The 576,716-nt window shown below is 42.7% G+C and overlaps 3 protein-coding genes across 11 annotated transcripts; 1 reads left to right on the plus strand and 2 right to left on the minus strand.

Annotated features, from left to right (window-relative positions):
* Window positions 1–27,060: 27,060 nt before the first annotated feature.
* On the plus strand, window positions 27,061–164,575 carry Vgll4 (vestigial like family member 4). Of its 3 annotated transcripts, none has more exons than XM_046425739.2 (6): window positions 27,061–27,449; window positions 42,870–42,945; window positions 129,793–129,982; window positions 157,632–157,851; window positions 161,268–161,391; window positions 161,786–164,575. In XM_046425739.2, the coding sequence occupies exons 2-6, from the start codon at window positions 42,882–42,884 to the stop codon at window positions 162,052–162,054; spliced, it is 867 nt and encodes a 288-aa protein (XP_046281695.1). In that variant the 5' UTR covers window positions 27,061–27,449; window positions 42,870–42,881; the 3' UTR covers window positions 162,055–164,575. The 3 variants fall into 3 exon arrangements, with proteins under 3 accessions (XP_046281695.1, XP_046281696.1, XP_046281694.1); XM_046425740.2 differs by lacking the exon at window positions 27,061–27,449 and adding an exon at window positions 28,365–28,465; XM_046425738.2 differs by lacking the exons at window positions 27,061–27,449; window positions 42,870–42,945 and adding an exon at window positions 97,852–98,475.
* Window positions 164,576–165,225: 650 nt separating this feature from the next.
* Window positions 165,226–404,311, minus strand: Atg7 (autophagy related 7). Of its 3 annotated transcripts, none has more exons than XM_046425736.2 (19): window positions 404,244–404,311; window positions 383,278–383,447; window positions 382,640–382,694; window positions 375,450–375,567; window positions 372,548–372,625; window positions 367,456–367,572; window positions 366,097–366,246; window positions 352,112–352,200; window positions 349,898–350,019; window positions 344,993–345,083; window positions 344,164–344,308; window positions 338,027–338,185; window positions 330,382–330,576; window positions 328,732–328,935; window positions 326,566–326,681; window positions 320,982–321,057; window positions 306,183–306,263; window positions 267,840–267,962; window positions 165,226–165,474 (listed from the first exon to the last, which is right to left on the minus strand). In XM_046425736.2, exons 1-19 carry the CDS (start codon window positions 404,270–404,272, stop codon window positions 165,442–165,444), a joined length of 2,151 nt encoding a protein of 716 aa, XP_046281692.1. In that variant the 5' UTR covers window positions 404,273–404,311; the 3' UTR covers window positions 165,226–165,441. The 3 variants fall into 3 exon arrangements, with proteins under 3 accessions (XP_046281692.1, XP_058428928.1, XP_046281693.1); XM_058572945.1 differs by lacking the exon at window positions 404,244–404,311 and adding an exon at window positions 403,579–403,851; XM_046425737.2 differs by lacking the exons at window positions 165,226–165,474; window positions 267,840–267,962; window positions 306,183–306,263; window positions 320,982–321,057 and having other exon boundaries at window positions 326,625–326,764.
* A 2,173-nt stretch (window positions 404,312–406,484) lies between these two features.
* On the minus strand, window positions 406,485–506,615 carry Hrh1 (histamine receptor H1). Of its 5 annotated transcripts, none has more exons than XM_058572947.1 (2): window positions 506,565–506,615; window positions 406,485–410,368 (listed from the first exon to the last, which is right to left on the minus strand). In XM_058572947.1, exon 2 carries the CDS (start codon window positions 410,331–410,333, stop codon window positions 408,867–408,869), a length of 1,467 nt encoding a protein of 488 aa, XP_058428930.1. In that variant the 5' UTR covers window positions 410,334–410,368; window positions 506,565–506,615; the 3' UTR covers window positions 406,485–408,866. The 5 variants fall into 5 exon arrangements, 4 of the variants coding, with proteins under 4 accessions (XP_058428930.1, XP_058428929.1, XP_058428931.1 ...); XM_058572946.1 differs by lacking the exon at window positions 506,565–506,615 and adding an exon at window positions 506,425–506,559; XM_058572948.1 differs by lacking the exon at window positions 506,565–506,615 and adding an exon at window positions 488,696–489,508.
* Window positions 506,616–576,716: the final 70,101 nt, after the last annotated feature.

Consider the following 576,716-nt stretch of genomic DNA (forward strand, 5'->3'; position numbering starts at 1 on the left):
TGTACACATAGATTCAGCTCAGGGACCTGGTCAACTTCTTCTTCACCTCTTCATACCTTAGTTGTCTATAAAAGGGGATAATAATAGTAACACAGTCACCTGATGTTTGTCAGAGTTAATTAAATTAATACATGTACTGAGCTACACGTTTCTAGCTGATAAGTAATCACTAAGTGTTCACTGTTTTTATTACTATGGTTATTATATAGTACTTTTCATGAGGAAAAAAAATGGGATTTGGAATCTGGAAGACTGGGTTCTGTTCTGGCTGTATCAGTGGCTGGCTGTGTGATTTCAGGAAACTTATTTAGCTTCTCAGTCTTGATCTCCTCCTACATAGCATAGCAGTTAATACTGCTGACCTCAAAGAGGCATTATGAGTATTGACCAAGATACTACTTAGAAAACACCTACTGAAGGCCAGGCAGAGTGAATGCTTGGTAAATTGGTAGCTCCCACCTACTCCTCAGCATGGAAAACACATTACTTCCAATGCATAATAAAAGAGAAATTACACTCTGGTTACCTGGCAAAGGGAGGTCAAGGAAGAGGGAAAGGGTGTGCTATCAGATTCTGTTGATAGCATCCAACACACAGTTATCCAACGAGTCTAGCATTGAGTGTCAAGGGCAGAGAAGGGGAGTTAACATTTATTGAGTACCTACTATGTTCCATGCACTTTATCTAAGCCATCTGAGCCTGAAAAAGAGCTGCAAAGAGTTCCATTTTCTCCCCTTTATATTAACACTGGACCATGCTAATGTCATTTATAGGAATTAAAAGACAGGAGCCAGGAGGAAGGAGGGAGGAGAGATATTTTATGGGGTGAAATCATTGCATGGCATGGCTGAGAACCAGGAGCAGGCAGACCCTGTAGGAGTAGAAGAATTGGCACTGGGAACGGTGAGACTGAAGAGGTGTGTGTGAACAGAACAGATTGTGGAGGGTCCTTTACAGCTCTGTGTCCTCCTCATAGTGACAGGAGAGGAACATTACCAGGCAGCCTTAGCGTAAGCCATTGAATAACACGTTGACCACAAGGGAATGATGTGACCTGGTCTCTTCTTCTGGTGCAAGCTGAACATCTGGCCTGATGGCATACAGGCTTCTTGGAGTATTCAGAGATGGTTCTGTTTGTGCCCGCTCCTTGCCCAGCTCCTGATGCATGTACTTGGACCCCTGCCCCCTCCTTTTCAGTTCAGCCTTTTGCCTTGACCTTCTCTTCTTTACCTCTCCCCAGGCAGCCCCCTTCCGCCTTCCCAGTCCTTCCACATTCCTTCCCCAGCAGCCAAACGTCCTCCTTCCTGTCTCCATTGCTTGTGAGAGGATCCAGCATGAATCCTCCTGGACCACTGGGAGGGACATTTACAAAACCTGGATAGTGGCCCTCTTTGAATTCCTTCCATGTGTTGGTATGCCAGACCTCATCTCTGTGGTACCCTGAATCCCATTCTGAAGGCATCTCTTGTTATTTCAGCTTAGGTGTCTTGCCAAGGCTGAGGAAAATGTGACTGGGGGAAGAAGGGAGGGGGAAAAATGGATGCCACCACCCCATGAGCAGGAGTTTTGACTTTTTCAGGTGCATCCCTCGCAGGTTTGCATCTTAGCAAGTTCACCCTGGTGGCAGTGTGAAGAGCAAACGTGAAGGAAACAGGACTCAGGCAGGGAGCGTGATCAGGGGTCTGCTGTTTAGCTCCCCCGGGGGAGAGCTGCCCATCCTCTAGTTTATATGGTCACCTAGATTTCCATCTTGGTTTTCTTAGTGACCATCAGTCTATGTGACTTTGGGGAAGTGACTTAACTTCTCAGACCCTCAATTGGATATAAAGGATAGTGATTAATACTATTGACTTCCAAGAGTCACTCTGAATATGAACTGAGGCAGGTGGTATAGTCTGAACATTATTTGTCCCCTTAGAAAACTTAAGATTGAAATTTTACCACCGTAGTAAGGTATTAAGGGGGGGACTTAGTCTGACTTTGGTGTTTGGGGGTGGGGCCTTTGGCTGCTGAGAGCCACAGAGGAGTGGGAGTCGAGTCGGAATGATGCATGGCATTTTTGCCAGAAAGGAGTGGTTGAGAGGTGACACCAGTGAGCCATTGAGATGATGATGGTTATGTTAAGCTGTGTATTCAATTGTATATTAGACCCCTGGGGGGGGCACTACTTTGGAGCTCTTGCGGGGATTCCTGGAGAGTTAGTGTTGGTTGGGGAAGTGCCGGAGGAGGGATTTCCGGTTGGTGGTGTTTCCTGGAAGGCCTCGTGGGTAGTGTTCCCGGGAGTTCAGGCAATAAAGGAGTTCCTGTTTTGAACCTACGAGTGCCTCGTGGTGGCTCGGTTATTTTGTGCCCAGCCAGACTGCGGCATTTGGCAAGTGTTTAGGATTAGATAAAGTCATCAGGGAGCCCTCTAACCCCCACCATGAGGAAATACTGGTGGCAATAAGAGGAGAGAGTTGCTGGGATGTGGCTCAGGGGTTGAGTGGGTGCTTAGCATGCACAAGACCCTGGGTTCCGTCCCTAGCACTGCACACAAACACAGTTAAAGGCAGAGAGAACATGACAATACACACATGCTCCTGGTCTCTCCCCATTTGATGCCCTATATCATCTTGGGACTCTCCAAACAAGAAAACCATCATTAGATGTGACCCCTTGACCTTGGCCCAGAACCAGGATCCAAATAAATATCTTTCTTCAAAACTTATCCAGACTCTACTATTATGTTATTTGCAACAGAGAATGGATTAAGATATGAGGACAAATAAGGACAAATAAAGAAAAGAGGCAGATTTGAGGAATGCTTAGGACTGAAAGAATTGATTGGCTGAAGCTGATAGGATAGAGGGAAGAACTCGCAGTGACACACTGGTCTCCAGGTGGTTCTCTGGGCGAGTGGAGTGGCTCAACAATGTGGGAGAGCTTCGCCCAAGTTTGAGGAGTTCATGACATAGCAGCTGGAGGGTCTAGCAGATGTTTGATACTTGAGTCCAAAGCCCAGGAGAGAAGTCTGGGTTGCCAACTGAGAGTAACCAAGATCCCTCCAGGTAAAATGAGAAGAGAAGGGTGGACAGCCTCAGATAGAGGGCAGGTGAAAAGCACCAGCTCATACACACACAAAAAAAATACCATAGGTATTCAGGGTATTCTGGAAGATGAGGAGACCGTGGGGACCGTGAGGCATCCCATTGCATTGAGCATAAACTTGAAGTCCTTCTTGGGCCTATAGGGCCCAGCAAACTCTGGCCTTTCCATATTATCTCATCCCTTGCCCTTCCTATCCTGACTCAGATCTGATCCACAACCTTCGTCTTTCTTTGGGTGCAGTGAATATTTACCTTTTTGCTATGGCTTGGATATGTTTGTTCCTCGAATTTCAAATGTGGAAAACATAACCCCCAACTCATATGTCAATGTTATCTGGAGGCGAGGTCATGAAGGTGAAAGTCTTAATGGGAGAGAGACCCCATTAGCACGCTTTTGCTGCCTCTCCATATTGTGATGCAGCATGAGGCCCTGGCCAGACGCTAGCACCATGCTCTTGCACCCTGGCCTCTGGAACCCTGAGCTAAACAAACTTCTGTTCTTTATAAATTACCAAAGTTTAGTATTTGGTTATAGCAACAGAAAACAGATTAAAACACCTGTTTTATTTTTATTTATTTTTTAGATGTTGGTGGATCTTTATTTTATTCATTTCTTTATATGCAGTGCTGAGAATCGAACCCAAAATGTGCTACTACTGAGCCACAACTCCAGTCCCAAGACACCTGTTTTAGATCTGCTCCTCCAAGGGCAGGTGAAATAGGGCAAGTGAAATAGGGCAGCCCTTCTTGGCCACTCTATCTATGGCAGCTCTCTATGCCTCCTGAATACCACTTCATCCTGATGCATTTCCTTTGGCTCTCATAGCACTGCCTGAACCCTTTTAAATATTTATTTGCTTATTTGTCTCTCTCCACATCCCCCACTGAAACACAAGCTCCACAGGGACAATGAATGACCTTGTCTGCCTTGTTCATCTCTGTATGCTCAGCACCTACCAGAGTGTCTGGCACCCACCTGCAGATTGAATGAAGGGACCAGAGCAGGGTGCTGCTCCCAAAGCCTAGAGTAGTGGTTCTCTCTCAGAGCTTCTGCATCCAAGTCACTCATGAAGCTCTGTGAGCTTACAGATGCCTACGCCCTACCCCAGTCTCAAATCCATCAAATTAGAATCCCCTGAGAATTGGCAAGTGTAAAATGAATGATCCACTTTGGTATCCTCAGATGACAGGCAACGTCAAGGACAATTAGAGAATTTCAAGATGTGTCAGCAGTGGCAAAGGGAGAAGGGAGTTTCAGCAATGAAGGACTGACAAAGCACACACTTGAACACCTTGGGGTGAAGCTAGTGTATTGGTCTGTTTTCCATTTCTAAAATGAAACACCGGAGGCTGAGTACTTATAAAGAAAAGAGGTTTATTTAGATCATGGTTTCAGAGGCTGAAAGTCCATAGAGCATGACACTCACTCTGGTAAGGGCTCCTTTCACTATATCCCATCATGGTGGGAACCAGTGGGCAGGGGAGAAATCACATAGCAGGAGACAGCCAGAGTATAGGGAAGGACCCATGTTTTGACTTCCTATATGTCCCAGTGCTGAAAAGTCCCCCCACCTCTTACCATTGCCACACGAACCTCTGGGGGACATACTCAAACTGTATCGAAGCCATAGCAGCTGGTCAGTTTAAAGTCTGGGGGATTCTGTTCTGGAAGAAATAACATGGGGTGCCTTCCTGAGTCGACCTCATCGTCTCCTACCCCCAGTGCCCTGGATGTGGTTTGGGGGATTTATTACACCCCATTCTCAGTCATGAGGTTTGATACGACTTGTCCACCCAGGGCAGGCTCTGACTCGTCCCAGGGATGTGTTTACCCCCTACAGCATTTGACTTGTGAACAGTTCAAAGCCAAGGGTGTCCAGGATGCATTCTCAGGATTTTAAGTAAAAATATTGTGTTATCAGCTTTTTGTCACTGAGACCAAATACCTGACAAGAGCAAGTTGGAGGAGGAACTGTTTATTCTGGCTTACAGTTTCAGAGGATCCAGCTCATGGTCAGCTGACTCCGAGGCAGAAATATCGTGACAGAAGGACTTGACCGAGGAAAGCTGCTGAGCTTGGGTGACCAGGAAGCTAGGGGTGGGGTGGGGTGGGGTGGGGGGGCCAGGGCCAGATACAGTCCTCAAGGGTGACTTCCAGCCATGCCCCACCTGCCTAGTTACCACGCAGTGGTCCATTCCAATTATTTATCCATCAAATGGATTAATCCACTGGTGAGGTTACAGCCCTCATGATCCAACCATCTCACCTCTTGAACTTTTGGGGGACAACACAGATCCAAACCCCAACAGATGTCTTCTATAAATTCCCGGAAGAGATTCTTCCTCGGAAGGTGGTGGTATAACAATATGCAACCTGGACTCGTGGCAGTCATTTTGCTGCCACAAAAATCAGAGAGCAGTTTTGTGCATTTTGATCTTTCTCAGGTAAATGAGGCCCCACAGAAGGGAGAATCGAGGGAAAAGGTAACTGGGGCCTTGGTGAGAGGAGGGATCCGTAGGAACAAGCCCCATTTGGAGCCAGTTCCCTATGAATGCCTCAGTTCCATATATCAGTACATTCTTCTTATGGATTACCATGGTTTAGATGTGTCCCCTCCACCCAAGAGTTCATCTGTTGGGGGCTTGGTTGCCAGTGAGGCCATGTTAAGAGATGATTGGACCTCTAAGAGGTGAGGCCTAGTGGGGGTTAATTTGGTCACTGGGGTCACTTCCCTCAAAAGGGAGTAATAGAGTTCATGAGGGTTTGTCCCTTTGGTTCCCTGTCTTGTGATGTGATGACTCCTTATTTTATGGGTTCCCACCATGATCCATCCACCACAAAGTCTTCACCAGAGTCAAACTGAGCTTGTGCCACATTGTTTGGAGTTTCAGCCTCCCAAGCTGTGAGTTAAATAAAATCCTTTCTTTGCAGAGTATCATTTCTCAGGTATTTCATTATAGTAACAGAAAATGGCCTCAAACATGGTTGAAAGAATCGTAACACATATAACTAAATTGCATCTGGTGAGATAAGGGTGAACTGGGATTTAGCTTATTGGGGTCCAGACTCTTAAACGGATTTCATTGAGCAAAGCTGTGAACCCAAGCCACAAGAATTCAGTTACTAGAATGAAGTGAGCAGTCACAGATCTGTTAGCAGCAGTCAGTGTGTGTAAAAATTACAACCTGACAGTTACTTTAGATGGTTAGCCCTGCCCCTAAAGTAGGTTTGATTCTAGAAAGTGAATCTTTTAAAACTGCCCAGCACAAAGAAAGCTTTGTAGAAAGAGACAGTCTGTGAAGTCTTTGGCCCACATACATACACGTGCATGTGCATATTGAGATGTTTTGTAGCTAAGTGGCCATGGTAGTCTTAATAACCAAAGATGACTTTTTTGGGGGGGAGGTACCAGGAATTGAACTCAGGGGCACTCAACCACTGAGCCACATCCCCAGCCCTATTTTGTATTTTATTTAGAAACAGAGTCTCACTGAATTGCTTAACGCCTCACCATTGCTGAGGCTGGCTTTGAACTTGCGATCCCCCTGTCTCAGCCTCCCCAGCAGCTGGGATGACAGGCGTGTGCCACTGCTCCCGGCCCAAAGCTGACTTTTGATTTCTTTGGAAGTCTACATGAGAATGAGCAGATCCACCACATCTCAAGCTACTGTGGCCATGAATGGACCCTTCCATTTTTTTTTCACATCCAACATCCTCCATCTCTTTTGGGTTGTACCTTGTGTTTGGGTATTTATGCTTTGATTCATGCTAACTTTGCATATTATGGAATTAATCTGTAACAAACACCACTGTAAATAAAAACAAGTATGTGGCTGAAAGAGAAAAGAAAAATTCAGGAAGGAAATCCCAGCAGGTCCTCACCAATTCCAGTAACAATGGACTTCTCACTACTCTTATTTTCATGTAAGTTGAAGATGCACAAAATTCAGGGACTATTCTAGGGACTCCAATCATTAAAAAACAGAAGAGACAGGCTCTGGTGGCCAGTACCCAAGGGTTGTAAATATAGCATTCCACTTTCCAGCTCTGTAGCCAAAAGAATATAGACTTTGGAAACAGATTTAGGTTCAAGTCCAAGTTCTACCACTTACTGGCCATGTGACAAGTGATTTAATAAATCTGAGCCTCTCAGCTCAACTATAAACATGAGCACAACAAAATCGACTAACTTGAGAATTAAATGGACCACGTAAATGAGAGGGGCAAGCAGAACTCCCCAGCAGCTCCAGGCTCTCCCATCCTAGAGTGGTGGCCACAGGTTCAGATGTTATGTCCTCCACCACTCCATCCAGATGAACCCTCTGGTTCTCACAAATATCAGTTTCTGTTCCTTTTCTTTCTCTTTGGTTTACGGCTGCATATAAACATAGAAAAAGCACCCAAAATTTTAATTATTTTCAAGCTGAATAGTGGGATTGTAGTGTTTAAATACTGAGTAGATTCTTCTCATTGGTGTCCCACTAGCTGCTATTCAACTATTTGGAAGTATAACTTAAATATATATTAAGTGTACAGTTCAAGGAATTTTTTTTTTGTGTGTGTGGGGGGTACCAGGGATTGAACTCAGGGGCACTCAACCACCGAGCCACATTCCCAGCCCTATTTTGTATTTTATTTAGAGATAGCGTCTCACTGAGTTGCTTAGCGCCTTTCCATTTCTGAGGCTGGATTTGAACTTGAGATCCTCCTGTCTCAGCCTCCCGAGCTGCTGGGATTACAGGTGTGCACCACCATGCCCAGCTTAGTTCAAGGATTTTTGATAAATAAATATACTTATGTGACCACAGGTCAAGATAAACTATTTCCACCTTTCCAGAATGTCCCTAAATGTCTTATTGCATTTAGTTCCTCATAAGTCCTATCCCAGAACACCACTGATGTAATTTCTATTGTGACAAATGACTCTTTTCTAGAATTTCTTTTTTTAAAAACACTTTTTTGTTAATAGATCTTTATTTTATTTATTAATATGCAGTGCTGAGAATCAAACCCAGTGCCTCACACATGCCAGGTAAGTAACCACTGAACCACAGCCCCAGCCCCTCTATTCTAGAATTTCTAGGTATAGATGAAGTCATGTTGCATGTGGTCTTTTTTTTTTTTTTTTCAGTTTTTTTTTGGTGGACACATCTTTATTTTATTTGTATGTGGTGCTGAGGATCGAACCCAGCGCCCCGCGCATGCCAGGCGAGCGCACTACGGCTTGAGCCACATCCCCAGCCCAGCATGTGGTCTTTTGTAACCTTTTTTGTTTGTTTGTTTTCTCAGTATAATTTTATTATTATTTTTTTGATACTGGTGATTGAGCCCAGGGTGCTTTACCACTGAGCTACATCCCTAGCACCCCTGCCCTTTTTATTTTTTTTATTTTGAAGCAGGAACTCACTAAATTGCTTAGGGCCTTTCTAAGTTGCTGGGGCTGGCCTTGGACTTGTGATCCTCCTGCCTCAGCCTCCTGAGTCACAGGATTATAGATGTGTGCCACAGTGCCCAGCAGCCTCCTGTGATATTTTTGAGATTCATCCATTGTTGTATCTGTCAGTAGTTCATTCCTCTTATTAATTAGTAGTATTATTCATGCCAGGCATAGTGACACATGCTTACAATACTAGCTACTCAGGAGGCTGAGATGGGAGGATGGCAAGTTCATGGTCAGCCTCAGCCACTTAGTGAAACCCTGTCTCAAAATAAAAAGTGAAAAAGGACTTGGGTGCAGGGCTGGGATTATGGCTCAGCGACAGCACACTTGCCTGGCATGTGTGAGGCACTGGATTCAATTCTCAGCACCACATATAAATACATAAATAAAATAAAGGCCTATCAACAACAACAACAAAAAAGTATATAAAAAAAGAACTTGGGTGTAGCTCAGTTGTAAAGATAAAAATGAAGATAATCTTGGGTATAAAAATGAAGGAAAAAGAAAAGTTAGTAGTATTCCATTGTAGGAATCTTCCACAATTTTTAAAATCTGTTTATCTGTTTATCTGTTGATGAGATTTGACCTGTTTTCAGCTTTTGACTGTCATAGATAAAGATGCTCTGACATTTTTGTAACCTTTCATTTCTCTTAGGTAAATATCTTACTGTAGAATTACCAAATCATGGGGAAAGTGCATGTTTAAAATTTTGAAAATTTATCCAAAGCTTGAGTATGTGAGAATTCCAGTTACTTCACATTTTTGCCAACACTTGATATTGTCAGGCTCATTTAGTTTTAGCCACTCTAGTGAATTTGAAGTGGAAACTCGTTGTTTAAGTTTTAAATACTTGAAATTTACCACCTTGACCATTTTCTGTGTCTAGTTCAGTGGTATTAAGTATCTTCACTGGTTGGGAATCATTACCACTATCCATCCAGAGAACTCTCTTCATCTTGCAATTTTGAAATTGTGTGTTCATTGCCAAAGACAAATAATAACAAATGTAAAGATTTCTCCCTCCCTGCCCCCTTCTCTTGGTGCTGGGGGTCAAATCCAGGGCCTTACTATGCTGTATCACTGAGCTACACCCACATCCCCTTTACCTGATTTTGCTTATCATTCTAGAATCAGGCAACACCCCATTTCGTAAAACAGAATGAGTTTTTCAACTAGCAGCAGCATTGGTTTTTATAGACAAAAAGGCTGAAGAAAGAAAATAAAAAAATTTTAAAAATGCAGAACAAAAAATCAGACTGGGTCATTTCAAAGTTACTTTCTTTGTTAAGATGGAAAGTAACTTGAGCATTTGACCTGTTTTCAGCTTTTGACTGTCATAGATTACTTCTTTTATATATATGGTGCTAAATTTTAAACTGTGCCTTTCTTAGTAGTGTTATTCCATTTTATAATTGAAGAAACTTTGTTTTCGTATATATGAGTGAGTGTGTGTGTGTGTGTGTGTGTGTGTGTTTTGCTGGAAACTGAACCCAGGGCTAAGCATGTGCTCTTATCCTGAGCTATATCTCCAACCCAAGAAATTAACTGTTCTGGGTGGTCATGTGACCATGATGGGACTAGCCACAGCTTTGTTCATCTCACTGAAGATAAAGATAAATGATCAATTCATTGGAATCTTGATTGAACATATATACCAAGGCCAATGGAAGGGTGACAGATGCTGAGGAAACCAGGTTTACAGTTTGTGACAGGTGTCATAAGAAGACAGGAACCTGATGCCAGCAAGGTGTATTTGGGAACTGAAAGCAGTTTAGTAGCCAGAGCCCTGATAGAAGGACTGGCTGGAGATGAGCCTAGAGAGGGGGGTTGGGTTTTAGCTGTGAACAACAGAACCCTCTTGAGCTTTATTCACCCAGAAAATAAATCTGTAAAAGAATATTAGGTAGTTTACATCTCCCAGAGGGCCAGAGAATGGGATATGGAGGCCGCAACCAGAAACAAAGCCCCCCAAACCATCTCCAGGACTCTCAGCAGAGACTCCATTGCCACTGCCCTGTTGGCCAAGACACAAAAGCTCACGCACGGGCTTTGGTGACCACTACTGCTGCTTCCGAGGAGCTCTGCTTTCACCCAGCTTCAGGTGGACTCCCTGGAGTGCGCGCTCCCTGGCATAGCCTGCTTCTGAACAGAGTCTTGCATGGCTGTGTCTGATTGGTAGAGATGAAGCTCCCCAAGGGCAAGGGAGGTTGGGAGAGTGAATTGCTTGGGTGTATATCTTCAGTAGGCAGGACCTGTTGGAGAGGTAGCACCTCAACCCTAAGAAGAGTTTTGCTATAGTTTGGATTTTGAATGTCCCCCAGAGGCCCAGGTGTGGAAGACTTGGTTACTAGCCTATAGCACTACTGGGAGATGGTAGAGTCTTTAGGAGGAGGGGCCTAATGGGAGAAAGTTAGTTCATGAAGTTTTGCCCTTAAATAGGATTTTTGGACTCCAGCCCTCTTCCTGTCTTTCTTTTACTTCCTGGCCAGCATGAGGTGATAGACCCCCTCCACCATGTGCTCCTACCGTGATATACTATGCAGCCACAAGTTCAAACCAACAGGACCAAGGAAGCATGAACTTAAGCCTTGAAATCATGAGCAAAAATAAATCTTTCCTTTCTATAAGTTATTTCAGGTATTGTTTTAAACATTTTTTTTTGTAGTTGAAGATGGTCAGCACACCTTTATTTTATTTGTTATGTGGTGTTAAGGATCGAGCTCAGTGCCTCACATGTGCTAGGCGAGTGCTCTCCCACAGAGCCACAACCCCAGCCCCCTATTTCAGGTATTTTTGAAAGGTGGAAAGTTAACTAACAAAAGGTTTAAAAAGTGATATATCCTTTTTCTTTTTTTAATGTTTTTAGTTGAAGTTTGATACAGTACCTTTATTTATTTATTCTTATGTGGTGCTGAGTATTGAATCCAGGGTCTTGCACGTGCTAGATGAGCGCTGTACCACTGAGACACAACCCCAGCTTGATATGTTCTTTTTTAAAAAAATTTTTTTAGTTGTAGATGGATGTGATGCCTTTATTTTATTTATTTATTTATTTTTGGTATGCTAAGGATCAAACTCAGTGTCTCACACATGCTAGGCAAGCGCTCTACCACTGAGCTACAACTCCAGACCCCGGTGATATGTTCTTGTATAAAAATTTGTACACAAATGTTCATTGTTCACAGATGTTTAACTTTGTTTGCAAAAGCCCCAAACTATAAATATTCCAGATGTCTATCAACTGGTGAATAGTGAAGCCACCTGTGGTCCACCCATATGTGTTGCTCAGCAATAAAAGGAACGAATACACAACAATACACAATAACTTGGATGAATCTTCAAGATATTATGCTGAGAGAAGGAAACCTATCCCCCCAAATTATTCCCATACCATATGACTCTATTTCTGTAACATTTTGAGATAGCAAAGTTTTACAAATGGAGAACAGATTGGTATTTACCAGAAGTCAGTGATAGGGAGAAGGGTCACAATGGGAAGGAAGAGAATGTGGTTACAGAAAAGCAAGGGATCCTTGTACTGATGGAAATGTTCTATGTTCTGAGTGTGGAGGTGGGTATGTGGACCTACACACATGATAAAAAGGTATAGCACTAAACACACACATGTGTGCACTGCTTTGGTCTAAATATGTGTGTTGTCATTGGAACTTAACCCCCAAGGTGATAGTACAAAGAGATGGGTCTTTTTGGGTGATTCAGAAACCTCAAGAATGGGATTAGCTGCCCTTCATAGATGAGCCTGAGAGAGGGAGTTCAATCTTCTTGCTCTTCCGCCTTCTGCCAATCAAAGACATAGCAACAAGGCATCATCTCGGGAGCAGAGAGCAGTTCTCACCAAGCCAGCACCTTGGTCTTGAACTTCCCAGTCTCTAGAACTGTAAGAGGTAAATTTCTGTTCTTTAAAATTATTTAGTCTGAAATATTTTGTTATAGCAGCATAAACATACTTGTACCCCCATGCAAGCATAAACATATATGCACCAATGCATCCAACTAAAACTAGTAGATTACATTAATCTCCATGTCCTGATGGTGATATTGTATTGTAGTATTAGATGATGTTACCACTGGGGAAAACATACATGGGGCCTCTCTATATTACTTATTACAACTACCTGTGAATCTACAATTATGCCTATAGAAAAACAGAAAAAAAAAAAAGCAAAAGCAATGGGAAGCCAGAAAACAGGGGGTTGGGATTTATTTTAAGAGCTGTGAGCAACTATTGAGGGATTTTCAGCAGGTGTGACACACATCTTCGTTTAGCTTCTATTTTTTTATCCAATGCTAAGATAATTTTATCCTGGCCTAACTTACAACTGTGACATTTAAATTTAAAATAAAGTGTAAAAGATCTTTTTTTTTTTTTTTTAGCCTCTCGTGATTTTCCAGATTTTCTAGGAAAGCAATTTTAGGCTCAGCATATGCGCTCTGATTCCTCCTGAAGCAGAAAGAATAAGGAAGGATCCTTTATTTTATTTCTTCCACAAATGTAAGCATATGCTTTGGGTCAGACTCTGTGCCAGGCACTGTAGATTCAGTGATGAATAAGAGACAGTCTTACCTTTGAGAGGCTGCGTTGTTAATCCCTTGGGGGAAAAAATAATATCTCTAATACAAAAGGGATGTATTTGAGCCTCATATAATCCAGAGTCTAGGGATGAAGGTGTAGAGTTGATACAGTGGCCTCAAGATGTTATGAATGTCCCAGGCTCCTGCTATCATTTTGCTCCACCATCTTTAGCACATCTTCCACCTCAAGATCACTGTGGGCATCTCAATTCATCATAAGGAGTGTATTAGTCCATTTTCAGTTACTATAATGAAACACTCAAGGCTGAATACTTTATTAAAGAAAAGAAGTTTATTTAGCTCATAGTTCTGGAGGTCAAGGGCATATCCTGATAAGGACCTCAGGGCAGATGGTATTTCAATGGTGGGAGCACCACCATTGATTTAGTATATCTGGGATGGGGCTGGAGAATTTGTATTTATGTTTTCAACAAATAACCTGCAGTTCAGGGGAGCTCATTTGAGAATCATAGCTATAAGTAATAGGGGGTGAGCAGAATAATTCACATAAGGGAATAAAGTTATCATTTTTTTCAGTGGATCACCCATGGAATTAACCTAAGGATGGAGTTATTTCCTACAGAGGGTAAATCCCTCAGATATAGTAGCTCCCGTTTAGCATAGCCTTACAAGGAAGGCATCTGCCCTTAAGGCCAAAACTATACTGTTCAGCACATATGGTGTCTTTGTCTGTTTTCTGTTGCTATAACTGAATACCTGAGACTGGATTATCTATAAAGAATAGAGGTTTATTTAACTCATGGTTCTGGAGGCTGGAGAGTCCAAGAGGATGGTGCCAGCATCTGCCTGGGATCTGATGTGGTCTTCTTGCTGCATCATAACCTGACAAAAGGCATCATACAGTGAGACAGAAGATGTGGGCTAGTTCTTTCCTCTTCTTATAAAGCCACTAATACCATCCTGGGGGCCCTATCCTCAGGACCTCACCTCCTCCTAAATACCTCCCAAAGCCTCCCTTTAACATACGATTTTGGAGATTATGTTTTCAGCATACAAACTTTTGGGGCACACATTCAAACCATCACATATGGTGTTCAGAGGGTTCAGAGGACTTGGTCCCTGTTCCATCTCTGTGACCATCTGGTTGTATGGACTTGGACAGAGGTGTTAAAAAAATCTGAATGTCAACTAGGACATCAGTAACAATAATTAGTACCATTTATTGAACAATTACATAGAACCTTGTTTAATACAACTTTCCTAAAAGATAAATCCTGTTTTCATTTACAGGTAATAAAATGAACTTTCAGAGAGAAAATAACTGGCTCAAGATTGTTAAGACTAGTAAGGGGTAGAGTTGAAATCCCAAACCATGGATTTTACTTTAAACTCCAAAGCTTATGCACCTAACTACATGATTTCTGAAAGTGGAGCTTACAAATATAGTCATTGGAATTTCTGAGTTGCCTATGAGATCTTTTTTAACATTTATTTATTTTTTTTAGAAGTAGTTGGACACAATACCTTTATTTTATTTATTTATTTTTATGTGGTGCTGAGGATCGGACCCAGGGCCTTGCACGTGCTAGACGAGCGCTCTACCACTGAGCCACAACCCCAGCCCCTGTCTATGAGATTTTTTTTTTAATTTAGTATTTTTTAATATTTATCATTAAAGCATTGATATAAGCAAATTTTGGGTCATGTGGACAACTTTTCTAGCTGATTTCAGGCCTGGCATTTGCATTGGCCTCGGAATCAAGTAAAACAATTTTAATTGTCCCAACTGAATGACAGAAGAACATTGTAGTCTTCATTTATGAATGATGTGCCCAGCAAAGAGCAAATGCCCTAAAGACAAAGCGTACACAGGAAGTATATGAACAAAACAGAGAGGAGAGGTGCAGCGCTCAGTTACCAAGTGGCCCACTGCAATTAAAAAAAAAAAAAATACAGCCACAGGAGCCCAGGTCAGTGAGTTTCACATCCACATAATGAATAGCTATTTAGTTTCACAGACCAGCATCATCTGTCATATCGAGTTAATGTTCATTTCAACAGTGCAGATTTGGTAGTGTTACTTGTATTTAGCTTGCAAATGTGTTTGTGTTTTATAGCGGCTTAAAGCTGCAAGCCTCTGAGGAGTTTATTGTTGGTTTTATGATGTACATATGTGAACAAAACTAATATAAGTCAACTCTTGGAGTCCAAGGGAAATTTTGGTTTTTAATGGGGGCCTGCAAATTGCTTAAAAATTAAGCCAGGGTTTGGGTTATAGACAACAGAAACTGTATCTGGTTAATATAAGTGGAAATGGAGTTTATTGGGAATGGACTGGGTAGCTGAAGAACAGATGAGAAGACTAGAAAACCAGACTCAGCAAGTGGTTGGGAGGTTAGATAGCGTAGTCTATGCCCAGAGCCCCCTGGTATAGATAAACTCCTGACTCCCAGCGCTGAGTCACCATCTCTGCCAGTGTGACAGTTCTAGGACTGTCATGACTACCAAGCCTTAGGCCATTCCCTCAAGAGTTAAGACCCTGGGCAAGAACACCAAGCTGGCTGAGCCTATCTCTTAGCCCCAGGGTAGGACTCTCTGGCTCCTTTTGCCTTCTGTAGACATAATTCATGGAGAATATCCCCAGCTAGAAAGGGAGGCTAGATACTGGGGAACTAAAACCCAGCCCTGTCCTGTGGACACACCCTTCTATAAACCAGAAAATGGGACCAATTTCAGAAATGTCAGCATTAAAGAAGATAACCTCATGGACAGCCACTATGAAGTCCTGTCTACAGGTTTGCTGGTCACTGGAGCAGCTCCATTGAGTCCCCACTGTGATCAATGAATGAAAGGCCCAGATCCCACGCGGGTGTTTTTGTTTCATGTCCCCCAGTACAGTGGGTATATCAGGAGGGAACCACCCTGGCCATTGAACAGGCCTGAGAAACAAGGTGCCATTTTGGAAGCAGAGAGAAACCCTCACCTAACACCAGTGTCCGTGCCTTGGTCTTGGGCTTCCCAGCCTCTAGAACTGTAAGAAATACATTTCTGTTCTTTATAAATTACCTAAATATTTTTATATTACCTAAAATATTTTTACCTAAACTATGTCTTCCTTGAAAAAAACAAATTCTTTCTATTTAAACCCACTTTTTTTCCTGTTATTTACAAGAATCAAGCTAATGAAAGGCCTCTGGCTTGGGTTTTGGAGTGGAAATTTGGAAAACAGTGTTTCTCAGAGCAGTGTTTTTGTTGCCATCCTCCTGGGCTAATCGGTTTTGCTCTGAGCATGAGAGATGTGAAGCGTTTGTCCAGGTCTTTGATGGCACTTGCTAAAAATGCCGTCCTGCAGTGCTTCACATGTGGCTGCAATTAACTGTGTAGAAAACCTGCTGCACCAGGAGAGAACCGTGTATTCTGTGTTCCACATTACAAAACGGTTCCCCTTTCTTATTTTGGTCGCAAATGCTCCACTTTGAAGGTGTTTCATTTTGGGAACTGCACAGGAAGTTCCTGATGGAGCATTGCTTTCTTTGCAATAATTTCTGCAGCGGGAAATAGGTTTGTTTTTCTCCCTCCTTCTCGAGTTACACAAAGATGTTGGTGGAAAAACCACTCTGCTGTGTGACCTGCCCTTCCCCGCACCTCTCTGACCTCATCTCTACCATTCTTCCCCCACTCCCATCTTAGTCCAGCTCCTCCAGCCTCCTGATTGGTTTGGGGTCATGCCTCTGGGCCTTTGCACTCACTCTGCCATCACCTGCCACAGCACAGTCTTCTCCCCCATGGTACACATGTGATTTGCTCCCTCAGTTTCATTAAGGTTTCTGCTCAAATGTTGCCTTGCTATAAAAGTCTCCTTACTTCTAGTTAATTCCGTCCTCCACCACACTGGTACTTAACTCATTCATCTTGCGCTCCTGTTTTCCAGGGCACTTGAAACAATATCTAACTGTTTATTTGTTTATTATCTGGCTTCTACAAGAATGTGATACGCAGGAGGCACAGACTGGCTATTTCTCTGCTCATCATCACTACCCAGAACGTAGTAGGCATTCAGTAAACTGTGTGTTGAGAATGGGGTTGTAGTTCAGAAGTGGAGCGCTTGGGGGCTGGGGATGTGGCTCAAGCCGTAGTGCGCTCGCCTGCCATGCGTGGGGCCCGGGTTCGATCCTCAGCACCACATACAAAGATGTTGTGTCTGCCAAAAACTAAAAAATAAATATTAAAAAAAATTCTCTCTCACTAAAAAAAAAAAAAAAAGAAAGAAAGAACCCCCCCCCAAAAAAAAAAAAAAAAAGAAGAAGTGGAGCACTTGTCCAGCCTGCACAAGGCCCCGGATTCAGTCTCCAGCGCTGCAGGAAAAAAAAAAAAAGTCAGAAAACTCAAAAACACTGTGTTAATGAGAGAATTCATATGATAGTAAGAACTATCATTTAATAAATGACAAATGTATCTATAATAGAAGAGTGATGTTATACTGATGTAGTAAAGTCACAGAGGTCTGGTGGCAATGAAGAGGCCACTGTAGGAGGAGGTGTCAGGATCGGAAACCACGGGGTCGAGGGGAAAATGGAATATTTAAATCTTCAGTCTTGACTCCTCTGGATCCCTGGTTCATGTCTACAACTGCCTTTCCCACATCTGCTTTTGGATGTGTCATGAGCAGCTCACACAATGTGTGTGCAAAGTGGAACTCTTAGTTTTCCCCTACCTGCAGTAAAAATCTGCTTCTTTCTCAACTTTCCATTTTGGTTAATGACTACTTTCCACCTTTGCTCAAGCCAAAAGCCAACGGTCATCATAGGAGCCTCACCTCACGTTCCTTCAATCATAATATGCAACCGACCAGAGAGCTTGATGATGCTCCCTGACCCAGCTGACCAGCTGACCATCAATGATCTGTGTTCTGTTTCCATAGCACAGAGCTGTTGACAGGCAGTAGCTGCCCACAAAGAAACCACATCTCCTAGTCCCCCTTTATTCATCTGAGGCCGCAGGACTAGTTCTCACCATGGAACAGAAATAGCATGTGTGCTACAACCTGGCCCCTGTGGTTAAGAAGCATGCATATCTTCTTCACACTCTTTCTCTGGCTGGATAAAGAAGACTCTGGGGCCCCAGAAGCTGGAAGAGTCCCAAGACGCAGAATCCTGGATGCCTGAGTTACTCCTTGGAGGAGAGCCACTGTCTCCTCCAGAGCCACCTGATTAGGCTTGATGTAAAAACGCAAGATTTTAGAATTCATTTGCTGTGGTTGCTGGAAATACCTTACTAGATCATCTACCTCCAAAATATCTCTCTAATCTGACCATTTTGCTTTAGTGATCTTCCTCTCATTTTGAACCTCTGTCTTCTCTCTCCTGAAAGATTGTAGAAGTGCAACATCTCCTTGCTTTTACCGGTCATCAGAGATATATTTTTTCCTTTCTTTCTTTTTTATAGTACTAGGAATTAAACCCATGAGTACTGTACCACTGAGTCACCCCCACCCCAGCCCTTTTTAGTTTTTGGGATAGGGTCTTGCTAAGTTGCTGAGGCTGGCCTTGAATTTGTGATTTTCCTGCTTCAGTGTTCTGAGTCACTGGGATTATAGGCATGCACCACTGCATCTGATCAGAGAGGTTTTTTTTTTTTTGTGTGTGTGTGTGTGGTATCAGGGATCGAACCCAAGGGCATTAAAACATTGAGCCACATCCCCAGCCCTTTTTATATTCTATTTTGAGACAGGATCTCAACAAGTTGGTTAGGGTCTTGCTAAATTCCTGGGGCTGTTTTTTTTTTTTTTTTTAATATTTATTTCTTTGGTTTTTAGGTAGACCCAGTATCTTTATTTCACATTTATGTGGTGCTGAGAACCGAACCCAGTGCCTCATGCACGCTAGGTGAGCATGCTACCAATTGAGCCACATCCCAGCCCCCTGGGGCTGGTTTTGAACTCGAAATTCTCCTGCCTCAGCCTCCCGAGCTGCTGGGATTATAGTAGTGCGCCAGTTCACCAGGATCTTACCACTATTTTAAAGAGGTGGGTTTTTTTTGTTGGTTTGTTTGTTTGTTTTTTTGCAGTGCTAGGAGTCAAAACCCGAACCTTGTGCATACTAGGAAAGCATTCTTACCACTGAGCGACAATCTTATCTTACTCTTAAAGGTTATTATTAACCAGGCATGGTGATGCATGCCTATAGTTTCAGCTACTGAGGCAGGAAAATCATTTGAGCCTAGGAATTTGAGATGGGTCTGGGCAACATCGGGGGGCACTGGGTTTGATCCTTAGCACCACATATAGATAGATAAATAAAATGGAGGTATTGTGTTCAATTACAACAACAACAAAAATTTTTTAAAAGATTATTATTATTGTTGTTGCTATTTTGCAGTGCTGGGGGTGAAACCCACGACCTCACACATGCTAGACTAGTGCTCTCCCCTGAAGTTAACCCATATAACTTAAATTATGTTTCCCAGATAATGGTCTCTCTCTCTACCTTCTCCCCTACATCTCCCATTAGGCTATGAACTGTGACTGTAGGAGTTTGTCCTTCCCCTCTTTCTTCCTCTCTCTTCCTTTCTCCTTCCCTCTCTTCCTTCTTTGATTCTCATAGCCTGTAAGCAGCACTGTGCTTATAAGAACAGAATGTAAAAGAGGAAATTGAAACGCAGAGAGATCTGGCAATTCTAGTTTGAAGTGTTTCTCTCTGTGGTAGTGTTGTACTTTTCATACTCAGGAAAACAAACCAAACATGCTCATTTTGGGTAAGTTCCCCAATCGAAACCATTCTGTCTGAGAAGCAGCTAGCTAACAACAGTGGTCAAACTTGAACTGGCCTTGAATCCAGTATCTGCAACATTCTTTTCTGGAGAAAATGGCTCTTGTTATCTCTTGCGGCGGCCCAGTGAAGTTTCTCTCTAGCAAAGACAGCAAGAATATATTGCCAAACCAAATTGTTCTTATAGTTTCTGAAGGAAAATCTCTCATGTGAGGACAAATCCAATCTCTGGATCAGTGTTAGATACCCATCAGAAGTCTCAGGTCTGAGCAGTCATCTGGCCATAAATCTGGTTCTGATAAGGGGGCTCATTCAGAACTATGTGCCAAGAGCTGTCCCAGACAGGTCTCAAAATGGTATGTCTCCAAACCTGGGAACAGTGTCCTCAGGCATAGCTCTTCAGCTAATTCTGAAAGGAGCTCTGGGCTCAGGTTTCCACCACTCAATATGGTCCTATCCCTGGACTCCATCCAGTTGAGTAAAGGATAAAATCAGAATTGGGTCATGGTGCAGGTGAGGTTCCTTCTAGACTCGAGGAAAGGCATTCATTTTTACTGAGTGCTTACTGTGTGTGCCTGGCACTGGTACAGGCTTTTATAAACATCTGTCTAGAAATTCTGCAAATGTTTAACCTTGGATAGTTCTGTTATATACCCCTTTCCAATCCTCTGACTGTATCCATGAAATCTGAGCAGGAGAGGATGTAGCAGCAGTCAGACCTTGGGGTTGAATTCTGACCACACAGCCTAGAATGATAGCTTAGCAACGGCAATGTTTGCTCTCAGCCATATGCCCAGCGCTAGAACAGCACCTCGCACATAGGAGAACCTCAATACCTTGTTGCGTTGGGCTGCTTAACTTAGAGCCTTAAAATTATGTCTTCTACAACAAAAGTAGGAAAAATATAACCTAAATCATAAGATTCTTTAAAATTATTTTTTAAATTTTTGAGATAATTGTAGATTCACACACAATCCTAAGAAGTAATACAGACAGATCCTGTTTCCTTTTTCTCCTGTGGTAACATCTTGAAAAACTATAGGACATGATCATATCCAGGACATGGATCAGTCCATTGGTCTTGTAGAATTTTTTTGCTGTTGTTTAAGATGGGATCTTGCCATGTTGCCCGGACTGGCCTTGAACTTCTAGATTCAAGGAATTCTCTTGCCTCAGTCTCCTAAATAGCATGACAGGTATGTGCCACCATGTCTGGTTCCTCATAGGGTTTTTAAAATCAAATGCAATTATGAAGGCGTAATGTTTAGCACAGTGCACGCATATGAGAACCATTTAAAAATTGTAGAGGATATCCTGATAGGAGGCTATCTGGTGTAGCTCAGTGCTTCTCAAAGTTTAGTGTGAATATGAGTCAGGAAGCTTATCAAAATGCAGATTCCAAGTCAGTAGGTATTGTAGGAACCTGAGAGTCAGCATTTATGCTAGGAAGTGCCTGTTGCAGTTTGTAGACACTGCTGAGGAGCAAGAATAAAATGTGGACTCCAGAATCAGACGGCCAAGTTGAACTCTAGTTCTGTGCTTATTATCTTTAAGATATTGGGCAAGTTATTTAATGTCTCCATGTTTCAGTTTCTCCATTTGTATAATGGGGATATAGATAATCTCTATTTTGTAGGCTGTCATGAGGCTTTATTGTCATTCAGCTCTTAGAGTGGTACCTGGAACATAGTTAAGTGCTAATTAAATATTGAGCGTTATTATAATTTTAGACCTTTTTATTAATTGCTCTTTCATTGATATAAGGTAATTTTGAGTTTTTCCATTGGTTACTTCAGTCCCTTGAAAAAGAGAAATAATGGTCAATATATTCACATATTTTAAAATTGCTAAAAGCATAGTTTTTTCCTTGTTCATTGTTCCCTAAACAATATAGTATGACAACTCTTTTTTTATGTATTTTTTATTTATATATGACAGCAGAATGCATTACAATTCTTATTACATATATAGAGCACAATTTTTCATATCTCTGGTTGTATACATAGTATATTCACACCAATATGTGTCTTCATAAGTATGACAACTCTACATAGCATTTATATTGCTTTATGTATTGTAAGTAACCTAGAGGTGATTTAAAGTAGATAGGAGGATGTTCATGGGTTATATGCAGATTTGACATCATTTTACATGAGAGACTTAAGCATCTGAGGATTTGGGTATCCTAGGGGTGGGGTGAGGAGATCCTGGGAACAATGGAAGGGTGACTGTATCTGATAACAGACTTGTGTCCAGAATATATAAAGAGTTCTTACCATTCAATAATAAAAAGTTCAATTTAAAAATGGAGAGAGAGAAAAAAGAGAGAGGAAGGAAGAGAGATTATTGTTAGAATGGACTTTTAGAGCCCTTCTAGGCCCCAAATGGCAAATATCTGCTTCACATGTTCCTTTTCGCTACCCATAGCAGACATTATCAGTCAATCCTGACACACTACTGAGCCTCAACTGTGTCCCATAGACCTCAAGAGAGGATTCCCAGGCAAAACTGTTTTTCAAATTGAAATTTGCTAATCCTGCCCTGGTCCAAGCTTCTCTCAGATGGGAGCCAGATCCAGAGGTGTGAAATGAGTTCCCTGGGCCTACATTGTCACCTAGAGACCAAATATACACCAGAAACCACTGCTTTTGACTCCTTAATGCTTTCTGTGGGACACGTTGGAAGGAAGAGAAGAAAAGAGCAGGACAGATTCATATGAGCACATTGTGAGCAAAGGGATGTGCATAGGAAAAAAAAATCATACTTCTTAGGACATGGAGGAGAACAATGGAAGGGTACATGTACTATGAGCATCTGATATTGGTGACTATCTGTGGTTCCTTTATTCCCCCCCCCCCGCCCCCTGGCAGTATGACATGGCAGAACTTATTGAAAAATAAACCGCAGTTGACCTTGAACAATGTAGGGGCTAGGGACGTTCCCCCCCCCATCCTAGCAGTTGAAAATTGGCTATGTATAACTTTTGACTCCTGAAATAGCAACAGCAGGTGGCTACAAAATTATTACAGTGGTACAGTGTGTGCTATAGTTAATTTTATGCAGTTATTTAATAACTGTATCTTTAATAAGTTTGTTGACATTGCTCTTGACAGAATGGTGCCATGCACCACCTGTGTGTGTGTGCGTGTGTGCGTTTTGATAAATTTTAACTTTCTAAAATAGATTTGTGTATAATTTTATAGTAGTAAGTGACAAAATAGACATATATTTTATGTATTCACGGCACACTTTTTCCTTTTCTTGTTTTCCCCCTTCCTCCCTCCCCCTTCTCTCCCCCCTCCCTTCCTCCCTTTCTTTCTTTTTCTCATATTCTAGGCTCTGTGGTTCATCTGAGAGTTTTTTTTTTTTTTTTTTCAAATGGCTACAAATCTTGGGGTGGGGGGAGATCTGCCTATAAATGAACCCATGCAGTTTAAATCTGTGTTGTTGAAGGATCAACTGTACTTACTAGACCATTTTGAGGTTTAAATTAGATAATACTGTATAGCACTTAGAACGGTACCTGGAACATAGCAAATGCTCACTAAACATTAGGAATTATTATTAGTATTATTTTACACGACTTCCTATTTAGTACACTGTCATTGAAATAAGATCATTTCAAATTTTTCCACTGGTTTTCCATTTGGTGTGGAAAATGAAACTTCTTCACATTGCATTCACTAATGGAAGAGATGAAGGATTGCAGAAAGGCAAACACCTTATTCTTACCTAACTGCACTCCTGAGAACCTTTCTACGTGTGGCAGTCTTGGGGCTATGCCACTCCTACAGCTGGCAGTGGACTATGCTTCTCATTTCCGAACTATGCTTGACTCCACCGACGCTTTGGGATGCACGACTTCCAGGCAGATCAGATGACAGCCAATTCTAGATTAGTAGAAAGAGAGGAGTCAGATTCTCCCTCTGAGTAGTGTGAACCATGTAGGTATAAAAGGAGTCAGTTCCGAAAGTCATTTACAAGACCATGAAGGTACCGCAGTAGTTGTGGGAAGGTGGTGGTAGAAACCAAAAAAAAAAAAAAAAAAAAAAATGGTAGTGGGGACCACAATCTGGAAGCCAAAGCTGTCAGGGAACTCCTTGGCAGAAAGAGAGAGCTGGATGGGGGAGGAGACACAAAGAAAAAGAGAAAGACTGATCAACAACTTCATGGCCCGTGGGTGACAGCCACAATATCAGTCCACAAAGCATCCTTTGGCCCTCTGTGTTTCTTTTTCCTTTTTTTTTTTAAATTAAAAATGGTTTAATATGAAACATTTCAAACATATGTAAGAGTAGAGAATAGTAGAACCACTCCCCTTAGCCTCCCCACATCCTTCTCTTCATATCCACAATATGGTTTTAACAATGACCAACTCTGGGCCAATCTTGTTTCTTCTTTAACTCCAGGCAACCACTTACTTGATTATTTTGACTTTTTAAAAAATAAACTTTTGGTGCATTTGTAAAAGCCTTAGTTTGGAACACAGTCTCTTCAGTAGTCTATGTACAGCCTACTTTTGTTTATTTAGTGAGCTACTTAGGTAGTGTTTGCTTTGTTTTTGATTTGCCAAATCTTTTTCTTTAGTTCCTTAAACATTTTAAAAAATTATGGTGAAAGACTTAACATACAATTTACCTTTTTAATCTATTTATCTATTTATTCATTTATTTGAAACTGGGTAGCTCAAGTGATTTTCCTGATTCAGTCTCCTCAGTAGCTGGGAGTACAGAGTGTCACTGTGTTCAGCTTCTGACTATACATGTGTGTATATACATATACTATATATGTGTGTGTATATATATATATGTATATATATATATATAGTTTTTATACATATATACATACATATATATAGTTTTATCACAAATTTATGTTCTACTAAAATTATTTTTCATTTTATTTTTTTAATGTTTTTTTTTTTTGTACTGGGGATTTAACCCAAGGATACTTTACCACTGAGTTACATCTGCAGCTCTTAAATTTTTTATTTTTTTTTTGAGACAGGTCTTCTTGCTAAGTTGCTGTGGCTATCCTTGAAGTTGGTGATCTTTCTGCCTTAGCCTTCCAAGTCTCTGGGATTACAGGTATGTATCACTGTGTCTGGCTCATTTTATTTTATTTTTTAAATATTTATTTTTTAGTTGGACACCATATCTTTATTTACTTATTTTTATGTGGTGCTGAGGATTGAACCCAGGGCCTCTCATGTGCTAGGTGAGTGCTCTACCACTGAGCCACAACTCCAGCCCTCATTTTATTTTTAATCTTACAAATAGAATCTCTATGAGTCATTTGTTAGGCTAAAGTACACTGTGTGCTATGTTCTAATTCCAGTTTTCCTATACCTTAAAACCTTTTCCCCTTCCTTCCATCCCCCGCCCCCCTCTCTTATTTTTATTTTTATTTTTGCAATACAAGGGGTTGAACCCAGGGGCACTCTACCCAAGCTACATCCCTAGCCTTTTTAAATTTTGTTTTGAGGAAGGGTCTTGCTAACTTGCAATCCTCCTGCCTCAGTTGGTGGGATTGCAGGTTTGGGCCACTGTGCCTACCCCTCCTATACCTTTATAGCTAACTTTTTTTGGTGGTAATGTGTGTGTCGCTACTTTATACAACTAAAACAACTTGACTAAAACAACCATGCTTGGATGCTGCCAGAGCTCAGTCACACTCCTGCTGATGTAAGGCAAGGAGTGAGATTAATCCATGCAACGGCTGAAGACTGGTCATGTCCATGAGGAAAGTTCCTCTGTCCCCATGAGTTATTTTCAGAGTAAGGTTCACTCTAAGCAGTGATGGAAATTACAGAGGCAGCTTTAGGACCTCCACACTGACCCTGAATGAAAATCATTTAGTAGCAAGCAAATGGCAATGCTGTCATAAAGATCAAATGAGATAATGATATGTGGGAACACTTTGTGAACCCTGGGCCATTTTTATAAATGTGCAGTTGTATTATTTTGTCATCATTATTCATTTGTGATATCTAGGCAGATTGTTTCTCTATTTCTCCCCTGTAAGTGGGTGTCTATCTATAAAGTGCTCAGCAAGACTAGTCTGGAGGAGAGAAAAGGGGAGAGGTAACTATTCACTTGTCCTTTGCCCCTCCAATACCTCCTCAAAGGAAGAATCATCATCTGTTTTAATAGATGAGAAAACCGCGGCTTGATAACTTGTCCAAAGTTTCCAAATGAATACAGGTGGGCTGGGATTCAAATCCAGGTCTGACTCTGGAACCCTTTCCCTTTTTTGCCACACTTTCTGGAATCTGTCCCAGCATCCTCATTCTTTCCTTATTTCCCGTCTGAATCTGGCAGGATGAATATCTCCAATTTGTGATCTTTCTCCGAATTTCTTTTCCTATTCGGATACTATTGATGAACTTAAAGATAAGTCTAAGCAAAAATATTGGGAGGACATGGCACCTTCAATTTGTGAATTTTGAGAGGAACCAGGAAATCCAGGGATGGCTGTGCATGTCACTTAGGCTGTCTCATCTCCAGGGGTCAAATCGGCTAGGTGGATGGGTTGGAGGAAAGTGCCTTTTAACCAGGGCCACAAGATCAGGGCAGATTTTAGTTAAATCATCTCCTCTCACTGTAGTACGGAGCTATTCGTACCTGTCCTACATACACAGCAAGTTTGGGATCCAATGAGGTAATGTGCTCTGGGTTGACATGATCAGATGAGGTAGCAGATGGGAAAACAGTTTGAAAACTGCAAAGCATTTTTTCTTTCCAGCCCTAAGGTATTTGTTTTAATTGTTCTCATTCCCTCTCACCAAAGCCCTCTCCTGGGAAAGCCCTTATGATAAGGGTTCCTCCTAAACACGGAGGTTTGAGAACGGCCCGGGAGGTTAGCAACGTGAAGCCGCGTAAAGCAAATTAGAGGAAGTCCAGTCACTATTTATTTTATGAAGTTAGCGGCTGAATATGTTAAGCAAATGTTTTCTTAATTGTGGCAGTATGAGAAAAACAATGGGGGGCAAGGGCGGCCTGGGATGGGGGGGATGTCAGGCCTCCCCTCCCCTCCCCGTCACCAGCAAATCTCCAGAGAATGACAGGAAAAAATTAAAGACAGGCCTTTTCTTTTCGTGGTCACATGTCGACGCTGCCGCTGTAATAAGAACCTGCGCCAATTAGAAACGTTCACCTCCTCCTCCCCGCCCCTCCCCGGGCCCATTTCAGAGCAGGCCGGGTCGTGGACTCCAGGAGTTTGCCAAACACAGCAAACACTGGTGTGCGAGCTGGCGAGGGGACTCTTTCTACTCCGACCTCCCTCCTTCGCCACTGGGCTCCCTCCCTTCCACAGTTTTGATTTACTAGGACTTCCTCCTCTAGGAGAGGGGGCGGGGGACGAGAGACGCCTCTGAGCGCCTGGGTTGAGTGTGTGTGTGTGTGTGTGTGTGTGTGTGTGTGTGTGTGTGTGAGTGTGTGAGCGCGCGCGGGTGTGTGCGCGCTGTGGAGTGGCGGAGTGTAAAATGCTGTAATGGGAGGAAACCGAGCCGCGTCCGAGCGCCCTGAACCGCAGCGGCTCTTCTGATTCCAGGTGGCACCTGAGCGCAGACTTCCAAAGCAAGTGCGACCTGTACCTTCAGGTACGTGGAGCCGTCTGCCTGTCCCGGCAGTGTGGCTTGGGTGTGGGTGAGTAACGAGAGGCAGAGCCCAGGAGTAGCCCAGGGTGGCGCCCCGTGGAGCGTGGAGCTCGGGAGGCGGGAGGCAGCTGTGCGCGCCGGTGTGCTCGGGTGTGGACGCCGACCCAGGCGCTGCAGGGTTGCTACGCCCTTGGGTTGCAGAGAGTGAGGCTGGGAGCGACACCGGGTCGCAGCAAAAGGCAGCGTGGGTGCCGCAGGTCTGATTCGATTGCGCTCAACTGGGCTGGCTGAGTGGCGGGTAAGGGGCAGCAAGACTAGGGGCCACGGAGTACGACTGGACTGCGGTGCTGTGTCCGCCGGGTGCGGGAACCTATGGGAAGCGTGTGCGAACGTGCCTGGCCCTGAGCGGCAGGAACCTGGGCACGCACCAAATGTTCGTTTGTGTTTGTGCACTGAAGGTGTGTGTTCCCACGGGGAGCACACTGTGTGGGCTGTGCCCACGTGCCCTTATTTGCAAGCGCCTACTCGGAGGGGCCCATGCTGGGAGCACCAGGCCCCCAGCTAATATTCTCCACCTGAGCGCGCCTGCAGTAGCTGGGTAGGTGCGAGCTGACGCCCCGCGCGCGGCGTGCGGGGGAGGGGAACGAGCTTCACGGGCAGCTCGGGGCCCTGGCCCCGCCTCCCCACGGACTCACCTGGGCTCGGCCCCCACCTGCTCGTGGTGGAGGCGTGGCCTGGGCGTGGCCTGGGCGGCCCAGCGGAACTCGGGAGAAGGCGGGCGGCGCCTCATTCCAGGGATTCCTCACGCTCGGGTCCGCCGCGGAGCCGGCCCGGCGCGCGCGGCCCGCGTCTGCGTGTGCTTAAACGACAGCCGGTGCGGGAGCGCGGGCGCGAGCGCGCCTGTGCGTCCGCGCGCCCCCGGAGTGCTCCCCGCGCGCCTGGCGGCCCCGCCTCTGTCCCTAGCCGCCCCCTGCGGGGCCCGGCCGGCCCGAGGCGGGCGAGCCTGGAGCCGCCCGGTGGTGAGTGAGCTAGAACCGGGCGGGCCCCGAGCCGGGTGAGGGCTGGCCTGCAGGGGACCTTAGGAGTGGGTTGACCTGGAGCGGGACGGGGATGCCTTCCTTGAGGGGAGGGGGCGGCTTGTCCTCACAGGACAGCGTGCGAGGCTAACGTTGGGGATGGGAGCGACTGTGCTTCGGGAGCGGGAGATTCAGCTCGTGGAGGGAGTCGTAGGCACCGGGCCGACGTTTGAGGCCCCGCACCCTGCATCCGCTGGGTCCCGGCCCGCCTCGAGCCAGGGCTGCGACGCGGGTCTGAGGGAAGGGGCAGAAGACGGGTAGCAGGGACCAGGCTCTTTCCTCTTACTACACTTCCCGCCTCTTTCCCCAAACAAAACTGCACACTGTTCCTGCACTGTGTGCAGGCCTCGCCGAAAAGCAAAGGTCTTTTTCTTTTTTTGTTTTCGGTAGTCTCCTTTGATTAATCACACTGAGACATTTACTTGTCTCAGGTTAGGATGACAGTACTTGCTGGGGCTGTTAAGTTAGTCTTTATGCGCTTTACTGGCATGTAGTCATCTGTTTAAGCTAGATGATTAAAAAAATCGGTTTCACTTTGATCATCGGTGCTGTATGTTGCTAGTTGTATTTCCTTCTCTGTGGTTAATGGGAACCAGCAGCCTGGTGCGGGGGTGTGGGGGGAAGTGGAGGCGGCTCTTGCAGTTTTATCTGCGCTGCTTGCCCCTCTACTAACCCACTTTGTAGGGTTTTAGAATCTTTTTCCTAAACCCAAGGCTACCTTGACCAAGAAGGAGACTCATTTGGAACAAAGACAAAATACGATAAACGTCAATTTGCGTGTTAAGATTTGAAGGTCAGTTTTGCGTACCAAACTTTGACTCTTTGCCCTAGTGTTTTAAAGCCCACGGCCTTGAGGCTCATTGTTTCCCACTGCAGCTAAGGAGGAGACTGGCATGACTGCCAGAAGGGTAGAGTAGGAAGTTTGGAAGAGATCTCTTTTTGGGGGGCAGCATTAAGTGGGAACCAATGGAGTGATTTTTTTTTTTTTTTTAAATGATCCTGGAGATGGAACCCAAGGCTTCATGCATGCTAGGCAACACGCTACCACAGGGCCACATCCCCAGCCCCCATGGTGTGGTCATGGGAGAAGTTATTTATTATTTCTAAATCTCCATGTTCTGAATTTAAATAATGGATTTACAAACACTTTCCTTAGAAGTTTCTTATACCCAAGACAGTTTTCTAAGGTCTTTCTTTCTTTCTTAATTTTTTTTTTTTTTGGTCTTGTGTAGTTCCTCTTGCATCTGGCTGAAAAGTCCCCCACCCCATGGAAATGATGTAAACCCTTTAATTTGTTGTTTCACTTTGGCAAAATTTTAATCCCAGGCCGATTTCCCCTGCCATGCCACTGTTTTTTCACACTTCTGGGCAGCCTGCCTTTGCTTTTCCACTTGGAAGGGAATGCAAACTAATTTTTTTGTTGTTGTTGATCAAAACACAATACAATTAAGAAGACAATTCTGCTATAAATAACCATGGTCTGCATTCAAAAACTGTGAATGTTGTAGTAACAACAGCTCTAGCTTCTTACTCCAGAGACTTGAGTTCAAGTCCCCTAGCTATATCAGGAAGGTTTTTGGACCAGAAAAAGTTACTCATACTTAACCTTTGCATTTTGTTTACCTCTGTAAGAGGGTGATACTGTCTGTTCCAGAACATCACACAGTTTCAGGAATTACAGGGAATAATGTGCTTTAAAGTATTTTGTGTTAGGTTATTTATAAAAGCCTTTGAAGATTGGAAAGAACTTCATAAACACAGTTGTTGCCACTTCCCTTGACTGACGTAGAGCTATGACGTTAAGATTTTAACAGTCTGTGCAGCTGTAATTAGGAAGCTAAAATCTTCACTTTTAAATGTTCTGTAATGTCAACTTCCTTTTAACTCCTTATTGGAGTTCATATTATTATATGTTGTTACCTCCTACCTCTGGTGATGGCTAGACAGATCCAGAGGAAGATGTTACTTTTGTGTCTCTTCTGTGTGTCTCTTCTGGATAGCCTTGCTATGCAACTTTTAGTTCACTTAATATTTAGAGTAAAAATAATAAGTAAAAGTCATCTTGCAACTTTGAATGTGACAATATAATATGAACAGTTGCAAGTTGAATGAAGCACAGAAAAACTTAGTAAATTATGACATGGCATGGTGTATTAACATCCAGTCATCTGTTTAATGTCTGAGTGAGAAAAGCTGTTGTAGGTATGAGAACCTGGTGGAGGAGGAAATTGTGTGTGTGTAGAACTTTTGTTAAGATATATTCTAAAGTTAATGAAGTCTCTGTGGGTTTAATAGAAGAGTAAAGCAAATTAAAGCAAATATTGCTAATCAGCCTCTTACCAATAGGACCCATCTACATTAAAAAAGAGTTGGGTCCAGTGGTGCATGCCTGAAATTCCAGCTATTCAGGAGGCTGAGGCAGGAGAGTTAAAAATTTGAGGCCCGCCTGAGCAATTCAGCCAAGACCCTGTCTCAAAATATAATAGGGATGGGAATGTAATTCAGTCTTTGCCTAGCATTTGTGAAGCCTGGGTTCAATCCCTAGTACTGCAAAACAAACAAAAATCTAGGAAACTAAGTTGCCAAATCTTGATGGTACAAACTGCCAAGGTAGAAGAGGAAAGAGAACAGGAGATGTTGAAACCAGGAAAAAAAAAATATCATAGTATCTGGGAAACAGTATAGAATGTACTTTCTGTGTCTCATGCCCCAGGCCTGATAATCAGATACAGCTGATTCATATTTATGAATTTGCCTACTCGCAAAAATGTGTTTGAAACCCCGAAAGCAGTACTTGCAGTGCTTTGTTGGACATTGGGGAGCAAGTATATGGTGAGGAAAAAATTTGAGTTCACTGATGCACGTGTTCCCAGCTGAGGTGGAAAAAAAGCAATATTTTGCCGCCTTCTTCAGCTCTCAAATTACATACATATAAACAAGTGTGCTTTGGGGGACTCCTTAGCACCATCTTATTTTTTGGCATTTTTGTGCTTTATGGTTGGGGATTTTGTTAAAAATTGCCTCCAAATGTGGTGCTGAAGTGCTGTCTAGAGCCAAGAGGGGTTTAATAGTCCTGATAGAGAAAATTCCTGTGGGGTTCAGGCATTAGATAGTTACAAGGCTGTTGTCTGTGGGCTTAGCATTATTGAATCAACAATAGATATTCAGTAAAGAATCTCTGAACAGAAATACAAAGAAAAAAGGTGATAAACTGGGTATGGTGGTGTAGACTGTAATCCTAGCTACTTGGGAGGCTTGAGACAGGAAAATTGCAAGCTTGAGGCCAGCCTGGGCAATTTGTTGGGGCCCTAGACAGGGGCCCAAAATAGAAAAGGGCTGGGGCTGTAGTTCAGTAGTAGAGTATCCCTGGGTTCAATCCCCAGTACAACAAAAAGTCTGAGTAGAGACTCAAAGGAACCTAATTCATGGAAATGATGTAAACGCTTTAATTTGTTGTTTCACTTTGGCAAAATTTTAATCCCAGGCCAATTTCCCCTGCCATGCCACTGTTTTTTCCACACTTCTGGGCAGACTTTATGGAATATAATTACAGTGAATAATGAGAATTAACTGTCTTTGTTGATAGGTTAATTAAAGTTTGTTGAGGGGTGTCCTGGGGATTGACTCGGGGGGGGGGGGGCAGTTTACCACCAAGTTACATCTCCAGTCGTTTTTTATTTTTTGAGACAGGATCTCGCTAAATTGCTGAGGGCCTCACTGAATTGCCTAGGCTGACTTGGAATTTGAGGTCCTCCTGCCTCAGCCTCTGGATTGGTTGGGATTACAGGTGTGAGCCACTGCGTTCAGCTGTCACTCTTATTCTTGAGCATAATAGGTCCCTTAGAATATGTGGCCCCTCAGCACTTGTGAATAGGAAATTTAAAGTATCTAAGTAGAATAAATGTAAGAATGAAGCATATCCAGAGTAAGCTACAAATGCCAAAGAATTGTTTATTTCATATGCAATACTCTATAAGACTGAGGTCTTAAAAATGAAAAGGTAGATTTCTAGTAACCTAAATATTGAGAGCAAAGCATAGTTCATTTTTAATCTGGGCTGACAATAATGTGCAACAATGATGGGGAGTGGTAGTCTGCTCCAGAAGTCTAGACTTGGAGTTGTATTGTTAGCATTAGACATAGCCGTGTCATTGTGGGCCTGCAGTTCAGGGATTTTCCAGGGACACCTCAGGGAGATTGATGAACTAAAGCCAGTAGTAAAAAGTTATGCCAGCATCAGGCAGCCTTGCTTCAGGGTTATGAAATGTGCTGTAAGTTTGGTTTTGCAACTTTAAGCCGCATAGATGGCCCTTGCCTGGCACATGGTCAGCTCTCATAGTCAGTGTACTTGTAGCAAATTAGTAGCAAACTGCATGGAAGTAACTGAGGATCTCGGCCATTGCATGGTGGCACTGCCTGCCAGCTCCTGGTGCTAGTGTCATTGATGACTAAATATCACATCCCTACCTTTCCACAGGGCTGAGGACGCCCAAGGACTGGGTGAAATCGAGCCTGGGGCCACTACATAGCCTCAGAAAACCTCAAGCGATTGAGTTAAGTGTTCATTTGGCCTTCCCATCTAGAATGGTGTCCCTTTATTCAGCCCAAGCCCACTGAGGTCTGGCTCTCTGTTGAGGTGATGAGTGGCCAGAGCTAAGTTGACACCCTGGGGCCTAAGGTTACCTGTTCCTAATATCTAAGGGGCCCTCTGTTGGAGTGTCAGAGATTGATGTCCCCCTAACCTGTCCATCTGCAGAGGCTTTATGGGGAGGGGATATACCTGTACCGAGTTACTAGCTTCTTTCATTTTCTAGGACAACGTGAGGTTCATTGCCAACAGACCTGGCTCTTGTTTGGGGGCTTATGCAGGAGGTTGGCAAGCACCCGAAAGAAGCTTGATTTTAAGCATACACACATATATATTTTTTAATTCTCTGGAAATAACAGAACACGTAGGTATATTATTCATATTTTAAACATTTAGCCTGGTGAATTTTGGGAATGGTTATGAGTAGACGTAAGGAGTTGGGTGTAAGCAGAAGTTGGCTAAGTCCTTGGGGCATTGTCCCTGGTGCTTCAAATTATGGCCACATGGGTCGATTATTCATGCTCAGAACATGCTCTGGTGAGGAAAGCTGAAACAGTCACAGATCTGTCTGTGGACGCTCTTTTCGGTGGTGTGCCCATAGAGTAGTGTGAATAAGGGCTGGCTTCTCTTTAGAAGGTGTCATATGATTTAGAGTTGTGGAATTCCAAGTACCCAGGTGCAGCTTTGAACTGTCATCCAACAACAGGTTTTCTTGAGTGTGACTAAGCAGACATCACCCTTCTTCCTTACACAGAGCCTGTCCTCGGAGCCTGAATTCTTTGAGCTTTGACTTGATTCTGCCTTTGCTGCAGCCCCAGGGATCCTGAGGGCTCTGACATTTGTGGTCAGTGGTGTGGTCATTCATCCTCATCTCTCCATCAGCTACTTTTCTTTCCTGCTTTGGTTACTATTGCTGTGGCCCCATGCCTGCCTGTAATTAAATGAAAAAAAAATATGGCAGGGTTATCATGTTCCAGAGAAGAGAGAGCTTGTTTCCCCTGTGCCCGCTGTAGAAGCCTTCACGTTATTGCTTGATATACATCTCAAGGTACAGGGAATAGCACAGGTCTGGAAGTCTTGGTAACTGAGGGAAGGCTTTCTTAGATAACTTCAAAAAATTGCACTTGTTTCCAAAAACTGTACATGATTCAAACTAATCATGCTGATTTTTACTTAAAAACAGTAATAAAAGTAGAGCTGGGTGCATTGGCGCACACCTGTAATCCCAGCGATTTGGGAAGCTGAAGCAGGATTGCAAGTTCTAAGCCAGCCTCAGCAACTTAGTGAGACCCTGCCTCAAAATAAAAAAACCAAAAAGGACTGAGAATGTGGCTCAGTGGTTTAAGTGCCCTGGGTTCAATCCCCAGTACCAACAAGGGGGGGGGGAGTAAAGGTGGGGGAGAGAAGGGTAAGGAAATGTTAACCAGTGGGTACTCAGTTACCATTAGCTGGGAGCAGGAAATTCTGATTTTCACAGTAGGGTGAACTTAGGTAACAATAATGTACTATATATTTCAAAAAATTAGATGAAAGGATTTTGGATGTTTTCATGATAAAGAAATGAAAAAATGAGAGAGATAAATTTACCCTCATTTAAACATTGCACAGTTTTATATCAGAACATCAAATGGTGCACCATAGATTTGTTCAGTTTTTATGGTTTTATGTACCGATGAAAATGTATTTAAAATAAAAATCTGAAAACAAGGTGTAGGAAGAATAGCATTGTATTGTGGGTCAGAGGCTTAAATTCTAGTCTTAGCTTCTTGAGGAAGTCACTTATGTTCTTGGCACCTTGGTTTTTCATCTGGAGCACAATAAGAACAGTGTTCTTTGTCCATTTGGTCTAACTCACAGCTTGTGAGAATCCAGTGAGGTCAGTTATGTGTGTTTTGAAAAAGTATGCGCTACACATGTGTGTGGTGTTGGTAGAGGTAGGGTGACAGATCTGTGTCTTACCTTGATTTATAACACAGCTCAAATTGTGTCATTTAATCCGCAGGACAGGTTTGTGATGGTAGGAGGGTTAGGCAGTGTTGTTATTATTTACTTTAAGGAACCTAAGACCAAGAGAGGTTCAGTTTCCATACAGCTAATGTCAGACATCAACCCCAAAACCTGGAATGAAATAGGCATTCGGTGGTTAATTGTTGATTGAGTAGGTGAAAGTATTATAGTGGGGCTCACAGAGGATTTCTGATGCGGCATCCTGGCTATATTTATTTAACAGATGGTAAAGCGTGAGAAGAGAAATAACAGATGAGACATTTTTAGCAAGAAGAGCAGAGAGGACTGAGAATGTGGCTCAATGGTTTAAGTGCCCTGGGTTCAATCCCCAGTACCAACAAAGGTGGGGGAGAGTACATAAAACCATGAGAGTTGCATGTGAATAGGAAGAATGTCACGGGAAGTTGGTGGAATATCATTTGGACACACTTTGGGGAAGAAATGGGAGGATGTTAAAGCTACAAGAGCCATGCTCGCCTGTGACCACCAAAATCTGGTGACAGTTTGGTCTTTGTTTTCATTTTAGTTACCTTCTCGCTGAGGCTGTTGGCCAACCAAGTCCACCACGGTGTGGTCCACATTGGGTGTTAGTTGCTCAGGGGCAAGGATTTTGCCTTTGTTTATCTGTAATATCTAAACAGAGTGTTTAATAGAAATAGAAGCTATTTAGTGGAGGCCTCAATTCTTGTCAGCCAAAAGGGCCATTCACCCTGTTTCATGGTATGATGGTTTATACCATTGAAGGTATTAGCCCAAGGGCAAGTTGGGTCGCCCAAGGAGTGTCCTGATGGGGAGGGGAATGGAGTCTGGACTGGTGATGTAGCAGGGCCACCAGGAATTAGGGCTGTTTAATAGCATGCTTCTGGAAGTTGGAGAGACCATCAGGTGACTCAGAAGAGCGATTGATACCATTGTGTTTCTTACATTTGGCCAAGTGACAGTGGGACAGGAACATCTGGTAGTTTGAGTGGAATTCCTCCCATCCCCTCCTCCACTGGTGTCCAACTCTAGCCAGAGAAGTTGCTTTATATTCTCACACTCCTTGCTGAATTAGCACAGCAAGTGGCCGCTGTTACTGGGGACCCACGGCCCGAGGCATGCCTACTGCTGTAACTTCCATCTTAGAAATCTTTGTGGAAAACTTCCATCATGTATATTGAAATTCTGTTCCGTTGCTTGAAAAAATATAATCTAATGCACTCCATAATTTTTGTTTTAAGACAGGCACTCTTATCCCCTCATTGACCAAAATGGCCACAGTTCTTTATAGAACACCAAAGTAATGGTGTACAAATTTATAGCTGACCTTAGTATTAGTGCTGACTACATCTAAATTTTAGTAGCTTTAGAATTGCTACCTCTTCTTCCCTAAGTCTCAACCTTAAGCTTTTGGAGGAGCGTATTATCTGGGGGATCAGACAGTCTTAGTGGGCTGGTAAGTCAAAATGTATGACCATTGCCTAAGTACACACGGTAGACAGTGCATGTTGTATTCATGGTGAGTTATGATCGTGTTTGAATAAAGGTGAACCCAGAAATGGGTTTGCAATACAGAGGAGCACTGCCACTGGGCACTTCCTGTCTTTTTCTAGAATCATGTTTGTTTCTCTTTCATACTGTTATATTCTTGGTGTTCACAAGTCAAGGTATCCTATTTTTGGTTATCGCTAAATTATAACAAAAAACAGCACAGAGGGCTGGTGGGGTTGTAGCTCGGTGGTAGAGTGTTTGCCTTGCATGTGTGAGGCACTGGGTTCGATCCTCAGCACCACATGAAAATAAACAAATAAAGGCATGCTGTCCATCTACAACTACCAAAAAAAAAAAAAAAGCACATAAAGAAAATGATGTTATTGGGATATCCTTAGGTCTACCTTGCAGACACTGCATAATCTTTTGCAAAAGGTCAAGGATAATTTGTGGTTCGTGAAGGATGTAATAAACCAGACATGTCACATTGCTCCTGTGCTTGAACCAGTCAGACCGTTGAAGGGCTTTTCACCACTTTAGTAAAACTTCAGTATTATTGTACCCTTCTTACACTCTTTCTTCTATCTTCTTGGCTGATACCTGTTATAGTTTAGATATTAGATGTCCCCCAAAAGTTCATGTGTGAGACAAGGCAAGAACATTGAGAAGTGAAATGATTGGGTTCTGAGTGCCTTAACACAGTGAGTAGATTAATCCCCTGATGGGGATTAACTGAGTGGTAACCAAAGACAGGTAGGGTGTGCTTTTGGATTATATATATATATATATATTTAAAATATTTTTTTAGTTGTTGATAGACATTTATTTATTTATATGCGGAGCTTAGAATTGAACACACTGCCTCACACATGCCAGGCAAGTATGCTACTGTTGAGCCCCAGCCCCAGCCCGGGTTGTATATGTTGTATCTGGTGAGTAGAGTCTGTCTCGCTGTTTCCTGGTCATCCTGTGAGCCGCTTTCTTCCACCACTCTTCACCATCACGTTCTGCCTCGCCTTGAGCCCCAGGGAATGGAGCTGGCTGGGTGTGGACTGCGACCTCTAAAACTGTGAGCCCTTAAATAAACTTTTTCTCCCCTAAAGTTGTTCTTATTAGGTCTTTCGGTCACAGCGGTGAAAAAGCTGACTAAAACAATACCTCTTATCGTTTTGGGTCTTCCCCTGCATTCATCTCTTCAGGGAAATCTTTCCAGACTTCTGTATCTGCAGCAGTGGTCAATGCCTCGTGTTTTTTTCCAGTACATTTATCGTCCTTTGCAATCTATTTAACATACTAGGTGTATATTTTTGTTTCAACAAAAGTTATTTTAATACCTAGAAAGTCTCCTCACTTCTTAGAGCACTCTGAGAGAGTAGGTAGGGATTTCCCCATTTTACACATGACAAAACGGACACACAGAGGTAAAGTCACTTCCCAAAGTCATACAGTTAGGAAGTAGCTAAGCCCAATGTCAAACAGGTGTCCATAGATAACACTCTTAAATAAATAGCCGTGATGCTGATTGGCTTCTCAATGTAGTGTGACCCTCCATCAAATGCTGCAGGCGTAGTGCCCCACCACGCCCACATTGTCAATATATTTTATTGAGCTGTGAATATTGTACATCATGTAAAACTCAGAAGACCTTTTTTGTAAAATTGCTGTTATCTTCCACCTGTATTTGCTTAGTACTTTTGTGGCTAGATAATGCCTGGTCCCTGACCTTTACCTCCCACCTGTGTTATTGGACCAGCTACTGCCCTTATCTCATACCTACTTCCTACAGAAGCCTCTAGTAACTCCTCAGTTTACCCCTTCAGGTCAGACCTTCCTAGGCAGAACTTCTAAACCAAAGAAGTAGCATTAATTTCCTGTCACGGGTAGGCTCAGGACCTGAGGGTAAGTGTACCACCTGCCTGGCCAGCCTCCAGCTCTTGCCCACGTTCACCCACTGTCACACTCACCCAGACTCAGCTTCTCACGCTTCCTCACTTAAGTGCTCAGTTCTAACCAGACGGGGCTCAGGCTGCCTGTCCCAGGTGCTCATTCCTATCTCTCTGCCTTTCCTCAGACCGTTGACCCAGTGTGACTGTCCTGTGGATAAGACAGGGTCCTTGCAACCCAGAAATACATGGAGGACAGACAGTGTCATTCTGGAGGAGGGAAGCTGGGGACGGAAACCTGTGAAATGGCTTTTTGGAACATACTCCCCCTTACCCCCCCCCAGCCCTAGACAAATGAAAACTAGATGTTCATAAGGGCAGCACTTTGGCTAACATTGATCTCTCCTTTATCACAAAATACACACTTTAGTTTTAAATTATACTTTGTCTTTTATTGTATCTTTCATTTTGTCTTATTTTTTGTGGTCTTGGGGATTGAACGCTTGTCTTGATGCTAGGCAAGTACTTTACCACTGAGCCACACCCCCTGTCCCTATTATTGTCTTTTAAAATATGCCTATCGGGCTGGAGATGTGGCTCAAGCGGTAGCACGCTCGCCTGGCATGCGTGCGGCCCGGGTTCGATCCTCAGCACCACATAGAAACAAAGATGTTGTGTCTGCCGAAAACTAAAAAATAAATATTAAAATTCTCTCTCTCTCTCTCTCTCTCTCTTTAGTTTCATGAAGAAGATCATCATATCTTGAAATCAGGGATCATATCTTCTATTTCTCTCTTTAAAAAGAAATTTTTTTTTATATTGGTACTGAGGACTTAACCCAAGGGTGCTCTACCATTAAGCCACATCCCTAGCACTTTTTTTTTTTTCTTTTTTAACTTTGAGATAAGGCCTTACTAAGTTGCCAAGGCTGGCTTCAAACTTATGGTCCTCCTGCCCCAGCCTCCCAAGTCTCTGGGATTATAGTTGTGGGCCACCATGCCTGGCATACCTTTTTTTTTAAAACCTTTCCCACACAATTTTCTGAATCCAGAATTAATTGGAAAATTAAAAACTGGTATGCTTCATAGATAAGTAGATGGCAGGTATCTTGAGGATGAACCTTAAATAACTAACCTCTTACCTACCTACTTTGAATGTAAGTTGCTTGAGGGTTTAGATTTCAGAGTATCTGAGTAAACTTAAATATCTGATCTCTTATGCCAGAATTCTAGGTCTACTTCTTTGTATCATTTGATGCATTTATGGTTGGATATTTTGCTTTGGTGTATAATTTTGCCTCATTTAAGGCATATGTTAGTATATATGTCCATTTGGGTTTAGAATTTTGAAAGCATTATTCTTTGACTTGAGGGAGAATTATTTAAGAAACTGTGAGCCAGGCGTGGTGGTACATGCCTGTAATCCCAGAGGCTTGGGAGGCTGAGGCAGGAGGATTGTGAGTTCAAAGCCAGCCTTAGCAAAAGCGAGGTGCTAAGCAACTGAGTGAGATCCTGTCTCTAAATAAAGTATAAAATAGGGCTGGGGATGTGGCTCAGTGGTTGAGTGTCCATGAGTTCAGTCCCTGGTCCCCCCGCTCCCCATACGAAATTGTGGACTTCAATATTGTGGAATAGAATGCTTATCAGTAATTCTTTGCTCAGAATCACAAGACCCCTCCCCCCACAACACCCTGGCACTGGGGACTGAATCCAGGGTTGCTTTACCACTGCGCTACACCCCCAGCCCCTTTTATTTTGAGATAGGGCCAGGCAACTTAATGATACTCCTGCCTCAGCCTCCTGAGTTGCTGGGATTACAGGTCCATTCCGTCTTCTCTGACATCCCTCTCCCGTGGGAAACCTGCCAAGAGCCATCAGTTATTTCTCCTCTGCAGTTTTCTTTCATTCATTCTCCCCGTTAAGTACTCATTGCCTCCTGCATGCCTGCTTTTATAGCTTGCTTTTTGTATCCAACCACCTGCTTTTAGCTTCTTGGGCTCTGCTCAGTTCTGTGTAGTGCTTTCAGAACAATTTGCATAGACTGTGTCATTAAGTTATTTGTCTGCTCAGAGATTTCATTAGATCCTTCACACCTATAAAATCAAAGCCAAATTCCATCAATACCTGCTGTCCTTCCCCAATGTGGTCCCAGTCTAAATTCCCACCCTTGTCTCTTATTTCCCATCCTCACTGTGCTGTGCACATGGTCTGAAGATCATTTTGTACAATATTTTTTGTGCACCTTCATTTGGCTGTGACCCATCACATGATTATCAGGTGTGGAGATTTGCACAGGTGGCATTATGTTGGTGCTCAAAAGATATCAGTTGGGAGCATTTTGGATTTTAGATTGGGGATGTCACCCTGTACTTCTGTATTCATTCTTCAGAGGCTGAGCTGTGGTTCCCTTTCTTCTGCGAAGCCTTTCAGAATTCATCTGTATTTCTCTAGGACTTTGTTTGCAGTCCTGTTTTGGCCCTTGGCACATTTTGCCGCAGCCTAATATTGCCTTAAGTGTTCCCCAAGAGATACTTTAGGTTCAAAGACGGGCCAGTGAAACAGTGATTTTGTGTACATAAAGCTACCAGCTTCACTGCCTTTGTCTCCCGCACAGGGCACATGCAGGAAAATATGCTGTTTAACTTGATTTGCTGCAGGGTTCCCCAAATTTACCATAGGAAAACATTTTTATTCTTAGCAAATATAAGCATGCAGTACAAAATGCTTTGAAAAAACACAGCCATGAATCACGTTTCTTACATACTACCTGCTCTGCAGATGGAACATTCTTTGAAGGCAACTGGGCTTTGTTTGTTTGTCCTTCCTTTAGGTAGTCCATGTTTATTGAATGAGGTCACACGGCAAGATGAAGGATTGGTGTTTCTTTGAAGGCCTCAAGTATGAAGATTATATAGAAAAGCATGGTGTCACATGCTGTAACCTGTCCTGACATAGTAGATAGTCAGGATATGTTGAAAATACTGAGTAAATGCTTTGCAGTTTCAAAGGGTACAGTAAAGAATGGCTTTTCCTCAGTTGTTGAATTAATAGGATGTGTATGTTTCCTTAATAACCGTGTGTTTAAATAATCTGGAAAAGGGAAGCTAGGCAAAAGCAATCTAGTTTTCTAGGGGTTTCCTCCACCTTGAACTCTTATGCAGTTTTTGCTTTCTAGATAACGGCATCTCCAACCCTTCTAATGTTTTATTTTGAGGCAAGGTCTGTATGCTAAGTGGCTAAGGCTGGCTTTGAACTTGAAATCCTCCTGCCTCAGCTTCTGGAGCCACTGGGATTACAGATATGTGCCACCATGCCTAGCAGGAAGCAGAGTTAAATATAAAAATCCAGTCTTATTAAAAAAAACGTAGTGCTGTGGGCTGGGGGTGTAACTCAGTGGTAGACTGCTTGCCTAGCATGCAAGACAAGGATTCCACTGAGGGCCTGGGCTCAACCCACAGCACTGCAGAGAAACATAAAATCCGTGGTGCTACATAAATTGATAGGCATTGATGATAGTACAATATGTACTATAAATTGTAACATTTAAAATTAAACATTCCTGGGCTGGAGACATAGCTCTGAAGTAGAGTGCTTGCCTAGATTGTACAAGGCCCTGGGTTCCGTCTCCAACATCATGAGGAAAAATAAAAATCCTAATAGATTTAAGTCCATTTAATTAGCCAGTGGGATTCTCACACCACTTTTCAGGAACATGCTGCAGATGTGAAGCGACACCTGCGTGGTCATGCAGGCGCCCTGGTTACTGCCCCAAGAGGGTCTACAGTAGCCCCTCAGCTAGGGAGGTGAGAGAACAAGATGGTTCAATCTTAGTCGTTTCTGGGAAACTAATAAACCAACAACTACCGCTGCTAACCATCACCACCACCACAAAAATCACAGGCCGGCAGTAATGCTGTGTTCACAGAGAGCCTTTGTTCTGAAAGCTATTTATTGTTGGTTATGTCTGTACAGACACGTTACACACGTGCATAAACATTTATAAGACAAATAACATGGGCATGAATGTTCACAATATTCCTCTTTTTAGTACTCACATGAGCTGCTTCCTGGAGTTGGCAAACTTGAGCTTGGTAGATAGCATGGAATTTAACCCTTTTCTCTGTTCCTGAACCGGACCTTTGTGTTTCTTCAGATGAAAGGATTTCATCCTTGGAACAGTGATTTGTATTTACTGGAGGAACTGTTCTTTATTGATTGCTAGAGTTTTATTTATTTTTTCCTATTCTGTTGATGGGGATGGAACCCAGGGCCTCATTCATGCTAAGTACATTCTCTGAGCTACACTCCCAGTCCTGCTAACTACTAGAATTCTAAAAGTCTTTTGGGTTCTGTTTAAATTCATTATTTCCCCCCACCTCACCTCTCTATTTTCCTTTTAGGCTCAACCAGGAATGGAGACACCGTTGGATGTGTTGTCCAGGGCAGCATCTCTGGTCCATGCTGATGATGAAAAACGTAAGTCAGGAATCTTTTTTTCCCCCTTAAAAATCTATTTCAAGTATTTTTTACCCATGCTTCTTGTCTCTTGCGTCATATTGAAATGATGTGCTTCTCCATGTGGCTTTGTGACTATATGCTGTTGATTTTGGTTGTTTTCCTCAGTATACCAGCTTGGCATCCTTATTTTTATTTGCAAGTATCAGAACTTTTTTTTTTTTTCTCTTGTGGGGACTAGAACTCAGGGCTCACATGTGCTAAGCAAGTGCTCTACCACTGAGCTACAGGTCAAGTATTCTTTTTTTTTTTTTGGTACCAAGATTGAACCTAAGGGAACTCAACCACTGAGCCTTGTCCCTAGGCCTTTTAATATTTATTTAGAGACAGAAGTCTTTCTAAGTTGCTCACTTAGTTGCTGAAGCTGGCTTTGAACTTGCCATCCTCCTGCCTCAGCCTCCCAAACCGCTGATATTATAGATGTGCTCCACTGTGTCTGGCTAAGAAACTTTTCTTCTTCTTCTTCTTCTTTTTTTTTTTGCCATACTGGGGATTGGACCCAGGTCCTGTGTATGGTGGGCAAGCACTCTGCACTGAGCCCAAGCCGCATCTCCAGACTTAAGCACTAAAATATTAAGAACAAAACCCCAAAAACTCAAGGTTGAACTGCTACATATTATACAGTCTCAAAGATGAGCTACTTTCTAGTTGGGTTGTTAACAGACTAGCAGGCTGTGAAGAACATGTGCTTGAAATGTTAGACTTCCCTGTTACTGGCTGTTAGACTTGCTTTCTACGCCCCAGTTTCCTCAGTATTAATGTGAAATAATAATACATGCTTACAAAGGGTTGTGAGATCAAATGAGCTGTTGTGTGTACGGTACCAGCCTTAGCTTTTAGGTTTCTCTCCCCACTCCTTGTTGATCTTCTGATGGAATTTTTTTTTTAAGTCTTCAATATTATTGATGTGTCTCCCTCCCAATCCCCCATTATCACTGGTCACACAAGATTGTCATTGGAGTAATAACTGGCTGAAGTAGTCATTAAGGATTTTTTTCTAGCCTCTTATATAATTCACATCTAGTTAGCCTTTGATTGTTGGGAGGCTGTAACTGCCTCTTGGTGAGGTATAATTATCCCTTACTCAAGAAATTGAAGCCCATGGATGTAAGTGTCATTCCCAGGGACACTGAGCTAGGGAGAGGTGGCTGAAGGCTATTATCTATCTCAGCAACAAAAAACCCTCTTTATGCCTCTGAGGTCACAATACATGTGACTGACTTGGATAGTTCTTTACAGACTTTGTTGAACATTAACATGCTTAATTTAGAAGTTTGGAGAGTATTTTGTCCAAATGTAGTTAGGGTCTGTGAAGCAAGATACTGTTTATGTAAGTGAAAGATAGAAATAATGACCTCAGGGTGTCTGTTGGTATAAAACCTTGAGTGTGGGGAGTAAAAACTTTCTTCTCTCCCCCCTTTCTTTTCCTTTTCAGTTTCCTCTCCTGAAGTTCAGCTTCAGGATCACTTTGTTTCAATCCTATGAATGATCTTTTTTATTTTTATTTTTTTTTTTGTATTGGGAATTGATCCCAAAGATCCTTTACCACTGAGCTTTACCACATTCCCAACTCTTTGTTTTTTTATTTTGAAATGGGACCTTGCTAAGTTAATGAGGGCCTCGGTGAATTGATGAGGTTAGCCTCAAACTTGCCATCTTCCTACCTCAGCCTCCTGAGTTGCTGGGATTATAGGCATTGTTCCATTGCACATAGCCTGTAAATGATGATTGAAATATAAATATAAATGTAAATATATATATAAATATATAAATATATATAAAATATATATATATGATATAGATGAAGAAGGTACCGTCCTTCCACTCCTGGAGCTTATAAACATATTGTTCATAAGCTGTATCTTTAGAGTATATAGAGAAGGAGAAGGTCTGTGTGGGAGAGCCATTTTCAGAGAAAATGACAAAGACTGACAAGGGAGAGAAGACTGAGTTTTACCCAGCCTAGTGGTGTTTTCGCAGAATACGGATAAATACACATGCAAAGCCAGAATAATCAGAGGGTTGACTTTCCTCTGGAACCTTCTTCCTATACCTCTGGTGACTTCAGTTGGTTCAGGAATGGAGTGGCAAGTTCCTGGAATCCCTCTGTCCATGGTTTCAGCTCTTCAGGATCATTTTTTTTTTTAATCTGTATTTTTTAGTTGTAGGTGGACACAATACCTTTATTTTATTTATTTATTTTTATGTGGTGCTGAGGATCAAACCCAAGGCTTCACACATGCTAGGTGAGTGCTCTACCGCTGAGCCACGACCCCAGCCCTTGGGATCATTTTTGACACTGGAAAAAGAGGGAAAAAAAGGTCACTGATATCTGTAATTATTATTCTTTTTTTTTTTTTTAAATAGAGAGAATTTTTTTTAAATATTTATTTCTTAGTTTTCTGCGGACACAACATCTTTGTATGTGGTGCTGAGGATCGAACCTGGGCTGCACGCATGCCAGGCGAGCGTGCTACCGCTTGAGCCACATCCCCAGCCCCATGTAATTATTATTCTTAACATGTTGGCAACATTGTTTTTTTTTTTCTTGTGATGGGGATGGAACCCAGGGTCTTGGGGATGCTAAGCAGGTGCTCAACCACTGAGCCATATTGCTGTCCCTGGGCCCCATCTTTAAGGGGATTTTTTTCTACTGTCAAGTTCTGTACACCACTGTCAAATTCAGAATTCTTTTTTTTTTTTAATTTATTTTTTAGGGGTGTAGATGGACACAACACAGTGCATTTACTTTTATGTGGTGTTGAGGATCGAACCGGGTTCCGCCGTGCTAGGCGAGCACTCTACCACTGAGCCACAATCCCAGCCCCCAAATTCAGAATTCTAATACAATCATCATACCGGGCACAGTGGCACACGTCTGTAATCCCTTGGGAGGCTGAGACAGGAGGATTGCGAGTTCAGCAACCAGGGATACTCTGTCTGTAAATAAAATACAAAATAGGACTGAGGATGTGGCTCAGTGGCCGAGTGCCCCTGAGTTCAATCCCCCATACCAGGAAAAAAACCAAAAACCCCCCCCTAAAAACCCAATAATAATATACCATAGTATAAGCTTGTGCCAATTCACATAATTTATAAATCTGAACATGAGGTTCAGTGTCTTCCAGTAGATTTCTTTGACTTCTCTGGACAAGTTGAACCTGACTCAGATTTCTCTGTCCTAGATTCGTTCTATTTTGGCTTTTGTTATAAATTGCTCTTAAACTTTAGGGGCCGTTAACATTCTCCCCAACACTTCCAAAGAGCCTTGTGTCTAGTAATCTGATTTGGGTGTCTTATTACGAACACAAAAATGTTTTATTCCTTGAGATCAGCTTCTCAATGCATCTAAATGACCCCAAATGATTCTCTTTACTTTTCTTTGGCTCCTGGAGACCGAAAAACTTGGGCATTTTTGAGGATGTCATTGTTCTAGCCTTTTGAAGTGAACAGTACCCATTATGACTTGAGTCTCTAATACCCGATGGCCTTAAGGCTTCAAAATGTCTACTAGCTGAGAATAAAAGAAAGAATCCCCAACAGTGCACTGCAGAGCTAAGGTAAATCATGAAAGGGTAGTTTTGAAGTAACTCAATCGTTGCTTATCTGAGTGGCCTAGAAGGAATAAATTTCCTTAAAATAATCATCTCACTGCTCATGAGACATTGATTTCATCAGCGTGCACAGTGATCCTGGAAGGTACCGAATGAAAATCCATCTCCAGGTTGTTCTCATTCCCTGTGCAGGAGGAATCTGTCAGTGATCCTTCATGCTGGTGCTAGCAAGTCCCTGACTTTTTCCAGCTTTATTTATTTAAATAGTAAAAATTGATCAAAACAGAGACCAGGGCATTTCACACCAATATGCAGAATAATACCTTAGTGGGGTCATTAACACCAGAATCTCATCTTCTTGTGATGTTTATACAGCACTTTTATTTTTCGGTAGGTAATTTGTTCATATAGCTTCTGGATGATAAGATCTTGTAGCTGCTGACTTCTTCCCTTAGATCAAAATCTTTTTTCCCCCACTTGTGAGGGAGTCTTGTTCTGTTGCCCAACCTGACCTCAAACTCCTGGGCTCAAGCAATCTTCCTGCCTCAGCCTCCTGAATAGCTAGGTTTGTAGGCACTGAACACAGCTCGCAGATAAAATCATTGTGAGAAAATGCAGCTTTGTTCTTGAGGGCTTGAGTGGAGGGGTTAGTGCTTTTTCATCCAGCCTCATGAAGATGCAGATGATCAGAAAAAGCCTGCTCAGGCTGGCTGGAGCCACAAGAATGGCTTGAGAGGACACAATGAGACAGCTGCAGGTGCGTTTTGCATGTGCATATGCGCACAGAACCTCCCTAACTCTTGTTTGGTGAGATTCCTGGAGAGTAGATGATGCATAAATGACCATCATCCTTCCAGGTAAAGAATTCCTAGGAACTCAAGGTTGTATCTCAGTGAGTTGCTGAGGCTGGCCTCGAGCTTTCGATCTTCCTGCTTCAACTTGGTAATTTTTGCATCATGACATTGATCTTGTGATCCACTAATGAGTTGAGACCTACAGTCTGAAAAAACATGACTCTGTTTATCTGTCTTTCATGAGATAAATTTACTCCTTGCTGCACTATTTTCCGTACTGGGAAGATCTGACCATGAAAACAGAGCAAGCCAGAGTGTTCAGATAGGCAGGGGATAGGTCTCCTCAGTCGGGGTCTGGGAGGTCAGTGCCCTGGAGCCCGGGAGCAGTGGCAGCCCAACACACTGCAGGGTGCAGGAGGGAGCTGTGACCCTTTTTTTTGGGCATTGACTCAAAGCTAGGAACAGTATAGACTTAGAGCAGAGAGGAAGGGCTGCTAATGGAGGGGTGAAGGTGACTGACAGGATGCCATGTTCCCAGTGCTCTAGGAAGAGATGTCCCACCCAGGCACGGAGTCTCGGTTCTGGGCAGAATGGTTTGCTGATAGCAAGGGGAAGAGCCCTGATGGGCTCCTGTTGTGCTTCAGGCTGAAAGTCCTCTACCCCGCCCCCCTTGCGCCTGGGACAGATGCATCAGGAGCGCCCAGGAGAACACAGCTGTTCTTTTGGTCTGTTTCTTTCAGGGACTCCTGGTTTTGTAAAGTTACACATCAGAAAGGTTAGATCTAAAATCAGTGCGGTGTAGCGAAGCCTTTGGGTTCTTTTTCTTCCAGCTCCTCTGTGGGTTTTTATTTCTTCTGTCATCTTGGGATGTGGGGCTGGGGTGGAACCCAGGACCTCTCACATGCCAGGCAAATGCTCGACCCCAGAGCTGCGTCCCCTGCCCTGTAGTGTTCATAAAGGACTTCACTCTGATAGTTTGGAGACCAAATTGATACCTCCCCTCTGTGGGTGATTTTTATCCTCGTATTCTAAAACTCCAGAGGGGCTTACTATACAGGTTCGTCCTTGAGAGGGTTGCTGTGGGGTTGCTTCTCAGAAGAGATGGATATATAGTAGTTATAGACAGAGAGCATGCCTTTATTTTACTTGTTTATTTTTATGGGTGCTGAGATCGAACCCAGTGCCTCAGGCCTTGCTAGACGAATGCTCTGCTGCTGAGCTACAGCCCCAGCCTGAGGTGGAGTATTCTAGGGCTCTGACAAAGCCTCCCATGCAATTCTGATGTCAGACCCCTTCTCCAGATGAGTCCTTGTTCTAATAATACCCTTAGGGGAGTTCTAGATCTCCCTCAAGAGGGAGGGGCAGCCCCTTTATGTTGGGAGGTGCCTTGATTCTTTGGCTACCCCAGCCTTTAATGGGATTCACCAATTGTTTACCCCCCCCCCCAACTTCCTTTATCATACTCTTCTTTCTACTATATACACACTGTACTATAATATATATGCATATGATTTTTCTGAAATGTGAGAGAGTAAGTGGGAGATATCTTGCCTCTTTATTCCTAAATATTTCACCATATATTTCCCAAGCACGAGAACATTCTCTTATATAACTGCAGTGTGGCTATCTTTATTATGATGTTACTTAAATCTATATGAGCAAAGAAGAGGGCGTAATCTTCATGCTCTTAGTGCTTTTATAGCTTTACAGGTTGAGAATCCTTCATCTGAAATGCTTAGGAGCAAATGGATTTCAGATTTGGGAATATTTGCTTATATCTAATGAGCTATCCTGGGAATGGGACCCAAGCTGAAACATGAAATTCATCTATGTTTCACTATCCTTTGCACGCAGAAGTAATTTCATGGTAATATTTTTAGTGTGCCTGTGGTTTTGTTGTTTTGAGATGGGTTCTCACCATAATGCCTAGGCTGGTTTTGAACTCCTGGGCTCAAGTGAGCCTCTCCAGTACCTAGGACCACAAGCCCAGGCATGTGCCATTGTGCTAGGCACGTCCAGGACGTGATTGCCATCTGTCACAAAAGGTCAGGTGTGGGATTTTCAAGTTGTGTTGCTCAAAAATTTTGAGATTTTTTTTTCAGATTGGGGAAGCTGTGTAAGCATTATAAATTAAATATAGCCAATGAAAATTGGCCATGATACCGCAGTTGATAGTCTCCCACAGCCAGCTCTCTGTTGTGCTAGCAGGCATCCCTGGCTGAATGTGCGCCTGTGATGCCCTGGGTCTTTTGTTGCAACCCCCCACCACTTTTATCTTTTAAACTCTTGTAAAATATTTCACTGAATAGATCATAATTGCATAATTTGACTTTCTTAGTGCAGATGCCTCAATTTCATATTAGGTTGTTTCTGTCCTCCAATTAGATGAAGAAAAAAAAAAAGTCACTGAAATCATATGGCACAAGTTGGTTTTCTAGGCATGTGATTCAGAATATGCCTTTTAAGCAGATTTTAAAAGATTTTTTCACTGAAATAACACAAGTAAAAATTTCTCATGGACTCCTGAGCCTCTGTGTGAACTGCAGTTTAAGGGCTGCTGTGTTGTCTCATTCCATTCTCATAGTGACCCTATCTATATGCAGGTACCACAGGGCCAGGGCTGTAGCCCAGCGGTAGAGTGCTTGCCTAGCACATACGAGGCCCTGGGTTCCATCCCCATCATAGCCAAACAAACAAACAAAACCCAGGCATGATAATCAGTCTTGTTTTATAGATAAAAAAAAATTGAGGCTTACAGATCCAGATAATTTGCCCAGACACACGCAGTTGGTAGAGGCAAGACCCAGTTTTGAACTGAAGCAGCCTGGCTCTGAAACGGGAGCCCTGCATCTGCTACTTGTCTTTACAGTTAAGAGTACAAGGAAGACTTAACTACTGATTGAAAAATACAAGCCTGATACACAAAACTCCTATGTCTATTCCCACCACTAATAAGACAGCAAAGACATTTTTATTTGGAAGAGTGTTCCTTGCCGGTGAAATAGCATTTCCAAAATAGTAATGGATTGGCCAGACCCTCAGGACGGGCCACAGCTCATCCTTAGGAACCATCCTCGACTTCCCCGGGTTTAACTGCCTTCTTACGGGGTCCAGATGGCTCTGGAGTGCCTTGCCCCAGAACGTCACTCTGTGTTGCGTTTTTCTTTTCTAGTAAGTCCCTCAGTTAAGGAAAGGAACTTGGTTCAGATGGTACGGGCTGCTCCACTAAGTAGTGAGAAGCCACACAGCCACAGTATTTAGAGGCAAGGTAATCCTGCCTCAGAGGCATCCTAGGAGGACTCAGGAGCATGGCTACAGTTGCCAGGTACCTGACATTCTGAGAGTCTATTAGATCCTGTGCCTGTCGAGGATGAGAGTCCTGTTCCATTCTCTTTTGTATTCCAAGCATGCCCCATTAGTGCGTATGGGTGGCATTCAATAAACATTTTTTATTCTTTTAAAATATTTTTACATGGATACAATCTCTTTATTTATTTATTTACTTATCTTTATGTTATGCTGAGGACCAAACCCAGTACTTCACACATGCGAGGCAACTGCTCTACTGCTGAGCTACAACCCCAGCCCAAACATTTTTTATTTTTACTGGTATTGGGTATTGAACCTAGGGGTGCTTAACCACTAAGCCACATCCCTAGCCCTTCTTATTTTTAAATTTGAGACAGGGGTCTCATTCAGTTGCTTTGGACCTCAGTAAGTTGCTGAGGCTGGCCTTGAACTTGCTATCCTCCTGTTTCAGCCTCCCAAGTCACTGATGATAAACATTTATCGGGCATAAAAAAGCCACTGGAGTGAAAGGTTCTTCTTTCTTTAAGAATTTAATTTATCTAACACTAGCAAAAAATGAGTCCTTATAGTGATCACTCTTGTTACTTATAATGTGCAAATTTCCATTGGATACCATTTTGTAGTTTATAAAACATTTCCCTTTGATTCTTATAGCAAGAGACTTGGCAAGTAGGCTGGGTGGGAAGTCTCAGAGAAAATGAAGCTTGGAGAAGTTAGATGCCTAATTAAAGATTAGAATTAAAACAAGAATAAAACCGGAATGTGGTTTTTTCCCCTTGGTGTACTGATGTACAGTCACATGCCGTGGTCACCAGAACAGTTCACATGAGAGAAGTTGCAAAAGGTCCAAGCTAGGAAATCACAGTGTCTTGAGGAGCTGTCTTCACTGGTGTGTCTGCAGCCTTTTTATCTTTTTCATGGCGCCCGGGATCAGACCCTGGGCCTTGTGCATGCAACCCCTGAGCCCTCCTAAGCCTCCTTTTGCATTTTCAAAAGAGCACTGAATTTACTGTCTTTTCTAAATATTGCAGCCACCAGTAATACATTTTGTGCTTTCAGTTGCTTTTCTTTTGTGCATAATGCCATCAAAAAATACCATCTCCCACTACTCTCTTTTTCCTTAAAACCAAACCAAACCAAACCAAACCAAACCAAACCAAAAAAACCCTTCATTAAACATAAAACCTAAAGCCAGGTAGTATTACGTGCTTAAGTCTGTCTCTAGGTGTGGGCAGTTGCTATAACCAAAGTTTGCATCCCAGGATAGATATCTCGCATTTCATCAGAAAGGCTTCCCCAGAGACAGCTGTTGCAAGCCTCTGCTGTTTTTATAGGTTTTTTTTTTTAAATCAGATCAAATTCACATAATAAGTGTTAGAAATGGATCTCTACTGTGGCAAATAAAATGGCTTGTTAATTAGCATAATGGGTGTTGAAATAGATTCTTCTGTTGAATAGCTCAGTAGATACTGGAGGATAGTTATCATATTTTCTTTAGACACATATTTCTGAGTCTTTCAGAAATCCACATTTTCCTTTAATATACATAAAAATGTTGTGAGCTATTTTAATGCCATTTGCAATTCAAATTGAAATTTGAGAGTCAAGAATCCTGGAATGGAAGTGCCTCCCCCCACCAGCCAATTTGGTACTTGCCTCCTTGCCCGTCTTCCCTTCTCTCTGCAGCTTGAGAGTCTCTCTCCCCTACCCAGGTTTTGTTGGAATAGCCCCACTGCAGTCAACCCTGGTTTTTGGATATGTTTCTAAGCTCATCATTGCTGGCTTCTCCATCAGCCCTGGCTGGTCAGTGTTCCCCCACAATGTGGTACCTAAACGACGATTTTTAGATATGATATGATTGGGATAGTGTGTCCAAGACAACTTGGACCAAGCCCAGGAGTTCTTGTAAAGGGACAGAAGGGATAGGACAGGCTGGTGAGAAATATAGGAATCCTGTTGGGAACTCAAGATCAGACTTTGGGGGGAATATTTACACCAAGACACATACTAAAGGCCAGAGCCTTTTAAAAATATTTTTCTCTCTGGAGAGAGACAGTTGTTAAAATTTGCCAACGTACCCTTTACTCCAGTGGACTGCTCTTTCTATGGGAATGTGGGGCTGGGTTTGTCAACTTTCGTGGTTGTTCGAGACAAACTGGAAACTCCAGTTTTTGCATAAATTTCTAGAGTTTTAAAATTCCTCGAGAGTCCAGCAGTAGTTCTCTAGTCAGGATTGGACCAGTAAGCACCTATCCAGGTCTTGCCCCAGTACTTTCAATAGTAAAACCTAAAATAACAGTGGATTTTATTTTTTTAAATTTTCTTCATTGCTGGGGATCAACCTAGGGCCTTGAGCATGCTTGGTAAGTGCTCTGCTGAGCTACACCCTCAGCTCCACATTTTTTTTTTTGAACAACCTCCGGTAGCCTCTCTCTCTCTCCCACTGTGGCATGAATTACTGTAGCAACTCTTTCAAGCTGAAGAACAGTGACATTAAAACCTTGAATTCCCAGGTCTGCCATTATCTCCATGAGGAAATTAATTTGGATATGTGTGTACCTTTCCCATTTAGCTTTTCCTCCATGTCTTTGCTTTCTTCAAATTTATGTCATAACCCTTGTGAAATACTTGACTTGGCATTTGTGGTGGATAAAATTCGTCGAAGCAATACCTGTTTCCACTCCTACAGAAATCAAATCAAGTCTGAAAAATCAAGCCCTTACATCCTCACTGGCTTTAGATGTATTGTGACTGCCTTTTTTTTTATTTATTAGATCAAACTCTTTGATTTCTTGTAAGTGAAATGAATAAATCTTTTTCCCATTTGAAATCTGGTGAAGTTACCATTGCACCTCCCCGATTGCCTTTCTCATTAAACATAGTGTCTTCTCTCATCTTGAAAAACATTGCCTAAATGTCACTTCTTACCTGGAACTTACCCTGTTTAATTAGACATAGTCACTTATTTTTACCTGGACAGTGTAAAATTTTGTTTTGTTTACCAGAAACTAGGAACTCAGAAGAATGATTTTTTTTTTTTTTTCCCCCAGTTCTCTAGCAGAGTGCTAGTTTAGAGTCCCATGATCAAAACAGGTTGGATAAAAAAGAAAATTTCATTTAACAATTCCATAGGACAAACCTAGATTTTGAGACAGGTAGTAGTACCTACTCATGTAGCTTCCCTGTTGCCAAAAATCCTTTAAAAGAACAAAAGATAGGGGCTGGGGACGTAGATCAGTTGGTAGAGTGCTTGCCTAGCATGGACAAGGCCATGGATTCAGTCCCCCCAGCACCACCAATAAATAAATAAGTAAATAAATAAATAAGGAACCCCTCCCCCCAAAAAAAATAGACAAAAGAAAAGTCTGAAAAGTGCTGGAAAATTAGAAGGAACGCCTACCTTCAGTAAACTAAACCATAAAGAATTCCTAGAAGACTAAAAACAGATGGGATTAGATCAATAAAAGGAAAACAAAACAAAATTAATAAAAAAGAGGACAACTCAAAACACAGGTGCAGAAGCCAAGGGAGTTAAAATCAGAGCTTACAGTGACTAATAGCTTCGCACAGGAAGGAGCCCTAGAGTAATATTTAAGACAGTGAAGTTTTGTATTTATTGCAGTGACCCCTGGCTAACTGAGAACTGTGCTTTAAAGAAATTGAGTGGCCCTGTCTGGCAAGGTATGTGGAGTTGCCTTAGGGACCTGAGAGAGGAGCAGAGGATGACTTCAGATTGCTGTGGGCATCCCTCGAAAAAAGACACGTGGGCAAGGAAAGGTCAGCTCTCCAATAGACGGTATCTGCAAAAGTCCTTCACCGCTGGGAGAAAGAATCCAACCTGCTTCCTTGTTTGTTCCCTTTTATTTTTTCAGTGTCAGGAATGGAATCCAGGGTCTTGCATGTGCCAGGCAAGTGGTCTACCACTGAGCCACCCCCCCCCAACTCTTTGCTCACCTTTCATATCCTAAAGCAAAGTCCATCACTGGACCCCTTCTGCACCCTAGGAGAGCCCCAGTTCTGGAGAGGAACCATGCATTCCTTACCCTCATCAATTGGCCCAGTTTTTGTTCCACAGTATGAATGCATATCAAAGGATCACCAGGCAGTTGAGAAAAATAAACACCAACAAAGAAAAAGGCCAGAGTAAGCAAACTTTGGAGAATGTATGAGAAGCTGAAAATGCGGTGGTATCTTCAAAGAGATTTGAGGTAGTCAGAATAAAGTAGCCTGCTGTGAATGAAGATCATTCAGAACAGCAAAGTTCTCAGGGACCTTAAAAATGTCCACATTGAACTGAAAGAAAAAATCTTTTTGAGAATCAAATGGATGTGGTTATAGATAAAATCGGTAATCTGCAAGATGGGCAACAGAATTCCACAGAATGTAGAGCCAAACTAGGGATGACATGGGACAAGGAAAGGAGTAGGTGGAGATCCACCCAGGATCTGACACATTTGCCAGACGGATGTTCTAGCAGATGGGGCCAAAGAAGTATTGAGATGATATGTTTATTAGAAAAGTAGGAAATAAATAAGCCAAATGAACAGCAATAATAGCAACAGAAAAAAACAAATTCAAAATGAATTTGAATATACAGTACTGGGGATTGAACCCAGGAGTGTGTGACTACTGAGCTACACCCCTTGCTTTGTTTACTTTTTATTTTGAGTCAGGGTTTTCCTTAAGTTGCCCAGGTTGGCCTTGAACTTGTGATCCTTCTGCCTCAGCCTCTTGAGTAGCTGGGATTACAGATCCACTTTTTTCTTTTTAGTTTAAATTTTATTTTTTCATTTTTCTGCAAGTTTGCATCCTTTGACCAATAACCTCCTAATCCTCTCTGAAAGGAGAAGTTGATCCCTGTTTTTATATTTATAAAATAAAATGAAAATAAGCCAGTAAACCTGAAAATAGAATCCAAAACTTTTTTTAAAAAAATTAGAGCAACAAATTGAACTTTTGGTGAATTTGATTAGGGGAAAAAAAGAAATATGTAATTATATAGAATGTTAGAAATGAGAAAAGGGACATTATGAGTATAGATGACAGTAACATTACAAATATGCACACATAATAAAAATGTAGGTCTGGGGTTGTGGCTCAGTGGTAGAGTGCTTGCCTAGCACGTGTGAGGCTCTGGGATTGATCCTCAGGACCACATAAAAATAAGTAAATAAAGGTATTGTGTCCAACTACAACTAAAAAATAAATATTAAAAAAATATAGATGAAATAGGCGGGTTTGTTGGAATCATGAAGAGGTAGAAAACAAATTGTTTAATAATCATTATAAAAATTGTAAAGTTGGCTAGAGATGTGAGGTGTAGATGGTTTCCTTGGTGAATTTTACCAAATTGTCAAGAAACATATTTCCCTATATTATAAAATGAGTCTAGATTGTAGAGCACGTTTTGTTCCTTCTAAAGGTGATAATAGCATCATGGTACTAAAACTGGGTGAGAAAAGGAAAGGAGCATGTATATATTATAAATCAATGTTGCTTGTAAATAGATATGAAAATACTAAATTAAATATTGAAGAATTCAGCCTAACAGTGTGTTAACAGGAATTAATGCACACCCAAGTAAATAATTTGCATTGCAGGAATATAAGGATGTTCAATAACCTTGACTCTTATAATAAATTATTTATATTATTTTATACTAAGAAAAATCCAGTTAGTGTTCATGACACAGGTCTGGAGAGTATGAAATTCAGCATCTATTCATGATAAAAACTGATAGATTTAAATCAAATGGAACTTTAAAAAAATTTTTTTTTGTAGTTTTTTTTGTAGTAGAATGCCTTTATTTTATTTGTGTATTTTTATGTGGTGCTGAGGATAGAACATAGTGCCTCATTCATGCTAGGTGTAAAAAAAAAACACACAAAAAACAAAAAAACCCAATGAAAAACTGTGAGCCTAAGTACTTAAGTTGAGCTTAGGCAAGCACTCTGTGGCTGAACTACAGCCCCAGCCCTCAAATGGAACTTTTATTAATTTTTTTAAATTTATTTTTTAGTTGTAGTAGGACACAATACCTTTATTTTATTATTTTAATGTGGTGCTGAGGATCAAACCCAGGGCCTTTACCACTGAGCCACAACCTCAGCCCCCCCTGGGAACTTTTAATAATTTTAACTGATACATAAAAACATAAACTATACATGTGTGTGTGGAACCATTTACATGCATACATTGAGTCATATTTAAATCAGGTTGAGCATATCTGTCTTCTCAAACATTTACCATCATGTTGACAACTTTCAAAATCCTTTTTCCAGCTTTTTGAAATGTGCAGTACGTTATTTTAATCTAATTGTCATCCAGAATTTCTTGCTCTTGTCTTACTGTAATTTGGTACCCCTGAATCGACTCCCCTCACTTCTTGCCTTCTCTAGCCTCTAGAAACTACCATTCTACTCTCAATTTCATGAAATCGAAAATAAACTCTTTTAAATGGGTAAAAGTTTATCTGCTAGAAAACTGCGATGAATATGTTTAATGGTGAAACAAGGAAGCAAGACAACTCTAGTAGCATTGAGCCTAAGGTTTTAACTAGTGAACTTTTTAAAATAGAGGTAGGGCTGGGGTGTAGCTAAGTGCTAGAGCTCTTGCCTAGCATGCATGAGACCCTGGGTTCCATCCTTAACACTGCAAAACAAAAAAGAAAGCAAAACAAAACAACAACAACAAAAAACCCCAACTACAACCCAAAACACAACAGCAGCAACTGGGCCAGTTGGATCAGACCCTCCAAAACTGTGAGCCTAAGTAAGTTGATTATCTCAGTTATTGTGATGATGGAAAGCTAATACAGCAATTGAAACAAATATGAACACACACTTCTAAGAATGAAATATAGCATAAAGGCAAAATTTTAAATCCATGAAGAAAGAATGAAGTTTTTTTTCTAATTGTGGTGGAATACATGCAAAACTTATCATCTTGTTTTTTTTTTTTTTTTTTTTGGTGCCTGGCGATTGAACCCAGGGATGCTCTACCACTGAGCTACATCCCCTGCCCTTTTATTTTTTGAGAAAAGGTCTCACTGAGTTGCTGAAGCTGGCCCTGCACTTTGATCCTCTTGCCTCAGCCTCCTGAGTAGCTGAGTTAAAGTTGAGCGCCACTGCGCCTGGCTTAACCATTTTTAAGTGTACATTTCAGTTGTATTGAATATATTCATAAGTCTTGCAGCCATCATACTACCCATTTCCACAATTCTCATTTTATAAAGCTGACATTCTACCTGTTAACTAGTAACTTTCTAGTGTGGGGATGTACTCAATGGTAGAGTACATTCCTAATATGAAGGAGGCCCTGGGTTCCATCCCCAGTACTGCCAACTCACCTCCCCCAAACTCCCTAGCCCTGGCATCCTTCATTCATTCTTTTTATGGATTTGCTTACTCAAGGTGCATCATATAAACGAAATAACACAGTATTTGTCTTTTTGTAACTGGTTTATTTTACTTAACATAATGTCCTCAAAGTTCATCTATGTAGTCTATATCGGAATTCCTTCCTTTTTAGGGCTGAGTATTATTCCATTGCATGGAGAGACCACATTTTACTTTTCATTCATCCACCAATAGTCATGTGAATTCCTTCTATGTCCAATCCTAATGGATATGAAATCATATCTCATTTAAATTTCAATTTGCCTTTCCCTAATGATGAGTGATATTGAACATCTTTTCATGTATTTATTAGCCATCTGTATATCTTTGGAGAAATGTCTATTCACATTTGTGTGTATATGTTAGGGGATTTCTGGGCATGGACCCCTGGCCTCATGCATGGGAGGAAAGTGCTCTATCACTGAGCCACACCCCTAGCCCCTCAAGTTTTTTTTGCCTATTTTTTAAGGTCTTTCTCTTGTTGAGTTGTAAGAGCTCTTTATATAATCTGGATACTTTCGCCACTTAATGTGATTTGCAAATATTTTCTCCTACAGGTTATGTTTTTGCCAATTTTTTGGAAGAAAGTTTGGTTACCTCACGTTGTACAACAAAATAACTTTTCATGGACTTAAGAACATACATGTATTTTTAAAAAGCTTATATTCTTAAATTTTTAAAATGTAGAACAACAAACCATTGACAGAAAGTCTTGAATAGGATAAAACCTAGAAGTTAGTAACAGCTTTAGACCATGTAAAAATTAAATTTTTTTTTATTACAGGTTTCCACAAAGGGGAGAGTGACAAATCATTTTCTCAAGGTTCAAATTGTTAGTAAAAACTGATTTAAAAACACACACATAGGGCTGTGGTTGTGGCTCAGAGTGGTAGAGTGCTTGCCTAGCATGCACGAGGCACTGGGTTCAATCCTCAGCACCATATGAATGTAAAATAAAGATATTGTGTCCACCTAAAATTTAAGAATAAATATTTAAAAAAAAAAAAAACCAAAACCAAACCAAAACAAAAACCTCCCAAAAAACAAAAACAAAAAAAACCACACATGCACACTGATTTTATAGCAATTAAGATAGAATTGTGAGGGTTGGGGATGTGGCTCAAGTGGTAGCACGCTCGCCTGGCCTGCATGAGGCACTGGGTTCGATTTTCAGCACTACATAAAAATAAAGATATTGTGTCCACCTAAAACTAAAAAAAAATATATATATATATTAAAAAAAGATAGAATTGTGTATTTATCAGATCTGAAGCTATGAAAACATTAGTTGAGCACATAATTAGGGAACTTTATACTTACTGCTCTGACAAAGCTAATTATCATTTAAAAGAGACAAGTTTACTTAGCTGTAGATATTACAGGAATATTTATAGAAGCCAAATGAAGATCAGGGAAGGATAAGAAGTTGAACAACAAAAAATCTTACTAAAGAAATAAAATCTATACTGGTTCTAATATCATGTAATGAGGGTGTCTATAAGATTTCGTTCATTCAGAAATTCTTAGTGATGGCCAGATTCGTACAGGCAACCATTACAATGCATAATAAATAACATAAGCCTTGCTTCAAATCTATCGAGAGATTTTAATGAGCAGTTGTACTAGTTTTCAGTTGCTGCTGTAACAGTATCCACAAACTTAGGAGCTCAGATGAACCTATTTTTATTGCTCCATTGATCTAAATTTGTCTTCTCTACATGTTGGTGGGCTACACATTTTTTGCTTTGCTGGGTCAGTTTAGGTCCGCTTTTCCTCAGTATTTTCCTTCTGTCTCAGTTTTCAGAAGAAACTTGGAGTTAAACTACCAGAAGCTACTTTATCTTTGCCTCTGTGTGAGTGGAATGTCTTTTCTTCATCTATATTTTATTATTACTATTTTTCCCCTAATGCTGTCTTGACACCAAAGAGGTGGCCCTTGAGATAATTCAGTTTGAGGCCAGGCCCATATCCTTCCCCGCCCCCGTGTAAATGCAAACTTCAGGAGCAAAAGGAAAGCCTTGGGGAGGTTTGCATCCCAGCTATGTTCATTCAGCGACATTTTAACCAAATGCAGTCAATTCTTAAGAATTTCTTGAAAATCCAGCTGCTGTGATGATAGAAGACTATTTCTCAGGTGCATGGAATCAAAATGCAGAGTAATTGATAACTGTCCTTGCAATAAGCATATTCTGAGAACATGTCGTATTTTGTTTTCTGAATTTGCTTATTTTTCATGGTATTAGGCTTGAGTTTCAGTTGAGATTTATGAAGTCTCATTTTTGGATACTCACCTTTCATAGATGTGAGCCACAGATAAATTTATAAAGAAATGAATGTCCAGCAGATCTTAATAGCAGGGGGCAGAGCATGGTTCATGTTTATCAGTAAGAAGATAATCAGTTGAGATTGGGTGCTTGTGTTTGTTTTTTTTTTCGTGTGTTTTCCACCAGTAAGTTAATTGTTTGCCTCTCTTGGCAGGGAGGGAAGGATTATTTTAAAAAGCTTAGCTTTACATTTAATTTTAGCATTATTGATTGACCCTAACTGTGGCTGAACTTCAGGATTTGCAGAACCACAGTGTTCTGGTTGAGAATTCTCAACCCCTGAAACTTGGCCCGTGGAGGCTGGAGTGGGTTATTCATAAGAATGAAATTAGGTTTTTGTGGGGTTTTCCCCCCTTTTTATTGGGTTGGTTTGTAATATTTATGTGCTGTGGCATTTTCTGTTGAGCTGCTGAATATTTTGCAACTTAATTTTGTGAAGTACTGAGGCTGGTTTGGCATTGGGCGTGTGGTGTCCTATTAAACTTCATTATTGCTGTTTTTTTCCCTAATGCAGACTTGTCACCAACGAGGTGGCCCTTGAGATAACTCAGTACTTGGTACACAAACACTCTTCTCTAAGTCTTTGTAAAGGATGACATGTGTGCCTCACTGTCCAGGTCTCTTTGCTGCTGGCCCTAGTTATTGACCTTCTCCTAAGGTCAAGTCCTGGGTGCAGCCTCCATTCAGTGACTGATGGATGGCAGGGTATAACGGTCCAGCCTGCCCTCTTGACCTGACTCTTTGGGGTCAGCCTCTTCTGCAGCCCTCTGTGGGATAGGATGAGCCCCTGCCTCTTAGCCAGGAGTCCCCCTCTGCTTCTGTTCCTTCCCTCTACCTCAGGGGCTGATCCTGAGAGCCTCTTCCCCACCACTCCTCTCTTTCTCAGCTTGCCTTCTGGGGAGCCCTGTGTGCAGTGGGGTCTTTCCCTTGAGGACTTATGCACACAGGCGCTCATTCAGGATTATAGGATGGGCAGGACCCGGGTGATCCTCATGGTCAGTCTTCCCTCTCATGAGGGGGTGCCCATACCACGATTCCTGATGTCTGGCTTCTGTCCTCTTCTTGAATGTGAGAGGTGGAGGGTGTGTTACATCAGTCTCCCCTTTTCCACAGGCATTCCGTTCCAAGACCCCCAGGGATGCCCGAAACTGCAGAGAGTTCCGATCCCTGCATACACGGAACTTTCTCCCGTGTGTGTGTGTGTGTGTGTGTGTGTGTGTGTGTGTGTGTGTGTGTACATATCTATAACTTTAAATTAGGTACAGGAAGAGGTTAATAAAACAACATACCATAATAAAAGTTACTTAAAAACCTATTTGTTTCTGAAAATTTCCACTTACTATTTTCAAGCCACAGTTGACCACAGGGAACGGAAACTTCCCAACAGTGGACTGTGGATGAGTACAGTGTCCGAGGTCCAAGTGTCCTGAGAGAAAGAATGCTTCAGTTGTTGAGGGGAAACCTGCATTTCCATAACCACTCCCTGCTACTCAGAATGGCTCTTTACTTTCCACCTGGGAGTAGTTGAAGAAAGTTATAAATTCCCTCTAACTTTTCTCTACTCCTATCAAAATGCTTTTTTCACCCTATTGACTTTTGACATGCTTTCTAAATCCCTTATGTTCTTGTCTTTTTTCCTGACTCCTGGGGTCTGGCTGTGTTGCCCAGGCTGGCCTCTAGTTCCTGGGTTCAGGTGATCTTGCCTGAGCCTCTTGAGTGCAGGTATGTGCCACTGCACCCCGGCTGTATTTATGTGTTTTAAAACTGCTCCCTGATTTTTATCTTTTTCATATATAATTAAATTTTCAGTTAAGCTATTAGGTCCCATCGTCCCATTTTGGAACACCTAAAAATTAACTTGAGTTGAACAACAAATGTAGCACTTATATTAACTTTAAATAAGTATTAATATTTTTAGAGTTACATTCTTTAAAAAAGGTGAATGATTATTGATAGTATTCATTAAAATTGTTGATACCATTAACATCAGTGATAATAAATCATAGTAAGCTTTAGATTACGATTTTCTATCTATTTTAATGCACCTGTGTCAATTTTGTTGAAAAATTGGCAGAATTGAAAACGGGGGACTTCATGGGCTAAGTAATCTTTTGATAAATAGGATTCATAGCTTATCATTTTTTGTTAATTGTTTCACGTCGTTACTATGTTACTTCCAAGCATGTCTAGCCTTCTTAAGTGTACGGTCATATATTCCTAATTTTTATCATAGTGCCCAGCACAGTTTAGAGTTTGTAGTGGGTGTTTGATTTTGGCTGGTTGATTGGAAAAAAGGAGAATTTTAGAATAGCTAATTCTGGGGGGAAAGGTAATGAACTTTTATCCGTGTCAGATTAACTCATCCATTTCTAAAAAACATGAATTTTGAATTTATTCAGAGAACAATGATTGGTACCTTGGGGATGTCAACCTCCCAGGGGGGAGAGCTGCACAGCAGGGGAGGGTGGAGCGGGGATGGAGCTGTGGGGAGGAGAGGGAAGTGGTGGAAGGTGGGCGAGAGCTGCCGCCATTTACTTAGTACCTATCACATAGTAGGGGCACAAGCATCATCTCATTGAATCCCTGCAGGGACTCCATCTGCCCAACCCTTCATTCAGCAGGTGTTGTTGGGGGTGCAGGAATATGTCATGCTAAGTAAGGAAGCACAGCATCACCTCCATCCTGTGGAGCTTGTGACTTGGCTGTGTCTGACTGCAAGTTGATGGCAGAGAAGGGACGATGGGAAACCAGACTTGTCTGCCATCCAGATGCATATCCTTCCCCCTGCGCTGCTGCCTGAGAACACCAGGTGCACTCATTAGAGTTCATCATGCCCGTCTGTGTAGAAGGTTACTGGGCCACTTGGCATGAGTGCTGTGTGTGAGCAGAAGGTGGCTGGATGGTAGCCATGAGACAGCCAGGGGTCTTCCCCACCATCCTCCCTGCTGTCCTTCTGGGACTAATCTTAGTATCCTACTGGACCCTGGTTCAGACGGCATGCATGTGTTGTCTCCCCCTGCATTGTAACCATTGTGACTTCCTCAGTCCCCACCAAGACCAGGGATGATGAGGGTATTTTCCCCCCACCCTTTTGAGCATCCAGAGAATCTCTCTGTAGTGCTTTGAGCAAAATAATTTTTTTTTAAAATTTTAAATTGAGCAGCATTATTTCTCTCAAGAGGTATAAATTTGATGGCGTTTTGGGATATTCGATTATTGTACATAACAATGGGTCCATATTTTTAAAATGAGATGGTTTTTCTTGGGAAAGGCCTTGCTGTGATTTAAAAAAAAAAAAAAAAAAAAGAATAGACTTAAGCCTTTTAAAAAATGTTATGAAAACTTTCTAACAATAGGGGAGAGTTATAGTGGGGTGTCTTATGCCCCCCAACTGGGTTGGGATGGAGGGTTGAAGGGTCACAGCTACTAAAAGCCAGTTTAACAAGAAAAGAATATCATGCCTGCAAAGGGTGTTCCTGCCAAGAGATAATTAGTCCAGAATTAATACTGTGTATCCCTGGAGTGAAAAATACCATAATATTAAGAATTTAGCTGTGAGTCAGAGGCATTTTATTTGGTGTGAATCAAAGTAGGGATCCCAAATCTTGAGAATTAAAATCCAGTAATTAGGGCTTCCTTATTCTTGAAGCTAGTCCAAGGGATCATTAATTTAGATTGCGAAACAATACGCATACAACTTAAATTGAAATTTTTTGTTGTTTTGTTCTAGCAGTTCTGGAGATGAACCCAGAGCTGCTCTACCATAGGGCTACACCCTTAGCTCCCTGGCTCCCCGCTTTATTTTCTTAAATCTTGACACGCGGTCTCACTGAATTACTGAGGCTGGTCTCCAATGTGGCAATCCTCCTGTGTCAGTCTCCTGAGTCTCTTGGATTACTGATGTGCACCATGGTACCTGATATTTCATTAATGGAAATTTTAAACATGATTACTTGTGTTGTGGGGTTTCTTTTTCTTTCTTTTTTTTTTTTTTTTGGTGCTGGGGATTGGACCCAGTATGCTAGGCAGTGCTCTACCACTGAGCACCCAGTCCTTTTTTAAAAAATTTAAAAATTTTGAGATAGTGTCTTGGTAAGTTGCCCAGGTTAGCCTTGAAGTTGTGATTCTCTTGCCACAGCCTCCCCAGTAGCTGGGATTACACTAAGCCTGGCTATTTTTCCTAATTTTTGTTCACAGTGTGCTACATTAAAGAGTTTGTCATCTTTTCTTTTTTTAATCTAGTAAATAATACCCATCCTAGCCAATTAATACACTCTTTAGTGGGCACAGTGACATGTAGTCCTAGCTCCTGGGAGGCAGGAGGAGCGCTTGAGCCCAGGAATATAAGGCCAATCTGAGCAACATAGGAGACCTGTCTCTAAACACACACACACACACACCCCAGAAAACACTATTTGTGCTTAATTAATTAACTCAGTAGTTGTACTTTGGGAAATGTATCCCAAGAAAGTAAACAGATTTGCTCAGCGATGCTTATTGTGGGTTTATAAAATATTAAAAATAATCTAATACCTAACATTAAAACTCATTATACCAATTCTGCCCAAAAGGTATAGGTATTGCATAGTAAAAGTATTAATTTTAGTCTCAGTGGTAGAATTGTGAGTGATTTTTATTTTTTTTCTGTGTTTTCAAAAAGTTAATGGATTTCATATAAAATTACCAAATGTTTTTACCTATTCCACAGCGTTCTGATAGCTGTGTAGTATTTCATCTGTACACTTTGCTTATTATTCATTCCACCCTGGTTTGCTTATAAATAACTTTTTGTAGATGTTCGCCATTTTGTAGCATTTTTCTTTAGTTATTTCCTATTCTAGGGAGAAAAATTCTGGGTAAAAGAATATTGTTTTTTTAAATGTTTTTCAAAAATTCAGCTTTCTAAGGCTGAGGCGGGGACTCAGTGACAGAGAGCTGGCTTCTCACATGTGAGGCATTAGGTTTGATCCTCAGCACCACATAAAAATAAACAAACAAAATTAAAGGTATTGTGTCCATGTATAACTAAAATAATAGTAATAATATTAATAATAATAATAATAAAGCTTCCTAAAATGTTTATATCAACGCATTGTGCCACATAATACTTATATTAATTTCACCTGTATTGGACATTGGCCTCTTTTTCTAATGATTTGTGATCCAGTAGGTAAAAATATTGTATTTCAGTGCTGGGCTCTTTTGTATTTCTTTAATTATTAACTCAGATGAATAGCCTATAAGTGTTTTAAAATTATTATTATTATTATTTTTAAATTTTTTATTTATTTATGTGGTGCTGAGGATCGAACCCAGGGCCTCGTGTTTGCGCTCTACCATTGAGCTACAACCCTAGCCCCTAAAATTATCTTTTGATTATGCAAATCCATGTATTTTTTTTTTTTTTTTGACCACTCATTAATTCTTGGTGCTCTCTGGGATTTGAAGGTCAGATAGGGGGTGTAACTAAGGAAAAGTGAAAGTAAAGTATAAAGTGTGATAAAGTGGTTTCTCTCAAAGGCAAATATATTTGAATGTAAAGAAAGCATGTATTATTGTGTGAGACTAAAATGTCATGAAAAAACCAAAATCAAGTTAGAGCATCTCATAGAGGTGAACCTAACATTAATCTAGTTAACAATTAGCTTTATGGAGTAAGATTTTTCAACTCTTAGGTATAGCTTATGTAATGTATTTGCTCTAATTGAAAATTATTAACCAAATGATGTAGATTGCTTAATCTCTAAAGAAAGAAATCTAAAAATAAGTTTGGTGATCATGAGTCAGCATGCAGATGTTAGGCAAATTAGGTTTCCACCTGTGGGGCCTGACATTGTTATTGTGAGCTTTTGTACATTGTTATGGAGCAGGGAACTTACATGTTGTCTTTGTGTGCTTTGCAGCTGCCCCCCGCCCCCCACAGGATTTTACATTTGTATAAGCATTTTATTATTTTAAAAAACGGGGCTGGGTTGTGGCTCAGTGGTAGAGTGCTTGCCTAGCATGTGTAAGGAACTGGGTTCAGTTCTTAGCACTGCATGTAAATAAATGAATAAAATAGGGGCTGGAGATGTGGCTCAAGCGGTAGTGCGCTGGCCTGGCATGCGTGCGGCCTGGTTCGATCCTCAGCACCACATACAAATAAAGATGTTGTGTCCACCGCAAACTAAAAAATAAATATTAAAAAAAATTCTCTCTCTAAAAAAAAATACTTTAAAAAAATATTTGGATCCATTTAAAAAAATGAATAAAATAAAGGTCCATCAATATATATTAAAAAAAAAATATCTGTACAGAGTTGGGGATGTAACTCAGTGGTGTAGCTTGTGGTTAGCATCCGTGAGGCTATGGGTTTGGTTTCCACACGCCTACCTCCCAAGAAAAGTACCCGAGCCAAATACATGAGCTGGTTCATGGGTGGATGAGCCCATGGATGTGAGTAAGCAACCAAATTACCCAGGGAAGTTGTAAGTACAGCACAGCACACATCATAGCTGTAGCCTGGCGGACCTATCCTATCACGTTGCATTTTGATTAAAACTGAAAAGATGGTTTGAAGAAAGTTGGGAAAATGTGTTGGACTTGACCACTTAGCAGTGGGTTGAACATATCACTTGATGTCATTGAGGCAGGATGCTCTATTTAAGATTATACTTTGTAAAGTCCTACGCAGGTCATTTCAATCATCTTACTGTTTAGTTTGCCCCTGTGTGAGGGATGGAACCCAGGGCCTCACGCATGCTGGGCAGTTGCTCTACTACCAAGTTCAAAAGTCCAGCTGTTGGCTTTCTGGGATCCTAGTGGGGAATGTGTGATCAGCTTGCTGCCTTAACTTGATGCTTAAAATAGAATAAAATTGTGATGTTTAATACCTTGCCTACCCTATTTCACAATAGTTTGCTATTCTTGTAGTCTGCATTTAAGAAAAAAGAATTTTTCTTGTAACTCTGTATTTTTAAGTGGCTTAAAAATACAGCCTATCCCACAATCCATCCATTTAAAGTGTGCAATTCTTCAGTAGTCAGTGTATTCTTAGAGTCGTGCCTTTACAAGGTTGTGTGACCTTCCTTCCTTTTGATAGCTCTTCTGACTTTCAGATATTATGGATGTGTTTATGACCTGTCTCTGTCCCTGGTTGGAACATAAGCTTTGTGAGGGTTGGGAATTTGCCATGTCCACTCTTGTGGGCACAGAAACTGGAAAAACCACGTGTGGTCTCCCTTAGGCTTCCCTTGAGTTGTTTGTTTCACAAGTGGAATTTCCCTTGGATTGTGTCCTGGACCTCCTGCCTTTCCATACCTTTCCTGTACTCTGACCATTTTGCAACAGCTTATATGCTGCTTATGAAGTAGAAAACCATGGAATTTTGGATTGAATGTATAATGTTTCTGAGACCCACCTTTTAGCCTTTGCTCAGGGGGCAGTAACCGTGTCATTTATTTAACCTCTTTGTATTCTGTCTTTCTTGGTGGAACTAAATTCTGCTGTAACTGTTTCAGATGAGGTTCAAATGGGATGACCTTGTGAAACTGTTTTGGAAAGTAGACTGTGCAATATTACACAGTATTTGAAAATGAAGAATGAATTTGTTAACTTAAACCCTAAACTTTTTTAAAAAGTCAGTGCTATTAATGGTAACATAACGTATGATTGCTTTGAAGGAAGTTAAAATCAGTAATATAAACACGGAGTTTATGAGTAGCACCGGGGTCTTTTATGTGGTATATTATCTTTAGATACTAGGGCTGGTGGTAGAGTGAATTTTAGAAAGGTGATACTACTGGATTATAGACAACATTATGTTCTGAGTGTTAGCAACCACAGAACCCCACTCTGTTGGCCCCAGGGTGTAGCTCAGTTGTAGAGTGCTTGCCTGGCATGTGTGAGGCCCTAGGTTGGATCCCTAACACCACAAAACAAACTGTTCCAGTGGCCACACTTGTGTGGCTAATTAGTGACAAGTGGCTCAGGAAATGATACCATGTTGTTTTTGATACCTGGCTACAAGATGACTTGTTTCCACCCTTGGTTTACTTCGAGTGAACTTGAAAATGCATGTGGTTTTTAAAAATGGGATAGAGGTTAACTGGGATTCCAAGTTGCCCTCTCTCCAAACCTCCCATTTACTTACACTTATTGATAAATGCTCAAGTGAATGAGGAGCCAGGAATCCACAGGAGTTGGCTTTTTCTCTCGGCTCTCTGATGGTGGAGGGCTCAGTTGTTAATGCCTAAACGTAACTGTGCTTCTCTGTCATAAGCTTTCCCCATCTTCCTCACCTGTTTTTCCTTTTCCTCTTGGTTGAACTCCAAGACATGGCATGTCATTAGGTCCTTGCAGTGCTCCACTCTCGGTTATTTCCTGACATTTTCCATCCTGTCCTGTGACAGTCAGAGCCACCCAGGTGTTGTGTGTGTGTGTGTGTGTGTGTATACATGTCTGCGCACTCAGTATGTGTGTTGCAGTTTTCTTTTTTGTCCCTCTCTCTTGAGTCATTCATTCAACAAATGTGCTGTGAACCTATCCTGCGCTTGACCTTCTTCTGACCCCCGGGGCACTGCCATGAATACTCTAAAATGTGCCCCTGTGGAGTTTCAATCTGGGATCCTTATTTGAATTGCTTCCAATGTAAAATAAAAGTATACCATTAAATAAATTAAATTCAGTACTGGGAGTAGCTGGCCTGAGACTCCAGTGTGGTATCTGCCCTTTCTTTTTCTTTCTTTCTTTCTTTTTTAATATATATATATTTTTAGTTGTGTATGGATGTGTGTACTCAAGTGCCTTTATTTGTGTTTATGTGGTTCTAGGGTCGAACCCAGAGCCTCACACTTGCCAGGCAAGTGCTCTGCCACTGAGCCCCCATCCCAGCACCATGCCCTTTCTTTTTCACTTAACATATTAAGAGTTGAGCACTATATATTACCTAGAATTTTTTTTTAAAAAAATCCATTGTAGTTTAGGCAAATGTTAATAGGGAGCTTTTATTTCTTGGAATCAGCTGCCTCTGCCTTCTGCAGACATTAGAAATTGTACAAGTGATGAAGCCAGGAGACTCCCTGTCGGAGCAGCATCGTAGCTTGGAGTGATTTTCTTCACCCCTGGAAAGTAAGTTACTGGCTAGTGTATTTTTGGCGGGGTCTTTGCATCCTCATGCATAAGACGAAGGGGCTAGAGAAAGCTGTCTCAAAGTCCCTTGCTAGGTCCTAGCACTGTCTCAGCAGAGGCAAAATATTACAGCTAGTATGTCATTCATTATCTTGGAGAAGTTAGGTGGGTAGTGTCTGCTGTGAGTTTGACTTGGAAACGGGAAGACATTTGGGGAATGGTGAATTTGCCAGGCATGTTGCTCCAGGGCTATTGAATGAGAATGGAGATATTTTTAAACATAAGACAATAATAGGATAGTAAAATTTACAGCAAGAAGGGAAAAAAATACTAAATAAAAGCATATGCTTTCTTTTCTTCCTGAGCTATTTTAACTCTGAGAACACAGTCTTGGAAAATCAAGTTTATTTCTTGGGTATCTCTGAAAGATTTTTGCAACCATTTGAGGTTGGGATTATGTGTTTGAATTCTAGTTTTGTAGCTAAATAGCTCCTTTGCTTTGCAAAGAGAACTCATAATTGTTCTCTTTATAGGGTGATGATTTGAATGAAGTAACCACAACATTTCAGAAAGTCCAGAATTTCTTGTTGGTTTCTGGTTTAGTTAGCTTTTTCACTGCTGTGACCAAAAGACCTGGCAAGAACAATTAGAAGAGGAAACATTTATTTGGGGCTCACAGTTTCAGAGGTCTCAGTTCACAGCTGGCTGGCTCCATAGCTATGGGGCTGAGGTGAGGAAGGGCATGGTGGAGAAAAACAGCTCAGGACATGGCCCTCAGGACGCAGAGGGAGCTCTGCTCACCAGGGACAAAATGTCAACCCCAAGGGCACGCCCCCAGTGACCCACCTCCTCCAGCCACTCCCCAACTGTCTACCCAGTTAATTCATATCAGTGGATTATTAGTGTACTGATGAGGTTACACCTCTCATAATCCAGGCACCTCACCTCTAAACATTATTGCACTATCTCACGAATTTTGGGGGGATACCTCACACCTACATCCCAACAGTTTCCTCATTCCAAAGCTCTTCCATTTAAGGAATCTTAAAGAATTGACCAAAATAAATAAATAAATAAAATGTCTTCCTTCGTGTACCTGGAGAACAAGCCAGCAGCGATCAGAGATGTGACTGTTTTGTGATACAGTTTAATGATGGGGGTGGAGTGGGGTGGGGGAAGCTGGAAGTGAAAACTGAAACGAGGATGAAGTTCATAAAAATAGCATTCATCAGACTGGCGAGCATCAGGAATTCTAGCTAGAATTTTAGGCAAATATCTTATTATTTAAAAGAAAATGCTAGGAATTTTGAAAACTTATTTTTAAGAGGCTTGTGGCTGGGATCCTGGGCTTTGAGCCAGGGTCTGTCTTCATGGAATTTTCCCATTTAAAAATAAAAAAAGAAAAAAGAAAAATTTTAGATTATAGATCCTCGGAATGAGACATTTCAGGAAGCTTATTTCTGCCTAGGCTCTATTTTCTCTCTCTCTGCTGCTCAGATGTGGTCCGTGGCACCACCTGGGAGCTTTCTGGTAGTGCAGAGTCCTGAGAATACATGCTTGGCAGAATTCCTGCAGGAGTCCTGTGCACCTGCACAATGTGGGAAGCACTGGTCTGCCCCATGGTAAAAATGTTCTTTTGATTTTCACGTTTTCTTAATTGACCTGGCAGAAGAGTATTACAATGGTCTTTTTTTTTTTCTCCTTGCAAGGAAAACCTTGGTTTGTCTAAATGCCTCATTGCTTCATCAACACACTCTCTATGCCCGAGGCCAGACTGTAATCTTCTTAAGGACAGGGTGGCTCCTGCTTATTGTCTTGAATCCATCACTCTTTACCCAACATCCTTCTTGCGTTAGAGGCAAAGATTGCTCCTCTGTCCATCACTAGGGGAAGTCAACAAAGAGGTTTTATTTGTATGTATTTATTTTTGTCTAAAAAAGGAAAGTGAGCTTCACCAATATTTAATAGATCATATTACTCATATGTAATCAAAACTAAAAATATATTTGGGATGCAAACGTTCCCATCTTTAATGATGGGCCACTTGACTGAATCAGGTTGAAGTCCTAATGACCCACATGCATGCATCTTGAAGTGGTCCGAGTTACTCCAGGGAAGTTATTAGCTTCTCTGCTTCCAGAGGTAAAGATAGTTTAAAGTGATAACATCTCCCCCCACCCATAGGAATGGAACCTAGAGGTGCTTTATCATTGAGCCACATCCCAGCCTTTTTTTTTTTTTTTTTTATGAGATAGGGTCTCACTAAGTTGCTTAGAGAACCTTGTTAAGTTGCTGAGGTTGGCCTTGGATTTGCAGTCCTCCTGCCTCACCCTCCCAGGGTGCTGGGGTTATAGGTGTGTGCCAGTGATAGCATTTTAAACTGGAGGGAACCTAAGCTTTCCTTAGTTTATATAAGTAGAAGCCAAGATGGAGCTGTAGCCAGGCACGGTGGCACTTGACTGTAGCTCCAGCTCCTCTAGAGTCTGAGGCGGGATTGTTGGAGGCCCCCTGGGCAACACAGTGAGACCCTATGCTCAAAAAAATGAACAGACTGAGGTCCAGGGAGTGGACATACTTTCCTGAGGTTATACTACCTGGGACTAGGACAAAGGTCTTCCAGCTTATACTTTATTTTTCTTTCCATTATTTCTTTGGCTTTTGAGTATCATCCAAGGAATGCTGGAGATGTCTCAGGTGCCAGAGTCTGGGGAGGGAGTGGAGAGAAAAAGGGGGGACCTGAAGGGGTCCTGGGAGTCTGTCCCCAGACTGAATGTTCTTGCTTTCTTCATCTGCCTTAGCAGCAGAGACTCCTCCCCTCCTACATGATGCGTTTCTGAAGCATGTGGTTATCTTTACAGAAGAGTCACCTGTGGTGTAGCTCAGTGGTAGCATGCCTCTGACATGTGTGTGAGGCTTTGGGGTTCCATCCTCAGCACTGAAGAACAAACCTAAGCAAAACCAACAAGACCCCCAGAAGAATTACCTGCTGGAAGAGGGGTTCTACTTAGTTTTACAGAAGCACGCCAGAATTCATACATGCAAAAGAATGTTATTCTAAGACCATTATCCTAGAATTAAAATACTACTGTGGCTCTGTCACCGCAAGATATTTTTGGAGTTGGCTTCCTGGAGAGTGTATAAAATGTACGAGAATAATCTGTTTTATGAATATTTCAGCCCTGTTTCGAAAAGCAGTTATTATCCATCTTCATCTCCTTCACACCACTTATATTCAAATGATTAGATGTTTTGTAGGATCCTAATGGAACCTTCAGAGAATAATTTCTGTCATTTAAAAGAACACTCCTGAAAAGAAAAAGAATGTCAGAGATTTTAGAGCAAAACCTGAGCTTTTCCAAAGAAGCAGTGGAGCATGGTGTTCTATGAGTTGCAATTTAAAAGATTTCTAATTATCTACTTATTTATTCCAAGCCACATGGTAGGTGCCAAGGACGAGTGATATATGGTCCTGCCCTTGAGGTACCTATTTCCCCCTCCCCATGGTACTAGAGATTAAATCCAGGGGTGATTTACCACGGAGCCACATCCTAGTCCTATTATTATTATTATTATTATTATTATTATTTTACGACAGCTTCTTGTTGAGTTGCTAAGGCTGGCCTTGAATTTGAGAACCTCCTGTCTCAGCCTCCTGAGTAGCTTGGTTTACAGGCATGCACTGTCACACTTGGCAAAAAATAGGCATTTAAGTATGAGTCACGTTTAGAAATGCAGTCCTTACTAGGTCAGGGAGTGACAACCCAGAAGAAGGATTATCTCATCCTGCTTGGTATTGAGTTGGAAACCAGAGGTTGGGATGGCCGCAGTTATCTTTATTGAAGACATTTGCGTTGAAAGGACTTTTTTTTTTTTTTTAACACATGTAAGGAAGGCAGCAGCATGAACCTCATCATGAAGTCAGTGAAACTCAAAGACAGTGGTCACATGCCGCCTAACAACGTTTCAGACCTCATGGACCACTTACACAGCCAGGGTATGGAAAGATGATTAATGGAGTTAAGTTTCTGCCACCTAGTGATGTCATTGTCATTATGACATCTTGGCATAGCCCCTTATTCCGGTGTTTGTGGTGCTGCCCGTGATGTACAATTATAGCACATCCACTTACTTCCAGTGCCAAATGCTTGATAGTGGTAGCAAGTGACTGTTATTGGTTTATGTATTTACTCAATTTTAACGGCTGTTTTACAAGTGTATTCCTTTTACTTGTGAAAAAAGTTTTAGCTGAGTGTGGCAGTGTACACCCGAGATCCCAGCTCCTGTGGAGGCTGGGGCAGGAGGATTGCTTAGAGCCAGGAGTCAGGTTTAGAGAAGGGTCTACAAGGAAGAGAGACAGGAAGCTAAATGACGGGGAAGTGGAAGGTGAGGTCTAGGGTCAGTGTCCCCAGGGGAAGGAAGAGCAGGTCACCAGCTGTATAGGTCACTGCTCCTTTCTCTACACCTCCAGAGAAGCCTGCCACACGATTGTATCGATTTACTGGGAAGTTTGTTGGAATTCAACTGTGAAGAGCCTTTACTGTTTGCTAAGGTGCTGTGGACTTTATCCTGTGGCTATTGAAAAAGGTCATGTCAAGATGAATTTTCATCTTTCCGACCACGAGATAGACCTGTCCTTTCAAAAACATGTGTCCCCCCTCCGGGACAAAATCTAGGGTCTTACACATGGTAGTCCAGTGCTGTGCCACTGAGCTGCACCCTTAGCCTCGTACAGCAGATGTATTGTGTGGCCCTTCTCCGTGCCACAGCTGTATGTTGATATTGCACAGAACTTATATTAAGGTGAATCAGAGAGGTTTTATTGGATTTTTCAGCCTAATAGAGATGATAAAACCAACAGATAGATGGTATGTGGTATTTTGTTGTAGCATATACTGCATAAGGATGTATAAATACATGTCACTTTTTAACCTTCATATTGAATCGAAGGGAGTTTTACTGTAAAGGTAAAACAGACAACATGTTATGAAGATTCAGAAAACTCACTCATCTTATATGGCTTCATGTTACTTATGGAAAGAAGCCCAAACTATGGAACCTGTCACCCATGGTCATTATTCTCCTGGCTTTAGCCAAAGAGAACAGTGAAGACAAGAAGTCCAGTGTAAGACTAGGTCAATTTGCAGTGCTCAGGATATTAAGTAGAGGTATCAAGGATGTAACTGGAATTAGAAACTGTGGTCCAGAGAGAGTCACTCTAGCTACTTTCAAGGGATTGTTGCTTGAAGTGATTAAAATTGCTGAATGAAAAACTAGATAGGGGTAAAGATAATCCGGGAGAGATCTTTGGCGGGATCTGCATCATGATGAGTAAGCAGTGGAAATCAGGAAAGGAAATCTGCAGGCGGGAGTTGCCCTGAGAGGGGAGCAGGCATCCCAGAGGCTGCCAGAGGAGTTGAGTTCAGGAGGGAGGAGGGGGCACAGCATGCTGACTGGGGATGTGGAGAGGAGAGATGTGAAAATGTGCATCGATAGTGATTTATAAGAATCAGTTGCTCGCAAATGTGTAGGACTCTCTACACACAAAGAGTAGAGTGTGTGGGGCTGTAGCTCAGTGGTAGAGCGCCTACCTTGCAAGTATGAGGCACTGGGTTCGATCCTCAGCACCACATAAAAATAAATGAAGATATTATGTCCATCTACAACTTAAAAAAAAAAAGGAATAGAGTGTGAATAAGTAAAAACCATTGTAGCATTAACGTTTTGCAAGTGGCTAGTGTTCCAGTGTTTCTTTGGAAGGTTGGTGTTTTATGGAGCCTCAGAAGCGTATGGCTTATAGGTCCCTGGAGATGATATTTTATGGTAGAACCTCTTTGGCTCTAGATTTCCAAGCCTGTTTTCAGTGTGAGTCGTAGTTATGCCCAAATATGCCTTTGAATTTTTTTTCAATGGAGGCCAAAAAATTTAGAGGCATTCTTGACTGTTTTTCTCACAACTCAGACTTGTCCACTAACAAATTCTGTTGGCTCTACCTTCAGATAGATCCCAAACCTGGCCACTTTTTTACTAGCCCCCATCTCTACTCCCCTAGTCCTAGCCTGGATTATTACAGAAGTCTTCCATCTGTTTAAATCTATTCTCAACCAGGATGCTAGAATGGTATTTTAAAAATGTAAATCAGATGACATTGCCCTTCTGTTCAGAAAGTTTTCTGGGGTAGGCTTTTGATAAGAGATAAGAGCTGAAATTCTTTTTGTGGCCTCTAACCTAAGCCAGCCTCTCCACCCAACATTCCTGGAAAGCTTGTTTCTCACTGCCTCAGGGCCTTTGTACTTGCTGTTTTACAGCATGGAATGATTTTCCTTTACCTAGCCTGTGGATTACTCTCTCCTTTCCTTCACATCTTCACTCAAATGCACCTTCTTGGAACAGCTTTCCTTGTCCCCTGCCCCTGTCAGGGATCTGATTGCAGGTACCTGCTTTATATTTATTTACCTTGTTTCTGACGTACACTGGAGGACGATCCATAAGAGCAGAGATTTTTGTTTTGCTTGCTGTAGAATCTCCAGGGCCTGGAACCATGTGTGGCACATGGACGGCGATGAGTACATTTATGCTGAAGGAACCAGTGCTTGCTGGCCACCCTCCCCCTGATGCACGGTGTCCTGTGTGGCCATTGTTAGACACGTGCGCATGGACTGGACTTGGCTTCTCTTTTCAGTTCTTGCTCCCCCAGCGACTCTGCCAGCCTCTGTCCCCTCAGCTGCTTCCCTCTGGTAGGTCTGTGGCTGGCAGCATGGTGTGATTGGCCTTGGTGACATCACTGGTGTGAAACATGGTGAGCCTTGAATGTGGTGGAGCCTTCATTGTGAATGAGGATACTTGGTTCTCGTTCACTCTGGCAAGCAGTACTTGGAACTTTGTTTTGAAAGTTGCCATATTTATTTATTTTAAAAAATGGCTGCAGACTTGGAAGGAGATCTTATTAATACTTGCAAGGAGCAAGTAAGAATCTGGAAGGAAATGCAGAAGACGCTGCTCTGCTTTGAGGAGAAAGGGCACAGAGCACATTTTGGTTAACCAAGCAGTCTTAACTCTCACGTTTTGAGTTCCATTTGATTTTCTGAGAGAGAATTCTATGGATTGTAGGGTCTTGGGGTTAAGGTTTCAACAAAGGAAAAGTGTATTTAGACAAATGTCAAGGATTGATGTCTATTCTTTCTTACTTTCTTCTTTTTTCCCCTCCTCCTCTTCCTGCTCCACTGCCCACCCCCCACCTTCCTGTATTGGGGATTGAACCCAGAGACACTTTATCACTGACCCACAACCCCAGCTATACCCCTTCCCCCTTTTAAAATTTTTTTTAAAAATTTGAGACATGTTTTTGTTAAGTTGCCAAGGCTGGCCTCAAACTTGGGATCCTCTTGCCTTGGCCTCCTGAGTCTCTGGCATTACAGGCAGGTGCTCTTGCCCCTGGTTTATTATTCTCCATTTATTTTTGAGGAAATTGTTTCCAGTAGTAACCCTTGATGATGTGTCCCTATCTCCACAGTCTAGACTGGTGTCTCTGTTAGGTGGGAAGCATGTACTTGTGGGACAGATCAGAAACTCTTCTCCTTCTTGTTTTTTTTTTTTTTGTAAACAATTGTGTGTGTGTGTGTGTGTGTGTGTATACACTCATAAATCTTCGGTAATTTTAATGTAATAAACTTATCTGACTCCTGGATTTATAAAGATCTTTTATTTGGTAATTCTCCTTGTTGTCATTGAGAGACAAGTGACAAAAATAAAGCAATATCAGGGATTTAAAAAATGGAAAGAAGCTGATTTTTTTGTTTGGTTCCTGCTTAATGATTAAAAATCAGAAAACAGGGACTGGTGTTGTGGCTCAGCAGTAGAATGCTTGCCTAGCATGTTTGAAGCCCTGGGTTCAATCCTCAGCACCACAGAAATATAAATAAATAAATAAAATAAAGGTATTGTGTTCAACTACAACTAAAAAATAAATATTATAAAAATTAGAAAACAGAACAATAATAATAACAAACGTTATCTGAAGTCCTCTCTCCTCCCCTTAAAATAACTTGGTATATTAGTTTTTTTGTGTAGACTTCAAATACTTAGAAATATATAACATATCACAAAAATAATGGCATGATATTTACATGGAGTTATTATACATATGTGTGTGTGTTGTGTGTTAAACAAAACCAAAATTATATTTATAAATAAAACTGGAGTCCTACCTGCCATTCTCACTTAAAATCTTTGTGAACATTCATTCATTTTTTGGAAGCGCTCTACTACTGAGCTATACCCATGGTCCTACACCATCCTCTGAAAGGAGTGCATTGTGCCAGGTTAGGGTTGGGCCCTTTGCATGCTAGGCAAGTGTGCTACCTTTGAGCCACATCCCCAGTCCCAGATATTCTCATTTTAGATGGAGGAGCATGGTGTGCTCCAACAGATCTAGCTAGGATCTAATGGGCCGAAATTATAGAAGTTGGTTTCAGTTGACTGGCAGTGAGAATTCTTGAATATTGACAGTGGTCCAGCAGAGGAAGTCCAGATTCCCAGGTGAGGTGGCCAGATTTCCACCACAGAGCCAAGGTGGGGGGTGGGGGGACCCCCTGCCCACTGGGGTTCTGTACAGGATTCCTTGAGCTGACCAGGAGGTTAGATGGTGACAATCCAAGTCCCTTCCAACTCTGGCATGTTAGGATTCTCTAGCCAAATGCTTAGCCATCAGGAGCTTTTCTCCTGCCCTTGAGTTAAAAAAGTTTTTGTATGTTCTTGCTCTTTTTTTTTTAAACCAGAACTTCTAATGCATCTGGCTACTGCCTGACTGCATCCTGCTCTGCATGTGACAGCCTGCACAGGACTCGCATGCCAGTGTCAGAAAACCCTCCAACCCGACAGGTTCTGAGGAAATAGAAGGGAGCAAATTAGGGTAGAAAAAATGGAAGTAGTTGTGCATTAAGATTGGGTTGTTTTGGGTAAATTTTTATTTTTTGTCATATTAAGTTACTTATTGTGTGTGTGTATGTGTGTGTATATATGTATATGTATATTTAATGATACTGGGCGTGGAACTCAGGACCCTGTGCATGCTAGGCAGTCAGTCACTCTATACAGAGCTACATCCCCCATCCCTTTTTATTTTATTTTGAGATGGGATCTTGCTAAATTGCTGAGGCTGGCTTCAAACTTGCTACCTGCCTGCCTCTGTCTCCCAAGTAGCTGAATTACAGGTGGGTGCCACCATGCTCTCAGCTCATCACACAGATTTTTAAGAAGCTTTATATAAAGTCTATTTTATAGTTACTGTGGCCATCAAGGGCCCCCATATTCCAGGTAAATCTGAAATTTGCTAGTCAAAGTTCCCAAGTAGAGAACTTCTTATATATTCAGGAATCTTAAGGAGAGCCAATGGGTGGATGCGCTCTCCAGGATTCGGCGGGGAGCCATCACTACACAGTGTGTGATTCAACTGCAGTTCTCCAGCCCTTGGCTCTCCACTGTCCCCTTTGGTGCCATCCTGCCAGCTGTCAGGTTGAATGGAATTCCACACAAAGGTTTAGAACTGAGAAGAACCACAGCAGACTTTTCTTCCTACTCCTTTTTATTTTTGTGGTGCAGGCTAACACTGAGCTCCACCTGCAGCTCCTCAGCGAGCTTAAGAGGGAGGAGGTGACCACCCAGAGCCACGCACTGAGCTCCAGACAGACTTGGAACTGGAGCCCAGGTCTCCAGGTGCCTAGTTGGGTATTTGATGAAACACTAAAAAAGTGTTTTATTAACTGCCACATTGTTATAATACACTTAAATTTTTCTTTTTTTTTTAGTTGGAGATGGACACAAGACCTTACTGATTTATTTTTATGTGGTTCTAAGGATTAAGCCCAATGCCTCTCATGTGCTAGGCAAGCGCTCTACCACTGAGCCCCAATCCCAGCCCTATCATATACTTTAAATGTACACCTTTAAACCTGAGGTGGTCTTAAAGATAACAAATGAACAGAATTCCAAATTTTTGAAATAATTGAACTGCTCCAGTTATAGGTATACAGTTGAGTTGTCTTTTAAGGAAGTCTTTTTTTATTGGCATATAACAATTGTACATATTTGTATGATAATTCAGTGTGCACATACAATGTGTAATGATCAACTTGGTAATTTAATTCCAGATCTTTAAGCATATATAGTTTCTCGTTGTTACGAATCCTTTCATCCTTATGTAGCCAGCTTTCCATTGCTGTAACAAAATACTTGAGAAAATCAACTGAAAGAAAGAAAGATTTATGTTGGCTCACGGTTTCAGAGGTTTGGGGCCATGACTGGTTTCCCTTATTGCTTTTGGGCTAGGAGCTGCCTGATATTTCATGATGGGGAGCACCTGACTGAACAAAGCTGCTCCCCTCATTGATGGTCAGGAAGCAGAGTGAGAGGAAGGGGCTGGGATCCAAATATCCACTTCAGAGACACACCCCCAATGACCTCACCTCTTTCCACTAGGCTCTGCCTCTTAAAGGTTCCACCACCTCCCAGTAGCACCACAGGCTGGGGACCAAGCCTTCAACACATGGGCCTTTGGGGAAGATTTTGCATCCAAACTGTAGCACTCCTCTCTTTTCTTTGTAAATATATAGTAAATTGCTGTGGACTCTAGTTGCCCTTCTGTGCTGTGAAATATTCAAGCTCATTCCTCCCATGTAAGTCTATTTTAATACCCGTAATCCAGCCTTCTCCCATCCCCGCTCCACTTCCCTTTCCCCTCTGGTAAAGAACACTCTTTTTTAAATGTCTCGCTGTGTGAAAGTCCTTGGTCAGATTCTGATTAGCTTCTTTCTAGGGCTTAATCTGTGTCCAGCTTCTGTCCTTTTTTGGAGCTGTTTGGATGGAATTTACACTTACAAGGAAATGTAAAAAGAAATGGCAAGTGTGTTTTTCTGCATTCATGTTTACTCTAGAGAAATTAAATGCTATCATTTTGCTTCTCTTAGAAATAAAGGAGGTGCAGAGAGAGAGAGGATGTGAGAACTGTCCAAATTCATCAGCATATGGGACACTAGAAGTTCTTTAAAATCCAACACGGCTGGTTGATTTTTGAAACCTCAGAACTACCTCGGATGGATTTGTTGGTTTTCACCTCATTTTTCTTTTGTGTCTTTGCCAACTTCTCTGTATTTCCAACTGACCCAGTATTGCTTGTATCATGTTCCCCTTCCCCATAAAAATGACCCCCCAGGGAGCCCTTGCTCCCTGACTGTATAAAGTCAAGTCTGGTTTCTCGATGGCTTCTTTCTGGTCATTTTGCTCTGGCCCCTTGATCTTTTCAGTTGTGTATTCCACTACTTCCTACCTCCCCAAGTTCCCTGCTTTGGTAAACCACGGCTTATGTGATTTTGATACCCTGAATACCTCGCCCCTTCTACTTATCCAGCCTTCTTTTGTCTCTACCCTAAAACCTAACTACTCTGAGTGAGCCTTAATCTTTCCTTTATATTTCTAAAGTAATTATTTTTTCTTTACTTATCAGTTTTTAATTGTAAAATGTGTTTTTTAAAAAAAATTCAGTCTGAAGAAAAATCCCTCCCATCTCAAGTTCCTGTTTTTTCTGAGGTGGTCAATGTTTAGTTTCTTTTGTGGCTTTCTCAGGCTTTTCAATGTCATGGGCACAAAACAGCTGCCTTTTTGCCAGTCATCACCTTTGCATTCCAGACAGTGAGACAGGGAGGGGGAAAACAAGAAGGATATCATGAGTCATATCTGGCCTTTTTTCCAAATGTTTCCCCAGAAGCCCAAAGTGGACTTTTGTTTTCATCTCATTGGCCAGATCTGTGTTACATGACAATCCTATGAACAAGGACTCTGTGGAATAGGGAGCATGTACCTTTCTGAATCCCTCTCATGAAGGCAATAAGGGAGAAGGGAGTTGGGATGGTATTTTGAATTAGTCATCAGATTGTATATACAATGCATGAAGTGTTATTTTCGTATTGTGTGTGTGTGTGTGTGGGGGTGGTGGTAATGGGAATCAAACTCGGAACCTTGTGCATGCTAAGCAAATGCTCTCTATCTCTGAACTATGTTCCCAGCCCTTTTTAGTTTTCATTTTGAAATGGGGTCTTTCTTACTTGCTCAGGCTGGCCTCATACTTGTGATCCTCCTGTCTCAGCCTCCTGAGTCTCTGGGATTATAAGCATCCACCATCATGCCTGGCTTCATATTGGATTTTGATGAATTAATTTTATAACAAGCCACCTTACTGTATTCTCCTGTTGTCTGGAGTAATTCCTCAATTATTTCTTCTGTCTTCCTGCTATATTATTTTTTATTTTAACATATTTCTTTTAGTTGTCAATGGACCTTTATTTATTTATATGTGGTGCTGAGAATCAAACATGCTAGTGCCTCACGCATGCTAGATAAGCGCTCTACCACTGAGCCACAATCCTAGCACCTGCTATATTATTTTAAATGTATGATTTTGCTTTTGCCACTTGAGTTTTTAAAAGTCTTTTATTAGGAAACTTTCAGTTGCAAGTAATGGAAAATCCAGTTATTTAAAAAAGGATGTTTATTAATTCACACAGGGTAGGCTTCAGGTGCAGTTTGACTTGTCATGGTGTTGTCAGGGTCTAGTGTCATTTCTCAGTGATTTATTTCCTTGTTAAAGTAGACCCTTTTGTCAAAGGGGCATCTATTCCAGGACCCCCAGTGGATGCCTGAAGCCATATATATACTATACTTTTTTCTAAATGTCCAGCAGCATTGTCTATGTTTATACATGATTCCTTCTTTGCTTCTCTACTCTTGTATTTGGGGGAACATTCTCAAGTCTGTGTCAACACTGATACTGCAACGGTTGATGTGATAACTTAGCTACTAAATGATTAACATGAGGGTAGTGTATACAACATGGATACACCAGATGGAGGAGGGATGATTTACATCCTGGGTGGGATAGAGGTGGCTTGGTGTATATTCAAAACTTATGAATTGTTTATTTTTGGAATTTTCCATAAAAATATTTTGGCACTATGGGAGTCCCCTCTGGGTGGCACTCCTCTTCTGGGGATAGCAGGGATTTTGATTGCTGATGGAGCCAGCGTCCCACTGGTCTTTCATGCTTCCTGTGAAGACAAGCATGGGGTGTAGGTGTTGCTGTTGGATTTTTGTGTATAATCCCCAGCCCTGATGACCTCGGAACATGCAGTGGACCATTTTCATTGCTGTTTGGTCTTTTTCTCTCTGATTGCAAACAGAGCTGTAAAGGGAAGTCTGGTTACTGCGATGTTCAAGAGGCCTTCCTTAAGACCCCACAGTTGTTTAGTTTCTCATTTTTAGAACTCAATTTAAATGCTTTTCTCACTAGTGTCCCATATATCCAAGTCCCCAGAGATATTTCTAAAAATTGACAGTAATAGTAATAATAAAATCTTCCTGGAAGAGAAATACGCTGAAACATGTAAGACAGAACTCTGAAGTTTAAAATTGGGATATGTCATAGTTTGAAGAACATGTGCTGCGGTAACAAAGAAAGTATTTTCATATTAAACAGAAATCCAACAGAAAGGAGGAGGAACCTGCCCATTTATTAAGTGTCTGCTGGCACTAGACACTGAGTTGGGAATTTTACATATAATTTATTTATGTATATAAACATATATATTATATTTACATGATTTATTTATATATAAGTGTATATAAAATATATATATATTTATTTATATATATGTATAATATAAAAATGTATATATTCCATGCTGTATCTCTGAGCTACATCCGCAGCCCTATGCTGAAGGTTTTGGAGTTAAAAAAGAAAGAAAGAAAGAAAAAAAAAAGCCCTTTGCTCTGAGGATCTCTTGGTTTGGTCCATCCAGACCGTATTAAACACCATAATAAAAGTGGTGGCATCAAAGGATAGCAGTTAGGCAGGATCATTATTCTCACTTCAGAGATGGCCAAGGGAGGGGAAGGAGAGGTAAGTCACCTCCTCTCACTCACCTGGTCCACATTGACTGGAATAAGACCACAACGTGCTTCTAAGTCCAGACCTCTAGCACAGGGCATTTTAAATATTTTAATATTCCTAGCTTACGTGCTGAGTAACTAGGTAGCATTCACCTCATATGCTCTGGGAATAATGAGTGGAGTTAGAGCAAGTATTTCATGGTGTTTGTGTCTAACAAAGTGCTGTATGTGGAACACCTTGTTCTCCACTTCTGCTTTGAAATTCTGACGGGCCCAGCCAAATGCCACTTTCTTTAGGAAAGCCACACCTAGGTCCCTATAGAAAATAGGATTTCTCCCTCCTGTGCCTGCTGGTGTTTGTCGTTTTTGTACTCTGTCCTCAAACACAAGCTCCTCCAGATCAGAGAGACTCTTGTCTCTGGATCCCATTTGCTCTGGGCCACTGGGGGTGGTGTCTTTGTTAAGGTGGCACCTTGCCCAGGGGTTGGTTGGGGACCCTGCTCACCATATGTCTAGTGTCCTGCAGACAAGCAAATAGTACTTGGAATCATGAAAGTTATGTATGCATTGTGTTTAAGGTCCAAATTTTTATGTGCATGCTGACCCTGGGCAGGATAAATTTGTACCAGTAGCTTGGAAGTGGGGGTTGTGTGTATCTAGGGAGCTTTCTTGGATCTCTCTGCTTCTGGGGCTCAGCTACATTCTCCTCGCAGTAGAGAAAATTCTAGGTGCTGGACTTTGTGTCTCTTCAAAGTACTTTCACATTCACCGACTCTGCACTTGACAGGCCCGTGCACATTTCACAAGTGCCCGTTGGGCAGATTATTCAGCCCCTGCCCTTCATTCAACATTAACATTATGAGGGAGAACTTGGGGCATAAATTTTCTCTTTTAGGAAGACCGGTAGGCCACATGCCAGGTGAATAAAAGGAAAGATCTAGAATGAATTCACATATATGTTTTCTCTGTGGTCTTCCCAGAGCATTCAGATTGGCAGTTGCTTTTTTTTTTTTTTTTTAAATAAATGGACACAATATCTTTATTTTTATATGGTGCTGAAGATCAAACCCAGTGCCTCATGCATGGTAGGTGAGTGCTTTACCTCTGAGCTACAACCCAGCCCTGACAGCTGCTGCTTTAATTAATCACGATATTGAAACAGCAAACACACTGCAGTGATCTGACTGGAAGGTTGTTGGGCCCTGTGTTTGGCTAAATAATAGGAGGAAAGCTTCCATTTTACGTGCCAGTCTTCCCACAGAAAATAGATGGGTGTACCTTTCCTTGATGGTCCCAAACTCAGAAATGTGTTACCCTGTATTTTGGAAGCAACTGTACTTTTAGAACAGCTGTAAATAAAATGTGGGTAGTTTGTGATTATTGCTTTGGGGTATAGATGCCACTGAACACACAGGTTCGACGCAGTGTTTTCACGTGTTTCTCTTTTTTAAAACTCACTGTGCCAAGAAAATGGGGGGAGAGAACAGGAAGAAGCATTTAATTGGATACTGTTTGAATTGGTGTCACTGAATTTGGGTTGTAATTTTCTTCTTGGCAGATGGACCACAGGGCGGGGAGCACAGGTATCCCATAATTGTGACCCCCAAGTCATCGCCATTTCAGAGAGTCCATCTTACTTGTGATAGTAGTCACAAGTAAGGAGGACACCTGCAAGTCTAGGGGATGAGACAGATGGGTAGCCTCCTCCACCCTGTAGTAACTAGCTCCCCCCGACCTACTGAAAACAATTTTATCTTTTTATTTTTTGTGTAGGGAAAAGCTAGATTCTTTCTAGGCAACTCACCTCTTGTGTTCTTCCAAAAGAAACACAGAATTTTTAGTTCCCTTAGGTCCTCTTGCTATCATTATTGATATTGTTAATTCAAACCACCAGGAAATGAGCTCAGCAATATTCTTCATGTCTTTTGTTATTATTTTAATTATTTTTGCAGTATTGACTGAACCCAGGGTTGCTTTACCACAGGGTTTTGCTATGTTGCCCAGGCTGGCCTCCAATTTGCAGTCCTCCTGCCTCAGCCTTCCAAGTTTCTGGGATTACAGGCGTATACCACTGGACCTGGCTTTTTGGGTCTATCAGTATGATAAAAATCTCCATTTCTCTGGCTCCCCCTATGGGAGGTAAGGCTCTAACTTACTCTCCACATCCTTCTGGTCAGAAAACAACCTTAAAACCAGCAGAAACAACCCTGTCTGGATCCTAACAGTGCCACAGTTTATTGTAGAAAACCTGACGTTCTGTCTTGGGATTGCAGACGAACGTGGTGGTAGCCTGTGGTTGGGTGGGGAGGCAGGGACAAAGGGGGAAAGGAGGAATCCCCAGGGTTTTCGGGCTGTGGGGGTGCGGCAGAGGGGACAAGAGCTTGCTGCTTTGCCTGTGACAGAGGGTCTGTGGTGGGTTGGAGAGGAGGTCAGGCTCAGGACGTCAGGGACTGCAGCCGGCTGCCTGTGAAGTCGGCCCAGGAGGCCTGCTGTGGCGTAGTCCCCTGCGCTCTCAGGGTGTGTTTCTATTTCCTTTAAATATTGGATGTGTAGTCAAGGTGGTTTTTGAATCTTTGACAGCTTTCTGGGCAAGGAGCCTAAACTTTTCTGAGCATGCATTGCAACTGTATTTTTTTAAGGTTTTTTAAAAATAAAAAAGGTGTGTTGATTCCTTTCCAGATTCAAGCCACCTTCAGGGACTTGTCCCTTCTCAGAATGGACAGAGCTGCTATGTGCAAGCGGCATTTCTAGACCCTCCTCCCAGAGATGCCTGTATGGTCTAGGCCTAAGGAAACCTCAGAGGAGCGACCTTTGTTCCCGCTTCTTTTTTACAGTTGTCATTTCTGTTTGAAGTTCCTTGGGGGGTGGGGGGAGCAGGGCTGTGTTCTCCTCTGAACGAACCTCCCTTCTCTTCACCAAATACCAAGAACCAGCCCCCACAGAGGCCAGAGGAGGGACGAGAGCAGTGAACCCCTTACCTGTGTCCACCTCCTAGTCTACGCAACCCCGTGCCGGCCACGGTCTCTTCTGGCCGACAGCCCTGTAGGATGGACCAGTGAGGTTTCGATTGCACCCTTCTTGCAGATGAGGAAACTGAGGCCCAGGCAGGTGGAATTGCTAGATCAAGACCACGTGGCTGAGGGCAGGTCGAGCTGGGCGGGGAACCTGTGTTCTGATTCTGTGTCTATTGCTCTTTTGCCCGGGAAGTCAGTGTGAGATCACGGAGAGCCCAGGAAGCAGGCCACTTACCCACCTGCCTTGTCCTGTGCAGATGGGCACCGTCACCTCCAGCCCATGGCTCCTGGGCTTGCTCCTCAGTGCCTGGACCTTGTGGCTCTCTTCCTAGGGTTAGAGTCCCTCACCAGGGCGGTGCTCTCTCGTTCCTGGGGCCACCACAGTCAGGGCTTCTCTAAGGGGTTGGAGCTCACTCGCTGAATGGTCCATGGAGGGAGAGAGAGAGACAATGAATGTGTGTGTGTGTGTGTGTGTGTGTGTGTGTGTGTGTGTGTGTAGTGGGATTGAACCCAGGGGCACTTTACTACTGAGTTACATCCCCAGCCCTTTTTATTTTTAGTTTGGGACAGGGTTTCTCCAAGTTGCTTAGGGCCTCACTGAGTTGCTGAGGCTGACTTTGAACTTGAGGCTTATTCCCCCTCTCTAGAAGCATTGTCAACCTAAGGAAAACCCTCTCTCTGCACGGCAATAAGCCATGTGCTTGGTGAAGTCATACTTTGGTCTCTTCCTTACCGGAACCACACAGAACACCACAGGCCACATGTAACAAGGACACGCTGCCTTCCGACACCTGAGATTTGTTCCCTTCCTCCTCCCCGCGGTACCTGGCGTAGATCCTAGAGTTCTTTGTTCCCAGTTGTTCTTTCAGTAAGTATTGATCACATACCAGGTGCCAAGTATTGTTCGGTGCTGGGGAAACAGCAACGAGGAAAAACAGCCTAGATGTGGATGGGGGGCCATTAGAGGAACTCGCACATGTTCAATGACAACTTCCCAGTGCAGTGAGAATGTCACTGAAAAGTCACCATCCCGGGCCTCAACCTGGTGTACAAACTGGAAATGCTCCTCTGGGGATTGTTCATTCCCAGGATCCCTGCTCGCTGCACCCCCTCATCAAGGGGGGTGAGGGGGAATTCCTGCTTTGCACACTGCCCAGGTGGCTGCCCAGGAGTATTATCAGTTTATCAGTTCCCAGTCCTCTTCCAGCCTCCGAACGGGTTCAAGAAGACGGGCCTAGAAGGGGACTGGGAAGGGTTCCTTGGCCCTTGTGAAGGAAGACAGGATGAGTTGAAATCTAAACCACTCTGCTCGCCTTCCCCAGTGAGCAGGGTGTGAAGCTGCTGTTAGGTTGGCTCATGGCGCCCCCTAGGCCCGCCCAGGAGTAATGCCTCAGCAAGACACAGCTTGCAGCCTGCTCTGCCAGATCCAGCTCAGGATCCTCCCCGCAGTCACCCCCCCCCCCCCCAGTGGGACAGGGGCTTGTGAAAATGAGGAACTATTTTCAAACTACACACACTCTCTCTCTCTCTCAGACACACACACACACGTAGTTATTTCCCTGGTGTGCATTCAAAGTTCACCTGTCTGGGTCCCACTGGGACCTGAGGCAGATTTGCTAAGTCATGCTGCAGATATGGGGATTGGACCTCCCTTGGTAGCTTAGGAAGGAAGCCTCTTGGGTGGTTCTGGAAATAGAAAAGTCCCACAAATGGATTTAGGCAAATTGAGCTGTTCAGTGAAGATGTTGAATGGGTCACACACTGGGACTAGCGGTGACCTTAGCCCTTCCAATGTTAGATATTTAAGACATTTTCTACCAGGCAGGTGGCACATGCCTGTGATCCCAGAATCCAGGGCAGGAGGATTATGAGTTGGAAGCCAACCTCAGCAAAAGGGAGGCTCTAAGCAACTCCAGGGAGACTCTTGTCTCTAAATAAAATAAAAAATAGGGGGTGTGGCTCAGTGGTCGAGTGCCCCTGAGTTCAATCCAGTCTTTTTTTTTTTTTTTTTTTGGTACTGGGACTTGAACCCTGAGTCACATCACCAGCTCTTTTTATTTTGAGACAGGGTCTAACTAAGTTGCTTAGGGCCTCCCTAAATTGCTGATGCTGGCCTTGAACTTGGGATCCTTTTGCCTCAGCATCCTGAATTGCTGGGATTAGAGGTGTGCACCACCATGTCCAGCTTAGTTTTAATCAATTAAAAAAAAATTTTTTTTTAGTTGTTGATGGACCTTTATTTCATTCATTTATTTATATTCAGTGCTGAGAATCGAACCTAGTGCCTCACATGTGAGCACTACCACTGAAACTCACATGTAAGCACTCTACCACTGAGCCACAACGCCAGCTCCCATTTTTAGTCTATCTTGAAGGATCACATCTATGGATGATTATCATTTGCCAGAATATCAGAATGATATTATATTGGAAAATTTTCTTTGGAATTTAGTGACACTAAATTGTGGAAATGCATGTCACTAAAAGAATTATCTTTTGGTTGCAGGAAAATATTTCTGTTTTTAAATGTATAAAAGCAGTGTTATAAAATTAGAAATTATAGTGTTTTGCAAGAGATTTTTTTTTTTTTTCTGGAGATGTTAATGTCATTCAATTCCACTGATTTATTTAAAAATCATTGCTACTGTGATTTCTAATATTATATCTTAAATTCATCTTTGTCTTCCATTGCTGGGGATTAAACCCGTGGACTCATGCTTGCTAGGCAAGTACTCCACCACTGAGCTCTGAAATTCATATAAATAGAGTTCTGATTCAGTCATTTAATATCAATTGAAGTGGTTTTGTAATTTTTTAAGTCTTGCAAAATTTAATAAGGGTTAATCTGTTAAACTATATTTTTACTGAATAAGAGGCTTTTGTGTTTTTATTGAATAAGAGGCTTTTGTGTTTGAAATGTAATGCACATCAGTGAGAATGGCTCAAATTGTGCAGTTTGCTTTTTCAAAATTGTGCAATTTAAAATCTGCCTCTAGAGGGTGGTGTTGCACTGAAAGTTTAAATCTTTCCTTTAAAGAACCATTTTAAGTTTTCAGAAAGTGCATAAATTTGTGTTAAAATCCCAGTCTTGGGGCTGGGGGTTGTGGCTCAGCAGTAGAGCGCATGTCTAGCACGAGTGAGGCCCTGGGTTTGATCCTCAGCACTACATAAAAATAAATAAATAAAATAAAGGTATTGTGTTCAACTACAACTAAAAAATAAATATTAAAAAAAAAAAAAAAAAAGAATCCCAGTCTTTACAGCACATGATCTAGTGCTACTTAATAGGAGTTGAAGTCATGCCATTTTACAAATGCTCAAACCTAGGACATAGCTGAATATATGCTTTTGTGAAAAATTTGACAAAATACTGCATATTTGGCCTTGTGGTTCAATCTGAGCAATTCCAGGATGGAGAAGTAATCGATATTTCATGATGTATATAGTTGTTTTTTTCTTTGGAAGAAAGTGGGATAACATATAGGACATGATAGATCAGGTTACATCATTGATACCAGAGGCATTTGAAATTGGTTTGTGTTTCCTTTAATTCACCAGCTAAATTGTTGAAGACCTACCATGTGCAGAACAGTCTTTAGATAGACCGGTGGGGTGGGGTGGGGTAGGGGAACATAAAATGTCTCATGGTCTTGTTTCAGAATTCAGTATAGAATAGACCTTAAATACACTGGAATGGAGAGATTAATCCTTCCTAGAGAAGAAGATTTTCAGCCAGATCTTTCAAGAATGTGATTTTAAACAATGTTTAAAAGAAAGGTGAGTTTGCTTTCTTAAGCTTTGTTTCTTACCACTCACTGCAAGGTTTCAATTTAAACCATTTTCTAGGGCTGAGTGTGCAGCTTAGGTTAGTTAGCTTCAGAAGCCCCAGGCTGATCCCCAGCACTACAGCCAAACAAGCAAACAAAACCCTTTTCTGAGTGTCCTTTGTGACCTTATCTCCATAATGAAGATAATGAGATTCAAAGTGGAAGTGCCAGGCTGGGGGTGTCACTTGGTGGTAGAGTACTTGCCCAGCAGTGCAGGAGAGGGAAAAGAAAAAAAAAATGCTTGATCAATGTTTTTACAAACATCATCACCACAGTTCATGTTGCAGTGGGTTCTGAAGATGCCCTTAACATGACATTTTTTTACACATCTGATTGTACATCAATCTATATTCAAACTTATTTTCTTCTTTTGGTAAGGCCTGTTTTATTATTCACATATCAGGTTAGGACGATTTTAATTGAAAATATAAGAAGAGTGGGAAAATAAAACTTCAAATGAAAACACTAACTAAGCGGATCGCACTGGTGCATGCCTGTGATCCCATCGGCATGGGAGGCTGAGATGGGAGGATCTTAAGTTCAAGCCTCAGCGGGGGTGAGGTGCTAAGCAACTCAGTGAGACTCTGTCTCTAAATAAAATACAAAATAGGGCTGGGGAGGTGGCTCAGAGGTTGAGCACCCCTGAGTTCAATCCCCGGTACCCCCACCCCCCAAAAAAAAGCACTAGCTATGTAATTTACTTAAAATCTTGGGAAGAGGAGGGAGAGCTGTTGGATCTAGGGATGAGCCCAGTAGCTCAGAAGGATAGTTTATATTTTTCAGTGTCTTCATAACTGGGTATCGTCAGACTTAACATTAAACCCTTCCCTTTGCAAGTAGACAAATGAAAGCATTTTATTTTCAATACATGTACGAAGAGTAATTCTGATTGTTTTGCTTTTGTTTTATTATTTTATTTTAGTGGGAATTGAACCCAGGGGGTTCCCTACCACGGAGCTACATTCCCACTCCTTTTTCTTTTGTATTTTGAGACAGGGTCTCACTAAGTTGCTGAATCTCTAACTTGCGATCCTCCTGCCTCAGCCTCCTCAGGCACTGGGATTACAAGTGCGTGCCACTGTGACAGACTTGTTTTTATTTAGCAGCTTGCGTGTTTGGTTATCTGTTCCAAACTGGTAGTCAGCTTCTAGCAAATAGAAGAGTTTAATTTAGTAATTAGCCTGGGCTTTCTTCTCTTGTCATCTTGCCATCATTATTCCACAAAGATGCCCAGATGCAGCAATAATTCACATTTAATGGAACACCTGCTGTATACTATGAGGGAGTTGTTACTAAGAACTGCAGCTTGGTTTTCCTTGTCTTTCGAAGCTATAGCCTCCTTTGGGCAAGTGATACTAATATATAACGTAACTAGTTACAGTAGACGGCAAAGACCACGTGTATACATATCTTCACATTTCAGTCTTAATTATCTTTGCGTCCCCCAGAGGTCTGAGTAAATGTTTGGATTTTCATTACCTTCAGTTGTTGAGCCTGAGTCAAAGGAGATAACCATAGCCAGGCACAGTGGCACACACCTACTCCCGCTGCTTTGGACTCCTCATGTAGTTAGACCCCATCTTAAAGAAAAGAAAGGGAGGGGAAAGGTGACATCATATTTATGCCTTCCCAGGGAATGTTTTTTTTTTTTTTTTTTAATTTCTTAAAATTTCAATTTTTAAAATTCATACATCATAATCATACAATCGTGGGATTCATTATACTATATTTGAACGTACACATAACATAATTTGATCCGACTTATTCTCCTCTCCCTCTTCTCCTCCCTCCCAGCCTGCTTTGCTCTCCTGATCTCCCTACTGTTATTACTTTAATAACTGCATATGTAGGATTCATTGTGATGCGTTTGTACGTGGTTACAGCATAATCTGGTAGATTTTATTCCCCTGCACTTTCATTCCCTGTCCCCTCTCCTCTTTTCTCCTTCTCAGTCCCCTTCCTTCTGCACTCTTGGTCTCCTTTCTGGTTTCATGAGATACCATGGGATATGTTCTTATTGTAACAAAAAAAAGTGGAGAGTGGGGCTGGGGATGTGGCTCAAGCGGTAGCGCGCTCGCCTGGCATGTGTGGGGCGCTGGGTTCGAACCTCAGCACCACATTAAAGTAAAATAAAGATGTTGTGTCCACCGAAAACTAAAAAATAAATATCAAAAAATTCTCTCAATCTCTCTCTCAAAAAAAAAAAAAAAAAGGGCAGAGAACTCCCCCCTCTTCATTATATAAGAAATGTACTTAAAAATTTTTTTTAAGTTGTAGATGGACACAATACCTTTATTTATTTTTATGCAGTGCTGAGGAACAAACCCAGGGCCTCACATGTGCTAGGCGAGTGCTCTACCACTGAGCTACAGCCCCAGTCCCAAGAAATGTATTCTTTATAAGTAAATTAGAAATACAACACAAAAACTGTCCACCATCCAAAGATGAGCACTGTTAATATATTTCTGTACTTCTCAGTCTTTTAAATTTACACTTATTTTTGCGTAGGCGTATATACTTATATAAGTAAAATTGGTGTATAGTGTATATATTAGTTTTAATATCCTATTTTTGTTGTTTTCTGTTATCAAATTTATTGCTACTATCACATACGTAGTACAGCAGTTTTCATGTTATTACAAGTTTCTGAAAGAGTTGTGATGGCTGCATAATATCATCATTGATATACCAGTTTCAGTGTACTCTTTTATTTTTGGACTTAACAGGATTTCACATTCACAAGTTTTCACTACTATAAATAGCAGTATGAATCTGGGGGCATGTTCAAAGCCCTGGGTTCTATCTCAAACAATTCAAAAAAGAAAAAAAAAATGACCAGGCATAATGTTGTGTGTACTGTGGGGGTAGATCTCCTGCTAAGGCAGGAGGATTGCTTGAGGCCAGGAATTAGAGGCCAGCCTGGGCAACATAGTGAGATTCCATCTCAAAAAAGGGCGGGAGAAAGATGTGGGGAATAGTGGTATGATATTCCTGCTGTCTTTATTTGGCAACTTTTTGACTACTTATTTTCTTTAGATAGTTCCAGAAATAGAGTTCAGTGCAAGGAAGGGGTGTGAACATTTTTCACACTACAAATTGGGGGCGTGTATACCTGACTGCTTTATAGAAAGCTATTATCTGATTACAGTGTCATTAGTGGTAAACAAAAATTTCACTGGAGTCTTTGTTATTTAATCAGATGGAAAATCCTTAATTTCTTAAAATTTGTGTAGTTCTTACATTAGTAACAAGGTTGAATAGTTTTCCAAAAACCTTTTGAGTGTTTGTATCTCATTATATGCTTCTTTAGAAACTATGTCATTTTTTTTTCTTTCTATTGATAAATGTTCTTTGTTTTATTTCTTGTTGTTTTGTTTTTTGTAGTGCTGGGGATTGAATCCAGGGCTTTATGCATGCTAGGGTAATGCTGTACCACTGAGCCATATTCCTAGCCTATTCATAAATGTTCTATAAATGTTCTTTTTTTTTTTTTTTGTGGTGCTGAGGATTGAACCCAGGGCCTTGTGCATGCGAGGCAAGCACTCTACCAACTGAGCTATATCCCCAGCCCCCCTATAAATGTTCTTTATATGCCATGAACAGTTATCCTTTACCTACCATAATATGTGTTAGAAATACATTCTTATGTTTCATATTTTGCCTCTATTTGGTTTAGGTGCTTTTAAATATACAAAAGCATAATGTTTGTATATTCAAACTTTTCTTTTGAAAAATTTTTGTTTCCTTATTCCAAATCAGACAATCTGAGCATATCATTGAAGTTTTGTTCATTTTTCCAGTGAAAATCTTAAAGCATTTAAAAAAAATTTTTTTTTTTAATATTTATTTTTTACTTTTCGGCAGATACAACGTCTTTGTATGTGGTGCTGAGGATCGAACCCGGGCCACATGCATGCCAGGCGAGCGCGTTACCGCTTGAGCCACATCCCCAGCCCCAGAATCTTAAAGCATTTAAAGCTTTCCAGAGCATTTGGAACTTTTTTGTAGTACCCAGGGTAAGGTGAGGCCCTATTTGGGTTCTTTTCCACAGAGCCTCTTTTCCCATTAACCTTTGGTTTATAATCTTTTTCCATATTGCATTTCTGATTCCTAAATGCGATGGTATCAGTGCAATGCTCCCTGTTCTGTAATCTGTATCACTCCTCAGAGGTGTTCTTTGCTTTATGTTTTAAATATCTAATTGATCAATTTATTTTTATTTTTTTAACGGTGCTAGGGATCAAACCTAGGACCTCATGCACAATAGGCAAGTGCTTTACCATTTACACTGACCTACACACCCAGCCCCGACCATATTTTTATTCATAAAAAAGCTAGCTCTTCGTGTGTGTGTGTGTGTGTGTGTGTGTGTGTATGTGTGTATAAAATTGAGAGCATTTTCAGTTTCACCTAAAAACTATCTTCTTGGTACCCTAGTTATGAAGATATTAGCCTTCAAAATGACGTTTTCCAGTATTTGAGTTTTCTTAATGGATGAGTTAGTCATATTCTAAAGTATAGTCAGAATCTAGATGCTGTGTGGTAAGGACCCAGGGTTCCCCCCCCCCCCCCCCGGGGAACAGTACAATCTGCAGGGGGAGGAGGAAGCCAATGCTGCTTCCTTCCCAAGTCTTGTTGTTGCTGGATGGCCTTGGAGGGGTGAAGTAGGCATGGTCCTGGCTCTGAAAGTATAGACTAGGCTGAAAGGACAGCACCAGGCAGGAAGGGAAGAGATGGGATTGTGGGGCCTCACAGGGCAGGGCAGGGCAGGAGCATTGGCTGTGTGGAGTAGGTCCCCAGGTAGCTTTGCTGTGTGAGAGAAAGGGAATGGACCCGAGAAGCAGAGTACTGTGCTGTGTGGAGTAACTGCTGGTTGTTCAAGGTGTTCAAAGCACCTGGTGAAAGTTGGGAGGAGCTGGGGTGTTAGAGGCTTGGACAAGACCCCCCAGCTGTGTTTATTGTTGTGCACAGTTGACTGTGGTCTCAGGACATCCTCTGGGGTTTGCTTGCATTCATCTGGGGTAGTGCTTTCCCTTTGAACTGCACACCCAGCATCCCCAGGGCTCCTGGGGACACGGATGCAGGTCAAGTCTTCCTTATCCAAATGCCTGGAACCAGAGTGTTTTGGATTTCCCATCCACCCTCTCCCCCATCTTGGAGTATTCTATATACATAATAAGGTACCTTGGGCAGGGGACCCAAATCTAAACAAAGAATTCATCCATGTTTCATATCTGCACTCATACACATAGCCTGAAGGTAATTTTTATACACTTTTAAAATAATTTTGTGTATTACATAAGGTTTCATGTGTGGAATTTCCCAGTGGTGCTCGAAAAGCTTCACGTGTGGGAGCATTTGGGATATCAACATTTCAGAATACCAGTGCTTAAGTTTACACTTGGTAAAACGCAGCAAAACTCAACAACTAGAAAGATGAAAAAGTACACACTCAAACACTGGGCCTCAGTTTCTTTTTTTTTAAATGAAGATTAAGAGAAATTCCTGTGAAATTCCTATCAAAGTTTCTGTTTATTTCCAGCTTCTGTGTCTATCTCTGGGAGCTAGTACCAGCTCTTGAACCCTTTGGTGGCCAGACTCGAGTGGCACCATGCTAGCATCCCAGAGGAAGGGGAAAGACATGGCTGGAGGCTGAGGATTTATGATTGATGATTTGAGCACAAGTCAAAGAACGCCTGTGGGACAACGTCCCTGCAGATGATTGTCACCCATCAGCTGAGAACTGCTATAAGTGATGTTGAGTCATTAAAGGGAAGTTGCTAAATATTTTACTCACATCCTTACAACTGTATTGTTTGAGTCATGTGCCTAAATCACTATTTTTTTTAACTCCTTCAAATAAATGAATAAAACATCTTAAGGCAGGGTTTTTTGTTCCCTTCCTTTCCAAATGAAGACAGCAGATCTCAACATGGTCGCTTACAAGAAGTTTCACGCAAGAATCATGGGAGACTCTTTAAAATCTGTGGATTCTGGGTCCCACCCCCTCTGATTAGTTTGGGGTGCACTAGTGTTGTGATTCTTTAAAAAGCTCTCTGTTAACCCTGAAGTGCAGTCTGCTTTCACCTGTAGGGGATATGCTAATGATACATAAAGTTTTCTGGCTGAGAACTTACATAAAGCATCATAGCACATAAATAGTACTGCATAACCATCAGTTGAAATTGCATCAGATGCCTGAAGATAGTAAGCACAGAAATCTTGTGTATGTTAATGGTACAAAGGGTTTTCTTCCAGCCCTCCCCACCAAATATTGTCAGGCATTTTCATAATGCTTGCTGGTGTGTGTGTGTGTGTGTGATATATATTTCCATTTCGCTTATGCAGTATCTAGACTATCTAGTGTAACATTCATAATCTTATAAATGGAAGATTATGGAATCTTGATTGCTTACTTCACCTGTTATCACTGCAGTAACTACTCTTGCATCAGTGATGGTAACAGAACTCGGTTACCCTCTAAGCCTGCAAAGATTTGATTGGAATAACTTGCAGTAATTGTAACTGTTATCCCAAATGCAAGAATTGATGGATTCTTTAAAATGTATAGAGCCTTGATATTATTTATTCAAATTTTAACAGTATGAACCTTGTTGTACAGTTGAGAATAACCCTTGGTATTTTCTAAATCATCAAATAGCATTCGATAGTATCAGTACAGAAACATTTCCTACGGTAAGGGCCAAAAGCTGGCTGCAGTTTTCAAAGACAGGAAAAACTGTATTTTTTTTCCCCCTTTTGCTGATGTGCTATCCATGTGATGAAAACTCTGAAGGTCGTATGATTCACTCATTCAGTAGGTAGCTTTTGGGCACCTCTTTGGCTGTGCTAGGCACGGGAGACAGAAAATTCAGCCTCATGTCCTTTCAGTGAGGAGGAATACTGTGACATTAATGCCACTAACCTCCAATACAGGGCTCTGCTGTGTGCAAAGAAAATGACCCCTCACCCCATGATTTCCAATAGGGTTTAGGTTTTGGATATTTCACTCTTGTTTACCTAAACATTATACCTGCCTCTCTTTCCCTCCTTCATTGTCCCCCCTCCCCCCCCAGGGAAGACTGTGCTAGTGAAAAAATAACTCTGAAAGTAGTTCTATGGGCTCTTTCTGGGGCTGTGGGCCAGTTATTTATATCCTTCTGAGCTTTGGTTTCCTCTGCAGTGAATAGGTGCCTTGTCCTTTACTGGGATTATGAAAGAAGTGACATGTCCTGTAACATCTGAAATGGAAACGCACCGCTGACCTGTCAGTGGACGTGACAAAAACAATCTCAGGAGCCAAGAAACCTTACATAGAGAGACAGCCCAGCAAAAACACTTAGCGAATTTCTACCAAAGTTCAATTCCACGCAAGTTTGCTTTCATGGAGGAGTGGGGTTTTTTGTTTTGTCTTTTTTTGAAATCCTGCGCTCAGCTCCTGAAAAAGAAACTTGCTGGGTTTTCTTTCTCCTCCCACAGTCTTGCAGGGGCCGGGCTGCTTCCTGTCAAGAGCCACTCTGCTGCCCCCTCTGTTCAGCCTCCCGCCCTCTCCCTCTTGGCTTCCTTCAAACCCTTGCTGCACTCGGAGCCTGATGCTGTGCAGAAACTCCTGACATCCGAGGCGCCCGGGCGCAGTGAGCATGCTCGGCGCCCCCTGGCCCCCCTGCCCCCCTGCCCGGGCAGGAAGCTGGTTTACATACGAGTCATACCAGGCATAGCCAGCATGTCAGCGCAGTCAACTTGCAGCAGGCTGTGAGGGAAGCCAGTGAGTGGGGCTTTGTCCTAGGAAATGTGCTTCGTGTTTTCCTTTTTTTACTCCTTTTTTTAATCTCGAAGACAGATTCGTAAAGACTCCCGAAACCTTTTTGTAATGCTCAGTTGAGGATACAGTCCATACACCGTCTACCAATAAACCCTTGAAGGGTTTTGTATGACTGATTTTTGTTTGTTTTTCTGTGTGTGTGTGTGTATGCATTTTTTTTTTTTTTTTAACTTTTACATACTTTGTTTTGATCATCTGAGGCCGGGCCTCGGTCTTTTGTGAAGTTTCAGCAGAGAGCCAGGAGCTACTCACCAACAACTGAATTTTTGAAACTTTCTGTTTTGGGGCGAAAGCAAAGAGCTGGTTTTCTTTGCTATCCCGATAAATGCTATTTATGAAGATGGACCTGTTGAACTACCAGTACTTGGACAAGATGAACAACAATATCGGCATTCTGTGCTATGAAGGTAGACATTTTATGCTAGAATTCTATTCTGGAAATTCCTGTCCTTGGGCTTTTTCTCGTGGCTGTTCCTCCCTGTGGGGGTTCCGATGGCCTTCTGAGCATTTTGTTGTTTTCTTGGGACTGTGGATTGCTGGAGAGGCAGCCTTGATGAGGAACCCTTTCAATGCAGAGTTTGTGCCTTAGTTGGGAGGGTTCCAGCAGAGCTGGGGAAGTGCAGAGGGTTACAACTTTACTGTAGGCTTGCCACTGAGTAACGCTTTACATTAAATTTATTTTAATTAATTTATTTATTTGGTATTTCTCTTGGTGTTTTCTTTAGGGGAAGAACTTCTAGGACCCAAGTACAAGTTAAAGTTGTTGGGTGTTTTGAGGGGAAGGGAAAGGGGAGGGGCCTTGCGACTTATTTTTAAAGGTAACCACCATCTACAGTATTCCTGTTTGTGTTCCAGGGAAGTTTTGCATTTTCATGTGCGGGGTTTTGGGGGGGGGGGTCCTGGGGGCAAAAAGTTACAGCGAGGTTTTGTTTCCAGGAGCGATGATTGTCCCCAGTGGTGGAGAATTTTTCTCTGCAGTTTGGGGGACTGGAAGGGCACCCATGTCAGGGAGCACAGGCCGGCCCTTTGTCTGACTTCCCATTTCCTGTACTGCAGGGATAGAGAGAGCACTGACATTGAGGCATGTCCCCTCCGCACTCGCTCGGGCCCCTTGTGGAAGTGATTACACAACACACCAGCCAGAAAGCAAAATGGGGGAAAAAAAAAAGTAAAAAAACAAAAAACAAACAAAAAAAAACCAAAACAAAAACCAACCAAACCCCTCCTAAATTCTCCTTGTGGGTTACCTCGCACTCACTGTGGGTTGTTCCTTGCCGCCTCATAGTGAGTGCTTCCCCTGCCTCTGGTGTTAGAAGAGGAAAAGCGATTTCTCAAGCTTTTGGAACCCACTCTACGTGCGATTTGAAAAAGCAGCAATGGCCTGGGTTTGAGAGGCCGGGAGAGGAGTCTCTGGGGGGCCTCGGCTTGGCAGGAAGTCTTTTTTGTTGTAACCACCACATATGTGTTGGGGAGCCGGCTCCTTTCTGATTCAGCAGGGGCAGTTTCCATGTTTTCTCCTGCAGCCAACCAAACATTTTCTCCTGAAAACAAAACAGAACAACGGCGACAAATCTCGGGAGGGGAACTGGCTCACTTGTGTTTTTCATATAAAAAAAATTACAGGTCTGTTTCCTAATCATTTGAAAACTTAATCCTCCTTCAAGGGGGGAAATCGCCTCATTCATTTTTATCCCTCTATTTAACTCCGTGGATAAGGATCTCATATAGAAAGGATTTTCCAAGGGTATTGTTATTATTACTATTCTTACTAGTTCCAGCCACTTCCCGAGTTGCTTTCTTTGAATCTGCTGCACTCAGTGTCCTCTTGCTTCTGAACTTATCAAAGGCAGAAGCAAATGATGGGGCTCATTTCCTGTGGAGGCAATGTATTGTCGTTCCTTTATTTAAGAACTTTCCCCCCCAGTGAACAAGAAGTTAAAACTTTCAAGGCAGTTTCAGTTGTATTGTTGTTGTCAACAAGTAATAGGATATTTTAAAAACAAAACAGAACATGATGATCAGCCTAAGAGAGGGATATAACGATGGCTAGGAAATTGAGACCAGATTGATTTTTTTTTTTTTTTATATTTTCCCCCCCGTCTCTGGTTGGTGGACTGAGGAACAGCTTAAGGAAAGCTCCTCCAGGTTGATTTATGGTCCCGTGGTATGTCACGTACTCACAAGTGGCTTGTTTTCTTCCCATCTCCCTCGATATGTGGAAGGCAGAAACTTTGATTTTGAAAGTTGGGCAGATATGGGGGATACCAGGCTGTGGTCTGTTTGGTTTACACATCTGCTTCTATTTTCCTTATTATGAAAGTTAACATTATTTTAACACCAAAATAAATACACAGGAAATGAAGAAAAGCACAGCAAAATTTGAGTGGTGTTTGGAGTGAGTTGTTTATGTCCTGGAGGTTTAGGTTTCTCGATATAAACAGTGCACACATCTGGTCAGCGCTGTAAAGGGTAGTTTGCAAGACGGGCATCCATCAGATGTGGGATTTTTTTTTTTTTTTTTTTTGGTAAGAAAAGTTGGAACAGTTGTTGTGCTTTTCCGTCCAGCATGCTGAGAATATTCCTTTTGAACAAATCGGTTCCCCAACGTTCCAGGGAAATTATTTGGAAAAGGAAACGTACAGTCGGTAGGCAACATTGGACTTCATTTAGGGCTCAGACAAGCAGGGTCCTTACCTCTTAGGAGTAAGGGACAAATCCGTTTTCTGACCTTGTAGCTTTAAATATTAAGATGTGGGTGGTTATTTTTATTTTCCAGGTTAGTTATATCATATTCCCTAGCGGCATCAGACAACTCTGCTCCACAAAATAAACTCTGTGTCTTCGCCATCTTTCTTCACTCTCTAGCAACTTCTGTGCAGTCGTTCTGTAGCATACAAGGTCTTCCTGGATCTCCCTTTAGAACCCACTCTAGATTTGGGGGGCAGGGGTGCTGGGGATGGAGCCCAGGGCCTGCCTCATGCATCCTGAGCACATGCTCTGCCAGTCATACCCATTCCAAATGGTGGAGATAAGGTCTCCCTGGTTGGTAACTGCACCCTGGCACCTGCCTTTCACCATAGTAGTCTGCAAGCAGACGTGAAAAGAGAACAAAGGAGAAAAAATAGCCACAAGTAGGTTTGGGGAGGGAGACTGGTGGGGTAGCAGGAGAAGCAGATATGCAAAGGGTAGGAAGAAACAAAGTGTGGCTGACTTCTGGGAACCTACTAATTACCTTCACTAATGATAAGCAAATTAGCAGAGCTGTGCTTGTGTTGATGCCCATGTCGGAAACCTCATGGTTGATGACTACCATGCCCAACAGTTAACCAGTCCGTCCTTCACCACCCTGTTGAATGCTCCAATTATTTCCGTGGGAAGCCCGGTTTTGCTCTGTCTTCACAGGAGGATCACAGGCCAAACAGTCCTCATTTATTTCCCCCTCTAAACTCCTTAGAATACTCCAGAAGAAGGTTGGAACCCTCTTGAGGGCAGGATGTGCTGTCTTGGTGAATGCTTCATCCCTAGGCCCTCGCCCGGTGCCCACCTGGGCTTTCAGGAAGTGGTTTAGGATGATGCCCTCCTCCAAGACAAACTAAATAGCAGAGCAGCATCTACAGCCGCCATTCGAGAGGCTAGCAGTGCAGCCTCTCGAATGGCGGCTGTAGATGCTGCTGTATAATTTAGCACTTAATGATAGACTGCCTTGTATTCTCTAATTATCTAATTACCGCAGAGCTATGCAGGGCCTCAGACATCATCTAACACCTTTGCCTGTTTTCATCAAGGAAACTGAGGCCAGAGTTTCTTGTCCACTCAGGTTTATTCAGAAAGCTTGTTGCAAGAATCCAACTGAGGTTAGAGCCCAGAGGGTTTGAGAGTTCTGATTCTTTTATATCCTCCTGCCTGTGCCTTGTCTACTTAATTTTTAGCTCTTTGATGTTAGGGATCATGCTCTGGCCTGGGCATCCGTAGGGACCCTCCACTGTGCAGTTTGCAGCACATGGTGGAACCTGGTCTCAGTGGTTGGTCCAGGTTCCAGGCTGTTGGGAGGCTCGGGGAGGAGAAGGTCATGATGATGGTAGGTGACCAGCCTCACTGGAGTTTGCTCTCCCTGCTGCTCTGAAACTTAGGCTTGAGAGGAGGAAGCCCTGTGCAGATGCCAGTGCCTGGTGAGCCCCCCAGCCAACAACGGGGAGCAGGTTGGACCCTTAACTTCTCTCAAGATGGCTGACGGCTGCATTTACATAATTACTTGGTCCTAATAAATGCACTCATGGTTGGCGTGGCTGCGTAAGCTGCTGAGAGTGATACTTTAATTATGGGTTAAGAGCCATTAGTGTGTAATTTGGTAGATGAGTTCTCTCCTTTTAATTTAATGGTGTGATTTATATTGGGAGAAAGTTAAGAATAAATTGGGTATTTTGAGTTCCTCGGGCTTTAGAACTGTTGTAGAGGACATTTGTCACTTGTGTCACCACAGGCATCAGGAAACTTGGGAGTGTCGGTACTGGGAAGGTGAAAAGGCCACAGAGCAGTGCGCCCTGTGTATTGAGCTGGGGTGAGGGATGTGTTCCACGGGGGACATCTGTAAGTGTTTTGCTGTGCAAATTCATTTTACTTCAGCGTTTCACCGGGAATGGGGGTGCGGGGGGCGGGGGCAGAATAGGAATCTGGGAGGAGCTCAAGTAAGTAAGTGAGTAAGGTGAGCCCAGGAAGTCCTCTGTGAGCATCTGGCCAGTTTGTGCTCCTTCTAATTACAGTTTTCTGGGAAGGTGTGAGCACACCCCCTTCCTCCCATTCCCTCCCTGTTCCTCCACCCCCTTCTGGAAGGATCATTTCACTTGCCTATTCATCTCTTGGAGCCTGCATTTGGCTCTGTGGGGAAGGCAGATTCCTCTTCCTTCCTCCTTCCCTTCTCTTTGTCTCCACCACCTCCTCTTCCTAGGATGCTTAGATTTGTCCCTGGGAAGATATAAAGAGATCCCTGCCATCTTGGGAGGAGGTTCAGGACTTCTCAGCATAGTTTCGAAGGTTACAGAAAACTGGATTTTGTCCTGAAGAAATTGGTTCCAGATTTAGCACTTTGCATGTATACAAATATACAAAAAAGCCTTACCAGGGGATGTTTTTGGCTCTATCTGTTTCATCTTAATGCATTTAACATGTTATTCAATGACAATTTATATGTAATGGTGTTTATGTATTGTGTGCTGAGCTTGTGGTAATTATTTTTTGGACTTGCTCAGCAATATAAGCTTGTGGAACAAAATAGGGCCCTCCTCCCACTAGTATAAAGATGCATGTGTTAGCCCTGACCCCCCAAACCTTAACTGTGGTGCTTATTTTTAAAAGTGGGACTCAAAAATGGTTTTACCCCCTCCATTCACGCTTGCCCCTTCTTTCTCTTCCTCCTGAATATCCCATGAGGACTCCTGTCTGTCTGCTTTGCTGTCTTCTCTTCCACAATTTCCAGTATACATTGTGTTAGGGTAAGGGCACTGTGTTTGAGAACATGTTTTAATCATAACAATAGAATCACTGCTGGTTGAAAGAATGTTTATTTACCCTAGATAAAACAGAATATCTATTCTTGAAGTTCTCTTTAATTTGTTGCTTTTTATATGACCTTCTCAAACTCTGAACATTTCACCCTTTTGCTTGCAAAGAAGTCTGTCAACATAACAAACTGGGTTGTATTTAGCAAGTGATCAGAGAAGACACAGTACTCCCCCTTTGTCACCCAGTATCCATTCTCTTAAACATTTATGAGATGCCCACGCTTGGCTACGGATCCCTCAGCATTTTTTAAAATTAACAAAATATTATGAAATATATGGTACACAGAGAAAAATGCGTAGAATGGTATGCACAGCTTACAGTTAAGAAATCAACAATGTCGTATATCCAACCAGGTCATAAAAACAGCAGGCTCCCTCTTCCGAGGTTTCTTCTTGATCAAAATCCTTCCCAACCCCAAGAGATCATCAAAATTGTCAGTTACCTTTCCTGTCTATGTGTGAGATTCTAAACAAAAAAACAAATGAGCTTTGTTTTGTCATTTTTTTTCTTTTTTATGAGTCCTATATGAATGATCCTGTAGTAGGTCATCTTTTGTGTCTTTATTTTTGTTTTTTGTTAGTGGGGATTGAACCCAGGGATCTCACACACATGCTCAGCACATGCTCCACCACAGAGCCATGCCCCCAGCCCTTTTGTGTCTTTTGAAGTGAGAACTTTTAAAGTAGTAGAAACATCCCAAGAGGTTGTCTTCTCCATGCAAAACCAGCTTAGAGTATGAGGAATCTCAGCCCTGGAATTACCCAGGCGCCCCAGCTGTCTCTCTCCACCTGCTGCTTCACTGTTTATTTAATAGAGCTGATGATGCTTTGGTCTCCGCCCCGCCCCCCAAGCTAGTGTTTGGTTCACCACCTGTGGAAGTCCATCCCTCATCCTTCTTGGAATGGAAAATTGTGTGTTAGAAAAATTTTGTACCGTTTTGGAGAGCGCAGAGTTTTTCTGGAGATGCATGACTTAATTAGGTTCTGAACAGCGACTCTAAGTTCTGCATTAATAAGCAATTTGCTTAAGGCTGAGACTTGTTACAAGTCAACTTTGTGATTGTGCCAGGTTTCTTTGGACGATCAAGCAGGGACTTTTGAATACAAAATTGCTCCAGGGTGGAAACAATGCCTAACATTGTATAGAGAGGGCTGTTAAGAGAGCAGCAGATATCTGGAACCACAGTCTGCATTATGCATCTTCAAAAATCATGAATGAAAAAGGTTTATCCATATGTATTTGCTCTTGATTTTTATTTTATATTTGCTTTGCATGAAAATAGTTGCCTGTTAATTGTTCTTGGCTGATGATTCGATTTTAATAGAATGGATTCCAGAACTTAATGGTTTTGTGCAGATGTGCTCGGCTGGGCAGGTCTGCAGTTGTTTACACTACCCATAATCCAGCTGGACGCTGTCCGTACTTCTTCCCTGATAACAATTAAGGGAGTGATGAGTTCAAATTTCTGGACATTTTCTCTCCTTTAAGAAGAAACACATCTTCCATTATGGGGCAGGAGTATTCAAGTGACAAGGGACTGTTTTAAAATTTTATTTTGACGTCAGCTGCTTTTTTACCCACTTTTACTGTGCATGACCTTGTTCTTTTAAATTGTTGTTTTTCTGACGAGTGACTGATAAACTCTTGGCTGACCCCACAAGGAACTCTTATTTTCTTGCTAAAAAGCTATGATCTGCTTGCTAAACACTTAAAATCACCCACGAGTGATTTGAGGCGCTTGTTAAGGAATCCAAAATAACAGCTGTACCAGGCTTCATGTTCTGTTGAGTGGAGGGATGGAAAATAGTAGTCATTCTCAGATAAAACCTGTGCGAAGTTTCTAGAACTGCTTTGCTGAATCCATGATTGGGAGCAGTTGTATGCTCTTGCTGGAGACGAGGATGGGAGGTTTTCATTTTTTTTTCCTTAATGAGAGGCTTCTTAAATAAAAGAGGGTTGATATGAGTAGGGGAACCATAGATCAACTTGTTTTCCCACCCACAAACTCTTCTGAATCGAATTTCGTCTTTATTTTTATTTCCTCGCGTTCTGTGAAAAGCCAGTGTATCCCTTTGTGTTGTAGGTCCCAAACTTTTTGGTCTAAGTTGGTCTATTTCTTTCCCTCCCTCTTTCCTCCCCAGCCCGGCCCTCTCTTCCTCAGGATTGAACCCAGGGGCACTTAACCACTGAGCCGCATCCCTAGCCCTTTTTCTCTTTTATTTTGAGGCAGGATCTCCATAAGTTGCTGAGCGCTTTGCTAAGTTGCAGAGGCTGGCCTTGCACTGGGGATCCTCTTGCCTCAGCCTCCTGGGTTCGCTGGGATTATAGGCATGGGCCCACGCATAGGGGGCTCGATCTTTTGATTTCGCCTTCTTCTGCTCCTGGTTTTGTTTCTTCATGATGTGCCCAGACACTCGTCTTTCCTAACTTTAAACTCCAAACCAACCTTCCCCTGTCCTGTGTTCCTGTCCACCTGTGGCCTCATCCTGGCCATTCAAGTTAGTGGAAGAACAACATCAGGTCATCCACCTTCCTTTTTACCATTCTCTCATCAGTCTGCTGTCATCTCATTTCTTTTTCATTGATAATTTTTTGGTTAGCATGTAGTAGTTGTACATATTATTGGGACTCAGTGTGTGTTTTTTTAAATTTTTAGTAGTAGATGGACACAACACCTTTATTTATTTATTTCTGTGCGTGCTGAGGATCAAACCCAGAGCCTCACACATGCCAGGCAAGCGCTCTCCCACCGAGCTACAGCCCTAGCCCGCAGTGTGACATTTCAGTATGTGCCCTGTCACCTGGTTTCTGGTCCCTCACCACCACTGAAATTTCTGTGGACCAGGTCACTTAATGATAGCCTAGGGGCAGTTTCAGTAGGCGCCTTTGAGTCCTTACCTGCATCCTGTCTTATGTTTTGGTGCGGATTCCTTCCAAATCCTTAAAATTCCTGCCGCTCCTGATGTGGGTGCCTCAGGAGCACACGCCCATCAGGGGAGCTCCTGGTGGGTGGGAGGGCTGCAGAGGGGGGGCAGGCTGATAGACACCTCAAATCATCACCATTTAGGAACAGACCGGAGGGAGCAGAGGTGACAGCAGAAGAGGACCAAGTGTGAACCTGTTGCCTTGGCTTAGGCAAGAGCTGGAGTCCCCCAGGTTCTGGTGGGGTTCCCAGCTCGGGCAGGTGGATGGATGGGGGCACCATTTGCTGAGACAAGAAAGAGGCAATGGACCAGGTTCTGGGGTGAGATCGTGGGTGTAGTTTCTGATGCGTTGAGGTGGAACTTTGGAGTTTTCAAAGAGGAGGTCAGTGTGGGAAGTTGGGTGTGGGGCTCTAGAGCTCAGAGGAGAGGCCGCTGCTGGAGAAGTTGATTTGGGATGGAGACTGATGCTCTGGGCAAGAATGGTCACCTCGGAGCAGAGGACGGGACAGGTTCAAGAGGTCTTAGGAGCGCTTCTCTGGGTGGGTCTGCATTCATTTTTCTCTGTCTTACTGAAATAACCTCGTAACTGACCCCTGACTCTAATGGTGTCCCCTTCTAGAGCATTAGCAGAGTGCTGTTGTCCCATAGCCTCTTCCGCCACTCCCGGACCCACACCCTGGAGTCCAGGTGCTGGCTCCGAACTGCTCCCTTCCAAGGAGCCCCGCCTTCCTCTGAAACACCCCTGCTTTTCTTTTGGCTTCTTTCAGGAAGTGCCCGGGCTGCTCTCCCCTTCTCTTGGCCGGGAGGCGCTGTCTTCGTGGCATGCCGGGCACACTGCCTACCTCCCTCTGCACGTGCCTCTGCCCGCCCTGCCATCCTCTCTGGGGGGCTGGGGCCTGTGTCTTTCAGCATCACCTCGTGAGTGGTGTCTGCTCGTGAATGAATCTACTCCAGTGCCTTTTTATTAAAGATAAAGTGAAATTGTATGTTTTGCCCAAAGATATTTGGTGACCCGATTGAGTTTCTCAGCTCTTAGAATGTTCTTGGGGAAAACAGGAGGGAGATGAATGAGAGGGAAAGAAAAAGTCATGACGGATCAGTTTCTATAGAAAAAGATGGGCTGTGGGCTGGTCAGGTGGGAATGAAGCTGCCCTGCTCATCTTGCTGTCTAGTTACTTGACTTTGGACCGTCTGTTAAATGAGCTCATCATTTATGGGAAAATACTTCACATGCATTATGTTCCAGGCTCTGTTTCACGGGCTGGGGATATGGCCATGAATGAATCAGACAGCAAGGGCCCTGGCTGTGCAGGGAGACAGACAGAGAGGGGTAAATAAAGAGGAAAAGTGGCTTTTTCACAGATGGTGGTCTATTTAGCTGATTTGTTGTTTTAGAATAGTTACATCTGAACTGAAAAGTACTTGCTTTTATTTTCATACTTCAAAATATAGATTCAAGTGGATGATTTATTTCTGGTCTTGTAGAGGATTTAAAAAGTATATTAAGGGAACTTTAAAAAAATTTTTACAACCCAGGTATGGTGGCACGCTCCTATAATCCCAGTGGTGCAGGAGGATCTTGAGTTCAAAGCCAGCTTCGCAAAAGCAAGACACTAAGCAACTCAGTGAGACTCTGTCTCTAAATAAAATACAAAATAGGGTTGGGGATGTGGCTCAGTGGTTGAGTGCCCTGAGTTCAATCCCTAGTACAAAAAGAAAAAAAAAAAAAAGTATGGGATCTTGGTTTATTAACTATATTCATAGAGTAAGATTGCTTCACTCCATTTTACTGAGAATTAGCATTTATGAAAAGTATTACCAGCTGTGTGTTTTTGAGAGGTGACATGATCATTTTGATTCTAATAAAAAAATAAATTTAGCATAATAAAATGCAATGAAATAATAATAATAAAAAAAAAACACTAGCCAGGCATGGTAGTGCACACCTGTAGTCCCAGTGGCTCAGGACTGGAGGATCTCAAGTTCAAGGCCAACTGCTGCAACTTATCAAGGCCCTAACCAACTTACTGAGACCCTGTCTCAAACATAAAAAATAAAAGGGCTTGGAATGTGGTCCAGTGGTTAAGCGTCCATGGATTCAATCCTGGTACCAAAACAAAAAACATTCAAGAAATCAGTGAACTAGTTATTGTTCTTAAACTCCTCTGCTCAGACCTTAAGATATAATGCACTGGATAGAACAGATTCTATAATACCTTGGGGAGGAATTTTGATTTCAGGCTCTTATTTTCTGATACTAAAGTATTTGGAAAAGACTGAAGAAGATGTAATAAATCTTGAGCTTAATCTGGATAATGGACTGAAGTTTTCTACCTGTTCCTTTTTTGTTTTAAAAAAATCAAAGTATCATTAATTGTGGTAGAAATGTAAAGGTATAGCTTCGTGAGATTTTCCTGCTATTTTGTCAGAAATATCAGATCTGCTTAGAATTTCGAGTTTATTGTGTGTGTGGAAACCTGCTTCAGGTGCTGGGAATGGAGCACTTAGGGTCACAGAGCATGAAGGAAGAAATCTTTTGGCCTTTTTTTTCTTGTTGTTTAAGTGAGTTACATTCTATTAGACATGAATATATTCTCACTGTAACATTCTAGAAGTATCGGAAAACAGAACAAGCTGTGGTAGCCTCTGTTAGAAACTCTTCTCTCCTTCTTGCTCCTCTCCTCCATGTTAACAATTCTAGATGTGTGCAGACGTAGATTCCTTATTTTTTTTTTTTAATAAACTCTTGTCCTCTCTACACAAGTGGAGTCTCTCTTTTTTTAAAAAATTATTTTTAGTTGCCCATGAACCTTTATTTTATTTATTTATATGCGGGGCTGAGAATTGAACCCAGTGCCTCACACCTGCTAGGCAAGTGCTCTACCACTGAGCCACCACCCCAGCCCCGTAGATTTCTGATTTATAATTTCACATAAAAACCCAAGAAACTTACTTTTCTTGCCCTTTAGAATTCCCTCTGGACCTTCAAACTGACGTGAAGCTGAGCTGAGGTCGCTTCTCCAGGGCCAGGCTCTTTCTTTGTTCTTAAGTGTGGGACTTTATTTAACTGTCCGTCTTGCTCACTAGACTGAGTTCTGAGGACAAGAAGTCTTTTATTTATCTGGAAAACTATGGGGACTCATTATATGTTCAATAGACACCTGCTGTTGTCCTTTTTCATGATGGTCAGTCATCTCTTCTAAAAGCCAACAGTGCAGAGGACGCTGGTTGGTTCCATCCCCCTGGATCAAGCGTGTAAAGCCCACGCGGGCATTTTGTTTAGGTTTAGCATTTGGGGAAGTCATCATGACTTAGGATTTGGTTTTGAGGGGTTGGCCTTGGGGTAGCTAAACCATGGCCTCTATTTTTATTTTTTTTAAATTTTTAACAGTTGATGCCTTTTGATCTGGGTTGAGCACCCAGGTCCAGACACAGCACACCTGGATTCCCAACCCTCCCTTTGCCTCCAAGCAACATGCACATCCCCCAAGAACCACTGTCTTGACCTCTGCAGTCAGAGGTTAGTTGGACTGCTCTTGAGCTCCTTGTGGATAATTATTTGGCTCCCATGTCTTGAACTCAGCGTAGCATTTTTGAAATCTGTCTGTGGTTTTGCATGGATTGGAAGTTTGTCCTTTTGCACTGATGTGTAATAATCCACTGTGTGTGTTGCACTTTCCTTATCTATCCTGAGGTTTATGGATATTTGAGTTCTTTCAGGTTTATAATTCTTACCAATGCAGGTGCGCTGAACTTTTTTTTTTTTTTTTAATAGGAGTAAAATACACATAAATGTATTGTTCCAAACGTTTTTAGGTGCCTACTTGGACAACATCGAGTACGCTCATTTTGACCTACAGCCTCAATACAATACAAGCGTTTTGTGGACCTGGGCACTCATTTTTTTTCCTGGGTTAATACGTAGGAGTGGAGTTCCTGATCTCTGGTGTTGAACTTTTTTTAAAGAGACTGTTTTCCAAAGTGGTTGCGTGGTCTTCATCTCCCTCCCGAGGCCTGTAAAGGTTCTCTGCATCTTCATCAGCACTCGGTGTTGTCAGTCTTGTGAATTTCTATCCCACTGGACACTTGTTAGGTTATAATTCATGACCCCCAGAATACCCGCTGTGACACCGATGATTGGGACCTTGTGCAAAGATGCGCAGCCTCCACTCCTGGTGAGGTTTTCGGTCTGAGTTGGAGACCAGCGTGTGTGTGTTTCTTGACTAATTTCAGGGCAGAGGTAGTGACTTGGGTATTGTCAAAGGAGGGATTGTTTTTCCAAATGGGTAAATCCAAGCCATGGAAACCAGCAGGCAGCCAGATTGAGGGCTGTGAAGAAATCACCAACGTGGCACCGAGGGCTCTCTTTTGGGGGAGCGCTCTCCTTCAGGATCATGTTACTTTGCCGTATTTCTGCTTTGGCAGTGATTCATCCAGCCACCAGCCTGTTAAAGCCAAGCCCAAGGATTAAGCTTTCTGAGCTCCAGTTTGATTTATCTTCTGGTTTGCTGGCCGTTCCCTCCCGAGGTTCTTTTACTCACCCCAGTCCCCAATTAGGAATGCCCTTCCTGCTCCCTCCCAGCCCCGTGGACTCAGTACGTCCTTCAGCTGGAGCCCAGGCTCCCTTTATGAGATTTTACTCACGACATCTGACAGGCAGGAACTGCACTTTTAACCTTTTAAAACCTCAGTGCTTTGCAAGATGCTGTTCCTCCTTCCACTGCATGATGGCGTTCATGTGACCCTCCTTTGAATTGCTGTGGAGCTTAGGGTCCATAATACTCCCTTGGCCGTTCAGTCACCTGGCATTTTATTATCTTGACAGTAAATAGAGTATGACTGGCTAAGAGCGAACAAATGGCCAGCACTCACACTTCTGAATAGGTGCAGTGTTCAAGCTTGTCTTCAAAACAGTTGCCTTGGAAAATTACACGTTACACCCAATGCGGGTTTTGTTAAAAATGGTGGCTAGTAATTAGAAAAAAACCCCAAACGTAAAAGCGCCTGTGTACACACACACACACACACACACTTGCAGAGCACATTCTATGTGTCAGGCACAGTCTGTGTAACTATGCCTGTGAAATGCAGAACTTTACAGATTACTAATCTGCTTTCTGTCTCTGCAGATCTCCCCATTTTGGATATTTTATCTCCAGGGAATCTCACATTACGTGGTCTTTTGTGATTGGCATCTTTCACTTAGCCTAATGAAAGGTACTTGCATGTAGTTAGCACATGTCAGTACTTCATTTCTTTCTTTCATTTTATTTTATTTTTTTCTGGTACCAGGGATTAAACTCAGGGGCACTAAGCCACTGAGCCACATCCCAGCCCTATTTTGTACTTAGAGACAGTGTCTCGCTGAGTTGCTTAGGGCCTTGCTTTTGCTGAGGCTGGCTTTGAACTTGCAATCCTCCTGTCTTAGCCTCCTAAGCTGCTGGGATTATAGGCACATGCCACCACGCCTGGATCAGTTCTTTTATTATTATTATTATTTTCTTCATTTATTACCTTCAATGTGTTGCAGATTTTTTTTTCTTCTTTTTTTAATGTGGTGCTGGGAATTAGAACCCAGGGCCTTGTGCATGCAACAGAAGCATTCTACCAACATATATCCAGCCCTCATTTCTTTTTATTGATGAGTAATTGTCCATCCTGTGGATAGACCACGTTTGCTTTATCCCAAAGATAGAGTGTTTTAAGAAGCAGTGCTAGGTCCTGGATAAAGCTTGGCTTGAGCAAGATTCAGACTACAGTGCCTTCTCTGCTGATCTTCAGCTGCGACAAAGCCAGAGTGAAACATGCCATTTGCTTTGCCGATTTGCCCTTGAGCTCCAGGAAAGCGTTTGGGATCTCAGCCCTGGGATGGAGCTCCTGGAGCAGTAATAGAATGGGTGTATTTTTCAAATCCCAGTGACACTTTCTGTTGAGTGATCTCTGTCTGATTCCCTATTGATACATATACTATGTATGGTTTGAGAATGCTAAACATATTTCAAAAACTTCAGAAACAAGCGTCATTCAGCCTAAACCATAATAGGTTTTAGACTAAGCCTTCTGTAGTTTTGTTCTCAGTTGTCCTGGAGTTGGCTAAGATGGACTGCCATGCGCTAGTGATACTGATACTATGTAGGCAAGCTACTTATAAGATTTAGATGAAATGGACTGCTGTAGATGAATCATAGAACACACAGTGATATCTAATTATCATGAATGATCCATTCTGTCACAAAGTACCGGTTGAGAGACAGTTTGGGATAAAAGAAGATGCCTCTGGGACTGCTGAGTTTTTGGAAGGAGAAACCTCTAGAAGTGAACATGTGTTCCTTCAGGATACGTTGTATTAGTCAGCTTTCTGTTACTGTGACAAAATACCTGAGCAAATCAAGTTAATATGGAAAGAGGTTTGCTTTTGGCTCATGGTTTCAGAGGTGTTGGTCCACAGTTGCTGGGCCCTATTGCTTAGGGCCTGAGGTGGCGAAGTACAGTATGGTAGGCATGCAGGAGGTGTGTTCGCCTCATGGAGTCTGGAAAGCAAAGGGGGAGACAGGAAGGGCCCAGGGTACGCCCCCAGTGGCCTAACTTCTCCCACCAGGTCCTCCTCTTCAAGGCTTCACCATCTCTAACAGCACCACAGGCTGCAACCAAGCCTCACATGTGGCCTTTGGGGAACAGTCATCCAAGCCACAAGCATGTGTTAATTGTTTTTTGTTTTATAAATATTACTTATAAATATTCATAAAACAAAATGAGACACTTTAAAGGTGAATCCTAAGACCATATCCTCTGGCCCTCCCGGGGGCTGCTGTAACTCCATCCTTCAGTTTACTGTGGCATCTCAGAATGGGATCAGGGTGACTTTGGTTCTTTTAAGTCTAAGGATAACGAGTTGGCTTGGAGAAGGCTGCTCCTTCTGTACATGTGCGTGCCTGTGTGTGGGCGCCCAGGATGGAGCCTTCTCTCTCTCTCTCTCTCTCTCTCTCTCTCTCTCTCTCTCTCTCTCTCACTCACACACACACACACACACACACACACACACACACACACACACAGCCCATGAGCCCCCACTGAGCCACACCCCCAGCCCAGCAGTTCTCCTTCTGGCAAGAGGTTTCTGCAGTTCGGTTCTGCAGTGTGAAAGTTCCCTTCCGCCCCTGAGAAACTCTGGGTTGGTAGTCTAGGTCCCCCTGTGGGCCTGATCTAGAGCTGCCCTGCTCTGCAAAACAGAACCAAGTGGAGAAAGCCCACAGAAAGAGAACAGCAGATGGCAAAGCCGTTTTCCCTGTGGGGAAACTGAGACTGGGCGGTACCAGGTCTCTTATCCAAGATCCTGATCTCTAAAGAGGCGGGCATTTTAAAAAATGAAATAGAGAAGTGCATCGTCTTCTCCGAAACTGAGGCGCTCTCTCCTGAAGGCCGTTTTTAGCAATTGTCGTGTTGCTGTGGGCCGGAGGTGAGCCTGGCCCAGCTCTTGCTCTCGGCACCTTGCTTCATCAGACGATCCCCCGGTGGACTCGGAGCACTGATCTCCCTTCCACTGCATGGCCACCGAACGTCCCTTGGGCGGCTTGGAAGGTGGTGTGGTCCTGGTTGGTTGATCCCTGGTTGAACGGTTGTGAAAGTGGGAGGGGGACCAGGGAGGGAGACACTGGTGAGCCTGGACCCTCCTGGGGCATGGCCAAGCACAGACTTTCAGGACCTCTAAGCATTTTGTGTTGGGCCTGGGCCTAGAACCCGCATTCTGTACAGGTCTCCCAGGCGGTTCTGCCGGGGTGACCCACCTGGAAAAGTGTCACACCACTCCACAAAGAGGAGTGAGGACAACTTCTGCAGGTGGAGGAATTGACTTCCTGCCAAACTTAACTCATTCCCAAGGTTTTGGGAATACATTTGTCCTGTGAGGGGGTCGTACCTGGGTTGCCAAAGGCATGTTCGCGTTACCACTTACGGAACATCTCGGATAAAGGATAGAGTGGCACTTCGGTCTCCAACCCCGGTTATGAACTCTTTGCTGCTTCTGTTTTGTGCCTTGTCCCTGCTTTTATACACATGACAGCGCTTCGACACGGTCCCAGTGGGTGATCTCTTGTCTCTGTGAGGGGACGTCACCTATGTGTGGGTGAGTGTGGAGGCTAGGATTTGGGTGTGCAGGGTCCCTTCAGCCACTGTTGGGGCCCATGTGAGTCTAAGGTGGGCATCTGCAGTGGACAGCTGTCGCTCTTTGGTGAGAAAGGCGGCTCTAGTAGCATTTTGAGGTTGTTTGCTGAAATGGCAGTTGTTCTAGTAAGTGAAGTGTCTTGTGCTGGAACAGCTTGAATGAGTGTAAGAGAAGCCCAGGTGTCTTTTCAGGCCTCAGTTCTCAATCCAGCAGATGAAAACGTCGCACTTGCCTCTGTTTCGGGTGTGGTGGCTGTGCCGTGGCGTGTCTTGGAATTGCTGATGCCACAGTTCCTAGAAAGCAGGATGGAAGTGAGATTGACAGCCAGCCAGAGAAGAATAAAGAGCCCGAGACTTCATCGTGAGATATGAGCGTCAGTGGTTGCAATCCACTCCTCTGTTTAATTTGCCACAAGTTAATATAGCCCAGTAGACCCCCGAATTGGAGTGTTTCAATTTTGCTTTCTTCATTAGTCTAATTCCTGTGACCTCATGTCAAGGCTGAAACCACTTAAGAACATTCTAGGATGGGAACTGTTTTAAAGCACTGTCAGCATGGCTTTAAAGACAGTAGGTTGGTAAGACACAGGTAGGTTCTGCACCCTATTAATAATGTGACATTACATTTCTTTGTTTTGTAAAGCCATTAAATTCAGGCTCTGGGAAAACGCATTGAGTTTCGATGGACTTCACTATTGTTTGCTGCCTGGGTATCACATGGTGGGGGTTTACCAATGGCGGAGCCTCATCATCAACGTAGACAGGCCTATCAGGAAGCAGAATGGAAAGAGAATGGCTTTTAGGAGGACATTTGCCATCAAGTTCATATGCTTTTTAAAAGAGGAGAGGATGAGGCGGACATGGTGACCACATCTGTCAACCCAACGACTGGGAGGTTGAGGCAGGAGGATCGAAAGTTTGAGGTCCACCTCAGCAATTTAGTGACACCCTATCTCAAAAATCAAAAGTAAAAAGGGATAGGGGTGTAGTTGGGTGCTGAAGCACCCCTGGGCTTCATTCCCAATTCAGAAAGGAAGGAAGGAGCAGGTTGGTAGTCTTGGCGCGTGTTAGGGTGTGACGTGAAAACATTACAGTAGTGTGGTAGAACCGCAGACAGAATACGCAAGGTCATCGTATGATTCCATTTCTATGCAATGCCCAGAGTAGGCAAGCCTGCAGAGACGGGGAGGAGACCGGTGGTTGTCAGGCTCTGGAGAAGGGACGCGGGAGTGACTGCTGATGGGGATGTGTTTCTTTCCCAGAGGATGAAGTGTCCTAAGATCAGATTGGCACCGCCCTGTGGGAATGCCGAGACACACTTGGTTGGCCCTTCAGTGTGGCTGTTAAAAACCTGGAGGTTTGGACTAGAGAATATTGTTACCAAATTCATTCATTGCAAAATTCTTTGTTTTTTTGACATTAAAATATTTTGCAAAGTGTAGTGGTCATGGAATTAGAAACCCAATGGCACCTGTGAGTTTTATTTGTAATCAGTACTGGCCGTCTTCTAAGAGACAGACAGGCACCATGCATGTTGTAAACTAAAGCATCTGAACAGAGAATGAGTTGAGAGGGAGGGGCAGGGAGTTGGGGATTGGGGGTGGGCAGGGCAAAGTCAAAGAAGGCAAACACAGAGATGGTCACGTATGTGTGTGGCAGTGTGTGAAAAATGTCGTTTTTCCAGCCTGAAGGTCGCCGATGGCTCCTGCTAGCCCAGGAAAGATCAACCTTTTTATTTATCATGGCTCTGGAGTTTGTGTACAGGAGAGTTTTCCCAGTGGCCAGTGTGATTGAAGGTGGGTGGAGAAAGGAACACCGTCCGCTCCGAGCTTTCTGGCAGAGCAAGCGCAGTTGCCGCCTGCAGAGAGTGTTTCCCGTTCTGCTTTCCTCTGTGGCTCCTCTGGCCTGTGGGATCTGGTTCCCTGGCAAACCCCTGCTCACCTGCTATGACCCACTCCGTCAAACCCGACAAGGGGCGTAGAAGCTGAGGGTGTGGTCCCTGGAGCCAGAGCTTCTGGGTGCTAGCCCAGGCTGTGCTTTCTCCTGACTATGGCTTTGGGCAAGTCGCTGGGCCGTGGGCCTCCATCTCCTCCTCTTAGGGTGAAACTCGTGCTGGTACCTGTCCCAGATCATGAGCAGGATGTGGTGCACTTGCCTCTGTCAGGGACCTGGAGCACCCATGGGCGCCACATTAATGCTTCTGAGTGCTCTTGTCATCCCGATCATTAATTCCGGGCAGAGCGGGTGGCTCTCTCCTCTACACCTGCGTGCACGTCCATACTAACAGCAGCTCGTGGAGGGGTGGGAATCCCTGTCCATTCCCTGCAGAGCGTGGCCAGAACTGCAGCTGAGACGGTTCCCTGTGTCAGTCATTCCAGGAAGTGTGTCTTAGGAAGGAGATGAGATGTAATGGCTTCGGGGCCCCTTATCACGGATAGTCTTTACTGCCCACAGGAGGGCCAGAGGGCTGAGGTGGTGTGAGGGGCTGCGAGGGCCAGGCAGGCGTAGTTGGGGTGGAATAAAAGGAGTGTGGTGTAATCGCAAGTCTGCCTGGTTCTCCCACTTAGTGGCTCTAGCCCAACCCTAATGTGAAGCCCGCCAGCAGGCATGGGGACCCTTCTCCACCAACAACTGAAGTCTCCCGAGTTAAACTGCCATCTCTCAAAATGACGTCCTTCACCTCAGGGCGTAACTCTGCTTAGACACAGTTGCACACGGTTTGAGAGACGCCTGCTTCTTCTTCAGCTGCATCGAAATTCCCCCCTCCACTTTTTTTTAAGTGCAGGAAAGAGATGTGCCGCGCTTCGTTTTGGGGTTACCTACGCCTCTTCCCGTCTATGGAAAAAGCACTGGAATCTGCGTTGGCATTCTGTTTTGCGCAATTAGTGTGAAGATGGGGCTCGAGGAATGTCATCGAGCGCGGCGCCTCTGGCCCCAGAGCCCTTGCTCTCTGCTCCAGCTCAGCTGCGCCTTTGAAGTAGCGCGCGGGCCTTTCATCTTCCATCATTTTCACTTAATGACAGCCCGGCCTTTGATCAGCACAGTTTTCCTCTTTCTTTGGCTTTGGGATAAGTCACTTGGAGGTAGAGAGGGACTTGAAGCAGGCCCAGCCACGGCCAGGACTTTCTGAGCACAATGGCGGGTTTGCCCTGTATCTTAAGTAAATATACCAAAGGGGAGGCGGCCCTTCCTGGCCTCTCATTGATAAAATTTGCTCAGTGGATAATGTAAACTGAAAGAGGGAGGCCGGTGGGGAGGATGGAAAGAAATAGGAATAAAAAGTCAGCAACACCCACTTCCCTCAATATTTTCTTGTTGTTTGATTTCGGGGGCACTGCTCACTCTGCATTTGCTCTAGAAAGCTTGTCACAAGAGAGTGGGGACGTTTGATTGTACATGCTAAAGGAATATTCCTTTCCTCGTATTTTTTCACGTATTAGTTTATTATTTAATAGTCTCTTTCTTGGAGTTTGGTGAGGCTACAGAGAGTTCTCCTCATAGCCGTGGGGGTGGCTCTGTGGTGGGGACTCCAAACTCCAACTCCTGGGTTCCATCCCTGCCCCCTCCAGGAGGGGAACATGTTCTGGATGAGATATAATTCTTGCGTAAGAATTTTAAGATTTCCAATTAATGTAAACATCTGAGGAATAAGTCTGCAGTTGACCATTTCAAAAGCAACTCAGGGATTCACCTGCTCTTTGCTTGTGCTTCACAGCATTTTAATGCCAGTTTTCTTAATGTGAATTAAAAATACACTTTGATGTTATTCTCATCCAGATATGAAATTCACTGTTGGCTCCTCTGGCAAATCTCCAACAGAATGTTTTAATATTTTCTCAAGCTAGTTAGTATGCTTCTGTTTCTTTATTTTTAAGAGATGGTCCTCAAGAGATCCTCCTGCCTCAGCTTCCTTGGTAGTGGGAACTGCAGGTGCTCACCACTGGGTCTGGCTTAGCATTTTTAGATTCCAGTTCTAATAGTCTCTCTGTTTTTTTGGTTGGCGATTACAAGCATCTTCTAATAATATCGAACGTAAGCTGTAACAATTGAGTAAAAACTGCCCATAAAAGGACTCTGAAATATACTATATACTATGAAAAAAAATCAACACAACTCATTTCATGAAGGACAGCATGTTGTAATTTTAAAGAATTGGTTTAACATAGGGTAGTTTTCATTTGAGTTTTAAATCACTCTGCAGAATTTTTCTTCTGTAAGCATGAATTATTATTTGGTATTCTTCACAATTCACTCTTGCCCAGGAAATGGTGAGTGAATGAGTGTTGGCCACTAAGACAAGAGACATTGGTCTTCTGTCAGGAACATGAGTTTTGCTATACTGTTCGTCTTCAACACTAAAAGGATATTGTTATTAGGGTATTAAAAGGACCAGGACAGTGGCAAAGATGTGGGTGTGGGTTTAATTTGACTCTGTCGGGTCAGCCTGTGGGTCTTAAATGCTGCCTGCACTCTCATCGATCCTGAGGTTTCATTTTTTATGCTGATGAGCTGGGGAGACCTGTAGCTTTCTGGCCTTTTCAATCCATACAGTTTCCTAGCTTATAAAGACGGGAAGCCCCATGTTGTCCAGAGAGTGGCAGGCACACATGCCAGCTGAAACGCTTTCCTGTGCCTCATCTTTCTTTAAACTCTCTGTCCCCGCTGAGTGACTCCTTACCAGAGCCCTGTCCACTTGCTTCACTGGAGTCCCAGGTGTGTACATTGGAGACACCAGCCCGCCCAGTGCTGTCCGACCTGCCTCCTCAGAAGTTTCTCTCGTCTGCACCAAGGCCCGTAAAGGGCCTGGTCTGTCAGTACCCTGCCAGGGCCCTCTGCTTAGCTTTAGCTAAATCTGCCCATTTCAATTCTTTGAACGATGAATATTGATATAACCTACATACACAAAAGCTCTTTGGGGTCCTCAATGATTTTTTTTTGAATTGGTAACAGCTTAAATGAGACGTGATTCATGCAACACACAGTTCACCCATCCGAAGAGCATCTTTTATCTTGATATTTATGTTTTTCTTTATAGTTATCATTCTCATGACTTTTCTTTCCCACTAGAACTCAAGTTCTTGGTGGTCAAGGTCAGGTCTCTTTCTCTCGGTGTCGTCTATGTGGAAATGCTGCATCCTGATCAGATCAGACTTGTAGTGTTTGGTAACCAGGGCGCCTTCAGCTCCCGTCTCTTGCATTACAAATAAAAGGTGCTTCTTAAGTGAGTAAGCGCTTGAGTGATAACGACAGAAATGCACACCCCCATGCTCTTGCTGCAGAAGAGAAAAACTTACTTTGTGATAGCAGAGAAATCCATGGGTACCACCAGCTGGTTGAGCTCACCTCCCCGGCTGGGGTGCCCTGGCTGCTGTGGGAGTGGGTGCTGTGAGAGTGGGTGCAGTGGCAAGTTCTCAGATCCTTTTTTGTAGTATTCTTGCCAAAAATATTTAACTCAGACCTGATCATGAGGAAAGGATCAGACCATCTAAAATCTAGAGGATAGTTGGTCTGGATTATTTGAAAACCCCAATGCCATGAAAAGAGGAAAAAAATGACCCTTTCAGATAAAACAAGACCTGAGTACGCCATTGAACAGTGTGCAGTGCCCCATGCCACCAAGAAAAGGAGACCCAGTCCTGTGGGGGAAAATTGAATATGGATCAGCTATCAGATAACGAGGATACATCACTAGGTAGGGGTAGTCCAGGGTGTGGTGGCCACGAAGGAAAGTGTCTCTATTCTCAGAAGACACGTGTGGAGGTATTTGACCTCTCCAAGCTTTAATTTTTTTTTTCTTTAGCATTTATGCTGCACGTGGTGGTGCACACTTGTGATCCAGTAACTCTGGAGGCTGTGGCAAGAGGATCACAAGTTCGAGGCCAGCCACTTTCCAGTGACTTTCAAATTTTTTGAACTAAAAAGTTGGAAAGAATAAACTTATTTCTTTAGGCTCTTCTAGTGGGAAGGTTTCCAAAATCTTTAAAAAGCTTCAGTTTACCAGTCTTCATGGTTATTAGGCTCTTGAATTGTGTGACTGCCTGTGTTTTTAATGCTGTTTTCATTCCGTTGGATCAGGGCGTCTTTGAACTTGATGTTCCTATTTTTAATACTTGGAAAATTCATTCTATGGCTTTTGAAACCAGTGAAAATTTTAGCAACAGTAAATAAGGGAGTGAGTTAATAAACCTCTGTGGGGCATCTGAGTGGCTTTCTGAGACATTTGATTTAGGGTTTTCGTCCCTGCCTACTCCAGCTCTGCCAGGGATTTGGAGCTGGTGATGAGATCATGTTGAGTGTTAGTAGACCCGCGTGTGACGTTCAGCAGTCCCTTCCTTCAGTTGGTGTGAGAATTTCAAGTTGGTTCTTGGGCACATCATCTTATTCCTAAGGGTCCTGACTAGAACAACTATAGAGAGCGGGGTTGCCTATTTACCTTTGGAGGCATTGTGACAAACAAGATGGTATGGCAGACAAAACTAAAACAAGAAGCAGTAGTTTTTGAATTGGAGCTGGACAATTTTATAATTTCTTGTAGAATTTATGCCAGTGCAGCTCAGCTCAGGTAGATGCTATCTGTATTCCTCCATTTTTCTATAACTACAATGCAGTGCCAGAGGCAGGGTAGTTTTATAAAGAAAAGAGGTTTGTTTAATTTATAGTTTTAGAGGCTGATGGTCCAATCAGCATGGTGCAACTTCTGCTAAGGGCCTTGCTTGGTTGTGTTACCTTATGGTGGATGGCAAAGGTGGGATTGTGTGGGGGAGGAAAAGATGACATCAACCAACAGTTTGCCAGAGGTTCTGAGGTCCCACCATCCCTTCCATGGGCACATCTCCATTTGAACTGAGGACCTCCCAGTAGGTTCCACCTCTTAAAGGCCCTGCTTCCCAGTTCCACCACCCTGAGGACCAAGCCCCCAACACATGAACCTGTGGTCACCCTTAAACCATGTCCAGACTGAGGCTGTTTCAAAGGAGAGGCTCCTGGGAGTGCTGGCGAGAGGCCTCGGAGTTGGGTTTGAAATGAGGGAAGAATATGAAATGGCAGAGGACAGAGAGGGTTCTGGAGAGGGAGAGGGCGGAGCAGAACCCTGCACAGGCGGGACGGAGCAGGGAGCGCCAACTGTGTGCTGGGCGCTGGGGCTGGTGTCACGTGGGCCCCATCACACATGTGGGGACAGCCCTGGGGAGGCAGCCAGGCCCTGGGGGAGCCGAGGGTGCTCTTGACACTGCTCCTGGGCACTGTGCCCTTTGTTCATGAATGGCGAGAGTGACATCGGAGGTCCCCTTCATCCCACCCTCCTCAAAACACAGGAGCCCTAGCAGCTGACGGACCTCAACATGCAGTGCTGCAGACTGCCTGGGCTGGGCTCCTCGGTCTCACTGATTCTTATTCTCTCTGTGTCTGTCTGTCTGTCCTGGTGATGAAATCCAGGAGTTCACCGAGGAGCATCCCCAGCCCTTCTTCATTTAGTTTGACACAGGGTCTTGCTCCGTTGCTCAGGCTGGCCTCAAACTTGCGATCTTCCTGCCTCAGCCACCCGAAATGCTGGGATTGCAGGTGCCACTGTGCCGGGGTCCTCCTCTTCCCCCCGTCCCCCTCCGCCAGTGGTCAGTGATTATTTTCTCTAAGATACAGCCCACTCAGGGACTGTGACCCCGCCGTTCCCTCCAGAGTTTCTTTCAAATACAGAGTGGTTTGAAGATGCGCGTACCAACTTGCGACCTCAGATACTTGGCCTGTGGCTTAGCAGACGGCCTGAAGAGAACATTTCTTACCAAACACTTCCATCGTGAGGAGGCAATAGCTTTTCCCCCAGCCTCATTCCTGCGTCCTGCCACCGGAGGAGGCCCTCAGGAGGCTGGAGGAGGCCCTCAGGAGGCCGGCCCCGCCGTGGCAGGGGTCTGAGTAAGCCTCCTCTCTGCTCCGGCTCAGCGGCTCCTTCTAACCATTTACAGGCTCCACCAGGGAGGAAATGGAGCCCCTTGCCAAGTTCCTGCCTCTAGAACCATCTGCAAACAATTTACTTTCATAACTCTCCTCCTCCTCATTAACAGTAGATTGTTACCAAAGTGGATTTGCAAGTCAACACAGGGGAGGCTTTCTGCCTGGCCTGAAGAGCCTCTTCCACTCGGGGGGCTCTGTGCACCTGGCCCGAGAGGTCCCGGAGCTGCTCCTTGGGTTCAGGCCCATGCCCATGGCGGGACCTGTGTCACAGTGGCCGTCATTGTCATCTTCAGGCAGACTGTGTGTTACTGCACATAAAAGCAGGTCTTGGCCTCCCACTGACAGCTGCTTCCCTACGTACTCCGGACCCTTTGAGGTTGCTGGCAGACCACGGTCCAGGGAGAGGAGGGCCAAGAAGAGGAGACGCTGGGTGTTAGGTTGCGGGGTGGGAAGGTGATAGGTGCTTTTTTTTTTTTTTAAATACCAATAATGATTCATGAGGCCAAAGCCCAACGTAAAACCCAGGTAGCCAGAGCTGCAGGCTGTGCACATTGCTGTAGCTGCACCTGGGTTTTCTTCATGCTGGAATGATAGCTGTGGTCAGACAGGAACTTGAACATGCTGACAGCGGGCTGATTCCACCCAGGTTACTGTACTGTGGTTCAGCAGGGTAAGTGAGATGGCGGGACTTCTCTTCAACCCCAAGGACAGCAAAATGATTTTAAGCCGTGTAGAACTTGCCAGTTGTAGAATGGCAATGTCTGGATGTGCTTGTGACAACTTTATTTATTTATTTATTTTTTATTGGTTGTTCATAACATTACAAAGCTCTTGACATATCATATTTCATACATTTGATTAAAGTGGGTTATACAACAGTCACTAGTATGGCAATATGTAAAAACGTGGATGTGTAACCGTTGTGATTCTGCAATCTGTATATGGGGTAAAGATTGGGAGTTGATAACCCACTTGACAACTTTGTATTTAGAGTATCTTTAGTTAGTGCACACCTAGGAAGCACATGAAGCTCGGGGACTCTGGCCCAGGCTCTTCCTGCAGCCTCTGTTGATCAGCTTTGGGGCCTGGGGCACGTCACTCAGTCCTCCAGACACTGGTTTCCTTGCCTTCGGGTCGGGGGCGATTCTTGCCCTGCTCGACTTACCGGACTGTGCTAAGGAAATCCCAGGATAACAGGTGACATTGAAAATGCTCTGAAAATGAAACGTGCTAGTTTGGATACAGGCAGGCCCCCAGCGCGGGATGTTGGCACGGTCACGTGGAGGACTTGAGGTTCTAGGTAAAATGGCATCTGTCCACCTGCACAGGTAGTGTTGCCATGTTGTGTGTCCATCCTTCCTGGCCCTCTTCGCAGTCAGCCGTGAAGGGGTGGTCAGCTGCTCAGGCCAGCCCGGCCAGCTGCACGGGCCATGCTGATCTAAGGTTTGACCTCTTGGATCTGAGATGGGACTTGGGAAGCAGACGGCTGGGTCTGCGGCCACCTTGAGAGTGACGTTGTGAAAGGGACTTTGTGGGTTGGGGGCTGGTGGGGACAGAGCCAGTGACCCAGTGGCAGAATTACTAGTGATCCAGGTGCCACTGTGTGGGTCTGTTGTATGGTGTTGCCTGACAGCCCTCCTCTTCAACACACACACACACACACACCCCCCAGGATGGCGTTGGCCACAGGTCCAACTGTTTGAGAGAAGTTGACTTGGCTGGTCCCCGTCTCCTCTGGCTCTGGTCTCTGAGACAAAGGAGTATTATCTGAGACAAAGAAAGGAATAAGCCCCGCCTGTGGGCTCCTGCCCAGTACAGTCATGGGCTGGGACTCGTGGGATGAGCCGTGAGATACTGTGCTGCAGCTCTGCTCGGCTCCGGTTCTTTTATCAGGTGCCTCTCGCTGGGAGGGTGATGTCAGCTGGGCTGCCGGGGGCTGTGGTCAGACGGGAGACAGATCAGCGCCGTGGGGAGGCTGGGAGAGGCCAGCTGTGGTTTTATGTCTTAGATTTAGGTTCAGACATGATAAACAGGGTGGGGTGGGGGGACATAAAGCCTCCACTGGGCAAGGTTCAGAGACTTTTGCCAAAAAAGATCTATCCTTAAAAGTTAGAGCCAGATAAGCCGGGCGTGGTGGTGCACACCTGGGATCCCAGCGATTCGGGAGGCTGAGGCAAGAAGATTGCCAGCTGGAGGCCAGCCTCAGCCTCAGTGCTGTTCTGAAAGCCTTCCACGTTAGGCTCTGTGTTTCATCTGCTCTCAGATGAACCATTATTTTATGTCCCGCTAAGAAGTGGTCTCATCCATTAAATGCGCCATTTGAGCATAAGAGAAACTTGAGTCTTGGCAGTATTACGATGTAGGAAGGGGAGAGCGTTTAGAATCCTTCAGATACGATGATGATATGATTAGGAAGGGAGCCTCTTTTCTCTGAATCTCCTTTTGCTGGGGGATCTGCTCCTTTCTGACTCCGAAGGCAGAATTTTCTTGTGATGTTTGTCCCCACATAGCACATCAGAAAACCGAATGATTCTGCCTTTCCTCTCTTGAGTTAAACTTTTCCTTACTGAAGTAGGTATATGCTGATTCTTGTAAAACCCTGGGCCCAAATGTTTGCTTATCTTCAATTGAGGGGGAAAGTATTTAAGGAAGTTTTGAACCATTCATTTGAACTATCACCAAGACTAAAAAACAGCAGTTACATAAGTTTTGCATGTAGCAGGCATTTTTCTTCAGTAACACACACCTGGATAAAATTATCTTCATTAAAAAGTCCAAAGAGGGCTGGGGCTGGGGCTCAGGGGTAGAGTGCTCACCTAGCACGAGCAAGGCCCTGGGTTCGATCCTCAGTACCACATAAAAATAAATAAATAAAGGTATTGTCTCCAACTGCAACTAAAAAAATAATTATATATATATATATAATGAAAAGGCCAAAGGCATTTCCTTTTTAAAATAGGATCTCTTTAGTTATAACTGTGAGTTAAAAGGTAGTTAAATGGCCAGGCGCAAGTGCCGCATGCATGTAATCCCAGGGGCTCAGGAGGTTGAGACAGGAGGATCACGAGTTCAAAGCCAACCTCAGCAACCGCGGGGCACTAAGCAGCTCATTGAGATGTTGTCTCTAAATAAAATACAAAATAGGGTTGGGATGTGGCTCAGTAGTTGAGTGCCCCTGGTACCCCCCACCCCCAGAAAAGGAAAAAAATGTCTGACTTGAGTATCACAGAGAGATGATACCACAATGTCAAGACTTTTTTTTTTTTTTTTTTAAACTCAGGAAAAATTCCTGTTCTTATTCGTTTAACAGTTGTGAAAAGCCCAAGAGAGAAAAGGATGCGATAGCATTGCAGTCTTCCGTTATCATTTTATTATTTGGGGGTTGCATCTCTTCACCCGAAGCCTGCACGGCATTGGCTTTCCTACGTTTTAGAGCCGTGCGACCTTCCCACAATGGGTTGCAGAATATTTTTATCATCCCCCAGTTGAATCCAGGCACCTGTTAGCTGTCATTTCCCGGTCCCCCTCCCAGCCCACAGCCACACTAATCTACTCTCTCTGGTGGGCCTGGTCTGGACATTTGAAAGAAACGCAGTGACACGTGGCCTTTGCATCTGGCTTCCTTCTTACCTCCCTGCTTCCCAGGTTCATAGAGGCCACAGCACCAACGGGACTTTATTCCTTTTAATGGCTGAATTATGTCTCCTTGCTGGGATATACCGCAGTTTTAAATTCTTTTATTTGCTGTCCTGGGGATTGAACCCAGGGGGTGTGTGTACCCCAGAGCTGCATCCCCAGCCCTTTTTATTTTGAGACAGGGTCTCACTAAGTTGCCAGGGATGGCCTGGAACTTGCGATCCTCATGCCTCAGCCTCCCCGAGTGGCTGGGGTCACAGGCGTCTGCCGCTGTGCCCAGCTTAAGTTCTCTTTTCATCGCTGACTTATGAGAGCTGCTCATGTAAATGTATTATTAAATAGATTTTATTCCTTATTCTGTGGTATCTTAGATCTTTAATATAACCTAAAAATCTGTCACCAGCCTGTACCGTGGCCTCATTCCTTCATGTGAGCATCGTGGTGTGCACGTATGGTGTTCTGTATCCTCAGGTACATAAAATAAATGCTCCCTTCTTCAAGGAGCACAAAACAAAGTAGGAAGGCAAGCGCCACCATGATAGATTTTAGTGGAAAGAGATGTTCAGATGGAGGAATCGAGGAGGAGGTCTGGAAGGAGGTGGCTTTTGAAGTGACTCTGCAGGATACACAGACTTTAGATAAGAGGAGCCTGAGGGGAGACCCTGGTGAGGGTGTGGAGGGTGGACCTTGACTTCTGTGTGCAGTGGGGACTGTTTAACTTCTAGGGTGGCTGTGCCTGGACATACAAGGAAGGACCTGGCTGTCATTTGTGAGTGCAGAAGCAGTCTGGGCAGTGGCTTCCCAGTGACTGCTGGGCATCTGGAGATGGGGTGGGTGGACGTGCTGAGGACGATGCTTTGAGAGATGGCACGAGGGGTCGGTGCAGAATGATGGCGGGGAGCAGGGTTTCTGTCTTGCAGTCTGACAGACGACAAGACCTGCCATTAAGAAACCTGTGACAGTTGTTTCATCTCATGGTTTCCAAGTCTGTTGGAACCCAGGGTATCTTTCTCAACACACACGACAATCGAGGGTCACGCTTTGGTTTTGCTGGGTTAGTATCACAATCCCATGTGTAATGACGTGTTGGTCAATGTTGGTCGGTTGGTCACTTGATTGATTTCGGGACTGTGGCTCAGTCCCTCTAAGGGCTGGAAGGCCTTACCTGGCCCAGGCCCTCACTGTGGGAGGCCAGAGAGTAGAACTGCACGCAGGAAGAGCAGGATTGGAACACAGGTGTCTTGAGTCCCCCGACCAAATTATCTGATCAGTTTAACTAAATAATTATGTTGTGTGTTTGCTGGGGATGGAACCCGAGGCCTCCTGCATCCTCAGTCAGGTGTTCCCCAGGCTCCTTCCAGCGCAGCCTCCAAGATGCTGATGTGCTGCAACTCTAGGTCACCTCCAGCTCAAGGGTCATTTAGGGGGTCTCCTGTGGTCCCTTCCCCACTCCCTGGTTAGGGATCTCCAGTGCTTTCTGAGAATCGCTATGGACTTTTTTCTTTTCAGTCGTTAGACTGAGCAGTGCATCCGCCTGATGAACTTTGAAATGCCAATGAGCACAAGAATTTTTACTAGGATGGCCCTGGAGCCCCGAGGGGGAGGGAATGTTGTTCTTCCCAGGAGCCTTTGCTCTCCATGCCACAGTGTCATGAATGACGAGCTCCTTGTTTGGACGGATCTGACTTTGTTGCCGTGACGCTTGTTTTCCATAGCAACTTCTGTTGCCACCCAGCAGTCGGCTGATGAAATGGTGGCCAAAGCTCAGGGGTCCACAGAGCTACCTCCTCCCCGCCCCTCAGCTCCAGGCCAAGGTGCTGAGACACCCTGGGCACAGTGTGGTAGGCCAGGCTACTTTGACCTGAGGTTTGAGTCACACTTGCTGATTCCTGGGGGTCCGTCATCAGGGATCCCCAGAAAGTTGCCTGGGCAGTGGAAGTTTTACCTGGGGACACCCTCTTTTCTCTCTGTGGAAGGAGGAGGACAAGAAAAAAGGGGGCTGTTTGGAGTTAGTATTTTCTAATTTACCAAGGTAGAAGGATTATCTTTACTTTTTTTTTTTTTTTTAACCAAAAGCTACTCAGTAGGAAGAGGTGGCCAACCAGAGTCATACCGACTCTCTAAGGGTCGCAGCCTAGCCTAGGATTAGGTTGGTTTTTTATTTTTTTGTATTTCATTTAGAATGGAAAGTTCCAGTTTGTTTTGGGGCCAGGACCCTTATAAGAAGCCATGCCTGGAGGTGTACGATAGGTCAGTGTATATTTGTGAGTTTATATCTTGCTGACTAAATTGGCAGAGTTTTTATTTTTCCTGGTAAATGGTCAGAGGCTGTTCCCTCCCTCCTTCCCGTAACAAAATGGCATTTATCGTGTGTGTATGAAGCCAGTGTCTGTTAAACCCGCGACACATCTGTGATGATCTGAGCAGGAGGGGTGGCAGACAGAGATTGCTTTTCTTAGGTGCCACAGGGCCTCCGATGAGTTGACTCCATCCCAGTATGACTCTCAAATTGTGACCAAAAGGAAACAGAACTGGTCAGGCCTCAGAGACCAAGACATATTGCACAACAAAAGGGTTATTATTTGTGAAAAATCGAGGTGCCTGCCCCCGTGGGACTCAGAGAGGTTGACGTTCATTTCACTTGAAATAATTATCACTCTTGGTGACGAAGTTTGGAAGGTGCACACAAAATTGTTATCAATGAGAAAGTTCACACTTGCTGTAATTCATAGTGAGACACTGAGTTATCATCTGGGACAAAGCCTGTTAACATAGTGGTTGTAGAAAACACCAAGGTGTCAAATCATATCAAAATCAGAATTTGCAATTTGGGCGTCTGACTTTGAAAAGTGTCTGGAGAACGGTACCTCTGCCCCCCACAGGTTAGACACTGAAACCTGGAGCTGATAACTAGACCAACAGCATCAGATTTTCACAAGCCGTTTCTAGGAATAAAATGTTCATTTCTCATTAAGCAATGTATTTTTCTTCCTTTTCGCTTCAGGGGCAAATGTGAACTGTTAGCCCATGTTTTCCTTGTTCTGAAAAAAACCCCCCAAAATACCAAAAATATAATAAAAGCATACCAGGCCAGAGAAGGTGGCTTGGTGTGGCTGTCGGTGCGCTCGGGAGGGCGTTCTCTTGGCGGAGTGAGCCAAGTACCTGGGAGTTAGGGGCCTTCCATGTTTGAAATTAGCCTTTGAGGTTGTTGGTGGCAGAAGCTGTTTTCCTCCCTGTCTGCTGTATTGCACCTTTTCATTTTAAACTCTACCCTAAAGGCTGTGCTGAAAACCGCGTTGATGTCAAACGCCCCATGCTTGGCAGAGGACGCGGGCTCAGACCATGTCCTGAGGGTGGCAGGCAGCCCGTCACGTTGCCAAAAACTTTCCACTGGGAGCAGTTTTGCAAGGGGCCGGGCGGGCAGGCGGGGGAGCCTGGGGACCCAGATGGGGGCTGTCCTGCCTGGTGACAGCATCATCTCTCTCTCTCTCTGCGTAGGTGAAGCTGCTCTCAGGGGAGAACCCAGAATGCAGACCCTCCCAGTGGCCTCTGCCCTCAGCAGCCACCGCACTGGCCCTCCCCCCATCAGCCCGAGCAAGAGGAAGTTCAGCATGGAGCCTGGGGACGAGGATCTCGACTGTGAAAACGACCACGTCTCCAAGATGAGTCGCATCTTCAACCCCCACATGTAAGTCCCTTCTCCTTCCTGGGCTTGCGCAGGGCTGGGGCCCGATTTCTTGTACTACTTTGTGCCAGTGATACAGCTGTCATTTCTTAAGGTACTTTCTGTCAAAGATAAATAGCTCTGCTCTGCCAGGAAGGTGCCCAGGTGACTTCACAGCTGGTGGAGAGACGCGTCTTCCTTCCTGCGGATTGGGCCTCCTGGGCTGCGTGTCCCCATTGAAGGGAAGAGTCTCTCAGAGCTCCAGGGCCTGTCTGGAAAACTGGGCTTTTCTCTCCTGTACCTGCTGATTGTTTTTGAGAGAACTGATGTCAGGACTGTCATGTGTTGGGGGAGCAGAGGGTGGGGTTGGCAGTTGTGTGGGGTCTGGATCATGCGTGTTGACGTGTGTGCGTGAGGGATGCACCTTTGTGCTCCTGGTGTGAACTCGAGACCTTCCTGGAGAGGGGGAGCCAGGCTTCTGTGTTCAGCACCAGAGGCTGCTCGTCCCAGCTGACCTCGGCATGCAGCAGTGTTCGGAGAACCGGCCATTGGACCGGGAGGCCTGCGTGCCAGTCCCCCATCTGCCACCAACACCTGCGCTCCACTGTCTTGACCCAGATCCCTGTAACTCCCTGGGCCTTGGTTTCTTCCTCTGCGGTCTGAATCTGAGCAGCAGGACTGGGTTCCTACCTGGAACGCAGCCTGCTCCTGGGCACCGTGCTCTGCTCCGCCCACCCCGGCCTGTCCTCTCCACACTCCCCCTCTCAAAGGGAGCCGACTGCCTTCCCCATGCTTTCAGGATGTGGAGGCACCTGGCCAGCCCCTGGCAGAGTCGCAGGTGGCAGTTGTATAGCCGGTTGGGTCGGTACCATCGGAGCCTGGTGTCTTGTCAGCCGTGGTGGTGAAGTCACTCTGATTGTGGGGAGGAGAGGCTCGGTGTGGTCCGCGGGTCCTGGGCTTGCCCCTCCCTCCAGTCAGCCCAAGGAATGTTTTGTCGTCCTCCACGAGGCTGGTCTCACCAGTCAGACTCCCAAGGACACTGCTCCTTGGGCCAGGCAGTGGCTCCTAGGGCTTCCTCCTTGGAGGCAGGGCGCTTCTGCAGCTGGAGGTGGCCCGAGCTACAGAGCTCAGGCAGCCTCGCATTCCTGGCGTTCCAATCTGCTTGGCCTGTTGTGTTCAGTCATAAGACACTGACAGAGGTATTTATCCTCAAATAAATCACTGCAGTGTTAGTCAGAGGCTGAGCCTGCAGTCTGGAGCCCTGGAATTTGCTACAATCAGGAATCCAGCCGCAGCAGGGCCCTGCAGATCCACCAGCTCTGCACACTGGGGAGGCTGCTGGCCTCTGGACTGTTGGAGTCCATTCTTCCATTACTAGGAGTTTCTTCTTCTCCTCTCTTCCTAACCCTGAATCAGAGATCGGTTCCTTTTGTTTGTTTTATTTTTAAAGGAAGGAAGAGTCAGCTTTGTGACAACATTTTGTGATCCAACAGGCCTTGGTTTCAATCCTCATTCTGCCACCTGCCAGCTGTGAGGCCTTGACAAGTCCCTTGGTTTTTCTGAGCTGAATGTCCTTATTTGTAAAATGACAGTGATAATAGCTAGTGGACACAACTATTTTAAGCATTAGAGCTAAATTATGCAGGGAGTTGACCCAGGGTGGCACTCACTTGATGGTAGGCCTTATTTTTATGAATGATTCCATTTTTCAGAGCTGGTAATAGAGAACTTAATGTTTGAGATGTGTACACTTTAGTCTAAACACCTGGGTTTAAATCCCACCTTCTTTATCCTTCGTGGGAGTAACCAGGGGACCTTCCCCTTACCATTATTTTGAGCGCTTAGTGCAGCACTCGGCAGACAGCAAACACTCCGCTTCAGTCGTTGGTATTATTAGAATGTGAAAGCACTTAGAAATGATTCTGTAACTCCTTGGCTTGATTACAGATACGGCCTGGAAGTATAGGTCTGTGATGATATTATACACAACTTTAAGAGTAAATAATAGAGAATTATTAAATTTTGTGTGCAATTCATAATTGACACCATCATGCAGAATTTTAGGAAAGAAGACACAGTAGCACCCCACTCTACTAGACCCCCTGTGCTCACATCAGCTAGGTGGCTACTGCCCCCTTTTAAAAATTTTTAATTTTTATCTAGTTTTTGGTACTGGAGATTGAACCCAGGTGTCCTTAACCATGAGCCACATCCCTAGGCGTTTTTACTTTTTATTTAGAGACAGGGTCTCATTAAGTTGTCTGGGGGGGTCTTGCTAAGTTGTTGAGGCTGGCTTTGAACTTGTGATCCTCCTGTCTCAGCCTCCATTAAAGTGTGCACAGGAGTGTCCTGGCAGTAAGTGTATCGTCTTAACCTTTTTTTCTGGGGGTGGGGGCAGTACTGGAGATTGAACCCAGGGCTGCTGTGCCACTGAGCCACGTCCCCAGACCTTTTAATTTTTATTCTGAGTCAGGGTGTCACTAAGTTGCCCAGGCTGGCTTTGAACTTGAGGTCTTCCGGGATCATTAGGATAACAGCTGTGAGCCTCTGTGCCCCTTCATCTTAACCATTTTTAAGTGTGCGGTTTGGGTGAATTTTGAATTGTAAGTTGGAAAAGTGATTGGTGTGCAGTCAGTTCATTCTGGGTGTCCCTCAATTTCAATGACACATCAGGGTTTCTGCATGTGTTCGCTAAGAGCTTAATGACAGATTTCACAGGTGAACTGAAAAGATGTGGCACCTCTGACTTATACTGTGTAGGGTACTTGGTAAGTACTGTCATGTGATGTGATGAAACGTGCACCCCTTGACCTCTAGCCTGCTCCCTTTTTATTTCATGTGTCTTAGAAGTTTTCTGCAGTCAGCCGCAATCCACACCTACTTGGAAATGACCCATGTGTGTTTGTCTCTTTAAGATTACAAAATGATTTTCTATGCTTGATCTTCCTAGAATCTGTTAATGACGTCTCGTGAAAATGCGTTTTGTTTATTTTTTCACTAAAGAAGTGGCCATGGTTCTGAGAAAGGGGGTGTTGTTGAAAAGTGGTTTGGGCAGCTAGCAGTGAGGGGCTCCGGCGCATGCTCGGGTGGCGTTTCCTTTGGAAGCATCCTGTGGGGCTGCTTTCCAGTGGGGCGCTGGTGTGGCTCTGAGCCAGGCTAGGAGGCAGCCGAGTGTGACAGAATCTCATGTGCTGTGACTGGGGGCGGGAGGGGGGTTGCTTAGTGATTCTCCAGCACCTGGGAAATGAGAGTTGCTGGGTTCTTCCTTCCATTGGTGACCAGGGTCGTTTGAGCTCATAATTAATTGTTTTGTTAATATGGTGAAGTGTGTGTGTGTACATACATATATATATTTTGAAGTACTAGGAACACGAATGGACGTTGAAAAATATTTTATCTGACGTTTGGAAAGAAAATGGATTACAGGATGGGGTGAGGGTGGGGTGGGCCTACTCTCATAGAAATGTCACTAAGTGATTTTTTACGGCTGTGCTCTTCCTGGTAAGCAGGAGAGCTCCCTTTTCTCCTGTCTTCCTGTTTGTGATTCATGTGGCCTTAAGGACCCTGTTTTGTATAAGGGTGTCACTCTCCCCGAGCCCCTTCCCCGACTCCTGCAGTCCTGTTTCACAGCTGTTGTTTTCATTGAGCATTTTCCTATTCTGTGGCAAATCGGATGTTCTAGAGTCACCTTCTAACCTACCTGCTTGACCTTGGAATGAGTCATCGCTGCAGGGAATCTTGGTTCCTTTTGGTGGGAAACAGTACTTAAAAGGCCAGGTGTGGGGCATGTTGGCACACAGCTGTAATCCCAGCAACTTGGGAGGCTGAGGCAAGAGGATGGCAAGTCTGAGGCCGACCTCATCCATTTAGCAAGACCCTGTCTTTTTTTAAAAAAAGAAGAAAGTCAAAGGGATGTAACTCAGTGGTAAAGTGCCCCTGGGTTAAATCCCTAGTAATACACACACACACACACACACACACACACACACACAGTCCAACACCACCCCAATAAGAAGAAAATGGATTACAGGATGGGTGGGTGTTCCTGTTGCGTTGAGTTACCATGGTGCTGCTGCTTCTAGAGCTGGGCGTCTGATAAGATGGACGCTAGCCACGGGTGGTAGTTTAAATTTAAAATTAAACCTTATGGGGCTGGGGAAGTGGCTCAGTGGGATTGAGCTCGCCTAGCATACGCAAGGCCTTGGGTTCTATCCCCAGTGCCATACAATAAATCAGTTACATTAAACAAAATTAAAATTCAGCTCTTCAGGTGCACTGGGCACATTTCAAGCTCATAGCCACAATGGGCTGGTGGTGACCTTAGTGGACAGCACGGACACAACTTCACTGCCACTGGGGAAGCCCTGCTGAACTGAGCTGTTCTTAGACCCTTTTCTTGGAAAGAACTGGGAAGTCACGAGTTCTCCCCAGGACTCCTACCCTAGGCCTCTCCTGCCCCGGTCCACGTGCACATCCTGCTTCTTCACTAGTGAGACCCACGTTCCCAACCAACATACTTTCTTTCTCCTGCGGTGGCTTTCTCCTGCGGTGAGCGTGGAGTCCGTTCAGGGTCACTGTGTCTCCTCCACTTGGAAAATCAAAACGGAAATGAGTTCAGGATTCGCTTGCAGCAGTTTTTTCCCCTCATGCCAAAGGTGTCCCCCTCAGTGCTTACCACCCCCGCCCGGTCAGGGTCGCGGTATTTGCAGCATCCGTTCTCCTTTGGGACCTCCACTTATTACATGGAGGTTTAGATCCCCACCCCCATCTTGACCACTTTATTTTTTTTGAACCTGTAAAACAGTGACACGCTTCTACAAGAGAGAATTTTATTAGGTAGGTACTGAGTCAACTGTTACCCCTTGCTGGTCACTTGCCCACCTTTTGTGCCCCGCTACCAGCCACCATCACCCTCCTGAGTTTCTTTTGGTAAACAGAGCAGATACACGAATGTTCTCTCGCCCCCTTGCCTGTCTGGGACGCCAGGTGGCAGCTGTCCAGACCCCTCTGGACTCCGTTGTTTCTTCTGCTCGCAGCGCATCCCTGACACCTCCGCATCAGCTCTCATCCTTGGTCACACCTGCAGTCCCCTCCATTGCCTGCGCCTGCCACAGTTTATCCCCCCAAGTCCCCTGTGTTGGGCATTAGGTAGCTCCTAGTATTTCGAGTACTAACAATCCTGCAGCCGGGAACCTCGTGCATCTGTGATGTCTTGAGGGCAGGCGGTCGATGTGGTGCTCAGTTCGTGTTGGGCTTGAGACTTCCCGGCGGGCAGGCTGGGGTCCTGGGGAGGGCGCGGTGCAGAAGCGCACCGTCCGCAGATGCCCTTCAGAAGTGTGGAGTGGCTTGTACCCGCGAGGTTTGCAGGGGCCGTACAGGCAGTCACAGTGCTCAGTGGGTCACCTGTGAGGGGCACACTTGTTGAGTGCTTGCGTGGACTGGCCCCGTGCTAGGACACCTGAACATGCATCGTCTGGCTTCACTTTCACAGGAGATGTGACCCTTCGGGACAGGCCGGTATCTGTCCTCTGTTCCCCAGCCTTGCCCGCTGGCCTGTCCACCTGTTGTGTATCAGCTGTTTTCAGGAGCAGGTGCTGAGGCTGTAAGAGGATGATACCTCAGAAGTGTTGGAGCTGGGTTGACCCTGCTGTGCACGACCCCCAATCCAGTGACCACTCAGTGATGCCTCAGCTGTGTCCTCCCCAGGAAGTTGCAGCGTTAGAGTGTCGTGTGCTAGAGGTCGTGCGGAAGGGCTTGGTGTTGCTGGCAGCTGGCGAGGCCTCCGTTTGGTCAGTGGTATGAACTTGCAAAGTCATTGCCCATGGGCTCCCCAGGGTTGTAGCCATGGCCACTAGCCTTGCGCTCTAACTCTGTCTGCCCCAGGCCGCCTGGATCCTCGAGGGAGGAGGCAGGCTGGGTGGAGGACAGCCTCCCTGCTGGAGGTGCTGCTCTGAAACACTGCCCCTCGTCCTTGCTGGTGGCCATTCCTGTGAAGTCCTTTCACGACACTGACTAGTCAAGTCTGGTCCACCCGCTGGTGGTCTTCTGGTCTGGGGTCTCCTGTGTCTGTTTTCTTTCTTTCCTCCACCACCTGCCCCCGGGTAATGGCCCCCGCCCCGCCCGAGTGATTCTTCTCTCTGTAGGTGAAGAGAGAAAGAGGGGAACAGATGAACTCAACCAGCAGTTCTTTGAGTTTGCCACAGAGGCTAGAGGAAGCCTTTGAAATCATGTACTGAGCATAAAATGGAAACTTGGTTAGAAAAACGATCACTGGCTAAAGTGGGGTTTGAGGTTTTGTGTGGATTTTGTTTATTTTTTTGCACGGGGCTGATTACGTACACGGACCCTCACGTGTTCTGGGTGGCTGCAGTTTGGGGTCTTTGTGCACAAATGTGCGGGTGGCATTGCCATACTCCCGCGGGTGGCCCCTGCCTCTCCTCCTCTCTGTGTCCCTTAGTTTGGCTGCATTTGTGTGTGCACCACCAAGCTCCAAGAGGGTGAAGGAAATTGTTCCTCATGTCACTAAACTGAGCCCAGAGGAGATTGAAAAGCTGAGGTGATTCAATACGTTGGCCCTGTGAGCCGCTGGGATCCGCGTGGGAAGCCGGCTAGGCCTTCACGGACGGGCGTGTGGCTGCGCCGTACGAGCCTCAGAGAAGGTGGACACCCCGTCCCCGGGCTTGCTGAGGGGTCTTGAGCCTCAGCATCCAGAGACCGCGGGAGCCCTGTGGGAAGGGTTTGTTTTGCGGTGCTGGGGATGGAACCCAGGCCCTCCTGCGTGCCAGCGCCCTGGAGTCCCCACTGTATGCCCGCAGCGTCCCGTGCTTCCCGGGCGTGACTTCATTCTGTCCTCCCAGCCCTGTGATGTGGGTGGCATTATTGTCCCCCCTGTACAGATGGTGACACTGAGGCCCTGTGACGTGCTCCTCCAGCCAGCTGGTGGACAACAGGTCAGGCTTCACACCCCGCTGTGTGACGCGGGCCAGCGCGCTGTACTCAGCAGCTGGGCGGTGGTGATCCTGACAGTGCACACAACCAGCTGCCCTGAGTCATTTGATGTAGGACCTCGATGCCATGTGGTTTCAGATGGTCACCAATTTAAGTGCTGTCAGGACACAGGGCTGACACTGGAGGAGAGAGGCTGCGTGCGGGTGGTGGAGGGGAAGGTGGCCTGCCCTCCCAATCCTCCCTGCCCCGGGATGGTTCCCCCAGGGACTGAGAAGGAGGAGTCGCTGCCCAGTGTCCCCCAAAGAGAGGGAAATGGTGTCTTTGGACAGGTAAGAGCCCCCTAAGAACTAACAAGGACTGTCTGTTTTGTGCTGATGGGGACGGAACCCAGGGCCTCGTCCTTGCGAGGCAAGTGCTCTGCCCCAGAGCCACATCCAGCTCCAGACAGGAGTTTTCTGTCTGTCCAGGGAAGGGCATTTTAAATCTTCTTAAATTCTTGTTTAAAATTTCTGACCCAATTTTTAGTTGCACAAGGCCATAGTAACTTTAGCTTAAAACGTTCAAAAAGAAACTTTTAATTAAAAGTTTGTTTTAAGCATATGAAGACACACCACCCCGCCACCTTCTCCAGGTTTCATAAACTGGACTGTTGAATAGAATCCTTGAAACTTAAGTGTCCCCCCCTCGGCCACACCCTCCTTGGCACCGCCCGGCCTGGGAAGGGCTCGCCTGGCGTTCTGTTCTTCGGGGCTCCGTGCACAGTCTTATTGGTATTCCCTAAAGTGTCCTGTGAATTTAAGATGACTTTTCACAGCCTTATTTTTAGTTGCTTTAAATAACTCAGAAACTGAGATATTCTTAAATTAGGATTTCTTTCTTTCTTTCAGCCCCTCCCCCAGTGCATGTCTGTCATGTGTTTACTTACAAAAGTGAGTTGGGGGACAGAGGTCTTTAGTCAGTGCCCCCTGGCAGGAAGGCCGTCGGGGCCTCTGGTGTGAGCTTGGCTTCCCCGTGGTCCCTGGCTGATCCCGCTGCGGCTAGCTGCGTCCTCTTGCGTCCCTGTCGTGGGAGCGTTCTGCTTACTGAGTGTGGTACCTTTAAGTAAAGGTCGCAGGCCTGACCTGTGTGTGTGGGTTTCTCGTTTGTCAGGCTGGAGGCATTTGCTCATTTTCACAGTTGAGCTGAAAACAAAGCCCTCCTTATCCTGGCGGGAGCTGCCCGGGCTGACATCAGCCTTTCCCAGCAGCTTCGCCTCTGCCTTAAGAGTCTTCGCCCCGAGCTGCTCGGGCAGATCACCATCTTGCTCCTGCCCTTTTTCTGGCCAAACAACACATCGAAGGAAGAAGTGCCAGGGATGCCAGGGGTCGGGGACAGAACAAAAGCCGTCATCCGCCGTCTGTCGTGGGCTGTGTGGGGACGTAGCATTTAGTGTTCGCGGCTCTGATCTGGGTGATGAAGGCTGTAGAAGTGGGGCCAGAACCTTGAAAAAACGGGGCTGTGGAGGGGCGTTCCCGGTGTGGGGGGACATGTCTGTTAGTGGGCGTGAAGTCCCCTCTATGTGCACACCCTGGACCTGGGAAAAGGAGTATATTTAGATGGATGGGTTAGGTCAAGGAGTTCACCCAGAATCTGAGGAGATAGAGCAACACTGGGTTTTGCTGTTCCTCCCTCAGCCCCCGCTGGCTTCCCTGAGCCCCCGGTGCTGTTTGCACAAGGACGCCACTGTCCTGGGGACACAGGCTGCAGCTCTCAGGCACCCAGAGGACTGATCTTGACGTTGGCCTGTGACGTCACGGACATACATGTTCTCACTGCACTCTGAAGCCCCTCTGTCCTGAAGGGTGTAAACTGCTGTCTCCTGAGACCTTAAAAAAGATTTGATTGGGAATTCACCAGAGAGACTGGTGCTAGGGAATCTGCCGAGGCGTGGGTGCCCAGGGCTCCTTTCTTCTAGGACCTCCCTCGTAAAGCCATTGCGTGCTGGGCCATGTGTGGCTGGACATGGCGAGGGTGGCTTCTGGGCCTCTTCCCTGGCTGGGGTCGCACCCAGGGCAGGTGGCAGAGCCTGGACTCTTTCTGCTTTGCTGTGTTTTGGGGTTCACACACAGGTGCGCACACACACAAAGTGCATTTTGAAATTTCTCCACTGATTGTCTCCAAAGCACAATTCGAGAAGTCGATGTGGCAGTAAGGTGCTGGGGCTGGCAGTAGGCAGAAACCACACCAAAGAAGGGTCCAGATTCTGGATCCAAGTCACCCCAGCAGAGGTAACACGTACTGGACTCCCCCACCTTTCTCTGCCCCTCCTTACAGGACTTCCAGGCCTGCCCTTCCGTAAAGAGATCCTAAGGGATCCACCCAGAAATCAACCCAGAGGACGGGGGAGGGCGAGATGTGGCTCTGTGACAGAGCACGAGGCCCTGGGTTCCTTCCCCAGCACCACCAAAAAAAGAGAAAAACCAGCTCCAGAAACTGGGTCAAAGTCAAGTAGAAGGAACAGACGCACTCTTGTCAGGTTACGCTAGAAGTCTGAGACTGAACCCTCGTTGCTCCCCAAAGTTGGCCCATCAAGGAGTGAGCTGTGGGGTTTTCTATGTCCTATGTGCAGAAATGTCATTCAGCCCAGTTTCTCAAACGTGTTTGGCCACAGGCTCTGTAACGGACAGAGTTGTGTCCTTGCAACAGCCTGTTAAGCCCTGGCCGCAGCATGATGTCTCTGAAGACGAGGCCTTCGGGTGGTGATGGGGTTCCATGAGGTCCCGGGAACAGCACCCTTAGAGGAAGAGACACCAGTGAGCGTGCACGCTGTCTTCCTGCCGTGTGAGGACACGGTGAGAAGGGGCCACCTTTGAAAGCCAGGCGGTGGCCCTCGCCAGACACTGGCCATGCTGGCTCCCCGAGCTTAGACCCCAGCTTCCCGGACTATGAGAAAACAAACAGCTGTTCCCTAGGCCGCCAGGCTGTGGTGTCTGCTCTGGCAGCCGAGCCCTGGAGGACACAAGCCTTCATCCCTTTTCGTGAGACCTGTTATGAACATCCCATGGAGCCAGAGACACACACACATTTCTATTTGGTTTCAAAAGTCTCTTATAAATTTTCAGACTCACAAAACTCTGGTGCCTTAAAGCTGACTATTAAAATGAAACGGTGGCATAATTTCTTGATTTGGGACTGTTGAGTGTCACCTTTAATGCTGGGGGTTTTGGTAAAATCCATTGAGGAAATGCGAGACCGTGCTTCCCTCGTCCCCAAGTCTGATTACCTTCCATCCCGACTCCTCTCTGGCTGTGTCTGGAGAGTGGATTACTTCTTCCATATCCACCCACTCCTGGTCCGGTGTCGTCACCCACACCAACAATGGTGATGGAACTTCTCCCTGCGTTTGCGATTGTTATGGTTTAGATAGAAAGTGTCCCCTAGAAGCTCACGTGTGAGACACTGCAAGAAAGTCCAGAGGTGACATGATTGGGTTATTAAGTGACTGTAGGCAGGCAGGGAGTGGCTGGAGGAGGGGGATCTTTGGGGTGTGCATTTGGGGTTTGTATTTTGTCCTGGTGAGGGGACTCTCGGATCTTTCTGGTTTCTGGTGCCATGTCCTAAGCAGCTTTTCTGCACCACATTCTTCTGCCTTGGTGCCCTCTTACCTGGGCCTTGAGGAATGGAGTTGGCCATCCGTGGACTGAGACCTCTGAAACCGATAGTCTCTCCATTTTTGCTTCCTTTGGTTCCCCTTCTAGTTCTGTGGCCACTTCTCACAGATTGATTATCCTAGTCTGTTTTCCGTTGCTGTAACCAAATTACAGAGAGTGGGTAATTTATAACCAAAAGTTTATGTAGCTCATGGTTCTGGAGACTGGAAGTCCAAGATTGGTGCTGCTTCTGGCAAGGGCTTCATGCTGCATCATAACACGGGAAAAGCAGAAGGGAGAGTGGGCGTGTGCCTAAGAGAAGAGGGGACGAAGGGGACCTGATTTCTGTCATGACAGTGAAGCCGTTCCCAGTCAGAACTAACCCAGTCTCTGGAGAGGACCCTTAATCCCTCCCAACCCAGCTATATAGGAAGTCAGATTTCAACATGAGTTTTTGTGGGGACAAACCACATGGAAACCATGTTACATGGATGTGACATGTCATTGTTACATTCCCCAGGGCTCCGTCCTTCTCGCTGTACAGACCCTTCTGATGGTGTCACCTACAAACTCATGCTAGAGTCACCACTGTACATTGAGGATTGCCAGGTCTTAGCCAGGTCTTGACCGTCACACCCACAGACCCGTCCACCTTTTAGATGTTGTCTGTGTACCTCAAACTCAGTACTGGTTTGTCCGAGTTGACCTGAGGACCTCCTGTGTCTTCTGTACCTGCCCTGGGCCTCTGTCCCTCGTTTTTGGGGTCGGCACAGCTCTCCTGTTTTCCTTGGGGGCCTCCTCCCTCTGCCCCGTCCCCATAGCTAACCCACTGTCACGCCCTGTCACTGGGCTGCTAATCCTTTTCTGCATAGGCACCAGCCTGGGTCACAGTTTGGACTCATTTCTGTGCAGCACCCTCCTTTCTGGCACTTCAGCTTCGGGAGAAAGTTCCTGAAGTGTTGTTCTCTACTTGGAATCCTTCCATGGCTCCCAGGGAGCTGCAGGAGAGTGCTGAGCAGACACCTCCCCCGGCGGAGGCCCAGCTGAGGGACCTGCCCCTTCCCCTCCTACTGTCCCCCCTTCCTCCCTCCTCTTGGCAAATGGCAGTTCTTCATGTCTTCGTAGAAAACAGTGGCGCTTTGCTCTAATCCTGCGCCCCCTGTCTGTTCCCCACAGCTCCCCTGGGCCAGGGCTGGGTCCTGCTCTAGCCGGGGCCCTCCGCCTGGCGCCGGCTCCAGCACCTCCAAAGTGCTGCATCGACAACGGGCCAGTGGGGAGGTGCTCGGAGAGGGTTCTAGCCTTTCCATTGCTGTGACCAGAACACCCGAGGAGCAGTTTAGAGGAGGAAAAATGCACTGGGCTCATGGTTTCAGGGGTCTGAGTCCAGAGATGGCCGCCTCCCTTGCTCTGGGCCCTGGGGAGGCAGAGCATCATGGCGGGAGGGCGCAGTGGAGGAGGTGCTGGAGGCCACAGTACCTCGGCTGCTGGTGCCTCTCCTGAGCGCGTGGAGGATATCGCTGAGCGTGTCGGGCCGTGGCTGTGACTTGTGACTACACATAAGACCCAAGTCTCTGTTCTTCTGTGGCCTTTGGTGATCTGGTCCAAACTCCCCACAGTCCTGTTTCTCAGTAGGCGGCCTCCTGGACTGTCCTGGGAAGTCGCCTTAGCCAGGGTTCAGTCTTAAAGTAACTGATGGAAGTCGCTGCCGTCCCTGGTCATCAGGCAGGCTCTGGAGGTGGCCTCGTGATGAGCAACCCTCGTGTACCTTGGTCAACCAGTCCCGTGGCCCAGCCTCCCTTGGACTTGCATCCCGAGGCTGATTCAGAACCAGCGTTTTCGTTGCTGGTGGTGGCTTGGTGGTGTGGCGCGCGTCTCTCCATGGCTCAGCCCCCTCCCCCATCCTGAGGCAGCTCTCAGAAGCCTCCAAGGTTTCCAGCAAAGTGACTGAGTGTGTCCCATGTGGCCTGCTCTTGAAGCCGAGTTGGATCTGGTGGTGATCCGCCCTACTGTCCTTGCCCCGCCACTCCCCACACAGACACTTTATTTGGGCAGCACTTCACACCTACAGAAATATGGAAGGTCTGCGGACAGTGACCGCCAGCACATCCCTCTCCAGTTCATCTGTCGGTCCCGTCTGCCGCGCTGTTCTCTTCCTCCACTTGCAGGAGCAGCGATGTGACTCAGGGTGAAATACCTCTTCATATCCATGATGTCCTTTATAGATTTTATTTTTTTGAGATAGGCCCTTGCTGTGTCCTGGCCTCAAGAGATCCTCCTGCCTCAGCCTCTTGAGGGAGCCAAGACAAGATGCACACCGAAGGCACCAGGCGGTTTCTTCAGGCCTTTCTCCTACATTTTCTCATAAGTTCTTTGTAGTTCGGGGTTCAGTGCATTTACTTTTGCCCTCAGTGACCTTTTGTTTAGAAGGGCTTCCCCACTGTAGGGTGAGGGGGTTGGTGGGTTTGGTGGTAAGGGCGGGTGGTGGTGGTGTGCCTAGACATGGCCCCTGTGGGTTAGCGCCCTGTGAACTGTCCTGTTCAGGCACCAGCCAGATCAAGGGCAGGAGGGCTGCGGGTCCCTGGGTGCTGGGCGGTTTAGTTGCTCTTCTGCTGATGACAGGCTCTGAACTGAGAAGTCCCCGACTCCTGCACATCCTGGCCCAGCAGTGAAGCTCTGCCCAGTGTCAGCCATTTCCCGTAGAGGTCGCAGGGCAGCCAGTGGACAGCACCACAGGTCCCCTGGCTTAGGAGGAGAACAAAGTTCAAGACTCAAGAGTGTGGCACTGACTGCATGTTGCTTCCCCAGCATAGTCAGGTTGGAAAATTATTAAGTTGAACCTTGTGGGTCAGGACCCCTGTATATGTGACGGAAAAAGGTGGTGGGACAGGGGAGAGCAGAAAGAGGGGACACGGTTGACCTAGAGAGGTCACGTGGACCCAGGCTAGCTGAGGGTGCATGGAATAAGGTGAACAGTTCCCGCTGCTCCAAGATAACCTTAATCACCTTCCTGAAAATTTTATCACTGTCTCGAAGATCCATCTGTTTCTAGCCGTGAAGTCTGAGCTTTTGACCTTTAAAAAAAAAAAAAAAAAAAGTTTCTCTTTCTTCCCGGACCCGAGAAATGAAAACCAAACCTAATAGGTTGCTTTCCTGGGAGATGGCCCAGTAGTTTCTGATTAATCATTTATTTGAAGTTCAAATATAGCTCTTGACTCAAGACCAGAAGTATGTATGTGTGTTTTAGGCGAAATCTCGAATGTTGAGCAGCACATTTAAAAAAACTTTTTTTTTTAAGTTGTAGATGGACACGGTATCTTTATTTTTATTATTATTACGTGGTGCTGAGGATCGAACCCAGTGCCTCATGTGTGCGACGCAGGTGCCCTACCACTGAGCTCCAGCCCCAGCCCTTGAGCAGCACATTCGCTGTGTAACTAGTCCGGTGGCAGGAGTCGGGACTTGCTGGGAAGAGGTCCTTGATGGTGCTGTGGTTGCAGGTGGTAGCTTGTAGGACCCAGGAGGTGGCTGGGTGGAGAACCTGGGTCCTGGTATCTCCCCCTTGCTGTGAGAGGAGGCGGCACCCCGTGTGCTCATCCCAAGATCCCTAGGATTGGTTGTCCGGCTCTTCTTCATTTCCAAGAAATATCCCAGTTATCCTGCAGCCAATCCCTTTTCTTCTGACGCTCACTACCCATGCCTTGTGTTGCTTTGTAACCAAAAGAACTTGCTAACAAGTGGGGACATTTGGGCTGTTGACAGGGTTTTGCTGTCATTTGTAGAAGTTCTTTGAACATCTCCATCCTTGCTCAGAGCTCATATTTCCCATTTTTTTGGAAGTGGAATTTCTGGGTCACAGGGCATCCATGTTTCTATTTCTGCTGGTGCATCCTGCCAGCGTGGAGTCTGGAAGGTTGAGGATTAACATTCCCTCCAGCGACTGTGCGCACCTGCCTCTGGCCGCCTCATCCCAGAGGTGACTGCTATCATTTAAGTTTTGCAAGTTTCATGGGGGAAACTGTCATTTTTTTTTTTTTAACTGGGGGTTGTTTGGTCTTCCTGGGGAACGTGGATGATCTTTTCACCTCCTCAGCGGCTGTATGCATTTATTTTTTTGTAACCATCCAGTTTAAACCTTTGTCTTCTGTCAACGTGTTACAGCTGTTCATATTAAGGATTTCTGTGACAGATGTGTTAGGAAAATAATGTGATTTGCTTTCCAATTTTACTGTTTTGGAAATACACACACACACTTTTGGTTTTCTGGATGTGGTCGCATCACTGTATCATCTTTTAATGGAAAAGCCATCCAAAATGTTCTATAAAGGGTTGAATGTGTTGGGTGATACTTGGTAACACGTGGGCAGGATACAATAATCATAGGTGCTTGATGCTTGTTCACCGTGAAGCAGCTTATTGTTTGTATATTACTTCGTTCCTTTATCCAGACTCTTCCTGAATGTCTGCCATGTTCAAGGCATAGAGGTGTGCGAGGAGGTGTGCAGCACGTGGGGTCGCCCTGGGTAGAGGAGGGACTTCAGTGGGCCTGAGAGGCCTTTGCCCTGGTGATGGGAGAACAGGGTGGAACTGGGGTGGAAGGCAGGGATCGTGTCCTGGGTGGCTCTTTTCTCTCCCTTTCCCCTCAAGGCCATTTCGCGGGGAGCTTTGAGTATCTACCGTTGGTCTCTTGCCGGGTTCTGTTAGGAACCTGTTTTTATTCAACAATTTTACCAGATGTTTCCTGTGGCTTGACAGGCGTAGCGCTTGCTAGAAAGGTGCGCTCCTGAGAGCTGGGCGCTGTGGGCAGCAGCCTGTGGGAGCAGGGCTGGGAAGACCATGTTCGTGACACCCAGTGGGTGACAGTGTGCTTCTCCCGGAAGAAGTGCTGGTTCTAGAATCTGCTTTTATCCTGTCTCCTGGTTTATAAAAGCCCGAATCTGGTGGATCAGGGTTGATTCCGGTACGTGCCGCAGGACTTCAGTCAGGGTTCCTGTCTGAAAGCAGCGGCTCAGCTACATCTGTAGTTTGCAGAACTCACCTGGGGCTGGGGGACCCAGGGAGTGGGCAGAGTCTACCTGGTGCTCCGCCCTCCTCGGGGGCCTGTGCTTCAGGAGTCTGTCCTGGGCAGTCTTTGCACCCACCTGCAGCCCATCCAGACCGTCCTAGGATGGCGTCGGCAGCTTCAACTTCAGATGCCCGCAGTCAGTCAGCGTTTCTCACTGTCCCAACAGAAGAGCCTGTCACCCAGTGTCCTCCTGCGGGCAGAGAGCAGAGGGAAGCTGCTTCCTCCCATCCACCACCTGGACTGGCTGGGGCTGCACAGAGGACCCATGGTGTGTGGGGGGGCGGTTGACATTCCTGCCCTGGGCCAGCTGCAGAGGTGCCCCAGCGTCGCCTGCACCTCTTTCCCTGGGCTGGCTCACTTCTGCAGCCACTTCCTCTCCTGTGTTTTGTTTCGCCTCCTTTTAGAGTTTTATAAAAGGCTCATGTTATGGAAAAGGGAGAGACAAAGAAAGAGGAAATCGCTTGCTCTCTCCTGACAGCAGGTCTGTTTTCTCACAATATGGAACTGTAATGATGCGTGTCACGTTTTGGCAAGATGCTCTGGGTGGTAAATAGCCCCTCCCGAGAGCTGCCACCCTGTCCCGGGGCCCCCAGGACACCTCCCTCGCGACGCGGGGCGGGCGGCCCTGGGCTCGCACCCTGCTCGGGGACTCTTATTCTGGCGGCGCCTCTGCACGGGGCCTGCCTGCCAAGTCTGCGAGGCCCGAGGCCTCTGTGGGAGGACGGCGCTGTCTTCATGCTCTTTGGCAATGATTAAAGTGAGGTTAGTACCCAAGCCCTTTCATTTTATTCCCCTTTCCTTGCTTTTCCAAACCAGATGGCAACCCTGTATTTTCAGCTGTAATTAATTTAAAATGGGAGGCAGCAAGTGCTGGGAGCAGAGCCGCCCGTGCTCGGAGGGACAGCGTGGTCTTCCTTCTGTCCTCCTCTGCCCCCTGGCCAGCCCCTTCCTGATCACAGACCTGCCTGCCGAGGGGGCGCCGGGAAGGCCAACACCCGCTGCTCCGTGGGCTGTTTCCTTAGTGGGTGGAAGTCACCAAGTTTCAGGTGCAGCTGAGGATTGGCTGCCTCCTGTCACATGACAGCCCCAGACAAGGGGGCGCAGTTGGAGCGGCTGCCTGTGATGCCGCAGGACGGGGGACTTTTCCTTCCTACTCGTCCGGCTGCCAGGAGCGCCCCCAGGAGGGCTGTGCTCCAGGGCTAACATTTATTCTTCCAGAAAATGGCAAGGAAATCCAACCACTGTCTGCACTTGGAGTCTGGAGGTTCTGGCCTCGGCCATTTGACCCCTGCCCACGGGCTTCCTCCCCGAGTAGAGCGCAGGCCCCTCAGAGGCCACAGCCCTCAGTGAAATGGCTCCAGCAGCCTCTCCCTGCCCTTGTTCTGAAAGGAGGCGAGCTCAGGGCGGAGGGCGAGGGCTGGGGCTGGAAAGCCAGGGTCCAGGTGCACCCGCTGCAGCCACCGTGGCCTTGCAGAGAAGGCGTAGGTCCTAGGGAGCCCGCTGAGGATGGTGGGGTGTGGAGCACCGCTGATGTCCTACAAGTGGCAGCCATTACTGTTGTGAACATCAGCCACCCGCGGACGGAAGTCATTTTTAAAGGCTCATAGTGAGAATCAAGAACCGCAAATATGTGGCTTTTGAGTGTCCCGAGTGCTGGCTGTTGGTCACAGCACCATCGATGGCAAAGCCCCGGGTGGGCCGGGTTGGCTGACTTTGGTGAGCCTGGTGGAGGATCTTCTTGTCCACTCCATTTTTATGTCAATGAGTACATTACTCGTGAGCCCTGCTGGGGGGTCCTTTGGGGTTGTTTAAAAAGGTCATGACTTCTGCTGCTCTCGTGGGGACCCATGCTTAGGGGAACCTTGTAGTATTCTCTGGTATCGAGGGCAAGTATGAAGATAAGACACCCGGTTGTTCCAGCCTCCTGTTCTGCTAGTGCCTTGTCAGAGCTGCTGAGGGCGGAATGCTAAACATGGCGTTACCACGTGACCCAGCGATTCAGGGACTCTGGTATCTGTATCCCTCTGCTCACAGCAGCATTATGGTGGCCGAGAGAAATAGCCCAAGAGCCTTTCACTGACTGCTTGAACAAGGTGGGGCCTGTCCACACTATAAAATGTCATGCAGCCTCAAAAAGAAAGGAAACTCTGACACCTGCTACTATGTAGATGAACCTTGAGGGTGTGTGGACTGTGGAATAGTCACGAAAAGACAAATGCTGAGCTGGGGACAGGGCTCTGTGATAGAGTGGTGGCCCAGCATGCACGACACCCTGGCTTTGGTCCCCAGCTCCAGGGTAGGGGGAGAGGGGTGCAGTAGACCTCAATGGTGGAGCACTGGCGTGGCATGTGCAAGACCCTGGTCTTGATCTCCAGCCCTGCAAAAAAAAGGTCCCTAGAGAAGTAAAATTCCAAGAGACAGAAATGGTAGCCAGGGGCTAGGGAAGGAGGAGTGGGGACTTAACGTTCAATGGGGACAGAGGGCAGAGTTTCACTTTGGGAAGATGAAAAAGATCTGGAGATGGATGATATACTCGTGGTTTGTACAACAGTGAACAACACACTAAAATGGTGAATATTATGTCTACCGTACCACAGTACAGAATCAAATATTCAGAACCAACGACTAATGGTCTACTTCCGTTCCCTGGAATGGATGTTAAAATCTGTCACGTGTTAATCCCTTATTTTCCATGCTCAGCTGGGAGGAGGGATCTAGTGGAGGAGACTCAAGTAGCTTGAAACACAAAAGGCTCAGCTCTCTTCTTCAGGGCCCAGTGGCCAGAACACTGAGGCAGGAGAATCGCGAGTTCCAGGCCAACCTCAGCAACTTCACAAGGCTCTGTCTCAAAAAATAAAAATGACTAGGGATGGAGCTCAGAGGTAAAAAGAGTGCTCCTGGGCTCAGTCCCCAGGATCTATGGTGATGCCTGCAGATTTTTTGTTAGATGTATGCTTAATACTTTATAAACTCAATACTTAAATCTAGCACAACTGTACAGTACTTTAGTGGTTGACTTGCAGTGTCTGAAGTTGGCCAGGGCAGGAGGGTGACTTTAAAAGAAAACCCAGATTTCTATTTTTTCTTTAGTGCTGAATAAATACTGTATCAGAGGAAAAAGTCCACAGAATAATTTGGAGATGGTCGCTGCCTCCCTTGGTCCTGGACTTGGGGGGGGTGGTGGTGGTGGGGGCACAATCCAGACGGCACAGGAAGGGGTGCCTGCTCGTCTCTGGCTACACGCACATGTGATGCAGACGTGTGGGAGCTCAGGGGATCCTGCCCACAGCCTAGACAGAGTCACAAATGAAGCTAAATTAAAGGGGTGGGGACTACGAGGACTTGAGGTGACCATATACTTAGTGTCACATGATTGCAGAAGTGCAGTCCTCAGGACTACTGACCTTGGAGTGGTCCTGATGCTCAAGCTTTGTCGGCCTTAGTTGGTTCTGAGATTTGCTGCCCTGGTTGAAGGAATCGATCCGATCCTGTGGGCTCTGTTCCCACGGTAGGTGTGGGGTCTGGCTCCAGGTACCACCCTCAAAGGTGGACGTGCCACTGCAGAGCGGGTGGACAGGGGGTCTGGTGTTAGGATAATTTGAAGCAATTCTTGTTTGGGGGCAGGGAATTCCGGGTGTGGCAAGGCTGAGGGGTAGAAGAGGTTTTCTGGTAGCTGAAAGAATGGAATTCACTGACTTTCCGAAAGGCAGAGCTGGGCCACAGAGTAGCGTTGCAAGGCGCGTGTCATCCGCATGAAGCAGTGGCGTGGACGCTGTGGGTAGTGGGGCGAATTGCCAAGGAAGGACATAAGTGGACGTTCCTGGCAGTGCCTGAGAAGCTGTGTGGCCCTCCTCCAGGATGGCTGTCGTTCTGCGTCCCTGTTTCTGTCCACAACCATTGTGCCATGAAGCATCCAATTTCTTCAGTTTCATACTATTTTGCAGGAGTTGGGTGCAGTATGTGGCACAAAAACTCAAGAGTGGGCCTTAGGAGGGTCTGAAGGGAGTTACGGCAGGTGGCGGGTGCCATCTGGGAGGAGGGTGTGGCGGTGATGGGGTTCTGGGTTTGGCTCACCAGGTGTCCTTGGGTTCCTGGGACCTGGAGCCCATGCTGCTCTGGCTGACTGGCTTCAGGAGCTTGGTCTTTCTCAGATTTCTTGGTCCCTAGGAATCTTAATGCTTTTTGGTTGATTCATGCTTCATACAACTGGGTGCCAGGCGCCGTTCTAGACTGACGGATGGGAACTGCGAGTAGCTCCTTGCGTGGAGTTGCTTTTCCTGTTGCTTCTGAGGGAATGTGTCCTTGCTCCCAGGCGTGGGTGGCCTCAGCCCTGTCCCTTGCCGAGGTGGGTGCCTGAAGCAGTGGGTCCCACTTCCAGCATGAGGAAGGTGGGATCTGCGGGCTGGGTAGACCGCAGGCAGGAGGCCAGCACGGACGGTCTGAGTGGTCATGTTCCCCTTCTCTAGTCCTCGCCCTAGCCGCCAAGTCATCCCTAAGGGGCAGCAAAGCAAAACAGCACCACGTTGACGCCTTTGTAGCTATGCAGACAGGTGACTGTTCGAGGTTTCCATCAACTTCATCACAAATTGCAGCTTAGTTCCAGAAGGAGAGACATGACGTTTCCCGTCCCCTTGTGGAACAAGGACCTTGCACATTGCCAAAAACATGATGGTGATTGTATTAGGGGAAAAAAAAAAAATTCATTGAGAGAATACACAATGACAAAAACTACTACAAATTTAGTAGCAGGAAGGATTTTAATTTATATTTTCTTAGTCTCAGCAACTTCTTCATTTGGAAACTCTTGTCCCCGTGTGGAGCATGTGATCTGTGGAGTCTGTAAACAAGGCCTGTGCGTGGATCCCGCCCTGTTTGGATGGTGTCTCTGTGGCCCACGGGTGGCAACCCTCTGCTTTTGAGGGTGGGCAAAACTCGTTACCAGTCATGGGCTCAGGGCTGCCCTGTTATCAAACTGTAGATCCCCAGTCTCGTCCCGGGCAGGCAGTTCTAGTCAAAGAAAACTGGTACCTGATTAGGAAGAGTGGAGCCTGCAGCCACGGGGCTCGCAGCCTGGGCGGTCTGTAGGAGCTGGGCCCTGCTGCGGCTCCCAAGGTGGAGGGCCTAGAAAGCCCATCCGTTTCCCCAAGCAAATCAGATCGCTCAGTACTGGCATTCAGGTGGGAGACTGGCAGGGGTTGGCCTCACCTGAGACCCAGAGTGCGCAGCCATCGAGCCTGTCCTGGAAGCTGCCTGCCGCACCCCTGAAAATGACGTTCACGATAAAGATTGTATCACCGAAGTGTTCACAGAGGTTTCTAGCTAAAGTCATTTTTATGTTGGTTTTATCTCTTTAGGCTTCCACTTGAGCTTCCTGGCATGGTGGCTCCATTAGCCAGGTGTCCTGAGTGTCCCCGATCTCTCACATAGGGCTGCAGAGCGTGGCGCTCAAGGGGTGAGGAGCCCTGCTCCCTCAAGGAGGAACTCTGCACAGGCGCCATGAGAGGGCATCACAGAGAATCATGTGACTTTGAGTGGCAGGGGGTGGGCGGTCATGCTTGTCCAGTGACTGCCCCCCTTGAGAGCATGTGGACTTGGACACCACTGGTCAGAGCCAAGTCAACAAGGGCACGGGCTCTCCAGTGGTGGTGCCTTTCTCTGGCGCCTTGGCAGGGAGCTGTCCTGGGAACCCTGCAGGTAGAGGTGGCAGAGGGTAGATGGCAGCCCTGACCGGCGACCCTGCTCTGCCCATTGTGTGACCCCAGGCAGATCCTACATCTCTTGGCACCAAGTGGTGGGGGTGATGGCACCTTGCAGGACTGGCATGGGTGCTGATGCGCCCCGGCCCTGGCCTCAGGGATGTCTGCCATCAACGCAGGGAAATGAAAAGACGGTGGCTTCCTTCATTCTAGTGTTAGTGCAGAGCATTTGCTAAGCTTTTTTTTTAAAAAAAAAAAAGGCTTTGGGTGGAAACCTGACCAGCTTCTCTTCCTGTCTTCCTGATCCGCCCCTGGGGCAGTGCCTCTCAGGCAGGTTCGGGTCTGTAGTCATTTCTTGGTATTTGTGAAATGTAGCTCAGAAGGACAGGTGCGCATGACCTGAGGGCCAGAGGACCATTGGGACCTGTTTTTCAAAGGTCCTAAGAAAGCTTTAAAAAAAAAAAAAAAACAACTTGAGATGTAACTACAGATAAAGCAAGAAGAAACCTGAGTGTAGAAAATGTCCAAAGATGAAGGGGGGAGGCCTGGAAACTGAGTTTGCTAGGGCCACCAGGACACAGGCCCCCAAGATGCAGCTACATGGCGCGGGCTGCTGCTCCTAGGCAGGGACAGCACTGAACACCGAGGCAGCAGTGGCATCCATGTATCTAAACATAGAAAAGGGACATAAAGTGTGGTGTGAGATCAGGACAGTGCACCCGCCAGGCGCCCCCCCCCCCCCCAACGGAGCTTGCAGTCCTGGGAGGCAGTGGCGATGTGCGCGCTGAAGTTGATTCACTTTTTTCTTTAAGTGTCACAGTAAGCTCACAATTAAACTTCCATAAAATTTTTAAAATTTAGGTTAGAACGAATACATTACAGCTGGCAGGTAAGAATATTTTCTGTTAATTTTTTTTTTTTTTTTTTTGCTTTTTAAAAATTATTTCTTTGATACTGTATTGCCTGGGCGCGAGCCACCCTCCTACCTCCCAAGTAGCTGGGATGACAGGCCTGCTGTTAGCTATCCTTTTTTTTGGAGTATTCTGATGAATGTTTAAAAAGTATGGTTTAATAACTCCATAAAGCAGCCACAGTCATCGATGATGGTCAAGTGTTCCGCACAGTGTGTATCATTTAATACAAGAGCTGGTGCCCTGCGCTGACTGACATCAGCATCAGCACGTCCCCAAGCAAAGGGATCTTCCATTATGACCCTCTGGGACCACCGTCACACACGGGAACCATTGTTGACTGAAACATGGTTGTGTGCTTATTTTTATGTGGTGCTGGGGATGGAACCCAGTGCCTCCCGCAAGCTAGGCAAGCGCTCTGCCACTGAGCTACAGCCCCAGCCCTGTTTTCATCATCTTAAAGACCCTATTTCTAAACAAGTTCACACTAATAGATACTTAGAGTTAGGAAGTCAGTAACTTTGGGGGAAGACTGAACTCAACTCATAGCAGAAATTACAGGAAATTCAAAGTTACTAACCATTCTACATTCTTCTAAGATCGCTGTCTCTCTGGAAAGGTAAAATTTTTAGAGCCAGATTCAAATCAGAATCCCTGCACTGGTCAGGTTACCTTTGACAAGTGGCTTAACCTCTGAAGCTCAATTTACTTATCTATAAAATGGGAACGAGCCTCACTTTGCAGTGTTATGGGGGAAGGTAATAGGACTTGAGCTCGTGACTGGGCATGCAGCACTAGGCAGACAACAACTGTCCACCTGCATCAATAATGTACTCGACAGGGAAGCTCTAACTCTAGCACTGGGCTCTCTAAGGCAGAGTTCCGGTGGGACATGCTTTTCGCCGGGGCTGCAGTAGAGTGGATGAGGCGTGTGCCGATAACTCTCCAGGGTTGATGTGTGAAATCTGAGCAAGCAAAAAGAGATGCTGATCTGTTTGGAGTTGATGGGGAAATCAGGAGGGGGGGGCACTCTCACCAGCTTGGGTGGCACTCGCTCTGGGGTTTGGCTCCCTTGACTTTAAATGGAGGGAGGAGCATGGTTTCCTTCTGGATTATTAGGGGATGCAAAGCTATGGATGGGCCAAATCCCTGGCTGTGTCCCTGCAGAGGACAACAGGACGGAAGCAGGGTTAACACGGCGTTTAGGGGACAGTCTGAATGCCAGTATTTCCCAGCCTTTTCCTGCCTGTGACTGCACCTCTTGCCCCTCCCCGGGAGGGTGTCTGCCCCACCTTTCACCACCCCTGTGCAAACATCTTCCTGACCCAGCCCCTGCCCCTTCCCATCTAAAATCAGAGCAGAGCAGTGACAAAACCTGACCAGGATGTCGTGGGGACACGCCCAGGGGCCTCTGCGCCTGGCTGGAAGGCTATGACTTCTTTATTCAGGAGAGAAGAGTTGGCCCAAGGCTTCCTTCCTCTTTGGGGGACTTGGACAAGCTGGCAACTTTTGGGAGAGCGAAAACATTTTGCACTGTCTGTGCCCAGGACTTAAATGTTCCTTAAATTCCCAGAGAAAAGACTTCTCAGCCAGGTGCAGCAGTAGCTTAAGGGGCTGAGGCCAAGGTCCTCAAGATCAAGGCCAGCTCAGCAACTTAGCCAGACCCTGTCACAAAAATCCAAAAGGACTGGAGATGTGGCTCAGAGCACCCTGGATTCAACCCCCAGTACCCCACTTCCAGAAACTTAAAACAAATGTTAACTGTATAAACATCCCCGCACACACTTGACCTTTCATTTGCTGAGGAAACTTTATAAGGTTAAGGAAGCCTGTGCTTTTTGGCCCTCAGGGGCGGGGATCCTGGTGGAGAGCTTGCCTCACACTTGCCAGACTCGGGTTCACCCCCAGCACCCACGAAAAAGAACTATCAAGTGTTGAACTGTGTCCTTGAGGCTCCCAGAGGACAGATACAGGTAGTGAGGGAGAGGAGGAGAGGGCTCTGGCTGGGCCCGACCCGATGCCCAAGGCTCCCTACTTTGTCTCTGTCCACACCCACCGTGTGGTGGTTTTGGCCCAGAGGCCCATGGTCGACCCCTGGCGTTGGGAAGGACCCCTCTGTCACCTCTAGGAAGATCTGTGTGTTGTGGGGAGCCTGGACAGGATGGCACAGAGGATCCCCAGAATATTTCTTCAAAAGCATGAATAAAAATGTCTTCTGTCCATATCCTCTTCTTGGCCATAAGAATTCAGACCCAGGTTCTAGCCATCGTCCTCAGTGGGACTCGGCGGAGGCCTAAGGGAAGGTGGAGCCCCCCATCCTGAGGGTTTGTGCTCCGAGCAGCACGCTTCCCGCTGGGGGCTTTCTTACCGTTTCACTTGGCATCTAGATTGCTTTTCCCCAGATGCTGTGGGCAGTTTGGCTTCTGAGCTCCAAGAGGGTAGGGGAGTGGGCGGTCCATCCCCCTACAACGGTCTAGGACGCAAGTATGAAAACTGCCCTCTCCTAAAACAGTTGGTCAGGAGATGCCCTCCCAGGGTGGTGGCCAGGGCACCCTAAGCCTCGGTGGCACCGATGAGGCCTCAAGGCCTCCAGGGTCAGGGCAGGGTTTCGTTGCCCAACTTGGTCTTTAACCCTAGAGAACAGAGGCAACTTGCATCTCCTGGGCAGGATGCGTGTGGTTTGGGGCCGCCATCCTGTCCCGTCCAGAGAGCGCATGACTCTGGGACTTGGCGGGGTCTGGGTATGATTCACGGAGGGGGAGGGGGATGTGGAAAACAATGTCTGTCTTTAAGCTCCGGAACCAGGGAAATGAGCTGGAAATGTGAGTAATGTATAATTTTACTAAAATTATCTGCAAAGTCCTTGGACCTTTTCTTTCTGTGCTCCCCAGTGTGGGATCCGTGGTACCCTAGAGGACAGTTTTTGCTGGCAGGTGAGTGGGCCTCTTCTCCCCCAACCTTGGGCACTGGAGCGCAGGTGCCATTGTCCCAGCCTCGCCTCTGTCCTGTTAGCTGGGTGACCTTGGACAGTGCTTTGCCCTCTGTAGGCGTCCCTTTCCTTGGTGATGTGGTTTTCACCATCAGGGTTGGATGCCTGGGGCTGAGCTTTGCTGGTATTAATGCCTCTGGCTGTGAGAGGGATGGAGGATGCCCTGTGGACTGGTGACCCTGACCTTGGGGGATATGGAGATGCTGTCTGAGCTTGTCCCTGGAGGCCAGTCTTCATCCCTGGGCTTCCTCAGCCCTCCCCCACTGCCAGAGGGGTCCATTCTGAGATGCAGCCCCTCTGGGGCTTTTCTGTCCCTTCTGGAGAAGAAGCCCCTAGAAGGCAGGGCTGGGCTTTACTTTCTGTAACTGCCACAAACTAGGAAGGAGTTCAGCTAATGTTGGTTGCAAAAACAGCCTACTTCCCACAGAGGCAGATTCCAGCAGAGAATTTCCCGAGCCTCTTCCCCAGTTGGCAGGGCTCGTTGTCTGGTGGGAGCCAGGAGAGCAGTTTCCTAGCTTCTCCACACGGAGATGGGAGGAGGAACACCGACGCGCTGGCCATTGAAGCGTCAGCACCCATTTAAGTAAAAGCAACATCTCAGGCTTCCTGGGCTGAGGTCTGTCCAGGGGCACCTCGTCAGACTTCTAGTCCAGCGGTCTCGCTTTTGGGGAGCTGAACCCCGAAGGTGCTCATCATGGAACAAGCAGCGTCCTCTCAGTCATCATGGGAGGGTGGCGTTACAGACGGGCTGCTCTCACTGTGGAGTTGGTTGTGTTGTTTTGGTGTGAGGGGGAGTGTTGGAGTTCTTTGAAAATTGCCAGGACACGTGTGGGACATGTTATCTAAACTGGCCCCCTGGGTGAGTGTGCTGGGGTCCTGGAGAGGTGGGGCAGCAGGATGCGCAGAACCAAGGCTTGCTCTGGAGTCCTTGAGGCCGCATCGGTGCTCATGCTACTGCACCGCCCCCCCCATGAGCTTCCTGACAGAGATGCATAATCCATCTGGGTGCTGTGGACGCCCTACCTTTTATTTCTTGCCAAGTCATCTGTGCACTGTCTCACTTCCTCACAAAAGGTCAGGGTGTGTGTGCCATGCGCAGGCAGTAGGGGGACCAACACAAGCAAGTCTGCAGGCAGAGCTGAGTAAGGATGGGAAATGGAGCTGCTCCGAGCCCTAGGGCAGGGCTTGACGCAGTCTGATAGAATCGAGTGCCAAGCGTGGTGGCGCACTCCTGTAACCCCAGTGGCTTGGGAGGCTGAGACAGGAGGATTTCAAGTTCAAAGCCAGCCTCAGTAATTTAGTGAGATCCTCAGCAATTCAGCACTGTCTCTAAATAAAATACAAAATGGGGATGTGGCTCAGTGGTCGAGTGACGGAGTTCAATCCTCTGGAGCGCACCCCCACCCCTCCCCCAAAATGACAGGAAATCTGAAGAAAGTGGGTTGTCAGATAGTGTAGGTCATAAGGTCACCCTTGGAGGGAGAGGGGCACAGGGTCCATGGGATCGTTTCTTAGAACTGCAGGTTAGTCCGGTATTTAGAAAAGACTTGCCCCTGTGGCCAGAGAGTCCCCAAGTTCACCGCATCACGCCCAGCCAGTCCTGGAGGTGGCCACCACTGCCTCCTCAGGGTCCGCCGGCACAAGCCTCTCCTAGATCCAGGTCCTCTGGAGGCCAAAGGATGAGACTCCCAGAATAGTCTGTATCTTAAAGAAAAGTCTCAGAACTCATCTTCCATATTTTTAAGACTTGCTTGTTATGGGAGGAAAAAACCCGAGAACCTCTGTGGTGGCAGAAGATGCAGAGGCTATCACGGGTGAGATGGAAGGACGGGGGCTGTCACCCCTGGTAGACAACCCCCGCCGTGGCCCATGGAGCATTCCAAGTGCTACCTGTGCTCCAGGCCACAGTGAGCACTGCACTTGCCCAAGCCGATGCTCCTGCTGGAGGCTTCCGCTGTCCATGCTGGGCTGAGCGAATGCAGATGCCGCCACTTCCTAGCCAGTGACCTGGGCCAGTCACTCAACTCTTCTGCTTTCTGTCAGGAGCAGGTGGCTGTGGCATCTCCTGCCTAGGGCTGCTGGGAAGATGGCATGAGCCGATGCCTGGGGAGGTCCAGGACCCATAGCGAGCACTGGGTCACTTTGGATCTCTGTCATCCTGCCTAAATGGCAGGTCCTTGGAGACCCACAGGCTAGCTGTCCATCTCTGAGCATGTGGAATTCACTGTGCAGATGAGCAGGGGAGTGGGTGGCTTCTGGCGGTGCCTGGGGGCTTGGGATGCAGCTCAGGTGGCCAGCTCACCTGCCAGGTCTGTCACCAGCTCTCAGGTAAAAAAACAGAGTCCATGGGAAGGATGTGGCTCACCTTCATTCAGCGTCCCTTTGCCATTTGGAGAGCGCCAGCCCACCCCATCTGAGTGCTCGCTCTTCTTTTTCAGGAAGACGACCAATGGAGACTGCAGAAAAGACCCCCGGGAGCGGAGCCGCAGCCCCATTGAGCGTGCCGTGGCCCCCACCGTGAGCCTGCATGGCAGCCACCTCTACACATCCATCCCCAGCCTCAGCATGGAGCAGCCCCTTGCCCTGACCAAGAATAGTGTGGACGCCACGAGGCCGGCTGGCCTCTCGCCTACCCTGACCCCCGTGGAGCGGCAGCAGGTACAGTGTGCCCGTGTCCTGGGCATGTTGGCCAAAGCCCCAAGCAGAGGGCCTGCGGGGAGGGAGGAGCTTCGCTGTGTCACCCTCTGTCCTTCCTGCTGGGCCTCCTCTTAGGATGCATAGGCCCTGGAGAGGTGCTGATGTCCATGAGTTTCCGTCTCTGGACAGTGGAGGCTGGTCTGGCTGAGGCATGTCTTGAGCTTCCTCGGCCCTCAGTGCCTTAGTTCTCCTGCGAAGCCGGCGGGCGCTCTGCTGGGGCTGGACTCCTGTGAAGTTGGCAGCCACTGGTTATTAGTGCATGCTGGTCAGAAGCCCAGGGCTGACACAAAAGGCTCGTGGGGCAGCACGTGATAGAAGGAGGTGGTATTAGCACAGATGAGTCCGTGGTGGACTCACTAGCGGGGAGGGGAAGGTGCAGAGCCCTGAGGGGACGCTGTGTGACCTCTCTGTGCTATGCTCTGGGGATTGGGAAGTCAAATCCATGAGGAGGTGCCCATCTACCTCGGGGCCAACCTTATCGTCCCCTGCATTCCTTCATTTAAGACGCAGGTGTGGACGCCCGCCATGCTCAGGGCAGGTGCCAGAGCTGGTCAGGCAAGGCAGCTTTGTTCTCGGGGCACTCGTCGTTTAATATGGAGGAGGAGGGGGGCTGAACCCAACTACAGCAGTTCTATCTGTGTACCACTGGCCACTCGTTTGTTCTGGTAAGAATGTGAGGCCAGGTTGCCCTGAGTATGCCACGTGGTGACAGTGACACGGAGTGTGGGCGGTGGCATCCATGGGGACCTGGCTCACTCTTGGGGAGAGGGAATGTGACCTCACAAGAAAGGACCCAGACCAGCTTAACCATAAAAGAAATTCACTTCTAGGAGGCCAGGAATTGAGTCCTCTGTCTGTGGCTAGGGCAGAGTAGGGGGCAGGATTCAGCTCTCAAGTTCCCTCTCGGAGCTCCTGCTTTAGCCCTTGCTGGCCTGAGGAACATGGCTCCCTGAGCCTCACAAGGACAGGATGGGTCCTGGACAGGCCCTGCCCGTCTTGGTGTTTGCTTCAATGGCTCCTCTTGGCCTTCTGCTTGGTTTTCGGCTACAGTTTGAGACTGGACGGTGTTTGGTCCAGACTTTACTCTGGTCTGCCCGCACTGCACCTGGCTAGAGCATCAACCTACAGTGTCTTTGGAGTCCCCACCTGTGTTCCCAGGGATTCCTGCCAGGAGAGCGAGCGAGCCCATGCCTCCTGGGGAGGGTGCAGATGGCTTGGCTGCCACCAACCTGCACATTCACGCCGGGTGGTGCTGGTGAAGTCCCCCCCAGCCCTGCCTTCCCCACGGGCCACTGGTCAGCTCATCACATCGACCTGGGTACCTTCAGGGAGCACCTTCCTGGGCCACTGGGACCTGGACTGTGTGCTCCAAACTCCTCATCTGCCCAGACTCTTAAGAGCTTGCTGCCAGGTACACTGAGGCGAGTCCCTTGGTCCCCGTGCTTAACAGCTCGAAAGCACCCAGCCATTCCTGGGAGTGTCACTATGTTCCCCACCAGTGCTGAGGTGTGTGTGTTGTGCCCTGGATGGGGAAACATGATGCGGAGCTTGGCCTGTGCCAGCCGCCCTCCTCTGCATGGTGGAAAAGGTGACTCACATCTCCAGGAAGTTGAACAGGAAAGTTCCCATGGAAGCGTGTCTGGGGAGGCTGTGGAAAGTGTCACCTATGTCATTATTTGTGATGGCAGTTTGGAGGTTTAGAGGTGTTGAAGGAAGATATGGAGGTGACCCTGGGGCTGCAGCAAATGAGAAGAGTCAGGAGGATGAGGCATTCACGCACCAAGGGCCTACACAGGCAGTGATAGGCAGCCACGGTTCCTGGACTAAGTCACAGGGGAAGAAGGATCGTGAGGGACAGTTGCACCCTGCCCTTCCGCTCATTTGCTGTGCGCCTTCACTCCCCCCATCGGGAGGACAGGGTGGGGCCGTTTGGTCTCCCGAGAACCCAGCACCTGGCATGAGGCTGCTCAAGTGTGGAGCCGTGTCCAGATTGCACTTGGCTGGCGAGGAGATGGGGCAAGCTGCAGTCGCCTTTGGGAGTGAAGTGGCTTAGTGTGTCCAAGAGCACACAGTGGCTCTTGATGGCACTGACGTACAGACTGAACTGCAGTCCAGGCTTCCCCAGTGTCCACTTTCAGCAGCGTCTCTGACACCTGAGTTACGCAGGAACCAACTCGAGCCACGTGAAGCATGGGGAGTGGATGGGGAGAGACCTGGGGCGTCTCTTAGGGCCCCGAGTCATGGGTGCAGCCGGCTCAGGAAGGAAGGGCGGCCCTGATCCTGGACAGTGGGCAGGGCCCTCCTCCCACCTCTGCTTTGGGCCTGTCCCATTTCCGGCCCACATGGCCAGCCCAGTGTGGCTTGTTCCCCTGCTGACGTGTTGAACTGTTCAGAGAATTCCAAATGTTCTTTTCACATGCTGCTGCCAGGCCACAAGTCCCCCACCTGCGTGTGCAGTTTCTTGCTAGACATAGGCACTTGCATGTGATCCCAATTCATCTTCTAACATCCAGATCTTGTTGCTGTCCACTGCCTGACACAGAAGGAAGGCGAGGCATGTGAGCCTTCTCTCTCTTTCTATGGGGTCCTGATGTGGGTCATAAGGCTCTCCCTGGTGTTGCCCTTGTAGCCAGCTACCCTTTGGCTATCTTGGAGGAACTCCATCTTGTCCTGGGCACTAGGAAATGCTTTTCTCTGGCTGGAACCTGAAGTTCAGGTTGGTTCACAGAATATTATTGCCCCAAGCTTGGGGACAGATGCACTGTCTGATCCCTGTTGAGCAGCAAGTGTGGCGGAGGGGAGGAGACGGATGCTGGTGTCCTGCTGGAGCTTGAGGGGCTCAGGTGTGGTGGTGTCTCAAGCTGATCTCTGAAGAGGGTGGGAGTTGCCGGGGACTCCGCTGTATGACACCACTCCTCCGTTCCCGTTGGCATGTCTCCCCCACTAACAGCATCATGATTTGTGTGGTCTTCAGAGGAATCCGCTTGGGTATACCAACTAGAAGCTCCGGCAAACAACGGGGAGGGGACAGCTCCAAGAGACCCTGTACCAATATGGCCAGGGTTTCTTTTGCCATCAGTGTCTGTCTCCATTCAGATTTGAGGGAGGGGGTCAGTCCAGCTCTCAACACCTCTGTCCCATGTCCCTCACTGATCCGTGACCAAGAGACACTCAGAGAAAGGACAGCCTGGGAGGGGACCTCAGTCTCTCAGGGACTCAGTCCTATAGCAGTTTGGAAGGGCTTGCAGCCTGGCCAACTGCAGAACCCTGAGGGTGCTGCCGAGGTCCCTGTGGGGATGAGGTGGGACTCCCCACCCCACCCGTGATGTGAGCTTGGAGGCTGTGGTAAGTAGCTGACCCCCACTTTCCTCCTGCAGAACCGGCCTTCGGTGATCACCTGCGCCTCTGCTGGTGCCCGCAACTGCAACCTCTCTCACTGCCCCATTGCGCACAGCGGCTGCCCTGCGTCCGGGCCCGCCAGCTACCGGAGGCCGCCCAGCGGTGAGTGTCCTGGAGGAGTTCCCCACTTCCTCACCCTGCCTGTGGTCTCTGAGAGTCACAGATCAAGTCTCGGGCCAAAACCCCTCGCCTTGAGCACATACATACCCAGCACCGTGCAGAGCTCGAGGCAGGGGGTGTGCTGCTCCTGGCCCTCCGAGGCAGGGGGTGTGCTACTCCTGGCCCTCCGTGACCTCGTGCTCTAGTCGGGGGGGAGGTCAGAGTCCTCATTTACTGCCACATGGCCACTGTCCTGCAGGCACATCACAGAGCAGTGGCCTGCCCTTGTGCCCAGCAACAGAGTGGGGAGGGCAGGGGGGCCTGCCCCAGAGCCCTATTGGTGACCCATGGTGCTCTGCAGATGGCCTGTCCTGATTGTTCTCCTGCTTCCTCACAGCCACCACTTGTGACCCTGTGGTGGAGGAACACTTCCGTAGGAGCCTGGGGAAGAACTACAAGGAGCCCGAACCAGCACCCAACTCCGTGTCCATCACAGGCTCCGTGGATGACCACTTTGCCAAAGCTCTGGGCGACACATGGCTTCAGATCAAAGCAGCCAAGGATGGTGCATCCAGCAGCCCCGAGTCGGCCTCACGCAGGGGCCAACCGGCCAGCCCCTCTGCCCACATGGTCAGCCACAGCCACTCCCCATCCGTGGTCTCCTGAAGGGATGCCACCCTCCGGCAGCACGTAGATCTGCATGGTTTGCCTGAGCTTTGAACAGTCAGTGCTTCAAAACAAAAAAAATTGGGGTGGGGAGGGAGGGATAGGGATGGTTTCTTCGCAAAAACCATGTTGTTGGGATTTCTTTTCTGTTTTCATACTTGCTTGGTATTCTTGTGCAAGGGGCCTCAAATGTGGCAGCAGGAACGACGCGTGGAACACCCGTCTCATGTAGCATCCTTACTTCCTGCCTCAGTTACCAAAGAAACCTCTGATGCAGGCCTGCCGGGGCCCAGACTCTGTGGCGCGCATTCTCAGTCACATGCCATGACGACGTTGGGGACCCAGATGCTTGATGCTTTCTTCCATTTGCTTCTCGAGCGCCGGGCGTGCGCAGCTCAGCTTCCATGGCGGGTTCGGGGGTCCGTGTGCGTGCGCGTGTATACTTGAAGAGAACTGCCGTGTCTGATTTGCACTTTTGGAGGACTGAGTTGCCTGCCTGGCAGCTTTCCGCGAGATGTGAGTGCTCTGAGGGCAAACTGCTGAAGAACAAAGGGTTCAAGGATGACATTTCCAACCATTTGTGCGTTTTTGTTGCCATCGAATTTAGACAAAACTGCTTTGGAAGGGGAAGTCTCATACCGGTTATAGGTCTTTCTCTCTAGATTTCAGGTGCTTGCAACAGGACTGCAGACTCCACCGATCACGGGCATTTACCTTTCCTGAACACTGCGGTGTGTGAGGCTCGAGCCGGGGTGGGAGGATTCCAGAGTGCTTTAATCATGACGCATGTTTTAATGGAGGAAAAAAAATAGCTGGTTTCTATTAATTGTATAGACAGTAAACACAAACCTTACTACTTACTAGCTTCTTTTCAGAATTAGTTTATTTTTGTCAGTTACAGTCCTAGATATACTTACTGCTGGTACAGTTGTACTCTAAGATTTGTATTTGATACTCACTTTACTTGCAAGGAGGGCTGGGGACAGCTGGCAGGCCCGAGGGAGGCTCACTGGAGCAGCTGGGCCACCGTGTAGGGGGCCAGGGTTTGCACCGCGAGCTGACACGGTCACTGGTTTTCTGCATCCCGTCTGCTTTTACGAGCTCCCAGGGGAGCATCTTCCAACTCCCCAGATGCGCAGACTGCTCCCTTCTACCTCCCTTGGCCGAACAGCAGATTACTGACAATCTGTGATAAGGTATTTTGATGCTTCCTCGCATGCTGGGGCCCAGGCAGTATACATTCCTGACTTTATACACTTATTGCCACATTTATTATCGTCTGGTATATTAATGGCTACTAACTAGAAATTAGAAGAAAGCGGGATAGACATGGCTGTGGACCCCCACAGCTGATTTTCCTGGTCCATGAGCTGTTCTGCTCCCCCACCCCTCAAATGTGCTGCATTTGGCCTGGCCTGCTGGAGGGCTCAGGACGCCATGCACCCGGCCACCTCATCCAAGGCTTTATGGACTCCTTCACACAGGAGCCCTTGAGGCTGGCTGCCAGGAGGAGAACAATACAGGTTAGCTGTTGCATTCTGGGGACTGGCTCTTGTAGTCACAGGGTGGCTGCAGGCCTTTAAAAAGTGGAAGAAAAGCCGTTCTCCTCTCGCCCCTGCACACATTTCACTCCCACTTTACTGGGCTTCCAAGCTTTGGCATTCGGGCCCCTATATTTTCTGTAGGAGAAAAATTGTTGAGAAACACTTTTTTTATATAGGTAACTTTAAGACCATCATTACGCTGTGCGTAAAGAATGTACAGAGAAATTTGTAGGTATTTTTTGAAGAACAATTAATTTGTTAATGATATGTAGCTATTTAATTTTCCCCTTTCCTATCGTAATCATTCATTTTTTTTGTTGTTTGGGAAAAAAAAGTTGATCTTTTTTTGTTGTAGATTTTGTCTGTAAAGTGCAGGCACACAGTTATTCTATGAGGACACTGCATCTGCATTAATAGCCACTAGTTTGTTATTGCTACAGGCTACTGAGCATTGTAACAGGAACACGACCGCACCGCGGATGGGCTCTGCGGAGAACCCACCTCGGACACTTCTGTCGGTGCACAGGGTCGTCACTTGGGAGGGATGGCAGTGCCGGTGGCCGGGTCCCCAGTGCGCTGACCTATCTGGGATAGGCAGTTCCCTGGAGGGGGCTTTGAGCAGAGGGAGCAGCGGAAAACCAAATGTTTCCCCAGCACCCTCCCTGAGAAGGGGCTCCGAGGTTCTCCCCAGGGCCGCGCTGTCCGCGGTGCGTTCTGCCCCTTCTCTCCATGTTTGTAAATCTGTAATATACCATTCTCTGTGGCCTGTTTTTCCTGGAAGAAGAAGAAAAAAAAGGTTTGGCAGGCCATCTTTTTTTTTTTTTTTTTTTTTGTACTTAAAAGTAGCCTTAAGAACAATAATAAAGTGCTCTTAAACCACAGGCTGTACGTGTGGCTCTTCAGTCCTGGGTGACAGTGTGGTGGCTGTGCACCACTGAAGTCCCAATAAAGGTAATTTTTAGTTTCCTGACTGTCTACTTTAGGTCAAGTGTTGTTTCTAAGTCTCTGTGGAAATCCTGCTGCTGTAAGAGGTACCCTTGGACTCCATTTTGACTTTGGTTCTAGGCCTAAGACAGAAGCTGAACCCAGATAAAGTGTCAGGGGTGCCTTTGGCTCTGCACCTGTTTAGGGGCAGGCACCTGTGCCAAGGACGTGCCCGCTGTTCACAGCCAGCACCAGTGTGCAAATCAGAATGGAGGGGGAAACCAGCCTACCTGACTGTAGATGCACAGACAGCCACGATGCAGAGAGGACCCTTGAGGTGAGGGGGAGGAAGGGAGCCAAACTGCCTTCTCTAGACGGGCCCCAGGGCTCTCCCCCAGCTTGTGGAGGCCTGCGCGAAAAGGTTCCAGTCCTCACGGGTAAGGTGTTGGACTAGGAGGTGGAGGAGACAACCCCCCCCCCCAAGGCAGAACGCCACAGGGGGGATTGCAATGCACCCTGGGAGCTTGGGTGCTGCCTCCCTACAGTGGCTCAGGGCAAGAGCTGGTTTCCCACTTCCCCAGCTGATCCCTAAGTCCTTACTGTTACCTCTGAGGGCCAAAGCAGAAGGATCCTGTGACACAGGAAAACACAAAAACAACAAAAAACCCAACCCCAAAAGAACTTCACATGGAGGGAACAGAGCCCCAGATCAATGGCTGTGCCAAAGCCAAGGTTATTATTGAAGTCAGAGCTGGGGGGAATGGTGACCCATGAGAATGCAGAACGCTGGCAGCAGAGGGAGCACCCCAGTCTTCAGGAAGAAAGGGAACAGGGAGGTGACAGTCCTGCTCCAGTGACCGAGTGTGGCCTCAGCAGGCAGCCAGAGAAAGAATCAGGCTCCACACGCGGCGTGGCTGGTTCAGATGGTCTCATCGTCGCTCATGTCCCAGATCTGCATGGAGAAGGGGAGACGCTTAGCAGAGGTGTGGGGCTGCCAGATGGTACTCACTGATGCTATTGTCATGACAAAAGGATCTCCTACTTGCAGTCAGAGCGCTCTGCACCTCCCACACTGGTTCCCTTGTCATTGAGGCACTGACGCCCCATTTCTGGTACAAGGAATCAAATCTCAGGAGTTATACTTCCCTTACCCAGGGTCTCACTCGGATGTGAATGGGGAGGGTGGCAACTTTAGGCTGCTGCCCTCTCATCACTCCACCAGAGGGTCTTACCCAGCCACAGGCAGTAAGGTAAGCTCCGTGGTGGGGGTGGGGTGGGGTGCTGGCTGCAGAAAGCCCTGCCTCGTGGCCTATAAGATGCACCCCACGTCAGGAGGCTGCCTCCCGCCCGGCAGCCTGCTCCACTGTCCAGTCAACTTTAGTCCAGTTGCTGACTCTACAGCTAATGCCAGGCAACTGCTGTTGCTCAAGAGCAAACCCCATTCCTGCCAGGCCCAGAGGTGGCCTGGGGAGGATCTTGGACACAGCCAGATCCTGCCTTGCGCCCTAGACTGTCAGTGGGGAGCCTAAGACTCATTCTGAGTCTGACCCAATGCTGTGAGTCTGGGGAGTGCTCCGCTGTAGCATCACAGTGAGAAGAGGAAGGAGGGATGAGGTGGAGGCCTGGCCTGCCAGTCCCACAGGCTAGACTTTCCCTGCGACTCTGGCCATGAAACACCCACGGCCCTGGGGTGGGGGGAGAGCAGGCTGAGGCTTTGTACAGCACCCTGGCTCCCTGGAGGCTGGTCCCCAAACCTGTGCCTCCAGACTTTCAAAACCCTTACAACTGGTTGCAAAAGACCCCCAGCCCCGGCAGAGCTGCCAGGATGAACAGTGTGTTTACATGGGGCGGCCCTGGCCGCCCCGGGGAGCAGAGAGGCCTGGCCAAGGTAAACAGCCACACCAGCTTGCCTTTCAAAGGCAAGGATGTGGAAAATAAATAGAGGGAAATTTCCTCCCTCCTGGGCTGAGGGGGAGCGGGTGACCCTCTCCTGCCCCTCCATTTCTACACAGGCCCAGTGCCTGAGCACAGGAGGGTGGGTGGCAGAGTGAGATCCTGATGCTGGCGAATCAGCGCCATTAATGAATGGGCAGTGTGGGGTCCAATGATCCCAGTGTGTCACGTTGGGACCTGCCTCTTGGTGTAAGTTCCCCACCAGCTAGAAACACCCCCTGGGGTGGAGTAGGGGCCCCAGTTCCAACAGAGGCTGCACTGCTGAGCCCCGGAACCTGATCTGTGGGTTCTGAAGGTCTGAGTGGGGAGACTGAGTCACTAGAGGGTTTGCCAGCATCATTCAGCCACTCTTGACTGTCAGTGAACTCGATCATCTAGCCCTCCCTGTGCCAGGCACTTTGAAGACCTGGAGTGAATGTGCCCTCCTGCCCTCCTCATACCTGCCTGTGAGGTCCAGGGGAAAACCAGCTCAGAGAGGCAAGACAACTTACCCAGGACCACACAACAGGCAAGCTGGGAGCATGCATGTGGTGTGTGGAACAGGCTGGGCACGCTGCATGGAGGAGGGGGACACAGAGGCACTGGGCCAAGAGGAAGGAGAATGAAGAGCCCTGTGCACTGAGGCTTTAGGACCTTCTGCCCAGCCTCTTCAGGGCACCAGCTAGGGCAGACTGGGTACCACTGAATGGCACTCTCTGCCAGTGGGTGGGCAGGGCTGTTTACACTCTGGGCCAAGGACAAACGTTTATGGGAAATCAAGAGCATCCAGACATCCTCTGACCACTTCTTCATCTACTGTCACAGCTTAGCTATGGGGAAGGGGTGCCCCCCCCCCACTGTAGGGCCAGGGAGATGTGGACTAGGTGGCTGTGGGCTGGGAGGGAGCCTGGCTGGCCCCTTGCTCCTGGACAGATTTAACCACTCAAAGGGGCTGGCCAATAGGACTATTCTGTTGAGCCTGGGCTGTGCAGAGGATCCTGTGGGACACCCAAAGGGCTTATTGTGACGCAGCCCTGTCGCAGGGGGCTGGCGGGTGGTGGATTTTACATAACTGCATGGGGTTTTCCCAGAACCAGCTCCCTAGCAGGGACAGGCTCTGTGGAGCACCCTGGCCTTCCCCCTCACCAGGCACAAAGGCAGCACCTGGAAACACAGACTTCATCTCTTCCTTGAGCATAGACCCTGGAAGGGCTGAGATCTGCCCTCCCGAGTCCTTAGTTCCAAGTACAGTGCCTGGCCTGAGCAGAGGTGCCGTGGGTGTCCTCTTAACAAAGGAAGGTTGAGGTAGATTGGCACAGATTTTAAAAATGTTAATACTCAATGCTGGCAAGAAGACACATGGCCACGGGTGGGGTGTAAATTGGTACTATATGTTTTAAAAGAAGATATAAAGCTTTTTTTAAAAAAGTCCACTTTCTAAAGGAGAAATTAATCTTTATGCAGAAAATATTAACTAGAAAATCCAAGAAAACAAATGCTAGGTAGACATGGCAAGAGAACTCTTTTAAGACGGCATCATAAAATTAGCAAGTTCCAGCACCCCCCATGTGTGAACAATGTCCAGTTCAAAAGCAGAACGAAAGAGGTAAATCCATTGTAAGAGCAGTGAAAAAGATGAGCTGCTGGGAAATAACCCTGATGTCAAATGTGCAAAATTTATATGGGGGGAAACCCCTCAGAACATTCCTACAGCAAGCCTCCAAGAATTTTAACTTCAGAAAGACAAAAGTGAACTGGAACAAATGAGCAACACCCCTTGTTTTTTGCACAGGACAAGTCAACATCAGTAAAGAGTCAAGTTTTCCCAAGTGAAAGTAGAAGTTTTTAAAATCAACAACTATTTCTTCTGGAGCTAGAGGAGCTGGTTCTAAAGTTTTGTGGAAAAAAATAAGCAAGAATCCTAGTAAAACTTGGGAAGAGGGACAGTGATGGCTCCCCTCCTCCACGTTTGCAACTCAAGGCAAACAGCATCAAAGTCTCCAAAACCAAGAGGAGGAGGCGTTGCTATGACCACAGCTACGACTAGAACACAGTGAGCCTGGAAACAGTAGGATGTAGAATCCATACACGTCCAGAAAGCTAGCATTTCACCATGAAGGTTTGGAGAATAGGAGCTCAAATCATTAGAAAAAGATGGACTTTCAAATAAATGTGGAGAATTAGTAACTTGAAACAAGATAAAAATTGATTCCATGTTTTCTGCTGTACCTTGGCATCAACTCCAAACAGAACAGAGATCTCAGTGTTAAAGAAAACAAAGCCATGGGCACGCAAATGGGTACTTCCTTTACAATGTGTGTGGGGGGGGAGCCCTGTGAACTTGAGCCTATAAGAAAGAAAACGGGTGCATTGACCCTGAAGAAACATGTGTATTTTTGCATGGGAAACCCAATAAACAGAGTAATAAAAAAAAAAAAAAACCCAAACTACAGACCAGGAGAAAACATACCTGAAAGGGCCACCACTACTCCCTAATTGACAATTCTCAGAAATCAAGAGGAAAAGACCAATAAGTTGACTTTTAAAAAGGCCAAGGATGTCGACAGTTCACAGAAAAAATCTAGGCAAATGACCCTCTGACACAAGAAAACGTGCTCAACCTTACTCATAAGAACAGAAATGCAGACATTCCTTAGGACACAAAAGAAAAATTTCACGGGAATTGAAGCATCTGGCCTTTGAAAGAGACAACATCAGAAATGAAAAGGCAAAGGAAAGTCACAAGCGAGGAGAAAATGTCTATGATGTCTATGGGAAGGATTTGTATTAAGAATTCAAACACTCAAAACTGATTTTCCTGAAAACTGGGCAAAAGATTTGAACAGACATTCCGCAAGGGAGGACACAAGATGGCCACCAGTGCAGGTGCTCAGCATCCTTCCTCCTTAGGGAAATGCAGAGCAAGTCCCCAAAAGGACACTGCACAGCACCTGTAGCAAAACCAATGGGCAGCGGGGCTCTCTGTGGGGTGCAGAGCAAGCAGGGCTCCCCGACCCTGCTAGAAGGAAAGCAATAGCAAAACCACTCTGGGAAAGGTCTGGTGATTCATAAAATGAAACACACTTCCCCAGTGACCCAGCCATTAAACTCTCATTTACCCCAAGGGGGATCAAGTCCACAGAGGCTTGTTCGAGAATGTTCAGAGCAGCTTCCTTCCCAGGGGGCACAAACAAACTGGCTCAAGTGGCCACCAATAGGAAAACAAGAAATAAACTGGAATATCCATACAATGGAGCTACAGCATGGCTCTGGAATGTTCCCCTAAAGCCCATGTGATAGAAGTTTGGTTTCCAGCATGGTACTTCTGGGAGATGGCGGAACCTCTAAGAAGTGGGAGGCCTTCTGTCCATGGGGAGCAGGCCACTGAAGGGGACAGTGGGATCCTGGTCCCTTCCTCTTCCCTCTTCCTCTTGGCATCCTCACCATAAGGTGAGCAGACTGCCCTGCGGTGTGTTCCCACCATGCTGTGCTTCCTCAGCGCAGTCCCCTCTGAGACCAAGGCAACAGAGCCGGCTGACCATGGCTGAAACCTTCCACAGCGTGAGCCAGAACAGCCCTTTTCTCTTTATAGGTTGGTTGTCTGGGGGGGGGGGGTGTTGTTACAGTGACTGGAAGCCACCACAAATGGGCACTACCTACCCATGGAAGGAACAAATTACTGATGCACATGACATGATGGCATCTCTGTCCTGAGTCAAAGCAGCCCAGCAGGGAGAAGGGAGGGAACAGGGCAGCTTTGGTCAAAGGGTACAGGGTTCCATCACGCAGCATGAATAAGCCTCGCAAACCCACGCACAGCAAGATGACCGATGACGTAGCTGCCATCGTATTATTGATAGAAATTTGCTACCAGAGACTGAGGTGTCTTACCAAGAAATGACGGTTGCGATCATTTCATTGTGTATACTGTCTTTCAATACTACATCCTGGATAGTTTCATTTATTTGAAACCCCAGAAGAGGCGAAACTAATCTATGGTGACAGAAAGTACACCATGTGTCACAACCCAACAAACTATGTCCTTTAATGGGTGCAATTTATTGAACATAAATTATATCTCAGCAAGTTTTTTTTTTTTTTTTTTGAACAGCTGCATTGAGAGCACATTTCCATACCTATCAGATTGGCAAAACCCCACAGCTGGACAACATGTCCTCTCTGCGAGCCTTTGGGAAGGCGGCACTCAAACGCATTGCTGGTGGGTATGAATACAGACCTACCCAACAGAATTACTTGTGCTTTACCTTTGGGCCCAGCCACCTCACTTTCAGGGGACTGTCCTAAGAATAGGCACACCTCCATGTCACAAAAGGTCATTATTCATTGCTGTGTGATTTGCAACAGTAAAGGACTGGACACAACTGGAGAGGGCCTCCATAGGGAACCTACTGAGGGACCATTCACTGCACATCCATACCTGGACTGCTGTGACCCCACACAGTGACGGACAAGAGTTCAATCAGCTCACGTGGGCTGATTTCCAGGATTTTTTTTAGTGGGGGGAAAAACATGGAGCATCTGTGTCATACCACCTTGTAAGAAAAAGGGCAAAGAGGTGAGTGGGAATGGAACCGAGCAAACCTCTCACTATAGAATCAAGTATGTAAAAAATTTAAAAAAGAAAAATAACCAAAAGTACAAGTAACAAAAACAAAGAAACTGGATTTCATCAAAATGAAAACCTTTTCTACTTCAAAGGACACTACTAAGAAAGTCAGAATGAGAGAAAATATTTGCAAATCATGGATCTGATAAGGGTCTTGCTGCACAGTGAGAAAAAGACCACCCAGTTAAAAAGAGTGGTGAAGGAGTTGAATAGACACTTCTCCAATGATAGACACATGAACTGCCAAGAAGCCCAAGAAAAGGTACCGGAACATTGTTAGTCACCAGGCAAATGCAACTCAAATAAGAGACACCACTTCACACCCACTAGGACGGCCACAAGAAAGGCAGATAAAAACAAGTGTTGGCAAGGATCTGGACAAAATGGAGCCTTAGACGTTGCTGTCAGAAATGCAAAAACAATCTGACCACATTGGAAAATAGCCTGGCAATTCATAAAAGAAAGACAGTTACTATACAGCTCAACAATCCCAGTCCTAGGTAATTGCCTAAGAGAAATGAAAACACGTCCACACAAACACTTGCACACTAACACTCATGGCATAATAGACAGCAGTAAAAAAGTGGAAACCACCGAATGTCTACCAACCAATGGTTAAGCAAAATGTACACCCACCATCCATGCAACAGAACAGCCTGTCCTTCCTTCAAGTGGACATCTAATTGACCCCAGGACAGGGGCACCGAGATAGCAGAGTGGAAATTACAGAGAAGATGACAGCACTGTGACAGGATGTGTGGGGGGGTGTCTCTCTACCTCACCTCATCATTTCCTTATAATTAAATGTTACTCCTTGCACATCAACCCACTGAGGATGTGAAGTGTGTCACTGGAGCGTGGCACTCTTGCTCCAATCACTCCCTCTTATGCTGATACTCAGTAAGTGGTCCCCAAGCCAACAAGATGGCAGATCTGCCCAGGGCAGTGTCCTGGCTCCGGGGTCCCCACCTCTGCCTCCTACCCAGTTCAGGCTTGACAGTGATGGCAGGTATTAGTCTGCAGTTCTTGGCCCCCTTGGGTGGGCTGGGCCCATGTGACCTTCTCAGGTCACAGCCCCACCACTGAAGACAGCAGAGCTGGGCCACCACCCTGGAGGGGGAGGAAAGGGCCCTTCCAATCCCAAGGAGGTCGGTCCTGGACCACACAGGCCTCAGGGCCTCAAGGTGTAACCTCTCTCCAAATGAGACAGACGCGCTTGGAAGGAGCTCTGCGTCACAGTTTCAACTTGCACTCAATTTCTGGACCACACTGCCTGGAGCCTGCCACAAACTAAGGTTCTTTTACAAACACTGTAATTACCTTGTGAATGACACAATTATATTTTGGTTTATGTGTGTTAAAAGTACTCATTTTTTAAATGTAAACATTTTAAATATACTACAGTTTGTGAAATGGGGTTCTGGCCTTTCTTTGTTTTAATATCAGGATGGAGGCATCTAGACTTCTCCGGGCTTCTGAGCAGATGCACTACCTCATTGCAGCTGCCCTCCCAGGTGTGATCTCCCTGGGGGCCTGGGCATTTGCTCGGGACAGGTGAAGACGTTGGACTAGAGCCTTGAAGGTGGACAGCAGAACTCCCAGGCAGAATTCAGTCCCCCTGGGGGAAGAATGGAGGCCCCATCTTGTTCCAAAAGGATACTTAATAGCCACTCTTTCCTCCTCTCAGGTGCACCACCCCTCACCAACCACTTCCTGGATAGTGCAGGCCAGAGGGAGGTGTAGCCTTCATTTTCTGCATGTCTAGGTGGTCAATATCTTCCTCAAACCTTTGGGACTAAGTTGGGGTGGGGCACTGATCCTCAGTCTGTGAGCCCATAGTCAGTACTGCTAGGACCCGGCCCTGAGAACCAGGGAAGAAGAAGAGGAGACACACCCAGAAATGATTCCAAGCAAGATTCAGGGGGAAAGGCACATAGATAGACACATTCCCAGGAGAGCTGGACCAGGCAGGGCTGCTTGGGACCAGAACCCAAGTACAGCCCAAAAGGGGGAAGACGGGCTTGCAAGGGAACGCACAATGGACTGTGGCTGGTGCTTGGTCCATGACATCCTGGGCTGGGTCCGTGGAGAGGTAGGATGGTGCCCTTGCCTGTCAACAGCTGACTTAACCTACGCTCACCCCCTACACACAGGCCTGTCCCCTCCTTCAAAGGACTAAGTGATTTCTCCCCCTTTCTGTCAGACTACTTTCTGGGGAGGAAGTAGTCTGACAGGTCAGGATGGGGGTGCAGCAGAGTGCGGGCTCCAGGGTCTGGGCCAGCTGGGAGCCGGGGGGTGGGAGGCAGTGATGGCTCCAGAGTTACTGTGTAGGCTCTTGATGCCCCAAGTGAAATGGGTGCACTGACCCCCCCAGGTATCAGCGACTCTGGCTGTTCCTAGGCCTCTGTGAGCCCTCTGGTGCTGTTCCCGTCCACACGGGGGTCAGCAGGCCATGTTTCTGAGGGAAGTCTGGGCCCGAGACCACTGACACCTTTATTCTCCTGAGCCCCACCCTGGGCTGTTCCCAAGCCAGGCCACAGGAATAAAGAGGGGTGGGCACTTCCTGTGCTTAGTTCAGTGGTATTCAGAAAGGATGCTCTACTCGGATCAACTGGGGGCTTCCCCAGGTGGCAGAGCCTTGAAGGTGGACAGGGAGGCCAGGCCAGACCTCGGCTACTTGTGCAACACGTGGCCAAGTCCTGGGGCTGCTGGGTAAGGCCCAGGTAATGACTACTGGGTGATGGATTCCTGCCTGGAGCATGACAGAGACCTGAGCAACGCAGGGCTGCCAGCTCGCTCACGGTAAGTCCAGGATGAGAGTGGGCACTGAATGTGGGCCCCAGGGTCCTCATCTGCCTGTTGGGTGAGGGTGACTGGTGTGGACCGCATAGGCCTGTTGGTGCCTGCAGATAACAGGGCTTACAGAGTGAATAAGAGGAAGACAGGCAGAGACAGAGAGGAAGGGCAGACAAGGTGGCAAGGGAGTCCCACACCCTCCAGACTTCCTGGGGCCCTTGCCTGTCAACAGCTGACGTGACCTACGCTCACCCACTACACATAGGCCTGTCCCCTCCTTCAGGGGACTAAGTGATTTCTCCCCCTTTCTGTCCTGGGGGGATCTGGGCCCCCCGTCTCACACCACCATTCTGGCACCTCCCTTTTGGAAGATGCCTCCTACAACCTTGGGAGAGGGATTAAGACCTGACCTCTTCTCTCTAGGGTTCCTAGCTCCAAATCCAGCCTTCAGAGGGTTGGGGCTGGTGCAAGCTGATGGGGCGGGGAGCAGAACAGAAATTTGGGGGCAATTCCTGGCTCTAGTCCTCTGGAAGAGGACCCTAAAGGTGCCACCAATTCAGGGCCTCAGGTACAGTGACCTGACACCCCCTAATCAGGGGGATCTAGGAACAAGGGGAGGGTTTTACTAGAAAGGAGAGTCACAGCAAAGGCAGCCGGTAAAACAGAAATAGGGCTGCTAAGGATGAGGGGAGAAAAGGGGGAAAGGAAATGCTTTACGCTGGCAGGATGGGGGGGGTCTCTGCAGTGGGGTTTGGAGGAAATCCACTTGCAAAGCTGATCAACGGCACAGCAAGGGGACCAGCACGGGGTGCTGCACACTGCAGGCTGCCTTGCCACCCATGCTCCTCTCCACCAGCAAGGGCACTGGGCTAGGTGACACTAAGCTGACATTGGGCTAGGCCTGGAAGAATGGCCTAGGAGCCCAGGCTCTAGGCTGCATTTCCTCAATTAGGCTCCTGCTCAGTAATTCCAAACTAAGACCGGAAACACAGCAAGACCTGGGGAGTGCCCTGCCGGGGATGCCCAGGGGTGCCATCGTAAAGGAGGAGCAGAGTGGGGCTGAGAGTGGAGAACAGGCTGCTGAGAGCAGCTGTGGTGCTGGGGAAGAACAAATGGAGGAGCAGGTCCAGGCTGCAGACACACTCTGAGGAGAGGCTGCTGTTGCCACCACCCCACCAGGGGGAACAATGGGCTCTGAGGCTAGGGCTCTCTGTGGTGAGGAGGGGGAGAAGGCATGTAGCATGGACCATGGCCAGGAAAGAAGAACTTCTGGCCTGGGCTGTGTGGGCCTGGGGCTGCCCTGACCCTCCTGGTAATTTTTCCTGCTCCCCCATTTCTCCTTGGGGCCTCAAGTCCTGTCCCACCAAGACCTAGGAGAGCTTGGGCTATGCTCCTGGAATAGGACAGAGTCTTAGGCAGGACCTCCTTTTGAGCATTTTCTCATAGTTAAAACTTGCTCCAAAGTGTGTTAAGTGCAGAGAAAACAAAGTTACATGATCTGATCCCAGTTACATTTATGCATGGGAGAAAGTAAAAAAAAAAAAAAAAAAAAAAAAGGAGAAGGAAAGAAGAAACAAATACTGAGGCAGGAGAAATAAAAAATAGGTAGAAGACATAAAGGAAGGACAAGGAAATTAATCTGAACTTCCCCACACCATTCCAGGCCGGTCACTCCCAAGTGAGCCTAGTCGCTCTCCCAGGCTGGTCACTCCTGAACTCTAGGGAAACCCATAAATCTTAAACCATAGGATCATTCACTTATGATCATTACTTAGTTCACTGCCAATTAGCCCACCAACAGGTAGATTAAACAAAGAGATGTGATATTTTAAGAAACCTGTAACTTAGGGTACTTTCTGGTGTTATCTATTGATCAGATAATAGAGACCCTATCAGCTTACGATTCTGAGAATGATCAGACCACCAGAAAGCATCTTGAGATCATCAGACTAATGTCACCTCCACCCCCACCAGGTTTTCTTTGAGAGAGAAACCTGGAATTCAAAAGCACATCTCTCAGTGTTGAGATGGCCCACATTCTCCCTTGAATGTGTATTCCTGGCTTTCTTTAAAAAAAAAAAAAAAAAAAAAAAAATCTCTGTGCCTCTACTGAAACATGCAGAAATTCTTTTCTGTCTCTATATGTCAAGGACCCCATATGTCCTGAGTCAAGTTCTCCCCCTTTTCTGGGAACTCCTGGGGACCTTCTTCATATGATAATTCTAATCCTGGGTGTGAATTTTATTCCTGATTTTTAATTTTATTTTTAAAAACATGTTCACATATTATTTTCATGATCAGAAAATGAATGGAGTAGAAAGAGTGGGAATCCTGTACCTCTAGGACCTGGGGGAACATGCTACAGGAAGCTTAGGGCTGTGGCCCAAGGCAGAGACGGGGTAACTGCTGTTTCCTTCAGTTTTCCTCCCAAGGAAGTGCAGAGAAGCCAGGCACAAGGCTGGCATGTTAGCCACAGATTCCTTAGTGAGGTTTCTAGACAGAAGACCCTGGAATCTAGGTCCCCCACAAAGCAACAGGCCACTCCAAGTCCCTCCTGTTACTAGTCTGGAAAATGGGACCCAGGGCCCTGCTATATTTAGCAGCCTTCTTCAGGGGATGTCCTTAAATGAGCACCAACCCCCAGGAGTTGCTGGAGAGTTCACTGCCCGAATTAGAGGGCCTGACTGAGCTCTGAGACCACATTGAGGCAAGTCCAAGGCTTGGTGGGGAACAGCCTGGCTTGGGCTCCGAGTCCTAAGGACCAGTGAGTGACCTTCACAAGAGCAGCAGCTGCTGCTGCTGCCGAAGACAGGGCATGCTGCTCAGTGCTGGGCTTCAACTCTCCATGGAGTTTGGGGAGTGGTGTGGATTTATTTTGAGGATGAACAAAAGGCAGGGGACATGTAGGAGAAGGGTGTCTAGGCCCCGGACTCCTTTGCTTTCTCCCAAGCTTCAAAACACATTTTTTAAATTAGATGGTAAGAATACAGGGTAATTTTCGTGGCACCAACATACTTTCTTTCAAGATATGATTTATATGTTTGGCCCACATTTAAAATGAAATGGTTATTGAGATAAATGGCTGCACTGGAGGCCACAGAATGGTTTCCATTATAGTTCTGATTTTCAGTTCCTTAGAAAACTTAAAAGAGGCGGAGCCTTCTGTATGTTTGTTCTCTACCTCACAGGGCTTTTGGGGTCACCATCAGAGAGAGGCCCAGAGAAAGAAGGAAAGCTAGAGAGCCCAGAGCTCCAGGGTGGCGTGAATGTAGGATGTGGACTTGCACAGACTTCACTTGTTAAGAAAAGATGATTCTGATCAGCCTGGAATTTCAGGATGGGGATGCCCGTCAGTCCTGTGTGAACATCTGTCTGCCCTGCAGGGAGTCCTGAGGTTCCTGCCACTGGTGCTGACCATCAGAGGCCATGGAATAAGAGACACTGACCCTCAAACTTTCTCTACAACTATAGAAACCAGAGAGTGTGGTAGTGAGATAAGGACAGAGCACAGAGGGCTGGGGTGTGGCTCAGTGGTGAGCACTTCCCTGCGCACACAAGGCCCTCAGTTCCATCCCCAGCACGACAAAAACAAAAACATGAAACTCACAGGGTAACTGAGCTTCAACCAAGGTGCCAAAGGTGATTCAACAGGGAATCACCTTTGTTTCCCTGTTTGTTCTTTTGAACAAATAACATGTAATGGAAAAAAAATGGTCAACCTTATCTCATACAACATCCAAGATTAACATGAAGTGAAACATAGATATATATTTAAAAGCTAAAACTATAACATTTCTCCAAGGGAACATAAAGGAAAATCTGAGACTTTGGTAGATAGGCAAAGATTTCTTAGGACACCAAAAGCAGGGACTATAAAAGAAAAAACAAATCGGACCTCACTTAAATTCAACTTTTTTTTCTCTCTTAAAAACATCATTAAGTAAATGAGGGCTGGGACTGTAGCTCAGTGGTAGAGCGCCTGCCTTGCATGTGTGAGGCACTGGGTTCGATCCTCAGCACCACATAAAAATAAATAAAGATATTGTGTCCATCTACAACTAAAAAAAATATTAAAAAAAAAAAAAAAAAGAAAATGAGGCACGGCGGTGAACACCTACAATTCTAGCAACTCAGCAGATTGAGGCAGAAGGATCCCAAGTTCAAGGCCAACCTGGGTAATTTAATTTAGCAAGACCCTATCTAAAAAAAATATTTTTTTAAGCTTTTGGGGAATACCACATGTACATGATAACATCCTACCCCTGGCCCCCAAAAGCTCACACTCATCTGACAATGCAAAATATATTTAGTCCAACCCAAGAGTTCCCAAAGTCTCAACAGTTCTGAGATTGCTCAAAGTTCAAGTCCAATCTCTTCTCTGAAGCTCAAGACAATCTTATATTGTAAGCTCCTGTAAAATTAAAAGTGATTTACAAGTATTCAACATATACTGGTACAGAGTACACGTTTCCATTCAAATAATTAGAAATAATAAATAGGACCAATGTAAGACCAAAATCCAGCTGGGCAAACAAGTCCTGTAGCTCCACATCTGGCATCTGGGGCACATGGCATTGTGATGTTCTCTCCAAAGGGTTGTGTAGCTCTGCCCCTGTGGCCTTGTTGCAACCCAAGGAGTATTTCTGTTGTCTCTGCTCAATTCCTGCAGCTTTTCTAGGATGATGTCCCAAGTTCCTGGCATTTCTTAATCTTGGGGATCTCCACTGCAGCTTCGGCTTCTTCCTCACATCTATACATTTTGCCTTCTCAGGGGGTGCCCTCAGAGACTCTGACCTTCCCAGGCTTTCCTTTGAAATCTTGGTGGAATCCTCCAGGAACCCCTAACTCCAGCATCCTGCATTCTTGCAGAAACAGCACCACTTGGTTGACACACCAAGGTCAGCTGTCATCTAGAGCAGTAGCCCAGCCTTGAGGGACCCTTGCTGCTGCAGCCTCTGAGTGTCTGGGTGGCTGAGCATGTTGAAAAAACTTCCTAGGCCCCCTTGTGCAAGAAGGGTGCCCCATGGGTCTCGTTTTAGGAGAATTTTTACCTTTACTGCCTTGAGCTTGAGATGGGTATGGTGTGGTCTTTCCAGCTCCTCAAGCCATCTTTCTTATTGTCTCTAAAGTCTTTAGCATTTCTCTAGTGGTTGTAATGTCTTAACAATTGCAACTTCCTTGGCCCTAATTATACTCCAGCCTTTCAAGTTCACTTTTTCCAAATCTTTCAGATCTGCTTTCTGCTCCTGATTATCACAATAAATTTGGCTACCAGCAATATCCATGTCACCGCCTGAATACTATGCTGCCTAGACATTTCTTCTGCCATATTAATAAGTCCATTGGTTTTTTGGGGGGAGGAAGGGGCGGATACAAGGGAGTTGCTTAGTGCCTCGCTGAGGCTGGCTTTGCTCCTCCCATCTCAGCCTCCCAAGCCACTAGGATTACAAGTGTGTGCCATGGTGCCCAGCAGTCAATTGTTTTTAAAATCAGCCTCACAGAAAGTCTCAGGACATGGGGGAAATGCAGACAACTTCTCAGCCAGAACATAACACGAATGGCCTCTACTCCAAATTCCAATAGAGGCTTTCTTTTCTGAATCCTTTTGAGCCCTCTCTTCACCATCCATGGTCCTTTTGGCATTCTGGTCTTCTAAGCTCACACCAGATTTGGCTATTAACCTCTACTTATAACAATCTAAAGCAATTTCCAGCTTGCACTGCTACATATATTAAAATTATTCCCACAAATTCCAAAAAGCTCCAAAAACTCTGGAACTACATCAGATTAGTCACAGCAATGACCCCACTTCTCTATACTAACTTCTGTTTTAGTCAGTTTTTTTGCTGCTGTGACTAAAGGATCTGACTACAACAACTACAGAGGAGGAAAGGTTTACTAGAGGGCTCAGGTCTCAGTCCATAGAATACCAGAGTTCCATTTCTTGTGGCTCAAAATGAGGCTGAACATCATGGCAGAGTGTGTGGCAGACGGAAGCAGCTTATATCACAGTGATCGAGAAGTGGAGAGCTCAAAAATATTTTAAAAAGAACTGTGGATGTGGCTCAAGGGTGGAGTGCTTACCTGACCATGTATAAGGCCCTAGGATCAATCCCCAGCACTACAAGAGAAAGACAGGATTAAAAAGGGAAGCTGAAGACATTGAGAAAATGTATGCAATATGTGTATCTGACAAAAGGCTCGGGTCCAGAGAGCATACAACCAAGAAGGAGATACATAGCCTCTGAAAATATGAGCAAAAGATATGAGAGGAGTAGATACAAGAAGACATATAGGTGGCGAATATGTACATGAAAAGATGCTTAATACACTGTCAATGTAGAATTGCGACAGAGACCACGAGATATACCATCTACCCATTCAAATGGCTGGAAATAAGAGGTATGTGGAGCGGCCAACAGCTACTTTCACAGATTATCTGGCAGTTTCTTTTTGGAGACAAGGTCTTGCTCTGTTGCCAAGATTAGCCTTGAACTTGTGGAACCAAGTGATCCTCCTGCCGCAGCCTCCCTCCCCTCATAGTTAAGACTACATATGTGCACCACTGTGACAATTTCTTTTTGGTACCGGGATTGAACTCAGGGGCACTAGGCCACTGAGCCACATCCATGGGCCTATTTTTGTATTTTATTTAGAGACAAAGTCTCACAAAGTTGCTTAGCACCTCACTTTTGCTGAGGCTGGCTTTGAACTTGCAATCCTCCTGCCTCAGCCTCCAGAGCACCGGGATTATAGGTGTGTGCCACTGCACCTAGCTAGTTTGACAATTTCTGAAAAAATTAAACATATACCTACATCAGATGACCCAGCAATTCCAGTGCTAGGTGAAAAGAAAGCATATGTCACACAAAGATTTATATAGTCAGTGGAGTTGTATTTATAAAAACATGTTCCCCAAATGTTCATGTGTTCACAGGATACAAAATCAACATACAAAAATCAATAGCTTTTCTATAATGAATCTACTGAAAAAGAAATCAGGAAAACAATTACATTTGTAAGAGCCTTAAAAAAAAAAAAAGCCTAGGAACATCTAATCAAAGAGGTAAAAGACCTCTAAAGTAAAACTTACAGAACAGTGAAAAAAAGAAATAGAAGATGACACTAGAAGATGGAAAGATCTCCCATGTTCATGGGTAAGCAGAATTAATATTGTCAAAAGGCCAGTTTCCATAAGTCATCTACAGAGCCAGTGCAAACCCCATCAAAATACCAAGGACATTCTATAGACAACTAGGGGAAAAAAGTTCTAAAAAATCTATATGCAATTAAAAAAGAAAGAAAGAAAAGAAAAGCAATACTGGAAGAATCACAATACCTGACTTCAAATTATACTGCCGAGCTTTAGGAACAAAACCTGCATGAAAGATACATAAACCAATAGCAGAGAAGAGAAGATACAGAGACAAACCCACATAGATACAGCCATCTTATCCTTAACAAAGGCACCAAAAACCTCTGTTGGAGAAAAGACAGCATTTTTAACAAATGGTGCTGAGAAAACTAGATATCCACATGTAGGAGAATGAAATTAGATCCTGCTCTCTCATCTGGCATAAAAGTCAACTTGAAGTAGATCAAAGACCTCAGAATTAGATGAGAAACTTGGCAAATGCTAGACGAAAATACAGGGGCAATACTCTAACATATAGCTTAAGCAATGACCTCTTGAATAGGACACCTAAAGCACAGTAAATACGACCAAGAATCAATAAATGGGATGGCATCAAACTAAAAAAGTTTCTCATGAGAAAGGAAACAATGTAAAAAGAGTCTACAGAATATAAATCTTTTTAAACTAGATAAGATTAATATTCAGAATAAAGAATTTAAAAAAAATCCAGTCAATAAGTCAATAAATGGGCAAATGAAATACACAGACAATTCTCATAAGAAATTCAAATGGCCAACAAATATATGAAAAAATATTCAACAACTTCAGCAACCAGGGAGATGCAAACCAAAACCACACTGATATTTTATCTCATTCCAGTTAGAATGGCAAACAGATATATTTATTTATATTGGCAGTATAATTTGAAGTCAGGTATTGTGATTCTTCCAGTATTGCTTTTCTTTTCTTTCTTTCTTTTTTAATTGCATATAGATTTTTTAGAACTTTTTTCCCCTAGTTGTCTATAGAATGTCCTTGGTATTTTGATGGGGTTTGCACTGGCTCTGTAGATGACTTATGGAAACTGGCCTTTTGACAAACACAAATATTTTATCTCATTCCAGTTAGAATGGCAGCCATCTAGAATACAAACAATAGTTAACACTGGAGAGGATGTGAGGGAAGTGGAACACAATGTTGGTGGGACTGTAAATTAGTACAACCACTATGGAAATGAATGTGGAGGTTCCTCAAAAGACTAGGAGTGGAGCCACCATGTGACCCAGCCACCATGGGTATTGCTCCTAAAAACAAATGACTGATACATAGATGGATGAATCTCCAAAACAGTATGTTGAACAAAAGTAGTCAGAGAAAAAGCACTTTCTGCGTGATCCTGTTTATATGGAACTCCAGAAAATAATCTCACCTGTGCAGACAGAAAGCAGCTCCCAGCTGCCTGGAGCTGGAAAATGGGTAAGCTCACCAGGAAGGGCGCCCAGGAAACTGTCACCTCTGGGAATGATAGCAATCTTCTATATTTTTCATGTGGAAGTGGTTCCATAGGTGTGAAAATTTGTCCAAACTCATAGAAATGTACATGTTTTCATACATTGTGTTCTTTTTCTACTCTATTTTAATAAATTTGATTTTCAAAAATTCAGCAGAGAAGGACTTAAAACTAAAAATGGGGGTGGATGAGGCTCACAGATAGTAAATTATTGACAAAAATATCATGAGAAAAACCCTGGGTTCCAAAACAGAGAAGGCAGAGGGTGGGTAGTCCTAAAGCGGGGCTCTCATTTCACCCCCTAAGAACAAAAGCAGCACCCCAGTCATTTTGCGGAACAGTCTTATTTCCCCACTATTTTAAGCAGAATATGGCAACTGGCCTTTTGACTACTGTCCCTTGTGTCCTTTCTCAGCTATGTGGTACACCTCTTGCCCTGGTTCAGAGCTCTGCCTCTGAAGCCAGACCTCTGGGCTTTGTGTTCCACTCTGCCACTTATTAGCCGTGTGATCTTGGGCAACTTACTTGATCTCTCTGTGCCTATGTTTTTGTCATCTGAACAAGTGAAGACAAAAATGGCATCATTGTTCTGACAATTAAATGAGTCAATGGATATAAAGTGCTCCATTTATGAAACACCTGCTGTATGCCAGGTGCTATGCTAGGCTCTAGCTGTTCAGCAGTGACTGAGCAGATGTGGTTCATGCCCTCAGTCAGTCCCCACTCAAAGGAGGTCCATGTTCTAGTGGAGGTGACAAGAGACAACATATAACCCACTCACCCAAGCAAACAGCTGCAAATGTCTTGGTACCATGAAGGAAAGTAAACCTGGAGTGAGAAGCGGAGTAATGGAGGAACACTTTAGCAAGGGATTTGGGGTCAAGCCTCTTGGAGGTAGAAGTGCTGTCACAGCTGAGATTTGAGAGGTGGGAAGGAGCATAAGAGAGGGGAAGGGCGGGCGGCTCAAGGTGGAGGGAGCAGCAGGTGTACAGACCCCACAGCAGGGAGGGTTTGGATGTACTCTGCAGGGACTGGCCACAGAGCAGGTGGCTGTGTGGAAAAAGGTACCAGGCAGATGGATGTGAGGCCTGCACTCACAGGGTCCATCATAAGGACTCCAGGTTTATTCTAAGCCACCAAACTTAAGTAGGAAGCCTCAAGATCAGGGGAGTGATGGGCAGTTCCAGCAGAAATGGAGAAGGGTATGTACCTATCTCCTATATTTTGGAGGTAGACTCAATAGGCTGATTGTAAATAAGATCAGAATCCTAAAATTTCAGATCTGGTAATTCCTCCCTCCCATGCCTCTGCCTTGCTGTTACAGAAGGGGAGACTGACACCGGAGGGGGCACTTCCTGAGCAAGGTCAGCTGGGGAGCTGGGCCTGGAGCTCTAGCTGACCAGGGTGGTCCTTGCCTGGCCTGGCCTGACCTGGACCAGAATTGCTGGGTCCAGGCCTGCAGATCCCAAGGTGAGAAGGCCAGCTCCCTCTGGACTTCCCCATCCAAGTGCACTAACAGGAACCTTGACTTTAAAAACAGATGGTGGTGACCCTCATGGAACACAAACATCCTCCCTTAGGTGTGAATGAAATTCTGCACTCTACTTGGGAAACCGAAGTTTTGCTTTCTTCCAAAACCTGCAGTCCGAGGGAGAGAGCCTGGGAAGACTCAGCCCTTACCCCAGATCTAGGTTCCATCCTGAGACAAAACAAAAAAAGTCAGAGAGAAGCTTCTAGTTCAGGATGCTGGCAAGATGGGACATGTGGCTTTCAGCTATCTTCTCCTCCGAGGCTAGTGGCACCTTTTCCCGAACCCAGGTTGGTAGAGGGGCTAAGTGGACCAGCCCCAGAATACCTATTCTTATTAAAAAGCAGTCCTTAAAGACAATTATTTTGTTGCCTAATTTGTCCCTAATGAACTATTTGGAACCCACTAGAAACCTCTCACTTCCCCCCAACTTTGCTCACTCAACCCTAGGGCAGCCCTTCTAAATTTCTGCCAAACTATGGCTCTGGGTCCTGTGGCTCTACTGTGTAGCCTGGAAGCTGTTTTGGTGGGGAGCTGTCACCTCTCTCATTCTTTCCCTATTGGGAATGAAACCTGGGTTTCATTTATTTTCTGGGATCTGTAGAAGTTATTATTATTTTATTCTTTTAAAGAAAATGGCTAATGTTTTTATCTGTTAGTTCAAGAGGATGAGGCTAAAGGAGCCGTGGACCCAGGACAGTTCCCAAATGCTCTGGAAGGCTGTCAGGAAGCCAGGAACTGAGAACGGCTCTCCCAAACACAGGGCACCTCTTCCAAGGAGTCTGGCCTTGCATATTCCAGGAGAGAGAGGGCCAAACCCCTCTCAGAGGGACCTCTACCTGGAATGTCAAATCCACGATGAGCCGGGTCCTCACAGAGGGTTTACACTGTTCTCTCAGTTCACTGGCCTAAATGCCCCAAGTCAAGGGCCAACCTTGTCAATTTCCCCCAGCCTGAGAGAGCAAGCCAACCTGCTTGGTCCCTATTCTTGCTGTGGAAGCACATCTCTACTAGCTCTGAGAAAGGGCAACATTGGAGGGTCTGAGAATCATAGAAGTGAGGTCTCCTCCTCAGGAACTTGAGTGTTAGCTAGGTGTCACTGGAAGAAAAAGATGAATCCTTCTGCAAGTCTTCAGTTGAACCAGGGAGATAAGGGGCACTTGGATAATGCGTGGCAGGGTATCCATGCTTGGACACAGAGAGGATACAGTGGGTAGCTTGGTCCTTTGCTAAGGTTCTGCAGCGGGCAGCCTGATTTAGGCTCTAAAGGATGGAATCTTCCAGTAGAAATGCCAACATGGCCTCTAGGAAGGCCCCCAAGCAGAATGTCTAGGAGGAAGTAATGCACAAGGGGATAGAAGGAAGGGACTACTTGGCAGAGTTGGGGCAAGAATGTGCAGTATGGGAACTGAATGCCAGCTCAAGGAGAGGCTCTGTACAGGAAGCAATGAAAGTAAAGTCAGAGAAGATTCTGGGTGGGGACTGGGCCTCCATGAGCCTGAGACAGGAAGGTGCAAATGGACTGAGCCTTGGGAAAACCTGCTGAGTGGAGCCGACCTTCTCAGGTGTGGAAGGCAAGCTCTGGGGTCCCAAGGTAGAGAAATACTAACTGTTGCCAAGTTGTCAACAGGCCTAGAAGGCTCAGCCAGGAGGGAGTAGCTTCCTACTTTGGCCCAAATGACATCTGCGCAAGAGAAGAAGAGCCAGTGGACACGGCTGGGCCATAAAGGCTCTGTGACATGTCCTGTTAACCAAGAGTGCAGGCAGCTCCCTTCAGTACAACGGAGGAAGGCAGGGCAAGCGGCCCCTGCCTGGCAGCACGTAGCCACCCACATGAGAGTCAGTCATCCAGGAAGGGCTCCTGCTGCCTTCCAAACTGCCTGGGCTGTTGGGAGCTGCCTTGAAGGCACCTAACCCACGGGGCAACACAGGGCCTGCCTGTGAGCAGACCCCGTAAGGACAGATGCTTTGGGCATCGGTTCCAAGACCAACAGCATTCTGTAGCCACACTGATGGTGTCTTTCTTTACCTTGGCAACTCCGTGCTCAGGCCTAAACATAGAGACCTCGCTTTCTGGGCATCTGCTGCTACCACAGAATCAGCACGGTCTGACTGACAGCAGTGGGGCACAGCGCTAAGGCTCTGGGGGCTTTTCACTAGAGTGGCTGGAGTGTCACCCTCCTGTCTTGCTCAGACTGAACACCTCAGTAGGTGGACAAGGCTGAGGTCATGGCTGAAGGGCCCCACCATGCCAGCTGGACGAGCTTCTGCCTGGGGAAGAGGAGCCCACGGTGCCCACGCCTCTGGGCAGTACTTTTCCAGACAGAAGCGACAAGGTTCCCAACTTTTCCTTCTTGGCTGTGTATTTCTGATGATGGGAAACTCCGGCTTCAAGATGAGCTCCCAGTTTTAAAAACTGGCCAAAACTTGAAAGTGCTTACATTGTCAAAAGCAAAAAAAGAAAGGCTAGTTATTTCCCTTGATAAATATTTTTTTAAACACCATTTTAATAAACAAACTACTTTTTCTGCTTCCAGTTTCTTTCGTTTCCCTTTTTCTTTGTTAAATTGATAAACAACAGACCCTGAGCTCAGAAGGCTACATTTTAGTTAAGAGAAAAAAAAAAAAAAAAAGAACTGTGGCTTCAAAAAATAACATCTTTAAAGAATCAGCTGTGTGGATTTCCTCCCATCCATTCGAACTTCTCAGAAAACAGTGGTTAATGACAGTTTTTTAGTCATTTCAGAAAAGAGACCTCTGCTTTTCTGTGTGTCTGCAACAACTGTTTTTTTACAGAGTAGGGATTTTTCTCAGGAGTCCCAAACTGCGCTGAGAGGAAGGTAAACAGAAGTTCATGTTGTGAGCAGCATCAAACCCAAATGGGAGAATAACAGAAAGCAAGAGCTGTTCTTTAAAAATCACACTTAAAAGTCACTTTATCTTTCTTCATAAATGATTGCAAGCTGGACTGGGAAGAAAAATCACTGCAGAAGAGGTTTACAACATAAATAACCACTAAGATCATTTTCTTTGTTTTCCTTGGCACTGGCCTTGCTGAATTTAAATGAACACTTAGGGTGATGATGAAAGTCAGCCGGAAAAGAAGGCTGGGATAAACAGCTCCACCACCTTGAAAAAGCTCCAGCCAACCAGCCTCTCAACCCCAGGGGCAGTTTTCAGACCCAGGATGGCAGTAGCGCCAGATAAACGCCTTGCATCACCACCACAGTCTCTGCTCCCTGCTCTCTGCCCAAAAGTTCCCCTCAGGGTATTCTGGTCTCTGGTCCCTTCCTCCAGCCACCCCCCTTGGCCTGGCCTGCCCCTCTCCAGGTTGGCAGCGTGTATGCAGGGAAGGAACCCCAGGTGAGGGAGGGGTGCAACAAAGACATGAGCAAGCCCAGCCCCCTACCCCATGACTGAATGCTGACTGCATGTCGGCTTTGTCCTGACCACTGTGTTGTCCACGTTGCACACATCACTAGATCCCTCCACCCCACCCAGGCAGACAGTGCTGTCATTACCCTCGTCTCTTGGGACAGCAGCTCCTGTTCTCCATCACTAACTGATTCCATCTCCCTTTCTGCAACTCCAGCTCTTCCTTCAGACTCTGCTGTCTGTCTGTCCTCCTTCCTCCTTTGTTTGGGCCCTAGTGCACTGCACTCCGGTTTACTCATTGTGGATGGGGTGTTATGGCGCCTCCACATCCGAGCCAGTGCCTGAGCTTTGGGTCAGTAGCGTCTCACAAGGTGCTTAGTACTAATACGTGCTTGGTGAATCCCAAGTCCTGCATAAAGCAATAAATCATGCTGAACAAATGCTTGTGGAATGAGCTGGTAAAAGGACAAGCTTGCTCACTTAGCTCTGAAGCACAGGATATAAATTTTCTTCTTACAGCTTTGAATTTCAAGCACCTGTGGAGAGCAAGAAATCTGACCCTGCAATGGCTGGGGGAGGCTGGTCGGACTGGTTGGCGGCTTGGTATAAAATGCAACCTTTAGTCTCTAAGTCTAGATGAGTGATCGCTTTCTCAGGGATGAGTCTGGGGAAGACTACACAAAGCAATAAAGTGTGTAGAACAGTGCTTGGCACACAGAACACACTCAATTAACGTTAGCTGCTGTGGTTATCACAAGACTATCTTTATGCTATGTTGTCAGGACAGAGGTTAGGGAAAGTCAACAAGCAAACTTTCAGACATGCAAAGTTACAAACAGGTAAGTCCCCTTCGAGCCAGCCAGTAACAGACTGGCACATAAGGCAGACCTCTGAGGAAGGGGCTCTGCCTCCCAGGCAGGCTGCACCCCAGTTCATTCATAAACAGATTCAAGTGCCAAGCATGAGGTCAGAGCAAGATCCCTCCTGTTCCTTGGTGCCTTTACCTCTCGGGTTAATGAACAGGGACCTTGTGTCCCACATTCACACTCTTCCTCACCTTCCTCCAGGCCTCTGCCTTGGTGGGGTACCCTCACAGTCCCCATTGCTAGGGCAGGACAGTTGGGTTTCAGTCTCGACTCTGTAACCCATTAGCTCAGTGCACAGGCAGACCCAGCACTGCCCTGCACAGGGCCTCCCTGTGAACAGCCAAGGGGCATGTGCCCACCAGCCCAACTGACAGTCCTGGGGGGGAGGAGACATTCAACCAAGGCCCTGGCATGGGGAGGAAGGCATTCCTCATTTTCAAGAGTAAAACCAGGGTAAAGAATTGTTTTTTGCTACTAAAAACAAAGAGAGAAATATCCCAGCTGAGTAGAGGTGCTGAAGGATGCAGGGACTCGGGGATAGCACAGCTTCAGGGGCACATTTCACACCAAGGTCTGGGCTGGGTGCAGTTGGGAACCAAGTTGTTGTCCCCCCCCCCCCCCCCCGGACATTTCTCTCTTCAACTAAGGCAAATCAAGACTTCCCAGTTCAGCATCCAAGTTTCTTGAAAACCGACAAGAGAGGGGTCTCTGCAAGACACAGCTCAGGTAGGTCACTATGGCCCTTTAAATTCGAAAAGTCACACTTCCTGAAGTTAATCACCCAATACAGACAGCAGCAAACACAGGACAGCAAGGGTTTTCTCTTCCCAGAACCAATGAGAACGTGCTGCTGCGTGCAGGGCCTTGCTCCCTCCGCAAGCTGCTCTGACAAATACATGAATTGTTCAAAGCTGACAGTTTGTTTAGTCACGTCTGCTGAGGTGGGAAGGGTGTTACAACACATCTGTGCTGGCCCTCTCTGTGTGGGTCATCCAGTTCTCAGGCCTGCTTTTAACCCACCCACCCCCCGGCTGATATCCCGGGGCCTGTCCACAAAAGCCAAGGACACACCTGCTTCAGGGGGGAAAAACCCCTTCCCTCAGCACACACACACTCTCCAACTTAGGAGGAAGAAGTGAGAGAGAAGCACCTGGGCTGCCCGTCTCATCAGGAAAGGACAGTGAAGTGGGGACAAGAGGACCAAAGAGCAAAAAAAAGCGGGCACCAGGTGCCTGAAAGTGGCTGATGGTCACAGAGCTACCTTAGCCTTTCTAGGGCCCAAATCTAACTTCCTTATCCCTTCATCTGTATCCCTTCCTACTGCCATCAAGATGATGTGGGGGGCGCCCTCTGCCAGACAGCCTGCCACAGATGAGACCCAGAGCATTACCACTAGGAAGGTCCCAGGTGAAGAACAAAATAGAGGGCTACTCATTTTAAGGGTATAATTCTAAAGCCCTTGATCTTATCCATCAGATCCACGATATGATCATGTGGCTGATGTCCTATGAGTTCCCGGGAATACAAATTCTTAACTATGGCATGAAATAGTTACCCTGGGACAGGTAGAAGCAAATGGCGTCATCTCAGAAGTACAAAGACAGTTCAACATTAGAAAAAGATCTAGTAATTTAACATATCACACTATTAGTTTTTATAAGAGAATAAAATCTTGGAACTTCTCAGGAGATGCAGGAAGTTTTTGTTTTTTTTTTAAACAATCACTCAAAATTTTAATAAAATAGAAGATCTGTAACAAATGGGAGAGGCTTCCTTAACTTCATGAAACCTACAGCAGATGAATGGCAAATGGTAAAACTTTAGACACATTCTCAGTAAAGTCTGGCACAGTTTAAGGTATCTGAAATAGTGGATCAAATCAACATTATTTTGGTAGCCTTAGACAATGTAATAAAACCAAAAAACAAAAGGAAATAAGGTATACAGAAAAGAGGAACAAAGACTATTGTTATTTGCAAAAGATGTGACCATCAACATGGAAAATCTGACAGGGTTTTCATACAATCTATAAAAACTAATAAAAATGTTCAAGAATGTTGTTGGACATATAAGCACTATACACGAATAACCAATTTGAAAAATACATAATCAGAATTAACAATCTGATTGTTTAAAGTTAGCAACTTACAAGCATAGCCAGAATTCTACTCTGGCAAGAGTTCTTGATGAAGGTTATAGATCAAGCAGAACCTTATATTTTGCCTTTGAATTTGGGAGACAGAACAGCACTAATCATATTTCTATCAGCATAAATATTTTAAGTAAATAAATCTACAACTAAAAATATTTTTTTATCTTTATATGGTGCTGAGGATCGAACCCAGTGGCTCACACGTGCCAGGCGAGCACTCTACCACTGAGCCACAACCCAGCCCCTCAGCACAACATTTTGTAGCTTACTAAGTCCAGTGACTCATCACAATAACATCTTATACCCTGAAGTAATCCCGAAAGTGACATAAAATCTCTATTTAATGTAAAAGCTACCAATTTTTTCCAGTATGTGATGGTTTCCTGATTTCAAAATGGCTAGGACTACAAAGTAATGCTGGATGTATAAAAGATGCTAAATCAATCAGCCAAAAGTGTGTGTATCTATCTAATACAAGGGCAAAGGCACAAAAACAAAACATAAAACACTTTTAAAAAACACACTATTTACTGTGAATCTCATGAGTAAAGTTAATCACTAAGCCTAAAGAAGAGAGGCACTTTGTTTCTACTTTTCAGGAAATAACTAATGTAAGATTTGAGCAGATAAATAAATACTCTTAAATTTCAAACCAAGTTCTGAAGCAGCTACGGAATATCAGGATATATGATGCTTGTTGCCAATTTGAACATTTGCTTGCTGATAAAGGGTCATGCCCTTAATCATCTGTGAGATGACAGGATAGCGGTGGATCTGCTATAGACCTGGAATGCCTGGTATTCATTACTGCACTAAAAACAGACCCTCCATTCTTTACTAAATTCCTCTGCTTTTCTGAGAAACACGAAGTTGCTGCCACCATTTTGTATGATACTTCTGTGTTTCTATAATATGCCACAGTTGAAGGAAAAGCCCACATTGCGTTTCTTGGTGTTAGTCACAGTGGAATGGGCATCTCTGCTGGTGGCCAGAGGCATCTTCTGGGCTTCAAAGGGACAGCTCAGCTCTGCAAAGGGGAGCATGTCAGGAACTCAGAAGAAGGGGCATACAGAACAGGGGAGGGATGTGGGTTCCTCTGATGGAGATGTCCATGAGAGGAAAACAGAATGCTTCAAGCTGCTGTGAACTGAGACTTTTAAAAATTGTGTTGTCTGTTTTGGCCTGGGGCTGCATACTTGAAATGATAAAAGCAGTCCTTTCAACTCAACTTTAAATCACAGAGTTCCCACAGCTAGTGTCAACATGCATAGTGCTTATGGCCCTAGAAAAGAAAGGGCTGTGGGCTGGGGCCAGGGATGGTAAAGTGCCAGAGCTGGAGCCTGTACCAGTGGAATCGGAAGTCTGTGCAGTACTGCGCACCCAATCTAGGCCCCTTTTGCCTGTCCCTCGCTATGACTTGGTTGATTTCCTCCACTTTTTTCCCAGTTTTTCTATGTTAGCTGGATTTAGCAACTGCTGTTTTGGCTGTAATCAGAGATCAAGTGTGTTTCCAGAGCTGACGGTTTAATACCTTTGTTGCTTGCTCAGTGCCAATATCACCAGAGCACTTCTTTTAGAGTATGTGAAAGGAAATCAGCACCAGAGCACCACCGTAAATCAGGTTTCAGTGAAACCCTGGCCCTCCCAGAGGCAAATCAACATTTAGGGCTCCCCAGGAGTGGCAGCATAAACTAGTCATGACACTTTGGTGCACTTTTCCCCAGCCCAGAAGACTGGCTTGTCTCTGGTATGAGTCCCGCATTTGTTCAAAACTAAAAAGAATCCTCCCCCTCCCTCTCCTCAGGTCTAGTGACAGGCTGGATAACAGGAGGCACCTTGCGTGTACTGGGTCACCAAGATGGAGGGAGAAACAGTTTCCTGCTTAGGATGTTATGAAGATCACTTTAATAGAACTGAACATTCCCTTTTCTCACCCGTCCCATGAGAGAGAGAGAGAGAGAGAGAGAGAGAGAAAAGTACTTATTTTACTTGATGGAACAAACATTTACAAGACAATCATCATGACTTCAGGTTGATCCCTGTGACCTGTGGGAGTGCTCAGGAATGATGGGTTGGATTGAATTTTAAGCACTCAAGGGAGCATTTCATGCCCCAAATCATGCCATCCACATTTACAAGGCACCATATAAGACACACTAGCTCATTAGCTCCTCTTAAAAGCTCTACAAGGAATCAGTGTGCATGCTTTACAGATGAACAAAGATGGCTGAGCGTGGAAAAACACAAGGCTTTAGGCTGAATGGTTGGCAGGTGGTAGGCTCAGGTTCAACCTCAGACCTGTTTTATTCTGGATCCAAAGCTGTCTATTGATTTGTGAAAAGGGACCTTCAAACGCCAATTGCAAACAGCCTGTTTGCTTATGTTCTGCACACAGCCACAGGCTCCTGGAAACCCAGGCCTGGAGTAGGGGACACACAGGGAACATTCAACAGGCTGGTCTGAAGATTTTGGTTTGCTTGAATTGATTAGTCAGTCATATGGAACTGCCCAGTAAAAAGCTTTTAAATTTGGGTGCACCACTATATAAATGAACATTAGAAGTTGAATCTAAATTCCGTGAATGATTAGTTCATTGCCTTGGGGCACAACTCATGCTCTAAGCCCTTCCCAGCTCTGTGTGGCTTCTCCCAGGAAAAACATCTCAGTGGTGTTTCCCAACCCCTGGTGGTTCACTCAGTCACCCTGCAGAACTATGAACATCAGGAGGATCATCTGTCCATCTGATTATAAATCATGAGCCTCTTCAGGAATTCCCCCAGGATCTCCCACCAAGCACAGGAGCATCATGCAGGTTACTTTAGTTCAGAGAAAGCAGAGAAGGCAGGAGTTGGAGGTTGGGTTCCAAACATACAGCACTCTGACTTTAGGACATCAGAGTTCCCAACACTCCAACAAGGATATTTGCCAGTCTGTGCTGCAGTGACTAAGCCCTTCAACAGGAAGTTTTCTGACAGAAGATAACAGGATAGATGCAGGCAAATGGATCTGGAGGACATAAAAGTCTCCTCCTTTCCAGAATAACGCTGACATGCTGGGTCAAGGGCAGATCTGAAGTGGAACCCTGGTCCCGACATTCATTACTTGATGACCTATCCTCACTACAAGATAAGGATAAGAACTGTAGCTACCTGGTAGGTATTAGTGAAGATCCATGCCAAGGAATTGGTATACTAAAAGCATTTGAAGGTTCCTTTCCACAAATTAATAGACAACTCTGGACCTAGAATCAAACAGGTCTGTGAGGTTGAGCCCCAGCCTGCCATCTGCAGGTCATGCGGCTTCAAGCCTCTTGCATTCTCTTTTTTTCCCCTTCCTGAAAACATCCAAATTGAATAATTTTAAAAGTCAGCTTTTTGTAGTTTCTTCACAGCAAAGAAAACAATTGAGACCTTGGAAACAGAGTCTAAATAATAGGAAAAAATCTTTGCCAACTGCACCTCAGATAGAGCATTGATCTGCCGGATATAAGAAGAACTCAAAAACTTAACACCAAAAAACAAAAACAAAACCAACAAACAAAAAAACCTCCAACAAATAACCCAATCAATAAATAGACAAAGGAACTGAACAGATACTTCACAGAAGAAATATGATTGGTCAACAAATATATTAAAAAAATGTTCAACATCACTAGCAATTAGAGAAATGAAAATTAAAACTATACTTGAGATTTTTATCTCACTCCAGTCAAAATGGCAATTATCAAGAATACAAATAACAATAATTGTTGCTGAGGATGTTGGGGAAAAGGTACACTCATACATTGCTGGTGGCACTGCGAATCGGTGCAACCATTCTGGAAAGCAGTATGAAGATTCCTCAGAAAACTTGGAATGGAACCACCATTTGACCCGGCTATCCCACTCCTTGGTTTGAACCCAAAGGACTTAAAATCAGCATACTATAGTGACACAGACACATCAATGTTTACAGAAGCTAAGTTATGGAACTAGCCTAGGTGCCCTTCAACAGGTGAATGGACAAATAAAACATGAGATTATATATATTATATACACACACACACAATGGAATATTAGCCACAAAGAAGAATGAAATTATGGCATTTGCTGGTAAACAGATGGAACTGGAGACTATCATGCTAAGTGAAATGAGCCAGTCACCCCCCCCCCCAAAAAAAGGCCACATGTTCTGTCTGATATGCAGATGCTGACTCACAATAGGTGGGGGTGGGGCAGTTGAGGTTCACCAGATTGGACAAGGGGAAGTGGGTGAAGGGAGTGGGGTATGAGAATGAGAAAGACAGTAGAATGAATTGGACATAAATTTCCTGTGTTCATTTATGAATACAAGACCAGTGTAACTCCACATCACCTACAACCACAAAAATGGGAAGCTATACTCCATGTATGTATAATATGTCAAAATACATTGTACTGTCATGTATAATTAAAAACGAATTTTAAAAAATAGAAATAAGTCAGGTTTTGGCAGGGGCCTCTACCCTCTTCTACCTCGCATTTTCCCTATGCCCATCCTTGTGACTTAGGCAGAGTTGGCATGAGCCATCCACTCCTGTGCAGGTCTCAGGCTACCCTCTGGTTTCCTGGTCAGCATCCAGAGTATATAGTTGGCACTCTTGGGCATCCTTCTCACCTTCTTATTACTGATGACAATTGACTTCTGGTTAGCTCTTTGCAGATGTGAAATTTTCATATCTGCTAGCTTACGCTCCAGCATCTGTAGGGACTGCCCACCAGCAATGCCATAAAATAGATATGCTGACTCCTTGCAGGGCTCTTTATCTACTTTATTGTCAGCAGCAGTGATTTAGAGCTGCCAAATATATGAAAAATTCCCTACAAAGCTTCCTCAAGGCTAAGACAGGAGGATCGTAAGTTCAAAGCCAGCCTCAGCAAAAAGTGAGGCGCTAAGCGACTAGCATCTGTGAAGAATGTGAGAAAACATGCTGCTCTCCAGCATCTGTAGGGACTGCCCACCAGTAATGCCATCAGGTAGGCATTTTTACCACAGTCAAGGTCGTAGAAAAGAAAACTGGGCAGCCAACAGTCTATACTGTCTACTCTGCCCTTCTCCTTCTCAAACCCCAGGTGTGTCCTGGAGCAACAGCTGCCCCTTATGCTAACAGGCAATCTCCACTGCTGGATTCTGTTTCAGCTTGCACACAGAGGCCTCAAGAAGAGGACTCATGCTGACTCTGCCTAAATCTCAGGGATGGGCACAGGCAGAATGTGAGGTAGAAGGTGGTACAGGCCCCTACCAAAAGCTGACTTTTAAAATTATTTAATGTGCATATTTTCACAAAGGATAAAAAAAAAAAATCAGTTCCCAAACACATGGCTTGCTACTGAAAACTGAGGGCCAGATCCATAAATAATATCCCTGACCAAGTGTGTCAGGCAGAACATGACAGGTGCTGCCAGATGACAGGCATGCTCAAGAACACAGAGGTTATGTGCTCAGGCTCCCCTTTTCCCCACAGGCTCATTGTTTGCTGCTCGCCATTCCCTCTGCTGTTTGTGAGCAACTCCAGGGCCAGGAGGAGCCTTCCTAACTCCTACTGTCCCAGCCCATCTGGTCCGGTGCCTGGTACAGCAACCATTATTAGAGTCAGATTAGCTACTGGTTAGCAAGGCCTTACTGCTAAGCTGTATGCCAAAAGCTTTATATGGATTATAGCTCTTTAATTCCCCTCTGAGGGAAAACAACTCCACTTGTTTACTGATTAAATAAACAAAAGACAGACAGTGGCATTTTAGAGATTCTAGCTCTCTACTACAATAATGCTGCAGAAAAATTTTTTTTTGAGGAGGATGTTGGGGATTGAATCCAGGGCATTGCACATGCTAGGTTCTGCCAGTGAATGTGCCCCAGTCTCTGGAATGGGAATTTTAACAAGGGGTCACCCGATTATGGTAGAGCAGCATGTTGACTTGAAAATGGGGGTGGGGTCTGAGAGAACTGGGTTCCAATCTCAGCTCAGCCCTAATCTTTAGCTGTGCAACTTCAGGGTCATTTACTGAATTTGTCTAAGCCTGTTTCCCTGTCTCACAAGATTCTTGTGACAATTAATTGCGTTTATGTGCAAAAGTCTTAAATATATTGTTGACATTTGGGTATTGAAAAGGTTCTCTCTTTCCCTTGCTGCAAGACCAGCCCAGCCTCAAGCTGTAAGAATTGGTTTTGAAGTTATTTCCATTGTAAGATGCCACCCCAAATGCCTTATTATCTGCAAGTGGGGAGGGGAAGGAGAAAGAGAAGACAATTTGGGTTGAAACAAAATATGTTTAAAGTAGTATAAAAATCCTTAGCTGGTTTTCAGTGATGACAGCAAACAATATGGAGAGCATGACCATCAGACAGCCTGGACCTGTCTTGCCCCTGTGACTGGAGAAAGGAACTGGCTGCTGCTGCTGCTGCTGCTGCTGCTGCTGCTGCTTCCCAAGTCCATTCTAAGAGTAGCATCAGATAACCATCAGTAAGATTTGCTATCAGAAAATTTCCACAACAGTGTCTGAAATAATTACTATCACCTGTTTACTTCCTTGCTAAAATGAAAATCTTAATAGTACCTGTGTTTCTCATGTGACACATGATAGGTGTTAGTTTATCTTAGTATCAGGAAACTTATGGCTATAAACATGGAACTTGATTTCCTTTTTTCACTTTATTTTTTTTTAAAAGAAATATAAGGTCAGAGCTTTAGAGACTATACTATTTTCAAATAAAAGCAAATGAGATGGACATCATTACCCTCAGTACATCTATGAAGACAACGAAACAAAACAAAAAAAAGCAACTCACTGGTCAGGAGATTTGCACTCTGGGGAATTTGGCAAATTGGAGTTTCAAAATTAAAATTTGGGTTAAAAAAATGTTTGAAACTCAATAAAGGATAGTGCTATTCTCAGTGTTTATTTATGTAAGTAGTGGTTTTTTAAAAATCTTGATGAAAAGTTGTATTAGATTAGAATTGCAGAGCTGGGAGGAATCCTTAAGATAAGAGTTCTTTCTCCATTTGCCAGATGAGAAATTTGGAGTCAAGAGAAATTGAGACTGTTTCCACTGTTTACTTTTAACATTTACATTCAGTTCTTTAAGAAATGATTGGTAAAGTCCAATGAAAGCAGTTCTCTTAATTAACTACACTGGCTTTTAGGTTCATATCAAGTTTTTCCCTATGCTTCAAGCCCTGATCCTATTTGTGTATGGGCTGCTTTGAGGATGCAAAGGCTGTCAAATTCTAGAACATAACAACTCCCATATGTTCAGCTATATACCAGCTTTCCTAAAGCGGTAACGGCAAAGGAAAGAGCCACAGCTAAGGGGGATTAGCGCCTGCCCAGGGTTTTTTTAGTATAGTCCTGACCATGGCCTTCAATATCGTGACAGCACAGTTCTAAATGACCTTCTAGTTTTATACTCTTCCTACTCAAGCAATCCTCCTCCCCCATCCCATATGAACCAGAACCCAGCACCACAGGCTATTCCTTCTCCCCACCTTCCATCCCACCAATCCCCAGGGTCTGAAGAGTTTAACTTCTGTATTGCTTCAGCTTGTCCACTTCCTAAAGTCTCCTCTTTGCCAGACCACTGCTGACCTGGAATCCTTGAGCCCACCTGATCATCTCCAATTTGTCCTCCACACTAAGACCAGTTTTCTTTCTTCTTTTGTGGGGTGAGGTGGGATTGGTGCCGGGGATGGAACTCAGGGCCTCAAGTTTGCTAAGAACAATGATCTATCCTTGAGTAACACACCCCAACTCCTGCAGCCACCTTTCTAAAGCAGGAACCTGATCAACCACTCTCCCCAAAATGTGTTCACTCTCCCCATGGCTTTCAATGTCCAGTTGACACTTCATGCAGCTGACAGAGCCTTGTGGGGGGCACAGCCCTGCCTGTGCCCCAGCATCTCAACCCATCCCTCACAGATCTGTGAGCAGCTTTCAAGCTACTGATGGTTTCTCTTCCTTTCTCTCATATCTGGGCCTTTCTCCATATACTGTTTTCATGGACCGGAATGTTCTTCCTGCTTTCTCTTTCTGGCTCTTTCCTGTCATACCTTAAGAGGTGCCTCTTCCTCTGGTGAAACCCTCTGGCTTTCTCTGGGCAAAAAGGAAGGGTCTGGACTCTTCCCTCTCAGTGGTTCTCCCTAGCTGGACCAGAGATCCTTGAGGACAGGGACCCAGGCTTTGCGTTTATTTTTTAATTCACTGAGCTAAAAATGGCCTGTGCTCTGCCTATTCATCCCTTCCACCCCACTAACCTCTGGCAACCACTAATCCTTTTACTGTCTTCATAATTTTTCCTTTTCCAGAATATCATATGGTTGGAATTATACAGTATGTAACGTTTTTGGATTGGTTTCTTTTACTTAGTAACATGCATCTGAAGTTTCTCTGTATCTTTTCATAGCTTGATAGCTCACATTTTCACAGAATCATTCCATTGTCTGGATGCATCACAATTTATCCCTTTTCCCACCTAGGAACATTCATTCAGTCACTTGTGCTGAGGACTGCACCGAGGGCCTTGTGCACGCTAAGCACATACTCTACTATTGAGTCACATCTCAGACGCCAGTAGGATATCTTGTTTGAGTCCAGATTTTAGCAGTTTCATTAAGGCTATAAATACAAAGTGCAGGTTTTTGTGTGGGCCTAAGTTTTTAACTCTTTGGGATAAATCCAAAGGAGTGAAACTGCTGGGCTGTCTGGTAAAGGTAGGTTTGGCTTGGTAGGGGACTGCCAAACTGTCTTCCAAACCAGCTGTCCTGTTTTGCATTCCTGCTAATAGTAGATAGAGTTCCTGTTGCCCTATATCCTCCCCAACATTTGGTGGTGCCCGTGTTGGATTCTGGCCCTCCCAAGAGTGGTATCTTATTGTTGCTTTAATTTGCTATCCCTGATGACATGGGATGTTGATCTTTTTGATGCTTATTTACTATCTGTACTAATTTTTTTCACATATATATATATATATATATATATATATATATATATATATATATATTAGAGAGGGGGGGAGGGAGAGAGAGAGAGAGAGAGAGAGAGAGATTGATTCCTGCTCCTGCCTGTGCTCAGGCTACTCCACAATCTCACTGCAGAAGCTACTCTACCATAAGTGGCTCGGGTTTCCCACAGCCAGCAGGGTTCCACGCTGGCTCTGACCACTAGAGCATTCTTTTTTCTCAACTTCTCTTGTGGTCTGAACCATCTTAACCATGCAAGATAATTTATTGTATTATTCCCCCATTAAACCATAAGCTCCTTGAGAAAAAGGGCCTATCTTACACACTTAAAACTATTTTTGAAAGCACTGAGTTCGATCCTCAGCAGCACATAAAAATAAAATAAAGGTACTATGTCCAACTACAACTAAAAAATTTTTTAAAAAAATTTACAGATGGTGAAAGTGACTCTTTTTTGAGTGCATAAACTTTTGTACGTCTGTGAGTCTTAGCACGTGTGTGCAGATATACACATACAGGCCTTTGCTCATGTATTTTCGATTCTCTCATCACCCCTGGGACAGTGTACACAAATATACAGGTAAGATGTAGTAAGCAAAACACCAATACTCTTTCTCAGTTACAAAAAGTGGTAAGTCTAATCATGTGACTTAAATTAAAAATGAAGTGTCCCTCCTGGGAGCTTGGCCTTTCAAAACCCTGACCAGCTAGCTACACTTGGCTAGTTCTTGTTTGCAGCATTCTTCTCTTTCTCCCCATATAGGATGATAGCCACCCACACCAAATTCTTCTCTCCCATGAGGGCTGCCCCAAAAGTACATGTTTCCCTCTCCTCTAAGTCCTCTTCAATGATGCGCTTATTCCTATGCCACCAAATAAGCATATATTGATGAGCCACAATGCTAGTTCTGTCTTTTCAACAGGATCGTGGCTCTGCAAAGGAACTAAGTCTTTCATTTCTAATTCTTCTTGAGGTTAGCAATGTGGTGTCAGGACTATCAACGTCTAGTTGCACCAAGGCTTATAAAAGCAGAGCTTATTCAAATGCCTATGTACAACAGGTCAGTATCAACAACAGAAAGAAAGGCAGCAGGCATTTTATGAGTTTCAGTCATGACATCTAGTGGTCTATATGACAGAGTCACCATTGGACTGGCTAACATATGCAGTCAGAATATGATGGGGTGTGTGTGTATGTGTGTAACAAGAGTGGGTGGCATTTCCTGGAACATCTGTCCCTCTCCTAGTGTGAAAATTGCTGAGTTCCTTCTGCAGAAGGGAATAAAGCCTGAGCTCAGGAAACTGCTTGCTGATCCAAAAATGGAAGGCAAGGTAAGTATTTTAAGGAAAAGAATTGTAAACGGCCACCTTTAAAGTTAATTATGCTTCTCTTGCAAATCCTGCAATGGGAAGAAAAACCATTTGGTCCATAGATGAGACAGCATGGGTTTCAAAGTCATACTGCCAGCCTCAAATCTTGACTCTACCACGTTCCCTAGATTTGGACTCATTGCCTTATCTTTTTGAACCTGACCTTCCTTATCTATAAAACAGGCATACCAATACTTTAAAAATAGCTATCAGGATTAAATGAGACAGTTCATACAGAGCTCTAACCACAGTGTCTGGTATCTAGTACGTGCCTATACAGTGGCAGCTACTGTATGGCTTTATTCTTGCTGCTTATGTTCTTCACCTTTCATAAATCATTAACTCTTAATATATCACCTCATTTGATATTTATAGATCTATCTGGATAAGGGCAGCTCCAAAGCTCAGAGCATGGATGGACCTGATTCTGTGGTCCACTTTGGCCAGGCTGAAGCACGAGGCTCTGGGACACTTACTCAGCCTGGGAATGGTCTCTTTCACTTCTAGTGCTCAGTCCAGGAAAGGAGGAAGGGTTTCAGCAGTCAGGCTGGCTGGGGACAGGGAATGGGGGGTGGGAACCTCTGAGAGGCAATGTGAAGGAGACACTGGAGGCCACTACATGGGTAAAGCCATAGACACTGGCCAATCACCCTGGGGAACAAAGGCTCCAAATGGCATATTGCCAAGCAACTTAAATATTTACACTTTAAGCCATAAATCCTACCCTAAGCTTAGAAGTCCAACTGCCAAGAACAGTGTGGTCAAAAAAATACAAGGTGGAAAGAGAGCAGAGTCAGTTTTTGTTTCCTGTAAAGAATGTGTTGTTTGCAGTATGAAAACCTGGGGGAGGAGGTAAAGGAAGGCGGTCCTCCAAGGGCCTTTCTTCACTGAGAGCTTGCTAACTGTGCTGGCCAATGGCAGGGTCCCCTCCCTGAAGGCCTGAGCAGGCGCCCTGGGTGTGGGGACTAGGCTTCTAGTGGTGCTGTACTAGAGTAGAAAAGCAGGAACCTCAAATAAGGCAGTTTGGCTCAGTAGCTGTAAATCAGACATTTGTTTGTTTGTTTTAACTTGGTGCAGGGGCAAGCTCACCAAGACAAGAGGCAAATGGAAAATTATTTATTCAAGTATGGATGTAGGGAATTGTTCTGCTGGAGGGCTGGTGGCGATCTATTTCAGACAGGGCAGCTGGCTCCTCAGAGCCTATGGCCTGATGGGTGGGGTAGGTGCCATTCTTGGGTCAGACTGAGAAAGATGATCTTGAAAGGGGGTAAAGATATATGATTTCAGGTAGGCATATACCTTCCTTCTAATTTCTGCAGACACCAGCTGGCTAGGGGAGGGGAAAAAGACAGGTGGGCAGAATAAAGAAAAGATCATCCAGAAAATGGGAAGCTAGAGGAAGGAAGTCTTCCTGGTTTCAAAGAAATCAACTTAGAGAGCTTCCCTTACAAAAATAGCCACAGGCAAATCCTAGCCTATTTATATCACCCAACCAAGATGCTATCAGGATCCTGGGCTGAATCACAAGACCCAGCAGACAACCCTCTCAAGTATGGCTGCCTGATTTTATGGGAAGATGTCTGAACCCTCACTGGAGCAACTGAGTCAGGGAAAATTTGAGTGCTGGCACCAAGTAGTACGTTTATGCATAGATCTCACTTTACAGAAATAGACGGGTTCCTGAAAAGTTGGCTCTCAAATGAATTCAATTAATGGAATCATATTTTCCTAGTGAATCACATTTTAAAACTAGAGATGGATTGGGGGAGGGGTGACCAAAAAAGAAAATAGCACGGATAACTGTGATCCTAAAACTAAATAAAAATCCAGTAAATGTTACAATGTCGCTTACTTAAAAGGCCATTTTCAATGCTCTTAAATTGAAACGATTTGTCAGCAAACATGTCTAAGCGTGGGATGTGCAAGAGGTTTGCACCAGGCTTCGTGGGGGCTATGAAGATCCCAGGGTTTGCCCCACAGGAGCTCACGGTCTGGCACTTTAAAGAAAAAGACAGAGCACATACGTGTTGCATCAGAAAAAAATGTCTCCCTGGATTTAGATGAATATGTACAAAGTCTTGCCTGGTGGCCCTTTAAGTGCTATCTGGGTTTGGAACAGCTCTGACTCCCTCCTGCCAGCAGAAGCCAACCAACTTGGCCTCTAAGCACTGCTTTTCAAACCCTACATTTATAAGTTAAAAGCTGCAGGCCCTGTGGAGCTGCGTCATAATTGCTTATTTATTTAACTGACTTGGGAAGAGGAGAAAGGGAAAAAAAAAATGCTCTGAGAGTTTTAGTAAAATAAGAAAAGGTTCTTAAAGCTCTCCGAAGAGTTAAAGGCCTGTACAACACAAGGGGTTGTTATTTTAAACTTTAAAGAGCACTGGCTCAAGGGATCTGTGTGTTTGGAAGAAGACTGTCTCCTCTTTATGCTCTCACACTCAGAATACTGGCCAGCAGGAACAGTATCATGCACCTAATGTGTTGCTGATTCCCTAAGGGTAACACTTGGTTTGCTTTCAGCAAGGGACAAACACTTTAGATGTTTGTGAAAATGCTGGCTCTTTGCTAATCATTTACTATTGCCAGCAACTGAAGGCATGGGTGTGGAATTGGGGAATACAGGTCAAAATATGTTCTCCTAGACACTGTGTGGCTCAGGATCTGGATCACTGTCGGGGCCTGTCCATAGCTAAAAAGAATACAACTCTTCTTGTTGATATCTGTGTTGAAAATGACAGAGAGTAAACAATGTGTTTTTTGGAAAATACTTCTTATTTTGATTCCACAGCAATGATCCAAGCTGTGGAAGAGACTGCTATTTATCCTGAGGGTCATTCTTCCTTCTCCCTTCCACTGATACAAAGCCCTAGTTTTCTATCAGTAAGGTGCTAGGCTGCCAGCTCATGCTCCCTGTGGCCATGTGACTTGCTATCAGCCAGTGGGTGTAAGCAACTTTTCAGGGGTGATGCCCTTTAAAGAAAAATACTTGCCCCCCACTTCTCCTTCCCATACTCCAGAATGTAGAGTTGGTGACCCAGCCTTGACAACACCTAGTGGGACTTCTCCAAGGGGTCCATGAATAGAATCCACTGGTCTATAAATTTGGATGGGGGGGAAAAAACTGTAACTTTCTTTTCACTAACCTCTCTCTGAAATTTAGCATTACTTCAGTTATAACATAGGGAACAAACCATAGTAATATTAGCAGTAAGTACCCATGACTCTGTCACCAACAGAAGTTACAGACACTTTGACATCAATATTGTACTTGTCGTGCATTACTTTGAAATATCAAATACTCATCATTACTTTGAAATTGGAGTAGTCACTAGATTTGCCATTGGATCACTATTTGATGTATGAATTAAGCACATTACTATGTCACAACTTGTTTTCTTAGCACTTTGATCAATGTACTTCAACGTAATTAAATTTCCTTTGTAATTCTGTGCATTTTATCTTGTACATTTAAAAACATTATTCTGTGAAGTGGCTCAAAGTTTCATCACCCTGCCAAAGGGATCTGTGACACAAAACGCATTATGAATGCTTACCTAGGGAATGGCAGAGCAATAATATTAAAACAGAACAAAACAAAAAACGCTGACCCATGCAGAGCCTTCTAGACCACAGCTACCCAACGTTTTCTGGACCACAGTTCTTGATCAGAACTGCCCTAGTAGAAGAACTTTCTGAAAGAATAGAAATGGCCTGGCTGTGCCATCCGACAGAGCAGCTTCCAGCCAAATGGCATCAGCATTTGAAATGCTGCCAGTGCAATGGAGGAAATGAACTTTTAATTTAAACTGATTTAAATTTAAACAGCCATATGTCAGCTCTAGACTGATTATATGAGGGAAAAACCCTATTTATGTCTTCTTTGAGCTGCCATATTTTTGGGTCTCTGTCACAGCACTTTAGCTCAAATCTTAGCTGATACACAAGCCTAGTTGGACTCAGTAATAAATATACCAAAGAAAGAAGGCACCTTATAGAGACAAACTCACTAACTGAACTCAAGATTTGTGTAAGAATTTTCCATTTACAAAGCATTCCTTTGTGCATTATTTTCCCTGATAACCCATAAACACCCTGTGATTATGACCCTTTCTTATTCTACAAGGATCAGGGTACTATGCTTAAGTCACAAAGATGGTAAAGCCAAGAGATGACTCTAGGTCTGATCCTACATCCTGTGCCTGCCAGCTCTGCATGTCTCCAGAGTGTAGTCAGAAGTGACCAGGTTACAGAAGACTTACTCTGAACACCTGTCAAGATGTCTGCCTGCCTCTAGGACACACACATGCTGGTGAAGCCCTTTTTCTGGCCTTAAGGATTCTGGGCCCTGCAGACACTTGAATTTCTCTAACCCTTGGCAAAGGGCTAAACTGCAAGGACTCTTGAGAACTGAGAATGGCAGTTAGAAGAAGAATCTTTGGAAGTCTGAGGCAAGGACTTGGAAAGGATCCTGCCTTTTCAACAAACCTGACTGCAAAGGTCATTTCAATGACAACTCATTTTCCTCTCTGTGAAATCAATTCAATGCTATTTTAGAACAATAACCAAGCATAATCACAGATTATGATTTTATTATAACAAAAGGTCCATGTCTTAAATTCTTAACATAAACACCCAAGGGAGAAGAGCCAATACCTAAGTGGGACTCTGTTTCATATCTTAAGCAACAGAACTCCTATTTATCCTTAAAAACCCAGTCTGTTCATTTTCATAACTCCTTTTGTTTTGGTCTTTTAAAGAAGTTTATTTCACTATAGTTATACATAAACTATATAGTGTTCAAAGCCAAATAATTCCAATGCTTTTATGAAAAACAGCAGTCACCCAACCTCTATAGTCTATACAGAGGTACTTCATATTTTTAAAGTATTTATCTCTCTGTGTTAAAATGATATGTCTGTATTGTGATTTCTCGACTTCTGGATATTTTTCAGGTTCAGGCATTACATAATATTTCCCACCTGAGTTTTCAGGATGACAATTCAGCTTAATTTCACTGCTATGCAACTACAAGATTACAAAATCCTGTCTTCCTATCTTGTTAACATAATTATAATTGCACTGAAATCAATATCTAGTGTTGACATTATTATAGCTCTCCAATTGCTGTATCTGGGTGAGTCATATCACACTAGGATGATGATGTTAATAATAAAAATAATAGCAGTTGTAGTTAATATGCAGTGCTATGGATGGAACTTAGGGCCTTGCACCAGTAGGCGAGTGGGTACTCTATCACTAAGCTACACCCCCCCAGCCCTAGGATTACTTTTTCTATCTTGTACCACATTGTTTTCCCTAAAATTCTCTCTTTTATCTATTGTTATTTTACTGTTTCTATGTATTTAGTGATAATTTAATCCAAACTTTCTGCCAATTGTCTGTCTCCTAAAGAGAGGCTCAGACACAGTAGGTACTTAAGTGCTCTTTTCTTAACATAGGCTGTCCTGGCCCCACTGACCTAATCCAATTTCTTCCAGTACCTCATGGGGTGTTGCGGGACCACCCGTCACCCTGAGATTTCTCTTCACTATTATTCTGAGGATTACTTTGTTACTTTGACTCTCTCCCATGTGGGACTCATCCACGTCCTATGTTCCATATCTTGGTTTTTTTCCTGGAGTCTATACTTAAGTGTTTGAATAGGGTTACGAGAGGGTAAAATTTGAGATCTTGTGTATCTGAAGGTATATTTATTCTATCTTCATTCTCAATGGTTTGGCTGAACTCAAATTTTTTATAGTTATTATCATTATTACTTTTACTACTACTATTATTATTTTAGTGAGATGTCTGGTTATGCTTGGTTTCTGCTCCTATTTAAGGAGGAGGAATTACACAGCTATTTGAAGTCTACCATGAATTTTACTGTAAGGATGTCTGGCTGAGCTGTCATGTCAGAGTCTTTGACATCTTCTTTCTTGAGCTGTTTAGATTCCCTGGGGAAGAACTGTCCACTCTGTTTTAGCCTGAGGACCTGTGATATAAGATCCTGGTGTGGGAAGAAGCTCTGACCACCCACCCCCCCAGTATGTGTCAAGGACACTTTCATTTAATCCCATGTTTTCCGTACTGCACACCCAGCTTTCCACTCTGGTTGGTGCGCCCTAGTCCAGAAAGCGCAGATCACCCTTTCTGATGTAAGGCAGGGCAGGGCAGCAGTCCTACTGTGAGAAGCCAGGGTAGGAGCGGGGGATCTGTTTTGTAAGAATTTCAATCAACTCTCCCTTCTTAAGCCTCATATTGACCTCCCACTTTGCAATGCTCTATGGTCCCTGCTTTCCAGCTCTTTAGGGGGCTCTGTGGAAAATGTTGGCTTTCTCTGCTAACTGGTTTACAGTTTAACTTTCTTGTCCATCTTTCCAGACTCCAATTTTTTCTTTTTTTTATTGCTGTTGTTTGTGCTCTTGTTCTCATTGTCCTCCAGGTCTTTAAAAAAGGTACTTCTTTCTTGTCATTATAGGAAATTTCAGCAGAGATCAAAAGCCAAATACATAAGTCAATGGTCATTTTTTTTAAAGTAACATATTAAACTCCAGAGGAATTAAACTCCATAGATCAAGATGCAAAAGAAAAAAAAAAAAAGAGTAGAAAATAAAGATTCCTTCCCATCCTTAACCATCAGCCACCCAAAGTCTCTCTTGGGAAGAGACCAAATTTACCCACTTGTAGTGTCCTTTGGATGTGATCAGTCCATTTTTTATCATTTTAGAGTTGGCTCTATTATTCTGGTACCTCTCTCAATGCACTAAGAACTTCTTGAGGAAACAGATTTAAAATGGAAGAAGTCGGGGCTGGGGTTGTAGCTCAGTGGTACAGCACTTGTGTAGCATGTGAGAGGCACTGGGTTCGATCCTTAGTACCACATAAAAATAATAAATAAAGGTATTGTGTCCATCTATGACCAAAAAAAAAAAAAAAAAAAAGGAAGGAGCCAAGCTCCTGGATGAGGATTAAAATGATTAGATCGTGCCCTGTAAGGCTCCATTGAGTCTCAGATGCCTAGGATTAACCACAGAAGTATTCATCCCCATCATGAAACTAGCCCAACAAGAAGGGATCTGATGACTTGTCCTCACAAGGTGCAAGGAACTAATGCAGCCCACTTGCCATTCTTCCCCTGATGTGCTGCATATTCACAGGAACTAAAACTCAGGGGCAGAAGAATTAAACTCCAGTGGCTGCCACTTCAGGAGTCACCTAGGACAGAAGTTCTTTTTTTTTGCCAGGATATCCTGTGACCAGGATCATGCTTACCAGACAACAGGGTCAAGCTAGAACAGATTCTCAACAGGAGACAAATGTCACACCAAGTCAATACAAAAGAGCTATTTTCTAATAAGTGAACAACAAAGTAGAACAGGCCAATCGGATCACTCATATATTAACAAAGATGCTGCTAAAAATAAAGATGTGTCATATTCTAGCTAAGGGATAAAGGAATCCAAAGTCTACATATCGGGAAACATAACTGAATAGCAAAATTACAATGACACAATCTTAAAATGGTCCATGATTTTTTCCTTTTAAAATGAATATCTAAAGAAGTAATACAAAGGGGCTGGAGTTGTGGCTCAGTGGTAGAGCACTCGCCTAGCACGTGCGAGGTGCTAGGTTTGATCCTCAGCAACACATAAGAAAAAATGGATAAATAAAAGTATTGTGTCCAACTACAACTTAAAGAAAAAGAAATAACACAGAAACCAAGACAGCAAAATGCTGACTTCCAATTCCAACCATGATAAAGTAAATTGTGTCACACTTACCTCTCTGCCATAAACAATAAAAAAAAAAGGGACAAGATATATAAAATATATGCAATATAACTGACCAGGTTTTAAGAGAAACCTCTGAAGGAGTTCAAGCAGGGAACAATATCCTGACAGAGGGATGAGGCAGAAATTGGAGTTTGATGCTGCCAAGAAGCCTGGGGTTTGGGAAGAGGGAGGCAGAGGTGGGTGTAGCTCGGACAATCCAGAAATCTGCATGGTAATTACCCAGGTTTCCTTGGCTAATGCCTGGATTGCAGTCTGGGAGTGAGATGCCTAAAAGCCTGGAGGAAATACCTGCTGGGAAGTGACACCGGAGGCTAGGTGGAGATGGAAGATACTCCACAGTACCAAGGAGGCTGGACTGTGGGTCAAGTCAGACTATGTAAATACACCAAACATTTAGTCAGAACTCCAGAAAGGCCGCCTATGACATCATCAACTATATTCTAGAAGGGGTGTACTGAAATATATCTGTCCAACAACTCTAAACCAGGCCAAAATGCGAAACAAAACAAGAACAAATAAAAAAATTATTAGGTATTCAAAATAAGCTGTAAAAAGTGACCAAAAAATTAAGAGATAAAACAGTGACTAGATACAAATCAGAGAGGATCCAGATATTATGAAGTGCTTGTCTGCTAAATCTCATAACAGTGACTGACATGTTTAAAAGAGAAAAAAAAATAGGCAAACTGGATGGAAGATAGAATATTTTAAAAGAAATTTAGCATTTTGAGAAAAATCCAGAAAGTGTTCCAGTAGTCCTAAAAATAACTTCTGAGATTAAGAACTCATTGGATGGCCGGGTACAGTGGCACACACCTGTAATTCCAGCTACTTGGGAGGCTGAGGCAGGAAGATCCCAAGTTTGAGGTCATTTGAAAAACAAAACAAAAAAAGGTCTGGAGATGAAGCTCAACAGTAAAGTGCACTTGGGTTCAATCCATATGACAAAAATAATAAAAAAAAAAAGATGGGGGATAGGTTCTAGAGATATAGCTTAGTGGTAGATTACCCCTGGGCTCCCCAGTATTGCAAAAGAACTCATTGGATGGGTTTAAATAGCACACTGGATATAGAAGCAGATATGCTTAGTAAGCCAGTAGACAGATATTCAAAACACAGAAAAAAGAGAAAACCTCAGAATATAACGTAGACTTGAAACATGGTTGAACGATCTCATGTGTATGTAATTAGACTTCCATGAAAGGAAATATTTGAAAAAGCAGTGGCAGATAATTTTCCAAATCTGAGCATACGTATTTACCCTGCAGATTCAAGAAGCTTAGTGAGCTTCAGGTAAGAGGAGTAAGATGAAAATTAGGTACATCTTAGTCAAACTGATGAAAAGCAAAGGTAAGGACAAAATCCTTGAAGCTGTACTGAAAAAAAAAAAAAAAACATACAACACCTCAGGGAAACATCAATTGTAAGAATGAATGCTGATTTTTCAAGAAAAACTGCACAGGTTAAAAATAAGGGAATGCAATCTTGAGAAGTTCTGAAAGAAAATGGCAACCTAAAATTTTATATCCAGGAAAAATGTCTCCTAAAAAGGAATGTGAAGTAAAGATGCTTTAAGGAAAAAAAAGAAAAAAAAAAAATCCACCCAACCCATCTAAGAGAATTCATAATTTCTGATAGAGAGATGCTCTGTAAGTAATATAAAAGGATGTTTAATATAATGAACATACTATGGAACATTCTTTAGGTTTAAAGGCAAATGATCTGATCTGAAAGTATACAATTATAAGAAGGAGTTGAGGGCCAGGGTTGTGGCACAGTGGTAGAGCACTCGCCTAGCACGTGTGAGGCCGCCAGGTTCGATCCTTAGCACCACATAAAAATAAAGGTAATGTATCCAGTTACAACTAAAAAATAAATATTAAAAAAATAAGAAATCTATAACTCCAGAATGTATGGATAATATAAAGACTAACTGACAGTTCCATCCATTTACCAGCATATGCCATCATTTCACTCTTCTTTATGGCCAAGTAAAACTCCATTGTGTATAATGCACTAATTAAAAAAACTATAAATAATTAGAAGAAAGATCAGTAGAGGAAAGGGAACAGGGGAGGGAAAAGGGGAGGGAAAAGGGGAGGGAAAAGGGGAGGGAAGGGAGAAATATTGGAGCAAATTATATTCCATGCTTATATAATTATGTCAAAATGAACACTTAAAACTAAAAAGAACTAAAAAAAAAAAAAAAAAGATTACTGACATCAAAGATGGATAACAGCTCCTTCTGGGATTTATCACTTAACGTAAAAATAAAATATAAGGCATGGAAACTGAAGGAAAAAAAAAATTTCCAAGGGGTAAGTTTTCCAGTATTTTTAGATTCTTGTTTTGTTTGATTAGGTAAGTGAAAATAGACTAATTCTGAAACTTCTTGTAACCACTGAAAGATTAAGCAGTATATGAAAAATGACAATAGAAAGGACAAACAAATTTAAAAACACTTCATTAAAAGAGGAACTTAAGAGCTGGGCATGGTGGTGAATGAGGTAGGAAGATCCTTGGTTAGAGGTCAACCTGGGCAACTTAGACCCCAATTTACTAATAAATAAATGTTAAATAAATAAATACCAAAAATAATATTTTAAAACAAATATTAAATATTTAAAAAATAAATACTAAGGGGAATTTAAGCCATATTAATACATTTGTATGATTCATAAAATCTAAAATGCAAATACATAAAGTAACAGAAATTGCTTCTATTCTCTACATCCTTGCTAGTACAGTTGATTGAGCTGTCTTTTTTTTAAAGTATAAATTGTAATAGTTCACTATATATTTTGAAAATCATCCCTTATTAGAAACACGACTAGCAAATATTTTCCCCCATTCTGTGGGTTCTCTTTTCACTTTCTTGATAATGTTCTTAAAAGAAAAAAATGCTTCAATTTTGATGATGTCCAAGTTATCTATTTTTTTTCTTCTGTTGCTTTTGGTGTCATATATAAGAAATTGTTGCCTAAATTAGGTCATGAGGATTTATGGCTATATTTTCTTCTAAGGTTTTAGAGCACAGGCTCTTGCTTTAAGTTTATGATGCATTTTCATTTTTGTAAATGGTGTGAAATAGAGGTTCAACTTCATAATTTTGCATGTAGATTTAGAATGGTCCCAGTACCATTCTATAGCCATTGAGCTGGTTTGCATCTTTGTCAAAACTCAATAAGTCATAGATGTATGGGCTTAATCAACACAACAATCCTTTTGTCAGCACCACAGTTTTATAGTAAGTTTTAAAATCAGGAAACTGGAGCCAACAACTTCACATTTCTTTTTCAAGATAGTTCTGGCTGTTATGGGTCCCATGAATTTCCATATACTTTTTTTTGCTTGTTTTGATACCAGGAATTGAATCCCAGGGGCACTTAATCACTGAGCCACATCTCTGGTCCATTTTAAATCTTTTATTTAGACACAGGGTTTTGCTAAGTTGTGAAGGCTGGCTTTGAACTCTTGATTCTCCTGCCTCAGCCTCCTGAGGTGCTGGAATTACAGGTGTGTGCCACTGCGTGCAGATCCACATACATTTTAAAACCAGGTTGTCAATTTCTGTGAAAAGGGTAGCTACAATTCCGATAGAGAATGTATTGAGTTTGTAGACTAATTTGGAATATAAGGCCATCTTAATAATATTAATTATTCCAATTGAAAAGCATGAGTTATCTTCCATCTATTTATAGCATCTTTAAGTTTTCAATTACAATTTCAGAATAAAATATTGTACTTATTTTGTAAAAATGACTCTTGAGTGTTTCATTTTTTGATGCTATTACCTATGGAATTGGTTTTCTGATTTCATTTTTAGAATGTTCACAGCAACTTTTAAAAATACAATTGATTTTTGTATACTTATCCTGCAACCTTACTGAATTCATTGATTAATTCTAATAGCTCTTTTGTGGATTCCTTAGGATTTTTTGGACATAAAAGGTCAGGTAGAGTTTTTCCTCTTCCTCTCCATTTATTTATCTTCCCTGATTGACCTGGATACGACCCTTTAGTTTTGAAAAAGATTATTGTCCAGACCTAGAAACAGCCATTGCTCCCAGAAGCTATGCCCACTAGGTTCTAGAGATGTAGTCACCTTCTCTGGCAGTTATGTATTTCTACAGTGGAAAGGGGACACAGCCAGTTAAGATCACTAACTTGCTCTGATCTATGATTAGCAAGTAATTCCATGGTAACTTTGGGTTTCCATGTAGAATGTGTTGACCAAAGGATCTGATGAAAAGACATCCCCCCCCCCCACACACACACACCAAGTTCTGTTTTTCCTCTAGTGAGTTCATATGTATCAACTCTGGGTACTCTGACAAGACCAAGTTTCTGGGCCTTTATAATTCAGGGTGAGACTGTGACCGATGCAGGTGGAACTGAGTTAAGCAGTCAGCTGGCAGCCTGGGGAGCCCCTATCCCATCATTTCTATAACATCACTATACTCTTCCAGGGCAGAGCAGTGTCTGCATCAAGCACACACCTGAGGGTATCTTGCCAAGTTCTTTCTGCCCCAGTTTCATCGCTGAATAACAACGAGAACATAATCACTCCTCAGAGCTCACTAGCTCTGTATGTTGGCCCATGTCAACAGAAAAAGCCAAGGAATCTTTAGACATTTTCAGCCCCTAATCCAATATGGTTGCATATATTCCCAGTATCTCAGCTTTAGAACTGAATCATATGACCCATGGAAGGGGTTCAGAGGAACTCAGCAAGCAGCTCCCTTTCCCAAGAAAGACAAAGGTGAGTGGTACCCTGAAGGGCACACTCCAGGAGACGGGCATAAATGCTGTCAGCAGAACCTGGAGGATGTCTGGGCAACAGGAAAATCCTTTCTTAAGAAAGGTCATTTGGCTCACACTGTCAATCAGGAGAAAGAGCAGAAGCACTGGATGCTGGCTCCCTGAACACACATGCAGACAAGAGCTCTCCTTCCCAACTTCAGTGTGCAGAGAGCACCTATGGAAGTTAAGACATATGGAATGGCTTGCTAACATTTTTAATAGATACTCTTTTATTTTATGTACCTCAAACTCTTGTGCTTATTTAGAAGTAGATACAGTTATTTCCACACTACCCTGCATTTTGTTTTCTTAGCTTTAACCGTTGATACAAATATTGCTGCTTTATTATCTGACCACTCTGACAAAACGAATGGAAACAGATAAAGCTGCCCTCAGTCTACTGAGCTCCATCTTGCTCATTCCTGACACAGCAGCATCCCTTCCTTCCTTTTCTCTAGTGCCATGCCCTTTTCCTGTCTCTTCATCAGGCCTCCAGCTCTTCCTTTCTAGCTCATGTCTTTCCTGCCTGCCAAAGACACTTTTCTAACAGGCCCTTCTGTGTTTCTCCTCTACCTAACTTGAATCTGTGACTCCCGAAATCTTCAAGATATGCCATTCAGAATGCTTCCCAGCCTGGCCCCAACCCCCCAACCTTCTCCCAGCTTTATCTCTCAACATCATTCTTCCATGCATCCTGCTCTCTGGATACCTTAAAAAAAAAAAAAAAAAAAAAAGCCTTTGAACTGCTGTTCTTGTTGCTTATCTTCTCTGAAAATCCTACCATTTCTCAACACAGATCAAATGGCTCCTAGTCTGTGAAGCCTTCTTCTTCCCCAAACTGGAATCATCTCCACTTTGGGTCTGTACACCCATTCCTTATGTGTTTCTGGTGGGCCTTATATAATTTCTTCATTTATAAATGCATGTATGTGCAGCCCTTAGCAGCAGATCACAACTTTAGTGAAGGCAGACCCCAACCCCTAGTTCTAGCACAATATGGAATAAGTGATTGTCCTAGTGCTATAGTTTAGAGCTTGAACATCCCCTAAAAGCCTATGTGCTAATGGCTTGATCCCCAGGTGCTACTGGGAGGTGGCAGAATCTTTAAGAGGTAGGACCTAGTGGAAGGAAGTTAGGTCATTCCTCTTCCTTTCTCTTCTCCCTGGATGAGGATGAGAGTGGTTTTGCTCCTACCATGATGTGCTGCCCCACCAAAGGCCCCAAATCATGGGCCAATTGACCATAGACTGGAACCTCCAAAGCTGTGTGCCAAAAATAAACTTTTTCTTTATAATTATCGCAAATATTTAGTTACGGTAACAGAAAGCTAACACACCTAGTATCTACGGTTAAGGAGGATAAGACTTTTTGACATAGAAGGAAGAAAAACACTCATTCACCAGCCTGCTTCAAGGAGAGGTTTCTAAAAGGGATGATGCAGATTAGGAGTTAAATGGTACCACAAGCAGCCTAGGACCATACCAGGAAGGTTTCTGATGTTCCAACAGTTTTTCCCCTGGAGTCCCACTTCTTCTCATACGGCCTGCCTATCGTCTAGGGGCCCACATTCCACATCTAGCAAGAAGGAGAGGAGGGAAAAATTTGGCTGATATCCTCGGCTTTGCCTGTCAAAAACATAGTTGGGGTAGTAAATCAGTGGAGAGCATTAGGCATGAGGAGTTTCTCCAAGAACAGTTTTTCTTCTAAGAAATTTTACTCAATAGGTCTGAGGTAAAGCACTTGGAACCTTTATTTTGAAGAAAAACAAAAAACAACAACAAGAAACAAAACTTCCAGTAACTTTTATGAATCACTATCCAAATTAAAAACCCTGATGTAAACCAGGGCATGCTCAGATAGACGCCCACTTTTATGAATCACAAATCCCTGAGGCAGGAGGAGACTCAACCACTGAATTCCATATAGTGATTATATTGACAAGAGGAGGATACAGATAAAAAGAGAAAAGGGCTCTCAAATCTGTTTAAATCATATCCACGGAAAAAGCATAGGCACAGGAACTGGAACGTTAGTTTTACTATCTATACAAAGAACTGAAAATGGATGGATTTTCAACTAAAATACAATAAAGTGCTGTGCTGTGGTGAAAAAGGCTGAAATACACTAAAAAATAAACTCCAGTGGAAGATTTCTACAAAGAAAATTATAACACCAATGGAAGAAATTGAAAAAAGCTAGGTATGGTGGTGCACACCTGTAATCCCAATGACTTGGGGGCTAAGACAGGAGGATCCACAAGCTCAAGGCCAGCTTGGGCAACCAACCATGATTCTGTTTCAAAATAAAAAATAAAAATGGCTGGGAATATAGCTTAGTGGTAGAACCCCCTGGGTTCATTGCCCAGTACTACAAAACAGGAAGGTGGGGGGAGAAAAAAAGAAAAAAGAAATTGAAGAGGACTCAAAAAATGAGGAAAGATATCCTATGCTCATGGATTGGAAGAATCAATATTGTTAACACGTCAAGTGATTTATGCAATTAACCACAAATAATTAAAGCCATCTTAAACAAAAAGAACAAAGGAGGAAATATTATATCACCTGACTTTAAAACATACTACAAAGCTGCAATAATCAAAATGACATGACACACACACAGACCAATGGAAGAGAATAGGGACTCTAGACGTGGACCTCTGTATCTATAGCCAATTGATTTTTGATAGATGTGCTAAGAATATGTACTGGAGAAAGGACAATCATTTCCATAAATGGTGCTGGAAAAACTGAATATCTGCATGCAAAAAGAGTTAAAACTAGACCCTATCTTCCATTAAATCAACTCAAAACGGATTAAAGACATATAGAAGATCTGAAACCATGAAACTGTTAGAAGAGAACATAGGGAAAATGCTTCAGGATACTGGAATTTTTTTGGACAAGACCTCAAAAGCACAGGAAATAAAAGCAAAATAGACAAATGGGATTACATCAAGCTACAAAGTTTCGCACGGCAAACAACAGACTGTAGAGACAATCTATGGAATGTATACATCTTATGAGATGTTGATATAGAAGATACATAGGGAACTTCAAAAAATGTTTGTTTGTTTGTTTATTTATTTTGGTATTAGGGATTAACTTAGGGGTGCTTTACCACTGAGCTACATCCCCAGCTTCATATATATATATATATATATATATATATATATATATATATATATATATATATATATATATATATTTTGAGATACGGTCTTTCTAAGTTGCTAGGCTTCACTAACTTGCTGAGGATAGCCTCAAACTTGCAATTCTTTTGCTTCGGTCTCCCAAGTCACTGGGATTACAGGCATATGCCACTGTGTTCATCTGGAACTCCAAAACTTAATAGCAAAAAATCTAATTAAAAAATGGACAACAGAGCTAAACAGACATTTCTAAAAGATGACATATAAATGGCTAACATGTACTTGAAAAAATGCTCAATATCACTAATCATCAGTGAAATTAAAATCAAAACCATGATAAGATATCACCTTATCCCAGTAAGAATGGCTTCTATCAAAAAGACTACAGTGGGACTGGGTCTGGGGCTCAGCAGTAGCGCACTTGGCTGCCTGGCATGTGTGAGGCAATGGGTTTGTTTCTTAGCACCACATATAAATAAATAAAATAAAGGTCTATCAACAACTTAGAAAAAAAAGACTAAAGATAAATCCCATGGAGAAAGTAGAAGAAAGAGAACATTTATGCCTGGTGGGTAGAAATATAGTGCAGCCACTGTGGAAAATAGTATGGAAATTCCTCGAAAAATGGAACTACTATATGATCTGGCAATCCTACTCCTAGATATAGGAAATGAAATCAGTATATCAAAAAGACCTCTGCATGTCTGTGTTTACTACAGAACTATTTACAACAGTAAGGAAAAAGAAACAACCTGATGGATAAAAAAAATAGTACATCACATAATGGAATACTATTTTGCCATAAACAAGAATGATATCCCGTCATCTGCAACAACATGGATACAACTGGAAATCACTGTTTAGGGGAGTATGCCAGGCAAAGAAACCCTATTTAAACATTACACAATGTATACCTGTATCAAAACATTACGTAATGTATACATGTATCAAAATGTCATGTTACCCCATTAATATGCAGTTTGGTGTTTTTGTGTATCTATTAAAATACATTATTAAAAATACACTCACTTGAAAAAAGGGAGTTTAGGAGCATCTAAACAACCTGACATCATTATATAAAGGTTTAAAATATGGAACTAAGATGAGAGAGTACCTAGAGAAACAACACATAGGCAACGAGGTTACTGAGGCCTCCACAGTCATAATAAGCACAAATGGGGAGGGGCTGGGGGAATGGAAGGGATCACTATGAGGGACTTCATCTAAATATCTCACTTCACTTTTTGGGTGAGTGGTGGTAACCAGATTTTCATTGAGTCATTTTGCATGTGCAAAGTGTGTCAAAATAAAGTTAGTAATAAGAACCAAGTTCTCTGTCAAATTTCCCCACTGGGTACTTTAATGTACCAAGGGCAAAGCATGACATCCTCTGCCAGTTTACCTGTCACCTTCTGGTGGGAGGTGACACTGGCATCCTTGCCAGCCTCTGGGGCTCCTGAAGGCATTAGAGTCCTTAACATGGACAAGATGAACTGCTTAAAGGGAACAGTGCCTCAAAGCTGGCAGGTGAGGTAGGAAGCCTCACTAGTACCATGTGTTGCTGCAGAAGCCTCAGAGCCTAGTATCTTTATAGGTGTCTCAGGCCACTGTGTACCTTATAGTTACTAGCTGTGTGATTTAGCCAAGTCACGGGACCTTGCCTGGCCTTGATGTCTTCCTTTATTTGCCAAGGAAGAGGTTTAGGTCCTCAGATAAGTCCCTTCCCACTATGAAAATCTTTGGGTCCAAAGCCACAGTCAAAGGATTATTAGTTCTGGTCCATAATCACTAGAAGTCACCTCCAGGGATAGGTACTTCTCCCCCCTGAGTTCCAACCCCAACGCCAGGGCTCTCTCTGGTGTCAGGGTAAACAAGTTATGTATTAAGAGAACCCCACAGAAATATTCTCCCACGCATCTGAGTCACAGTAAAAACAGGAAGCCCACAACTTATTTTAATCCCTGCCCTGAGGACCAGCTCACATGCTCACCACCTTCAACCAGCTGTAAAAACGCCCTCATGGAACCTCCACAGGGATGAGGCCAAAGGGCTGCTCTGAGCTGGGGTGGCATACTGGGCCGGGAGAACCTCCTGCATGTGGTAGCAGAGTTGGGAAGTCTGAGAGGGACACAGACAAATGAACCCTCCCGCAAGTGGTCTGGTGGCCCTAAGCATTCTTATTTCATGTACCCAGCTGGAGGTCAACAGTGAAACTGTGCATAGGACCAGAGCTTAAAAAAAACAAAACAGTATTTTTTTGTTTGTTTTAAAGATGGAGATGTAACACACAGTGCAAGATTAAAAAGTTTCCCAGTCCTGACCCACATTCAACTAGTATTTCCTTTCTCCAGTAGCAACCACCACTGTCAGTTTCTAGTATACCCTTTTAGAGAGTGTTTATACCCATAAAAGCATATAAACAAATGTATATTCATACATTATTTTTTTGAAGGCACACTACTAGACATATTCTGTACCTTAGTGTTCTGTAATAATATTTTAAGTTTTTGTTTGAAAAGTATCCCATGTAGAGAAAACTTGAATGAGTACTCCTTGCTGTTTACCTACATATAGTAATCAATAATATTTTGCTACATTTCTCAATACCTGTTTACTTTTCCCCCCAATCATTGAGAAGTCCCCAGTTGCAGACATCCTTGGACTATGTCTGCACATGTCCCTTAAGGACATTCTCTTATACAACATTACCACACCTAGGAAAGTTAACATCGATTCAACAGCATGGAGTCCATATTCAAATTCCCCCATCCTAGGGGGGAAAAAAAACTTTAAAAAAAATTTTTTGTTGGGGGTTGAATCCAAGGCCTAAAGCATGCTATGCAAGTCCTCCACCAATGAACTACACGACCGGCCCTAAACTTAGTTTTGTTCTTGTTTTTCTATTTAAAACATTGTGTCCTAGAGATTTTTCTGTGCCACTTAAACAAAAACTCCTCTACATTTTAAATAACTAAATAATAGTAATATCTAATACCTATTAAGTGTTTACTACATGTCAAGCACTTTCCTAAGCTTTTACTTCTGCTATCCCTGGATTAATTTTTGTTGTTTTTGTTGTTCTTATTATAATTTCTTAATTTAATACATACTCTTTTATTTTCATTCATTTCTGCAAGTCATAAAAATCAGGCTGGTGAATTTTTCCTATCACTGTATTAGCTGTACTAAAAAAATGCATGTTTAGAATTTTCACATTATTCTCCACATGGCCTAGAATTTTGGTTTTGTTTTTCACATTGACCCAACAGTAATTTTTAAATTTCCCAGCGGGAGAGTTTTATTTTCTAATTTTAAATTATTTAATGTGCATTTTTAAAAAGCTGTATAGCATAGTGATATGGTTTTTGAGTTATTTCTACTTTTTGGAACATACTCTGGTTTTCTTGGCATGATACTACATAGTCAATGTTTGTGGCATTTGGAAAGGAGGAGGTGTATCAACAAATCTACCTTATTAAGTAAGGAAACAGCAGTTTTGTGTCTCTAGCTCCTCCGCCTCAACAAATTCAGCTTGTTAGAATCCTACTTGTTTTACATTTTGGCATAGGGCTTTGAAAAGTTTCATTCTCTCCATGGCCATGCAATTATGTTGATACTAGTCTTAGGCTACATATGCTGCTACTGAATTAAAGAAACTTGGCCCTGGAATGAATTAAAAGGTCATCTAAGGCAACCTCCAGTCAGTACAGAAAATTTTTACAGCATCCCCAAAAGATGTTTGAACAGATTTTATTTGAATTATTGCCGTGAGAACTCAGCGTGTTGCTGAAGCTGTGGCTCTTGGGGCCCATCAGGTGGTAAAGGATTAAGATGCTATTAAAGCTGCATACATTAATGAATGCTTGTAAGCCTACTTAGATGACTGAGGCAGGAGGATAGCAAGTTTGAGACCAGCCTGGGCATTTTAAGCAAAATACTGTCTTAAAAAAAAAATAAAAAGGTCTGGGGAAGTGGTTCAGTAGGAGAGCATTTAGGCCCTAAAAGTTAACTATCAGATCTGGCACTACTACCAAAACAAACAAACAAACAAAAACCCCAAACTAATAAATATTTATTAATTACTTATTTGAGGCACCTTGGGGAACAAGTAAGTGTTATTACACCTATATTCTAGACCCTTGGCTACCAAACTGTGTGTCACAGTACTTGGGAACTGCAGTGAATCCATCAGTGCTGTGGGATATTTTAAATTTTTGAGGGAGTCAACATGACACCCAACATCTGTCAGGCACTGCAAAAACCTCTAGATCAAAGTGGGTTTACAGTGCCAATGTTAGTTTGTGCCACATTCCACTTGACAATCCTATGACTTTGCACAACTGGGTTTTGGGCAGAAGTTTTGCAAAAAGCATGTAGAGTGCAGATATCAAAGTAGAACAGGACAGGAGTGTGGCAGGGGCCTCCCTGTTCTGAGGTCAGGGGACTAGCTGTGCAGTACCAAACAGCATCGCTTGTCTCATTAGTAACTGGTTTTTCAGGAAAAAAAAAAGTTGAATTTGCTTTTTTTACGTATTCTCTTCAAATGGCTACTTTAGTTAGGATATAACTACGCACTTAGTAAGTTGTTTGGTCCTAACTATTAATAAATGGCACATAGCAATGGCACATTTCTTTGGGTCCAGAGCTCTGTGGAATAATTCCTGAGACTCTAGCAGCACTGGGGACTGAGGAAATTAGAGAACTTGTCCACAGAAGCTCACAGCTGGTTTCAGAGAACAGAAGTTATAGCAGCAATGCCACAAGAGTAATGCACAGTTTTGCTTACAATGTCTCCTACATCAGGAGCCATTTCAGGAGCTCAGAGCTCACAGTCTAAGGCACAGAAAGGAAAAAGAATGTTTATGCGAGCAGAAAGAACAGGGAATGACTGTGGCATGTTTTGGAGTCACTGAGGACACTGTTCTGGCTGGGGGCTCTTGGAGGACCACTGAGGAGTTTGGATCTTTAATGTGGGGGCAGTGGGGATGTACCTGGTCACAGGGATGAGCTGCTAAAAAAACAGTTTTAAGATTAATCCTAGTGAGGATGCTAAAGGGACTGGAGGGATGGGAGCAGGTAGAGGGAGGTGGCCTGTTATATCACACAAAGAAGTGATATTATATCTGAAAAAGCAATTCAACTGCACAGCAAAAGCCTGTACAAGGTAGGTATCAGTCCTCTCCTTCAATAGCACTGCTACATGGGATACCATGCTGCAAAGGTGCCAAACCATGACTTCCAATAACAGAAATTGGATTCTTTGTGCTGAGAAAACTGCTGTTTTAGAAATCTAACTGGGGCACACAGGAATCAAGTTGGTAGAAATTCTGTTTGTAGACCATAGTCTTGATTCTAGGAAAGTATTAAAAAAAGAAAAGGTGGGGTGGGGGTAGATTGAATTAGGAGAAAAATACTGGCAGGACTTAAGAGATCTGGGTTTGAATCCCAGTTGGATCAAAGAGTGGTCCTGGGCCTCAATTTTTCACTCTTAACCCAAAGGTCTATGGGGCTGGGGCTCAGTGGTAGAACAGTTGCCTAGCATGTGTGAGGTCCTGGGTTCAATTCGCACTACTGCATATAAATAAATAAAATAAAGGTCCATCAACAACTAATATATAAACAAAAAACAAAACAAAGGTTGATGACCTAAGGTGCAAAGAAACATTAAGTCTCCAATAAAAGGTCACATCTATCTGATGAGTCAGATCAAGTCTTTTTGTGCACTTGTAAGTAAGTAGAACCAACATTGCAGTTTTAAGATTTCATGCCAATATTTTCATTTATGCCAACAAAAGCCCCTACATTATTAGAATTTTATAATCTGGGCTCCTGTAAAGTATTATTGTTATAACAACAGTGAATATACCCAATGACAGATATATTATGGGGAACTAAAACCAGCCTCATGTACCAAAGCTGCCTCTTGATGATGGCTCACAGACAAAGTCTAATATGAAAATTAACCAACTGATCTGCCTCAATGCTTCAGAAAGTTATGATAACGCAGACCATAGAGGTAGCCTATAAAGAATTCATGATGCTTTACTTGAACTGAGTTTAAGATAAAATGAGATTCCACATTCCCTGAAGTGATGGCATCATGAAATGTCAGGGTTTTGGTGAAGGGTCATGCAGGTCTTCTCTGGTTGGTTGTTGACTGATGTTCTGTATTTTCTTCAGTACTGAAGATGGAGCCCAGGGCCTTACACATGCTAGAAAAGTGACTTGCCACTAAGCTTTGCCCTTAGCCTTCTGGTATTTTAAGTGCCCCACCCCCAATACTGTCATCCCTTTGATAATCCCTAAGGTCTTTTGGGAGGCACTGGTCTAGTAAAGACATAGAGCCAGGACCTCAGTAGGCCCCAGAGAGGACCAGGATAAACTTGGCCCCATCTGCCTCCGATGCAGTCCTGTGCTACAGCTTTTGCTGTGGTGGGTGGTGGTTGTTTTACAGTGGAGGAGGGGGGAAAAAGGGGGAGATAAGCATTCTCTTATCCTTGGGAAACTTGTGGGATCACTTCCCTCAATGAGTTTAGGCAAACACAATCTCCACCTCCCACCCCTCCTTACAGGTCAATGAACCCATTCACAGATAGGAAGTGACCCCAGGCACGGTGTGAACAGAGACCATGCAGTGGTGGAAAGGCTTGGAGAGAAGGCTGCATCCTGTTTAACTTGGCCTTGCCATTGCCATTGCCAAACTCTTTTTCTGTGAATGTTTTTTTTTTTTTTTTTAGTGGAAGAAGGATAATGTCTTCCCTCCAATGACCTTTTCTCCTATGAACTAGGCCAATCTCTGTATTTTTGAACCTGCTGACACTGTATCACTGCCCCTTCTCTGTATGAGCCTGCTCTTCTATGGGGTAGGAGGACCAAGCCTGCATCTACCAACATCATAGGAAAATGCCTGGAAATGAAAAAAGTGACGTACTATCAAAAGATTATGTGATAAGTGAGTCCTTGCATTGCAAATGAACTGAATTAACATTCGCTGTGAATTAACACCATGACTGTCTTGCTTTGGACCATTACATTAAGAGAAAATAAAGGGTGAATGTGGGATATTAATGACAAGGAGATGAAGCATGCTGATGACTAGAACGAAAGAAGAGTTCTCTAGAATGATTATAAAAAAAAGGGGGGGGGGAGGGAAACTTGGCACTCATAGCTGGTTACAGCAGTGGACCCTGCTTACCACGGCTTCAATCACATGCTTACAAGTGTCTAAAACCTCTTCTCACAGGGCTCTTCAGTCTTGTTTCCCATTCTGAACTCATGAAAACTTCAGGTTTCTTTTTGTTTTTAAGATCCAAGTTCTTCCCTACACTTGTGCTCACTGTGTTCCACCTTGTTGGGCTCTTGTCTGTCAGAATCTTTTTGGATCCTGATTTTAGCACTCCTTCCCACTCAGTATCATCTGTAAATACGCTAGGTGTGCCAATTTTGTCCTAATCTAAATCATGGATAAAAATGGAAAAATAAAAAGTTTTGAAGTCTTAATCCTTTTGGCATATCTCCTTCCCCTGAGGCATGAACGGTGCTTTGTGCAATACTACACATATAATAAATGCTTATACATAATTGTTGAATTACACCAAATTCTACCCCATATCAAAGAATGCTACAATTATATCTTCTCGGTGATGATGGAATCTGTCCCAATTCTTTCTTGCTGTGTTCATTTTCTTTCTCTCCTGCCCTCAGAACTCTGGGAAAATGATGTAGTCTACAAGACCCGGGAATAAATGTTAGTCGATAACGAGTCCTTTCAATCAGATTTCAGAATCTGTTCTGATTGGCCACAGAGCTGGTCTGCAGAAAACCCAATGCATTAAGGAAGATAACATCTGTGAGTCCTCCAATTTCCTGTTTGGCTCCAATGTCAATATAATAATAGCTTCTTGTAGATATTTTTACGGTAGCATTCACAGATTAAGCTCTACTCCTAAATACAAGGATTTTGAGTGGGGGAGCACAAGCCAAAAGGGGGCTTCTGGGTACCTCCTGCAAAACCACTGTCACATCTCATCACATTGCTTGCTGCAACAGCTCAGCATCATTGGTGCAAGGAACACAGTGAAAGGGAGCACAGTGATGCGACTCCTCTGTAGAGGAACTTCAAAGCAGACCAGGACACACATAAGAAAGCAGGATCCTGGTGCACTGGGAGCTCACTGAGCCTGCACTGACTCTAGGAACTACACACTTTGTCCACTGTAGAAAACAATCTTGAGGTTAGGACACCTAGAAAATGGGGCCAAGGTGACCTGGTGTCTGTTTTTCTTCTCTTGCAGATTCTGGGATGTGATACAACAGAGCTGAGAGGATGGGGATGTCACCTTTCCTCCCCCATGAGCTGATTTTGGGGGTCAAGGAGATAGTAGCAGGCATATTAGAATGCGAAGGGCAGGAAAAGCACTCCTAAAATCAATGCTGTTTTTTGTCACAATAACCACCGATTTTTTTTTTTCCTTTTTTCTTTTGGTGGTACTAAGGTTCAAATCCAGGGCCTTGTGCATGCTTTAATTCTGAATTCTTAAAATGATATTATATAGGCAAGGTGAGCTCAGGAATGGGCATAAGATGGGGAAAAGTTAATCTAGAGTGACACAGGCATTATTGGGAGAGGTACTGATTGTAAGGAGGGTCTGGAGAACTGAAAATTTTCTATATCTCACCCTGGTGGCATTTACACAGGTGTATAGGTAAAAATTCAGCAAGATGTACACTTAAGATTTATGAGCTAAACTGTATATACTGATGTAAAACTCAAGGAAAAGACAGAGAAGCACTGCTACTCTGTGATTCACAGTGCTGGGGGGAAGGGGGCTCAGCTCTTATCACTGAGATGTCTATGAGATACAGAAGGCTGCTATTATTTAGAGAGGTTGATGAATTTACTATCCACCAAAGTCCCCTGTCTTTCAACACATTGAATTATAGCTCATGGTGAGGCCCAGTGCCAGGCTGGACAGTTCCCTGGAGCCAGGAGGAGAAGGGTGGAGGCACATGGAAGGAAGAGTGACTGTCTTGATAGGACTTTCCATGCCACACTGAAGAACATCCGCTTGGGCCAAGCTGCACACCAAAAAGACATGGGTCTGTGTCAACAAGCATCTTTCTTTGCTGCTGGCTTTAGAATATGGGACAAGAGGTCAAAGGAAACAAGTGAAAGCGTAGACTCTGACCCCAGGGAAAGGCAGTAGGTCTGAGGAGTGAGATAGTGAGGCCTTGAGGCCCTTCTTGAAAGGGCTGGATGTCCAAACACCCCAAGACACTGTGCACGGCTGTTTCCACAGCTGCCGCTGGCACCCAGCCAGGGGCTGTGGGGCGGCCGTTCCCTCTCTCACACAGCATCAATATGCTCCTGTAGTGAACTTTCCAGTTCAAAGTCTGGCAGAGCACAGTGTACCGAGAGCAGTGATGGGAGAGAGGACCTGGGTATCAGGAGGGGGAGGGGAGGATTCTCAGGATGCAAGATAGTCTGAGAGGAAAGCCTCAAGGGAAAGGGAACTGACACCCACTTTCTCTATGACCCCAGCACGATGCTACATGTCCTCATGAACGTTCCCACAGCTGGTTTTGACACCCCCCCCCCGCCCACCCCGCAGTGCGGCCCACCCCGCAGTGCGGCCCACCAGGACGAAATGACTGGTTGGTGGTCATATGGTCAAAGGCTGAGGCAGTTCCTGGAACTGAGGCCGAGACTGAGGCCTGCTCCACTCACCAAGCCTCGGGACAGGATCTCGAGTCCTGTACTCCAAGCTCAACAAGGCTCTTGTCATTTTTGGCACACTGGTGCTGAGGGAAACTCAGGCCCAACTTAGGAAAGGCTCATACAATTCATCAGTGGAGATTCTGTCTGTATTTCTGTTGCAAAGAATTGTCAAATGTAACTTAAGTAAGACCTTATTCAGTATTCTAGTAATAGGAGAAATCTGAAATAATAACCTGCTTTGTGAAATATCAGAAATGTGGAATGCCAAGTCACATCTGCTTACATTTTGCTAGAGGATGTATGTGGGCCTTAGAATTTACAGCAAACAATAACTTTGACCCTCCAAAAAAATGGGGTAAATTATGCCTGAGGAATTCTGCCATTTTAACCATTTTTAAGTGTACAGCCCAGTGGCACTAAGTACCTTCATACTGTTGTATGAACATCACACCATCCATCTCCAGAACTTTCTCTTCCCCTACTGAAACTGTCCCCACCAAACACTAACTCCTGTCTTTTCTCTGGAGCATCAGCTCATAAAGAACTCTGCACGAAGTACAAGCTCAGAAGGTGCACAGTGAAGAAAAACGAAATTTATAGTCATAAAAGAAGACCAATTATTATATAATACAAATAAGATGGATGAAAGGGAGTATATGTTTTTCCGTAACTAAAGACTAATGGCAGCTGCTGCTGAGAAGAGCTGGAGTAATTTATGACCTGCTTACACTCCTGGAACCAACTCTGACCAAGACCTCTCGCTCGTTAGCAGGTGGTAGTTAAGCCTAGTGTTCCAAGTGGAAAGAAAGACAGCCCAGGCTGCCAGCAGTGGGGGGCTACTTGTTGAGCTATCACCAAGTAGACAGGTCCTGGATGCTCCCCTCAGAAAGCCTTCCTTGACAGCTGTGAGCTGGCAATGACCTTGTTATGGAAATTCACCAAGGAGCCTGGATTTTAAGTCCTGGTGAGCAAAAAAATTTCACAGATCCTCTGATACACTTCCAGCCTAGATGGGAGGCAAAGCCTTCCCCAGTATCTTTAGATGAAGCTGGGAACCAGAGAGAACCAATGACAAGGCTTTTGACGGATTCCCAGGCACTACGCAAGCTCCTAAAGCTTGAACGAGTGGCCTGGTCACTTCCATATTTATTTTATAATCTGCCAAGGACACACAGTCCTAAGTGCAGAGGATGAGATGAAGGAGATTTGTACGAAGAAGCTTAGCTGGGTTTTCAGAAACAGAGGGAGGGATTACGCAGCAGTGATCAACAGGCCAGCCTCCCTTGGCTATTTTTTGCTAAGTCTTTTCTGTTGTGGGCAATGTGGCTGTCTTAGATTTTTGATTCACTTGATGACTGCTGTTCAACAGCTTTTCTTTTCCTCTTTTGAAGACGTGCCTTACTTTGGGCTTCATTCTTGGAAGACAAGGAGGCTGGGAAGGTGATCCTGAGCTGGCACAAGCTGAGAGATGCTGCGCCCAAGAGAGGGGGCCGATAAATATCTGAGCTTTGGAAGAAACTTTATGGTGTTTGGATTTTGTGCTGGCACCAGGTTCTGGGTTTGAAGCACTCTGCTGTCACACGGTGAACAGCCTTTCCCAGAAAAACTCTATAAAAATGAAAATACTTTATTGCCCTGGCCTTTGACTCTTTGAGATTCACACAAATATGGCAATCTCTTGCAATCTTTAATCTAATTAAAATGGAGTTTGCCTAAAGAAAAAAATGAGCTCTCCAACTGTCCATTTCACTTTCTGAAAAGCACCAGTCTTCTCTGTGGTGTCCAGGTTTTGTTTGCTACGCACCAAACTGTTATTTCACATATGTGAAAAGAAAATTGGCATCAAGTCCACATGAACTACACTGCTGGCAGAGGCAACACTACAGCTCGCCATTGAGAAGATTAGATTCCCAAGAAACTCCTCGAGCCGCAGCCAATATCCACAAACCAGGAAAGAGTATATGCATGTGTGCAAACACATACTCACAAATTCAAAGAAGCTGTTTTCTCCCTGAGTGTTCAGGTATGATCCCATTAGTCACTCAAGTTACCCAGAGCTTAAATATCTAATTTGTGCACATTAAATACTCATTGAATGATAAATATACATTAATAAGAGAAAGGGAAACTGAGAATTACTTTATTTTTCAAGTTCAAGCCTGCACATTTCAACTGTCTTCCTTATTTGTGCAATAAATAGGACAATTCATAATTTCCCTGTAGGACTCACTAGATCATGTGGGTGAGAGTGTGCGTTTGTGAGGGTTGCGACTTTTAAAATTTTTATTTTAAATTGTGGTTTATTTTTCAAGGTTTTGCTATTTAAACCTGTTGTTCTGCAGACTGTTTCGCTTTTGCACCCATAGATTCAAATATGGAATCAAACCAAGAGAGAAGTGGAGAATTTTATCACCTAAAACTGCTGTGAGTGGTCTTTACCCTGAGATAGTGATTGAAAAACTGTAATCCCTAGAACTCCAAATTCTGTGTCCCTTGGTGGTAATGCAGAAATGGTAACCACCTCATTATAGAAGTCATCTTTAATTTGCACCTGGCCCTTCTCTTTAGGACCCTGACTTTAGACCACACATAAAGGGACTGGCAAATGACTCCCAAAAAGATGAGGCAGTCATTTGAAATTCAGACGAGTACTATTATACCTTGGTCTTACAAGGTGGAATTTCACTAGGAGAGAAATGAAGATTTACTTTGGGAAAACATTTAGAGAATATATTTTAATTTTAGATAATTTAGAGATTTTCATATTCATTTAGAAAAATAATCACATGTTTTTCTCAGCCATTAGGGTACCACTATGGGGACAAATTTTTGACAAGTCCTTAACAGGACTGTCAATTCCAAGACTGCATCTTCCTTGCCTCACCCCTTGGATGACATGTGATCCAAGCTTGGCCAATCATATTATATCATCTCCTGGGCTCCAGGAATCAGTCCTGAATGGGATATATGACCCAAGTAGAGCCAGAGATCTTTCCTGACACTCACTGATGGAAGGTGGGAGGTATATGTTTTCCAATGGAGTTGCTAAGATAGGAAGATGAGAATCCACAGCTATTGACAGCCATATTTCTTGCCACAGCGAAAAGGCTGTGAGCCATCCTCAGAATGAAGTAAACTAAGCACAATAAAGCTTAGCTGAGAGACAGTGAGCCCAGGAGACACTGAATCCCAGTTTTGAGCCCTGAGCCCTGGTTTCTGCAGTTGTTCCTCAAATCCTATGAGCAGTTCCAGTAACATTCCAGCTACTTAAGCCAAGAAATTCCTTCTTTGCTCAGGTTGGTTGGTTAGAATCTGCCGGAACTGAGCTAAGCAGAGACCCATCTGAACTTGGCCATCACCCCGTTGCTAACTCCTTCAGTAATCAACAGCTTTCCAGCTGTGTGCTGATGAATTCCACTTATCTTTCACACCAACTTTTTATTAGTGGCATCCCATATCAATTTCTATGTCAAGAAATGAATATCAAACTTTCAAAATTAGAGAGAAAAAACTTTCCAGTGCTTACGTATTTTTTTTTTAAAGCAGAATTATATAAACAGTCTGCTATCTGGCATTTCTTAGCACATGGAGAAACTTACATTCATTACTGAACATATTTATTGACTCAGGAGATTGCAGCACACAAATTCTTATCCACATCTTATTTTTTAACCACTGTTCATCTGCCTTATGTGAACAAGACAGGCCAAGAATGAGGCTGGAGAGGAATAAAGGAAAAGCTTTCTTGCAGAGAAGCACTTGAGTCTTCCTCCATATGTTTATATCTAGCTTCCCCCCTTCATCCAGAGCCGCAGATCTCAAAGACGCTGGCAGGTACAAACATGCTCCCTTTTAATTACACCACCAAATTGCTGCAATAACTGATTGCCAGTTAAATAATTATAATCAAGTGCCCATTGTGCATAACAATCATTTAATGACTGCCATCCGAAAACACTGTAATAAAGAGAGCTTTAATGAAGAAAACTGGAAAAGCGCCAAGGTTTTATGGCAGTTTGCTTAAAGGGAAAGAGAATCATAATCTGTATTTAAGATTCAAAGAAGCCTTTAATCCAGATGCTCAACATTAAATAAGGGAGTGGAGTCATGTTTTGATCAAAAGTTACTGCATGCACAAAAGAAAGTAACATAAATGTTCTTTTAGAAAAAAGCTCCAGTAAATTATATTAAGTAAGTGTTTGTAGCCATTTGCTTTGGGGGAAAAAAAGGGGTGGAGGGTGGGGGGGTGGAGAAAACCATCTGATTTTCATTGTGGACAAGAATACTTGGCCAAAATAAAATAAATTAGGATAGGATTTGATTTGATTTGTTTAATATCATTGGAAAATAAAGTGAGTTACCATCCCATCTACCTTCCAGCAATCATTCTTCTTCTATGGACCCTATTTATTTTTGTGCCCTCACTTTGCCAGGATAGGACTGTATCTCTGGAAAGTGGAATTATGTTCTGACACAAAGTCCTAATTGAAATGGTTTGGATGATCTCAGCTCTAGCAAATTCTAGTTCTCGTCTAAGAAAAATAGAAAAATAAAATAAAAAAGCTCACCATGTAAAATTCAGACCTACTGGCAGCTCCTAGCCACTGCTGAAGCTCAGGGTGTTTGGCTAACAACACAGGGAGACAGCAATTTCTCAAACTGCAGCCATTTTCTGCAAACTGATATGCAGCCTGGCTAGCAATAAACTCCACAGACTCCAGATTTTGTTCTAGTGAACAATGGCGAAAACTAGCAGCAAGAGCCAGTCCTATCAAGGAAGCAGGAAAAGCAAGCCCTACACCAAAAACTGTTCTGATAGGTGACACTGGATTTGGGCTCCAGTGTTCCCTATACCTTAGGGAGCAAAGAAATGGGACATGACCCACACTTTGCAGTGGGGTTCCTTTGCCCAAAGAAGCCCTGCAGTCCTTGGGAAGTCGTGATGCCACCTTGGGGCTGTGAAAGGACTCTAAGCATGGGGAACACAATCACACCAGGGGTTAATTTTTGTCCCAAGGTGAACATTTAAGATACAGCACACTGCCCTGGCATTCTTAAGATAGCCTGGAATGCTCAGATTATGGGCTGGGTAAGCGTGAGAGAAAGATGGACAGATAGACACAAACTCAGGTTAGGTAACACATTACCTGCCTGTCTCAGATCTAGGGCACAGGAAGGTCAAGGCAGATTTACCACGACCATGTTAATTTAAACCTGACCTAGGAGAAGGTACAAGAATTTAATTCTGGCACTGGGGGATTTTTCTGACATTTTAAGTTGTCAAAGTCAAACAAAAAACATAGAAATGAATCTTTCTCTCTTTTTTTTTAAGTAGGGATGGGGACGAATCTATTAACAAAAGAAATTACTTGGGAATAAAGAATAAAATTGCAATCCAAGACATCCGTGCATAGGCCATGGTGGCTGCTGATAAGTCCAGAGAACAAAGCGAAGCTTGGGGGTTTTATTAGGACAGATACATCCATTCACGTTGATGTGAAAGAAAGTTCATTGGCACTTGAGGTGCTCTGGGGAGCTGGCAAGCTCTGATTGGAGAGCTGTAGCAGTTACTATGTAAAGCTGTCAGTAAGCTGGAGGTGTGGCCCAGTGGTAGAGCACTTGCTAGTATGTGCCAAGCCCTAGGCTCCAGCCCCAGCACTGCAAAACAAAACAGAAACAAAAAGACCAGGACAGTAATCTTAAAGTTCTAGTTGGAAGTTTCATCATTTTTTGCTAAATAAAAATAGTCTAAAGATAGGGTAGGTTGCTTTGTTGAGCTGTTCCATGAAGTGGTCCCTCGAGCAGGCATATGTGACCCACGAGTTTCATTCTCTTCCCCATAGCTCCTCCACTCCTTTTTAATAGAATCACACTCAATTTTAGATAAAGAATTTTCATGAAGAGTGCCAATTTTAGATAAAGAATTTTCATGAAGAGCTTTGGGAAGCTGCCGCTTTCTCTTTTGGGTTAGAGACATAGCTGTCCCCCAGTGGTTCACCAGCCCAGGCCTCAAGAGCTCCTAGTGCAGATCTTTTCCTTTGCATCTCAAAGTAACTGTCAAACCCCAGGGCATTCCATGTGTTTCCTGACAGGTCTCACACAAGGAGCTGGGCACCTGCCAATCATGCTGCTCCTATCCCTTCTCCTTGCCCGTGTGTATTCAGAACCTAGGCTCTGTCCACCTCCTTTTGTAATAGTGAGCTGATGGGGGTTTTGGCACATGGCTGTGTTTAAGAACTTGTTGGGGAAATGCACATAAAGCTACCTGTTAAAATGATGAGTTCCCAACAGACGGGGCTATTACAAGTAGCACATCACTAACTTTACGAGAAAACTCAAATTCCTTTGCAAGATATGTAATAATAACAACAGCGACATGATCAACCTTGCTCACCAAACACTCCGAACATTATTATTTCCTGACTTTCTATACCTGAATCAATTCCCCACATAGCAGCAAGGATTTTCAAAAAACATCAAAGCCAGGTACAGTGGCACATGGCTAAAATCTCTGCTTCTCAAGAGGCCAGCCTTGGCAACTCAGTGAGACCCTGGGTTTAATCCTCAGTACCACAAAAATCAATCATTTCCTGTCACTCTCCTTAAAGCACAGCATACACTGGTTCTCATGGCCCGTGAAAGCCTATGTCACTTGCTCCCTGTCTCCAATCTCTCTCCCTATATTGTCCCCCTAATTCCTCACACTTTGCCATGCAGACCGTGGCCTTCCCTGCCCTGCCTCACACCAAGGAAACTTGTTCTCCACTCAGGTCTCTGAAGGATGATCTTTCTGCCTCCATGGCTCCTCCCACACAAATTTGGCCCCCTTCCCTGAACTCAGGGTTCAGCTCAGAAGCCACCTTCTCAAAGGGAACCTTCCCACACTAACTGGGTTAATTCCTGGCCTGTTTCCAATTTGTGTATCCCTGCACCCATCCACTGTACCCCAGCACCCTGCTTCTTTCTCAATGTTGTGCCCATCTCTAGCTGAAAGCATCTTTTTTCACTTGTTCGTGGAACTGAGCATAATCAGCTCTAGGAAAACAGACACCTTGCCTCAGCTGTCTTGACCACAATATCCCCAGTTCTTAGAGGAGTCCAAGCACATGACAGACAAGGCAGAGCCCTGCATGCCGCTGCCACTTAGTGGGCCTTACTTTACTGCACACTCAGCCTCAGCCGAACTGGTCTGAATTCAACCAAATGGCATATCCAGGACACAGAGAACATCTTCCCCAGCCACTGTCTTGACAAATGAGATGTACAATGACAAGTTCACAACTGTGACCCATGCTTATGAAGAAGTTCATGGGCTCTAAAAAGCAGGTAACATGGGGATTGGGCATATGCAAAGGAATTTAGGGCTCTCCAGTATTGTGGGGTTCAAGAAAAGTTGTAGGAGTTGCACATGACTACATTCTCAGCACAGTAAATGAAATACCATACTGTGGAACTGGTACCTGGGTTATATTTAAGTTAAACTCTTGATTTAACACTTACATGCATTCCCAGCGAGGTTCAGACAGAAGTAAAATAGATTTGAGAGTCAGAATTCACCATTTTAATGTGAACAGCACTGTAACTGCATTTAGCAACAATCCCATCTTAAATTCACACTCGTCACTGCAAATGTGTTGATCTTATGCCCTTGGCTTTACTTCAGAAGTTGGATCTCATGCTTTCCCAAGTACCCTAGAGCTTCGAGGCAAACCTTTTGGAAGATGGCCTAGTAGACTCAGAGCTGAATTCTATATTTCCCACCTGTATCTTCTCTTAGTCTTAATTTTCATATCTTTTAAGTGGTGGTAATGATACACATCCTACAAAAGGATGCTATGAGGAACAAATGGGATGACCTGGAGAAAGGATCTGTTGGTGTACTCAACAGAAAATTAGTACTCAAAAAACATTTCCTGGGCAAGTGGTAGAAGTTCAAAAATACTACGTGCTATTGTTAGGGGAAGCACACTGGGTGCCTGCAGTTTTGCTTCCTGAATGTCCCCCAAAGACTGATGTGTCAGGTTTGGTCATCAGTCTGTGGTGCTACTGGGTGGTGGTGGAATTTTCAGGAGGTGGGGCCTAGTGGGAGGAAGTTAGGTTACTGGGAGGCAAATACATGAAGTGGACACTGGGTCCCCCAGCCTGTCTTTCTTTTCCCAGCTGCCATGAGGTGATCATCTTCCTCCACCACATGCTCCCACCATGATGTACTACCTAAAGCAATGGCACCAACTATGGTCACCCACCATAGACTGAAACCTCCCAATCTGGAAGCCAAAATAAACCTGTCTTTTCAAGTAAATTATCTTAGGTATCGATGGCAGTACCAAAGCTAACTAAGACACTGGGAAATACCAAGAAAACACAAGTTATAGATGGGAAGAAATAAAACAAAGCCCAAAGTGCAGTAACGTTTTATGAGTATTCCCAGTATAGGAAGAAGGTGTAAATAGTGGTATTTTATGGCTTGATCAGGGTGAAAAGTGGCATCCAGCAGCTAAATACTAGAAAGTCAGAAAACAGATGCAGCAAGAAGTTTCTGAATATCAGAAATGATCAGTTAACTATAAAAAGAAAGTTAAGGCCAAGTATTTTCCTAAAAATTGTATTTGCTTTAAACCTATGTAGTATGAAAGAACTCACAACAGGATTCCAGCTTAAAAACCACTGGGAATGTAACCATTCCTTGTGATGCCAAGAAACACAAGTCATCACGACAAATTGCTGTGTGCACGTCACTGGATAGCCCAGGTTCCCACACAAACTCTGCAGCTGTCAACCAATACAGAGGCTGTGGTAACAAGTCAGGCAAAAACAAGCAGCAAACTGACCATTTTCAAAAATCCTGTGAAGCTGGCGTCCACAGAAAAAGGACAACACAAGCCACTTACTTGGGGTCTCTCTTATCATTTGGTTATAGGGAATAAGAAAAATAGCAGGAACCAAAAAGAGAGGAAATATAGCCATAGTTGGCATTTTGTTCAGTTTTTTATTAACCATGACAGTTTTCTAATTTTTTTTTTTTTTAACTAATTTCTCCCTGACCTTCAGGTCACGTGGTTTGGGTGGAGATGGAACATACCCCAGATCTGAGAAAGAGCAAACTCCATCCCTCATCATGATGACTGGGTCATTAGTGGACCAATAAAGCAGGATCTTAGCTAAGGTCATTACAAATCAGCTGCTCTTTCCACAGGAATGGCAGAGCTTGAGGATATCGTCCTGGGGCTACCAGTTGCCATTTTGCTACCATGAGGCAAGAGCCTGCCCAACAATGGGGATATATAGCAAAAAGCCAGGCAAGGGAAGGAGACAGAAATAAGTAGGTTTTCTGATTATTATGGCCCGATTCTTCATCTCTACCTCCCCACATCCAATCATCCGTTTGTTCATCAAAAAACGTTCTAAGTGCCGAGCTCACAAATAGTGATGATTCACTATAAAAAGTGGGAGAAAGGACTCAGGGGAACCTTCAGGTAGGATGAAGTCTTGAAGGCTAAGGAAGTCTTTGCCAGGTAGAGAGAACAAGTTAAAATGGGAAAGTAGGAAGTGCACAGAGTCCAGGGGGCTGAAGCCAGGTTTGCAGCTGCCTGAGGCTGCTGGGCTAAGGAGTTTACCTTATCCTTTGGCAGTCTCTGAATACCACGGTCAGACCTTTTGGAAAGGGAAGCCAGGTGGCAGGAAGGGACAGAGAATGAATGCAGGGCTCACTGGGGCCTGTTGCAGTCAATTGGAAATGGCTGTGGGGAGTTTGACAGAGAAAATCCAGACAAGGAGGCAGAAGTCTATGATGAAAACCCCAAAATACTAAGAACTAATTCCATGCAGACGACCTGAGAACAATTCTGGTCCATGGAGTTAACTGCATCTCAGAGAAGAAAGACTGATGAAAATGACAGGACAAGAAAGTGATCAAGGGCTGTGCTTCTCTGAGGCTCCAAGCCTCAGAACTTCCTTGCCAAGGCCATCTCCCCAACCTAACTCTGACCCACTCTCAGGTGCTCAGCTCAGCTCCCAGCACCCTGCAGGGAAGGCCTGGCTTCATCCCCTCTGATGGCCCCTGGCTTTCCCCTGTATGTCTTCCTATCTTTTCCCTTTGAACTCCTCACTGATTATACTTCTCTAAACCTCAACACGCTCATGTGTAAAATGGGAATCTGACATTAAATAAAACCAATTTCATGGAGCCCAGTGCATGATACACACTCAATACACAGAAGCTGCCACACTTCCTGCTACCCAATGAAAGAATTTGTATCACTAAGAAACAGAGATATGCTCACACCCGGCAGTAGCTGTTCACTGCTGGAGATGTCTTCATCTTACAATAAATTGAATTTTGTTGTAACAGTAAGACAGAAACACTTTACTGGGTAGTTAAAGCACACAAACACAAATGCATTGTCTTCAGGCCTGGAAGAAATCTGGCTGGGCTCAGGCTGGATAAGAAAACTCCTGATACAGGTTCCTCAGGTGCAGGCCTATCACCATCCCTCCTCTCAGAGTATGGAGATGGCTGGGAACATTGTGACCAAAGAACGAAATTCAGCTGACCGAAAGGTGGATTTGCTGTATTTAATTTTTAAAGCCAAATCTATAGAGACATCTTGTTTACAGAATTTCCTCCTACCCTCTTCAACCAAGCCATCTTCTGCTACAAGTCAGGGCTTGATTACCAATGGGTCTGGTTTAATTGTGCAAATGAGCACACTGAGTGAGAGATGAGAGAGCCATATGCAAAGGCCTAACAAGACTGGGCAGCTGTATGCTGCTTCAGCATGTCTGTCCTCAACACCCACACAGAGCCTGCAGTGCCAGAGGGGCAAATGTGCAGAGCTTGCAAACATTATAGGAATATATTAGGTCCACTTAGGGTAGTGGTTCCAAACTGATTTTAGACCAAAGATGGTATCTGTTGAGAGTCTGATGCAATCAAGCCACCCCTAGCCACTCATAGCACACACACAGACTATTTTATACAAGTCTCTGGGTGTTCAGGGACCTCCCCACACCCCTCAAAGCCCATCTGGGGTGTCACAGGAATTTGGAGGACAGATCCCAGGGCTTGAGAGAATGAGGTAGGTGGGTTGAGAGTTCCTCTTCCCAGGACCCAGTTTTCATCAAGACATAGCCCACTAACTTAAATGTCAACTCTCCCCAGGGACAGGGCTAATGAAGGATGTGAAACTCAGAGGCCAAACATCTATCTGTTCACTGTCTTGAGCTGCATGTGCCCAAGTCCAAGTGGCTGTGAAAACCCTTAGAATCTTGGTGATCTCCAAGATACTCAGTAAATTAGTCAAGGAAGATGCACTGGGGGCGTGGTGAGGGAAGGGGGGCGTGGCCCATCCCTCCAGGAATGCTTCAGGGAAGCTGGGCTCTCAGCGCCACTCACTCCTTCCTTACATATGCAGAGACTGCAGATTCCTTGGGTGATTTGTACTAAATCCAAACAGTTAAAAATAATTTGCTAAATACCTTCCTAGATAAACTGAAACCCAAGACCTTTTTGAGCTCTGTCCAGCCATACTTCAAAGGGCAAGCAGGGAAAGTCAGGCACTTTCCTAGCCGAACTCCTGAGTCAGACTTTTGCTTGTCAGTCTTCTGATGTCACAAGTCAATCTATGCCACCAAAAGCTGAGTAAGCATCTTTAGGAAATGGAGACTCCACTGTAAGAACACCAGCATTTCCAAACTCAAAGAGTCTTGGCCTAGTCTCTAACTCAGCTACTGTATATAAATTCAGCTATGTCCTGGGGGTGAGGGTGTAAAAAATTTCTGTGTTGTTTTGGCATAAAAGAAGTTGAAGGTGAAAAGAATGAATAGCAATATCGTATCAGACACTCTCTTAGGAAAGACATAAAGTAGTAAACAAAACATGTGAAGTCTTGGCCTTTATGGGGATTATATCTGAGTGGAACTGGGGTGGGAGATGAATCAGAAACACAAATAATTTTAAATAGCAATAAGAGCTATGTAGAGAATAAAACAGAATAGAGAATAGTTGGCTTGTGCCCATTTTACAGATAAGTGAGGAAAACAGTTGTGTAAAGCTTCACAGGTATCAAGTAGTGAACTGAAACTCAGTTATCTGATTCCCAAGTTGTTCCCAATGTACCCCATGCTCTTTCTTCAGCTTCCAGAGGAACCAAAAAATCTGCAGAACAGATGGGATAAGAGACTTTGTGAAACTCCCCTGCTTTGGGACAGCAGCAAAATTCTAAGCTCTATGAACTCCAGCAAGAGTGTCAGAGCTGCTATTCTGCTACTGGTGCAACTAACATTTGGGTTTCTACACATGGTATTTAACAGATTTTAATCCTTAACACAACCCTCTGAGAAGGGAATTACTGTCCCTGGATTTCATAAAAGGGCATGAAGGCCCAGAGAGTTTAAGGAACCTGCTGGAAATCACAGAGCTTGGGTGCGTAGAAGCTGTGCTCCAGGCCTCGTGCCTCTGAGCATGCTACTTTTCCATTACACCACGAGGCCTCCCAGAAGGCTCCCCAAGGAGCTACATTTGTCTCCCACTGGGAGACAAGGCAGTAAGTAACTTGGCAGTGGCAACAGGAATGAGTGACTGCTTTGTGTTTCTGCCAAGCAAGTATTCCATGCCCTCTGCAAAAGGACTTGGACATAAAATCCAACTGATCTTTAGCAGCTAAGCATTCTAGAATTTGCTGGAGAACAGTCTCATCTACTCCATATGAGGTCCAAAATTAAGGAGGAGGGAAAAAAAACCATATTTATGTCTCATTCAGAATTCAAAAAGTCATAAATCCTTGAGGGACCTGGCAAGTGTCTCTAAGCCGCTGTAATCATGTTGCCTTGTATAACAAGTCTTGTGATGTCTGTAGCCGTTCCTTGCTATAGTAACAGCAGCCTGAACGATGGAGTCCTTCTTCTGCCTGGGGGATTGTTCCATTTTCCACATTAGGAATAAGCCGCAGACTTTAGGTTCTAAAACAGAGCCAGAAACGCGGACTAGAATCCAGATGCCCTAAATATAATTAGAGATAAATTTTACTGCCCTCTGTGAAAGACACAAATGAAAAGAATGTAGCAACTTCTAGAAGACGGGTCCAGAGAATGAAGCTGTGAATAGATAGCCGGGGCTCTGATACGAGAGGCCCTTGAAGCTAACTGGAGACTTTCAATCATCTTCCCTTCTTCATATTCAAGGATTTTTTTTTTTTTAAACAAAAGCCAAACTTAACCAGGCAAGCAGGAGGTGCCATAGGCTCATTCTAATAAACCAAGTTTTCATTCAGTTCTAGAGCTTTCTGGAGGTGCCTCTCTTTCACATCCACACATAATTTAAGTTTTCAGGGATTGATCTGATACTCAAAAACTGATTTTAATTTATGGTCAATCACTTCTAAATTTTATTAAAAAATAAATTAAACTCTGGGATAGAAATGACACCCTTGTTTAACACAAAAGTAACAGAAAATAGTAAAAACGCCTATGTCTCACTTTAAGATGTGACTATTATGATGACATAATAGATATAGTATTCCAAGCGCTTACTATGTGCTAGGCACTGTGCTAAGTACTTTAGCAACATTATCTTATCTAATCCCTAAGAGTATTCCAATGAGGTTATTTTTCATTTGAGGTGCTGCATCTTAGGATGATCCTATAACTTGCTCAGCTGGTGAGAAGTGGAGTTAGAATTCAAATACAAGAGTCATCTCTATAACCTATTCTGTAATAAAGGAAAAAATCACGTTCCCAAACAAAGAGCCACTGCTTCTGGCTACTTGCTGCCATAAAATTCTGAATTAAATTTGGTTTCATAGCAATGTCTTTCCTCCTGCATTCATTTTTCATTTGCAGATATTTAACTGAATTGTAACAATGACAACAACAAGTCCATCGGGCATTCCCAGGTTTGGCAAGAAACACGGATGGCTCTTGGCATGCATATGCCTTGACTAGTAAGAGCGGAAGTGTGATGTGTTCTAGAAATCAGTCCACCATGAGAGAGTACCCCACAGCCATGGACACCAGGTTGTGTTCTACCAAGGGCTGATTAGTTTATCTGGAGGGTTTAGGGAAAGTTAGTTAGGAAAGATTTGCTGCGCGTGCGCGCGTACACACACACATGTGTACACACACATACACTCTGAAAGCATATTAAACCTGTTGTTTTTAACTTGCTCTTGTCATTTAAATTACTTAGTCATTCCTCTCTTGGTGGACTCTGTGGTTTGTCACAGACACCTTCATTTTTGTTTGCCCAGCACCTTCTTGTCTTCTGGAAGCGATCTCTTCCCCAATTCCAACTTTGTTCTTTAATGGATCTTGTCCCCAGACTACCCTGACTGGCCCCAAAATGGGCACTGGGCCCAGACTTTTGAATTTGCAAAGTGAGAGGATCTGGGCCAGTCCATGTCCATGCTGGAGGCTGTGATTATTTGGGTTGGAGCTACCAGCAGCCATGTCCCTGCCTTGCAGGAGCCCGTCTCCAGGGAGAGAGCCTGCTCCTGCTACTCCTAAGTGTGCATGGGTCACTTCTTTCACTTATGTGCACAGCTCCAGCATTCCCACTGGCCTATGATGATTCAAAGTGGGGTTTAGGTCATCTGAAATCAAGAAGAGTCTGCAATAATTTAGAAATGGCACCAAGAGGGAAGAGCTGAAAGTGACCAAGTCTAAACACAGAAAGGGATGAGAGAGGGCAGGCGTGAGGCCCACAAGAAATACGCCATCCACAATGGGGAAAGTCTCCAAGCAACTGGCTAGTTAAGTGTCCATTTAGGGGAGAGCTCTGCCCACTTCTTGCAACTTCCATATGGTGTGTGGACATGGAAGCAGAAATGGGATGTGTGTGCACATCGCTAAGGGGGGCCTTTTCTGCTTCTGTCAGCAACATGAGTCCTCTTGAACTTATAAAGTTGATATCAGTGGTTATCAAGGAAACAGTGAGAGTCCAACAAATACAGGGGAAGAGTCAGGGCCCTCACATGATGGATTTAGGTGTAGTAGGATGCTTGAAAAGCTTTAAAAACCTTTCTAGCTCTAGAAAGACTGCTCTGGTGGGTGGGGAAAGGCTAGGCAATTCTTAGAGTCAGATAAGCCCCAGCCAGAAGCACGCCTCTGATAAGCAAATTACCCAGTCAGGCCTCCTCTATCTGCCCCTACGCCTCAGGAAAGAAAATTCATCTGCCTTAGTCATCTAGGGACCAGGTGACTAGGCACTGCCCCCATAGTTAGACCCACTGAAATTACTCAAACCAGCCAAATTCCAAGGTGCTTATCCTCGACTTTTCCATGGAAACCCCCATAAAGGCTGTGGCCTAAATCTTCCCCTCACTCCAGCTTTTTGCCTCCTGGCCACCCTGGCGTCTCTTTCCCATGCAGCCCTGCAGGGCACGTCATACCCTTTCCTTCTAGACGTGTGAGCATGAAAAATTCATTTTCCTGGGCCTCATTCCCCTTCTGTGGCTGCACCTGACTGGCCATCTATATGAAACAAAACCCCTTAATGATGGGCAGGGAAGGCCCTGAACTTGAGGACACTTGGGGCAGGGAAACCATCCAGTGCTCCAGCAGCCCTGGTGCCGACCTTCTGTTAGCATCCTACCTGCCCACCCTATTTCTATATCCCTGGCTTCCACTTTCCCTGACCTAGCCCTTGTCTTCCCCAAAGGTCTTAGCCACAGCTAAACTTCTAAAATATTGATCCATCATGACAAATTAGTCACACACCCCTCTTCCTGGGTGTGTAACTTCACCAAGGACCAAAGGAGATGAGTTACTAATGGTGGCACTGTATGTATCCTGAACAGGCAGTCACCAAAAAGTGTCAGGGGGGCAGGGAGATTGGTCATGCCAGCTGACTTACAGGGTAGAAGTGGGGCTTGATTAGCTGGCACCTCCTCTGTGCAGAGTGAACTGTCTGCCTTTCCCAGGCACAGTCAGTGGTCCTTTCCTTTGTGCCCCAGCAGCACTTTATAAGGATAATCATTATCTCACTGTACAGAAATTACTTTTTAAAATGTTTATGTCTTTGGCCAGAATAAAATTTGGGAGGTGGGGATAGTACAGGGACTTTTTGATTTATTCCATTTCTCTTTTGTGTGTCTTATACAAAGCAGGAATGCATTCAATTTTCATGGAATAAATTAATGTATTTCATGAATCACTACATTCCCTTTTCCTCTTGAGTGGAAAATAATCTGAAGACACTTGATCTTGAATGAAACTGTTGCTGGCAAATACATGACCTGGTGCAACCTTCTCCCTGGCCCACAGCAGGTGTCACTGTTTAGTGCTGACCTGTCCCTCTCTTTGCCTGAGCCTGATTGAAGAACCCTTATTAGCACAGCATCCCAGGCAATTGCCCCAGCTGAGTGAACCAGCCATGAGAAAGACTGATGTGACTAGTTTAGCCAGCCAGAGGTAGACTAGAGATACCTGATGACAAGAGGACACAGGTATGACGACCTTCATGCCACTACAGAAAGATGCCAAAAACTGCCAGACAGAGCCCCCTTGTTCCCTTGATGCACAAGATGTCCCCTTAACATAATGCCAAGAGAACAAGTGAATTTGGAGAGTAAACAATTGACCCACTGGGGTAGGGAGCACTATGGCTATCTATATTTGCATGGTTATTGTTGCTTTAAATGAGCCATTCCACCTTGAGATGGCTCAGAGTTGGTTACCAAACTGTGAGAGCCTAGTGACTTAAATCCCTGCATGATTTCAAATAGAGGAGAGGCAGTACAGCACAGGAGATGTCACAGATCCCGGAGCACTGTTCCTAACATGGTGTTATAAAGACTGCATATATTAGTATGTGTAGGTGGTTAGAGCACCTACAGTGCCACCATTAGTAACTCATCTCCTTATGTCTGCCACATAACGATCAGCTACTAAAATAGTCCCCTCTTATCTGGCGTGGGGTACATGTTTCAAGACCTCCAGTGGATGCTTGGAAATCAAAGATAGCACTAAACCCTATCTGGATTATGCTTTTTCCTATACATATATATGAAAACGTTCAATTTATAAATTAGGCACAAGAGATTAACAACATTAACTGATAACAAAGGACAATTATAATAGACTACAATAAAATATAAAGAGTAGCATCACTCCTCTTATGCTTGGGGGCTGTTATTGAATAAAATAGGGGTCACCTGAACACGAGTGCTGCAATATTGTGACAGCCAATCTGACAACTGGGATGGCTGCCAGAGTTGATTAACAGGAGGGTAGTGTATATAGCACCAACACTCTGGATGAAGGAATGATTCATGTCCCCAGAAGGCAGAGGAAGACTGTCAAATTTCATCATGCTACTCAGAGTGCAGTGCAAAATTTAAAACCCAGACTCGTTTATTTTGGTAATTTTCCACTTAGTGTTTTTGGACCATGGGTAACAATGAGAAACAAACTCCTGAAAGTGAAATTTGCGGATAAGGAGAAACTACTATTATATTTTTTATATGTGGCCTGGTTAAAATGTACCAAACAATTACAATACACCTATTATCAACTAAATGAGGCTTGGTCTATGATGGCATTCTTGTTTGCCCCGTAGTGATTTCATTTTTAACTGAGGGCTATTGCCTTGCTAAAAACACTATGAGAACAGGCCTGGAAGGGTGACAAATTTTGCCTGCATTTCCCCTTTTCCCAAAAGAAATTACTCTGGGCTGTTATCAGACAAAAAGGCAGGTAACCCATCATGTCCATCTTTGCTTTGGCTGCCGGGAACTAGCAAGTTACATTTTGTGTTGAACTTTGGAAGCTTCCCAGTTTAAGTTTACTAATATAATCACTTGCAGAAAAAATTTGTCTCTTTTTATTCTCATTCTAGGGCTTTACATTTAATTGTCTCAATTGTTTTCAATATAACTATCTTAAATATTTCTTTAATCAGACAGAATGTAAATGTAAAAAGCATACATTTGTCAGATTCTTGGTGCTGAATGTCAGCAAAGACATGTATGAGATGATGTATCATGTATTTATGTATTACACATACCATAACATTTATTAACACAGCTAGTCTCATGTCAAATCTGCAGCAATACCAAAAAAGGCTTTCAGCATGTTGATGTTTCACTGTGATGATCATCACCTCTCTATGTTCTTTTAGGTGTTTGTAGATGTCACTGATTCATTACATGACTGTCTTTCAAAGCTGAGCCTGAAGATACCTTCAAAAACCCTTTCCAGACACAACTCTTCAAGGCACCACACAGGACTAATTAGCTATGCACACAAGATGAAATTAATTGTCAGCCCTGGGGCAGTATGGTTACTTTGTGCCTCCTACATGCTATGCAGTGTGAAGGCTTTTGTTTTCGAGATAGGGTCTTGTTACATTGCTGAGGCTGGCCTCAAACCTGCCATCTTCCTGCTTCAGCCTCCCAAATTGCTGGGATTCCAGGGGTGAGCCATCACTCTCACCTCAAGTTCTGACTATATGTTCTAGTACCCTGTTTCCCCAATCCGGAAAAGAAGAACAGAAATTCTTTCACTCTTAAATTTAAGTTTGCTGAATTCCTGAGTAGAGAACAAGTCATTACTCAGAGTAAGAGTTCTGGATAATGGCTCATGAAAGAGCAATTATGCCCAATAAGAGATTCTCTTTCTCTTGTACTTGAAATTCTCATTTCAGCTAGGGCACTGTGGTTCTCTATCTCAGGTCTGTCATCCCTCAGGTTTGTCATCTGCTGCTGGGAAATCAAAAGCAGAGCCGCCACATTGCTTACCTTAAAAGTAGCCACTTATCATACCCAGTATTTTATCAACTGAGAAAAGACCATTTGCTGACTATGCTGCCTGGCCTTCTCCTTCCTGCTGGCAAGGTTTAGAAAACAGAACTTCTGATCTCACCTCCAAGACAACCAGAGGCCTAGTAAAACCCAAAATCTGACTTCTAGGCTTGCACTACAAGTCATCCACAGGCCTGCATTTTATAAGGCCTTTGGTGAGGCCGTTTTGTCAGGGCCGGAGGGAGGGAGGAAAAGAAGGGAGACTTACTTTCTTTTTAATGACTTTTACAGTGTCTTTAATTGTTTTAATTACTGGTGGTAAGTGCAGACTCTGTGAAACCCCTCTTTGCAAAGGCACCGTATTCTCCCACAGCTGATTACTCTTCAGAACCAGAATGGAGCTCACTGCTGTCTGGCGGGAGACAAGTTAGAAGCTGACCTTGCAAAGTAGTTTCCCTTGGAAAATTCACACCTGTGGGGTGTCCTGTGCCCATTCCAGCATTTGCACATCTGGTGGCCTCCGATAACTGGGCCTTAGAGAGGCCAAAAACTACACTCTTATAAGAGTGTAGATGCAACATGAACAGAATTAACTAGAGTTAAACCAGGGAGAGAACTTTCAAAGTCTTCCCTTCTTTCTGTTTTCATGTCCAGATAGTGATTATGGTGCCTTCTTTTGTTGTTAATTAGACATGGCAGTTGATACTAGAGGGACTAGTACTGCCTTCTGCCCTTCAGGATTGAAAATTCTTAGGAAAGGCAAGATGCTAAATACCAGAGGTTTATGTATCAGAATATGTAATGTTGACAAAAGAAGAGTATGAAACAGACTCACTTTCTGATCCAGCAATTCCACTTTTAAGTATACACCCCTCAAGCAACTGAAAAACTGCGTCCAGGTAACAATTTGAACAAGTGATCATAGCAGTGTTGCTCCTCATAGCCCCAAATGGGAAAGAATCCAAAAGTTCAACAATGGATAAACAGGAAAACAAGATGTGGCATATGAATACACTGGAGTACTACTTGTTCGTAAAAAGGAATGGAATTCCGATGCATGTTGCACCATGGATGGACCTTGAAACGATTATGTTAAGTGGAAGCAGGCCCTTAGAAAAGACCACATATTGCAGGATTCTGTCTACATGAAATGTCCAGAATGGGCAAATGCATAGAGGGACAGAATGCAGATGACTCACAGCCATTAGGGGTATTGGAGTATGTGGGGTTGGGGTGGGGGGAATGAAGGCTGCCTACTAATTAGTACATGATTTCTTTGGGGGGGAGGTGATGAAAAATGTTCTAAGTAAATCCTGGCAATGAGCTCACAACTCTGTAAATATTTTTAAAATCACCAAATTGTACACTTTAGAAGGGTAAATTGTAGGGTATATAAATTGTATCTTGATAAAATTAGGAGGAGGAGAGAAAGAGGGAAGAGGAGAAAATATTAGTAGGGACAGTGCTATAGAAGTTCAAAGGAGAAATAAGAAAAAAAAATCTGTCTTAGATGTTTTCAAAGAACATAAGACAGTTTTGGAATCTGAAGTAAGTTCTGCTTGGTGTGAGTCTCACAGGGTACCAAGATGTAACAGGGACTGTGAGAAATTTTTGAACTTTATTACTTGAGTGAAATTCTGCTCAGGATTAATAACTCATTTTCTGAAAAGGTTGCCAAAAAGTCTCCAGTTTCTAGGCTAGGCTCAGTAAGTTTTAGATCCTCATATGTGAAAGAGAACTTGAAAGTTTGGCATACCTTACTCTACGATGTGTGGATCTATTCGGTAATTTGTCTGACCACTTCTTTTGGATTTACATGCAAATCATGGAACTTGAGAGAAATTGGGCTGACTTTTCATAAGTCAGGCTGTCTTTCTATATGTCATGTTCTTTCTGGTTTCCATCATTTCCAAATGAACAATGGGGAAAATATGGCTCCCTGGAGGCAGGATCTGAGGCTTATGTATATTTGTACTCTCTACAGAAGTGCTGTCCCAGAGAACTTTTTGCAAAGCTGGAGAAGCTCTGTATCTGTGCTGACACAGAGTACTTGAAATGTGGGTAGTATCACTGAGAAACTAAAGTTCTCATTTTAATATCCACTAATTTAAACTTAAATCTGAACTGCCAATTTTAACTATAAGACAGCAGGGCACTGTGGTTATCTAGAACAATACCTTGTTCTCATAAGTGTTTGACACTCATCTGATCAACAAGGAAATGATTCAGTAAACACATACTGTGAGCTTCCTCCACATGGCAGATGCTCTGCCAGATGATGGGTATGAGTAAAATGTAGCCTTGAGTAAGCTAGAACTCATGGTTGCAAGAGACAGAAAACCCTGATTTGCTCCAACCAAAAGGGAACTTATTGGCTCTTATGCCCAGGAAGGCCAGGGTCATGGCACCTCCATGGCATCTGGGTTCTGGACTTGGAGGAGATTACCATGGCCATCTGTCCTCCTCCTCTCAGCCCTGCCAGGCTCGGCTTTCTTCCCTGTGTGGTCTCCATGCCCAAACCGGCTTTCCCTGTGTGAACATACAGTTGCCAGAAGGCGGCTCCAGACCAGACTTCACACTGTCAAGAGCTAACTTTTCATGATGGCTTGCTAGCCAGTCTCCAGGGCTCTTGGTTATGACTGGGGTGTGTGTCCATTTCTGAACCAATCATTCTAGCCTGGGAAACAGGATGTGTTGTCTGTCTGGGGTCTCAGTGACTGCATTCCAATGCCAAGTCAATGGTGGTGCAAACTCTACCAGAAAAGCATAAGGGATAGGGTGAGGTTGTGGGTGATCTCTTGGGTGTAAATTCAAGGTGAACAATAGGAAAAAAGATTAATGTTCCTAAGTAGGAAAAACAATGAATATCCATTCTACTGTTGCACAGTATTTTTCTTTTTGCAGTGCTGGGAATGGAACCCAGGGATGTGCACATGTTGAGGACTTTGCGCTACCGTTGAGTTACATCCTCAGCCCAAGAGAACCATTCTAGTCTCTACTTTGAAGTGCTCAGTGTCTCTGTAGAGAAACCTGAATAAAATCCCCTTGCCAGATCTGCTGGCTCAGTACTAAAGAAAATATTACTTAAAGGGAAAAGCTCAATTGAGCAAGATCCAGGTGGAAATGAAAGACCTACTTACCCACATGGAATTTCCTCTAATGCTGTCTACTTCTTCCTGCATAACACTCCCAAGACCCTTGTGAGAAAAGATTGTGCCTATGAGATCTAGAAAGCTTTGGGGTGGAGCAGCAGGCTGACTCAGGCCTGCATAAAATGGGCTTCCAGTAGAAGAACTAAGGACACACCACTCCAAAATATGTCAATACACCATGTGGACTATTTTAAGGCAAGGGCACTTGAGAAGCAGCAGTCACAGAAAGAGCTGTCCTTTTTGTACTCATAGAAAACCAGGAAATCCTGTGAGAAAGAAGTTGTGCTGCACCAAGTGAGGAAATGACCCTTGCCACCATTTCTGGGTACTGACTCTGTAATGGATCTGGGCAGATTAACTAAATAACCTTTACCTCCTACCTGCCAACCTTTAGATTAAGGATCCTAATCCAGACCCCTCTGTCTTATCACTTCTTCAGGAGTTTATCATCCTTCATCTAAAATTACTTAAAAGCTTTCCATGTTGGCCATTTCTCTGGGTCTTCACACTTATGAGGGTCCCATGTACATGACAAAAAAAAAAAAAAAAAAAAAACTTGTATGGTTATCTTCTATTAGCCTGTCTTGTGTCAGTTTGGTTTCTAGAACTGACTGAAGATCCCCATTAAGAACTAAGCTGGGAGGACTGGGGTTGTGGCTCAGTGGAAGAGTGCTTGCCTAGCACATGCGAGGCACTGGGTTCAATCCCAGGACCACATAAAAATAAATAAATAAAATAAAGGTATTGTGTCCAACTAAAAAAATAAAAATAAAATAAAAAAAGAAGAAGAACTAAGCTGGGCCAGTGGTGCATATCTGTAATCTTAGTGATTCGGGAGGCTGAGGCAGGAGGAACGTGCGTTAAAAGCCAGCCTCTGCAACTTAGCGAGGCATTAAGCAATTCAATGAGACCCTGTCTCTAAACTCTAAGTACAAAAAAAGGCTGGGGATATGGCTCAGTGAATTAAATACCCTGGTACCCCCCCCCAAAAAAAAAAAAACACCAAAAAAGAACTAAGTTGGCTAGAGGTGGTCCCTGTCCTTCCTCCATATGCCTGCCTGAGCGTCAGACTCCAGATGTCCCTTCTGGCACTCCTGTCACTGAGGGTGTGCTCAGACCTTAGAAGCCTGGACATGTGGATACAGGCAGGCACAGCACAGCCCACCCAGGGAAGGGACATGCAATGGCCAGTCCCCACAATGCAATGTGAGCCGTCTATTTTCATAAGGGCTACTCTAAGACAGATTATTTGTGGGCAGGATGACTCACCAGAGAGCCAAAATGAATTTGCTCCACATAGAAGACAAAGGGCTTGGAACATCCCTGAAATGAGAAAAACTAGCCCAAACAGCTGCAGCACTTTAGGGCCTTTTAAATAGCCTCCTCCTCCTCCTCCACCCTTTTCTAGCAGCTCCCTCTCTCGCTCCCATTACATGCTCTCACTGAGGTTCTGCTATTGTTGGCTCGGAGGGACAGCAGAGGTTGGGAAATATTCTTTTTTAGCAAGCACTTCTTTTTATCCGTTGGAGTTTTCTGGTTTTATCTTTTGCAAAGATGGCTCTGGATAACTCAGAATTATTCTGAAACATCTTGGCTTGTTTCTAAAAAAAGCTAATAAAGCTTTTGGATGAGGCTTTCCACACCCTAAGGACATTTAGGGCTCAGGCCACATGGCAATAAAGTCCACACCCTCATATGCTCTCCTCCAGGGCAATCTAGAGAACTCTCAGCAACCTCAAGTGACCACTACCTCCCTTCACTGTACAGGGAGGGAATCTTTCAATTTGAATGTGGCTCTCTCTCTAGGAATGGTGGACAGAGATGTAAGTGCCCCAGGCTTGGTAAGAAAGGAGGGGCTATTTGCTCCCACTACCCTTTTGGGATCCTAACAGGATGCTCAAGTCTGCATTCTGTGACTGGCCTGCTCTCCACTGGACCTGCTATGGCCCACAAGACTGTACTTCTTACAGATAAGAACTGGTCCTTCCACTAGGCACAGTGACAAACACCTATAATCCTGGCTAGTTGGGAGGCCGAGGCAGAAGGACTGCAAGTTCAGCCTCCACAACTCAGCAAGGCCCTATCTTAAAATAAAAAATAAAAAGAGCTGGGGATAGAAGTCAGTGGTAGAGCACCTCTCTGTTCAATCCTCAGTTGCTGCCCCTCCTCCACATACAAAAAAGGAAAAATGAATTGGTTCTTCCTTGGGCTGGCAACACAGGTGCTCAATGAATGCTGGTGAAATGTGGAGTGACTCTTAAAACTAACAATCAGTTTCCTATCCAGAAAAATTTTTCTTCTACTTTACTCTGTAAAGCACAGTCCCTAATCCTAATGAATCTTCAACTCTAAGGTGATTCGAGTTTTAAAACAGTCTTCATAATGTTTTTTGTAAATAAACTACATTAACTGGCTCTCCATTCTTCCAGAGCTAACTCCAAAGAACTTGAGTAGCTCAGATTAGCAGGATGGAATCTTTACAGAACCCCCCTTCTTTCCCCTGTCATACTGTCTGCCTAAGCGCTTAATGGACCTTTTATGGGTTTCACCTTCTCATTCATTTAAAAAAATAAAATTCACATACCATAAATTAACCCATTTAAAGTGTATTAGTTGGTGGTTTTCAGTATATTTTCAGAGTCGTGCAACTGTCAACATTATCCAATTGCAGAACATGTTCATCACCCCAGATAGAGCGCGGTATCCACAAGCAGTGATTCCCTGTCCACAAACCACCCCCGCCAAAGTCCCTGGTAACTACTAATCTGTTTTCTGTCTCTGTGGACTTGCTTATTCTGAAAACTTCATAGAAAGGGAATCTTATTTTCTTTTCTTTTTAAAAAATATTTGTTGTATTTTCTGCAGGTGCCAGTTCTTGCACTGGGTGTGGCACCACAGATTGTATGCCTGCCTGCCTTCGTAGTCCAACAATAAACACCTGCTGTTTGGAGAGCTCCCAGGGTTTTCTCTTGGACACAAAAGTCATGCACACCAGAAGCCCTTTGTACCAGTGATACACCTGGGCCAAGAGGGCCCTCAGCCAGGTTGGGTGTTATTGGGGTGATGCCACCAAGCTCCAAGTAGTTCTAGGAACCCAGACCTTCACCTCCCATCCCAGCAAGTACCTGTATCTGACCTGCTCTTTTCATAAAGGATTCCCCCTCATAAAGATTCAGAAGTTAAAAAAAAAAAAAAAAAAAGATTCAGAAGTTCGTAGTTGTTTTAAATGCATTGAGCCCAAGTTGTCTTTTCTTTTTCATTAAGGCCAAAGAAATTGTTCTCCTGGGTTTCCAGTAAGGTTTTCTGGGTTGTCCTGCACCAGGTTGACTGTACTTAACACAAATGAGGAGAGCACACCTTGGCCTCTCTGTACACCTTGAAATAAGGTGATCTTTGGAGGATGGGATAAGTAAGAGCTGAGACACCCAGGAGGACAACAGCCACTGTGGGGGTCTTTCATCTGATGAGATCCAAGAAAAAAGATGGGAAACATCTTATTTCAAGTCAAAGAGAAAGTATGGTCTTGGAAAATATGATTCTAACTAACAAAGCTGGAACTTATGTAACTCTAGAAGAATCTTCAAGGAGGCTAACCAGGGGCCACATGGAGCTGGAAAGGGGATCTCAATGTGTCAAAAATTTGTTAATGTCTCTGCCACTGTCTAGAAATCAGTAAGGTGGTGAGTGAGTTATCATAGCTCCACAAGAAGAACAATGAATCCCTGAATTATCAAGTGTCTCCTCATGTGTGTATGAGTAGCAGCAGGCAGGACAAATCCAGAACCTAGTTTGTACATCCATCTGAGTCTGGTTTGTGAGAGTTAGTCCCTAGGAGTTTTTATTTTTGTTTTTTTGGCTGGACATAATACCTTTATTTTATGTGGTGCTGAGGATTGGACCCAGCATCTCGCATGTGCTGGGCGAGCGCTCTACCACTGAGACACAACCCCATCCCCCTTAGGAGTCTTTATGCACTGGTAAAAAATAAGTTTCTGATCTGAATAGGTAGGAACCATGGAACACGATGACCTACTCAAGCACAAACCTGGAGAACAGAAAACAGAACGTGAAAACCAAGTCACATGTGAAGCCCTGTCATTTAGAAGAGTAATTCTACTGGCTATCGGGAGGCCCAACTTAAATGTAAGAGACCCACTACAAAGTGGTAAAGAACACAGGTTCTGGAGCCAAACTATAGGGCCTCGATGGACCTTAACTTCCTCATCTGTGGAATAAAGTGGTAAAGATCAAATGAAATAATCCTAATGATGCTTAGTACACCGAAGAACACAGTGGGCCCTGGAGGTCAGCCATATGTCATCATTGTCTGGAGGAGGAAGAGACCACCCTGGCGGCAGGGGAACCCCCAAGAGGTCAAGGTAAGGCAGAGCTGTGTCAGTGGAAGGCTGAACTCAGTTCTGATGTTGTAGAACTGACTTCAACTCCAGGGCTTCCAAGGGGCTCCTGGGTCCCCTAAATCCTTGCATGCAATTCAAAATGATCACATGCCCTCTGCAGCCAATGTGTTTTTCATATACACACACTATCACTCAACCACTGTGTCTTTTCCTGAGGACTTATGTGAAAAGTCCTTTCATGGCACCTGTCAGCCATGAAACTACAAAGGTGTGGTCCCTGCCTCCAGAGACTCTTCTCTTCCCTGGAAGGGAAGGTGAGAAACCTCATGGCTTGTGATCTAAACCTCTGTTAAGTTTAGGCCAACCATGCATTTGGTGCTTGATTTTTTTTTTTCTTTGTAATTAGAGTCTCATAACTAGGAAGAGGGAAAGAAAAACCCCTACTCTAGAATCACTCGATTCTACAGCATGAGAGACATAACAGTAGCCTTAACTAAAATCTGTCACATCTCCCTCTCCCTACCCCAGTCTCAGTACATGTCTCCATTCCCTTTGAGGTACAGCAAAGTGGTGAGAAGGTTCTGGAACCTTCCAGTCCCCCATTCTCAGGCTCATGTTTTGTCTGGCTCATGGTGGCAGTTGGTGAAGGCCGACACCCAGCCTCCATGTTACAGGCTGGCATGACACTCCTTCACCGTCATTTGAAGGGTGGTCTGTTATGCAGCCACTGCATTCATGGCCGCCTCCCTTCTGTTTTTCTGCTTAGGGAAGGGAGGGTGGGTGTGCTTTGTCCCCCATGGCACAAGGCAGGCTCTGAGTATGTACTGACCTAGGCAGTCTCTGCCTATATCCACCCTCCACCCTGTGACACTGTCTTTTTGAACCATCATTTTAGGTTTCTTTTAAGTTCCATGGGGTTGCTACTGTCTGGACATTACACTGGTGCAAAAACCTCAGGCAGGGGAGAGAGACTCTTTGTATTTGACAGACAAATATCCAGGGACAGGGAACACAGAGAGACTCCATTCATCCTGGAAGTGTCCCTAGTTTACTGATTGCTCTGTTGCCTCAAGAAATTCATAGCACCTTCGGGCAGGGGAGCAACAGTGCAGTGTTTATTGAAATCTACATCTGGTAGCAATTTGTTCAACAGCAACTAGCCTCTCCTTCCTCCTTCTCTTCAGCCAAATAATCCACAGGGGCCCATAACACCCCACAACTGTTCATTTATGTGAGGCCTGTATTGTGTTGTTTATGTTCCTAATTATAGATCTGAGCTTATCAACAAATTTTAGCACAGTAAGTAATTTTTTTTTTTTTTTTGGATTGCTGAGCAGACTAAAGCTACATGTTCTGAAGCAGAGGTGCTGTTATTGACCACAGCCCTCTGGGTTGAAAGATGAAGCTGCATGCTGGTCTCAGGCTCCCCCTCCTGAGACCATCCTTGGTCAGAAGCACTTGCCTTAGCTGCCCCAAGTGCTGTGGCCTCATGATGGCATGCAGGAACTTGCAAAGACAAAGGGCTGGGCATGTATCTAGAAGGAGACTTCTGTGTGCTGTGGAGGAAGAAAGATGCATGCACCCTAATCTTGAAGAAATCTCTTTGAGCGGTGGTATTGTGGGATGCTGTGCAGATATTTCATTAAGTGGCTTGATGAATAAATAATCCTTTCCTGTTGTCTGTGGTTTGATAAGATGGGGGTAAATTCAGAAAGCAGCATAAGTCAAACCTGTGGGCAAATCAGGGGACTGGAATTTCACAACCGGCACTAAACTCCTTAATCTGAGATGCTCTCAGAAAAACAGAATTACTTAGTGGGGTCAGGAACAAACATGAGAGTAGAATTAAAAGTAGAATGGACTTATAAAGAACCTCTGTCATATGTGCTCAGCATCTATCCACCCACATCCACCCCTCCTTTGGGGGCCCTCTTCCCCTGTCACTCCAACCTGATTCTATAGGAGGCTACCTATCATGCTCCCTGCTCGAGCCCAAGCTGGCAAATCAGCGCAACACTTCTCCAACTACTGCAAGTGGTCCAGATAAGGCATATGACCATGCTTGATTAATCAAGTCCTTATCTGGGAATTTGTTTTCAGAGGCACTGCAAAGATGCTCTTAAATAAATGATGAGATTTTAGAACTATCTAGAACTATGTTTACTGCTACATGGGAAAAAAAGAAGAGAACCCATTATCAGTGAGAGAGAATAAAGTTGAAAAAGAGTACAGAGTTGACAAAGTTGGTCATCCATGAAACCCGCCACTCTAGAATCCTTGAGGCCAGGAGTCTATGACCTAGTTCCATGAAGCAATAAATAACTTTTTATGCCAAACTAAGTTGAGCTTTTGGTTTCTGTCATTTGTAACCAGGGTCTAGATGGCTACAAAAAGCTTTTTACTGAAGGTTACTGCTTGATGACTAACTGAGCATATGCCAGTAAACATACTCTGAAAAAATACCAAGTGCCACCGACCACATGCCATATGGTTATCAGTGGCAGATGGCCCTAGAAAGCTCTGAAGCCAGGTGTGGTGACACACATCTGCCATCCCAGTGACTTGAGCAGTTGAGGCAGGAGAATCCCAAGTTCAAGGCCAGCCTCAGCAAGTTAGCAAGGCCCTCAGCATCTTAGACTCTGTCTCAAAATAAAAAAGAGCTGGGGATGTGACTCAGAGGAAAAGCACCCCTCCGTTCAATTCCCAGTACCAAAAAGAAAAAAAAAGAAAAAAAAAAAAAAAAACAAGAAAAGGAAAAAACACCTCTGAATTGAGGGGAATCTTAGAATATTTTTATTATGAAGACACAAGGAAGTGGACAAAATGGTGTGATGCCTCTCACAGTGCTCTTTTCTGGCCCCAATAATCACCAGCCCTTGGCCCAGTCCTGGAGGGCAATGGTCTAAAGCTGTCCCTGAAGCACAGTTGGTCCACTTTGGCTATGCCCTGATTCCAGGACTGAGCAGTCCCCCAGCCAATTGGGTTCAGAGATCAAGGACTAGCAACAGGATGGAATCTTACAGGAGTAAGCTACAGGTCAGAGATTCACAAACTCTGAATCTTGTCAGGATTGTATCCTGTCCAGACATGATGGCCTGATGTGTATCTGGTTCTTTTTAAGGCTCATGTTTGACATCTTCACATTGCCTTTGGATGTGTATATTGCCACTGTAGGCAATGATTTCAGAAAACCCTGTTAGTGCTGAAAGAAAAGCAGCTACAAATAAAAATATTTTGGATGCTGACATCAAGTTTCCTCTATAGGCTCAGCTAAGGAGTTTCCTCATTTTTTTATATCTCATTTACCAAATTACATTATAGTCTGTTACAGAGAGATAGTTCTCTGGCATACTTAATTCATTATGTCCCAGGGTCCCCTTTATAAAACACCCCTAAAAACTTAAGTTGACCAATACATATCTCACCTGTGGTAACTTTGAAATAAATATTTGTGTTTTTAGGGTTCTATTGAGAAAAGCAACAGGTAAATAACTAGCAATGATATTCATTAGTATTAATGGCATCATTAACATTATTGATGACAATAAATTATATAATTCCCTTAGATTTATATTTTAAATCTATTTTAATGCACCTGTGTCAATTTCTGTGAAATAGTCTCAGAACTAAAAACTTGGGACTTAATGGGTTATTCAAGGTGTGCACAGGAGGGTGATCAAAACCCATGAAATCCAGGCATTAAAGACTCATTCCATCATTATTACAGAAAGTAAGGTTAGGAGGGATTTGGTGATTTCTAATCTAACTGAGTCAGGCTTTCTGGTGCAGATGTGGTCTATATACGATGTTATTAAAAAAAGGATTCCAGACAATTCTGATAGGCAGCCAGGGCTGAGAAACACTGCTCTAAAAATCAGCCAATACTTTCATTTAGTAAAGAAGGAATGGAGGTCAGGGTATGAGACTCTGATCAAGTCACACAGCTGGGATTGGGACACAGGGTTTGGGTTCCATCATATTTTTCGAGTGAATAACTAGGTCATTCTATTGTGCTTTCTTTTAACAGGTGCTTCAGAAGTGGGACATATGAGAATTTTTAGACATGAAGTAAAGAAATAAACCATTGGGGAAGAGGAACCCAAATAAAAAATAAAGCTAAGAACTTTAACCTCCCTGATAATCAGGAAAATGCAGATCAAAAGCCTAAAGAGGGGCTGGGGCTGTAGCTCACTCAGTGGCAGAGCGCTTGCCTTGCATATGTGAGGCACTGGGTTCGAACCTCAGCACCACATAAACATAAACAAAATAAAGTCATGCTGTTCAACTACAAAAAATTTTTTTAAAAAAGGCTAATGAGATAATGTTATACACTTAACAGATTGGCAAGAACCTGAACAAGATGGTAGCGAGATTTTGGCAAGGATACAGAGCCACAGAGACTCCCATATACTACTGTAATCATTTAATTGGTAAAAAAAAAAAAATACTCCAGAAGACAGTTTGCAATGATCTAATCAAGTTGAAGACCAACAATTCTCATTCCAGGTAAATAAATAGCACAGCTCAGTATTAACTGAACAACAATGCCCTGTGAACTTATCAATTCACTTCTGACACTTGACACCCATTGCAGTCATCAAAAGGCAGGTACAGAGATGCCCCAAGTTTACAGATAAAGTAATCGGCATCAGTTATTTCACTTCTTGGCACTTTGCATCAGGGATCTTGGATGCTTTTCTGCCATGGGACAGTCTAGGATCCTTTCTTTATTTCTCCTCTTCTGTACTTGGAGTTTCAACCTCCAAGGACCACCTCCAAATCTGGCTCTCTCCTGGAGCCCTCTCCTGCACCTGACCCCCTGAGATCCTATGGAAGTGCCTGTACCACAAGCGGGACTCTGCATACTCGCGGCCTGTAGTTTCTATTACTTTTCCATCTGACCTCCCCATCTACACATGCCAGGCTCCTGAAGGGCTGGCTTGTACCTCTTTGGGTCCCACACTATCATGAACATAGCAGAAGGTTGATAAATAGTTGTTGGTTGACAGAAGTTGTGATAAAATAGCAACAATATTTAATAAAAAAAATACACACCTTAGGAGTTTTCACATCACCCCTACCTGTTTCCCCAAAGCTGAGAAGCAAGATGGATCAAAACTAAGATCTTAGAACCACAGATCAATTTAATTTTACAGTCTCAAAATATGGAAACCCCCCAAATTCAACACATAGCAGCTGTTATACTTGCAAGTGAGAAGGGTCAGCTGTAAAAATACAGCCCCTAGAAGAACACTCACAGGGCACACTGTAGGAACACCTCCGGGGTAGCCCTCCACGACAGATGTACAGCCAGAAAGCTGGGCTCAGCTGTGCCCTGGGCCACACTCTGCCTGCTAACCCCCCAAATTCCCTATGTTTTCACTTTCTCACTCAGACTCAATCTTGAAAAACTCTTCCAACCCAGCAAAATTCATCAATTGATCTGTCTTAATAATTCAAAGGCACATAAAACCATCAGAGCTTCTGACCTTGTCAAAGAAATCAGTGTTCCCTTCATCTCTGAACCAGTAGAAAAGGATTTAAAACAAAATAAGGCAGTCTCAATGTTCAATGTACTCTTCTCAACTCTTCAAGATTTTGTTTCTGTTTGGCTTTTTCAAATACTGTAAATAGTCTTCATGAATCTATTCCAATCTCAAAAACTTGAGGCACTGGTGTTGGATGGGTAGGAGGCAGAGCTCAGGACTGGCTGGTTTATAGGCTACCCTGATCAGACTAGCATGCCCTGGTGGTCCCTAGAGAGATCTGCTGGAGCAGCAAGGACCTCTGCTGCAGGATGCCTCCAGGATCCTGGCTCCTCCTTCAGAGGGGAGGAACAGGATGTCAAGGGAGTGGAAAAGATACACTTGAGTTTATATATACCAGGTGGTTAAATATCATAAAAATATTTTAAGTACAAAGTTCCCAACCAGAGGGAAAAGCAAATGGCTAAAAATCTGTGAATTATGGGGAAAAATCTGAACCTGTACTAGATTTTATGTCATATTATAGAATCAGTTCCTTGTTCTAGTATAATGGTATTCTGTTTACACAGAAGGATGTCTGTATTCTTGGCAGATTAATAATACAAAATTAGGGGTGGTGTCACCATGTACAGAACAGGCTTTCCAACAGTTCAGCAAAAGAGAAAATATGTACGAGAATGAGCGAGTGAGTAGAGAGTGACAATAAGATAAACCAAGTGTGGCAAAACACTAATGGTTGAATCTAGGTGGAAAAGAAAAAAAAGATTGTGTGGTAAAAGGGAAATTTTAAAAATTAAGACCCAGGCTGAAATCTGCATCTTTGAAACACTTACTGAAACTCACAAAAATAGACCACAAAGTGCTTTCATCTTCCCCTAACCCCTCTATTTGTGGCTGTAACTGACATCTTGACTCTGTCCCCTCCCAGAAAGCACCCAAGGAAAGCATTTAGCCAGTGGCCCCTTCCATACTGCCTCCAGGTGAGCGGAGACCAGGCTGAAGTACAACAAAAAGAGAAGAGATTGTTATGATGATCTATGCAAAATCCATTCCTACAAAATGTGAGCAAATGTCCTTCTGCAGTGTTGTCAGACACACAATGAACACTGCAAGCAGATGGAGCCAGAGAGGAGACAGGAAGTTCCCCAACTATACATGTAAGGGCTGTATGCTTGCTTACTTTTGAAACATCTTTGCGGAGTCACGATTTACATGCCAGATCAATTCATCCATTGAAAGTGTATGATTCAATGGTCTTCATATGTTCACAGTTGTGCAACCATCACCACTATCTAAAATTAGAACATTTCATGGCTTCCACGAGAAACCTTTACCCACAAGCAGTCATTCCTCATTTTGTCCCCAAGCCCCCATAACCACACCTTGGCAATCTCGGTTCTTCCTTTTGACTTTGCAGATTTTAAAATTCTGGGCATTTCACATAAATGAAATTATTTAATATATGGCCTGTCATGATTGGCTTCTTTCACATAATGCAATGCTTTCAAGGTGCATCCATACTAGGGCAAATATCAGTAGGCTTGTTTTTTAACTTTTTATTGCCAAATGATATTCTACTACCATTCCAATGTAATGTCCATCTTTTTTTTATTCATGTATCAGTTCATGGACATCTGGGTTGTTCCCAATGTCTTACTATTATGAATAATAGTTTTATAAGCATTTGTGTACAATTTTTTGGACTTAAATTGAGTTTAATTGATACATAAAACATAAGAATTTGGGGTTGTAGCTCAGTGGTGGAGTGCTTGCCCAGCATGTGTGAGGCCCTGGGTTCAGTTCTCAGCACCAAATAAAAAAAATAAATAAATAAAGGTCCATCAACAACTAAAAAAATTAAAATAAAACATAACAATTGTACATATTAACAGCGTACCATCTGATATTTTGATATATGCACATACATTGTATAAAGTTCAAATCAGGTTAAACATATATATCTCCTCAAACACTTCTTTATCACTTCTCTAGGATGAAACATTCAAAATTATTTCTTCCAGCTTCTTCAATTGTGTACAACTCTGGTATGTATGTGTTTTTGCTTCTCTTGGATATACACCAAGGAGTTGAATTCCTAGGCCATCTGTTAATTACGTATTTAACTTTTCAAAGAACTGCTAAACAGTTTTAAAGTGGCTGATGCATTTTACACTCCCACCGGTAGTGTATGAGAGTTCCAATTTCAACTTTGTCAACAGTTATTGTCTTTTATTTTAGCCATCTTAATGGGTGTAAAGTGGTATCTTTTAGTGTTGTGTTTTGTTTTTTGATACTGGGTATTGAATCCAGGGGAAAGCCATATCCCCAGTCCCTTTCATTTTGATACAGTGTCTCACTGAGTTGCTGAGGCTGGCCTCAAATATGATTCTCCTGCCTTAGCCTCCCAAGTTGGTGGGATTGCACTGGCTTCTTATAGGGGCTGTGATCTGCCTTTTCCTGATGGTTAATGATGTTGAGCACCAGCTCATGTGATTATTAAACATCTGTATATCTTCTTTGGAGAAATGTATATTTAAATTCCATTATTTGAGCTGTATTGTCTTTTATCACCAAATTATAAGAATTCCCTGTATACTCAGATATGACTTATATAAAGCTATTTTCTCCCATTCTGTAGCCTATTTTTTTTTCATAAGTGTCTTGTGCACAAAGACTTAAATTTTGATATGGTCCAATTTATTTTTTTTATTTTGTTAGGTGCTTTCTTGTTTAATTGCTTATGGTAATTTTGAGGAACAGAAATTATTAATTCCATTCCACAGTGAGGAAAATGAAGTCAATGAGGTTAATCACGGCCCGCACCATATGCTAGAGCTCGGATACGAACTCAGACTTCCTGACAGGCCAGGGCTCAGGCTGCTCACATGCTCCCTGAGGATCAAACAATACAGTTTTTTTTTTTAAAGAAATTCCTTAGATAATAAATGTTCAGCATTCTAAAGATGCTGCCATTACTTAAAATCAGGGAGCTTTGGAGCTCAACTTTGTAAGTTGTGCTGAAGGGTGAGGAGTGACACATTTTATGAATATGTTCAACTATGGCTAGGGTCAACTTGACTTTACAAAGAAGCCAAAAAGTCCTGGGCACAAAGTCTGACATATGAGCAAAGATATTAGGCTAGATTATATCATTCTGGAATTATATATACCACTATACCCACCAATCAATACAAAGTTATGAGAAATGTTAGGGCCCAAAGTAGACCTATATCTCAAAAGACTGCGTTTAAAAATGTTTCTAGTAATGGCACTCAGATAAAATAGAGACCAGAAGACATACATAAGATGCATTAACAGGTAGTTACTTTGATGTATTTTAGAGCATTTTGATTTCAAAATTGAAACATCTTTTTCTTTGTTGGTTATACCTGGTATGTTCAACCTACAGTTCAACCTTCTCATTTGAAGTGGGGAAACAGATGTAAAAAACACTTGATGTTATTCATCCAAGGTCAAAAGAGAGCACTAACAGAACCAAGACTAAAATTCATGGAGGACTCAATTCTCATGTTCTATTTCTTAATCTTTGCTTTGCTTTCAGTATTTATGATTTCCTGCTTCTCTCTCCCAGAGGCCTCCAAGTGGATTATGCCAGCCAAGCCTTCTTTTGAGAGGTGAGCAGCTCTTCCCAGACATCAATGTCTATTCTCCAACTGGATCCTTCCCTAATACCAATTTATCTAAACATCTCAAATCCCTGTAGATAACTCTGACAGCAAATAAGAGGGACACATTTTATAAAGGGAGCTCTGAATGAGATACTGCCAAGCTTTAGTTAAAAAAAAAAAAAAAAAAAAAAAAAAAAAAAAACAGGCTCTAGTTTCCAACCTAAGAAATAAATGGCTTTCTGCCTGCTGTTTCTGTCTCTCCTCCCCTCTCTTAGGAGCGAGGGCCAAGGCTGTGTCTTGAGGGATTGCTTCATAAGAAAAAAATCAAGGCAGGGCGCAGTCCTAGGATGAGCCAGCGCAGGTTGGAAGAGAGCTGCAGAGGACTCTGGGAAAAAGAGAACTGGACTCATGAACAGGCGAGGTCAGCTCCCAGAGCGCTCTCCCTCCATTGGAAACAGGTCTGAGTGCTGACACGGGGTTTCCCACAGCTTCTACTGGCCTCCAAAGGCATATTTGTCATCGGAGGCTCTTGATGAAGCTGTACATAAATATCTGACTGTTATTAAATACAAAACAAAACAAAAAAAATATTCCACAGGAACCAAATCAAAACCAGCTGTGAGGGGGAGAGGCCAAAAACTCAGTGTAAGTGCAAAAGGCCCAGCAGAAACACTTGTTAATTGTGTTATTTACTTTGCTGAATAGTAAACTGCTGTGCCAACGAAGTCCTATCACATGACTGTAATGTTTTTCATATGACTTTCTTGCTATGAGAGAAATGGACATTCTATTTTCTAGAATTCTGAATTTTGTAGGATGAGTCAGAGTCTGAATTTTAATTCAGGATGGACCGACCCATCAGCTCAATTCTGTTCCTTTCTGTCAGCGTACATATGATTTTACAGTCTATGTTATAGCTGCTAAACATTTTTTAATGGTTACTTATTAATCCTCAAATATTCAGAAGCAAATTTTGCTTCACCAAAAACTGAACAAAAGTGCAAATTATATTAATGCTATGTCATATATGCAACCCTGAAATCACAACTGCAGGACACAACTTAATTACTGACAATACTGTCAAGGTGAGGAAATAAAATAGAGCCTAAAATTAACTCTGGAATCATGGAACATGGAAACTTTCAACAATGAGGGTGAAGAATTTAAGAGAAGTTGAGTCATAGGAATTTGAATTTGGGAATTTTAAATTTTCAAGTATATACCAATATGGCTCCTATTATTAATTCTCTAATAAATCAGTCTTTTCTCTAAGCTAGATTCAGTTGGAAGATTTTTGGCATTTCTCACAGCACAATGTTGAACCCACAGGTGGAACACAAAATATACATGCAAACTGACATTTCATCCACAGTATGAGAAATAACCCTAGGAGGATAAGTCAGAGCACATTTTGTGGAACATGGCTAAGGCATTCACATGTTTGATTTAGATATTCAACAGATGTGGCAATTAAAAAAAAAATTGGCAAACTCCTGAAGAGTTTGACTTGAACACCTTGCTGGTTGACTACTGTAAGGTCATTTTTTAGGCTCCAAATAAAATAAAGAGAGATCGAGGAGGAATACCAAGTCAGGGCCAATCTCTAAAGACCCCAATCATTCTCAATAAGGGCCTTGAAAATAAAGGTAAAAATTATCTTATTTACCTGGCAATAGAAGTTGGGAGCTGAGTGAGGCCCTTCCTCTGCAGGACCTTCTCATAGAACATGATTATAATTTGGCAACCAGATAGCCTACAAAAAATATTGATGCCTGACTGAGGCCCCTTCGTTATGAACTATAACACTGGCAAAGACAAATGGCTCTGTGATGAGTGTATTTAATTTTTCTACATGTAACCTTAGATAACATTAATCTCATTAAAACACATATTTCTCATTTAAATTTATAAAAAATTATACCCTAGTTTTACAGCCTCTCTTCCTTGTGCTAAATAGAGGATAATTTTCCTTTATTTGGCCATATTAATTTACCAGTTCTTTTCTTCCCTCAAGGCTCCAATTTCATCCATCCCCAATGCCATCAGTTGTCTTTACTCCATTACCTTAAAATCATCACTACCTGAGATGAACACATCTCCACAAGCCTGGGCTCCAGGACCAACTTGTGCTCTTCACCACAACCCTTCCTCCAACAAAACTCTCTAGGAATTTGCCCACTAATCCCAATGGCAACACCAATACACCAGCAACCAGCAGTCATTTTTGGATATGTGATGGTGGAAGAGGGGACATGAGTGCAAAATTTAGGGTTATATTAGTCATTCTCACCAAATCTGGATGGTCCTGCTTTGGATCCATGTTCTAATGCAATACAATGGGCCCCTGTCCATGAAAATAAAGGCACTTGGTGTCTCTAGTGGGATCAGCTTTGCATTCTTCATTCACCAAGGAGAATGTGGGGCAGACAGACCATAGGTGTTGAAGGATACAGGAAACTTTATATAAAGTCTGTTTGGGAGGCCATGAATTGCTTGAGAGTTAGATAGTGGTAACGGTAGCACAATCCAGAATATATGAGAAACCACTAAATTATACACTTTGAAAAAGGATGGGCTTCATGATATATGAATTACAACTCAATAAAGCTGCTATTTAAAAAGCATCTTGATTTTAGTAACTTTGGCTCAACTGCATCAGACTGCTCACGATACTGAAAAACACTCTGAAGACTCGGCCTCAGAGATCTGAATTGGCTGAAGAAGCCCCAGGTACCTGGTCTTCCCCATTCCTGCCAAAGTCCAACTTTATTTTTAAAAATAGCTTATCATCCTTCAAAACTAATGGAAACATTTGTTCTCTTCCTGGGAGACTTTTCTTGATACCCCCTTACCCCAGGTAGGAGCAACTGCTCTCTCAATACTTCACATGAAAGACATTTTTTTAAAAAATATAATCTTTAGTTGTCAACTGGCCTTTATTTATTTATATGTGGTGCTGAAAATCGAACCCAGGGCCTCACACATGCTAGGCAAGCGCTCTACCACTGAGCCAAACCCCAGCCCCCTAAGACATTTTTTAATGATACTAGAGCTCAGGATTTACATCTCTGCTTCTCACACTCAACTATGAGCCTGGGAGAGTCAGTGTCTCATTCATTTCTGTATTCAGTGACTACCACAGTGTCTAGTATCAAATTTTTTAAAGATCTTCAGTAATTTTTAAAAATATTGTATATAGTATTTAATAAGTATTATTTACTTATTTAGAGCAGTTGTGTGGCATGCATGAGACCCTGGGTTTAATCCCCAGCATATCACACACACACACACACACACACACACACTGCACATATATATGTTTAAACAAGGTATACAATGATATTGTCACATATAAGTATCTGGTTGAATCTTTTGCAATTCTGATGTTGATGGACAAGGTTGCTAATATAAATAAGCTGGAGCTTTTCTATATGGAGGGTAGATTTTTATGCTTTGTTTTTTGGTACTGGGAATTTAACCCAGGGCACTATCCACGGAGCCACATTCCCAGCCCTTTTTACTTTTTGAAACAGGATCTCCCCAAGTTGCTGAGGTTGTCCTCAAATTTACAATCCTCCTTTCTTAGCCTCCCAAGTTGTATACAACCATGTCCAGCTAACTTTGTACTTTCGTCACTGAATATATGTAAAAACATTGGAAATAAAGTATGTAAAACAAAATACTACCTTTACATATATATGTTTATATTTGTTGATAATACATTTATTTTGTTTTACAAGTACACACACATTTTTCATAGTAATGTAAAATTTTTGTTACTATTAGGTCCTCTAGTAAGACTGTATTTTGTGTGTTAAGGTCTTCTCTTAAAACAGCCCTGTTTAGAGTTTTTAAAGGAAAATAGTGATCTTTTTTCCATGGCAAGCATTACAAACCTAAATACCTATAAGTGTCAGCAACTGCAGAGCAGAAAATATATGGAAAATATTCCCAAAGAACATCTCTGGGAAGCAAACTAACAAGTGTGCCTGTCTCCAGGAAGGAAACTGGGGACTGAGAAGTAGGCATAGAAGAAAGAGTTTTATTTATCTATCTATTTATTTTTGTGGTTGTGTGTGTACTTTGTTGGGAGTCCAACCCTGGGTCTAGTGCCTGCTAAGCATGCACAATACCACTGAGCCACACCCCAGCCCTTCACAGAAGATTTTTTTTTTTTTTTGTCTTCAGACTGTATCAACTGCATTAATGATCCATAAAATGTCATTCTCAGCTCTAGCTGAGCATCACTATGAAGGAATGTGGACCTACAGTTTCCAGATCTGATTTTTTCAAAGAAGTCAAAATGGGAAAATTCAGACTTTTATGTAAAACTTGTGATTTTCCAGTGTTGGCCTTAATCAGAATTTAACATGTAGGGCAGGCCAAAAACACCAGAACTACAAGCCACATCTGGCTCACAGGCCAAAGAGTTTATCATCTTTAAAATCTGATGTGTGGCTTATGATTCCAGAACCATAAATATAACTTAATGGTGGAATATTAAAAAAGAAAACTCAGGCTTGTACACCATGCCCTTCCTGCCCCACCACTCATTAAGTCACTATTGTTCTCTTAAATCTCCACTTCTCTTTTGAGTCTTCAAAAAGACTCTCAACATTTGACCAATGAAAATGCAAAACACACCTGGTTCAATCAAGGAATCTGCCCATCATCCTAGCATCTGCTCTGAAGAGTGAAATGCGGGTCAATTTCAAGTTGCAGTTTTTCCAGCCAACTAATGAGAAATATATAAACTATATCTAGCTGGGTGGCAAACCTTCCCCAGGTCATCTCATCAAGTGATTGCAAGTTGCACAGATCTTCATTTCTTCTCCCACACCACCAGGCAGGACGGCGCTGCTCGAAAGACAAAATAGTGGCCAAAATCAACATGTTCTGAGCCCTGTTTGGGAATCCAATCACAGCTCTGGGAGAAATTGTCAGAGTCACTTAAAGTCCTGCAAAGATGCCAGTCATCTCCTGAAACTGAAGAGAAGAGATTCCCTAGGGTTCTAACTATTGTCCATCAGTGGAAGAACTTGTCTGTTTAATGCCCACATAACACCAAAGCAAGTTTAAAAAGAATCAGTGTGAATTCTAAGTCCAGCACCTTACATGTACTAGCTTGATTCCTGGAGCATCTGAAAAATCTCACCTTTGTCTGCTTAAAGCTCCAAGGAGTTCAGCTCTGCTATTTCCACATAGTTTCCTATACTCAGTGCCAGTTTCACCCCTCCAAACAGCAACATTTTCACATTTGGCTGGTCCAGTATTGGGCTTGGCCAGCTACTCACTGACAACGCGGGGCCTTCCCCAGTATCAAGGATATACAACCCGTTACAAGGAGTTTACCAGCAAACAGGACTAATGGCAACTCAGCACCTGTACCACTCCTGCCGGACATGGGAAGTCAAGGTTTTCCTTATGCAACTTGTGGAAATGCCGACATAGGCCCCATTTCTCCTAATAGCTTCTTCACCCAGGCGCTAAAGGGGAAACATGATGATTTAGGAGATGCTGATCTCACTTAGTCACCCATTTTGAGGAACTGTACATTTTGCCAATTGACCCACATAGCTCCATCACCATATACACACAGCATTCCCTTTTTTAAGAACACTGAACATTTGGAAAAAAAACAAAATGATAAGGTATTTTTTAAACTCAAGACTTTTTTTTTGGGGGGGGGGGGTTGCAATGATCCAGGAAATAAAGAGCTACAAAATATTCTAGCGGAGAAACAAATCATAACTCTCCCACAAAGGTTGTTACAGGAGAATCCATTTCATAATAGCATTCTGTGCTTAAGATGACTGATCAAATTGTGAAATACAAGCCAGTGTGTCATTTCTAAAGACCATGGGGCCAGAACCCACCATCTGTGCTAATTTGCATTTTGATACACGGACACTGGAAGCAACTCTCCAATGGCCACACTCATACTCATCTTCAGTACGGACAAGGAGTACGTGGAAATCAATAACCTGTACTTTTTCTATCATTAATTTTGTGCATTAGGCAACAAATGGGACAGTGACCCACACACGCCATTGTCAGTCACTACTGAAGATTCTTTCTTCTCATAACTATCAGAGTCGCTTAGTGATATGAGCTCTGAGGAAAAAGGTCAAAATTAATTGCTTTCTACCTTTTTCCAGAAAGACAAATATCAAATAGGTTTCAAGTATCAATTCCTCAGTACAGAAAGCTTGTTTTATTCTTACCTCGGCAGCTTGGGTCTCTTGATGCAGCAATGTGAGACCAGTCAAGTCTTCCAAGAAGGAATGTGAAGAATTAAACACCTTTGCTAGGAAATTAAATCCTTCTCGTTCATATTGATCAAGAACCTGTAAAAAAAATAATTGTATTTTTAGAAAGGAAGATGCAGATTTTAAATGCATATTTAAAAAGACTTTCATTTCTAACAAGAACTTGCTATGTTTGTTTCCGAAATATACCCCCAAATCTTGTGTATTGAGGGCTTGCTCAATAAACAAGAGGTGGCAATGCCCAGAGGAGGGGCCCTTGGAAGGTGACTGGATCATGAAGGTTCTAAGCTCATCACTGGATTAATCTATTGATGAATAGCTTAACAGGCTATTGGGAGGTGGTGACAAGTTTAGGAGGTGAGTCCTTGTTGGAGGAAGTAGGCCATGGGGGGCAGGTCCTTGAAAGGTATATTCTGTTCACGTACCCTTCATTTTTCTCCTTTCTGCTTCTGGCTGCCATGAGAGGGGCTCCCCACTATGATGTTCTACCTTACTATAGGCCCCAAAAGAGCAGAACCAAGTGACCTCCGACCCCATAAGCCAAAACAAACCTTTCCTTTTGGGGGGTTGGGTGTACCAGGCATTGAACCCAGGGGCACTATGCCACTGAGCTACATCCTCAGTCTTTTCAACTTTTAGTGTGAAATAGGGCCTTGCTAAGGCTGAGGCTATCCTCAAACTTGTCATCCTCCTGTCTTGGCCTTCTGAGCTGCTGTGATCTTAGGCATGTGCCACTGCGCCCAGCTGCCTTTCTTCCTTACAAAGTGTTTCTCTCAGGTATTTTGGCATAGTGATGGAAAGCTGACTAGCACACTTGTTAAAAGGGAAATCAAAAGGAAAAGTTAGAAAAATTATCTCTAAAATATAGAGATAATGGTGCAATCTGGTAGGCAAAAAACTGGGCATGCTTAGTATTTATCACTTTTGTCCTTCTTAGAATAACAATATCGTTTTCTAGTTCAGATCCCAGTTTTTCCCAAATAAAGTGTCATGTAAATTCACCAAAAAATCTAGAAGATTTGAGGTTACTGATTCTAAAATTCACTTGATAGAAAACAAACACCAGATGGAGAAACAGTCAAGAAAAAGAAATTTAAAGTATCATAGGAAAGGGAGGAACAAAAGGATTTTGTTACAAATGTGACATACAAGCTACCCAAATGTATTTTTAAACCTACCCAAAAGGCTAAAATGAAAAAGAAAACACCAAGTGCTGACAAAGATGCAAAACAACCAGGACTCTCGAAGTGCAAAATGAAACAACCATTTTAGAAATTTAACACTTATATGCCCTATAATCTAGCAATTCTACTCATATATATGTGTATTTTATTACACACACACACACACACACTGAATAAAATGTGTGCATATGTGCAACAGAAGGCACAAGTGCAAGTGTCCATAGCAGCACTATTCACAACAGCTCCAAACTAGAAAACACTTAAGTGTACACTCAGTAAAATGAATAAAGGAGTTTTAGAATCATCATAAAAAAAATCAGAAGATAAAAGGCCAATAGTCTTGCTAAGAGAACAATGAGAAAAGTAACTTGTTCTTAGAAACAAACAAAAACAATTGTCACAGGGATCAATGATCACAAGAACTCTAAACTGTAGAAAGAAGCAAATATTATTTTATCCTATGGGCTGAGGCTTCCTAATGTGAAAATATGAAATTCAAAATGCTTCAAAATCCAAAACTTTTTGAGTGTTGACATGACACAATGGAAAATTCCACACAAGACCTCAAGTGGTAAGTCTCATTTATAACAAAGGTACAACAAAAATACTGTATAAAATTATCTTTAGGCTGCATGTATAGATATATATGAAACATAAATGAATTTTATGAACTCTAAGATATGCAAATATTCCAATATCTGAAACACTTATGGTTGCAAGCATTTCAGATGATATACTCCACCTGAGTTACTTGAATCTTTAAAACCATGTGCATATATTACTTAAACAGTATTAAAACTTTAATTTCAGTGCCAGACAAAGGGCTCCAAAGAGGCAGAGGAAGAAACCCTGAACCACCCATGAAGAAGGTGGCAGCTCTCCCCAAGGCACAGCAGTGAGGAGGACAGGGTGAGCAAAGGTGCTATAGTGAAAAGGGAGGCAGGATCTAAGCAGCAGGCACAAGATCATCTGCTGCCAGAAGAGGTTGAGGATGGGAGGGCCATGGAGCATGCACAAAATGGGGAAGCTATGAGAGGGGAAGCTAACCAAAGCACATCACTGTGCAAGCAACCTGAGTCAGGACAGAAACGTTTTTTGGAAAAAGGTGATTAAGAACCCATCAGAGCCCAGATGCTGGGGACTGGCAGGAAAAAAAGATAACAGAGACAAGGCCAATACCCAAGGGCTGGTGAGCACCATCAAAGGACCTGAGAACAGTCCGAGGCTGGTAAAGAAAGATGACCTGCAGGCAGTGGGATCAAAGGTTGGGAACCCTAGAGAGCTGGAGGGGCAGGGTATCCACAAAGTCAAGTCTCAGGCTGATTAGCCACAGGAAATTAATTGGACAACCATGGCCTGGATAAAAAGGCATTTAATAAATAATTCCTCAGTAATAATGAGATTCCTTATAAACCAGGATGTTATCTTAGGAAGAATGTGCATGAAAATTAAATGACCTTTTTCAAAATTATAAATACTTTGTATTTAATAATCAACTTATTTCTGAGTGAATCCCTAAGCTTGGTAAATAGCTACCTTATGCCAGGATTCCAGTAAGATAAAAGATGAAATGAGTTTGAAATGGACAAAAACTTAGGGGGGAAACAAGACTGGAATAATTCCAGACATAATACTTTTTTGGAACTTATTAAACTTTCAGATTTGAAGCCTATGTTTCCACAGATAATTTTGTAATGCCACAAATCTGACAGTGGAAAAACTAACAGAAGGGAAGAACAAAGGACAGGCAATCAGGATGTACAGAAAGTTTAATGCAGAAACATTATTAATAGCACTGGCTGAAAATTATGTGGAAAAACTTAATCCTCTAGGGGGCATATTTAATCATGCAAGTGTTTTCCAGTATTCTCTTTATGTGCTGTGAAGTTAATCTGTGTTACAACAATAAGCAGCTTATAAAAGGTATGTGGATTTTCCCCCTGCTATAAACAGTTTAATCTTCTTAGAGGGGAAAATGTGTTTAAAACTATCTAACACACACACACACACACACACACACACACACACACAGAGGGAGGGAGAGAAAGATGCTGTTACAATGAATCTGAGCAGCTTGCTGGTGTACTTAAAATACCCTATGTCTCTTAGGTGTCTTAAGTGGATTATATAAGACATGATCTGAGAACACATATTATGTAATATACATATTACATTTTGCAGGGTTATATTACTCTAAAGAGTTTGCTACATAAAGAAGTTATAATCACTTAGAATAAAGATATGCATCCTTTCTTGATCCATGATTTTCTTTCATCAACTGTTTTATAAGGCAGATTTTCTTTATTCATGACATATACAAACACACACCTCTGGTCTAAGATGGTAGAATCTTTCCTTAAACACAACTGTAGTGATGAGCACTTCCCTAGCCTGTGCCAGACCCTAGGAGCATCACTTGGCTCAGCCTTTGATGATACCTTATTCTTTACTGAATGAAGACCCATAGTTTCCAGCTAGGCATTTAAGACCCTCTATAAACCCTCATTAAGACCCTCCAATTGGGGGGAACTCTCTGTAAAATCTCTGTCATGAAACAGAGATTTTCAGACTATACCCATATTTCAGGATTCAGAGTTTATCTTCTTTTTTCTGATATGGGGTCTTGCTATATTGCCTGGGCTAGGCTCAAACTTATGGAATCAAATGATCCTCCTGCTTCAGCCTCTAGATTAACTGGGACCATAGGTGTGTGCAACTACCCCTGGCCTATATACTTAAAACAAGGATTCCAGGAAGCTCTCCATTTTTTAAAAAATAAAATGTTTATATATTCTCAAAGGGGGAAGCAAACACAGTTTCTACGAACCTCTTGTTCAAGTCTTTTCTAAAAAATATTTTTTTAGTTGTAGATGGACACAATATCTTTATTTTATTTGTTTATTTTTATGTGGTGCCTCACGAACACAGTTGTCTCACACATGCTAGGCAAAAAATGCTCTACCACTGAGCCACAACCCCAAAAGTCTCTTGCCTAGAAATAATACTTGCTCTTGATGATTTACAAATACATGTGTATATGTTTCTAAATAACTTATTTGAAGTAATAAGGCAAAACACTACTTCCCCTGGGAAAACTGCAGAGACAGACAGGTGGATAGAGAGAATCATGGAGGGGGAGCTAAGAGAACCAGAGGTACAAGCTCACTAAAAGACAGAACTAATCATAAGACCTACAGCCCTTCCCCTCCCCCTACACCTTACCACAATATCATTAAAACCCATTTATAGCCTTTCCCCAATACCTAATGTCTGGCTAGCAAGAAGCAAGGCATATTAAAGGCAAAACAAAACAAAACAAAAAAAGTTTGAAGAGACAGAGCAAACATCAGAACCGAACACGGCAAGAATGTTGAAATTATCAGGGAATTTAACACAACTATGATTAATCTGCTAAGGGTGCTAACTGACGAAGTAGACAAGTGCAAAAACAGATGAAAATAGGAGCAAAGAGATGGAAATCGTAAAAAAGAACAAAACAAAGTTCTAGAGCTCAGAAACATGTAACAGAAATTAAAGTCTTTGAGATGGGATCATTAGTAGACTGGACACAACTCAGAAAATAATCTCTGAATTTGAGAATAAATCAATAGAAACTTCCAAAGCCAAAAAAAACCAAAAAACAAGAACAAAAACAACAACAACAAAAAAAGCAAGATAGAAAATCCAAGAACTATAGGACAACTGAAGGTGTACCATTCAAAATAAGAATACAAAAGGGGGCGGGAGAGAGAGAATATTTAAAATATTTAAAACAATAATGACTGAGAATTTCCCCAAACTAATATCAAACACCAGTCTATAGATTCAGAAACCACAGAACACCAATCAGGATAAAAGCTGAAAAAGCTGCACCTGGACACAACATCTTCCAATTACAGAAAACCAAATATGAAGAAAAAAATCCACAAAAAAACCAGAGGGAAAAATTACCTTGCCTATAGATGAACAAAAAAAAAATAATAATAATAATTAGATTGTGATTTCTCCTAAGAAACCATTCAAGCAAGAAGAAAGTGGAGTGAAATGTTTAAAGTATTGAAATAAAAAACCCCAATCTATAATTTTGAACCCTGAGACATTATACTTCAGAAATGAAGGAGAAATAAAGACTTTCTCAGACAAATAAAAACTCTGGGAATTTGTTGCCGATAGGCCTGACTTGAAAGCAATGTTAAAAGTAGTTCATTTCAGAGAAAAAAAACAACATGGGTCAGAAACTCAGATCTACAGAAAGGAAGGGTATCAAAGAAAGAATAAATAAAGGTAAAATAAAAACTCTAATTTTTCTTATTTTTAATTAACATAGTAGTTTATTCAGAATGATGGCGACAATTTGTTTATGTATGCTTATGCAAGTAGCACTCATGTATACATGTTTATCTATAAGTGAAATGAATGACAGCGATGATACAGAGCCTAGGAATTAGGAGGATTTTGTTGTTATAAGGTACTCAAATTACCTGTGAAGTGGTGCAGTTATCTGAAAGCAGGCTTCAATTAGTTGTTGATACATATTATGAATTCTAGGGCAATTAATAAAAAACTGGTGAAACAAGAAATATGACTGATAGGCTACAAAGAAAAAAATGGTATCATAAAATGCACAAAACTACGAAAGAGACAAAAAAGGGTAGACAAAAATAGGAACAAAGAAACAAGGGCAAGAAATGGAGAACAGTAACCAATAAAATGGATATTAATACAACTATAGTTGGCCCTCCATATTTGAGGGTTCTGTATCTGCAGAAATGATCAACCACAGATAGAAAATATTCAAAGAAAAAAACTGCATCTATATTAAACATGTACAGATTTTTCATCATTATTCCATAAATAGTACAGCATAGCAACTATTTAAATAGCATTTGTGATGTATTAGGTATTATAAATAATCTAAAGGTGATTTAAAGTATATGGGAGGAAATACAGAGGTTATATGCAAATACTATGCCATTTTTATAAGGCATTTGAGCCTCTACATATTTTGGTATTCATGGAAGTGGGATGTCCCAGAACTAATCCTCCAAGGATGCTAAGGAATGACTATCAATAATCATTATGAATGTCAATGGTCTAAATATAGCAATCAAAAGACAGAGATTGAGCCGATAGTGTAGGTTAGTGGTATAGCACAGGCTTAGCATGCTTGAACCCTGGGTTCAACCACCAGTCTGCATGCACACACGTGAATCCCCCTACCCCCCCCCAGTTTGGGGTTGATTTGTTGTTCTTTTCCTAGGGCTTTGAGATGCAATGTTAGGTCATTTATTTGTTGACTTTTTCTTCTTTGAAGGAATGAACTCTATGCAATGTACTTTCCTCTTAGAACTACCTTCATAGTGTCCCAGAGATTTCAATATATTGTATAGGTGTTCTCATTTACCTCTAATTTTTTTAAATCTCCTCTTTGATATCTTTTTGCAACCCATTGTTCATTCAATAGTATATTATTTAGTCTCCAGGTGCTGGAATATCTTATTTTTTATTTTATCATTGATTTCTAATTTCATTCCATTGTGGTCTGATAGAATTAAAACCAAGAATCAATAAATGGGATGGATTCAAACTAAAAAGCTTCTTCTCAGCAAAAGAAACAATCAGTGAGGTGAACACAGAGCCTACAGAATGAGAGCAAATCTTACCACAAGCACAGATAGAGCACTAATCTCTAGGATATATAAAGCACTCAAAAACCTTAACACCAAAAAAGCAAATAAACCAATCAATAAATGGGCCAAGGAACTGAATAGACACTTCTCAAAAGAGGATACATAATCAACAAACTGAAAAAGTGTTCAACATCTCTAGCAATTAGAGAAACGTAAATCAAAACTACTCTAAGAGTTCATCTCACTCCAATCAGAATGGCAGCTATCAAGAATACAAACAACAGGTGTTGGCAAGGATGTGGGGGAAAAGGCACACTCATGTCAACAACTCTTAGCAAACTTGAAAGAAACTTCTTCAATCTGATAAAAAATATCTACAACAATCTAGAGCTAACAAGTTAATTAATGGTAAGAAATAAGAAGTTTCCCTACTAAAATTAGAAATAAGATGAGAAGTCCCTTCTTGCCATTTGTTACATTCACTCACTCACACACACACACACACACACACGTATACATTAGTGTATATAGACATATATTTAGTGTGTGTATATATTAGTTGTATATGGACACATTTTATTTATTTTTATGTGGTGCTGAGGATTGAACCTAGTGCCTCACATGTTCTAGATAAGCGCACTACCACTGAGCTACAATTCCAGCCCCTCACCCTTTGTTTTCAACATTGTAGTGAAAGTCCTAGCTAATGAAATAAGACAGAAAAGGAAATAAAAATTTAAAAAAAATTGTCTTGTTTGCAGTTGGCATGCCTTGTCTATGTTGACAATCTGAAGAAATCCATCAAAAAACTGCTAAACAGTTGATTATACCAAGGTTGCAAGATATATGGCTAATATAAAAAAATTAAAAATATAATAAATTCCTAGGAATACAAAATCTAGCAGACTAAATAAATCACTAAGAAAATAGAAAATCTGAATAAACCTATTCAGTAGGGAAGAGAATGAATCAGTTAAAAAACACATTCTAACTCATTTTACATTGCCAGCAGTAATATGATATTAAAGCCAAAGACACTGTAAGAAAACTGTAGAATATCACTTATGAATATTAATACAAAAATTCTCAACAAAATACACTAATCAGTGCATTGATTTTACATCCTGATAGTTTGAACTAATAAATGAATTTAGCAAACAGTTTTTTTCTTTTTTTTGGTGTGGAATCTTCAGTTTTCTAAATATAAAATCATATCTTAAATTAAAAGCTATATATTCAAAGGATATTAACGACCAGTAAGATTTATTTCTGGAATGCAAGGATAGTTCAATATATGAACATCAGTGAATGTAACACCATGTTAACAGAATGAAGGGACAGAAAACCTCACATGATCATATCATTTGATGCAAGAAAAGCATTCGACAAAATTCAACACCCTTCCATGATTTAAAAACAAACAAACAAACAAAAAACCACCCAGTAAACCAGGGGAAAAAAAACCTCAATATCAAAAAAATCAACAAAAGACACCCCCCCCCCATAGTAAGCAGCTTCTCAATAATCGAAGAATGAACACTTTTCATTTAAGATAAGGAACAAGGGGCTGGGGTTGTGGCTCATTGGTAGAGCGCCTGCCTAGCATACATGAGGCGCTGGGTTCTATCCTCAGCACCACATAAAAATAAAATAAAGATACTGTATTCATCTACAACTAAAATATATATATTTTTAAAAAGAGGAACAAGGCAAGAATGCCTACTTTCATCATTTCTATTCAACATATGAGGAAATACTTGGACAGTCATGTTCATAGCATCATTAACAATAGCTAAAATGTAGGAGAAAACCTAAGTATCCATTCACAGAAAAGTGGAAGAGTAAAACATGGGATTTACATCCGATGGAATATTATTCAACTAGGAAGAAAGAACCTTGAAGATATTATTATGCTGAGTGAAATATGCAAATCATGAGAAGATAAATACCATAACGTGTCCAATTACACGAAGCCCATAGAATGATGGTTTCCGTGGGCCGGGGTAAGGGAAGGGAAAGTATTACTTAACAGGTGCAGTTCCAGTTGTACAAGATGAAGAGAGTTCTGAAGATAGTGGATTACAAACGTATTTAATATAACTAGACTGTATATTTTAAAATATACAAATGTATGATATGTCAAGATCATTGCATTTTCATGAGCAACCAATAAAAAAAAATAAATTTTGAATGGTTAAGATGGCAAATTTAATAATATATAAAATCACATATAAAATATTTTTTAAAAATCTATGAATGAGGTCAAAGGATACTTGTCAGTGAAGTGAATTCCTGAATTCATGTTCAAATATTTATTTATTTTTTCGGTACTGGGGATTGAACTTGGGGCATTTTCCCACTGAGCTACATTCCCAGCCCCTCTTATTTCAAGACAGGGTCTCACCAAGTTGCTAAGGCTGGCCTCAAATTTGCAGAGATATGACTATTACACTCTGTATATGTCCAACTTCTGTTACTAATGAAATAACTGAGGCTGGGTACTTAATAATGGAAAGAGGTTTATTTAGCTTACAGTCTCGAGGTTAAAGGGCATGGTGCTGGCATTGGCTTGAATCTGGTGAAGGTTTCATGGTAAATGACATCACAGTAGTGGCAGTATGTGTGAGGAGAGATCATGGCAAGACCTAAAGTCAGAGAGCCATTTAGGGGTTAGGCTGTCCCTTTTAGCAACCCTCTCTCAAGATCTAAGGTCCCACAAGAAGCACTTAATCCCTTCAGAGGGCAGCACCCTGGTGACCTTAACACCTATCACTAGATTCTATGTCTTAATACTACCACTCTGGGGACCAACCTTCTATCACTTGAGTCCTTCGAGAACAAACTCAAGCCATGTCCAAAGTATAGCACACGCTTTGAAGAAATCATAATAAATCTTCAAAATCTTTGTTTAGACAAGAATTTCTTAGGTACAACACAAAAACGGAGAAAAAATGTGTAAATTAAACAGGATTTTTCAAAGTAAAAGATATTTGTGTTTCAAAGAATATGCCAAGAAAATGAGAAAGCAAGCCACAGAAGAGGAGAAAATATTAGCAAATGATGCATTATGAAAGTTATATATGGGTTTGGTATCCAACATATATGAAGAATGTCACCGTACCAATAAAAAAAAAAAAAACCCTAATCTAGAAGTAGATGAAGGACTTAAAAAGCCATTTCTTCAAAAAAGGTATAAAAAGGGCCAATTAGTGCATAAAAAGATGCTTAAAGTTACTGGTTACTACGGAAATGCATAACCAAACCACAGTGAAATGTCACTTGGCATCCAGTAAGATGGCTACAATAAAAGAGAGACAATAACAAGTGGTGCCGAAAAGTTGGGAGAATTGCAACCTTCCTACATTTCTAATGGGGATGTAGAATGGAGCCGCTGCTGTGGAAGACAGGGAGTCCCACAAACTGCTAAACACAGAGTTACCATACTATCCAGTAACTGCACTCCTAGGTTATATCCAATAGAACTGAAAATATGTTCACATGAAAACTTGTACGTGAATGTTCATAGCAGCATTAGTCATAATAGCCCAAAGTGGAAACAACCAAAATGTTCTGCTGTCATGTATAATTAATTAGAACAAATTTAAAAAATGCAAAAATAGATGAAAAAATGTGGTGAATATGTACAATGGAATATTATTCAGTTCTAAAAAGAAATAAAGTATTGACATGTGCTACAATCTCAGCGAACCCTGAAAAAAACATGCTAAGAAGCACCCACACAAGGCCACATGTTATATGATTCCATTTATGTGAAATGCAAGAATAGGGAAATCTGGAGAAATGGAAAGTAGATTGGTGCTTGCCAGGGTCTGGAGGCAGGGTAGGGAAGTGCTTACTAATGGGTATGCGATTTGCTTGGGAAGTTATAAAAATATTCTGCAATTAAAATGATGGTTGCACAATATTTTGAATATACTGAAAAACTACTGAATTGTATAATTTAAAATGAAATTTTATAGTAGTTTGTGAATTATATCTTAATTAATCATACGCCCACACAGTGAGCTATTAGTGTGAGGATCTAAGGAAAAATGACTATAAAGCAGCGTAAGCAGTTAGAAAACACTACCAGATTCCGACAGCTGTACCCCTGCCCTCCTCTCCCCATGCCCCCATCATCTGTGGACTGCTAGGGAATCCTTATTCTTCAGTGCATCATTTCCTGTTGGCTAAGCAAGCACCAAGATCATTCCTGTTAGAATTATTCAACAATTTGTCATTTCCTGTTAGCTATGCAAGAACCAGGTCTAATTCGTCATCTTAAAAGATCAAGATGAAAAGATAATGAATGCATTTATATTACAGAGGGCAACACGATCACATGACCTCCAAGTTTTGAGGAGTGGGAGAAATGTAAAGAACTATCATGAATCCTTGGTAGAAAAGCTAGTGTAAAGAGGGAAGGAGGGAAGGAAGGAGGGAGGGAGGGAAGAGAAGAGAAGAGAAGGGAAGGGAAGGGAAGGGAGGGGAGGGGAGGGGAGGGGAGGGGAGGGGAGGGGAGGGGGGAGGGAGGGGAGGGGAGGGGAGGGGGGGAGGGAGGGGAGGGGAGGGAAGGGAGGAGGGAGGGGAGGGAGGGGGGAGGGGAGGGAGGGAGGGAGGGGGGGAGGGGGGGGGGGGAGGGGAGGGGAGGGAAGGGGGGGGGGGGGGGGGGGAGGGGGGGGGAGGGGGGGGGAGGGGGGGGGGGGGGAGGAGGAATGTGGATGATCAGAAAAAGCAAATCAGCCACCTGAAACCCTTTCTAAATCTTTAAAAGTAGCTCTCTTTTAAATTCTATCATAAAAGCAAAGTAAGATATTTTTAAATAATGTAACTTTACAAGCCAAGCTGGTTAAATAGAAATTGGGAGTTCATAACCAACTTGAATCTAATGTATGAAATATGATATGTGAAGAGCTTTATAATGTTTTGAACAACCAATAAAAAAAATTAAAAAAAAAAAAAATATTATTTACAGCTGGTTAACGAGGATATTATAATGATCCAAATATTTACAAATGGATGCTCTGAGTAATGCCCATCTATTTAGATTTATACTATTGTAGGTCATAAATGTGAGGGCTTCTTTTAAGTATAGGCTTGAGTCAACAAAGGGGCAAACTGGAAACATGCAAACAAGAAGCTGCTCCATAAATAATTACAAACCAACACACTCAATGCACTCATTCAATATTAATACTAAGTGTGTTCTAGATCACAGACTTCTTAAAGAAATCCAGTGTTTCAGTATAAGGCCTGTCAAAGAGTAACCGAATAGCCAATGAAATGTACAACATGCAGAATCATTTTCACACTCATAATATTCATGTCAACTCAAGGTTTGCTTATACATTAATGTGTTGTTAATTTGTTTTTGTTTTCTTTGTTATTTTTTTTGTGGTACTGGAGATTGAATTCGAGGTGCTCTACAGCTGAGCTACCTCCCCAGTCCTTTTTACTTGTTTTTGATTTTTTGAGACAGGGTTTCCCCGAGTTGGTGAGGCTGGCCTTGAACTTGCTATCTTCCTGACTCAGCAGCCTGAGTTGCTGGGATCACAGGCATACACCTCTGTACCAACTTTTTCTTTGCTTCTAAATTGGTATTCTTGTTAATTTCTAAAACCACGTCAGGGAAAATCCACTTAAGAATTAATTAGCATTTAGGGGCTGGGGTTGTGGCTCAGTGGTAGAGCTCTAGCCTAGCATGTTTGATCCCTGGGCACTGGGTTTGATCCCTGGCACCACATAAAAATAAAAACAAATAAAATAATGGTATTGTGTCCATCTACAACTAAAAAATTTTTTAAAAAGAATTAATTAGCATTTAAAGGGAAGATTGTCCCTTCCTCAATTAAATGTAAGCAACTCACAGGGGGAGAGAAAATAAACCTAAAAGTAAAAGTTTACAGTAGGTACAAGTTGTACTTCTTAAATGACTGCCTTTCATCCCTCATTATCGGAACAAATTAGACAAGAACTACCCCGATAAAAGAAAAATTCTGAGATGCCCTAAATTTAAATACAAGTACCAAAGGATGGATGGGAGGATAAGCTAACAGCTGCAAGTCAAACTAGTAAAAGATAGCTGCACATTCCTGAATGTACAGAAAATCTTGACAAAACACCAGGCTGCTGACCCTGCCAGGTGCCACTGCACCCCAACCAAGCCAGAAGCAACCCGTGCTTCTACTTATGGATGGCCCTCCTACCTCAAGCCTTCCCTGCTTCCAAAGTATTCCCACCCTTCTAAGCCAATGTAGGTTCAATGTCAACAATTTGTACCTGTTTCCCCAAATTCTCCTTATGCAAATGTTCTTTGCTCCAGGTCCAGCAGACATATATCCAACTGCTCCCTGGCCCAGCTGCTGGCAGCTGCAGGAACTTGTCCCAGGTCCTGGTTCTTTTCTGTTTAGGACCTCCCAAGAGCTCCACAAATACTTTCATTTCAGGGAACTCTTGTTATCAAGAGTTTTGGTTAAACATCTCATTATTTTCATCTGAACACAAAAAGTGAAATGTCTACTACATTAAAAAAAAACCTCAAAAAACTAAGATAAAAACAATCTCTTAAATCACTTCTCTCTCTCCCTACTACCATTTCCCCCTGAAGCCCTTAATTAAAACAACAACAAAAACATCTTCAAATTTTATTTCATTCTCCATCTTGCTCCAATGAGGATTTCCTCTCCCCACTCCAAAAACAACTTATATCAAGATTCCCTCAGATTGATGGTTGTACAACAGTACATACGTTGCTTAAAGTTACCAAATTATAGTGACAATGGTGAATTTTATGGTATATAAACTGTATTTCAGTAAAACTTTTCAATAAAAAGAAAGATCATTAAGAAACATGAACTTCAATCCATAACACAAACACCTTTGTAGATTATTTTAGTGTTAATCTACTGCTTGGGTTTCTAATTATTGTAGCAATATGATGTATGTTAAGCATCTGAGAGAACAGATTTCTCTTTTTAATTAAGACTTTAAAAGTACCGAATTTCATATTCACCATTTAAAAAAACAAATCTAATTTCACAAATTATTGGACAAGTACTGTGTTTCAGGGAAGTGTTTATTACTATAAATACTATATTTATTATTATAAATGCTTTGGTTAAACATCTTCTCATTCTCAACTATTAAATAAGCATTTATAGGAATACACAAAGATTTCTGAGGTCTTGTAGCTTACAATTTCTAATCCTTTTTCAATCTCTCAGCATCATCTAGCACAGTTAATTTTCCTTCTTTCTGAAAAAAGACTTTTCCACTTGGCTTCAAACATTTTTATTTATTTTAGCATGGTCCTGGGGATTAAACACAGGGCCCTGGGCATGCCAGGCAAGCGCCCCACCACTGAGCTATACCCCTCGCCCACCATTTGGCCTCAAGACAGCTGTATGCTCTGGTTAGTTCCTTCTACCTCATTCTTCACTCCCTCTCAGTCTCCCTGGCTGACTCCCTTTTTTTTTCTTTTTTCTTTTTGTGACCTCTAGACATAGATACCTCAGAGTTCACTGCACCCCTTTTCTGGGTACACTCATTCCTGCATGACCTTGTGCTATTTCTATCCCTGACCTCTCCTTGAGCTTCAGGCTCCCAGTCCCTGCCCACTCGGCGATTCCACCTGCCATCTAAATCTCAAAGTTAACATGTACAAATGGAGAACTGATGACTCCCTTTTCCCCCAGCCTTCCACAGCTTAGTTAATGGCTCTACCACCACTCAGTTGTACAAGTCAAATAAACACCTGGGAGCTTTCCATCTTTCTTTCCTCAGCCACACATCAAAGCTGTTTATTATGGTTTGGATCTGAAATGTCCCCCAAAAGCTCAGTGCTAAAGGCTTTGTCCCCAATGCAGCAGTAACAGTAGTGGGGTCTTTGGGAGGTGACTGGATCAATGGGTATCTGATCGACTGATGAATTCACAGCTTAATGGGATAATGGGAGGTGGTGTGAACTTCGGGAGGTGAGGTCTAGCTGGAGTCCATGGGTCACTGGGTGCCTACCTTGTATGTTGTCTCCAGCCCTTTTCTCTTCCTGCTTCCTTGCCATCATGAAGCCAGCAGTGTGGCTCTACCACATGTTCCCTGCCATAATGGTCTGCCTCACCATAGGTCCAGAGACGAGGGAGCCAATTAATCATGGACTGAACCCACTGGCCAGAATAAATCTTTCCTCTACATCGAGTTTCCCACAGCAATGGAAACCTGACCAACACACTGCCAAAATGTTACTGCCATTATCTCTGAGACATGTGTATGAGAAGCTAACTTCTGGGTTGGGATGTAGCTCAGTGGTAAAGTGCTTCCCTAGTATGCATCAGGATTTGTGTTTCGTCCCTAGAACTGGAAAACACACACATAGAGAACCAAACCCTGACTTCTCCTTACAGCCTCCCTTTTAAGTTACCATGAATTCTTGTTCAATTTGTCACAGATAACTTCACAATGATTATCTGACTTTTCACTCTTATCCTATAAGCAAAAGATTAAAAAAAAATTTGCAGTAGATCTGTTCCCTGCTATAAACCACTCCAAAACCTTCCTTATACTCTAGGAGACAAAGTATTAACTCACCGCTTTGGTATAAAAGGCCCTCAGATAATCTGATTTGTCTTACTGCTACCAAAAGAAAAGTACAATAATAGTTTAAAGATCTTATTTGGCTTTACTTGCATCTTTAGAATTGGGCAACACCTCATTTCAATATATTGAATGAGAATTTCAAAGAATTGAGCAGAGGACATTGGTTTTCTAGACAGAGAAGGGCTGAAGAAAGCAGAAACAGAACAAGAAATGGAGTGGTGACTTCAAAGTCACTCTCTTTGTAAAGGTTAAAGAGGAGGACAGTTCATATGGAGTCTAGGACTGGCCTGCTTGAGGGATTACCTCTTATATTTTCTCTTTCTCTCTCCCAGCTCCTGATTTCTTAGAAAGTCAGATTAATAACTTATTTTTGGCTCAGTAATGTAAAATGCTAGCATGGGTGATTCCATTTCAGTTTGGTCTGCTGGGAGCAGTCCAAAAGAATGGCCTTGTATACATTTTAACACTTCTGTAATCTCAATCTTTACCACTATCACATTCCTCACTAAATTCCAGTCCCACTGACCTTCTTACCTTTCCTTGAACACGCCAACCTCATTCCCACTTTGGCACCTTTACCATTTCTGTTCCTCTTGTTCCAAATACCCCAAGGACCTTTCCTTGGCTGACTCCTTTACATCATTAAGTCCTCAGCTCAAATGTCAGTTTCTCAGCAATGTCATGACAACAAGCCATACTTCACACCCCATCAGTCTCCATCTATTTTTGCCATTATTTTCCGCACAATATGTGTTAATCAGATTTCCATGACTGTAAGAAATACCTGAGATAATCAACTTATAAACAGAAAAGGTTAGGGCTGGGGCTGTAGCTCAGTGGCACAGCACTTGCCTAGCATGTGTGAGGCACTGGGTTCGATCCTCAGCAGCACCACATAAAAGATAATAATAATAAATTATTGAAATAAAAAAAAAGAGAAGGTTGGTTTGGGGTCAACGTTTTGGAGGTTTCAGTCTATAATCAACCAGCCCGCTCAGAGAAGTAGCATATCATGGTAGGGATGTGTACAATAAAACGAAGGGGCTGGGGTCCTAACTATCTCTGGGGAAGAAACACCCCTCAATGAGCAACAAGATCTCTCACTAGGCCCCACCTCTTAAAGGTTCCACCACTTCCCAAGAGTATCAAGTGGGGGACTAAGCTTTTCACATCTGGGTCCTTGGGGGGACATTCAAGATCCAAATATGATGCTTATCTTGAAATTAAAATCAATGTTCTATCCTGGTATTATCATCTCTATCACTTGAACATAAATTCTCTGAGAGTTAGGTTCTTATCTGTCTTGCTCATCATTGTATGCCCAGTGCCTAGAACAGGGCTTGTTACATAGTAAATACTCAATTATTTACAACTGAAGCAGCCTAACTTCATCAGTAGCGAATGAACGAACTGTGGTACAGTCATACAACATGAAAAGGAACTGCTGATGTGTGAAGCTCACAGACAAAACTGTGTTGAAGGAGGTCAGACAGAAAAGAGTATAAACTGGGTCAAACTATGTGATTTAAAAGCAGGCAACATTAGTCCATAAAAACAGGGGATGGAAGAGGGATTACTCTTAGCAAAGGAGACTGAAAGAGGACCCAAAGGAGTCTTTAGGACACTGGAAACGGTCCATACATTGATACTGGTGGCACTTATGTGGATGCTTACATGGGGAAAAACAATCCCTAGAGCTGTACATTTAACATCTGCATACTGTTTGTAAGTTGTAACTCATATAAAGTGCTTATTATTTATTTACTTTAAAAGGTAAAAGACTGGGCTGGGGATGTAGTTCAGAGGAAGAATGCTTGCCTAGCATGTGTGAGACCCTGGATTCCAGCTCTAGTACTGCTATAAATAAATAATAAAAGGTTAAAGGCTAACAATAAAGTTTAAATGTGTGTCTTACAGTTACAAACTTATATATAAAAATAAGTTAAGGAGGTTAAACAGCTCTGGCTCTTGCTTTTAGAGAGCTAAGAATCTAGAGGAGGAAAAAAGAAAAGCATCCACTGTATATGGCTTATAGTCTGATTCACTGTGGATGCACAGTGCATGGCCCAAGGGACCATCAGGATCTGTTCTCTAGTAGAAGGCAGATCGGGATTCCAATGGGAAGCCACTGTGGACTTCTGCACAGAATGCCACAGAGAGGTTGGGAAAGGCTTCTAATGAATTTTGTGCAGATTCTTGCACGCATCCAAAAGAACCTCAAATGCTGCCCATAAAGTGGATTGTCCTCCCCAGTGTGGCTTTGAGTGACGAAGCAGTGGACAAAAAAAAAAACAAAAACAAACAAACAAAAAAAAACAAAGAGGACATGCTTGCATCTGCTGTACATACAAATGCACTATAAAACAATTTTTTAGGGATGCATCTTTCACTTCTTGGTCATCTTTTTAAACAAAAATCATGCTTTTTCTTAAAAATACTGAAAACTTTAACATATCCTGCTTTTTTCTTTAAAAATTTTTAATATGACAAGTAAAAACTTCTAAAGTCATTCTTCAATATAAATCACAAAACACAAAAGCTATATAGCAATGGTTCTCAAAGTTCAAGTGGGTATCAAATTCTCTGGAGAGGTTGTGAAAGCAGATATTGGACCCCAATATCAATTTCTGATTGATTACTTCTAGGGAGGGGTCTGAGAATTGTAATTCTAGCACAGTTTCCCAGAGGACACTAATGCTGCTGGTCCTCAGACTACATTTTGTGTGTGTGTATGTTGCTGGGGAAATGAACCCAGGGCCTTGTGCATGCGAGGCAAATACTCTACAAACTGAGCTCTATCGCCAGCACCATCAGTCTATATTTTGAAAATGCTCACTATTTTTCTAAGTAGAAGTACATTGTCTAAAGACTGAATCCATGAAAAAGCATGTGTGCTTCCTCTAAATTAATTTTTAAAACTCCTCTTATGCTGCTCTCCCCCAAAGAAGTTACTTTGCGAGATATTACTACTTATTTAGCAGTTTTAATTAATCCCTATAATACTTAATACTTTTTTTCCTTTTTTTTTTTTCCATGCTGGTGATTGAACCCAGAACTTGTGCATGCTAGGTAAGTGCTCTACCACTAAGCTACATTTTCCTTTTTCCTTTTTTTCCCTTTGTATTTCGAGATAAGATCTTACTACATTGCCCAGGCTGGCCTTGAACTTGTTATCCTCCTGCCTCAAGCCTCCCAAGTTGCTGGGATTACAGGAGTCGCCCACCATGCCCAGCAAACACATTCTTCATGGTAACAAGTTCCTCATTTCTTTGTAGAGAGCACGCCAGGTTTCATTAAGGACCCCAAGGATCCTGTAATATGTGAATCTGGGTTTGGCAAGTTTAATTTCAGAATTGAGCATTTTATTAAGCATATATTTGGCAAGCAAGCTCCATTAAGAAAGTTGTATTATTTTATACATTATTTTCTCTTTCTAATCTGTATGGCTGTTGAGGTCACTGTCATAAACTAACAGCCCCTAAGCTTGAAATAGCCCAGATGTAACAACTGGTGTGATTCATGGAAGATTTGGGGAGGGAGAAAATTATTTGAACCAACACTTAAAAATCAGGTTTTTTCACATTAAAATTTAGATTTCCACCTATTCCTAAAGGTTGGGGAAAAAAACAATCAGAATATCTGGCAACATTACTCCCAATTTTCTGCAAGTCAACAATCATCCAGAGCTGGGTCACAGCTGCCCTTGGGGAGAACTTGAGCTCTAGCTGGCCGTGGGCCCTGTTCATTTCCTGTTATCTTCAAACTAGTTCTCTCTGCTCATATAAATTTATTGGCTTAGCCCCTGCTGGCTTGTGATTTAGGTGCCCAGACTAAGAGGGAATAGAGTTTCAATTGCAAAAAGCCCACATACACTGGCTTAAATTAAGTATGCTATATGGGTAGATACTGAAAAACTTACTTTGGACTCCGTCTCTTCCAGCCTAAGGTTGATGAGTTGTTTGAAATACCTATAGGTCATCTCTACCTTTTGGAAACTCTTGTGTAAAGAGCCTGCAGGTCAAATGAAATACTATATTAGGTTGTGACCCATCCTAACTGGCAAAAACAAAAAACAAAAAACAAAAAAAGCCTAGTATAACTGATGGGTCTCGCCTGCTCAAATCTGCAGGATGAATACCTATTTATTACTGTAACCTTTTCCATTGGGAAATACAAAAAAGTAAAATGTCATCTATCATCTAAAATAATACAGAATGAACAACTGTGTAACTACAACCCAGTCAACATCCTGAGCACATCAGAAGTTCCCATGAAGTCACTATCCAATGCAACCCCTTACTTGCCTCTAGGGAACCCAGACTTGGGCGATTACCACCTGTTTTTCTTTGTAATTTTCCAGCTAAACCCGCTTCCCTAACAGTATCACTTACTTTTGCCTATTTTTTTTTAAACTGTAGTTGGACATAAAAATAAATAAAATAAAGGTATTATGTGGTGTTAAGAATTGAACCCAGTGCCTCACATGTTCTAGACAAGCGTTCTACTGCTGAGCCACAACCCCAGCCCTTACTTTTGCCTATTCTAGAAGACCAAAGGAATAATTATATTTTTCACATTTGATATTTATTTTAAAAAAACTGTGTCTTATTTCTTTATTTTGATACTGGGGATTAAAGCCATGGGGTTATTTACTACTGAATTATGTCCCCAGCCGGTTTTTATTATTTATTCTGAGGTAGGGTTTAAGTCATCCAGGCTGGCTCTGAACTTGGGATCCTCCAGCATGAGACTCGGGTCCCTGAGATTACAGGCAATACTATGTTTTAAAGATACATGTTTGTGCATTCTTTTTCCTTTTGCTCGGTCTCAGAGATTTATTAGTTACACAGGTTCTTTTTTTTCTTTCTTTTGCAGTGCTGGAGATGGAACCGAGGGCCTCAAGCATGCTGGGCAAACTGTTCTCTTTAGTTGTTTTTACTTTCTGTGTGAACTTCCATATTTGTTTGTACTTATCACTACTTTTTCTGACTTCTAGAGTTAAATATTGGTTCATTAATTTTAGGTCCATTTTTCTTTTTTAAGACTATGCATTTTTTTTATTAAGTACTGCTTTATCCAAATATGACATTTTGATATGAAATATTTACTCAGTTTACATATTTATTTCCATTATCTCAACTTTAATTCAGCAGTTATTTAAAAGTATATATTTGAATTTCTAGAAAGATAAGGATAATATCTGTAGATTATCAATTTTTAGTATAGTTACACTGAAATCAGAGTTAAGCAATAACTAATTCCACTCCTTGCAATCTGTTGATACTTGCTTAATAATTTGCCTATTGTGAATTTTTGTGAAATGTGTGTGCTTGAAAAAGAACACATATTTCATAGTTATGTGAAATGTTCTATATAAGCGTTAACTGGCATATCCTTATGAATTTCATTGATCAAAGTTTCAATATCCCTAATTTTTATATGCTTTTTCTTTTAATTACTGAGAAATATTAAAAATTGCCACTGAATGATATATTTCTCCCAACAGTTCTGTTGAGATTTTGTTTTGTATAGATTACAGCAGTGTTACTAGGCATGTACAAATTTAGAATTGTATCTTCCTGGTGAATCAAAACTGATCATTACAAAGTAATATTACAAAATAGCTGATTTTTTTTTTGCCTTAAAGTCTACTTTGTCTGATATTAAATAGCTCTGTTAGCTTTCCTGTGGTTAACAATTACTTTTCCATCTATTTTCATTCTGTACCATTTAAGATATGCTGCTTTTATAATGCCTATAATTGTTTTATAATCTGTTTTCCAGTCACTAGCATTCAGTCAGTTTATATTTTAATGTGTACATTTTGTGCTAATGTATGTGGGCTTAAGTCTACCACACTCTCCCCCTTATATCTCTTTTAATGTATCTATGTACCTTTTTATTTTCATTATTTTCCATCAATTTTCACCTTTGTTAGTAGGGAGTTGTACATTTTTTCTATTAGGTATTTGGTCTATTAATTGCAACATGTATCTTTGATTTATCAAAGTCAAATGTGAACACCTTTATCCTCCTTCAAGGCAATGTAAAAAAACAAACTATTTCTACTGTCCTCCCATTTTTTGTGTGTATGCGTGTGTGTGCTATACTGGGGCTGGAACCCAGAGCCCATACATGCTAGACAAGTGCTCTACCACTGAGCTACACCCCCAACCTCCTTCTCCCAATTTTTATGCTATTTTATTAATCCCACCCAACACTGCACTGTCTTACACAGTCAATATTCAGTCGTTCACACATTTACTAGTTTCTCTGTACTTCTTCTGGTCTTCCATCCTAGATCACTTCCCTCCTATCTGCAGAAAACCCATCGGAAATTCCTTTTGTACAAAAATGCTGGTGGTGGGCTTCATTCTTGTTTATATTAAATACTTTTAAACTTCACTTTTCCTCTTCTTATTCTTGAACCATTTTTTTCTGCTAGGTTTAAAATAAAAAATTAGCAATGTTTCTGAGCACACTGAAGATATTACCTCTGGCTGGGCACAGTGGCACATGGCCGTAATCCCAGTGACTCAGGAGGCTAAAGCAAGAGGATCATAAGTTTGGGGTCAGCCTCAACAATTTAGTGAGGCCCTAAACAACTTAATGAGACTCTATCAAAAATAAAAATGGACTAGGGAGATAGCTCAGTAGTAAAGTGCCCCTGGGTTCAATCCCCAGACCCCTCAATAAAACATGTTTTTTCCATTGTCTACAGGCTGTTGGAAAGTCAACTGTAAGTCTGTCACTCTTGTGAGGTTAACATCCCCCCCACACCCACACGCACTTGCTTTTATGATTTCCTTTTATATTTGAATTCCTAAATTATCATTATAATGGATCAAGGTGTGAATTCAGTCTTCATATTGTTTTGAATTTGTTGAGTATTCTCTTTCTCCTTTTTCCCACCTCAGTCTCCAACTACACTACCGCTAGAACTTCTCACTATTTCAAATTTATATTTTCCATTGTTTTATTGCTGAACTTCACTTTGAATAGTTTCTTCTATGCTACTTTCCAGTTCACTAATTTTCTCTTTAGCTATGCGTAACTGCCTATAAATTTGACACACATACAATGTTTCTTTTTTTCAGTTCCAGAACTTGAGTTTTTTTAAATTCCATTTCAAAGCAAAGTTTCACAGTTTTCAGTCCCAACTGAAACCAAAGCTTGCCTTCTATTTCCTTTAATTATATTACCATACTATTTTATAGTCTCTGTGAGATAAATTCCAATTCCACAATCTATAGATCTATCTCTACTTTCTGCTGTAAAAAATTATTTTAACAGATAACATGAGGGCTACAAACATGATGTTTTTCTCAAGGGAGATTTCACCACCTTAATTTGGCACTTGCAGGCATTAGTTAAAAGGAATCATTCTAATCCAAGTAAGCCTTAAGCTTTCCGGGCCACTCAGATGATATGAAACTGCTACAGTTAATATAAAGTGTGTTGACTTCCAAGTCACCCCTGTTCATACATGTATTTCTTCATGGAGTGCCAACCCAAAATCGAGAATTTATAAGGGTTCCCAGGCCTGGCAGGACTCAGCTTATCCTTTTAACCTTAAGAGGATGCTAAAGTTGGCATTTAGGGTTTCAATTTCATTTTTCAAATAGGCAAATGTCCACAAAAGGGGCCTATAGGCTCATTCTGTGCAGGCATTCTTCTCAACATTTTGATCCAATAATTCATAACAATCTATTAGTTCCTTGCTGTTTAAGAAGATTTTTAAGGCTGGGGTTATAGCTCAGTGGTAGAGTGCTTGCATAGCACATATGAGGCACTGGGTTTGATTCTCACTACCACATAAAAAAAGATATTGTGTCCATCTATAACAAAAACAACAAAATTCTAAAAAAGATTTCTACAAATAGTTTATGCAGTTCCTCTAGGTTCCTTCAGTAAAACAGCCAATTTGAATTACCTGGCCTACTAGTAGTTGAGGCAGAAACTTCCCAGTATTCAGTAATGAATTATATCCTTGGTATCTGGCCTTTTCTTGTCAACAACTGACCCAAGGTGGTATTCTTAAAAAAAAAAAAAAATAGTAATAGCTCTTCCTGGTAGTATATTACTCTTACAATGCAGAGGAAATATAAAAGATGAGGGTTCAGTGATAGACCCCATAATGTATTCATTCTAATACCCTAGACAAAGAACAGTTTACACAATTGGGTGGGGTATGAAAATGACTCCACAGTAATCAAATTATGCAAAGAAATACAAAATAACTTGAAAAAGCCTCTTTCTGCCCTATGAGTAAATCATTCATCTGTGGCTCTGGCTAATGCATCATGGCAGGCCAATGGTCAGTTGACACTTCATGTCATTTGTCAATGGCTGGCAACATTATAAGAGACACAATATACCAGGATCAAACAAAGAGATTTGTACTATTTATATTTATCTGTCATATTAGTTATAACATTACTACCGCTACATTATCTACATTTTAAAATACTTTGGCAAACATAGTATGAATCAATATACACACATGTATACACACTCTCTCTCCTTCCACCCCTCCTCAGTGGCCAATATTTGAGGTACGCTAATTAGGAATGTATATTCCAAGTGTGGTGGTAAGCATATCAACTATAGCTATCTAAATTCATACCAAAGGGTTTCCTAATGAATACAAAGGATGATTGCAATAATTTTTTTTTCTGATAAAAATACCAGTATTTAACCAAAGGATGAATGTTTTCTTTAATATGAGGATGCTGACTCATAATGGTGATGTTGGGGGAGCCCGGGAGGGGAGGAATGGAGATACTTTAGACAGGACAAAGTAGAGGGAGGGGAAGTGGGGGTAGGAAAGATGTTGGAATGAGTTAGACATCATTACCCTAAGTACACGTATGAAGTCACAAATGGTGTGAAGATACTTTAGTGTACAACCAGTGACTTGAAAAATTGTGCTCTTGTGTATGTAAAATGAAATCAATTGCATTCTGCCATCATATATAACAAATTAGAATAAATAAATAATTTAATAAAAAAAACAGCTTAAGACAAATGTGCTGGCTGTAAATGTCATAAGGGGATCTCTAACCTACATGCCCAATCGTGTGGTTTACACAAACCTGGCAAGCTAGGCAGCTTAGCATATTCTGCAGTAGCACTCTGCCTAAGGCTCTGGGCCTGGGCCTAGACACTCAACAAAGGATTCCATCAACTGAGCCAACCTAAAGGTTAGCTGTGTTCTGCAATATTTCTGCATCTGTCTCTACATATCAAATGACCAGGGGGTGGGGCTTTTCCAGTCTGTAAGAACATATTGAATGACTAACTTTCGTGCCTACCTGCTAATAAATGTTCATATGTGTGGCAATATTTGATCTGAGGCTGAACTCTTTCAGGCTACCTGGTAGTTCATTAACCTCTAATATTGCATGATACCAATTTCCACCAAAACAAAAACGAAAACCTTGAACTTTTGGGAACAGCAAAATTGGCTAAGTTCAGTTTGCAACAACTGTGGTACATCAGATTTCCCAAGTGAAGCCTGTTGGGACATAACCTCAAAGTAGGAATATCATGATTTTGATCAAGCTGACGAACAAACTTGCCATCTTGGATCTTCCAAGAGAAAGGCTGTTTCTCTTCAGTAGGAAAACCACAGGAAGCTACAGAGACAGCCATGGGGTGTGGGTTTTGCTGGGCCTGGGAGTCTGCCAAAAGTACTGTCCTTCTGTCTCTTAGTCCCTAGAATTCATGATACTTAAACTTTTTTTTTTTTTTAAATGATTCCACCTGCACCCCCCCCCCCCCCCCACCACCTGGACCCTGTATTTTACTCAAACTGGTGTCATTTAATCAATATCTATATTCAAAGGAATAGGTGGGAGGCAACTATTCTTCCTGAAGTAAATGCAAACCAGAAGTATTTGCAGTTTCAAAACAGTACTGTCTTGGATTTGAGTAGCCACATGTCCGTCCCTACTCTCCAAATGTTTTTAAAAATACCGAAGCTGAAAATTAACCAAAATGGGAAAGTGAACTATGTTTGTCATAAACAGTTTTGGAAAGCAAAGCCTTTACTCTCTCATCCCCCACCCTGTGCTGGCCAGCACCTAAAAAGCTGCTCCAGTCCAGATGATTTTCCTGAAGGTCGTCTGAAATGCGATCATAAACATATTCCTTAGGATATCAGTATTCCCTTTTAAAAGGGCAAGTGTCCCCAAAGACAGTCTGAAGGAGCTTAACCAATCAGTCCTTGAAGTCTTAAATTAGAAATCACTCCCCCCCCACCCCCGACCATGGCCAATGAATACAGTAGAATTCTGTGTGAATGAATTCTATCACATTGTTGCATGAGTGGTTCAACATGGTAGGTAAGTGGGGCTGGAAGTTGGAAATCCTGAACTTCCATGTAATTTCTGGGCCTCCCGGTCTATGACAGACTGGGAAGCTCTCTTGCTAGCTGTTTTACAGGAAACTAGAAAGGGCCACTGGGAAAGCATCCATCAAATGATGCCAAAGGAACTGAGAAATGATGCCACACTTGGAAAGATAAAACCGAGGTAGCTAATCCTCCCTACTCATGTTGCACTGTCCTCCACCCCATTTATAGCTGCAGTAAGAAAAGAGCAGGAGGTTTGAGCTGGAGAAAGGCTTTCCAAGGAGCAGTGTGGGAAAGGGACGTGGACAACAGAACTGGTGGCAGCAGGCCTGGTGCTGGGCCCAGCCCAGTTTCAGGAACTGCCTTCTTGGGTCTCTTCTGTCCCTGCCTAAAAGCACAGAGAAATTCTGAAGTCAGTGGGAAGAAGCCTCCCTCAAGGTTTAGTCTGGCTCATCTGAGGCTGTGGACCTGACACTGGCCACGGATACTGAATCCCCGAGAAGGGGATTTATCCTCCCCCAATACACACTGAGAAACGTTAAACCTTTGCTTCATCTTGGTTAATTAAACTCCTAGAGGAACAAAAAAGGAGAAAGGAAAAGACTAACACTACATTAATGTTTGCTCACCTCTGGGGGCCCCCTTTTTAAGGGAATGGCTTATCCTTTTTTGTTACCTTCTAAAGATACCAAGTTTTTTCATACTGTAAGTGAAAAAAAACGAATGTATCCATGATAGCAAGTTTTTTTTATACTGTAAATGACAAAAACGGATATATTCATGACAGGAAATAGATTGACACTTGATCTCTGCACATACAAATGAGCAATGGGAACTCAGGGCCAACTGCATGATGCCAGGCATACAGGCTCCTATTAAATCTTTGTGGCCAGGAGAAAGGCAGTTTAACTCTTTTATACCTGAGGCTCAGAAAGTTTGAGCCACTTCTCCAAAGTCAGAGTTAGGGGACACTGCACCAACTACAGCAGACTCTGGCTGGCTGATTCCAGGATCCCCACACACCCATCTACCCTGGGATAACAGACTCTACAAATGCTCAAGTCCCCTATATAAGATGGGGTAGTATTTGCATATCACCTATGCACATCCTCCTGAAGACTTTCAATGATCTCTAGATAACACACAATACCTAATATAATGTAAATGCTATGTAAGTAGCTGTTTTAATACATTGTTGAGAAAATAATGTCAAGGGAAGAAGTCCTCATGGTCAGTAGAGATGCAATATTTTCCAAATATGTTTGATCTGTGGACGTAGAGCTGATGGATACAGAGGGCTGACAGTATCAAAATGTCCTGCTTGGGCTGGGGTTGTGGCTTAGAGGTAGCACACTCACCTAGCATGCATGAGGCACTGGGTTCAATCCTCAGCACCACATAAAAATAAAATAAAGATATTGTGTCCACCTATAACTAAAAAATATTTTTTAAAAAAAGTCCCATTAGCTCTTAGCTCAAAAGATGAGGATACTTTTAATTCCCTTCTATTAATGCTCTCACTTATTGAGAATCATGTGGCATCTTAAGGCTTGAAGTTCTTTAAAATATTCTTACTTGCAGATGGCACGTTCCCTTTATTTACAATATAGTTTCAAATTACTATTCCAAAAAAAAAAAAAAGAAAGAAACAAATCCACCCTCAGAGGTTAAGAATTCACCACTGCCAAAGCTAATAAGAGGAACATACTGAGAGAGCAGAAACAATTGCCCAGGAACTTGTCAACAGCTTTGAGCTGGCACAGACCAACAGAGGCATGCGCACAGCCTCCCCCAGGGGGTGCTGGGATTGCGCTTCTTTTGCATAGAGTACAACAGGATGACGTGGGCCTCGTTTTCCAGGTCCACTTTCAGTGCCTACTGGAACATGCTCCATAATAGAAAGCAGGGAGCGATTCGGCAGACAGCAGCAGATATTATGAAACTCATTCCTCCAGTACAACTGGGAAATCTACATTTGCTTTTGTTTTCTTATGCATAGTTATTATTCTATGAGTAAGTCATTTTGTACTTTAAAAAATCGACTTATGCTATGATTGAAATCAATCAGATCAACTAATAATGAAGTCTGTACATGAGCATATTAATGATTTTACAGGTTTTGCTATGGTCTTCTGTTAGAATAGAGCATTGTTGAGCTTGGGCTCATGATGGGGTATATGAGAGGTTTTAATGCAACAATAACCACCTCTTACCTCAATCCCCACTTTTATGACCCTCTCCCTTTAAGGTCCTTCATTAAAGAGCAGACAAACGGAAATGTGTAGAACAACTCAGAATCAAGAGAAAACCAAATGCTTCTCGTGCCTTTGTGACTAGCACAAAAATGTCCTCTTGCCTAGATTTGTACCCCAAGTTGGAGTGACAGGAAACTTCTTAAATATGCTGAAATGCTCCGGTGAACCCAGAGATGACTGGAAAGACACCTGATGCTGTCTGGAGCTAGGCTGACTGATAAGTTCTGGCTGTAGAGTGGCATGACTCTTCAACATATCCTCCAAGGTTGTCCTTGTGGGCGACGGAACAGCAACTGCAACTATGATGCCCCTAAACACTATTTACCATACTCTTGTACTCTCTCAAGATGAGGCCTCCCATGTGCAACAGTGGCTCATGCCTCTTTGCCCACTGACTGTTCACATTTGGCACATGTGCAACCCTTTAAAGGCCACATGGGAGAGACTTCCCAGTTTTTGTCTGGTGAATGCAAACTTAGATGTTCCAGAGTTTTTACCAGTCTTCAGGTATTCCGGAAAAGAGAAACATGCAGCCTTTTATTAAAGGTAAAAACATTAACGTAACTTTCTTGATGAAGGGATTAATTACCTAAAACTAGGAAAGGCCAGATACTCTAGAATTTATCACTACCATCATATAAAAAGTTACATAAATAAGTTATAAAGACAGTAACTTCAGGATTAGGATGTTCGCAAATAAGTCTTTCCCATCTTCTATGGCAAAAAGTTCATGGTAGTATGTACTTGCAGAAATATCTGGACAGGATATTGGAAGGCCTTTTAGCAAAAATAAAATGGGGACATTCAGAAATCCTGCAGGAAAGCAAGCAAAATCCTCCAAAGGGTTCACTGCCAGAGCGTGTCCTTTCATACAATGTTAAGTCATCTTTGATGAATCCCAAAGATTCTTATTTTAATCTACTCTGGAAATGATCTTCCAACACAGCAACAAATCATCAAGAGCAGCAACCAAAGCCAAGGAGATAGTAAAAGCTAGAAAGAAACTCGGCTGAAAAATATTCAGAACACTGAAACATAGTATTCAGTGTCAGCTACTGCATATGGTTTCATGCTAAATGGCACCTTCATGCCAATAAGCACAGGCCACCTGCCACACTGCGTCACCATTCTACCATGCCATGAGCCCCCAGAGAACACAGGCTAGCTGATTTTCTTCCTTTGTGCTGTTCATTTATTTACCAAATCATTAACTTTTCTCACCACCCAAAACTTATTTTATCAGTTCTTTTCATTTTCCAGGAAAACAGTTACTCCCTTCAATCAAGGTACAACCCTTGGGTAAAGATGTTCAAATAACTTCACATACCTGAATTATATACCATTGGTTTTATTAAATATTTAGTTTTTTTAGTTTTAGGTGGACACAATACATTTATATTTATGTGGTGCTAAGGATCGAACCCAGGGCCCCATGCATGCTAGGCGAGCGCTCTACCACTGAGCCACAACCCCAGCCCCATACCATTGTTTTGTATGTAGTTTCACTATCTCTTCCAAGAGGGTATGGCTAGAAACTTTAGAAGCTGTCTCATTCACTGTAATGTCATCCAAAAATATCGTGAAATTATTTAGTTGAATTGTTATGACAATAGTCTTTAAAAGAAACTCATGTAAATACATATTTGGGTGGTGTAAACATTCCATTTAAATAGTTTAATATGTAAATATATGCAGCCTGTATACATGAAAATACATAGAAGCTTTCCCAGTTCAAGCTGCTGTATCCCTCATTCCAATGGCTGCAGAGCACTTTATAAGCATTCCTCTCTATCTTCTCTTCAAAGTCTACTGAGAGTAGAGGGGGAAGAAGACAAATATAATACACAAATAAGGAACATGAACAAATGATTTTTGGTGTTCTCTGCCAATCAGGAGCCAAGTCAATGCACCCCTCTACTGGATGGAGGATGAGTCCTTAGAACTCATAGAACTTAGTATCTTCTGTGCCCCTGTTTGCTGCAGCTATATCTAAAGAAATAGCTGATCAAGAGACAATACCACCTCAGAATCCCAAAACAAAAACCAGGGGTAGACCAACCTGTACATATTGATTTTCTACAGTTGAAGAAAATGAGTCCCCAAAGAGAGATCGTGACTTCCCAAAGCCATAAAGAGAGTTATGGTGGGGCATCGACATCCTAGTGTCCTGTCCAGGAAAGTATGGGAATGCTACCTAAGAAAACCTCAGAGACCAGGGGTGCTTTACTGGGATCCAAAGGCATACTTTGAGGACTTCATCGAGTCACTGAAATTGTGAAACTGTATGAGACTTTGCACTTTTCAAGGGAAAATGCTTTCATTAATACTAACAAGGTCCATGACACAAAGAGATGTCCTTGGGGTGGGGGTTAAATTGAATGAGATAAATTCCTAATTAAAAGGAACCCAATTTTTCAATGTCCTGAAGGCTACACTCAGGCCAAGCAATTAGTAGAACCATCTAAAGTGAACACAGTCCTAAACTTTCTGGTGTAAATGGTAAAAGGGATCCCATAAGAAAAAAAAAGTGCACAAGCAGGCTACGTGTGGTTTTTTTGACCACAGGTGACACAGAAAGAAAAAAAGCAGTGCAAGCTGTAACCAGTGATTAGGTGGTCTCAGAGCACCACAGGTCAGATCTGATGAGCATGGCTAAAGCCTCAGGAGTCATGGAAAAGGTCTGGGCATCAAAGGACACAAACCAAAGTTGTCTGAAGCTTTTTAAAGCCAGGACAACCTTGACTTTCAAATCTCCAATTCAGTACCTCTCACTGTACCTTCTTGTGGACAAAGTGAACCAGAGACAGTCTCCACACAGGCAGGGAGGCTTCATGGGCCTACAGGGGTCTTTTGTTTTCTTATTTCTGGTCAACACTGGTCCCAGGAGTGGGCAAAGGCCTTGGTACTTGGCCACAGGGAACTGGATATACGTCAGCCATTGCAATTTCCCTGGGAAACAGAAAATATTTTCCCCTGCTCTATGGATGAGGAAATTGAAGCAAAGGGAGAAATGTCCAAGGATTTTCAAGGAGGAGAAGAGCCAAGAGTGCTGAGGATAGGACTTGTAGCTAAATACTCCTGCTGGCTCTAGCTGCATGTTCCAGCTCCTTTGGGGAACCAAGCTTCTAGAGATCGGAGAAACACTAGTTGCTAAGGACAAGATGTGGGATATAGTTTACACCACACAACCATACATATGGAATCCATCACACATTAAAATAGAAGGCTCGAAGCCTCAATGGGTAAAGGAGATAGGAAAAGAGAACCTGGGGGTTACTCATCATTTTCCAAATCATATTTATGTCCCTTTTGGAAAGGACAAGAAAAATCTGGCAGCAGCCCAGATTTGAGTAATACTTGCCACTGCAAAGCTGTATGCAAAAATTCCTGGCACAAGCTTTGGAGAGCTCTTCCGATTGGGCTCTGGCCAGTCTTTGTAAATGATTGAGATTTAAAACCCTATCAAATCTGAGAAGCAGGGAGTCTGCTTGACACAGCACCATAAATCCCCCTACCTGAAGCTTGTTTCAACCTTATAATGGGACTGTTTGAGAAGAAACACTATCCATATATACCTACGGACATATGTGTTTTCTGAAAAGTTAAGAAGGATAGAAACTCATGGTTAGCAGTGATCTGAGGGGCTGGTTTATGGTTGATTCTCTTCCTTCTTCTTAAATATATTTTATTATTTTTCTGCAATTAAAAGGGATCACTGGAGATGTAGTTTGCCATAAGCAAAACCCTGGGTTCAATTCCCAGCACCCTCCACCCCCACAACACATACACACACAAAAACCAGGGTTGGGGTATTGCCTAGTGATAAAACATGTGCTTATATACAAGGTCATGGGTTTGATTCCCAGCAATGCAAAAAAAGAAAAGGTGGGGGTGGGAGGGGAGGGGGAGGGGGAGGCGGAGTGTGTGTGTGTGTGTGTATGTGAATGCTGGGGTGCAGTATAGTGATAGAGCACTTACCCAGGATTGCTTATGAAACAATAATAAAATAATGGAAATATAAAGTATAAAAGCTAATAACTTCAGAGTATCAGCAGAGAGCCAGAGCTCTCATACGATTGACTCACTGAACAAAAGAAGAAATGGAGGCAGGCAGAGACAGGGGGCACCTTGCTTGAGGTCACTAAATGGGCCAGGGGAGGGACCAGAGCCAGGGCTCTGGAAATCCCCTGACTTCCTGCCCTCCACACCACCCTGCTGCAGCTGTTGGAGTCCTCAGGCTGGGAAAACCCCTCAGCATGGTGCTAGGTGAGAAAGAGTTTTATTTGAAATTGTAAAATTCAAAATAGCAGCCTCAAGTGTCAGACAAAATACACCAGATTCCAACTTGAGAAAAGCTGAAACTGAGACAGTACTTGCAAGACAAAAGGAAAATTTGAAGGCAAGTGGGTGCCCCAAGCATAGTCACAACTGCTGTACTGAACAGTTTCATAAATGTTAACATTTACTTGCCTCTGACTATTATACATGCCATCCACGCTGCCTGGAATTCCTTTTGCACTCCCATTTTTAGAAATTCCTACTTCCACTTTAAATGCAACTCAGAAGTCACTCTTTATAGAGCCTTCCCTTGCCTTCCCCATTTACAAAACTATCTATTACTAGAGGGTAGACCTTGACTGTCAAGCATGTCACAATGTGACAGAGATCATTATTGGTTGATAGCTCTGTCTCATCCTGAAAATAGCATTTCTCAAGACAGCGACTATTTTCTATCACTGTAACCAAACACTTGAGATAATCAACTTACAAAGAGGAATGGTTTATTTTGGCTTACAGCTTTAAAAGTTTCAGCCCATGTTCAGTTGATTCACTGCTTTTGGGTCTGTGGTAAGGCAATTCATTATGGCAAAAGTGTATGGTAGAGCAAAACTGTTCTCATGGCTAGAAGCAAAAGAGGAAGAGGACAAGACAGGGTTCCAATATCCCTTCTAAAGGCATGCCCCCAACTATCTAACTTCCTTCCATTAGGCTCCACCTAAAACTGTATACAGATACAATATATATAAATTTTTAAAGGTTCTACTACCTCTCAACAGCACCAAACTGCATCTCAAGCCTTCAACACATGGGCCTTTACATTTCAAATCTATCTCTGGCACATATCAGAGACTCAAACCCAGTTGGATAACAAATGTCTGATAACAAACACATATTAAGACTTTGACTCTTCCTTCCAAATCTACAATTTGCCTCTCTATCCTATCATGATGTATTTGCAGAACTCTGGGGTGACAGGTTGCTCTGGGACAGAGATTGTTCTAAAAGAAAGTTTAAACAGCCAAGTTTAGTTTTGGTCTTTCATGCTTTTGAAGTCACAAGAAAATATGATAGAAAAAAGGTAGGACGATATCATAAAATAAATGGGGAGGCTGGCTACCATACAGGCAAAAAGAAAATGCAATTTATCATCTGATGATGCTAGTTGATGTTTCTCATTCTACTCTGCCCTCTATCACTCCTCAGGACACAAAGCCCAGATGCACACAAAACGCTAATAACAAGTCATTCTCAGAAGTTCAATCATAACCTATCAACAGAAGATCCCATCGAATAGTCAACACCAGAATGAGTACAGTGTTAGGGCAGCTAATCACCAGATCAGGTTTAAAATCTCCAGATCAGGTTTCTGGGCACATCAAGCTACATCTGTGCATCAGGCAGGTCCCAGATGGTATGAAAACCAAGCCTGGGGCCTGCTAACCCCCACCCCACCCCCATTTTTTTTGGGGGGAGGGGTACCAGAGATTGAACTCAGGGGCACTTGACCACTGAGCCACATCCCCAGCCCCTTTTTGTATTTATTTGGAGACAGGGTCTCACCGAGTTGCTTAGTGCCTTGCTTTTACTGAAACTGGCTTTGAACTCATGATCCTCTTGCCTCAGCCTCCTGAGCCGCTGGGATTATAAGCATGTGCCACCATGCCCAGCTGGGGCCTGCTTCTTCAGAAGAAGCCGTCTCTGCAATGCCACAAATGTTGTGGGTGACAGAAGTGTGCAAAAAGAGTGAACACTCTACATACAGTCTCTTCAGACACAGCCCTGCTCCTGACTCTGCAGATAGAAGCTTTTGGTCAACTTCTAGATCTCAGAAACAAGGCTCTTGTTACATAAAACACCAGAAAAAGCCTAGCTCTATGCCTCATAGAAAAAGAACAATAACAGCATTTAACATACTCTCTCCTCCCCTGGGAATGACTGGGAAATACTCTGGAATGACAGCAGTGTTCTACATTTTCATTAGAGGAGTATGGGTTACACAGGCATACTAATTTGTCAAAATTTATAGAATTATGTCCCTAAGATTTATTCATTTCACTATGAATTTCACCTAGAAAAAATAATTACATCAAAACACTGAACCGAGTTACTAGGTTCATTTTCTGTAGTAGTAGGGGTAAAAATTTTCAAACTATATTTTGTGTTTTCTAGACTTCAGCATGTGAGTATACATTCAGGATAATGGGAGCCAGGTTTCTTTCTGTTGGGAAAGGTAGTTACAAATATGGAAAGGGGAAAATTAATGTCACCAAAGGGAATAAAATACATCATGTGCCTCCTGACACAGGATACATTGCCCCCCACCCCCCCTTGGTTTTCCTGCCAAAAATTCATGACCTGAATCTAATCAGAAGGAAACATTAGACAAACCCAAATTGAGGGAAATTCTAAAAAATAACTGGCCACATGTCAAAAGGCTGAGGTTAAGACAGACAAGGAAAGGCTAAGGAACATTTCCAGATTGAGGAATGCCAAAGAGACATCACAACTAAAATGCAATGTTTGATCCTGAATTAGATCTTTATCTAAGAGAAACAAAAAAAAAATCAACAACCTACAAAGAACATTATGGGTACAAATAACATCTGAAATGGACTATCCATTAGATAACAGTATTAATATGCAAACATTAAATTGCCTCAATTTAATAAGTCTATTGTGTTTAGGTAAGAGAATGCCCTTGTTCTTAGGAAATGTACACTGAAGTGTTCAGTTGTAAAGGATCATAGTGTTATAATTTACTCTCAAAATTAAAAAAAACAAAAAAAAAAAAACAAAAAACACACACACACACACAAAAAAAAACAGAGCAGGGCAGGATAAGAAGGAAACCAGAAGAGAGAACACGAGTCACAGGGCAAATCAAAACGATTATAGGATCTGGAAAAAGAGCTGTAGAGAGCTCCTTGAACAATTCTTGCAACTTTCTTCACCCCCAAAATATTTTTTTTTTTAGTTGTAAATGGATACAATATCTTTATTAACTTATTTTTTTAAAAAATGTGGTGCTGAGGATCAAACCCAGTGCCTCACACATGCTAGGTGAGCACTCTACTACTGAGCCACAATCCCAATCCCTTCTTACAACTTTGAAGTTTAAAATTATGTCAAAATTAAGTTACAAAAAAATCCTAATTTTATAGATAGATAGATAGATATAGTGAAAGACTAATAATAAACTAACTCAATGCATTCTAACTCTAATATTCTTTCAGGAACACTAGTTTCAAAATTACAAAACTTTTCTCTCTGGTAGGAACTTCACAACATTCCAGTTGGCTCTCAATTCCTTTCTAGAATTAAAAAGACATAAGCTTCAAATAATGTTTCATTTTTTTTCCAGCGACAGATGTCATGATTTTAGGAACTTTTTTAAGATAATAAACAAGAAATTGAAATGAAAGCAACTCCTTACCACCCACCTCCCCCTGGAATTCTTTGGTATTTTTTTTTTTTTTTTTTCTGTAAAATGGAACAATTTACTCGGCTCTATGCCAGGCTAAGATCCAGTAGGGTAAGAAATGGCCTGTGGGTAGACAATTCAGCCTTTCCTGACAGAGAAGCAAAAAACTCTATTCTTTTACCATGGGCAAATGTAAAATGATCTATACTACTTTATTATTATTTTTAATAAACACAGTAATGAATAAGAGCATTATTTCTCAGCAAAACTTGTCCTACACCTCCCCAATTTTTTAATTTGCATTGTGGCTAAGTCAAGACAAGTATGGCCTTGGTCCTAGGGAAGCAGGGGTACAAAATACTGAAAACTATCAAAGGGAAAAATTATTTCATGAATGTCAATAGAGAAATTTTTAAAAGTCATTTTTAGCCCCAGAGAAATCTGTTTGAAGCAGTAACAACTATGATAGGGCACAGTATAAAAAGTACATGATAACTATTCATTAAAGGGGGGGAAAAATAACATGCACAGAGATGGAAACATAATTGGATTTGTCATTTCAAAGTATTAATGTTGGGTTTGCAAATAATAGACAATGACGTCCCCCTAAGCACATAACGAAGGGGGCCAAGTAAGTGAACACCATGTTTCTACTGTAAGGAAATACAGGCACCAATGAAGCAACCTTTTCAGCACAAAAGAAATTTAATACCCAGACCACATGAAAAGTGATCTCTATGGGAATAGTGCAGCTGTTAAAATCCAAGTCAGTTTGTATTAAATCGTCTAGCATGTTTATGTAAAGCAGGACTGTCAGAATGACCGCCAAGAGGAAATAATTCTGCTGACAAAAAAATGATACCTATATTTAATTTAATGCTTCCAATAAGTGTGAAAGAAAGATGCAAACCTTTTAAAAAAATATCAGAGTTCCCAGTTAGCTGGCATGCTTGTGATTCTTCTATAAACAGTATCTTGCAGGCTAATTTAATTAGAAATGGAACAACAAAGAATGAGTGTTTGCATTTTACTTACTGAACCCAATTATCTTTATTTCACTCGCTAGCTGGACCTACATAAAACCAGAGGAAAGCTTGTGGCACCTGTGCCAAATGATTTCAATGTGAAAATTAATACTGCCAAGTTATTTTGAGACCAATTAGCTCAGCCACACAAAGAAAAAAAAATACACTCCACTAAAGAACATATAATCCTAAAATGAGTTTCTGAAGACAGAAGTACACGTGGAGATCCTGAGGACTAGACTTGAGTAGATGTAAGATATCTTAAGGAACTATAGAAAGAATGAGCTCAAAATCACTGACAAATAATAAGCTTTAATTCCCAGCATAGGCACCTGGGATGCGTAACAATAAAATGTGCTTAGTTTACTTCTGAAGAAAAAAAATTACTCTCAATTTTTGACCACCTAGATTTAACCAAATTTATCAACATGCTTTGTCAAATCTAAGTTCAATCTTTTTTTTTCCCAAATATTTTTTAGGTGGACACAATATCTTTATTTTACATTTATGTGGTTCTGAGGATCGAACCCAGTGCCTCATGTATGCTACATGAGCACTCTACCACTGACCCACAACCCCAGTCCCTCTAAGTTCAATTTTTAAGAGACACTGGTCAGTGCAGTGCTTCTCATTAGATATGACCTACATAAAGTTTCCAACAGAAGCTTGTCAGTTCAAGAGGAGACAATTTCTCTAGAATTTAATTCCCTCCACACTTTTGCATGTAGGGTACACAGCAGAAAAATCCCAATTTGTAAGCAAGAGGCCATGGCTGGTTGGATTTAAGTACCACCCCCCACCCCACCCCCACCCCCTGTGCTATTTTGCATTGCACTTCAACTTGAAAACTTTTACTTATCAAGGACTGGGAGTTTTAAATCACTGGGTGTCAGAAGACTTAAAGGAACACCCAAAAAAGGAAATCAGCTGTCACATACAGTATACATATAAGAATAACTCAGACAGTATCTCAAAGCCTATTAAAAAAATGAGATGCCATCACAATAGTTTTGAGATCTATCAGCCGTTTCCCATTACAAGGACAGAAGATCAGATCTATTTTTAGAGCTGCTGCAAAGATCAAAGCCAAAGGGGCTCTTTTATTGGCTCTCTACCCAGGCCCCTAATCTGTTTACTTTTTCTTTGTCATTATGTGGATCTCCAAAAGACATGCATCCAGGACTGCCTGGAATCCCCCATCTTCTGAGGAACGCGAAAAAATTGTTGAGGGTTCATCCAAGGAGGGAAACCCTCCGGGGAAGAACAAAGACCAGTAAAGTTTAAGTTCTAGCCAAAATGGCCATGATGCTAGTGTGGATACAGAGCTAAAATTTCTTAACTCATTCTTTCTCTCTATACTATCAGTCAAATTTTCTTGGGCTGGATTCTTTGTGAGAATAAATACTGATAAATGAAAACAAGGAGAAAGTGATTCCTGAACTTCTTCTCCCCCACATAAGTTCTTTTCAGTGGCCCCACTTGGTAATGCCAAGGGCATTTAATGCTGATGGGCTCACTTTAAAAAAACAAGTCCCTTGAATGCAAAAATGACTTACTTTGGAAGAACAAGCTGTACATTTGTCAAACGCCAGGCTGACAGGAAGGACATTATCAAACCGTGACAGAAATCCCCGGATCTAAAAACAAACAAAAAAGAACAATTCATATCAAGCATGGAATGATCACATCTATGAAAATGTGCAGCTAGTGTCTGGCGAGGAGGAGGAAGTGTTATTACGGTGGTCCTGACAGAAATCCCCCTGTATTGTAAATGGGTCTGGGGAAGAAATACATTGAGACCTTCATTACATTAGGAACCAGGGCCTCTAAGCTTTTCACATATTTGTGACCTAAAAGCAAATTAACTCCAAAATATGAAAATCAAGCTGTAATACCTAAAGTATTGTTTTAATGAATACCTTCAAAAATATAACAGGGAGGGACTGGGGGTGTAACTCAGTGGTAGAGCACATGCCCAACATGCACCAGGCTCTGGGTTTCATCCCCAGAATCACAAAATAAGTTGCCTCAGTGACTCTGATTGGACTCTTTTGTTATAGAGACCACAGAATAAGGCACATATCCACAATACTATATTGGAGGGGCCACACAAGGACAGATGGCCTGGGGGCTGACTATAGAAAGCAGAGATAGTTCTAAACTCGCATCCAGGTTTTCTGCTTGTTATGGAACAGAGAAACAAAATGTAAAAGTGGAGGCTGGGGTTGTGGCTCAGTGGTAGAGTGCTCATCTAGCACATGTGAGGCCCTGGGTTCGATCCTCAGCACCACATAAAAATAAATAAATAAAATAAAGGTATTGGGTCTAACTAAGAAAAAAAAATTTTTTTTTAAACTGCAGCAATTGCTGGGCAACAGCGCCACCTTGAGTGTGAACTTCTACCTGCAACGTGTGCACATTTGAGTGTAACTAGGTCCTACCAACTATGACTGAGGTCATTTATGCTTGGGACATAACAACTCTAGAACTGTACTCATGCCAAAGAGAAAATTTCAATCTGTTGTGTGCATTACTAACATACTATTACTAAAAACAAGAGCAGAAAATCTTTTAATGTCTCCACAGGACTCAATATTTGTAATGAGCCAGACAATACAAATCTTGTCCTGGGTTCATTTAAATGACCTTCCTGACTATCCCATTTTAAGTTGGCTGAACTTGGACTCAGAAGGGTGAAGCACATTACTCAGGTAAGTGACATCAAAGTATAAACATCTGGCCCAGGCTGGGGCCTCTGGATGGGCTTCAGGCCGGCTTCCTCTGGAGGCGGCCTTCCTCTTAGATTAGCTTAATTTAAAAAACAAACAAACAAAACTGCCAATTTCTCTTTTTTAAATGTTTTTTTAAAAAATAACTTTATTTTATTTATTTTTATGTAGTGCTGAGGATCGAACTCAGTGCCTTACACATGCTAGGCAAATGCTCTACCACTGAGCCCCAGCCCCAGACCACAGCTTTTGTCTGTAATATTAGATCTCTTCATGATTTTTGTTTCTTGTACTGATACTCATCCCCCAAATAAAAACAAAACCTTTTTTCAGGCTTCATTCCCGGTTTGGATAACTTCATCTTTGGGCCCATACTGCAACAAGTGACATAAGAGAATATGTAAACCTGTATTTAGAAAATCTGTGAAGGAAATGCCTACAGCAAATTTCCAAATGTCCTTATCAATATATGTGATCTCACTATAATCCCAGCTCATGAGTGAAGGAGTGGGGCTGGGGTTGTCACTCAGGGGTAAAATGCTTGCCTAGCACATGAGAGGCATTGGATTTGATTCCCAGCATCACATTTAAAAAAAAAAAAAAAAAACACTAAATGAACAAAATAAAGATTTTTTTAAAAACAGTGAAAGAGTGGGTGGAAATGAGAAGTTAGGCAATGGAGGTAAAGATAGCCTCACTGTCAACCTTTGAAAATGGGACTATCTTTTATTCCCCCACATCTCAGCAAAGTGGCAGCTGTTTCATAATCCAGTACCTAAGGCACCACTGGGGTCATGAGTGTGCTATTCAGGATATGAAAACAGGGGACATCAAACTGTCAGAGGGGGTTTTAATGGCAAGTGACAGATGGTAATGCTGAGATCTTTAGGAGCTCTGGAAGTTACCTGTTTGACCAAGTTACTTTTATACTAAATTCTTTTTTAAAACTATCATATTTAGCATATTTTCTACTAAAATATTATTTAAAATGGCCTACACATCATGTCTCCTTTTTCCACCCCCCCACCCCACTCCTCCAGTGCTGGGGATAGAACCCAAGGCCTTGTGCATGCTAGGCAAGCACCCTACCACTGACCAACGGCCCAACCCTCCACATTTTATAGTAATGCTATTACTCTCTATCTAGATTTTATTAAGCTTTCCTTATGTTGCAGAAAGAATATTGGTTAACTTTCTCTGCTAAAATGTCTTATGATTAGAGATGGGGAATAAAAGCAAAAGCAAGGGAGAGGAGCTGATTAGGAGCTGAAAGGAGGAGAGGCAAAGAAAAGAAGGAGAGAACAACAAAAACACAGGTGGTGAGGAACAGAAGGAAAAAAAAGAGGCTGGGCAAGGCCAACACACCATTGTTCAGCACCCAGACAGCTCTTTGACAGGAAACAGTGATTCATTTTCCCAGGAAATGAAGTAGAATAATGCTGGCGAGGATTTACAAGTTCACTAAGTTGATACCTGAAGCCCCAGAACATAATCAAAACTCTTCCAGTTTCAGATAGTCTCAGAGGAAACCCTTCTCATACCACTGCAACTGACTCCGAACAGGTAACTCCTAGGGTGGGCCCTCTCCCTTCTACTTAATGTCAAGTTATGTCATCAATTCATTTTCCTAACACAAAGCTCTGAGGCCTGCCACTTTTTATCAGCCACTTAGAGCAAACCAAATAAAGCAGGGCATTCCCTACACTGGCATTTCAGCATCCCCCACCCCAGGGATCTGGACCCAACTTGTCTTCCCAATTGTATCTTGGACAGAGTGTTTTCCCAGTCTGATCCAACTGTTAACCTGAACTACAACTTCCCTCCCCAAAACTTCTGTCATCTCCTGGTCTTGCCCCAGGCTGAATTCAATGACTCAGAATTCTTCCTTTTGCTAAGACATGTATCTTAAGTCCTCATCTTCATGAAAAATCACTCAGCCCAGATACCTCTTTAATCAATCCTCCATCCACCTGACATTCAACCTAGAAATAACATCTCCACCCTCTGAAATCCATCTTTTGGTCTTTATACCCCCAATATCAAATGAATTAGACTTTTTGAAAAATTAATAAAAGGTATATTGAAATATAATTCACATGCAAACCATTTTTTTTAAAAAAATTGTGGTTGTAAATGGACAGAATGTCTTTTATTTATTTTTATGTGGTGCTGAAAATAGAACCCAGTGCCTCATACATGCTAGGCAAGCACTTTGCCGCTGAGCTACAGTCCCAGCCCCCATTCAGCTTTTAAAGTATAAACTCAGTGTTTATAATTTTGGTTGTACAACCAGCACCACTATCTAATTTCTAGACATTTTTCATCACTCCAAAAAGAAATCCAGGACCGGAAAGAAATTAGTCTCCATTCTTCCTTTTCCAAACCCTGGGAAACACTAATCTACCTTCTATTTCTATTGATTTGCCTCTTCTGTATATGCCCTATAAGTGGAGCCATATACAACTGCCTTCTTTTGCTTAACATAAGGTTTTTATCCACATTAGTATTTCTTTTTATTGCTAAATAATATCTAATTTTATGGACATGCCACATTTGTTTATCTACTCATCAGTAGATTGCTATTTCTCTTGGGCATATTATCCCTAAGAGTGCAGTTACAAGGTCACGTGGTAATTCTATGATTGACATCTCAAAGAACAACTGCCAAACCATCTCTGAAGTGACCACACCATATTATGTTTCCAGTAGACAGGTATGAGGGCTGCAATTTCTCCAGCTCCTTGTCAACACTTGTTATTCTTGTTCATCATCAAAACCATCTCAGTGAGTGTGAGATTGGCAACTCATTCACTGTGGTTCTGATCTGCATTTCTCTCATGACTGTCAAGCATCTTTCCATGAGTTTCTTGACCATTTATAGACCTTCTTTGGAGAAATGTCTACTCAAATCCTTTACCAAATATTAAACTGGGCTGCCTTTTTGTTGTTAAACTGGAAGTTCTTTATATATTCTGGAATCAAACTTCTTAGATACACAATTTACAAATATTTCCACCCTTTCTATAGTTTGTCTTTTGGGGTTCTTGAAGAACAAACTTTATTTTGGTGAAGTCCTATTTATCTATTTTTTAATTCTGTTCTTGGTCTTTTCATGTCAGATATTTAAAAAAATTGTCTAACCCAAGATGATGAAGATTTATGATACTGTCTCTTAGGAGTTTCACATTTTAGCCCTTATATTTAGGTCTGTGGTCTATTTTGAGCTAATTTTTGTATATGAGTAGGAGATAAGGATTTAAATTCATTCTTTTGCATGTAAAAAATCCAGCTGTCCCAGGACTATTTGTTGAAGACTCTTCTTTCTTCACTGAACTATCATCACTTGGACACAAATTTAAGTGCTCATTTCTGGACTGTCAATTCTATGTCACTGATCTACACACATTTATCTATATGCAAGTACTACAGTGTCTTGATAACAGTAGCTCTATACTAAAACTGGAAAAATCTGAGTTCTTCAACTTTTATTCACTTTTTTCAAGATTATTTAGACTATTCTGGGTCCTTAGCATTTCCCTGTGAATTTTAGAATCACAAAGCGTGCCATAATTAAGTGCTTTAAAAAACTTCTCGTTTTTAGAAGACAAGACCAGTTAAACTATTTGTATTTACTCACGCAACACAGGGATTTGCTCATGAGATTTACTCAATAAATTATGAAATGAATGAATGAGCATAACAACTGGAAGCCTGCAAAATTACTCACATCTGAATTATACAGAGAAAACACATCCCAAATAAACCACAAGAAAAATTCTAACTTACCATGAGTCACATTTTCCAGGCCATTTGAAACCCTTCCCAGTCATTTATGCTTTTATATCCCTAGTATTATAAATGTGGCGTCTCCACAATGTGCTGTGCATTCCCTCAGTCTTAGAAGAAATGTATACAAATTTAAAGAGCAGAGGTTGCTACTTAAAATTTTAGCACCTCACTTAAGGTGTACACAGGTTCCCAAAACAATGTAAAATCCAGGTTCCTTATGCAAAAGTCCTAATGAATATATTCACACCTATTTGGAGGGGCCGGGCACAATCAAAAAAATTAAAAGAATTCTCCCATGCTGGGGAGTGTAGCTCAGTGGCAGAGTACCTGCTTAGCAAGTTCAAGCCCCAGTGAGTGTGCATATGTGCGCATGTGTGGACACAAAGGTTTGTTCTTAGTTTGGATGGGGAAAAAATCAAAATGACCTTTGTCTTAGCAGCATACAAAGTATGTGAAAGAATATGATTATTTGGTGTTTTTCAAACTTGTCTCATCAGGAAAATCCCTGAAATTTGACTCAAAAGGTCTGAGAGAAGGTCTAAGAACCTGTGTCTAAGAGTCCCAAGTGATTCCTATCTTGTTACCTTCCTTATACTTTCCAGGGCTTTGCTACCGCTGACATAAGCTGTCAGAAAAATGAATGCAGGCCTTCGTCAAGCCTCAAATTCCTTCCAGTTTTCTAAAAATAGCATCACTGTTCCACCTTGTTTAGCCTGTACTAAATTTACACCAAACAGCTTTTATATAGTGATTTCTAAGTTACCTCTCCATCCACATACGAACCAAAGCCTGATACTGCTCAAAGTAAATTCTCTGATTCTGAGGACTGTACAAAGCTTACTTCATATTCCATATTTGCTGTAGATTGACAGCTCCTTAAAGGAAAAAAGGTGGTTTTTTGTTTGTTTGTTTTTTTAAATTAACTCTTCCTTTGAAAACAATAAGCACATGACAGAAAAACAAGAGGAAAAAAACCCCACACTCCCATGGTGCATTTACTTCCATTTTGCAGTGTTTAAAAAGTTAAACATTCAACTTCCTCTTAAACAACACCCCCTTCCATTCTCCCCTTTCCCTATGGGGAGGGAGGACTATCAGTTTCACTCCCACAGCCCTAGTGAGGGGTCAAACCTTGTCTGTCTCCCTGCACAATTTACTTTCTAAAATTTAGATTATGCTTTTATGTAATAAAATAATGTAAAGAAGAAATGAAAAAAATGAAAGAAAAAAAAGAAGAAATGAAAACAGCCCATACGGAAATAGGATCAGTAGTTGCCTGGGGCTGAGGGTGGGAATATGAAATGAGAAGAGGTACAAATGAAATTTTGGGGTGACAAAAACATTCCCCACATCTTTTGTGGTGGCAATGTATGAGTGTACACACCCAATCAATATTTAACCATCATGAACACACACTGTATATGTTGTTTGAAAAAGGAAATGTTAAAGAACAGTTTATGATCTTTATTTTTCTTTTTCAAAATAGTACACAAAGGTACAAATGAAAAGTCCCTCCTACCCTCCCTCATACCTCTTCTTGCAAATAATCACCAACATCAGTATCTCAAGTAGCATTCTAAGAAGAAAAACTTTTATTTGGGTGTTGGGGCTTGAACCCAGACCCTCTTATATGCTGAGCAAGTACTTTACCACCAAGCTATACACTCCCAGCTTGGAAAAAAAAAACAATGTTTTCAATCTAAAGTAGTTCTATAATCTGTGCATCTTTGCTACTACCTGAATAATAGAAACAAAAATGAATCAAACCGCCCCTTCCAAAAATCCAGCTAGAAATGACAGGGCCTAGAAGAAACAATTACAGGTGCTCACTTGGCTCTCAGCCCACTCATCGCCCAAGGCTCTAAAGGAGCAAAGCAGCCAGAGTTGAATCCCTGTTATGAACTAGAGGCACTGTGTCATACCTGAGCTTGACTTCCAGGGCTCGTAAGACAGGATGCTCAGCATGAGTGGGAGAAAAGGCGGAACACAGGAGACAAAAAGGCCCAGCACAAGGCTTTTAAAGGGGTCCTGGGCAAGCTGCCCAGCTGTACTCAGTTGAACGCCCGTGAGGCGTTGATCACGCAGGACTTCATGAGGCGCACCTGTGTACTTCTATGTAGCAAGGAGCCCAAGTAGTAATACCTGTTTGGGCTGGGGTGGGGATAGGATGCTGGAAATACAACTAGCATAGGTAGGAGCACAAAATCCAAAGGTTAGTCTGTGCTACCTTCAGGAGTTAGGCACATTGTCCTGTGGATGCCACCAAGAAACCTTTTTCTCAGGCCCTAGCAGTGGTTCTCCAATGACTAGAATTCCTGAAGTTTTTCACTCAGTGGTTCTGGGGTGACTGGGAAATGTGTACTTTGAATTGGCTCCAGATAAGGGAACCCCTGGATCAGGCTGTCTTCTAATTTAAGCTTAAATGATTCCAGAGTCACTTATGTCTCCTGCAGTCTATTCTCCATGCAGCAGCCAGATCTTATCACATCATGCCAAACCTTCCTCTGAGCTGAAGGTCCAAACTTTTAAATAGCTTGTGCATGCCCTGCTTTCTCCCCTGGTTTCCCCCAACTCTCCACATCATGGGCGCATTGGCCTTTCAGTTCCTCAGACTCACTGAGCACCCCCTCACCTCTGCCCTTCTCTCCTCTGTCTCCTCTAACGCTCTTCCTCCTCTCCTCTTTCCCTTGCACTTAACTGTGCCCCCCTCACTTTAGAAGCTATGCAGGAAGGCCTGTCCTGAATTAAGGCAGAACTTGATGGCTGGGGGAGGGCAGAGCACTCACAGGTGCTGAGCATCAAGCTGATGTCTAGTGCTCCTGGCTATCTTCACACATTGCATCTCATTTTGGCTTGCTACCAACCTGTGACCTTCAATCCAGATAAGGAAGTCAGGACCCAGGAAGGGACATGGCTTGCCCCAGGTTTCACAACTACCAAGTGCTAAAACCAGGAATCTGAATTCTGTTCTTTCTGGCTCTAAAGCCTGGGGGAGAAAAACTGAAATGCAAAGAGGAGGTAAAATGGAAAGGAGGGACAGACAGAAGGCCAGAGGAACTTAAAGAAAAGAACTAAAACAAAAATTGAACACCTAGAGGACCTATCCCCTATCGGGTGAACACATTCTCTTAGGTCAACTTTGCCCCAATTGGATATAAAGTAAAAATATCAGGCCAGGCACGGTGCATGTCTGTAATCCCAGCAGGTTGGAAGATTGAGGCGAGTTCAAAGGAGGATGGCGAGTTCAAAGCCAACTTCAGCAAAAGCGAGGCACTAAGCAACTCAGTGAGACCCTGTCTCTAAATAAAATACAAAATAGGGCTGGGGATGTGGCTCAGTGGTCAAGTGCCCACCCCTGAGTTCAGTCCCTAGTACCAAAAAAAAAGATGAGGAATAAAAATGGGCCCTTCATTTCTGGGCCACCCACTAGTCAAGGTTTTTACCTAACCAGTAAAATTGGCTTCAGCACCAAACCTACCTTGCCTTGCCTCCATGAGAAGCTGAGATTCAACACCCCCAAATGCCTGACCATTCTGAGAAATTACCATCTCAGCAACTGGACCCTACTGCTTTCACTTCACACCAGCTACCAGTAGGCCTGCCAACAGCTTGGAGTTTGCATAAATAAAAACAAGCTCTAAACTTCAGATCAATCTTGGATGTTAAAAAGAGTCTTAATCAAATTCAAAGCCAAAATAGAGAGTTTAGCAATTGCATAAGCCCCAGCACACACACCACACCAGAGGCCTTTTTTTCAGATAACAGTTTCCATCTCCCCTTGAACCAGAGCCACAGAGGGGCAGAACCAAGCTGGGAATGAGCCAGGGTCATCCTTAGAAAACTAGTGCAAATGGGGCTAATCCTCCAGCTATTCTCAGTTCATTCATCGCTTCCAGAGTTTCATGGGTTCTTCCTAATTTCCTGTTTAGGAGACAAATGCTTCCATTTCAATAAAAACTGAAAGAAAAATGATAAAACCAACATTTCCAAATGTCTCTTATGTGCTAAGAACTGTGCTATTGCCTAGAAAATATAATTGAATACATACATGCATTCTAGGAGCTTATTATGTTATTATCTCCATTTTACAGATATAAGCATGAGGTTCAAGCTGGGTGTCATTGTGTATGCCTATAATCCCAGCTACTCGGGAGGCTGAGGCAGAGGGGTCACAAGTTCAAGGCAGTCCATGCAACTCAAAATAAAAAGGGCTGGAATGTTGCTCAGTGATAGAGCACCCTGGGTTCAGTCACCAGTACTGAAAACAGAGAAAAGAAAGTAAAGAGAAAGAAAAGGAAGAAAAGTGAGGTTCAGAGAGGATAAATAATCTACCCAAGGTCACACAGTGATAAGCAGCAAGAGCTGCCTCAAGTCTTTTGGGAAATGAGGTCATAAATGGAAGAATAAATATGAAATTAAGAAGCAAAGTGGATTCTAATGAGATCTGTAAGATCACAAAGCCTTTAGGCTACCACCTCATGGGACCTCCCAAACAGTACAGTATCGTCCATAAAGCAACATCCATAAAGCAAAGTGATATCCTTCCACAGATAAAGTGAGACCCAACTCCTGGGACAAGAAATGCAATCTGAGATGTTTTTGAATTGGGTGATATTATCTGTGATTTATCCTCCAGGGAAAGGTAAATCCCTTCTCTTCTAGGGCCTCAGGAAGTTGAAATCCAGACTCCATCAAGATCTTCTGCCCAGATGCTGCCTTACATTCAGGAGCCTCCCAGATGAAACAAGATCCCACCACATCCAAATGGCTTGGGGAACATCTTCCATCTTAGATGACTCCAAGAGTGAATGCAATCAAATACTGGGTGATCTTATGTCGCCTACATAACTTCTCTGACCCTAATGGTGCATGGCCATGAATGTCTGGGAGCCATCTGTTGGCATGATTGGCTAGACTGACAGGATGACCAGGTCACAAACCTTAACAGCCAACACAGTGAAACATGTGGACTACCCATTTCTCCTGTCACTGCCATGGCCATCAAGCTGAGGGGTATAGACCCAGGCGGGAAGGGACTCCTTTTCCTGAGCTACATCTCAGGAAATATGATCTTCCTGCTTCTCTATGAATATCCTCCCCTACAGACAGTCCATTCATATCCCTAGGCTCACTGAGATAAGCATTTCTGAGCACAGTATAACAGATCTGATTAAAACTAAAATCAAGGATTTACAGGGCATAGCAGACAGGCCAAATGAACTGTAGTCCAAGATTTCCCAGGCCAGAGCCCTCCCAGGGTTCTGCCCTAGTTTTGGCTTCATTCTACTTTTCTGAAGCTAACAGAAAGAATCATTCAAGAGCTCAAGAGAACTCAGAGCTGGTGAATACAAGCCCAAAGGAAGGGCATATATCCTCAGAGTGTTTTTTTTTAAATCAGTACTTTAGAACTAGCAGTACACTCCACTCAAAGACAAAAACTGTGAACTGTGTGGCCTAAAAGTGGCTTAAAAGCAGGACTTTGATGCTGGATGACTACTATGGTGTCACTTTGTTTTTACCATGCTCTAATGATAGCCAGTCAAAGCCTCAGCAGGCCTGTAGGCTGTGAACTTGTGTTGCCCACAGGATGGCACAATACCCTGCAAACCAACTTACCGGAGATATCAGGAGTGGCCTGTAGGTTTTACAACTCCTAAATTGTGTGCCTCCCACAAAGAACCAGAGGAAGGCTAGGGTTGTGTTTCAGCGGTAGGGAGCTTACCTCGCACATGTGAGGCACTGGGTTTTATCCTCATCACCACATAAAAATAAACAAACAAAATAAAGATATTGTGTCCATCTATAACTAAAAAAAAAAAAAAAAAAAAAAAAACATTTAAAAAAGAACCAGAGGAAGGATCTGATCTTGCAGAACTCAGCCATCATCCCAAGAACCAGGAAGACAATGAGCTTACTTGCCTGCCTGTCTGCCTTCTCTTCCTTTCTCCCTTCCCTTACCCTTTCTCCCTCTCCTCCCCTCCCTTCCTTTCCTCCACTTTCCTGTCCTCTGCCCCTCGATCCCCAAAAAAAGATTCCAGTTGATGGAAAGCAGAAAGAACAATACTACTATGCTAAGAATGATAATGAAAAAGGTCCCTACAAACAAAGGCAGACCAAGGAGCACATCCTATACAAATTCATTTATGGAAAGATCAAAATCATATGAAAGATCAGAGTCATATGAGAGTCAAGATGTCCATCTCTCTGTTGGAAATAGCGACAATAACCAGGAGAAGCAGGAGGAGAGCTGTGAGCATGCTTGATAATATTTGCTTTCAATCTGTATGCTGGGTGCAGGAGTGGGTTTACTTTGTGATAATTTATCAAGCAGTACACATAGTCATTTGTGTGATTATCTATATACAGTCACATATCAATAAAATGATATTTTTAAATCACTCTCTTTATAGATAGAAAGTAGTTTATACTTCTTGCTTTCTGCTTATACACTGGGACAGAGCCTTGAAAAACAAAACTCACTAAAACCAAAAAAACCAAGAGACCCATAAGCCTATTTTTTCACCTTAAATGGTTTTCACGGTTTTCAAATTCAATAAGAGGTTTCTTCAGGAAGAATTTCATTGAATTTCAGGACCTAATCAAGCCTTTTCTGTACTTGGCCAATCTCTGTATGTGCCAAATTCTGCCTGTGGCTCTACAGAGGGAACACTGAGTAATCTTCAGGCCTCCGGGGTCCAACACAGAGAGCAGAGACCAGGGGAACACAGGAAAAGTTATGGAACTTTCTCCAAGTTACACAATGAGTTGCTGGTGGAGGGCCTTGTGATTCTCAGTCCAACAACTCTGGCTTTTCTACTACATCTCATTCTGCAGGGGCCAATTAATAAATATTCTCCTTTGGGGCACTGAGAAAAATGAGCCCTGAGAACCTCACTGGCCATTCTTTACATGCAAAGTACACAAAGGAGTTTACCCAATTCCCCTCCAACAGGAAACCATTTGTCTGGGAGAGCAAGGAAGAGGAGGAGGAGGAGGAGGAGGAGGAGGAGGAGGAGGAGGAGGAGGAAAGAGTCGAGTGTGCAAGAGGACATTGCAACACAACCCACTGTTTTTGTGGAAACGATGTTCCCCTAATCAAAACATAGTTGCATAAATGGACTCATTCCGCTTAAGAAAAAGGGGGGGGGATTGTTTAAACTCTATAAATGGGGACCTTGCAACCCTGACATTAATTTCTTCAAGTTCTTTCTCTACTTTCTTTTTCAGAATGTAGCTAAAAATAAAGGTTTGGAACTTGAAATAATGTAAGCAAGTAATCTCTCTCTCTCTCTCTCTCTCACACACACACACACACACACACACACACAGCTTTTCCCATATATGGCCACATTATTCTTTAGTCTTTGAAAAGGCCAAATGAAGAGATGGCCAACAACCAAAATAATCCTTCAGACATCTGAAAAGGAGGAGAGAGGACTAGAAGGGTTGGTGAATGACAAACGATTGCCAGGCTCAATGGGGATAAATAACACCAAGAGGGATTAGTTGCCATAGTGCCTGAAAAACATGGGCACATGCATTTTGACACGGGCCTCTTCTCTAGAGAGACTGTTTTGCCCTCTGGCCTCAGCACTGAGAAAACTACAACTGCAGTAATTTAACATAAAGGGCTTAAAGAAGGAAACCAGTGCAGGGGCATGACTGAAAATTTAATTAAGGCCCTTCTCAGCACAAAAATCTGTAAAAGAGATGAGGGCACAGCTCGAGGTCAGAAGAGGGGGTGAGGGAAACATGGGAAAGATCTGAATGAGATATGAGAACATAAATAGCAGAGGTCAGCCCTGTAGGTCAGTGGCCTTGTGATAGATGGCTGTTACAGTGTCTGTTGGGTCTTGCTGGAAAGGTTTCTCTACAGAAGGCTCATGTCAAACAAAGGCCACCTTGTGTGAGTCAGGGGGAAACGTCACATTTTCCCGGTGTCTTATGGTTTACAGGCCATGTCAGATGCACCCCTGGACACAAGGTGAAGCATCTGATTAATTGATAGGAAAATGAAGGCTCAGGGATGTTAAGAGACCTAACGACAGGCCTACTATGGGTGGCATTGTGCAAGAACACTGGAGTAGAGACTGCAAGGTAAGTCCCACAATGTGTGGACTAGAGCTTGCTTTTTTTGGTGGGGGGAGGTACTGGGGATTGAACCCAGGGGTGCTTCACCACTGGGCTGCATCCCCAGTCTTTTTTATTTTACGACAGGATCTATCTCCCTAGAGTTGCTGAGCCTGGCCTTAAAGTTGCAATCCTCTTGCCTCAGCCTCCCAAGTTGCTGGGATGACAGGTGTATGCCACCATACTTGGCTGGGACCAGGACTCTTTCTAGTCACAAAACCTTCAAAGAACACTGGTCAGAGTGCCAGGTTTGGGTTTATTTATTTATTGGGGTACTGGGGATGAACTCAGGGGCACTCAACCACTGAACCACATCCGCAGCTCTATTTTGTATTTTATTTAGAGACAGGGTCTCACTGAGCTGCTTAGGGCCTCACTTTTGCTGAAATTGACTTTGAACTTGCGATCCTCCTGCCTCAGCCTCCTGAGCCACTGGTATTACAGGAGTACATTACCATGCCCAGCCAGGTTTGAGATTGCAGCTCATTCACTAACTCTGTCAGTGACCATGGACAGGTCATTTCTCCTCTTCTGATTCTAACCCTCATTTGGAAAATAATAGAGCTGGCCTTGACAGGAGGTAGGTATTTGAGGGGAAGAGAGAAGCACACATGAACCAAGTGAGTCTCTCCTTGCACATCAAATTGGTGGGCACTGTCACCAGTGCACTGAAAGAAGGCAGACTTCTGCAACTTACTGCTGAACCACAACATGAACGCCAGGGGAATGATTTCCAAAGGAGAAGACCAGAAAGCCTCTTCATTCCTCCAAGAAAAGGGCCATGGAAACAAATGAAGCAGCAACATCAATGCTAAGTATTCATCCTACAGCTTCATTCTTTTTCTTCCCTAAGGGAATAGGCCTTCCTTATGATGTTTTGGCTTATATTTCTGAAAAGACATCCTTTTTTTGGTGATACTACATACTTCCAGCGGTTTTCCCAGGCTTGCCCATAAAGGCTATCTATTAGGTAAGTAGTCAATACTAATAACAAACAGGCTGGCCCATAAAGGCTGTCTATTTGGGTAAGTAGTCAATACTAATAATGCCCAAATAGCAGGCATCATTTGCTGAGAGCCCTCAATACACTTTGTTGCTGAGCCCTGTCAATCTACTGTCCCTGGTCTCTTCAGCTACCAGATGAGGCAGGTATATTTTAAAATAGGAGAACTAGGGGCTTGGGTAGAAGCTCAGTGGCAGAACACTTGCCTAGCACATGTAAGGCACTGGGTTCGATCCTCAGCACCACATAAAAATAAATAAATAAATAAAATACTGTATTATATCCATTGGTAACTAAAAAAATATATTAAAAAAAAAAGAGAGAGAGAGTGAGAATTAAGACTTCAAGAAGTTTCATGAGTTGGTCAAGGAAGGCCACCTTCATAACTGCAGAACTGGGATTTAAACCACTGGGTGATTCCAAAGCCTGTTCCTTCTTTTCTTACTCTGTGATGAGGACTCTAGTCAGCATGCCAAATGCATCGAAGAGTCTGAGTAATACTGATGCTGTTTTTTCCTGATTTATTTTCACTGGCATACTGCAGGAGTATATTTTGGGGGAGGGTGTCATAAAATTCCCCCACTGACAGCCTAGCTGTGGGATAAGTGGGCTGGGATGGTGGAGTGGTAAAGGGACTCCCATGTGTTCCCCTTGCACCAAAGGGATCAGGTCCAGAATCCTGATTTCATTTCCAGATCACTAACCTGGTGAGGTACAAGCCCAAGAGAGGTTGGAGGCTCATTCATGCGATCATCACTGCTGCTGGCAATGGCGTAGCCCCTGGGGACAGGAAACAATTATAACTGTTCAGTTAACCAGAATTTATGGTGGACACCTAGGGATGATGCAGGAGGGAGGGATGTCCATGTAAGGTTCATGAAAGTAACCAAAGAGCTTGCTGAGCAGCACAAGCTAGCAAAAACCTCTTTTCCCTGGGGAGAGAAGGAAAAGAGAGTAACCAAAAAAAAAAAAAAAAAAGCATGCTTGGTTTGAAGTTGGAAAGACCAGAGCATGTGACCACCATGCAAATTGTTTAGCTTCTGTGTGCTCCAGGTCCATTGTCTACAAGGTAGGAATAAGGAGATTGTGATGAATAAATTAGGAGCATGTTAGATAAACTGTCAAACACAATGCTTTGTAATAAGCTTATAAGCATAAATTCCTTACTCTGAGATAGTCTTATAAAACACCACAGCACATTTTTCTATTGAAATTTGAAAGTGGAAAACGTTCTAACTTTAATTTCACTTTTTTCTTTCTTCCTTTCATTTGTTCTTTCTTTTTTTTAAGAGATGGGCTCTCACTTTCTTGCCCAGTCCGGCCTCAAACTCCTGGTCCCCAAAAATCTTTCTGTCTCAGCCTCCAGAGTAGTTGGGACCACAGGAGCAAAGTACACAAAGTACACCACTGTGTCTGGCTTAACTCTGGAAGATGTTATCCCAAATACTTCCTGCCATAAGGCAGCAATAAACATAAACAGCAGGGATAGCTAAGGCAGATGACAAACACGAGAGGACTAAAAAGCTGCCTACTTCCATTTAACTCCAGGACTTCTATACTAGTTACATACGGCAACAAAACGGTACAGAGGCCATCTTTTCAACTGTGCAGACAACCTCTAAGTCACAAAATGAATAGAAAATCTTTCAAATTTGTGTTGACTTTCTGAGAACTAAATCTTTAATTTTTTGAAAGATAAATCTTAAAAAAAAAGGTTTTTGCTTCTTTCCTTCTTGTATTGCGTTACTACCTGGTTTAAGGACAAACATCCAGAGGCTGCAGAGTGCCAGATAAGCACCCACTAAACAGGAAGCAGCGGGAGAGGCAGTCCGAGAAGAGAGGACAGCACTGCACAGTGATCAAAATACTCTGGAGCCACACTGGCTGAACCAAATCCTGGCTGAGCCACCTATTAGATATCCAAATTTTAGCCACTTGGTTATCCTCCCTGTGCCTCAGTTTCCCCATCAAAAATAGGACAAATAATCATTGTTCTTTCCTAGTTGGTTTACTACGAGGATTAAATGGGTTCATATTTGTCAAGTGCTTAGAACAGTGCCTAGCAGAAAATGAGCACCAAATCATTATTTGAAAAATAAATCAATCATAATGCATTTGTAATGGAGTCAGGTATGGATACCCGCTTGACATCAGTCTGGCTTATCTCTGACTCTGACAGCACAATCACAGGCAGGTACTGAGAGATCTTAAATTTCTATATTTCTTTTTGCTTCCTTTCCTTTTCTCTCCTCTTCATTAATTCTGTTTTTTTAAATGACTGACTCTGTTTTTAAAATTAATTTTTGTCTCATTGTGTTTAAGGCAAAACGAATTCTGTTGTTTGTAAGCAAGACCTTTTCCTTGCTTGGAGAAGATAAGGTGTCTAGCCCACAATTGTGTGAATTTTTTTACGTGGAATATAACATACATACAATGTGTTCAATGTATACATACTAAAAGGCCCAAGGCCAAGTTAAACAAAAGCCACAAGCTCACTCACTTCTTTCTTCTCTCATATAAGCCTGGAACACTATGAGTCATAATAAATTTAAAAGTATTTTTAAACTGATGTGACACTAGTGAACTAAGAGGTCATGGCCAACCCTCCCATAGAGAATAAAAGGAAAGCAGATGCTGTGGTTTGGATGTGGCTTGTCCCTGTCAAAAGTTAGGTTGAAGTGATTGCCACTGTCATAGTATCCAGGTGGTGGAGCCTTTAAGAGGTTATTAGATCATAGGGCTCCACCCTCACTAGAAGCTGGGGTAGGCTCTCTCAAAAATGGGTTAGGTCTGGCAGGAGGAAGTTTGGTTTTATAGGACTAGATTAGATACCACAAGAGCAGGTTATAAAGCAAGGTCACTGCCTTGCTTTCTTTCTCAAACACATGCTCTTCTGTATGTGCCACTTTCCTCCCTCTTCTCTGCCATGCTGTGATGTAGCACAAGATGCTCATCAAAAGTCAAAAGGATGCCCACACCATACTCTTGTCTTCCAGGACTAGGAGCCAAAACAACTCTGTCCTTTTTAACTTACCCAGCCTTGGTATTTTGTTATAGTAACAAAAAACAGATCAAGACAGTAGACAAAATATAAAAATCTTTGTTTGAAAGAATCAGAAAGATACCAAGGTAGGGAAGAATTAGTACAAAGATTTGTGAGAAGAGAGAAGACCATAAAAGTAAAACAGGCTTCTTAGAGAGGGATTCCCATAAAGTAACTCTCAACCTCCAAAAGCAATGACCATAGGATTACAAGTTGAATGTGACACTAACAGGCTCATGAGGCTGGAGGGGAAAACTAGACTCTGAGTTCTGCCAATAAGGAAAAATCATGGAAAATATCTCAGACATAAAGTTGGGATCACTGGGGCCTATTTCAGAGAAAAGGTGAACCAGAAAAAGACCATTCCTAAATGGATTAAGGTATTCTAAGATGGCTAGTGAACTTACCAGCAGTTTTACAGAAGAAAATGTAAATCACATCTCTACAATTTTTATATGTCATATCCAATCAAAAATAACCAAACGGGGGCTAGAGGTATAGCTCAGGGGTAGAACATATGCTTAGCAAGCACAAGGCCCTAGATATAATCCCCTGCAACATCCTCCAAATATTCAAGGAATTATAGAAATTTCTTTTCTCTTTTTAAGAAAAGGTCTTACTCAGTGGCCCAGGCTGTTCCCAAACTCTTGAGTTCAAGCTTCAGCTTCTCAAGTAGCTGGGGCTATAAGCAGGTACCACTGCATCCAGTTTGAGAAGTCTCAATATTAATTGGGTATGTGAATACATCAAGGAAGTCTTTGTTTTTACAACTAAAAACAGTAGAGATGCATACTAGAAAGATTCACTTTATAAAATGCTGTATCTTGGATTTGCTTTTAAAAAAAGTCAGTAGGAAGAAGAAAAAAACACAGATAGCAGTGTAGATAAATGATGGCTGAACATGTGTTGGTAGATGTTAAACCAGGTGGAGTAAACAGAAGGTTTAGTATATATGTTTGAATTTTCCATAATAACAACTTTTATCATTGTTGGTTTTAGAAATGGGTATATAAGAAGACAACACATGACCAAAAAAAGGTAGGTAGGAAAAATAACAGACAGCAGGAACAGAACCTTAGGAGATACAAACAATGGAGATATCTGCTAAAGGCTTAAAACAGGATTAAATGTTCTCAAGGAATCAAAAAGAACAAACATCAGATCTTCAGCAAAGACTAGGAAATATATAAAACAAGATCAAATGGTAGGCTGCAATTGTGGCTCAGTGGTAGAGTGCTTACCTAGCATGTGTGAGGCCCTGGATTCCATCCTCAGCACCACATATAAATAAATAAATAAATAAATAAATAAATAAAATAAAGGTATAAAAAACCCCACTAAAGTCAAATGGCAATTCTGGCCCTGAAACATCTGATAATGATGTTGGTTTTACACACAGGAGACATAAAGATGAGAGAATCATAACTGGAAGACAACCAAAGGCAAAGAGCTAGACTGAAGCAAAGAAAGACAAATGATTGAAAATACAGAAGAGACCATGAAAGACACATGATTCCAACTGGTATGTTACTGGAGTCTCAAGAGAAACAAGGCAAAGGAGAATGGGAGAAGTAATTTTTCTAATATAATGGCTGAGAATTTTCCACAATAGATGAAAGGCATTAAGCCACAGGTTCATGAGGCACTAGAAAGCTCAGTCAGAAAAAATACAGAAGATGGTGTATGATGATCACACTTCTGAAAGGCAAAGGCAATAAGATCATCTTGAAGCAACTCAGGGAAGGCAAAAGGAAGCAAAGCAAATTGCTCAAAACAGCAGCAATGGGAAAAATCCTTAACTTCTCAATAAAGGCAACCAAATACAATCCAATTATACTCTCAAAGTGCTGAAAGAAAATGAGTGCCAATGTAGAATTCTATAGAACACAAGAAACCCTCTTTCAAACATGAAGACAGTTTCAGACAAACAAAACCTGAAATATATTTGTCACTAGTATTTCTTTTTTCTTTTCTTTTTGGTACTGGGAATTAAATCCAGGATATGCTATACCACTGAACCACATCCCCATCTCTTCTTAGTTTTTGAGAGAGGTCTCACTAAGTTGCCTTGCTAAGTTGATAAGTCTGGCCTTGAACTTGGGATCCTCCTGACTCAGCCTTCTGAGACACTTGGATTACAGCCATGCTCCACCATGTCTGTCACTGGTATTTCTCAAAAAAAAAAAAAAAAAAAAAACCCTAAAGGGAATTGTTCTTTAGGCAGATGAAAAAATGCCCTACTCTGGGAGTTTGAAGATAAAGAAATGAAAAGCAACGAAAATGGGAATAAAAAAATTCTATAAAACTAAACACCAACTATATAACCAAATATATAAACACCAAATATATAACAATATATTTGGGAACTTAAAATATGTAACATTTCAAAAAAAAAATGTGAAGATACACAGGTTGTCTGTTCAACCTCCATTCTTCTTACAATAATTTTATACAGAGGGGCAATATGCCCAGCCAACAAAACAAAAGAAAACAAAACTACATTCATCAGTATTCCCTGCAACTAGGAGTTAGAATTAATAGGTTAATCTTTCAGGAAAGCTCTTTAAAAGGGGGCACACTCAGATGACCACAACATTCATCCTTTGGTCGTTTCCTTCTTCTAAATGGGCACACAGATGTAATACTGATCGCACAATATCCATCCCATAACCACAAACTGCCATGCACGAGAAAGAAAGCTAAGAGTGGCTGAGTGAATGATAAGAAGTAACTTCAGTCTCTGATGGCATAATGGAATCTTTGTACTAACCCTGGACTGCTCACCTCTGAACTTCTTGTTGCATAAGAAAGATAAAGCTCATTTGGCAAAGTTTCTGAACATGAATCTTTGTTATATACAGTTGAATACAATTTCTAACATTGGTGATTCATGTACCACCTTACAAAGGTTCAAGGATGGAAAAAATAAAAACTTACTAGCACACTAGTGTCCGAGAGTCCCTACCAAAACTTGTATTCTTTCTTATTAATAGTTGCCAAATAACTCAAGAGATATAGCCTCAAAGATCACATGGCAAGTTCTCCCTGTCCAAAGAATTGGACCAGGCTGTTTTTTTTTTTTTTTTTTTTAATTTGTTTGTTTGTTTGTTTATTAGTCTTGTGTTTTTGAGGACAGAAAAAATAATAAAATTCTCAGAAAAGTCAGATTAAGAATAGGTCAAGCAAGATCAAGTGCCAACAAATGCTTGCTTTGTTTAAACACCATTTCTAAATAGCAAACTCACCCTTCTGGATGCTGCAAAACAGACACCATCAATTCTACTGCCAGGGCTCCTGCAATCATGGCCAGTCCTGGACGACTCACTGTGCACTGTTGGTCCAAGGTCCGGTCTCTGGTTGACTGCAGAGAAACAATCATTGACACGTGCTGGAAGTTCTAGTCCACTCAACTCTGTTTGAGCAAGGCACTCCTCCACGATAAAGCTTTAAAATACAACCAGATGCTCATTGTTGGCAGAGAACACCCAGCTTCAAATAACAACATTTCTGGGAGGATCAAGTTACACAAAATACACAATTCAGTTAATTCAATGAGGTAATAATTCTGAAAAGGATTAGCAGCCTCAACAATTAAAGATTGGTGATGGCAAGCAAAATGAGGGCTCTGCTGCCTCATACTGTGGATTTGCACCATGCACTCTCCTTCCACTGACTCAATTCAAATCTCTTGGGCTTGGTAGTTACATTGTGGAGATATAGAAAGGAAGAGTAATTTGGATAGGCAAGTGTCCTACCATTCTAACCAAGCAAATGCTTCTGAGTGACCCAGAGATGGAAACAGGAGTTTGCTAACTTGCAAGTCTCAGTTCCTACATGCCCCTTGAAATGTACACACCTCCTCACCCTTAATGTGGTTCCAGGACTTACCTACAAGCATTTTTGCTATAGCCTAACTCCAAACATAAGCCTTCATTGATTCTAATCAATGAAGAATTCTAATCTAAAAACTCTGGGCTAATTCAGGGGTGGTCAAGAAAATTTTGACTCTGAAAATCTTACTTTCTGAATGGACATGACTTTAGTGGAAGGAACCAAGCATTCTTCTTGTTGGCAATAACTAAATGACAGGACCAGCCACATGTTCTCATACCATGATGGAGATCATTGAACCATCTTCCTCACATAAGAGAAAGCTCATCTTTTCTTTATACTAGGTGGTCATAAAAGCCAATCACACACACACAAAAAAGATATGCATTATTAAAGAACAAGTTTTAAAAGAAGGAGAAAATGTGTGTGTATAGAGGGTGGGTAGATACAGAAAGCATCTCTGCTTTGCTTCACTGGAAATTATGAGCTCTTCTGATGAAAGACCACTCCTGCAGACCAACTCCAGTGGTGTCAATCAAGCTAGAGAATCTCACATTTGCACAGTGTGGTCTGGCAGTTCATAGCACTTCCACACTTGACCCACTTTCTGCTGTGAGCTGACACAGCCAGCATTTTTCCTTTTTCTGCTAGTTTGCCAGATAAAATAAGAGATGTGCAGTTAAATTTGAATCTTACACAAACAAACAATTTTTAGTATTAGTAGGCCTCAAATATTGCACTGGGTGTAATTATACTAAAATATTATTGACTGTGTACATGAAATTTAACATCTACTTGGAATCCTGCACTGTCACTTGTTAAAAAATGACAAATAGGGGCTAGGATGGTGGCTCAATGGTAGAGTGCTTGCCTAGCATGTGTGAGGCAATGGGTTCAATTCTTAGCACCACATTTAAATAAATAAAATAAAGAACCACTGACAACTAAAAAATATTTTTAAAAAAGCAATCTTTAATTTGAACAAAAAAAAAAAGATGACAAGTTGGTCTGGGGTTTTGGCTCAGAGATAGAGCACTCACCTAGCATGTGTGAGGCACAGGGTTTGATTCTCAGGACCATGTAAAAAAACAAATAAATAAAATAAAGGTATTGTGTCCATCTACAACTTAAAAAAAAAATGACAAGTCTATGCCCCACTCCCATTCTGCAGAGGCACAGGGAGTCTAGGAGGCTTATTTGGAATCACCTGTGAGACTGTGTCAAGGTCTGGATTGGCATCTGGATCTTTAGACTCGCTATGTTTAATGTTTATTTTACTAAGATAAGTACAGGAGAAAGTACTGCATGCTGTCAGGAACCAGGCTGGGCTACACTTTCCTCACTGAGCTCATCCCCCTCCAAATTATCTGTGGCTGCATTTTTCTTGGTGAATGAGGAAGAGCTGGACAGTTGATGATTCCAAATGAGGCTCATCCTGGAACAATGCCATCCCCCCCAAATAGGAGAATTCTCTTTGTGGAAAGACAGTTTATAAATAACAATGAAAGAGCTTTGTTTCTCTGCCCTACTACACAACATGGTCTTCGGAAATCTTTGGAAACACCAAGAAATTTACTTACATCTCCTGGGGCCACCACATCATTGCAGAAATAACAGCCAAGTTTGTAACCCGGGATGTTGGCAAAAAGTGATGAGCCCAGGAGGTCAGCAGATGCCACTGAGTGATTGGGACACAGGTCCCCGGCTCCCTGCTGCTTTGGTTTCTTCAGGCCATGTCTCATGACAACAAATGTGTCAAATCCCAAGGCAGCATTGATGACCAGCTGTAGATATCAAGGAATAAGAGAATTAATGGAAACATTTTTTAAACCAGGGCTAATTTCATATTTAGTTAAATTTTATAATTTTTTTTTTTTGCATAGGAGTATAAGTGGACTCTAACAACCAATGATGTTACAAGCTTCCCAATACTGAGGGTTTATTAAGCATAAGGCACTTAAAGAGTGATTATCTTTAATTATTTCATTTCATTTAAAACTCCCTACAAACATTGTCCAATTTTAGATGAGGATAATGGAAGTCAGAGAGTTTAGTTCTATTACTGGCCCAAGGTCACATAGCTTATAGGCAGAAATGTAAAACCAAGTTCTTAGGCCCATTCTTTGTATCATTATATCACATAGATTTTTTCTTTTTCTTTTTTTTTTTTTTTTGGTCCTGGGAATTGAACATAGGCTTGCTTTACCACTGAACTACATCCTGAATCCTTTTATTTTTTTATTTTGAGAGTTCCGCTAAGTTGCTGAGGGTCTCACTAAGTTGTTGAGGCTATCCTCAAACTTGTGATTCTCCTGCCTCTATCTCCCAAATCGCTGGGATTACAGATGTATGCCACCACACTTGGCTCCATGTAGATTTTTTTTATAACAGTTTCATGAAGATATAATTCACATTATCAAATAATTCATTTACCACATAGATTTTTAAGGACATCTTTTTTTCATTTATACTATAAGAACTTTTCTTAATTATAATTTGATGTGCTCTCTCAAATTTCTGATCATATAAAAAGTATGAAAAATACTTTCTTTTAGTATGAACAAATCATACTAAAAGAAAAAAAAATCACTCAACATACACAGTTCAAACAAGTAAGAGTTTGAAACATTTCTTCTTGCTATCTCCTCTCCCTTTTACTTCCTCCCCAACTTTCCCCTTTCTCTTTCCCCTATTTCTTTTCTCTCTTGATAGATGGATGAATGGATGGATAGACATATAGAAATGTTTATATGTATATGTTTATATCTAAACATAATTGATACTAAAATATATATAATATTGTATCTTATTTAACACAGCATGATATTTTCCATATTAGAATTCTTTGAAACATAAATGTGAATGGCTGCACGCTATTCCACCATGGGTATTGGATTGTGATTTAGTTCACTATTCTCTATTGATGGCCTTTAAAATTGTCACTGACCAAATATTAGTGAAAGTTCCTGCCCTCTTGAAGCTCGAATTTGAACCCAGATGTATCATTCCTGCTGGTGTTGAGCACCTCAAAGGACCTTGAGGGAAGGTAAACTGTAAACACTAACTATTATCTTGGGTGATGAAGTGAGCAAAAACAGCATCTGTAGTGAAAACCTTTTGGCACTGGGCTCTAGGGTTACACATGTCACCCCTCTTTGCTGGGGGGAGGAAAGGTTGGGGTGGTGGTGCATTAAGTCACAGGGACAAGCACCCCTGGTTCCACACACTACCTTTCTCTTGCTTGCAGCAATGACTGCAGGAAGCCACCGGCTTTCCCTGGTGTCCATCAACAGGAAGATAACATCATGGCTTTCAATGAGCTGCTCCAGCTGCTCTACATCCTTGCGGGCTTGCTCCAGGGTGATGTTGGAGAAGTTCACTGGATGACCCGGCATGGGGATGCTCATGTTGAACCCTCTGGCATTCTAGGAAAACACTCGAATGTATTTATGTCTGAGGCAAAGGTACGGGTGAGTTCTCAAGACCATATTTCCCCACAGCTACCAGCACATATATGTGGTCACTTAAACTAGAAATTTCTGTGTACCATAATTCTGCTTTTTCTTTACCCTACCTATGCCTTCCACCTCTTTCACCTCTTAAAAATCAAGACAAGCTGCAAATCTTCCTTGAACCTTTTCTGGTACGGGGGATTGAACCAAGGCCTCACGTATGCTAAGCAAGTGCTCTACCACTGAGCTACAGCCCCAGCCCTCTTGCCTTATTTTAACAGTGAACCACACGTGAACACTGATGAAGCCAGGGACATTAACTTCTCATAGAAAAGAAAGTGTTCTAGAGTCACCATCTGTACCCTTAATCCCCCTCATTCCTCTGGCCACAGGGAAGTGTGTGAAAACATCAACTTTTCTGTTCATTTGCCAAAACTCTTCACCCTGAAAAAAACAGTTCAGGGGCAAAGCAAGTAGGTCTTTTTACAAAGGAAAATCTATTTTATAGATTGAAGATATTTATTCCTTGTCTTCAACTTGAAGCCTAATCTCTGGAATTAAAGAGAGGGGCAGCAATGATTCCAAAAAGATAGGGGGTAGGGAGTTCCAAGCAAAGCAGGAAAGGATTCTAGGAAGCAAGAGCTTCAAAAAAAGATTCCCAAACAAGTCCATTTAAAAAAAGAGATTGCCATAAAGACCAAGACCTCATTATGAACATGAGATATCACGCATTTACCTTGTACCAATTACTATAATAAAATATTATGAAAGCAACACCTACAGTGCTAATAACAATAATAACTTAATGGCATATTACAACTGACAAAGCATGTTAAATGGTGGGAGTGTGATCCAAAAAGCTATTGCATAGGTTTAATGACACCAAGATTGGCACATAATTACACAATACCCATTCTGACCTTCTGAATAACTGATCCTTAGCCATATAAACTTCACTAATCGAAATAAACTTTTACTGGCTGAAATTTCAGCTAGTAAGCTGACAAAGCAACCCATTCCTTAGGTCCATACTCCAGAGGTTCAACAAACTTAATTCAGCAAGTTTCAATACAGTGGTTTTCCATCTTTGCTGCACATAATAACTTATGAGGGTTCTAAAAACCCCCAATCACAGGCTTTTCTCCAGACTGTTAAAATTGGAATCTTTGAGAGTAGATGTAGACATCATTATTTTCTAAAACTCCCCAGATGATTCAAAAGTATAACAAGGGTGAGGTATAATTTATATAAAGTGAAATACCCATATTTCACAAGGACAGTTCAACATATTTTGACAAATTGAAGAGTAATCACTGCATACACCTGTCAGGACGTGGAACACTTCGATAACCCTGGAATGCTCTCCTGTGCCCCTCCTTATCCAATATCAACTACCAACATTATGACTAAACAAAGACAGCTGAGTTTTGCCTATTCTAGAATCTGAAATAAATGATATCCTAAAAATATACTCACTTATGTTTGGCTTTGTCCATGCAACATAATGAAGCGTTAAGTATCAATATTACATTCCTTTTTGTTGTATAACTGTACCATATTTTTTCATTCATTCTCTACTTGCTGGCTTGGTTATTTCCTGATTTGGGCTATTATGAATAAAGCTGTAAAGGGCATTTCTGTATAAGTATTTCAGTGCACGTATGTTCTTTCTCTTAGGTAAATTATCAAAAAGTGAAACTGTAATTGTTAGGTGTGCATGTTGAATTTCTTGTGGCTGTTTTACCAGAAAGTATAGAGTGTCTGGTTGCTCCACAGCCTGACATTTAACACTGTCAAGTCTTCTTAATTTTAATCATTTTAGTGGTTTATAATGATACAGCTTTTCTTTTGTGTGTGTGTGTGTGTGTGTGCGCGCGCCCTCGCATTCACACAGGTGTTGGGGATTGAAACCAGGACCTCATGTTCATCACTGAGCTACATCCCTAACCTCTACAATAATATGTCTTCATGATCCTATTTTATATTTCCCTGGTGACTATTGATACTGAGCATTTTCATGTGTTCACTGGCCATTCATAGATCTTCACTGTGAAGTAAGTACCTCTCCAAGCCTTTTGTCCCTTAAAAAAAAAGGCTGGTTTGAATTTTATCATAGAGTGGTAATTGTTCATGTATTCTAGGTAGAAGTTGTTTGCCAAATATGTACTCTCAGTTTGGCTAGTTATTTCATTCTCTAATTGGGGTCTGTTGAAAAACAGAAGTTTAAATTTTGACAAAACCCAAGTTAACAATTTTTTTTTTCATTTATAGCCTGCTTTACTGGGTTCTAAGAAATATCTGACTATCACAAGACCACTGAGCTTTTCTCTAGAAGCTTCACAGTTTTAGCTTTAGTTCTATGTTCCTTCTGGGTTGTCACTTGCAGGCTCAGAATATTCAATGAGGTCTTTGTACTCTTATAATTGGGGTCCTGTGACTTTTGACCCTGTGTGACCTCTGTAATCTCTACTAGTTCACAGCCCCCTGGTGATGTTTCCTTCTCAGCATCTCAGAGGGGTACCTAAGTTTATGCAGCTTAAAAAAAAAAAAAAAAAGGCTCAAGGTGCTGCTGAAGAAGGTGAGGCAGTTTTCTGGACCTTCTTCTCTGTACTTCTATCTGCCACTGCTTCACCAGCTCAGCAAGAACAGAATTATCTTCTTGGGTACCTCAGGCTTGGCACTGAACAGAAAGTACCACTAGACGATGAACTGGGACAAATGTTCTTGATTTCCTTCTGTGGGGACCCACGATCTTCCACAGCCTATTGTCTAAAAAGAGTCATTCGCTGTTCACATACTTTGCCCGGGAGCACATTATTTAAGGTGAGAAAGCAAGTCATTATCAGGATGAGAAGCAGTTATCCAGAGCTGGTTTTCAAACCTCAAGTGTGGGGCTGAGGGTGTATCTCAGTAGTAGTAGCCTAGCATGTGTAAGACCCTGTTTTTCACCTCCCACCCAAAAAACAAAACAAAACCAAAAAAAACCCCTCTGTCTGCTCCTAAAGCCTACATTTTATTGTTTCACCTTTAAAAAATGGTGACATCAAATAATAATTTGATTTATAAAAGGTTGTTTTCTTATCCAATTAACCTCAGGATTAGGCACAAGCATCTGCAGTAGAGCAGCTCTTTTAATGTAATTTTATATAGCATTTTAAAGACCCCCTGAAAAGTTCAATGAGACACCTACATCAGAGAGTCAAAGAAAAGGGATTACTTGGCCAGGCATGGTGGTGCATGCCTATAAACCCAGTGGCTTGGGAGGCTGAGACAGGAGGATCGCAAATTCAAAGCCAGCCTGAGTAACAGAGAGGTGCTAAGCAACTCAGTGACCCTGTCTCTAAATAAAATACAAAATAGGGCTGGATGTGGCTTAATGGTTGAGTGCTTCTGAGTTCAATCCCCAGTACTAAAAAAAAAAAAGAGAGAGAGAGAGAGAGATTACTCAAGGAATCACACGCAGAAAAAAAAATAAAGAGGCTCTTAAGATCTGGCCTTTGAGTTACTTGAGGGTCTGGGGTCAGAAAATGGTTAGTTTGGGCCAAAGATATTTTAGCGCAAAAAGTAAAAGTCAGACTTTCTAGTTCTAGGGGAGAATATATTCAAGGTTCTCCAAGTTAGCCATCCACTGACATCACCCTGTCACCTAGGTCTGTCACCCAAGGGTGGCTGGGGGATGGGTGCTTACAACCTCCTAGGACAGTATCACTGCACCTTCCTGTGAGTGTATTATGTCAAAATTAAAATTAAAAAAGACCTATCACCCACTACTTTTTTTTTCCAAGTCAAATGTTACTAGGCTTCAAGTTCCAAGATTAGAATTTTGCAATAATTGAACAAGTGAGGCAATCCTGCATTAATAGAACCAGGATTTCTACCATTTCCAGGTGATTAGATTGCCTGAGAAGTCTGCATTTCATACATCTGCTAACTTCAAAAGTCCACTTCTCTTGCCTGGAATGCCCTTCTAGACCTCTGGCCTCTCCCACCACTTTCTGCTTCTCGCCTACCTCTCTCAAACTGTTCTTTTAATTAATTCCTTCAGAGGTCAGGACACATGGCACTGCCTGAAGAAAGCATTCTCTAGCCTAGCAAACCTGTACAGGGCCCACTCTTCTGTATTTCATTAACTCAGATTAACTACTTATCCTCCTTAATACTTACTATTTTCATTATAATTTTAAAAATTAATTATTCAGCATATATGTGATCAACTAGAATATAAGCTCTATGAAGACAGGGCCAAGCTTTGGTCAGGGAGGCCTGGTCTTTTCTCCATGGCTTGGTGTAAGAAAGGTGATCGATAAAGATATATTGGATGAAAAAAGCTACGTTAAATCAAGCATAAGAAGAAAATCTTTATGGTTAACTAATAAGTTATACAGTTTCATAAGAATTTTTCACAAAGTTGATAAATTATACAAATACTCAGATGAGTTATTATTTATAAGGCACCAAATAAAAGTTTTGGAAGCTTGGACCCTGGCCTCACCTTAATGCAACAGGGAAAACAGGATAACATAATGTAAGTGCTAAGAAAGAGGCTTGGTTGCTCGGTGTGCTGATTTTCCCAAGAAAAGTTGGACTTGATCTCTAAGGCCCAGCATAATCTGGCATTTGCTTCTGCCTCAGCCTCCCTTTATCTTCTTTGACATCTAAGCTTCAGCCACCCCGGCTTTCTTTCGGTCCTCAAAAGCATCACACTCTTTCCTGCCTTAGATTTTTTCACAGACAGCTCTGCTACTTTAATTTAGCCTACTCCCACTCACCCTTCAGGATCTGATTCCCTGATTCCACCCTCAGCCCCTAATCTAGCTCAGGCCAACCTGCCACACACGCTCCTGGCAACTGAGCTCTTGAATCATACATACACTTATGACAATTATAACTATCTGTGGGGCTGGGATTGTGACTCAGTGGTAGAGTGCTCATTTAGCATATGTGAGGCACTAGGTTTGATCCTTAGCACTACATGAAAATAAATAAAATAAAGGTATTGTGTCCATCTGCAACTAAAAAATATTGTACATATTTGTGAAATTATTTATTAATGACCATTCCCCTCCCCACCACTAAACTATCATAAACTCCCTGTGGGGCTGAGGGGGTGGGGTGAGAAATGTCCATCTTTTCTCTTATCCCTGCACAAGGTAAGCCTTAAATAAACACCTAATGAATGAGTATCAGAGTAACTAAACAAATAAACAGGGAATTGCATGGGCTCATAGATAATGGCTAGAATTTAGGTAAGCAAAACTCAGGCAACTTACAAGTGGCAGAACTCAGATTCGAAGCCAAGTCTCCATGGTCCCTGAGGGGAGTACCTAATACCTCCCCAGTGATAGACTGGATCATTCTTCCCAACTACGCCCTTACTCCCCCTAGTAGAATTTCATGTCCAAGCCCTTTGCCACATGACTTTCAGGACCTCCCATGGAGAAGGCAGAGTCTACTGACTAACCCATTGACTGGGCTTGACCCTGAGCCTTGCTTAGGCACTGGAAAGGAAAGGCCCTGCACTGTGCCATGCAGCTGAGCCTATAGGAGGTATGATGACTGCAAATTCTTTTAGGCTTCTATTTCTACTATAAGAACAGCAGGACTGAGGTGACTGTGGCTCTTTAGCCTCTACTGTTTTAACTAGTGCATTATGATCACATGTAACAGTGGGATTTGTTGTGGTATATTTGTACATGCACGTAACATAATTTGATCAATTTCATTCCCAGTTCCTCCCTTTTTTCTCCACTTCTACCTCCTCCTATCTTGCTTCTTCAATTCTACTGATATCCTTTCTGTTTTCATGAGGTCCCTTCTTAAATTTTTTTTCTTTCTAGCTTCTAAGTATAAGAGAAAACATATGATTCTTGACTTTCTGAATCTGTTAGCCTCCATTTTGAAATAATGCCACACACTTCAGACCAGAAGCTGACTAAAAGTCCTGAATTCAACCTAGTCTAGCAACAGAACCATAAACAACCTGCACAATCATGAGTAGGAAATAAATGTTGTTAAATGAGATGTTAGGATTGTGTGATATGTAATACTGTGACAGCAGAGACCTACCTACTATCCCTCCTCAAGGACAGGGTTGTGACTTATTTTATTTATTTCGGCATCTAGCACATGGCTGGGTACACAGTGGGTACTCAATCAATACTGTTGAATTAAACCCAATAAATGATTCCTCAGGAATACTGGTGAAATGAACAAAACAATCAACATGACTTCTAGAGCAAAGACTTCTGAAACAGACGAATCAATACTGAGCAATTAAATGGAGAAACTTTGGAAAGACAGGTTTTTTTGTTTTGTTTTTGTTTTTTTGGTGAGGGCTGGGAGCCTTTCTGGCATCTTAAGTAAAAGTAGATGCTTGGAAGACACCTAATCTGACTCCTGTCAGATAAACTGATTAAGCATTAAGATGTATAATCTTGGGACTGGGGTTATGGCTCAGCGGTACAGCACTCGCCTTACACGTACAAGGCCTTGGGATTGATCCTCAGCACCACATAAAAAAATAAATAAATAAAGTTATTGTGTACAACTACAAAAAAAGAATAAATATTAAAAAAGATGTAGAATCTTAGCTAGATGACCTCAAAAAAAGAAAAAAAAAAAAGCTCAAGATTGTGAATCAAATGAGGTGAATGACATCTCTCATTATCTAATGTTTCTAAAGCCAATGATGTAGCTCAAAAATAAGCAGCAGCTAGAAAAAAGAAAATCCAACTTCTTACCCAATTTTTGTCCTCCACAGACTTGCATTCAATTTAACTTCATAAACCTATACTTAGTGACTATCAAAGAAGGTCTGGTGATAGGAAAAAAACAATATGCTACATCGGGACCACCATAAATTCCCTTTAGAACTGCACAGGATATAAAAATATACATACTTCTAAATTACTCAAATTAAATTTACACAATGCTTTACAACTTACAAAACATTCATTCATATACTTTTCATTTCATTTTCACCAGAATATATGAGAGGTCTTTGTTTTGTTCTGTTTTGTAATATAGGAGATTGAACTTGGGGCTTCACATATACTTGGCAAGTGCTTTACCACTGAGCTACATGCCCAGGCCCCTTTATTTTTTATTCTGAGACAGGGTTTTGTAAGTTGCTTAGAGCCTCACTAAATTGCTGAGGCTATCCTCGAACATGCAATCCTCCTGCTTCAGCCTCCAGAGTCACTGGGCTTATAGGCATGCATCACTATGCCCAGTCTTGCTGTATTTTTTAATCTCTAGCTCAAAGATGAGGTAACAGTCTTGGTCACATGATGAGTGCCTGTCAGGGAGTGACATGTGTCTGTTTCTCTGTAACTGATACCATAGGTATTCATTCCCCAAGATTTTTAAACATTTATAGATGGAAGGAAAAAACCTGTGATGGTCTCAAAAAGCATCAACGTACCACTCCGGGGAATATTTTCTGGAGCCGGTCAGCTGCAGCTAAAGCCTTTGGTTTACCTCCACCTAGGCAATCTTCGAATTCATAGAGAGGCTGCCTCACAGGATTGGAGTAGGAGATCTTGGCATTGTCCACGAATGTGACGTGTCTGACGCCCCAACCCTGCATGGAAACAGGAGATCATAGTGTCTTCCTATGAATATTTCACATGGTGTCTCTCTTAAAATCCCTAGGAGGGGTTTTGCTTTCAAGCAGCTTGGGAATCTCAAAATACAGGAAACTTCAGAAACTGAATTGTACAAATTCAGTTTTTGATAAACAGAATGTCAACTTTCTTTAAAAGACAAAATAATTACATGCTAAGTACCAGGTTTCCTGCTGTAATGAAACCAAGAAATGTCAGAATGGGGCTAACTAATATTTCATAATTTTTGACAGTGGCACCAGAAAAAAACATTTGAAAGTGAAAAACAGTGAATCCCATAAGAACTATGTTGCTATTTTAAAAGGATTAGCAAGAGCCCCCAATGTCCTGGGTTTCCTTAAGAATAATTAAGTATAGATAATAACTCCTCTCAAAATTTATTTAAGGCCTGAGTTAACTCTAGAAAAATGATTTACAAGTCATTTCCCACTGTATAATAATGTAGAACATTTCATCCTATTTCACCAAGATGGACAAGCCTTATTCATAATTGGGCATTTAGGGGATGATTTTATGTTCTCATAAATAATTTTAATGATATCATAGACTCTAAATGCATCTCCATAAAGTTTTATAAAACTATACTTAAACTGAGGATTGAACCCAGGGGCACTTTGCCACTAAGTCACATTCCCCAGCCATTTTTATTTTTTATCTTGAGACAGGGTCTATCTAAGTTGCTTAGGACCTTGCTAAGTTGCTAAGGCAGGCTTTGAACTTGTGATCCTCCTGTCTCAGATTCCTGGGTTGCTGAGATTACAGGTGTGCACCACCATGCCTGGCCAAAATTACACAAGTTTAAAGTTGGAGAGGATCTCTAAAATCCTTGGTATAATCAGTCTGTTTTACAGATATAAAAACTGAAATGTAAAGAAGCATAGAAAAGATGTTAGTTGTCTAAACTCATATATCTAGTTAATGATGGGAATCAATGAGATCTCCAGAGTTGCTCCCAAATGAAGATGCTTACTTTCTGGGGGTGAGATAGGTATATTTCAGATCATATATAAGTCATCCCTCTGTATCCAAGGGTTCTGAATCTAGGCTCAACTTACTGTGGATGGGGGAAAAATTGCTTCTGTACTGAAAATGTATACATTTTGTTCTTGTTATTATTCCAAAAATTACAGTATAACAACTATTTATATAATCTTTACACTGCATTAGGTATTCTAAGTAATCTAGAGATGATTTAAGGTATATGAAAGGTTATATGTAGGTTCTATGCAAATACTAGGTCATTTTAATATAAGAGACTGGAGCATCCTCAGATTTTGATATTCGAGGTCATCCTGAAACCAATTACCCTTGGACATTGATGGATGACTGTACTGCAATCTAAGAAGCCTTTTCAACTCAGAACTCTGAACTCAGTTAGACTGACTGTTTCAGGGAGACAGTCATTGAAGACCCAAGACTCACTCCAGGGTTGTGAATGACAGGCTAGAATCCCCTTTTTGTAAGCTTAGTATGGGCTGTTTGTTTTGATGCCCACTGGTAACTCTTTGATATACACACCCAGATTCATTAGCTAAACAATCTACTATGGAGGGAAAGATAAGTAAGAAAAATCCAAAAGTCATTTGTACTTGGTTTGGGATATTTATTTCAGAAGTATTTTTGCATTCCTGAGATGGTCTGAGAACATGCTAGGCAGTGTTTTGAAAGCCAGATAAGCTGCAAACATGCTGTAAACTAGTCACATGCAGATGAATTTTCACACTTAACTTCTGACTTCCTGGAATGCCACATAGTTTACAGGGCTAATCCCCGAAGATTAAAGAAAATTATAACCCTCAGTGTCAGTGAGGATGTGGCAGTGAAAAAAAAAATATTATTGATTGAGAATGTTAAACTGGTGTAATTTTCTGGAAAGTAATTTGGCAATGTGTTTCTAGGATCTTAAAAATATTCTTTGACCTATTTCCAGCAATCTATCCTAGGAAATAATCTGAAATACTGCCAAAAGATGCAACTACAAAGATATTCTTCGTAACATAATTTATAATTGTAGAAACCTAGACACACCATTAGTGCCAAATATGAGAGGAATGTCTTAGGAAATTAGAGATGTGATTAAATGTTTTGTCAGATAAGGAAGTTTATTCTACAATCATTACAAAAGACTAGGAAGTATCATTTTTAATGACAGAGGAAATGTTTACAATGCTAATTCATAAAAGCAAAGGAAATTATTATGTATCAAATTAGACTTGGAAATACATATTAAACAAACCTGAAAGGAAATGAGTAAAAGTGGAAAATGAATACTTTCTTTTCCTGCTTCATAACCTTGACACTTTATAAATTTTCATAATTAATCTGTCCTGACTGCAATTTCAAAAAATATTAAGAAAACATAGGCACCTAATAGTCCAAAAACTAACAAATATACAATAAAATAAATTCCATGAAGAAATTAGCAGAATTAATGTATCCAAAAGCAAAACAAAACATAAAAATTATAGAACTGATACATCAATTATTCAGCTCCCAAAAATAACTAAAATAGATATGTCTCTCTGATAAGTCTGAAAAAGAGTAGAAAAAAGAGAAAACAAACTTTGGGAATGTGGGAAGATTAAAGATAGAAAAGATTTAAAAGATAATAAACAACCACATGTACTTGTTATCAATTAATTTTTAAAGTTAGATTAAATGAATAATTTTCTAGGAAAATAAATGGACTTAAAAGTGATATTGAGGGCTGGGATTATGGCTCAGCAGTAGAGCTCTCGCCTAGCATGGGCGAGGCCCTGGATTCAATCCTCAGCACCACATAAAAATGAAAAAATAAATTAAAAATATAAAAAAAAAGTGATATTGAATCTTTTTTCCCCACATACTTATGGGTGCATTATATTGTACAGTTTTGTTGTAAAAGTGGTATAAAACCTAAAAATGTCAATCAACACAGATAGGTGTGTAAAAGTTCCCAAAACTCCCTGCCCCAAGCCCACCAATAAAATTACCAAGGATTAACACACCCAGATGGATTCATAAGTGAATTTTTTTAAATCATCAAGGAATAGATGATTCACGTATTATTAAAACTCTTCTGAGGCATAGAAAAGGGCAGCAAATTTCAAGTTTACTTTTAAAAGTTAGCTATAAACATACAAAGACACCTCATGGAAAAACATTACTAGAGAATAACTTGATTTATGAATACAGAAGTAAAACTTATAAATAAAACATTATTGATTAAATGATAATGTACAAGAAGAATGCACAAGTAGGGTTTAATCCTAAAACTGCTCAACACTTAGAATAAGTGTCTATCTAGATAGACATATTCAATAATAAAGCTCAACATTCATTTCTGATATAAACTAGCAGAAATAGAAATCACCTTCCTTAACTTACAAAAAAAGTTTAAGAGAAACTAATATCAAATATCAAAATTAAAGGTAAAAGCATTCACATTAAAGTTGGTAACAAAACAAAAATGTCAACCCTTCCTCCTATTCCCCAACATTACTATGAAGTCCTAGACATTTGTACAAGACAGAAAAAGAAACACAGATATAAATGTTGGTAAGGGATACTTACTAAACTATTAAAATTAAAAGATTCAAATAAAAAACTACTAGAACTAACACAGCTTAGAAAGATGGCCAGATGAAAATAAACATGCAAAACTCACTATCTTGCCTATATCCTAGTAATAGCAGACTGGAAAATATAATGGGAGAGAAATCTCTCTAAAAGAAAAAAAATATGGGGCTGTGGCTGTGGCTCAGTGGTAGCGCACTTGCCTGACATGTGTGGGGCACTGGGTTCGATCCTCAGCACCACATATAAATAAATAAAATAAAGGTCTATCAACAACTAAAAAGAAAAAAAAATATTGTCAAATATGCAGAAGTAAAATAAATAAAGCAAATGCAAGGCCTTTATTTAAAAATGTTACTGAAAGACAAGGATGATCTAAATAAATTAAGAGCTACCCTTGCACTGGAACTAAAGGTAAATACTGTAACAATGTCAACCTCTTCCAAATTCCTATAAATTCACTGTCATTTCAATTAAAAAGCTGAGTAGCAATATAGTTTTACTGGGTAAAACAGAGAATCCAAAAAGGAACGTAGATATAAAAAGGGGATTTTGCATTTCGTAGAGGGAGAAAAATTAAGATCTCGCTTATTAAGTAAATGCCACTAAACAACTGATTATTCATTTTGTAGAAAAGAAGTTGGGACTTTACCTCTCATCATACACACACACATACACACACACATAAAATTTCATGTCACTAAAGACTTAACCACAAAAACAAGGTTCCGTAAAAGACTATAAATTTAATAACATAAAATTTAAAAAAAGAAAACTTCATATAGACAAAGATACCTTGTCAATAAAGAAATACAAGGGCTGGGATTGTAACTCAGTGGTTGAGTGCTTGCCTCACATGCGTGAGGCACTGGGTTAGATTATCAGTACCACATAAAAAAATAAATAAATAAAGCAAAGATATTGTGTCCATCTACAACTAAAAAAATTTTCAAAAAATTTTAAAGAGGGTTGGGGATGTGGCTCAAGCAGTAGCGCGCTCGCCTGGCACGCGTGCGGCCCAGGTTCGATCCTCAGCACCACATACAAAGATGTTGTGTCTGCCGAAAACTAAAAAATAAATATTAAAAAATTCTCTCTCTCTCTAAAAAAAAAAAAATTTAAAGAAATACAACCCAAAGCACAAGGATGAAAACAAAAAAGTTCTCAAAATAAATAAAGGCCTATACTCCCTAATTAATAAAATGTAAATTAAAATAATAAAATGTTACCTTTTAACTGCCTGGGATGAAAAAGACAAAAAGTTGATACTATCTAGTTTTGACAAGAGTATAGAAAAAAGCTATCTCTCATGGGTTCACAAGAGTACAGACTAGTATGATGTTATTGGAAGGTAATTTAGTTTGTGTGTGTGTGTGTGTGTATAAATAAATTGAGAGAGAGAGAGAGAGAGAGAGAGAGGTGTGTGTGAGAGTACATTCTAATGTAAAAATAATTCTACTTCTAAGCCAGGCACAAAAGTGCCCACCTATAATTCCAACAATTTGAGAGGTTGAGGCAAGAGGATCTCAAGTTCAAGGCCAGCCTCAGCACCTTAACAAAACCCTCAGTAACTTAACAAGACCCTGTCTCCAAATAGGAATAAAAAGGGCTGCTGAGGTTGTGGCTCAGTGGCAGAGCACTTGCCTAGCACATGTGAGTTCAAAATTCAGCACCACATAAAAATAAATAAATAAATAAATAAAATAAAGGTATTGTGTCCAACTGCAACAATAAATAAGTAAGTAAGTAAGTAAGTAAAAATAAAAAGGGCTGGAACGTAGCTCAGTGCCCCTGGATTCAATCCTTAGTACCAACCAACCAACCAAAAAAACCCCTACTTTTGGGACTTTTTCCTAACGAAAAGACACCATGGATATATAAGCAAAAGAACGTATTTTCCAACAGACTCTCTAATGGAAAAGAATGGAAAATAACCTGAAATCAATTATATGAATTAAAGACACAGTCATACAACAAAACACCACTTTTTATGGTATGAAAACATAGAAAGGTAGTCACAATAATTTATTATTTTTCTATTAAGTTAAAAATAAAAACTTTGTATAGATAGTATGCTATGATCCATTTGTTGAAAATATAAATAAATAGCTAAATAATGGCGAAGATGACAAAGGACTCTCTATATTTATATATGCGCAAGAAGTCTTTTAATTCTGGGAAATGGAACTGGGGATGGGGGTGGTGGGAGACGTTCTGTTTCTATCTTATAATAAAGATATATATTCTTTTTATAAATACAAAGATGCTGAGAAAAGAAAAAGGGAGAGGAGGGTAAAGTGGGTGAGGGAAGACAATCAGAGACCACAAAATAAAGGAGAAGCCACAACTTCAAAGGCCCCATTCAGCCCCTGAAACTCACCATCAATGTCCTGGCTACATTACAACCCAAGGTACCGGCTCCAAGCAGCAGACATTTGACAGATACAACCTTCTCCAGGTCCAGAGTAGGAACCAACCTCCAACACATCAATTTAAGATTTAGATCCACAGAAGACTCAGCTAACCTAGAAAATCAGAGATTTAGGTTTTTAGTCATTTAATTTATCTGTGCCCCAATCTTGTCCTCAGAGATATAAAGTCACTGTGCCTCTTTGTGCAGACAGATCACAGACCAAATGTAAATAAGCAGGAAAGGGGAAGCAAAGAAAAAATAAGATGTAGCTTGAGGATAAAAGTGTTCCATATGGATACATACTATTGAAGTTCTCTGCCATTGTTAGTTGTGGGCCACAAATTTGGTAGTGAGCTCCTAACAGCCAAGGTGAAAATAGAAATACAACCAACTACAAAGTCAGGTCCATGAAAATATGCACACCAACAACCTCAGAGAAATGTTCTTCCTGGTATTAAAGACAGAAATTTCTTCTATTTCTCCTTAATAATGAGTACACTTACATTCCCCCTTAAATAGGGTACTAGCTTCCATTAAATATGGTTTTTATGTCTTTCAATGGAGGCCAATAGGACAAAAGTAAAAAGCAATGAATAAAGATAGTAGTATCATTGTGGTAATTCTCATAACCAAACTTAAATTAAGCAGTAGGTTTCAAAGAGCAGAACAACACTCAGTAGTATGCACAGCATACCCTGGACTGAATTATGCAACGCAGTATCAACCTAACATAACCTGTTCTGCATGCTGGTTATGAAAACCCCAGGGGCAAAAAGAACATCCAAAACATGTATACCTTTTGGGATCCATACATTCACTAAGGTTCACCATCCTTGGTCCCATGCCTCCTTTCTGGTTCTTTTCCCATCCGACTGCTTTAGGACAATCTTCAGGCAAACAAAACACAAGTTTAACAAAGGAAGGAAGAATAAAAATAAGTCAAGCAGTAAACATGTTTTTTTTAAAATATCAACATTTACAATGGCCCATGCATTGATAAACTTTTAGTTCACTTCTTTCTCAGAGAGCTCCGAGAGCCTGCAATTTCCATCTACTTGCTCCAGTTACCTCTCCCACTTTCCTGAGCTATTAGGGTTCTTCTTTAGAGACCATTAGACCCAAGTACAGTGTTCCTGGGCAGGGGCTTGTGAAACAGTCCTCAACCTGGCCCAAGGAGCCTCTACTTCTTTTGTTCCTAAAAATTGCTCAAAAAACACAATCATATTTGGTAGGTATAATTCTGTGGAAGACACTCTACTTAAACAGGGCAACCTGATTAGCTCAGCATACATTCCACTGAAGTTCCCATGGAGATTCGGACCTCTAAATCAGTATGTCCCTTCTGTTCCCCAACCTTACCCTGTCCCACTGCTCAGCCTCTCAACTTTCACTGTGCCTCTTTGTGCAGACAAATCACAGACCCAGGTGACTGTTCCTCTTTCAAGCTGCCCTCTCCTGCTACAGGGGTCCCTGTAACTCCAACTGCAGTGGTTCCCAAAGTATGCCTTATTCACTGTTAAACAGAGTTGGTAAATACTTCCATATTAACATCTATATACAATATCCAGTTCCCTAATACCAGCTAAACTTGGAGATTCACAATTGCACATGAGGGAGATAATTTTGCTCAGAGAGGCCTAAAATAAAAAGACCACTTCAACTTGATGTTTTGTTTTTCAATCATGTACAGCATTTTGAATCTCTTTCCATTATCCCTTACACACCAAATAAAATCTCATGGATGTAGCTCAGTAGTGGAGCACTTCCTTTGCATGTGCAAGGCTCTGGGTTCCATCCCCAGCACCACTACAAAAAGAAAAAGAAAAAAAAATCCCATGATACAACACATTCAGGGAAGTGCTGCTTGATTCTATTGTTGCAAAAGTCTCTTACATTTTCTTATGTTAGATTTCTATCAGCACTTCCATTTTCCTTTCCTTGGGAAACCCTTTAGCCCTTGTTTTTTTTTTTTTTAATAGTATTGCTCAATATAATTATGAGATCAGGAAGATGTTGATTCTTTTGACATATCTTTTGTTTCTGAGCTAGTATGAGCAAGGGGAAGCCAGGGCCGATTATCCTTGAAAACTACTTGGGTACCAATCAGCCTGGGGTGTCATTCACAGCAAGAAGCCACAAAACACATGTGACTTCAAATTTTTAACTCAGATACTCTGATGGAGTCCTTTTATTTTTAATGCTATGAAAAACTAAAGCTAAAATAATATATTCAAATTCTTAAGGAGATGAAGATATCAGGATTCTTTTCTAGGGAAAAATAGTTCTGATCTTCTAATTCATATTTTACTATGAATTAGTTAACTAATCTTACATTAAATATTCTCATGTTAAATTTTTAAAAATGCTTCTCTAATGCATAGCACAAGAATCTGACAAGGTCTACAGAACCACACTGTAGTACTGTAACTGACATCAGCCTTGTTTTTCTCTTTACTGATAAGACATTGTAAGACAAAAAACAAATATCTCTTCAAGTTAAACCATCTGCACACTCAAAAGGCTATAGCCATTTCTAATTTAAACTGATTAACAATGAAAAAAGTTATATAAACCCACCCTGCCCTTGTACGCGGGGCAGGGGGTGCTACAGAAGAAATCTATCAGGAAAGATGGGCAGACTGCTCAAAGTCACTGAGGGGTCCCCTCACTTCTTCCATATTCCACTGAAGAGAACACTCTCTCCCATAGATGTAGGGGCACATTCTGTGTTCCCAAGGTCATGCATGGACCTGCAGGCTGCTCTGAGGTTCAGCTGACCATTAATGACCTCCTGCTAGTGGCACTAGGCCGGAAAAGGCAAAGTGAGGCAAGTATGCAGGTACAAGCCTTTAGTGTTCACCAAACACAGGCCAAAGCCTGCCCCAAAATGGGTAGCAGTGCTCAGGCAGGGGCCCAAAGAGGCACGGCTGCCTGCCACTCCAAGGTTTTGTGGCACTGAAAACTCCCACCCCCTAGTCTAACAAAAGCCCAATGCCTAAACATTTTGATGCATTTCAGTCCCTAGATGATCTGCCCATTCCTGTCTCTGGGATGCATATTCTTTTCTCTTGCCTTTTCCTTACCTTGCAATAAACCTGCTCTAATTACCATCTCTGCCTTGCTATATACTCCTGTTTCATGACAAGATAATTGCCCTGATCTTAGGCATTATACCCAAGAACCATGGATCAATCCACTGTGGACTCTCACACACTTGTAACCTACCCATAAGACACACCCCAAGGCTGAGGGTGTAACTCGGTGATAGAACACTCTAGGTTCCATCCCCACCACTGAAAAAAGACACACCCCAAATTAATGAGATAATGTCTTTACGGGAAATGAGATGTTCTTCTCCCACAATTAGAATCAGGAAGAGCACAAGAAAGGCAGGAGCTAACAAGTGGGGCTCTCATCCCACCTTAGCAGTGCCTGTTCCCTTCTTCAGCCAGTTGCCAGAACACTGTATTAGCTATGCAGCATAGGCTGCATCATGGGGGTGCAAAAAGAGATTCAGGATATTTAAAATAATATTTCTTTTACCACTACAACTATAGTATATCTTGGAAATACGATCATGTGTCACCTAACAGTGGGAGCATGATCTGAGAAAAGGTCATCAGCTGATTTCATCATTGTGTGAATATCAGAGTGTACTTACCAAACGAAGACTAGGACTTTGTCTTGCTGTATACCCTGCAATATAATCTTATGGGACTACCATAGTCTGCTGTTGACAAAAACGTCACTATATGGCACATGACTATACTAACGAGTACTACTATGAATACATGGAATTTACATTATGCTATAGAATAAGATTTTTTTTTTTTTTGGTTTTGCTTATTATAAAGTTTTCCCTTTTTTGTTGTGGTACTGGTATATTATGAAGTTTCATTTGTAGCTAAGAAGAAAATCATTAATTTACATGAAAAACAGAAGAAAAACTGCCTTTCCTAAACTAAATAATCTTCTTTCAATTCTGAGCAGAAGGAAGGTGTATTGAAGGTGTTAATGGATAAGAAACTTTTTTCATATGAAAGTGTGCAACAGTTCCTGAGTTTGAAAGTCAGCAGCACCAAGAATTAGCCGTAACAGAAAAAGGGCAGTTCAGAATAACTCAGTGACTTAAAATGGAAAGTGCCTCACCACAGAATGAGGGTCAGCACTACCTGAGGGGCATGTAGGAGGCGCCTAGTGACCTGCCAGGGACAGAGACCAGCCACATTTACATCTCAGTTAACTCTCACCTCAGTCTCTCTAAACTATCTTTAAGTTGTGGTTTAATAAAACAAACACAGGGAAGCTATTTTAGAATATGCCAGAAGAGGGTGCTAAATCCAATGCAAATCTCTAAAGACTGCAGAAAGGCTGCAGATTTCTTAAGGCTCTAGACTAAAAAGCAAAACAGCTTTCTCCTTTAACTGACCATGGAGAGAACTCTGTCCATGTTTCCACATTTCTATTTAAGACATCAGTGCCAGAGCACAGAATCACTGATAAAATGTCATCAGAGCCAATCCTGAGTCCTTTTGACTTTTGCATTCTAGAAAAGATGTCTCAGAAAAGATGAGGTATCTTTAACATTCCCCCAATATACGCACACAAGTTAAGGCACACTTACGGATTCAAGAAAGAAATGTGCCTTGGAACCTTGGGGAGGGTATTAAGAAATTAATTAAACGACATATGTGAATGTGTTCTGCAAAGTATATAAGTGACATAGACATGAGGGATTACTCTGAAAAGAGGTATACACAGTGCTGGTATGAATAGTGAGATAGAAAATTAATATAATATTGATTAAGCATAATTCACACAATATTGATTAACATATAGTGTATGCCAGTCATTGTGCTGGTTTTTTCACAGGGCATAGATGCCTCATAATAAATATACCCTAAGGTAGGCATTATTACTCCTTTTTTTTAACATTTATTTTTTAGAAGTAGTTGGACACAATATCTTTATTTTGTTTATTTATTTTTAGTGGTGCTGAGGATCGAACCCAGGGCCTTCCACATTCTAGACGAATGCTCTACCGAATGCTCTACTGATGAGCCACAATCCCAGCCCCGCATTATTATTCTTATTTTACTCAAATTTGAGAATGAATTCTACTTCTATGACATATAAAATATATAAATACAAATGTGTATATTTATATACATTTATATATACACACGTTTTTCTATATAAAATGTGTCAATGTCGATTTCCTAATTTAAAAACAAGGATAATAGCTAACGTCTGTCACACAGGATCAAATAAAGACATTAAGTGTGGAAGGATAAACGGCACTTCTGTTGACTGGTTTACTCTGTGGAGAATAGGATCACACACAACATTACGAATATAACAAATAAATATGTAAGTGTACCAATACTTCATCCTTCCTCTAAGAAGGGACAGGAATAAAGATTTGGGGATAAGCAAAAATAAAAATGAATGCCAGGGGGGGAAAAATCCTAAAGATTGAAAAACTATCTGGAGAAAACGTCCTGGTACCAATCTCTGCCTTTGTTTTGGGCTGAATAGCAGAGTGTGCCCTCTTCCAAGAAGGTATGCACCCCAGGGGTGAGGTAATAGTTGTACATTTCTCTCCCTTCTACTCCCATTGTGAAGGGATGAAAAGAAAGTGAACCAGTTTCAGTTTCTGATAAATGATAATTAGATGCATTCTCAAAGACCAGCAAATTACCTGGGCTAAATGCCATTTCTGGAAGCTTCACTTCAAAGATGATGCTGTGGGCAATGTCCCTCGCCCCCTGCATGGTACGGTCACGGAAGCAAAGGACTTCAACAGACTGGAAACTGCTACTCCTGTTGTCATGTCCGGATTTTCATTTATTTTATTTTATTATTATTTTTTGGTTAAGGAAGGAAAAGAAAGAGACCACATAAGAATTTCAGCAAACCAGCTGCAGGCAATTTAATGTACTATAATTATTCCTCTCTGACACCCTTAGGGGTATGGCCTTAACTTTCCAAGAGACTTGAACATAATTCATATAGGCATCTTTTGTCCAAGTGTTTGGAGGCAGAATGTTGAATCGGCTGTGATTTCTTTCTGAGTGAATTTTATATGGCAATCACAATGCGGAGAAATAATTTGGACAAATGAAGCTTTTAAATGCAGGAGTAAAGTGCTCCCGAGACATTGGGGGTGGGGGGAAGCACCCGTAAGGCATGGCTTCTTTAGCTCCCCTCCATCCCCATTTGAACCCCACTTCATGAAACAGTTAAGTGTATTCAGTTAGTTATGTAGTAAGGAAGCCCATAACTAACTAAATACACTTAACCTCTGAATAAGTAGACAGATAACCAGTCTCCTTCTGGGGACAGTCTATAATTTATCTATCTTTGCACTTATTTTTATTTTACTTTTTTGGTACTGGGGATTGGACTCAGGAGCACTCAATGACTGAGCCACATCCCCAGCCCTTTTTTTTGTATTTAATTTAGAGACAGGGTTTCACTGAGTTGTTTAGGGCCTTACTAAGTTGCTGAGGCTGGCTTTGAACTTTCAATCCCCCTGCTTCCCCAGCCTCTGGGATTACAGGCATGTGCCACCATGCCTGGCCTATCCTTATATTTTTAAGTAAACACTTTTACTTAGGTAAAGTAGACACAAAGAAAAGTGCACAAATCCTAAGTGTGAAAAGCCTGCCTCATGCTTCATCTCAGTTGTCAGCCACCCCATCCAAAATAATTACCTCTCCACCTTCTAAGTCCTCCCCTTGGTTGTGCATATTCTGAACTTTACATAAACGGAATCATACACCATGTGTTCTTTCAGATTCAGCTTATTTCATCCAGCAGTGTGCTTTGTAAATCCATCCATGTTGATGCGTACATAAGCAGTTCAGGCAGATTCAATGCAGCAGAGCACCCCATTGTGAGGAAGACACTACAATTTATTATCCATTTCACTGTTGAAGGACATTGGGTTTATTCCCAGTTTGGGGTTATTAGAAATAATGCTGCCATAAACATTCTTGTATGTGTTTTGCTTTATCTATGTCTGCATTTCTGTGCAGAACATACTGACAGTGCAATTGCTGAGCCATAGATATTTTTAACTTTGGTAGATTCTACCATTTTTTGCAGCAGCTTTTGAAACTGCCCTATACTTTCAAATCCACTTGGTACAGTCACTTTTGTTAAGTCATTTTGGTGGGTTATGTGGAAGTCTCTCATTACAGTTTTCATGTTTTTTGATTTTATATTTTTGGAACTGGGGATTAAACCCAAGGGCACTTTACCATTGAGCCATATCCCCAGCCCTTTTAGTTGCTTATTTTGAGACAGGGTCTCTCTGTGTTGCTTAGGGCCTCACTACATTGCTGAGGCTGACCTCAAACTTGTGATCACCCTGCCTCAGCCTCCTGAGTCATTGGGAATACAGGCAAGTACCACTATGCCCAGTTTAATGTTATTTTCTTAATGATTAATGAAGTTGAACATCTGTTCAAATATAGACTGGCCTTTAAGATACCCTTTTTAAAAATTATTTTAGTAATAGGAAAAAAAAAGAAGTATGATCACAACAGGAAAATCCTACTCGAAAGCAACCTACTTGACAGCTAAAAGGGAGGGCTAGAAAATTTCAGTATCAGGAACTCAGACTATCTGCCCTACCATGGCCTAAAATATCTTTAGTATGAACTGAGGCTGCAGCTCCCTAGCAGACCCACTTAAGAGCTTCCCGATGACAGAAACTGGATCATACCTGATTTATTGATATACTTTCCATTTTCCATGCCAGTAATTTTTTAAAAATTGCTTTTGGGGAAAAAGAGATACAGACATAGCCAGATACATTGTCAAAATATATAGACAAAGACATGTAGACATACAGACACATGCACAAACAAACACACACACACACACACACACACACACTTGTAAATACCATCTGTGTGCTGCTAGGACCAAAAAATTCCTCAAAGGCCATCCAGGGTACTGGGCTAGGTTACAGGGATCATATACACCAACTGTTATCTGTGAACAGAAAAGACTTTCTGAGTGAGTCAAGTTTCAAGGCACTTTTATAATACAGACACAGTATTCTGTCCTACTTTTTAAAGGCTGTTCTTAAAAGCACTGAAAATTAAATACTTGATGGACGGGTACAGAAAAAGAGAAACTAAAGGATTTCACACTTGAACACAGAACTTTTTGATGGCAGGAACTGTCACATTCTTCTCTGTATCCTTATACCTGGCAGTAGACATAGAAGAGAGCAAGAACTAGGTACATTAGGAAGGAAGGAAGGAAGGAAGGAAGGAAAGAAGGAAAGAAGGAAGGCAGGCAGACTGGAAGGAAGATGGGAGGGAGGGAGGGGGGTCAACTGTCAAGAGCTTATACAAACAAAATTCTCTTTTCAAAAAAAGCAGCCTCTGGGCTGGGGATATATAGCTCAGTTGGTAGAGTGCACACACACACAAAAAAATCAGTCTGTGAAAATGGCTCATTAGTATGTCATTAGAAAAATCAAAAAAGGGCTACTACCATTGTAAATCTGTAGTCAGTTCAAATCAAAATGCCAGATGTCCTGATATTGTGAACATACATGTCCTCCCACATCTTCCCTCTTTCCCTCCCCTGACCTAAGTCTTTATCTGGAAAACTCTATTCAACTCCAAATACCATTTCTTCAGTGAGGACTTCCCTTGGTAGGAGTCATTCTGTCCCTTCGGCTTCCACTAATCTTTGTACCTCATATATATAATATGTTTCACTTTCTCCATGTCCTTCCTCCCAAAGACAGTGAGCACCTAGCACTCAGATCTTGATTTTTAAATACCATTCTCCAATAAAAGGAATCAGGGTCTCCTTGGGAGGAGCATGACTACTTCTAGGGTTGGACAGGGAAAATACAAGATGAGCCTGGAGCATCTTGTAGTGCCAGAAAACTAAGGAAGTGCTAAAAAAAAAAAAAAAAAAAAAACAAAAAAAAAAAAAAACAGAAAGATGGGGCAAATCAGGACATAGGCACCAGCTCAAAGAGCTCTAGCTGGCCAAGACTGTTTCCCAATCTGGGAAATAAAATAATAATGATGTGGTATTGGATTATAACACACCCATACTGATATAAATAATGGAAAGAAGGTCAAGGAGCAACATCCTTGAAGACTTCCAAATAATATATTTAGATATTATCCTCTTTGGTCAGGTGGATGGATGGAAGTGACTCACTTCCAAAGAAAACATGGTGACTTGACAATGGAGAAACATGGCAAATTATTACCTTAACCAAGTAATCAATTTAATGTTACCAAGGATGTCATGTGGTGATCAAGTATCCCCTAACGGGATATGATAACAAGGATATCTCACTTCAATGCTGTTCCTTCTTCTAAAATCCCATCACAATGGTATAATCATAAAAGAATACAGACAGACCCAAAGGAAGTGACATTCTACAAAAATAGCTAACCACTCTTACTCAAAACTGTCAAGGTCATTAAATGCAAAGTCAGAGAGACGATTATAGACCAGAGGAGACTAAGAAGACGTGACCACAAAATGCAATGTGGTATCCTGGAACAAAAAGAGGATGTTATTAAAAATACTGGTGGAATCTGAATAAAGTACAGAGTTGAGTTAATCGTACTGTGCTAGTGTTGTCTTTTCAGTTTTGGTAAATATACCATGGTAATGGAAGGTAACAACCTTAAGAAAAACCAAAACTGGGTGAAGGCATATTATGAGAACTCTCTGTGCTGTGTTTGCTACTACTTTCTATAATCTATAATAATTCCAAAAAAGTCTTAATAATTTTTTAATATTTTTTTAATTGTTGATGAACATAATACCTTTATTTTATTCATCTATTTTTATGTGGTGCTGAGGATTGAACCAAGTGCCTCACATGTGCTAGGCAAGCGCTCTATCAGTGAGCCACAACTCCAGTCCAAAAGCTTAACTTTAAGAGAGAAAAGAGAAAAGAGGACAGTGAGAGTCTACAGAACAGAGGGTATCTTTTTCATCTTCCATGACCAGGTGATAGACATACAACAGGCACTTGGTAAATGTTTGCTGGGTGAAAAAAAGATGGATGGATGGATGGATATAATCAGGTGGGTGCATAGTTAGAAGGAGAGTGGGAATAAAATCATGGCTGATAAGTTTTTATTTATGAGCTATTCCACTTAGTACTCTATAAGGATGGAATCATCCCAGATACTTCCATTTATTTCCCGAAATAATCAGTATAGTGTCAGCCACAAAGGAGAAGCTAATGCAGTATTCATACTAGGAAAAAAAAAAAAAAAGAAAGAATGAATACCCACTATATTAACACCGACTAAGAGAACCACTATTAACATCTTGTTGTACAACCAACCATAGCATTAATGTTGTTCTAGAACCATTGTTAGTAGTGATGAAATGGCGTTCCCTTGTATTGATGAACCAAACTTTTTCGTATTTCCTACTGGATGGATGGAAGTGACTCAAAAGTCTGCATCTGTACTCAGTAAGTCTTGGAAAAGGGATTTTAGTGTGTGTGTGTGTGTGTGTGTGTGTGTTTTGCCAGGGATTGAACCTAAGGCCTTGTGGGTGCTAGGTGAGTGCTCTACCACTGAGCTACATTCCCAGCCCTTTACTATTGTCTTATCACATACTTACTGCATTATTTCAAAGATGTTCTTTAAAAACATTTGCTACCTTCTCCATTACATAAAACTTTCTTATTACTAACACTGAAGACTTTTCTGTCCAGAAGCATCTTTTAGTCTTAAGCACAAACAGATTCATATTTAACACAAACAAGTTCATATCTATGGTCTTCTTTTCAGGAAATTCAGGATATTTTTATTTGACATTCCCTATTCCATAGGGAGATAAAATATCATCAGCATCTAGGAAACTTTTAAAAATAGACTTACCAAGACTATGCTGAATGCTGACTCTTAATACATGAGTGGCCTAGCATTCAAACTTTCCAGACCTCTGTTTTTCTATCTGAATTATGGAGAAAATAATAGCACCAACTTCATTGGACTGTATTGGGGATTAAACGAGATTTTACTGAACATGAAAAGCCCAGTACATGCGCAGTGCCACTAATAGCACTATGAGTGACACAACCTCCAGTGGCCAGCTCAGCAACATGTATCTGCATTGAGTTCCTGAGCAATGGATACAACTTGTCCAGACCATAGAACTGAATTTGGGAATCATTAGAGGGTGATCTTGTAGACAAAAGGAAAAAAAAAAATCCCTGGAGCTATTTTTCATTGCCTTGAAAACCCTGAATTGAGTGTATGGCTTCCCATGCTCATGGACCCATGCACCAGCAGTGGGAGGCTACTGGAAATGCAGAATCTCAGACCAACTGATCTGAGCCTGCATTTCAGTAGGAACCTAGGTGATTCTTATGAACACTCAAGTTTCAGAAACACCGCTCCATTACTCAACCCTCTTAGATCTGTTGTTCTCTACTTTGAATGTGCTTAGGTATCAGAAGAGGGGTATTTAAAGAATACTACTGTCTAGTCCCCACCTCCAGAGGTTCTGATGAGTCAGACTGGAATCTGACTTGAGCATTTGTTTTTGTTTTTGGTGCTGGGGGTGGAATCCAGGGCTTCACACACACTCCACCACTTAGCTACACACCCTCAGCCCCAGTTGTTTTAAAAGATACCCAGGGGATGCTAAGGTACAGCCAGAATGCAAACCATGCTTAATGGTCTGCAGCAGAGTTTCTCTAAGTTTGAACCACAAATGACCACCTGCACCAGAATTTCCTGGAAGCTCGATGAACTTGCACCCACCCCTCCAAATAGGATCCCACACTATTCTAAGCACCACTACCTCCATGTTCAGTGAAAACTCCATGGGATTCTCATGCACACTATCACTTCAGCACTAGTCACCCAGGATCTAAGAAGGAAAAAATGAGCACTTGCTTAAGGCAGGTTTCACTGTACCCTACATTGTTCCTTATTATAACTGTGACTATTTGTTAGACCCCTATGCTTTCTTGATTCAAAGGCACCAAACATTGTAAAATGCACCTTCAAACTGGACATGGAAGAAAGGAGTAAACAATATCATACTAACAGTCATACCTGACCATTACCAGAAATTCCTGGTTTTAGAAGAATTAAAACATGAAGGAAAGAACATCTGAGAATGGAGAAATATGGGATGCCCTCACACGGAATCCTTTTGCTGGTCTAGGAGCTCAGTAAGGGCAGGGGCAACGTCTGTCATATTCATTTTTCCATCCCAGTTCTGTCATTTGCTGAACAGATGACAGAACTGGTTCATTTCTCCAGACCCCAATATATGAAGACTGCCTGTCCCTAATACCTTAGGCAGAGGTCCTGGAGACAGCTAGAGGGGGAAAGGTGAGATCTGGGTGACACAGACCTGAAGCTTATATAAAAACCATGATGCAGTATCTTGCAAGCTCCTTTCCTATCATTACAGATTCTCCACTCAATATTTTTTGTTGTTTTTGTTTTGTGGTACTGAGGATTGAACCTAGGGGCACTGTGCTACATCCTGAGGCCTTTTTATTTTGGAACAAGGTCTTGCTGAGTTGCTGAGGCTGGCCTCAAACTTGTGATCTTTCTGCCTCAACCTCCCACATTGCTGGGATTACAGGTGTGCACCAATGCTCCTGGCTTAATGTTGTTTTAATACTAGGATTCTCTTGGGTGACTGTATAGTCTAAATGAGTGTTTCCTGTGACAAGCATGAGAACTCCAAGGATGTGCTCTCCAGCCCAGAACTTCCTCTGAATTGAGAAGTTGTCTTCCTTGAATTCTTCTAGTCTGGCTGGCTGCCACCTGCCACTCTTCCACTGGGGATACCTTTTTATTATGTTCCCATCTGGAGATCATGACAGATAACATCTGCCAGACAAACTACATATACTAAGTCATCACTGCTTCAACTTCACATTTTTTTTATTCATCAAAAGCATTTACAAGCTGGGCATGGTGGCACACACACCTGTAATCCCAATGACTTGGGAGACCAACGCAGGAGGATCACAAGTTCAAGGCTGCAATTTAGTGAGACCTTAAGCAACTTGATGCTGCCTCCAAATGAAAAATAAAAAGGGTTAGGGATGTGGCTCAGTGGTAGAGTACCCCTGAGTGTAATTCCCAGTATAAACACACACACACACACACACACACACACACACACACACCTCATTATCCAACAAGAAAAGGGGTAAGGGAGAAATATTGCTTCTATAATATTGTAACAGCTTACACTTGGGAAATGGTCTGATGTGGGGAGAAGGCCCTGCCAGGGTAGGCAGGCATGTGTTCTCATTCTGAAGCTAACTGATTTCAAGACCTGGGGGAAATTCCTTCCCCTTCAGCAAAATGAAGCAGTTGATTGCAATCATTTCCTCCAAAGGATTCCTTTCAGCCCTTGAACCAGAGGACTTTGGACAAGATTAAAGAGGAAAAAACCTATGTAGGTCACAAAACAACACAGACTATATTTTACTAAAGCTCAGCCCTACAGGATGTGTCAAGACTATTCGATGGGTTATTTAGAAAGAACCTAAGAATATCAATGCAGGAATTACCATTCCATTTTTAAATGTGACTCAATAACCCTCCCTTCTTCAATGTTCAGTCACCTAACTCTCACATAACTCTTGACAATTAACTTAGCCTCTCTTTGACTTAATTTTCTCATCTATCAAGAAATTCTTAACTTTCTGTGCTAAGCACAGAAACTGAGAAAGAGGCAATTGCTCAACAAATAGTAACAACAACATGAATACATTCTGATGTAGTCACTTCATTGGCCTCTTTGTTCAGTTCAGTCCATGGCCATACATAATTATAGTGTCTTCGGTTTGGAGGCTCTTTTTCATAAATGGCAGAGAAAAAAATGGGATGAATTCTAGGTGATCAAATATTCTCTGGATCTAGGTTTTAGCATCCACAAATGTAGAGCTGGAGCTGAATGATGTCTATGTAATATAAATTAGAATGTTACATTAGCTGCTACAAGTGGGTGCTTAATTTTTTTTAAATGAGCATATTTCTGACACTTGGTATGAGGCAATGGGTAGAAAGATAATAAGAAATCTTTATTTTGAGCAGAAATGACCAGGAATAAGTTTCTGAGAACAACCTGACCTAACATGAGCTATAGAAAGCAGGAAGGATCTGCTAAAAAAGAAAATTTATCACTTAGCTACAAAGGGAAGTCAGCTTGAAAATGCTGAAAAGGGACTCTCCTACCTGCACAAGGCATATAGGAGTGAAGACAACAGTGTCACAGAGGAAAATGACAGAATCTGTTTGACCCTAGGCTAAACGTCACTTAATCTTTTTTTGATGATCAAAAGTGACTCCTAAATCTTTAGAAACTAAATCAGAAACCCTCATCATTGTAGAAGGTGGATGGGACAATGCCAGATAAACAAGCTTTTAACTATCGATAGAGATTTTTTAAAAATGGATTTAGAAATAAACACTGACTTGAGTTCTAAGTTCTAGAACTGGCTTTGTCACAAATTAATTATGTGGACTTGGGCAAATCATCTCCTTTTATAGTTTAAATATCAGCAGGAAAAAGCAAAATGTAATTTACAAAAAAAAAAAAAAAAACTTCTGCTTTGAAGGTTTGTAAAATAAGCATTCGTTTGCACTTGACTGAGAGCATACATGATATATCTGAAGTGGCCAGTTATGCTCTGGCTATAGTTCACCAAGTAATTTGCTGAAAAAGTACAACATGAGAAAGAGAAGAATGCAAAATTATCAACTTGACTGTCCTCGGCTGGACAATTTCCATGAGGATCCCATAAAACATGCTTATGTGACAAATGGTTGTATTTATTACCCAAATACTTCATATAACAGGAAATGAACAAAGGAAATCGCATGTTTTAAAATTCAAATACTGATTGTACTTCAAGGTCACAGCCAGCTTCTAAGATGCAGAGTGATCACTAAGTGAAGAAAGAGACAACTAATATCATATAAAGTGGTGCTCCTGCCTGGTGTGGTGGTGCATGCCTATAATCTCAGCAACTTGGGAGGCTAAGGCAGGAGGATCACAAGTTCAAGGCCAGCCTCAGCAACTTAGCGAGGGCCTGTATCAAAATAAAAATGGTTGGGGAAGTAGTTAAGTGGTAGAGTGCCCCTGATTCAATTCCCAGTACCAGGGGAAAAAAAATATTACACATTTCCTACTGTTCTTGTCCACAGATGTTAAAGTCCCAAAATTAAAGGTTAACCTTGTTGAAAATTACGAATCATTTACCAAACATTCACTCTTTGACAACCATTGTGAAGAAAGTAGAAGAATTAAGTAAGCAAGTTTTTCCTCAAGATCGGCAATGAGACGGTGTTATGGCCTGTTTTTTAAGACCATAATCACAAAAAACTGGCCTGGAAGATGATTAGATGTTATATATATGTATATGTATATGTATATGTATGTGTATGTGTGTGTGTGTGTATATATATATATACATATATATACACACATACACACTCGGAGATAGATATAAATACTGACATAGATATATCACAGTCTTAAAAAAATGCACAGAAAGAGATTATTAAAAAAATAAACAAAAAGTTTACTTAAAAAATTCACTATAGGCACAGTGGCACATGTCTATAATGGCAATTATTTAGTTGGCTAAGACAGAGGATCTCAAATTTAAGGTCAGCCTGAACAACTTAGCAAAATTCTGTCTCAAAATAAAAAATAAAAAGGGCTGGGGATGTAGCTCCATAGTACAGTACCCCTGGGTTCAATCAATCCCCAGTACACACACACACACACACACACACACACAATACAAACACATAAAAGAATAGCTGAAGAACTTTGTAAAATTTTAAAAACAGTGATGCAATCAAAAGCAAAACTAATAACTGGAACCATGCCTACAGCAGTTCACTTATTTGCCTGTATTTGTAAAGCAGTCAGTCACACATTTGTCACTTAGCATTTTCCAAACTGCACATGGTGAGCTCCCTATGGCTTGAACTATTTAGTGGGTTACAACTAGAATTTTCGAAAAAGATGAACTAGAATAAAGAATAGTATTATTTTGTGAAAGCTGTGTGTGTGTGTGTGTGTGTGTGCATTTAAAGACAAAAGTAAGTACTGAGTCATAATGTCACATGTATTTTTAATCACAAAGAAGTTTGGCATTAAGCAATCACATTACCAATCTTACATCATCCAAGAAATGACAGAAAATCAGTCAGAAACATTTATCAAGTTAGCTTTAATTTAAAGTCACACCAGAGTGAACTGGCGAAACTGTCCAGATGCACTGGCGCTGCTGAGCCCTAACCCTGACAATCTCAGGAGTGGCTTCTCTGGCAGGAAGACTACTCTTCATCTCTTCATTTTATTTTATTTTTTTCAAACACAAAGGGCAAGAAGGTTTGCCTTTTCATTTGCATGACTCAGGCTCTCAAAAGTTCACTTTATGCAACAACTGAAGACAAGTTAACCCAAAGAACAGTTTCCTCTGAAAATGTAATCGGAACAATTTATTCTAAGAAGATACTGTGGGAACAATTCGAACATGTGAATAAAACTTAATGAAGCCTATTTTATTCATCATCTCTCAATTCTCACAGCCACCCCTGAGGAAGGGGGTGTCATTACTGCACGCTTGTTTAGGATGAGGAAGTTGAGGATCAGAGGGGTCACTGGCTCATTTAAGTTGCAGTGGGACTTGAAGTCTGGCTTCTTATTCTACCACAGCCTGTTGGGAGCTAGGGAGGAGAACAGGACTGTGTGTCTTCCATAGCAGGAAGCACTGTGACTGCAGGAGGTCACAGAGTTTATGTGTGAGGCTTCTGTTCCCAAACCTCTTCTGCATTTTCCTCATGTGCAAAATTGACAGAATGTTGCTCACTTTGAGGATCAGCAGTAAGGTGTGTGAGTGCCTAGCTCTGTGCTGGGCACATGATTAGAACCCTGATCATGGCCACTGTAGCTGCTGATGGCTAGCAAAGTGCCCTCTTCAGGGACAGGTACCCACTACCCAGAGCCAGCCAAGCCTTCTCACACAAGTGAACATCACTTCTGGAGGCAAAGGTCCCACTTAAATTTACAACAAAGATGGCCTATTGCCCCCTGACCCCAGCAATCCTACAAGCTCCCTCCCAGGAAAGCTAACCACTATCAAAATTCCCTTCATCCTTCTTCAAGACAGGGATGCAGAGAGGACCCATGAATGGGTTTCAGCACTCTGTGAATCCTGACATTAGATGTAGAGTTGGATGCGGGTGTGTCTTTTCTGCAGGGGATCCATGGCTTCTACTGAATTCTCAGAGGTTATGCATTTGTTCCAATGACCCCAAAACTAAATTACCCATTGCAGATCACATACTTGCCCTCTAGCCTCTCTCCTGTGAGAACACTAATGACCTTTCTGACTCATTGCACATAAATTTCAGGTATATAGACAATTTGGGAAAGTTTTTATAAACTTCCTGGCCTACATCAGAATGAAACGTTCATGTTAAAAGACAGCACTTACAATGAGCCATCCTAAGAGCTGCCTTGACTTCCTTAAGGCCCACTGTGTGGGAGGCACTGACTCAGGAGCTTCCAAAATGGAATTCCCCAGTCCTTACAACTCATTCATACCTGAACTCATTCTTCCAACATGTTTTACACACCAGGCATGACACCACAGGTCACAAGTGCAGTGGTGGGAGATCAGACATAGAGTCCTGACAGAAATTACATTTATGTTATTTATTTATTTTGGCAGTAGTGGGAATTGAACCCAGAGGTGTTCTTATCACTGAGTCACATCTCTAGCTTTTTTCATTTTTGGAGACAAAATTTAGCTAAGTTTTGCAAGCTGAACTTGAATTTGCCATCCTCCTGCCTCAGCCCCCCTAGTTGGGATTGTAGGTGTAAACCACCTCACCCGGTTAGGAGCTTACATTTAAATGGGGGAAAATATATTAATCAAAGATTACCCAAGAAAATATAAAATTACTCATGTGCTAAAATAAATACCCCAAAGAAGGGATATACAGTGCTAAAGAGCCCACAACAAGAAAAATAAACCTTTTTAATAGAGGTCAAAGAATTTTCCTTGAGAAAATAATGATTACATTTAAATTTGAAGAAAGAGTAAGCACTTGATGGGGAAAAGGGTATGAGTGTGGTGGAGGTGGGGAGAAGAGAAAGGAGAGAGAAGGGTGTTCCAGGCTAACAGAGCTTGCAAAAGACCCTGTGACAGGGGACATGCACAATTTGAGGATGGATCCACACAGGGGCCAAGTCACTGACTCTGTGTGCCATAATAAAAAATCCAGTTCCTATTCTTAGAGTTCAGTGAAGGCAATCAGGTGTTTCATTTGGGGGGATGTGATCCGATCTGCTTTGCCAATGATCACTTTAAATGATGCAGGAATGAACAAGAGGCCAAAGTAAATCAGACAAGACTCATTTGGAAAATATTACAGTGACACAGATGAAAAAATGATTGTAGATTAGATGGGAGTGGTGGCAGAAGAAATCCAAAGGCAGCAGACTAAGTTCAAGATAGGAAATCCAGTGGATATAGGGGTGGTGAGAGGCAGAAAGGTATCCAGCAGGAGATCCAGATTTCTGGCTCCTGCAACTGGAAGGAGGCACTGTCATTCTGAGATGGTGCTGCCCAGCCTTGGGCTGGTTCAGGTGGTGTGTGTTGAATGCATGGGGTTGCAGAAGGTCAGCAGAAGGCTAGATAAAGTGGTTTGGGGGTCCAGAGGGAGGTTCAGGTTGGTGGTAGCAAAGCGGGTCATGCATGAGGAAATGGTTACCAAAGATGTGGACACAATGATATTGCCCAGAAGAGAAAATACACTGAAAAAAAGAGAACACTGGCAGGACTCCAACATTTCTCCATTCTTTTATGTGTGAACACACAAAGCTCAGAGAGGAATAGTGACATCTTGGGGATCAAAGTACTGGTAAGAGGAGGGGGTGAGGGCTAGGGATGTGGACATGCAGATAAGCAAACCAGCAAGCACTTCAGAGCTCAGATGGTACTGGGAAGGAGAACCCAAAAGAGGCCTCTGAAACAGTGCAAAGTCAGCTGGTGCTTCCTGAAGAGATGAATCAGAATGTTGAGCAAGGCACCAGACAGGGACAGAAAGAAGGGGGATGTGGAGACGGACATGAAAGGGATATCTGATGGCAGAGAGGTGGGAAAAGCATGCAGCATTGGAGAGCACAGCACTAGCCAGGGCACAGGCTCCATCTTGGGAAATATAAAGAGGTGAGCAATGGGTAAGGCTGGAGTAATGGCAAAAGCCAGATGTGAAGTGGTTTTGAATTCCAAGATAACATGGGGTTTTTTTGGTTTGTTTGTTTGTTTGTTTTTGTAGCTGTAGATGGACAACATGACTTTATTTTATTTGCTCATTTTTGTTTGCAGTACTAAGGATCAAATCCAGTGCCTTGCATGTGCTAGGCAAGCACTCCGCCGCTGAGCCCCAGCCCCAGCCCAAGAAGTTTTAACTTCATCCTGAAGTCCACAGTAAGGGTTTTTCAAGAAGAAGAGTGACATAATCAAATGTTAGAACATGCCTGTGTACAGCCCTGCAGAGGACTGAGGGAACATTCAGGCCTGTGGCTGGGAGGCCATGAGAATCCTTATGAGGTCATCAGTCTGCACAGCTTCTGGTGATCCCTACTAGAATAACACAGGGCATAGACAAACAACCCAAGTGTCATTTATATGGCCCTTCTCTTCCATTACCTAAATTCCTGGTTAACTTTCCACAAGTCAGTGAGTGCTGCATCTCCCACAGAAGACTTAGGTTCTGTGAGAACAGGTATAATCATATCTTGTGATTTCTAGCCCAGAAGGAGGTACTCAACATATGTACTGAGTAATTCCAGGCTTTTCTAAAGCCTGGCTCTAACCAACTGATACACCTCTAACAAAGTGAAGGACATTATGCCTGACATTGGCAGAGTCTCAGGGTTGGATACTAGTGAATCCCCAAGAGCTCTTAGGAGGAGGCCCCAAGATCTCTTCAGTCTTTCAAAAATATGCTGCTGCTGGGGAAGTGCATACATCCTGTGCACCTGCTACATGCCAGCCATTTTATATTATCATATTTAATCATTACAAATGTGTGTAAGGAGGTAGTGTTGGTAACACGTAATAGAAGAACTAAGGTGAGGACAGGTTTTGCAGTTTTCCGAAGATCACAGAACTAACCGTGGCAATGCTGGTGTCAAATATAGATCTCTTTTAGATTCCCAAGGTCAAGCCTCCACCTGAGAGACGTAAAAGAGAGATGGCAGAAAGCACAGGGGCTTTGGAAGCATACCGTTGACTCTGGCGACTTTCAATTTCTTATTCTTCAAATGGAAAATGCAGACACTGTAACACCTATTTCACAGTTATTATAAAAACATCAAGTTTGCAAAAGCCCCTTTCAAAGTGTAGACTGCTCTGCAGATTGTTATTATTTTGGTAGAGTGGCACTTTGTGGGGGGTATTTATTTACCACATTCAACCTGACCTATGGCTGCTTTTGAGCAAGCCCTGCCTGCTGTCACAAAAGAACCTCACACTTGGGTTTAGGGTTTAGCTCTATGGTAAAGTGTGTGCTTTGCATGAGCAAGGCTCTAGGTTCAATCCTCAGCACCAAAAAAGAAAATTATCAGTGATTAGTCTTATTGCCACTAAATTAGCTGTAGTTCTATGAAATCATCTGGAGAAATTAAGAATTTAAAAAAAAACTCAATTCTTGGTACTCACTGTGAAAAGGGCTGCCTCTGAAAAGAAAAATGCTAATGCTGCTGATGATTAAAAAAAAAGACATCCTAAATTTAGGCTAAGGGATAATTGGGCCATCAGTTAAGGGACTCTCTTTTCTTAGCTCTGATATATGTACATAGCTATGACATTATTCCACTTCATTTCACAATACTCAACGATCGTTTATTTTTAATTCACCGTCTCCCATACAGCTAAGACAGTTTACTAGTGTTATCCTTGCTTCTAAAAGACTCAGGACTGTTTCATTCATTCAAAAGAACCTTACTGGGGGCCTCAGACAAATGCTAGACACTATGCAGACACAGATCCATGAGACATGGGCCTTGCCCTCCAGGAGCTTACAGTCTAAAACTGCATGGAAAGGAATCCAGACAAAGTACTCTAAATGCAGATTAGGAATAAGTGTAGTGAGTCCAGATAGGGAGAGATCATACATGGCCACCCCCATGAGAACATTTCATAATGAAAGGAGAATTGCAATAAGGAGAGCAAGAGTTTCTCAGGAAATGTTTCAGGAAGATGATAGTGTGTGAGGAAAAGGAAGATACGCGAAAAAGGTCTATGTATATTTGATTGGGTGGCAGAAGGGATGGTCTGGTAAAAAACAGATAGGATTAGCTGGAGCAAATATTTATGAGGAAAATAGTAGGAGACTGAAAGATAGCCTGAGCCAGAAGGAAGTCACCATTAGGCTTCTAGCCAATGAACGACAGAGTGAATGTAAGTAGTTTGAGGAAGATTTTTCCATATTAGAGTCATGCAAGATGGCAGCAAGAAGATTCCAAATATCCAGGAGTGAGAAAAGGAGGGCCTGAGCTACAGTGTTAGCACTGAGAATAAAAATGAAAACACAGGAGTAAAATACATCAGGACAGAAAATCGAAATAACCTTTATCACTAATAGGAAGTGAGGAATCCAAAATTACTGGGAGCTATAAGAGAACTGGAGCAATGTAAAAGAGGAGCTGGTTTGAGAACAGTAAGGGTAGGAGAGGACAGATATAAGAAATGTTCAACAACATCATTTGGAGGGTGGAAGAAATCTAATTTTAAATTTTTTAGCAGTCTATAATAATATGAACTTGAGATTTTTTTCTTTAACCAGATAACTAAATACTCAAAGTTTCTCTGACCTTTATCCTTTGACCTTGGAAGAAATCACTGTAGTGCTTAAGCAAGGAAACTCGCACCATGTTGTCATCATACTTGATTAGGAAGTATGGTAGGGCTGTGACACCTTCTGTTTGACAAAGATCATCATATGCCCGCTCAAGGGCTTGAATCTGAAAACAGAAAATGTGAAGTTACTCTCTAGAAAATTACATATCTACCTCTGAGTTAAAAGCTGATATTAAATACAAAGTACCTTAAAGCCAAAAGACTACAAATGACTGACCAAAACCCTGTTGGATTTTTGTAGCAAATAAACACAAAAGTGCCTCCTAATAACACCATTTGACTTTTACATAACACTTTCTATGTGTATGGTGATGTGTCTTAGGGAAACAAAGGGACATTTTATGGTACAGCGTGGTGGTTCCCTAAGTTGTCAATCACAGAGGCTGAGAGAGGTGGTCAAAGTATTCTATCTTTCCTGTGAACATAAACCTACCACTGATAAATTTTATCATAATCTTTAACGGCTTTATTAAGATATACTATACAAATTGTCCATTTAAAGTATATAACTCAATGGTTATTTTTAGTATGTTCACAGAATTGTACAACCATCACTGAGATAATTTCAGAACATTTTTGCTCTCCTTAAAAGAAACCCCACACCCACAAGCAGTCCATCTCATTCATAATCATTTTTACCCCAATGTAGATTTCTTTTTGACAAATTAGTCAGGTAAAACCAAAACCTTGAATTTGTTCTAATTATTATTATTATTATTATTGCTATTATAATCATTAGCAGCTGCTCTATGGCTTCAGAATACAGGCTTTTAGTGACTGATATGCTTCTTGAATTAAAATGATCTTAATATTCAATCTTTGCCTTAAACAATAATCAAAATTCTCTAGTTTGGGGTCTGTGTTCCACCAGCCTAATTAATTTAATTGCTCTTCTCAGGACTAATCTCTAATGCCCTCCTTAAATGGCAATGCCTAGTTCTGCATGATGGAGACATTCTGCTACTTTAGTGTGAGGGTGGTGGAAGCTCTTGTATTTTGTTTCAAAGATTTTCTTCCCCAAAGATATTGCTTTATATTTCTCCACACTGAAAGCAAAAACCACATTTTGATAAATGCTTCCAGCCTTTCAAAATGTTCCTATAATTCCTCCCTGCAGGGTTAGTCTTTCACCAAATACCATGGAATACCTATGTAATTCCATACTATGGAATACTGTTCTCTACCTCTAGCAAACGACTTCACAATTTGTGAATAATCTGGTCTTTGGAGGATTCTAGTACCACCTCTTCATCCAGAGGTGTTCCTGTTTGCTTAAACTCAACTTTATCTGAATTTGTTTTATAGGCTAATACCTGTTTTGATGAAAACCTTTGATCCAAACCTACTGGCCCCTGAATAAGAGGAATACTCTCTGGAAGACAGAGGGCAGGATAGCAAAACCAATAGTAGAAGTGGTACTTCTTTAAATCCTAGAACAAAACATACAAAATATCAGAAGAGCACTAATAATTAAACTGAAATTCATATAATAATGTAATGTCTCATAGCTAATTAAGAAAGAAAAGCGATGCACACAAAATATGTCTAACTTGTCAAATATTCTCATCCCAATAGAAATCCCAACAGAACACAGAACTTCTGCCTTGATCCCAAAATACCCTCCCAGCTGAGGATACAGCTAAGTGGTGGAGTGCTTGCCTTGCAGGCACAAGGCCCTGGGCTGCATCCCGAGCACTGTCCCTCTATAAACAATCCCAAGTACCCTCTCACAGTACACACTAATAATGTGACGGTAAACATAACCTACTTTATTGATCACTTGCTAACAGAAAATGTGTAATATGTCATTGATATTATCATTGGTATGCTTTAATACAAACCACCCTTAGAGACAACTATTATTATCCCATTTTATAGACAGAAAACTGAAGCTTGGAAAAGGATAAAGCACTTGAAAAATAACAACAAGAAGAGGTAAAGGGGGAGGGATCAGAACTATGTTTCCATGGCTTCAGCTGCTTCCTATACCACACACATTTGATGGATCTGTGGTGGAATAATGAATGCCAATCCCCATACAGCTCTCTTCACAATGAAATAAGTTAAGCACATCATTGAGGAAACCATGTCATTCTTGTACCCATGCCTGAGAAAATTCTTTCTATAAAATGATTGGGACCAGTGGTATTATGGATTTGGTTTTTTTGTTTTTTGTTTTTTAAGTACTGAGGTATTTGTATACACATAATGAGATATCTTGGGGAGGGGACCCAAGTCTAAAAATGAAATTCACTTATATTTTATATACATCTTATGCACAGGCTGAAGGTAATTTTATATGATATTTTTAATGTGCCTGTATTTTGACTATAGCCCATTACATAAAGTCAGTTGTGGAATTTTCCATTTGTGGTATCATATGTCACCATTCAAAAAGTTTTGATGCTTGAGTATTTTTTTTAAGTTTCAGATTAAGGGTGCTGAACCTATATAACATTGCTTTTTGAAATGCCTTGCTGGTGAAATTCAAGTCAACAACTATTAATTAAGCACTTGCTATGTACAAGGCAAAATATGAGCCACTCTGATAAAATGAATCAACCTCGGCCCAGCCATCGGGCAGCTCATTTTCTATGTGGAACAGAGATAAAATGTGTGCAGGATTAACCATAAGAGTCACATTGAAGTTTCAAATACAAAGGAGCAACAATGGTAGAAGTGCTTTCATCTTCACTGGGATTTAAGCCATTTCCACACCAGGTTAAAGCAACCCAAGGACGGGGATTTGACCCAGGGAAGAGGATTCATGAGGCTGTCCTTGATACTGCTCCCACCTGGGCTCTTGCCTTTGAATTCCTGCAGTGTTTGGGGCCTGCATCACTCATGTGGTACAGTACCAGATTTACATGGGTACTGAGCAGCTTCCTCACTTATATGTGACAACTGGACACTAATACAGTTATCTAGCTAGTTAATATTTCTTCTTGAATCTTGATAAGAATAAAAACTGTGGCTGTGGGATGTCTTTTTGTTTTTTGTTCTTTGGTACTGGGGATTGAACCCAGGATCACTCTACCACAGAGCTATAGTCCAAGATCTTTTTTATTTTTTTAATTTTTAATATTTTTTAGTTGTAGTTGGACAGAATACCTGTATTTTACTTATTTTATGTGGTGCTGAGCATTGAACCCAGCGTCTCGCCCATGCTAGGCAAGCACTCTACACTGAGCCATAACCCCGGCCCACCCCCACAGATTTTTTCATTTTTAATTTTGAGACAGAATCTTGCTAAGTTTCCCAGGCTGGACTTGAACTTGAGATACTCCTGCCTCAGCCTCCCAAGTTGCTTGGATTTCAGGTATGCACCATTTTGCTCATCAGATGACCTTTTTAAAATTGAGAAATAATTTATATACTATAAAATTCACCATGTTAAGCTGTCCATTTTAGTGGGATTTTTTTCTCTTTTAGAATTTGGACAAAATTGAACCACCATCACCACTAATTTTAGAATATTTTCATCAGCCCATAGCCATTTCTGTACCTTCTAGTAGAAGCTCTTTACTCCCCTACCTCTCTATCCTCTAGCAAACAACCACTAACCTATCATCTGTCTCTATGGATTTGTCTGTTCTGGGCTTTTCATACAAATGGAATCATACCTGATGACTCTTTAAATATAAATTTACATATAAACATGCTTCCAGATAAGAAGGTCTACTAATTAGTTTCCACAGTGTCTAACTCTACCACTAATTGATCAACTAAGAAAAAACTCCCTTTTCGCGATGGCAAAACAAACTGAAAAATTGAAATTAATGAAGTGTCTGGTCCTTTGAGGCCTAAAAACAGCAGAAAGGAAAGCAAAAACATCCCCCAGAGATGATTCTCTCTTCTTTGTACTTAAATGATTTGTCATAACTGATCTTTATCGAAAGGTTAAACAATTCAAGATGAAGGACCTCACACATTCTAAGGAGTTTTATCAGGTCATCTTCAAAAGCCAAAGGCTTGAATTTCTTAGGATTCTTTTCAGGATACAAAGGACCTTGGTTAAATTAAACACAAGGCTCTTTGAGCCTGAAGATTTTAAAAGAGAAATTAATTCTTTTTTTTTTTTTTTTTTTTTTGTAAATCAGGCTAAGAACACTCAGAAAGGGCAGTGAGGCCAACACACATAACACCTCTGAGAAATGCCTCCAAACTTTAAGTCAGAGCTGTTATTTTTCTCATTAAGGGAAAATTATTATTTATGTTCTATTAAAGAGAATTCTTGGTATAAGAAATGTTTTAATGTTCAACTAAAAAAAACAGAAATATTTAGCAATATTTAAATAAATCTATCTTAGTAGAGAACCTACAAAAGTAATCAAATGTTCAGAAAAATGATTTCCATAACTTATTAGAAAATGTGCTCCTTGTAGATAACCACACATTGCTATAATCTTTGGAGTCCCACCATTCCCTCTGTGCTTAGGCAATAAAAAAAGGAGGTGGCATTTAGGAGAAGCAGATGAAGCTGTAATGATACACACTTCATCCACAGCAAAGAACTTACTCTAAGTAAATAAAATGAACAGGAAAAAAAATATATCAATATGGTCAATATTGCTTCCTGCAGCATTTTTTATAATAGAGAACATTAGAAACAACCTAATGGCACACACCTATACCATAATCTCAGCAACTCAGAAGGCTGAGGCAGGAGGATCATAAGTTTGAGGCCAGTCTCAGCAATAGTAACACCCTGTCTCAAAATATAAAATAAAAAGGGCTGGGGATATAGCTCAGTGGTAAAGCGTCCCTGTGTTCAATCCCCAGCACTGGAAAAAAGGAAAGAAAAGAAACAACCTAAATGTACAACAGAAGTCTATTGAATACATAATAGACAGAACATTATACAGTTAACATAAAGGACAAATTAGTTTTATTTACACTTACAAATGTGCACGCACGCCCGCAAGCACGTGCGCGCACACACACGTTCTTTGATACACAATGGGGTTATGTCTAGGTAAACCCATCATAAGTTAAAAATATCACCTGGGTTAAACATGCATTTAATATACCTAACCTACATCACACCTTAGACTAGTCCACCCTAAATGTGCTCAGACCACTTACAGTAGCTTACAATTGGCCAAATTATCTAACCCAAAGCCTCTTCCATAAAGTGTTGCATACCTCATGCAAAGTATTGATCATTGTACTGAAAGTGAGAAAGGGAATGGTTGTATGGATACACTTTCAGACAAGGCTGAAAAATCCTAAGTCAAACCATCAAAAGCCAGGGACCATCTCTACACACATTTGCATGTGTGTGCGTAGCTAGTATCTTTACAAGCAGCCCTTACCTTTCCCTAACTTTCCTCTTCACTGAGACCTAGACTTTCCCTCCAGCTCCTTAACTCTACCCACTGTAGGCAGTGATGTTACCCTCATGTGATTCCTTTTCCTCTTCAAGGCTTCCCTTAATGTATTTTAAAATTAGATCATATATATAGAAGGCATTTTCCTTTGTTTATTAATTTTTATCTAAAAACTTTTTTTGAGACAAGGTCTTGCTATGTTGCCCAAATTGGCCTCATACTTGTGATTGTCCTGCCTCAGCCTTTGAGCACTTGAAGTATAGGCATATGACAACACACCTGGTTCTTTCTTTGCTTAAAAAAAAAAAAAAATTGTATGGTCAATCCACGTCGTGTGAGCTCCTCTGACCCAGAAGCTCTTTTCCCTTACTTAAGGGGTACTACAGTTTGAATCTGGAGTGTCCCCCAAAGGCCCACATGTTAAGGCCTTGGTTGCCAGACTGTGGTGCCCATTGGCAGGTGATGGGGATTTAGGAGGGGACATAGTGGAAGAAAATGAGGTTACTGGGGATGTGTCCTGGAATGGGATATTGGGACCCCCCCCTCCCTCCTTTCCTGACTCTCTCTTTGCTTCCTAGCCACCCTGAAATGAGCAGCTTCTCCACCATAAACTCCTGCCATGAGTGCTGCCACAGGTCCAAAGGCAACAGGGCCAGGTAACCATGAGCCAAAATAAATTTTCTCCTTATAAGTTGATTATCTCAGGTATTTTGTCATAATGACAGTTAACACACTGGGCCTAGCAACTAAGCTTTGCCAGACTGTATTTAACAAAGATGTTAGTTGGCAATAATGAAACCACTGTTCCCTAAGCCTGACTTTATAATGTCCTTAATAACAGGAGTTGGGTCACTGTGTTATAGAAACTATGCAACTACTACCAGTGTGATCAGTACGAATGAATTCATTTTGCATTGTAATAAAGCCACTAATCAAATTAGAGCTTCTTTAACAGCTATAACGAATATCACGAGGTAACACCTTCAGAGAGAAGAGAGCAGACCGTCCTCTTGGTCCACCAGAATGAACTGGGGATTTCACCAGTCTCAATACAACAGGGAGCCCATTTACTTACTGCAAATGTCAAGAGGAGGAACTTGTTCAGGAGTACAGGGTTTTCAAGAGCAGCGCCTGACTTTATGGATTCCCAGATCTGCCAAAAGAAAGAAAAGCGTTAAGACAGGTTGCCGGGCAACTCTGAGCTTCTCACTGTCAAGCAAAGTGTGAAACTGAGAAGTCCCAGGCTCTTCTTGTTTTGAGGCCCAGCACTGTTTATCCTGGGCACTGAAGAAGGTCATTACTTCCTGGCCCACTTGACAGTGCCTCTCTGTCAGCCATGCTCCTGAGCTAAGTAAGGGAGCGTCTCCTCCAGCCAAAGCATCTCCTCCAGCCAAAGAATTTCCTCTATGGGAATCTAAGCATAAAGGAGACAACCAGGCCACTTCTGTCCATTCCTGACATCCTTCAGTAGCTACCTACTCATTTTCTACAACAGGGTTGCAGAAATAAAAGACACAGCCCCTGCCCTCAGGAAGCTCATAGTCTCGGGAGAGAGACAGGCATAAATGTACAAGTTCAACACCATGTAGAACTTGCTATCATAAAAGTAGGTAACAACAGACTGGACTTGCTATCATAGAAGTAGGTAACATCACTCAGCAGGGATTCTCGAAGGAAGTGATCTCAACTATAGTGAGGGGATTTCTCAAAGCCAGACTTGGGTTTATCCTGCCTTGAGAGGTGAAAAGGAGAATGAAATACAAGTTTATGTACACTCCATAAGTACTTTGGAAGCTAAAGCTGGTCCTGGTCAGCAGTTGCTGATCACAAGATGTTTTAGTAGCTAAGATTAGCTGCTAAACTTTGTGTTGCTAAGCAGGACAAAGTAGTCACCCCAACAGAAGAACCATTCCCCAAGGACAGCTGTGGAAAAAGCAAGGAGAAATAAGCCCTCCCCATTGACATCATGGCCTTGGAGGAACTGGACCTGAAACAGCAGGCCCTGGCTTTCTCATGAGCCAACATGGAGGTAAGGTGTAAACTGCCAGAAGTCTGAGCCCCTGTCAAGTGTCAAGGGGTGGGATTCCTGTGAAGACAACCTACTTTTTCCCTTGATAGATTAAGAACTGTCTCAACTCTTTGGAGGTTCCCTTTTAAGTGTGCAGCCAAGGCAAGAGATCCAGAGGCAGTCAGGTAACAGGTCAAGAAAAATGACCAGCCATCACCACCTGAGTCATGAGCCTCATCCACTGAGAGGGATGTACGGGAAGCCTGCCTTGGGTCCGGCTAGGAGATTTCCTTCCCTGACCATTGTGCCCACAAAAATAGGAAACCCCTTCTTTTTTGTTCTCCTACAATTGTTGATTTTGTTTTAAGCATGGTACTTTCAAAAAGTCTTTTAATTGACATACAATTATTATACATATTTATGGAATATAGTGTGATGATTCAAGCCATGCATACAATGGAAAATGATAAAATCAGAGTAATATTCATTTCTTTGCCAGGAACCTTCAAATTCCTTTCTTCTTGTTATTTTGAGATATGCAATAAATTGTTTTAAACTGATTATCCTATTATGCTAGAGAATCTTAGAATGTATTCTTCCCAGCTCACTTCATGTTAATACCTAAAATCCACCCTCTCTATATTTTCCCTCTCCTCTCCCATTCCCAACCTCTGGTAACCACTCTTCTATTCTCTACTCCTATGAGATCAACATTTTCAGTTTTCACATAAGATAAGAACATGCAGTGATTGTCATACGCTGCCTGGCTATATCACTTAGTTCCACCCATGTCACAGCAAATGACAGGATCTCTCTTTTTATGGCTGAATAATATTCCACTATATTTATGTACCACATTTTCTTAATCCTTTCAGCCATTGATGTACACCCCAGTTGAGTCCACATCCTGGCTATTGTGAACAGTGCTACAATAAACATGGGAGTCCAGATGTCTCTTCCATATAGTCATTTCATTTACATGGGATATTTAAGAGTATATACCCACAAGTGGGATTGCTGGAACATATGATAGTTCTGTTTTCAGAGTTTTGAGGAACAGTCACACTATTTTCTATAAAGGCTGTACAAATAAACATTCCCATCAACAGGATATAAGATGACATTTATTCAATTTCATTGTCCAGTACATGGCCTTTCTGTTCCCTCTCCCTCCCTCTAGTGCCCATCCTCTACTCTACTGGTCTTAACCAAATTATGTAATGTGCAATACAAATATATGACAATGAAACCCACAATTCTGTATAATTACAACATACCAATATAAATTTTTTAAAAGATGACTTTTTTTTTTACTAACACTGGTGTAAAGATCCCTCAATTAAGAGTGGTAAGGAGGATTGGGATAAACTGTCCCTCTCTTTTCTCTCTATCCCTATTTAAATTCTTTTAACTCAGCTATGAAGCAAAGGAAAGATATTCCAGGTATAGAGAACATCATGTCCCAAAAAGACAAGAGAGAAGAGAAAGCAGGTGATGGGAGTTACAGCTGATCTGCTGTGACCAAATACAGTCCAAAGAGACCAACAGTGGCCTTATAAATCAGAAGCAGATTAGCTTTAGCCCTGAAAGTGCTGGAAATTCTGTATAACTAACCTCCCATGGCATCGTCATGCACAGGACAACCAAGCCTCTCTGGGGCACAAGGCACAGAGCACCCGGATGCATTCAGCCACAGGAATGTAACTTTCAGGGAGAGGTCAGCTTCTCCAAAGTGCTCACTGGAGATCAGCAAACCTGAGTTTTCACCCTCTGGCCTATGTCCAGCTGAGAGCCAGTGTCTTCTCCCTGATCTTCTTGCCAGTACAGAAGGAGCTATTTATTTCTCTATAGAGAAATAAACAGAGACCTGCAAACATCTTCAAGTATTTATTATATACTAGTTTCTGCATCAGACCCATGTGCCCGATCAGAAACATGGTACCTGCCAGGCCCACAGAAAATGGCTAACCTCATTGGCTGCTTGTTCCAGAAGGAGCTTCTTATCCGCAGTCTTGAAAGACTCCAGTGTGTTGGTGTTGTACAGTGTCCCTACAGCAGGGCAGCAGTGTGCAGGCGTGGGAGCACTCCTAGACACAGAGAGACTCAGTTAGCAGGCACCGCAGGGACCCTGTGTGAACCAGGGGAGTGGCGAGGAAACCAGTTTCGCCCAGCTGGAAAGGGAGAAGACTAAGCATGGGACCAACACCATCATTCCAGGACTGAGAAGTAGTCTTCTTCCCCAAGAAGCCTACGACAGCATACTGCTCCTCACTACCTCCCAAACAGAAGTTCCTTTTCTATCTTTTATTCTTTCCTATATTCAATCTAAGAGGGAAAACCTTGGGTCAAGAACTGTGCCAAGTGTGAGTTCTTATTAATAGCTCTTTTCCCCACTTAAAGACTCAAGCAACCTGCCCCAGGTCATATAACTCTGGGCGGTCAAATCTAAAACCAGAACTGGTTGACTTCAAGGCACTGTGCTGCCCGGCCCCAGGGCCCTGCTCTAATCCTCTATTCCAGAAAGCCAGCTCCCATTTTCTCTGGTAATAGAGGACACATAAAATGAAACATAATATTTTAGAGCATTTGTAAGAACAATGGCCATTACACCCAAGTGGAGGACACTAAGCTCCCAGAGAGCTGTAAGCACATTTCCTCTGCTTATTCCACGATCTGGGCTCTGCACTTGGCTGCTGCTGAGCAAATCCCTGAGGGCCATCAGAGTCAGCAGACAAAATGTCCTGTGCCTGGGCCACCTGTCAATCCATGGTACCACATGGTTCATGCACGCTACAATGCCCCCCAAAGACCTCAAGATCCTAAGAGAAATCAAAGTTAGGAGAAGAGATGATGAGTTGATTCTGAATACAAATTCAGACATGGACAAATCTGCTCTCTCTTCTGAGATGATTAACTTATGTTTCAGAGGTTACAGATGCAAAATGAATATATGCATTTCATTAATGACCTGATATTACTGCCATTTACAACCAATGCAGAGAATGCACTGTTACTCGTTACACTAATGGTAGCTGCTTGGTGTAAATAACCAGTGTCTTTTCATTTAGAGTCTGCAAAAAAAAAAAAAAAAAAAAATGGGTTTGGGGAGCTGAAGGAGAAGAGCTCTAAACCTAGAGCAGGTGTGGCAGGATATAAGAACTTTCTCCAATGCTGCCTGTGAGGCTCAAATGCCAAGTTGGGGGAGGGAGGCAGAGAGCTATGGCTCAAAGGCTGAAGCCTTCCCTTGGGAGCTGTGAGTCAGCAAATCACAGGTTGTTTGTCACCATGCTCCTCCAATAAGGGAATATTCTTCATCCAGGTGAGATGAGGACATCAAAGACAGACTTGAGGAGAAAGAGAAATCACAAGGGGCAAGATTAGACCTTTAGGGAAGGAAAAGGAAGCAGAGCAGTTGGTAAGCTAGGCCTTTCCACCCAGACTTAACTCTATGGAATTACTGCTGAAATGGGACCCTGGGGCACAGGGAGGATGCTATGAACTAATTTGAATACAAGTACAGAAGAGGAAGTTTCACTTCTTCCCAAGTGTCCAAATGTCACAGATACATGAAGGCCATGTCAAAGCCTTGCTCTGAGAGGGGAGGAACCTATCTCCTAAGAACCCAAGCTACTGCCAGGATGGCTCCCAGGAACACCAACACTTAGGCCAGGTAATAAATGATGAGGATTGGAAAGGAGAAGCATTATTTAGGACTAAAATTCTATTGGAGAGATAAATTAAAAAAAATAATAATAATAATATTAACAATAGAAGGAAAAGCCCAATACTTAGGGATGAGAAATTTTAACTCAGTTCTGACACTATTTTGTAGTTTAGTTTACTATGATTCTATTTATATGAAATGTCCAAACTAGGCAAATTCACACAGACACAAAGTAGATTCTTGGTTGCCCAGCGCTGGGGTATAGGGAGGAGGCAGATGGAGAATGACTACTAGAGGTTTCTTTTTGGAGTGATGATAATGGTGACGATTGCACAGCTCTATGGGCATACTAAAAACTACTGATGTGTACATTTTAAAAGGGGAAACTTCAGGCTGGGGTTGTGGTTCAACAGTAGAGCGCTTGCCTAGCACATGTGAGGTCTTAGGTTCAATCCTCAGCACCACATATAAAAAATAAAAAAACAAAATAAAGTTATTGCATCCAACCACAACTAAAAAAAATATTTTAAAAAAGTGGGAGGGGGGGACTTCATAGCAGGTGAACTTTCTCTCAATAAAGCTGCTAAAATATGAATTAGAAATCTCCCATACATACTAAACCCAAGAAGGAATTTTCAATGATATACACACTAACCTGGTGCCCTTTGATGTGAAATGCCCTTCCAAGGCCCACGTGTTAAAGGCCTGGTCCTCAGGGTGCTACTAGTGGGAGGTGATGGAATCTTTAGGAGATGAGGCCTAGTGGGAGGCTCCTAGTCCTTGGGGACATGCCCTCCTAAGGCAGTTCGGCAGTTCTCCTAGGACTCCTTGCTAGCACTGCTATAAAAGCCTGATATTGGCCCCACCCTTCTCTTGCTCTCTCATCCTGTTGAAGATATGACCTTTCGTTCCTGCACATGCTTCTGCCATAATGTGCCACCACTTGTTTCCCTCACAAGAGGCTAAACAAATGGGTCCCCACCCCACCCCATCCCTGATCTTGGACTTTTAACTTCCAAAACTGGGAGTTAAATAAATCTTTTCCCTTCATAAAGTTTGCTGCCTCAGTTATTTTGTTGTAGTAATGCCAAGCTGACTAACAAACCTGGTAAAGTATGGATTTCACAAAGGCCTGAATTCTGGGCCTATGTGGGGACATAATGTTTTTGAAAATCTCAGTAGTATGCACCAGTTATTTCCTGGCAGCAGGTAACCAGAACAGAATAAATCCTCCAGAAGAACAGAGGTTGAGTTTTATACCTACAGAGTTCTTTACTCCACACGAACAGCTTTGCATAACTATGGGGAGCTTGGGGAATCACACCCTTGCTTCATTTTCTCCTATTTTCCCTAAAAATCTCTGAGTTTTAATTTATAACATCCTTAATGGAGTCCACTGGTATCTTTCCAAAAATATCACATCCCATTTTGACAGCCTACAGTTATTTAAGCAACTAGTATGCACCAACCCTATGGTAGATGCAGGTAGCACAGGAGAGGACAAGACAGACACAACCTGTGTCCTGCACACAGGCTTTTGCACAACTACTTTTTAGGTTCTTTGAGGGCAAGAGTTATGCCTTATCTTCTTCCAATCAGATCTAATTTGAGGCTTAGAAAAAAAATTTCCTTATGATTAAAGATAAAAATAAATAATCTTCAGGATAAAGAGGGCCCAGGAAAGATTTTTTTTTTTTTTTAACCATTTCACTTTGGTACAGAGATTGTCATCCAAAACCGACCTTTCTCTTCAACAGAAACTGATGACATACTCAATGCTTATAGCCGGGCATACCATTTTCCAGTCTTTCTGGCCAGAAAGGCACAGCTCTTCCCAAAAGAATCTGAGGGGAGTAGTAATACATGTCCCTTTCCAGCCAGGCCCTTTAAGAGACCGGCTGGGCCTCCAACTTCTACCTATTTTCACTCTGGCTCTATTTCCCATCTCCCAGTTGTTACTTGAAAGTGACAACTCAGACTTAACTAAAGCACAAAGGCAAAGCCCTGGAGGATGATGTAGCCACAAGGTGGAAGACAACCAGATGACTATTAGGTAAGCAAGAAATAAACTTTCTTTGCATTTGAGCTCTTCCATTTCTGGGTCTGGTTCAGTGGCACAACCTACTCTAAGACCATACTCTCACCTTCAAGGCATGGCACCTGATTAAAGACTTCTTGGACAATTCACTCCATGTAATTTAAAGAACAGCATCCTGGTGCTGCTAACTGCTAACAGAGATCCTTAAGACTAGGAGCCTGGAGGAAGGGATGTAGCTCAGTCTTAAGAGCATATGCTTTGCATATATGAGGCTCTGGGTTCAATCCACAGCATCCAAATAAAACAAAAACACCCAAATAAAACAAAAAATATGTTAAAAAAAAAAAAAAAAAAACTAGGAGCCCAGAGTCAAAGGGGTTTATCTGGTGCTATGCAAACATGAGACACCTTTGGCTTCAAAAGTTAAGAACCAGGGCTGTTCGCTCTCAACCGTTTCTCCTTCCTCTCCAAATGCCCAGTGCCTAGTGCACACAGTATAATCAAGACACAGAGGAAGCAATCAATGAGTATTCCTGAAATAATGATCACCTCTCCACATTTATTAGTCACTGAGCACACTACAATGCAAATATCTGTCCTCTCCTCCTCTCTCCCCATCTCTCTCATACTGTAGTGGAGCCCGAGAATCCTAAGTCTTTGCATTTCTAATACCCACAATCCTGCAAATTGTAGACATTCAGTTTGATTAATAAATTCATAAAGATTTCCCCCCACAAACCCATGCAGATATATGATGATAAAAACAAAGAAACTAACAATAACAGATAACTTGGACACAGAAATCTCCTACCTTCTGAGGAAAGTCCTAAATGCTTTTATTAAAATTCCTAATCATGCTACAAAAGAGAGACTCAGAAAAACACAGACGTTTAATAGTAGAGGGAACACTAGAAGCCCAGAGATGAGAAAAAGAAAGCTAAAAACAAAACAAAACAAATAAACAAAAACACAAGACTTATTTGAGGTAGCACACTTAATTAGCCATGAGTCCCAGGTCTTCAAACTTCAAATTCAGGGCTATTTTCACAGCACAGGGGCCATGTTTTCCTCCTGCTCACCTCCCCAGTGTCTGCCACAGTGAGTGATTCACACACTGGTGGTACTGAATGGGTAAAGGAAAAAGTATCACCAGCGTAATCAAGCAATTTGTGTGACAGTCATAGCTGCAGGATCACAGAGTTTCTTTTGACTAAAATGGATTACTCAAGCCTTGTATGCTTGGATTTTGTAATAAGATAAAATTTAATTTCCTTGAGCTGATTTTTTCTTACTAATGTCTCAAAGAATAAAAGTTTTAATGCTTGTACATTTTCAGTCTTTTCATTGTTTTTTTATTATTATTAGTTGTTCAAAACATTACAAAGCTCTTGACATATCGTATTTCATACATTTGATTCAAGCGGATTATGAACTCCCATTTTTACCCCATATACAGATTGCAGAATCACATCGGTTACACATCCACTTTTTTACATACTGCCATACTAGTGTATGTTGTATTCTGCGGCCCTTCCTATCCTCTACTATCCCCCCTCCCCTCCCCTCCAGTCTTTTCATTGTTATATTGCAGTCCGAAAAGTTGATCAGTCTTGCCAAAACACAAAGAGAGCTTACTAGTACTTAATTTGTTTTGAGAAGTAATCACCAGAAATTTGATGGATCAAGAAAGTTCCAAAGGCCAAGACACACTTTATAAATGTATAAAGCCTAACACTATTTGGGGTTTATGTTATACTTTTTTTTTTTAACAATTTTTGTGTCAATTTTATTGAGGTACAATTCAATTAATATACAGTAAGATTTGCCAATTTTTTTTGTGTGAGTATTTGGTGCTGGGGACTGAATCCAGGGCCTTGGGCATGCAAAGAAAGCATTCTACCAACTGAGCTATATCCTCAGCCCTGTGTTATGCTTTTAATTTTGCAATCTGATGGAGATAAAAGAATAAAATGTATTGATTTTTTTTGAGAAATAAAACAAAGAATTCTAGAGACACTTTATTTGCAATAGCCTAACCACTGACTATACTACTGCCACTTGGAGAAGCCATGTGACTTTACAAAGACTTCTGCTCTCCCCAAAATTCTTCTTCTTGACCCTGCTGAGGTAGCAGACAGTGGAGGTGGATCTCACCAGAGCCTTTACTTCTTTAATCTTCCATAATCTTAAAGCCCCTCAACATGGTTATGCTTCTAACCACACCCCTCCCCCGTTCTAATTTTTTGTGTAAACTTTGAGAAAATGAATTCACAAGGACCACAAATGCTTTCATCCACAAACCTAAGGACCCTTGTACTGAACTCTGACCTCTGGACTTCTGACATTGTTGATCTTCTTCTCCTTCATCAAAGCCCTTCCTCCTTTGGTTTCTATAGGACTTTTCATTTTTCAGACTGTCCTATGACAATCCATTTCCCAGTTTTGCATCCTCTAAATCAGGGCCACTCACTGCTCAGACCCTCTGTTCTTCTCATCCACTGCTCTCTTTCCTGCAAATGGCCTCATAGCTTTTTCTGCATGGATGACCACCACACCAACTACTCACCCCTCTCTTGGACTCAGTCCATTCTGACATTTCTGGGGGACACTGTCACTCAAACTCAACATGTTCTAAGCCAAAACTGCTACAATTCAGAAATACGCTTCTGAATACATTTTAGTTTTCCCCTCACCCTTGCTCCCGGCCCCCCCGAGTCCTGGGGATGGAACCCAGGGCCTCGTACATGCTACACAAGTGCTCTCTCACTGAGAGCAACACAAGTGCTCTGTCACTGTGCTTTCTAAATTTAGCTAGCTGTGACTTTTTGACCCATTTTATCTTTTGACCCACAGTCTCTTCATCTGAAAAAGTGAAAAATCACACTTGGCAGATCTGAAAGGATTAAGTTTATAGAAATGCCTAGCCAGTTAAGTGTTCAGTATATGCCTCTCTTCTCTCCAGCAACTCCCCTAGTTGCCAAGTGGATTTTAAAAAAGAAATATATCTGCATATCCTTTGAACATTCCCATAATGTCTTGCACAGTGGCTCCTATACCAATCTGGCTTAATAAACATTCATTGATCAATGCATATGCTACTAAAGGAGTAAGTCAAGAGAATAAAGAATCATAAAATATAAGCTACAATCAAAATCAGGAGGGATGTTCGCTAAGTCTCAATCTAGATGGTAGCTGGGTCCTACAAGGCTCTGAAAAATATTCATTTTTTTTCTGCTGAAAAAATGAACCATTGACACCTAAAAAAAAATATTTAAAAATGAACCAGAAAGTCCTAATCATCTAGCACTTATCTTAACAGGAGGCACAAGGGAACCTGAGGCCCTGGCTCTGCTCCCCAGACCCTCTCCAGCTTCTCCTGTGGTCCACCTCTGAGGGAGGTGAGAATGCTCACTCCTTTCCAAGAACAGCTCTTTAGATTGTGAAAATAAATACTCACATGTCGAAAGCACTGAACTCCAATGTTAAGCGAGCTGGCAGTCCCGCAGAATCACCTGAACAGAAGAATGATTGCATCTTCAATAACAAGTCAGAAACAGTAGCATTCATAACAAAAATATTTGCAATCGTTTTGTTCTCTTTGTTGATGGAGCTCCAAGGGCACCATCCAATCCCTGCTTATCTGTGACACACAGATAATGTCTGTATGGATAATGGCAGAACGTGACAGGGATTTTGTGAGGGATTTGCCAAAATTATAAGAAGGACTCCTGGGGGGAAAAATATTTTGGATCTCTTCTTTCCATAAAACTAATTAATCAGTATTCAGATTAATAACTTGCATTTTACTATTCTATTTCTTTTCCCCAGAACAAGAGAAAAGAAAAAGGAACATGGGTCGAAAGTCAGAAAGGAAAAGAGAAAGTGAAGAGCACTGAATATAAAAGAAATGGGAGTTCCTTTCTAAAGGAAGCTGAGGGCTGGGGTGTAGCTCAGTGGTCGAGTGCATGTATAGCATGTGCAAGGCCTAGGTCCACAAAAATAATAAATAAATAGATAAATAAGTAATCTGGTACTATACTAGAGGACAGAGAGGATCCAGAAGATGATAGGAGAGGCAGTTTATTACCACCTTACCATTGTAATAATAACCCTTAATGTCCTTGGGGGCTTCATCTAGTCGATATTCATTCAACTTCTTCTGGGTCAACTCGTGCCAAAAGCCAACGTCTAAGGCACTGCTGAAGGGGGCAAACTGCAATTTGAAGAGTCCAGGATCCCCCATAGCTGCTGCTCTTAATTGGTGCCTATTAAGAAACACAATAGAATACAGTGAAATAACATTCCAAAACAAAACCCATAAGAAAAAAAAAAATTGTAATAAAGCTTAATTCAAACAAACAAAAAGGAGAGGTACATGAACCATCTTACAACTTGACTTTTTAAAAACTTTGGTAAAACACATTCAACATGTCATCTGCCCTTTTAACCATTTTGAAGTTTCAATTTGGTAGCATGAAGCATATTCAGATGCAAAACCAACCTCCAGAATCTCTCCACCTTGCAAAAGTGGAACTCTGTACCCTTTACATAATTTCATTTTCCCAGGCCGACACCCGCCATTCTTTTTTCTTTCCCTATGAGTTTGATGATCTTAAACACCCACATGTAACTGGAACATATGAGGTTTGTGTTTTTATGACTGGCTTATTTTACTGAACACAGAACCTTGAAAACTATCCTAGTGGGGAAGTCCTGGAGAGTTAAATTGTATTGTTACATTGTATGCATGTGCTAAAAATGTAACAAATCCCAAAGTTGTATATACTTAGAATGTACCAATAAAACAAAATAACATGGGGGGGGGTGGAGTAAACTATCCTAATTTCCTGTGTTGTCAAGTTTGGTCTCCTCATGACATGACTTTCCAAAATAACCCTTTCTAACCTTAATTTTATTTTTGCAGTGCAAAGGATGGGCCCCAGGCCTCACACATGCCAGACAGGTGCTCTACCACTGGGCTAAAAATCCAGTCCCTGGTCTTAACTTTGGTGCATCTTCCTTTCACATCAGTCAGTCTGAGTGATGATGCACTAGTGTTTACTCCGTCTTCTACATGGTTAAGATCTCAGAAGTTACCGGCATGGTGGCGCGCACCTGCTATCCCAGCAATTCAGGAGGCTGAGGCAGCAGGACCGGGAGTTCAAAGCGAGCCTTAGCAAAAATGAGGCACTAAGCAACTCAATAAGACCTGTCTCTAAATAAAATACAAAATAGGGCTGGAGATGTGGCTAAGTGGTTAAGTGTCCCTGAGTTTAATCTCCAATTACCCCCCTCTAAAAAAAAGATCTCAGAAGTTCATCACCATCCATGTGGTCCTAACAAACTCTACAAGTACAAAATCCAAAGTTCAGCCAGTTAGAAACACAACAATTCAACTGTGGAAATTCTGTCTGAGTACTGCATTGTCCTCCCCAGCCGAGGAGAATACAAGGCAAATTTCTCATTACTTCCTATGCCCTTAATTTCTTTGAAATTTCATGTTTGCTCCCTTACATGCATGGCAACTTTGCATTTTACACTATGGTATAGATTTGAAAACTTCATCCCCCCCCCCCCAAATAAATGTGACCATCCTGGCAATTGGGCTTGTGTCCTTTGCACACTCAGGAAACACACATTGTGATATGAGAAGCTCAAAACAAGAGGACCCTGGAAGTCTAATGAGTTCAGCATAAGCGTTATTTCATTCAGGGTGTTTCTGACAGTCTGTGAGAATACCTTTCAATTACCATAACACAAAACCATATCTTAATGCTCTCTGTACCAAAGGAAAAAAATGAAAATAACTCAGCAACAGTCCTGTTTGCCAAAGAGATTTCTGTCTATGCCCTAGATATGAGTATTTTCAGTGAACTTGTTCAAATCTCTTGAATTAAACTTATCTACCTTCACATACTACGCTGGGGATGGAACCCAGAGACTCAGAAATGCTAAACACTGCTCTACCACTTAGCCACATCCCCAAGCTAAATCAATCAAAGTTAAATCAATTTTTTGGTAACCAACAACGGGTTTGGACAATTAATTTAACTTTGCTAGTTCCCTTTGAGTTAATTCCAATATCAGGCTATAAGATTTCATTATTTTTCAGGGTCTTCTGTCTGAGAGTACATTGATTTCCTAATTTTTCACTTAGCTACACAGTTATATATGAATATTGGGTTTTATGTGCCAGAGCTGACAGCTCCACTTTTAAATAGCCTTTGTGAATTACAGAAAAAGAAACAAGTACTATATATGCTTTACAGGCTAGAAAACTAAATTTTCTAACATCACTTACATCTGAAAATGTTTTATTTAAAATCTGTTTTGAATTAATCACCTTCTATGGACTGATCTTTATGTGGACAAAATTTAAACAAGAAAAAACTTACAATTTGAAAATTAATCAGCCATTGTTTTTCTTTAATAGTAGGTCAGGCAATGTCATAATGAATGTTCAAAACTAATTCCTTTATATGCAAGCAAAAACATATTTTCCAACTTTTAAAATGGCATGAAGGTTTGGGGGTGTAGTCCAGTAGAAGAACATAAGCTTAGCACACAGGGCCCTGGGTTTGAAGCTCAGCGCACATACAAAATAAAAAAATTTAAAAAGCAATAAAAAAATCAGTCTGATTCTGTCAATAATCATCAACTACTGTGGAAAACCTAATCAATCAACTACCCATCATGCCTTTCTAGGACTGACTGTGTTGCTTGCATTTAAGCAGAATCCTGAGGTAATTATAAAGAATAAAATGTAGGTTTTCTTGGACTTCTAAGTTAGTGAGGACCTTAATATCTTTTGATATATTTTTGAAGATACATTTTAGATAATAACTAAGAGACTTAAAATAGATTTTATCATGCTTCTTCAAGGCTAGCCCATGTCCAACAAAATAGTTATATTTTATCCAAAATGTAAAATATAGCATTCAGTATTCTTTATGCAATTCATAATAAAGGCTCTAGTTTGAGGAGGTAAGAACGTGTCTTGACTGTGATCTGAGGCATAATTCAGTAGGAATTATCCAATATGTGGCATATTAGCTAAAAAATGGTATTTGCTTTGGTAATAAGCATGGTCAAAGGGCATGAGTACTGGTTTCTGCCATCTTGTTAGGAAAGATGTCATAAGAGTGCTATAATAAATGTTCAGTAAATTCATCAAACTCACAATGTCAGTAAATAGATGAAATCTTATTAGTAAGTTTATTTGTTTTAAAACTGTATGTATAAAATAAAAAATTTCCGTGCTAGTGGTCTCTGTAAAACTCTCTGACTTTGTTACTATAATAGTTAACTCCAATAAAACTACCAAATATTAAAAAGACAGTTCATATCCAGAGAGGTTTTGCCAAAGTTGTGTGACAAGATTAGCATACAGCTTTCAGCCCAGCATGGAGGTACACGCCTGTAATCGCAGTGACACAGGAGACTGAGGCAGGGCAATACAAAGTTTGAGGACAGCCTTAGCAACTTGTCTAGACAGAGTCTTAAAAAATAAAAAGGGGGCTGGGGATGTGGCTCAAGCGATAGCGCACTTGCCTGGCATGCACACGGCGCTGGTTTCGATCCTCAGCACCACATACAAATAAACATGTTGTGTCCGCCAAAAACTAAAAAATAAATATTAAAAAAAATTCTCTCTCTCTTTAAAAAAATAAATTTAAAAAATTAAAAAATAAAAATAAAAAGGGCTGGGGATGTAGTTCAGTGGTAGAGTATCACACAATTCCCCAGTACTACAAAATAGACAGTAGATAGATCCATCTTTCAGTTTTCCAACTTTATTGGATTTTAGAATCAACGATACGGAGCTTTGATGTAACTATATAATAAAATGCAATACTAGTGCTTTACATAAAAAGTCAAGATGATTATATGAGTTTGGGGCAGGACCACAAGAAAGGCTCTGTGAAGGAGTTAGACTAAGAGAAAGTTGAAAAGAATGGTAAGGACAAGGACAGTGGGTAGAGAGTGGAAGGGACAAGATGATCAAAGGAACTATCCTGGTACAAAGGGGAACAGGAGTGTTTGTCCTGAGTGGAGGGTTTATCCTAAGCAAGAGCAGCACTCACAAAGTTGAATGGGTCACATGACTGACCACACAGGGAGAAGCTGCATAAGTGAGGCTGAAGAATTCTGCAAGGGAAGACAGTGGCAGCTCTGTATGAGACTATGACACAATTCAGCAGTAACAAAGAGGCTTTGAAGGAAGCAGAGAGGGAAATCAGGCAAAGAGTTTAAGAATCTATAAGGATCCAGATTAGAGCAGAAGTGAGACTGTGAAGGAGGGGCTTGTCCTTGGGGATGCAGAAAACAAAGGGTGACCAAATTTAGCATCTTGGTGGATTCAAGGAATGATGGGGAGGAAAAAGCCCTTGGAGGTATCAAGATTCCAATGGCTATAAGAATGAAGCCCAGTGAAAGAAAGGACACTTGAAGGGCAGGGCCATGCTCAGAAGGAAAGGAATAACAACACATGAAGGAATTTTCAGCCCCATACAATGGCAGGGCAACTTGAAGCTGATCCAAGGAAACCGAGGTGAGCTTGGGAAGGTGGGTCCTGAGATAATAGGATGGATGCTGAGATAACAACTAAGGTGGGTAAGAAACACCAGCTCCTAGGAAGAAAAGCCCCAGACCAACTAAGTCCTACAGAAAGTCCACAGTCAGGAAGTAAGAAACAGAACCAGTAAAACAAACAGGGACAGCAGCAGCAGCTGATAGGCCAGAAAAGTCCATCTACGTATCAGCCCAAAGCAATAAAAAAACTTCGAAGATAATAATGATGAAAAGATGCTAGAAGTCAAAGAAAATGTCCAGTTAATGCCACTGGATTTTAATGTTTAAAAGGAGCTCAGTGGTGGTTCTATAAAGTGCAATTTGATAGAAAACTGCTAAAAAAAGAACGGATTGTAAAGGCAGGATCACAGCAGGGAAGTGACTGTGTCCCAAGCAAGTCCGGGGGCGGGGGGGGGGGGGGGCAGCTTAGTTTGCTGCTGGATTCCTCCTAGGCAGCTGTTCTCCCACAGGCTCAATTTTGTTTTGTACATTTAAAAATATGCTTTGGCAACAGAAGTCCGATTGTGGATGAATGAAAAATATGTAAATTTGGGGGCTTACTAAACTCAGAAAAACAAAAAGAAAACAAGAGATGGTAGTAATCATGATGAAATATTTTCTATAGCATTGATAAGCCTTATTGATCACAAAGGTAGCCATCATTGTCCCTAAAATTCTCTGCTTTCCAATACTGTTTATGGCATCAGGCAACAGACAATGTCTGGCCCGGGCTTTCAAGCCCACCTTGAGGGCCTCTTAATAATGAGGATGCTTGGACCTGCCACTCTTCCTATTGAAGGGAGAAGGGACAGAGAAGGAACAGGAGCTTACCAGTCTCACCAGTGCCCCAGGAGATGCTGGTTTATGTCTGGTACTCCCTTGATGCCCTCAAGTCATTGTCATTCCCACTTTTGCAAGCCTCACCTCTAAACTAATCAAATGTACTTAAAAGCACCCTCATCCCACAATAATTTTTTTTTTGTCTTTTGATTGTTTTAAATGGATTTCTACAACTTTACACACTCAGAACCCTCATTTCCTTTTTCCAGATCACTCCTATTTCACTGGTTCCCGGAAGAGCTTGTGCACTGTGACTCCAGCACCTAGTGAGCACCTGGAATCCGCAGCCCACACTTGGAGGAAGAGTGTCATAGCTTCCTGCTTTGTTTCCTGGGCCTCAACTCTCTCTCTTTCCTCTCCCTCTCCACAATGCAGCCAGTTTTCTTTCTACTGTCAGTTTCCGCAGGGTTCCATGATCAAGTCCTTTCCTCAGTCTACAAGCATTCTCCAAGGCCAAATCATGCATTCTTTTTTTTTTTTAAGATTTTTTTTTAAAGATGGACACAATATCTTTATTTATTTTATTTATTTTTTATGTGGTGCTAAGGATCAAACCCAGTACTTCTCAAGTGTGAGGCAAGCGCTCTACCACTAAGCTATAACCCCAATCCCGCAAATCATGCATTTTCTACAACAATTTCTAACTATATGCCAATGAATCTCAGGTCTGTATTTCTTCTGACCTCCAAACATACATGTGTTTTTTACAGCCAGGACTTGGATCTCTCAGACATCTCAAAGTCAAGAGATCCAAAACTGACTGCATCTTTTCATAAAATTCTGTCTCTTTTCCTGTATTTCAGAGTTTACTTAAAAGTATTACTGTTTTCTTCTTTCTCACCTGCAAATATAATAGTAATTCCTACAGGCTCAATCTTAAATAATCCTCAGGAATGAGATGAAGTTTAACAGTTTCTGACCATAGGCTAGGTACTGGAACAGAATTCAGTTCTCCCAGAAGCCCCAAGAAATGATAGCTCCAATGTCGTAGAAGAAATGGAAACTTTCAATGTCATAGAGGAAGAAAATGAGGCTCAGAGACATAAGAAACATCACCGAGATTCTACAGCTAGGAAATTGGGAGAATTAGGATTCAAACTCCAGGGCTATTCAACACCCATATTCCTCCTGCAACTTCACACATCCCATATGGTCTGCTTCCTTCTCTCCATTCCCTTGCCACATGCCTGGCTCTATCATTACACACTCAGAGAATTCAGGAACATGCTCACAGATCACTGTCTTTAGTCCCTGTATTCACTACACAAGAAGGCATACTGCCATCAGGAATGATGTACAGCTCGCTCCTGCATTTAAACAAATGAACAGACCCCTCCTGGTCTTACTACACAGAGTACAGGGTGCCACAGCCCTATCTGCTTGTTTCCTGAACTTATGCCTTGGTGGATGTTCCCAGGAAATCCTTACCCTCTCTATCAGGAGAATCCCTCATCCTCCTCCTAGTCAAGGTCCTTTATGAATTCATCATTAACACTCCCAGCCTGTGGGTATCAATGGTTCACAGTAACAGGTCAAATCTTCCATCATAATATTTACCACCTTGAATTACATTTGCTTTCTGGTAAAACATTTTTGAAACCTTTCAAAATAATGGTAGTAGTAATAACTGTTCTTATTGCATGCTTACTCTGTACCAAGCACTAGGTTAAACATTTTACATACATATCATTCTCATGACCATCTCTAAGTGCTACTTTACAGAATAGAAAAGTGAGGCATTGAGAGGTCAAGTAACTCGTTCAAAGTCACACATTCAGGAAGTGGTAGGGCTGAGATTATAAGCCAAGCCCCTGACTTCAAAGTCACTGCTCTCATCTCTAAACTATATTGCTCAGAAGGAAGAAAACTCTTTTCAGAACCTTTATATTGTAACATCAGCCCTAGTTATGCAAAAAAAAAAAAAAAAAAAAAAAAAAAAAACAGTTTTAAAATCATTTGCATGCCAATCTTCTTTCCAAAAGAATTATTTATGCATAACTGCTCTAGATCCAAACATTACCTAAAGTAAGGCTGGCCTGTATGACCTTGGATGGGGTAGGTGAGACTCGCCTTTGCTTAGCTTGGAAAGCTCAAAGATTATTTCTATCATATTTCCACACTGACATATCAGGGAACAACAATGACATAGGCATCAACATAAATGTGCTTCAATTTTATTTCAAACAATTTCCATCACATTCAGGATGCGAACCCAAGAGTCATGCAAGATGGGATTGTGTCACAACCAATTAAAGAGGACAGGCTTTAATGAGGATTCTATACTGTAATGAATGAGAATCCCAGCAGTGCCTGACACCCAACAGTAGCCAAAAACTTCAGACAAGATTAAGCTGAACCAGCAGAGTGAGTGATCATGTAATGCAAACCCCTTGGGGCTAGGTCCACCACCCAAATTTCAGACTTTTATAAAAATAAAACTTGAGTCACACTCAGCAACCTACTTGAGCAGAAACTCAGAAAATGTGCTTTTATGAGCAATTATCAAAGTTTCTGTTTCAATGGACCTAACCTTTCATTAGTGCAGTTCTTTAATGTCAAATTCTTACAAGAAGTGTATGAGTGTGGCCTCCTATGAAAGAAGCAAGGGGGTCAAAATTCTGGATGGTGGAGAGATTTCCTGTACTACATGCCCTTTGTGCTTTTCGGTGTTTGTATTGTGTATAAAGAACAACAGTACAGACATAAGTAAAATAATTTTTAAAAACTGTCTTAACCCTATGGCACAGATAACAAGACTTAATACAGTCTGCTCAACTGCTTTGATCCCAGTAAATAACACCTGGGAGATCCTTGATATAAGAATCATGTCTTATTCATCTTTCTTCAGATTAAGCACAGTGACTAGGATATATTAGTTGCTCAATCAGTGTCGACATGAAATACTTCTTCCCCTACAAAAGGCCAGTAGGTAATACTATATAGTAGGCAGATTTCAGCAGAGTTTAAAAATTACTAATAGTTTGAGTTGTCCAAATAGAAAACAGATTGATCAGAGAGATCATGAATTTTCCATTAGTAGAAGCATTCGAGCATAGATTAGATAGATGATGGCTGGCCAAGTAATATTGTATTAAGGATTACTGTACCAGGCAATCAGATGAGACCAGAGGTTGGCAAGTTTTCCCAAAAAAGGGCCAGATAGCAAACATTTTAAGAACTGCAGGCTACAAACAGTTTTTGTCATACATACTTCTTCTGCTTTCTTTCTTTCTTTTTTTTTTTTTAAACAAGGTTTGAAAAAGGTAAAAACCATTCTTAGCTCATGGACAGCACACAAAGAAAGGCTCAGGCAGGATCTGCTCCTCAGGCTGCAGATTGTCTACCCCTGGATTGAATGATCTTCCAAACTGGTTATTTTTGATGCTTTGAAGGTGCTAATACTGCATTTTGATTTTTAGGAAGACTGAAATTTTGGGCAGGATGTTTTACAGGGTAGAAGAAATTAGCAAGAGCTGCTAAGGATAAAGCAGATTGCAAGGCTGGATTCAATACCACATAAGCTGGTCTATGATTATGCACCTTGTGATGTGGCAAGTACTTCTTCATGGACTGGTTAGTCTAGTCTACACGGAGCACTCTCACACATGCCTTGGTGTCATTAAGCCAAGGAAAATCTTGCCTGATGTTTCATGAAATTCATAACAAACCACAAAGACTGCAATAGCAGCATCCCACATCCTGAGCGAGCATACTGCTACTCCTCCAATGGCTTTCTCCATACTTTCCCCTGGATACTGCTACTGTCTTCCACCTTTTGTGGTCTCCCCCAGTGATACTGCCACTCTGCACCTCTCACCTGATGCTCAGAAAATGCCAAGCTACCCAGTGCTCCTCCAGCACCTGTCCTCTTTCCCTTGCAGTGCTGGGCCCACACCTCCCTCTCTGAGAAGCATCCCTCACCCTGACCCTGTGACTGCCTGGCATCTCGGAGCTCTGGACAGCCTTCACTAACTCCTCCCACCATCTTCACTCTTCTCCTACTTTTCCCTTGGCAGCGACAGGATACCAGCTCTGGCTCCAAGATTCCTCTGCTTTTGGTACTATTTCACAACTCTCTGCTTCCCCATCTGTCTCCATGGACTGGATCATAAATTCCAAAATTACAGATCCTGACTCGCATTCCCCTCAACACCCCTAATCTCTTGCAGAATGGCTTGCAAATGTTCTTTCTAAGATGCATTCTAGAAACCTTTTCTGAATGTCTTCCCCAAAGAAGAGAAAGAAATAAGCCCAACTTCCATAACTGGCAGGACAAACTTCAGAAGCTCACTGTTGTGGAATTTAGAGAATAAAGTAAAAAACCCTGAAGGACAAATGGAGATGGGCCACCCAACCCAGAAGGACTCTAAACCTATTGTTGCTTTTTTAGGACTAGATCTTAGAGGATCTCAGATCTTAGAGGACTGAAAACTGATGTACAAAGCAATTTAAATAAAACCTCACCCCACCACATACAAAAATAAATCTCTCTGAAAGTGCTCCCATGGCTGTGAGTTAAGAGTCTATCTTCACAGTTGCAGAGCAGCTCTCTACAAAAAAATCATCAAGAGTCTGGGGGTGTGGCTCAGTGATAGAGCCCCACCTAGCATGCCTGATGCTCTGATTTTGATTCCCAACACAGAAGAAGAAGGAAAAGGAGAAGAAGGAGGAGAAAGGCAGGCAGGGTCATCAATTTCAAAGGAGGAAAAAAGTGACATTAGTGACAAAATCTGCTAATTAAGACACCATCTAGGGCTAAAGGTGTAGCTCAGTGGCAGACCACATGCTAGCATGTGTGAGACCCTGGGTTCCTGCAACAACAATGAAACACCACCTTCCTGAAGGTATTAAGGTTAACATCAGCAGTAAAGGGAAAAATAAACATTGTGTGCTGACATAAAACGACAAAAAGAACACAGCATCAAATCTGGGTCTCACCAGGAGCAAACATCAGACAAATGCAACCTGAAAACCATTCTACAAAATTACTGGGACTGTTTATTAAGCTTCAAAAGTCTTAAGATCTTAGAAGTCAAGACAAGACATAAGACATGACAGCTTGGGGACGATCCTGGGATGAAGCTCAGCCTCAAGGGGTACTATTGGGATAAAATCTCTGAATAGAGTCTCTGGGAGAGGGGTAAATGGAGCATCTTATTCTTCTTCTTCTAGGTTTGCAAAATAAAATATTAATGCCAGGTACAGTGGTGCACATCTGTAATCTTGGTGACTTGGGAAGCTAAGGCAGATGGATTGCAAGTTTAATGTAAGCCTCAGCAATGCAGGGAGACCCTGTCTCAAAATAATATATATATGAAGCTGTGGATGTAGCTCAGTGCTTAAATACCTCTGGGTTCAGTTCCTAGTGCCAAAAAAAAAAAGAAAAAAAAGGAAAAAAAAAAGTTAAAAATAAAAAGAGCTAGAGGAATAGGTCAGTGGAAATGAACCCCTGGATTCAACCTCTGGTACCACAAAATAAACAAAAATATTGAGAATATTTTAGCACCGGAGCACACAGCTTTATGCTACAACAGGCAAAACCAACCAATGTGACATAAGCTGGAACATTCTTTCAGGGTGGGGTGGGGCAGCTGACTGGGAAAGGGAGTCAGAAAGCTTTCTGGTGAGTTGAAGAATTCTAGAACGTGAGCTGGGTGGTGCTTACAAGGCATATACTCATGTAAACAACCATGAGTGATATACTTTAGATCAGTTCCCTTTACTTCATGTACGTTATACCTCAATTAAAGAGCAGAACAAAAATCCCTCATGTTCAATCTAAAGAATTTCTACAAAGAAACTTCAGGTGCCATATTCACTCAGGAGACAACAGATGACCTACTTAAATGTAGCTTTTGTGAAAAGAAATTCATTGCTGTAAATAAGGAGCCTCTGTGAAATATCATTTCCATAACGTTTTCTGGCATTTTCTTATTAATGATGCTGAAGATGGAAGTATTTTGGCTCAGCTGCTTATAAAATTAATTGAAGCAGAAGTGTTTCCTGGGGTGAGGTAGCCCAACCACTCTCCCACCGCAGGGGTCTAACAGGATTGGCCACAGCAAATATCAAGCTAGTGGAGGACTATTAGAAATGAAGACATCAGAGTGATAGAGAATAAACAACAATCAGAGGGAAAAACCAAAGACAAAAAAAAGCCCTGTCTTTAGGGGAAATAGACCCTCAAAGGGACAGCAGATAAACAGACCAACCTAACCATGCTGAGAATTCTCTCGCTGTAATTTTCTTGTGTTTTGGAGTTTCTGTCAGCATTGGAAGAGCAAGGGAATTTTTGAGGGTTAGAGAAAGAAACACTAACAGCAGAGGTACCATATAAAGGGTGGAAATCTGGTCTTGAATCACAGAAAGACAAGTATGGATTTCAGCTCTACTCAGAGCTGGCTGAGAAGCCTGGACCAGGAGCCTGCATCCCCCTGCACCTTCATTTGCTCATCCGTCAAATATGACGTTGTCCCTAACCCAGAATGGCACTGGGACATGAGTGTCATCTCGGCTATAGTGCTGAGCACACAGTAGGCAGTCGACAAAGGGCAGCTGCTATTCATTTTTCTTGTCACTTCCCCTTAGCAGCCAACAAATGCGGCTCCCCTTCCCAGTGTTCACTATGAAAACTTCCTCTGCCTAAAATATGCCTGAAGTTGCTCCTCCCTGAAAGGGGTGCTGCAAACAGCAGACAATGCATTAAAACAAGGCCCCCCATTGCTGACAGCAGGTCCTCAAGAGAAGGCCAAAGGAGCAAGTTCCAGGGGTCAGGAGCACTCTTGTGTTCAATTTCTCTGGGACCACGTGGGGGCATTCACTTAGCAGAAGTGCCAGAATAGTGGCAATTTGGCCCTGAAGCACCTTCTCTGGGCCCAAATGGAGCAGAGAGAGCAGGCTTCTAGCCTCATTTTCCCAGCTGAAGGGCCATGAGCTCAGGCAGCATTAAAAGAAGCACCAAACCACATGCCCCAAGTCCTGCTGACACACAGAGTGTCCTCAGCTGCTTGTGTGTAAAAAGTGGAGGGACAATGGCCAGGAGTGGGGAGAAGGTGCTTTTGCACAGGGCAACAATGCACATTCTGTAGACAAACCTCTGCAACTTCCAAAGCTTTGGAAATCATGTGCAAGTCTGTGAATGATAGAGGTTTAAAGAGCCTCCTCTTCTAGGAGGGCAAGTTCCTAAGCCAAATAAATGTGTCCAGAAGACATCAAGACCCCAAAGTGGTTTTCTTTGTGACTTTAATAAAAAGAGATTCATTGCTGTAAATAAGAAGCCTCTGTCAGGTGACTTCTGTGGTAACAGGCAATCACGCTGGCAATTAGAACAGCTGCTACGAAGGACAGGTAGAGGCCCTCGCCTCCCACTGAGCCACCTCTAGCCCTACAGTTCTGACATCTGCTCCTCCACAGGTCAGTCATGGGAACAGGCATCCAGGTACTTCCGCACTGCTTTCCTCTGTGGTCCTCACCTGGCTCTTCACCAGTGACCTGCAGTCTCAGTGTTTGAGAAAGGTGCACTGAGTGCCAGTTCCAGTGCTGTGGAGTATGGCAAGCCCTAAGTGAATGGTAGTTGAGAAAATGTGGGCCCAAGGGAGGGAAAGGAGCAACAAAAGGAAGGAGGGTGGCATGCCTACTTTTGAGTTCTTTTTGTTATATCCACCAACCCATGGAGTCATTTCGATCAGTTCTGTGCATGAAGGACAGACACCTAGATTCACCTGAACGCCTGTGGGGCCCTTCCATCAACAAACACCTAAAATTTGTGACTTCCTAAAAGTTGACTGATATGAAGGATTATTTCTGTGGTTTTCATTTCTTGTGATCTTTGAAGAATCCCAAGGCCTTACTCCACTACCCCAACAGTGGTCTCAACAAGAGCAACACAGTGAACCAAGTGAACACCCCTGATGCCTATGACAGTGAATAAGCCAAGACACACAACCCTCGAACACACCACCCTCAAAGCACAAGCTCATTCAGGGCAGTACAGGATCCAAGAAGTGTGTGGATTTGCTCCATGGGTGTGTTATGCCATAGAGCTGCTCAACATCTCCAAGGACAACCAGATCCTTGAGTTCATCAAGAAAAGAGGGTGGAGACAAACACCCACACCAAGAAGCAACAAGAACTATGGAGCAATGTCCTGGCTGTCATGAGAAGAACAGTCCCAAGGACTGAGCTCCCTCTTTCCTTTGTGCATAGTAAAACCTTCAAATTAAACAAAGAATTATAAAAAATAGGAGAGGTACTGAAAGATTGGGCCTAGCAAATATCTGATTTCAGATTTTATAATGTCATATTGAATAAGGGTAGGTTCCACAGACCACTGGAAAGAGATTTTGCTCACAGGAACGGTACCATGTGGACCCAATATAATCCAGAGAACTTCAGTACAACCAGAAAATGGTAGCCCTCCCTCCAGACATTTTACTTCCTTTAGCTAGAGAAGTATTGTAACACATTGATCAGGTTGGCTCAAGCCATTTTATCCTTATCTGCCAGAAAATTGTTATTGCAAAAACATACTCCGATGCCTATGACATTAATGGCACTCACTTTCACATGGTCTCTTGTACAGTGCACACCCTTATGAAGCAGCCCTGAGTCACCACATGAGGTTAATATGGTTCTCTTTAAAAGAAAAAAAAAAAGTCAAAACAGAACAACTGCATTTCTGCCTTCATCAGTGAGGAATAATAGACATAGGCTATATGAACCTCAAAAATGTCTCAAGATTGCTCCAGAAATCCCCCATAGATAAGATCAGAGGATTAAAAACTGGTAAAATAATCCTACAGAAAGATCTGTTTGTTTAACAAATTGATAATTATAAGAAAGGAGTGAATATTGATAAATCTTTGGCTTGGCCTTTGGTCCTGTCCTCTTTACTTCTATTTAATATACCAACAACAACAGTCATTAACATTACCATTTCATGTGTGCTGAACCCTGTGGGAAGAACTAACACTGAGGGAAACCCATGAATACAGACTTGAGTATCCTTTATCCAAAATGCTTGGGTCCAGAAGTTTCAGATTTTTTCAGATTTTGGGATCTCTGCAGGATAATGAGGATGGGCCCCCAAGTCTAAACACAAAGTCATTTGTTTCATATGCACCTCATGCACAGTATTTTTAGTGTGGCTGCCTTTTGATTGAAACCCATCACATGAGGTCAGGTATGGAAGCTGCTGTGTGCCACTTTGTCAGCACTCAAAAAGCTTTTGCTTTAGATCATTTCAGATTTCAAATTAGGGATGCTCAACCTGTATATTCAATAGGGCATTCTAATTACATTTTGCCACTGATTTGGATGATGATATAGAAGGTTTGTGTACCAGTTCCACACAGGACACAAAGCAGAAAAAATTAGACAATGCAAAAGATGACTAAAATTCAGAATTAAAAAAAAAAAATTCTGACCAGCTGGAGTGAAAGCCCCATTTTAACAAGATGAAAAATTACAGCACTAGGAGTACAGCTCGGCAGCAGAGCGCCTGCTTAGCATGTGCTGGATTCCATCCCCCGCCCCACAGTGGGAGGTAAATATAGGGCCTCAAATCTAACTTCAAGAAAACAACTGGACAGCAATATAGTCTGATACAATACAGGCAGAATGCTAGACTGAGAAGGGCACAGGCCAGAGCCCAGAGATCCAAATTCAAATCCTAGCCTCTGCTACTTTTTAGCTGTTATTTAAGTTCTCTGAGTCATCTAACTTCTCTGAGTCATCTAACTTCTGAGGCTTCTCTTGAAGTCCTTCTCCTCATCTGCACACCGGGATGCTATCCACCATGCAGAATTACTGTGAGTATTCAATTACGAAACATATGTTCCCAGCACATAAGAGGTATTAAAAAATCAAAGCTCACATGATCAAAACTTGCATCAAAGATGTCACAGTTACCATTTAGTTATTCCTCTGGTAAACATTTACATTATCTACTGGTCCCTGTGCTATAATTCGGGATTCCATGGCAAAAAAGCTATGGCCCCTACCTTTAAAAAGCAATAGTTTTAAAGGCAAGACACAATTGGAAAGACAACAGAACAACTTGGAAATAAAACAAGTACCACAGAGTATAATGTGCTGTCTGTACAAGATACTGAGCAGGGGAAAGGAAGGACACCTAAATTAGAACATTAGATGGCTTCCCACAGAAACCCTTGAGCCCAAGGCTCTGCAGCCTAGCAGTGGATTCTCAACAGGGTCCTCCTGGCATGTTCAGAGAGATGATTCTTTTCTGTTTCAAGCCTGCGTACTGCAAACAGTAGAAAAGCAATGGACCTGTATTTGCATACTGCAAACCAGCAGGGCCGGTTCCCTCTCAATAAACATAGTGATGCCCTCTGGTTACTGTCACCAAACAAAGCAAAATAAAACAACTTCCAATGCCTCCTTGATGGGAGAGGGGAATGTACAGCAGCAACCGCTCCAGGCAAGGACAGTGGATGAGGAAGACCACAGGTAGAAGAAAGGAAGCTCTCAGCTCCACATCTTCAATTCCAGAAACATCCCACAGCTTCTGCATAGGCGTGGAATATTCTTGTCCTCTTCCTCACGCCCATCACCTAGTCTGTTTCTTTTCTTCCTTCATATCTCAGCTCAACTATGCCTCTGAGGGAGGACTTTCCTGACTACCTTATCTCCTACACAGGCCAATTCCATATCAGATCCTCCAAGAGCACTCTGTACCTCACCTTCAGGGCACGTAAGCAATTATCTTACACATTTTCAATACCAGTCTACCCGAATATAATCAAAGCTCTATGAGAAAGAGATGATGTTGGGTCTTCATTTTTCCCCTTTCCTCATTGTTTTCCCAGCATTTGACTCAGTCCTAGCACCTCCTAGGTGCCTAGCAAATACTTGATGAAGAAGAAGCTAAGAATGAATAAAACCGGACAGTATGTTTGAGAAAATATGAATGAGTCCTGTATAGCAGGAAGGAGAGGTATGTGTGGCAAAGCAGCTGGAAACCACATTAAAAAAAACTAAAAACTACCTCTAGATGGAACTTAAATGAAATGAGAAAAGTGATGGATCCGTATTTCAGCAAAAATGTGCATTTCAGAAGGATGCTGCAATACCAGTGAGAACCAGACTCCTAAAGCATGGCACCCAGCTGGGAGATAGGACAGAAATACAGGCAGGGTGAGGAGGGCCTGCAAGAAGGCAGTAGGGTGGAAATGGAGAAGAAAAGGTGGCAGGACAAGTGGAATGGGTAGAACTCCGACTCCTGCCTGAACTGGAAGGGAGAGGAGGAAGAACAGCACAAGAGGAAGAGTCCAAAATGTTGCCCAGGTTTCTGTATTGAAAGACTACACGGAAGAAGGGGAGTGGGCAAGATTAGAGGATGAAGACAGAATGGCAGGTCTGCAGGAAAAATGATGAGCTTGGTTTTGGACTTGCTGAGTCTGAGGAGAGCACTCAGAAGAGACTGGGCTCAAGATACAGAGCAGGGGTCATGGGCACATAAATGAGCATCGAAGCTGTGGACAAGAACTGAGGAGTGAGCAGAGCTTAGAAGAAAATGGCATTTAAGGGACAAAAGGAGAAAAAAAGAGTCCATAATGGAAACTGTGAGGGAAACAGAGACAATAAAAAGTAGGACTGGTTCTGGTACACCAAGGGTAATAGTAGCAATGACGGATGTGCCAAGAACTCAGAAGATAAGAAAGAAAAGTGCTCAGGAGTTCTGGTAACTCTGGGGAGAGTAGCTTTCATGGAGTGGTTAGACAGAAGCAGGATTTCAGCAAATGATGATTTGAGGAAGCAGAGGTGGCAATTCTAGAACGCTCTTCCAAGAAATGCAGCTAGGAAAATGGCAGGTGTAAATGGGAGAGGACGTTGTTTCTTTCCAAGGTAAAATAAAAACTAAAATACATAAATGGGAAGATGGTAAACAGGAAAGAAAATTCACAAATGCAAGAACCAGGTCCCTGAGGCAAAGGAGATGGGGTGGCAGTACACATTTGAAACAAGCCCCAGAACAAGCACCCTTGCTTTCACTGACTTGAATTAAAGGCTGGAGAAAGGACAGAAGAGGACATCAAAGAGCCTTGACTAAGGGCTACAACTTAGGGAAGCAAAAAGCAAGGCTGGAGGTGGAGGAGAGAAATGAGAAAACAGACACACTAGGAAATTGGCAAGAGAGCTGTCTGAGCACACATGGGGAGCGTCAAGGGCTAGGCCGGCCGATGACAGCATCAAGAGCATGTGTCTACAATGTAGCCGACAGGGCCTACGGTTTTCCCAAGAAAGCAATTCCTGCCCTATCTGGAGGATTCCTTGAGGAAGAGGACTTACACACGCTGGAAGACAGACTGACAAACCAAAAGGAGTTCAAAGGATGATGCAGAAGAAGTATGAGAAAAGCCCAAAGGTGATCATTCTGGAGCTGGACTAGGAAACAGGTGCTACCGAGTCCGCCATGGACATAGAAACTTCTATTTATTCTCCTTTGATTATATAATCAGGCCCTCATGATGCTGGACAAAGGTGGGAAGATCAGAGTACAGAAAAAAGGAGAAGCCATTACTTGACTTCACTTCTGTGGATGAAGGTGGATGACCTGGGCCGCTGCAATGTGCCCTGGATAGTCCCCTACTGGTCCTACCATATGCAGTGCACCCACCACATTACTGCCTGAGTAATTTAAAATTGATGAGAGAATTACACTCTTGTTTACATTTTTAGTAATCTGATCTCTACTCCCACATTTTAAAAAATGACATCTAAACTTCTTAGCCTGACAAAATTAACTGCTATTTTTTAAACATCCATCTTCTACTAGAACTAGGTGGATAGCATACCAGCTCATTCAATTTATAATTTTTATAATTCCCACTGCCCCACCCCCTGGCAGTGCTGCAGATCTAATCCAGGGCTTTGTGCATGCAAGTGCTCTACCATTGAGCAACACCCCAAATCTCCTTCTTTCCTTTTTCATAGATGAGGAAACTAAAGCTTAGAAAGGAAGTGACCTATCCAAGGTTACAAAACTAGTTCAATGGCAAAGCTAGCACTGGGATACAGGCATCTGACACAAAAATCTGTGCTGTTCACATGCTATTGCCCATAAGGCCCTCGTGATGTGGCTCCCACTTATCTCTGTAGTCACCTCTCATCCTACAACTCTATGCTGCCTCCTCTGATGAAACCACTCATAGGCCACGAAGTATACTTACAGTCCTTGGTTCATGCCACCTCCCACCCCTCTTCATCTGGTACTGCCTGCTTATTCTTTAGAATGTGATAAAGCAGTAAGTCCTCATACAAACTTTCTGGTGTCTCAGCCTCACTTACAAACACGCCAAAACCTCCTCCACCAAACCTCTATGATAAACTCCATGCTATAGTTTTTAAAAAGTAAACTCCTTGACAAGAGGAATGCATATCTTACTTATTTTTGCATTCCGAGTTTGCAGTTCAGTGCCAGGCACACAGCAGATGCTCAATAAACATTTATGTTTATTCTCTAGAATGGAAGTTGATTGAGAACAACTTTACATGGCTGTGCTGGAATACAGCTCAGTACTCAGTTCCTTAAAGGGTTTCAAAATCATGTCACATGAAAGCACATAGGAATTGACCAAGAAAAACGGAAGGAAGAGTAGAGACATTCTGGGCAACAGGAACTACAGGAACAGAGAACTAGAGGCAAGCAATTTAATAAGACTAGAGCGCAGAGTTAAGGAATAAGGGACAATATGGCAATATGAGTTTTCACAAGACTGGCCTTTTCATCATTCAGACATTAGCTCAAATGTCACCTCCTCAGAAACTCAAACCTGTCCAGCTGGATGTCTAGGAGGATGTTTTAAAAACATCCCTCAATAAAAAATACATAAATAAAAATAAAAAAGCTCCCTTGGTGTCCTCTAAGTTTCTCTCTACCCCATTACCCTGTTTTCTTTTTTGTAGCAGTTATCAGGATCTGAAATACCTACCACTCCTTAAAAATTATGTACTGCTGGACACAGTGGCACACGTTTGTAATCCCAGCAGCTTGTGAGGCTAAAACAGAAGGATTGAAAGTTCAAAGCCAGCCTCAGCAAAAACAAAGCGCTAAGCAACTCAGTGAGTTATCTCTAAATAAAAACACAAAATAGGGCTGGGGATGTGGCTCAGTGGCAGAGCACTTGCTTGGCATGTGTGGAGCACTGGGTCTGATTCTCAGCACTACATAAAAATACATAAACAAAATAAAGGTATTGTGTCCATCTATAACTAAAAAATATTTTTAAAAATATATATTTATTGACAAGCACTGCTATCACCATCAAAAAGCAGGCTCCCTGAAATAGAACTATTTCTGTCTTCAGTGTATATAGTAATGTCTGGCACCTAACAAGCACTGGAATATTTTAGTCAGTCAATCAACAAGTAAAACAAAATCCTTTGTCGTTGTGGAGTTTACTATGGGTAAATAAATTAAATATGCTAGCCTAGGAAAGGAGAGACCAGGAAGATAAACTCTTAGCTTTCAAAGACATATAGAGCTATTAAATGTGAGGGTGATTTCTAGAACCTAAAGGAGAAACCTGATAAGATTACTAGATAACTTCTTTTAGCTCAGCATTTAAGAGTCAGAACTTGGAAAGACCAAACGGAAGCAACCAGAAGTATTGAGGTTTTTGTCACTGAAGAAACAGACCAGTAAGCAAAGGTGTCATGGAAAAATATCCAAGTAGCCAATGGTAAAGGAAGCCTAAGACAGAGGCCCCAAGCTATAGTCACAGATACACGTGGGCACAGATGCACAGCTTTGAGAAACACTGAATTAGTTGCCAAAACTTTTTGAAACAATGGAGAAGCATATCAGTGGTGCTAAAAAATAAGGAGATTACATATATGCACAAATGCACCCTAGCCTTAGTTTCATTTCTCCATTAAGTACGGTACTTATAAAAATTCAATTCAGTAAAAATAAGACTTTATTTCTGACAAAGAAATTTTCTTACACTGCATTTACCTTACCTGACTGATTTCTCTTAAGCATTAGCTTGTAACTTCGGGACCAAACCAAGGAATCGAGAACCTTAGTTTAGAAAAGCCTTTAGAGGGCCAGGGATGTGGCTCAGTGTTAGAGCACTTGCCTAGCACAAGCCAGACCCTGGGTTCCATCCCCTATATCTCAAGAAAAAGGGATGGAAGGAGGAAAAAAAAAAAGAGAAAAACTGTTTAGGAGACTTAGTTTAACTTCATTTAACAAATAATGTATTATTGCTCCCACCTCACAGAGGAGGGCAGAAAGGGAAGAAATTAAAATTTCTTCACAGAGCAAATCTGAGCAAAGCCAGGACGAGAACCCAGATGTCCCAGCCCCTGTGTTCTAACACGGGATTCTGAGTACTCCCTGCCAGAGGACAGAAGGGGGACTGACTTGGGAAATAAGCAGAAGTTTTCTAGTCAGAAGACCCCGGACTGAACCAGTGTGCGGGGACGTGGATGGAGAGGAGGGGCGACAGGCGTTCTCAGTTAACTCCCCGGAGGTGGGAGGACCGCCCTGAGGTGGGCGCTGGAGGATTCTGAAACGCGAAGTGACCTTCGGCCTTGCCGCCGAGCTCGCCCCCTTCTCTTCAGGAGTCCAAAACCAACCCCGCAGGAGCCCACTCCTCCCTCAGCAGCCGCTGCTTACTTACCGCCACTCAACTTCCGGCAACCATAGCATCGCCCTCAGCGCGCGCCCGAATGACGTACGTGGTCCCGCCCCCAGCCACCGGGTGGGAGATTTACGCGCATGCGCATAGGGCCCTGGACCAGCTAAGTGAAATGCGCCCCTAGCACCTGCTTCGATGGGAGGAGCTTCAGTCGCAGCGAAGGCGGGCGTCAGGATGTGGGCGAGGTCCCTGGTTGGGAACTCTATCTGGGCTTTGGGAATGGGAATGTCTATATGCTGGTTAGCCTTTTACAAAAGAAAAAAATAAATAAAAGATCCGTGGCCTCTCTTGATATCATAGGATGAGAGGAATTATCATCCCCTCTGGCATCTTCTAGGACAGGCGGCAATGGCCTGCCTCAAACAAGTAGTACCAGGACCATTTGAGAGGCAGGTGTGAAGACAAAGGAGATGAAAATTTTAATAGTAAAAGGCCACGGAAGGTTGACAATAACCAACCTACTTTTTTCGGAAATCAGTCATTATTTTCGGAGCACACCGCTGTCTTTTCATTCTAAATTTTTTCTAGAGTATACACTATCTGTGAAGCACCGGATAGACGTTGAAGATTGGACTGTGAATATTATTAATTTCTCAATCTGGCCTTCTATAGCCTCACAATAATAAGAATGACTACTAGTTATTATCTATCATGTTTTCTGGGTTTTACATCTCTAGTCCTCCAAGGTTGATGTTTTATTATTATCTACATTTTACATGTGAAAAAACAGAGGCCAGGAAATTTTAAGCATCTTGCCTAACAGTTAAAGGGCTTTCAGGCCAGGGCAGTAATCCACTTGTTTTGACAGAGCTGGATGTGGTGGCCTGTAATCCTAGCTACTCCGAAGGCTGAGGCAGGAAGATCACTTGGGCCCAGGAGTTTGAGGTCAGCCTGGGCAACATAGCAAAACACACACACACACACACACACACACACACACACACACAGAGTCAGTAGGAATGCGACCTCTTATTGATAGAGAACAGATAGATGTGAACTGTGAAATTAAGGGAATAATTCTAAAACTGAGCCCACTGTGCTTTCTCTTAAAAAAAGAATTCACCTTCAGCCCTGACTAGCCTAAGTTGACAACATATGTTACATTCCTCAGCAAACTAACTGTTACCTGCAGGAGACATGCAGATCCAAAATTCCAATGAGAACACAAGTTATCCTGAAGGGAGAGGATTTGGTAATCCTCCACACAGACAAGATCCCAGAACTCAGGCAAATAAGGAAAACTTCTCCTAACCCTAAAATTTGTAAGAACCAGGTCTAATTAGAACCAGTCATTATGGGTCAAAGTGACCTAGAGTTGTCTTGTGCAGTAGGGACTTGAGAATCTCATGTCAGTCTGCTGTCAAAAGTAAAGAGGTGTTGGGGGGGGGGGGATCAAGAGGTGAACCTAGGTGGGACTCTCTGGAAATTTCCATGGGACCCCCAATAAAACTGGAGGTTAGGAGAAGCATACTGTCCTTCTCCTAAGAGGATCTACTCTGTCCCTTGAGAGTGTCCGTTTTTCCTTTATCATATTCCTTCTAATAAACTCATGTCTGTTACTCTGAGCAACATGTCTGAAGTATTTCTGGCAGGATGGCAAGAATCAGGGTGAAGAGGGGGTCTCCATGATTACCTCAGCTTTGTGCCAGGCCTCTGCCCCCAGTATAACACTATCAGAAAATATAGTTGATACCTTCCTTCTAGGCTTTGCTTAATTGAGCACCCATAAGCCTGGGTTGAAGCTAGTTCTTTGTTAAGTTTGTTTCCCTGCTGGGCTTTGAGTTCTTAGGATACCCACATTATGGAGTTTCTGTCCAAGATACAGTGATTCCCACTTCTCTGGGAACTATCTCCAGCCATTTTGTAACCACATATGCCACACCAGTCTTAGCCACCCAACAAAACTTTCTGGAGTAGTGGACATCAGATGACTCTTTACCCTAAGTTTTTAATTTCTAAACTGACATTCCTAGACAGTGAAAAACATAACAGAGGTCAATGGTAGCATCCTAGAGGGAATTTCCTCACTCTGTGCTTCTCCTTTTCACCCATCATAATGTGATGCAGCCAAGGGAGATCTAACCAGAATTTATGCCATGTTGTCTGGATCTTGCACCTCCAAAGGTTTATGAGTCACCATAAAAAGATTTCATTTATAAAGTAGCCTGTCTCAGATGTTACAGTAAAGAAAAACAGACTAATACATAAAATATATATTGTTTAAGTAGCCAATGTTTGGTAAAGTATAAATTTGACTAATTGGTCAAAGAATTGTCTTGAAGTTGATCATGCTGAAGTCCATGAAAAGAATCAGAAATGAGTTTCTGAATTTGCAAAATTGTCAGTAACAATCAACAAAAGTTGTTCTCTGTAACAACTTTCTCCTAGGAGGTATTTATTTTAATATTTAAGGCAGAAAGTCTGGTTTCATGTGCAAATCCTTCAGCCATTGATTCTTTCCTAATAGGTTTGGACTGAGTTATCTCTGTGCCCTAGTCCAATTCCTTTCATGAGTTTAAAAACTGAGTCAATGTTCAGACAGAAGTAGAAAGGACTTAGGTTTCCCTTTGATGTAACAAGGAAATCTTACTCAGGAGGATATTGTAAAAGGTACAGTAAAGCACAAAGTCTGGCACCTGGCATGTGCTCAATGTGTTTTTAAAATTTATATGAATGTCCTCTGTATACCAACACTATGCAAGCACCAGAGACACTGCAAACAATAATGCATGGAAATTGTTTCTCTTGATTCTTCCCATATGTATTTATTGACCCTTTTTTGTTCTTGTCAGACTGAAATCCAGGTCTCTTTGACCCAAAATCAAAGCTCCTCAGCATGTCTTTCGACTAGCTGTCTGGATTGTTCCTCACCATAAATAATGGGCACGTAGCCTCTTATCTATGTGGAGTGTTCCTTTTATGTGTTCTCTGCTCCAGAGGGCCTTGGGTGGCAATCTCATCTGTCTCTCTCATGAGTCTTCTGGAAAGTGATTTATAAGCTGGAAGTGGACCTGTTGCAACTTCTGAAACCAGGATCAAAGTCTCTGAAGCTCCCACGATCTGAGCAAGAAGAATATTCCAGGATGCAAAGTAGAATGAGAATGAAGCTTTTTATAAAATATAAGTCCTTTTTGAAAGACATTCACAAATGTTGACCAGAAACCCCCTAGCAAGTCTTATAACATTCCACAGTGCATTTCAATACATTTTCTCAGTTCAACAAACTTAGAAAGGTAGAAATAAATAAATCAGTCACATAACAGTATCCTTTCAAACATCATATTTAGGTAGGTAAAAACATTTCATTTTAATGGATCATGCAAACAGGAACACAAGACACAGGCATCCCTATTTGTTACACATATTAAACTTTAACATTAAGTTTTAAAACATAAATCACAACCAGACTGCAACATAAACATCAAATATAACTCACTGTATGTTCTCACACCTTTGCTGATTTTTAGTTAATACATGTAAGTATAAAAGAACATGATAACTTTTGGACTCACAGAGATAAAAAATGCACAGTCCCTTCAAAGGGTCATCTGCAGCCACAGATGTGTTCCATGTCAGCTGTTCTTCTTTTCAACATATTATTTTGGAAACTGTCACCACTCTTGGGAATACTGTGTGTGTACTTAACAGGATGCATTTTTGCTTTTTTGGAAAAAATGTGTTACAATGAACTGGAACCCCCCAGGGTTTTTCATTCTAACTTTGTCATATAACTAGCTATGTGGTCTTGGGCACCTCATTTCACCTCATTTGCTCCTCTGAGAACTGGAACCTATAAGGCCACCCTTCTATTGTGGTATCATGGGACTTCCATGAGGTAATCCTGGTCCATCCCTAAAGAAGTATGGCTTTCTTCTCCTACTCTTTTGTTTTGCTTTTAATACACTCTTGAGAACATTTCCTTTCTCTTTCTTTTGAGGGCAGCTTTTTGTCACCATGTTTGTAAGAGCCAAAAGGAATCTTGGGTTGAAAACAATGGACAGGCAAGCTGCATAACTTCCTATCAACTCTAAGACATGCATGAGTGATAAAGAGTAAGGCAGAATCTTCGGCATGGATCAGACCTTGGTTCTAGAGAAAACTGTAGAAGGGGCTCAGAAGAGAAGTGTTCTGAGAAGTGGCAGCCACAGGGGAACCGTTGTCATGCCTCTCCAGGTGACCTCTGAAAGGGGGCAACAGCTATTTGCATGTCTTTGCACAGATATCTAGCTCTGTTGTAGCAAAAGTCCCAACTCTCCAGTGGATCTCTATCCAGTGTCCCTTCAGTTGCCAATTAATTCCAGTCTGAAAACTCAAATTACAGTAAGAGTCAGAGGCTCCCACTTTTCCCCCATGAGAGCAGGACAGCTCCACCCAGGTCTTGTTCTCTTACAAATATTCTGCTCTCTACTCCAATCTTTGCACTGACCACGACCACCTGCCGTTCTTCCCACAGTACCTGAGAACTTTTCCACACAATGCAGCCCCTAAGACTGTGCTTTCAACTCCTTTCCAGAAAGCTTAGGTGCATGGCAATGCCAGGCTTTCCTCCTCCACCTCCTTCTTGGACATCAAGTATCATTTTGTCAAAACCTTTCAGTGCCTCCCTTAGGAGCGAATACGCAGAATTTTCTTGAATGTCTTCTTGAAATTCTCATTGCACAAGGGATAGATGAGGGGGTTCAGAGTGGAGTTGATATAGCCCAGCCAGATGGTGAACATGTGCACGTGTTCATTGCAGCAGCTCTTGCAGAAGGCAATGACCATGAAGAAGATGAAGTAGGGAATCCAGCAAAGGATGAAGGCTGCCATGATGAAACCCAACTGTTTGGCAGCTTTCCGTTCCCGGTTCACGTGCAAACCAGAAATGTACTGTCTTGAATGGGAGCGAAGCCTCTTCCACGTGAACTTGATGTAGTCCAGGCCTGGGTTGGACCCACTTCTCAATTTGTCTCTGCCCAGTGCTGGTTCTGTGCTGGTATCTGAGTCTGTCATGCGGCCGATGGACTGGCTCTCAACTAACGTGTGATCCACTGATATTTCACTGACCCGACGGGTGTTTAGGCTTTGTCCCTCTGTCTTGAGCTGGCTCTGGCTCTCATCCACGGCTTCACAGCCCCTGCCATCTCCCTTTGCCGAAGTCTGTGTCTCCACAAGGTCAAGTGGAAAGCAGGGGAGTTTGGCTGCTTCTCCATCCTCCTCTTGGCTCAAGGAATCTGGAGACTTCTTCTCCTTGGTATCCTGGGATGATGGCTTAAAAATAGGTCCACCACTGGCATCTTTCGACTCCCTTTTCAGAGCCTCCCAGGGAGACTCCTTCTCTGATTTTTTGGGGCCCGCCTTGGAATTCTCTGGCTTCTGTTTAATTTCTGAGAAGGTAGGAAGGGATCCATTGATGAGCTCCCGGTGCTGACAGTGTCGTCGCACAGCCTTGTAGATCTTGAAATAGAACCAGAGCATGAGTAATGTGGGCAGATAGAAGTTGATGATGGCAGTCATGATCTTGAACCAGGTGACGTCGTAAAAGTCTGTCTCACACTTGTCGTCCCGGTGCCTCGAGGTATTGGACATGAAGTGATGCCAACCTAGGATAGGAATGACCCATAGAAAGGAAAGAAACCAGGCTCCCAAGATGGTGGCCGATGCTCGGGTCTTGGTGCGATACTTCAGGTACCTGAGGGGCTGCTGAACAGAGCGGTACCGATCAATGCATAAGATGAAGACACTGAAAATGGATGCCGTGCTAGCCACATAGTCCATGGAAAGCCAAAAGAGGCAGAGAGGGCGACCCAGGGACCACTTAGTCATGACGAGGTACAGGATGTTCATGGGCATAACCACGGCGCCCACAATCAGGTCTGCCACAGAGAGGCTCACGATGTACAGGTTTCCCACAGTGTGCAGCTTCCGCTCACTCCGTACAGCATACAGCACCAGCAGGTTGAGTGCCACTGTGACCAGGGAGATGCTGCTGAGGACCACAACCAGGGGCATTAACTGGGGGCTGGCCATGGTGGTCTTGTTTCCCTCACACATCTTGTCTTCTAAGACATAGGAGGAATTGGGAAGGGTCATCGGCACAAGGGCAGTCTCCAGCTATGGCTCACCCCCTGGGAGAAAAGATAAGGATCAAGGTCAGAGATTTGGTGATTGGTAGTCAATTGTGTTCATCAACTAGATTGTATGCCGTCAGGGGTAGTGACACTGCTGGTGACCTACCTCACTTCTTCCTCATTTATTCAATGACTTTTCATTGAATTCCTGGCATTGCTCTAGGTGTTGGGGACATGGCAGTGAATGAAATAAGACAAAAAAATATTCACTCTCATTAAGTCATGTTCTAGTGAGGGAGTTTGGCCTAAACAAAATAGGTAAGTAATTTATGAAAGTCTCATTTTGCACATATTCTGGGAAAGTGGAATCCATCCTAATTGGTCTAAGCTGAATATAGAAATCTAGTTTTTCTTTGGAAGTGGTTGATCTAGGAGTGGCCATAAGACACAAATGTGGCCAAGGAAATAGAGGTGGGGTTCAGAGAGAGTTCTTCATCTCTGCAAAGGAGCAAAACAAGAAAAAGCATTCTCTCCCATATGTCCCATTCTTCCTGAAAGGAAGTGAGGTAGTGATGTTTGTAGCTATGGCAGTCATTGTGGGATCATCAGGGAAATACGAAGAAAACCTCTTATTCCTGAACTGTTAAATCAACCCTGGAATCTCTTCCCTCCAGACTTGTTAGCATTGGAAAAAATGAAATGTCTATTTTTACTGAAATCACTGTCAAGGGGGATTTTTATTAGCAGCTGAAAGCATCCCTTACATGGGGGGCAGGCAGGTCAAGGGGATGTAACAAAGGTATAGAAATCATGAAACACATCTAGCATATCCCTAAGAACAAAGGTTCTCAGGCTAAAGATGTACATCAGTGGTACAGCAGGTGCTTACTGTGTGCAAAGCCCTGGATTTCCATCCCCAGCAATGCAAAAATCAACTTAAAATAGGAGAAATGGGAAGAGGATTATGGTATTTGAAAAGCATATCTGCTAATTTACTTTTTTATTTGATAAATAAAAAATATTTTTGTTATTACACTATGTCAAGTAATAACTATGTAACAAAACCTTTGCAAGTGAAGGCAACACAGAAAGCAGGCTGTATCCTCTGTTATTGTTGATCCTTTGCTGTTTATCGGCTTTCAATAACTATAACAAATACTGGAGATAATCAATTTATGAAGAAAGAAAGGTTTATTTTGCTCATGGTTTTGTAAGTTACAATCCAGGATGAGGCAGGCCCATTATTTTTAAGCTTCTGGTAGGAATGCTGGATGGAAACAGTGGGGAGCAAATGGCAGAATAAAGTGCCCACCTCATGGCCAGGAAGTGAAAGAGATAGAAAGGCCTGAGGTTCCATAATCCTCCTAAATGACAGGCCCTATGACCTGAAGACCTCCCAGTAGTAGCCCCCGCCTCTTACAGGTTCCATCACCTCCCAATAGTGCCACCCTGGTGACCACGCCTTCAACAAACAGACCCTTGGGGGATACTCAGGACCCAAATAAAAAAAGTGGGAAGGGAAGGGAGGTCTTAAGTCTTATAGAAAGAGATGTTGTTAGATTTGAAGATTCAGTAAGTAGTATGATTTTAAGAACACTGAGGCACACTAACAAAGAGGGCAGATTTCTCTGAATAATTTAGCAAAAATCAAATTATTTTTATAATAAGAAAAATTTGTAAGTTCTCAAGCAGAAGGCTAAATCCATAGCACTTGGTTTTTTTGTTTTTTGTTTTTGTTTTTTGGTGCATGTGTGTCACTATGGATTGAACCTAAGGGCCTCTACCACTGAGCTACATCCCCAGCCTTTTAATTTTACTTTGAAGTAAGGCCTTGCTAAGTTGCTGAGGCTGGCCCTAAAACTTGCAGTCATACTGACTCAGCTCCCAAGTTGCCAGGATCACAGATGTACACCCTATCATGCCCAGCAAAATCCACATCATATTCCAAACAAAAATCAGGACTCCAAGGCATCTGATCCTTGTGCAAGGACCTTTTCAAGATACTTCACTGGAAAAGCTTTGGGAGATCTCTAAGAGCTTTTCTCCTCTTTAGAGCCTCTCTTGAGGTGGGTTTCCATGTTCCCCTCCAGCTCTGCACAGTCACCTGCAATCAGAACACTCCCTGCTTCTCTGACTTCAATACCATTTCTTTGTGCGACACCAAGTCCTGCCCTGTCGCTGTCATTCTACTGCCTCAGAGATCTTCTCCACTTACTTCCTTATGTTTTGGTCATCACCTCTATGAAGACAAGCCACAAACCTACAACAGCAGCAAATATCTTTCTTCATCCCTACATCTAATGCCAAATTCATTGCAGCTGCTTCATCTTCAGCCCTGACCAAGTCAAAATCCACTGCAGTTGTCACAACCTCCTTCAAAAGGCAGAAAGGAGGCTAACGAAGGAAGGAAGGAATTTATTTTTTATTGTTTCGGTGAGAAGAAAGCAGAAAGTAGTTCCCTAAAATAATCCTGTACTGGAGGCATTCTCAAGGCAGCTCTGTTCTCCCTTCTTTCCAAAGATTTTCAATTGTCTTTGCCCTAGTGCTGGACACACAAAGGGGCACTACTCGTTTAAAATTCTGTGAAAACTATCATGTAATAATTAATTTGACAGACAATGGTTTGTCTTTGTTTAAAAAATCTATATTTTTCATTTTTGATTTAAAAAAAAAGATTTCTATGTACAGTGGTGAGCAGTAGTCCCAGCTACTCTGAAGGATGAAGTAGGAGAAGCCCAAGTTCAAAACCAGCTTGGACAACTTTGCAGGACCATGTCTCAAAGCAAAAAATAAATAGAAAGGGCTGCTGGGCTTGTAGTTCAGTGGTAAAGCAACACTGGGTTCAGCCCCCAGTACCAAAAAAAAAAGGAAAATGTGAAGCTGGGTATGTTGTAGCTCGGTGGAAGTGAGAGGCCCTGGGTTCCATTCCCAGCACTGCAAAAAGAGTAAGAATGAATTACTGAATGAGAGACAAGAATACTCTTAAGGATCTCTGCTAGGAGCTTACTCATTCAACAAGTCTTTTCTGGTGAAAGATTTCTTTTAGCTCCATGATCTGCTTTGGGAGGAAGAGAATCCACTTTTGTCTTCAAAAGTTTCAGGACTTAAGTCCTTGGAAGGCCACTGCAGTACCAATGGTACTCCCTGTGCTTGACTAAGGAATGCAGAGCCAGTTCTGAGGAAGAGGAAAAGCCTTTGGGAGTAATGTGACCCAGGCACTGAGCCTAGAAAAACCCAAGCACACAAGACAGAGCAGCAAAGAGATGTGTCACTCAGCCTGAAAAATGCTGGAGGGAGTTCCAGGGAAGTAGGTGAAGCCTTAGAGAGCGATCTGAGGAATGGTAGGACAATTCCAAGGAAGGAGAAGCCTTGAGGACCAATGGGACCCAGGCACTAAGACTACAAATACACAGGGAGGGCAGCACCAGGGGCCTGTGGAAAGGGATTTTTCTTTTATGGTCAGTAGAAATCATCATATACTTAATGTCCCACACAAGACCAGCTACCTAATTGGGGAGCCCAGTCAAAAATGGAAAAAAAAAATCAACTTTTTATTTTTTGCAGTGCTGAGGACAAAACCCAGGGCCTTGAAGTGTGCCAGGCAAGTGTTCTACCACTGAGCAATAACCCCAACCCCCAAATAAAAAATGTTTAAGTGGTTAAGAATTTGAAGATGGTGACAGCATGGCATTCCACCAGACTGAAGGCCCTGTGTACGCTGGGCCCAGGAAGCCAGCCCTGCACTGTGCCTCTCATGCCAGTCTGAACAGGCTCCAGTCAGTGAGGTGATTAAGTAAGGCACTTATCCATCCCTTGGGCATCTCCACATTGAAAAGCAAACACATGAATGGTTTTCCCTGTACACATTATAAAAAGAAAGCCAGGGGCTCTAGCAAAGAGGGTAGGAGATATATGGGCACCCAGATCCTTATTTGGTCTTACATGGCACAGGAGATACCAGCTGGATCTAGGACATCCCCTATGAGGTAAAAACCAGAATGCAGAAGATGCAGGCAAGAGGGGGTGCTCTGGGCCAAGAGAATGGATGCTGGCAGAGGCACTTGGGACAAGGATATTTTGGGATGGCAAGAAGACACCTTGAGGCTGTATGTAGCACTGGGTCATTGGGAAGATCTGCTGAGATGGCACGGTGGGAAAGTTCTGCAAAGTAAAGACTATTAAGTAAAAAACAAAGATGCACCCTTCTCTAAGAGACTTGAGTGTACAAGCAAATCATTTGTTTTTAATTAAGGCAATGGCTACAGACCAAACCCATTAGCTGGAGTGGGGCCTTTTACTAGAGTGACTTCAAACAGTCTAATCCAATCACATCCACATGCCAGCAAATAAACAGGCAGTCAACATTCCTTTTACACTCAGGAAGCTGATGTAAGCTCAGAAAGTAAGACAGTAAGAAGCCAAAACCTGAGTGCTCCTCATACACCAATTATTAAACGCTCACACAGTCACTGTCTGTTGCCATAGACGTGGTCCTTTCTGTAGCATCCCTAGCGGCTGCCCCCTCCAGACATGATGACTAAATATGTGACACTGCCAGATATTTTCTGGGGGACAGGCCATTGATCTAACTGAAGAATTTGTGCCTAGAACTACTCCACCCATTGCCAGCCCAGGAATATGGTTTTCAGCTCAAAGCAATGGAGGACTTTCTAAAAACCAATGTAAACAACAATGCAAAGTTAGCTTGAGAAACTGCGAGCTCCCCATCATGAGGAGCATGCAAGAAGAGGTAGCTTTGATCTGATTCCAGATTAGAAATTTTTCATCTTTCTCAAAGGCAATTATTTACTTAAGTAAAAACTGCAGATGTTGGTTTTAGATATAGTACCCAAAGCAACTCATACAGTGTCTCACGTACAGAGGGGCTCAATTATTCCAACTGTTGTGTTTTCTTCCATTTCTGGCCCATTCAGGCTAAAATGAATCATCCTTGATCTCTCCCTGTTTTCCACTATGGCAAAAGCTATTTATAGACTCATTTGGTATTTAGGAATAGAATACCGCTTTTTTAGACTAGAGATATTTTCCAATTTCCTCTGTAGCTGGGTGTAAACAGGAGACTAACTTTCAATGGAATATAAATGGAAGTGTAGTTTCAAGTTCCTACTCTGAAGGGCAGGTGTGTGCTGTACTTTGGCTCTTCAGTGTTCCAGCTGGCTGGGATGCAGATATGATGAATAGAGTTTAAGCATTCATCTTGGGACCATAAGGAACAGACACAAAATGAGGAAGGGGAAGCAGCAATACGGGACTGCCCACCTCTGAACCTTAACTCTATCTCACCAAAGCCACTGTTACTTGGATTTTTCCATCAAACACAGTCAAATCAAATGCTAACTGATACAGTGCTCCTGACCTTAAGGAGTTATAAATTAGCATGAGAAAAAAGGCACAAGAGAGACAGAATCGAAAACAATAAAGAAGTCTAGAATGAATCTGGAACAAGTGTAATGACTGAAGTAAGATCACAGTAGGTGGCAGGAGAAAAGAAGGAGCAACTGACTCTCCCAGGGTGGAATGCCATGTAAGGAAGGACACAGGAGAAGTTATGTGTGAGCTGGATGAGTAGACATTAACCAGGAGGAAGGAAGAGCTACTTGAGGCCAAGATATAGAAAGACTGAAGCATGGAGCCAAAGTTGAAGAACTGGGAGAAATTCACTGACAGTGCCTGAAGCACAAAATGATAAGTTTGGGAAACGTGTGTGTTAGGGCTAAATTGCAAGTGAGCATTCTGACCCCTCGGTGCCTAGGCCGGTTCTTCTGCCCATGTCTGGTACACCCTTTTGCCTTGAAGCTCCTAATTCCTCCTCTTCCTGTCTCCCCACAATATGTGTAACACTCCCCCTTATATCCCCCTTTTCTATTAACTCTCCTGTGGCATTATTCTTCTTTCTTCAGGTGATTCTTCCTCAACTAAACAGGGAGCCACTCTAGGACATGGAGTGTGTCCATTGTTTCTGATTCTGAAGTGAGACGCCATGACCAAAGCTGTGGTTAGATGAGTCTCCTCCAAAAGCCCGTGCGTTAATAAGTCTTTGTTGCCAGTCTATGAGGCCACTGGGAAGTGTTGGAGCCTCTAAGAAGTAGGGCCTCCTGGGAGAAAGTTGGGTCATTGGGGATGTGCCCTTAGAAGCAATTAAGGTAGTTCTGTGGGACTCCTGAAATCCTGAGAAAGCAAGTTGCCACAAAAGCTCTCTCTCTCGTGCTGTCAGGTGACCTTTCCTTATTGCTCCTGCTCCCACCATGATGCTATTCACTGTTAGGCCCTCACCAAAGGCCAAAGCAACAGGACTGCCTGATTCTGGACTTTCAGCCTCCCAAATTGTGAGTTAAATAATCTCTTTTCTTTATACAGTTAGCCTGCCTCAGGTATTTTGTTGTGGTAACAGAAAATGGATTCATACAATGGGTTACCTACAGAATAGAACACTGTGCTGCCATTAATCATATCATCTTTGGAGGATTGGTAATGATATGAGAAAATGCTTATGATGAAATAAAATTCATAAAAGACATATTTTATACAGGATGATGCCATTGCTATTAACCCATGAGCTCAGACTTAGGGTGAATCTATGTTATGTTAGTGGTAGCTTTTTCTGGGTAATGGATGGCATTTATTATCTTAGGTACTTCCCAAGATTTCAATGATGAGATTGTATTAGTTTGATAACAGGGAAAAACCTAACTGCAATCCTATTTAAAAAACAAAAACAAAATAATAACTTCAAGTAAAAATTAATGCTTTCTACATGCCTTGTACATATTTTATTTTCTTAAATAAAAAGTAAGCATTTGGGATTCCTTCTTTGTACATTTCTAAACCAACTCACCACCACTCCCCATTCCAAGCAAGCTGCTCTACCATCTTATTAATTTGCATAGATGGTTATTCTAGTGAAGTCAGTCAGAACATTAATTTCTTTGCTCTAATTCCAAGAAAAAGGCACCATGCAAGAGGGTGCTCTAGTTACTGAACATTCTCATAAGTCTGGCCAGAGCATAATTTCCATGAAAGATCCAGGCTTATCAATGCCACCTTCTGTGGTACACAGAGCAGACTGCAAATAGCAAATGTCATTCAGAGCCCAATGCTGCAGGAATGTGGCTGACTCAGAATCTAGCAGAGTGCTGGGTTGAGTCACTCTCTGGGTAAGACTGGAGAGGTAGATGACATTATAAGCAGGCAGTGGCACACATGGCACTTATATAAGGGGACATACACATGCAAACTTTTGCAGAGCTAAGAAATAAAAGCTAATGAGAACAGGGGACCATGTACAGGGGATCATGAGTGGTGACACTGGAAAAACATGCAGACTCTATTCTTTATCTTCAGAGGACTGCTGCCCCTCAGATGCCACCACCTGCGGTAGGCCTAGATCTGCCTATTTTAAAAATAAAGCATAGAATCTGGATTTTTATATGAAATTTTTAAGTTTTTCATGTTGTCATTTAAGTTTTTAATGTTGTCAACTATTCAATTGCTTCATATGTTTATTTGAATGCTCATAGGGAAATCCAAAGAAGTTTGGGGGAGAAGACCTATAAACCCATAGCTGGAAATATCAAAGATAGTTCATAGGGAATTCACAAAGCTGAATCTGCGACAATGACCCTCAAGTATACACTTCTGAGGGAATTTACCTAGCTTATAACAAGCCTCCTTCTCTGAGACATCATCTCACCTAGGGATGGGTCCTGTCAACCAGAGGAGTTACTGCATCTCATCCTGACACCCCTGGGCACATGTGATTGGACCAGAGGTTGTCACCTGATCTAGAATGGACTACACTGTCCAATTCTCTCTTCTGGAAAATTGTAATTAGGTGGCTTCAAGACACTCTATGGATCCAATGAACTAAAGGAATAAGATTGTGGCAGGTGAGACTGCAGCCCAGGAAGGGCACACTGAAGTCACAGAAGGGGGAAGGCAGCAGCCAAAGCATAATGATTTATATATTTGAACAACCAGTGTCTGCACGCAAAAAGATGAGTTTAGACCTTTCCTTCACATCTCACATAAAATCAACACACCATTGATGACAGCCCTGATTGTAACAGCTAAAACATTTGCGACCTTGAGTTAGGCAAAGATTTCTTTAGATCTGGTACTAAACTGAACTTCATCAAGATGGGAAACTTTGTGCTTCAAAGGCACCAAGGAGAAAGTGAAAAGCTACAGAATGGGAGAAAATCTTTGTGTACTATGTATCTGATATATTACATATCTGAAGTATCCAGAATAGTCATGTACTACACAATGATTTTTGCTCAATGATGCACCACAAATATTGTGGTCTCATAAGATTACAAATCTAGTAAGCCATTTCAGTTTACATAAGTAAACTCTATTATAATCACATAACAACAAAATTGCCTGATAAGTATTTCTCAGAATGTATATTCATCATTAAATGAAGCATGACTGCATAAAAAGAATTCTTGAGCTAAATCACAAAAGACAATAATCCAATTTTTAAAAATGGGCAAAGGATTAGAATAGATATTTCACCAGAGATACTAAATGACTCATGAGCACATGAGAAAATGCTATCACTAATCATTAGAGAAATGCAAATCAAAACCCCAATGAGATTCCACTTTATATCTACTAGGGTGACTATAATTAAGAAAGAGGGACAATAACAAGTGCTGGTGAGGGTGTGGAGAAATCAGAGCCCTCATACACTGCTGAGGGTAATGTCAGTTGGTATGGCCACTGTGTAAAATAGCTTGGTAGTTCCTCAAATGGTTAAACATAGTTACCATATGACCCAGCAATTCCATATATAGATCCTATTTATATCCAAAAGAACTAAAAACATGACTACAGAAAATTTGTACCCACGTGTTCACAGCATTATTCATAATTAGCCAAAAATGGAAACAACCTAAATATTCACCTACTAATAAATGGATTATCAATATGTGTTGGTCTATTCATACAATGCAGTATCATTTGTCAATAAAAAAGAACAGGGTATTGATACATATTAAAACATAGAAACATTATGCTATATGAAAGAAAGGGGCACAAAAAGGAACATAGTGTCTTATTGTACTGAGAGAAATGTCCAGAATAGCCAAATCTATACAGGAAAGAAAGTAGATTTGTGGTTGCCTGGAAGTGGGGATAGGAAAATGAAAGGATCTTTGGAGAATGATGTAAATGTTCTAAAATTAGATTCTGATAATGACTGTACAGCTCTGTAAATTTACTAACAAGAATGAAATTTAGGGGTCTGGGGTTGTGGCTCAGTGGTAGAGAACTTGCCTGGCACGTGTGAGGCACTGGGTTCAATCCTCAGCAGCACATAAAAATAAATAAACAAACGAACAAATAAATAAAAAAGATAAAGATACTGTGTCCATCTACAACTAAAAGATATTTTTTAAAAAAAATAATGGGGTGCTGGGGTTGTGGTTCAGTGGTACATGCTTGCCTAGCACGTGTGAAGCCCTCGGTTTGATCCTCAGCACCACATAAAAAATAAATAGATAGATAGATAAATAAATAAATAAATAAATAAATAAATAAATGTATTGTGTCCAACTACCCCCCCCAAATATATATATGTGTATAATGCTATTTGCTTTTAATAGATAGAATTTATGTCAACTACACCTCAAGTTATTATAGAAAACATTCAGTGGCTCAAGAAAGAGGCTGCCCAGGGTGCCAGATCTCCATTTATCTATTTCAAATCTACTTCTCTATACCAGTGTTAGGAAACAAGTTCAGTTCCAAGATTCAGATGAAAGCAAAAACTAGTTGCTTGGCAAATGGGCAGCTTTAGTTAGTACTAAGACTAAGATACAGTAAGTCTCATGGGCTGAAGGTATACTTCAATGGTAGAGTACTTGCCTAGCATGTGTGAGGCCTTGGGTTCTAGTCACGACACTGCATAAAATAAACTTAAAAAATAACAACATATATATGTGTGTGTACACACACACACACACACACACACATTCTTGTTAAGGAATGAGATGTTGCAGAAAACTTCTTCCAAGCTATTCATTAGAAGTGGAAGAAGGAAAATGACTTGGCTACATTAAAACATTCCCTCCCAAACATATATGATCTCCTTTCATTCTATAATTCGGTTTAAGAGAGTAGAAAATAAGACTTGTTTGATTTTCTGCTTTTCCCAACTTGCACCCATGTGCAATTTGGGAACCCATGTTCTGGTGGCTGGGATTTTTAAAATTCAGGGCAGGAGGCCTGGGGCTGTAGCTCAGGCTAGCATGTGTGAAGCAATAGGTTTGATCCTCAGCACCACAAATAAACAAATAAAATAAAGGCATTTTGTCCATCTACAACTACATTTTTTTAAATTCAGGACTAAAGGAGAGTTACCACGAAATGGCAATTAAAAGAAGTACTAAGAGCTCAGTTCAGTTCTGTCTCACCCTCCAGACTTGAAAAGTAATGAAGTAAAAGAAAAGTAATATTTTCAGGGTTTTTACACACCAACAACAGGCTGGGGTCTCAATTAGTCCATATAGGGCTAGTGACCTCACATTCACAAATCAAATGATTATGTCCCCTTCTGTTTTCTAACAATGTGGAAATTTATACTTAAGAGCTTATGAACTTGGTGCCCTGCGGCTGGGGCTGTAGCTCAGCAGTAGAGCGCCTGCCTCGAACATGTGAGGCACTGGGCTCCATCCTCAGCACCACATAAAAATAAATAAATAAAATAAAGGTATCAAATAAATAAATAAATAAATAAACTTGGTGCCTTATGCTAGGAGATCAAAGAGTTGGCTAGGGAAGTAAAGTAGCTGAGTTGTAGAGCACTTGTCTAGCATGTGCGTAACCTTGGGTTCCCTCCCAGCACCCCAGATTAAAACAAAAATACTTGAAAGTGCTTGAAGAGCAAGTCTCATTTAAAGGCCCTAATAGCACCACCATCTAAGACCTTTAAGTGACCTTCACATCATCCCTTTCCCTTCCCATCCTCCTTTTCTCTAGAAAAAGAGGTAAGTAAACACTTAAAATAAAGATTTCATGGAACCGCAAGTGTGAACATCCTGTGAACATTAGACAAAACATACAACAGAGAATACAATTCCAGACCCAGCACTCATCCAAGTGTTATTTCAGGACATGATGAATAATGTTTTCTTTTTGTTGCAAATCCCTGAAGATTAAGTCTTGAAAAAGGCACTTCCAAAGACAAAAGTTGCTCAGGATATACTCTTTGTTAAAAATTATTTAGGATGTTGCAATAAAGGATCTGGAAGAACAAAAAAGAAAGACAGATATGATGTTTCCAGTAAAGAGCTCCTGGATAAGTGGAGTTTCTTTAAGTTCTGCATCCTTTGTTCAAGTAACCTCCTATCTGACTGCTGCCCACCCCCAACACACATACCTGGGGCCCTTTGGCGCCACTTGTTGCTCCAGCCTTCCTCTGGTTCTGGGGCCATGAATGCCTTATATTCAGAGGTGTAGGTGAATGTGGATCAGTCTGGTTGCTGGTTCATTCTGTTATTCATTTGCTCATTCTTCCATTCATCCATCCGTTCATTCATAATATCTTTTCTGACATTTTTTGAGGAGCACATTATAACACCTAAAAGATAAGCACAGTTCCTGTCCTCATGGAGTGGACAGCCTGTGCCAATCCTTCCCAACCCTGGCTTCCCAAGAACTTTTACACATATGGAAACTTATGTTTCCTACAAGATAGAGAGGATATACTCTTCCCTAGTCTTCTGCTGAGTACAAGCCAGGCAAGGTGACTTGCACCTGTAGTTCCAGCTACTCAAAAGGCTGAGGCAGAAGGATCACGGGAACCCAGGAGTTCAAGATCAGCCTGAGTAATATAACAAGACCCCATCTCAAAATTAATAAATTTTAAAAAACCTGAAAGACAAAAAGTTCCATGAACATTATATTTAACACAAACAAAGACTCTGACAGGTGGAGAGACAGAAGCAGACTAACTATGAACCTTGGGATCCAAAGAATGGCACAATGATGAGTTCCCTGGTCTGGCTTTTCTGGAACTTTGAACTGGAAAAGTTGACAATTCAGTAATGCACACAAAACAAACCCAATAAAAACCTATTATGTCTAGGGGAAGTACCAGGAAAGATGCAGCATCACAAAACAGGAAAAACTGAGATAATAATGGTTGTACTTTAGCCAAATGTCACCCAGAACACTGGTAGCCCCACTCTGTTGTGATAAGGTGACTTGCTATGGTGTGTTTCTATAGTAGGGAGCTGGTCTTTTTCCCCCATTAGATGGTCACAAGCCCTGCACCACCCCATAGTGTCCAAGGCGGCATGAGAGAAGCAGGAGGGGAGGCATCTCACCCATCCCAGTCAGAGAGGTATCACAAGGCCCCAGGGCCAAGGAACCCTAACCCTGCGGGTATCAACAGAAGCCAATGGAAAACTGGACTTTTCCTGGAAGTCTGAGGCATCACCTTCCCTTCCACAATCCCTACTTCCTCTGCCAGAGCACTGTCAGATAAAACCAAATAAAAGAGAAGATTTAAAAGTGTTCCAGGGTCTCCAAACATAATACCTGAAAGTGCTCTATTTCAATGAAAAAAATCACTTATATCAAAAAATGGAAAGGTTACAAATAGAATTAGAAAATGCAATCAATAGATACCAATGACAAGATAATAGAGATGTGAGATTAATCTGATAAAGGTTATAAAGTAATAGCCAAAAAAAATGCTTCATGTAAAAATGTGAGCACACTTGAAATAAACATCTCAGCAAGATGTCATACATATAGACAAGACTATTCTAAAATTTATATGGAATGGCAAGGAAACTAGAATAACTAGAACATTTTTGAAAAAGAATAATTAAATAGGAGAAATCAGGCTACCCAATTTCAAGACTTACTTAGCCTCACTAGTCAAGACTCTGTGGTGTTAATGGAGGAACAGACACAGGAACCAATGGAACAGAATACAGAGCCAAGGAAGAGACTCACACAAATATGTCCCATTGATTTTAACAAAGGTGAGGAATCAATTAATAAAAGAAAGAAAGTCTTTCAACAAATAGTGCTGGAGCACTTGGAAATCCATTGGCAAAAAACCCCTTTACTGTGACTCAAACTCATAATCCATCTAAAAAGTGTGCTCAGGATGCGGATATCGCTCATGCCTGGCATGCATGAAGCCCTGAGTTCCATCCATCCCAAGCAGCACAATAAAGAAATAAATTAATTAATTTCAAATTAACTCAAATGGTTTATGGACTTAAACATAAAATATGGAACCACAAAACCTTCAGAAAAATGTGTTGGAGAAAACCTTCAGAATGCAGGGATAGATGAAGAAGTCTTAGACTTGACACCAAAAACATTAGCGATAAAAAGAAAAAATAACAATTTTTGGATCTCATAAAAATGAAAAAAAAATTGCTCTACAAAAGACCCTGTTAAGAGTATAAATAGAGGGCTGGGGTTGTGGTTCAGTGGTAGAGTGCTTGCCTAGCATAAGTGAGAACCTGGGTTCAATCCTTAGCACCACATAAAAACATAAATAAATAAAATAAAGGTATAGTGTCCATCTACAAATAAAAATAAAAAGCGTATGAAAAGACAAGCCACATTTATATGAACATATATGTTATTAACACACACACACACATATATTCAACACTAAAGACCTAAAGACCAAACAATCCAATCAGAAGATGGGCAACAGACCAGACAGGGAGAGACGTTTCACAAAGGAGTATAAAAGATGGCACATACCAGATGAAGAGATATTCGACATCACTAGCCCTCAGGGAAATGCAATTAAAACCACAATTAAATATCACCACATACCTATGAGAATGGCTAAAATCAAAAAGAGCCATACCAAATGCTTATGAGGATGCAGAAAAACTATCACTCAGACTATTCCTGGTGGGAAGGTGAAATGGGAAAAAAAAAAAGGACAGAAATTTCTTAAGATACTAAATGTGCAGTTACTATACATCTTAGCCATTGCACTCTTTGGCATTTGTCTTAGAGAAATGAAAAGTTACATTCACACAATACCTGTGCTGAACGTTTATACTAGGTTTATTCATAATGGCCAAAATTTGGAAACCTTCAATGGGTGAATGGCTAACCAACCATGCATGTGGCATCTACACTGTAGACTACTCTGCAGTACAAAGAAACAGTGATGGCTTGGGGTGCAGCTCAGAGGTAGAGTAAAGGCTTAGCATGCTCACAACTCTGGGTTCCATTCCCAGAATCCACCAATACAGACACAAAAGGAACAAGCAATTTATAAATGCAAGGACCTGGATAAATCTCCAAAGATTTATGCTGAGCCAAAAAAGCCAATACCCAAAGCTTACTTACTATATGATTCCTTTCATGTAACATTCTTCTAATGAGAAAATTAAAGAAATAGAGAATAGTGCATGTCAGGCTTAGGGATGGAGGAGGTGAAAGGAAAAGAAGTGTGGCTATAAAAGGGCTACTGAGGCACCTGGTAGGGATGGAAATGTTTTATATCTTGATTGTGTCAATGTCGATATCCTGATTCACACTGTACTTCATTCTTACAAGCTGTTACTTTTGGAGGAAATTGAGGATAGAGTACATGGGACTGCTCTGCATTGTTTCTCACTCTGTACTATTTCTTACAACTGCATGTGCCTAGAAGGTTTAAGAAAACCCACACTAATGCCTGGGCCTCCCCCACAGGCATTATGTTTTAAAGATTCCCCGGGTGATCAAAAGTGCAGCCAGGGTTAAGAGCCATTGGTCCAGATCAGTGCTTCTTATATCATAATATATACATACATTTTCTGAGAATTTTATTCAAATGGCTTAGAAAGTCTGAGGTAGAGCCTGATATTTTGCATTTCTGGGAAGTTTCCACGTCATTCCCATACCACTGGCCCATGAATCTCACTTTGGGAGCCAGGGCCTCTGCACAATGGTTGCATCTAGGTTGGATAGGCAGAATGACCAGGGCAGCATCAATGGATGAATGGATTTAAAAAATATAGCGCATGCCCACAATGGAATAGTATTCAGCCATAAAAAAATAATACTTTATTCATAGCAACATGGATGGACTTGGAGGGCATTAATGTAAGTGAAATAAGTCAGACATGAAAAGTCAAATATTTAGGGTTCTCTCTCCTATGTGGATGCTAAAAAGAAGTTGATCTGAAAGGAGAAGAGTGATTACTAGAAGCTGGGAAGGCTAGGTGAGAATAGGGAGGCTAGACAGTAGGAGAAAGTTCCAATGTTCTGTAGCACAGTGGAGTGACTACAGTGCATAGTAACCTATTGTATATTTCATGAAGGACTGAAATAGAAAAGCTCAGTGCTACCAACAAAGTGATGATAAGGACATGAAAACACAATTACCCTGATTTGATCAGTACACATTGTACACATGTATTGAAATAACACACTGTACCCATAAATATGTACAGTTATTACATGTTAGTTGAAAATTTTTTAAATGCTTAAAGAAATGGAAATACCAACTACCTTAATTTTATCATCACACATTGTACATGTGTATCAATTTTTCACACTATATTCCATAGTACGTACAATAAAGATAATTAGTTAAAAAACAATTATCAGGGTAACTATAAAAAAAATATAGAACACTGAGCCCCAGCTCTGGAATCTGTTCAGATGGTCTGGACAGGGGCCTTGGACACCATATTTTTCTTTTTTTTCATAATCACCCTGATGAATGTGGTAGCTTATCAGGTTTGGGATTCAGTAATAAAATGCCTTTTGCTTCCAGATTCTTCTGTGAATGAGCTCACCATGGCTTCTCCAGCCAATAACTAAATCCCAAAATTCTTTTCTTCCTTCCCCATATTTTCTCTAATATCTGAGGTCAGGTCCTGGGATAAGTTCCCGTTATCTGCTGCTGGACCTGCCCGTGAAAGATCAGCCTGCCCAGGAGGCTTCTGCCAGTGTCATCTCACTAAAACATGCTCTGGGGTCTCCTGCCCATTGCCAGATGCCAGCTGCCTGCTCCTTTTGTTCATCCTTTTGGAGGCTGCCTTGGTCCAGGTTCATGTTCAAGTTCAATTTTACTTGGGCCACTGCAAGAGCCTCCTAACTGGCTGGCCTGATTCCAGTCTCATAGCTGGCTCCTACCCATGTCAATATGCAAGTAGTTTTTCTAACTCTCTATTTCTCTCCTTTAGTTATTCATTCACCCTTGTTAAAATTTTGCTGGATCTATGTATTTCTTATGCCATTGTTTACTTCATATATTTGTAAATGTATTCATTTTGTTTTATCTAAAGTTTATTTCACGATCACATTTGAAAAACTACAGAAAGACAAATACTGCATGGTCTCACTCCTAAGTGGAATCTAGAGAAGCTGATCTCATGGGGCAGAGTAGAGGAGTGGTTATCCAAGGGTAGGGAGGGGAAGGAAGGTGGGGACTGGAGAGAGAGATTGGTTAATAGGGACAAAGGTACAGCTCAATAGGAGGAATGAGTTCTGGTGTTCCATTGCACAGCAGGGCAATTATAGTTAACAATATTTCAAAACAGCTAGAGGGAAGATTTTGAAGGTTCTCACCCACAGAGAAATGATAAATATATGAGATGATAAATAGGCTATTTAGCATATATGATTTGATTATCGTACAGTGTATACATACCTCAAAACATCACACCATACCTCATAAATATGCACAATTACAACATGTCACTCAAAAACAAACAAAAAACAGACATCTGTTTTTGTCACCTTCAGATGCTTTCCATAGGAATGAATAAGAAGATAGAACAATGTGATTAAATTCTGGCCAGATATTGTATAGAAGGCTCTGCTTTGTAACAGAGATTAGCAAGTGCGAGATAGGTATTACAAACCTTCCAGTGCTAAATTTAGACTCTCCTAGAAGTAATCAGAAGGACTGAAATATAATCAAAAACCAGTGTGAGTCGATATTAATTAATGCCATGTCTGTGTACCGTTTAGAGTCACTTCAGGTGCCACCTAAAATGTGGTAAACACTGTTTGAAATCTCATCATAAAATTGTTTTGTTCCTAAATGAAGGGAAAGTTCAAACTCCTTGGGCTGCAGGCAAGACAGTTTAGTTTCTTCAACTTTTGACCCACTACACTCTAAAAATGAAGTCACTGTCCCCAAACACCTCAGGGTCTTTCAGCGTTTGTAGCTCTGCACATGTTATTCCTTTTTTCTGAAGAAGTGATACCTTAAGAACTGGGATGTCACATTCATTTACTATGATCTCCTTCTGGGCCTACTCCAGATTCTGCCTGGAACAAAGGAGATAAGAAGGATGAAAAAGAGACAGGAAGCCAGGCGTGGCGCCTATAATTCCCATAGCTCAGGAGGCCTAGGCAGGAGGATCACAAGTTCAAAGGCAGCCTCAGCAATTTAGCAAGGCCCTAAGCAATTTAGCGAGACCCTGTCTTAAAAAATAAAAAGGGCTGTGGATGTGGCTTAGTGGTTAAGTACCCCTGCGTTCAATCACGGGTACCAAAAAAAAGAGGAGGGGAGGGGAGGCCTGGAGAGGGGAGAGAGAAAGGTTGATAAAGAAGATGAGAAGAGAAGAGGAAGAAGAGGAAGGAGGAGAAGATATTGATGAACTTCTACTCTATCGACAAAACCCCTCTTAAAAGTTCCTTGCTCTTTGAAGCCTTCCTATATCTTTTAGCCACATCTAAAGGCATTACTTTCTCTGGGTTCTTATAATATTGTTTTCATATCTTTATTAAGGCATTTAATGCTGTATTCTACTTAATGAAAGAAGGCATCAGTCACTTAGACTTTTATCCTGCAAGAGTAGGGTCAATATTCACCTATATTTCCAGCATCTAGTGCAGTGGCTCTCAACCTTCGTTCACACCTAAGTCACATGGGGAGCTTAATACAAAACAAAACAAAACAAGAAAACACTGCTACCTGGGCCTGCCTCCCCAGACCCAATTCTGATTTAACTGGTCTTGGGTGTGGTGTGGATATCAGGATCTCTGAAAACTCTTCAGATAGCTCCTCTGCAACCAAGACTGTAACCCTGTGTTCCATGATGAATGAATGAATGAATTTTGCTTTTAACAAACCACAGTTCTGACCCAACATGACCGATTTCAGGGCTTCATGTTATGATAATTCATTAATATATTCAGGAACTATTAATTAAACAAAAATGTGATACCAGGTGTTATGCTGGGCCAAGCTGCTGGAAATGGAAACATGAATAAGGCTCCCACTTCCTCCCCATTTCCCGGGTGCCATGTCCTACCTAGTTTTTCCAGGAACTTTCTGTCCTGCTGGTTAATTGGCCAGTCTCAACAGTAATCATTTCCCTAGTGGCTGATAGCAGATCTCACTTTTGGCTGTTTCTTCTGAAAAGGCTATGTAAGGACAGGTTCTAATCACTCTCAAATACAGGAAGTTCCTGGGGTCTGTGGCCAAGTCAAGAGACAAAAAAAAAAAAAAAAAAAGAATGGTCTTGTCTAGACCTCTCAAAGCTCTGCAAAAGCAAGGGTGAGTCTACTGGGTGGAAGGCCATAGCCTTGTCCTACTCAAACACTTCTAAGCCAGGCACTATGGCGCATGCCTGCAATCCCAGCACTTTAGGAAGTTGAGCAAAAGGATCACAAATTCCACTTCAGCCTTAGCAAGTTAGCGAGGCCCTACGCAACTTACTGAGACCTGTCAACCACTAGAGAAATAATTGCCTTTGAAACTGGCCACATAAAACCACATTAAAAAAAGTGGGGGGGGGGGGGCTGGTATGTGGCTCAGTGGTAAAGCACCCTTAGATTCACTTCCCAGAACTAAAAACAAAACAAAACAAAAAAACCTCACCATCCCCCCTGCCACTTCCATCTGTGTGCTGTGTGTGTGTGTATGTGTGTGTGTTTACACAAAGAACACCAAAGCCCCAGGAAATTATTAAGATCTTAATTGACCGGCAGGTAAAAGGAGTTTCCTTACTGGTGCTACTGGCGCCTGCCCAGCCCTACTTTAAAACTCTACTGATGACCCAAGAGCAGAAATACCGATCCTTCTGTATTATCACTGCTCTGGCTTAGAGTTTGACAATGTCTCCTCTCAAGTTGTAAAAGTTTCATAACTGGACTTTCTGCTCCTAGTCTTGACTCCTGTGATCCCTCCTCCAGCTGATCATTCTGAAACCAAATCTCCAATCACTACTTCCCTGACCCAGAACCCTCCCAAGCTGGCCATTGTCAGGATTTAATGCAACCTTCCTGCTTGTAACACAAAGGTAGACCCCAGTACGACCAGCTGTCTGTCCAGTCTGCCTGGGGCATCATGTTCACAAAAAATTCAAGCCCAACATCCAGAAAACAGATCTATGAAAAAGTAGCTTAAACTTTTTACTGTAGATTCTCAAAGAGGCAAAAAAAAAAAAAAAACCTGAAGTTCTCCCACTTATCACTCCAATGTTGCTTACTGTTTCAACTGCTTGCCCTCTAGGCCCCTGTCACTATCTCTCAGCATGTGGCTCCACCTCTGTCCCCCACACTTCTCCTCACCCACTCTTGAGTCTTTCTGATCCACTAAAGGGCACCCTGCCATTATCTAACATAAATCAGCTTAGCTTCCCCAGAGCTTCTCTTCTTTATCCACTTCTCTATTTTTTTTTTGGGGGGGGGGGGTCAAAAAAAAAAAGCCCAAGAGACAAACAGATTCCACTCTCAAACCTGAGTCAGAGGGCCAGGCAGTGGCCACCTCCGTGTGAACGAACACATGTGAGCCTTTCACACATGACTTCTTCCCATCCAGTCCCAGCTTACTGTGGCCTCAGCCTCCTCATCCTCAGTAAGTCCTCCTTACTGAGGACTCCACTCTCCCCCCAAAAGCCAAGTTTGCTCCCACCCCATGTACCTGGAAAAACGCTGCTTCTCTGCCAGTTCCCCTCCTCTTAGCCAGCCAGGACATCCAATTAGTATTTTACAACCCTGTTCTGACGTCCCTGCCTTGAAGGCATTCCTCAACCATACCACACATGGTTAATTCACTTCCTTCTCTAGGGTTTTTCTGAATTTTGTACAGACTTCTATTATAACCCTTATCAAGCTGGGTTGTAATTGCTTAATTACCGAGTAGAATTTCTCACCAGTCTGTGGGTGTCAAATTTAGGTCTGAGTCATGTCTGTGTCCTCAGAGCCAGGAACCAGGGAGGCGCTCAATGAACAGTTACTGAATGCTCCAGAAATGTGCTCCAGAGACTGAGCATTTACCATTTCTCCTCTCTGTCATCACTTGGGAAGAAATGGGAGCACATGCCCTATCAGAGGCCCAGAGACCTGCCCTGGCCCTCACTGGACTAGGCCTGCATATCCTCCCTTGTCCATATAGGAAGCAGTCTGTCCCTCCCTCTGATGCCAGCCAGGCCTGCTCCACACATAGTAAAAATAAAAGGAGTTAAAGGCAGCTAAGCAATTGGGCAAGCAGGAAATGCAGGCATGCCTTGGAAGGAGGAAGTAAGATTATCTCTCTCTGTAGAGTACATAACCCAGTATTTAGAAAACCTAAGGAAACTAAAAGAAAACCGTTGGGGCTAAGAAAAATGAGTGCCATAGGGCTCCAGTCCTCAGTTTGGTCTCAGAGTGGCCTCTCTTGTCACCTGGCTGGCTCCCCCTTTCCTGTAGCATTTCCCAGCACTCCTTCCTTCGTGTGGCTCTTGGCTCCAGCAGAAAGAGCATCCTGTACCCTGCATTTCCCTCTCTGCCTTTATCTGGATCACTCATCTGCCATCCTCACCTTATCTCTGAAGTCTCTAAGTCACACCTACTAAGAGTTGGACATGTGTGGAGTCTCTCTCTCTCTCTCTCTCTCTCTCTCTCTCTCTCTCTCTCTCTCTCTGCTTCGGACTACTAGTTCTGCCTTATCATTGATGTGCAGTGCACTCTGGTCATATGGTATGGTGCAGTCAGCAACTTGGACCACCACACCTTCCTGTCACCCTGCCATCTCCTTCCAAAAAAACCCATCTGCCTCTGCAGGGACTGTAGCATGCTAGGCAAATGTTCTGACTAGCTATAGCCCCAGCCCTGAGTTATCTCATTTAACCCTCACAGCAGCCCACTGGGGTAGAAACTACTATTATCACCCACATTTTCAGATGAGAACCTAGGAGCTTAGGTCCCTCGGCCCAGCTCACAGTTACATGATTCGATGGGCTTTGAAATGGGGGTTGCCTGACTCTAACATCTACATTCTTTTTTTTAAAATATATATACATATTTTTTTTAGTTGTTGATAGACCTTTATTTTATTTATTTATATGCAGTGCTGAGAATCGAACCCAGTGCCTCACACATGCCAGGCAAGTGCAGTACCACTGAGCCCCAACCCTAGCCCTAACATTTACATTCTTAACTTAAAAGTGTAGGAAGATAAAAGAAGCCCAGTTCCAATACCACCCCTGGCTACATGTGCCTCTTTCGTCCCTGACCCAAACTGCAAGGCTGATAAGCTAACAGTGCCTCCTTCCAGTGTGCAGCGCTGACTCTGTACTGTGGTCATTTATGTACAGTTTTTCTCTCCCCTGTTGGGTTGAAAGATGGTTGGGAGCAGAAACCACATCTTAATTTTGTAGCTCATAGGCTGGCCTTGCTTAGCACATAGTAGGCACACACACTGCTGCACAGGAACCATCCTAGAGAGAAGAGCCTGTTCTTCATAACAGGAGATCTATGCACTCACCTTTGTTTACCATGTATCTGGCCCATACCAGGTGCTCAGTACATATTTGTTAAATGAATTTGCTGGGTAACTTAGAATCCTTCTCTCAACTTCTCTGGGCTTCCTCTGTCAAACAAGGTGGATGCTCTAAATCAGACATTTTTCAAACATTTCCCCCTCTTTTTCTTGCTAGTGCTATACCTGGCCTATATTAAAATGTATTTAAAACAGATAAAAGCAAATTGCTATTGTTGGAATGGAGAAGCAGAGAGATCCAGAGGCCCATTTGCTTAGCTCTTCCCCTTCCCCTCTGCCCCAGACTCACCAGAGAAGCCCAATGACAACCAAGCTAGAGGAACTTTGAAAGTTCTTAAAAATTCAGACAGCACTTTTAGGAACAACTTCATTTTAAGAGAGCAGCTCTGAAAATAGAAAATCCTTTCTGACGCACTTGGACAACTGTTATTGAGTGCCTAATGTACTAGAATGGTGGAAGGTGAGGCTCCTCGATTAGAAGGGGGAGGCTGGGTTGCCTTAGGAGAGATGTTTCCCATTGCTTCCAAACCACACTGGATACAGGGGACCACTAGTCCTGCCTTTTATTGATGTAAGTGCACTCTAGTCATATGGTATGGTGCAGTGGGCAATTTGGGCCACTGTACCTTCCTGGCAGCCTACCATCTCCTTCTTTAAAAAAAGCATCTGCTTAAATCTCATTTTTTCCATTGACTTTTCCCTCCTTCTGTTTTTTCCAGAACTCTCTAAAACCTCTACTGGTTATAAACACTGAATTTAAAATCATATACTGAATTTGTTTGAAGAAGTTGAACAAATAGATAAGTGATAGCCAAATAGCCCTGGATTTCAGTATTTTAGTTAAAATTCTACACAGCACCTGGGCTATATAATCACACAAGAACCACTTTGCTTTTTATGAAAAAAACAATCATAGAGACCAGGAAATGGAAAAATAATCAGTTTTCATAAATTGTTCCCCAGAAAATCTTCCCAACAGTGGTCTGTATATACAATGGAATACTATTCAATCTTTAAATAAAGTAAGTCTGACATATGCTACCACACGGATGAGACTTAAGGATATTATGATGAATAAACAAGATGGTTACAAATAGCTCAGTGGTAGAGCACTTGCCTAGACGCTCAAGGCCCTGAGTTTGATGCCTAGTGCCCCCCACTCCATATGCACACAATAAATATTCTATGATTCCACTTTTATGAGGTACCTAGATGAGTCAAATTCACAGAGACAGAAAGTAGCTTGATGGCTGCCAAGAAATAGGGGAGAAGAAGAGAATAAAGAGTCAATGTTTAATGGATTTCAATTTGGGAAGTTGACCAAGTTTTTCAATCTGGCAGTTTGAGTTTGGGAAGATAAAGTTTTGCAGATGGAGGTGGTGAAGGCCAGAGGGTTAGGGATATAGTTATGATCAATGAACTGTACACTTAGATGGTTAAAATGGATTATTCTCATGTTATGAAGAGAAATAAAAATAAAAGAGAAATATAATTATGCTATATCCATGTATGAGTATGCCACAATGAATCCTGTTTTTATATATAATTATAATGCACCAATTTAAAAAACAATAGAAAGGAGACCAGTAAAGTAGATTAAGGTGGCCAGGGGGAGGAGAGGAATGAGAGAAGTAGTCCTGGGAATGAAATTGATCAAATTCTGTTATGTGCATATATGAATGTCCCAATGAATCCCACTATTATTATAATTATGAGACCAAGAAGCTTCTTAAAGCATTTTGATACGGTCTAGCATTACAGGGTCCATCAATTTTAGGGGCCTTATGAAGGAATATTGCCAGGAGTTCAGGGTAGACCAGGTGGGAGTGTTCTGCAGATGCCAGTGTGTGAGCTGAGTCATTATATATGAAATTAAGCTTTCTTATAAACACATGTTCCCATGCCAGATGCTTTAGGGGGCAGTGACTCTAGGCACTCTTTTAATTTGATTTCTTCTTCTCATTTCACTCAAGGAATCTGAGATGGTCAACAATCTCTTCTGTGTTCCTAGAGAAGCAGGATTCTAAATGAAACCCCAAGTATAAAAAGTGAATTTTAAGCCGGGTGCGGTGGCACACACCTGTAATCCCAGCAGCTCAGGAGGCTAAGATAGGAAGATCACAAGTTCAAAGGCAACCTCAGCAATGGTGAGGCGCTAAGCAACTCAGTAACACTCTGTCTCTAAATAAAATACAAAATAGGGTTGAGGATATGGCTCAATGGTCAAATGTCCCTGAGTTCAATTCCTGATACCACAAAAAAAGTAAATATTTAAAAATTAACATACAATAATCTGAAAAAGTATGACATGCAGGACTGGGGACACAGCTCAGTGGTAGAACACTTGCCTAGTATGTGGGAGGCCTTGGATTCCATCTCCAGCACCACAGGAAAGCGGGATGGGAGAGAAAAGAAAAGAAATAAAAAAGAAACAGAGCAAAATAACGTATACCGTATGATTCTACTTGCATAAAATACAGCAATATGAGGGCTGAGGCTGTAGCTCAGTGGTAGAGCGCTTGCCTGGACATGTAAGGCATTGGGTTTAATCCTCAGCACCACATAAAAATAAATTAATTAAATAAATAAAGTTATTGTATACATCTACAACTAATTTTTTTTTTTAAATAGAGCTATAAAGGGAAAGGGCAGTGGAGAGGTAGCAGCCCTCCCTGAAGTGGCTATAACTACTCTTGACTCGTCTGTTCTTTGGAGTCTGGCACAGCCTGACAAAGAAGGCAAAGTTTCCAGGAGGCAGCTCAAGCCTAGAAGGGTACAAAAATTGCATGACTTTCCTGCACAGGATGACAGAAACCAGTTTGCTGTCTCAGTTGTGTGTCTGGGGCATGTTGTCACCTGCTGGGCTTACCTGGGATGACATGGCAATTCTGCACCTCTGCTTTCCTGCAATTTCCTGGAGGGAACATAGTTCTCTGCCCTTGCTGAAAGAACCTGGGCCCCAGCAGACTCCTCCCCAGCCTTCCTGTCCCAGCAAGCAGGCTGTTCAACCTCACTACTGTTGTTTTTTCTGAGAATAAGGATTATCAGGATAATTCAGAGGTACCTGACTTTAGAGAGAAGCCACTTTACCAAGACAAGACAGTGAGTCAGGGCTGGAGGTATGAATGGCACCGGGGCTTCTTACATTCAAGTCCACTTTTGTTCCCTGACCAAATGACTAGCATTTAATCACACTTAATCTGGATCAGGCATGGTGCTTGGGGATTAAAACGCATTGTCTTCTACATCCCCACCACAATGCCAGGAGGTAATTAGTCTTATAATTACTCTTCCAGATGAGGAAACTGAGGCTTAGAGAGGTTAAGTAACTTGCTGACAGTCACAGAACTAATAAGAGGCAGGATGCTGGTTTTTACCCAGGTCTGTGTCACTCCTCTACCTGTTTGCATTCAACACCTCCTCTCCTGTCCTTTTTCCAAAGTTCTTCTTTTTAAATAAACCAGAAAGTCATATAAATCTACCATATGAATTAATGGACTATTATAAGGTGAACACCTGAAATTAAAACTTTTTCACTTACCCCATAAGTCCTTTCCACGTGGCCCGTCCCACTCTGGCCCCCACAAGTAACCACTATTCTGATTTTAAGAGGCACTGACTTTTAAGAGGCACTTCTGTTTTATTACCCAAATGTGCATCTGAATACACTACATTCTTCTGTTTAAAAAAATCTGAAATGCCTTCTCCCCACCCCCTTCCCTGGTGCTGAGGGTGAAACCCTGGCCCTTATTCATACTGGGTGAGTGCTCTACCACTAAGCCACATTTGGGGTTCAGTTCAATATGTTGCTCAGTCCCTGTATGTCCTGAAAATTGGCAGCTAGAACCTGAGACTGGCTTTGATTCAGGTTTGATCTCTTTGTTAAGACAGCAGGTGGAGCTGGTTTCTCTAGGAGGCATATAACATCTGGTTGGCTCTGAATGATCTTAGTATTGCTGATTCCTAATACTACACCATTTTTTTTTCTAGTTCTTTAAAAATGTCAAAAAATTGTAGTAAAATACACATACAAAATTTTACCATCTTATGCATTCTGAAGTATGTCGTTTAGGAGTGTTAAGTACATTTATATTGTGAGCCATCTCTACAACTCTTCATCTTGCAAAACTGAAACTCTCTATATATCAAACATCTCACTCCCCTATTCCCATCTCCTGGCAACCACCTTTCTACTTTCTATCTTTCTTAATTTAAGTACCTCATGGAAGGGAAATCATATACTATTCATCCTCTTGTGAATGGCTGGTTTCAAGGTCTCAGGTTGTAGCATGTGACAGGATTTCCTTCCTTTATCACTAAATAATATTTCGTTGTAGGAATATACACATTTTGTATATCTGTTCATCCCTTGATGGACACAAGGGTGGTTTCCACCCTTTGGCTACTGTGAACAACACTCTATGAACATATTTCTTTGTGATCCTGCTTTTAATTCTTTGGGGCAGATCTCCAGAAGTGGAGCTGCTGGATCAGCCGTAATCCTGTTCAGCACTCTGAGGAGCCATCATACTGTCCCCACAGTGGCTGGACCGTCTTATATTCCTGTCCTCTATTCCTTTTTAATGTTCACCTCTGTCCCTCATACCCAGCGGGTGTTCATGCCCTTCAGCACTCATATCATAGTCCCAATCAGGGAACTACATAAAAATCAAACAATAGGGGACTCCATTAAATAGTATATGCATATCACTGAATCCTCTGCAGCCATTTAAAATATTGTAAAAGAGTACTTGATGACAAAAAAAAATGTCTCCAATATGTATGAGTTACAAAAGAGCACGCACTGTGTGGGAAGAATCTATATTTGTAGCTCAAAGACAACTGTACATTGGTAGAAGAGGCTTTCTTAGCTGACTTCCACTGAATTGCTGGACTGGATCAGCTTAAATTCCCACCCCTGCAATCTGTTAAACCAGGGCTCTGGTTTTTGTACCTTCTGTTTCCAACTACTGAGTTGTATTATCACTAAAAGACACCCTCGTCATTAGTTGGTTGTTTCAAAACTTGTTTGTTCTGGTTGTATTATAAATGGTATTAACAAATTACATTTAACACAGGAAGGTGAAATAGAGTGCAAAGAGCCTTGCTCTGAGAACAAAGTTGAATACTTGGAGAAAACTCAATAAACAAATGTCCCATTAGGGGTAGGTGAGACAATGATAAAAGCCTGGGGACAGCATCTTTTTGTAGAGACCTCACTGGGACATCATTTCTTGTTGGCCTTTATTGTCCTAAATTTTCACAGCTCCCTACAGTGAGTTATCAGCCATATCACTTTAGCCAACTACTTAGTCAAATAATTATTTCTATTCTGTTGCAATCCCTCAGGTCAGCTATGACAAGTATAGAAAGAGTTTGTCCTTGCAGTGGTAAATGTGTGGCACATTCCCTGCTGTCCTTCCTATTAAAGTCATGACAGACATCTCCAATCTATCACCAGATTCCTTCTTGCAGAACCTATGTTGTAGTCTCAGGAGCTTTCTTTGGTTGGCCTCAAGAATCAACAGGAGCTGACATATGACTTGAAACCTATGCTGTCTCCTCCAGCTCCCTTTTAATCAGGTATTAAATTCAACATGTATAAAGTGGCTAATGTGCTAGTCTCAGGCCTGAATATATTATTTTGCAATAGTTAGTGTTCAGTGTTCACTGAACAAATGAATTAATAATAAATGCCCAGCTTTCGGCTTTCCAAAGCTCACCAATCAGCCTCTCCTCACCACACCAACCTTCTTAGTTCTTCCTTAGGCCTGTGCTTTGAATTTCCTCCCAGTCCACACTAGAGCAGGATGCCACAGTGCTCAGAAATCCCACCATTACCAATTGGCTTCTTTGGTCATGATATCCCATTCAGGGTTATTTGCAGGTGACCTCAATTTTAGAATAACAAATGTGCAATAAATTCTGCCTCCCTTGAGAAGAGCTGTGACAAGTCAACAAAATAATGCTCAGGGTAGCACTTCACTAACTGCAAAGCACTCAGCTCCAAGGAGGGGCTTGTAAATTGAACTTCCTTTTGGTTCCACAGTCAGTACAGCTTGTTGGCAAGCAGTGGCCCACCTCTCTTCTTCTAGAAGAAGGGTAGAGCTTCCTTCTCCTATTCTGTGTTTCCTTCCCCCTTGTGTTTTGAAGGCTCTGGAGTTTAGGAAGCCCATGTTCCCAGTCCCTCAGTTTCTTCTCCTGACTCTTTTTGCTCATGCTGTTCTATCTTCCTAGACCCCTTCTGAGACAATGATAAAAGCCTGGGGACATCATCTTTTTGTAGAGACCTACCTGATCACTCTGGGACATCATTTCTTGTTGGCCTTTATTGTGCTAAATTTTCACAGCTCCCTAGAGTGAGTTATCGGGCACATCACTTTTGCCAACTACGTAGTCAAATAATTTATTTCTATTCCCTTGCAAACCCTCAGGTCAGCTATGACATGCACTGAGAGCCAGCCCAGGGGCCCTCGCACACATGCCACTCCTGCCAACGAGGCTTTCTTGATCCCAACCACATGGCCAGACTCTGCATCTCAATGTGACAGTCCTTTGCAAGCCTTTTTCATTTTCTTTGGAAGTCTGTCTTATTTTGCTGGTCTTAGTAATAATGATCTACAGATGGCTATTGTTTATTGACAACTGGACATGCTGGTTCACATGCAAACTAAACTCATGCTTGGGACTTAAATGCTGCCATGGTCTGAATGTGGGTGCTCCTCCCAAATTCCTGTTGAAACTTAAAACACCAAAGTGGCTATACTAAGAAGTAGAGCCAGGCTGTGTGTGTTTGAGGGGTGCTGGTAGATCAGGGGTAGAGTGCTTACTGAGCACACATTAGAACCTTTGTTTTCATCACCAGGACCAAAAATAATAATAACTAAGTGAAGCCTTTGGGAGATGATTAGGCCATGATCACTCTATCCCCATTATTAAGATTAATAAAAGAGATTATAAAAATTTTTCTGGTCCTTCCATGTCTTCTGTCATGTGAGGTCACCTAGATAGCACCATCTAGGACAAATGGGCCCTTCCTGGACAACGAACTTTTCAGTACCTTGATCATGGACTTTCCTACCTCCACTGTGAGAAAATAAATTTTTGTTCTTCATAATTAACCCACTCTCAGGCATTTTGCTATACCAGCACAAAAAGCCTAAGACACATGCATTATGTCATTTGGCTTGCAAACCTGTATATCCAGGATCACTTTGTAAATGCAAAAATTGAGGCTCAGAGGTGCTAAGGAGCCTATGGTCACATAACTAGTAAGGAACAGAGCCAGACATTCAATCAAACAATCTGTATTTATTAAGGTTCTATGATGTGCTAAACATATTCTAGATAATGAAAAAATAGCAGTAATGAAATCAAAGTTCCCATCTATAAGAGCTAGTAGGGAGAGACAAACAATACAGGAAAATATAAGTAAGTAAATACTGTGTCAAGTGGTTATAAATGCTAAGGGGAGAAGTGGGAAGGGATTAGTGATGGTTTACAGTGCTATCTTATAGGGGCTGACTATGGTGATGTGGTAGGATTTCAACAGAGATCTAAAGGAAGTAAGAAAATTAATTATGCAGAGATCTTTGGAAAAGAGTATCACAGGAGGAGAAAACAACCTGTGGAAAGGTCCTGTGGTTGACATGCCCTTGACAAGTTAAATAAATGTTGAAGAGTTCAGTGCAGTAGCTGGAGTGAGCAAGAAAAAGGGACATAAAGTTAGTCAGGATAGGCACTCTCGTAGAGACTTTGAACAAGATGGGCAGCCACTGGGAGATGACTCCCAAAGAGCCCACACTTTTAATTGCAATGCTATGCAACTGATTGATCACATAAATGAATGTCAGAAGGTACTTAGGGGCTTTTTCTCATTAAAATCAGCAGGATGGCAGCCAGAGAGTCTAAAATCAGCCCCAGAGAGGGCAAGATCTGAGCTAACAAAAACAGTTAATTATTAAGGGTAGAAATTATCCTCTCCTTGGTTGGCAAGGATCTCTGTAGCCCCCACACCACCTCGTGGGGTTCTACGGCATCCTTAAGTGGGTCCTCTCCCTGGGTTCACAAAGAATAAATTTCCCAGGACAGTCCCTAGCACGTATTCCATGAAATATGTCCTTTCTTAACAAGTGGCAGTGAGGAAAAAGCAACTTCTGCAGTGTTTCACCAAATAGAAATGAAAATTGTGTCCAGGCTGGAAAAGAATCCATTTGAAAGTGACACATTTGCCTCCAGAATAAATAGATATGAAGCTTTTTCTTTTGCCTTCTCATCTGAAGTAAGGCAGCGCTTCTTACATACTGCCTCACAGCAGGATTAACCTTCTGAAATTCCTGTCTTTATTCCTACTGCAATTTTCTCTGACAAAAAGATAAATCTGGGGATGTGGCTCCCATCCCACCCCTATCCACTAACTCAAAAAATGAAGTGCCTCCTGATGGCAGAATGGCAGGCAGTACTCTGGCTTTCCTAGGACAACCTCAACTGCAAATATTCTTCCCATCAGCTGCCCCATGAACCAACCCTTCTCAAACTTTACAGTGCAAAAGAATCACCCAGGAAGCTTATTAAAATGCAAATTCCAGGAAATGTGAATCATGATGTTGGGGGGGGGGGGGTAGAGTCCAGAATCTTCTTTTTAATTTAATTTCTTTTTTTTTTTTTCATCCAGTGCTGGAGATGCAATCCAGGACCTTGTGGATGCCAGGCAAGTGCTTTACCATTGAGCTATACCTCCGGCTGAATTTAAATTCAGGACTCCAGGATTATTCTGGTGCAGATTGTTGAGAATCACTGCCCCAAACTACAGGAATAGCCTCCAACAGCCCTGTCTTTCTGCATTTACACTTCATCTTGAAGTGGGCCCATATCCTTTCTCAGACTACAGAGAGGTGCATTTCACTCCTGGTGGGTGTAAGAACACTCCTGGACAAATTGGAGCAATGAAGAATCTTGAATCCCCAATGCTTGCCACTGTCTGTCCATCCCTGCTTGCTTCATTTATCCTGATAAGCTCCTGACTTGGCATAGGGTTTGTTGTCTTGGGTCATGCCCAGGAAGTCCCAAGTGCTGGCGTTGGAAACTGCCCTGGGCACAGCCAGGAGAGGGTACCCTCATGGGAGGGTCTGGCAACCAAAGGTGGCAGGAATGACTGTGATTATGAAATACTGTTCTGTCAATTAATTTGTTAAGTTTGTCAATTTGTAAGTTTGACTCCCTTAACCATAGAAAACAAAGTAGTTCAGTGTCTGTTATAATTCACTGGAACTATGAGATGCAGGGCCTGCCTTATACCCCTTCATGAATTACAGAGTTGTTTTGAAAGCCCCCCTTAGCTGCTTGTTCTGGGCACCAAAATTGCTAATTAATATCTTCCCATAGTTGCTCCCACTTCACTCAGATCTCTGTTCAAAATCCACCTTTCGTGCCCATTAGATCTAAATAATTTTCTTCCCTAAACCCTGTCTCTGGTTATTTATAACCTTTTGCCTGGTTTATTTTCTTCATAGCACCCACCACTAGAATTACGAATAGATTTATTTCCTTGCTATTTTATCATCTTTCTCAATCCCCTGGCAGGTAAGTGCCTTAGGAGCTGGAATCTTATGTCACTCACTGTTCACTAATGTTCTGATGGCCCCTGACTTAGGATGGTTTGACTTACAATTGTCAGCCTTATGATAATGCAGAAGTGTTACAGGTTCAACAGAAACCACACCCTGGATTCTGAATTGCAATCTTTTCTCCAGGCTAGCAATACTCTCATGATGCAGGGGAATAAGTCACACAATCAGGAAATCACCTACAATCATCTATAAACATCTACATGTTTGGTGGGTTAGGTGTATTCAATGCATTTTCAATTTATGATATTTTCAACTTATGATGGGTTTATTAGGATAAAACATATGATAAACTAAGGTGCATCTGTAAGAGGCACTCAACTATTTGCTGAATGAATGAGTGAATGATGTGCTCTGACATTTCAGAGTCCTAGAGCCATCTCTATCTCCATAGTCATTGGATCTAGGGGTCTTTGGGGATTAAATGTATATATGAAAATAACATTAGGTGGGTTTATTTAGTGCTAATTATGTACTGGGTGTAAACACTATCTCCTTTTATCCTCAAAATGGTTTGGCAAAGACAGGATTATTAAACCCACTTAATAGATGGAAAGACAAAATCATTTTTAGCAGTAAGGGACAGAGGTAGGATTCAAACACAAGTCACCTAATGCCAATATCTTTACTATATCTTATAACAATGGAGTTTGATGCTATCTGCCTTGTGTTGACAACTGGGACAGGATCTAGAGGCAAGCAAGATAAGTCTTCCAATACCCAGAAGTCCATGGTCTATCTGGATTGTGTAGTGGAGTGGGAAAGAGCAAAGAATTGGAGTACCCTCCACCCCTTTAGTAGCCAAGTCCTAGTTTCTTTCTCTGTCACATGAAGCTACAATTCTTACACACAGGGATGTTGGTAATGATTCAGAGAAAATACACAAGGAGTGCTTACTTAACATAGAGCCTGGCACATAGTAAACACTCAATAAAAAACCCAGATTACTGGCTACCACTGGAGAGACAAGACACATACTAAAAGCAATGATCCAACCCAATTGTCTTCATGGTAGATGTTTATGGACTAAATGCTTATGTATCTACCCCAATCCACATGTTATGAAAACCCTCGGTGTGACAGGGTCAGGAAGTAGAACTTTTCAGAGGTAATTAAGTTTAGATGAGGTTATAAGCGTGGGGCCCCCATAATGATCTCAGTGCCCTTATAAGAAAAGAAAAAGACACCAGAGTCTCTTCTCTCTGCTGTACGAGAACACAGCAAGAAGGCAGCCATCTGCAAGTTAGGAAGAGAGCCCTCACCACAATCCAACCACAATGACACCCTAATATTGGACTTCCAACCTCCATAACTGTAAGAAATCTATTATTTAAGTCACAATATCTATGATATTCATTACGACCCTGACAGAGTAAGATAGTACAGAATCTGGAAGTTATAGGGTTATTGGTCAAACACTGTGAACTCCAGATATATTTAATTCCATCATATAAGCCATAGCAGTTTCATTATCAGAACAACTACACAAACAAAAGTTAAGAATCTCTGGGCAATTAAAAATACCATCACAAACCAATTCTTCCCAAATATTTATGTTAATAAGCTGTTTCCTAACTATTTACTTGTTCATCTGTCATTTAGATTTTCTCCATATCTTGACTACTGTAAAATGCTCAGTAAACATGGAATTTCCTTTGGGTCTATGCCCAGAAGAGGTATTATTAGGATATATGGTAGTTCTATTTTTTTTCCAGATGGGGTGTTGCTATGTTTCCCCAAACTGGCTTCTAACATTTGGAAGAAAACAAAAAGACATCAGAGTCTCTTCAACTGAATAACCTGACTCAGCCTCCCAAGTAGCTATGACTACAAGGACACATCACTCTTTCCCACTGTCTGGCTTTTTTCTTTTTCTTGTTTTTAGGTGTGTGTATGTGATGCTGAGGATGAAGCCCAGGGCCTCATACATGCTAGGCAAGTGCTCTACTACTGAGCTACATCGCCAGCCTTTTCTTTTTTGTTTAATTTCCACATTGTTTTCCATATGGCTATACCAATCATTTACTTTACCACCAACAATACATTAGAATCTCCTTTTCTCCACATCCTCCCCAATATTTATATCTCTTGTCTTTTGATAATAGCCATCTTTCTGAGTGTGAGGTGATATAGTGGCTTTTTTATTTCCCTGATACTTATTAATGCTGAGCACCTTTTCATACACCTTTGTCTTCTTCGGAGAAATGTCTGTATAAGTACTTTGCCCATTTTAAAAATCAGTTTACTTCTTTTTCTGATATGGTGTAAGAGTTCTCTGTAAATTTTGGATATTAACACCTTATCAGGCTGAGATTCAAAGGTAGTCCAAGGCAGAACTTGCTAGAGTTTTAGAGTGGTGAGTTCTAAAATCAGAGTGACCAGGACTGGAGTCCAAATTTTTCTACTTACTTGTGGTTGCAAATATTTTTTTTCAAAGTCCCCATGTTGCTCTTTTATTTTGTTGACCGCTCTCTTTGCTATAAAGCAGGTTTTGTTTTGATGTAGCCTCATTTATTTCTTCTTGCTTTTGTATACTGAGGTTTGGTGTGATATCTAAAAAATCACTGCCAAGGCCGATGATGAAGAAGATTATCTCTATGTTTTCTTATAGGAATTTTCTTGTTTCAAACCTTATATTTACATCTTTTAGTCAATTCAAGTTGATATTTTTATGTATGGTCAAATATAAGGGTCTAATCTCAATCTTTTGAATGTGGAAATCCAGGTTTCCTAGCACAATTTGTTGAAAGACTATCAATTCCTTATGGTGTTCTCTTGAAGTCCTTGCTGAAAATGAATTGACTGTATATATTGGGATTGATTTCTAGGCTCTCTATTCTGTTGCATTGGCCTATCTTTCTATTCTTATGCTAGTACCATACTGTGTTGATTATTACCGTTTTGTAACAATTTTAAATCAGGAAGTATAATCTTCCTCCTCCTCCTTTTCTTTCCTTTCTTAGTACTGCTTTGACTATATGGGAATTTTTGTGGTTCCACAGAAATTTCAAGATTTGGGCTGGGGATGTGGCTCAAGTGGTAGCGTGCTCGCCTGGCATGCGTGCGGCCCGGGTTCGATCCTCAGCACCACATACAAACAGAGATGTTATGTCCGCCGATAACTGAAAAATAAATATTAAAAAATTCTGTCTCTCTCTCTCTTTAAAAAATAAAATAAAATAGAAATTTCAAGATTGTTTTTCTATTTCTATGCAGAATGGCTCTACTTTGGCTTTTGTATCGAGGGGGAATAATTCATGTTGTTTGAGGGGGTCACTGTGTACAGAGACTATGAACTGTTTCCCTGTTCATCTTCTCACAAACAGCCTAGCAGAGAGAGCTCTTAATAGCCCCTCTGCTATTTTGTTGATGAAGCACCCAAGGCTCAAAGAGGTAAAGGGTCTTGTCCAAGGTCATTAGCAACTAAGTGGAGAAGCTCAGACTCCAGTCTCCTCTGTGTAATTGAGAATCCACCACCTCTAGTAAGTTCTGCCTGAGGCTACTTTGAAGTACAACAGAATCTGGCCTCTACCTACCTTTTCTGTGTCCCTCTCTACTGTCACTCTCTGTCTTCCCTCCAACCCCAGCCCTAAACTTTAGTATACCTGAGTACCTCACACCTGCATGATGCCCTTTCCAATGCAAAAATCCAACAGATGACCACTTCCCTTCACCACTCAGACCGGGTACACCCTCCTCTGGTCTTTTCATTCCTTGACTCTTCTGTGGAAGACAACGTCCCTCCTCAGTTCTGTCCCAGTCCTCTCCCTGGGCTCCCCCTACCCCTTGAAGCACATGCTCCCTGCTCTGTCATTTTCTGTCCTCTTATCTGTCCCTTCCCTCAAGTCTGTGTGCTCTTACTTTTTCCCATGCACCAGGCACAGAGTTTGGCACCCAGAAGGCACCTGGGAATTGGAGAAGAGGTAGGCTAGAGGGCTTAAGTGAATTTGGGAGTCAGATTGACATGGTTTGAGTTCCAGATCTGTCCCTTACCAGCTATATGACCCTGGCAAAGTCATTCAACCTCTCTGAGCCTTGATTTCTGCATTTATAAACTCTAAGGATGAATTTTAGGCAAAGTTTGGCACAGTGAACATTTCATAGATACTAGCTCTAATAATAAAAAGGTGAATTAAATAATTTATTTAGAAACAAAATCAGTCACTGAAGTGGAGGAGGAGCAAGAGACTGGAAGGAAGTCCTGACCAGCAGGTCAACTTTGGTATCCAAATATATAAAAACAGCCATCCAACAGGTGGCAATCCATCTGTTGGTAAACTGCTAAAGGTACCCAGCATCAGAGCCAGATGGATCAAGGGGACAGGGCAGCCAATAAGGCCTATGGTGGCAACAGCAGGAGAGCTGTGAGGCTGGGGCTTGGGAGCTAGAAATTCTATTCATGCAGAATGTTGGGGATTGGCAGAGCTAATAAAAACGTCCCCCATTTACATGCCTGGTACTTTATCTCATTTCATTTCACAAGAATCTTCTTAGGTGATGCTATTATTACCCCATTTCACAGATAAGGAATAACATGGGAGAAAATCTACAGTCCTTGAGCTTGGCAAGGACATTTTAGACCCAGTGAGGTTAACAAACTTGCCCAAAGACACAAGAGCTGTTGAGTGGTGGGGCTGGGATATGAATCTAGGCAGTCTGGCTCCAGAGAAGTGCTGCAGGCACTCCTACCACACATGCAGGAGCCACAGCTGAGCACAACATGCAGTTGGGAGTTGAGGGGCCAGAGCTGGGTGATCCCCACACCATGGAGCAGTTTCTGTACAATGCGTTCTAGCTGGGGTGTTGTCCTTCTTCAGCAGGAAGAAATTCTCCCTGGAGACAGGCCAGATGCAGCCTAGTGGGTGGCTGTGCATACATTTCCCATCTCCCCCACCTACCTACCCAGAAGAGAAGCACTGATGAGTCCTCTGTCACTGGCAAAATTGCCTCCAAATTGCCTCCTTCATTAACTGTACAAATTTGCATCTTAATTAGGCTTAACAGAATACAATTACCAGACCCCAAGTTTCTGTCTCTAATTCTAAGCAAGGATGCCACAGAGGCCAGAAACCGAAAACATGGGACTGAAGGGAACCTGGCTGGGCATCTCCTGGGAAAGGAGGGTGGAAGCGCTCAATGGCAGGGGCTGGTACACCCCAGCCTGAATTGAAGAGAGCTTTGGCTTTGGAGTCAGGTGGACATCAGAAGCCCTGGCTGCTTCTGACCAGCCATGTGGCCAACTCCCTCTGAGGCTCAGTTTTCTTATGTGTCAAATGGGCTAACATTTATCATTGGGTGAAGCTCTCTATCACTGAGCCGCATCCCCAGCCCAATTTGTTCTTTCTTCACACCCTCCTTCTATGCACTCAGGACTCAAGGTCACGCACAGCCCCACTTCCTCCTTCAGCAATTCCAAGAGCTCATCCTATGCCCTCCTCCACACTCTGGCCACACACACCCAGAATCCTCAGGGATCTCTAAGGTCCTTCTTGCCTCAAGGGTTTTCTAGTGGTGTTCCCTCTGTTTGACTGATACCTACTCATCCTATTATCAGCTCAAATAGCACCTGTAAAGGAAGCCTTCTCCAGCATACACTCCTACCTTCCCACTCTCCCCCCGGCCAAACCATCCCGGTAGGTTATTTAGTTAGTGGCCCTCTCTTCCCCACTAGACAGTAAGCTCCAAGAATGTAGGAAACATTTCTATTGTGTTCTCTGTTGTACCTCTAGCTCCTGACTCAGGACTTCTCAAGCAGCAGGCCCTTAATTCATGCTTGCTTAATGGATGGCTATACACATCTCTCTAAGCCTCAGTGAATATCAAATGGGAATCATAATCCTGTTCTCATGAAATTTAAAAAATGATCAAATGATTTTTGGCATACAGTAGGTATTTGATGAACAATGTCCCCAGTGGGCCCTTCCCTCACTTTTTTTTTTCTTTTGGTTAAGGAAAACTTAGAAGCAGAAGTCTAGAGAGCTCAGAGCTGGGCACAGTGGTGCATGTCTGTAAATCCCAGTGACTGAGGAAGCTGAGACAGGAGGATGGCAAGTTTGAGGCCAATCTTAGTAATTTAGGGAGGCCCTATCTCAAAATAAAAAATAAAAAGGGTTGGGGATGTGGCTCAACTCTTAAAGTGCCCCTGGGTTCAATACCTAGTACAAAAAAAAAAAAAGGTAGCTAGTTCAAAGGATCAATTGGGTCCTAACTAATGCAATTCCACATTCATGGACATAAGACTCAGCCTTATTAATATATCAGCTATTCCCAAACTAATCTATGGATTTAATGCAATCCCAATCAAAATCCCAGAAAGTTATTTTGTGAATATATGCAAAATGACTCTAAAGCTTTGATGGAGAATAAAAATACCCAGTATAGCCAATACAATATTAAAAAATAAATATAAACTTGAAAGGCTGACACTATGTGACTTTAAGACTTACTGTAAAGCTACAGGAATCAAGACAGTGTAGTATCGGGCACAGATTAATGGACCAGTATACAGAGCCCAGAGATAGATCTGCATAAATAGAGTTAACTGATCATTGACAAAGGAGCCAAGGCAATGCAGGAAAGACTTTTTTTCACTAAATGGTGCTGTACCAAAATCAACCATGTGCAAAAAAAGTGAATATAGGCAGTTCTCACAACCCTGACACGAATCAACTCAAAATGGATCACAGGCTTAAGTGTAAAATGCAAAACCATAAAATTCCTAGAAGATAACATGGGAGAAAATCTACAGTCCTTGAGCTTGGCAAGGACATTTCAGTAAGACACTAAAGGCATGATCCATGGAAAGAAATACTTGATGAACTACCCTGTAAACACAGCAACTCAGGAGGCTGACTCAAGAGGATTGCAAGTTCAAGGTTAGCCTCAGGAACTTGGTAAGTCCCTAAGCAACTTAGCAAGACCCTCTCTTGAAATAAAAAAATAGAAAGGGGCTGAGGATGTGGCTCAGTGATTAAGCATCCCTGGGCTCAATCTCCCATACCAGGAAAAAAAAAAAATAAAGAAATAAAGAAAAAGAAATCATGTAGGTGATTGATTCCCAGCAAAGGCTCCTCTTAATCTTTACTGTCATGAAATCATTTTATCTACCACAAAGCTGAATGTATTAAAGAAGAACCATCCTTTGCACCTCTGAGTGTCTCTAAGGTGTCCTGCTGTGTCAGGCCCAGGCCCTGTCTGGTGTGAAGGGAGCTAAGGGGAGAGAAGTAATACTACAGTTTCAGCAATAAGAAAGGTTCCCTGATGGCACCCCAAGGCCTGGCCAGCAAATTATTTTCTTTAACTCCCCAAAATGTTAATGGAGCCTAGTAGCCACCAGCCTCCATCCCCATATAAAGTCCTGTGGTGGGACCACACAAAGGAAGAGCTCTGCTTTTATTTTTCCAGGCTGGACATACTTCCTGTAAGCCACTGAGCAGGCACATGACAAGGCCCAGACAGGGGAGCCTTCTGCCTGGGAAAGTCCCTCTCAGGGGTGTAGTAACAGCCACGTGACACCTTGAATTAACATCTTTTCCAGCTGAGTCTGAGGATGTGTGGAATTTTCAGCCTGTTTCTTGGAACTCCAAGTGTGACCTTAGTTTCTAAGGAACCTCTGTAGACATTCCCTGCTCTGAATACCACTCTTTGTTCTGCAGCCCAAAGCATCCTGTACAAGTGACTTCCTCTTGGCATTTCTCCTACATGCCTTTGTCAACTCCTTACACCTACCCTCTTCCATCTACCCTGTGGTCCCCCATTCTTTGTTTCTGCAGCAGCTACTCACCATCCCATAATATCCAGTGCCCTTTCATCCACTGGAGCTTGTACACATACAGTCCTCTCTGACTATACAAGACCTTCCTATGCTAAGTACCTGGTGAATGCCTACACAAACAACAGGGCTCTAGCTGTCTAGTCCATCTCTTGCACATCACCAGGGCTTGCTTCTGTCAGTGCCTTTGGAGAGTAATTGGTTAATCTGCACTTGGTCTTTTCTTCTAGACTTCTAAGAGGGTTAGCATTTTTCCTTTGTTTGGGCTAGAAGGCTGAAGTGGGCCTGTAGATGCCTTTCCCTAGCAGAACTCACTGATGGATCCCCTAAAACTGCATAGAGCAGTTTGATAATAGGAGCATCTTCCTCAAAGGAGTCTCTTCTCTTTACAGGTAAATAACCCCCACCCTATATCCTGCACATCTCAATGGAAGGGCATTTGTCTAATTATTTCCTGTATTTCACAAGCCTGCACATAATAGACTCTTGATATAAAATGTCATCAAGGGACTGGGGTGTAGCTCAGCAGCAAAGGGAGAACTTGGCATGCAGAAGGTTCTTGGTTCTAATCCCAGAACTACCCCCCCACCCCCACCCCCCAAAAATAGAAAATAATGCTATAATGCCACAGAGATTTTCAGACCTGGGGATCTGGCCCATCCTTTCCATTTCACAAATGAAACAGATCCAGAGAAGGGAAATGCCTGACTTGCCTGTTGGCCAGGTATGAGTTTTAGGTGAAATGCCTTTCCCATGAGGTAGGAAGTAGCAATATTAGTATTAATGCCCTCAAACTCCCATTATTCCCTAATTAAGGGCCTACTCTGTATAAGGTAACAAGTATGGCGATACAGAAGTGATCAACACACATCTCAGAGAAGTCATGAGCATCAGAGAGGGATGCTCTCATGGATCACCTGAGACACTCAGGAGAGGGGAGAATGAGCTCCTGGGGGGTGTCTAGCAAGGCTTTGTTGAGAGAATGGCATCTGAACTGTGCACAAAGGATGTCCCAGACCCTCTATGCCAGGGCTGAGTCCACATTCTGGCTCTGTTCTCCAGCCAGTCTCACTGTACAATCTTTCCAGGGCACAGATGAACTGCGAAGATGATTTAGGCTAAGAGTGACAGAAAACCCCAAACACACTTGCCTCATGTAATCAGGAATGTGGGCCCTCTCTAATGAGAAGCCCTAAGTTAAGGCAGATCTAAGGCTAGTTAATTTAGCACCTCAGGGACATCTTCAAGGACTCTGGTCTCTCGCATCTTTGACTCTGCCATCTTAATATCTGTCAGGTGCCTTCTCAAACCAGATCACCTCCTGGTCATGATGACTGCCACAGGGCTCAGCAAAACAACAACCTGTAATGAAGAAGTCATTCCTCTTTCCTAAGATCAAGAAGCACAGGACCCCAGGCCCACCAACTGTCCAGCACTGAATGACCCCCAGCAACAAGATAAGGTTTCCTACAATTGGCTAAGAATGGGGTCATCTTCCCTAAGGGGCAGTTAACCAGAAAAAAATGAGCATTCCATTAGCCAGGAAGTGGAAGATGAGTGGCTGCCAATGTTGACTATCATACATATCCCCACATGACCATTTTTCAGGTTCTGCATCTAAGAACCTTTGGAACAGAACCAACAATGATGGTAAATTGTACCTCCTCTGTAAAACACTCTGTTATGTCCATTAGCAGCAGGAACAAATACACCTGGGTCCGTACTACCTGCCAGGCTCCATACTTTGAGGACTTTGATGGGACAGGTGAGGATATGGTATCACAGGTGCTACCACAGGAAAGCACAGACTGTGGGAACAGTGGGGAGGTGGATCTTCTTGCCCAAGATGAGGAAGGTTGTGAAGGGAGGGCTTGGTGGAGGAGGCACAATTCAAACTATGGCCTGAAGAATCACGGGAGTTAGCAGGGCAGGGAGAGGGTGGGGCACTGCTGGCAGAGGGGACAGAATGCGCAAAGACCCTGAAGGAGAGCAAGGCAACTCCTGGTACTGGCGATATGCTTCATAAGGAAGCATGAGACCTGAGTCAGAGTTTTTTGCTGGAATCCTGGGATCACCACTAATGGAAAACATGACCACAGGCCAACTGCTTACCCTCTCCCTGCCTGAACTGTTTCACCTCTAATAGAAAAGTCACAATGCACAGGGTTGATAAGGTCAAATATATAAATATATCAAATAAGGTCAAATATATAAAGCTCCCATTACAGGATTTTACACTATTTTAACTATCATACAATTATTATGTACATTTGGCCCTGGACATAAAAGATTCACCAGGAGAGATGGTGGGGGGGGGGATGTGGGGGTGGGGGTGCAGCATGATAACATGCATGCACTGAATTAGCTCCTCCCTATGGTTCTCAATAGCAGAGAGGCTGGACCTGCAACATCTAATATGCAGCCACCAGCCACCCATGGCTAGTGGGCTCTTGAATGTGGCAGCTCTGAACCGATATATTTTGTAAAGGAAGATTTTGAAGATAGTACCACTCCTCCCCACAAAATGTAAAATATCAGATATACCATTTATTACGTCGACATGTACAAATGACCGTATTTTGAATAGAATGAACTAAGTGAAATGTTAAGTAAAATTAATCATACTTTTTTTTAACTTTAAAAAAATGCAGTTAGTGGGGCTGGGGTTGTAGCTCAGCGGTAGAGCATTCGCCTCTCATGTGTGAGACCCTGGGTTCAATCCTCAGCACCACAAAAAAAATAAATAAATAAACAAAATAAAGATGTTGTGCTCATGTATAACTAAAAAAAAATTTTTTAAATGCAGTTAGTGGGATATTTGCAATTACATTTTAGTGCCTATTCTATTTCTATTGGATAGTGCTGGACTTGGCAAATGAGTCCATTTTTAAAGGCAGAGACTGATATGCAGACTGATCCAATGACCTGCCTGTGTTCTGTGGTTAAGAGGATGAAATAGGGACTGGGGTCAGAGCAATGACAGTGGCTCATTCCATTCGCCCTCCCTGTACACACAGAGGCTGCCTTATTTTGCAGTCTGCAGGTTGCTTTCAGATGGACCTATCTCTCCACAAGCCTTCAGCTTCCTCTTTGCCTAATGAGCACCACTTCTTGGAACTGTTGACAAGTGGCACTCAAGATCCAGAAGGAGGGAAGTTAAAAGTGTAGAAACAGTTGATGACTGTTCTGCAGGGAGTGAGCTGGGCTGTAAAGTACTGGTTTAGCTGCCAGCCTAGGGAAGGAGACAATCCACCTGCCTGGTCCAACAGGGTCAAAGATACCTGACAACCCTAAACAAACATGAAGACACCCAACCTTCCAGGGCACAGAGGTGAGGTTTCCTTGATAGCTACTAGGGTGTCACCATCATCTGGCCTGCACACCCATTTGGGGGTCATCTCCAGCTGGCAGCCTCGTGTACCTGGGAGTCCACCTATCTGATCTATCTTAACACCTGAAGCAGAGACTTGTAGTCTGCTAGAAGACAGCTGGATAATTGGGTGATCTCTTTCCACCTCAGGATGGGCTCACTCCACCTGAAGATGAGTAAGCTAGGAATGCTGGGGAGTTAATGCCCCAGAAGAGACACTCACACACAGCAGTGACTTCAGCCTGTCTCCACCTTCTCCCCGCAACCAGTTACTTCCTGTGTGTCTGATTCTTTCTCTTTCCTAGAAGACCATCTGTCCCAGTTTCCAGTGACCTTGGATCACAAGAGGCCAACAATGACTCTGGAGTTTCATGCCTCTTCAGAGACTGAAATGTTCTAACAAACACAAATCCACATTCCCAAGTGAGGGACTCCATACTCTGACATTTCCCAGCCCCTTTCTTTCTGCAGCCAGAGTTACCTTTGCAAAATTATGAATCTGGCTGGGGTCCCCCTCCCCTAATATTGTCTCCCCAGCCCTGGCCAAACTTGACGGCAGTCCAATGATAAATTCTGAAGCAGAGGACCTAGCGAAGCATCCAGGGCGCTTAACTACTGAACCACATCCCCAGCTCTTTTTGTTGTTGTTGTTATTATTATTTAAATTTTGAGACAGGTTCTTGCTAAGTTGCTTAAGGCCAAAGTCTTCTTGAGGCCCTGTTCTTCCATATTGGCCTATATAATCTAATTTTACTATCTATCCCCTTCAGCTGCTCCCAACATTGGGACAAGGATAAGTCTGTTTATCACCTGGCACACAGTAGGTGTTCTTCATTGATGGTTAAGCTCTTACTGGAGTCTTTGTTGAGTCATCTCTTGGGGCCTTTCAAACTCAGATAAAATGTTGGGGACACTGCCCTTTTGGAAACTGTATGATGCTTCCAGGGAATTAGATCCTAAATCATAATAACCATTTAGCTACTTAAAGTATGATCCATGAACCAGCAATATTAGGAGTGTCTGGGAGTTGGTTGAAAATGCAGAATCTCACACCAGAATCTGAATTTTAATGAGATCCCTAGGTGATTCGTGTGCATGTTAAAGTTTGAGAAATATAAGATTTGGACCTGCTTTTATACATTCCAAGAACTTCCCTTCATTTCTTTCCATTTACAATTGCTTCTTTAAGTGTTTGACTCTTCTTCTCAACTGTGAGCTTCCTGAGGGCTGGGACTCTGAAAGCGCCTGTTATATTGACTGCCTGGCATGTATAGGCAAGGATGCTTTTTGCCCTTAGTTATCCCCCCAGAAAAGGGTCCATACAAAGACTCTCATAGTAAGAATGCTCTAGAAACTACTTTGTTTTGAACAAAAAGTACAGTTTGGGGACATAAAACCCACAAAACTTTGGGAAACTATCCTGATGAAAGTGCCATTAACCTGGATTAAAAGCAAATTTTAAAAAGTTTCTGGGCCCCAATTTCCTATACACAAGAAGTAGGATGACAAAGTTGCTCAAAAGGCATATTCTGCAAGATCCTCTTCAGAAGTATTCAAGGAGGGCAATGGAATGTGAAACACGCAAGAGTGTGCAGCCGAGACCCAATGGGATTGGGATGCCACTTTCATTGTGACAAAGTGTTGTATGGCCTGCAATGATGGTCCCTTGCCTCCTAGAATTCATATCCTGTGTAGAACCCTTGAATTCATTCTACGAAATAAGGTCAAGGTGATGGGATATCACCTTTGTAATTACATCACAGTAGACTGTAGAGTCTTAGCAGACTCCCATGACTCTCTCTCACTGGCTAGCTTTAGAGACTCAAGCTGCCCTTCAGAAACCCATGTGGCAAGAAATCGAGGCCTACTTGTTGCCAGTTTCCAAGAAATAAGACCCTCATCTAATAATCCACAAGGAATTGCCTCTTGCCAACAACCATGTGAACTTGGAAATGAACTCTTGTCCAGGCAGGCAAGTCTCAGGTGAAGACCCCCAGCCCTGGCCAAACTTGATGGCAGTCCAGTGAGAAATTCTGAAGCAGAGGACCTAGCTAAGCATCCCCAGCTCTTTTATTATTACTATTATTTAAATTTTGAGACAGGTTCTTGCTAAGTTGCTTAAGGCCTCGTTAAATTGCTGAAAGGCTGACTTTTGCAGTCCTGCTTCCTCAGCCTCCCAAGCTGCTGGGACTACAGGTGTGTGCCACCTTGCCCGGCCTGGATCCCTGATTCATGGAAATGGTTTGATTTTAATTCACAAAAATAATGAATGAATAGGAGAAAAAAGGAAGGAAGGAAGGAAGCATCTGGGAAAGGCACAAAAATCTGCTAATGACCTCAATGCTGGTATTTATAGTGGTCACTCAATAGACTGAATAAAAAGATAGGTAAAGAAATATAATCCAGCTTAGTAATCACTTCTGAAAAGTATGACTTCACAGTGGTAATGGCTGGATGTCAAATATAACTTGTGAAGACGGTCCTTAAAAGTGTTGCAGTTTGTGGCTGCACTGTGAGGGAAGGGAGGGAGGGCGGGCAGGCAAGCTCATGGAGGGCTCCCTGCTGTCTGCGGATGCTTCTAACACTGTAGCACTGACTCCAAGGAGCTGAGGGGAGAGGGCCATGTTCAGCAGGTCTGTGACTGGGAAGTCCTCTGCTCCATTCAGTGGCAAGTGGGAAATCTGGTAGTGTTTGGATATACTCCAGCAGTGGCTACTGAAGGACACCCTGAGCCTTTCACTTGCTAGTGACTGCAGATCTTTCTCTCAATTTGTCTCATTTTCTCACCAGGAAGTGAGGACACTGTTCTCGGACTCTCCTTGTCCCTGGAAAATGGTAAATTCTGTCATGTAGCTAAGGCCTCCAATTATCTGAGGGCTCCCCCCACCACAGTATCCTCAGCCAGCCACACCCCTTCAGTCTCTGTAGCACAGGGGGAAGTGGAGGCCCAGCTTCTGCAGAGCTATAAGGTCATGACAGCTGCTCTTGGCCACTGTGTCCTCGCCCTTCCTGTCCTTGCACAGTTTTGCACTCTGTGTGCTCAAGAGTTCAGGCCCACATGCTTGCTCATTGCTCCTGAGTGTTCACCCTACCCCACAAAATTCCATCCAAGGAGGACAGAAGACATAAAGATAGGTAAATAGGAGGCCTACAGGACAACTCAAGAGTGGTCATGTTAAGTCCAGATTTAAAAGTCACTTTCACATGCCTTAATCACAAGCAGCACTATTAAATCAATTATTAGAACTTATTCACCAATGTAGTACTGCTTAAATTCATGAAGCAGTGTGCATCAAAAATAAAGAAGAAAATAGAACACCCCAGGGGCTGGCGCTGTGGCTCAGCGGTAGTGCACTTGCCTGGCATGTGTGAGGTACTGGGTTTGATTCTCATCATCACTTATAAATAGATAAAATACAGGTATATCAACAACTAAAAAATATTTTTAAAAAAGAACATCCCATTCTGGTAACTGTCAACTAGTCGGTAAATGACCCAGTCCCAGCACTGGACAACATGTCCAGGTATCAACACAAAGGAGAACTAAGAACATCCTTTTAGATCGTGTCCCTGTGCTATTAATTGTATGTGCATAAACATGCCCAGCTAAGATGTAGCTAGAGCATTCTTTTTCAACAGCTATGCTCTACCCTGTTCCTTATTTATCTCAATAAATTTGATCTGTGCCTCACTTTGACTTCTCCTTAAATTCCTTGTGTGATGACATCAAGGACTCCCACAGTCTGAGTTGAGATCCATTTCCTTTTGGGGGACTTCCTCAGGACCCCTGTCTCAGTGGCAAAACAGCTCCCAGCCCTACTTTTCAAGTCCCCAGGCTCCAAACATTCCTTCCCTGTGCTGTGTATAATTTTCATGTTCCCAGGACCCTGCTGCCAGGATTTTCTTTAATGGAGGAATGTGATGACAGGAGCATGGGAATGCCTGAGAGACCCACAACTTATTATAATAATTGCTGCTGTTTATTGAATGTCAACTTTTGCCTGGCTTTCAGATTGGAGCTGTCATTCTTTGAAATGGAGGAAATTAGGAAGGTGATGATCACTTCCTATCAGAATGGCTGACCTGAGGGCTGGGGCTGTGACTCAGTGGTGAAGCACTTGCCTAGTAAGCATGAGGCCCTGTTACATCCTCAGCACTGGGTGGGGGGGAGTCTGACCAGGCTCAAGAGTGAGATTCCCATCCCTGAGTCCTAAGTTTAACCCTAATATTTGTGGGGCTCAAAGCAAGAAAGAGTACAAATGGGGTAAGGCAGAAGTTGTAGGTGTCTGTGGGGAAAGCTAAAAGTTGAGGCTTTCTGGAGACAATTTGTAAGGGGTCTTCAATGTCAATGAAGAAATTCATTCTGTGGCATATGAGAATCTAGTGAAGAGTTAAATGGGATGGTGGGTGATCTGACAGGCATTTTAGGCTAATCATTTCAATAATAATGGAGAAAGGATGAGAAGAGTTGAGATTGGAGGCAGGCCCATCAGTTAGGAAAGGATCAAGAGACACTGCTACCCAAACTAAAGCAGAGATGTGAAAGTGTAAAGGCAGGATGGATGTGGGAGAAGTTTTCCAGGGAGAAATGAAATAGTGAGGAACAAGAATCAGTGAGATGGCTTCCTGCTTTGCAGTGTGTGGCTAATAAAGTGGGGGACCCATCACGAACACCGAAAGAGGCTTGGAAATGCAAGGTAGTGATCAGATCAGAGGTGCACCTTCAAAGGGATTTGTCCAGAATCTGGCTGGACAGATAGGTCTGGCCTGTCAGATCTGAACAGATGTGGGAGTCACCTGGATGAAGAATTAAGGAAGGGATACAGAAGCCTCTGGCTACTGTTCACCTAAGAAGCGATGATGGCCTAGACCACAAATGATAGCAAAATGATTTAGAAACATGATGGAATTGTGAACTTGGATATGGTTCCCTTGTGGGAGGTGGGATAGAGGGAAAAAATCAAAGTGGGATCCCAGTTACCCAGCCAGGGCATCTGAGAGGAGTCTGATGCAATTCACAGTATGAGAAGCAGTTTTGGGGGAAAGATGATAAGTTGGTTTGGATTTTCTCAAAAGTAGACCTTGAAGAAAGGCAAGGATTTGGATATGAGCAGTTTATTTGAGAAGCAATCCCAGGTGGGAGTGGGCAGTGAGCTCAGGAAGGGAGAAAAACTGGTTAGAGGACTGGAGCACACTTTGAGTAGCTGATTAACTTTTTATGACTTAGAGACTAATTCCCTGGAAGCGTCATACAGTTTCCAAAAGGGCAGTGTGCCCACATTTCAGGTAGGTTTGAAAGGCCCCAAGAGATGAAAGGGCTTCGATAAAAGCTTTGCCACCACTGAGGAGCATCCACTGTGTGCCAGGGGATAAAGAGGCTTTTCCCCATCCCAATGAAGAGCTGGGGGGAAAAAAATAATCATGTGGACCAATGTGGAAGGGCGTCTGTGATAGACGCTGAGTGACTATAAGTAAGAGGGGATATGACCTGGTGGTGGGGAGAAGCAGAGAAGGAGGAGAAAAGAATGCTCCTGGAAGAGGGAGCTGCGGTGAAGCTGGGCAGGGCAGGAAGGCTGGAAAGTCAGGTTGCAGCCTGGCCACATTGGGTCCCGGGAAGACTTCGGCCTCATCCTGAGAGCACCATGGGAGCTGGAGAGTGTTAGAAAAGGGGGAGCCCCGGTCAGATTCATATTTTTGCAAAGGTCACTCTGACTGCAGGGAATAAAGGGGTTGGGAGGGGTAAAGTATGGAGTTCTTCCCCTGGGAGTATGGATTTGTGTTTGCTAGAGAGAACACTTCAGTCTCTGAGGAGGAATAAAACTCAAGAGTCGCTATTGACCATTTTATGCTCCAAGGTCACTGGAAACTGGGACAGATGGTCTGCTAGGAAAGAGAAAGAATCAGACATACAGTAAATTACTGGTTCTGGGGATGAAGCTGTAGTAGAATAGTTGCTTAACAGTGAGGGTCTAGGTTTAATTCACAGTACTAGGCCAAAAAAACTTTTTTAAAAGTAATTTGGGTGGAGGGAAGAGAAAGAGAAAAAAGAAAAGGGGGCCAGGTCCCTGGTTCCAGCCCTTTCTGAGGCTCAGCAGCAGCTCTGACATGACTTCCCTGGGATGCCTGTGTACCCCTTATGCCAAGTTCCTTGGTCGAGGTAGATTCCTTGCAACACAGAGAACTCAAAAGCATACCTAAATTGAGGGTTTTAAAGTACAAAAATTCTAGAAAGACAAGCAGCAGGGCCCCAGATTAGAGCCTCCAGACATTCCATGATATAAGGTAATACTATAGAAAATTCACTTGCTTCTGATGAACACATTTAGATTCAGGAGCTCTAGCAGAAGCCAGCTCATTGGATCATTCCCTCTCCCTTCACTGGAGTATCGGGGATTTCTAGCCAACCTAGGGGTGAGAAGTTGGGGGTGGAGAGTTGAGGGAGCATGAGGCAGATATGCCTAAATATGGCCCTCGCTGGAAGCACACAGTGACTTTGAAAGCCAACTGCCAACTCTATCCAACTGGAGCTATGCAAGCAAAGCTGTTTGTGGTTTATTCTCATGTTTGATTTACAAAAAACTAAGCTGAATATGAATCTTTTTAAGAGACTTTGCAGAAGCTGCCTGTTCCGAAGAACCATTGTGACAATGCTTGCTCTTTTTGGTTTCAGGCAAGAGGATTCAGGATCTGAAAGATTTCTCTTAAAGGGAAAATGTCTCTAAAAGATGTCAAAGTAGTATTTCAAGGGTTCTAGCTGGCTGCATGGTACTGATGGGGAAATCCATTTATATCTCTTTTAAAAATCCAGGGTTCCCCTTGACAGACCATCTTAAAGACTAAATTTGGAAATGAGCTTCTTGATATGTGGTATGCATACAAATGTTGGTCATCACAGTGATTTCTTTTTGTCTCTCATAAAGAAAGTATGTTGTTTTAATGCATATTCAGAAAAAAAAACACATCAAACCAGTAATTTTACAGCTACTAGTGCTTAGGATGTGGCTTAAACTGAAAAGTGAGTTGATTAAGGAAGTTATTACGTAAATAACTAAGGTTGGTATTGGGAAAAGTCATGGAATTTACCCAACTTTGAGATGAAAAGTAGGTAAGTGCTATAGTTTGTGTTAAAGGTTTTGTTCCCAGTGTGATACTATTGGGAGATGGTAAAACCTTTGGGGGGGGGCATCAAGTCACTGGGGGGTGTGACCTTGAAAGGGACAGTGGGACTCCAGTCACTTCACTCTTTTACTTCCTAGCCATGTGGTGATTGGTTTTGTTCCTCTACACATTCCCTGCCCACGATACGCTGCCTCACCACAGGCCCAACGCAAGAGGGCCAATTGACCACAGACTGAAACCTCCAAAACTGTGGGCTAAAAAGAAACTTTTCCTCTTTATAAGTTGATTATCTCAGTTATTTGTCACAGTAATGAAAAGCTGACTAACATAGTATGTATCTGGAGGACAGTATGGGACAAAGTAGGAGCCCAATGTGAAATGGCCACCATTTAATGAATACCTCTGTCATCTTAAATCCTTACAACCAACAGGATAGGCAGCAGCATTTCTATTTTAGAGGTGAAAAAACCAAGTCTTGGAGAAATGAACAAACTTGTTCAAATGCATGCAACTAAAAGGACCCAAAGTTGTGACTTGAACCTAGGTCTGTTTGCATTTGATTCCCTAATTTTCTAACTGCACTTAACAAAAAATTGTCCTCTCTCTCCTAAGATAAAACAAGGTCCCTATCCAAACGCCTCGTAAGGACTCCAGGTTTAGGGCACAGCCCATTTGATCCCAGCGCACACATGTGTACATACCAATTTGCATTTATGCTTGGACAACCAAACACCAAACCGTCCAACTTCAAGACCAGAAACATCATTTGTACTTCCTCACAAACCTATAGGAAAGAATGCTCCTCTAATAAGCAAAAAAAAAATCACTGTTGCAAACATTTTGCTGACACCTCAAGAAATGGCCTGAAATCTTCCCCCTTTCTCCCCTGCTGCTATATTCTGAATGATTATGTACAACCTTCCCCACCAATTCCTAAGTTGAAATCCTAACTCCCAAGGTGATGGTGTTAGCAGATGGGGCCTTTGTGAAGAGATCAGATCATGAGGAAAGGACCATTAGGAATGAGATTGGTGCACTTACAGAGAAAGACCAAGGGAGACCCCCTGGCCCTTTCACCAAGGTGGGCCACCAAGGCATGAAGGTACATTTCGTGAGCCAGGAAGACAGACAGTCCTCATGGCCTCCAAACCTGCCAGAACCCTGATCCTGGATTTTTAAGCCTCTGGAATGGTGACTATCTCTTGTTTGTAATACACCAAGTTGATGGCATTTTATTATAGGAGCCTGTACAGACTAAGATACCCACTTTAAAAAGAAATCCAAAACAATGCAGAATAATTGCTAGCCTAATATTAATAGTTTCTAACTTATACTCACTTCATTTTGCCAAGTGAATCAGAGCTTTTTAAAGAGGTCTGTTTGCAATAAGTTTCTCTTAAGGAGAGGAGAAAAAGCTCAGGCAACAGCCTGCATATGGGATATTTCTCGAAAGAGCATTGCTATGATTAGCTTGTCCTCAGGGAGAGTAAAATTTGAGTTGTACAAACTCATTTATATTTAGATGCTAAAATTCTGGCTCATCATATGTGATGAACTAAATAAAAATTGTACTGGTCAGCCCAACCAATAAATACACATGCCTTAATGTACATTATTACTTTACTTGGTCCCTTAAAACATTTTAAAATTATTGAGCCAATTGCTACTGAGGTAGCCAATTGCTACTTTGGCTAGAGGGAAATAAGCACTGAGAGATTAGCCCCTACATCTAATAGCCCTGGGAGAGATGAATTAGGGACCAGAGGGCCAAGCTGTGATGGATGATGGGATAGAGAACCACTAAAAGTCTGCGTTCCACCCAAGGTGGGAAGTCTACCGAGTACCCATCTCATTTGCTCAGATGATGCTTAGAGACCTGATACAATTATTGTGACTTCTTTTGAAACAAAAAAAAAAAAAAAAGAGAGAGAGAGAGAGAGCCGATGACCCCACAAGACAGGCATGAATGTTCAAACAAACACTACTGACCACAGTCCCAAATGGGACACTTCTTACCTACTTTAATCACAAGTCCATACATTCCAGTACATTCAGACCATGGAATGTGACATAGTAATGAGAATAAACCAACAGCTACACAGACAAGTATCACAAACCCAGGATGGAGATGAAAGAGGCAAACATCATAAAAGCAGGTACAACAACTCTATGTCACTAACCATCAAGATAGGAGCTGCCCTACACGAAGGCATGAAGAGGAATCTGCAGTGATGGCAGTGGGGTCTTTCCGCATCTGGATGCTAGTTACCTAGGTGTGCTTCACTGGTTAAAATCCACCCCGCTGTGCACTTAACCTGTGGATGCCTTTGTGTGTATCATACCTCAATATCATACTTCAATAAAAAAAAGTACCACTGCTACTACTAAAGGCCCACAAATAGTCATCTCATCACATCCAATGAATATCTGGTCAGCGAGAGTTAGGATGAAGCCCCAGGGGATGGGTCATTCAAACCACTTCCATTTTTGTTCGCTGTAACCACTAAACTAGCCTCTTTTTCCTATAGTAAGAACGTAGCACTGTGTTCAGTTCAACCAGGCCAGGAGCACTGCCAGCCCTGTAAGGAATTCGGGATACCATTTTTGAGGTCCCAAGCCTACAACATTCCTTGGGAGGGGCCCAAAATACTCAGGTCTCCCACAGGTCTTGGGTGAAGAACTCTCTCCCAATATGTCAGTTGTGCTCTCATTATGCCACAGTGAATTAAAACATGAAGGTGAACTAGCCTTATTTACTAATTTACTAATTATCTCTAGTTAATTAGCAATTGTATAATGGTTGAGGCTGGGGCTGTCACAACACTGGTCACTAGGGTCTGAGCTCTTTGGTGCTCATTACCTACTTCATGAGGCCTGGGATGCCCATAAAATTGCTCAGAATTAGATTCTCTGCTGCACTTCTGAGGACATAAACAGGCCAAGTCTGAGACATGGTTTCCCAAACTGATTCCCTGTTCCAATTGCCATTCATAAAAACAGATCTTGGGTCTGGTTCTCTGGTGCTGGGAAAGGAGTGGAAATGAGACTGACAACTCTTTCTGAATCAGAACCTTCTTCCCCAAGACCCTTTCAGTATGCTTAGAAACTAGTGTGGCTCATTCTTGACATGTGACAATAAAGGACTTGCTCCTACTTTCTATCCACTATCAGTCAATTGTAGGCTTAGGTGGTAGGATATTAACACTGAATCACAGCTAATGAGGTCCTTCCTAGTTGGCACAGTCTGAGCATACCAATACTTTGATTCCTTAAGTATTCCCAAACTTTCATTCCTCAGACAAAACAAAGTGACTGAGGTGGGAAGGAAGTATTGCAAAGGGCTGCCAGATTCCAGAGCCAAGGAGGCTGCTGGCCACTGGACCCAGGGTGGTGGCTGCACAGCATTGAACAAAGAATGAAAAGAGTGGCATGCTCTGAGTAATTCGTAACACGTGATACCGGCCACTGCCCTGTCCTCAGAGGACCTGAGCAAGAACCTTGGCACTGCTGACCTTCAAGGCAGCGTGTGTGGCCATCTTCCATGAAGAAGTGTCCAAGTTTACAAATTATTATCCTAACATCATTCTGTGTAAGTAGTTAGCTTTTCTCTCAACAAATCACTGCATGCCATGGACTGGGGCAGGGGTGTCCTCTGAACTATTATAATCACTGTTGGCAAGAATCTCATTAAAGCATAGATGCTTCTCAACTCACAATGGGGTATTGTCCCCATAAACTTATCCCAAAACTTATACCTAAAGTCAAAAACGCATTTAGTACAACTAACATACTGAACATCATAGCACAGCCCAGTCTATCTCCTGCCCTGAACACTTAATGTTACTTTAGCCTACAGCTAATTAGTCTAACACTACTGCAAGGATTATTTTACAATAAAATGTTAAATCCCATGCCATTTGTTGAATACCTATATCCAAACAAAAAACACTGGCAATTCAGGACACTATACAGCATTGGTTGTTTCCCTAGTGACTCACTGAGAGCTGTGGTTCCATAGCTGCCAGACCCAGTCTCCAAGCAGAGAAGGGAAAGAAGGAGAAAAGGAGAGAGACAGACAAAAAGAGAAAAAGGATTGGACCATGGATTGCCAGCCTGGGAAAAGATCCAAATTCAAAGTCTGAAGTATGATTTCCACTGAAATTGTGTTTCTTTTGCACCACTGTAAAGTCAAAAAATTTTAAGTTGAAGCCATGGTTAAGTCAGGGACTGTCCATACTAGCTGATAATGACTGTGTGCTAACCATGTCCCCAGTATTATTCTAAAAACTTTATATGTATTAGCTTATTGAATTCTTCTTTTCCTAGTTTTACAGATGAAGAAACTGAATCACTGAATGATTCAACAACTGAATTCAGTCCCAGGTGGTGAGGAATCCAAGCCATGCCACCCACTCAGGGAGCCTAAGATATAAGCTTAAGGGGTCAAAATAATAAACATCTCTCTGAGAGTAAAAAGCTTCTGGGCTCCATCCACCCATAAGCCTTGTGACCTTAACAAAACACTCAACTCACTGATCTCATTCTATCATCTGTACATGGGAATGAGACCTTCCCTGCTTACGCAGAGTGTTTCCATGAAGGTCAGAAGATATAACAAACACGAACAGATGTAGTTTCTGAAATGCTCCAGATACTGTACAAAAGTATGTTGTGTTTTATTCATAGATGGCAGATATACATGGAGGATCAGAAATGAGGGGATAAGTTTGACGACACCTCTTTCTGCAGAAAGCATTTAGGATTATTAAGGAAGAAAAAGCAAACCAGAGCCCCACTTTCTTCTATGGACCTGTACAAAACTTCCCACAAACTTTTGAGTTAAACAGAGAGGCCTCCAATGGAGGTATCATGTGATCTGAGACAGGATTGCCTCTCTACCATAAAGAAGGTACCCCAGAGGAGGTCCTTCTAGTTTTTTATGACTTTGACCCCATCTCTGGGCTAATATATTTATGACACAGCAAGTAGCTTACATTAGAGATTATTCTTACTGGTGGAAGGAGACAGCAGTGATGTTTGACAGATAGAGTCTATACTTCCAAAATCAAGGGTGGCCACTACAGCTTTAAAAATAGTATTTTTGCCTCTCTGTAATACTGGAATTATAATGTGGAATCTTGAGCATAGAGGTTCCTTCTCAGCCTAAACTAAGGAATTCCCTTAGCCCTGCCTTCCAGCTCAAACCTTCTCACAGAATATGTTTTCATGTCTAACCTCCCTTGAAACTTTAGAGGAAAAGGCCAGCTTGAAGTCTGACAGACCTGAGGTTGAATCTGGATTTTGCAATTAATTAGCTGCGTGACAATGGACAAGACTCTGAATTTCTGCTTCCTCATCTAGAAAAGGAAAATAGTAATAGCTATCCCACAGGGCTACTTTGAGGATTAAATGGGAGAAGGTAAGGAAAGTGCTCAGGCACACAGTAGGCATATAATAACCGTTAGCTCTTAATACTGAGGTTAAAGACTCTATTAACAAAGGTGGGGTTAACCTGCAGAAAAGATTTAACTCACAAATTTCAGAGGCACAAAAAAACAAAGGTTCATTTTCTACTTATACTAAATGGTCAATGCAGATTGGTAGGGGATTCTGTTCCATGTAGTTACTCAGGGAACCAGGATGAAAAGTATCTGAAACATTCTTTAATACCACAGAAAAAGAGCTTGCAGAAGGGTCTCAAAGGATCAATTAAGTGCTTTGGATTTGACAAGTTTGAACATTACACAGCCCTCATTAGCTGCGAGGGGTTGAGAAATGTAGGGGAGCTTATGGAATATTAAGTAAATATTATTCTTCATGTGATATGGAAGCACATTTTATTTACCTTTGATTTCCTCATAATGCTTAGCACAATGTCAGGCATATGAGATGCTTGGATCTGTGCCAGCATCTTACTGGAGAAATTAAGACATATGCCATGTCTCCTATTGGAGAAACTAAGACACAAATAAAAAAGAAAATTTCTCTGAGACTGGCTATAAATTTTATAGTCAAAACATTTTTGCCTTTCATTAAAAAAAAAAAAAACCTGGTAGTTGTTTGGTTTTCTCACCCTGTAATTTATCATCAAAATAAACATTTCATACCCCATAAACATTTCAGAAGTTTTTGGAAACAGCATTTGCTTCAAGGAAGTCTGCACATGCCCTTGGACTTAAGGGAAAACTCTAAGTCACTTCTAGGCCTTGAATTCACACTTGGAAGGAGAGAACAGATGGAACTGCCAAGGACAAGATGACAATATGTTTACATCTCTTATGACACTCTGGCCGTTTTCCACCCTTCTCCCTGGATGCTGAAGTCTCATGGGGGTAGGTGGTGGTTCAGGGCTATGGATATCAATGCAGGGAGACAGTTGGCTGCTCAAGGACCCCAAACAAGACAAGGGCAGACCAATGTTCCTTTCACTCATCTCTTTCCTTCCCAAGCCGCTTCATTCTACAAAACCCTCTTTTTCTTTGCACATTAATAGAAAATACCTTATAAGGTACCAAATATATGCCCAATATATCTGCCCAAGAAAATTCCTGAGAGCTGATTGATTCCCTCTAGACTAGGGAAGAGGAAACAGCCTCAGAAAAGATCCTTTCCCACAAGAAGGAATCATTGATACCACATTCTCCTTAGAGTTTACAGATGTGCTCTGGTTCTGACTTTTGCCACCATGTTACTAGGTAACCTCAGACAACTCAGTACCTTCTCTGGTCTCACCTGCTAGTCACTCAATGAGCAGCCCAACAGAAAGGGCTGGGAATGTGCAGATGAACAGGTAATGAGCCTGACTTCAAGACAGAGTGAGTCGAGCAGGGATCACAGATACAGCTCAAGTACCCCTTATCTAAAATGCCTGAAAAGTGTTCTAGAGTTTAGATTTTTTTTTTAAGATTTTGTAATGTTTACATACAAATTATGGGAAATATTGGAAATGGGACCCAAGTCCCAACATGAAATTCATTTATATTTTATCTCCCTATACATATAACCTGAAGGAAATTTTATGCAATACTTTTAGTGTGCCTGCATTTTTTAGTGTGACCTGGCACATGAGAACACGTGTAAAATTTTTCATGTATGGCATCATGCTGGGGATCAGAAAGTTTTGGATTTTGCAGTATTTTGGATTTCTGGATTAGCAATGCTCATCCTGCACTGTTTATGTCAGCTGGCCACGTATCAACAAGAAGGATGGTGGTAAAAGGGTGAACCGGGAGTACTATGGAAACCAAACAGGGCAGCTGCCTCTCTGCTCCTGCCAAGTGTGCCAAGGGGAAACAAGGGCGCCCTGTTAGCAAATCTCTTGAATTTTCCCAAGGCAAGCAGGAAATACAAAATTTTCTGTGAAATTTGAACTGACCTAGCAAACCAAATTCGTCTGTCAAATGGTGTTAGTCCACAGACCCCTGTTTGCAAGTCCTAGTGATAGTCCATGATAAGACTTCACCAGATTATAAAGTTGTACATTCTATGTGATCTGATAATTTAAAAAAAATATGATCAAATGTCTAAAAAACATGGATTTTTTATTGTAAGCCAGGTACAGTGGCATATACCTGTAACTCCAGCAACTTGGGAGACTGAGGTAAGAGGATTGCAAGTTTGAAACCAACCTCAGCAACTCAGCAAGACTGTCTCAAAATAAAAATTAAAAAGGGCTGGGATGAAGCTCAGTGGAAAGGTGTCCCAGGGATTAATCCTCAGTACCAAAAAAGAAAAAAGAAAAGAAAGAACATATACACATATGTGTGTATGGATTTGTGTGCAGATATATGTATATATAACATATAAATAACACCTGTTAACATAAATTCCTTCTAAAATTAGGATGACATTGTTTTCTTTTGTTTGATTTTGGTACTGCAAATAGAACCCAGGAGTGTTTTACCACTGAGCTACATCCCCAAATCTTTTTATTGTTTATTTTTAGAAAGGGTCTTGCTAAGTTACTTAAGGCCTCACTAAATTGCTAAGGCTGGACTTGAACTTGTGATCCTCCTGTCTTAACTCCTGAGTTGCTGGGATTACAGGCAGGTGCCCATGCCCGACTCCAAGTGCATAATCATGAGGGGCCTCTGGGGAACTGAGGAAGAGAGAAGTTGAGGAGCCCCTGCTAGAACACGTAGGAAGTCTTCCAGACCTGCTGGGTCAGGAAACTCCCAACATTAGCCCAGGGAAGGGGCCATTTTGCAAATAACAAAGGACACTTTCAGTCACTAGGGTGAGCAGGCTGAGCCTGCAGGACACCCACACAAAACTCCAATACTCATGACATTGGCTATTGTTATAGACACTGGATATTATTGCTGCTGGTGCTCTATGGAGGTAAAGCAAGAGCACCTTTCAAAGCATATTTTCTTTTGACCATGCCCTTGATCCTCACAATGGCCCACAGAGGGAGACACGGTTGGAATTCAGCATCCCAATTTTGCAAAAGGGGAAACTGAGGTTCAGTGAAGGGTAAGTGAACTGGTAATATTAAGCACCTTCTGTGTGCCAGGTGTTTTGTGTTGTTTTGTTCCTTTATGTATTTTCTTGAATATATGGTAAATGCACAGCGTTTGAAGGAAATGACACTAAAGAAATAGAGTGAAAGTCAACTTTATCCCCCAAACACTTAGCTCTCATTACCAGAAGCCAGTGACTGGTGTCCCATGTGTTCTTCCAGGGCCAGAGCATGCACACCTAAGTACATGCATATACATAAATAAGCTCTTTGCTCCTCGTGTACTTTTTTCCTATGCTCCTTCCTTACTCCTTCTCTTTCTTTTCCCCTCCACCTTCCTTCCTTTTAAACAAATGGGCCTTGAAAGGCATGTGAGTTGGCTTCATTTTTTTCACAGTTGTAAAGTGAAGCATATATGGATACAGGAATATTTACTTAGTGAGTACCCTGTGGGGGGATATTTATAGTTGTCTTCAAGCTTTCTGTTGCTTTGGACTCTCCACATACAATCATTACTTCACACACACAAGTTTATTTGAAAGATGGACTTCTAGAAGTAAAAATGGTTGAGTCAAAGATTTTGTGCATTTAAAATATTGTAAGATCCATAGAGAGGGGCTGTACTATTTTTGTAACACTGACATTTATGCAAAATCTAAGTATCAAAATGCTTTAAGTAACTTTTAAAATCTGTCAGTCTGATAGGTTAATATGGTATTTCATTGTAGTTTAACTTGTAATTCTTATAATGAGAGAAATTGAGCATTGCTGTAGATATATAAATGCCGTTTTAACTTCCTTTTCTGTTCAACATCTTCAACTGTGTTTTTCCAGGGGAATGTTCTTTTTTATTGGTTGGTAGGCATTCTTTATATATTAAGAAAATTATCTCCTGTCTGTGATATATGACTATTTTATCCAGGTGACTCATTTGTCTTTTTTTTTTTTTAATTTTTTATTGTGGGTTGTTCAAAACATTACAAATTTCTTGACATATCATATTCCACACTTTGATTCAAGTGGGTTATGAACTCCCACCTTCACCCCATACACAGATTGCAGAATCACATCAGTTACACATCCATTGATTTACAAATTGCCATACTAGTGTCTGTTGTGCTCCGCTGCCTTTCCCATCATCCACCCTCCCCCCTCCCCACCTCTCCCCTCCCCTCCCCTCCTCTCTCTCTACCCCCTCCACTGTATAACCCTGAGGGTCTCCTTCCATTACCATGCAATTTCCCTTCTCTCTCCCTTTCCCTCCCACCTCTCATCCCTGTTAAATGTTAATCTTCTTCTCCTGTTCTTCGTCCCTACTCTGTTCTTAGTTACTTTCCTTATATCAAAGAAGACATTTGGCATTTGTTTTTTAGGGATTGGCTAGCTTCACTTAGCATAATCTGCTCTAATGCCATCCATTTCCCTGTAAATTCTATGATTTTGTCATTTTTTAATGCAGAGTAATACTCCATTGTGTATAAATGCCACATTTTTTTATCCATTCATCTATTGAAGGGCATCTAGGTTGGTTCCACAGTCTTGCTATTGTGAACTGTGCTGCTATGAACATCGATATAGCAGTGTCCCTGTAGCATGCTCTTTTTAGGTCTTTAGGGAATAGACCAAGAAGGGGAATAGCTGGGTCAAATGGTAGCTCCATTCCCAGCTTTCCAAGAAATCTCCATAGTGCTTTCCAAATTGGCTGCACCAATCTGCAGTCCCACCAGCAATGTACAAGTGTACCCTTTTCCCCACATCCTCGCCAGCACTTGTTGTTGTTTGACTTCATAATGGCTGCCAATCTTACTGGAGTGAGATGGTATCTTAGGGTGGTTTTGATTTGCATTTCTCTGACAGCTAGAGATGGTGAGCATTTTTTCATGTACTTGTTGATTGACTGTATGTCCTCCTCTGAGAAGTGTCTGTTCAGGTCCTTGGCCCATTTGTTGATTGGGTTGTTTGTTCTCTTATTGTCTAATTTTTTGAGTTCTTTGTATACTCTGGATATTAGGGCTCTATCTGAAGTGTGAGGAGTAAAGATTTGTTCCCAGGGTGTAGGCTCCCTATTTACCTCTCTTATTGTTTCTTTTGCTGAGAAAAAACTTTTTAGTTTGAGTAAGTCCCATTTGTTGATTCTAGTTATTAACTTTTGTGCTATGGGTGTCCTATTGAGGAATTTGGAGCCCGACCCCACCGACTGTAGATCGTAGCCAACTTTTTCTTATATCAGACGGCGCGTCTCTGATTTGATATCAAGCTCCTTGATCCATTTTGAATTCACTTTTGTGCATGGCGGGAGAAAGGGATTCAGTTTCATTTTGTTGCATATGGATTTCCAGTTTTCCCAGCACCATTTGTTGAAGATGCTATCTTTCCTCCATTGCATGCTTTTAGCCCCTTTATCAAATATAAGATAGTTGTAGTTTTGTGGATTGGTTTCTGTGTCCTCTATTCTGTACCATTGGTCCACCCGCCTGCTTTGGTACCAGTACCATGCTGTTTTTGTTACTATTGCTCTGTAGTATAGTTTGAAGTCTGGTATCGCTATACCGCCTGATTCACACTTCCTGCTTAGCATTGTTTTTGCTATTCTGGGTCTTTTATTTTTCCATATGAATTTCATGATTGCTTTCTCTATTTCTACAAGAAATGCCGTTGGGATTTTGATTGGCATTGCATTAAACCTATAGAGAACTTTTGGTAATATCGCCATTTTGATGATGTTAGTTCTGCCTATCCATGAACAGGGTATATTTTTCCATCTTCTAAGATCTTCTTCTATTTCTCTCTTTAGGGTTCTGTAGTTTTCATTGTATAAGTCTTTCACCTCTTTTGTTAGGTTGATTCCCAAGTATTTTATTTTTTTTGAAGATATTGTGAATGGAGTGGTTGTCCTCATTTCCATTTCAGAGGATTTGTCGCTGATATACAGGAATGCCTTTGATTTATGCGTGTTGATTTTATATCCTGCCACTTTGCTGAATTCATTTATTAGCTCTAATAGTTTCTTTGTAGAGCCTTTTGGGTCTGCTAGGTATAGAATCATATCATCTGCAAATAGTGATAATTTAAGTTCTTCTTTTCCTATTTTTATGCCTTTAATTTCTTTCGTCTCTCTAATTGCTCTGGCCAGTGTTTCGAGAACTATGTTGAAGAGAAGTGGAGAGAGAGGGCATCCCTGTCTTGTTCCAGATTTTAGAGGGAATGCCTTCAGTTTTTCTCCATTCAGAATGATGCTAGCCTGAGGCTTAGCATAGATTGCTTTTACAATATTGAGGTATGTTCCTGTTATCCCTAGTTTTTCTAGAGTTTTGAACATAAAGGGATGCTGTACTTTGCCGAATGCTTTTTCCGCATCTATCGAGATGATCATATGGTTCTTATTTTTAAGTCTATTGATGTGGTGAATAACATTTATGTTATTCCAGGATCTTCTAGCTTTCAGAGTCTGTGTTGAAAGATCAGCTGTTATCCTGATTGGCTTACCCCTAAATGTAATCTGCTTCCTTTCTCCTGTAGCTTTTAAAATTCTCTCCTTATTCTGTATGTTGGGCATCTTCATTATAATGTGTCTAGGTGTGGATCTCTTATGATTTTGCACATTCGGCGTCCTGTAGGCTTCTAGGATTTGGGATTCTGTCTCATTCTTCAAGTCTGGGAAGTTTTCTCGTATTATTTCATTGAATAGACTGCTCATTCCTTTGGTTTGGAGCTCTGTACCTTCCTGTATCCCAATGACTCTTAAGTTTGGTCTCTTGATGTTATCCCATATTTCTTGGATGTTCTGCTCATGGTTTCTTAACAGTCTTGCTGAGCTGTCTATGTTCTTTTCCAGTTGAAATACTTTGTCTTCATTGTCTGATGTTCTATCTTCTAAGTGTTCTACTCTGCTGGTAGTATTCTCCATTGAGTTTTTAAGTTGGTTTATTGCTTCCTGCATTTCTAGGATTTCTGATTGCTTGTTTTTTATAACCTCTATCTCCCTGTATAGTTGATCCTTTGCTTCCTGGATTTGTTTGCGTAATTCGTTGTCGAAGTGATCTTTCATTGTCTGATTTTGCTGTTTAATGTCTTCCTTGATACTCCAGATCATCTGAAGCATGTATATCCTGAATTCTTTATCTGACATTCCATCTGCTGCAGCTGTTACCTCTTCTAAAGTTGCGTTGACCTGCATTGCTTATGGTCCTTTCTTTCCTTGTCTTTTCATACTGCTTGCGTATCTTTCCTGCAGGTGCGGGCGGCGGCTCTGCTCTCTCCTTATTCCAATTGGGGTGTCGTGGCTACCACGCCGGCAGGTCACTGGGCCTGTTCTGGTAGCTGGCGGCGGCTCTGTTCTGCCCCTACTCCAATTGGGGTGACGAGTGTACCACGCCGGCAGGCCACCGGGCCTGATCCGCCGGTCGGTTGCAGGTTTGCCTACCCTGCAGGCGCGGGCGGCAGCTCTACTCTGCCCCTACTCCAAATGGGGTGACGTGTCTGTCGTACCGGCAGGCCACTGGGCCTGTCCCGCTGGTCGGTCGCAGATCTGCCCACCTTTAGGGCACGGGTGGAGGCTCTGCTCTGCCCCTACTCCAATTGGGGTGTCGTGACTACCCCGCTTGCAGGACGCTGGGCCTGTTCCTGGCAAGGGAGGCGACTCTGCTCTGTCACTACTCCAATTAGGGTGGTGTTTGTACCACGCCGGCAGGCTCCTGGGCCTGATCCGCCGGTCTGTTGTAGGTCTGCCTACCTTGAAGGCGCGGGCGGTGGATCTGCCCTGCCCCTCCTACCACGCCTGCGGACCCCTGGGCCTGATCTGCAGGTTGATCACTGGTCTGCTCACCCTGCGGGCATGGGTGGCGGTTCCGCTCCGCCCCCACTCCAATTGGGGTCACGTGACCACCACACCGGCAGGGCCTGATCCGGGCGTGGGAGAAGGATCTGCTCTGCCCCTACTCCAGTTGGGGTGACGTGTGTACCACACTGGCAGGCCACTGGCCCTGACCCGCCAGGCTGTCACAGGTCTGTTTACCTTGCAAGCGCGAAGGGCGGCTCTGCCCTGCCCCTCCTACCACGCCCATGTACTACTGGGTCGTGGGTCTGCCCACCTGGCGGGTGTGGGTGGCGGCTCCGCTCCGCCCCCTCTCCAATTGGGGTCACGCGGTCACCACGCTGGCGAGCCGCTGGGCCTGCTCCGGGGGCTGGCGGCGGCCCGGCTCCTCCCCTCTGGCTCGAGGACAAATTGAGGAGACTCGGGTGACTGAGCCTCACCCCCCTTACCAGGAGACCAACTGCTTATGTCACCGCTGGTATTGATGAAGATCTCTCCTCCACCGCTTTCTGCTGACATCAGATCTCTTCCATGTTGGTATCCTATGCGAATGGCAGCATTTCGTTCCCCTTGCCGGGCAACCCAAGCAACGGGTGAGTCCTGACCGGCCCTCCGCAGGACCTGGACCGAGACGCAGTTTCCGCGGGCTCCTAGCCCCGGTCCAGGGAAGTTCCGGGAGCCTGAACTCGGCCGCTCCGTGCTCGGTGTAAGCTCCTATAAGTGTAAGCTCCAAGAAGCAGCCCCCGCGGGCTCAGTTCCGGGAGCCGGAATTCGGCTGCTTAGTGCTTGGTGTATGCTCTGATAGTAGCAGGGTCCAAGAAGCAGCCTCCGCAGGCTCCGCAGCCCTGAGCCAGGGCGGTTCCGGGACGGTTCCGGGAGCCGGAACTCAGCCGCACCACGCTCGGTGTTCACTCCGATAAGATCAGATTCTAAGAAGCACCCAGGCGCTGAACCCTAGCAATCTGTCTGCAAGCCGCAGGCGAATTACAGCCTGAAATTACCTGTTCTATGGATGAATGAGCTGCGGTCAGTCGAAAACAGGTATGGTGACGTCAGTTTACCAACATGGTGGCTGCTGGCCTCCTCTGTGGTCTGACCGGTGTGGAGAACCGAGATGGACCGCTTCCTTCCCCCGTCTCGAACCCAGAATTCAGCCCTGAGTGCGGTGCTTGCGCAGCTGGCAGAAACTGCAGCGCTGTAACCCTGCGTCTCTATCCCAGCGCGCGTTGCAGACTCTAGCCGCGGGGCGATTTGCTGAATAAGCAGTGTTACCCTCCGTGCGACAAACCTCTCGCGTTTGAGTCCCCGTAGCCGATCCCTCATTTGTCTTTTGACTGTAACATGTGACAAAGACATTTAAACAACTTTTTAAACACTAAAATTTATCAAAAATTTCGGTGTATTTTGGATTGTACATTACACTTAGAAAGGACTTCTCTCTGAGATTATTTTGAAAATATCACATCTTCTAGTAATTGTATTTATCTTTTTTTATAAAAATTTCTGACTAATTTAGAATTAATTCTGGTGAAAGGAGTAACATGTGACCTAACTTAATATTTTCAAAGAGATTCTCCAATTGTTCAAAGTCTGTGTATTGAGTACCTCTTCTCCAGTAATTTCTAATGTGCCCTTCATGCACACTAAATTTCAAGTTCTATGTAAGTCTTCTTTTGAACTCTCTCCTATTCCACCTGTTTGCCTGCCTATCTAATACAGAGGTACTTAGTGAGTACCCTGTGGATTAACTCAAAACAAGCATGTGCTCAGGTGAGACTAGAACCCAGGTCTGCCATTCTGTGGACCTTTATCACTTAAAACTCTGTGGTAATCATCTCTTACCCCTGGCATAGAAATCAGAGAGGTCCCTGATTCTGCAGCACAGGGAAACCTTGGCTCTTCCTTTCCCTTCATTCTCTCAGAGACAGTGGCACTAGCCAGTTTGGGATAGACTCCAGCTTTCTCCAGAGTGAAGTGCTTTAGCCTCAGCTAACTTAGATCTTTTCTAGGGGCCTCAGTTTTCCCATCTACAAAATGATGATAATAATAGCAATACTTACAATATGTTGTAAGGGTTCTATATTTTGACACTGGATACTGGTAAAAGTGGCAATTGTTATGACTTAGGGCTGTATCATTTTGCCAGTGTCAGTTTCCCTGGTGCTGAGGCAAATAATGGCCATTTCTTCGGTTACAATATGGCAGGAAACAGGCTGTACAGCTTTTTAACAGCAGTTCAATAAATCTAACGTTCTGGCAGTTCACACCCCAAGTATATACAATTCCCACAGGCAGGTACCCAGGAAGAGGAAAGGGTGGAACCGTTTAGGTTCTAAGTCTGAGTCTCAGAGCTCAGACTTGGTGGAAAAGGACTTAATAGGGGGCCTGGTCTTGGTTGGGAGGGGCCAAGGAACCCTCAAGGGTCCTGCAAGGTGGGTAAGAGGAGCAGTGAACTTATGCAGAGGGGGAAATCTGCAAGGGAGGCTGGAAGTGGTCAGAAGTGGGGCCTTCCACAGAACTCTAAACAAACCCAGGGATGCTGACCCCTGGAAGAATTACACATCCATATTTGATACTTCCATCTGCCCTCCCCAAGTGCCAGAAGTCCATAGGAAGCCAGGCACAGAGCCCAGAAGTTGCATAAACAATATCTCTGAGAGTGCCAATGTTCTAGAATAGGAATCACAATCCCCCCTCCACATACATTTCAACAAGATACCTTAAGATTTGTAAAATGTCATTGCCATGATTTGTCTGTGTCATTGAGCTCCACCAAGAGGGAGAAATTGTTTCATCCCAATTCTCCAGATGGGCCAGTTAAGACTTAGAAGGGCCATTTGAGGGTCCCAAAGTCAAGATGACAGAAAGTGTCAGAGTCCAAACTCAGATCTTTTTGGTCTAAAGCCCAGACCACAAAGCACACTGGGTGAAGGCCGAAGAGGACTATGTACTCATCTATTTGTTAAATAAGCACTCACAGAGCACTGGCTTCAGGGTTGACACTGGGGTAGGTGCTAGGTGTACAGAGACAGATAAGACAAAATTCTTGCTCCAAAGCACCCATAATCAAAAACTTGCCCTATAATGTCATATCCACAAAACAGGGAGGTCAGGAAAGAAGCAATGGATTCCTTTGAAGGAATAGGGAGGCCATTGTGGTAGCCCACGCTTGTAATCCCAGCTACTTGGAGGTTGAGGCATGAGAATTGCAAATTTAAGGCTGGACTGAATTCAGTGAGACTCTGTCACAAAATTAGGAAAAAAAAAAAAAGGACTGGAGATTTAGCTCCATGGTAGAGAATTTGCCTAATATATGGTGCTGGGCTTAATTCCTAGCACCATATGGAAAGGGGAGGGAAGGGAGGGAGGGAGAGGGAAGGAGGAGAAAATAAAGAAAGATAGATGGATGAGAGAGGGATTCCCAGGGAAGGTGACTTTGTAAAGCACACTTTTTTAATGCTTTTGTTATCAATGATGAACAATTTATTTCTCCATTGAATTCCTGAGCCCTGATGCTGTGCTTTAGGCTCTTGCCCTCTTTGTTTATACTTTAGAATTTTCAAGAAAAATTATTTGAAGGCCCAGACCTTCTGAATCCAAATTTGCAGCAGTGGAATCCAGGCATTAGAATACATTTCATGATTCCCTAAGTTTTTTGAGGATATGTATTCAGAGGCATTGGCAAGTTTTGCTTTATTCTTTAGCAAGCATGTTCATTTTAATAAAAACCCTAAGTTTTTATTAATTAATTACAATGGAAAAACAATGCTAAAGTCTCAGGGATAAACTTCATGCCCACTTAGTCTATTGTATTTAGTCTAATTTTCTCCCCACTGCTTGAAAACCATTATCTGGGCATATTAGGAAAGTTCCCCCCACTCTTACTGTAATGCCTGGCACTGTGGAGCTCTGTGAACTTCTCATACCTATCTGGGAAATCTGGGCTCATGAGGCAGTACAGAATGTATCCTGCTGGCCATTTTAAGAAAGGGAGGCACATTCAGTGGTTAAGGGCAGAAAGCTAGAATGCCTGTGTTCAGAGTCTGCCTTTACTACATCTGGGCTGTGGGATTTTTACCTCCTTATGTCTCAAGTTTCTTCATCTGTAAAATGGAGATAATAAAAATATCTCATAGGTTTTTGAAGACTGACCAAGTTCTTATATGTCTGTTTTATAAATGTATTTTGCTAGCATTATGTTACTATATGAGTTAGATGTGGACGGTAGAAGCAGCTCAATTCACTGACTGTGCCAGTCACTGCAGATACAGCAATGAATGACACCCAGTGTCAGCCCTTCAGAGGCCCCATCTGCAAAATACCACAAGCCATCACCTGCCTCTCTGAGCAGCAAGAACCTGCCTTGGGAATGGGATAGCATCACTTTCCCCCTGTGTGACTTCATCCCAAAACACAAAAAGGGGAGCAGGAGTACAAAAGGATGCCCACAAATCAAGTAAGGAGGTCTTCGTTAGCTGTGAGATTCACCCCCATACATTCATGTACTATATGCCACTGCCCCAGCAGGGTCTACAAGAAAGCAGGACCAACTTTGTGTTGGTCCAGCACAAGGTTCCTGTCCCCAACTCTGTCAATACTTTGCGTTAGGATGATTCTTTGTTTTGAAGAATGCCCTGTACATTGCAGAACGTTGAACAGTATCCTTGTCCTCTATTCACTACATGCCAGGAGCAAAGTTCTCTTGCAAGTTGTGATAACTCAAAATACTTCTAAGCAGTGTCAAATGTTACCTGGAGGCAAAACCACTGCTGGAGGCTAAGAACTGCTTTAGAATCTGAGACAGACTCCATTCCCAAAGAGATACCCCAATGCTCCCAAAGTCCCACCTGCTGAAAAACCAGATGTGCCTGACTTCTAGAAAGATAGGTCCCAGAGATCTTTGTCCCCCAAAGTTCAGCACTGCCTAGCTGGGTTTTACCCTGGAGATGGCTAGACTCTCAAGTGCTCCAGGCCACCATTTTAGAAAGGCAGGACTGGCACAGCACAGATTTCATTAGAACTTTCCAAACAGATCTGGGAGACAATAAAACTTATCACAGACGGCTGGGGTGGGAGTGTGTTTTCCACTTTTCCCAGGTTTCCTCTGTGCTTATTACAAATTTTCTGGTAGAAGAACAATAAGTATCAGAAAATTACAAAAAAAAATTGAAAAAAGGAATAAGTGTTTTCCTGGGGTGTCCCAAGAGACAGGATGTGGCAATAAAAGAGATGACAGGCATCCGGAATGAAAATCCTGGGTTTGATCCTGATTCTGTCACATCCTAGACACAAGCTGTCAGGTGAGGGACTTCGACTCTCTGCATCAGTTTCCACATGTGTGAAATGGGATGGTAGGAATGCCCAGGACATGGGGTGGCTGGGTGGACTGGACAGGACGTGCACATAAAAACATTCCAGTCACCACTTGCCACATATATGATGCTCTGTGCAGGTTATCTGTGTCCCCCACCTCCACTTTACAGATGGATACACTGAGGTGCAAGGAGGGGATGTGTCCTGCCCAAGGGCACGTGGCTGGCTGATTCCAGATCTGCTTTAAGCCGTTTCTGAAAGCTAGAATAAGAAGTAGCTTTCCTCCCTAGAATGAATTACTTCATCCATGAAATGGGCAGACAGGAAAGGTTCAGACTGGATGACAGCTGCAGCCTTATCCAGCCTAAAAAATCAACAAATAAAAAGAGTGTTCTATTAATGATAACAACTATTGGCTCCCTGGTGCCTACAAGGCCCCTTACAAACTTTGTCTTTAATCTGGGGAACACAGCCAATTCCATTAGCCTCATACTATAGAAAATATAAAGAGCTTTTACACAGGAACAGTCAATGGACTAATGGCCTAATCAAAGAATGAGCAAAAAATCTGAATGGGCATTTCTCCAGAGAAGATGTAGAAACAATCAACATACCCATGAAAAGATGCTCCAGATCATTAGCCATCAATGCAAATCAAAACCACAAGAGAGAACTTGATGCCTAATTGGGAAGATAAATTCAAAAAGACAGTTAAGCAGGTATGTGGGAAAACTGGAACTTTCCATATATTACTAGTAGTGTTATGGGCCAGGCTATATGGGCAATGATCAAACAGACTCCATTTTGCCCCAAGAATCCACATCCTGTAAGAAATGCTTCTCCCATAGAAAGCCCTGCTTCTGTACTCATCAAAAGCTGCTTAGCATAGCACATTTGGCAACACAAAATGGCAATTCTTATATGATAAACTAGTGTTCTCTCTTTCGTTCCCATTTTTCTTGGACAAAGTATCCTGTCAGAGATTGACTGTCTAGATGTTAGTAACCATTCTTTAACTTGTACTCAACTAGGGACATTTTGGCCACTCCCTTTTCTGCTTATGATTTTAGATCTCATGACATCTGTTGATGGTTTTGAACCATAGCAATAGCTACTTATGCTTTAATATGGTTTTGGACTATAAAGGGTGTACTCAAACCCCAAGAGGGGGTCGAAAGGTGCAGATGTGCAGCCTACCCCTTGGCCCACCAGCTGGTGGATCTGGACTGCCAGCTGTTGAATAAAGTTTCTGTCTCCTGCTTTAAGATCTACTCTGTGATTTATTGCAATCTCGCCTTAACAATAGGACTGTAAAATGGTATAGTCATCTTGGAAAACAAGCAATTCCACAGAAAGTTAAACATATACTTAATCATATAATCAAGAAATTCTACTCCTGAGAATAGGAAAACCATAAGTTCACACAAAAACTCACTCACAGCATTATTCAGAATAGCCCAAAAGAGGAAACAGACCAAATATCCATCAGTTGATGGATAAACACAATGTGATATATCCACACAGTGGAATATTGTTTTGGTACAATATTTTTTCTGACATTTTATTTTTTTAATTTATTTATTTGAATTAGGTATATACAAAAGCAGAATGCACTTTGATTCATTGTACACAACTGCAGCATAACTTTTCATTTCTCTGGTTGTACACAATGAAGTATCGCACCATATGTGCAGTCATACGTGTACCTAGGGTAATAATGTCCATCTCATTCCACCATCTTTCCTGACCCCATACCCCCTCCCCTCCTCTCCCTCCCCTTTGCCCAATAAAAGTTCCTCCATTTTCCCCATGGCCCTCCCCTCATTATGGATCAGCATCCACTTATCAGAGAGAACATTTGGCCTTTGATTTTGGGGGATTAGATTACTTTGCTTAGCATGATATTCTCCAACTCCATCCATTTACCTGAAAATGCCATAATCTTATCCTCTTTTAATGCTGAGTAATATTTCATTGTACGTATATACCACAGTTTCTTTATCCATTCATCTACTGAAGGGCATGTAGGTTGGTTCCACAGTTTAGCTATTGTGAACTGAGCTGCAATAAACATTGATGTGACTGAGTTACTATAGTATGCTAATTTTAAGTCCTTTGGGTATAGACCAAGGAGTGGGATAGTTATGTCAAATGGTGGTTCCATTCCAAGTTTTCTAAGGAATCTTCATACAACACAGTTGAATATTATTTAGCCATAGAAAGGAGTCAAGGAGCTTTGCATGCCACAATGTGGATGAACCTTAAAAACATCATGCTAAGTGATCAAATCCAGTCTCAAACACCACATGGTGTGTGATTTCATTTATATGAAATATTTAGAAAAGGCAAATCTACAGACACAGAAAGGACACTGGTGGCTGCCATGGGCTGTGGGGTGGGAGTGGTATGAGAAATGGAAGGTGTCTATGATGGGTAAAGGCTCTTTGGAGGACAGTGAAAATGTTCTAAAATTAGATTGTGGCAATAGTTGAACATCTCTGGGAACATACTAAAAACCAATGATTATATCCTTTAAATGGGGAATAGTATAATATGTAAATTATATCTTAATAAAGCTGTTTAAAAGGAAATGTGGGCCTAGAGAGGCAAAGAGACTTCACCTTGAAAATGGACAGATCTCCCAATTCAAAAACAAGCAGTAAGCTCAGAATAGAAGCCAGGATTGCCAAGTTCCAGGCTGATGCCCTTCTGGGTGATTCTCTGAAAGGAGAAATCATGGAAAGGAACTGTGGGCCCACTACATACCGAGCACTTTACATACATACTATTTAAACCTGCCAACAACTCTAAGCAGCATGCATTACTCACCCAAAGTCACAGATGGGAAAATTGAAGCTCAGAGATATGAAGCATGCTGTCCAAGTCTCTGTCTTAATTAGGTTCTTCAGAAGTAGACCCAGGGACAAGGATTCCCAGGCACCAGGTGTTTTTAAATGCTTTGCAGGAAAAGCAGACTGCGGTTGAGTGTGGGCAAAGTTCTGTCTTATCCTACTGGGCAGCTCTGAAGTGTAAGTCACAGCCAAGAATTGGCTTAACCAAGACCAGGGAGATGGGCTTTCCTACTTCTGCACCCAACAGCCACTGGTCGAGCACACAGCCTTTATGGGTGGAAGCCCTGGATTCTTGGGCATTTTTAGACATCTTTGCTGTGGACAAAATAGTTCTGTAGCATAACCATGGAAGGTGCATGCATGGCCAGGTTCAGGGACAGTTGAACAGAACTATAAAGAGACCCAGGAGATCTGTATGGAACACTAACTAACATTGATGGAACCCAAATAGGAACTAAGGGACTTGGGATCTGAAACCAGTTTGTCCCCCCAATGACCATGATGTCTCCACCTTCTTCAAGGGGGATGCATCCACAGACAAGGTTTGGGAAGAATTTCTAATGAATGAATCACAGGGGTGGGGATGATAAGCTGGAATCAGAAGAAAAGGAGGATTGTGCCAAGTAGCCAGGGGCTGCAGAGGGACATGAACCTGAGCCCCAAGGGGGCAGAAGAGGTACAAAGTGTGCATGAGGGAGAGCATGAGTGCTAAAGGATGACAATAGGCAAGCAGCATACCCTCCCTTTGCTGCATGGATCAAAATGCCAGTCCCCTTTCTCTGCTGCTGAAAGCTCTGGGTAGGGTATACAAGGCAGCAGGAATGGTTGCAGGTTGCAGGTGTGTTTGGAAAAAGCTCCACTGAGTGACCACTTTTGGATAGACCTCTTCAGAAGGAGGCTGGGCTGCACCAATTCCTGTCTCTTATCTGTTTCAATCTAGAAGCTGCTGTGTTTGAAGAGATGCCATCAACAGCCAGTAAATCCCAGGTGACTCTGACCTACTCAGTTTAGTCATTCAGCTTGAAGGGTCTGCTCTGTGAGCAACTTGGCAAGCAAAGTGGTTTCATTTCACTAGTCACTCATTCCGTATTTACGAATGTCTGTGATGCAGCACTTGTGTTGGGCACTGGGGGTAGAGAAAAGGGACTGAGGGTCTTAAATCAGACAAAGTCTTTGCCTTTAGTAAGCTCCTCATCAAGTTGGGGGAGACAGCAGGAATCACAGATTAGGGTGGCAAGTGTCCTGGTGAGCTTTATGAATAGGAACATAGAAGCTCAGAGGGGGAAAACACTCCCTCATCCTGGAGAAGCTGGGATAATTCACAAATGAGGTAATGTTTAAATTGGATGTTGAAGGATGCATAGGAGTTCCAGAAAAGAATGAGCGAAGTGCCAATTAAAAGTTATGTGGCTGATGAACAGTAGAACTGGGGTTACACTTGACTTTTAATATGCTCTGAACATTGTATGACACTATTTCCAGACTCCCATCTCATCAGTCCTTAAAAACTTTAATGTTAGTTTGTTTTTGTTTTTTTTTTTTTTGAGAGAGAGAATTTTAATATTTATTTTTTATTTTTTGGCGGACACAACATCTTTGTATGTGGCGCTGAGGATCGAACCCAGGCCGCGCGCATGCCAGGCGAGCGCCCTACCGCTTGAGCCACATCCCTAGCCCCTTTAACCTTAGTTTTAAAAAAGTAAGGTAGAAAGCATTCCCTTTGGAGCCTGTTTGATTTCTGGCTTCATTTATGACAGCATGACCTTGGGACCATCTGAGAGTAGATCCTCAATATTCATTATTTCTCCTTCCCCTTCCCCTGTCCTAACTGGCTATGGAACTGACCTGCCTCTCACCCCAGCACGTTAGCCTAATAGAATGGTTCGCAATGGGATAGAGTTCCATGCTTTTCATGAGGTGTTTAGAAATATCTGGAGGGGGCACATTTCAAATTACAAGAGCACTTTGGGAGGCACAACTGGCATTTTGTGGCCAGTGAAATTCCACATGATGAATTTTCTTTTGTCCTGTCCACCTTTCAAATGTTCCTTGAACCACATGTGGGTGGGAAAACGTCATAGTTATCTGAGTTAATAAAGCCTAATTCCATTTACATATAAACACAAAACCTCATTGCACAGTTTCAATCCACTCTGAATTTTCTAAGACGGCTCTGATTGTTCAAATTGCAGGGGGATAAGACATTGTTTTGTTTGGAGATTTACCATGAGTGGAATCACAGTAGTGTCTGAGTTGCTATCTTGACATACCTGTATCAACTTGGATTTGTAGCTATATATTTCCTGGATTCTAGGTGTGGCTGCCTGGCTTCTGACTCTTCAGGATGTTTTGTGCGTGGGCATGCCCAAGCACTTATGTAAGGACATATGCATTATTATTTTATTGTAAGTGGTTCTTCTTTTATTTCTCTTCTACTTCATGGTTAGTATTTTACTGTTATTACTACTATTTTAGGTTGTTTGTGGATATAGTAGAATCAATGACCTCTATTTAGGAATGGTAAAGAGGGCATTCCAAATGATTTGTTATAAAAGAAATCATTAAATCTGAAAGATCCAGACCCTGGCCCAGTATATACTTAAACTGGGAATCTAAATCATTTCCCTTGAGATGACAGACCGTATATGTAGCCTCAAGGTCAGGAGCCAGAGTTTGGAAGCCAAAAAGACCCAGATTTAAAACAAAGCTCCACAGCTTACTAGCTAAATGACCTGGGAGTAATTTGTATAATCTTGCAGATGTTTAACTTCCTCATCTGAAAAATGGAGATTCAATAGCCACCTTGAAGGGTTGCAGCAAGAGTTAAATGAGGTCAACTGTAGAAAACACAAATTAAGTGCTCAATAATAACTGAAGCTGCTATCATCACTATTATCACCACTTACTACTACCACCATCACCTCATCATCATCATCATCATTATTTCTCCAAGGAATCCTTCCCAGCTGGGACTCTAAGACCTAACAAGGACTTTGTGTCACATCCCAAGCTCCAGTGTGCTTCAGCCTCCTTTCTCTCCAGACACTGAAAACAAAGGGTTCCTGATCCAAAGGAACCATGACTAAGATGATTCCATATTGGAGTCTGATCTGAATCAGGTCCCACTCTTTGTGGAATGTTGCTCTGGGATGGGGGGCAGCCTACTGCCTAGTAGCTCCCCCAGTTTCCACAGTGGCTTAGACTACTTCCCCATCTTTCCCACTTACTCCTGAGGCCAATTGAGAGCAGCCTCCCAGGGTCTGGTTCTGGTCTCTGGGCCCTTTAGCTCAGCCAAATTCCTGTGCATGAAGCATACCCCAGCCTCCAGAGCACTGGAGACTAAAGTCATTTTCCAAGATTAAGCATTCATGAACTGCCATCTAGCTCAAATAAGCCAGACTTTAAAGATCATGGCATATGAGCTTTGGAGTGGATATGGGGAGCTTATCATCACTTCTTCGTGGTCAACCCTGCCCTTTTGCCATAGAAGTGGTTTACTTCCAGGATGAGAAGCCCCACAATGTATTAGTTCCTTCCCCTAGGTGTCTATACTCCAGGATCTCAGAGAGGTCTTGAGTCATGTACTGGCAACCTGGGGAAGCTCTGATCCTCCCCCCACTCCCACCACCACCAAGGCTATGGGAACTGGCAGAGCTGGCAGAGTTGAGACAAACCATGTCTTCCTGTTTCAGAAGACCCAGAGCTCGCTCTTCACTCCTCCTCTCACAGGTTGAGACCTCAGAAGTCCCTAGAGGATGATGAATGTAATCTGGTCTTTATCAATCCTGGCTGGGGTTCCTGAGATAACATGTAATGTCTACACTGAAAAAGTTCACAGTCTAGCCGGGGAGATAGTCATGTTACAGGCAGCCATGGTCCACTGTGGTATGTCTTGAATGGGTGGTTTCCACCAGGGCTACTACCTCGTGTGGAAATGGTCAATTAATGCTCTCTGGGCAAGATGTATAAGCTTCTGAGAGAAGTGAACACAGGAATGGGGTACTGAAGGATGAGTCCTTTTTCCAGGGCAAAGCTAAACCCCAAGGCCCACTTCTACCTCCTAGCCCTATGATTCTGGAATGGTTACCTCATGCCTTTCTTTCTGAGTGCCTGTCTTAGGGGAAGATGAAATAGGAGGAACTGCAATGAGATACAACTCTTTACATCAAAGGATTCATGTTTGGACTAAAACCTGACCCAGAGATAATGGCTTCCTAGGGTGTTTCCAAGACACAAAATCAGTATTTCCCAAAGCAAGTCTCACAGAGCATGAATTCCTTAGAATCTCCTGGCTATTATATGAAAAAGGTGACTCCAAAAGATCAAATAGATTTCAGAAATACCAGATTAAGGAAAATCAAGCAGATTTTACTGCAGGACTTCTTTCAGAGTCTTTAAAGGTAAAATAAATGATTTATATATTGTAAATAAAGTTTTATGGATAATAGCAATATTAAAATATAATAATAATTTAACAACTACCCTTTATTTATAACATGCCAAATATGAGCTATGTAATATTTCATGAATTCATAATAACTTGACATCATCAATGCTGCCATTATTCCCACTGTACAGAAAAAAAGACTAAGTCAACTCAAAGTGAGTTCATCATCCAAGAGCACACGGTAAATGGTAAGGTGAGCTTCAAAGTCAGTTTCTACTAAACAAAAGTCACTACCCTTTCCTGGATATAGGAAGTTTCAGTCCCTGATCGATTGGCCTTGGTGCTTTGGACTGAGGCATTATACCAAGGTGGAGAAGTGCACCGTAGGGCAACAACACTGATCTCATGGCTGGGAAGTAAAGGAGAGAAAGGGGAGGAGACTGGGGCTCCATAATCCCCTTGAGAGGGGAAGGCTCCAATGACCTCAAGACCTCCCACTAGGCTCCAGCTCTTAAAGGTCCCACCAACTCCCAACAGCAAGCTGAAGACCAAGCCTTTAACACAGTCCTCCCTGTTCTCTACTCTTGAGTCCAGAGTCCCTCAGAAGATTCTTCTGCACATAACCCGGGGGGCTTGGGTGAGCATTAGGAGGGATTCCCAAGTCAAGCTGAAATTGCTGCCAGTAACTCCTAATCTGTCTGGATCAAAATAGATGCCTTTATCTGTCACATATGGCCCAGAAAGGTTTCCAAATTCTATTCTCAGTCAGCTGTAAGTTGCTGCTTCAAAGGCAGCAGCTGCTTAAGCCTCCAGCAGATGAGATCAATTAGGAATTCAGAATCCTTGAAGCCACGGCCCACTTAGTAGACAAAGCTTGGCCCAAGAGTTGATACAATGTGACCAAATAGGGCCACTGCCTGGACCCAGGCCTCATTTTTCTCACATGGGCTCCTGCACCAGCCTCCACAATAAAGTCTGCAGACCCTTCTTGTCCCCACTTCATTACTGGCAGAGTGCCCTTTCAAAAGGCAATATTCAACCTGTCACTCCTCCTCAGAATGCTTCCATGGCTCCCTACTGTCCTTAGCAAAAGCGCAAATCACTTGACCTGGTATTCTATGTCCTTGGAGATGGAGGAGACCGTGTCATCATTTTCTCTTTAAGAGAATACACAAATGAATAAATGAAGACTGTGAAGCAACTGACTCACAGGTCTGGGTGCCCTGTCCTTGGAGACAAGCCACCTCACAGGAGGAGCCGAAAAGTACCTGCCCAAGTAACTTTCTCTAGAGATTGTTTTTAACACGAGTCAGGAACGGTTTCCTCTTATGAAATGAGTAAGTTGTGCTTCAATCTCACTTGATTCTGCTTCCAGTGAGGCAAAAGAGAGATGAACTGACCAAGGACACCTGGCAGGGGGCCTTAAAAAGGGGACTTAGACATCTTTTAAAGCAGTTCCAGAGCAGAGCTGGGGAAGTCCCTTCCTTGTCCTGAACAGGAGTCTTGGGCTGCTTGAAAAGCAAAAGTCCGCCTCTGCCAGGGCCTGGAAACAGAGCAGGTGATGGCTGGTGGCAACTTGGTGTGGTACTAGCTAGTCCTGTGCCCTTCATGTGCATGGGTGTTCCCTGGGGAGCTTGTCGAAATGCTGACTCTGATTCTGGGGTGGAGCCTGAGATTCTGCATTTCTTTCTTTCTTTCAATACCATTTATTTGTTTGTTTGTTTGTTTTTATATGGTGCTGAGGATCGAACCCAGTGCCTCATACATACTAGGCAAGTGCTCCATCACTGAGCTACAACCCCAGCCCTAAGATTCTGCATTTCTAACAAGCTCCAGAGTCACAATGGTGCCTGTGGGGCCACTCTTTGATGAGGAAAGTTCCAAGACTCTCTGACCACCCTCTTCTGTCTCTCGATGTACCAGTACAATAAATACTAGAGAGTCAACTTACAAAGTGACAAGGTTCTTTGCCTCACAGTTTGGAGGTTTAGCCCATGACCTGTTGGGCCTGTGCTTTGGACTTGTGGTGAGACAGCACATTGTGCGTGGAGAAGCATGCAGCAGAACAGAGCACTTCATGGGAGTGAAGAGAGAGAGGGAGGGGCACGCCCCCTGTGACCTAAGACCCATCACTAGGCCCTACCTCTTGAAGTTTCCACAACCTCCAAGAGCAGCACAGGCTGGGGACCAAGCCTTCAATACATGGGCCTTTGGGAGACACTTATTGAAAACACAGCATCTTTCACTCATTGCAAAGAAGAGATCCTAGGTTAGAAGGAATCTGGGAAGTAGGCTATCCTAGCACTGAACAGGACACTAACAATAGGACCCTGATCACCTCTCTAGGCTTGTTCTTGTTCCGCTGCCCTTAACCTTGACTTTCAGCTCTGGCAAATCCCAACACTTAAGGCCTCCTGGACATACCAGGCTATTTCAGACCACCATGCTCTGCCTGGAGGTACCTTCTGCCTAGAAAGCCCTTCTCACCTACTCAACCGAGCAGTTCTACTCAGCTTTGAAACTCTCCAGGCAAACCACCCCCTCCAGGGAATGTTCCCAGGTTCCTCAGGTTGGGATAAGTGCCCTCCAACTTCTGTGCATCCAAAGCCCTGTGTTCATCTTGACCACATACATCTTACGTGACTTTGTATTTCTCTGTCTGCCTCCCCCACCAGGCTGCAAGTTCAAAGGTCAGATGATTCTTTGTTACTCATCTCCCCAGCACCCAGCGTGGGCTCTGGCACATAGTAGGTACAAATAAACACTTGATAAACTGATCCGAAACTTTCAAGGAAGAAAGCATTTGCAAGATTCATTTCATCTCAAAAAGAAATTATTTAATTTTATAAACAAAGCATATCCTAAGAGTTTTTTCCTGCTTCCTTCCTTGCTCCTGAGTTTAGAGGGTATGAAATGACAGTAATAACAATACCACTTGTACGTACTTCTCTGGATCCATGGGGCAGGTCCTGCAATCAACCCTTTTAACAGGCAAGAACACTGAGATTCAGAAGGGTCGTTAATCCATAGGTCAGGTTTCCAACTCAGCTCCGAAGAACTCGGTGTCAAAAAAGGATCTTGTACTGAAAGACACTGGATGACGGGGACCAGGTAATCTCAAACAAGCTCTTTTTGTTTGCAAGACAGTGAACAACTCACTTTGCCATCGATTCAGAGGAGCAGCTGGAAGGATCATCAGCTTTGACTTGATAGAGATGGGATAAGGAGTGTTTCACAGGGAAATGGCTGCAATGCCTCTCACAGATGCAGAAATAATGGTAGATGGACAAGTATTTTCAGCATGAGTCACATCCCTGTTCCAGCCTGCCCGGGCCTCAGGGAGCCTGAGATATGGCTGCACCTGGCCCTGCAGGTTGTGCTCAGTACTCTTTACTAATTGTACAGTCAAAGGTAGTAGCTCATCCCAGCTGGCCTTTGTCTCCTCTATCACTTTGTCCTCCCATATCCACTTTGTTCTTCTGAGCCATCATTTGTTACAATGAGCTGGCTAAGGTGAGCCAGAGGGTGAGCAAGGGAAGGACATCCCCTTCCCACCCCCACTCTGGCCCCTCCTATTTCCCCCATCTCTTGGTTTCCATGACAGCGTCTGGCAATGAGACATCTACTTCAAAATGCTGGCAGGGATGCCATGCAGGAGCCAGACACACAGGCCAGGGGACAGGAGAGGGGAGCTCTTATCTGCACAGTGTCCACTATATGTGGGTCCTGCCTAAGACTTCACATACATTTCCTCCTAACTCCTCACCTGAAGCAGGTAAGGAGCCCATTATTACCCCATTTTACAGATAAGAAAACCAAGACACAGAGAGAGGAAGGGACAAGGCCAGGTCATTCAGCCAGTCAGTGGCAGACCCAACATCAAACTCAGATTTCTGTGGGTCCCAACCCCAGGTCTTGAATCACTACACCATTCTGCCTCTTGGCTGGGGCTCAGCCCATTGGCCTGCTCTGCCACTTGTTGCAGGCCCTGAGGTGAACTCCTTCACCTCCAAGATGCTGCAAAACAGAGATGGGCACTCCCATTGCTCAGAGGGGCTGTATGGACTTAAATAAGTGGGAGAAAGTCCCCAGCTCCTGGTTGAACACAGTAAAGGAGTAGCTTCTCCATTTCCAACTAAAAAGACTCCACTTCCAGGGTTGCTGGTCACAACAGAGTCAGGGATAGCCAAATCCACTGAGAGAACTCCAACTGAGGTGTTTCCTCTATCCTGAAACACCCACATCCCCTGTGTTCCTAAACAATAACAGCTTCCACCTACTGAGACTAGGGCCTGTCATGCCCACAATGACCCCAGGAGAAAGATACCATTATTGTCTTCTGGTTAAGGATCAAAAAATCCATTGTGGTACCTGGGATAAGCACTGCAGGAGCAGAAGGACTGCATTGCTTGTGTCCACCTGGGGACTTGAGGGAAGTGCACAAGAGAGACATCCATTATGCTCAGGTCATCTGCAAGCTATACCTGGGGGCTATTCACTGCTCTCTGGTCCAGGCCATAGCCACCGAGGCTTGGAGGTCAGCACTAGTCTCTTATGGAGTCCCTCACCACCACCACCCAGCAGCCAAGATGGTGCTTTTCACCCCACACCCAATTGTGTTGCTAGAAGCTCAAACCTCAGCAGTGGCCTCCAGGAAAAAGCCAAGTCCTCACAATGGTCAAGAAAAGAGGGAGGGAGGGGCAGGGTCCTACTATCCCCTTCAAGGGCACACCCCAGTAACCTAAGATCCCTCACTAGACCCTACCTCTTGAGGTTCCACAACCTCCAACAGCACCACAGGCTGGGGACAAAGCCGTCAATACATGGGCCTCCCATGCCTGGCTGGTGACCTGTCTGACACCATCCCTTATACTAGACCTTACACATTTTGTTCAGTTACTCGGGGCTCCTCACTATTTCTAGAATATTCCAACCTATTTCTAGCCCAGGGTCTTGCTGTTCCATCTCCACAGAATGTTCTTCCCTCAGGAGCATACCTCAGTTCGTCACTTGATTCAAATGTGAACTCCTCCCATCCTATGTAAAGGGACCCCCCACACACACCATCTGCTTATTATTATTATATATTTTTTTTTGAGACAGGGTTCTCACTAAGTTGCTAAGGCTGGCCTGGAACTCATGATCCTCCTGCCTCCCTCTACCTCCCTAGTTGCCGGGATTACAGGAATGCATACCACACCTGGCTTGTCACAAATCTTGAACACTGCATTTTACAGTCATTGTCAATTCATTTCTCGAACATTCTTCTGTTAGAATGTAAGCCCTAGTCAGACAGGATCTACCCCTCTTGTTCATTCCTGTATCTCAGAATAGTCTCTGGCATCACCTGAGCCAATAAAATGTGATCTTTTGATAAGCTGAGACTGACTCATCAGCACAGGTACCTGGACCAGCCATGGGCTAAAGACAGTCATGGGTGCGCTATCTGTGGGGTGACCCAGGAAAAATTTCTGGCCAAGCAGAAATTGCTGAATGAAATAGATTCCATCATGGAAGGCTAAATTTAACATACAGAAAGCAGAGGCTGACAAGAACCAGGAGCAGAAATCAAAACCCAGGAAGCTGCAGAAGTTCACAAGACCACAGAACCATGAACAACAGATGTCATCACCAGCAGAAGCCAAAGGACAACAGACATCATGGGCCAGCAGAGAGAAAGGACTATGGATGCCATGGGCCTGCAGAAGCCAGGGAACAGCCAATGTTATGGACCTTTAGAAGCCAGAGACAGTAGATGTCACAGGCAAGCAGAAGCCAGCAGCTCAGAATGAGGTTCCACTAGGGTTGGAATATTGTCTGCTCCTCCTGCCGCATTTCCCAAGTACCTAGAGTCACAGCTGGGGCAAACAATGTGCTCAGTAAAAAGTTGTTGAATGCACGAAAGGTGGATAAGGAGAAGTAAGAGCAAGGTGGTGTGAGCAAGAAGAAGAATAGTTGGGCAGTGAGGACAGTCACCTCCACTGTCCTGCATTAGAGAGGAAGGCAGAGGACTGCTATGGAAGAGGGGACAGGATAATAGGTCTCTAGTAGCAGCCTGGTTCGAAATGGCCTTCCAGCTCCCCATGGGGCCTGGCAATATAGTGGTGACACTATGTTCTGTCTTGCTTACATCCCTATATTCAGCAGTAGGCCACATTAGCAGAGTCTAAACCAGGCCTGCTTCTGAGCTCTGCAATCCTAATAACCTCCTCGTAGGAAAGCCTTCCTGGAAGAGGCATCATGAGAGGGGAGACCTGGAGGGGCATTTCTACCTGTCCCTTCTCAACATTATTGAGATACAAGTCATATGCCATTTTATGTGCCCGTTTTATTATATATATTATCATAAAAATTATATTAACCCCCAAATCACTAAGTTTAAGTGAGCACTGCAATAGGAACACAGAATTCACACTGACAGAGAAAGTGGGAAGGTCTGTGGGCAGCAAGGACACAGTGATGGGGAGGAAGCCTGAACCATGTGTGGGAAAGCGCTGGCTGGCCAGTGTGGACAGATAAATGAAAGAGCCAGCTATAAAGAGCCTGTGGCCTTGGTTTAAAGACTTGATAAGCCTCAAAAGGAAACCAGAACGGGTAGCCTTAGAGATCAGAGGAATTGGTTTCAGAGCCAGCTCTGCCACCAACAGAAGGTGTGGCCCTGGGCAAGTCCCTTCCTTCTTGGGGGCCAAGTTCCTCCTCTGAAGGACAGGGCTGCCTCCCTCAGCTCTCAAAGCTCCACCTCCCCCTAAACATCTGTGGAGAAAAGCACATGGTTGGGAGTAAGGTCTGGCTTTAATCCCAATTCATTCCATTTTTTAGCTGTGTGACCTCAGGTAAGATATTTCAAGTTTCTGAACTTTCAGTTTCTTGTCTCAAAGGTACAGATAATAACCATCTTGACTTCACAAAGTTATTTCCAGATTAAATGATGCAATACACATGAAGAGCTTAACATAATGTCCACTACATAGTAGATGCTCAGTGCATATCCTGGTGACCTTACCCTGTGTTTGGTGATGCTAATAAGATTTATGAAAGTTTTATTTTATAAACTAATAATCATGGAAATTGAGGTCTGCTCCAAAGTACCATTTAGAGCATAGACAGACACACAGCTCTGGGCCTGGGATCAAAGACAGAAAAATGTATTCATCAGAAAGGTGCTCAATTCTGCAGATTTTCTCCTAGGGACCAAGATGGCAGAGAAGGCTTTGATCCATATTCAGAAGTGACATAGGAAGGTCACCCTTAACAGTTCTTGGCACTGATAGGACAATCTGGCCCAATGTCAGCTTCAAACCTTGGGTGTCCAAATCCCTGTGACTCATTCAATGGCTGTGCTTCAACCCATAGAGCTAAATGTTCCTTTGATTTCTCTTCCCTACTTGACTGTTTTTTTTTCACCTGCCTCTAATAGAGAAAGGGAGAAATAAACTCTATGTATCAGGGAACACTCAACCTCAAAAACCCAAGGATTAGTTTCATGACTTGTTCCTATTATCTAGCCTGGAACTCAGGAGAAAGAGTCTACATTCAGCTCCTGGAACCTTAAGGAAATGAAAGGATGAATGTAATCTAAGAAACCACAAGAAGAATCAGGAGGATTAACTAACACTGCCATTGAACAACTGCCAAAAATATTTCAGGCAACTGGCATCACACCTTGAGGGGTTTTGTAGCACAGTGAAAAGCGACAGAGGATCTCAGTTTAAACCCCAACTTGGCTACTTACTTTCTATGTGACCTTGGGTGAGTCACTTAACCTCTTTAAACTTCCCTTGGCACTGTGCTGCCCCATCAGAGACTGTCACATCCCACTTAATTGTCGTGACTCATGTGTCTTCTCCATCATGTCACCTGTAAGGGCAGCAGCCATGTCAGTCTGTCCTCTGCAATCCCCAGCATACAGTAAGTTCACCATACCCATAAACAGACTCTGACTCCTATTTCACCTTGCTGCCACCTCTGCTGCTGGGACAGGCACTGTCTTTCCCAATTTGGGTTTCATAAGCAATACTCAATTTAGTCCCAACAACTTAGGAGAGAACGTTTTCTTCTGCAGCCTGCTAGTCTCACCTAGGAATGAACTTCTAGGCTGCATCTGTTGTAAGTTGTAGTCAAGCCTTAACTAAAGGAGGCAGGGGTGAGAGAATGAATTCAAATGAGTGCAGGAGCCATACACTTGCTGTTCCCAGAAGAACTGGAGTGACACCTGCTAGGATGCAGATGTCAGGAAGCACAACACACTTTATGACCTCAGCCCTACGTAGCAGAGAAAAAGGAGGTGTGAAAGAAGAAATAGCTTATCTTTGTGCACAAGATTTCTAGAGTTAAAAAAAAAAAAACCTACCCCAGGTTTCCATCTCTAGAGGAATCTGCAATCTGGACAGAGACAGGTAAAGCAAGTGTTTATCGTACATTATGATGACTACCTGGTGTCACAGAAGCACCTGACCCTGACCCCAGACTGGAGGATCCCAGTGTAAATGGAAGACTCATTCCCCCAGCACATCTTCTTGCTTCACACCCACCCCCACTTCATCTACCTTCCTTTATTTACACAAAACATTCGTAAAGCCCCTGCCCATCTTGCCCACCTGAATTACTTTCTGTTAACCTCCTAAGTCACATTCTATGATGTGGACAGCCCAGTCATGTGTCTCTCCCCCTACTGCCATGCTTTTGCCCCTGCTGTTCCTTCTGCCTGGAATGTCCTGTTTCCAAGCTGCTTCCCACTGAAGCCTTATGTTTCAAAGCCCTGTTCATACTCATTTATTCATTTAAAACTTCCTGGGGATGTGCTATGTTCCTGGCACTCTGAGGGGTGTCAAGGATATAATGGGGAATCAGCCATGGCCCACATCCTCAAGCTGCTTACAGCTTTGGGGAGATAGATGGTGACTACAGAGTGATATGTGTGTGGCAGATACAGGTCCATGCAGTTCTACAAGTTCAGAGAAGGATCCTAACCCAGTCTTGGTGGTGATAAAGGTGATCAGGGAGGGCTTCCTGGAAGAGGACACATCTAGCCCAAGTCCTGAAGGAGGTAGAAGGGAAGAGAGGTACATACACATATTTGTGAACATATACAATGACAGGCACTGATGTGGCCATGACAACAGCTCACATTTAGTGAGTGCTACTGGGAGCGAAGCACTAGGCTCATATTTTAGACACATTAACTTCTTTAATCCTTGCAAAAAGGGGTGAGAACCATTAGCATTCCCATTTCATAGGTGAGGAAACTGAAGCACTTTGTCCTGGTCACACAGTTACTAAGTGACATTGTCAGTATGGCCCTGGAGCCCATGCCTGTGACCATGTATGGCATTCTGCCATCTTATGCTGTCTCTGGTACTCTGCCACTTCTGTTATCACTCAACAATGCATTTATCACAAACATCTTTTCAAGTGGTACAACTAAGGATTCCTTCTACATGATGGCTGCAGAGGATAACATTGGACTGTGAGCAGGGAAGTAACACAGTCAGATTCATTCCTAGAAAAGAGATTAATTCCTCGGGATAACAGAGGGCTTCCCGGAGACAGGGAAGTGGGTGTCAGCGGTCCTGGGAGGGAGGAGGAATCCTAAGCTCAGGCTGCCACAGAAAGGAGGATGCTCAGGAAGGATGCAGAAGAGGGCAAGGCGCCAGGCAACATGACAGGGAAGTGGGATGCAACAACAGTCACCAGTAAGGGGACTGTGGAAAGGCAAGAAGAAAGTGGGGGAGGGGTGTCACAGGACCCCCTTAATTACCAGACAGCTCACAGACCCAAGCACCTTTTTCTGTTAGCTCCCCACCTCAGCCCTGCATGCTTCCACTCCATCTAAGGCGCTCGGCCACCACTCCAATTAGGAGTGAGTGATCACCAGCTTCAGTTCCACTGAGAAGCACAGGTGCTGCGATGCCTGTGGAATTTTTAATTCTTTGCAAAATCTCTGCCTAGAAGGGTCACATCTATTCTACCCAAAGTACAACCAAAAAAAAAAAGCAATAAATAAGTAAATAAACCAAACCTGAAACCCCAACCCCCAATCTAAACAAAATAAGCACAAGTTATTCAAGAGCACAGCTCCAACACAACCTGCCAATAATGACACGTCCCACTGCACAGCACCTATCCACCTGTCCAGCCCTCCTGCCTCTTCTCCAAACAGTCTCAATCCTTCCAATTTGCTCCGTGGTCACCATCCTACCCAGTCAAGCAACCATTCTCTCTCATCTGGGCCACTGTCATAGTCTCCCCAGGTCTACTCTAGAATGTGAGTCAGCAGGTCTAACCTCAGTTTTTCATCTATAAAATGGGCATACTAAAGCTTACCTCACAGAGCTGTTGAGAGGACCAGATCATGTAATGACCCAGAAGCCCAGGTCTGAAATGTCTTCCTCAGTCAGCCAGAGGGAGGATCAGGAAGGTTAGGGACCCTGTTTCTTGACTCTCTACTGTTAGAAATAATAAGCAGGCATCAGAGACTTCTGGATTCCCCCTCCAAGAACAGGAAAATGTTTCTTGCCTAATCCTTCTGTCTCCTTCGGCATGATATGTGGCGCTTCATCACTCTGATGCCACGGCTTCTCTCCATCTCCTCATTTCCTCGTCCCCTGGGGCCCTCTGGGTGTGACACATTTATGGACGAATCCAAGAAATTAAATAGTCAAGTAGAACTCAGACTTTGCTTGCTTTAGGAGCCAGGCTGCCAGTAGGGAGCATGGTCCTCTCCTGCTCTCTACCAGGAAGGAGGGGTGCTCTGGGCAGTACTGCCTGAACCTGGGCAGGGAAACCCTGTCAGTTTTGCCCTTCAGCATCAGCAACCCAACATGCCCCCACATCACTCTGATTGGTAATGGTGACATTTTGTTCTCTGACTGCTTTGCCTTTTGTCTTAATTCTCGGTTGGACAGAGCTCAGGTTGCATGAAGCAATGCTATTTACTGGCCCCTCCCAGCTCCCAAAGGGGAGAAGAGGAGGAGGGGACCCCATCTGTCTTGTGTTCCTGACTTGCTAATGGAGCTTCTCAGAGCCCTGGTCAAGCCTGGTGGAAGGTGCTGTGAGAATCAATCAATGAGCAAGTGACAAATATTTATCCAGTTTCTGAATCAACAGTGAAAAAAATCCATCCTTGCCTTGTGTTTCCTACTACTTCCAAAATGCCCTCAAAGCCATTTAATCTGAAGATTTGCAAGTTGTTCAAGTGCCAGAGCTGTGGTAAGCAGACAGACACCATCTTTGTAGACTGCACAGCCATTGACATGAGCAAGGTCCCACCTACCACCTGACTTTTAGGATCTTTCATTCTTCTTTTGGGAGGTTTTTATTGAGCACCTACTAGGTATCAGAAGGTAATGAAGGCAGTGCAAGAGAACAGTGATTCAGAGAGATAATTTCCCCACACTGCTAGGGCTGACAGGCTGGTTAGGGCCATGCAGACAATGAAAGGAAGAATGGTAAGATTAGGGTGGGGGTGTCAGCTTAAAACTAGTTGGGCCTCATGAGGAGGGGACATTTGGGTCCTCAGTGATACAAGTTGTTAGTCTTCCTAGGATCAGGAGGAAGAGGCTCTCAGATGGGTATTAGTATTGTTACCTTTTTACATATGAGAAAACTGAGTCCAGGAAGGTTAAAATGCTTCCTTTGGGATCAAACACATGTCTCTGTGGGTGGCATTAGAATTTGAGTCCAGGTAAAGACTCTGAAATCCCACAGTGGTCACCAAACCCTCTTGCCTCTAGGTTCCAACACTTTCTGTGAGGACCCTCTCTCACCCAGCCTTAGCAAAGAGCCCTCAGGAGCTACAATGTACAACAGGCCTTCTCAGAGGAAACACCAGTAACAACCAGCAGGTTGGACCAAACCGAAATGCCCTTAATGCAATAGGTCTCCACATTAATATACAGGGCTAATACAATTTCAAATTTTAAAAACACAATGGGTTTTGTTTTGGAACTTGACAAAATAATGCCCAATCTCTCAAGGGAAAAGAAATCCATATAATATATATTAATTGGTTTATTTAATAAACAATTAGGCCTTGCCAGACTCTTGGAAGTACTTTTCAAATATTCATTCTTTCAAACTGCATGACTCATTTAAGACTAATAACTGTCCTGGAAGTTAATACAGTCATGCATCACCGAACAATGGGGGTTTATTCCTATGAATGTCATTAGGTAGCTTTATTGTTATGTGAACATCTTAGTGTACACTTACACAAACTTGGATGGTCTAGCCTATTACACATCCAGGTTCTATGGTAATGGGATAGCCTGCTGCTCTGGGCTACAAACCTATTCAGCATGTTACTATATGGATACCGTAGACAACTGGACATAATACTGTATCTAAACATATCTAAACATAGAAAAGGTATAGTATAAGTATGGTAGAAAAGACTGGTACTCCTGTACAGGGCCTTTGCCATGCATGGAACTTGCAAGTGCGCAAGTTGCTCTGGGTGAGTCACTGAGCGGGTGGTGAGTAAATATGAAGGCCAGACACATTCTGTATACTACTGCAGACTTTATGAACACTCTATCCTCAGGGTACATGAAATTTGTATTTTAAAAATCTTATATTTTTATATTATGAATTAATCTTTGCTTATTTGAAACTTCTTTTTTTTTTACTTTATAAAGTTTTTCACTTTAAAAACTTTTTGACTCTATACTTCACTTAAATCGTACATGTTATGCAGCTGGACAGAATTTTTTCCCTTTCTATATTTATTCTATAACTTTTTTCTATTTAAAATTAGTTTTTGTTCTTAGTTTTTTACTTTTCAAACTTTTGTGGGATAAACTAAGATGCAAACACACACACACATTAGCCTAGGTTGACACAGGGCCACGATCATCAATATCGCTGTCTTCCACCTCCACATCTTATCTCATTGGAAGGTCTTCAGGGGCAATAACACTCATGGAACTGTCATCTCCTATGATAACAAGGGCTTTTCAGCTTCCTTATAATCTGATGGGCCAATGTCCCTATATGCACAGTGCAATGCTGACCAAAACATCCCTATGTGGTGCATAACTGTAATGTCACCAATCCAACCATATGGTTGAGGGCATTGAGGCACAGACAAGACATGTGACTTGCCCAGGATATACGCTGGAAAAGTGGAGGGGCCAGAATCCAAAACTATGGCCCCAGATTCTGAAGCCTTAGCTCTTAACTGTTCACTGAATTTACAAGCATCATTTCTGCAACTCAATTTATACATACAATTGCATTTTGTCTCTTTTGGCCTCGCATGAACTTGTTCTCAGGGAGAGACTGTGATGATCTGATTTAAATGCAGAACTGATCATTTCTCCCATATTCACTCTTGGGAGACCTTTGAAGGTTCCGTAAAGAGCTAGACTGTCTTCAGTCCTCCAGGGAGGCTGGAACTGACCTCCACATAGGCCCATCAGGGTGGTCCCCGCACACAGGCATTTAGATGCTGCAGAGAGAAGAAAGAAAATGTGGCTCCCTTGTACAGCTGAGATCAAGCCATATTCTAAGACCCTTTGGCCCACAGGTGTGGGCTGGCTCTGGAACTGTGCCTCACGTGGGCTCAGGGTGAGGGGCAGCAGCCTGTATTCATTTAATAATGGTCAGTGAGTCTCTCCAGGAGCAGTGAAAGAACAGCCAATAAATAAGGATAAACTGAGTGAAAACTTCCTGGAAAAGTTTGAAAGAAAAAAAATGAGGAGGCAGCAGATGTAAGCTATGAAAACACACATAATACAAATCATCATCCAAACACCATGGCAATCCCACTCCACCGTACCTGCTCTCTGCCTACACGGACCCCAGGAGAGACTCACTTGCCCTCCCTCTGTTCCTGGCTGGGTGTAGCCCTGGGACGCCACAGGAGGGTGTGATGGGATGTTCTTGCTCTGGCTCCCTCCTGACCAGGTGGCTACATACTCCATCTACATGCCAGCTCTCTCTCCACATTCCAAGAGTTGCTCTTTTCTCTTTCCCCTCCAATCATAAAGGTAGAAAAGCTCTCCTGGCCCCACTGACACCCTAGGGCAATGTCCCACCCCTTGGTGGTTCCCCAAACCAAAGTTTATACAAGGTAATAGTTTCTTTATTAAACTGTTCTCAATCATCCCATTGTCATGGGCCTTTTGTCTCCTGTCATCACCTTGTCTGATAGTCAGCTACAGAATCAATCCAACAGGCCAGAACAGACAGTCTAGATAGATCCCCATCACTAATAATGGATTTCTAGGTTACAAGCCCTGAGAACTCAGGCTGAGAACCATTAAAACAATGTTCCCTAGAGTTGTGTGCCATCCTGGGGTTCTGCCTCCAAAAATATTCAGTAATTCCATACAGGTGGCATAGGATGTGCAGGTAGTGAGAAAGGAAGGTGGATTCAATAAACACAATGGAAGAATTTGGTAAAAAGAAAATCAATTTAGACCTTCATCTTACACCAAGTTAGAGAGTGATAATTTAGTGTGAAATGTGAAGCCACTAAAGATAACAAGTAGAAACCTTGATTTTCCTATCTGAACAATGGGGTAATAGTAATTAGCTCATATCATTGTTATGGGAGTTAAAAGAGATGACCCAAGTTAGGTCAGTACTTGGCATTTTTTTTTTTTAAAAAAAGGATTAAGGGAATATTCCAGCTAAGAAACTAGCCCATATCTAGCTAACTGGTAGGGAAAGTAAGTGAATTTGCAGAAAAGGGTGTGACCCATAGGTCATAAGGTAGAGATTTCACAAAAACTGATAACAGGACAGGAGAGCCCATCAACTGGAACAGGAATACACAATCAAGAAAGTAAAATCCCTCAATCTGTGATCACCATGGAATAACAATTCACATGTACAGTCTACAGCAGCCACAACAATTTTAAAACCACAAAGAGACTCAAGTGCAGCTCTTGAGCATCTGGATTTCACCATGGATTGAGTGCCCTTCATCTAGGATACTTGGTTGGCAGAAACCTCATTCGGTGTCCAATGCTGGGCTCTCCCCGTGGCACTCTGTCTACTTCCACCCAAGGCATTCTGAGCCTCTGGCTGTTGAAAAGTTCTTCCTTGGACTCAGCTGACACTGGTTTCCCTCCCCACGCTCTGCTTCAGTGTCCACCCACTGGGGGTCTAACTGGTGAGTTCACCAAACACTCAATGATGATCAACATTCAGAGCTTATGCAATTGTTTTCAGAGAACAGTAAAGTGGGAACCCTGCCTACCTTGTCTCATAAGCCAGCAAACCTTGACATCAAAGACTCAGAAAGAAGCACATGCACACACACACACATACACAAAAGGAAATCACCAGGGAATTTCACTCCTGAACTTGAACTCACATTAAAATTCTAAACAAAGCAGAGCATGATGGTGCATGCCTGTAATCCCAGCAACTCGGGAGGGCGTGGCAGGAGGACCATGAGTTCAAAGCCAGCCTCAGCAACAGTGAGGCACTAAGCAACTCAGTGAGATCCTGTCTCTAAATAAAAAAAAAAAAAAATAGGGCTGGGGATGTGGCTCAGTGCTCAAAGGCCCCTGAGTTCAATCCCCAGTACCAAAAAAAAAAAAAAAAAAAATCCTAAACAGAAAGGTTAGCAAAGATAATCTCGAAATAAAGATGCTACAGTATGATGCAACTTGAGTTCACTTCAGAAATGTCAAACTCAAGGTCATGCACTGGGTCAACAGATTGGGGGGAAAATCATGTGACCATTTGGGCAGATGCAGAAAAAGCATCTGTTAAACCTCTACTTCCATTTATGACTAAAAAGAAAAGAAATACTCAGCAAACTGAGAATAGGAAGGAACTCCTTTAATCTGACAAATTCTATTGAAAACCTAGAGAAAGGGCTGGGGATGTGGCTCAAGCAGTAACGCGCTCGCCTAGCATGCACAGGGTGCTGGGTTTGATCCTTAGAACCACATAAAAAATAAATAAAGATGTTGTGTCCACCGAAAACTGAAAAATAAATATTAAAAAATTCTCTCTCTTTAAAAAAAAGAAAACTTAGAGTAAAATTATATTTAATAATCAAATGTGAACAGCTCCCCCACAGGAGTCATATAAGGAAAGATGCCCACCATCACCCCTTCAATTCATTGCTGTACTGAGGTGTTAGCAGAAAACTAAGGCAAGGGAGAGAAAAGAAGCAGTGAATTAGGAATAAACAAAACTGATATATGCACCTTCTATAATTATACACCGAGTATTTTCAAAAGAATCTACACATTTTTAAACATTAGTAGGATATTTTGGCAACATTCCTGGATATAAAACCCATATACAAAATGCAAACCTATTTCCCCAATGAATAACTAAAAGAACATTAATTAAAATACATATACACAAAACATGTACAATAGCATAGAAAATATCCAATAACTAGGACTATATCTAACAAAAGATGTGTAAAAATCATGAAGAGAAAATTAAGAAACGATACTATCTGACTTTAAAGTTTTTTTTAAAAAAACAACACCTTACGTAATGAAGAGAGATACCATGTTCATGGAAGTCTAAATTCTACACCTTCCACCCTCTAGAACGCAAGAGAGAGCTCTGAGTATTCCACCAACCTCTCTGAACCTCAGTCTCCTTCTTGAAAAACAAATAGTGATTCTTGCCCAGTTGTTAGGAGTCAATGGATATAAAAACATCTTGTAGAGTGCTGTATATATTCAGGACATTCTTATGACTGGTACTATTGCTCCTTTTTGGTCTGGGGGTAGGAAAACAGTTCTATTTTCTAGCTTATACCAGCTGTGTCCTTTCTTTCACCCACCTTTTTGTCATCATGGGCATTACTGAATGCTTATTCTGTTCATAACATTTCATTGACCAGTTCTTACAGCAGCCTATAAAGTGGTGCTGTATTAGTACCATTATACTGATGAGAAAGCTGAGGCCTAATTAAGCAACTTATCTTTTGTATAGTCATTAAACCATTATGCATTTGTGAGTGCATTTTATGTAATGGGAACTATCAATAAGACCACATGGTCCCAGCTGTATTAGAGCTAATATTTTACTTGGGAAGACAGCCCCAAATCATACCTTAACTAATAAGCTGGCAGAACCAAGATTAAAACTTAGGTTTTTTGGACCCCCGAGTCTACACTTTTAATTCATCCTGGAGGTACCGTCATCAACCTCTCCAGCTTCATCCTCTCTGCTGGAAAGGTTTCTAACATACATTCAATGGGCCTCGCCATCCAAGCTGCTGTACAAACTGAGAACTCTGGGCTTCGATACTGGCCCATGTGACCCTCCCACATTATCACTGGTAAATTACAGCTGGGAGGATGGATGCATAAAAGAGGTGAGGTATCCTGCCACCCCACCCCTGACAGCATCAGTAGCATTGTTCCCAAAGAGTGTGCATCTGAGTCCTCTGCCACCATTAATGGCAGAAGTGAGTCACTTATAAATAAGATACAGCAGCTTTATTATAATTACGTCCTGAGATTCAGAAATGCTCAGTGTCATTGTGAAAGGGAGGGCAGCAGGTGACTGGGGCTTCAATGGTCCTCTGCCAGGTATGGCTTTCAGATAAAACGTCTTGGATCAGAAGCAATTACAGCTAATGCCTGGCCTGAATGCTAATGAGAATTACTTACAATTGCATGGAATTCTTTGCCAGTTATACTATCTCCCTCCCCTCCCCTTCTTTTCTCTGCCTGCCATCCCAGCATTAATCCTGAGAAATATAGTGGCAAATATGATTAATGGCCATTCTGCAGATGAGAAAACTGAAGTCCAAATTCACTAAAGGGACAGGGGTTGCAACCCTGAATTTTTGAATTTTACTCCACCATTATTTCTTTCAAGGGGAAAAAAATAAAAATTCAGAACTCTTAGTGGGTCTTCCTCACTGGAGAATGCACAGAATCTTCCAAGCCAGCAGTATAATCTGAAAGGCAGCTGGGCTGGTATGTTCTATTGGGACAGCTGTGGGAAGATCTTAGGAAAAGAATTTCAAACATGCCCCCTTCTATCCTACAACCATCAAGAGACCCCCAATAGTTCCTGGAGGACCCAAGAAATGACCATACAGCTAACATTTGGGCTGAAAGACAGGTAGAAACTTTCTTCTGTTTGCAAGAACCAGTTGCACAGAACCCATCCTGGCCCTCCCTAAGAGTCAGAAAACATCAGTTTGAAAACTGTCTCAAACCCAGGCCTCTCCAAACCAAGGCAGAGCATGAAGCTCAAGCAGCAGCATGTAGGGGAAAGGTCTGCCATATAGTGATAATAGTGACAATGGCTGGTCCTTCCCAAGTACCAAGCAGAGTGCCAGGAGTTTGCATAAATTTGCATAGACTTTGTTAAAATTGGAGGTTTCACTAAGACTTCTGGGAGACATACTAATCTAACTAGACCTGCTCCCATTTTACAGATGAGAGGGCAGACTTGTGTGGAGGTTAGATGGATAGATAAAGTGGTGCTGTATTAGTACCATTATACTGATGAGAAAGCTGACGCTTGCAAGCCCACAAACCTGGGCTTATAGGACTTTCCTAGTAACAATAACAACTACACTTAAATAGCATTTTTATGTATTATGGAACATCATTTCAGTGCATTATGTACATGAACACAATTCTCTCACCAGCCTGTGAGGAAGGTGCCACAAATTCCCCCATTCTAAATGCGGGGAAAACAAGGAATGGAGAGGTGTAGCAACTGGCCCAAGGCCACAGAGTTCATAAGAGACAGCACTAGGATTTGAACCCAGGCGTGTCAGCTCCAGAATCCCTTTGCTATGCATTGCCTCTGCAAGGGCAAGGCCACACTCTTTGATCAGGCACTCCTTGTTTGTGAAGAGTAAAGTATGAACACTGAATTCCAAAGTACAAGGGGAGGAAGTTCCTTGGAACACTCAATTGAGGCCTAGGGGAACCACACCCAGATCAGGGATGTCCAACCTCTCTGGGAAGTGGATTCCCTCACCAGGCAGCTCCAGCCTTTGTAGGACTCAGACACACTTGAAAATGGTATAAGCATCCTCTGCTCTCTTCTACTAACTCTACTCCGCTAGGGGAAATACCTCCTGGAGCAGCTGGGCAGTTTTGCATGTGGGGGTCCTGCAAACTCGAAGTCACAGTAGTATACCTACACGGGGTTTTCAGGGATTCTGATGAGTGATCATCCTCAACAGCAGGTCCACCAAGAGACCTGGAGAAAAATGCAAAGGCATCGGGGATCCTGTTGCCTGGCATCCCTCTATTCTTTAGCTTTGTTGCTGCAGCCAGAAACACAAAAGGAACTAAGGTTTCTAAGGTTCCATCTGCCACCCAAGTTTCATTGATAATCTAAGATGAGGCAAAACTGGTGTTCACATTCCCAACTCTCTGAATCGCAGTAGATTATCTGCTCATCGAGGCTAGCAATAAAGATACTTACCTTGCAAGGCTGCTGTATTAAATGGCATAATACATGATGATCTCTGATGTTTGGCCTGTCTCTCTCCACTCTCCCAGACTCCCCAAGGTAAAAGCCAACGGTGGGGAATTCAAGCCTTTATCAGACTCCCAATCCCCCTGTTTTTCAGGCTCTGGAGGTACACTCTACTTGTTCATTGTCACAGAAGGACAAGGCCCTGAACCTCAAAAGGGAAATGAGTTCTCTGGGCATCTTTCAGCCTGGCGACCTTGCTCACACAGGACTCCCCGCCTATTCCCTCTGGTTGGCTTGGGTCTGACTTGGGAGCCCCCTGCAGGAAGACAGCAACTCTGCCTGGGGCATCCCTGCACAAGCCAGCTCCCAGACTTAGCAGACACTTCAAAGATAACAGGTGACTCAGAATGGGGATAGGGTAAGGTGGGATCTTCTGGGCAGTGAGGGGACCCCAGATCACACAAAGAACAAGAGCTTCAACAAGAACCACTAAGCTTTAGCTCCTGCTCCTGCCTACCAGTACTTCTTCCAGAGTAAGGGAAATTAACTTCCAGAATCTGGGGTCCCCTAACAACCCAGAATAAGCAGCCTCCATGTGCTTCTACCATCAGAATCCACTTTCTAGCCTTAACATCCACCCATTTGAACAAAGGATTCTTTCTCGGCACAAGCAGGAGGATCCCACCCCCCACCCCCACACACACACACAAAACACTCCATGGGGCTCCAGCCTGCCTACAAGGGAGGAGAGAAAGGGAGGGGAAGGGTGGAGGTCCAGAAGTTACCCATACCCCACACTAAGTAATACTGAACCTGGGGCTCCACTACGTATGGTTAATGGTTTAGGTTCGCCCAACTCCAGCTCAAAACCCTAGCTCTCTTCTTTACTAGCCAATGCTCCTGGGCTCCACTTTCCCACCCTATCCTCAGTTTTCTCCTCTGTAAAATGGGTATGGCAATCTTCGGTTCACTGAGTTACAGGGAGAACTGAAAGAAACAATGGATGCTCAGCACCTAGGCACAGAGAACACATTCGGCACCTAGGCTGGGACCAGAGTAGCATCGCACTCGGCCTTGGTTGGTTCAAGGAATGCTGGATGTTCGCCTTTCCCTCTTCAAAGGCGAGAGGAACAGCTCAGGGCGCGCACCCTGGCCATGCCCCGGGAAGCCACAGGTGCCTGCGCGTCCAGGCGCTGGAGTCACAACCGCAGCGCAGCGAGCGGGGCTGTGGAGCAAGGCGAGCTTTGCCACCCTCCCCAGGCTGCCGCGTCGCAGGGTCTCCAAGCACGCCCACCTGGTGCCGCCGGATCCGGAGGTCTCCGCTACCCCTCCAGGATACTGGAGGATCCCAAGCTGGCAAGGCGCAGCCTCGCCCAGCCGCTGAGGCCCCACTTACGCCCCCGTCCGCAACCTGCCCGAGCCACTCCGACTCACCCGTGCCGGCTCCAGGGAAAGTTTGGTGGCGCGGCGGCAGCTAAGGCCAGGCTGCTCGGTGCCGCGGGGGCGCGGCGGGGGCGGGGCGCGGGGGAGGAGCCACAGCGGGCCGCCCATCACCCGCCGGGAGGAGGCTGGGGACCAGCGCCCAGTGCTCGCGGGGTACCCCACGCCTCCAGCTCCCACACCTTCCTCCGTGTCTTACTCCCGTGGGGCACACCAGCCTCGGCTCCGCGCGGGGGATGGTTCCTGGCGTGTGGGAAAAGGTAAGAGTAGAGATATCTCCGCCACGCGTGCACCTGGGGCACGCAAACACATGAAAATAGTTAAGAGAATGGGGATGAGACCATGTTCCGCAAAGTCAACCGCACGTGTATTGATAAGGACAAACTGTGACGCCCTGCTAGACCCTAGATAAGAAAAGACAGTCAAGACTTCAAGACTGACAGAGTGGGAAGCCTACCCCTAGAGGCCTTGAGGTTCCACTGGGAAAGAGACCCCCTCCCCCAGGTCAACAACCCTACACCCTCCTATTTAATCCCTCCTGATGAATGAGTTGGTTTCTTTTTCTTCTTCCCCCCACTTTTTTCTTCCGGTGCTGGGGCTAGAACCCAGGGCTTTGTGCTGAGTTACACCTCCAGCCTGAGTTTACATTTCAACATACATTTCAATTAGCAACCTGTGCCAACTCGAGTGGGGGTGTAGTTCTTTAGGACCTCAGGAACACCACCCAGATTCTTACTGCTTTGGTTCCTGTAGCTGAGAGAGATTGGGGTTGATTTCTTTCTTTTCCTTCCTTCCTTCACCCCTTTCCCCCCTCTCGGTCCCCACCCCACTCTCTCTCATTCCTCAGTGCCAGGAAAACCCCATTTGAATTTCTTAACAGTTATCACTTCAGATCTGACCTTGGCACTTCAGTAAGCTCAGAGGAGATTGTTTGATGAGGAAGGAGGATTGGGTATTATGGGAGTATTTCAGCCTCTTCCCAGTACAAGGCAATTTCAGGGGTTGTGGGGTCAACTCAAAAGAAGATTGGGGCTCATTTTCACAGGTAATGCATGGGGATTGTGGATGAGTGATCCCCTTTTCTGTCTTCAGGATCCATGTTTGTAAAACGAAGTAGCCATCATCTTGCCAGGGTCCTCAAAGCTCTATAGTGCTGACCCAGCAAATCCTCACACCACCCTGAATGTAGGAGCCATCACTACCCCTACTTCACAGATAAGACGACTAAGGCACAGAGAGGCCAAGTGGCTTACACAAGGCCACATGTACAACAACTGAGAATCCATCCAATGCTGCCTGACCCCAAGTTCCAAGGTCATGCTATTATCTTCATCTTAGCAGTGCTGTTGGAAAATTCCATGATGCCATTTATTTAAAGGGCTTAGTAAGTGCTCCACAAATAGTAGCTCATAGACACCAAGCCTGTCTACAAGGTGGGGATTCAAGGGTCATTAGTAATGTCCAGAGACATGAGACTTTTGATTCATGATACCCAGCAGGCGTATTACCTTCCTGGGCACCCCCTCTGACTGCTGTAAATCATAGAAACAAGGTTTTCCCACCTGCTTCTCTGACAAGCTCTCTATACTTTAACATAACCTTCAATCAGGACCCACCCTGAAACCGTAGCAAGCCCCTCCCACTCCCTGGTTATTCTTCAGGGATTCCTTTGTATTTTACACTTTATCAGGCTAATGCACTCTTTGGAACTGAGTTGGCGCCCAGGGTCACACCTGTTATAAACTCTAAAAGAAAGATATTTCCTCTGCACAGCTGTGGGGCTTACAGAGTGGGGGGGGGGGGGTAAAAGCTTCGGAAATGGCTGGGTCAACTTCCATCCCCTTTCTCTTCCCTTCTTGCGAGTCAGCAAAGGCTTGATTATTTGGAATTCCTCTCCAAAGTTTCACTTCCTGGGACAGATTTAGGGCTGCTAAACCCATAGTGATCAGCATCTTTAGAAGAATCAGCATTTTAGAAACCGAAGATCAGACATTTAAAGCTCCTGGTGACCAGGGTATGTGTTATCTTGTGACATTTGGAACTAATACATCATTAGGTAACCCAAGCCATAAGGGGTAGGGGCAGGATAACAATATACAGCCAGGAAATTAAAAAATTCATAGGTAGCCCCTATATAAAATGGGCCAGGCACTATCTGAAGAGTTTTACATAGAGAGTTCAGTACACCCACTCCTCAGAACAGTTCCATGCTGTAGATTTTCTTGTCATTCCATTTTCCAAATGAGAAAACAAAAGCATAAAGATTCATTAAGTTATCCTAAGATCATACAATACAATACAATACAGCCAAACCAGTTCTGGAACCTGGATCAGTCTGGGCCCCCAACCCTGCTCCTACTTCTGTATTTTGTGAAAGAAATCAAGACAGCCTGAGTTCTGGCAGAGAAATGACAGATAAGGAGAAAAACACAGACTAAAAATATTTCTGCCACTTGCTATCTCTGCATTTACTTTGCATCTCTGAGACTCAGTTTCTCTATCTGCACACAAAACAAGAATAATAATGCCTAGGCTATATCCAGGATCTTAGTGATTTTTTCAGTTGCATATAACATAATACGAATAACAACTGACTTAGTCAAAAAGGGTTTTTTGAATTAAAAAGTATAAGAGGCATGCTTGGATTCAGCACAGCCCATATCAGGGCTCAAATGAAGTTGTCATGAACCCATCTCCCTCTGAATCTTTTTTTTAAATATATATACACATATTTTTTTTTTAGTTGTTGATGGACCTTTATTTTATTTATTTATATGTGGTCCGTACCCAGTGCCTCACATATGCTAAACGAGCACTCTTCCACTGAGCTACAACCCCAGCCCCTCTCTCTGAATCTCGACTGCTTCTTTTGTGTCTCTCTTATTAGCAGGCTGTTTCCACAAAAAGGCAGGAATGGCCAATTGCCAAAGAGATCATCTCCTTTCCAATACTTCCAGCAAAAATCCCAGGGTTGACTCCCATTGGCCTGGCCTGGGTCACATGCCCAATCCGGGCACCATTATGGCTTCTCTCATTGGCCACACCTCAGTTGCATGCCTACCCCTAGCAAGGAGGCAGTTTCAGCCACTCTTAAACCACTGGGACTAGGAGTGGGTAAGGGATGAAAATGTATCAGTGCAGGAAAAGTAAAAACACAAAAGTCCTCTCCCTTATAGGGCTTTTGTTAGGAGCAGATAAACTCAGATGTACAAAGTGCTCAGCTGGTGCTTGGCTCTGGTAGGGGCCAGGTACTTGAGTCCTCTCCCTTCCTTCCTCCTCTAGAAAACAGGAATCAAGTCTCACCAAATCCAGGGCAACTACTTCCTTGTTCACATAGGGAAACTGAGGAAGGCCCAGAGAGAAGGGTCTTACAGAAGGTATCCCACCCAATCAGCCATAGAACCCATATCCCCCAACTCTGAAACAAATCCCACTTAATGCTAATAACTTTCAGTCTCCCACTAACCAAAGGAATTATCTTTCATTTGCACAGGGGACACTAGATAATAACAAAGCCCTAAAGACCTGGAGGAAATGAATGCCACTTACATTGGATTCCCAGGCTGTGCTCCAAACTGTGGACTGGTAGGTCTGGGCAGAGTGCCCAGTCAGATCCCCACCCATCACTTCATGAAGTCAGCCAACCCCTTTGAGGACTGCACACTCTGGCACTGAGAGCTCCAAAAGCTCATTTTTTAGAAATGTAGCTTTCTAAAGTAGGCAAGATAGCCCTTCTCTTGATTTATTTCCTGCTCAATTTGTGAGGGTAGGACTACATCCTTCAGGACCAAAGTGGACCAAGTGGTCAGATGGTTATTTAGTCATCAAAATTCGCTATTTCAACTTGGCCCTGGCTCAGTTCAAAGTTTTGGCCTTAAGTGGTTAGTCTGACGTCTGCATGTGAAATCTGGTTACACTATATGCTGTGAAGCGTGTCTTTCTATCCATCCACCCATCCATCCATCCATTTATCTATCAGGCTGAGAGTAGAACCCACTGTCTAACAGATCATAAGCAAGTGCTCTACCACTGAGCTACATTCCTAGTTCTTTATCTATTTAAAGGAAAGTGAGCAAGAAAAGTAGATGGCAAGCTGGAATGACAAGACCTGCCCCCCATCTCCTCTTAAGTAACGTCCATGCTTATGTGCATACTGCTAGAGAAACATACACTGATAAAATGGAGAGTAATTTATAACCAGATGTTGAGAATTTTAAAAAGGTTCAGTTCTGTTATTCCATACTTTGAGACTTTTCTCTGATAAAATAATCATGGACACCACCAAGAAAAGCATAAAGATGTCTATTGCAGATTTCTGTGTAACAGTAAAAGACTAAAAATAATACAGTACCCAATAAATTATGGCACAATGATAGAATAGACTACTAACAATATTAACCAGCTGTTAAAATCACATAAGAGAATATAGAATTATGTGAAAACTGACCATGATGAGAAGGATCACTTAAAAAACAAGTTATAGGGGCTGGGGATATAATTCAGTTGGTAGAGCACTTGCCTAGCATGTATAAAGCCCTGGGTTCAATCCCCAGCATCACCACACCAACCAAGAAAAGAGTAAGTTATGAACCAAATGTGGTGGTGCACGTCTATAATCCCAGTTCCTCCAGAGGCTGAGGTAAGAGGATTGCAAGATCATGGCCAGCCTCTCCAATTTAGCAAGACCCTCAGCAACTTAGCAAGACTCTATCTCAAAATATAAAATAAAAGGCTGGGGATGTAGCTCAGTGGTAAAGTACCCCTGGGTGCAATCCCCAGTACCAAAAAAAGGAACGAAGGAAGTTATAAAAGACTAGGTATATATGAAATCACTTTGTGAAAAATTATACCTATGTATAAAAAAGCTTCAAGTATCTACATCAAGGATTGGTGGGAAGGAGAAAAGTTTGTGAGCACTCTTGGGTTTTTATTTATCTGTATTTTCTAATTTTTTAAAGTAAATTTATGTTACTTTGGTAATCAGAAAAAAATGACCAATAATTTTTATAAAAGGATTTGTGCTTGGTTTCCTTTTAGAAAAGCACTTTCATTTATTAAAAGGCCTCAACCAGAACTAAGATTAAATTGATCTCTCTCTCTCTTTCGCTTGGATGGCTGTAAAGGAATGGGGACGTTAAAGCTGAGAACAGCAGCAATAGCCACAGAGCAATCCAGTGACAGAAGTCTGTACTAGGAGGCTGTGCCTATTTTCTGTGGGGCCCTGGGAAAGTTACTCAATGTCTCTGTGCTTCTGCCACAATATCCATAAAATGAAACGTTTGGTTTCATTATCTCTGGGGTTCTTTGAAAGGTCAAAATTTTATGAATTCAATTAATTTTATGAATTCAATAAATGTTTTAGAGAACGTATAATGGCCCAGAAGTGGTCTTAGTTTGAATTATTTTTCTCTCTCTAGCACCATGAGATTGCTGAAAGCTCTGCTTACTCCCGGGTCTTAGCCTCTGTTTTCTTCTGTGCTTCTCAGCCTTGTATGAACTGGCAGATTCATGGAAAAAAAAATACAAAGCATGTCAGGCTCATCTCACAGTGCTTCTCTTCACATTGGGATCTTGGCCCCTCAAGTCCTAGCTCTCTGGAGAGCATTTTGATAGCTTGGAACTGATTTTTATTTTCTTTGAAACAGTTTCATGCAGGTGTTCCAGCTGTTTATTGAGAGTATCATCTCTACAAGCTGGCTTTTTTATAGGCAGAAGTCCCTTAGTATGTTATAAAGTGAAAATGACTGGTTATAAAATGGTGTGTATAATAGGATTCTATTTATCTGCAAACATGTATATGTGCTTATGGAGAAGAAATACAGAAAGAACAAAGGCAGTTCACAATAGCCATCTCTGGCTAGGCTTTCTTTCTTTAATGACATATATTTTTCAAATTTTATTTTACATTCATACATACCATGAATGTCCAAACTGGAGTTGACCTTTGAGGTCATTTATACCCATTTCACAATTAGAAAAACTGAGGTCAAGAAGATTTACGTTTCCTTCAACTGAACAACATTCGAGGTCTGCCATGGGCAGAGAACTATGTATGGTATGGACCACAGAGCAGCCAAAGAAACAACCTGTAATCACCTGTTTCCCCATCTCAGGTGTCTCCAACTTGGGCTAGACTTTGGGAGCTAAGAATGAAGATGATGAAGAGCTGCCTTTAAGATATTGTAGTTGAGGAGAAAGCTAAATAAGCCATCCTGGGTATGACTGATACATACTAAGGCAACAATGTTACTTTAGAAACTGGTTTTCTTTTTAACCAGTCCTCCCCATATCCCACCAAAAGACTGTATTTCCCAACCTCCTTTGCAGTAAGATGTGGCCGTGTGACTAAATTCTGACCAATGAGATAAAAGGGAAACTGCTGTTTCTGGGACATCTCTTTAAAGGGAATGAGAAAACTCTCCTTTTTTTCCTGCTCCTTGGAATGTATGTACTGGTTGCAGCTTTAGTAGTCATTAAAGGAGAGATAAACTAGGATGGCAGAGCAGCCATGAGAAAAAAACAACCCTCTATCTTGCTTATGTTACTATTGCTTTACGTTTTCTCTCAAATACAGATAAAATCACAGTCTTTACTTATATAAATCCTTAAAATAAAGTGCTATGGGAACAAAGAAATAAAGAGAGAGAGATGAACATTTCCTACTCGTGGCATCAGGGAAGTCAGGAGAGGTGAAGGGATATAAAGAGGTGACTGATGAGATGGGTAGGAAAGGAGAAGGTTTGGGTAGAGGGGATCATGCAGAGCCCAGGCACAGGACTGGGAAAAGGAACATGTTCACTGGAATCAGGCAGCCTGGACTGAAATCTCACCACCGTCCTCAGCAATCACATGTATTCAGAACCCACACATCAATATCTCCATCTATAAAATGGAGATAACCACAGAATCAACATCACTGAATTGTAGTGAGGGTCACTGAAGTTAATGCATGTCAAGTGCTTAGACCAATGCCTGGCACAAAGTGAGGGCTCAATAAATTTTTTGTCCCTTCCCCACACCCACCTTCTCTCGGTCAACCTTCCTTGGGGCTCAGTGCTTATCTATCAAGTGTGGTGTACACAGAGCTGCTTCCCAGGGTGGCAAGTGATTAACACAGTTCAGGACTTTACCCATGGTGAGTGCTAAACCAGGTAGCTCCTTCTTACCCTTCCCTGGAGGAACTTACAATCAAGGAAACTGAGGTCAAGAACATTTAAATTTCTTTCAATCAAAGAATTATTAGAGGTTTGCCATGGGCAGAAAACCATGCTATGGACACCACAAAGCATCCAAAGAAATATAAATACCCATTGATTCGGGCATTTGACAGATTCCCCCAGACCCCAAACCCTACTCTGTGTCAAGCCCTTGGACAGGAGGTCACTGATTCTGGAAGAATCAGATCTTCGCTCTGCTTTCAGCTCAAGGAGAGAAGGGAAAATACTGGAATATAAGCACAATTCAGGGTCAAAAGTGGGACCATGATCAAATTTCTGTCCACAAGCTCAGGTGAGCAAGAAAGATAATTTGATCTTTGGGTCAGTGAACTCAGTCTGTACTCACAGTGAAGAAAATCTTAATATCAGGCAAGCCAAACTTTTCCTGTACCTCTAGTGCACAGCATGGTTCTGGAGACCTCATGGGGAACATCTGGTTGTACATCATCACTTAGCTACATTGGCACCTGTTAGGACATCTTTGTTCCTATCTGAGGAGGGCTCACCCTCCCACAGAGGTCATTGTTTGTCCCTTATTCCTAGGTCTGAACACATCTCAAGTGCATAGGAAACACTGCTCAGCCCCAATGGCATTTGGGCTTCAGCGAGCTCTGTTATAAAAATGAGATTCTTCTGTCCGGCTCCCCGCAGTCATTTCTCCTCTAAAGCACCTGCCTAAGAGGAGGACACAGGTCCATTCTACATTCAGGTTCTTTCAAACTTATCTGGAGATTCTGGGTCTCTCCTAAATCCCTTGAATATTCCCCTATCAACCATGTCATCAATGCACAAGAGCTTTTCCCTATTTCTCATAAACCCCTATTCTATAGGAATACAAAAGCCAGGGGAAAAACACCTGACTTCTCTTTTTCTGTAGAGCCAAAAATGGGACAGCAGCTTCAAGATGATAACCTAAAATGAAGGAATATAAGATTCCTGAGTAACAGAATTTATCAAAAAAATTTAAAAAAACAACCTTCCTGATCTCTACCAGATTGGCAGAAATCAAAAACATTGACACCATCAAGTATTAACTAGGAAATGGAGCCACTGGAACTCCATTAATGGCTGATGGGAGTGAAAACAGTACATCACTATAGAAAACTGTTCTTCAGTTTACTAAACATAGATCTATCCTATGATTCAGAAATTCCACTCTAGGGATGTCTCCAAGAGAAATGGAAACATACGCCTACTAAACACTGAACATAAATCATAACAGTTTTATTCTTAATTGCCCAAACTGGTAACACTCTAGATATACACCAAGAGGAGTCTGAATAAATGAGCTGGTTAATTCACACTCTTGAGAAACTATTCAACAATAAAAACAGATGAACTATTTCTGTCCACAACAACATGGAATCATTATTTTGATTATAAAGAACACAAAAAAGTAATTTTTATACAATTCTATTTATATGAAGTTTGATAACTGGTTTTAGAAGTGTTTTCTTCTGGGGTTGAAGAGATACTTTTCATGACTGGAAGAAGGTGCTGGAAGAGTTCTGCACTTTGATCTCTGGGATGGTTACATAGGTATAGACTGGTAAAAATTCATTGAGCTCTACATTAAATGTTTGTGCAGTTTACCAAAAGTAAATTATACCAAAACTTTAAAACCTCATTTTCCCTTAAAAACCAACAGAGGCTAACATTTCAAATATAACATCCCACTGTATGTGCCATGAAGAAGCAAGTGGACAGTACTATTATGAGAGCCCCTGGGAGGTGTAGGCCCACTGTGAGGTGGGAACAGTGGGTACTACTCATGGAGAACTTCCTGGGGGAGGTGATAAGGACCTGAGATGAAGGCCAAGCAAGGAAAGCTAAGGCATTCCAGACACGAAGAACAGCATGCAAAGCCTTTCACTGTGCCCCAAGAGAAGTTGACTGAGAGAGGATGAGTGTGGGGAAGAGACAAAAGACAAGGCCACAAAGATGTGAATAGGAGTAAGATCTGACAGAGCTTAGTAAGCCAAAGGGTAGTTCACAAGGGGGGCTTTCAAGAGCTGTGAGCAGATTTAGACTTTAGAAAAGATCTCTGTGGACATGGGGAGAAGCAGGGTTAGATGGGCTGCAGGAATGTGGGAGAGAGGGTGTGTTCCCTGAACTGTGGCTGGAACAATAGAGGCCAGAGTGGGGAGAGGTGCTTCTAGGAATACTTAGGAGGACAGCATTGGTGACCAACAATACTAGGAACAGGGGAGATTCCTTGCCTTTCTTGTGAAGGTAGAACCACTTATTGAGAAAACAACAGAAGGAGGTATATTTCTAAGTGTCCTTATGATGGGCCAGATGCTTTTGCCTGTTCAGTTCCTGCTTCTCCTTTTTCTTGTGACAGAATCCTGTTTTTCCTATGGAGAACTACTCTTCCTTGCCCTTAGGTCATAAAACTCCTCTCTGGGCTCTAGGACAGTGACTCAGAGCTGGCCAATCAGCACGTCCAGCTCTCTGGCCACGATGATTGGCTCAGGGATTGGTATATGACCCAGACTGAGGAATGAGGGCCCTGGAAATTCTGCTGAACCTGATGAGAAAGAAGTGTATCTTTCCTGATGGGACTGTTCAGCTAGTAGAACTACAGATGGACATCTTTGCCACCAAGACAGAGCAAGCTTGGCTGACAATCAAGCCAGCACTTGAGTAAGCAGAACCAAAAGAAAGAATCATAGACTTTTAGATTCAGCCATGCCTGGAGACTAACCTGGACTTTCCATTTTCATAAGCCAATGGATTATCTTCTTGGAATAGTTCTGTTGAATTGGAATTGCACAAGTGCACTTACTACAGGCCTCCCCTTTCTCTCTCTCCCCTCTTCTGTGTGTGTGTGTGCACGCGCGCGCACATGCCTTTTATCTGAAGTATTCTCATGAATACAGGCTCCATTAAAAAGCTTTTATATGGGTACAAAGTTTCTGATCAGGATGATAAAAAAAATACTTGAAATGGATAGCAGGTGATAGTTGCACAACACTGTGCACTTAATGCCATTAGGTTGTGCTCTTAAAGTGGTTAAAACGGTAAATTTTTATTTTCAATTAAAAAAAAATTCTGTTAAAAAGCTTTTGTGACCATACTAAGAGAGACAAGCTTTAGGTGAAGGAAACATTAAGTGACTTCCTGAAGGACATGAATTTTGAGATGGAGTTTGAAAGATGTCCTAAACAGAATCTGATGTGAAGTATTTCAGGTGGAGAGGACAGCACAAGCAAACCCTTGGAAGTGGGAAGGAAAAGGGAGCATTCAGAGAAAGGTGAGTAGTCAGGCTGGCCTGCCCAACCTGGGGAATGGTGGGAGAGGAATCTGGGAGACTGGCAATCAGACTAGGAGGGCCTTGAATATCAAGGTGAGTTTATATTAATCCAACCAATGACTCCATTGGCTAGAAAAGGCATCAGGAAGTTCCCACAAGAGTGGGACACACAGTGAACTCAGAGAACAGTAAACTGTCCCAGCATATAGCATAGTGGTATCCCTCGTACCCTGTCCCAAATCATACAGTCTTTCCAGGCTGGGACATCTAGGGGTCTGGGACATCTAGGGGTCTTGCTCAAAAATAAGTGAAAAGAACCAATACCCTTGCCAGCCCTCTCCACGCACCAGGCTAGGCACCCTTGGGCCACACATATGATCCCTTACTGAAAACCCTACAAAGGCTTCTCATCACTTAGAAGTAAGTACACACATCTCCAGTGGTCTACCAGGCTCTATGTTGCCTGACCCTCTTTGTCCTTGTCTCCCACCACTCCTCCCTGGGCTCGCTGCCCTAAAAACACCTCAACCTTTCACCCCATCTTAGTACCTTTGTGCCTGCATATTTCTATCCTCAAAATCTTCCCAGATACCACATCATCATTTGACCTTTACTCACTTGCTTCTTGTTGGAGAAGCCCTTGCTTAGTGCAATAGGGTCCCTATCACTTTGCCTTTCTTAGTTCCCCTCACTGCCTGAAATGGTCTTTTCCATAATCTGAGTGTAAGTAACTTGTTCCCTACTATCTATCTTGTTCCCTACTGTATGCCCAGCATTTAGAACAGTGACTGGTCCACAGAAGGTGCCCCAAAAATGGTAAATGAATGAACTATTTGGATAGGTGAGGTCTTTAGAGGCAATTCTACAAATAGGGAAGCTGAATCCACAAAATGTAAGAGATGTACCAAAAACATCCTGGAATCATTGTCAGAGTCAGACTCAGAACCTAGGAGTCCTGGCTCCAAGGTTAGTTCCTTTCCTATAATTCAACTCCAACCTTCTATGCCAAAGAACATACCAGGATTTGGTGATTTTCTCCTCTGATATGAATATCCCAGGGAAGGAAGAGTAGTGAAGTAGAAAGAAGCTGCGAGAGCTGTGGTTCAGCCTACACATCCCCTTCAGGCTATGAGCTCCCAAGGCCAATACCTAACGCACCAACAGCATAGCTGGTGCTCAGAAAAGGTTTATTAAATGAAAAAGCCACTGCTCCCATAAAGACAACAGGTGTCGGGGGCTGGGGTTGTGGCTCAGCAGTAGAGCGCTCACTAGCACGTGTGAGGCCCTGGGTTTGATCCTCAGCACCACATAAAAATAAATAAACAAAATAAAGGTATTGTGTAGAACTAAAAAATAAACATTAAAAAAAGCAACAGGTGTCAACATGAGTTAGTGGTTGAGAGTCTAGAGTCTAGGCTTGGCAAACCTGACTTGAAATCCTGGCTGAGCAGCTGGGAGTAGTGGTGCATGCCTGTAATCCTAATAGCTTGGGAGGCTGAGGCAGAAGGATCTTGAATTCAAAGCCAGCCTTGGCAATGGTGTGGTGCTAAGCAACTCAATGAGACCCTGTCTCTAAATAAAATATAAAATAGGGCTGGGGATGTGGCTCAGTGGTTGAGTGCCCCTGAGTCCAATCCCCGGTATCCTCCTCCCCCCAAAAAACATCCTGACTGAACTGCCTTATACTGATTTTTTTTTTAAAGAGAGAGAGAGAGAGAGAGAGAGAGAATTTTTTTTAATATTTATTTATTTTTTTAAGTTATCAGCGGACACAACATCTTTGTTTGTATGTGGTGCTGAGGATCGAACCCAGGCCACACGCACGCCAGGCGAGCGCGCTACCGCTTGAGCCACATCCCCAGCCCCCTTATACTGATCTTAATGAAGAATGTACTTGGTATTATCTGAGGCAGCTTATCTCCAAGATGGTGACCAATGGCCTTCAACTCCCACAGTAAATCAGGGCTGACCTGCATGACCAACATCACTGCAGAGTAACAGTGTGTAACTTCTGAATCTAACGTATAAAAGAGAGCGGGGCTTCCACCTTCATCTGTTACGTTACCCAATGCACAAATCAGTTTCCATGCTATGAATATACTCGGGTGGCTTGATGCAGAGGCTACAAGGCCTCCCATCAACAGCCAGCACCAGTTCAGGTGCAGATGAGTGAGCCATTTGTGAGTAGCCCTTTCAGCAAACTCAAGCCTTCAAATGGCTGAAGTTGCAGTCTTATGAGACACCATGGGCTAGAACTGCCCAGCTATGCTGCTCCTTGAAATCCTGACTCCTGGAAACTATGAGGGATAATAAATTATTGTTGTTTTAAGTCATTAAATGTTGGGGTAGTTTATTATGCAGCAATAGATAACTAACGCATTGTCCTCATGTTCATCCCCTGAAGTTGTCAAGGGCTTACTACATGGTTTTCTTTCAACCCTCTCAACAATGCTACGAGATAGGTATTCTTACTATCCCTACTTCACAGGTAAGGAAACAGGTTAAAAGCAGTGAATTCTCTCCCTGCAGAGTCCCTGATCTTAAGAACTTCATAACCAGGCCTGAGAGTCTCAAGTTCAGATATCTACTCCAGGGGGAATCTAGCTCAACAGGTTGGGATGGTGGTAAGAACAAAGATAGCAAACATCTCCCCTGCCCTTGAGCCCCTGATTGATCAAAGGAAACTTAGCTGCTTATGGATTACATATAATACTTCCCTTCAGGGAAACACACCAATGCCTATACAATAATGACAAAAAGTAACAACCTTCCATAGGGTCTTGTCAATTTGCCTCAATGAAACCTTACACATTTCTCACTCTGTGGCAATCCACCTGACAAGTTAGCATAGCACTGTACACATCACAGATGGGGACCCTGAGGCTGGAGGAGTTGTGTGATAGTTGGAACATGCAGCCTGTTAATGGCCCATGTAAAAATCTAGCAACAGGGTGTTTTTATAAGTGTTCAGGGGACACTAGGAGGCAGGCAGGGTTCCTCTGAGGGAGGTTACTAGAAAAGGTGAGTAGGGGCAGGTTCTGAAATGGAGAGATGGCTTGGAAGAGAAAGTGGAGCATTCGAGGGTCTGAAAGGGGTCAGAGGGAGTCCCCCAGGAGGCTTCCAGATGTGTGCCAGGCAAAGAGGGGAACACTGTCAGAATAAAAGGAATGAGCAAGCCTGGGTGTGTGGAAGAGGGTTGGCCAAGAAACATATGTGCTAGGTGGAGCTGCAGCTGCAGGGTGTGCACAGAATGAGAGATCTTGGGGCTGGAGCCAAAGTCAACTGCCATGCCTAGAGCGGGAAGAAGGGGCTTATCTGGCTTGCTGGATGAAAATCATCCCTATGATTTTATTCTCCCAAGGGGATGGGTTGGGGTTTCCTCCAGCATGGGCAAATGCACTCAATCCATTATCTTTTTCTCTGTCAGATAGGGCAGAAGCCCTTATGCCCTGTCTCAAGGTTGCCAAGTACAGCTGTGCAGGTCACTCACTGCACACAGGCACAAGGTCAAAGGTGCTAGAATCCAGCCTGCCCTTTGCTAAACCGTGGCTTTGTAAGGCTGTACCTGCCCAGAGGGAGTGCCACTGTTTTGTTTTTTAAATTATGAGCTAAATTTCACAGAGATGAAATTCTCAACTTAAAATCCACCATTGTGCCCATTTCAAAGTGTAAAATCCAGTGATTTTAGTATATTCACAATATTGTGCAACCATCACCATTATCAGTTTCCAGAACATTTCTATTACCCCCGCCAAAACAATTCTGTAGCTCTCAATTCCCTCCTTCCCGCATCCCTTGGTGATCACTACCCTATCTGGTCCCTATCAGTTTCCTTATTCTGGGCTTTTATACAAATGGAATCCTATGATTTGTGGTGTTTTGTGATTATCTTCTTTCACTTAGCATAATGTTTTCAAGTTTTACCCAGGTTGCAGCATGTATTATTGCTTCATTATTTTTGTGGCTACTAATATTCAACTTTTTGCATATCCGTTCATTAGCTGATGGACATTTGGGTTATCTTCATTAGTCATTATGACTATGAGTTTGTATAAGTTTTTCTGTGAATATGTTTTCCATTCTCTGCTTGAGTGTGTATCTGGATAGACCACATGGTAATTCCGTTTAATTTTTTGACCTACCAAATTTTTTCCAAAATAATTTTACCATTTTACATTAGTAAATTTGAGATTCCAATGTCTCTACATCCTTGTCAACATTCATTATTGTCCATCTTTTTCACTTTAGCCTTCCTAGCAGGTTTGAAATGACATCTCCTTGTGGTTTCAATTTCCCTAATAGCCAATGATGAACATTTTTTCATGTGCTTGCTGGTCATTTGTACACCTTCTTTAGAGATACATCTCTTTAAATCCTTTGCCCATTTTTGAGTTCTTAAATATTCTGGATACTACATCTGTATGAGATAGGGGATTTACAAATATTTCCTCCCATTCTCTGGGGACTGCCTTTTTCTAACTCATACCAGGACTCTTTCTGGGCTGGAGCTTAATCCCTCAGCCAGAGAACTCAACATTCTCCCACCATGAAAACAGAAACAGTCTCTCAGAGATCTCACCCAAGAGAACATTTAATCCCACAATACCTTTACAGCTGCCCCTCCATGTGCCAGGTACTGGCAGACAGACTCTGAAGATAATATGGGCCCTTTCCTCCTATGTTACCTATCCTCATGAATGATATCAACAATCATCCAGACACTCAAGCCAGAAACATGGACACTGCCTGGACTCCTTCCTGCTATGCCAATCCCTGTAGTCCAGTGGCCCTCTATGTTCTCTCCACCTCCCACCCTACTGTGGCATGTGGCTTCTTACCTGAATGATTTTAGGAGCTCTGTAACCATCTCCAGGCCCCTGGACTTGCTTCTTCCAGTCTATTCTCCTCTCTAGCAGTGCACAATGGAATGAACATTCCATCATGGGGATGCTGACAACTTCTTAATGGCTACTGTGTTGCCACTCCCATGGATGCCAGCCACTCTGTGTCATCTGGTGCAGACTGCTCTTTCCATTCCTTTTCTGGAAATGATGCAGCTAGACTGAACCTTCTGAATTTCCCAAGTCACTCTACCTCCAAGATGTGCAGGCATCACATAATCTGAAATGAGGTAAAGTACAGAGATGCCAGTAGGGATTCCCAAAACAGGCCACAGTTGAGCATTAAGTAGTCAGGAATGAATTGTGGAAAGGTGAGGGGACAGTTAGTGGAGGAAGCCTCCATCCCTCATGTGTGGTAACATTCTTGGACACGTAGGCCTGCCTTGGTGCTCATCTGACTCACCTGAGAAGATGGATCAGAGCTGAGCCTCCTGTACATGTGAATGCCTGAGTCAGCCCCATGGGTTTAGGAAGCTGATTCAGCTGGCCCTCTTGGATCATCACAGAATCCTGAAACCCAAGTGCCAGGAAGGATTTCAGTGATCACATGGCCACCCCCTCATCTCTTTGCCTCTATATAGCTCCATTTTTCCCATCTCAAAAATGGGAATAATGATGTCTTTCAGGCTGTCATGAGGATCAAAAGAGATCTATGTTTGGGAAGCACATCTAGACTCTTATATTAAAAAACACAGGCCCAAGGAGACAAATCAATAGTTTCCAACTCTGTGTTAGAATCACCAGATAAGCTGGCTAAAAATAAGGATCCCAAGACCTAATGCCCAGGAGAGGGGCCCATTCATCAGCATGCTTTAACTTCCTACAGGTGATACCCGTGGTAGGCAGGTGTGGGAATCTGGTCTGGCTCTCTTCCCAGAATCCCAAGGCATGCCTCTGACCAGATGATCACTGTGTGTGGCCGGGCCTGCTTTGCTTTTGCTGTCTGAAAGCCAAGTGCTGGCTTTCTGGCTATAGAACTGCAGAAGGACAGAAACCCCTCTGGCCACTGTGATTTGGACTTGGCTATCGAGAACATTTGGGAGAGAAGTGTTTCCTGGCATGCAGCCCTGGCCTCTGGGAGACCTGCTGACCATGGGGAAAAGGAGTATGAGGGAGGAGTAGGGAAGAAAGGGCAGATAGAACTGAAACCAACTGAAAACACAAGTCAGGTTCATCAAGGGTGGGTGGCTGCCTCAAGGGTCACCTCCATGTCTGTTTCAGGCTCCTCTGGCTCCATTCCCATCAAAACATTTTCTCCATACAGGATCTGAAACTCATCCATACGGAAGTGCAATTGCCTAATAATGTCAATTTAAAGTATAACCCTATTTCCTTCTTTCTTCTCTCTCTTTCCTTCCTTCTTCCCTCCCCCAGCAAGGTCTGCTTTATAATTTTGCATCTGATCTTGAGCTCTTAATCACAGCTGCATTTTCTCCATTCTTTCTTTCTTCACTTATTATGTTTTCCATACTTGCTCAGCCAAGCCACCACTCTGGTCATGTCTCATTCTCTGCCAAACCTTCCCGTCCCCAGAAGTTGAATGTGGCTGGAGAAAAACCATGTTTTTCATATGCTTTTTTCAAAACTACCTTGACAGTGTTCATTTAAGTTTCATGACCTTGAGTTGTGCAACAGCCCTCAATGCTGCCTGTTGACTATGTTCCTCCTTCCTAGTTGCTGTCTCTCAGCTCTCCTGCTTCAACACCAATGCCTCCTCACCCATGCTCATTCTCCGCTTTCTACTCATCAAAAAATGGAAGTGGAACATCCACAGGGCTCTGCCACACACACCTACTGCTATAGTTTCAATGTGTCATGCCCCCCCCCATAAATTTCATGTGTTGTGGACTTTATTCACAAAGCCACAGGGTGATAGTATTTGGAAGAGGGGACTTTCGGAGATAATTAGGATTAGATGAAGACATGAGAGTGGGGTCTCCATGATGGCTTTGTAAGAAGAGAAAGACCTGACTGAGCTAGCACAACTGTTCTATCTTGTTGTGTGTTATCTTCTGTCAGGCTGTGATGCATCAAGGAGGCCTTTACCCAATGCTGACACTTGATTTTGGACTTCCCAGCCTCCAGAGTCAAATAAACTTCTATTCTTGATCAATTACCTGTCTGTAGATATTCAGTTATAGCAACAGGAAACCAACTAAGATGCCGACCTTCCCACCCACATACTCTGCCTTCCTTCCCATTGCCACAGGGGAGCTTATATATCTGTACCTGTGCCCTAGACCCTTTCCTAACATCTGCTCAGGGAAACCTCTCCAGAAAATGATCCTCTTTTGCCACAGCATCATTTTTAATTTTCAGCAAGCATACAAACATACTGTCATTTCTGTTATCTTTGGAGCAGCAGCTCCTCTTCCCCCTCCAACTGCCCCTTCATCTCTCTTGGTTTTGATTAATTATTGATATGTCACAAAGAACCCCCCATACCAAATGGCTTTCTAACAGCCACTCTCCAATGCAATGGGTTGGCAGGGGCTCAGCTGAGTGGTTATTCTGCTTTGTGTGAAACTTAAATGAGCACAGTGAAAGATTCCATTGGGCCGTTCCAGGATGGCCACTGGTGTTGTTGAGGAGAGGGTTTCTAAATGTCCTCTCTGTGTGGCTTGGGCTTCATACAGCACAATGCTTGGGGATCGAGAATGCAAAAGCCAGACCCAGGCATGGTGGTGCACACTTGTAATCCCAGTGGCTTGGGAGACTGAGGTAGGAGAATTACAAGTTCAAAGCCAGCTTCAGCAACATGGCGAGGCTGTAAGCAATTTAGCGAGATCCTGTCTCTAAATAAAATGTAAGAAAGAGCTGGGGATATGGCTCAGTGACTTCAACCTCTACTACCAAAAAAAAAAAAAAAAAAGCTAAAGCTACCAGATGTTTTTATGGCTTAGATCTACAACCAACATGGTGTTGCTTCCACTGTATTCTTTTGGTTAAATTTCAGGGATGGCCCAGGTTCAAGAGGAGGGATCTACACAAAGATTTGACTATCAGGAGGAAAAATTCATTGGGGGCTACCAAATAACAGACTAACCCATTCCCCTCTGCAGCAAAACTTCTCCAAAGAACTGTCTATCCTCTTTGCTCCCATTCATCTCTCCGATTTTCCTTAAACACATTCCAGTCAGGCATTTGCTCCCACTCCTCCACTGACATCCTTTGTCAAGTTACCAATGGCCTCCACACAGCAAAATCCACTGTCAATTCTCAGCCTGTATCCAGCTGGGCTTGGCCCAGCTGACCGCTCCTTTCTTCACTGAGTACAGAACCCCACCTTGTTTTCCTCCTATGTCCCCGCTCTCCCCTTCCCAGGTTTCTTACTGGTTCCTTCCTCTCTCCAGCCACTTAATGTCGGCATGACCCAGGGCTCAGTCCTTGATCCTCTTCTCTGTCTGTGCTCATTCTTTTGGTTATCCCACCCAATCTCACTGCTTTAAATACCATCTACAGTCAGGCACCACACAACAAGGTCCTGGTCAAGGACAGATCACATATATAGTGGTCCCATAAGATTATGATAGAGCTGAAAATGTCTTATTGCCTAGTGACACTGTAGTCATAGTAACATCAGAGCAAAATGCATTCCTCTTGTGTCATGGATATGCTGGTATAAAGAAGCTTACTGCACTGCTAGTTGCATAAAAGTATACTATATACAACTATGTACCATTTATAGTAGCAAATAATGACAATAAGCAACCATGTTATTAGTTTATATATTTACTATATCTTACTTTTTATCATTAGAGCATAGTCATTCTACTTATTTAAAAAAATCCTGACTATAGAACAGTATGCCCTGGGTTTATGATCTCTCTTATTGTTGTCTGTTCGCTTTTTGTGTTTCTAGAGACTGAACCCAGGACCACAGAAAGGATAGGCAAGTGCTCTGCTCTGCCACTCTGCTGTGTCTCTTGATTACATCAAGAGGCTACATCCAGGGTTTGACAGACACCACCTAGATCTGTGACAGTGCACCCTACAATGTCCTTACAATGACAACACTGCCTGAGGATGCATTTCTCAGGGAAGATCCCTGTGGTTAAGCCATGTGTGATACCCACCCGTGTATGTCCAGCCTAGATTCTGATAGCCACTGTCTTCTGACATCTCCAGAGAATGTCTACTGCACACCCAAACCTCTGTGACCAAAACCACATGCTCAGTTCCTCCACCAGCTTTCCCCATTTCAGGTGATGGCAATTTCTTTCTTATAGTTGCTTAGGTCCCAAACTCTAACAATAAACTCAACTCTTTTGCTCACATCCCATAGCCAAACCACCATGAAATTATGCTGGATCTATCTTCAGACTATGTCAGACTCAGATTGCTCTTCATCATTTCTACCCTGATCTGACCCATCATCCCCTCTCAGGAGATGCCTTCTCATTACTCTACTTTCCTGATCTTCTGTGGTCTATAGATTTATAAAAGGTAGCCACAGGGATCCTTCCAAAATCAAAGCCAGACCACAGGCTGACCCTCCTCTGTTTAACATGTTCTCGTGTTACTCAGTATAAGAATCCTCATCATCCCTTCCAAGGCCCACGTGACCCCACCACCCTGTGACCACTGACCCTCTTTGCTCTCTGCTCCAGCTATTCTGGCCTTTTTTACTGCCCCACAAACAGCAGGCACACTGCTACTCCAAGCCTTTCCTTTGCCTGGACTGTTCAACCCATATGTCTCTGCCAGGCACCTCCATGACTTCTTTCAAAGTTTTGCTCAGATCATCTCAGTGAGGGCCCTCCCTGCCTCCCCACTTGTTTTTCTTTAAACCAACTCATAAAAACTGTACATATTTTGGGGGTGCCAAGCGATGTTTCAATATATGTATTATGTTTTAATCAGGTTACCCATATCTATCTCCTCAAATATGTATCAAACTTTATGGTGATTCAAAGGATCCAAAATCCTTTCTTCTAGTGTTTTTGATATATAATGTATAATTGTTTTCTATAGTCACCTATGTAGAATACCAGAACTTCTTGTTCCTATTTAACTGTAACTTAATGCCCACTGACCAACATTTTCTGTCTCCACTTTCCCGTCTCTGGTAACCACTATTTTGCTGTAACCACTATTTTGTTCTCATCTTCTGTGAGATCAATTTTTGTATTTCACATGAGTGAGGTCTTGTGGTGTTTTTTTTTTCCCCATGCCAGGTTTATTTCACTTAACATAAAGCCTCCTCATTTAGAACTGCACCCAATCCCATATCCCTGGGGACCTCCCTTTCCCTTCTTCCTTTTGTCAATATTTTTATCCCTCTAATGTACTCTATAACTTATTTACTATGTTTATTGTTTATCTGATGCTGCCAAAATGTAAAGTTCACATGGAAAAGAATCTATCTCTGGCTCACTGATTTACATACTCTAAGTACCTAAAATGGAGGGGGCCAGGTATTATTTTTTACTTTTACTATAAGTATATCAAAATATTTGAACTATCTCAAATCATTTTGATGCAAGGCAGAGCAAAGACAAATTCATTCTTGCACCCACCTATCCATCTATCCACATCTATCTGTTTATCCCACCCAGGCACCCATTCATATCTGTCTGTCTAACTGTCCTTCTGTCTTTTTGCTATTGTTGTTGTTTGCAGTGCTGGAGATGGAACCCAGGACCTCACCTATGATGGCTAAGTGCTCTATCACTGAGCTACGCTCCCACCCTTGTCCGTATGTGTCCCATTCAACATGTGTCCAAACAATCTTTGAACAAACATTTTTGGGGCATCAACCCTTGGCCAAGCAACATGCTAGGTTCTACAGTCAGATCTACAACAATAAGACCCAGACCCATGGGAGGTGGGAGAGGGAGACATGAAAAGAATATCTTCCCCAGTGTATTGATAATAACTGTTGCAGAATGCTTATATAAGGAAAATGGAGAGGTAGGAGGATGGAGGTAACAGGACCTAGCATCTAGCACCTGGGGCAACTATTCTACTTCTCTTGAGGTCTCCAAGCCCCAATGCAAATGAAATAGTAGTGCTCAAGTGACAAAATCAGTTAAAGCAGACAGAAAACTTCTTGTATTGGTGATTTCTAAACTTAGCTGCTCACCCTATTCTCCCCCAGGGAAGCTGATGCCCAGGCTTCACCTCCCAACAGTCAAATCTGAATCTCAAGGCTGCTTTGAAGAAGCTCCTAGGGGATCTGGTAAGCAGGCAGGCTTGTGCATCAGCTGAGCTACAGTAGTTCAATCCATGCACCTTATCTATGTCATTGATCTTGAATACTGCACCTGAATAAAAGCAGATTTAATTAGAGGAGGTCAGACATCTGTACAGATGTGGATGACAATGTCTAGACATTTTCAAGGGCTTCATAAGTTGTGTACTTCTTCTAATCTTGGTCTTACTTGTTTTTAATTTAGCTATGTCATGGGAAAAAAACTGCATGGTCATAAGGCTAATTTTCAGAGGGGAAAGTTACTTGTGGGAGAAAAAAAGGAAGTAAGAGGTGAAGAGAAATTCTCAAAGGCTGAGACCCAGAAGTAAGAGAAAAAAGATAAAGAGGGAGACAGAAGGAGGGTAGAGGAAGAGAGGGGAAGTACTGGAGAGGGAGGGTGAGACTGGCACTGGCTGAATGGTATTTTCTGTGTTAAACTGGGCAACAGTTTTCCGTAAATGGAAAAATAACAAAGAAAGATCTGTGGGTATATAGGAGAACTGGGCAGAGATTGGATTCCTGGGCTACTGCTGTGGGCCACGGAGGAGTGGGCTGGGCAAAGCTGCTTCCTTACAGAGGAAAATCTAATACCTTGGCAGGAATAAGGGAAACAGACTCATACTATTTCACAGCCCTACTGCCATGATGAGAACGTCAGTTTGGATCCTTCAAGAAGCAGTTGCAAGGGATTTATTGGGGGAGACTCCATAAGGAATGAAGGGGAGAGGGGGCAGAGCCCATGGAAGCTCTGAAGACTGAATTGCAAGTGATGGCTGTCTGTCACCTGAGAAGGAAAGAGGAGGAAAGGACTTGCCTAAGAAGATCCTCAAACTATAGTACAGTGCTGCAGAAGTCTTGGCCACACTGAGGGGGAGCCTCAAAGCAAAAGCTGACCATCAGAGGAGACCCAGTGGAAGGGAAATGCTGAGTTCTGGTGTGCCACCCTACTGAGTCATTAGCTGGGAGAAGCCTAGAGCAGTGCACCATGAAGGGACAGCTGTCAGCCAAGGACAGGAGATCTGAATGGGGCAGCTCTACAGCCTCCTTAGGCATTTAAAAAATAACCAAAATATTCATTCACTCAATCAGTTATTGAGCTCCTACTTTATATAAAGCCAAGTGCTAGGCCTTATGGATATAGCAGGGAACAAGACAGGCATGTCCCTGTCCTCAGAAGCTTGGGACAGACAGAACCATGTATCAGTCACAAATATGAGATGCAATGAGAATAAGATGTGAGGTGAGCATATGATTTGCCATCTAAATCTGTACCCTATTTGAGAGTGAAAGTGGCCATTAACAATTGTGCCTAGACAACTGGCAAGCACTGGGGCTACCCAGGACACACTGAGATATGTAGGGATCCTGAAAAAGAGAAATGTGGTCTCATCCTGGAAATCAGGGCAAGCTTCCTTGAGAAGTGACTTGTGAGCTAAGATCTGATGCATCTATAGGAGTGGACTAGCTGCTCAGACCCTCCCACCCCCATCACATGCATGTTCTCAGGGTCTGCTGACCCTGCTGGATGGCTGTCCTCATGGGGGTTGGCTGACTGTTCCATGGCTGTTCCATGGTTATCTCTCACTGATGCAAGGACTCCCACATGGGAGAATGTCATTCTTGTCTGAGAAGGCCCTGGGCCTGAGATACCTGTCATGGCACTGAAATGTAATCATAGGTCACCTAGAGTGTCTGTCAAAGGCTTTCCTCTTGCCTTCTACCATGTTATTCAAGACAAGAAATAAGGGCCCCTGGTGACATCGCCCTCATAAACCAAAACCACTTTTACTTTTTTTTTTTTTAAAGAGAGAAATTGATGGACCTATCCCCCCTCCTTTTTGGGGGTGCAATTATACATGATATAAACTTTACCGTTTTAAACATTTTTAAGTGCCCAGCTCAGGGACATTAAGCACATTCCCATTGTGTACAGCCATCACCACAACATTCCATCTTCCCCAACTGAAGCTCTCTCCTCAGTACCATTTCCCATTTCCGCTTCCTCACCCACCACTCTGCTTTCTGTCTCTATGAATTTGACTACTCTAGTGGGATGGCATACTACTTGGTCTTTTGTGACTGGCTTATATCACATAGCATAATATTTCCATCCAGATTGTAGCACATGTCACGATTCCTTCCTTTTTAAGGCTGACTACTGTTCCTTCGTTTTTAAGGTTGAATACTATTCCATTGTGTGTAGAGACCACGTTTTGCTTATCCATTCATCCATTGATGGACTCTGGGATTGCTTCCACTTTTTTGCTAGTATGAATAACAATACAATGAACATGCGTATACAAACATCTGTTTGAGTCCCTGCTTTCAATTTTTTGTGAATAAAACTTAAGTAGAATTGCTGAATCATATGATAACTCTATGAGGAAATTCCAGAATGTTCTCCATAGTCCCTGCACCATTTTACAATCCCACCCACAAAGTACAAGAATTCCAATTTCTCCACATCTTCACTAGCACTTTTTATTTTCTCCTTTAATTTTTTTACAGTGACTTAATTTTTTTTAGAATTTTAAGATAATCGTAGATTCATGTGTAGCTACTTGTAAGAAACACTATGGAGGGCCCATATACTCTCCAACCATTTTCCACGAATAGTACAATGTCCTAACCAGGATATAGATACAATCCACTAACCTTACTCAGATTTCATAAGTTGTACATGCACTCATTTCTGTGTGTCTGTACATGTGTAGTTTTTGCCATTTTGTCATAAGCATAGATTCATAGGACCACTATTATAGTCAAGATACAGAAAAATTCCATCACAAGGATTTCCAAAAGAGATTTTTATAAAATAGCCCATATATTTGAGGAAAATTTAAACTACACAAAAGTAAAGAGCATAGTGCAATAAACAATCACATACTGCTACCCAACATCAATTCTCACTATCCTGTTTAATTTCCTCCGTAGCCTCACTTACTCTCATATTATATTTTTCAATAACTCTAAGGCTTTTTATCATTTTATCCATAAGTGTTTCAGAATGTAACCCTAAAAGACAAGGGTACCTGCTTTTAGGCAGAACCAATATACTATCATTATGGTTTTCCCCTACTCCCAAGCAAAGATAAACCCCAAAGAGACTTCTCAGGGAAAGTAGAAACACTGTAAGTTCTCCTTCACCAACAAGAAGCAAGCCAGAATCCCAGAAAGGGTGCACACAGGCTGTAAATAACTTGCATTAGGATGTCAGACAAGAGTCACAATTTATTTTTCTCTCACACCCTACAGACAACCTATCAGAAAATCCTCTGCTTTCAAAATAGAATCACCATCCAGACACATATTATTCCCTCACCCCTATGGCTCCTGTCTCGGCCTTGACCATTTCTCACCTGGACTGTTGCAGCAGCCTCCTCTGTGGCCTCCATGCTCCACCTCTGCCTTGCTGTAGCCTGCTCTGCACTACAGTCAGGGACCTTGTTAACCCCAGCTCAGATCATGCCCTTCTTGTTCAGAGTTTCCCACCTCAATCAGCTGGCCCTGCTACCTTCTGATGTAATCCTCTCCCCTGCCGTGGACATTGCAGTGTGGCATCCTCCCACCTCAGGGCCTTTGCCCAGTCTCTTCCCTCTGCCTGGGATATTCTGCAAACGTCCATTTGACCTGCTCCTTGCCTCCTTCAGGTCGAGGCATGTCACACGGGAGTCCGGTGTCCAGAATCCACAGGGATCTATTCCAAGACCTCTCTGGACACCAAAATCTACAGATGTTCATGTCCCTTATAAAATGTGTTGTCATATTTGCATAGAACCTTTGTACCTTCTTCTGTATAAGTTAAATTACCTCTAGATGACTTATGTCAAATACTATGTAAATGCTATGGATTTATGGCATTACATTTTTTAAAATATTTGTTTTTTAGTTGTAGATGGACACAAGACCTTTATTTTATTTATTTATTTTTATGTGGTGCTGAGGATCGAACCTAGGCCTTAACACGTGCTAGGCAAGCACTCTACCGTTGAGCCACAATCCCCGTGAATAATGACAAGAAAAAAGCCTATTCGTGTTCAATAGAGATGCAATTTTTATTTCCCAAATTTTTATTCAACTAGTCTGTAGGTGACTGAATCGGTGATGTGAACCCTGTGGGTACATGGGCTGAATGTATCTTATGTTTTCCCATCTGGATCCTCTCAGCACCCTGCTCTGTTCCCTAGGGACTGACTAGAGGCACAAAATCAATGGCTTCCTTCTCCCTCTGGCTAATATTGGGTTCAGGCAATGAGAGGAACATATGTGGATTGATGAGTGGGCAGAGGAGTAATGCTGAATTACTTATTCCCTGGCTCCCTGCCAGGACCCTGCTGTGGCCCTCCAAGAAGCCTCTCCACACACCCTCTCTCTGTGCAGTGTGTCATGCATCTTCCCCTTCTGGCCACAATGCGCCATCCCTGTAGTTTCCCTCCATCTTGCCTACACTGCTGTAAACAGTCCTTCTGCTAACTCCTCCAAAACCCACTTTCAGCAAGGACCTTGACCGGTGTGATTTCCTTGCTGAGCTGCACTTGACTGCCCTATCTAACATTGTACTCTTCCTGTGTTTCCCTGCTTTATGCTCATCATTTATCATCATTTAATATGGTATGTGTTATTTGTTATATACCCTCCACTGGGGGTAGCCATAACCTGCTGCATATGCTGTGCACTGCACAACCTCAGAAGCCACCATTAACATGGATAGAGTTGTACAATACAGTGGCCTTGCTCCCAATGGTAACATAAGCCCCTTTTTTCTAAGTGCTTAGGAAAGTACTTGGCACAGAGTAGGTTCTCATGAAATTTTCTTTAATGACTATTAATTCCTTTTGTTTCCCATGAAAAGTGAAAATTCTTATATGATTTTGTCAGGTCTTAGTTTTTTTTAATTTTTTTTTTTTAGTTGTTGACGGACTTTTATTTTTTATTTATAAGAGGTGCTGAGAATCGAACCCAGTGCCTTGCACATGCCAGGCAAGTGCTCTACCACTGAGCCCCAGCCCCAGCCCCAGGTCTTAGTTTGAGGGTTTCCTTTGATACACTAACCACCACCCCTTAAGAGTAATTTGTTTGCCTGCTAGGGTTGCTGTCAGTGGCCCTCTCTGTTCTGAGAATTACATTTGGCTAAAAGGAAGCCCTGTTGCTTGGGGGGTCCTGCCTTTCACACCAAATAGGACCAACTCAGTGGTGCCTGCTTGTGGGACCAGGCTGAAGCCAGCCTCTGGTGGAAACTGCATCCTCACTTAGCTCCCATCCCCATACAACACACAACTATGAACCTCCATGCCTGGCCTATGGCCTCGCACACAGTAGGTGTCCAGGAGGTATTTTAGAGTGAATAAATCAGTCAGTATGAGTTGTCTTTCCAGCTTTGCACCCACAGGCCACATAACTGACCAAGTTGGTCTTGATCCTGAGCCTCAGTTTCCCAAAAGGGGGGACAATCCTGCTCTTCCAGATGATCCTACAGGATTGTGAGAGACCCACACTAGGTGTGAGCATTGAGAACACACCAGGCTGAATGTGAGGAGCTTTCATATCCCCCACTCCCTTGGCTTTTCCAACAACCCTGTGAGGTGGGTGCAGCCAGCTCCCTCACCCTTCCCTGCATGGCTCTTTTGCTCTTGTCAGAATGTTCAGCCGTGTCTGGCCAGATCACTTGTTACCTCCTGGTGGAGTGGCTTTTTGTCTCATGCCCTCTTTCCCTAGAGGCCAGGGCTCAGAGGTGCTTTGTGGATGCTCTTGCTTGATTGAAAGTGTTTTGGGAAACAGGAAGGACTTCAGAGAGACAGCAATGAGAAGGAGCCATTAGGTACTAATGCCACCTGCCATCACTACAGTGCCAGACTGGCTTCCCTTGGGTCAGCCGGGCTGGGGTTAATTAGCTTCTGGACTTCTTAGCTGTGGGGTGTCTCTTTAATCATCCACCACCTGGCCCCAGCTTAGCCCTGGCAGGAGAGAGGCCTCTAGAAGCATCAACTGACAAAGGACCAGTTTTCAGAGGGAGAGCCCTGCAGGGCTATGATCATGCTCAATGACCACTGTCCTCACCTGCCTATTTGTCTTGAGGCAATGAAGGCACCCAGAGGTCAGGACTGACCCAAGTAGGACTGAGCCAGAGGTCAGAACGGACCCCCCTCAGCAAATGGTAAAACTAAGATTAGAGCTCCAGTTTCCTGTATCAGAGTCTGGGCTCTGCTCACTTCAGACTCCCTCCATCTATTCTACAAATAATTCCTCTGTGTCCCAGCATGGGAGACTCAGCCTTTACAGATGATGAGAGGCAGAACCTCCTCTCTTGGGTCTTACCCTGCAGTGGAGGGATACTCCCCATCAACAGGCAAGCAAGCGAACGAACTGATGACAGCAAATTGTAGAAAGGGCCACGGAGGAAGCAAACAGTATAATGAAAGAGAGTGCTGTGCACTGCTGTATCCAGGGTGCCAAAACTCATGTTGAGACTGGATTGCTAATGTCACAGTGCTGAGAAGTGGTGGGGTCTTTAGGGGGTGTTATGTCACAGGAGCTTTGCTTCTGTGAATGCATTAATGTCTTTCTCCCAGAGCAGGCATGTTCTCTCCAGGCTGGATTGGTCTTGGTGGGAATGGATTACTGTCATGACAATAGGTTGTTATACAGAGAGCCTGGCATCCCCCTTGGTCTCTCTAGTGCACATGCTCCTCTTCTGCATGGACCAGTTTGTCCTTACGCTTTCTTGCCATGCCTGGAGCTACAAAAGCCCTCACCAGAAGCTAAGCACATGTGGCTCCCTGATCTTGGACTCACTGTCTCCAGAACTGTGAGCTTTACATACCATTTCTTCAATAAATTATCCATTCTCAGATATTTTGTTAGAATCACACAAAATAGACTAAGACATAGGGACATCAGGGAAAACCTCTCTAAAGAGGGGTCTTAATTTCCCTAAGATAACAATCTTTTCTTTATAGCATGGTAGCTAATCAAAAGATAATAGAATTTCATAGTTTTGCAACCCCCATGGATTAATGCAGGCTTTTGGCATCAGAGGCTGCAAATGTCACAGAAAGTTCCTCCTTGTGGAAGAACACAATGTCACTTTGAAAGAAGTCTTGCTAGAAAACTGAATCTAATCTGATCAAGTCTATAGCCTGGACCTATTAAAAGAAACACACACAAATGAGAATTATACCAGTCACATAGGTAATTTCAAATTTTCTAGAAACATGGAAAGTAAAAATAGAAGTGAAAAATCATTTTAATTACATATTTTGTTTAATCCAAAATATTATCATTCTAGTATATAATTGAGGATTGATATAAAAATAATCAAAAGTCTCCATTCTTTTTCTTTCATATGAGATCTTTGAAACCTGGGGTATACTTCACATTTAAAGCACATCTCAGTTTGGATCAGCCACATTTCAAGTGCTAGTGGCCACTGTCTTGGACAGCAGAGTTCTAGATCAACTCCAGGTGGCAGGGAATTCAGAGACATGTTAAACAACACCACAGGAGCACAATCAGCAAAATTCAGACTGTGGGAAACTCTACAGGAAAATCAACCAGGTTTTTCCCCCCTTTTTAAGAACTACATTTGTAAGGGGAAAAACGTATCTAGCAAGTAGTCATAATACTGGACCTTACTTGATTCCTGGCTAAAACCAGCCATTTCTAATGTTTATGTAAGACACTGAAATTTTAACATTGAATATTTGATGATATTGATGTGATACTGGTATTTGTGGTTATACTTTTAAAAGTCATGATCTTTTAGAGGGACATAATGAAATATTTATGAAGACATACTGAAATAATATGAAGTCTGGAATTTGCTCCTAAATAATGTAGGAGGGGAGAAGTGGGTGAGGATAAAATGAAACAAGATCAATAATAGGTGATGCTGAGTGATGAGTACATAGGTATGTACTATTCTGTTTACTTTTGTATTTTTGAAGTATTCTACAGTTAAAAAAAAAAAAAAATTAAGGGAGTAGCTGGGTATAGCTCAGTTAGTAGAGTGCTTGCCTCACATGCCCAAGGCTCTGGGTTCACTACCCAGCACCACCCCAAAAAAACAAAAACAAAAAAAAAAAAAGGAAATTGGGATGCCTCTAAAAAGGGAAACAATAGTGGAGGCCACAAAAGAACAAATTCCAAAAGGAAAAGGAAGTCTCTGCCTAATTCATCACTGTTTCAGAGCATCTTACACAGACATGACAAATGGTGGGTACTTGCTATTATTTGAATTTGGATAGGGTCTCCCAAAAGCTCCATCTGTAAAGCCTTGGTCCACAGGATGGCACTATTCAGAGGTGCTATGGACCTCTAGGAGGTAGGTCTTAGTCACTGTGCCCTCAAAGAGGAATGTGGGACCCTGGTCTCTTCTCTCTCTGCTTCCTGGAATTTGATCCTAAATAATGTAGGAGGGAAGAAGTGGGTGGGGGATAAAATCAAACAAGATCAATAATGGGTGATGCTGGTGAGTACCTGCTATTGACAAGTACTCCTCGCATGAAGCACCACCCTTTCGAGAGGCTCAGAAAATGGGGGCTTCCCAATCACAAATTTGAACCTCCAAACTTTGCACTAAATACAATTGTAATACTGTTTCCTAAAAATTTTTCTTCATGTGGTTAGTCTTTGTGAGTCCATTTATTTCATTTTTAAATTATTTTGTGCTTTTTAAAAAAACTTTGACTGTACTTTATAAATGCTTAAACTATTTGGATGGTTCCCAACTGAAATCTACAAAACAGGATGAATATAAAAAGAATCTAATTTAAATTCCTGATGATTTCCTTTTGAGGACTTACCCCCACCCTTTGGCTTTTACTACCAAGAGTGGAGTCAGGGGGCCTCCTTGCAATTGAAGAGTTGACCCATGACCCACCTACTAGCTAACTGGTCATTCCTCCTTGGAATTTGAAACTCAGAAGACCAAGAGATACAAGTGGTCGAGTTTTTCTCATCGAGGTGGTTACTAACCAGACTACCCTTGCTGTGGTGCCACTCTTCTGGTCCCTCTGACACTACTCTCATCCTGCCTTGGTCCCAACCAGATTCTACAGTCTTTCCTCAGTTCTAAAACACATATGCATCCACTAAATTTTCTTTGGCTTCCATAGCCTGGGTCTGTTTCTGTTGCCGCATCCTGAGAATCCTAAATAAAGCATGGAGCTTTCGCAACAAATTGCACAATTAATGACTGAATCCTATTCTGGTAGACCAAGCTTAGAAGGCCAAGAAAGGCAAGCACCACCTTAGCAGAGAAGGGAACTCTGAGAAAGCCCCAAGTCAGGCAAGCTGAAGAGGTGGCCTTAGAGAAACAGCTGGGATACTTGTGGGAGTCTTGGCTGCAGTGATCCATGTTCCTGAAGCTCTATGCCTGGTGATTTCACTTAAGGATCCCCAGAACCTATGTCTAAGATGGAGCTCCCTTCATACTCTAACTCCTCCCTGCTTTCATACCCTTTTTTCATGACATGACATCCTCAGAGTTGAAGGCTTCTGATTTCCAATACAGCTCAAATTTGTTAACTATTCTGAGAAAAAATTTTGAGGTTCTGGTCCTTTTTTCTTAACCTATATTTAGACCTCTTGACTCTTCTGCTGGGCAATTGATTAAAATACCTAGAAGGGTCAGGCTGGGAATGAATAGGGAATGGTGAGGAATAGAATAGGGAATGGTGAGGACTGGAGAGAGTTTGAGGATTCTGCTGTTGTGTCCCAGATTTCTCTCCAAGGCTATACTCACCTCTTCAGCTTGCCTGACACAGGGCTTTCTGAGTTCCCTTCTCTGCTTAAGGTGGTGCTGAGCTGTCTTTGTGCCCTAGGCTTGTCCTATCATAACTGGGAATTGCCTTGTGAGAAAGGAAGTTCAGCTATTATGTCTCCTGATTTTTTCATGAGAACCTGAAAATCAGAAAATTTATAATTAAAAAGCCAAATAAAATATATCAATGGACTAAATTCATCCCATAGGCCAGCAGGATAAACCCCCCTGAGCTACCATTCACACCATGTTTTTCCTTCTTTTTTAATGTTTGTATTTGTGCATTACAGTAATACATAATAGTGGGGTTCATTTTGACATTCATACATGCATGGAATATAATTTGGTCCATTTCAATCTCCAAGACCTCCCCTTTCCCTCTCCTCCTCCCTTCTCCACTCCTCTTCCTCTCTTCTCTGCTGGTCTTTCTTCTGTTTATTGTTTTTTTCAGTGTTTTATAGATATACATAAGGGTAGAAGTCTCTATGGAATACTCATATATGTACATAGCATAATTTGGCCAATTTTATTTTTTCATATCACTCCTTCCTCTTCCTCAATCCCTTTCCTCTACTTCAATGATTGACTTTATATTTTCATGAGATACCCTTTTAATTTCCTTATTTCTCTCTAGCTTCCACATATGAGAGAAAACATTCAACTTTTGCCTTTCTGCGTCATATTTATTTCACTTAGCATGATGGTCTCTAGTTTCATTCATTTACAGAGCAAATACCATAATTTTACTCATCTTTATGGCTTGAATGAAACTCCATTGTATGTATATACCACATTTTCTTTACCCATTCATCTGATGAAGGGCACCTGGGTACATTCTATAACTTGGCTATCGTGAACTGGCTGCTCTAAACATTGATGTACTGTATCACTATAGTACACCAACTTTAGATCTTTTGGATAAATACCAAGGCATGAAATAACTGGGTCATATGGTGGTTCCATTTCTAGTCTTTTGAGGAATCTCCACACTGCTTTCCAAAATGGTTGTACTAAATTGCAACCCTATCAACAATTTTGAGTATACCTACCTCCCACATCCTCACCAGCATTATTATTTGTATTCTTGATGACTGCCATTCTAACCAGAGTAAAAGAAAATCTCAATGTAGTTTTGATTTTCATTTTCCTGATTGCTAGAGATGTTGAAAACTTTTTCATATATTGTTGGCCATTTGTATTTCTTCTTTTGAGAAATGTCTATTGAGTTCTTTCACACATTTGTTGATTGGGTTATTTGAGAGTGGGTTTTTGTGTGTATATGTAAATCATCTTTATCTTCATAGTCATTACTTGCTTCTATGTCTGCTTGTCCAGAAGACTCTCAGTCTTGATAAGGCTGATATCATGATTCTTTTGCCTAGTTCACTTTGGGGCATAGAGCAGAGCTTGATATGTGTGTGGGTGGGTGGATGAACAGATGGATAAAGGGATGGATGGATTAACAGATAGATGGATGGATGGACAAATGGAAAGAAAGTCAGATAGATTGATGAGTAGGTGCATAGATGGGTGAGTGGGTGAGCAGATGGATTGAAGGATGAACAGATGGATGACGAACTCAACATTCATGGAGGATGACAATGCACAGATATGAATCAATATCACATTAGGCAAAGAGAGGGTTAGAAGAGAGGTGACTTGTTTTCTTACCTGGGTGGTTATGACAAATTCTATTAGCAAACTTTTTTGTGGAGTACAACAGGCCAAATCTATTCCTTATGAAGCTGCCAGACTATGTGCCTGAGATGGTGATTCTGGAACACTCATTTCACCCATGCTATGTCTTCTTTGGTCCACAAAGCTCACTGTGTGCAGTTACTCAGAGCTGAGAGTCTGAGGGCCACGGTCTCCCTGTGTTCCCCTTATTATCTAGCCTCTCAACACATCTCTTATCCCAGAGCAATAGCCTGTCGGATCCCTGCTGGTCCCAGCCTAGAGTATGGAAGTCATGGTTTCCAAGGCAAGATGAGGAAAGGAGATAGGGCTTCTCTGATTGTGAGGGGTTTTCCTTTAAGTCTTTGACTCTGTTAGCTTCCTGCCAGCTTCTTTTGAGGGCTGGAAAGGGCTTCCCCCTGTCTCGCTCCACAACCCACTTTGCTGTAAGGACACAAAAAGGTCTATCCAGTTGCTGTAACCATACCCATTGCACTTAGTTGGGCTGTTTATTCCATCTTGGATAATGTCTCTGCCTTCTGAGTGACCAGTATCCTTTAAGCTGGCAGGCTGAGAACTGGGTTTGAGCAATCATCTGTAGTACTAGCTGTAGTGATGGTGGTGGTAGTGGTGGTGGTGTCACTTTAAGCTGCCATTTACTGAATGCCCACTGTGTGTCATATCTCGAGTAACACTTTGCAAGTAGGATCTCATTTAGCCCTCACAGTATCACTATGAAATAAGAGAATATTGCTCTCAAATTATAGGTAAGGGAAAAGCTGTTATGATTTCATTTTAGAGTAGAACTCTGGAACCAGATTCACTAGCTCAAGTCCTGGCTCTGCTAGATACTAACCAAGGGACATTTCTTGATGCCTCAGTATCCCCTTCTGTAAAATGGAGTAATAATATTGCCTAGAATAGTGTCTCCTACATGTCAAGTGTTTGTCTTGGTTACCCCAGAAGAAGACCCTGAAAAAGTCAAAGATACTAGTGCAAATATATTTTTCAGAGTAGAGTTGAGATAGGAAAAAAAAGGTAACCAATAATTACCACTGTGGGCACAGTAGGAGTCAGTACAACACCTCAGAGCTATTCTACCTGAAGGAGCATTGGAGCTGGGCTCTTTATCCACCAACTCCCATCAGCCACTGGATAAAGGTCACTCCTTGATAGGGCTGAATTAATTACCCACTATTCTGTCCTAGTCTATGGGCTCTGAATAGTCAGCTCTGGTACCTAGAACAAGTCTTAGGCAAAGAGGGTACTGGCAGTGGGAAGCTAGGCTATGCAGCAAGGAAAGGGCAGAAAAGGGTATGGCAGGATACCAACCATGTCTGCTACAAAGCTAATACTTGTTGGATAAATGAGCAAAGGAAAGGATACCATGGAAGGCAGAATGGCTTGGGTCCCTAGCTTGTAGCTATCAGTTCACTGGGAGAAGCCTTGAAGGAGATAGTGAGAATGAAGCTCTTCCCTGTCTCTTTTTTGCTTCCTGGTCACTATGAGGTAACCAGTTTGCTCCATAATGTGCTCCCTGCTATGAAGTACTATTTTAGGACAGGTCTAAAAGGAATGGGTCTACCCAGCTTGGACTGAAACCTCCAAAACTGTGACCTGAAATAAACTTTTCTCTTCATAAGCTTATTATCTCAGGAATTTTGTTATAGTAACAGAAAACTAACTAATACAAGAAGTACCTCAAAATAACAAAGGCCATATATGACAAACCCACAGCTAACATCATGCTTAACCATGAAGATTTGAAAGCTTTTCCTTTAACATCAGGAATAAGACAAGGATGCCCACTATAATCACTTGTATTCAACATAGTACTGGAAGCCATAGACAAATCAATAGGCAAAAGAAATTGGAAAGAAATAATCATATTCAAATTGGAAAAGAAGTTAAATTATACCTGCTTTCAGTCCACATAATTTTATATGTAAAAAAACCCCAAAACACTCCATCAAAAAACTTTCAGGATAAATGAATTCAGAAGTCACAGGATAGGGCTGGAGATGTGGTTCAAGCAGTAGCGCGCTTGCCTGGCATGCGTGCCGCCCGGGTTCGATCCTCAGCACCACATACAAATAAAGATGTCATGTCCGCCGAAAACTAAAAAAATAAATATTAAAAAATTCTCTCTCTCTCTCTTTAAAAAAAAAGAAGTCACAGGATATAAAATCAACATATAAAAATTAGTAGTCTTTCTGACACTAACAAGGAACTATCTGAAAAAGAAATCCCATGTACAATAACTACAAAAATTAAGTAAAATAGGAATAAATTTAATCAAGGTGAAAGGCCAGGGTACTAAAAAAATTATTAAAGAAATTAAATAAGACATGAATAAATGGAATAACACATGTGCTCATGGATTAAAAAAAATTAATACTGTTAAACTTTCCTTCCTATCCAAAACAATCTACAGAGGCAATGTAATTCCTAAAATTATTCCAAATAATATTTTTCACAGATGTGAATGCATTATTGTGATTGACTTTTGTTTGTTTTTGCAGTACTAGGGATTAAACCCAGAGGTGCTCTAACACTGAGCTACATCTCCATTCCTTTTTAATATTTAGAGACAGAATCTTGCTAAGTTGCATAGGCTGGTCTCAAATTTGCCATCCTCCTGTCTTAGCTTTCCAAGTCACTGGTATTATAGGAATGTGCTACTGAACCCAGCACAATTTCCAAAGTTACATGTAACCGTTACAAAACACTCTGAATAGCCAAAGTACTCTTGAGCAAAAAGAATAAAGCAGGAGGCATTACACTACTTAACTTCAATATATGTTTCCAGGTATAGTGATCAAAACAGCATGGGACTGGCATAAAAACAAGACACACAGATCCATGGAACACAATAGAGAGCTCAGAAACCATGCATTCAGGGCCAATTGATTTTTGACTAAGGTGCCAAGAATATACAATAAGGAAAAAGACAGTCTCTTCAATAAATGGTGTTGGTAATCTATACTCACAAGAATGAAATTAGACCCTATCTAATACCATATAAAAATCTATCAAAATGGATTAAAGACCTAAATGTAAGTTGAGACCTATAAAACTCCTAGAAAAAAAATTCTCAATGGGAAAGGGGTACATTCCAACTTATCACCCTAAAACATGCTGCTTGCACAGAAAACTATGTAAATGTCTGGAATAATCTCAAAGCCATATAATAACAGTTCTCGAAGATCTAAAATAAGGATGCTTTATAACTGAAACACCAGCCTTAACAATATCCTTTTTTAATTAATGCAAAGTCTTCAACAAAATACTAATAAACGGAATCAAATAACCCATGAAAATGATTATACACTATAACCAAGTGAGATTTAGCCTAGGAACGCAGGATCAGTTCAACATTTAAAAGTGATCTAGTATATCATATCTATAGAATAAAAAACAAAAATCAAAAAATCATCAATAGATGCAGAAAAGTACTTTGACAAAACCAAACATCCTTGCATGATAAAAAAAATACCCAACAAAGAATAGAAATTAACATCCTTGACATAATACAGCACATCTATGAAAACATCACAGCTAACAACATATTTGTTGGTAAAAGACAAATCTTAACTCTCAAGTTAATGAACACATCCAGGTGTCTGCTCAACACTTCTATTCAACATTTTGCTTTAGATTTGAACCAGGAAAAGTAAACAAGGAAAAAAAATGCATCCAGATTAAAAAGAAAGAAAATTATAATGCTTAAGACACTATTTTGTACATGGAAAATCCTAAGCAATCCACAAAAGAAAAAAAAAAGGAAGAGCTGGTTGCAAGTGACACAACCTGTAATTCCAGTGACTTGTGCTTCAAGAGCTACCACTCAAGGAAGTGGAGAAACACCCCCATAGAATGGGAGAAAATATTTGCAAATCATATATAAAATAAAGGTGTGGTATCCAGAATACTTAAGGAATGCTTACAATTCACCAATAAAAAGACAAATTACCCAATTTAAAAATAGACAAAGAATTTGAATAGGCATTGCTCCAGAGAAGATATACAAATGGCTAATATGCACATGAAAAGACGCTTAACATTATTTGTCATTTGGGAAATGCAAATCAAACTACAATGAGATACCACTGCACATCTCCTAGGACTGCTATAACAAAAGGGGGAAAAAAACAGTTGACAAGGATGTGGAAAATGTGGAATACTTATATACTGCCAGTAGGAATGTGAAACGGCACAGCTGCTATAGCAAACAGTTTGTTAGCTCCTCCAAAAGTTATACAAGAGCTTCCTTAAGACTCAACAATTCTGCTCCTGGGTACCTGAGAATAAAAAAACTTGTATATAATTGTTGTATACACACAAAAACTTGTATATAACTGTTCATTGTAGCATTATTTGTAGGAGCCAAAGAGCAGAAACAACCCAAATGTCTACCAGCTGAGGAAAGGATAAACAAAACATAGTCTGTCTACATAATGGTTATTATTTAACCATAAAAAGGAATAAAGTACTGAAAGATGCTACAACAAGAATGAACCTTGAAAACATTATGCTAAATAGAAGAAGCCAGATGCAAAAGATCACCTAGTGCATGATTCATAATATGAAACAAGCAGAAGAGACAAATCTATAGGGATGGAAAATAGACTAATGGTTGTCAGGAGTTGTGGCAAGAGAATTGGGGGTGAATGGTATTTGGAATGGGATTTCTTCTGGGGTGATGAAAGTGTTCTGAAACTAGATGCTGGTGGTGGTCACATAATCATGAATATACTTAAAATTGAATTATACACTTTAAAAGGGTGAATGTTATGGTGTATGATATTTTTCAATAAAACTATTATATACCTCAACAAGATAATGAAAAGGATAAAGCATGCACAGCATTTATGTTAGGAGGCTTTAGCTATAAAAAAGAAAAATAATATAACCTCCATTACTTTAATCAATAAGAAAACTGTACTGATTCATAACACTTGGGAGTCCAGAGGGAGAAGGAGCTTCCGGGATTGACTGATCAAGTAACTGAGTGTTGGTGTCAAGATCCAAGGTTTTTAAATCCCTCTGCTTTATAGTTCTGTCAGATTCATCTTTAAGCCAGTAGTGAGATATCTCAGATGATTCCAGGCATCACATTTGGACAAAACAATATCCTTTGGAAGAAAAGAGAATCAATCTTTATGTTTCCTTAAGAAAAAGGGAATTTACCCCCAAATCCTCCAACAGGCATAGCTTTAATCTGATGTCCAAATTGGTTCCTATGCCCATCCTCAGTCAATCACTGCAAATAGGAATAGGACTACTTTCAGACCATTGAGGCCCAACCTAGATCTCGGGGTGGTTTAAGCCTTCCATGTAGCAATTGCTGAGTGAGAAAGGAGAGGATATGAAGCAAAGTAAGAACTAACAAGAGAAGTGGATGCTGGAGAAGAAACCAGTAGGTTAATTACAATAGAATATGACTGATCCTGGTTTTACAGATTTAATTACTTGATATTAATATGTACAATCAATGAACTAGGAAGAAGTGTGGGCAATATAAATCCAGTAATAGTCTTAAGCTGAAATAGTACTGCTCAAGGATGCACCATGATTTCCATCCTCAGGATGCCAATTTCCTGGGAAGTTTCCATCTTTCAGTAACTAAACATCTCCTAGCAAGAGACACTATCTACAGAGCAATAAAATCCCACCTTGAAACACATTAGATGTATCCCAGCAGCACAAATGAATTAATTTTTAATCATTCCTTTTTAAGAAAGGATGATTTATAGAATATTTCACTTCTACCTGCAAATGGAAAAATAGTTAACAATGAATAAATCATAGAACTATTTTTAAATGAGAAAACTTGAAGAGATGCTTCGTAGAATAATGTATACCAATGGCCCAAGAATAACTGAAAAAGTGCTCAATTTCATAAATCATCGGGGAAATACCATTTCTAAAATTAAAATCACCAGAAATCCAAATGTTTGTGAGGATACAAAGCACCTCCATTGTTAACCTATCGTTGAAGCAGAAAATGGTAAGACTCATTTTAGAGGACAGATTGCTAGTTTTTTACAAAGTTAAACAATGCCCACCCTATGACCTTAGATTCTCTTCTAGGGTTTTTTGCTGTTGGTGGTGGTGGTGCTGCTGCTGCTGGGGATTGAACCCAGGGCCTTGTGTATGTGAGGCAAGCACTCTACCAACTGACCTATATTCCCAGCTATATCCCACTTCTGTTTATTAGTCAACAAAAAATGAAAAGTATATCCACAGAAAGGCTTGTTCAAGAATGCTCATACCAGCCTCATTCATTAAACCAAAATATAGAAACAATCAAAGTGTCAAAAGAGGAATGGATCAACAAATTGTGCTGGATTCACATGATGGGATACCACTCTAATCAGAGGGAACAAGTCACCACTACAGACCCAACATTGATAAATCTCACAGACACAATGTTGAGTGAAAGAAGTCAGGCCCCAACCCTCAGGCACTATGGATTAAACCCAGGGCCTCATGAATGCAAGACATGTGCTCTGCCATTGAACAGACCTGAAGCCAGACTTACTGTGTGATTCCACTTATATCATGTGGAAAAACAGGTACATCTAACTCATGGTGATAAAAATTAGGACAATGATTGCCTAAAGGGTTTAACAGGAAAGAAACAGAAAACCTTCTAGGGGTAATGGAGATATCCTATATGCTGGAAAAAAATACATAAAATATGCACCCCAATTTGTACATGTAAGATTAGTGCATCTCGGCACATATAAATTTTGTTTCACTTCTAAAAAACTGAAAACATGAGATGCAGAGGTAATAACAGAAGGGCAGATATCTGAAGCCCAATCAGAAGAACTGGTAATTCAGGGCTGAATAGTTTGACAATCTAGGACACTAGGTCGCCACAAGAGGTGTTTGAACAGGAAGGACTGGCTTTGCCACATGTCCCTGGGACATTGTCTGTGACTCCCTCAACCCCACTGTTGCCACTTTGGTGGCTGAATCAGCTTAGTTCCCAGTATCTGGGCTTTTTCATCTGCCTCATTTTTCCTGAAAATACCTTGAAATTTTGTCCCCAAGAGAGGCTCAGCTGGAAGCCAAGCAACTGGTCCTCTCTGGCTCCAGCCCCCCTCCCCCACTCAGGACACTGGGAGTAGGGAAGTGCCACCCCCACAACCCCTACTTCCTGAGAAGAGCAGGACTGAGAAATCTCATTTCAAGTGTCAGGCGGCAGCCCAGACTGAGCTCCAGGGATTCTCTGAACAGCAAGGAAGATGACTCATGCCAGAGGCGGGGGCCACAGAACACTCTGCCAGGGAAGGCAGTGGCTGCAGCAGCAGTGGGAGGTGAGCTGCCCATCCATGCACACACTCAGGATTTCTATTCCTGACAAGTCTGCTGTTCATTCTGTCCAGGATGAAGGGGCAGAAAGAGTTTGGGGGGAACCAAGCAAGGCTTATGTTATTTAAGCCTGTTTCCTCTTCTGCAAAATGAAATGTGGGTGTCTTTGGGACTTGGGTACACAGGTCACTGGGCGAATGCAATTTTTTGAATGAGTGGCAAGAAAGACTGGACAGGAGTAGGGAAGAGGGAAGAACTGAGGGAGGGTGTGGCCTCACCTAAGTCTAACACTGGCCTGAACCACCAGGTGCTATGGAAGTGAAGTTGCTCCTGCCTCTAGCAGAGATGGGGGGCTTGGGTAGTGTTCTATACCCCTCTGTCAGTCACACACTCTGGGATGCTCTTGGATATAGCCACCTATGGAGGGTCCTGTCAAATGAAGGCAATTCTGTGGAGCAGAGGTGCTGCTGTGAGCTCTTGGCAGCCACAGACTCATAGCTGAAGGATGGGAATGCTGCCTTACCCCAAGGATCAAAATGACCACTATCTAGCACTCTTCTGAGTTCATATCATAGGTCATGAAGAAATAGTAATAATTTTCTTCCTGCATGAGAAACAGCATCTAGCAGCATAAATGTGTGAGCCCTGTCTAGTGCAGATTCAACATTTTCAGGGACCAGAATAAGGTAAGAATCCAAAGTCTCTGTAGTAACAATATCAAAAGTACCTAGCCAGATGCTGGCAGAACAGCTGGATCCTTAAGGCTCTTTAATCCCTTGATCATAGGAAGGTTTGGGTTGACCCAGGAAGGTGGTTGGGGAAGTGGTGATTATTCCTGTAGGGACTTGGGGCAGTGGTGACCCACCATCTGCTCTCTCCAGCTTACCATAACTCTGCTTTCCTTAGATATTCATGCACACTGACCGTGCCCAGGCCATATGTCTTAAGGTGCTACCATTTACTGATCCCCATCTGCAACGTTTATTACATGAATCTATGGACCTGAGAATTGAGCACTGGGCATCATCTGGTTCATCCAACCCAGGACTTGGCTTTTTTTAATTTAATACTACAGCAGAATGCATTTTGATTCATTGTACACAACTGCAGCACAATTTTACATTTCTACGGTTGTACACAATGTAGCGTCACATGATATGTGCGGTCATACATGTACCTAAGGTAATAATGTCCATCTCATTCCACCATCTTTTCTGCCCCCATATACCCTTCCAACCTTTCTTCCCCTTTGGAAGAACCTTGATAGGACTCTGGGTTAATGGGCCTTTCCAGAAATAGCGAGTGAGAAACAAACCCAGGATGTTCATATCTCCATGGAAGAAAAGAACACTGACTTTAAGTCCGACAGACCTGAGTCTGAATCCAGTTCTGTCTTCTGTTAGTTATGCAATCTTGTTCAAGCTGCCTTCCCTCTGAGCCTCAGCTTTCCCCTCTCTAAAACATAGATACACTAGTATGCCTGCTTAAAATGGTACTGGGAGGATTAAGAGCCTTCACACATGCTGTGTGTAGCAGCACAAAGTAGGCACTTGACAAATGGGAGCTTTTCCTCCCTTTTCTGGAATGATTTTATATCTGCAGATCCTGCCATCTCTGGGCAGCAGCTTTCACAGGTTCATCACTGTACTATAGGGTCAGGCTTAACCTGCCATGTGTCCTCTTCACGCTCTTAGCAGAGGTCCCCTGTGCTATCAGTTTCTGTTTTGTCTCCTGATCCAGCAACTGCCCCCACAAAGGCTCAATTATTTCCTCTCAGTTGTTTCCTATGTGTGCCAGATCCTCAGGTCTTTTGTGCGTACCCTCTAGTATCCCCATCCAGCTGTGCTTTCCTTGAAAAGCTCGTTTGGCTGAGGCACAGACTTTGCCAGTAAACTCTGTCCTTTGTTTAGAACCCTGGTAAGTTGGTGAGGAGCCTACTTGGAACCTGGCATCATGGACAAGAACTTCAAAGGAGCTGGTGGTGGACACAAGGTGGGGCTCAGTTTGAAAGCAATGGGCAGATGGCTCCAGGTGGCTCTCAGGGACCAGAGGCTAGGCAGGGCCTGAGACCAGATACATCAGGCACATCTCTCTGCTTCCCTTAATAGGAAGCTTTTAGCTGTGCCAAGGAGGACAGGGCTGGGTTGTGGTGCCACCAAATCCAAACCATAGATCTCCCAGCCAGTGGGGGCTGCCAGCATGTTCCTGTCTCTATGCCACATGGCAAAGCTGGCACTCCCTTGGGCCTTAAACACTTCCTCCAATCCTTGTCTCATGACAAGAGGACATTTTCTAATGCTTGACCACATTTTCTAATGCTTGACCCCTTATCAAGAGGGGCCAGGTCATTTCTCTTCCTTTCAGAGCAGGATCACCCCCAAGGGGTAGACTTAGTCAATTGTTTTGGGAAAACTTGGCGTTTGGAGATTTCCTAATATTCTGTTATTGTTCATAATTCCAGAAACAACACACATACATGTACATACTTTTATATACTAGGATTTATGTATTTCTATATTAACAGTATTTGAGTTATAATTAAAGACTCAGGTCTGTCAGACTTAAGAGCCTGGCAAGATAGATTACTTTTTACCTATTCATATTGTTGTAAGTCCCACCCAAAGAGTACATTTCCATTTCCCCAAAAAGCTCCCTGTGCAACTTTCTAGTCAATAACCAAAACCCCTTCCCACCTTCCCTAAGCAGCTACTGTTCAACATTTATCACTACAGTTATATTTTGCCTATTTTTGGACTTCGTATAATATGGAATCAGTCAGTTAGTAGTCTTTAGTGTCTAGTTTCTCTCACTCAAAAATAATAATTTTGAGATTCAGCCCTGTTATTGCATTTGTCTGCAGCCATTATTTCTCATTGCTGAGTACTATTCCACTATAACTGCAACTTACTTAAATAGTTGCCAGTTGATGGACAAGAGCCATATTATTTTAAGCACAATAGATACAGGTCATGTTGAATTTCAGGAATAGGTAGAATGAACCTCAGAAATCATGTTTCAACTTTCTTATTTTATGTATGAAGCTCAGTAAGGAAAGTGACTAGCCCAAGATCACATAGCTTTGTCAGGACAAACCTAAGGCCAAATTAAATCTTCTATTTCTTTGGCCAGTTGGGTTTTTGTTTTTGTTTTGTTTGTTTACTCCCCATGTCACTACATCTCTTAAACAGATGTGAAAACCCTTTTGTTCCTAAAAGGATTTTAACAGTTTTTCTATATACAGTCTCTTAGGAGCATATAATAGAATTCACTTCCAAGGTATCAAAAACTTGCCTGTTATGAAGTAAGATAGTTCTATAAATGTTCATAAAAGAGAAAAGCAGATGATTCACAAGGAACAATCTCTTTGCAGCAAGGCCATCATGCTGAAAAATACCACAAGGGGAGGCATTTTTCAGCAAGCCTTGTAGAAGCAGCAGAAGCCCATCAGCCCACAGGTCCCCCAGGAAGGATTTCTTTTATCTGTTTCTACCTTTTACTGCCATAGAAAAAAATCCCAGAAAGTCAGATAGATCTGGGTTCACATCTTGGCACAGGCCCCTTGGCAGCTATGTTACCTTGGAAAAGCCTCGGTTTCTCCCTCTGCAAACTGGACATGATCATAGCATCTGTCTCACAGTGGTGCCAGGGAGCACATTTCCTGGCATACAGTAGTTATACAATACAACCTTCTGTGGTCCAAATTTGAGTTTACAGACAGGGATTCCTTGGGAGGACAGGGCAAGGGTCTGACAGAAGCAAAGATAAGGAGTGGGAACTTGGGCTGTAGTATGAGGCTATTTCTCCCATAAATTTTGACATTCTCCTTGGCAAGAGTTCTATGCTTCTCAACTTTCTGGCGCCTGGTCTTGTTTATCTTCTTAGTTTTCCCTGGGGTCCCATCTCAGAAACAGAGACCAGGAAAAGGGCAATGTTTGTGTGGTCTGGGCTACAAGGCCAAGAGCTTGGCCTTGGTGATCACAAAGGCATGGTGGAGCCCCAGCCTGGCACTATGCCAGGGGAGGGCTGAGGAGCAGAGAGAGAGAGAAAGGTTCCTAGTAGAGAACTGTGATGTGACTTTACACACTTTGAGACCCTCAAGAAGAGGGGCTCAAGATTTGGGAGGTTTGGAGCACAGGAAAAGCCAGCTCGCCAGACAGGCCTGGTTAGGATCCCTGCTCCCTCATGGACTACCTGTCAAGCTTTAGGTGAGCTTTCCTCTCTGAGCCTTTCTTCCTCTGCAAGATGAAGATTCATTTTTATTGGGGGGCTGCAAGGATCCAATGAGCACCATGGCAGAATGGTGATGATCTTTCCCCCAGCATCTAGCTAATGGCTGAGAAGTTTCTAGGCCAGGTAAACCAAATGACTAAGTTGCTGAAGCCTTCCCACCCCAGATCCAGAGCAAGCTAGGCAGCTTCCACAGGTATCTCCACAATGCACCCCATGTCCAGCCCAGGACAAGGAGACAATGTCAGTACACATGATGGAAGAACACAGCTGCAATTATTCCAGGAAAAACCAGCGCTGTGTCTATGAGTCTTGCCTGGTAGACAGACAGTGTTTGCCAAGATTTCCTGGACAATGACTTACTCTCCCAGTTTCCACTGCTTTAACTGTAGAATGGAATAAATGCCCCTGTGCTGGAAGAGCATTATGAGAATTAAATAAAGTAATGACTGCAAAGCACTTCATGACAGAGCACAATTAAGTGCAATAGCTAAACGAATGGGTTCAGGATTCCAGCTGGGTTTCCATCCCATCTTCATAACTTCCTAGCTGTGTTAACTTGGTAAAGTGTTTAAGCTTTGGGCCTCAGTTTCCTCATGTGTAAAATGAGGCTATGACTAGAACCCATCTGGCAGAGCAGTTAGTTGAGTAGCACCAAGATAACAGATTGGAAAGTGACAAAAGTTAAACAGAAAACAGGCATCATCTGGAGGGAGTAACTGTGGTCAAGAAGTCACTATTCATCAATTTCCCTGTCTACCAATCAGGGCAATAGAATTGAGCTTTAATCAGTTCAAGCAATATAACTGCATTTCAGGCATACTAAAGCAGCCTCTTTTCTGGAAGGGGACACATGGCAACTAGAAAGAATATGGACTCAGACTGAACAATGAATGGTGATTCAGTCACAGAGCAGCCATGTGATCCTAGGCAAGTCACTTCCTCTCTTTGGACATCTCTTTCCTTCTTTGTAAAATGGAGACAATTATGCCGACATTTCTTGGTCTCCTTGGGGATGAGATGAGATGGGGTGGGGGGCATAACCTCCAGTGCACCCTCTGGCCCAGGACCAGCTTCTCAGACTATGGTTTCCTGGCACGTGTTTATGTTCAATGTTACCACATTGCCATGGCAGAAACGTTTTGGCTCAAGTGCATTCTGACAAATCCCTGCCAGTAATGACCTTCTGGTGTTTGCTTATTGTTCTATGGACTTTCATTCTGCACGTGGAGCCCAAGTTCCAGGAAATAATCCGGATTCCCAGCTCCTTGGTCTTCCTCTGGCCGTCTGGAGACCTGGCCTGCTGGAGGGAAAGAAAAGATGTCTGGCCTTTGGTGTCAGACAGACCTGAGCTTGTATCTCAGTCTTGCTAATTTTGAGATGCATGTCTTCTGGCAATTGACTTTATCTCCTTTATCCTCAGTTTCCCCATGTGTGAAATGGCAATAACAATAACCCTTACCTTGAAGGCATACTAGACTGCTGTGCTTGTGCACAGTAAATGATACTGTTGTGGCCCTGAAATAAGGTTTGTTACCTGAATAATGAAGGCCCTAGCAGAGAGCAGAGCGAAGATTTCCTGGACAATGTCTTCTCCTTCACAGCTCCAGGGAGCATGGTAGGGCCCAGGTAAACATAGGGATATCTGATAACCCTGACCAATCAAGTGCTTGGCACACAGTATTTGCTCAATGAATGTTAATCCATACTTCCCTGCCCCTCAGGCAGGTCTGAGAAGACTCAAGAACCCCAATACACTTCAATACAGTTGTCACTGCCTCCCATTAAGCCTTTGTAGAAACTCAAATATTTTCAAGTAGTCCTGCAGGGCCTTGTTCCCTACATGCAGGGAAGGAAACTCAAAAGAGAGACTTGTGGTGGCTTCATCAATGTGACAAAGATGGTATGTGATAACAACTATGCCTATTCCATCTGTTTCCCATACACAATTCATTTATTTAACCAGTATTTATTGAGCACCTACTATGTGCTCTGAGCATAAAGTGATAAACAGAATAGACATGTCACTGCTAGTGGAGTTTGTAGTCTAGTTGGGGAAGAGGCATAAATCAATAATGGTACCAAAAATGTTTTTATTACAGGGGTGATAAATATGGTATTATTCCATTCTAAGGCTGGGTAACTTATGAAGAATAGGTTTCTTTAACTCACAGTTATGGAAGTTCATGGACATACTGCTGACTTCTGGTTAGCTCTAGGGAGGGATTCCTGGCTGATGGCATTGCAAAGGTGAAAAAGCATGCACAAGAGACTGCATGGTCACACAGGAAGCTCATTTATAACAAGTCAGTCTCAGGAGAAATAAACAGGATCTCATGAGAGGGAAGAACATCATTCCTTTCTGAAGGCAGCATGCCCAATGATCTAATTAACTTTACACTAAACCCTTCTCTTAAAGGTTTCATCGCTTCTAATACCGCCACACTGGGACCAAATCTCCAACACAGGAACCCTTGGGGGACACACCATATATACACCGTAGTAAATGCTATGAGCAAGAAATTCCAGATGGTAGAAGAAGGTGTCCCAGCCTCCTCAGAGATCAGGAAGTCCTCCCCAAGGAGGGTCTCAGAAGCAGCTCTTCTGAAGGACTTAGGTGTGAGAAGTCTATGTGGCAGGGGGGTTAAGTTGGGGATTAAGCAGGGAGGGAGCATGCAGGGAAAACCAATAGAAAGGTGTACTATTAAGGTCATTACTGTGGGCAACTGGGCCAGCTACCCTAGAACCACTTCAGGGTCCAGAGAGCCTCTGGGTAGTGTCTACCTAAAGGGAGGAGGTGCAATACCCTGTTTGAAGCCCAGCTGGCTCTACCACTAAAGGAGCCTAAGGGCAGCTGTCCAGCCCAAACCAACTGGGCCACAGTTCAGAACTAGATGGGTTTGCTGCAGCAGGTAGTACTATCCAAGAAGTTGGAAGGCTTTAGGAGACTATGTCAGTGGTTAGACAGCTTGAGGTTCACCGGCCTGTCAGAAGGCCAGCTCGTGTGCCACAGCCCAGTCCTTGGTGATTCTGCTAGGTCCACTTTGTCTTAGAGTGAAAGAATTTACAGGAATGTACATCTTCCCAAAGTCCACCCACTCACCCACCCAAGCCTGCTTTCTCAGGGTGTCCAGCCACAGGGCTTTCTCCATCATGGCCTCCTCTACTGGTCCAGCAGAGGAGGGCAAGGTATCTTTGTGTGAAGTGGATTTATTCCTTTCCCTTTCCTCTGGTCTCCTTGCCTCCCAGACCCTTACAATCTTTACAAGGATGAAATTCCCAGAAAAGCCATGGAACAGAGGGATGCCTGGGTCTGGGGTTTGAGTCATGAAGAGGAAGCTCTGAAAATTACTTTGATGGCTCCAGAAACCTATCTTTATCTCTAACAGAATTCTGGAAGCAGTAGCCACCCTGTCTGATTCTCTTCACCATCCCATTTGCTAGGCTTACGGCTTCTGGCTGTAGGTCCAGTGGTGGAGATGAATGAAGACACCTTCTGGAAAGTGGCAGAGCTGCCTCTCAGCCCCTCCCAACTACATGGGCATAGCTATGTCCTGGGAGTTACTACTTTATAAAGAGTAACTCTTTATAATAGTAGCCCCCAGTAACTCTTTGGGCTATTATTATAAAGAGATCAAAGACAATCTGAAAGGCACAGCTCTAGGCTCTCTTTGGTGGCTTGTGTGGGAGCCAGCAATTAGGAGAGAGGAAGGATTTGCTGGTTCCCCACAATCTATTAAGTTACTGTACAACCAGGCCATGGACAAAATTCTGTATCTACAAAGACATTTATTAAGCAACTGTTATGAGCTAGTAGTCCCCAAACAGGACATGCAACATGTTATTAAATTCATTTAAATGTAAGGCAGAAATAGAATATTCTAGAGTCACATACTGTAAAAGTCACAGGCCAGATCAGGTGATTGGAATCACCTTTAGCCAATGGCTGGATGCAGACCTATTAGGCGCCATTACTACAGCTTACAAGATTCTTACACCTTGTTCATGCCAGAGGAGGGAGGGTCTCTAATGTATTCTAACCAAGTCACATATTCTGAATCCCACTAATTTTACCAACTGCCTGTTTCTAGCATCCATTACACTGTCAAACAAGTCACCAATTTCACCTCTGAAAACTTTTTTTTTTTTTAAATCATTATTCTACTCAGCAAAGATTCTGGTACTGATCAGCATTAAAGATAAACAAAACCCTTGTCTTTGTGACTTCAGAGCTCTGGTGAGGGCTTCCTGGACTGAGTTCCAAGCAGCTGCCTGCCCTGGAGTTGGCACAATATTATCTTCTCTGAAGTACCAGAAATCTCTCTTTGGACTCCCGGTGGTACCTTCCAACAGTCAATTGTGCCACTGAGCCTCAGTGTCCCTATCTATAAAGTGCCTGGCACCTCACACCCTTGCATAGCTTCCTGCTCTAGGCTAGAATCTGGCACAAAGTGTCCTGGGTTTCCCATGGTCACTCTTGAATGCCTCCCTTTGTTGTTGAAAGGAATTAGACTACCTTGTCCTGATTCCTTGAGCCCCACATTTTCCTCTTAGAAAATGTGCCTGGTTGCTGCTAACAGAACCAGTCCTTCTTTTTCCCTAAACATGCTCTGCTCAACCAATCAACCATTTGTTCATTAACAACATTTTGGTGTTTTCAATACCTGGGCTAGTGTTACTTTTTTGTTTCCCTGTTAGACTATAAAGGAAAGCCCTGTGTGCAGCGTCGGCACTTAGTAAATACTGTTGTCTCAGGACCCCCATGGATAACAAAAGCTGTGGATTCTCAAGTCCAGTACATAACGTGATGCAGTATTTGTGTATAACCGATGCAATGCTCCCATATACTTTAAATAATCTATAGATAATTTATAATACCAAATACAATTAAAGCTATGAAAATAATTGTTCTGCTCTACTGTTTAGGGAATAATGACAAGGAAAAAGGCCTACCTGTGCTTAGTACAGATGCTAAAAATATATATATTTATTTCTTTTTATTTATTTATTCATTCTAATTTGTTATATATGACACAATGCATTTCAATTCATACTACACATATAGAGCACAATTTTTCATGTCTCTGGTTGTACACAAAGTTGAGCCACATCATCCACGTCTTCATACATGCACATTGGGGTAATGATGTCCATCTCATTCCACTGTCTTTCCTACCCCCTGCCCCCTCCCTTCCTCTCCTTCCCCTTTGCCCTATCTAAAGTTCCTCCATTCCTCCATGTTCTTCCCTCCCCGTTATGGATGATACTAGAGAAAACATTTGGCATTTGGTTTTTTGGGATTGGCTTACTTCTCTTAGCATAATATTCTCCAACTCCATCCATTTACCTACAAATGCCATGATTTTATTCTCTTTGAATGCTGAGTATTATTCCATTGTGTGTGTTTGTGCATGTGTGTCTGTTAAATAGAAGTGGTGCAAGAGGGCATCCCTGTCTGTTCCAGTTTCTAAAGGGAATGCCTTCAATTCTTCTCCATTAGAATGATTTTGGCCTGGAGCTTAGCATAGATAGCTTTTACAATGTTGAGATACGTTCCTGTTATCACTAGTTTTTCTAGTGTTTTGAACATGAAGGGGTGCTGTATTTTGTTGAATGATTTTTCTGCATTTATTGAGATGATCATATGATTTGTATCTTTAAGTCTACTGATGTGATGACATACATTTATTGATTTCCGTATGTTGAACCAACCTTACATCCCTAGGATGAACCCTTCTTGATCATGTTGCACTCTTTTTGGTATGTTTTTGAATCTGATTTGCCAGAATTTTATTGAGAATTTTTGCATCTATGTTCATTAGAGATATTGGTCTGAAGTTTTCTTTCTTTGATGTATCTTTGTCTGGTTTTGGAATCAAGGTGATATTGATCTCAGAATAAGTTTGGAAATGTTCCCTCTTTTTCTATTTCATGAAATAATTTGAGGAGTATTGGTATTAGGTCTTCTTTAAACGTGTTGTAGAACTCAGCTGTATATCCATCTGGTCCTGGGCTTTTCTTGGTTGGTAGGCTTCTCTGGCATCTTCTATTTCATTGCTTCAAACTGATCTGTTTAACTTGTGTATATCATCCTGATTCAGTTTGGGCAAATCATATGATTTTAGAAATTTGTTGATGCCTTCAATATTTTCTATTTTATTGGAGTACAAATTTTCAAAATAATTTCTAATTATCTTCTATATTTCTGTAGTGTCCATCATGATACTTCCTTTTTCATCATGGATGTTAGTAATTTGAGTTCTCTCTCTCCTTCTCTTCATTAGTATGACTAAGGCTTTAGCAATTTTTTTCAATTGTTTCTTTTGTTTCAATTTCATTGATTTCAGCTGATTTTTTAATTATTTCCTGTCTTCTACTGCTTTTGGTGTTGATATGTTCTTCCTTTTATAGGGCTTTGGAGATGTAATGTTAGGTCATTTATTTGTTGACTTTTTCTTCTTTTAAGAAATGAACTCCATGCAATGAACTTTCCTCTTAGTTCTGCCTTCATAGTGTCCCAGAGATGTGGATATGTTGTATCAATGTTCTCATTTACATCTAAGAATTTTTTTTAAAGAGAGAATTTTTTAATATTTATTTTTCAGTTTTCGGCAGACACAACATTTTTGTTTGTATGTGGTACTGAGGATCGAACCTGGGCCGCACGTATGCCAGGCAAGCGCGCTACCGCTTGAGCCACATCCCCAGCCCCTAAGAATTTTTTTAATCTCCTCTTTAATGTCTTTTTAAAAAAATATATTAATTCATTTTTTAGTTGTAATTGAACACAACACCTTTATTTCACTTGTTTATTTTTGTATATGGTGCTGAGGATTGAACCCAGGGTCCTGTACGTACAAGGAGAGCACTATACCACTGAGCGACAACCCCAGCCCTAATGTCTTTTGTAACCCACTGTTGGAATAGCTTATATTTTTTATTTTATCACTGGTTTCTAATTTAATTCCATTATGATAGAATACAGGGTAGTATCTCTATTTTTTTTGTATTCACTGAGTTGCTTTATGGCATAATAGATGGTCTATTTTAGAGAAGGATCCATGTGCTGCTGAGTGAGAAGAAAGTGTATTTGCTCGTTGATGGATGAAATATTCTATATATGTCTGTTGAGTCTGTTATTGATTATATTATTGAGTAATAGTTTTTTTGTTCAGCTTTTGTTTGGAAGATCTATCCAGTAGTGAAAGAGCTATGTTATAGTCACCCAGAATTATTGTGTTGTAGTCTATTTGACTCTTGAACTCAAGAATAATTTGTTTGATGAATGTAGATGCTCCATTGTTTGGGGCATATATATTTATAATTGTTATGTCTTGTTGATGTATGGTTCCTTCAAGCATTATGAAATATCCTTCTTTATCCCTTTTGGTTAACTTTGTCTTAAAGTCTACTTTATTTGATATGAGGATGGAAATCCCTGCTTGTTTCCACAGTCCATGTGAGTGGTATACTTTTCTCCAACTTTTCACCTTCAGCCTGTGGATGTCTTTCTTATGACATGAGTCTCTTTAAGGCAGCATATTGTTGTCTTTTTATAATCCAATCTGCCAGTCTATGTCTTTTGATTGGCGAGTTTAGGCCATTAATATGCAGAGTTATTATTGAGACATGATTTGTATCCCTGGTCATATTCATTTATTTTTGGTATTTAACTTGACTTAGTTTCTCCTTTGATTACTATTTTCTTTAGTGTAATACTGCCCTTTGCTGATTTTTATTGTTGTTTTTTGTTTCTTCCTCATGGAATATTTTGCCAAGTATGTTCTGTAGTGCAGGGTTTCTAGCTGTTAAGTTCTTTTAATTTTTGTTTATCATGGAAGGTTTTTATTTTATCATCAAATCTAAAGCTTAATTTTACTGGATATAAAATTCTTGGTTGGCATACATTTTCTTTCAGAGCTTGGTATATGCTGTTCCAGAATCTTCTAGCTTTCAGGGTCTGGGTTGAGAAATCTGCAGATACCCTAATTGGTTTCTCCCTATATGTAATCTGATTCCTTTCTCTTGTGATTTTAAAAATTCTCTTCTTATTCTATAAGCTAGGCTTTTTCATTATAATGTGACATGGTATGGATCTGTTATGATTTTGTACATTTGGTGTCCTGTAAGCCTTTTGTATTTGATTTTCCAATTCATTCTTCATGTTCGAAAAATTTTCTGATATTATTTTGAATAGATTGTTCATTCTTTTGGTTTGGAACTCTAGGTACTCTTCAATCCTGATAATTCTTAAATTTGGTCTTTTTATGTTATACCATAATTCTTGAATGTTCTGCTCGTGGTTTCTTACCATCTTCACTGTGTTGTCAATGTACTTTTCAAGATTATATATTTTATCTTTATTATCTGAGGTCCTGTCTTCCTAGTGATCTAATCGTTGAGTGGGTAGGATGTAAGGTTATAGAGTTATTAGATCTTACAAAGCATTGGTGATGCTTTCTAGTAAGCTTTTAATTTGGTTTATTGTTTATTTCAAGAATTTGTTTTTTCAGAATCTCTATCTCCCTATTGAAGTAATCTTTGTTTCCTGTATTTGCTTATGTAGTTCTTTATTGAAATGATCTTTTGCTACCTATATTTCCTCTCTTATATTATCCTTTAATTCACAGAATATTTTAATTATGTACATCCTGACTCCCCTGTCATTTCTTCTGTTGTGCTGGCCATAGCTTCTAATATTGTAGTATCTTGATTTGTTTGGGGCACATTCTTCCCTTGTTTTTTCATGTTGTTCATGTGTCTTCCTTTCTAGCACTGCAGATCCAAGGCTTTACAGTATTTACCCTATAAGCGTATAGTGTCCCTGCAGGTTTCCAATATCTCTTCTTTTAGGGGGAGCACAACGTAAACAGATCCCAATAAAAACAACATACAACCTTAAACCAAATAGCTGCTATTTAGATGTTAAGAGTTTTGTCACAATATACAGAAATGGTGAGTTCAATTATTATCTACAATTTAAACTGTACATTTGCAAACGGGTCTAAAGTTTCTGATGGTGGACAAGGAACTGGGAGTGAGGTGTAAATGAAACGTTGAGTGGGTAGGATGTAAGGTTATAGAGTTATTAGATCTTACAAAGCATGAAAGAGGAATCTAAATAAGTTAGGAGCAGGAGAAGAAAGAGAAAGTGATTTTAGGAAGACAGTAGAGTACAAAAAACAAACAGAAATATTAAGAAAAAGTAAAAAATGTAAAAATAGGAGACAAAAAGAATATACAATACCACTGTATCAGATATTCCAGTCCTTGGTAGCCTAATTCATGAAAAGCAGTGGGTTTCACAAATGTTGGGGATGTGAGGGTGGGAGGAGAGAGGAAAAAGAAAATCTTGAAGGAAGATACAAGGATTGTTTTTGCTGGAGATGAGGATCTTTCCAGCTTCCCTTCTCATGCAATAGGTCGGGTTTTCTGTTGTTTGCTGATATCTCCACCCTCAGGATGGTGATGGTTAGGGTGGGAGGGTTGGTCCAGGGATCTCCTTTGGCACTCATGTGATGTGAGCACATGGTCTTAACTCTTATATTTCCTGTAGACCTCGAAATTCCTGGTCTCTAATTTAGTCTCTAAACTGTATCTCACTCACCCCCTCCCTTTCTACTTACCAATCAGGAACCTTTCTCTCCCAAGGTTTGTGGGCTGCACTCTTGGGGCTCTGTACCTGTCCTGGAGAGCTGTTTTATATTAGGCAGTTCAGGACCCGGTTTTGCAAGCTACGGACCAGCCACATAGCCACAAGCACTGTGCAGGGTTCAGGAGGGAGTTAGCGACTTTCGGTACCTTGATATTGCTTTTAAGCCCCAGCCAGTGTTCCAAGCTGGGAGCTGGCTGAACTAAAGATGGCGACAAAGGTGTCCCAAGATGGAGGTGGCTGCTTTCAGCGATGGGATGTCAGGTCGGGCAGCGGCATTGAATGATGTGTTCAGAGATGCAACTCTGTGGCGTGCAATATTGTGGCTGGTGGCTGTCTCTGGACCCAGTGCAGAGTCTCCAGGTACAGGCTACTGTGTGTAGAGGACTGTGGCAGTGGGTGCAATGCCCCAAGATGGAGGCGACAGGAGGAGCCCCACATTTGTAGATGGGGGTCCACACAGGAGTAATGGCTATAGTTCCTGTGCATGAGCAGTGGCTGGGTGTCCTACGTGGGAGCCATGGCTGGGATTCCTGTACAGGTGCCAGTGGTCCTCCTCAAGTACCCCAAGGACCTGTGTGGACAAGTGGCCAGGAGTCATAACTATTTTTCCAAATATTTAAAAAAATTTTCTTTAGTTGCAGACACAATACCTTTATTTTATTTATTTATTTTTATGTAGTGCTGAGGATAGAACCCAGTGCCTCACATGTGTCAGGCAAGTGCTGTACCACAGAGCCACAACCCCAGCCCCTCCGAATATTTTTGATCTGCTGTTGTTTGAATCTGTGAAAGTGAAACCCACAGATACAGAGGACTAACTGGACTGAGTGTCAAAGTCCAGAAGTTAATACAATTCTTACTGAGAGGATGAGCTGACTGCACAAAGGAACCCACCAGTGACATTATCACTATACCCACCCCCCCCCAGAGTGAATGAACAAATGAAAGGAAGGGAAAGGGGTGTGTAAGTGTCCTTGAGATGCAGCCTGATTGGTGGAGCTGGTCCTTCTGGGTGCCCCTAGTCACTCCATCTTAATTCTCTTCCCAGACTTTTGGGAGAGGCTGAAGTTTCACAGAAGAGATAAAAGAGAAAACAGCATGGCAGACTGGAAGAATTATAGCCTCTTGGTATGGCTGAGCACTCAATCCACACTAAGCACACTCCTGAGCCCTGCAGATTCCATGGTAAGTAAAGAATCAGGCTCTGATCTCATGCATCTGACACTCTAAAAATGGGGCCAGTAAGCTACAATCTATTTTATTTATTTGTATATGGTACTGAGAATCATACCCAGTGCCTCACGCATGCTAGGGAAGTGCTCTACTACTGAGCCACAACCCCAGCCCCTGCTCATTCCTTTTAGTGTTGTCTGGGGTTGATTTCATTCACTAGCTGAGTTGGGGAATTGCGACAAGGACTATATGTGTCCTCCAAAATCCAAAATATTTACAATCCAGATCTTTATGGGAAAAGCTTGCTGATTTCTAATATAGAGGCCAAGCAGATACAAAGAGGATGAGAAGCAAAGAGGAGTACAGCAGGTAAAAATACACACAGGGAGAAACTAAGGCAGAGAGGAGCCCTCACACCTGTGTGAGGTGAAAAGACTGTTTCTATAGTTTGAATGTCCCCACCAAAATTCATGTTGACATTTAATTCTCATTGTGGGGTATTAAGGAGAATGGAAACATAATCCAATGATAGTGTATGGAGATGGGATAAAGGGAACAGAGAAGGAAACAAGACAGTCACAGAAAATCAGAGCCTCCTAAAATGGGCCTCATTTAAATGAAGCCATAAACTGGGGGCCCTAAACTAACGGAACTTAAGAGGAGGAGGAGAAGGCTGAGGTTGTAGCCCAGTGGCACAGTACTTGTCCAGCATGTGTGAGGCCCTGGGTTTCATCCTCAGCACTATAGGAAAAGAAAAGAGAGAGACAGAGAATAAGAGGAAGAGCAGGAAGAGGAGGAGGAGGAGAGAATTGCTCTAGGTTACTCACCATGTGATGCCTGACCCTCCTTGGAGAGTCCCCACACAACAGAAGAAAGACCCTGAAAACTCTGGTCAATGATCTTGGACTTTCCAACCTCCAAGACTTTGTAAAACATAAATATCTTTTCAGTATAAATTATCCAATTTCTGGCACTCTTGCAGCAACAGAAAAAAAAAAAACACAAAATGGCTGCAGATCCCACAATTATTTCCATTTGTCATCATGTCAAAATTTTACCATCAGCAGTTTCTTCCAGGGGGATAAGCCTTGTTTTCAAATCTCCCCAGGGTAGTTACTTCTCCTTGCTACATGCCTGGGTGTAGACAAGCTGATGAGTTTTCACAGGAAACAGACAAGGCTGCTGGAAATTTCCAGAAACCAGGAAGAAGGGAGTGGAAAGGCTGGGCTTTAAAAGACAAGAAGTATCTGTGGTCCAGGGTAAGAAGAGAAAAGCAGAACTGTAAATAAAAGCAATTTTGCTGAGTAGGGGGACATCTCCAAATTGTCCTGGAGCTCATAACTTGTGACCAAAGAAGTCTCTTGCCTTATAAGAGCAGAGCTGATTCTTCTTCTCATGCCTGACACTGGGGAATGTCTGTTTTGGGGGATGTACTGGTGTGTGTATGCACAGTGGTCTTAAGTACTGTGTGTATCAGGATGGATCTGAATTTTTTAGGGAAGGAAGGTCAAGTTTATACAATTTGGGGGACTCCCTTTAAGAAAAAGACTTCAGAAGTATCAATGCAAATTTATATATATATATATTTTTTTTTCAGGTTTTTTTAAATCACAATTTCAAGATTATACAAAGCTGGCAAGTAACATCCAAATCCAAGAAAATAATGAATGTTTTAACTTTCTGATAGCTTCTGAAATGCATTTCCTATTTTTTGTTGTATACTTTTTATTTGGAATTTTTATATTTTAATATCTTCAATGGAGAAGGAAGAATGATAAATCAGTCTCTCCCCTGGCATGGTTGAGTGACATTTGTTTTTACCAAGAGTTGGGATATATAAGATGTGTGACTTTATACACGTGCTTGCTGCTTGTAGGACAACTTCAGGTCTGGGTCCCTCTGGCGAGGAATTCTAACAAACTATTTTATATGTTTTCCATCACAAAAGAAGAAAAGCAAGCTGTGTTTATAATGGAATATGTTGCACAACTATGGATATGTTACACTATCCAACATGCTCAAGTTGAAAAAAATTTTTTGACTAGGCAGTGACAGGAACAGAATCCAATTATGATTTTATGCTCCTGATGATTAATTTTCCATTTCCAAAACAAACTTGGCAATGTCCACTTTCAATCTTGTTTCTCTCCTATGACCCACTGGCACTGGACATTAGACCACTCATTGAAATAATTCAGCACAACTTCAGGTTGTGCTGCTTTGTATCAGGACCCAGGAAAAGTTGGCCCCAGGGTAGTAGGGAAGCCAATGCTAGAGGAGGATAGATAATAATAACCTATATATGGCAGGGACAATGAAGAACATCTATACATCACACTGGTTTCACACTAAACCTACCCCCAAACAACTTTCCCCAAATGCCAAAATCACAAGGGAAGTGTTACAGGAAATAAGTCAGAGTAGAATGAGTTATCAGTCCTGACAATGGTAAGAATGTATTGCTTTTCCCAAATGCCCATCATCTGTGAATGGACAGACAAAATGTGGCATACACATAAGATGGTCTATTATCCATCCATAAAAAGAAATGAAGTGATAATGTTACCGCTGTTGACCGGTGACGAGTCCTTGCTTCCCCAATGTTGAAGAATAACACCAAAGAAGCACGCCGAGGCCAGGTCAGAGTAGAAATTAGAAGTTTATTAAAGGACAGCAGAAAAGACTTCTCCCGGAGGAAGAAGGGGACCCAAGAGGTGGAATCCATGGAAGGGATGTTGTCTCCCCTTTTTATAGTTCTTTCAGTGATGGAATGTAGGTGGGAAGGACCGAGGGGTGGGACACAGGTGGACCAAAGAAGTAATCTGGTCAGGAAGGACTTCTGAGTCAGCACCTTTTTGCTGGGGGCTGTTCATTAACCTTTCTTTGAGGTGGACTTTGGCCTAGGGCCTTTTTGGGACTTCATTAACATTCCATGAGTTGTCCTGCGTTTCCTGGAATCATTGCCAGCATGGCCTCCATTTTAGATTTCACTCGATATTAGACCCGATTTACCTAACTACACTGACTACCTAACTTTAAATCTGGCTTCAATAACACCTGCTACCACATGGATGCACCTTGAAAACATTATGCTAAGTGAAAGTAGTGAGAACAAGAGGCAACCTGTTGTATGATTCCATTTATATAAAATGCTCTGAACAGGCAAAATCTTTTGAGTCAGAATGTGGATTACCAACTGCCAGGGGCTAGGTAGAAGGGAGTAGGGAGTAACTACTAATGAGCATGGGGGTCTTCTTTTTGGGATGATGAAAAATTCTGGAATTAAATGATGGTGAGGGTTGTATAACTGTGAAAATGCTAAAAGCCACTGCATTGTACATTTAACAGGGTGAATCTTATAGTATATGAGATATAGCTCAATGAAACTGTTATTTAAGAGAGAATAATACTTTTACACATCTTACAAAACCATATGGCCTAATGAACACATTGCTTAGGCCTCTTTCCACAATAAATTCTCCATCGGTATATATGTGTATCAATTATCTATTGGTAAAGTAACATTGTATAATAATAAACATAAACCCTCAGTGCCACATTAAAATAAATATGAATTTGGCTCATGACTCAGTTTGGCTCATGACTCAACTGTGCAGTTCTCGTTTTAGTCAGTCTTACTCTTCTGGTGGTTGGCCATAGGTTGGCTGATTTAGGATGGTCTCCCTGGGATATACTGGGTGACTTGGTTCTATACCTTGTATCCCTTCCTCTAACACCCTAGGCAGGATCCCACATGAAGAAGGCAAGGATCAGGAAAGAAGCAGAGCCACAGGATCATTTTTTCAAGGTGTCTGCTAACACTGCGTTGGCCAGAGCAAGTCACGTGGCCAAGACCAGATTCAGAGGCTGGGGGACTAGATGCCCCTCTCAGAGAAAAGGTGCTACAAAGTCACATGACAAAAGAGGAGAGTCAGTCTGGGTTGCAGCTCAGTGGTAGAGCACTTGCCTCACATGTATGAAGTACTGGGTTCGATACTCAGCACCACATATAAATAAATAAAGCTTTAAAAAAATACGTCTTAAAATAAATAAATAATTTATTGTGTTCAGCTACAACTAAAAAACATGGAAAAAAAAGGGAAATAGTCATTAAGGCAATCAATTTATGTCTGTTTCCATGTATGGACAGGTATATATGCCTGATGATGTATTCACAGCTGTTTGTGTATCTGGATATGAACATACGTACATTCAGGCATAGGTATCTGCATGTGAGACTGTTGTATGAACACTTTCTTTTGGTATATATACATGTGCTACATATGTGCATGCATGGGCGTATTTTGGAAGCTTTTCTGCTTGTGAGTCTTCCTAGAGAGGTGGGTGCCAGGTTTAGTGGGCCAATATATGTACCCCAATCTCCCAGCACCAATGGGATCCTTGCTCTGAGTCCTCCTCTGTCACTTCCCCAAGGCAGGCAACTATCAGAGAAGTATGAGCACAGGCTTAGAAATCACAAAGTCTGATTCCAAAACCAGCTCTGCCACCAACTAGCATGGCAGGTGACTCTAGCCCCATTTTCAGATTTGTAAAAATGCAAATACTACTTCTTAGTTTCCTGTGAGTTCTCTGGAAGGTATAGCCTGTGAAAGAGCTTTGTAACATACAACTACGTGCAGCTTTGTGAGCTATGGAGATGTGGGGAGCAGGAGAGTGATCTTCCCTTCCCATTCCTGCCCCAAAGCTTGACTCCTTTCCAGATGAGAAGACCGGAAGTGGCTTCATAGCTCTTAATATGTTGCTATAGTAACACTGTCTTCTGCTCTCCTGCAGTGTGGGTTGGGTCTATCGCCCCCTCATTGCTGGCCAGAGGGATATGGTGGAGGAGGGGCAGGCTCACAGGAAGTCCCTTTCCTTCTGTGGTGGGGCAAGAAGGATGGAGTGAGGCTTTTACCTTTGTTATAGCCAACTTGGTTCTCTTGCCATCCTCCAGTTCAGGGAGGCCCTGGAACAGTCAGTTCAGAAGTCAGCACACTTCAAAATCATCTGGATAGCTTTAAACAATGCAGGCTCCCGTGCTTCACCCAGAAAGCTGGATGTGGCAGGTCTAAGGTGGATAACAGGGGTGCTTAACCACTGAGCCACATCCCCAGCCCTTTTCTATATTTTATTTAGACATAGGGTCTTTCTGAGTTGCTAAGTGCCTTGCTAATCTGCTGAGACTGGCTTTGAACTCACAATCCTCCTGCCTCAGCCTCCCAAATTGTTGGGATTACAGGCATGTGCCACCACACCTGGCTTGGGTCTACATTTTATTACTTTCTCCAAGACAGTCTGATGGTGAATGACCAGGAATCCCAGCTGGAGAAGCCCTGCACTAAGGGTGCAAGAGCTGGGGAACCTATTGACTGATGCTGCTGTTCCCACAACACACTAGCCTCTTCATTCACTCACCAGCTCTTTCATCCACTTATTCATTCATTGACATATTTGCTTATTCATTTAAGTGATACTTCCACTCCCATTTAAATAATCATTCCCTCATTTATTTACTCATTTATTTAAGCAAACATTTATTACTATCTTAAGCTCTGGGAAATGGAAAGATAATTAAGGACTTAGTCCCTACCACCTAGGCAGATTTTTTTTAACTGTAGTAAAATTACGTTAATGGATGGACTAGCATGTACTTAAAAAATATCAGAATGAACTATAATAGAAAATATTAATGTGCAGGCAGCAAGATGGGGGTCAAGGAGCATGGAAGTAGATGATAATATGGTCCTTTAATATCTGAAGGGGACTGGTTCCAGGATCCCCACTGTTACCAAAATCCATGAACACTCCAATCCCTTATGTAAAATGGGGTTACATTTGCGTATAACCTAGGTACATCCTCTGTATATTTTAAATCATCTCTAGATTACCTAAAATACCAAATCCAATGTAAATGCTGTGTAAATGGTTGTTATATACTACTATTTAGGGAACAATGACAAGAAAAAGAAATATGTATTTGTTTAGTATAAAAGAAATTTTTTCAGTGCTGGGGATTGAACTTGGGGCCTCATGCTTGCAAGGCAAGTGCTCAAAAGCAATCCCGCCCCCCAGTATTTTCTTTTTTAAAAATATTTATTTATTTTTAGTTTTAGGTGGACACAATATCTTTATTTTATTTTTTTATGTGGTGCTGAGGATCGAACCCAGTACCTTACAAATGCTAGGCGAGCACACTACCATTTGAGCCACATCCCCAGCCCCACCCGCCCCAGTATTTTCTATCTGCAATTTCTCTATCTTCAAATCCATGAAGACAGAACCTGCATATTCGGAGTGGCAGCTGTTAAACTTGCTGGTGCCATACTGGAGATATGTTTAGAAGAGTCCAGTCCCTCTGTCAAGGCAACATCAATGAAGCATCACATAGAAGCTGCATTTAAACTGGGTCTTGAACAATGAACACAAATTTTTCCACTAAAGATAGGAAACAGGTGGCAGGCAGAAGGAACAGCACGTGAGAAAGTTTAAAGGGACAAGCTAAGAAAAGAGCAGAGCAGCCAGCAGGCCTGGAGCACAGGAGATATACCTGGAAATAGTGGGGGGACGCTGAGGGGTGAGAGGCTGGGTCCCAAAGTGCCTTTGCATTAGTCCATTTTCTGTTGCCCATAACATAACACCATAGAATGGGTTGGTGTTACGTTGTCTCTATAACCACATAGAGAAAGCAGTTCATTCCATGTCATGATTCTGGAAGACCAAGGTCAAGGAGCTGCATCTGATGATGATTGTCATAGTTTAGATCTTGAATGTCCTCTAAAAAACTCACTTGTTGGAAGCTTGATTCTACATACAACTCAAGTTAGAGGGGGCCTTCAGGCAATGATTGGATCACGAGGGTTCTGACTTCGTGAATGGGTGGCTAGAAGGTGGGACCTATTTACACGAATTAGGTCTCTAGGAGCATGTCTTGGAAGGTTTATTTTTTTTTTCTCAGGGCCCATAGATCCTCCCTTCTCTCTGATTCCCAACTGCCATGAGTTGAGCTGCTTTCCTCCATCATGCCCCTTTTTTTAAAAAAAAAAAATTTATAGTTGTAGATGGACAGCATGCCTTTATTTGTTTCATTTTTTATATGTTGCTAAGGATAGAAGCCAGTGCCTCACACATGCTAGGCAAGTGCTCTGCCACTGAGCCCCAGCCCTAGCCCCTCCTCATCTTACCCTTCTGCCATGATGTTCTGCCTCAACTCAGGCCCAGGGCAATGAAGATGGCCAACCATGGACTGAGATCTCTGAAACTGTAAGCCCCAAATTAATTTTGACCTGTTCCTTTCAGGTATGTTGCTCACAGTAACAAAAAGCTGACTAACACAACAACCTAACTGGTAGAGTCTCAAGGTGGTGCAGGGCATCACAAGGCAAGACACAAAGAAGCACAAATATATTTTTTTATCTGTCTGGTCTCTCTTCCCCTTTTAATTAAGCCACCAAGATCCAATCAAGAGGGTTCCTTTCTGATGACCTTTTCTCATTCTAAAGCCCCAGCCCCAGACATCAAGGTGAGATTCATTTTACACCGTCTTATATCTCACAATGGGGATTCAATTCCAACACATGCAGCCTTGGGAGACATGTTCAAACCATTCCAGGCTTGAATACCAAGGAAAGTGCTGAGCTATATTTTGATACTACATGGAGCTACAGGAGAGAAAGCAGAGATGTGACATGGTCACAGTGGCCATGTGGACAGACCATAACAGCATTCCCTCATTTATTTACTTATAGAGAATGTGACTGCTTTGTGCTGAGGGTTGGTGATAATCAGAGCAAGGTATGGGGTTGCAAGCTAAGGATCTGCTTGAGAGGTAGCTTTTTTTGTTTGCTTATTGTTTTTATTTTGTTTTGCTTTGTTCTGCGGACTGAACCCAGCAGTGCTTTACAAATGAGCTGCATTCCCCAGTCTTATTTTATTTTGAGACAGGATCTCACTAAGTTACTGAGGCTGGCCTCAAACTTGCAATCCTCCTGCCTCAGCCTCCCAAATCACCAGCATAATAGGTGTGTGCCACCATGCCCAACTTAAGATGTGTTTTAATAGCTAAAGTAAACAGAAGTAATGGCTGGACATAGGAGGGAGGATGTCCACCATAATGCCCAAGTTCCTGATGTAGGAAGCTGAGTTGGAGGGGGAAGCTGTTAACTAAAATTAGGGACCATTGATTCTATTCTTTTCCAGGGTCCCCTCCTGATATGAACACATCCTTTCCCCTCTAGGAAGCAGAGGTAATTAGCAGCCCTCCAAATGTGAGAAGAAGTTTAAAACCCTTATAATTTATGTTCTTTAAAAAATTAAGCCAGTTCAGCAGAATAGAGCAAGCAGATGAGGAAGGGAGAGGGAGGAAAAAGGAAGGTACTGGGGAACAAGATGATCAAATTGTGTTATGCACATATACAAATATGGCATAAGGAATCCCATTATTATATATAATTATAATCACCAATAAAAATAAAAATATTAAGCCAGTAATAGAGGCTGATTTTGGAAATTCTAAAAGCAGTGTTGCATTCATCAGATTTTCTTTGAGTGCCTGGAGGCTTGTGGTTCCCTTTCCTCTTAGAGCCAGATGTGGGCCTGTGATGAATTCTGGCTGGTGACATACGTATGAGAGGCAGTGACATACATCACTCCCAACCATAAGCATTAGTTGCTGCTCCTCAGATTCTCATCACCCTCTTCCCCTGGCTTAAAACCTCAGGTGAGAAATATCAGAATCATAATCTGGTGGCCCCTCTATTAGCTGGACCCCTAGGGAAGGGCCAGACCTTTGTTGGACATATAATATGGGCACGATATTAACCTTTATTGCTTTAAGTCACTGAGATGGGTTATTATTTGCCACCACAGTATAACCCAGGCAATCCAGATGGCTATAAAAACTTATAGTTTATTGAACATCTACTTTGTGCCAGAACAACTAGAATCCTATTACTATACAAGTCAGAGTCATATCTAACACTATCGCTCCAAAGGTTCTTAATTTCCCACCTCCACAGAGGCAAAGCCTAGTTGCCTCCACCACGATTTACGATTGTACCCGCACTGAGCTCACCTCCCTCCTACCTTCCTCTGTTCCAGTCCTACTGGCCTCCTTGCTATAACTTCAGCCTAGAATATGGCTCTCTGTGAATCCTTGTGATTTTCCTTCTCATCCCCTCAGCTGTGACATTTTCAGCAAAGCCTTTCTTGGCACCCAACTCTAAATGCCCAACACCCAGAAAACACAGTCTCACTGACCTTCTCTGCTTCATTCTTTCTTCCTCAACACCTTCGCCTAACATAACACACACTTGATTTTCCTTGTTTACTTGGTGTCAAAACAGAACTCCTCCAGGAGGCTGTACATTTGCATAAGCTACCCGCCTCCCCCACCCTTCTGCCCAAATCCCAGAGTTTGGCAAATATTAAGTTCCCAAGAAATACTGTAGAATGAATGACACTGATACACAAGCTCATGCAATAGACCCATCTTCAAGCAGGAAGTGAGACATAATTTGGCCAGGGATCACACCATTAGAAGTGATCCACAGGCTGAGAGTCGAAAACTGGACTGTCCCACTGCAGTGCAAGAGCAAGAGTGTGAGGCTTTTCACCTTTAAAGCTTCCCACCCAGGTCTCCCCAAAGCCTGCCAGCCTGGGCTGCCAGACTGTCCTGCTCTGGTGCCTGGATTGGGCAGCAGTGCCACCTGCTGGGCACAACTTACATGAAGGGAAACAAATACACACCCACAGGCTTAGCCTTGAGACCCTTAGAGATGAAGTGTGTGTCCATGGGGTGGGAGCCTAGAGACTCGACCATGCCCTTACTTGTGCACAGCATGGCTAGGAACTCCAAGAATGATCTCTCACAGAGCTGGGTTCAATTCCTGCCTGGACCACTTCCTAACTGTGTGACACTCACCAATCCCCTAAGTCTGGGATGCCTTATCTATAAAACGGGGATATAGTACCCACCTCTTAGGATTGTTATGATGATTAAACAAGTAAGACTCAAATAGCACCTCCTCAGTGAAGTCCCCCACAAGACTGTTTCCATCCAAAGAGCCCCCTCTTCTACCAAGCCACTCTCTACCCTTTTATTTATTTATTTTTTGATAGCACATTCTACCATTTGACATTTTAAAATTCCCTGTTTACTAGCTCTCCCACAAAAATGCCTGCTGTGTCATGGCAGAAGCTTTGCTCACTGTTATATCCCAAGAGCCTCAAGCAGTGGCTGCCACAGAGCAGAGCTTAATAAAAACACTTATCTCTTGAAACACATTGCACAATGACTGGCACGTACTAAGGATTCAAGAAATGCTGTCATTACCATCATTATGCATATGCACTTATTCACTTATACATTTATTTATTTGCTTATCTCTTAGTTAATTCACATTTCTGTTTTGGTAAAATATACATCACAAAATCTACCGTTTGAACCATTCTGAAGTGTGCATTCTATGACCTTAAGTGCATTCACACTGTTGTAGGCCATCACCACCATCATTCTCTATAGAGCTTTTTATCCTCCTCAACTGAATCTCCCTATCGATTAAGCACTAGCTCCCCTTGCCCTTCTCCAGTCCCTGGTATTTGCCATTTCACTCTTGGTGTCTGCATTTTACTGTTCTAGAGACCTCATATAAAAATGGAATCATACATTATTTGTCCTTTTATCACCTATACTTCTTGAGCATCTATTACACTTAGGGAGTAGGTTTTGTAGAGACAAAGTGAGGACAGAACAAGAGCAATTGCAGGTAAAGAACAGGGCCAGTCACAGAGGAAGAGACTAGATGAAATAGGTACCATTCTCTGCACCCTCCTCTCTAAGGCTGCACCACCTTGGGCAGGGAAGTGGCTGCTATACTCTACAGAGACACCAGATGGCAGCCTCGTACCACAGAGATGCCCTTGGCTACTGTCAGTAGAGGGGAGCAGAGAGACACCAGGAAAAGAAAAGGCCTCTAAGGGGGCTACAGGGACAGCAGGAAAGGCTTATGGAGGCTCCTGGGAGTGGGATAGAGAAGCCTCGGTCCTTCAGGGTTTGAATTGTATGCAGGTAGCAAGGTCAAACAAAAAGGAAGAGGACAGGAAGGGCAATATGTTGCAGCAGAGAACAGAGGTTGTCCCTGGACATATGTGGGTGCCTCCTGTTCAGCTTGGATTTCTTAACCCTTCTGAATCTCTGGAAGGTTGTTGGGAAGAATAAGTGAAAGGCATGCTAAAGCTTCTGGCACACAGCAAGCCCTCCATGTTGACTGACACCAAAGACAGACATGCTTCACCTGTGACCATTCCAGAGCCAGGAGGTAAGAGGGATCTTCCCTCTTCACTGTTCAGTAAAGGTCACCCCAGCTCCTACTTATTATCATCATTCTAAGCTCATTTCTATTCTCCTTCTGCACCTTTGGAGTCCTCTTACCCACTCCTCAGACCCACCTCTTCTGGGAGTTCTTTTGTCATCTAAACAGGAGCAGGTAGGCAGAGATTGCCAGATTCCCATTTTACAGATTCCTCTCTTGACCTCAGAAAAACTAATTTTTACTGCCTAAGTAAGGTTTAAGCAGCCACATTATACAAAAGGTCACATATTATCTGATTACATTTTTATGAAATGTCCAGAAAGGACAAATCATCTATAGAGACAAGAAACAGAGTGGTTACCAGGGCATGTGGGAGGAGAGATAGGGGAGTAACTCCTTTAATGGGGTTTCCACTAGAAGTGATGGAAATGTTTCAAAACTACATAGAGTTGGTGATTTTACAACATTGTGAATAAACTCAATGCTTTTGAATTATTTCACTTTAAAATAGTTAATTTTAGGGCTGGGGATGTGGCTCAAGCGGTAGCGCGCTCGCCTGGCATGCGTGCGGCCCAGGTTCGATCCTCAGCACCACATACAAACAAAGATGCTGTGTCCCTCGAAAACTAAAAATAAATAAATAAATAAATATTAAAATTCTCTCGTGCTCTCTCTCTCTCTCTTTAAAAAAATAAAATAGTTGATTTTATATTATGTCAATTTCCTCTTTCAAATATATCACTACTTTTGAGACCACTGGGAATAGGGACAGGTATAGTAGACTTCCCAACCTTGAAATCCAAAGACTGAAGCTTTTCTCCCTATGATGAGAAAGGCACAGCATCTGCCCATCTATTTGTATCCAATCATTCCCATGCTCATCTACCCATCCTTCTATTATTTATCTATTAGCCTATAAATTCTCCTATTATTCATCCATCAATCTATTATTCCTTCTGTCTATTCATCTACCTGTCCACCCATCCATTCACCCATCTACCCACCCACCCACCCATCTACTTCTCTATTCATCCATCCATCCACCCACCTAGCAGATCCTTTCTTTCCCTCTTTGCCTCATGCACCATGCACCACGATTTTAATATTAAACAACTCTAACTCAGTCCCTATCCTTTAGGAGGCCCCTATGTCCAACAGAAGACAAATGCTCTTAACTAAGACAACATCATATGATATGCACTCAGTGACTTAGAGTTGGAGAGTGTTGGGGAAGTTCCCACAGGGAAGCTATGTTGGAATATAGATGTGAAGACTACACAAGAGAAAACCAGCCAGACACAGTGGCGCATGTCTGTAATCCCAACAGGTCGGGAGGTTGAGGTAGGAAGATCACAAGTTCAAAGTTTGGACTCTGTGGGGGACAAGAGGGAGTCACAGGGGGGTTTTAATCCCAGAGAATGACCTCATCAGATGTGCATTTCAGTCAGTTTCCCCCATCGCTGGATTGGAAGGGGTGGGGCAGGAGGCAGGAAATGGGGAGGAGGCAGGTGCAAGAAGAAGGGGCCCTAGCAATTTTCCATCAGGACTGAGATGGCCCCAGCAATGGGTGATCTTACTGGTCCCTTCCAATCTCCAACTGCCTTAACAGGGACCCCTTTCCCGCCACCTGAAGTCCAAGCCTGCTGGGATCTGTTGCCCTTGGAGACATCTACTTCGTCACTTAGCATTAGGTGATGGCTGTGAGCTGTGGCTCCTTGCCTCCAGGGGCTCTAGGATGCTGGGAGAGAGGAGGGAATGAAGGAGGGAGGGGGATGCCTGTCCAGGGGCAGAGGTCCAGGATCCACAGGGGACAGACCTTCTCCTGGTGTTCCCTTCTCACCCTACATCCTCTTCCACAGACATTTCTTGCATCTCTTACCCTGTTGCTGCTCTAGGAAAGGACCAGGACAGGTTTATTAATTTATTTCACAGATGAATAAGTGGGAGCAGAGAAAGGCAAAGTGACTTGTCCAAAGGCACCAACCAGGAAAGCTGAGGAACTAAGGCCTGAACTCAGGTGAACCTGATCCTTGAGCCCCTGTCTGGTCAACTCTAAACCACTCCCTTAATATCTGCCATCTTAAAGAACTTTGCTACAAAGCACAGCACACCTGTTTCTACATCTGCATATCCATATCAAGCAGCAGAATAAAATAATGGCCAATTATGTGGGCTATAAAAGCCATAGGGCCCAGGGTTGAATCCTGGCTCCTCTTACTAAGAACTGTGTGACCTTGGACAAGTTACTTAACCTCTGTGCCTCTGGTTTTGCATGTACCAAAAAGGATGATGAAGGTGATTATCACATGGGATACTGGGATGGATTAATGAGTGAAACTCTATAAATACTGTGTTTTAACAATTGCTATATTCATTGAGTGCTGGCCACCCTCACAACAGCATGGGATCGGTCAGCTCTGCACCACTAAAATGACAAGACTACTCATGAACTACAGAGGTTTACTTTAGTTTCACATTTCTGGAGGTTCAAGTCCAAGACTGGGCAGCCCCAAATGTTAAGCCTCTGAAAAACCAGGAATAGAGAGGGGAAAGTCAGTACTAGGGTCCCAGGATCCCCTTCAAGGGTATGGCCCCAATGACTTAAGGACATCCCACTAGACCCAACCTCTTAAAGGTGCCCAAGCCTTGAACACACAGACCTCTGGAGGCACTATCCATATTCAAACAGTAGCAGCAAGCATCATTATCATCTCCATTTTACAGAATAGGCCAAGGGGAAAATTAGGTTGCCATCAACCACCCAGGAAGGAGATAGTGGAAGTAGGTTTACACCCACAAAGACCAAGCTCCAAAGTTCAGGTCCTTAGGATGCACCCAGAAGCAGCAGTTATGAGCAACAGATGCTGGCTACAGCAACTACTACCACTGTCACCCATCTCCTGGGAACCTCCAGTTCTGCTGCCAGGGAGCCATGTGAGCCACAAACAAAAGCTAAGTCCTTCTCTGTTATGGGCTGTGACTGTGAGAAGTTGGCTCAGGGAAAGCCAGCAGGGTCCTTCTTCCTTCTTTCTGAACAGGCTGGTCCTTGGAACAGATGTAAGGGAGCCAGGCGTAAGGGAGCTCTGCAGAGCCAACCCAGAGCCCCATTTCCAAACTTGATCTGCACACATGCTCCCTTCCACTCCACTTTAACAACTAGTGTTAGCACAGTCCTGACTGGGTATGGCAGCCCTCTCAGGGGTCCTGGATTCTAATTACCAGGGCCATCTGACATCAACTGCCCTTCTTCAGTACAATTAGCAGACTCTAGTCCTGCAGGGACCTAATGAGAAACACAGGGGTAGGAGGGTGGCTCCCTCCCCACACTCTGCCAGCCCTGTTCTACCCACCCCTTTTCTCTCAAGGACACCTCCCTGGCCACCCTCCGTCTCATCAGAAAGGGGTTTTAGCGCTGCCTTGATTCTCACTTTAATTAAAAGAAAATGTCCTCCTGGAGC

Source organism: Marmota monax, unplaced genomic scaffold (genome assembly GCF_021218885.2).
Source record: "Marmota monax isolate L192 unplaced genomic scaffold, Marmota_monax_Labrador192_F-V1.1 WCK01_AAM20220418_F8-fsc00028, whole genome shotgun sequence".
Lineage (NCBI taxonomy): Eukaryota > Metazoa > Chordata > Mammalia > Rodentia > Sciuridae > Marmota > Marmota monax.

Excerpts from the sequence above, each read along its gene's own strand:
- Vgll4 (XM_046425738.2), top strand. The coding sequence starts at position 98,394 with ATGCTATTTATGAAGATGGACCTGTTGAACTACCAGTACTTGGACAAG. Across the intron at positions 98,476-129,792 it reads CGGCATTCTGTGCTATGAAG|GTGAAGCTGCTCTCAGGGGA; the intron begins GTAGACATTTTA and ends CTCTCTGCGTAG. Across the intron at positions 161,392-161,785 it reads CTACCGGAGGCCGCCCAGCG|CCACCACTTGTGACCCTGTG; the intron begins GTGAGTGTCCTG and ends GCTTCCTCACAG.
- Hrh1 (XM_058572947.1), bottom strand. The coding sequence starts at position 410,333 with ATGACCCTTCCCAATTCCTCCTATGTCTTAGAAGACAAGATGTGTGAG.
- Atg7 (XM_046425736.2), bottom strand. The coding sequence starts at position 404,272 with ATGCTATGGTTGCCGGAAGTTGAGTGGCG. Across the intron at positions 372,626-375,449 it reads TGGAACAAGCAGCCAATGAG|ATCTGGGAATCCATAAAGTC; the intron begins GTTAGCCATTTT and ends TTCTTTTGGCAG. Across the intron at positions 350,020-352,111 it reads GTCCTAGCAGCACACAGATG|GAGTAGCAGTTTCCAGTCTG; the intron begins GTATTTACAAGT and ends ACATGACAACAG.